Source organism: Homo sapiens, chromosome 1 (genome assembly GCF_000001405.40).
Source record: "Homo sapiens chromosome 1, GRCh38.p14 Primary Assembly".
In the NCBI taxonomy this organism is placed as follows: Eukaryota; Metazoa; Chordata; class Mammalia; order Primates; family Hominidae; genus Homo; species Homo sapiens.
The window spans coordinates 175,839,598-176,358,364 of NC_000001.11; the positions used below are offsets into that span (position 1 = coordinate 175,839,598).

A 518,767-nucleotide genomic window follows, 5' to 3' on the forward strand; every position below is an offset into this window, starting at 1 on the left:
GGGTGTATTTTTTCTCTTTCTTGAAACCCAAGTTGTCTGTATCTTTGTTTCATTTCTGTCACTATTTATGTTTTCCCCAGGCTTTTACAACTTTTTTTTTTTTTATTGCTGCTGCTGCAAAACTTGTGTTAATCAATTCAGGTTCCTTTAGGAGGGAGGGAAGCACAGGAACCTTCAAACAGTGTTGAAATGTGCCATTGCCTGGCTGAGAAAAGGTGCAAGCAGTAAGTCACAGTGACTAAGGAGGAGAAGGGTTAACTGTCCTAGAGACGCCTGGAAAAGAGGAAACCAGAGGGTCATTCCAACAGGAAGTTTATGGGAGACACGGAGGATCTCCAGGTTGGGTAGAGGAAAAAAGGGCAGACACACACACTGTGTGGTTCAGGAACGTCTCAGGCTTCAAAAAGATCTGCAAGACAAACACAGGGAGATAATTGACTTCACAGAAAGGGCAGAAATCAGGGAAATTTCTGGAGGACGGATGAGCTAAACTCACGGAGTTATGTAAACATGAGAGCTTAATGGAAAGAGTTTAGTAAGAGGTCATGATCACACATTATAGCCAATTAAAAGTCAGAAAGGGAGCCTCATTACTGCTTGTATCTAAGCTGATACATCAGGTAATTACATTAGTTGCATAGGTTTAGTGAATAGCACAAGGACGCAGACCTCACTGGGGCTAACTCCTCATCTGCATGTAGGAGGGAACAAGAGAGTTGCTACCAGGAACAGACAAGCGCCTGTTAGATCGCTGTGTACATCACAGGAAGCAGGAGATGGGAGATAATGGGTGTGCAATCTAGAAATCCAGGGTTCAGAGGGTGAAATTTTATGAATAAGTTTCCTGCCCTGCCCATATGAGGAGTCCCCTCAACCAGTGACAAGAGTAGCTCCGTTAGCTTGACAGGTGTGAGAAGTGTGACTCAGTCATTCCTGCCAGTTTAGTGCTGGCAGTTTAGTGCTTAGCAAACATCTGAGCTCATATATCTCTCCTAACTAGATTTTGCTTCTGGGATGAGAATTCACTATCAGGAGCTTTGCAATCTGCTCTGTGTTTTGATTTGTTTTGCTTTTCTGACCTCTTAGAATAAAACTAACAACAATGGGCAGAATCTGTCACAGGCCGATTTAGGTATTTCTGGGAAGAAGCCCTCCAAGAATTGGGTGAGTGGGGCCAAAAGGTATAAGTTCCCTGTGTCCAGGTGCTGGATGTCTTTAGTGGGAAGACTATAGGTGGAGCTGGTAACACTGTAAACTGTTGGACGAGACCACGTTTAGAACTTCCGCTCCCAAAGTTCTGTTGGATTAAGTGGCATGGTGCAGCTTCCAGGTCTTCATCTGGAGGGAGAGGAAGCTGTTTCTGAGTGAACAGAACTCTCAAGAGGAAGTTAGGGAGTTGAAGTCACGTCTTGGTTCTGCCAAGTCTTATAGGTTGCATGACCTGAAATAGATCCTTTCACTTTCTCTGGACTATAAGGTAATGGGTTTACATCTATTTTAACCCCAATCTCTAAGTCATACTGACTCTACCTCTAAAATCTTTTCCCTCCATACCTACTGCCTCAGCAGACCGTAGTCATTTATCAGCCAGACTACTCCACGAGCTCCCTAATGATATCTCTGGTGTTATTCATCGTCCCACACCCTGTCCATCCCACACTCAGGCTCCAGAGTGATCTTTTTTAAATGCAAATCAGATCACATCGCTCCCTTGAATAAAATTGTTCAGAGGCTCCCCAGCGCCTTCATAGTAAAGGTTACACTCCTTAGTATGGCCCACGAGACTCCCCAGCCGGCCAGCCATAGACTACTTAAGAATGTGGACCAAGAATAGCTCATTCCAGCATGCTCAGAACCTAGCACCATGCCTGGCACATGTATATGAGCTGAGTGATGAATAAATAAATTTCCTGCCAGCCCCGATATTATCCCACATGTCAGCCCAAATTGACAGCTTCTCCAAAGCACAATGCCTGTTACACCTGTTTTCTGAAATGTTCTCCTTAACCTCCCTAGACCCTCCCTTGTGTCATTTCCCTAAATACCCCCAAGACCCCACTCTGCCGAGGTTTCAGAGCAGATACATTGTATACCGTTCAGAAACTGAGCATGGCCTTTGAAAGTGCAGTTGACTTTGATGGCATCTGCAAAAAAGCCTCAGGATGCCCCATGGAGACAAAGGTCACTGCCCCAGTATGAAGCAATTAATAGCCTACTCCTGCCTGAGGCTCCTGGGGGCTCCCTGTTCTCTGAGCAACAGAGCAAGCTAGAGCTTCTCTTAGGAGGGAGGGAATCAAGCCACACTCTCCTCCTGCCATGTCCATCAAAAAGTCATAAATAAGATTTAAAACTCAGAAGCGGGGAAGACGGGGATTACGTTAGAGGCTGAGGTCACCATGGAGGTGTTTGCTCTGCTCTTAATGAGAGAGGAAAGCCCCACCAGGTTGGCAGAAGGGAGGCAGGAAGGCAGCGAGTGGCTGGTAATTTATTGGGAGGCAGGAAAACTGCTGAATTTGACACTAGTAAACAGAAGATGTCAGTTCGACATCTGTTCCTGATACCTCAGCAACTAATTATTTCTCTGTGCACTGTGGTAGGCTGGGTGGAAGCGCCCAGGGGCAGGCTCAGTCCTGTCAATAAACCTGAGTTTGACTGGCAAAATTAATAAGTAAATAAATAAACACAATCCACAGCCACCAAAACAATAAATAACACCCAAACAGCCTTCCTTACCCCATAGGATCAATTGCAATTTGTGCTGGGAGGGATAGGGGAGAGGAGGAGAGGCAGGCCATGAGAAAGGACTCAGAGCCTCCAGAATTTCTGTTGTTCACGAGGTCTCTCTCCCTTGGGGGTTTTCAAGAGCACTAGCCCCCATTTCTGAGCCTTTTATTCCGTAGCTGCTGAAAATTTCATACTCCATCAGCACACATCTTCCTCGCTCTCACCATCTGTGAGGACTAGAAGGACCACAAACATTTTTAAACAGAGGCTTTTTCTACTCAGTGTCTGCTGTTGGATTGGATTGCAGTGAATTTGGGAGTTTCTTTGGGAAGCTCTTTCTGTACCCTTTTCCTCTTCAAAACCCAGTCACTTCCTTCCTCTGTACTATCCCTTACCTCCCCTGGACCTCCAGCAAGGGGAACACATCTGGCCAACTTCCTCAAATGCTGTTATCCAGTTAAACTGTGCTAGCTGGTTTTCGTATCTTTTTCTCCAGAGTGGTCAAGTATCTTTTCTTAAGTCTGAGGGAAGGCAAAAGGGAAGGGAGGGAGGGAGGGATGAAGGAAGGTTGATTTGTTGAAGGAGGGAGAGAGGGGGATGTTGGCAGGAATGTTAGTAACAATATGTTACCTCTCCAGGGCCCCATGAAGAGACAATACTAAATTCATAAATGCTAAAAAGGATAGGAAAATGAAGAGCACACTGGCACCCTTGGAACTTTTCAACCCAGAGGAGAAGTAAAAACCCTGGAAAGATGGAAAGGAGGAAGAGCCTGTGGCCTGCAGTCTAAGAAGGAGCAGATCAAATCCCTGTGATTATCGGGTGCTATAGTCAAGTGGGGAGGGGGGTGGGGTTGCTGGGGAGAGAAGGGGAAACCCTGAGGGCAGAAGAGGTGAAAGGGTCCAAAGTGCTATGGATTTAGACTCCAGAGAGAGGAGTCAGCCATGCTGTGTATCCTGGCCAAGCAGCATCAACCCTCTGAGACTCAGTTTCCTGTTCTGTAAAATGGGGATAGAAGAACTTCCTTCAGAGGGTGAATGTGAAATAGAAAAATGGAGCTTTCTCCACTCTGCATCCAGAGGCCTTTCCAAGACATATATCCAACTATGTCACTTCTACTGAAAACCCTTTCTTAACTCTCCACAGCACTTAGGAAAAAGCCCAAGCTCCTCACTATGGCTCCCAAAGCCCCACATGGCCTGGATGTTGCCCATCTTTCCAGCTTCCCCTCACTCTTCATTTTTGCCGAGGCACACAGATCTGTTTCAATGCTTCAGACTTGACTTGCTCCCCCAAAGAGCCTGCTCATTTATGTACTAGAATAGTCTTTCCTTCTATCTTCACCTGGTTGCTTCTGCTAAGCCTTCAGATCTCAGTGCAAATGTTACTTGCTCAGGAAAGTCTGTCCAGACCTTCCCAACTAGATTAAATCCTCTCATGGTGGAAACCCAAAGCCTCCTATGTCTCAACTCCTCCACCGCCACCAACCCGGTCCATGTGTCCGAGCCTGCATCATCGCTCCTCTGGGCTCCTGTCACAACCTCCTCCTGGCCTCACTATCTCCATGCTTGCCCACCCACGGTCTGATTCCACACAGCAGCCAAGGTTGTGCCAGCCTCGGAGCTTCTGCACATGCCTTTCTCTAGGTCTGGAACTGTCTCCCCCAGATATCTGCAGGATCCTCTCCCAGTTTTTCCAGTTCTCTTCTCAAGAGTCATCCCTTCAGTGGGACTATCCTAGCCAAAGTAGCCACCCAGGCACATTCTAACCACTTACCCTGTTTTATTTTTATCATAACACTTCTTACTACCTGAAATTACAGCGTACGTTTATTTTGAAATTATATGTTTACTTGGGTTTTGTCTCCTGTACGAAGACATAAGTTTCAGGAGAGCAGGATTTTGCCCTGTTTACTGCTATATCCTCAGCTCCTAGAATAGTAGCTGCCACATAAAATATATATTCAGAATACCATGATCTTTTTTTAGAGATGGGCTCTATCTATGTTGCCAAAGCTGGAGTGCAGTGGTTATTCACAGGCATAGCTCACTGCAGCCTTGAACTCCTGGGCTCAAGTGATCCTCCCTCCTCTGCCTCCCAAGTAACTAGGACCACAGGCATACTCAGCCATAAATTCATTTTGGTAGTAATATCACAATGGTTTTCTTCTTCTTTTGTTGAGACAGGATCTTGCTCCCAGGCTGGAGTACAGTGCATGACCACAGCTGACTGCAGCTTTGACCTGGGCTCAAGCGATCCTCCCACCTTAGCCTCTCCAGTAGCTGGGACCACAGGCATGAATAATCATGCACAACTAATGTTTGTATTTTTTTAGAGACAGGAGTCTTGCTATGTTGCCCAGGCTGGTCTTGAACTCCTGGGCTCAAGTGATTGTCCCACTTCAGCCTCCCAAAGTGCTAGGATTACAAGTGTGAGCCACCACGCCCAGCCCACAGTGGTTTTTGACCCTCTGACTCCTGTCTGCCTCTCACACTGAACTTTAAGCTCCATATGGTCTACAAGGACCATAACAGCATTTACTCATTGCTTCCCAGGGCTCAATTATCTGTGTGGTAAATAGTAGGCATTCAATAAACACTGAATAAATGCATGTATAGAGAATGAATGTAAGGAAATGGAAAATTATAATGCAAACACAAACATGAGGTTATGTTATGAAGATGATGATTAGATTCAGCCCTATTGCCCATCATACTTACCACCCTGGGAACAGTAGTGTGGATAACTTAAAGTCTGCCCTCTCCTGGCTCAATTCTCTCTATTGCTTTTCTCAAGGATGTTTGGAGGGAGGGACACATTTCCCTCCTCTCCAATTTCTCCTATATTTTTAGTTTAGGCCCGCTAACTCAGTCGTTAGGATTCCCAACTTGTTTCCAGTGCAATTAATCATTTCCCCCAATTCAGTGCTCAGAGTAACCTCCCATAAATATTGCCATTTTCTACACTGGCAGCACAGTGACATTTCCATCTTACTTGCAGACAGTCTGCAAGCTCGACTCATGGCAAATACTGCCCCTGACTATGTCCCCCAGATTCTGTGGAGAAGGTTGAGAAGGTGTCAAGGCAGAGCTCTGCCTGAGTACAGGTTGATGGCATGTGATGCCATAAACGTCATTGCCGCATATTTGAGAAGACAGAAATAAGTTACTGGCATCTCTGCTACTCTGAGAAAACATAGTCATTCCCAACTTGGGGATATAAAATTTTATAGCACCCAACTCTCTCTTGGGGCACAATGACTCACTTCCCAGGGGAATTCATCAAAGCCCAGCCACAGTTTATTTCATAACTGCATTTAGTGCCGTGATTTCAATTAGTATACCCACCCCCACCCCAATGCAGGATTAGTCTGGAATGCAAAGGAGATAGACATCTAAACAGACTAACACAAATATCAATAGCCATAGTTCTGAAGTCCTTCCTTTTGGTCAATACCTTGGTCAATACATTTTGATCTATCCAAGTTCTGTTTCTAGAAAAGTACCGGAAAAGATTATGGAAAATGTTGCAGGATAGTCCTTTTAGAATGATTGCTGTGGTGTTTTCTAACTTTGCATTTTAAGGTCTTAAAACGAGACCACTATTTCTTGACTTCCTTTCCCAACATTTTTCAATGATAACCCGCCAGCATTAATCCACAAATTTGTCAAAATAGTGTGGTGTTAGAAGACCTATTTATTAATCACATTACATAGGGCAAGACATTTAATCATTCTGAGCCTCAATTTCCTTCTCTATAAAATCAGGATGATAAATCCTGCCTCATAAAACTGTAATGAGAATTAAGTGAGATCATCTAGGTGGCTCGTAGTAGATACTCAATAAAGAGTATCTCCCTTTTCTGGGACACCATCTCAATTAACTACTTACCTCCATATCAGCCTTAGCCTAATTAGTTGGCACTGACTCTTGCTTGTCTTGTAAATTTCCTTCCATCTTTCTTCCTGCATTTGTTCTGGCTTCAAACTAGATTATAAGCTCTTTGGGGACAGGAACTACCTCTTTCCTTTCTTTTGTAAATCATGGTTCCATAACATTTAATGGTCTTGACCTGTATGCAAGACAAATTTAGTGCTCTACTGAGTAGACTTACAAATGAGGTGCGTGCTGATATTCAGAGGGAAAGAGCTGTTCTGAGGCAGCAGGGAGAGCTGAAGAGCTGAGCCTCCAATAATGGCCTTTCACATTTTGCAAGAAGTAGGGAAGGTCCTGTCCCAGAAGAGAGAATATCAGGTAGCAAGAACCTTCTCTATTGCCCTGAAAAGGCAGCTTTTGCTTTGTCTTTTGTATTGCTTTGTTTTGCTTTTGTTGATAACCTAGATATCATCATGGAGTAATAACCCAAATCCCCATAAGATCTGGTTTTAGATAGGATTACAGAGCATCAGATATAAGGTTGCCACGTTTTGCAAATAAAATTGCAGACTATCCTTTTAAATTCAAATAATTGCATAGTACAAGTGCATTTCATTCAATATTTGAGACATACTTATATTTAAAATTATTTGTTGTTTGATTGAAGTTTAAATTTAATAGACATCTTGTATTTTCTCTGGAAACTCTAGTCAGGCCAAGGTAAACACAAGACAGCTAGATAGAGAGGAGAGAGAAATAAACAAACAAAAACTTCCCTCAAAATGAGCCTCCAAACTGGAATTCCAATATACATGCAGAAATTAAGAGCTAATTCAGACAGTCAGCAAAGCAGTTGAATATAAATTCGCTCTAGGTGAAAACAAGTTTGTACAACAGTTGGACAGACTTTTTAATTTTTATTTTTGATTTTTAGAGACAGGGTCTTGCTCTGTCACCCAGGCTGGAGTGCAGTGGGATAATCATAGCTCACTGTAATATCAAACTCCTGAGTTCAAGTGATCCTCCCACCTCAGCCTCTCAAGTAGCTAGGACTACAGGCACATGCCACCACATCAGACTAATTTTTTTATTTTTTTGTTTTTTGCAGAGACAGGGTCTCACTATGTTGCTACTCTTGAACTCCCAGCCTCAAGTAATTCTCCCACCTCAGCCTCTCAAAGCACTGGGATTACAGGTAAGAAACAGTGTATCTGGCCTGGACAGACTTTAAGGTACAGTATCTTTAGTATGTTCTTAGAGAAAAATGAAGGCATAACTTCCAAACTGAAAAGAATAAGGAATTATTAAATCTTGCAGCAATAAAATGCAAACAGTGAGATAAGAAAGAAAAACCCACTAGAAATCCTAGGAATTAACAAAAATTATTAAATTTTAAAAATTCAATACTTGATAAAAACTTGAAATTGAACACTGTTAAAGATTTCATATCTAGAAGATGAAACCAAGGAATTCACCTAGAATCCTGTGTGTGTGTGTGTGTGTGTGTGTGTGTGTGTATGTGTAGATAGAGATATGTATATACACACATACATAAACACATATATATACTATGTATAGCTGCATGTTTGTGTGTTTATATATAGCAATATATGTGTATGTGTATATGTATATACATACATATATATTTGGAATGCAGTTAAGAGACAAGAAGGAACAATAGAGAGAGAAATTTTAACATTCATCTAATTCCAGGAAAAGAGAGAATGAAAGCAATGGCAGAAAATCAATATTTGAAGAGAAAATTGCTGAAACTTTTCCAAAATTGGGTAAAGACATGTCTTTAAATGGAAAGTGTATGCTAACTATCTAGCAAGTTAAAGAAAAATAAATCCACTCACAGACATATTAAAGAATAACGAGGATCATGGGAAAATCTTTACCGAAACACCAAGATAGAACAATTATACTAACAGCAGACCTCTTGTCCACAATAACAGATGACAAAGGACAATAGAATATCCCCTCAAAATGTGAAAAGAAAACAAACATTAACCTAGATTGAGTTTTGCTATTAGCAGCAAAGACTTAATAACAGAAGCTAAAACAAATTAAATAAAGGATTAATTCTCTCCCATCAAAAGGGTGTGGAAGTGGCAGCCTAGGAGTGGTATGGGGCATCACAGAGCCTGAAGGGTCCCCTCTCCTTGCTTCCACTCTGTCTCCCTTAGCTAGTAGCTTCTTTCTTCACTGTCTCGTGTAGGCTTCTATGTTCAAGGAAAGAAAGATGAGGGCAAAAGTGTGACCCTCTTAGCGAAGTCAGCCCCTTTTAAGAAGGCTCCCTGCACTCAGTGTTTTCTTCTTACATCTCATTGGCCACTCACAGCTACGAGAGAGTCTGGGAAATGTAGTCTTTCTGCTGAGCACATGACCGTGCCCAAATAAAACCAGCATTCCAATTCTGTTTCTAAGGAAGAAGGAGAATAAGGACACGGAGTGGATAACTAGCAGTCACTGCCACAGCTATTATTTAAGAATGAGGACAAAATAAAAACATTTTCTGATATAAAAATGCTAAAAAAATTTAACATCCACAGACCCTCACTAAAAGCACTAGCAAGAGTGTATTTTATTTAGAAATAAAATAAAGCCAGAGAGAAGATCACAAGAAGCAATGATGAACACAGAAATTTACAAAACATGGCAGTAAATGCAATTGCAATTTACTGTAAAAAGATAAATATTTGTGTTTGTTTTTTAAAAGGTAAAATTAAAAGTCCAAATGAAAAATTATAAGATAGTGGGGGTGTTCAAATGAAGCAAGATGTTAAAATTCTATAAAGCTGGTTGTGAGTATACAGATTTTATGGTATTCTTTATATTTGTCTATTAGTTTGGAACCTTCCATAATTTGAAAAATAATGAGAGGCTATACTTACTTAGAAATTTAAAATTTCTATACATTAAAGGATACCACAAACAAACTTAAAAGACAGGAGAGAAAAACCAGTGGGAAAACTCTTGCTAAATATGCAACAGAAACAAAGTCAATATCTAGAATATAGAAAGCTACTGTACATCAATAGAGAAAAGCCAAAACCCAGTGGAGAAGAAGCAAAGAATATAAATGAAATTTTATAGAAGAAGAAATACAAATGGCTAATAAATATTTTAAATGCCCAACCTTGTAATCAGGGAAATTCTATTTAAACCACGAATAGGGTGTCATTTTTTATTCACTAGAAAAGTAAAAATTTAGAAAATTGGAAATACATAGCATTGGCAAGCTAGTTGGGGAATGGCTCCTCTTGGATGCTGCTGGTGGACATGTCATTTGGCAAAACTGGTTCAGATTATGTGTCAGGCCATCTTGCACTCCTATAAAGAAACACCTGAGACTGCAAAATTTATAAAGAAAAGAGGTTTATAAAGAAAAGAGTTTGAACTGGTTCATGGTTCCTCAGGCTGCACAGGAAGCATGTACCAACATTTGCTCTGCTTCTGGGAAGGCCTCAGGGAGCTTTTACTATGGCAGAAGGCAAAGGGTGAGCAGGCACTTCACATGGAGAGAACAGGAACAGGTGAGTGGGGGAGGAGGTGCCACACACTTTTAAATGACGAGATCTCACAAGAACTCACTCACTATTCAAAGACAGCACCAAGCCATAAAGGATCTGTCCCCATGTTTGGGTCCCCATCTGACCCAAACACCTCCCACCAGGCCCCATCTCCAGCATTGGGGATTACAATTACAATTCAACATGAAATTCGGGCAGGAACAAATATCCAAAATATATCAGATTACAAGATTACAATTTGGTACTACTTCTCTTTTTTTTTTTTTTTTTTTTTTTTTTTGAGGCAGGGTCTCACTCTGCCACCCAGGCTGGAGTGTAGTGGTATGAACATGCCTCACTGCAGCCTCAATCTCCCAGGCTCAAGTGATCCTCCCACCCCAGCCTCCTGAGTAGCTGGGACTACAGGTGCACACCACCATGCCCAGCCACTTTTTGTATTTTTTGTAGAGATGGGGTTTCACCATGTTGCCCGGGCTGGTCTTGAACTCCTGGGCTCAAGCAATCAGCCCGCCTCAGTGCTGAGATTACAGGTGCGGGGCAATGCGCCCAGCTGGTAGTACTTAAAATTTTTAAATAACCATACTATCAGGCCCATAATTATATTTCTAGAAACCCATTCTATGAAAATTGTTGCATGTGTGCACTGAAACATATGAATAAGGGCAATCATTGCAGCATTAACTATAATCACAAAAAATGGAACTAACCTAAATGCCCAATAATAGCAGAGGGAATAAACAAATACTGACATATGTATACTATGGAATATCATGACACCATTAAAAAAATGGAGCAGACCTCTAGAGAGTAACATTGTGAGGCACACAAGGCAGACAACGAATACAAAACAATCACATGCATGCTCTTTAAACGTTGTAAGTGCATATGCACTACACTTACCGAAAGTACTGAAAGAACAATACAAAAATACTAATAGTGGTGGATACCAAAGAAAAATGTGGGAACGCCACTCTGTATCCCTCTGTACTGTTTGAATCATTTAAAAGACAACATTTATACCACATGATCTCACTTATATGTGGAATATAAAACAAGTGAACTCCTAAAAATAGAGAGTTTTGAAATGATGATTACCAGGAGCTGTGGGGGATGAGGGGGAGTTGTGGGATCTGGAGTAGGAGATGTTGGTGAAAGGACACAAAATTTTAGTTAGGTAGGAGGAATAAGTTCAAGAGAGCTATCATAAAACATAGCAACAATAGTTAATGCATTTTTTTTTTGTTTTTTTTTTTTGGAAACTAGGTTTCACTTTGTCACCCAGGCTGGAGTGCAGTTTTGTGATCTTGGCTCACTGCAGCCTTGACTTCCTAGGTTCAAGGGATCCTCCCACCTCAGCCTCCTGAGTAGCTGGGACTACGGGTGTGTGCCACCACACCTGGCTAATTTTTATATTTTTTGTAGAGATGGGGTTTCACCATGTTGCCCAGGCTGGTCTTGATCTCCTGGGCTCAAGCAGTTTGCCCTCCTTGGCCTCCCAGAGTGCTGGGATTACAGACGTGAGCCACTGCACTCCATCTATTGCATTCTTTAAAATAGCTAAGAGAATAGATTTTAAGTGTTCTTACCACAAAAAGTGATAAGTATGTGAGGTAATGCATATGTTAATTAGCTCGATTTGGCTGGATGCGGTGGCTCATGCCTGTAATCCCAGTACTTTGGGAGGCCGAGGCAGGCGGATCACGAGGTCAAGAGATGGAGACCATCCTGGCCAACATGGTGAAACCCCGTCTCTACTAAAAATACAAAAATTAGCTGGGCATGGTGGTGCGAGCCTGTAGTCCCAGCTATTCAGGAGGCTGAGGCAGGAGAATCTTTTGAACCCAGGAGGCAGAAGTTGCAGTGAACCGAGATGGTGCCACTGCACCCCAGCCTGGCGACAGAGCGAGACTCTGTCTCAAAAAAAAAAAAAAAAAAATTAGCTCGATTTAACCATTCCATAGTGCATATATATTTCAAAACATCATGTTGTACCTAATAAATATGTGCAATTTTATTTGTCCATTGAAAATAGATAAAAATTTTTGAAGATAGCTAAAAGACAAGAAAGAGAGCTAGTGGGACGTCCTGGAAGGAGTCCAGGAAACATTGCTAGGCATCAATTTTCTCCTACATAAAATGTGGATAATTGTACCCAGACTTGCTCTCTCACTAAGGGTTGTGATGCCCAGAGGAACATATTGAATGGGCAATGAGATATGTTTGGAGAAAAGAGACCATATGCGAAAGTACTTGATTATCATGCAGTGGGAGGATCCATGCATTTTACATACTTCCCTCACAGGAAATAGATATTTATGTCCTAATTATCTTGATGATAAACCAATCCTAGTAAATGGCAGAGCTAGAAATAGAACCAAAATAATCCTGTCTCCATGCTTTTCTAGTGAGCCCCAGGTCCAGCATCCTTTGAGAAGCAGTGCCTGTAATGGCTAAGAGCACAAACTCTGGAGCCAGGCTGCCTAAGTTTGGGACCCCACCACTCTCCAGCTCTGTGACCTTGGGCAAGTTACCAACGTGCTCTGTTTCTCAGCATTCTCCTTCATGAAATGAGCACAATAATAGTACCTATAGCAGATAGTTATGGTAAGGATTGAGTTATTATATGTGACAACTTAACTCAGAGCATGGCATAGTAAACAGTATGTAAGTATTGGCTATTATCATTATTTGCTTCAATCAACTGGTTGATCAGTGGAAAAGAGAAGCATTTTCCCTGGCTCTTCTGCATTCGGATTGAGGAAGGATTGAAAAACTCAGTATGGACCTCTTTTCACCCTTTATAATAATTTGCATATAAGACCAAAAAAAGTCTGTATTATGTTTCGAGTCTCTAGTTTTTGAGGACATCACCACTCCATCCAGGTCCACATGGCTATTAGAACTCCAACCAGGCCCAGGACTGCGATTGCTCCCTCACATGTTGTGGACTGCCAGCTCTGCTCTCAGGGGCTCTCTCATGTCATCTCTGTCTAGCTCAGCATTCTTGAATCCATCCTGCCAAACCAGAAATCAACACTCAGTTTTTTAGGCACTGGATGGATCAGAGGATGGCAAAAGACACAGGTCCATTCTAAAGCTTCATATTCACTATAGAGATTTGTGTTTCCTTCTTAAATTGTGTATCCTCCTGGGACATGGAAAGCCGGCTCCTCTGTCTGGCACAAAGGTCCAGGATTAGGTGCAGCTGATTTACTGCAGCTCACCCACCTGGGACAGGCTGAATCTATCATCTCACTGCCAACCTCTCACAGACTTCCAAGAAGTTCACAGCACAACATACCTGCCCACTTCTTAGTCATTCAAGTGGGTGGAAGAAGGCTGATTGAGGGCTGGAAGGACAGCATGGAACAGGCCCTCCATTGCCTGGCAACACTCAGAAGCCAGAGCTAGGGAACCCAAGAGGAGGCAGCTCCAGGGCTGGAATGGCTCTGTCTTGGTTCTACCAGGGACATGCAAAAGCAGGGGCAGTAACCTGTCCTCCACTTCCCATGCCTGACCTGGGGCTTAGGGTTGCCACAGTATGTCGCACCAGTAGGTAAAATGGTTGTGGGAAGCACTGAATGGCAGAAGAGGCAAGGGTGGAGAGAAGGGAGGAATAAAAAGGGAAGCCAGAGAGATGAAAGAGCCCTTGGGAGAAAAGAGCTCCTGGTGCCAAAAGGCAGCAAGCTGCTTTGATCTTCAGGCAGAAGAAGAACGTCACCTGATTCTTAATGTTTACGGATCTTTGCAAACCGAAGAAGAATTGGGAATGTGGAAAGACAGTGCTCTCTCTCAGGAATGTGACTGCAACCTCTTCTTTTACTAAAGAAATGGGTTTGCGCAAGTTGCTTAACTGTGTTGAGCCACAATTTCTCCACTCGAAAAACAGAATAATCATACATATCAGTATAAGATATACTGCATTAGCTTAAACAAGACAGAGGTTTATTATCTTCTCATGTAAAAAAAAAATTGACAGATTGTTCCAAGCTGCTACGACAGCTCCACAGTCATTTGGAGACTCCAGGATCTTTCTTGTTTTCTGTTTTACCGTCCTTGACACATGGCTTTCAACTTCAAGTACACCTCATAATCCAAGACGGCTGCCACAGCACCAACCACCATGTCTGAATTCTAGACAGGAATTAGAAGGAAGAAGGGATGGGGGAAAAGGGCATACTCTTAGGTGAGTCAGCCTCCTTGAAGAATTTTCCTAGGACTTCCTTTCAACCTCAACAACTCTCGCTTACATTACAATGACCATTTCTCTCTGTGAGGAAGGTTGGGAAATGTTTTAGTTTTGCACATTGCCACCTGGAATAAAATGGGGAGTCTTAGAAACAAAGTAGATGAGAATAGATATTGGGTAGGTAGTCTATGCTCCAAAACTTTGGAGAGTTGTTAAAGAATGATAGGAGATAATGCATGCCAAAATGCACTTTGTAAACTCAAAAGGGCTTTGTGGCTGTTCTCATTCTCCCATACAACAATCCTCTCAAGTGGAAACTGAGGTGTAGAAAGACACTCAAGGTCAGTAGCCATTAAATAGAGATCCAGGATTTCACCTTATGCCTGTGTATGTCTTCCCCATCTTTCAATAGCAGAGATAAAGAGTGGATAAAAATAAAGGCTTTTTTTTAGGAGGTCTGTTGGGGGGATGCTACAGTCAAATGCATGTGGCCAACTTCCCACCCTGCTGAGTGGAAATATGGGGGTGTGGGGATTCTCTTCAGAGCTGAGAGCCTGAACTACTGTCCACTGAGTGTGGAGCACAGCAGCCTCAGTTATCTTCAGTCTCATGAACTCTGGTAGTGCTGTCTTCTTTGAGATTATAAATGCTTTTAATTTTGCTTTTTACCAAGGACCTTGGGACCCAAGACCTTCAGGCATGAGTGCCTATAAATTGCACCTTATTACATTATTAATTATCATGTTATCTGGGGTCAAATAACTGACTAATGCTTTGGCAAGCAATGCTGTGAAATAGAAATCTTCCCTTTTTCTTTCCTCCCCATCCCTCCCCAGCTCACAGAGGGAAGTCAGAGGTTCTACACCTGAATGTGTTTCAACTATTTATTTTAGGATCTCACCCTTTCACCCAGGTTGGAGTGTAGTGGCATCATCATGCCTCACTGTAGCCTCCAACTCCTGGACTCCAGTGATCCTCCCACATCAGCTTCCACAGGCACATGCCACCACCCCTGGCTAATTTTTAAATATTTTGTAGAGACAGGGTCTCACGATGTTGCCCTGGCTGATCTCAAACCCTGGCCTCAAGTGATCCTCCTGTCTTGGCCTCCTAAAGTATTGGGATTACAGGCATGAGCCACTGTACCCAGCCCGAATTCTTTAAAAGAATTGCCCGTGACCATGAAGAGGCTGCTGTCCTGAAGATTTGGGAAACACTGATGCATCATGAGGCAGAAATTAACCCACTGAAAACAAAATGATGGAAACAGATATCCTGCCATGTCTGAAATCCAAGATGAGGCATTGGAAGGGGTAGTGGAGCCATGAGGGAATGAACTAGGCTGAAGTCAATGTGACTGAGGAGAAGTAAGAGAATGGGTGTTATTTTTGTGGGAACAAAAGTGCCCCCTTGGAAGAGCTACTGCTGGAACTTGAGGGGTGGGAGCATCTAGGAAACAGAAAGCAGGCATTTGGGGCTGAAATACAGGATTTTCCCAGAGGGTAGGCAGAAAGTACCTTAGACTCCTCAAGAACCCTGAAAGGCAGCCCTGCTGGCCTGGAGAATAAACCGTGGAGGTTTACAGAGGGACATCAGACAGGTCTGAGATGGGCCAACCTGGAGACAACAACGCTGCATACCTGCCTTTTGCTAGGAATTTAGCTGTGACCTGTTTTCCAAGGCTCCCTGACCCATCATCATTTCCTGCTTTGCATATAGCTGCCTCAGAGGATAGCACTTGGGGTCCCTCAATCCAGAAGAGGAGCTTGAGAATAAGGTGGTGGTCTAGGGGCCTGCTCTACAGAAGGGAACCTCTCTGCTTCTGGGTTCCCCCAGTGAATGGAACCTCTAGCTAGTGCAGGGACACTCTGGTTCAAGACTATTCTAGGTTTCTCATGGGCTTTTATGATGTTCCAGGACAGTGGAATTTTAGGAGGTGGCTGCTGGTGAGTGGTAGATCTCTAAGGATCTGTGACTGTCTTAAGCTGCAGCATCCCCACCGTTCCCCCACCATCTGAAGAGTGGTCAGACATGCCAAGGCAGCGAGAGTCCTGCTGGGCTCTTCACATGGGAAGCAAACCCTGGGCATCTTCCTTGCTACATCTACTCAGTGAGCAAAATCCCTACCTGAAGAATTGCTATGAGGATTAAAGAACATTCTTAAAACCCTTCACACACTGCCTGACACAAAATAGCTGCTTAGCAGATGTTAACTGTGTATATCGCACTCAGCCCCTCCCGCAAGTGCTGTAAACGAGGGCCTGGCTTTGGAGGCAGGTGGAGGCAGGTAGTGGCTCTGAGGAGGAGGGGTCTCAGGTACTAAGATGGTGGCTCCAGGGACTGGGGGCTCTCAGAGTGAAGGGCCGGCTCCTCTGTCTTTCCAACTTGGAGTTAGAGCCGCCAGCAGGCAAGCAATAAAGGGTTTGAACTGGGTCAAATCCAGATTTGGTCCAATCTCTGGCATGTACTAGTTAGATATTCTCGGGCAAACTGTTTAACTTCACTGAGCCTTTGCCACCTTAGCTATAAAATGGGATTCCTGATGCCTTCCTCCAGGAGGCTAGCTGTCCCAGGAAACCCAGCCATGGCGCAGGCAGTCAGAGAGCCTGAGCCAGCACACACAGCCCCACGGCCCCCAGGAGGTTAGCTCCCATCGGCTCAGCCAGAGAGAGGACAAAGCTGGAGCAGCGGAGAAGTTTCTCTTCCCTGGGTGTGGATGAGCATGCAGGAAAACTGCCAACATGACACCATGTGCTGTGGGCTTCTCACCCTGATTTCAAGAAACACAGCCATCATCATTGTACGTGAGCTCACTGGCTTCACAGTTCTATTTGGACAAAGAAAGAAACAGGAAAGAAACTCAGGTCTAGAGAAAGATGGACAGATAAGGAATCATAGGCTTGGAAAGAGTGAGGACCTGGGGTTCTCTGAGACAAAACCCAGTACAAATCCAGACTCAGCCTGTGGCTTGTTCCACCTTTCCCTCTCATACATGTGTGCACATGAATACCTACAGAGACATCACCTAAAACAAGCAGAACGCACACTTTTAAAACTGTCAGAAACTTGCACTTGAAGTTGATGGAAAGCAAGCTCCCTTTATATGAGAACTGAAGACTTGGTATCTTTCCTGGTGTATCTTACGGTGGGGAAAAAAATTCCTACTTATCAAATTGCTGTAAGGATCAAATTGCCTACAAATCCTTCTCATAGTGCCTGATGCAGAATGGCTGCTTAACAGACGTTAACTGTATATTACTGCATTGAGACCCCTCTCAAACCTGCCCATATACAACCATGCACTGCCCAACTCCAGAAAACATTGTTTCCTCCTGGGTTTGGGCAATGCGCATCCTGCACCACCATATGTGAGAGGCCTGCTGAGAGTCTGCGCCTTATTTGGGACAGACACAAACTACTCCAGGGTATCCCTTATGACTTTGACTCTCAGCTGACTTTCCTATCTTTTCACTTGTTCTTTCCCCCTTGAAGTTACCCCAATGACAGGGAGCCTAAGTGGTGTAGCCAGCTAGGAAGGCAGTGTGGACAAAACTGAGGACCGTCTGCTGCCTTTCCTCTGTGACAAAGTTTACCTAAATCTTTGGTGTCATCATTTTTTAGGACCAGTGGCTTGATTTCTGCCCCTGGCCCTGGGTCTGGGCTCTCCAGCATGGGTGCTTGGGGGTCTGGGCGGGCTAAAAAGTGGCCATCAGGTAGAAAAAGGATGTTAAGGGATCACAGGTTCTTTACTCTCAGCAAAGCCTGAGCAAAAAAAGATGGGGAGGCTGCTGTTGCTATTTTGATTTAAGTGTTGTTGAATCTCAATCCCCAAGTCATTCTATTGGATGAGCCTGCAAGGCAGGACACAGCCTAGTTCTCAAGGCCGCTCCAGCTCCCAATGCACTAATGACACTTGACAGACACCAAATCCTTGTAATTTCCAAACAAAACCTTGCTGCTCCAATCCTCGGGCTCCCGGGAAACACTCCATCACCTCCCAGGCTTTGCTCAGCTGGTCCTCACTGATTGCCAACAATCCCCAGCTGAACGCGGTCCTGCCCTCCAGCCCCTCCTCCCCTCCTAACCCTTCCCTGCCTGCTTTCTCTTCCCTGCTTCAGCTGGGGAGACTGAGGGAGGCTCCCAGAGCCCTCTGAGAAGCTGGTCAGACAGTATACGGCAGTCCCTGATTTATGCTGCTTAAAATCACATCACCTGTTCCACAGAGCTTCATCCAGTGGCTCCAATTATGCCAACTGGTGACAGGGCTGGCACATACGGATCCACCTTTTTAATTTTACTGAGTTCCTGGGCTGCTTCAAATAATGTCAGCCAAACAGCAAAAAAACTGGCAGCTTTTCACTCAAAAAGGTCCTTACACAAGACATAAGATAAAACAAACTCACAAACAGATTTGAAACCTCTTTGCTCTGCTTCAGTTCTCTTTCCTAAAATAGAGTTGTGGGTTTTTTTTTTAATTGTATGGTTATTATCATTATTTTAATTATGGAATAATTCAGTCATACCAAAAGAAAGAACATATAATATAATGAACAACTGTGTATCTACCACCCAACTTAAAAAATGAAATATTACCAAATGTGTTGAAAACTAACAATGTAAGCCAATTCCATTTTCTTTTCTTCTACCCCACTTGTAAGTGTGTGTGTGTGTTGAGGGGGTGTGTTTAGAGACACGGTGTCACTCTGTTGCTCAGGCTGGAGTGCAGTGGCACCATCATGGCTCACTGCAGCCTCCAACTCCTGAGCTCAAGCTATCCTCCCACCTCAGCCTCTCAAATAGCTGGGACTACAGGCATGTAACACATGCCCAGCTAATTTTTTATTTTTGTAGAGATATGGTCGATGTTGCCCAGGCTGATCTCAAACTCCTGGGCTCAAGTGATCTTCCTGCCTCAGCCTCCGAAAGTGCTGGGATTACAGATGTGAACCACTGGGCCAGGCCTCATGTGTCTACCCTTCACACTATTTTTTTAAAACTTTTTATCTTGAGATATTACATATTCACATGCAGATGTAAGAAAAATATAGAGAGCCCATATACCTTTCACCCAGTTTCATGAAACGGTAGGATCTTACAAAACTATAGCACAATATCACAACTAGAAAATTGTCTTGATACCACCCACTGAGCTTATTCAGATTTCACCAGTTCTTACATGTCCATATTTTGTTCTACACAATTTTATCTCATGTAGATTCGTGTGACCACCACCACAGCCAAGGTATAGAACAGTTGTCACAAGGATCCCTTTTACAAACAGTAAAAGGGCTGCTCCCCAGCCCTGAGCAACTACTAACCTGTTCTCCATTTCTGTAATTTTGCCACTCCAAGTCATAAAAATGGAACCATACAGTATATAATCTTTTGAGACTGGCTTTTTTCACTTTGCATAATAGTCTTGAGGTCCACCTAACTTGTTGCATGTATCAACGGTTTGTTCTTTTTATATTGCTGTATTCTGTTATTCCACTGTATGGATGCCTACAGTTTATTTAAGCATTCACCTTTTGAAGGACACTTGAGTTGTTTCCAGTTTGGGTCTATTACAAATAAAGCTACCAGGAACCTCTGTGTAGAGGTTTTGTGTAAACATAAGTTTTCATTCCTCTGGTGTGAATGGTCAAGACTGCAATTGCTGGGTTGTATGGTAAGCACATACTGTTCTTCTTCTTTTAATTGTAGAGACAGGGTCTCACTCTGTCGCATAGGCTGGAGTGCAGTGGCCCCATCACATCTCACTGCAACCTCCATCTCCCCAGCTCATGCAATCATCTTGCCTCAGCCTCCTGAGTAGCCGGGACTACAGGCATGCACCACTATGCCTGGCTACTTTTCCTATTTTTTGTAGAGATGGGGACTCACTATGTTGCCCAGGCTGGCCTCAAACTCCTGGGCTCAAGCAATCTGCCTGTCCCAGCCTCCCAAAGTGCTAGGATTACAGGCATGAGCCACTGCACCCGGCCCACATACTATTATTTTTAAAATATGGCACTGATTCACCTCTTTTAAACATAAAATGATAACATACTGTTTGTATATTCTTCTGTAACTCACTTCTCTCACTCAACATATGTTCCCTCCATCTCATCCATGTTGATATATGTAGCTTTAGGGTATTGATTTGTACTATTATATATTACACCATCATATGAGTATACTATAATTTATTTCTCATGCTAATTCTGATTTTGGAAAGCATAAAATCTTCACAAGGCAATGGGTTTGGTAGGAAAGAAAGTAACATCTTCCTTGTTTTAAGATAGAATAATTTGAGGAAAGCTTTAACTTGTCTTAAAGATAAGACTTGGATATTTAGTCCTAGTACTTCCCACTAGATTCCCTTGGTAGTCAATTAACCTTTCTGAGCTCAATTTTCTCATCTGTAAAATGAGAATCTCAAGAATAATAACAGTAATAATAATAATATTTGCCTTAATACATGTAGGAATTAAAAGAAAATATATGAACTAAACTATAACATGCTGAATAAGTGAAAATTACTTTTGTTGGTTAATAATTATAATTAAATACCTTTTTCACCAAGGGGCACAACAACCAAACTGTACATGATGGACTTTTCAAGAAAAATTCAATTTCAAATGATCTCCCCTCATTGTCCCCCTAAATTGCTTTGTCACACTCATCCCACTTTGGGGATCAGAATATACTACATGTACACAAGGTCAGGGTAACTGTGGAGGTCCTAGCTCTGACCTACCTTTAAGATGGAGATTGTTATCCTGGAGTACAGATGGGGAAACTGAGGCCCAAGATCACACAAGAGCTGGACTCCATTGCCTGTAGCCTAGATCCATCGACCACATTCCTCCAACTTCCTCAGCTGTGTGAAGGGGCTTCGGGAACCCCTGGGTGGCCCCATGCTCAGCATCCAGGCTCAGAGTGGAGGGGCAGCTCCAGGTCCATGTCTAGGTGGCAAGAGGCCCTTCCCTGTGGCCGGCTCCCCTGAGGACCGCCCACCTATCCATTGCTGGATTGCTGGGCTAAGCAACAGCCACAGGGTGACATGACAACAGTCTCCAAATATTTAAAAAGTGTGAGTCCTCAGGAAGGAGAATTTTTCTGGCCTGGAATGAGGAGGGGGAGGCAGTGATGGGGGCTGGCTGGTGGGAAGCAGTGATATCAAATTTAGAAGGCACCTGGAAGTCAGGTCTGGAGCCGCTTTCCCTTGCTTTGCCTCAGTTTCTCTTCCTGTAAAGGACTGGATGTTTGGATATTCTCTAAGATCCTAAGATCCAATGCAACTCTAGAATATTCTTTGGGGAAAACTTTTTTAAAACTTTTGCATCCCGACAGCAAGGTACTGCCTGTCCCTCAGGGGAGGTAGAGAAAGGAACAGCCTCCTGCGGAGCTCACCGTGAGGGGACCAGGGACTGGAGTATCCCAGCCATTTGACTTGGCGTCTGGGCACTTTCCAGCCTCTCTGCAGAGTCCCTGCCCCTGCCTCGCAGTGCACTGTAGCTGGAAAATGTTCAGGGGTGGCAGGCTGTGTAGGATGGGGAGGCAGAGGGCCCGTTGTGAAGAATTTCATCCTAGTTCTGAAAAGAGCATTCCTTGAAGCCTTGTTTTCCAACGTGTGACCCACTGAGCTACAGGTCCTGGGCCCCATCCGCTCAGAGCAGTCCCGAGGAGAGGATCAGACACTGATTTTCCAAACAAGTGCAGAGTGAATCTCGCAGGTGCTCACGTTTGAGAGCTGTGGGTCACTGGAAAGACCCCAGAGAGTGAAAAAGCCAAAATCACCACCTGAGAAAGTCACTCAACCTTTCAGGGCCTTAGTTTCTCACCTGAAAGCGCGAATAACGATATTTCAATGCCCACCTCACATGGGTTGCGTGAGGACAAAGGGCAAGGCCACTTTCCAGGCTGTAAACCCATAAAAGCTGGAACAATAGTGGTCTCAGGTGTGAAGGAAGACAGGTGCGCAGGGGAAGGCTCTCTAACCCTCCTCACCAGGCCCTTTTTCTCCTCTCTTCCTTTTCTTTTTTTAAACAGTGTATTGCAATATAATTTATCCACTTAAAGCATATAATTCAATGGGTTTTGGTATATTACATTCTCAATTTTTCCAAATTGTGTTAAAATATATATAACATAAAATTTGTCATTTTAACATTTTGAAGTACACAATTCAGTGGCATTAATCACATTCACTATACTGTAGAACCATCATCACTATCTATGCCAAAACTTTTCACCTGAAACAGAAACTCTGTCTCCATTAACCCATAACTCCCCGTTCCTCCCTCCCCCCAGCTCCTTGGTAACCTATTCATAGAATTTACTTTCTGTCTCTGTGAATTTGCTGCCCTAGGTATTTCATAAATGGAATCATATTTGTTGTTTTGTCTCTGGCTTATTTCCCTTAGGATAATGTTTTCAGTGTTCATCCATGTTGTAACATGTAGCAGAACTCATTCCTTTTTATGGCTGGACTCTTCATTTTGATAGAATAAAATGTGTTCCCAGCACCACTATATGCATTTACAAATACTAATTCCTGTCCTCCTCACGGACAACCCTATAAGGTTAGGACACTTAGTATCTCCATTTCAGAGGATAAGACACAGAGGGTCAAGCATCTTGTCTGAAACGACACAGCCAGTCAGCAGGGAGCCAGGAGTGCACCCAAGGCCAGAGTCCAGTTGTCAGCCACTGCAACCCTGCCTCCTGCTCTGTGAGGCTCCTTCTCTCCCACGCCCTCCCCACTCCCTTGTCCTCCACAGCACACCCTTTTTAGCTCTTTGAGTTCTTCTGGGGGTTCCTGGTGAACATTCCTCCTTTCCAGGTGGACCTTCCTCCTTTCCAGGCTGCTGGATACCCCACCTGTGTTGCCTCTGCCAGCTGTTTCTCAGGGCGTGGGATCAAACCATCTGGAGGGCTTTGCTGTCCTCACGCACTGATCTGTTTTCCACGAAGCCCTGCATTTGGGATGGCCCCACCACACCAGAGAGGCCAAGGACAGGCCTGTAGCCAGGACGGGTGGGACAGCAGTCACAAACCTAGCCCCCTGAGCCACAGGTCACCCAACAGTCATGACCCCAGCAGATCTTCCAGAGGCCTGGCCCAGACCTCTTCTGCCATGCACACCTGTTTTCTCGGGGGAGAGAGGGCAGTCCGAGGTCCCTTTCTAATACGGTCTCTGATAGAAAATGTCTAACTGGACTCATCACCATTCCTGGAAAAGTAAAAAACAGCTCCTGCCCCGCCCTCCAGTCACAAAGACTGAGCACCCCCCACCCCCGCCCTTTGTCCCTGGTCCTCTTCCTCATTCCCAGGTCCAGTCCCCTCTTTCCTCCCCTTCTGTCCCCAAGGCCACCCCTCACACAGTGCATCCACATGTCACAGGCCCACAGCTCCTCATCCAGAACCTGGGGGGCCCAAGGTGTCTTAGAATTTGGAAGGGTTTGATTTTAGAACAATGATGTGACGCTTATCCCCTGTGGTATGTCCCATCCCAGCCCTTGCTGGGCAACTCCCTGCAATCAGGCACCTTGATACCTCTGCAGACAGAGGCATGAATATTCACACCAAGCGGGATAAATAAAAGACTATAAATAGCCTCGGTTCAGGGCGGGCTTTGCCTTCCAATGAGTTACACACAGACTCTGCTTTCTGGTTTTGTACTTCAAACCTGCGGGTAGAACAGTCAGGGCTGGACTCAGTCCTGGCCTCCTCTTATACCTGAGCTGTTACCCATTCCCTTCCTAGTTGTCACCTCCAGTCCACAGACATGCCTGTGGTCAACCAGTGGACCCCTGCAGCCCACTCCTCCATTCCTGTCACCCTCTGCTCCGAGACCTTTTAGACCACCCTGAAGAACACTGAGTTCCTCGTGCCTCCCTCAGCTGCTTCTCCCACGCGCCAGGTGCAGCTGGGCCCCCGGACCCATCAATGGGGCCTTTCATTTTACAGGCTTCTCCGGGCACAAAGCTGGACAGTATTCTTCCTCTGTGACATGAGGTTTTAAGTTTATGGTGAGGTGAAGTGCAGGCTGTTGGTTCAGATAGAGGAGTCGCTCGAGGAGGCTGAGGAAAGTGCTTTGCACAGTGGGGTGGATGGCGCAGAGCTGCTCTGTCTCAGGTGTTCATCCTGGTCACTACCTGTTTGGTGGACAAGTGTGCGTCTTGTACCCTCCGCATGAGGCCCGAGGGTGGACACTGAAGGAGCAGTTTTCACCAGGATGTCCTGAGTCACGGGAACATAGGCAAGGCGACTTTGGGGCCCAGGACACAGCATGTAATCAGAATGGCGACGAGGGCAAAGGCTAGCTTTTGTATGAATTATAAAATGCTGTTGTGCAAACTATAATAAGGCTTCCCCTCCAGGAGGGGAGGCCAGAAGACCCATGGTTCAGCACGGGGTTCAGCCCTTCTCTCTCCTGCCTTGGCTCAGCACCCTGTGTGGATCACAAATCATATTGTACACTGTGACCCCCAGTGGTGCCTTGCCCATCCTACACATGGACTTCAGGGAGGGCTTTAGGGAGGGAGGGCTGTGTGCATGGCGGTGGTCTTTAGGGACGGTGGGCTGCGTGCACGGCCCACCAGAGTTGGCAGCTCCTGGAGCATCTCTTTCCAGAAAGGCAGTAGGGAAGTCAACCCCTAAATGGCTTTGAGGACAGCCAACACTGGGAATCTTGGAGGATTGGTGGGGTGTGTTTTGCAGATGAGGGGTGACACACAGATTAGTGACTGTTGAATTATCACCCCCTTAGTACCCACAAACTGAGGAGCCCAGGGGGTTTAAAGGCCCTTTGGACCTCAGGCAGTTATAGCAGCCCTCAGCCTAGTTCTCCAGAATTGGTTGCCCCTGCAGAGGTGAAATCAGGAGGGAAGCTACCATCCCGCGTGGAGCAGGTCAGAAAGGGGAGCAGGAGAGTGGTCCCATCACACAGCCTTGGGTAGGGAGCTGCCTCTTACCTGCCAGGTTCTTCAAGGCACCCTTCTGTACCCCAAGGCCCCAGGCACACTAAGGAAGTGCAGTGAGCACAGGAGGAGAGGAGGCAAGGGGAAGACCATTAAGCAAAAAACGGATGACAAATAAAGACAAATGGAGAGAAACAAACTGTGAGAAGGGCTCGCTTCAGCTCACCTCCCCCTCCCCACTTTCCCTAGAAGATCAAATTATGACCTGAAATCACTGGATACATATTTTATTATGTGGATAATTTAAAGGATTAGAGTGAGACAAAGAATTCATAAGCTGTAGTCACATTAGAAGACAAATTGTTTCCATTAATCTCTGAAGAAGGGAGGGAAGCTGAGAAATGAGAAAATGTACGTGAGCAGGAGAAGGGCAGGCGGAGAAAAGTGTTGTTGGGAAGTGGGGGTACATAGAAACAATGATGCTTTCTGTTCTCCCAGTCTCTTGCAACACCCCCACCCCCAAAACAAGCTGAGGCTCCGCTCCAAATAAGGCTGATTTGCATTGCAGATTTATCTCAGCTGCTTTTTGCTTCTGTTGCCAACCAGAGATGGTTTAAATAACAAGCATTGTTCTGTGTGATTCCTTATGCAAATGTTTCTGGCCTGTTTGTTATTCCTGAATAATTTCCTAGGCCTGCTGTCTGAGCAGAAGAAGCAGCTCACTCTCCCAGCTGTGCCAGGAGTCACCTGCTGGAGGCGTGAGGACAGTGTTTGTAATGGCCCCCTCCCCTTCAGGAAGACCTGCAATTGTGTCTCAGAGAGCTGGGTCTGCAAGCCCCACCCCTGGCTGGACCTAGGCTGGCAAATGTCGCATCAAGAAGGACTTCCAAGAATCCAGTCTAACAAGTTGGATTTTATAGTAGAGGGAACCAAGGCCCAGAAGAGGGTCGTTCCCACTGTGCCGGGGCCCACGTTTCTCCATTGAGTGCTGGCAGGATGAAGCCCTGTGCAGAAGTAGACAGTGAAACCAAGCTCTGAACCAAGCCTACCATGAACCAATGAATAAAAGGAATAAGCTCAGATTTGATGACTGAATTGTGTGGGCATTCACTGAGCACCCACTTTTTGCCAGGAGCAGGATTATAAAGTGAGGACACAAAGCAGGCCCTGCTCTCAAGAAGTTAATCCTTTGGAGGCAGCTGGGGTACAGGAAGCAAAATGCCATCTTCAATGTTTGTCTCCTTTCTTACTTCCACTGGCCCATAAATTCTGGGCTTTTTTTTTTTTTTTTTTTTTTTTTGGCATTCCAAAACCAGAGCATGCTATTCTTCATTCTTAACACACTTTACAATCACCTCCCACCTAATAAATCTGGGCCAGCGTACAACTGGTCACTCAGGCTGGACATGTACAGCCCCAGAAAACACCATTCTGTGTTCTTTCATTCACTCATTCATTCATTCATTTGTACCATTTATTTATTCACCAAGCATACGTTGTCCTCCAATGACCATGGTTGAATGGTGTAGTGTTAATATGCAGAGGCCCTGAAATCCAACAGACCTGGGTGTGAATCCCTACTCTGTACTTTCTGTATGATGTTGGGCAATTTTAAACTCTCTGGGCCTCGATTTCCTTACCTTTAAAATGGGGATAAAAGTTGCTGCAGGAGTGCATGATGTAATATACATGGAGCTCTTAGCACAAACTCTGGCATATGATGACCGTTCCAAAATTGTCATTTAAAAAAAAATCAACTCTGCTAGGCACCGGAGATACGGAGATGCCCATAAGTGTCTCTGTCCAGTCCCTGCTTCCTAACAGAGCATGCAGACATGCTCAAAGTGCTGTGGGAGTGGGACAGGCAGAAGAACTCTGCCTGGGGGTGACCAGTATGGCATCACCAGGAGTCCACTGTGGAGCAAAATCTCAAAGAAGAGTGGATATTCTTTAGGCAGAATGAGAAAATGTATGTGAGCAGGAGAAAGGCAGGTGGAGAAAAGTGTTGGGAAGAGGTGGTACAATGGACAATAATGCATTCTTTTCTCCCAGTATCTTGCCATGGTAAGGACCTCCAGGAGGAGCAAACAGGGTGTGTGAAGACTCAGAGGAGCAGAATAGCATAGCTTGTTTCAGAAAGCACAGGCTGGGGTGAGTGGCCTGAGCGGTGTTTCCAAAAGCATGGAACATGGACTTGAGATGAATCTGGCTGGTACCAGGATGCCCCTCCTTCTCTCCTTCAATTACAATTTCCTTCCACTGGGATCCCACTCTGGCGACCCCTCCCTTTGTTCCCTTCATTCCACTGGGGTTACAGGGACATTTGAGTGACAGGATTTCACCCCTGGCTGGATCCTATGCTTGAGAATCATTGTTCTGTGCATTAGAAAAAAATATGTAACTAACACAAAAATTTCCTTTTAAAAGAATTAATTGTAAGTAAAAAAGCATAAATCAGTTTAAAATATATTAAGTTAATAATTGTGCAGGTGATACTCATATAGTAGAAAGTCTCTTTAAGATGATATGCAAAGACCAACCTTTGAGAAAACCTGGACTAACATACAAAGCATGAATCAAGGAGTCGGAGGCTATGAGACCACAAAGGTAAAAAGACAAAGAATAGACTTCATAGGCCACGCCCGAGAGTTTCTGCTGCCTGAGACAAAAGACTTGAGTGGGTTTCATTTACTGAGCATCCCCTGATACCCCCACATAAACTCAAGGACCCAGTCTTATCCTTTCTGTGTCCCCAGTGCCCAGTGGAATTCGGCACTCAATGGTTCATCCAAAGTTTGCTGATGCAGACAAAGACGATGGTGGTCTTCCCACAGTGCTGAGTGTGGGCAATGCTCATCAGACTAAACCAATGTGGCCCTCCTGGACTCACTCTTCTCTGCAGCCTCTACTGTGTCACTGAGAAGATTATGATCCCAAGGAGATAGGGGTCCCTGGGGCATTTTACAGAGGAGGTTAAATTTCTAAACGGACACCTCCCTGGTGTGTCAGGGCAGGTGGGCTGTGATGAGCATCCCCAGCCTCAGAGCTCAGACTCTCCAGGTGTGGTCTCTAGACTGCCTGCACTAGCTTAGAAGATGCAGCTTCCCAGGCCCTTCACAAACCTCCAGCCCGGGAAGAGAGGAAAGAACAGGGACTCTTCAAGTCCTGGCTCTGCCTTTTGACATGCCATACCTCTCCCTATCCTCCAGTCTCTTCATATGGGCTATGGAGAGAGGAGTGCTTGCTCACTGGGGGGTGGTTATGAGGACCAAGTGAGTTGGTACCTATAATGCTCTTAGCATCATCCTTGGTGTAGTAAGCAGCACACAGCGCAGGTTCTTGTCATTGGCAGGATTTCCAGAATGAAGCCCCTAAAATCAGTACTTTCACCAAGCACCCCAGTCGGTTGTGATTTATACTAAGGTCTGGGAACCACTGCTGTAGACTGTTAGGATTTTAGAGTCCCTGACCCCCTGCCCATCCTCCTTCAATTGCAAGGCATAACCTCCTGAAATTGGGCTCACCCCTACTGACCCCTGTGCTGCTCCACTGGAACCATGGGGACAATTGTATGGCAGGTTCTACCCCTAGCTCTGCTGGGGCAGATGCAAAACCACTGGATTCTTTCCCATCATCCATTTTCTTCTCCACATCATAGCAAACGCACGACTAGAGTGGTCACAGTGAGGACGCAGACAAGATAAGAAAGTTCACACAAAGGAAAATAGAGCTGACTGCTAAATCTGCTTCCTAATATAAAGTTTGATCATGATCCTATGCAAGAGCTCAAGCATTTAACTCATTTCCACAAGCAAAGAGCACCAGGATATGTAGGGAGTTGAAGGTCAAAAGCCAGGGCTAGGTTGAGAGACTCCTTCTGAGTAACAATGGGGCCCTGGCAAAACCAGGGGATTTTAATAATAATTATAATAATGCTGGTGCAATATCTAGTACCTTTCTTTAGGGACCCTTCCCTGAACATTCTTGAGGAATAGGCAGGGGCAGCTGGGCAAGGGGGCAGGTATTTGTAGCCACAGAGCAGCAAGAGGAGTCATAGAGCATCATCCTCACTTTCTCTCCCTATACATCCTCATGAATCACACAGTACTAGGAACCAGTGCAATTCACTTCGGCACACTTTCCTGAGTGCCACTGGTTTGCCCACCCTGCCTGTGGGGTAAGGTGAGGGTGGGAGAGGTCAGAGGCATGGTCTGGGCCTTGTGATTACATAGTTTCCTGGGGACCTGAGATTTTCACACATGAAACAAAAAGAGAATGAATAATAATGCATTGTGGTGGAAGGAAAGGAGCATGTGTTTGGAGTGTTTACTGCAAGACCTGCTGTAATCATGTGCCTTAATCACACTGAGCCCCAGTTTCCTCCCTTATAGAATGAGAATGAACTCTCTGTCAGTGCTGCTCTGAGGATTAATTGTGACACTGTACATAAATGCAGGGAGCCCCAGGTGGGGCTTCCACATCCCCCTGCCACCTGCTTCTCCCCAGAAGTTCAGGATGTCTCCTGCCATGCCACTTGACTTTTGGGTAGCTTTGCAGGGGTCTTCGTTTAGATCTTGGCCCTTGCAATTCTGCACATGCCTCATGCGGTAATTCCAAGCCTCCAGCCTAGCAGATGTAATATGTTAGCAAGAAAAGCGTTTCAAAACTATGGTTGGTTAATTTGTATATTTTCTAGCTTAAATTTGCTTTTAATGAGCCTTGGTCATTTTTTCAAGGGTAATGGAGACTATCCTAGTGTTCTATGAGTTACTGCTCAAATGATGTCATTTAAACCTTTTGAATATACATTCCCCAATACAACTGCAAATAGCCCCATTTGGCACTGTCTTCTGAAGGCACAGCATTTAGGAAACACACTGTTTGGGGTTTGCTTTCTCCACTTGCTGAAAAAGTACACATGTTCCCCACCTCCCTCCAGGATGAGGCCCCCAAAATCAGTATTTTTACCAAGCACCCCAGTCGATTGTGATTTATACTAAGGTCTGGGAACCACTTACAGGGACATGAAGAAGCTATTCTCAGGGGGTGTTGAAAGTCTGGAGACCATGTTACTTGAGGTTCCTCAGGTTTTTCTTGGAGAAGGGGAGACCCCCAAGGGGCCCCAGTGGTTCTCTTTAAAGATCTGAAGACTTCTCATGAACCAAGTCCAGAGGCATATTTCTGCTCAAAGAGAGGAAAAAATTTTGATTGCTTAGAGCTATCTCATCAAGGAATGGGCTACTTTAAAAGGTAGGGAATCAAGCAGAGGATGAATACAGTGGAGAAGATGAAGAAGGGATTCCAGAATTGGCTAGGAGGTTGGACTGCATACTCTAAAGTTCATTGTACTTCCAAAGTGTGTAGAGCACACAACACGTGCAATGGTAGGTTGAGAAAAAGAAATGAGTTTTCCAGAAGAAGGAGGACTCAGATAGGCCCTTACAGGTGAATAGAGCTAAATTTATCAGAAAGGACAGGTTGGAACGTTCTCAGCTGGGATACTGCAGACTATGAGTTCCCTTTCTCATGAGCCAGTTCTGTCACGCTGATCTCCTGCTCCTGCCTTCCCAGGAAAAGTGCCAAGGTCTGCCCATCAGGGCCTGGAGCTAGAGTTGCCAAGGCCTCCAGAGGAGTTCTGCAGGCTTAGAGAGGAGTAGGCCTCCAGCAGCCCTGGCCACCCCATTCACGTTCAAACACTGAGGACCATGATGCCCCTACAAACCTAAGCCAGAAGCAGCATGTGCTGTGGGATAGGGGTGAATGGCCTGTGGCTTGGCTGAGCTGTGGTCACCTTAACCATCAAATCCCATTACCCACTGCACAGGTGAGGCATCGGATGTGGAGCAGTTGATAGAGAAGCAGCGAAAACACCAGACCAAACAGGCTGCCACTGGATTTGATCACTGCGTCCAGATGCAGCTGGAGCAAGGAAGTCAATAGGTGCTCTATGCACACACGTTCCAGAGGGTGGGATCTCAGCTTGATCTTACTATCGGTGGGGCACTGAGCAACTTACTTCATTCTCCAAGCCCAAGTTTCATCTGCGAACAGAAGAGAAAACACTGATCTCATGGGGTTGCCATAGTGGTAAGATGAGATAGAACAATGTGTTGACTCATGAGATAGAGATAGCAGCCAGCACATGATAGGTGCTCAACAAGTACCCTCCCATTCATTTAATTCCTCATTCAGCCAAGGTGATGGATAAGTAGTGGGAGGGGCATTTCATAGGACAGCTAAGAAGGGGCTGCATTTGGGGTAAGAAATGAATCTGTCCCCACACCTGAGAAGCTGTGCCCCTAGACCTGATTTGTAGAAACTGTTCTCATTTCACGGCAAAAGGGGAGAGAGAAAAGCAGTAACATAGCAGGCACCAAATATCTTAAAACCCATTAGCTTTTTGGATAATGAATCTAAATGCATATCTGAAATTTGGGAATAAATACCACTATACACCTACTTTTCTCCCAGTCCCTTAGGCTGAGTTGGGTGAGTAGCATCTTTACTCCATCAGTTTAGAGCAGTCTTAGGCAAGTCACTGAGTCTTCATTTCTTCATTTGTAAAATGGGCATTATACCACCAGCCTCACAGAGGTGGTGCAAGGATTAAATGACACAGTGCATAAGTCACCTAGCACTGTGCTGGCATATGACAGGCTTTCAAAAATGTGAGTTGCCTTCCCCTTCTTCCACCTGCTGCTGATTCTAGCCCTTGGTTGGGGGCCTTCACAGACAGGCTGGGTCACCTTAAGCAAGTCGCTCCCTGGCTTGCTCCCTCAGTGCCCCTTGTTACCCACCAGTAACCAAGACTACTGACAGGACAGGGCGGGATGTTGAGGGGAGAAGGAAGAAGTAGCCCTGAGAAAATAGGCTGGCATTTATTAGAAGAAAGTTCTTGGTGGTGGATTTAAAAGGAATTAGTGTACCTTGTCTCATACCAGATGCCACACTGATCTATCTTTAGAAACTTCTACGCGGGGGCAGGTTCCAGGGATATGAGCATCCCTGCTCTCCAAGGTTGGCTCTATAAATACCCTCCCAACCAGCCTCAGGAGCTCTCTCTGCTGTGATCCAGAAATAGTCTCTCCTCTCAGTAGCCCTCCAAGCTCCCAGATACCAGCTCCTGAGGCCCACCTGGAGCCCAAAGCGCCCTGGACACTGAGAAGAAACAGAAGGGCCCCACCTTTCTCTGTCCTCCTCCCCCTCTGTATCCCCAAAGGCCGCTGTACTTCACAGTTGTATTGTGGAGCCTGAGAGCATGAACCCAGAAGACAAAAGACAAATGATAGAATCATGGTGTGGGAGCTTGCAGGATGAAAGGCTGGGGGACAGGGGGACAAGTGGACTGGGGAAATGGGCAACTGGGGAACTGGGGGACTGAGGGACTGGGGTCAGGGGCAGGGAGGGAAGAAGACAAGGCATGGTGGAAGGGAAATGATTTCAGTCTTCATTAACTATTTCCTAAGCTCCTACTCAAGGCTGGGCAATGTCCCGGACACTGGATGGACAGTGTAAAGACAGACACAGCCCGTGCCCTCGGCGGGGGCTCGGAGTCTACAGGCAATACTCCAGAGAGGCATAGAAATCTGAATCCCTTACTATTTGGAAAAATGGAGCCTGAAGAGAAAAGGGAGTGATGGGGAGGGAATTCCCAGAAAAGCAAAGAAACAGATGTTATTTCTTCAGTTCTCTTGTCTGTTGGTGTTTCTCACTTTGTGCAGTCTGTCTGTAAATAGGTGTATAAATTGAATGTCTACTGTGTGAGTGATGTTTTAAATGTGCCAGGAGAGCTCCATATTTAAGGTAACTTTGGGTGAGCTTGTCTATGATGGAGCTGATTATGCCTGTAGACACACACACACACACACACACACTCTCTTTATCTGTCTCATCAGCCTAAAAGGTTTGCTATGAGTTTCTAGCAGCTGCCACTCCAGGCCTGGGCCCCACAGTCTGCACATTCTGGATGGTCCCCTGTGATCTGGTGGTAGCGGGCCACCACCATTCTGGGGGCCCTCCTCACTCATGCCAGATGCCTCCCTCTCTACTGCCTTTCCATCTCCTGGCCTCCCAGAAGGCAGGGTCGGCAACTGCAGGACGGGGAGGAAGCCAGAGAGAAAGGGAGAGAGAAGGGACAAGGAAGCGTGAGATAAGGAGGGAAAAACTAAAGAGAACAGGGAGGTAAACGGCCCTCACTTCCCCTCTCTCCATCCCATTTCCATAGTCCCCTCTCCCCTCATCCCCCTCCTCCCTTCAGCCCCCCACCTCTTCCACACATCCACCCAACACTCAGTCTCTACCCCCTGGAATCCAGCACCACACCACAGGTGTGAAAGCCAGGGCATGGGCTGGGCCCTGTTCTCCAGATAAAACTCCCAGAGTTGTCCTCATGGGTAGAGCTCCGTGACCTCAGTCAGACTCTCAGCCTCCCTATGCCTCAGTGTCTGCCTTATTGCTAGGGGCTAGTGAGCATCAGGAGAGGTAATGTTTCTAAAATAGCACAGTGTCACTGTTCAATATATAGAGCTGCAGCAGAACTAGCCTGAAGACACTGTGGATTTAATATGTGCCTAGGGACTGGCCCGGGGACCCAATACCCATTACTAATGCTTTCCCTGGGAAAGACCAAGAAACTAGAGTTGTGAATAGGTTTCATTTTCAGGCTCCCCGGGGACTCCTCGCACCCATGTGACTGTCACTGACCCATCTTCCATCCCCCTAGTATCTCTGAGGTCTGCTTTGTGACTTGTCATTGGCAGACCCAACCTGAGCCACTATTTGGAGTGGTGGATGGTTTGTGTTTAAATCCCAGTGTCACAGTGAAGAAATCACAGGCTTGTTCCTGAGCAACTGCAAGTAGAATTAAATCGTCAGCAAGACTGCAGGGTTAGAAGTCAAGAAAGCAATTTTTTTAAAAACCGACCTCAACTCATTCTGTAATATTTCCTATTTACATTAAAGAATGTCAATTCCTGGCTTTAGGCCTCACAAGAGACCAAGGATTTAAAGATACTTATGAGACAGATATAAATCTTTGATAAGAAAATAACCACAAAGAGAGACATGCTGGAAATGTTAAGTCGGTTAGATTTGGTCACAGCTCTTTCCTTTTTGCCTGACTTGACTTATAAACATGGGGTGCTCTGCCGGCTCCTGGAGGGAGAAGACTCCCCTCTCCTGTTTCAGAGTGAGGCTTACATGTTTGGTACAAGCACTTTATGTCTGTGCCTGTTGTTCACAGTTAGAAAGAGCAATTAGAAATGTGCTAATTATTCTTTTACTTGTAATTTGGTCCCTAAAGTTTAAATGTTCAGCGTGTGGTTATGTTGATGCCTGACATGACTGGTTGTTCCTGAAGACACCAGCAGCCTGCAATTCCCTATCAGAGAAACCTGATGCACATCAGAGCAGATCACCTGCCAAGGATTCCAGGTGGATTCCAGGAATGAGGGCAAGAGTCTAGGCGGGAACTGGGCATCAGGCAGGATGACTAAGCCTTGACCAGCCTCTGGGCCTCTTTGTCAGTTTCTTGAATCATATACTAGATCTCAGGTTTTGGTAAGAGGTTGGTAGGGGGATGTCTGGCCAGAAAATCACTCTAGATGGAGCATACTACTGGTGCAATTTGGAACAGACAAAAAGATGGGGCAAAGACTCTAGTGCTGACAAAGTCCAGGCAAAGAGCCATTAGAAGGACCCTGGATAGTGGCAAGGAGACCTGTTGGTCTAACTCGCAAGAGTCTACAAATCTAAGTGTTGTCTGTGGCTTGGTTCCCTGGGATAAACTATCAGAATTGTGAAGGTCAACCTTTATGACTTATTCATGACAATTAATGGCAGGGATTGAAGCACAGCCTACAAGTAGAACAAGTGGCCAGTTAATGAACTTATCTAGTGTAGACTAAAAAGAAATTCATGAATTGGCTTCTTCCCTGGAGTGGCCACTGGGCCTCATTTTGTCTTTAGATGTGAAACAGAGAGAGGACCCTAATGTGACATGATTCTTGGAGATCCCCAGCACTCACAAGCCAGTGGCACCAGTGGAGCAGCATTCCCTGCAATCATCTGGGGTTCACTGGCTGGGGCTCTGCCTGCACTTGCAGCCTCCTCAGCCCCTTTCTTTCACAAGGTCTTTCGTAGATGTATTTTGGAGACCCCTGCGAAGTCTCACAGGAGCTTGTGCAGTGCCTTCTCATGCTCTCCCACATGTCCCTCCATTGTCGACGAATTGAAGCCAGTGGAGCATGGTGCCTTATTGACCACTGCTGTGAAGTGATGTAGTTTGTCTTTGAGGATGCTTTTGCCTCCTCTTCACGGAGGCTCCAGGAAAACAGCGACTTCTTTTTCCACTGCAGACTCCCTTCTATTGCCTTAGGTGCAGGACTGGGCCAGGGGAACAGGGTCTCAGACAGTATCGTGAAGTCTTTTCCTTTCCTCTCCTGTTTCCATGGAAGCCCCTTCAGTCTTTGCCAATACATTGTCTCTAATGAAGACCAGCTCGGGATGGCGCTGCTATACCAGGCTGTCAGATAGACTCAGACACTCCTTTCTGTCAATATGGTGCTCAAAGCAAGAAGGAAGCCCTAGCCCTTCCCAAAACTGAAACCAAGGCAAAAGCTTTGAAGGCCACAGAGGTTGTGCTGAAAGGGCCTATAACCATAAGAAAGAAATAGATCCATATGTCACCCATCTTCCAGGACCCAAGACACCCTAAGAACTTTCAGAAGACCATCCTCGAGACCACCTTGATGCAAATCCAATGCCACCAGCCACAGAGTGAACCATAAAGAAGACAGGTCAATGCCACGTGGGTTCTCATCAGGGAACAGGCGCCCAGCTGGGTAAGCTCTGGGGAGGCTCACACACCACTCCGGAGGGGATCCCACCCCACCCAGGCTTGATGGAGAGGAGACACATGTTAGATGGTGGCACTGTGAGTGCTGACAACAAAATCAGGATTAGCTAACAGAGTCCAGCTGGATAGATCTAAATCTAATAAACATTTCCTTCATCAGGGGAAAAAAAAATCCCAGCACAAGGCCAGACTTGGGTCGCTAATACAGCATCGCTTTATTCCACCAACTCAGATGCTGTGAGTCAGGTCTCCTTTCCCACATCTACCCAACTCAAGTTAGCACCAGAGTACCTTTCCCGTCTACCTTTCTGGCCTCACGGCTCCCTCTGGGTGTGTGATGGCCCAGCCAATCTGCTTCTGCACCAGGGACATCTGGATGCAGGCGCTGACCCAGTACACTGGGAAGTGGTATGTTTGAGGTCAGAGAAGACCGTGATGGAAGAGAGGGTGTCTTGACCTCAGCATCTTGTCCTCTGTTGAGTGCTTCCTGAATAACGGACACGGTGCTATAGGCTTTACATTCCCCTCAACAATATAGTATTTCTCCTTACTTTGTAGCTAAGAAACTGAGGCTCACGAAGGAGAAGTAGCATGCCCAGAGCCACGGAACTATGAAGTGGCTGGGCTGGGTGAGAGCTCAGGCCTCCCAGCTCCTAAGGTTGGGCTCGTTCCTCTACTTTATCCTGCTACCCCCAGGAGGCCTTCAGCAAAACTAGCCTCTTCTACAGTCAGCTCCAATCCCGGCACATCCTGGCCCCCTAATTAGCCTGGCTTCCTGTCTCTGGATCCTCAGTTCAGCTGGAGATGTTGTGCAGCATGTGCCTAGCTTCATGCTTTGGCCTGATTCCTCCTATTCTCCCTGGGAAAGGCCCTGGGCTTGTCTTTCTGGCTTTCCCAGCTCCTGCAGCTGCCACACGCTGACCCCATACTGTGTGGCAACCCTCATATCTGTTACCAGGGACCACTCCCGCAGCTGCCACCTGACCCCTGAGCCGAGCAGGAAAGCTCACTCGTAGACTGACAGAAGCCTTGAGAGGTTATCCTGTCTATGCCCCAGGCCACCAGGCCCGCACACGCATAGTTCTAGTGCAATGGTGCTCTCACCTAGGTAAAGGTGGCTCCCAAAGGGTGACAGCAAGTCACCTCATTGACCCCACCTAGAAGCAAACATCTCCCTCAGGAATCCCTGGCTTCCAAAGTTTATTGTCAAACTCAAGGCTTTCCTGGCAGAAGATGCTTCTGGCCAATGGCAGCCATCCATACTCTGGAAAACCCTCATCTATTCAGCACCCTGCCACCTCCCCATCTTCAGGCTAATTCCAGCTTCTTCACTTCACCCTGGGACCATTTCTAGGCACCCCCCAATTATCCAGTGACTCTCTTCTGAAGACTCCAGAAAGCCCTGCTAAAACCCGGCTTGTGATTCCCTCAAGGAGGCCTGAGTGGAGACCAATTAATCCTCAGCATCATCAAAGCCACTAGGCAGTTCCTTAGGCAGGAGCACTACCTGCAGGCCACCCTGCCCATCCTGTCCACAGTGACAATGAGGCCTGGGCCGCTCATGGGGCATCCTGATGCACTCTAGATGAGGTCACACTGGCAGGGAGGAGCTGCTCTTGCAAGGCCAGTCCCTTTACATGTGATGGGTATTGTGAATGAGTGGGGCTAGAGTTGCCTCCCCAGGAGGGGCTGGAGGTCAGGGCCTGGTGGGCTCTGCAGGCTTATCAGTTCAGCACAACGTGCTCCTGCATTCAAGAAACAGGGCATGGGGCTGCTCACTGGCACTGGAGGCCGAAAGAAGGTGAGGGCAAGTGAGATGCAGGGACCTCTTCTCACAGCTGTGCTGACAAGCACAAAAAGGAGCCCCCCACGTCCACACCAGGAAAGGGGGGATGGTGCACAAGATCCAGGTACTTCATGTGTGCCCACTCCTCTGCCAATCTCATCAATGCTATGGATCACTCATACGTCTCCCACAACTTTAAGGCTGTCACTGACCCTCAGGGGTCCGGTGGACCTAGATCCACAGGGCTGGGCTGGCCTCTGTTCCTGGTGCATTGTCATTCCGTGCTCTGGCCACAGGCCACAGGCCACAGGCCACAGACGGGTGCGGCCAGTGGTTACCTCTCTTCTTTTGCCCCAGCTTCTGGTAATAGGGGCTTCAAGGACCCTGAGCTCAACCTGACCAGAGGGAATTTCCTTCCCACTATTTGACTCTGGCTATAAAGGGATAAGAATAGGGGGACTACTTTTATGGTAGTCTTGCTTTCTATCTTGATGAAAAATCTGCTATTTTTGCACTGGTGTAGAAGGAAAATAGAACCATGGCTTATGTACCCAAGTTTTGTAGCTGAGGTCATGTACTTTTGATAGTCTGTTATGTTTCTCCCAATTACAAATATGCTCCTTCCCCTTGGAATTTGGGTAGAAGGGCACAGCCCTCCCCACAGTCCAGCTAATCGCGTGCCCACGAGAGAGAACAGGGGGCAGGGAGTCCCTCTGGGAGAGCCGGAGGGGTTCTGGCGATCGATAGCGCAGCCTCCATCCATCTCGATCCTCATCGGTCTGTGGCCTATTAAGCGCTCCCTGTCTGTCGATAAGCCCCTATTATTGCTCTTGTGCTGCGCACGCTGAGGCCAGCTTCCATTTGGCCAGAGAAAAATAATGATTGTCTGTTTATTTGTTGGGAGGAAATGCCCAGCCACAAACGAGCATTTGGCCCACAGCCAGGTCCTGTGGAGCCCTCCCTCCGCCCAAGCCCTCCCTCTAGAACTCTTATAGCGGTGATCTGCAGGCTGGTGTTCGTCACGAGAAGGTGGCCCAGGAGATGCCGAAATCCACATGGATGCTTCCAGGCAGCCAAGAACACATTGGCAACCTTGACTCATTCCTTGGCTGGTGCAAGTGGGGAGGGCACTGCTGGGGAGAGTTGGCAATGCAAGCTAATGTGACAAAGGGTTCCCAAGCAGGCCTGGCCATGGGCTTGTGAGCTCCAGGGGCCCTCGCCTGGGAAACTGCTGGCAGAAAGCTCTGGCAACCACACTGAGTCAGGGCTACTGGGGCCTAGGAGTCCTGGCCCTAAGCAACTGTTTCCTCTGCTTACACCTTAGCAACTGTTTCCTTCCCTTAGCAGGAACTTTGGAGTCACACTGACGTGGGTTCAAATCCCAGCTCTGCCGCTGAGCAACTGTGAGATCTTGGCAAATGTTTAACTTTCCTGATCCTCTATTGACTCATATGCTAAATGTGACTTAGAATGCTTGTGTCGTAAGACTGGCGTGAGATAAAGTACGGCAAGTGGGAAACACAAAGCCTGTGCACGTGAGGCCCTCAACAGAAAAAGCTGAATTGCTGTGTACTGGTAGCCTCCTTTCTCTTACCAGGAAGCCCACGCCTCTGGCTAAACCCTCAGGCTCACTTGCCCACCATTACCAGGTGCCTGTCTCCCTTGCCTGTCTTCCCTTGACTCGGGGAACTTCACCTGCTTTCCTTCCCTAGAAGGCCCCAGCGCCCACCTTGCTTGCTGTCCTTCAAATCAAACAACCTGCCCTTTCTTCTAAAAAGGCTTTACTGTTATCACTAAAGGGAAACAAAAAGGTGCAACTAAAACTAGCCTTCCTTAAGCCTGGGCCCAAGTCCCAACCCTGATGCTAACTTGCAGTGCTACCTTCAATAAGGTGTCCAGCTTCTCAAAGCCTCAATTCTCTTACCTGTCAATGAAGAGGGCTGTCCTAAAAGAGCTTTAAGAGTCTCTCCTACCCTACAAAATTGTTTTATTTTAGAAACAAAAGAAACATCTTGCAAAATCTTCATAAGTACTTATATCCCGTATTTCTCTCCATACTCTTCTCATGCGTGATCGGCTGACTCCCAAACTTCTTGCCAAAGTGCTCCTTTATCCTGAGATGTTAGTGCCCCTCACCACCACCACCAGCCTCTGGGTTCCCCCGACTCCCCCTGTGCTCTCAATCTGCCTGCATTCTTTGGGCATCATGTTCTGGAAGATTGATAGGGCTTTAGGTATTCAGGTAGCTCAATGAGCCATTTTCTTCCCAGGTGGCTCATTCCTTAGGGCATAATCCTTCCTGTCCTCCTTCCCTTTTTCTCACATAATCCTTGTTTCAGTCAACTTAAGCTAAGTTCAGCAATGGTAACAAATGATCCCAAATCTTAGTGGCTTACAATAGCCAAGAGCTATTTCTTGCTCATATTCATGTGCATGGCAGGTTGGCAAGGCCTGTTCCACATCCTCTTCATCCCAGAACTGAGAAGTCTCACCTGATGGAGGAAGAACCAATGGCAGAGCCATGTGATGGATCCTCAAGCTTCTGCTTGAACCAAGTCCATGTCACTTCCATTTACATTGTATCAGCTAAAGCAAGTCACACAGGCCAGCCTGCTGTCGGTAGGACAGGAGGTATAATTTTTCTTCAAATATCTTGACAATAACACAATCTACCCCATGATTAAGCCTTATTACTGGGATTCTCTGGTCCATACTGCTCATTTTACAGGTGACAGGACAAAAGCCCAGAGACATGAGATAATTAGCCTGAGCTAACGCAGCAAATCAGTGGAAGAGGAGGGACTAGAGCCCAAATGTGTTGACCTTCCAGTGCAGATACAACAGAAGGGCCAAGAGGAGATAGGTCTGGATTCAATCCCAGCTCCATAATTCTAGGCAAATTCTTTCAACTCTGAGCCTTGGCTTCCCTTCTATAATATAGGCTAAGAGCACCCACCTCCTGCAGGGAGGTTGGGAGAGCTGGCTGAAATTTCATAAAGTGTCTCACTCAGTGTCTCACACAGAGAAACCTCTTGACACATGTCTGTTTTCTGTCTCTTTCTTCCCTGTCAACTGCACCAAACTCCTTCATTTCATTCCCTTCTCTCTTCTTTCTTATCGAGCCCACCTCTTTTTTTTTGTCAAGAAGTTGGGAGAAATAAAACATTTTAAAGACGAGAATAGCAGTGATCCTAGGGCAATGTGGCTCAGGTACAAGAAGCTGGCAGGGAAGCCTTCTGTGGTTGCCTCCAGGCTCAGTAAGAAAAGGGTCCTCAAAGCCCTCCTCAAGGATCTAATGACACGCTACCTATTTACATCCATTATCTCCTCAAATCCTCACCACAACCATGGGCAGGGATCACCATTAGTCCCATCATGCAGATGACAAGACTGAGGCCAGAAAGGTTGAGTGACAAGCTCACCAGCCCTGGAAGCACTAGGCCTTCGCAATCACAGATCTTTGGGCTCAAACGTCTATATTTTGCTGCTATCCCCAAGGTTGAGCCTGTCCCCACATACACTTGCCTCTCCTTATATGCCTGGCACCACATAATAAAAACAACAACGTCTGAGCCTCCACAAGTGACATGAGTGGTCTCTGGGGAGTGAGGGAGGCATGGCTGGTGTGGGGATGATGGTGTGGGGGAGGGAGGATACTGGGGAAGAGACCAGGAAAGTAATTTCAAGAACAATTGTCACCGGTTCTGTTTGGCTTTGTCTCATAAAAATTCTGTTTTCAACATTCATGAAATGGAAGTCCAGGAAAGTCTGTTTAGGCAGAGCCATTTCCTGAGAGATCTGACAGTTAACATTTCAGGGATGTATCAGGGATATGTATTTCAAATACCCCTCCCAAGGACAGCTGTGGAACCTGTTTGGAATATGTTTTTATGATTAGGTGAGGGGTGTGTGTGTGAGAGCAGATCGCTGGCTGTTGTGTTTGTGGTTTGCTTTTTTTTCTCTCTCTCTTCCCCCCCGCTCCCTTTGAAGGGCTGTTTTCTTTGTTCTGGGATCCTAGCTCTACTTAGAATGTCTAATAATGACACAGATGGTCCCAATTTATTGCTGCCTTACCTGTCTGAGGGAGATACCTCGACGTCCCTCTGTCCCACCTGCCAGCATCTTTCTTCCTGAGCTGTCCTGTGAGGACTGTGAGCAGCCGCCTCTGCTGCCTTTCCCGAGCCATCTTCTCCAGAGCCCTCCCATTCAGATACAGTAGCTCCGATGGCCCCTTCCTGAGGGCAGACACCTCTGCTCCCTGCTCCAAATGAAACAGGAAAACATCCCTGGTCTGCTGAGTTTCCAGCCTCAACCAAGGGTGCAGACCTGTCCTGCCTCAAGGGAGACATGGCAAAGCAATGGGGCTTTTACAGAGAGCAAGAAACAGGCTGTGTTTTACTGATTTTGAACAGACTGTGCTGGAAGGCGAGAGATGTGTTTTCATGATAAAGAATGAGATGAAAAGGCCTCAAGGTTTAAGTGACAAAGTGCTGAGTTTCCACTGTAGCCCACCCCCTTCCTAGGACTGCAGTGTCTTCTTTTACCCTCCTAACAAGTCTGGAGTGGTGGTGGAGGTAGGGTGGCCCGGTCAATCATTCCACATTCATTCATTTATTCACCAAGCATTTTCAAAAAGCCTATTGTATCTAGACATTGTTCTAAAAATCAGAGACACAGACAAAATTCTTAAGTATTATGGGGGAGTAGAGGAATTGCAGAGGGGGAAAACAAATAAGTAACATAATATATTGGCAGTTTTAAGTTTTCTGAAGGAAAATAAAGCAGACAGAGGATAGGGAGTCCTGGGGTGAGGGAGTGAGGGTAAAGGAGGTGAAAGCTCAAGCCAAGCCATGCAGGCATCTGGGGGCAGAGCAGCCCAGGAAGCATGAGCAGCAAGTGCAAAGGCCCTGTGGCAGGTGGGAGCCACCATAGTGAGGAGCAACAAGGGTGGGGCCTGAAGCTGAGTGAGGGCAGCACAGTGGCAGGAGGGAAGGGAGGGGAGGAGGTGAGAGGCCAGATTATGCAGGCCTGTGGGCTGACACAATGACTTTGGCTGTTACTCTGAGTGCAGTGGGGGCCACCGGATTGTTTAAGGAGGCTTGTGATCTGACCTATGTTTAAAAAGGTTACTCTGGCTGCTGAGTGGAGTATTGACTGTACAGGGGCAAGGGTGGGAGCAGGAAGAGGAATTGGGAGGCTTGCCCAGAGGGCCAGGGGAGAGTGGATGGCAGCTCAGACCACGATGGTAGTGGCACTTGGATTCTGGATATATTTTGAAAGTAGGAGCCAATAAGATTTGTTGGTGGCTTAGATATAGAGGTACACTAAAGAAGAAGACTCAAACATATTTCTAAGGATTTGGCAACTTAGAATGTGGAGCAGATTTGGAGGGGAATATCAGGAGTTTAATTCTGGGTGCATTGAGTTTAAGAAGATGCCTGTTAAACATCCAAGTGAAAATGTGCAGGCTAGAGATCTACATTTGGGAATAGTCAGCATGTTGAGCATCTCCTGTGAGCTGGATACGAAGGCATTACAGTTCCCATTTATGAAGCATTTCCCAATTATCATCTCATCTAGTCTTCATAATAGCCTGTTGAGAGGTGGAGACAGGCTCAGAGAAGTCCTGCACGTTTCCTAAAGCCACACAGTTAGCAAGTAGCAGAGCCCCTCAAACAGCTCATCTTCTGGGAGGTAGTGGCTCTTGACCCTGAACAAGGTACTTTGGCTGTCTAAGCCTCAGTTTTCCTCATCCACAATTGGGGGCAGTAGCACCAAACATGATTATCTTCTGAGGCTTAAATGAATAAAAGGGGCTCTGAACAAATGTTGAGTCCCTCTTCTCTTCTTTCCCTCTGATTCCAGCATCCTGGCTCTCTCCAGACGCTGCCTTCAGGTTGAGAGGCTTCTTCATCAATGAGGACCCCCAGGCTGTATGGCAGTGCTTTTTGATCACTTCCTACAGATGCTCATTTAAGATGCCTCAGTTTCACCCACTTTCACTTGACTGTGAGCCCCCAGAAGACGAGCGGCTGTATTTCCCTCATCCCTTTAGCCCCATAGTTTCTACAATAGTGCTTTAGATTCTGCCACTAACCAACCAGGTAGACTCAAGAACCAGAATCATCCTTTTTGGCCTCATTTCCCTCACTTATTCCCTGTTTCTCTCCCACTGTTCTCCCCCTGTAGGTCAAGGCCATGTTCTAGGGGTCCTGGGATTCCTGTGACCCCACTCAGAAGGCTGGGGGATGGGGTAGAGTCTACAACAGAATGCTTTCCCCTCAGCCTGTAACCATCTGGGCACCAAAAGGGCTGAGCAGCCCTGCCCAATAAAAATATAATGCGAGCCATGTTCGTAGTTTTAGTTTCTAGTAAGCAGGAAAAACACTTCAAAAAACGGGTAAAAGGGATTTTTAATAATAATGTTTACCTAACCCAGTATTATCCTAAATATGACTTCAATATGTAATCAATATTTAAAAATTAATAATGAGATATTTTACATTCTGTTGGCTCATACCAGGTTTTTGAAATCTGGTGTGCATTTTACACTTACAGCACATCTCAGGAAAAGTCCCATTTCAGGTACTTAAAGCCGCCTGTGGTTAGTGGCTACCATGCTGAACCCCAAAGATGCAGGGGTCAGAAACAGCTTTCCTAGTCTATCCAATTGTTTCCAAGCCCTTTTTGGTCCACAATTTTTTTTTTTTTCCCGAGACAGGGTCTCACCCGGGCTGGTCTCAGACTAGTGGACTGAAGCAATCCCAAGTAGCTGGGATTGCAGGTAGGTGCCATTGCACCCCGCTAGAGGTCCAGAATTCTTGAGCCTACACTTGGCCATGTCCTTGGTCAATGGACAGCCTCCCCCAGACCCTCTCCCTCCCCTCTTCCATTTAACCCGTTGTCTTCCTCTCCTGAGATCCCATCTGCTCCTGGCCAGCACCTGGTGTGCTGTATCAGTCCCTGTCTGTTTTTCTAGCTAGGTTGCTGCATTTGGGAGGGGAGAAGGAGGCACTACCGATCCTGAGAGGAGGACTACTGTCAGGGCCGGACTAGTGTCAGGGCCGGAGAAGAGGCCCTCCAGCTGGGCTATGTTCCCTGAGACCATCTACAAACAATGGGATCTTTTACAGGGAAAAGAAGACTTCTTGTTAGTGCAGCTCCCACACTCATGGTGCTAAAAGACTTATGATTCCTCCCCAGGCTTGAGTTACAGTAAAATAACTTCTAGCCCTCACCTTTAGGAGGGATGGGGATGGATAAAACCCTCTGGACACGTTTTTCTCATTTTCACTCTCCAGAGACATCTGTGACTGCCTTGGGGTTACTCCTCTCCTCCCAGGTCAAGTTCACCTCAAGCAAATACATTGATCTTGGAATTCACTGAAGCCTGGAACCATCCCAACTCCCATTCTCCCCTCTGTATCTCAGGCCTAAAGCCTGGAAACTCCTGGGAACATTCAAGGGCCACACCCTGCCCAGTGCCTGCTTCCATCTACCTCTCCTTCCACCCATCTCCCCCCACTGACACCCAGACACCCAACAGGCGTGAAACTCGTCCCTCGCCATTGTTCTTGGCAGGCCTTCCTTGTATCCCCTAAAGAACACACCCCCACTTATTTTGCTCCTCACTTGTTAATCTTTTTGTGTATAATGGAAATAATAATAGAATCTACTTTGAGTGAATATGAGTATTAAAGGAGTTGATGTGTGCAAGCTGCTTAGAGTACATATACAGTGTGAATATAAGCACTTGTTCCATGATTCTCTTAACACTTTCATGAGATGGGTATTTTCCCCCTTTTTAGAAATGAGAAAACTGAGGCTGAGAGAAGTAAAATGACTTACTTGGGCTGATGGGTAGTAAGTGGCAGAGCTGGGACTCAATTCTCAGGCTTCTCTCCCTCATTTCAGGATTTGCCACATCATGTTAGGCAGCCTCACTGAAAATAGAATGAATGGTCCTTGCCCACAGGAAATCTAATCCAGTCAAGGAGACTGTACAAATGCATGGAAAATTCCTGAGATTGTTTGTATCCAGAGCTGTTTCATAACTGGGGGAATCAGGAGAAAAGGAGGCTGAGGAGTGTGATGGCAGTCTTGCTCTCTAAGAGGCTGTTGTCAGAGGGCTCTTGGCTGCCTGCTCCATGGCCTCCTGAATGGGGATCTCTGCCCACTGCCTACCCCCCACCAATGGGGCCTCAAATTGTTACCCCTGGTTTGATTGACTGCCAGGAAAGAAACAACAAAAAACTGGACTAGATTAGCAAGGCAGCATATGCTGCTCATGGGAAGTTAAACAATTGCACTTCTAAATAACAGCTCAACGTGGAACAGAAGAGATGTCACAAGGCAAGATATGATTAATTGCCAAATGAATTATTTAAATTGTAATTGCAGAGGAGTTCAGAGGAGTGCATGATTGCTGTGGGGCAGGAAAGGTCAGGAGAGGCCAGGCAGGAGGGCTATGTGAGCTGGGCCCACAGCGAGGGCAATGTTGGGCTGCAGAGCCTGGGCAAAAGCTATTCCTGAAAGGTAGAATGAGAAGGTACAGATGGGAGATGGTTTGACCCTGGTGCCAGGACCTCACAGGAGCTGAACTGCAGACAGACCTGCCTACCACAGGCATCTCCCCGATGACCCCTTTCTCCTCTTGGCCTTCCATCTGCTCTCTGACACTATGTGACCTGAGTTCTAATCCCCCACCTTTCTCTGGCCTAGTGGCCTCCTGTGCCTATGCATCAATTGCTCAGTCTGCACAGTGGGTTGAGAGGGCATGTTTTTCAACCAACATAAGAGAGAAAAAGCCTATCACTAGGCCTGGGTTGGAGAAATACAAAATCAGTAAGGTTTGCTACAACTCCATTACATTAAGGCTTATTTTGCAGGGGCTCAAATACACGTGAGACGGATTACATTTCTTGAAATGTAAGAGAGCGACATAAGCAGAAACTTAGCAGTGCCCCAGACCTGAGCCTGAATCCCTCTCTGTCCTGTAAATGCTGTGTAATCTTGGATAACTTGCTTAACTTTTCTGAGCCTGAGTTTTCTCATCTGTAATGTGGACTGGTGTATGGATATCTCATAGAGTTGCTTTCAGAATTGCCTGGGATAAGTCGCACCAAATGCCCAATCTAAGACTGGCCCATGATAGCTCCATAAATGGTAGTGGTGATTAGCAAAGAGCGGTCTAACAGATAACAGCTAAAATAGCTCTTCTGTTTTGCAGCCCCCTATGGACAGTGCCATAAAGCAAGTGTTAGCCTATCTATGCCCCAAATGACAGGGATACTGTATGGTTATATCTAGTGCAAGGGCTAGAAGATAAAACAAAATGATGGACAAGCATGCCAGGCCCATGGGGACAGGATCAGCTCATGGAGAGGAACAATGGCATGTTAGGGTGCCTGCAGCATGCTGGTGGAAGACAGAGACTTGAACCCAGGCCACAGGATGTGGTACTATGCAGCCATTATAATGGAATTAGGAAGACTATGCAGAGATGTGGGGAAATAGTATTTTATGAAAATGGCAGAATATGAAACGGTATACATACCCTAGTAGCAACTGAATAAATATGTTAAGGTAAATTGTTTTTTTTTTCGAGACAGAGTCTAACTCTATCTCCCAGGCTGGAGTGCAGGGGTACCATCTCGGCTCACTACAACCTCTGTCTCCTGGGTTCAAGTGATTCTCGTGGCTCAGCCTCCCAAGTGGCTGGGATTACAGGCACACACCACCACACCCAGCTAATTTTTGTATTTTTAGTAGAATAGAGATGAGACTCCCTGTGTTAGTCAGGCTGGTCTCCAACTCCTGGCCTCAGGTGATCCACCCACCTTGGCCTCCCAAAGTGCTGGGTTTACAGGCATAAGCCACCATGCCAGGTCAATTTTTTTAAAGAAAAGTAACAACAGTTGTGGAATTGGGCTAGTGTGACAGTGGGGAGAGGACTATTCTGTGCTTAACTTTCCCTTTAGTATGATTAGCTCTTAGACCTACATAGGTCCCCCACGAAAGGCAGCAGCTTCCCAGGGAGAAAGGGGGCTCTGTGCCTCTTCTCCCCATCAGACGTCTTGGAGGTTAAGGCTCCAGCGTGGCTGTGTATTTACAGAGGCGTCAACAGACACGTCCAGCGAACAAGCACAGGGTGGGCCGTCCGGGAGCCTTGTGCCGCCAGGAGGAAAGCCGCACCGAGGGCAGCAGGTAGGGAGAGGTGATCCGTGCTGGGCCCGGCAGGGGAGAGATGCTGGCGAAGGCAGGCACAGCACAGCACTGCGGGAGGATGTGGGTCAGAGGACAGCAGCGGGAGGCGAGCCTTTGGCTCAGTGGAAGAAAGAACTGTCAGGCATTCTGAACAATCGACAACAAGGAGAGTTCCAACTGAGGCTGGATGAGCTGTGGTCAGGGGCTGGGCCTGAGGAGGCGACGGAGGATGCCGGAAATGGGTAGAAGGTAAGCCAGGATCAGTGGTTCCCAAACCTGACTGCCCATCACAATCGACTGGAGGTGCTTGTGAAAATACAGATTCCTAGGGCTCTGCCCCAGACCCACTGAACCTCCAGCACTGGTACCAGAATCTGCCTGTTTGGGAACCTCTTGGGGATTCTCCGGAGGCCGACGACTGGGCTAGCCCTGGGAAGCGCAGGCTGACACTGCCCCTAGTGGCCTTTGGAGATACTGTGCTAGACTCAGAGCCTTTATGAGGAGCCGGGGAGGCTGTGCAGGCACCGGGCAGCTTGGGGCACAGGGCTCGGACTTAGCGCTCGCACGTGAAGCCCCTGCCACTCTCTCCCAGCTCCCTCCTCCCCCAGGGAGGCTCTGATGGCTGCCAAGAGGTAAATCGAGCAGAACCCCTCCCCGCCACTCCCTAAGGAGCAGTCCGATGCCTGCGCATCCTCCTGCCTCGGAGGGGCCTGAGCGGGTCAGGCTGGAGCACATTGGAGTCCAACGAACAAATCTCCATAATGAAGGTGTACAAGGAGTCCAGATTTCAGTGACAAACCAAATATCACATTTCTTTTTTTTTTTCTTTAAATTGACTCAAATACAAGTATGAGTCTTCATCCCCTCCAGCTTGAGAGAAATTTACCCTCAGTCACCATAAAATCTCTCACCCCAGATCTAATGCAAGCCCAGGCTTCAAAGAAGACCTCCTGGTGGTTCTGAAGTTAAACTCTCCGCCCCTCAACTTCTCACGGGGAAACAGAAGCGGCTACTCTAAGCATGGATGAATACCTGTAAGGCGTTTACCACAGTGCCAGGCACAAAGCACTCAATTACCGTTGCTGTTGATCTGTCTATACTGTCTGCTATTGAGACACCCGTTATCCTGCCCACGATGTCCTTCCAGGCCCACACAACTCCTAGGGCCTGGAACCTTCAGAAAGTAGCCAGAAGTCTCCTCTAAGCTCTTGCTTCTCCCCAATTTGCTTTCACCAGATAGTTCCCAGATCCTCACTCTCTCTCAACCCATTATGGGGAAACATCACTCTTTCCGTCTATCTCTCTCTTTCTCATTACCCTCAATGGCATTTGGCATAAGCTCTTCAATGTGTTTAGTTCTGCACCAAGGCATGGAGAACAGCTGCCTTTGAGCAACTTCCAAGGCTGCCAGACTGAAATGGGAGATGGAGAAAATATAGGGAGAATCAATGCCTGTTTCAGTGAATGGAGCTGGGATTCAAATCCAGGCATCCTGACTGCAGAGCCCTGAGTGTCCCCACCTACACACACCCTGTGTAACTCACAGAGCCTGCCAATGTGGGAAGGGCTGCTGGCACTGAGTATGGCCCCTCCCAGGCCTACTCCACTTTAATGGAGGCTCCAGTGGACAAATTCCTTAGCTCTGAGGAATGGCTCTCTCATGGTAAAGTCTGCAGACCTCGGGGAAGCGTGGCTAACAAATGTTGAGGAATGGAGCCTCTTGATGTCCCTCCAATCACACTCCGCAGGCTTCAGACCCACTATAACCCCATTCATTCCTTCATTCATTCAATCAGTCAAGTCAATACGATTTCTTCTCAGTGCCTGCTGGAGCCATGCAATGCTGCACAGACACCTTGAAGAGCCCTGGCAAAGTCTGAAGTCACAGAAGGCATGACTTAGAGGCTCCAGGATGGGCCAATGGGCCACTGAGGGTAGCGAGACTTAAAGGCATGATTTAGAGGCTCCAGGATGGGTCATTGGTTTTAATCCCTGGCTCCTGTCTTCCCCTTCACTTTGGCAGGCTGTAGGCTACCAGATCAGAAGGCAATGCCTTGAAGAAACCCTCCCAGCAGGGTTGCCAGAGTAAATATAGAACACCTGGTTAAATTTGAATTTCAGTGATAAATTTTTCAAGTTTATATCCCAAATACTGTACTGAATGGGAAATATCTATACCAAAGAAAGTATCTGCTATTTATCTGAAATTAAAATGTAACTGGGCTCCCTGTAGTTTTCTTTGCTACACCTGTCAACCTTACCTCCCTGGGGCATCCAGTCCTAATCTATGTTTCCCAGGAAGCCACCCAGGCTGCATTTTCCAAATTCTGTAGAGAGTGTTTACACATGTACAGCAGTGGCTGTGGCTCAGAGAGGATAACAAATGCTCCAAACCACAGAGGGCTTGTGCACAGAGTACAATCACAGCTAACACCTGGTACTTTCCAGGTCTTCAGATGGGCCAGGCGCTGACCTGTTTTACCCATATTCATTCATTTAATGTTTGCAATAACCCCATAAGGTCAATGCTATTACCATCCCCGCTTCAGAGATAAGGGACCCAAGGCATAGAGAATTAAGATCACACAGCTAGGCCGGGCACGGTGGCTCATGCCTGTAATCTCAATACTTTGGGAGGCTGAGGCGGGCAGATCACGAGTTCAGGAGATCAAGACCACCCTGGCCAACATGGTGAAACCCTGTCTTTACTAAAAATACAAAAATTAGCTGGGTATGATGGCGTACCCCTGTAGTCCCAGCTACTCAGGAGATTGAGGCAGGAGAATCACTTGAACCCGGGAGGTGGAGGGTGCAGTGAGCCAACATCAAGCCACTGAACTCCAGCCTGGTGACAGAGCAAGACTCAGTCTAAAAAAAAAAAAAAAGAAAAAAAAAATCACACAGCTAAAAAGGGCAAAGCCAGGCAGATCTGGGACATGAAGGCCACTCCTTAGCTTGCATACAGCCTTTATTTGTTTATTTATTTATTTATTTTGAGATGGAGTCTTGCTCTGTCGCCCAGGCTGGAGTGCAGTGGCACGATCTCAGCTCACAGCAAGCTCCGCCTCCTGGGTTCACGCCATTCTCCTGCCTCAGCCTCCCGAGTAGCTGGCACTACAGGCGCCCGCCACCATGCCTGGCTAATTTTTTTGTAGGTTTAGTAGAGACAGGGTTTCACCGTGTTAGACAGGATGGTCTCGATCTCCTGACCTTGTGATCCGCCCGCCTCGGCCTCCCAAAGTGCTGGTATTATAGGCGTGAGCCACTGCGCCCGGCCGCATACAGCCTTTATTTTTTTTAATAAGAACAGGCCTTGGACCTCCACTGAGGAGAAGATGGCACGAGGGCATGTGTTGGTATGGAGCTGCAGACAGGCTGTCCCATCAGGCCATTTTCCCTCTCAGCATCATGTGACACCACTGAATTGTGTATTCGTTCATACAAACACAGCTACATTTACATTAAAGTTGTGATGGCGCATTGGGCAGCTGCTGGCCCTGTCTGTCACAGGGAATGTGCATCCTGCGGCTCCACGGAGAAACCGGGATGTCACTTCTAGAACAAGTCCAGCTCCTGTGCTGGGATTCCTCCTCACACTCCTCAGGGCCCCTCTGTAAGGTTCACTCCCCTTCCGACACATTACACATTTTATTTGTAAGGATGTCTTTACAGCTTATCTCTTTCAATAAAAAGCAAGTCCTAAAGCAAGGAGCATACCTTCTATTTGACAAACTTTTTTTTTGGAGCATTTACTATGTACCAAGGCACAATGCTAGGCTATAAAAGGCTTGTCCCTATCCACGTGGAACTGACAACTTAGTGGTGGCCAGGGTGGGTGGGGAGAGACAATCAAAGAAACCAGCAGAACACACACAGTGGGTTCTAACAGGAGCACTGGGTACAGAGAGGAGGTGTGCAGCATGGACGTGAGGTAGGGGGAGCAGGCAGAGGGCCATGGTCCAGGACAGCTTTCCAGAAGGCAGGAGGGGAAGGACCTGCTGGATGGACATGTGTGATCCACGCTGGGACCTATGAGCTGCAGGGAGGAAGCAGAGACACAGCGGCAGGCAGCACTTTCAAGATGTTTTAGGAATGTTGCTGTGGTCTACATATCTCCCTCCAAGGAGTTCAAGAAAAGACAGTAACGAACTTGAGTCTTTTTGAAATGACACATTGGTTGTTAAACAGCGCACTGCTCAGAAACTGGACCATGAGCGTCCCGATGTTGCTTCATAAGCCACACATCTTTTGCCACCCACTCTGTTCCAGGTGCTGATGACACCAAGCTGGATGAGACACAGTCCCTGCCCACCTTACGCTCCACCTCTCACACCCCCAGCTCATCCAGCTTCCACCTTCAACTCCTTGCCTCACACGGAGGCTGGAGGAATTGCCCGAGGGGTGGGTGGTCACACGGTGTAGCAGGAGAGGGGATGATACTAGGAGGGGAAGCAGGGGAGGGGATGACAAGGACCCATGCCAACGGCAGCTCTGTCTCCTCCATTTCTACAACACTGTAGTGTTTGTTCACCTCAAGCCATCATCATTCTCCACGGAGGACTTGACAAGGCTGATTGCCACTGCTGGGCAGAGACAGAAGACCCAACTCAGAAGAAAAAGAGCTATCTGAGTCCCTAGTCTCCTGAGTGACCCAGCTGGGTAGAGCGTGACCCTCTCTATGCCCAGCTTCCAGGGGGTCCCGCAGTGTTTTCTTGGTTTCACTCCTTATGAGGCCAGCTGAAATGGTTTGGCTCTGTGTCCCCATTCAAATCTGATGTTGAATTGTAATCCCCATATGTCAGGGGAGGGGCCTGGTGGGAGATGATTGGATCATGGGGGCGGATTTCCCCCTTGCTGTTCTCATGATAGTGAGTGTGTTCTCATGAGATCTGATGGTTTAAAAGTGTGTGGCACTACCCTCCTCTCTCTCTTTCCTGCTCTGCCATGCTAAGACGTACTTGCTTCCTCTTTGCCTTTTGCCATGACTGTAAGTTTCCTGAGGCTTCGCAGTCATGCTTCCTGTTAGGTCCGAGGAATTTTGAATCAATTAAGTCTCTTTTCTTCATAAATTACCCAGTCTCAGGTAGTTCTTCATAGCAGTGTGAGAACGGACTAATACACCAGCACAGCTGGATTGCAATGTAGTCTGGTGATAGGACCATGGGCACTCTGCCCACCTATTCCCTAAACCCCACAGTGACAGTCGTCCAGGAAATTCAGCACACTCACCATCCTGCCCTGTTTCCTGACTTAGAGTCCTAGTCTCCAGTTAGAAACCATGTCTAGCAGTTGGGATCTGAGTCACTCAGGAACCTGCGCTTTATCCAGCAGATCCGAACCCAGGTCCCTATAGGTAAGCATGGCTGTGGGAGTGCTCCCCTCCTGTATCCCAGGGGTCTATATGTATTCATAATAGTGCTTTTGGCTGCAAATAATGCAAAGCATACTATAAAGATCTAAACAAATCAAGATTTATTTTTCTAACTTAACAGGAAGTCGAGGTGGGCGATTACTGCTGCTGCTGATCCAGTGGCTCTGTGCAGTTAGGACTGAAACCTCTGGGGTTCTTTTGATCATTTCCTCGTGATTTTAGGATGGCTGCTGAAGCAGTAAATGTCAAATTTTTAATCACAGCAGGAAAAACAGGGAAAGTGTACCCATGAAAAGGAAGCCTAGCATGACTAACTCCAGTTTGCTGCTATTTCCCCATCCCCCAGGCGGAGTGATATCTTTTGGGCTAACTGCTTTGCTTATCTGCACATAGGCCAAGCTAACTGTGGGAAGAATTTAGCTTATAGTTTACCTTTAAAGCAAGGATAATAGTCCCTTCCCCAGCTAACCTTCAAGGAGATACGGAGGGTGTATGCACAAGTATGTTAAAGATTGAGACAGGGTCTTTCTCACTCTGTCTCCCAGGCTGGAGTGCAGTGGCAAACTCACGGCTCACTACAGCCTTGACCTCCTGGGCTCAAGTTATCCTCCTACCTCAGCCTTCCAAGTAGCTGGAACTACAGGCATGCATCACCTTGCCTGACAAATTTTTTGTTCTTATTTTTATTTTTGTAGATACTAGGTCTCACTTTGTTACCCTGGCTGGTCTTGAATCCCTGGGCTTAAAAGATCCTCCTGCCTCAACCTCCGTCAAGTGCTGGGATTACAGGCATGAGCCACCATCCCTGTCCATGTTAAAGATTTAGAGGAGCACTGTGACTTGACCAAGAACACAGAAGTTTCACAACCTCCTTGGACCCTCACTGCCACCCAGATGTCTGTGATCATCAGTCATCTCTTGACCTCAATTCCCTTCCTCTTCTCCCTTCCCCTAACATAAAAAGAGTCTAAAATTTGTATTAACTTAAGACAGTTCTTTAGGACACGAGTCCACCATCTTCTCAGTTTGTTGGCTTTCCCAATAAAAGTTGCTTTCCTTGCCCCAACACCTTGTATCTCTACTTATTGGCTGTTGTGTGGTGAGTAGTATGAGCTTTGGACTCAATTATAAAAGAATCAGGGTGATGCTTGAATGAGAAAAGCAAAGGATTTCCCAGGAACCTCACAGCAGAGCTCCATCTATGTCTCATTAGTTAAAACTGTGTTTCCTGGCCACCCCTGTGGGAAAGGCGGCAAGTAGGAAGTGAATTGGAAATGGGGTTTGGGTAAGCCAAGCCACATTATTTGTCATATTATCCTATGTCCACTTTTATTCCTACTAGGCCTAACTGAGGCTCCTGGTACCTGAAGAGTAGGTTAACAAAAGCTTAAGGTGGCTGCCCCTTAAGGAGGAGGCTCAGGTAATCCGAAGACCTTTAAAAGAAAACTATTTTCTATACTCAACACTTTAAACACAAGACACACAAGTTTTCCCCATCAAGAAGTTCACTAATTCTCTGTGAACACCAACTAGCTGACTTACAATTTAAGTCATTTCTGACACTGACTACCCAAAGTTAGCACAGACCCCACAGGCTAAGGGCTCAGTCCCACAACATTGTCCCCACTTCACACAACAGTCACAAGTCTCAGGCCTCCAGTACTTCTGACCAACTAAGCTACAAATCATGCGTTCCCATGACTTCTGCTCAGGTTTGATAATTTGCTATCAGGGCTCACAGAACTCAGGGAAACACTTTTCCTTACTGTTACTGGTTAATTATAAAGGAAACAGATGAGCAGTCAGATGAAGAGGCATATAGGGCAAGGTCCAAGAAGGTTCCAAGCACAGGACTTCTGTACTCATGGAGTTGGGTTGCACCACCCTCCCAGCATTCACCAACTCTGGAGCTCTTTGAACCCCTTTCTTTAGTTTTTTTTTTTTTTTTTTTTAACCAAGGTTCCGTTACATAGGCATGGTTGATTAAATCTTTGGTCATTGGGATTAAGTCCATCTTCAGCCCCTTGCCCCTCTCCAGAGATGTGGGGTGGAGGCAGGAATGGTGTCCAGGGCTGAAAGTTCCAACCCTCTAATCACAGGGTTGGTTTTTCTGCAACCAACCCCCATCCTCAAAGAGTCACCTCACTTGCACAAACTGAGGTATGGTTGAAAGGGGCTTATTATAAATAACAAAGACACTCCTCTCACACCTATCCCTCAGAAAATTCCAAGGGTTTTAGGAGCTCTTGTGCCTTGGACACGGATGAAGACCAAATATATATTTCTTATTATATCACAATATCACAGCCTTCAAGACATAAAGATATGAAGCCGCAAATAGTAGGAAAGCAGGTGGGTGGATAAAAATGTTAAATCTGGTCCTGCCTCAAACTGAACTGTGTCAGTGCTCAGTGGTGAGCCAACCTTGTCCTCATCCCCAGATGAGGTGCCCAGCAAATGTGTCCATGAGCAGGAGTTACAGATGGAAGCAGGTCTGTAACGACCCACCTCCTTAGGGTTCCTTCAGCACTTCCATAGATGAGGAAAAAAATGACTTCTGAGGCTTCTCAGCCCATTGTCCTTCAAGCATCCATTCCAGACACCCAGAAACAGTTAGTTCCTCTATATTCCACAGAGATGGAGGCAGCACACACTAGAGGCAGGCTGTGCGTGAGGCGAGCTGTAAGGCACATGGGGTGTTGTAATCCCCAGTCCTGCCCTCAGGGAGCTTACAGTCTAGACCAGCACTGGTCTAGACTTTACCCACCAGTAAGACAAAGCATGGATCTAGGAAAGCCAGAAGAGCCCATCCAAGAAGCGACTTGATTTTTAACATACAAGTAAATTTTTGTTATTTGTCACTTTATGGTTTTAGCATTGCTTAACTTGAATTGCATATGGTAGGGGGTGGGAGACACCTCCCACTAGACCTCACACCTTCAGTAGAGTGCTCCCCAAGAGCAGGCACTGTATTTATTCTCTTTTTTTCACCAGCACCTACTGTTTGAGTGTTAGGACTCAAATGCCTTCATACAACCCTGCTATATCATGTATGTCCTTGGGGCACAGAAATTCTTTGTAGCATCTTTCTCAACCAGGTTGCAAGGTATCAAGTTCGTGAGCTGTGTCACAAATGAGTAGTTAGTAAAAATAGTTTAAATATCCAGATTAGCAACAATTTTTTAAAATTATGAAATATTACAAGCAGGATGGGGTGGCTCACACCTGTAGTAATAGCACTTTGGGAGGCCAAGGTGGGAGGATTGCTTGAGCCCAGGAGTTTGAGACCAGCCTAGCCAACCTGGCAAGACCTGGTATCTACAAAAAACTTAAAAAATTAGCTGGGTGCATAATCAAATGTAGACTCTTCTTTCAATAATAGTAAGTGGACGCAACAGGAATGTAATATGTTTTTTAAATGGGTGTTTTGAATTACTTCTAAGAGGAAATATTTTAATGAAACCAATAAGCTATTGACAAAAAAAAAAAAAAATTAGCTGGGCACAGTGTCATATGACTGTAGTCCCAACTACTCAAGTGGCTGAGGCAGCAGGATCCCTTGAGCCCAGGGGGTTGAAGCTGCAGTGACCCATGATTGCACCATTGTACTCCAGCCTGGGCAACAGAGCAAGACCCTGTCTCAACAAAACAAAACAAAACAAAACAAAGATATATTTCAGACATACACATAAAGGAACTTAGAGCCCACTCAGCCTAGTGTGCATAATAAGGTCACTTTTATCACTACTGCTCTGCTACACTTCCTTAGTGGGTCAGAGAGAGGAGAGCAGCTCCAGGTGTGCAGAAACAGATGTCTCTGCTCCCAATCCAGATTCAGAAGACATATATGGGTATCTAAGGTGGTCATGACTTCTTTTTTTATTGATACATAGTAGATGTACATATTTTGGGGGTACATGTGATAATTTTATACATTCATGTAATGAAATAAAGGTAATGGGAATATCTACTATCTGGTCATCCCTTTCTTGACTTAACAATGGGTTTGAATCCAAACTCATCATTAATAATGGCCTTAATGATGGGTTTGAATCCAAAGCTTGTAAACTGTCCTGCTCCTTGACACCCTGGGAGTTATAAGTCTAGGCAGAGCTAAATGAATACTAATCATCTGCGCCAGGAGTTATTTGTGTTTGGCTATGTTTTTAAACAACCTTTTTTCTCTAAAACAGGCCCTACCTGAGAGATCTTGGGCCAGTGCTCAGAGGCCCTTTCCCTGATCTCTAGGAGGCAGGGATGGGTGGAGGCATGAGAGTGGAGAAGGTGTGGTAAAAAGTGTGTGAGTCTGGGACCCTGAGGGAGTGGACAGATCTGAGCTGGAATTCTTCCTCTGCAATTTCTAAAGGACCAGAAGAAAGGAAGACAAAGCCAGTCCCTGCTGAAGGGCAGGTGGGCAATCATGCACCCCTGACTCTTCTTGTCTCCGCCCTTACCCTCACCCCCAGTGGCAGATGAGTGAGGCTGGAGTGGACAGTTCACTCAAGGGTAACCAACTCACATTTTGATTGATTGGTGCCCCTAACATGGACAGAGAGGTTAGTTCTTAGCCAGGTCTGTCAGATTCTCCCTCTTCAAACTGGAACTCAGAAATCCTACCCCCACCAGCCAAAAATTAAAAAATGCTAGTGTGCAGGAGAAGCTGCAGCCAAAAGGATCCCTGAGGGAGTGTGAGGGGGCTGGGCCCAGGCCCTCTCCCCAGAGTGGATGGAGGACCGGGAGGGAGCAAGCTGTGGGCCTTACCCTGCCTTGGCTCCACCAGGAACAGCTGACCAGGGGTGGGCTGCTTCACAGCTCACCTTCCAGGAAGACACACAGGGCCAATGAGGGGTCTCAGGGTGCTGAGGGAGAAGATCCTCCTAGCAGGAAGATTTTAATCATGCTTCTGCTCTTTCAGTAACTAGCTGTTATCTGTGGGTAAATGCACATTAACCTGCCCAGGTTTCATCTATGAAATGGACTAACTGAACTTGATGATCTTAATTGATACTTTCAGTTAGTGCAAGGTGATTTGAGAAAAGAAACCAGGAAAAGAGTGTGCATGTATGCATGTGTGTTGGGGGCAAGCAGTTCCTTTTGTTAGGGTGGTAAGAGAACCCTCTTGAGGATGTCACATTGGAGCTGCAGGGAGGGAGGAGACAGCAGCATCCTCAGAGGAGAGAGAGTGGTGTGGATCCAGTGTCCAGCAGTCTGGCATGGAGGAATATACTTTTTGGTGTGTGAAACTGAGAGTGATACACACAGGAGGCAGGGAAATACTGGGTAGAAGAGGGTGGTCCCAGCAAGTGACACACCCTTAAGCCTGAAACTGCAGCCCAAAGTGAGAGCATGCATTCCTGTTTTCTCACCCGAATGTTGCCTTTTCCAAAACCACCCTGGCTCTCCTCTCCTCACATCCTGCACCCATAATAACCCCAGGCCCCAGAAGCAGAGCCACAGAGGAGAAAAAAGAAGAAGCAGCCAGGTGTCGGAGAGAAACAGCTTGACTTCAGAGGGAGGGCTTGATGGCAGGACTTCAGAGACAGAGAAGAGTTCGGCTGAGGACGGCCAAACTCCAGGGGAAGACCACCTTCCCACTCCATCCCCTTTACAGCTCCCATACCGCTGAGAGCCACTTCCACTGCTCAGTAAAATCCTCCACATTTACCACCCTTCAATTTGTTCACATAACCTGATTCTTCCTGGATGCTGGACCAGAACTCAGGTACCCAGAGGGTAGGTGCAAAAAGCTGTTACCCTGACCCTCCACTGAGCTGTTAAACACTTAAGGTGTCCATGGATGGCAAAGCTAAAAGATCACACTGTAACACATGCCCTCTGGGGCTCCAGGGGTCACAGGGGTACCAGATGCTGCCATGGGGCCACAGAGAGTTCTACTCCTGCCAGCACCCAGAAGCACTCGTCTTGGCTCCTGCACCCACTCACCTGTGTGCTCCCCATTCCATGAGGGGTTGAGAGCTGCAGGCTGAGTAAACAGGTGAACATCTTTGCAAGTCCTGCAAAGGGGTCAAGGGAATGATCCCATCTGAAGAAGACATACATCCTCATTCACAAAATTGTTTTGAGTACCTGCAATGTGCCGACTACAACAGTAGGTGCTGGGGAAGAAAGTGAAACAAAAGAAAAGAATAAATACGGTGTCTGCCCTTCGGGAGCACTTCACTGAAAGTGTGAAATTTGGTGGGGAATATGGCTGCGGGGCTGGGGTTTATCAGTTCTGGTCCCTCCCAGACTAAAACTGATGCCTTCTCATCTCTCATGAAACTATCAGCAACTCTCATTTCCCAAAGAGGATACAACCAAAAGAGGAGACTACTGGCAATATAGGTAGGGACAGACTGAAATGTAATTTAATCATTCAGGTGGCTGTGAGAACAGAACACACAGAATTCCCAAAAGGAGAAACCTACTTTGGAAGCAACTATTTATTTAACACATTTTATGGAACAGCTACTGTAGACCTGATGCTGTTCTGGTTACTGAGAGTAGAGTAGGGAGCAAAAGAGACACAGGGCTTGCTCTTGTGAAGCTTATATTCCAATGTCAGGAGACAACACATTGCCAAGAAATCATGTGCGTATGCACACACTAGATGGGGACACTAACTATGGAGGAAGATGAAGCAAGGTAAAGGAGACAGAGGGAGGATGGGGGGATCTCACATAGAATGGCCCCAGGAGGTCTCTCTAAGAAGGTGAAGTGTGAGCAGAGACTTGAAGGATGCAAGGGATCACCCACGGCACTATCTGATGGAAGAGTTTCTAGGTAGAAGGAGCAGCCAGTGCGAAGGCCCTGAGGCAGGAGCTGCCAATCCACCAACATGGTTAATCCAACACTTCTGCATTCTGCCTGCTCCCTCATCTTGAACAATAGAAACTGCCCTTAAGGGTTATTATGCACATAAAATTATTGTGAAACAAATATTTCCCCATTCAATTAAATTGAAATTTCAGAGATGCTCAGCCTTCTTTTTGTTTAGTTTTCAAGTGTCAGTGACTTCCAAGTAAAGGGCAAGTTCACTTCTCCCACCTGCTCTGTGTCCTCAGGATCTCTAATAGGTGGCTACTTATGTATGCAGTATCAGGGTATCCTTAGGGAAGCCCACTACTTTTGAAAGAAGTCAGAGAATGAACTGTTTTGTTTAAGAAAAAAAATTATCTATTCATAAAGTGAATCATCACCCCTGATTCATCCCTGGTGAGGGCTGGGAGCTTAGGAATGGCTTTTGAAAGTAGAACCTGGAGGGTCCAGCTGTGTTTGGTGGGGTGAGAAATTCATAAAGGTCTCTGTCCTCCCAGGACTTAGGCAGGTAGGCGAGAGACCGGCCAGGTCCAGTGGGCTTGAGCTCATCTAACCAGATCTTGGTGTGGGGATGGTAACTTGAGGCCGCTGCCATTCCTTCTGAACCATTGTGTTTAGGGAAAATTCTTAGAGATACTTTGTAGTGCGTTGTGGTAAAGAGTTTGGATTCAGGGATCAAACTCACTTGGTTTCTTTTTTGAAAAAAGATAACAGCATGTACTTCACAGGGCTTTTTAAATTGTAGTATAACATATATACAGAAAATTGCACGTAATCCAATTGCACATTGTGCAACTCAGTGAGCCCTCACACATTGAACACATGCACTTTATTGGTGGAGTCTTTGTTGTTTTTGAGAGCTAAATGAAATAATGCATGTAAAGTATTCAGCACAGTGCTTGGCATATAGGAAAGCTCAATAAACAATTACTATGCAAATGCAAAGCCTTGTTGTCTGTGCAGAAGTTTAGGGTATGAGACCCTAGAGGTTCCCCTGGGGCCTATCTGTCCTTTACTGTCCACTTCCTCTCAACCCTCTGGGTTTCAGAATGAATGAAAAGGAGGAAAAGAAGGGACTCAGTAATATTTACTTGCCTGAATGAGACCAAATGCTTTTTAAAAGCCTCTGCAAAGTAGCTATCTGTTCTTGAAGCTGCAAAGCCCTGCCTGTAATGAGTTACATCCAAGGACTTGTGGGCAGAATAGTCCATTCTTACCGATGCAATAGATTTAAAATGCAGTCATGAATAGGAGTTGCTGGTTGGCTAGGTGAGGTTACACATACTGAGCCTCCTCTCTCCAGGTGAATCAGGCAATGCAGATACCAAGCAGCCTCATGAGCATCCCAGGTGCCTAAGACCTGGGGGCCCAGAATGGTCAGCACCACATATGGGGGCTTGTGGAGAACCTCCCTGGTCCTCTTGGGAGCTGAAAGTGGGTAAGGCTGCTTTGCTTGCCTCACACCAAGTGGCTAAAGTGAAGGGGCTGAAGCAGAACTGTCACACTCCTCTAGTCTATAAACAAACCCAGTCTGTAAATATTTATGTGCCTCAGTGCTGTGACACTGTCATAATCTCTCATTTTCCCCCCTCTCAAGGGCAGCTCCTGCACAGGCTGGCTGCTGCATGGTCAGAAGAGAGGGAGGGGTGTTAGGGGAGGTAGGGAGGGCTAGATATATTTCTTTCTCTTGCCTAAAGAGAGCAAGACTTCGATTCAAACATTTACCTCTCTTCTGTCAAGCACAGGCATACAGAGATTTAAAGGCGAATCAGTTGCAGGTGGAGTCCCACAAGGGCTCCAGTGTGGTAAGGACACGTGCACATACATAAATCACTGATCCAGGCAGACTAGTGATACCTTTAGTATGGCATGCATCAAAGTGCTGTGGATGTATGTGGCAGAGATTGATTTCCATAGTGGTGGTGGTGGTAGTGCAGGGGCGGGGTTAGGGAGCATGTGCTATTGATATGGACAGGAGAAAGGGAAATACTGGGTAGAAGAGGGCAGTTCCCTGGCAAAGGCCTGACCCTCAAGCCTGAAAACCCACAGCCCTAAATGGGAATAGGCATTCCTGTTTTCACACCCAAAAGTTGTCTTTTGGCCCACCACACCCCCCATCCTGTACCCATATAAACCCCAAACCCCAGGCTCCATGAGCAGATGAACAGAAGAGCAGAAGAGTGGCAGAACAGCGTGGCAGAGAAGGACAGAAGAGAAGGAGAATCTGAACATCGAGAGGAGTTCGGCTGGGGTGGTGGGAGGGGAGATTGGCCGCTGGATGGTCAAACTCCAGGGGAAGATCATCTTCCCACTCAATCCCCTTCCCAGCTCCCCATCCATCCCACTGAGAGCCACCTCCATCACTCAATAAAACCCCTGCATTCACCATTCTTCAAGTCCGTGTGAGACCTGATTCTTCCTGGATGCCAGATAAGAACCTGGGTACCAAGAGGGCTCTGAGGTGGTTAACACTTAAGCCGTTTGTAGATGACAGAGCTAAAAAAGCACAGTGTGACATGCACCCACTTGGGCTTCGGGAGTCCCAAGCACCCACCCCTAGATGCTACCGTGGGGCCGGAGCCCAAAAGTGCTTGCCCCAGCTCCTGCACTTGCCCATCAGTGTGCTCCTCATCCTGTAAGTGGTTTGAGCATGCATGGCGGCCGAACAGACGAGCCACACCCATCACACGTCCTGCAGGGTAGGTCAGGGAACTCTCCCATTTCACTATGAAATCTTGGGAGGTTTCCATGGTGAAAGAACATTCCTGGAAGAGTGCTTAAGTTGTAGGCAGGCTTACCAAAGGATATTCCAGGATGTTCTAGAAGCTGAAATCTCTTTTTTTTTCAACAAAAATCTGGGTGCCAACTATCTGCCAGTGCTGAGTACTAGATGCTTAAATGTCAGAGGAAGGGGCAGTAGAATCAGGCTAGAAAGGTTAGGCTTGCCCATTTTATGAGGACTTTAAAAATCAAGCAGAGAAAGCAAGTGTCTTTAAACAAAGTGGGAGAGGTGGGGCAAAGATGCACCAGTAGAAGATAATTAAATGGATAAGACCCTTTCCTCCAAGGGACCTCAGCCTGATCCTTTGGAAAAAAAATCCTAAATAAGGGAAGAAAGAAGATACACAGACACAGTGTCATTTCAGGAGGAGCCATTGTATTTCTGTGGAAAGCCAACTTTGCAGAAGGTTAATAACACAAATGAAACTGTGGCTGCAGTAGCTCTCAGAGGAGGCACAGAGAGTCTTTCATCAATCCTTTGGACTATAGGAACTACAGGGGCTTGGTCCTGCCACAGAAAGATAAAGTGCCTCACACCTAAGGTTGGCAGAAGGAGCTGGACAAGGCTCTTCTGGTGAACTAAGCAGTATCTGAATACACACACAGAGAGAAAGAAAACAATGATGCAGTGCTCTTCTCAAGTCATCTGTTGACTGATGTCCTTAGGGGGTGGGGATGGGGGCTAGGGGTTGGGGGTGGCTTATTAAAGCACAGATAGGTTTGATTAATCACTGCTGGCTACGCCACCATAGGGCTGTTTGGAGCAGATTTCCCACTTTTTTTTTTTAAACAGGAATAAAACAGTAATACCATAGAACACAACAGAAGGCATACTTGCTGATGCTTTGGGGTAGTGTGGGGGAAATATAATTAACCAGAAATCTTCTCCACAAAGGTAGTAGAGAAACAAACCACCTTTACTGTTAGTTTTCTTTTAAGTTTATCCTTCACGCTCTTATGCAAGCCACTTTTATTATTGAATAACCATAAACCAGGATGTGATGGGTCTCACAGGCAATTGCCAAGAGATTCCAAAGACAGAAAGGAATCTCATCCCCTTACATAGGCAGCAGATACACCCCAGTGCATACGTGTTCTCAAGATTAACAATCACTAGTCCTCAAGTTAGAGGACTTGACAACACCTTTTGTCACACAGAGTTTGTCCTAACTTTATTTTGGTAATTGGGGAGACCACCTGTGTTGGCTTTATTTGGAGAAAAACAAACTTCCCATATCTTTATGACAGAAGGTAGTTTTGCAAATTGGAGCAAGGAGCCCACCAAGTTAGGCTCTTACCTGAGATAGGGACACTATCTTCCGTGATGTTTGCATTTCAAAAAGATGACTCCCAGGCCCTGCAGGAAACATTCCTGAGTTGAGAAACTTATTTAGCCATAGAGATTTATACACATTTGAAAAGAATAGAAAAAGAAATTCTGAAAAGAAAGAGGGGAGATATTTTCTCTTATTTTCAACAGGGAGAGTTAAGCCTCTTATTTTTAATTTGTATTTGCCCTTACAATCACCTCCCTGTGTTACTACAAAAATCACATTACAATCTCCTAATTATTTGTACCTTTTTCTGGGCAACTTGCAGTTGCCTGAAAATTCAGCAAATCTATAGTAAAATGCAAACAATGCAATTACCAGAATCACAGTATGATGAATTTTAAAATTCAGTATAATATTTGCCTTGGAGGAATAACCTTTAAATATAACAGGCATTCACTTTTGTTTATTCATCTGTACTGGAATTGGAGAGAACTTGCATCCCATTGTGAATCTAGTGACATTAAAACTGTCTTTTGCAGTTTCTGTTTGTCTATTCATTAGATGCCTTTCTACATCATCCTTCCAATCAAACCAGTTAACTTTTCTTGGTGTCAAATTTAGAGCTTGAGTGTCTGGATGCATATTTATTACTTTCATTATTATTGAACAGTACTAGTGAAAATGACCCCACTTACACTCTGCTAAAAATGAAATTGTTGGACTTGTAAGTCCAGATCATGTTAATCCTGGGAGCATAATTTAAAGCTGATTGGTGATGTGGGGTTATGGGAACATTTACTGGGAGTGCAGAAGAAAAAAGAAGTGCAACAAATAATACTGTTTGTTTTCTAATAAATATAATTCTCAAAGTAATTGGAATAACCACCGTCATGAACAGAACAGCCAGGCAGCCTATAGGAATAGTAATACATTTTCTAGAATACTTCTTTTCAGTTGAGTAGAAAACTTCAGTTTTAGGTCCTTTGTAGAAAGCACAGTCCACCTGTCCTGTGGTGCTAGCTTCACATAGGAAGCCTGGATTCAGCAGTTTGCCTTTTGCACTGATAGCCTTATGGGTCATCGACAGCACTTTAAAGGGTCCCTCCCAGCATGGTGACAGCCCACTTTTATGTAGATGAAGTCTCCTAGTCCAGAGGGGTGGCAGATTTCCTCTGGCAGGTCTTTCCAGATCTTTCTGACTTTGTCTCAGGGTTTCTGGGGAGAAGAGAGAAGCTTGTTAAAGTACTGAATACGATTATGAAAGGATTCAGTTAAGTCAGGCATATCATATGGCCTCAGACTCAAATTCATAGGCTTCCCAAATATAAGTCCAAAGAAGAGATTCCATGTTTGTTGCAGGGGTTATTCTATTTTTTAAATTCTAATTTGTAATAAGGCTAATTGATAAGGCTCTAGGTCAATTTAACCCGATAGATTGCTGAATCTTATCCAAGGAATGTTTGGTTTTGATTTTTGGTTTGCTTTTTTTGCATTTATTTGCTCTGCTTGTGCAGAAGACTGGAACTTTTAGAGACCTGTAAACATTTGCATAATTTCTCAACAAGAGTAAAAGTAAAATGACTTCCTCTGATTCAATATGCTTTAGTATCCCAAAAGTGGGAATTATGTGTAATAGGAGAGCCTTTATCACTGCCTGAGCATCAGCTTTGGAAAAGGAAAAGACCTCAGGCCATCTAGACCTTACACACACCGTAAGTAGACAAAAGCACTCTCTGTAGGCATTAACTCTATGAAATCAAATGCCACCAGGTTCCTCGTAAAGCTGGCCAGGGAGAACTTCTTCGGCTTACCTTGGGAGTGGCCTGTATAGAATTCTGCTGACAAAGAGCACATCTCTTTTCCATACGTTTTGAATACTTTTCCCTTTTTGGTAGGTGTAGAAAGAATTTAGTGTCTTTAAATTCCCTCTTTTATTCAGGTGATTTTGTTGATGACATGACAATACTAACCAAGCAAATGCGTACTGTGGCATAGGAGTTAGTTTGCTAGGTAGTTTCCATAGTCGGTCAAATTTCATTTAGCCCCTTTTATAATCCTTTTGTCTATTTTCTTTTACAAAGGATTGTTTTAAAAATGAACAAACGTTTCTCATTGTGTTAAAAATGAAGCTTTTTAAGTTTGGAGATTGCTGTGTTTTAACAGCAGCTTTTGAAGCTTTGCTAGCAAAATGAACTACCGATACCTGAGCAGGCAGTTGTAAAACTCCTAATAAATCAGCTACCAATTGGATAGGAGGTTTTTTTCAGTTCTATTCCCTCTATTTAAAAAATTGTTTGCTCTGTTGCATGACAGACACCAAAGACATAGTTACTATCAGTGTGACTATACACACACACACACATATATATGTGTGTATACATATATATGTGTATATGTGTGTATATATATACATATATATATATACACTTTAAGTCTGGTTAAAATGGAAACTTTAGACAAATTAAATGATTAATTAATTAACAGAGTTTAATTGAGCAAAGCATGATTTAGGAGTCAGACAGCCCTCAGAACCACGGTAGGTACAGAGCGACTCTGGCACTGCCATGTGGTCAGGGAGGATTTCTAAACAGAAAAAGGAAAGTGAACAGAAAACAGAAATGAGGTACAGAGATAGCCAGATTAGTTACAGCTCAGTGCTTGCTTTATTTGAACATGGTGTGAACAGTTGGCTACCTGTGATTGACTGAAACTCGGCTGCTGTAATTGGCTAAGATTCAGCTATTTGTTACAAGAGTAGGTTATAGTCTGTTTACAAATCCAGTTAGGTTACAGTTCACTTTATATGAAGAAACTTTTAGACCAAATTTAAATATGTAAGGAGGCAGTTTTAGGTTAAACTTAATTTAACAAATCCTCTCTTTAGGCGATTGATGTCACTCTGTCGCTATCATAAACGTTCTTATTTGGACTCAAATCCCACTGGGAAATAGCAAAGCAGTGGAATTTGTAAGGTGGGAACAAGGACTTCAGGTTACTTTTTTGTAAGGGTTACTCCAGAAAGGGCTTTCTCTCTCTTTCTCTCTCTCTCTTTCTCTTTCTTTTTGATAAGGAGTTTCACTCTGTCGCCCAGGCTGGAGTGCAGTGGTGCGATCTCGACTCGCTGCAACCTCCACCTCCCGGGTTCAAGTGATTCTCCCACCTCAGCTTCCCGAATAGCTGGGATTACAGGCGACTGCCACCATGCCCAGCTAAGTTTTGTACGTTTAGTAGAGATGGGGTTTTGTTCTGTCGCCTACGCTGGTCTTGAACTCCTGGGCTCAAGCAAAAAGTGCTGGGATTACAGGCGTAAGCCGCCGCACCGGGCCAGAAGGGGCTTTCTTATGCTAGAGTCTCCTGTTTCAGGAGAGAGACAGAAAAAAAATAACCGTAGTCTGCTTTGGGATCTATCTGCTTCCATAGTTTCAAGTTTCAAGTTTCAGTTTGATTATGTCACATTTAGCATGAGTGACTCCATGGACCAGAGATTCTATTGCTGCAGTGTAGGTGGCAAGGGCAGTCTTTTTCTGATTTTTTCTCTTTCTTTCTTTCTTTCTTTCTTTCTTTCTTTCTTTCTTTCTTTCTTTCTTTCTTTATTATTATACTTTAAGTTTTAGGGTACATGTGCACAATGTGCAGGTTAGTTACATATGTATACATGTGCCATGCTGGTTCTGATGTTTTTAGAAGGCTCAGTCTCCAGGTTCTAGATCATAATGGGTTTCATTGTCTTCAGTTAGTGCATCATGAAAAGCTTCCTTCATCTCGAAAAAAAAAAAGTGCACTTTGGCATAATGCATTAAAGATTTGCAGCATTTAGTCATTTCAGAGTTTAGGAGCAGAGGATACATGAGGTCCTATTATTAGGGGCACAAACCTTTCAGTGACTATTTCATAAGGGGTCAACTTATATTTTCCATTGAAAGTGGATCTAATTGTAATCAATCTGCAATACCATTGACCAAGGAAATCCAGCCAATTCAGTTAACTTTGTCTAATGCTGTTGTATCTGTAAACTTTATTTAACTGTTTTACAACTTGTCCAGTGAAACAAATACCTCTATCATTGGAGATTTCTCCAGAATGCCCCATGAGGGAAACACATTTCCTAATAACCTCTTAGCCACTGTTATACCATCAGTCTTCTTGCATGAAAAAGCTTCTAAACATCTAGAAAACATGCACTGAAAATGGCAGAGAAATAAAATCCCTCTATAAATGTCCAAATGGCACATCAGGTAGCAAAAACCAGAAGTTTCTATTGTCTTCCATATATACAAATTGCAGAGCTTTTAATAGTGGAGGCTTTAAGGATGTAAGAGGGACCATGTGGTTATCCAGGTTCTCCATGAGTCCACATTTAACAACTAATTTATAACCTCGTAAACACCAATTTTGTTTCTCCAATACAGGTGCATAGCACTGTTTATTAGATGAGTTATCAGAGGTAATTTGGCTTGGACTATGGAGTTTATTGAAACTGCAGATCTTAACAATTTCATTATTGGCTTATCTAGCATGAAAATCTGGCAAAGTATTTCCTTGGTATTCAATTAATTCTTGTCTTGCTTGGATTAGCAGTTTTATAAACCAGTCAGTCTCTTCATTAGAATTCTGGGAATTCTTACCCAGCGCAAATGATGTCAGGGTCCTTTCTATCCTTTCCATGAACGTTTTAGGAGACACAATACTTTAGCAATTTACTTGCTTCTGAAGAGCTTTCAGAAAATGCATCAGGGCTGGGCACGGTGGCTCACACCTGTAATCCCAGCGCTTTGGGAGGCTGAGATGGGTGGATCTCTTGAACCCAGGAGTTCAAGATCAGCCTGGGCAACATAGTGAGACCTCGTCTCTAAAAAAAAAAAAAAAAAAAAAAAAAGGGAGAAAGAAAAAAGAAAATGCATCAGAATTAAGCAGTTAACTGTGGAAACAACTTAAAATAGTCATGGTTAAAGACAAAAATGACAAATAAATTTGGTTATTTCTGTTGCATAATAACCATAATTATAACCAATAACATAACAAGGCATATCAGAATTTTAGGAATCTCTTATAATTTTGAAACATATATTAATAGCATATCCATAAAAACATAACTTGAAGAAGGTTAAACATTATTTCTTATCTGACAATGTTTCTCATGTAATTTAACATGTCAAATAAGCCTGTTTATGATCCCTGTTTTGGATGCTGCAGGCACCCACTGTAACATCCCAAAGTTAGTGTGAGGTCAAAATGACTTAATTTTGAATCTGAAATTTGAATTTGGGAAGCCTGTCAAATACATCAAAAGTATAAAACACTTAATCAAAGTAGTATCACATGTCACTATAAAATAATAGTCATTCTTTTAGTCAAAGTGATAATTAAAAGATTCTAAAAGCAAAAACCTTTACTCTTTGATAGAGAGGAGGCTCAGTTTTCCAAATAATCCGAAGGCCTAATAAAGACAGCATAAGATAGAATCTGTCTCTCTTCTCTTCCCCTTTTCTTTTTTGCAGTTTCCTCAAAAGGTGAATAAAAATATTTTACTGACTCTTATTCGTACTACATAAAATTCTTCTTTAAGAGAAACCAAATTTTGCTATTGTATTAGTGTATTATCAACTCTAAAGTTAATTTGACTAAAACCTTACAAACAAATTCATCCAACCTCAGGCAGCTTTTGAACATACAATATAAGATTTTCATAAATCTTTTTTAGCCTCTCACAAACTTTTTCTATTTTTTCTTTCCCCAAATTTTTATACCCATGTAGTTTTATCTATATCATATTTTATTCCTTCAATTTGAAACAAACTTGAAATAACTTCTAAACTAGACAAAATTATTTTTTTCAACATATACACATCTTCATGCCTTTACAACTTTCCTCACTAAAAACATATCTTCCTTTTTAAAAACAATACATTCTGTATATTATATCTGGTAGTTTTATTGACATATATTAACTTTAATTTTAACTCTTAATAACCCTAATTTCTAGTGAAAACCTAGGAAGTAATTTTGAACTGTTTTATATCAGTATTTGTAGATGAAAATCATTTCCTAATGTTTTAAGAAAGATGTTTCTTCAGTTTTTCTTGTTTATTAACAGATCTAAACATATTTAGCTTCTCTATACTATGTAAAAATAAGATGCCAAGATATATAAACTTAAACTTAGGTTAAATAATTAATGTTTCTATATTTTAACTTACTTAGAAATAACTCAAACATTTTATGACTATCTATTGGTTAATTTAACAGATTAAAGATTTTTAATTACTGAAAAGAATTTTTAAATTATGACATAGATACCCTCCCTAATACCTTCTCTAATCATCCTGGGTCCTAAGTACCCATGTGGCACCCAAGGCAGTTCTATAGTGAAGGGCTCATCTGGGTCTTGAATTTACATAACAGGTATAGAGCTCAGGATAGATGACAACTGCGAAGATGACACCTGGAGGATCAAACCCCTCCCGGCATGGCCAGCTGGCAACACTGGTTCAGGGAGAATGTGCCATTGGAGGTTGGCTCTGCTTTGCAGATAGTGGTCCAGGCACTGAGGACATATTCCTAGGCCTCACCATGGTCACCTTGTTACCAGCAGTGAATCCATGTGGGTCTGCATCAACCTCAATTCTTGCCTCCTCAGAAGAAAGAATTTGACTCAAGGGCATAAGGCAGAAGGAGAGACAGAGGCAAGTTTTAAAGCAGGAGTGACGTTTATTAAAAAGCTTTACAGCAGGAACAAAAGGAAATAAAATACATTTGGAAATACTTGACCCTCTCTATTTGGAAAAGGGCCAAGGAGATGACTTGAGAGATCAAGTGCATGATTTGACCTTTGACTTGGGGTTTTATATGTTGGCATACTTCTGGGGTCTTGCATCCCTTCTTCTGTTATTCTTCCTTTGGGTTGGCTGTCCACATGAACAGTGGCACTGCTAGCACTTGGAAGAGGAGCAAGTGCAGTGTGTTTACTGGAGATGTATGCATGCTCACCTGAGGCATTCTTCCCCTACTAAATGTCCCTAGAAGGTCATACACCAGTTAAACTCCGCCATTTTGCCTCTTAATGCACGCCCAACTCCTGAGATCTTATCAGGAAGCTGCTGATCACCAGTTTCAGGTTTTTCTATCTATAGACTGCCTTTTCTTGGCACTGGCTGAAACCAATTAGTATTTTAGAGAGACAGTTAACAACCACCTGACCATCACTTGATAGTCACCTGACATTCCTGGTTGGGGGAGGGAGGGCTCTCCTGCTCTGCTCATATCTTACTAGCTACCTATTGTAACAACCTGTCCAGATCCCAGAATCCAGAGGCTCAAAATAAAAAAACAAGCTCGCAGTAAGACATATACAAGGCTTCAGTGTAGCCCAGCATCCATGCCTTACAGTTTTAGCTAACAGACAAATTAAGCAAATGTCAAAGATACCAGTTTCATAACTTTAAAACATGTCATGGAGACAACATAAACCTGTCTGACCAGTAGATCCAGGCAAAAATGTCTGAATTATATTTAACTGACAATTCTGAGGCCACTTCTATTTTATTTTACCAATAATTTTTAAACTAGTTTTCTAAATCAAATATTATTACATACACATAACACATATAGACATACAGACACACATAACAGAAGCAAATTTTATAGCTTTCATAAAGATTCTCATTTGCCAGCTCTCAAATAGTTTTTTTATTTTCCCCATTGTGACAATCAATCTTCCAATTATCTGTTCCATTGTTCTAAGCAATCATTAGCTAGGCAACCCTAAATTTGCATTTCTAATAGGATGACTCTTAAGTCAAATAAGGTAGGAAATGTATATCTCAAAAATCAGAGAACTGAGACTTCAGACCTAAATATTGTACTATAATTTGCCCAAACCAAGGGATCAGGATATAGGTAAAGGCCTAGTTAAGACAAGATGGGAAGAAAAAGCACCTTAAACAAAGGTAAGATTTGTTTTATAAATTTAAACCAATGATAAGAGTTTCTAGTGACTCAGTCCTCCCTCTTTTCCAAGTGCACAGATGCAGGCATTCTTACAAATGAAGATTTCCTTTATAGATGTAACTTTTATTTACAAAAGCATTTCAAAGCAGCCAGCTAAATGTCAGAAAGGTATATTTTGGAGAATGATTTAGTTCAATAGGCAGGTTTTTTTTTTCTTTTTTTAACTTAGCTACTGTTTCTTCACTAAAATTACTAAGTTCAGGGTGGAGTACATTGAGAAATAGGGCAAAGAAAGCATTCTGTACGTCTGGACTCAGCACAAATAGCTCTGAAAAAGCAAGTCTACTTTACCTGAGGCCCTACCTTTTATAAACCCTTTATCCAGGATAGCTTTCTTTTTACATTTGGGGGTGGAATAATTATTAAGCCAAAATGTTAGCAGATTTCATTTTTCCTATCAATTCATTGCCTAAGCTTTTTATTTGCCTTTTATAAAGGTCTTTTAAAAGAGGTAATAAAAACATTGAAATCTTTTCAGAAACTTCTGCACATAAATAGGCATCCCTGGGTTAGCCTAGTTTGGGAGCTTTCATTTTTAAATGCACTTTTTAAAGTGCAATGTTTTTCATTTGGAACATTCCACTGTAATTTTAAAATATCTTTAGTAACATTTCACCATTTTTGTAAGCATTTGCTGTTTCTAGGGCCTAATACTTATACATGTAAATGTAGGCATAGTCAGAAGGGGGAGTATTCAGTTCTTCAGAAATTAAGGATTCCATTTTTACCTTGACCATTTAGATCCCCTTGATCAACTTAGCCAATGAATTTTCCCCTACCTAACAGTGCAAGAAAAACAACAATAACAACAACAACCAAGGGGATAGAACACAAAAAATCTGAAAAATTTCTGGAAGCCAAAAATTAGACCCCCTGCAGTATTGCGATTTACTGACAGTTCCTGTCTGACACGGTCAGACAGCCAAGACAACTAACTGGATGCAAGCAGTTAATTATCAGATCCAATCTAATCCTAGACCCAGTACAGATTTTGTTGTAAACTCCAGAACACAGTTTGGATAAAAATGTGCTCTAACAAGCTCAGGTAGCTCAAAACACAAATCCATGTAGCTACAGAATCCAAGAGAGCTTACCCATGATTCACAGTTGCTGTGAGAAAACAATGAACAAAATAGGGCCAGCAGGTACCTTGTTTGGTTACTTGATGCTCCTGGGGGTCACTAGAAGCTGTATTTCAGATTCTACTTCTGACACCATCTATTAAAAGAAAACCTTTGGACAAATGAACAGAGCTTAATTGAGCAAAGGACTATTTGTGAATCAGGCAGTCCCCAGAACCAGAATATGTTCAGAGCAACGCTGGTGCTGCCGTGTGGTTGGAGAGGATTTATGGAGAGAAAAAGGAAAATGATGTACACAAAATGCAAGTGAGGTGCAGAAGCAGCCAAACTGGTTACAGTTTGGCATTTGCTTTATTTGAACACGGTTTGAATAGTTGGTCACCTGTGAGTGGTTGAAGTATGGCTGCTGTGATGGGCTGAGACTTGGCTTCTTGTCCCAAGAGTAGGTTATAGTCTGTTTACACATCCAGTTAGGTTACAGTTCACTATGTATAGAAAAGCCTTTAGGCTGAACATAAAATCTGTAAAAAGGCAGCTTTAGGTAAAACTTAATTTACCAGTCCATAACTAAGAATTGGAGCTCTAGTAACTGCTGTTAACTCAGCTGCTTGTGTTGATTTAATTCCAGACAAAACATAAGCTTCCAAAATTTCATGAGAAGTCACCACACCACAGAAAGTCTTCAGTCATCCTTTCTTAGCCCAGGACCATGACTCAAATCTGCATTTTGAAACTGGAAGTCTAATAAATCAGGCCAGGGCTTAATATCTTCCATTACCATTGTTCAGTCATGATCATCTATTTAATCAGAATCTCATAAGGGGGTAGTAGGGTTTAGGAGATTGCACCTCCCAAGTACTATGTTAGGACTACCTAATAATGCTTGCTCACAGTTAGTTCAATGGCATACTGACAAATGCTAGGCTTTATGGACTTGTAAGATTGCTGTCACAGCATGTGGGACATGCAAATAAGTCATGTGACTCAAGGTAAGACTTTGGGCTTTTCCAATAAGAATGCTGGCTACCTCTTCCTCTTGCAGACACCCAGGCATTCTCAGTGCAGTGGCTCCTAGAACTGATAAATAAACTATTGCCCTATAGTTCAATCCCAACTTTTAAGCTAATATTTCACTAGCAGCACCTTTATTTTCATAACAAAATAAGTGGAAAGGTTTTCAAAATTGAGAATCCTCAAGACTAGGGGAGAAGTTATAGCTAATTTCAGTTGTACAAAAGCCTCCTCAGATTTTAAAGGCCAGAGAGAGTTATCATGCAATTGCTCATCGAAGGTTTTGCACACTCAGCAGAAGTTGGGATTCATTGTCTTCAATGTCCTACTAATCCCCAAAATTGTCTCAATTGTTTCTCTATAGAAAGCTGTTTGATATTCAAAATCGGTTGACTCTTAGACTGTAACACTTTACAGTCTTCAGCTGACAATAGATGCTTTAATACATTTTGTGTTGCTCTTTAGTTTCTGAGGCTACCAGCCAATCATCTACACATTGATTAATTATAGATTCCTCTGGTGGAACAAATTTATCTAAGTTTTCCTCAAAATAACTAGAGAAAATAGTAGGGAGGCATTATTTGTAGGAATTATTTGCCACAGATATTGGGCTCTTTCGTAAGTAAAAGCAAAATACATTTAGACTTGCCCACTAGAGGAACAGAAGAAAAAGCAAAATATAGACTAATCACAGAAAAAAATATTTGTAGATGACAGTACCAAAGTTGGAATAGTTACAGGGTTAGGGACCACAGAGTTAATGGAACAGTAAGTTTATTTATGTCTCCAAGATCTCATGCAAATCTGTATATCTCTATGAAACTTACCTTCCTTTTTCACTAGAAGTATGGTAGTATAACAGGGTGAATGTCCTTTTTAAATTATTCCCTTGCTGGCCAGGCTCAGTGGCTCATGCCTATAATCCCAGCACTTTGGGAAGCCAAGACAGGCAGATCACCTGAGGCCAAGAGTTTGAGACCAGTCTGGCCAATATGGTGAACCCCTGTCTCTACTAAAAATACAAAAATTAGCCAGGCACGGTGGCACGTACCAGTAGTCCCAGCTACTCAGGAGGTTAAGGCACAAGTATCACTTGAACCCAGGAGGTGGAGGTTGCAGTGAGCTGAGATCACGCCACTGCACTCCATCTGGGCAACAGAGCAAGATTCTGTCTCAAAAAATAATAAATAAATAAATAAATAAAATAATTTCTTGTTTTCCTTCTTTTTAAATAGAGACAGATCTCCCTATGTTGCCCAGCCTAGTCTCGAACTTCTGGGCTCAAGTGATCTTCCTGATCCTCCTGCCTCAGCCTCCCAAAATGCTGGGATTACAGGCATGAGCCACCATGCCTGGTCCCTTTTCTTCTATGAGGAACATAGTAACCATCTCAGGTGCTCTTTTGTTCAAGGAGCTTCACCAATAGGCTATCTGGAGTACAAAATATAGTAGCCTTTAATTTGCAGAGTAGGTCTCTCACCAATAGGTTTATAGGAGATACAGGAGAAAGTCAGAATGAAGGTACCTCAGTAAGAGCACCTGTCTGTTTGGGAATCCAAGAGAAAAAGGAATAAATGGAGGCTGATCCAAAGTACCAACAACTTGTACTAATCAGTTGCCAGATGGAAAGCAGGAATTTTCTGAGGAAACTGCAGAATAAGTAGCACCAATATCTACCAGAAAAGCCAAGGATGGATGGGGTTCAGTAAAAGTCCTTGACATAGATGGTTTACCACTTCCCACCTCTGAGATACCCCCAATCTGTCAATTTTGAGCCATTTGCCAACTATTTCCTAGTTGAGGGTTTCATCTTTCTAGGCTTTCCTGACTCTCCTGTCTCTGCAATTTTGGTATCCTCCCGAGTCTCTTTCTATAGTCCTTCCAATGTCCTGGTATTTTGCAATAATAACATTCAGTTTTCTCCTGTTCCTTTGCTATATTTATACTTTGCCCGGTATAGGGATTATCCTCCTTAGTAATAATTCTCACTGAGTAGCCAACACAGCAGTCTTTAATCTCTGCTTTTCTTCTTTGTCTTAACCCTAAACTGAGTAGTGGCTGCTGCTAGGATTTGAATAATAGTCTGTCCTTGCTATCCTAACACCTTTTGCTTAATTTGGGCTTGGTTAGTCAGCAAGAGAGCAGAGGTAAAGGTTGCCAAGATTAGGGAGTGATTTTATCTCCTCCTGGGTCCATGCTAGTAAATTCTGAGAAAGCCTCCAAAAACTGCTGCTGGAAATCAATGGAGGACTCATTCTTCTTCTAGGTACACCATTGCAACTTCTCCCAGCTTACCTTTAGTGGATTGCTTCTAGCAATCGCTCTGGATGGATCTCTAACGTGCTCAGTTCCGTAGTTGTAGGGGAGTGGTAATCAATTTCCTCTGGTCACAGTGCCACCTTAGGTGGTGGATCATCTCCAGGTCCTCAAACAAGCAAAATGGGCTGGTTGCAGGATTACCCACAAGAGTCAGTGCACATCCCTATGTGCAGGGCTGTAAACTAAAAACAAGCTGTGGAGCATTTCTGCAAACTTTTGTGTATCTTCCCAGGGTACGGGAAAAATCCTTCAGATGGATGATATCGGCAGGGGAGAAGAGCACATAGATGCTTAATGTTTCCTTTGCGCCCAAGGGGCCTGGGGAGCTTCTCGGTGGCCTCAGATTTGCTGGTGATCTGAGTAAAAAGGGCTGGTTTTCTATGCATTAAAATAGGAAAAAGGGAGGATTATATGGCACCTTGGTTTGTTTTTCCATACTGGTGTTTATGAACCTAATATCTTTTTGTTTGTCTTTTTCCAAGTAACTCTCCATCCTGCTGCCTTCATACAGGGACACAGTCTCTTATCTGAGTTCTCAATTATTCCAGGATATTGATTATTTATCTTCATCTTTTTCACCTTTCTAGCTAAATGGTGTGTGGATGAGAAGAGATCCCTGGAGGTGAAATCTGGTCTAAGGCAAGAAGTGGACTTGGGGATAGGCCAGGGGGCAGTCAATTCTACGTCCTCAAGCAGGGCAGGTAACTCATTTACAGCTGGAAAAGTGACATCCTTTTTTCTCTTCTCATGGAACCCCCTAAACAGGAAAACCCCTTGTCTAAAAGCTCATCACACATCCCTTTCCAGGAGTCTGAGACAAGGAGGGATAAAGTGAGGCAGCAGGAACAGAGGGAACAAGAATAAGCAATGGAGGAGGAGGTTTCTGTGAAGGAGAAAGTGCTCTTAATTTTTGTATTTCCTGTTCTATTGTTTTTTTTTTCAGTCTTTCTCTCTGGTTATCTAAATCACTTTTAAGTTTCCTCTTAGAATAATATTCATCCCACAAATACCAGTAACTCATTTGCTTGACATAAAGCCCTTCCGAGAACTTCTGCAAATGCGGTAATTTATCCAAATCAAAAGAGCTATCCCTAGGCCACTGCAGGACTAGGATCTGATGTGTATATCCATTCCAAATGTGTGAGAGATATGTTAGCCATTCAAGAGAGACCTACAGGCAACATTCCTGGCATCCCATATTTTTCTACCATGAACCTAATGGTGATCTTGATGAGATTTTAGAGCCTGTACTTCCCATGTTTATTCAGTAGCAACAGCTTGAATTTGGTATCATCCAGTTAGTATTCCAAACAAGTAGAGAGGTAGATGGGAGACTTTTTAAAAATCAGGGTCTCTTACCTGACTCTGTGTGGACACAGACCTTCAGTTGTCCACTTTATTCAGAAACTGCCAGTCATCTTACCTTCATTCACAAAAATTGAGAAAATAAAAAAACCAAGATCTTGTCCAACCCAGAAATCCCCTCCACAAAGGTAGTAGAGAAACAAAACACTTTTTTTAAATTTAATTTTTTAAATAATTTTTTTTTGAGACAGAGTTTCTCTCTTGCTGCCCAGGCTGGAGTGCAATGATGCGATCTTGGCTCACCACAACCTCCACCCGGGTTCAAGCGATTCTCCTGCATCAGCCTCCTGAGTAGCTGAGATTACAGGCATGCACCATCATGCCCAGTTAATTTTGTATTTTTAGTAGAGACGGAGTTTCTCCATGTTGGTCAGGCTGGTCTCAAACTCCCGACCTCAGGTGATCCACCTGCCTCAGCCTCCCAAAGTGCTGAGATTACAGGCGTAAGCCACTGTGCCCAGCCTAAATAATTTTTATACAAAAAATAGAGACAGGGTCTTGCTATGTTGCCCTGGCTGATCTCAAACTCCTGAACTCAAATACTCCTCCTGCCTCAACCTCCCAAAGTGTTGGAATTACAGGCATGAGCCACTGCACCTGGCCATAAAACATTTTTATTTTTATTATTGAATAACCGTTTATTTTTATTATTGAATAACCATTAAACCAGAATGTGATGTGCATCACATGCAATTGCTAAGAGATTGCAAAGGCAGAAAGGAAACTCCCCCCTTGTACAGCCAAGCAGATACAACCCAGTACATTCATGCTCCCAAGATAAACAATCACTAGTCCTTAAGTAAGAGACAACACCTTTTGTCACACACAGTTTGTCCTAACTTTATCTTGGTAATTGGGGAGACCACCTGTGTTGGCTTTATTTGGAGGAAAAACAAAATTTCCATATCTTTATGACAGAAGATAATTTTGCAAATTGGGGCAAGGTACCCACTGAAGTTAGGCTCTAACCCTCCCACAGGAACTCGGAGATAGGGACACTATCTTCCGTGATGTTTGCATTTCAAAAAGATGACTCCCAGGCCCTGCAGGAAACATTCCTGAGTTGAGAAACTTATTTAGCCAAAGAGAAGATTTATATACATTTGAAAAGGAAGGACAGAAAAGTTCTGAAAAAAGAGTTGAGGATTGCAGGGCAGGGTTGATGGGGGTGTGTCTTTTCTCTTATTTTTGTTTTCAAGAAGGAGAATTAGGTCTTCTATTATTTTCTAAATTTTTATTTTATTTTGTTTTGTTTATAAAGACAGGGTCTTGCTATGTGCCCAGGCTAGCGACAAACTTCTGGGTTCAAACACTCCTCTTCTCTCAGCTCCCCAAGTAGGTGGGACTACAGGTGAATGACATCACAGCCAGCCTTAGGCCCTTTATTTTTCATTTTTACTTGCTATCACATTAGGGAGAGAAATATTTTACCTGTTTTCCTCTACCTCTGAATTAGGATCAGATTCTCAGATCTGAAAGGTACCAGAAAGAAAAATTCCATCCAGGCCCCTGCCTTCGGGCAGCTGAATGTTGAAATCATTAGAACCTGTAGTTGTCTGGTCACCTCTGATGATCTCCAAGGATGGAGATGTCACCCATTTCCATTGGTAGTAACTTCCAGTTTTTTAGCAACCAGCTAGGTTCATAGTTCTTTCTTTTGCCTAGCTGAAGTCCTTCCTGCTATAAATTAATCATCAGATAAATAATACCATAAACTAATTAATTTATCATCAGATCTAGACAACACCTGAGTGTCTTAACAGACAGTGTCACCATGTGCACACATTGTCCTCCTTGAAGATAGCTCTCAGCTGTGCCCCTTGACATCTACTTGATCAGGGGAAGTAAACTACCCATATGACTCAAATTTTTAGAATGCCAGTCAAATCCTACATCCATTATACAACCCATTTAGCACTCCAGTAATTCTGCCTTTTAAACTTTTTTTTTTTTTTTTGGACAAAGTTTCACTCTTGTTGCCCAGGCTGGAGGGCAGTGGTGCAATCTCGGCTCACTGCAACCTCCGCCTCCTGGGTTCAAGCGATTCTCCTGCCTCAGCCCCCCAAGTAGCTGGGATTATAGGCACCCGCCACCATGCCTGGCTAATTTTTTTGTATATTTAGTAGAGATGGGGTTTCACCATGTTGACCAGGCTAGTCTTGAACTTCTGACCTCAGGTGATCCACCCACCTCGGTCTCCCAAAGTGCTGGGATTACAGTTGTGAGCCACCACGCCCGGCTGAACAATCATTTCACTATAACACATGCAGCAATTAACATTTTTGAATGTGTTTTCCTCATTTGTTTTAAGAAAGCATAATACTTACTTCATAGGATTATTATATTATGTATAAATTATTTTCCATGCGGTATATCTTACCTGCCTAAAGCTCCATGAAGGGATCATGCCCTTCACTATTTGATATCTTCCATAATGCCTGGCAGAATGACTAATACAGAGAAAAACTAGGCCTAGTGGGGAAGGGAAAGATATATTCCATGGTGACAGATTTCAGCTCAGTCTAGGAAAAAGCTGTCTAATAATTAGAACCATTCTGCCATGAGTGTCTCAGGAATTACTGGGATCTCAATGGCTATCAATAGTTAAGTAGAGACTTTAAGACTGCCCATCATGGTGAAATATGAAGCATGTCTGCAATGAGTAGGATATTTAATTCATTGGTTGCCCTGAAGAGAGTTTGAAACAGGTTTTTTTACTCTGAAAGGAAAAAAAGAAAGTGATTACTTACTGCAATGTACTGAGAGCTGGATTTCTGTTCAAGTTCTTGACGCTTCTTTCCCATCTCTCAGCCCCAGAGGAGAGGTGAAACTAATGTCAAGGTTCCTGGCGGATGTTTAGACGATGGAGAAAAAGCATGCACAGTTAAATAAACACTCGAAGTCACTATACTGTCTACCATCACATACCAAGGGGAGGTGGGGAAAGGGAGGGAGAAAGAGGCATTCCACTTCTGTCATAAAGATTTGTTACAATGCAATTAGATAACTAGAAGGGAGTAGATGCTGGAAGATAAGAACACCTCCCAGAGATTAACACACTGGGAAGACCACTTTTGGCTTCCACTTGTGGCTCCATAGATATGATCAATATCGGGGTTTTTCTTGACAAACAACCTTATCTCTTGCCTGCAATCTCAATTCACTTTCCCTTCTTCAGTCTTGTTGCCTGCATATAAGAAGACTAGTAGAGGTGATGCTGGTTCAGCCCCTGCCACCTAAGTCCTACTCTCCGGTGAGAGAATGCACTGGACATGTGGTAGGAAAGGGGATATTTCAGAAATCTTAATTTGAGCATTTTCCTAAACTAGCTTTTCATTGAACCTGCGATGATGGCTGATATGTTTTGGCTTTGTCTCCACCCAAATATCAACTTGAATTGTATTTCCCAGAATTCCCACATGTTGTGGGTGGGACCCAGGGGGAGGTAATTGAATTATGGGGGCCGGTCTTTTCCATCCTATTCTCATGGTAGTGAATAAGTCTCATGAGATCTGATGGGTTTATCAGCGGTTTCTGCTTTTGCTTTTCTCATTTTTCTCTTGCTGCCTCAATGTAAGAAGTGCCTTTTGCCTCCCGCCGTGATTCTGAGGCCTCCCCAGCCATGTGGAACTGTAAGTCCAATTAAACCTCTTTTTCTTCCCAGTCTCAGGTGTGTCTTTATCGGCAGCATGAAAAGAGGCTAATACAATGGCCTACGGTGGGTCAGCTCACACAGAAATAGGCGGATGCTATGTTCAAACAGCATAAGGAATAAAGCCATTTTATACGCCTGTTTGAAGGGAATAAAAATGTTTTGTCCCCAAACATACTTCTTTGACATATTTTGACATGGTTGTTCAGAGAACTTGCAAAGAGAAGTAGTCCTGCAAAGCTGTCTTGTGTAGGGGAGATTTGCATCTGTACAGAGTCTGCATTGATGCAGCAGGCTTTCTCTGAGGCCCTCCCTTGTCTGGATGTAGGAAAGGTTAACTGAGAGTCTGACACCTTTCAAGGTCTGGAAAAAACATTTACCATCTACTCTGTCTGAGGGCAGCTACCTATGAGGTTCATTCATCTACAGAGCAAGACCACCTTTGCTAGTCAGGCCTCCTCTTCTTCCCCTCCTATACCCTGTCTTACCACCATAGTCAGATTTACCATTGTCATCATCTGTTTGTATCACTATAAAGGAATACATAAGACTCAGTCATTTATAAAGAAAAAAAAAGTGTATCTGGCCTTTTACCTCATTGCACTCCTGAGAGCAAGGTGGGTCACCAGCAGCTGTACTGGAGCCACCCGCGAAAATTCGGCCAGGGTTCTCGCTCTTGTCGCGTCTGTTCAAACCGGCAGGGTCTGATCCAGAAATATGGCCTCAATATGTGCCCCCAGTGTTTCCGTCAGTACGCGAAGGATATCGGTTTCATTAAATTGGACTAAATGATCTTCCTTCAAAGGATCATCCAAGGCATCTACTCAATGAAAAGCCATGATAGTTCTTTGTACATAAAATAAACATTTGAAAACAACAACAACAACAAAAAAGTGTATCTGGCTCTCAACTCGGCTGGCTGGGAAGAGTGTGTCTGGTGCCTGGTGAAAGCCTCAGGCTGCTTCCATTCATGGTGGAAGATAAAGGAGAGACGGCATGTGCAGAGATCACATGGCAAGAGAGAAAGCAAGAGAGGGGAGGTGCCAGGCTATTTTTAACAACTGGCTCTCATGAAAACTATTAGAGCAAGGATTCACTTATTACCATGAGAAAGACACCAAGCTATTCCTGAGGAATCTCTACCCCCATGACAAACACCTCCCATTAGGCCCTAATCCCAAGGTTGGGTATCAAATTTCAACATGAGGGTTTGGGGGACAAACATCCAAATATAGCAACCACCATAACCTGTTTTGGGCCAGGCTGCAAGCCCCTATTCTTTCTGTAACCTCAGTATGGTATATAAGCTTCTGAACCCTATTGGGAGGTTGGGGCAATCACTCTGTGGTTCTCTCCTCTGCTTGTTAATAGATTTGTATGCCATTTCTCCTATTCATCTGCCTTCTTGTCAGCTGATTTTAAGCGACCCTTCACAGGGCAAAGGGGAAGTTTTCCCTTGGCCCCTATAGTTTTGGCACTGTGAGCAGGATACCAAAACTCTGCTCTTCTGGAAGCCACAGACAAGAAAACTCAGGATCAGACATGCCAGCAGAAGGGTAAGAAATTTCTACCAGCTAAGCTCCTTGCCTCTCTCTCTGTGTAGTCTGGTCAAATGGATGGTAAAAATCACTGTTTCTTTTGCCCCTTTAAAATCTTGACTAATGGGAGAAAAGGATTTGTGTGACTAGTCTTTGGTGTAGTGACTCTGGTGTACCTTTTGGTATAAATATTCATATTGTTGAATCTTTTTTCTCCCCAAAATGGTATTTTTCTTTGTCTTTTTGTGTTGCCTATCATAAAGTGGGGTACCATATGGTAGAACACAAACCTAAAACCCTCATATGTCTGTTGTTCAGGCCAGCCCTGTGGATTGACCAGTTTCGCAGTTCTGACCAGACTGGCATTTATTTAGACAAACTGCTGTGAGTCTTTGATATAAAAACCAGATGAGGTTCCATTCTTATCTTGTTTTATGTCCTTGAGAGCTTGGCTTGTGAACAAGTGGGAGCATTGTTTCTTGGTCTCTGCCATCATGGCAGAGGGAGGGATACAGTTTTTGGTTCAAATTGGTGGCCAGCCTAAAAAAATTTGGAACCCTGAGACATATCAGCACACCCTATTTTTTTTTTTTTTTTTTTTTTTGAGATGGAGTCTCACTCTCTCACCCAGGCTGGAGTGCAGTGGCTTGATCTCAGCTCACTGCAACCTCCACCTCCTGGGTTCAAGCAATTCTCTGCCTCAAGCAATTCTCTGCCTCAGCCTCCCAAGTAGCTAGGATTAGAGGTGCCTGCCATCCACGCCCAGCTAATTTTTGTATTTTTAGTGGAGACAGGGTTTCACCATGTTGGCCAGGCTGGTCTTGAACTCCTGACCTCGTGATCCACCCACCTCAGCCTCCCAAAGTGCTGGGATTATAGGCGTGAGCCACCGCGCCCTGCCAGCACACACTTTTTGTTCTGAACATGTCAAACTCTCAGGGGGATTTGTCTTAATAGAAGGTCCCATTCACAAGGAGCTTTTGTTGTCTCAACCCTTGCTGTCCCTGGGAAAGTCCAATCCTAGGAGGGCATAGCCAATGTCACAGATTAATGTGTCTGTGACTGGCAGCCTCCCACAAATATGTGGGATAGTGGAGGCACTGTACACACAAACACCATCCTTAACCACATGTGGTAACAAGAGTCTTTTAGTATTTTAGCCTATTCCTGGGAGTAGATTTTGGGGGATAATTGAAACCATCTCTTCTATGCCCTCTCCAGAAAACTAAAAACTTGTTCTAAACCTGGTAAATTACCCCCTGGGCTTTCGATAAAAAGACTTATTGAATTAAGTTGCTATTGAAATAAGTACACCATTGGAAATTCTCAACGTCAGTGGCCAAATGATGGATTTGTTAAATTGGAAAGACCCCTAAATTAAAAAAAGATTTTAGACTCTCATTCTAAGCAATTGTCTTGTTTGTATTTATGAGATCAAATTTTTTAATATCATATAAAATAGATTCAGATTTGTTTATTCACAAAACAATAGACTCTACAACCACTGAAGACTTTGCATGAAAATATCTCATGTTAAGTCAACCTTTAGACACAAAATGTCAATAATTGAAAATATTCAATTATGTAAAAAGGTCCATAGACTATGGTTGGCGGAGAAATGGTCATATTTTTTAAAAGACACATAATAATGTCGTGGATAGCCTTAAAAATTGTCTTGACAAAATTGAAGAGCAAAAATCTGACTTAAAATAAAGTTAAAATCCCTTGTATTTTAATGACAGCCACTCCACCTTGTTGTCTAGTTAAAATTCCATGCTTCACCACTTTGGCCTGGGTTTGCTTCTCAGTCAGGAAACCAGTCCCTTTTGGTTTGATATTTGTGTCACTTTTCACTTTTTAGGATTATTGATTCTTTTCCCCTTTTAAACAGCTTTTGATTTCCTGTCTCCTTCTGTCTGTGGGGGCATACGAGTCTTTTTGGGTCTTTATGTGTTCACAGTCAGCTGAGAAGCTGAGATCCTAGAGAATATGGCCAGACAGATGTGGGTTGTACTCCATTTGCAGCTAGTGAAAGTTTCCTTTCTTTAACTCTCTTTGGGGTGGTTCTAGATCTTGTGAGGACTGCTTTACATCTCTTTAGAGAGGCCTCATGCATCTTTGACTAAGTCATAACCTTGGTCAAGACTTTGATTTTGGTAAGTCACTTGGGAGATCACCTTTGGTAAAAAGTGCAAAAGCCAGGAATATCAGCTGTGTGTTGCTGCTAACATCTGAAAATCAGAGATTTTAGAAGATATCTCTACGGTCAGAAGTTTAATTAAAAGCTGATATTTAAGTGGCAAATATATTTTTTAGAAGTGTTTTTGCTTTTTCTCTTTTGGATTTTGTTTCTGAGAAGTTATTTTCAGTCAACTGAAACCCATTTTAAATTAGGTTTAGTTCTCATTTGCTTCCATTCATATTGGTATGATTTTTGTTAAAATGAACAAACAAACCCCAAAACCAAAAACATGTAAACTTCATTGGCCTTTTAAAAAGCTCAAAATCTCCCCCAAATTGGCTCATCTAAGACTTGTTCTTCCATTTATTTCCACTTGTATTACTTTTCCTTTTTTCTACCTTTGACCACATTAAGAAAAATCTGAGAGACTTCTAGCAACCCTGAGACTCCTTGAGAAACACAGCAAAAACACCACACATCCTCTTTTGGGGGTCTTCTGTTTTCCTCCTGGAGTCCCTAAAGTCCTGGGCCAGTTTTTGTCAGGTCTAAAGCTCTACCCTCTTTTGTATTAAATTCCTTGATCTCTTTCATTTTGGTGGTGGTGGTGGTGGTGGTTGAGGGGGTGGTTACAAGGAATTACATTGTACTGTAAAAGAAAACTTGACCTTTGTGTGTATGGTGACTGACTAGTCACTGGTGAGAACCATAGTTTTGGAGGTGGCTGACAGCAGTTGCTGTAAATGGTTATTTCTACAAGGGGCTACTTATTTCTTTGTGAATTCAGATAAAAAGGGTACAGTTTAAACACTTAGAGGCTGTGGAAACACTTGCTACTGAGGGATAAGATTCCCATGAGAGACAGGCTGATCACAGAGTGGGCTGATTAACATGAGGTCACCCAGCAGCCTTACAGAAATGTCCTTACAGTAAGGTATACTCTGAAAGCAATACACTCTCCAGTCCCATGACATTTCCTTCTATTTAGGGTGCCAAACGACAGTGTAAAAATCGGACCCTTGAAGTTTTGGGTGTCTGCCTTCCAGTTGCACCTGCTTTCCACATATTTAGGTATTAGGCTCTGTCTTAGCCATTTATGTTGCTGTAAAGGAATACCTGAGGCTGGGTAAATTTGTTAAGAAAATAGGTTTATTTGGCTTACCATTCTGGAGGCTGCACATGAAGCATGGATCTACTATCTGCTTCTGATGATGGCTGTAGTAGTCAGGGTTCTCTAGAGGGACAGAACTTATAGGATAGATGTATATAGGAAGGAGAGTTTATTAAGGAGTATTGACTCACACAATCACAAGGTGAAGTCCCACAATAGGCCATCTGCAAGTTGAGGAGCAAGGAAGCCAGTTCAAGTCCCAAAATCTGAAAAGCAGGGAAGCCAACAGTGCAGCCTTCAGTCTGTGGCCAAAGTCCAGAGAGCCCCTGGCAAACCACTGGTGTAAGTCCAAGAGTCCAAAAGCTGAAGAACTTGGAGTCCGATGTTCAAGGGCAGGAAGTATCCACCATGTGAGAGTGATGAAGGCTGGAAGACTCAGCAAGTCAAGTCCTTCCACGTTCTTCTGCCTGCTTTTATTCTAGCCACATTGGTAGCTGATTACATGGTGCCCACTCAGATTGAGGGTGGGGTGGCCTCTCTCAGTTCACTGACTCAAATGTTAATCTCCTTTGGCAACACCCTCACAGACACACTCAGGAACAATACTTTGCATCCTTCAATTCCCATCAAGTTGACACTCAATATTAACCATCACAATGGCTTTAGGCTGATTCCACTCATAGTAAAAAAGGAAGGGTAGGCGGGGTGTGGTGGCTTACACCTGTGATCCCAGCACTTCAGCAGGCCAAGCCAGGCGGATCACCTGAGTTCAGGAGTTCGAGATCAGCCTGGTCAACATGGTGAAACCCCTATCTCTACTAAAAATACAAAAATTAGCCAGGTGGGGTGGCACACACCTGTAATCCCAGCTACTTGGGAGGCTGAGGCAGGAGAATTGCTTGAACCTGGGAGGCAGAGGTTGTAGTGAGCCAAGATCGTGCAACTGCATGCCTGGGTGACAGAGCAAGACTCTGTCTCAAAAAAAAAAAAAAAAAGAAAAAGAAAAGGAAGGGAGCTGGCATGTACAGAGCTCACATGGTGACAGAGCTGAAGCAAGAGAGAGGAGAAGGTGCCAGGCTCTTTTCAACAACCAGTTCTCACAGGAACAAAGGGTTAGAGAACTCATTTACTTCCATGAGAATGGTACCAAGCCATCCATGAGGGATTTACCTCCACAATCCACACACTTGCCATCAGGCCCCACCTCCAATGTTAGAAATCAAATTTCAACATGAGACTTCGTGGGGATAAACAAACCACAGCAGTCCCTGAAAACTACATATGCTTTTTTCGCTCCGTTTGTTATTGGGTTCTGCCCTGAGCTCAGTGGCCTAGTTGGAAAATGAAGACTAAATTTAAAACTAACTGATAAATAAAATTGGTTTCCTTGTAAAATCTTATGGTAAATTCTTATGATTTATTTTTATTCCTATGATTTTACCTTGATACCCATTTTTAATCTTCCTTTAATATACCCAAACTTCTTTAAAGAGCTTAAATTCTCTCTGTGTTTTAATATGTAAATTTGCTACCTTGTTTACTCCAAAATGTGATAAGGGCTTCTAGCCATGTGGAACAAACTTTAACCCATTCCATTTACAGAGGCAAAATTTAACTATCCTTTTAAACTAGTGAGTTTTACCTGTTTCACGGCTAAAATTTTTAAACGAAAGCTACAAAATCTATATTTGTGTATTTTTCTGTGCACATATGTACATGTCTGTGTTTGCATATTGTGTACATGGTACCAGATTGACATAAATTAATAAGTACTCATAACGTAAGTATGTCCAAATACTTTCAAGTTAGTGTGATTTTAGAAATCTTTAATAAATAAAGCTAGTTTAAAAATTATTAGTAAAATAAAATAAAAACATCTTCAAAATTTAATTCAGACATGTTTGCCTGGGTCTGTTGGTCAGACTGGTTTATATTGTCTCTAGTTGATGTTTTAGGGTCATAAAACTCTTATTTCTGTAATATTAATACTAGCTTAATTTGTCTCTGAACTTATGTCTTGGTTTTGAGTGTTTAGATTCTGGAGTCTAGACAAGTGGCCATGATGAGGACTGGGGACACATGTGTGTTCACAGTGCCTGGGCCCTATTCTCCCTGGTCCAGCTGTTTCCAGGCTATGCTAATAGGGGTCAGATCCTCCAGATACTGTCTTCACAGTCCTGTTCTCTGTACTTGGCTCTGCACCTGACACATAACAATCACAGTTACTTACTTCCCAGGTTTTCCATTAAAAATCAGGGTTATTAAGAGCTAAAATTGTAATTAATATATTATTGAAACTACTAAATATTTTAAAATTCTATACACAAAGTATAGATATAAGAAAAGTAATGTCTTTTTAATAAAACATTACAAAAAGACATCAACATATGGATTTTGTTAAAAAGAAAGTAATTTTTTCTAGTGTAAAGGTTTTCAAAAAGTTGTTTTAAATTTAAAATACAGTTGAAATGAAATAAAATATTTTATAAAATCTTATTTACAGAATCTTATTTTGTGTTGCCAAAACTAAAATTAGATGTTTATAAAGTTTTCTTAAAATTAACTTTAATATTAAGGATACATAAAAAGGATAAAATTTGTTCTTTTCAACAAAATTTTTATGTCATATTAATAATAGATAATAAAATATTTTTGTTCACCTTTTAAATAAACTACAACCCCTCCCCCACCCCAAAACTAGGAGCACATTTTCTTATTCTGTCTTTATGAAATCTTTTAATTATTTGGAAAACTGCCCCATCAAAGGAGTAAAGGTTTTGCTTTGCAAATCTTTAAGGTTGGTATGGTGGATCCCACCTAATGCCAGCACTTTGGGAGGCCGAGGCAGGTGGATTGCTTGAGGCCAGGAGTTTGAGACCAGCCTGGGCAACATGGAGAGGCCCTGTCTCTATAAAAAATACAAAAATTAGCCAGGTGTGGTGGCATGTACCTGTAGTCCCAGCTGTTTGGGAGGCTGAGGTGCAGTGAGCCATGATCATGCCACTGCACTCAGCTGGGCAATAGAGTGAGACTCTGTCTCATAAAAACAACAACAACAAAAAGTTTAAAAGAATTGATCAAGATAGGATCAACATAACTGTAAAATAGTAGTCATTTAGCCAAAGCAATAATTTAAAAATTTATTTTCTTTCTTTTTTCTTTGAGTCAGAGTCTTGCTCTGTCACCCAGGCTGGAGTGCACCCAGGCATGATCACAGCTCACTGCAGCCTGGATCTCCTTGGGCTCAAGTGATTCTCCAGCCTCAGCCTCCTGAGTAGCTGGGTCTACAAGTGTGGACCACGATACCTGGCTAATTTTTGTATTTTTTGTAGAGACAGAGTTTTGCCACATTGCACAGGCTGGTTTCAAACACCAAATCTGCCTGGTTGGTCTCCCAAAGTGGTGGGATTACAGACATGAGCCACCGTGCCTGGCCAAACCTTTCTTTTTTAATATCAAGTGTTTCAAACCATTGATATTTGACAAACTTCCCAAAATTAATTCTAACATGTCCTTTTGAACTCAAGTTAACTTTTAGACATTCCAAAAAAAAAAAAAAAAGCCCCTGGAAGTCCAACAGAGACATGTTAGTCTTATTTGGTATGTAAAAGTCATACAGGAAGTATTGTTAATAAGAAATAGTGTTTAACAATCTCTGAGTTATAGTTGTATAAATGTGTTAATATGTGTTCCAAAATTGTGTTAGATTCCAAAAATTTTGATATGTCTTGTTATATGTTATCAGTCATAGTTATGATTATCCTGTTAAATTGTTGTTTGCTACAGAAATAACAAATTTCCTTGTCAATTGTATCTTTAATGATGGCTATTCTAAATTTTGGTTATTCACAACTATTGTTTCACTCTGTTTCTTCACAAAAATGCAGTTTATAATCAGCTACTATTCAAACATTGTGCTTCTTCAAGTAAATTCATGGATAGGAAAGTGACAGATACTCTGAAATAATGACCTCTGCTTATGACTGTGAGATCATATAATTGGATCGGGTAAAAATTCTAAAACCTTCAAAGAGAAAAACTGGACTCATAAAATGCTAACCTAACATCAAGCAGAAGAACTAATTACATGAAACTGAACTAATGCAAGGCAAATGATTTTAAAGTTTTCACTTTAAAACATTACTGGTTCTTGCCAGGTACAGTGGCTCACGCCTATAATCCCAGCACTTTGGGAGGCCAAGGCAGGCAGATCACCTGAGGTCAGGAGTTTGAGACCAGCCTGACCAACATGGAGAAACCCTGTCTCTGCTAAAAATACAAACTTAGCCAAGTGTGGTGGTGCATGCCTGTTATCCCAGCTACTCGGGAGGCTGAGGCAGGAGAATCACTTTAACCCGGGAGGCAGAGGTTGTGGTGAGCCAAGGTCGCTCCATTGCACTCTAGCCTGGACAACAAGAGTGAAATTCCGTCTAAAAAAAAAAAAAAAAAAAACTTGTTCTTTTTATGTTATTTTCTAGTCAAGAAATTTTTTTCCTCTTATATTGCTTACAGCAATTGAGTAAAGTTAACTTTTGTGAACAAAATTGAAACATTTACCTTTCTCTCTACCCGATTCCTCCAGAATGCAGAAACTATTTGTGAGTATTTTTATTTTATGGCAATAGATGTATTTGTGTAAGTTTAATAAGAATCTATTTTCTTCAGTGACAGGACACAATTACAGACACTGGTTATTTTACCAAGGCTTTGACTGGAATGTCACATTTTAAATGTGACCAGACTGCTTTGAGGAATTGAGGATGACTTTAAAGCCAATAGACTAAAAAAGAGTGGCCTACTATCTTTTTTTTTTTTTTGAGACAGAGTTTTGCCCCATCACCCAGGCTGGAGTGCAATGGCACAATCTCAGCTCGCTGCAACCTCTGCCTCCCGGGTTCAAGTGATTCTCCTGCCTCAACCTCCCAAGTAGCTGGGATTACAGGTGCTGGCCACCATTCCTGGCTAATTTTTGTGTTTTTAGTAGAGATGGGGTTTCACCATATTGGCCAGGCCAGTCTTGAACTCCTGACCTTGTGATCTGCCTGCCTTGGCTTCCCAAAGTGCTGGGATTATAGGTATGAGCCACCGTGTCCAGTCATCTGTTTTTGTTTTTGTTTTTTTTAAGTTCTGGGGTACATGTGCAGGATGTGCAGGTTTGTTACATAGGTAAACGTGCCATGCTGATTTGCTGCACCTATCAACCCATCACCAAGTTATTAAGCCCAGCATGCAGCAGCTCCTTTCACTAATGCCCTCCCACTCCTGCCCTCCCCCAACAGGCCCCTCCCTGTGTCCATGTGTTCTCATTGTTTAGCTCTCATTTATAAGTGAGAACATGTTTCTGCATTAGTTTGCTGAGGATAATGGCTTCCAGCTTCATCCATGTTCCTGCAAAGGACATGATCTAGTTCTTTTTTATAACTGCATAGTATGCCATGATGTATAGGTACCACATTTTCTTTATCTAAAGACTAACCTACTATCTTGCCTCAACTGTTCCCTTTCAAGGTTCCTAACCTTGTGATAAGAAAAAAATGTCACTTTTTGACAGGTACAGGAACTTCAAGATATTTTAGGAACAAAAAAAAAAGAAAAAAGAAAGAAAGAAAGAAATTAATTCACCAAATCTGTACAAGTATTACAAACTTTGGCTTGGCTCCTAAACATTAAGAGCATTTTTAAAGTCTAATCTGAGATTCCTTATGAAAAAGTTCCAGCAAAACCAACTTGAAAAGACCCTATATGGCCAATCATTATTATTGCTGTACTTTATATAAATAATCAGGCTAAGTACAATATGACTAAAACTTATTTTGCAAATGTATTGGTTTCACTATGATTTATCTTTGGTACAAATGGGAGATTATAGAGAAAAAATATGTTTTAGAAGAAAACTATAGTACATGTGACATTAGATTCTAGCCCTGACCATTGTTTTTTAGTTATTATTTGTCTACAATTTGATCTAAATGCTAAATTCTTTCCTGGCTATAAGTCTCCAAACCGACATTTTCTAATTTTTCTCCTATTTTTCTGACTTGAAATCACTAAAAAATAAAACTGCTTTTCTTAATGCCCTACAAACTGAAGCTAGAAAACTTGATATAAACTTCCAGAGAAATCACCACAGCAACTTGCAATATAAACAGCCTTTGTGTCTGTTGATGCATGGACTACTTAAAAAGTTCACTAGAACACCTGATTCTATAGTATAGGAAAATGTACAAAGCCAGAAAATCCAGAACTTGAAACTCTAGAACTAGTTTATAGACAACTCTATGAATTAACTTTTTTCTTCTGTTTCCAATAAAATGTCTTTTATTAAAGATCTGTTTGCCTGCATCATATATAGAACCCTAGCTCATCTACGATACCACCTCTTGGAATGAGACACAGCAATTTAACTGAACTGACCTATTCTCAGGACTAAGAAACTAATTCAAGAAGATATGAGATGATCTATTTAAATTTGCTCTCTTCTGCTTATCCCAATTTGTTCCTCACCTCCTTTCCAATCTCTTATCTACCAGCCTCTAAAACAAATCTCTCTAAAGCTATCAAGTTGGTTCTTAACATGAGAAACTTTCTGAAAGAAAAATTTCAAAAGGTAGGGCAGGGTTGGGGGTGGTACTAAAGGAAATAAAAATCTTTTTTCCAAAATATATTTCTTTGAGCTATTTTGAGATGGTTTTTCAGAGGACTTGAAACAGAAGTAGTCCTGCAAAACTGTCTTGTGTGGGGGAGATTCGCATCTGTATAGAATCTGCACTGATGCAGCAGGCTTTCTCTGAGGCCCTCCCTTGTCTGGATCTAGAAAGGATGAACTGAGAGTCTGACACCTTTTTTTTTTTTTTTTTGAGATGGAGTCTCACCCTGTCACCCAGGCTGGGATGCAATGGTGTGATCTCCACTCACTGCAACCTCTGCCTCCCGTGTTCAAACAATTCTCCTGCCTCAGCCTCCGGAGTAGCTGAGATTACAGGTGCCCGCCACCATGCCCAGATAGTTTCTGTACTTTTAGTAGAGACGGGGTTTCACCATGTTGGCCAGGCTGGTCTCCAATTTCTGATCCCGTGATCCACTCCCTGTGGCCTCCCAAAGTGTTGGGATTACAGGCATGAGCCACCAGCACCCGGCTGAGTGTCTGACACATTTAAAGGTCTGAAAGAAACATTTGTCATCTATTGTCTCTGAGGGCTGCTACCTGTGATGTTTCATCTACAGAGAAAGACCACCTTTGTTAGCCAGGCCTCCTCTTCTCCCAGTCTCAAACCCTGTCTTGCCACCATAACCCCCATACCTGTTGGCCCCTACATCTGTTGAAAATTCCAGAGAAATACCTAATGTAGATGATGGGTTGATGGGTGTAGCAAACAACCATGGCCTGTGTATACCTATGTAACAAAACCTGCACATCCTGCACATGTATTCCAGAATTTAGAGTATAATTAAACAAAAATTAAAAAAAGAAAAAAAAGAAAATTCCAGAATAGCCATTTGACCTTCCTTTTTTTTTTTTTTTTTTTTTTTGGTAATTTTTATACTTTATACTTCTTTGTTCCCTATAATAAAAAATAAAAAAACTGAGGAGTGACTAGATTTTAATATGCATATGCTAATGCTGCCCTATATTCATGGAGTGCTTTTTAATTTCTAAGTGCCAGAAGCCTTTCCAGATATATTACTAAAACTGTTCCACAAAGCTTTGCAATTCAACAGCACAGAGCACCACATTCCATTTCTAGGAATAGAAGGCTGCCTTTCCCATGGGAACCATGGAGTGGAGCTCATGGGAGTCTCTCCTGGGACTCACCAAATGGAATTTGGGAAGGGGAAGTGAGGACTTCTAAAGTGTAAACACTGACTAGAGCAAGCTTGTCCAACCCATAACGTGCAAGCCACATGCAGCCCAGGACGGCTTTGAATGTGGCCCAACACAAATTTGTAAACTTTCTTAAAGCATTAAGATTTTTCTGCAATTTTTTTTTAAGTTCATCAGCTATCGTTAGTGTTAGTGTATTTTATGTGTGGCCCAAGACAATTCTTCTTCCAGTGTGGCCCAGGTAAGCCAAAAGACTGGACACCCCTGGACTAAAGTTTAGTCTCTAAATATTAAGAATATTTTAAAAAATGGCTACCTGTTAATAGTAGCTAATTTAGCAGAAAAGTAATTTATTAATTCTTTCAAAATTTAACCCCTCGAAATTAGCCAGTGCACAAACATTAGCTATAAGATATGAATACTTATAAGAGATTTGGTCATTCCAAAAAAGAATCAGGTTCCAAGTCTCCATACAAGTGCTACAAGCCTGAGAAACTGCCTTATATTCAGAAAAGAAATTTCAATAGCTCAGGGTGAAAGAACCAGAAAGGTGAGGGAGAAAAAGGGAAAGAAAAGGGGAAAAAATTAAAAGCCAGCCTTGTAAAATATCCTGTTTCCCCACATTCAACAGGCTATATCTTAAGCACAAATCTTTCAGAGTATTCAATGAAAATAATCTCAACCTCAGACCTCTAAATTATCTTTGTTATAGATACATTAATAGAACTGGGCTGGGCACAGTGGCTCATGCCTATAATCCCAGCACTTTGGGAGACCAAGGCAGGCAGATTGCATGAGACCAGGAGTTTGAGACCTGTCTGGCTACCATGGCAAAACACCATCTCTACTAAAAATATAAAAATTAGCTGGGCATGGTGGTGCACGCCTGTAATCCCAGCCACTTGGGAGGCTGGGGCATGAGAATTGCTTGAAGTTCTGCAAGAGGTGGAAGTTGCAGTGAGCTGAGATCATGCCAATACACTCCAGCCTGTGTGACAGAGGGAGACTCTGTCTCAAAAAAAAAAAAAAAAGAAAAAGAAAAAGAAAAGAGAAGCCAACACTGACAGATCACCCTCATGAGGTCAGGAGTTAGAGACCAGCCTGACCAACAGGGTGAAATCCCATCTCTTCTAAAAATACAAAAGTTAAGTAGGCGTGGTGGGTCATGCCTGTAATCTCAGCTACTTGGGAGGCATGAGAATCACTGAACCTGGGAGGCAGAAGTTGCATTGAGCTGATACTGTGCAACTGCACTCCAGCAGGGGCGATGGAATGAGACTCTGTCTAAAAAACAAAAACAAAAACAAAGAAACTCTGAAAGTTCTGTCTCCAGAGCTTCATTTATTTGTTTGTTTGTTTGAGACAGGGTTTCACTTTGTTGTCCAGGCTGGAGTGCAGCGGCCTGATCATGGCTCACTGCAGCTTCACCTCCCAGGCTCAAGTGATCCTCCTACCTCAACCTCCCAAGTAGCTGGGACCACAGGAAGGCACCATCACACCAGGCTTTTTTTTTTCCTCCTTTTTTTCTTTTTTAAATCTTACGTAGAGACAGGGTCTCACTTTGTTGCTCAGGCTGGTCTCAAACTCTTGGGCTCAAGCCATCCTCCCACCTCAGCTTCCTGAAGTGTTGGGATTATAGGCACAAACCACCCTGCCCAACATTACCGAGGTTTAACAGGAAAAGTGTTCCTTGGTTCTCTGAAAGCACACATACCAAGGTATAACAGTGCTGTGTACACTCCTGTGGAAATTGCATGCAAGCCAACAACAACAAACCTCTTAGTTGGGTGGTATGCCCTCTAAAATGGCCTTCCAGGCTCCTGTGCTCCACACCATTGTGGAAAGAGAATTGCATTCTGTGGACGTACTTTTATCCACTAGAATGAACGCAAGCTCAGCAAAGTTTGGATTTTCATCTTTTTTTTTTTTTCTTTCTCCTGCTACTGCTGTCTAGTCAGCACCTAGAACAGGGGTCAGCAAATTGTGGCCTGCAAGCCAAATCCAGCTTGTGGATTTTTATTTTTTTTTATATGGCTCATGAGAGATAAATGTTTTTACATTTTTAAATGCTTGAAAAAAAATTTCTGTGACACATGACAACTCACACTTCAGTGGTTTTGTTAGCAGTGTGACATTGTGAAATACATATTTGGTCTTTGTCCCCTTTCCTGGAACACTCTTGGAATCTCCAAAGCGTTAAGTGTCTTTTTGTATGCTAATCAGTTGACTAATGACTGGATGGTAATTTCAGGATGGGGGCTGGTCACTGGAAAAACCAAGGCATGATTAGAAAGTTGGGACTTTCAGCCCCACCCATTCTGACATCTGGGGATGGGAGAGGGACTGAAGGTTGAGTTGATCACCAATGATTTCATCAATCATGCCTAGGTAATGAAGTTCCTATAAAAATATCTGAAAGATTGGGTTTGTGGAGCTTCTGGATAGCAGAATGCATCTATGCGACAGGAGGGGGTACACTCCAGCTCTACTGGGATGGAAGTGCAGGTGCTCAGGACCTTTCCAGACCTCATCCTATGTAGACCTTCATTTGGCTGCTCCTTTGTATCCTTCAAAATATCCCTTTTAATAAACTGGTAAACTTAAGTGTTTCCCTAGGTTCTGTGAGCTGCTCGAGAAAATTAAACCCAAAGAAGGGTTCATGGGAACCCTGATTTACAGTTTGTGAAAAGAACAGGTAAAACCACCCAGAGCTTGCAACTGACATTGGAGGTGTGGGTAGGGGGGAAGTCTTGTGGGACTGAGCCGTCACTTGTGGGATCTGATGCTATATTTTTTACAGGTGGTTAGACAGGCATGCGTGGAGCAGAAGAGGGCTATTCTCCCACCCACTAGGAATGTTGGGTGATGGTTCAACAATTATCACATTGCCTCTCTAAAAGTGATAAATTGGCAGCTGGGCACCAGGGATAGTTCACTTGTTGATGGTCCACATCTGTTGCACTGAAGTGTTAACTGAATGCAGACACCAGGGAGATGCAACTTCCCAGGCATGCGTATTAAGAGACAAAATGGCGGAGTATGACCTTCAGGGGGCACACCACTGGAAAGAGGAAGAGAGCCGCAGGCATGTGTACAACTTCCTAAACACACTGCGCATGCTCACCTCCCAAGGGTAAGGACACTGCATGGGGGCAGGCCAACCTAAGGGAAGAATCATGGGAAAGGGGCCAGCCTAAAAGCCCTAGAATCAAAGTTAAACACGGCACTTGATGTTGGTGCCTGCTTGGGTCTCTTCCAAGTGTATTTTCTTTGCTTTCCTGTTCTAAAGACTTTTTAAATAAACTTCCACTGCTGCTCCGAAACTTGCCTCGGTCTCTTTTCTTGCCTTATGCCTGTTAGTCAAATTCTTTCTCCTGAGGCGGCGAGAACTGAGGTTGTTGCAGACCGGTACAAATTCACTGCCAGTAACTCGGATATCTTCCATCAGTAACATCTCCAGGTAGATAGTGTATGAACTGAATTGAATTAGAGGACACCCAGCCAGTGTCCACTGCAGAATTGACTGGTTGTTGAGAGTATAAAAAAAGCACTTTCTCCTCTCTATCCTCAGCCATACTCATTTGTTTACATTTTCTCTAGGGCTGCTTTCACATACTACAATAGCAGAGTTAAGTAGTTGTGATGACGACTTTCTGGCCCACAAAGCCTAAAATATTTACTATCTAGCTATTTACAGAAAAAATGTGCCGACTCCTATCCTGGAAAAGAGACTACCACACAGTAAGCATTAAAATTGATTTTTTTTTTTTTTTTTTTTTTGAGACGGAGTCTTGCTCTTTCGCCCAGGCCGGACTGCAGTGGCGCTATCTTGGCTCACTGCAAGCTCTGCCTCCCGGGTTCACGCCATTCTCCTGTCTCAGTCTCCTGAGTAGCTGAGACTACAGGCGCCCGCCACCACGCCCGGCTAATTTTTTTTTTTTTTTTTTTTTGTATTTTTAGTGGAGACGAGGTTTCACCGTTAGCCAGGATGGTCTCGATCTCCTGACCTCGTGATCGGCCTGCCTCGGCCTCCCAAAGTGCTGGGATTACAGGTGTGAGTCGCTGTGCCCGGCCTAAAATTGACTTTTTAATTAAAAAATTTTTAAACTTTTTTTTTGAGACAATCTCACTCTATTATCCAGGCTAAAGTGCAGTGGCATGATCTCAGCTCACTGAACCTCCGCCTCCCAGCCTGAAGCCATCCTCCCACCTCAGCCTTCCTGAAGTAGCTAGGATTACAGGTGTGCACCACCACCACATCCAGCTAATTTTTTGTATTTTTTGTGGAGATGGGATTCTGCCATGTTGCCCAGGCTGGTCTCAAACTCCTGAGCTCAGTCTGCCCGTCTCGGCCTACCGAAGTACTGGTATCACAGGGGTGAGCCACCATGCCTGGCCCACTAAAATTTTTATTGAAGGAATGAAACCACCATATTGCAAGTGGTTCAACAACTTTACTCATTCCTTCGGAATAACTGCTCATACCCATTACAAACTACTAGCTAAGGTATCAAAGAAGGGAGTGAACTGAATTATTAAGCTGCTTTTCCAATGAAGCTCACACAAACAATTTTCTAGGATAAATCATTCTTTCAGGGCCAGGTGTGGTGGCTCATGCCTGTAATCCCAACACTTTGGGAGGCCAAGGTGGGAGGAGTTTGAGACCAGCCTGGGCAATATAGGGAGAGCTCATCTCCACAAAAAATTAAAAGAATTAGCTGGGCATGATGGTGTGTGCCAGTAGTCCCAGCTACTCAGGAGGCTATGAAAGGAAGATTGCTTGAGCAAGGGAAGTTGAGGCTGCAGTGAGCTGTGACTGCACCACTGCACTCCAGCCTGGGCAAGAGAGTAAGACTCTGTCTCAAAAAAAAAAAATTCTTTCAGCTGTTTACCAAAGGTGATTATTTCACACAATAATTAACGTCAACTGCTACCATGTTCGGGAACTTGAACTTAAAATTCATGAGAAATTCTACCTACTTCCAGCCTGAGACCTCTTTCAGAATTTAGGCACTAGGAAGTTTGACTCTAAAACTGAACAAATTTGTGATTTGTTCTTTGAAGTAACAAATTAAAATCATACATGAATGGAAAAAGTTCTTGATTCTCATATTGAGAAGCTGTAATGATCTCTGGGAAAAAGAATAAATAAATAACTACCAGCACTCAGATATCTGAGACTAAATCACCAAGAATGACTATGGACTTTGTACAGCATAATCTTAGAGATAAATATGGAGTGAAGAGGTTTACCATCTTCTTCAAAACGACACAATTTCTTAATGACAAAGTTGGGATTGAAATGTAAATCTCTAAACTCCCTATTCTTTGTCCCTATTTTAAGTTGACAACTGGAACAGATCACTGATTTATAATCTATACTTCTCCAGCTTTCACTCCCATTACTTTGTCTTCCACTTTGAGTATAATAATCCTCATACTTTAAAATTTAAAAAATTTTTGATAAACTTTTAATTTTGGAACAAGGTTTAGATGTACAGAAACATTGCAAAGGTAGGAGAGTTCCCATATACTCACACTCCACTTCTTCTGTTAACATCTTATGTTGGTATGGTATGTGTGTTACAATCAATGAACCAATGTGGACACAATAATATCAAGTCCATACTTGATTCAGATTTGTTTTTATGTAATGTCTTTTTCTGCTTTAAAATCCCATCCAGTTATAGCACAGTAAAGTCTCCTTAGGCTCTTCATGGCTATGACAGATGCCCAGACTTTGTTTCTGATGACTTTTGACAAAACTGTCACTGAGCACTGATGAGGTATTGAAGAACTAATTTGTGGTATTTAGTATCAGGTACTATAGTATAGTGGTCCCCAACCTTTTTAGCACCAGGGACCAGTTTCGTGGAAGACAGTTTTTCCATAGACCAGACGTCTATGGAAACTCAATAATGACTTTAAAAATTAAGAATCTTCCAAGATTAACTGTGGAGAACTCTATTAGCTGAAACAATCAGAGGTGGGGTAGTGGTTTGGGAATGAAACTGTTCCATGTCAGTTCATCAGGCATTAGATACTCATAAAAAGCATGCAACCTAGATCCCTCACATGTGCAGTTCACAATAGGGACTATACTCCTATGAGAATCTAATGCCGCCACTGATCTGACAGGCGGCGGAGCTCAGGCAGTGATGCTCACTTACCCACCACTCACCTCCTGCTGTTCGGCCTGGTTCCTAACAGGCCACGGACTGGTACCAGTCTGCAGCCTGGGGGTTGGAGACCCCTGCTATAGCAGGTTGTCTCTCAACAGGGATTCATCTGGTGTTTTTCTCAGGCTGGGGTTATGTGGTTATTTTTGGAAGAAAGATCAGAGTTAAAATGCCATTTTTCATTGCATCTTATCAAGAGTATATACTATCAACATGACTTACCACTTTGGATGTTGACCTTGATCACCTGGCCAAGGTAGTCTTTGTAAGGCTTCTCAATTTTAAATTGACTCTTTTTTTCTCCTCTTCCATATTGTACTCTTTGGGAGGGAAGTCAATAAGCAGAGACCATACTGGAGTGGAAAGTTATGCTCCATCTCTTTGATTTACCTACATAAATTATTTGGAATTCTTCATGGAAAATTTGTCTCTTCTCTATATATTTATTCAATCATTTGTTTATATCAACATGGATTCACATATTTATTTTATACTTTGGGTTATAATTCCATGTTACTTCATTTCGTTGTTCAAATTGTTCCAGTTTTGGCCATGGGAGCTACTCATACTTTAAAAATCTGCTTCCATTGGGCTTAGATGTTCCTTTGCCTCTTATAGCTTAATTCTCACACAAAAAAAAAATCCTGAAAACTGCCTCTACTAGTCCTTAATCTCCCACTACTCTATGTTTTTCCTGCATATACCTAAAGATTTTGTGTATTATGGTACTTACACCCAGTATACTTATCTGCTTCTCCCACTGAACAATAAGCTTCTTGAGGGTAGGGATCAAATCTTATTTATATCTATTCTTAGTACACAGTACATAGTTCCCTGCACAAAGGGGGAGCTCAACAAATATGTCTAGAATATCACTATGATTTTCTCTTCAGTCCAACAGTCCAGAAATGCCTAATACATTAACCAGAAGCCACATGTGGATTTGTTAGCTAACTGCTCTGAGAGGAACAACAAATTTCTACTGTCGGTAAAGTTTTAATGTTAGCCATGTAACATAATAGGCTCAAGATCTGAGGTAGCACCTCCTAATGTTTCATTTCTAAGTATGCAGACTTCTAATAACCCCAGTTTTATCTGCATAATTGTATTAAAGGCAATGACTAATTACTCTTATATTTAGGACCAGGGCTGGAGAGTTTCTAGGTCTGCTGACTTAGAGAACTGGTCCCCCAAAATAGCTCATGAACATTTTGGTCATGAGTTTCCCAAGTGACTTACTGCTGGCTGAAGATTGTATAACCACCGAAGAAATAAATTTGCTGAGTTACACTCTTTGTTGTTCACAACTTATAAGACAATGACTTTAAAAATTCAGAATCTTCCAAGATTAAGAATTAAGATTGTGGTGAACTCTATAGCTGAAACAAGCTTTTAGGTTGGATAATGCTGCAACCTCACTCCAAGTCTCCATAAACTCTTGACTGATCACCTTCCTAACTGCACTCTTGCCCCCATCTATCCATTCACCATAAATCAGATTATGCCATCCCCTTTAGCCCCTCCCTTTAATGCTTTTATGACCAAATTCAAATTCTCAGTTACGTTCTAGAAGGCTCATTGTACTAGGCTCCTCCATTTCTTTCAATTCAGCCTATACTTCTCTCTTCATTGTTCAGGCTAATCTTTCTGAAGTTGTAGCACAGTCCCATATGTTTTTTGATATTTAATAGTTCAGTCTTCTTGTAAGAACTGTATAAAATTCTCCAATCTTGGCTGGGTGCAAGTACAGTACTTACGGAGGCCAAGGAGTTGCAGACCAGCATAGGCAACATAGCGAGACCCTGTCTCTACAAAAATAAACTGTGGTCTCAGGTACTTGGAAGGGTAAGGCAGAAGGACTGCTTGAGCCCCAAGGAGTTTATGAGCAGGGAGCTATGACTGTTACCACTGCACTGCAGCCCACGTAACAGTGCGAGAACCTGTCTCAAAAAAAATTCTTCAAGCTTGGGCTGGCATGGTGGTTTGCACCTGTAATCCCACCACTTTGGGAGGCTGAGGCAGGAGGACTGCTTGAGGACAGGAGTTCAAGATCAGCCCGGGCAACAGAGAGAGATCCCATCTCTATTTAAAAAAGAAAAAAAGTGTTCCATCTTAATGTCTGAGAAACCCCTACAAGTCCACTTAAGTAAAGATTAAATTGGAACATTTTGACAAGCCATACTGTTGAGTGAGGAGTTTTTGGTGTTAAAATGTATATTACCTTTAAGTTATTTAATAGTATGTTATTTTTGCAAGGAACAGTAATATTAGTTTGATCTTGAAATCTCACAGACATGATCTCAAATTTAAAAATGGTATTTATAAGAAAAAATTAGAAAAAAACTTGAAGCACTGCCTTCTTTAAAAACGAAATTGCTTTGATAACTACATGTACCTTATTGTATTCTTACAAACATGTAGAAATTAAATGGCCCCACAATGTAGACGGTTAGAAATAAACATTAAAAAAGACCAAATAAAATAAGCACAATAATATGCTTCTACTTAAATGCATTCAGGAGGCATTAACTCTCTGCTTCGTATTTGGAAGATTTTCTACATTTGAATATTCTTTCTACATCTTTGCAAAAGGTCCTTTATTAATCTTGGAAACAATGTTCAACTAATATTGTTCTGGTGGGTGACCTGTAATTTTTGAACGATACTAGCTTTTCCTCTCAGAATTGAGTCTAAAAGTTTATCAGGTCTTAACTCACAGAATCAAGATACACTGCTCTTGATCTGAAAATGAAAAAAAAACTAAAAAAAACTAAAAAAAAAAAAAAAAAAATTCACCTGACTTTGAGGAACTGGTTTGGTGGTAAAACCAGATCTTGCACTGATACAAAACTGTTTTTGGTTAATTAACCCCATGTAATGTGAACATTTATGCATTCTGCTACAGAAGTATTAATGTGTTTGATTAGGGACTACTGCTCTAGACTCTGTTAGAGGTTGTTACATAATATTCAGTATATATACTCTATTAGTTTTCTAATACTTGTGTAGTCTTTGTTGCCCAGGCTGGAGTACAGTGGTGCAATCTTGGCTCACTGAAACCTCTGCTTCCTGGGCACAAGTGATTCTCCCATCTTGGCCTCCCAAGTAGCTGGGATTACAGGCGCCCGCCACCATGCCTGGCTAATTTTTGTATATTTAGTAGAGATGGGGTTTCACTATGTTGGCCAGGCTGGTCTCAAACTCCTGACCTCAAGTGATCCACCTGCCTTGGCCTCCCAAAGCACTGGGATTAACAGGCATGAGCCACCGTGCCTGGCCATACTTGAAAATTTCTAAGTTCTATGATACATTTGGCCCCAAGTATTTCAGATAAGAAGATGTGAACCTGTAACAGGTTTCAGTAATCTTGAGTGGAAGAATACATTGGGATATTCTGATTACCTTCATCGTGCATTATCTTTATTCAACCAAGTGTTTATTATTGTATTATTATTATTATTATTCAAGTGTTTATTTTTATAAAATGTGTGGTGTATAAGTATGTTTATAACTTTTTTTTTTTTTTGAGACAGAGTCTTGCTCTGTTGCCCAGGCTGGAGTGCAGTGGCATTATCTCGGCTCACTGCAAGCTCTGCCTCCCAGGTTCACACCACTCTCCTGCCTCACCCTCCCGAGTAGCTGGGACTACAGGTGCCGCCACCACGCCTGGCTAATTTTTTTTTTTTTTGTATTTTTAGTAAGGACAGGGTTTCACCATGTTAGCCAGGATGGTCTCGATCTCCTACCTCGTGATCTGCCTGCCTCGGCCTCCCAAAGTGTTGGGATTACAGGCGTGAGCCACCGCGCCTGGCCTTGTTTATAACTTTTAAAGCAACTCTTTACATTACTTTTGCTTGGCTTGCTGGTCTTCTTTCCTTTTACAATTTGAAAATAATTTATAAAAACCAACTAGATAATCTAAGTGACCATATGGCTTAGAAATTTGGATAACAGGGCTTTAAATCCTTTTCCTCTAAGTTAAGGGCTGTTGAACTATAGTCTGTGGGCCAAATCTGACCCTCTGCCTACTTCCCAGCCATGCACATTTGTTCACATGTGTCTGTGGCTGCTTTCCTGCTATACTGGCCAAACTGAATAGTTGTGCCACTGACCATATAACCTGCAAAACCGAAAATATATCCGGCCCTTTACAGAAAAAGTTTGCTGACTCCTGCTCCAAGACATTACTCAGCCTAGGATGGTACTAAAAGCAATGGACTAGTTGGTTTGGTATACATTTAGGGCTTATGGTATGTTTTTGTAACATTTCAAAGGCAAAGACAGAGCTAGCTGTCAGAGACTAACATTCTCTTTCTGTTTAAATGTGGTCTCAATAGATCAAAATTTTAGATCTTAGCCAGATTCAGAGAGACTGGACAACATGGTACTTGCTGATGATATAAATCTGGTCAGAGAATGAAGAAAGAATTTTATAAAGTAATCTTTCTATCTACCGTAAACAGTAAATTCACTGGCAGAAATCTATGTACTTTATATTTTGTTTACATTGATATGTGTAATTCCCAAAGAGGTTGGGAAATACGAACTTTACAAATTATTCACTGTTACATTATAGTTCACATATGCTACTTCTTAAAAAGAGTTATCTCTTGCTGCATTTGACAAAAACTTTCCAAGCTCAACTGTGGCTCAATAAACTTTTATTGTTTTGTTATTTATTTTTATTCAAAAGAATTTGTTTCCCTATCACAAAAATTAGATAACACCACCAAGAGCAGCAATGTCCATGGAGTTACATTGATGGTGGAGAGTTGGCTGGGTATTCCCAATGTCCCAAAGGTCATAAAGGAGGGAAAAGAAAAAAAGAAAAAAATATTCAAAACAAATCCAAAACCCATGATGACTTTGGGGAGAGACATCACATGACATTTTCTGTTTCTTCTCTCATTGTCAGCTGCAGATGTATTTCAGCAGGATCAAGTACAATTTGACTTGAGTTAACCCTTCATACCAATTCTAGCACCTAATTGGGGGGAAAAAAGGATCCATTTAATAAAATCATTTAAGATATAAAAGGAATTTAATGACTCTTTACTATATTTACCAATAGAAAAGCAAATTTAAAAAACGTTTCCCAACTGGGAAAATGCCAAAGAATTTGAATGGATTGGACATTAATCCTTTTTGACCTGCAGCTTAACAGCTGCATGAACTCTTTCAGATGAGCTATCTCCACAGTTAACTTGGAAGCCTTCAAGGTAAACTACATAAAACACATGGAAAAATAAATTGGCTAATGCATAGCACAAATACATTTTTGGAATATATGTTGGAATCTTTCCACATTCTTATGAAAGTTTTAAGTATCCTTGTTTAGGATTTTAATCTGTTTTCTTCTTTCATCAATAAACACTGTTTATAATGATCAAGGTTACAGGACCTAAAGTCTTGCTCTTTCCTGCTGCTTCATCCATTTCTAGCCAATCATCTAGCGTCCAGATACTTTGTATTTTTAGAATTAAAGTAGTATACTGTCATAAAAAAGTAAGTTGTGATATTGCTAAAACTAAGAGGAAGCAAATGGCTAAGAAAGATCACGGAACAGGAGGATAGTTATGAGACACTGTCAAAAAGAATTACATTAGATGGACACTACAACACTCACTAAGTAGCAAATATTTAAACGTGCAACCTTTCCCCTGCTGCTCAGCTAAGGCTTGACTAATATATGTGCTTCCATAATGCTTTTGTCTTTATATTAGGTAACTAGGCTACTTAACATAAGAAGTCAATGATGCTGAACAAAATCTTAGATTTGTCAGTGGGATCCTATGAGAACCTATGTAGTTTTGAGCTCTTGTAGGTATGCTGGCAATCCCAATTGGTGTAAAGGATAAACTTTTTGAAGAGTAAGGTGTAGCTTTTCAATTCATGACTTGACATGAGAGTAAGAGAGAGACTGAGAGAGTATAGAAAGCCACTTAAATCAGATATTCCAAGACCTTCTACCATCTTGCTTGAGGCTTCCAGAACATAACAAACACTGATCAGTTAAAAAACCTCGTTTTCATTTAAGCTCTCAGTGGTTCTCTAAAGAGGCTTTTCAAACAGAGAAACTGGCTGCCTAAAAAAGGAGACTACCATGTAAATTAGTGCAGTTCTTCTGCGTTAAGTTTGCTCATTTCACCTCTGTAGAATGTTTAGGCTAGGATTTGCTGCCTTGGCTGATGGATTATTCTCCACTTATGATGAGTCTAAGGAAGCTATGGCAAAATTAATGCTAAGTGGCAGGAGAAACACACACGTTATGTTAAAAAACTTTCAATATTTCTACCAAATCAGCAGAGAATATGTGGAAAAAACAGGTACTCTCAGAAACACGTACTCCACCAAAAGGGTGTTTTGTTTAGAAAGTTCACTGCTTATCTCAGGATTTATTTATCCAATGTATCATGTACAAGTGCTATATATGCATCAATCAATTTTCTTTCCTTTTTTTATGGCTAGGCTTCCTTGAATCACATCTATCAATTTTCAACTGAACACTAAAATAACTTTTTCTCCCCTTTGACAACTGAGGAAAAACCTACTTCTTAGGGGACAGAAGAAAGAGAACCATGAGGAAGAGAATAAAATATGACCAAGATATGTTTAAATCTGGTGATGTCTAAGCATCTTCTGCTATATCTTGCATCTCCTGCTATATTTTGGGCTCTATCTACTGAAAGCCCTGTGGGAGAGTTGTACTGGCATAACAGAAGCTAAACTGTGCTTAGCCCACAGTGAATGTTCACTAGTCTTTATCTGTTTTTCAAACTGACCATCTATTAATCCATCCAGCATCCATACAACCTCAATAAGCACTATCATCTTCTCCACAGATGCAAGCTACCTATTCTTTTCCCTTAAATCAAGCCATTTGTAAGGAGACACAGACCCATGATTTGGGATGATCTCTAAGGCTCAGTACAATGGTGTATTTCTATAATCCTGTTTCAGTCTAAAAATGGGCCTGAGTTTAAAATGGAGATATAGTAAATAGCTTACCTTAATTGTACCCTGACTGTTAGCAGCAATCAGCACATTGGACTCCTAGAAAAGAACAAGAGCTTTTAAAGTATAGAGAAGGATTTCCTGGAGAGCAATCCAAGAGATAATTTCCTCTTCATCCTTCTTTCTTCACTTCAATTCCTAAGACAATTGAATCTAATATGAAGATACAATTTTTTTTTTTTTTTTTTGAGACGGAGTCTTGCTCTGTTGCCCAGGCTGGAGTGCAATGGCGCGATCTTGGCTCACCACAACCTCCACTTCCTGGGTTCAAGCGATTCTCCTGCCTCAGCCTCCCGAGTAGCTGGGATTACAGGCATGCGCCACCAGCCCAGGTAATTTTTGTATTTTTAGTAGAGACGGGGATTCTCCATGTTGGTCAGGCTGGTCTCGAACTCCCAACCTCAGGTGATCTGCCCACCTCGGCCTCCCAAAGTGCTGGGATTACAGGCGTGAGCCACTGTGCCCAGTCGAAGAGACAATTTTAACATGTTTTTAACTGTATTTTAAACTTAAGATCCCATATTTTGAAGTGTAAGTTTTAATAAAAGAATAAAGTTAGAAGCAGAGTAGGACACTTTTGAATGTAAACAAAAATAAAAGGGAAAAAGATTGTCAATGGAAGAAAAGCCAAAAGAAACAAAGACTGAAATAAAATGAAAAAAAGAGTAAGTTGAGAAAAACAAAGTGAATAATTGCTTTCCCAGCACACTCCTTCTTCATTCATTTTCTCTCATAAAATACCAGTAATTGATGTAAAACCTGCCAACATCCTTGGCACAAATCTCTATGGATGGACATTTGGTATTAGGAAAACAAGAAAATGTGAATATTCATTTGGGAAAAAGGACTATCTTTCTTTTTAATTATTCTATCATTCAGCACATGCATTTTTAATAACCTTGGTAATTACTTGGATGAGAATATATGTGGTGAAGTATTTTTCTATTCTAAGCCAAGGAAAAAACATTTCTCTGGAAAGTAGGAAGAGTGGGAAAAGAAATGGACATGACTGAGTTTACTAGAGAGAATCTCAGAAAGTAGGAAGAATGGAGACATGCCTCCTGTAGGAAACTGGGCATCTAAAGGGCTCTGGAACTTGGATGTGTTGGAGTCTTTTGCTTTCCATGGTAGGCAGCTAAGAGGTGGTAAACAGACTTAAAATGTCATAGAGGTCAGGCCAGGTGGCAGAGAGAAAAACGAAGTCCAAATAACAGCTATGAGAAACAGATAAAGTGGTCTAATTTGAATGTAGGATAGGATCTACCTAAATATCCTTCAGGCTTCATGACAAAGCAATAATAAGAACAAAGAAAACTCTTGGCTTGTATGTTAGAAAAGTTACTTCAGCTAAGCTGAGTTAAACTTTAGTTTCTTTGACATATGCAAGTTGCGCTTTACAAACTCATACATTTCCATTTTTAAATTTTCCCTTTCATTTCTAATAAAGCTGCTCTTCAGAAATGTGCATCTTGTTACTAATGGCATACAAGAAAATAATAATGTCTTCCACTATTCCAGAATTTTTAATGGAATCAGAATACTCTTTGGAATTAGTCAGCAGCATCAAAGATTATAGGTGTATCAAGAAGAAATAAAGACATGTGGGCATGGGAATTGTTGATCTTTTCCTAGCTGAGGATTTTCCTTAAATTAGCAAATGTTCTTAAAAATAGTAACATGGGGGCTGGGCGCAGTGGCTCACACCTGTAATCCCAGCACTTTGGGAGGCAGAGGTGGGCAGATCATGAGGTCAGAAGATCGAGACCATCCTGGCTAATATGGTGTAATCCTGTCTCTACTAAAATACAAAAAATTAGCTTGGCGTGGTGGCGTGTGCCCGTAGTCCCAGCTAGGCAGGAGGCTGAGGCAGGGGAAGTGCTTGAACCTGGGAGGCACAGGTTGCAGTGAGCAAAGATTGCACCACTGCACTCCAGCCTGGCTGGAGAGACTCCAGCAAGGCTCCGTCTCAAAAAAAAAAAAAAAAAAAAAAAATGAACATGGGTAATACAATACTCACTATTAGAATTAACTTTGGAATATTATGGGCTATTTCTGGGACTTGAGGTATACAGAATCAACACTTCCATATTCGGGGTGGGGGGCTGGGGTGAGGGGAAAGGAAGATGAATTTGGGATTTATTTACTCTTTTAGTGACCTGAATGTAGAAAGTGGTTGGAGTAGGTTCTGGATGTCCTTTAGGAATATAATAACTTACCCTGAGTTGGTTAAGAGACAGCATTTCTATGCTGGCCTCAGAAAACAGCAGAAAGAGGCACTGTGTGGTGCAATATGGATTTCTTTCTAGCAGGAATTTTAAACAAGTTGTATGGTATCAGAACTGCCACTGGTGACCCACAAATAATTCTCCTGTAAACATCATCCAGAAAAGCAGTTGAAAATCTCACTGATCAACCTAGTTGCCATTCAAGGAGGGGACAGACTCTGGTCTGCAAGAAAGCTACTGCCAAGAGCCACCACCACTAAATGCTGCAGCCATCATGAACTGCTCCCTTTGCTATGAGAACAAATAATGACAGGACAATGAAAAATTTAAAGCCGAAAGCTCCATCTCCTTCTGCCATTTTGGGTCTAGTCACCTTTTAATATAGAGAAGGAATGCAGAGACCTGGTGAAGATGAGGATTCACTTGGGGATAAGCAGGGAGTCTACTTCTGGCAGTTACAGGGATTATAAATTACATAATTGAAACTTCTGACTTCTGATGGGAGCAAAACTAGGAAAATTGTAGTATATTATCTTACAGTATGAAAAATTAGCCCCAATATAAATAAGATAATCTAGTTGGATTACCACACAAGAGGAGTTTAAAATATGTACAATTACCACTCTAAACCCAAGAAGGACATCTGATAACTATCCAACATGAATAAACACTGTCTTACTGTAACCTCAGGATTACTATGGCATTAATATATGATGTCATATTAGATGCTATCCAAGGGTTAACTCTTAACACTATTTCCTGCAGAAACAGATAAATACTTTATGTGTTAAAAAAAAAAAAAGTCAACATACGAATTGAATGCCAGTTTGAATGGTCTTTTAGGACTGAAATTTAATGAAAGAAAAATAATGGCTTCATATCTCAGTACATCCTCTCTCCCCAAAGGTAGTATGATTACAAAAAAAGTTATTTAGAATTAAACTATCAGATAGCTAGATATTGGCTTAAGATAAATTATTTTTTTTTTGCATGCAACAGAAAAATAAGACCAGATATTTTACTTCTAGCATAGAGATGTGGAAGTGGTACGTACAAGGTTATTAATGTAAGTTTTTAATGGTTCTTGATTGTATTTTGGATGACTGGTAATTCCTAGTTGTAGCTGTGGTCTGCTAGGGCCTACTATAAATAAGTTCTAGCTCAACAGGTTATTTTTTACTTGCTAAATAAAATAAAAGTGTGAGTCAGTAATTCTTATTATTTTCTCCCTCTTTTTTGGAAACCGGCAGTTTTACTGCAGAACTCTCCTCAAGGCTAAGCTAATAAAATACCCAATATTTTTTTCTGACTATGAAGAGACTAAGAAAAGACAACAGAAAAATTAGCAAGTCTTTTATAAAAACAGAAGACATATAAACATGCACCAACTTGCTTAAGTCAGTGATACTACACTAACTTATACCAAAACATTTTTAGTAGCACACGTAGGCTAGTGAAGAAAACCTGCATCTACTAAAATAGTTTTATCTTTATTGACTTGCTTAAAAAGGGTCATTATAGACAATACATTAAAAATCTGGATGGCGCTGTGGGTCACACCTGTAATCCCAGCACTTTGGGAGGCCAAGGCAGGCGGATCACCTGAGGTCGGGAGTTTGAGACCAGCCTGACCAACATGGAGAAACCCCATCTCTACTAAAAATACAAAAAAAATTAGCCAGGCGTGGTGGCACATGCCTGTAATCCCAGCTACTTGGGAGGCTGAGACAGGAGAATCGCCTGAACCCGGGAGGTGGAGGCTATGGTGAGCCAAGATCATGCCACTGCACTACAGCCTGGCCAACAAGAGCAAAACTCCATCTCAAAAATAAATAAATAAATAAATATATAAAATATAATAAAATAAAATCCTGACAAGTTGAGAAATGAACAGTTATTCACTCAGCAACTGGTGGATTTATTCATAGAGATAGATGTAACTGATTTTAAATGTAAATTAATTTTAGTATAGGTATAAGTATATACAATGTATTTAAATATAAGATACGTGAATATATATATATATATATATATATAAAAACTTCCATTTTTGGCCATAACAGAGTAAACAGACTAAATTTGTTTTCCTACCATATACAACTGGAAAACTGAAAAAAATATGTAAGATACCACTGGACCACAGGCAGTACAGGACTGTGATCTTTGAGAGAAAAGAAACAAATGAAGTGAGTCCTATAATCACCCTGGTTTTCTACTGAGAGGCAATTTCTGGACCACAAAGCAGGTAAGGAGATGGACATAACAACAGATGAGACAAGTGAGGAATAAAACATCAAAAAATTTGGTAACACCTCCAAAATTACAACTGAAGCAGACAGGAAAAAAGCATGAGAGGAAAAAGAGATTAGCATCTCAGTGACCTATTGGGCAATATGCAACCTAATAAATGTATAATTGGAGTCCCAAAGAAGGAAGAGAAAAAAATATATGAAAACGTTAAGACTAAAATGTTTCAAATTTGTAAACTATAAACCCACAAATCTAAGAAGCTTAACAATTTCTGGCAGAAAGAAGCACAACACCACATCAAGGCACACCACAGTTACACTGCTGAAGACAAGAAACAGAGAAAATCTGTAGAAATGCCAAAGAAACAAAGACACATTACATAAAGAGAAAGATCGCCAATTTCCCATCAGCAAGAATGCAAGCCAGAAGACAATAGGACAGCATCTTTAAGATGACAAACAAGAGGCCAGGCGCAGTGGCTCACGCCTGTAATCCCAGCACTTTGGGAGGCCATGGCAGGCGGATCGCCTGAGGTCAGGAGTTTGAGAGCAGCCTGGCCAACATGGTGAAACCCCATCTCTACTAAAAATACAAAAATTAGCTGGGCGTGGTGGCAGGAGCCTGTAATCCCAGCTACTCGGGAGGCTGAGGTGGGAGAATCGCTTGAACCTGCGAGGCAGAGGTTGCAGTGAGCCAAGATGGCACCATTGCACTCCATCCTGGGCGACAAGAGCAAGACTTCATCTCAAAAAAAAAAAAAAAAAGATGATAAACAAGAAAGCCATCCATTGAGATACACAAAATTAAAGTCAAAATAAAGATATTTTCAGATAAAATAAAGCTGAGATAATTTTTCACAAACAGACCTGCGCTGTAAGAAATTGTTAAAGGAAGTTCTTCAGGATGAAGGAATATTATACTACATGAAAACTCTGATCTAAAAAAGGGATAAGGTGGGCATGGTAGCTCACACCTGCAATGCCAGCACTTTGGGAGGCTGAGGTAGAAGGATCATCTGAGCTCAGGAGTTTGAGACCAGTCTGGGCAACAGAGTAATACCTTGTTGCTACTAAAAATAAAAAAAAACATTAACCAGGCATGGTGATGCATGCATGCCTCTAGTCCCAGCTACTCCGGAGGCTGAAGCGGGAGGATCTCTTGAGCCTAGGAGTTTGAGGCTGCAGTGAGCTATGGTTGCACCACTGCACTCCAGCTTGGGAAACAAAGCAAGACTCTGTCTCAATAAATAAATAAGGGATGAATATTGTGAGAAATGGTGACTAGGTAGATAAATATAAAAGATATTTGATTTCTTGTTTTTAAGTTTTTTTAAAAGATAATTTCCTATTTTAAGGAAAAATAATAACAGTGCTTTAAGGTGATTATAACACAAACACAAGTAAATATACATGACAACAAAAGCACAAATAATAAAAGGGGAGAATAGAAGTATAATGTTATAAGATTCTTCCATTATAAAGTGGTATCATATAATCTGAAGACAGACTGTAAAAAGTTAAACATATTATAAACTTTAGAGAAACCATTAAAAAATACAAGAAACAGTATATACCTAATAAGCTAGTAAAGGAGAAAAAATATTATAAAAATACTCAAAAAAAAGAAAGGAAATGAGGAACATAGGAACTTAGAGAAGACAAAAAATATGACAGACATAAAACCAACTGTATTGATAATTAAGTATAAGGGGTCTAAATATTATAATTAAAAGGCAGAGATTATAAGACTGGATAAAACAGCAAGATTCAACTCTATGCTGTCCCTAAGAAATACACTTTAGGCTGGGCGCGGTGGCTCATGCCTGTAATTCCAGCACTTTGGGAGGCTGAGGTGGGAGGATTGCTTGAGACTAGGGGTTTGAGATCAGCTTGAGCAACAAAGTGAGACCCTGTCTTAAAAAAATAAAAAAAGGAAACACTTTAAACATAAAAATACAGATAAGATACACCACGCAAACATTAATCGTAAGAAAGCTGGAATGGCTATATCAGAAAAAGTAGACTTCAGGACAAGAAATTTGACCAGCGATAAAGACAGGTATTTCATAATTAAATAAGGGTCAACTTATAAAAAAAAAAAAAAACTCCTATATACATATATATCTAAAACAAAGCCAAAACTGACAAAACTAAATAGAATAAATTGACTCATGTTTGGAACTTTTAACAGTCACCTTTCAATAATTCAAAGACTAAGTAGAGAGAAAATCAATAACCATATAAAAGACTTAAACAATAGCATAAAAACCAAACTGAACTAACTGACATTTACAGAAAGTTTTATTTAAATGACAGAATACACATTCTTTTCAAATGCATGCGTACTAGTCCCCAACAAAGATGTGTCAGACCATAAAACAAATCACAGTAAATTTAAAGGGCTAAAATCATACAAGTATGTTCTCTGAAGAAACAGAACTAAAGTAGAAAAGAATAACAAAAAGAAATCTGGAAAAATCCACAAGTATTTGCAAATTTAAAAATATACTCCCAAATAACCCAGGGATGGAAATGAGAAACCATTTTGAACTAAAAGATAATAAAAATGCAACATATCAAAATTTGTGTAATGCACCTAAAACAATGCCTAGAAAGTTATAGCTTCCAATACTTATTAGTAAAGCAGGAAGGTTGAACATTAATGATATAGTAACTTGCACCTTAAGAAGCTAGGAAAAGAGCAAGTTACACATGACGTAAGTACAAGAATGACAGTCATGAAGAGCAGAAATCAAAATAAAACCAGAAAAAGGTAAAAAAGTATTGAAATGAAAAGTTAATTCATTGAAAAAAATCAATAAAATTGATACGCCTTAACAAAAAGAAAATGTAAGTTAACAATATCAGTAATAAATTATGGGATATCACTAGATATTCTATAGATATTAAAAGAATAATTAGAAAATAAACATGAACAATTGTATGTCAATAAAACTGACAGGTAATGAAATGAACAAATTCTATGAAAGATACAAATTCCCAATTATGACAGAAGAAAGAAAAAGTTGTTAAAAATGAAGACTAAGGAACATTTCCAAACTCAGCTTGTAAATCAAACAAAACCAGAGAAAGACATTACAAAAACAAATAAAATTACCAACTACTTTTATAAACAGATGTAAAAAACCTTAACAAAATACAAGTAAAGATAATTCAGTCATATACAAAAAGAATAATGCATCATGTCTAAATGGAATTCATCCAGATATTAAAATTGGTTTTCAACATTAAAAAATATATATATATAATTCACTATGTAAAGAGAATAGAAAAGGCCAGGTAGGGTGGCTCATGCCTGTGATAGCACTCTGGGAAGCTAAGGCAGGTGGATTGCTTGAGTCCAGGAGTGTGAGACCAGCCTGGGCAATATGGCGAAACCCTCTCTATCAAAAACACAAAAAATTAGATGGGTGTGGTGGCATGCACCTGTAGTCCCAGCTACCCAGAAGGTTGAGGTGGGAGAATCACCTGAGCCTGGGAAGGCTGTAGTGAGCTGTGATTGTGTCACTGTACTCTCGCCTGGGTGACAGGAGTGAGACCCTGCCTCAAAACAAAAAAAAGAAAAAGTAATGTAATCACAACACAGAAAATGCACTTGAGAGCATTCATCATCCCTTCAGCAAACTAAGAATAGAAAGGAACTTCTTCAAGGTGATAAGGAATACCTATGAAAAACTTACAACTAACATCATACTTAGTGGTGAAATACTGAACCCTTTCTCTCTCAGACTAGGAACAAGGTGAACATGCTTTCTCTCACCATTTGTATTCAACACTGTATTAGAGGTACAACCCAGTGCGACAGTCAAGAAAAGGAAAAAGCATATGGATCTGAAAAAAGAAAACTGTCTTCATTTGCAAAAGAGATGATGGCCTATGTGGAAAATCCTAATGTACCTTAAAAATAAGCCACTAGAATAAATAAATTGTCTTCAGCAAGATTGTCAGACACAAAGTCAATTATACCAAAATCAGTTCACTTCCATAAACTAACAATAAATGATAAGCAAATAGAATTTAAAAAATACCATTTATAGTACCATAAAAAGCATGAATCATTTAGAGACAAACCACACACACACACACACACACACACACACACACACGGCCTACATACTAAAAATTACCAAACAATGCTTAGAGATGTTAAAGAATACCTAAATAAATTGACAGTTATACCATGTTCATAGACCAGAGACTCAATAGTGTCACAATGCCAATTCTTCTTACATTATCTATAGGCTCAATGCAATTCCAATTAAAATCATACAAACTTTTCTAGTAGAAACTGGCAAAGTGATTCAAAAATTTAAATGAAAAAGCAAAGACATTATAATAGTTAAAATAATTTTGAAAAAGAAAAAATAAAACTAGGGACTTACACAACATGATTTGAAGTTCTACTGTTAATAAAAGCATTAGGAATCAATACAGTGTAGTATTATTAGGATAGACATATAAATCAAAGGCACAGAAAAGAAATTCCAGAAACAGATCCATCCATAATCAACTGAATTTCAAAACAACTTGGCAAGTTAAAAAAAAAATAGAGTAATTTTTACAAATGCTGTTGAAACAACTGCAGGTATGTGAAACAACCATATGTGTGCTAAAACAACTGTATATACAGAAAAAAGTAAACTTCAATCCTTCTATCATACCATTCCCAAAATTAATTCTAAATAGATCTAAGACATACATGTAAAAGCTGAAACAATAAAACTTCAAGAAAAAAAATCAGAGAAAATCTTTGGGTTGGCAACTATTTTTTAGGATGCAAAAAACATGTACAATAAAGGAAAAAAAAAACCCTGATAAATTGGACTTCATCAAAAATTTTAAAATACCATCCACACTTACTAGAACAACTAAATCTTTTTCTTAAAGTGACAATATCAAGTGTTGGCAAAAATATGTAACAAATGGAATGATTTTAGGATGCTGGCAGGAGTGCAAAATATAGTCATGCACTGCACAATGACATTTTGGTCAACGATGGGTCACATATATGATGGTGGTCCAATAAGATTATTGTACTATACTTCTTAATCATTAATTTAGATTATACTCCTTCTACTTATTAACAAAAAAAGTTACTGTAAAATAGGCTCAGGCAGGTCCTTCAGGAGATACTCCAGAAGAAAGCATTGTTACCATAGGAGATGACAGCTCTATGTGTGTTATTGTCCCTGAAGACATTCCGATGGGACAAGATGTAGAAGACAGTGATGTTGATGAGCTTAACAAAAAATGTTTAAAAAGTAAAAATAAATAAATACATTTAAAAATGGAAGAAAGCTTACAGAATAAGGAAAAATCTGTACAGCTGTACAATGTGTTTGTGTTTTAAGCTAAAAGTTATTACAAAAGAGTCAAAAAGTGAAAAAAATTAAAATTATAAAGTAAAAAGTTACAGTAAACTATAGTTAATTTATTATTGAAGAAAGAAAACATTTTAAAATAAATTAGTGTAGCTTAGGTATACAGTGTTGATAAAGTCTACAGTAATGTACAATAATGTCTGGGTCTTCACGTTCACTCACCACTCACTCCCTGACTCACCGAGAGCAGCTTCTACTCCACCAAGCTCCATTCATGGTAATGCCCTAGGCAGGTGTACCATTTTTTACCTTTTATATTGTATTTTTACTATAGCTTTTCTGTGTTTAGATACACAAATCCCATTGTGTTACAACTGCCTACACTATTCAGTGTAGTAACATGCTGTACAAATTTGTAGCCTAGGAGCAACAGGCTATACCACATAGCTAAGGTATGTACTAGGCTATACCATCCAGGTTTGGGAAGTACACTCTATGATGTTTGTGCAATGATGAAATCAAATCACCTAATGGCATTTCTCAAAACGTATCCCCATTGTTAAGTGACCAATGAATGTAATACAACAACTATGGAAAAAGGTTTGACAGTTTCTTATAAGGCTAAACTTACAACTACTCTACAATCTCATAATGCCACTCCTAGGTATTTATCCAAAAGAAATGATGGTATATAGTCACATAAACACTTATTTATGAATGTTTACAGCGGCTTTATTAAAAATAGTTCAAAACTGGAAACAAGGGCAATATTAAAGATTGGTGAATAGATACAAAATTTGTTGCATAGTTATAAAATGGATTACTAATAAGAAGGAACTACAGATACAGGCAATAACACAAGCATTTCAAAGTATCATGCTAAATAAAAGGAGCCAGGTGCAAAAAATTACATACTGTATCATTCCTGTTATATGAAATCCTAGAATAAGCAAAACTTAACTTATGATAACATAAAGTGGATTAGCAGTAGCTTGTAGTGGAGAAGGGAGGGGACTGATTACAAAGTGACACAAGGTAACTTTTTGGGTGATGAAAATGTTGTTATAACTGAATTAAGGTAGTAGTTATACTGATGTATACACTTGTAAAAATTCACTGAATACTCTTAAAATGTATGTAGTTTATATTTATGTAAATTATATTTCAATAATATCAATTTTAAAAAGCTGGGAACAAACACACAAGAACAAATACGTATTTTATAAGTTAACTTTAAACTCAATATTGGTCTTTAACAATTAAAAGTCATTATTCATGATTTAAATATTTTCTGATTTCCCAACATAATATATAAACCCCTTATCACTACTATATTTATGAGATCTCTGTAACCATTCAGGTATAATATCAAAGCCATTTCAGCTATGAAGCTAAATATTTCCCCCAAAATAAGGCACTGAATTATCAAAAAGAAAGGTAAATATTTTTGTCATTCCTCTCTCCCTGTTCAATATAGATGGTTTTATATATAAACCTTGCTATTTACTATGATAAGCATTTCCACCCTACATTTCTCCTCCTTTTATTAACCAGAAGATAACTATTAAACAAAATCAGAATATAACCCTTCTTTAAAATTTATTTCTCCAAATGTTAAGCATTACGTTAAATTGATGACTTCCCTCAGAATGAGAATAAATAATGTTATAGAAAAAAGAAACTGAAAAGACTTTATGTTAATAAATTTTAATATTTAAGCCAAGTGGAAAAATTCCTATAAAAACTTACCCAACTAATCAAGAAGAAATAGAAAGCAAGAATCATCCTACAGGTATTAAATTCATAAATCGACAGTCAAAAATATTTCTACCTCAGGCTTACATGACTTCATCTACGAGTTCAGCCAATATTCAAGAAAGAAATAATTTCGTATTACACAAATTTTTCCACATCAAAGGAGGAAAGAACTCCTTAATTTGCTTTATGAAGTTAATATACCCATGAAATCAAAACCTGACATGGACAATGCAAAAAAGGAAAAGATTATAGGCCAATGTTATTCATAAAGACAAATGAAAAAATCCTAAACAAAATAGTAGCAAGTTGATTTTAACAATATATAAGGAGAATAAATCTTGACCAAGTTGGGCTTATTCCAGCGAATGTAAAGTTGGTTTAATATTAGGTTAAAAAAAAATTTCACCTACTAGATCAATATTTGAAAGAAAAATATTATATCATGTTAAATAGGTACAAAAAAGCAGTAATATACTTTAGCATTCATTTATGGTAAGAACTCTCAGCACATTGAGAACTGAAGGAAACTTCTTTGTAAGGGTATGTATCTACAAAACTCTTACAGCAGACATACTTAATGATAACATCTTTAAAAGCTTTCCCTTTGGTGAGGAACAAGTCAACGATGCCAGATACCATTACTTTTATTTAACATTACATTAGATGTTCTGGCCATCAAAATACGGCAAATGAATAAAGATATAAAGGTATAAGTACTGGAAAAGCAGACACTAAACTTTAATTATTTGTGGATGAATTAATTGTGTGCATAAAAAAATCCAAGGAACGTAGAAATGAATAATTAAAATTAATAAGAGAGTTTAGCAAGATGGTTGGATTAAAAATGGGGATAATAAATAATGGATCCCTTAAGGACTACCTAGATACCTTTCTCTTATTTAGAAAAATATGTTTATTGGTTAACTTGAATAGATAATATACACATGTGGTAAAAATTCACACAGTACAAAAGAGTAGGGGAAAACTGAGTGTCTCTCATCTCCCTAGAGAGTCAACTACTATTATCAGGTGTGAAATCTTTCTAGGTAAATTACCATCATTAATGTAAACCTGAATTGTATAATAGATCAAATACATCTTCAGGGCTTTCTCAAAATGTACAGAGTCAAAAGTTTTCTATTTGGTGGTTATATCCTCCCTTTATCTTGTTTTGTGTTTCAGGTTTAACAAACAACCCTACTTGCAACTTGAGACTCCATTCTGTTTTAAGTGGCAAGCCAAATTTGATATTCAATTCTAAGCCTCTTCATCACCTAAGAGAGGTCTGTAGGCTTCTCTTATAGAAAAAACAATTTTACAGAGTTTTCTATATTCATGGAAATGCCAGTAACTGGTTTTCAGGAGGAAATGGACCAGAATTTATATACGACAATCTGTATTCCTAAAATCAAATTAACAGGTGGACAAAACATAGACAGAGTGACAGAGTAGATTAAATGTCTTTGGAGTCTGAAAGATTTCAATTCAAAGCTCTAACGCTTCTAGACTTTTCATTATGGGCAAGTTACTTGACCTCTCTGAATCTCAGTCTCCATAACTATAAAACAATGCTAATAAAACTAAGCTAACAGAACCATTTTTATGATCAAACAGACACATACATAAGTGCCTGGCATAAAGTATGTATCTTATAAGTGATCTTTAAGTGAGGGAAAATTGCTTCTGGCTTAGCAGTTCAAGGAAGGCAAGCAAAGGAGCCCAAAATGAACAAAGGGGCAGGAAGCAAAACAGAAGACTATTATGGAGGCTAAAAGAAGAGTTTAAGAAAGAGAAGCAAGTCAAAATTGTCAAAAATCATGAGGAAATGAAGACTGTTTAGTAATAATATGTTATTGGATTTGGACATTAGATGGTACTGGTAACATCAAAAGCAACTCCACCAAATGGTCAAGTTTGCATTATAAAGGGCCTTTATAAGTCCCTGGCTAACTTAGCCATTAGAAACTGGCTTTGACAGAGGCTTCGCCAGAAAGCTACTCCTGATGTCCAAGGTAACAGTGTGATGGGTAATTTTAGGTTTCAACTTGACTGGATAAAGGGATACTTAGAGAACTGGCAAAGCACTACTTCTGGGTAAGTCTGTGAGGGTGTTTCCAGAAGAGACTGGTGTGTGAGTCGGTTGACTGAGTGGGGAAGTTCAGCCCTCAATGTGGATAGGCACCATCCAATCAGCTGGGGGCCTGGATAGACAAAAAGGGAGCAGAAAGGTGAATTTGCTTCCTCTCTCCTGGAGCTGGGACACTCTTCTCCTGGCCTTGGCCATCAGAAGTCCAGATTCTCCAGCTTTTGGACTCTGGGACTTGCATCAATGGGCCCTCAAATTCTCAGGCCTTTAGCCTAAGATTCTGCCATGCTACTGGCCTCCCTGGCATATCATGGTATGTCTCACCCTCTGTAATCATGTGAGCTAATACCCCAAATAAAAACCCTGTCATAGATCTAACTATACATGTCCTATTACTTCTGTCCCTTTGGAGAACCCTGACTAAGACATAAAGAAACGCTCCCAAATTGATTCACAGAGAGAATAACTTTCAATCATCACAGTCGTTTCATTATACAGTAGTGACTTTGGCATGAAGTTTATTAATTTCATGCCACTTTATTCATCCATCATTATCCGTCCATTAGGGTAGATATCACATGCCAGATAATTGTGCTGGGTCCTGGAATTTCAAAGGAGAATAAGACATGATGTCTGATCTTAAGACCATAGGCCAACAGGGGAAATGGACTTTTAACAGAAAGAAATAGGCTGGGTGTGGTGGCTCATGCCTGTAATCCCAGCACTTTGGGAGGCTGAGGCGGGAGGATCACCTGAGCCTGGGAGGTCAAGGCTGCAATGGGCCTGAATTGGGCCACTGCATTCCAGCCTGGGTAACAGAGTGAGACCCTGTCTCAAAAAAAAAAAAAAAAAAAAAAGAATATATTATAGAGCTCAAAGGGGCAACTGAAGAAGTAAGAAGAGAGTGATCCTTTACTTGGAAAAGATAAGAAAGGCTTCACAGATTAGGTCACAAATGGAACAATGGAAGAATAAAACTTGAAATTTCACAGGAGAAAAGATGGATATGTTAGGCAAAGGGACACGGTCATGCACATGGAATAAATTTGAAAAAAAAAAATGGTTTTGGAATGATGACAAATTGTGTGGAGAAAGCAGCTTATGTATTAGTTAACGAGATGAAAATATGAGGTGGGGTAAGCATGTAAACTGTAGCATACCAGGGTTAGAAAATAAGTAAGATTAATTTATCTGTGAATTTTATTTATGGATAACAAAAGTCAGTGACTGCCTTTATGCAAAAAATAGATAGGAGCAGTTTTTCTTTGGTGTTGTAGATCAGAATATGCCATCCCAAAATATGCTACTCTGGTGGAAAGATTATTTTGAGCTGAAAGCAACTGAGGAGAGCTTTCTGCTCTCCTTCTATCTGCCTGAAAACAGACAATAAATTCCTCTTGTGAAAGAGAGGAATTCCCTGTACCCCAGTTACTTCCTGTACCAGGAAAGGGATAACAACCTTATTATTATTACCAAAGATGAGATGGTACTGAGAAAAAATCTGCACAAACCTCACTAACTAGCCCTTATCTACCATTAGTTTCTTATATATTAATATTTGCCTTCCTATTGTTCATCACTCCTAGAAGCTCAAAGTCCCTTTCCTTTGTCTTGTCGCTTCCCTTTAAATTTGTCTTCTTGTCTAAATGGTATAAAAACCTCCAAACCGAGCCTTTTCATTGGGGGTTTTCTTTCTACGAGATATCCCCCACTATTCCAACCCACCCCTGGCAGCTGATTCATGTAAAACTTTGAATATCAAATAAATTTGTATGCCTTTTCTGTTAATCCATCAGTTGTCAGTTTATTTCACAGACCTAGCCAGAGAACCTAAGAGGGTAGAAAAGAACTTTGCTTCCCACCAGTGTTCTATTCCTTCAGCCATCTCTCACCGCACCTCCCCCTCCCTGGGCACCTAGAGTCATCTCCTTTAATCCTATCTCTTAACAAAACTCTTCAATTCACATGTGTTAAGTTAAATAAGTGAATTCTTGGAAAAGCAGAAAAAAAATTAAGTTGTGTACTAGAAGGTAGAAGTTAATGATTATATCCGCAAACATAGTTCAAGATTTATTGTTTGAAGTGAATATAATGAAACATCGTCAAATAAACATTTTTTTTAATATGTGAGGGCAAACTTAACATCTTGAAAAACATGAATGTTACATGTGGGTGTTTTCTGTTATTCTTATTCCCCAGAAGGAAACTGAACACAGAAAAAAAAAACCCTGAATAATTAAATTATTTAATAACCTACCTGAGTAGACTCTCTACTTTTAATCTCTCATTACAATGCACTATACCCACTGCTATGATAATACTCTCATGGGATTATCTTCACAGTGGGCTTTAGGCATTTAATGCCTACAGAAGAAGGTCTAAACTTTTTTTTTTTCTCTCAGTATGGCATTCAAGACTATAATATCTAGCACACTCTCTGGCCTCATCTCTCAATAAAGTCCCTACTCCACCATCCTACTTAGACACTTTATTAGAAGTTTCTTAAACATCTATTGCACTTTCCCTCATCTGCGCCTTTGTTTACACTGTTCTCTAGCTTTCTGCAGTATAGCAGAAAGGGTGTACGTTTTACAGCCAGCCCGACCTGGGTTCTAATTCCAACTGTATCCCTTATTTAGCTGTGTAATCTTGGGCAAATCTGAGCGTCAATTTCACTTTTAAAGGAACTCAAGCATATATGCCTTAAAAGATTGATGATGATGATTTTAAATTAAGATAGCACTTAGTATACTGCCTGGTTGGTACTTAATAGATGTGTTTGTTTATGGTCTTTTGTCCAGGTACCTTCCTTTCCCTTTGTCTTTAGACTTCTGAAACCCTTTATATCTTTATGAAGCCCAGCTCAAAAGCCCCTATCTTCATAAAGTATTCCATCATTCTCCAAGTTAGAAGTAACGTCTTCCCTCTAGGGTCAATAATTTCAGGGGTAATGATCTTATAAAGATTTCTTTCATTTGGGTTCATACTATAGTTATTTATGAATATTTCTATTTACTAGGTTGTAAATCACTTAAATGCAGAGAATATATTTTCATATTGCACAATATTTGATGAACTAAAAACAAGTACAGTTGTCCAGTTATGTGGATTCGTATATAAAATGTTAAAGATGACAGCAACATTTACTGATTGATCATTTATCTTGTGCCAACTATTTTCTTAGTACTTTCCATGTATTTTCTAATTTTATTTCAGAATATTACATGCAAGATACTATTAATCTAATTTCACAGAAGAGGAAACTGAGGCACAGAAAGGTTAAATAACTTTCCCAAAGTCTTACAGCTAATACTTAATGGTGATAGGAGGCAAACCTGGCAACTTGGCTCCAGCACTCTCAATCAGAACATTACCCCAAGACAGAAGGTAATAAATGACACATATCCCACCCTCTACCCTTAGATGTTTAAAAGCATAACCTTGCTAAATAAGGATCTAAAAACAAAACAAAAACAAAAAAAAGCCAACAAAAATCAGAAATGTTTTCTCCCCTAAAACAACTTCATGACAAAGGAAGGTAAGTTCCTTGAAAATTTTACTGGGGAAAAAAAGCCCAGAAGATGATTTTTAATTTTAGTTCCCCTTTCAAGTGGTAGAACACTATTAGTGACACAGAAAATGTAAAGTACACTGAAATACTATTTACATTTGTCCTCTAAAAGCAGAAACTGCAGCTGAGATGGCTAGCAAAGTTATAAGCAGTTCTGCCTTAAACAATTTGTCCTATAATCACTGAATTTTCTTCTTAAAGTGTGCCCACTAAGTTTAAATTGTATGTCCATTTAAGTCCTTTAACAAGCATTTGATTAAATGGAAATGGTAAATCACTATGAACAACATACAGTATCTGCAAATACAGCTCCCTGGAGGGCACAGAACAGTGAGAAACATGGCTGAATTTAAATATCCTTCCTTAAGTAAATATAAAGAATAAAAATTTGAGGTAACTAGGCTTCACACAAAAAAACTCACAATCTATACTATATCTGTTAATTCCTTAATATTCTCTCCATAAGAGCCTCTTGTCTTATTTGGACAAAGGCATTCTCTTTATGAACACAAATGTCTTGTTTTCTCATTGCCAGAAAAGAGAGTGTTAATTTGCACTCATACAAAGATGATTTCATGTCACTGAAAATAAAAGACCATACCTGCCTTAAGCTCTTTTTCATACCAAGATTATAAACATAAAAGAATGGGCTTTTGCTCCATTTTTTTTTTCTGTCTTCAGGGTGGGCTGTTACTATTTGTACTGCAATTGCATCCTGAAAACTAAAATAGCTTCTCTCCTCATGTAGGAGGTCATGGACTCTGTGTATAGTCAAATCTGATTTTCACTCAGGATCCTACAGCCACAGAACAATTTCAAATAAATTTGCCCTTCTTTTGATGCATGATCTATAGTTGCCTTATGAACATCCTCTCCCTTGCCCTTGAGAAGAAATACAGATATAAGATATAGGGATTCTTAAATTTTTCTTTGTTCAACGCCTTGTTAAGTGATACTATTCAATTGTCCAATTTCATCACTCGTGCTGACATTTTGTTACTTCATCCTATTGGGCCACTGTTGATTTCCTGACACGCAGAATCATTCTTTTATTTAAAGCACTTTCTAGTACATCTTTTAAAATTCAAATTTCTTTTGTTTTTGGAGCTCAGAGAAATTCATTTCACTTATCTGGGTTTTTTTTTTGTTTTGTTTTTGTTTGTTTGTTTGTTTTTGAGATGGAGTCTCGCTCTGTCGCTCAGGCTGGACTGCAGTGGTGCAGTCTCGGCTCACTGCAACCTCCGCTTCCCGGGTTCAAGTGATCCTCCTGCTTCAGCCTCCTGAGTAGCTGGGATTACATGTGCGTGCCACCAAACCCAGCTAATTTTTGTATTTGGAGACGGGGTTTCATCATGTTGGTCAGGCTGGTCTCGAACTCCTGACCTCGTGACCCACCCGCCTCAGCCTCCTAAAGTGTTGGGATTACAAGCGTGAGCCACCGCACCCAGCCACTTATCTGGGTTTGATTCATCATAAGAATCCCCTTATTTGACCGGAGTGTTTCTTTACTTTATCCTAGACATAAATCTACGCTGCATTTTGAAACCAAGTGAGAGTCCATACAAAGACATTCAAACATAGGTTCCAATATCATCTTCAAAGGTTTTTAAATGCCATTTGTAAGCCTAATAGTTTCTTTTTGTCCCTGACTTTTCTTTCAGTATGTGGTCTTTCAGAGTTGACTTGGTAAAAATATATATAAATATGTCTAAGAAAGAATGAACACAAAACTACAATCTATCAATAAAAGGTCTTGGTCTTTAAACTAAAATGTTAGTTAGCCTTCCCTGCATTCTATAAAAAATCCAAGGGGGTTGAGTGAATTAGCTGTCTGAATTGTGTTTGCAATACACACACACACACACACACACACACACACACACAAACACTTAAAAACCTGTTTCATTATCACATATTTATTGAGCACTATAGGTCAGTGACTTAGTTAAGAATTTTATATGGATTACTTCACTTAATCTGCATGGCAACCCAATGAGGAAGGTACTATTTTTATCATCAATTTACAAAGAGTAAACATAGTCTTAGACTTAATAACTTGTCCAAATTCATACACACAGCTAAGAAAGAGCAAAGCCAGGAATCAACTTGTGAAAACTGAGAAATATACCAATGCTGATCTGTATCATATTGACCCAGTAAGCTTATCACATGTCTGGGCTTCATCCTGAATTTATTAAAGCAAAATGGAAGAAAGAAGAAAGGTGTCTTGGGTGGTCACTGACTATGTACAAGAGAGCCTCAGTTCTCATACATTATAAATATACATTACATTTCAAATGTCATAAACCTAGGCTCCTAAAAGCCTTGTTACATGGAAAATTTGGTCTTTTATATATCTCCCTATAAGTATTATTTCAAGTAATATCAACAGAGGAAAAGGCTTGGCCACAGAACCAAAGTGGTAAAGAGTGTTCCAAAGTCAACATACATGGCATTGACAGGCCAAATTCCCACTCTCCTTCCAATCTTCCACCCCCCATACACAAAATCCCAATTTGAGATCTGGGGAATTGGGATTTCTTCATCACAAAGGAACACTTTCAAAATCAGTTAATCCCAAATCTCTTCTTTCTTCTCCACTAGTATCCTTCCTTACAAAATCTTAAAATCGTTCATTAGAATGAACAGAACAGTGGATTTCTAAAGGGCCTAGAAAAGTATGGCTACTCATTTGACAACTGTCTAATGCAAAAACTGCTCAGGGTAAGAAATATGGGATTTCAGAACCACAAACAAGGATCCTCATACAATTAGTTATAAATAAACCCAGGCTGGTATTAAACTCCTGACCTCAGGTGATCCACCCGCCTCAGCCTCCCAAAGTGATGGGACTACTGGCGTGAGCCACCGCGCCGTTGAAAGCTCATCTCTACTAAAAATACAAAAATTAGCCAGGCATGGTGGTCCCCTGTAATTCCAGCTACTCAGGAGGCTGAGGCATGAGAATTGCTTGAACCCAGGAGGCAGGGGTTGCAGTGAGCTGAGATTATGCCACTGCACTCCAACCTGGGTGACACAGTGAGACTCAGTCTCAAAAAACAAACAAACAAACAAACAAACAAACAAACAAACCCAGCTGTGGCTGCTGTAAGTTGTAGAAGTTAGGGGAGGTAGGTGGGAGCAACCTCTCCCCACAACTTAACAGCAAAACACACAACAGGAAAAACCAAGATTTTGAATTCAGTACTAAGAAGGTTAATACTTAGCAGCAGCTTTCCTCTGCAAATGGTTATTTCTGAACTTTGGTTACAGCCTTAAAAAATTACATAAACTGGATTTTGGAGAAATCACTTTCTTAATGAGAAAATCTTCACGGAAGCTATCTCTGATTAGCTCCTTCATATCTAAAGTATTGACCTTCACTGGTAACCCTGAATTCGTTAAGCCAATGTGGCCCCTTAGAAGAATAATATTTCTTTTTTCTTTTTTTTTTGAGATGGAGTCTCGCACCGTCACCTAGCCTAGAGTGCAATGGCACAATCGCAGCTCACTGCAACCTTCGCCTCCCAGGTTCATGTGATTCTCCTGTCTCAGCCTCTCAAGTAGCTGGGATTACAGGCGCCTGCCAACACACCTGGCTAATTTTTGTGTTTTCAGTAGAGACAGGATTTCACTATGTTGGTGCCAGGCTGGTCTTGAACTCCTGACATTCAGTGATCCATCTGCCTCAACCTCCCAAAGTGCTGGGATTACAGGTGTGAGCCACCATGCTCGGCAAGAGAAGAATAATATTTCCACATTCATTCTACTTCCTGGTTGTAGGTTCCTTAAATAAGCAAATAACACCTATTTTCAAAACTCGTAAGATACCTCAAAAACCAGTTCAGACGGATACAGAGGTAACTTTACTTGGTTGCCCATTTAAAAAATAATACAGTACTCATAACCAGCAGATACTGAATAAAATGGCAAGGAAACCAAGTATTTAGAGTGGCAGTTTTAAAGGCTGTACGGAGGGGAACGATCAGACTTAGCCAGCTGTCCTAAGCCAGACAGAGACCTCCATATATTTATGTAGGATCGCTGCAATCTGTAGACAAAAGGCATTTTTTCATTTGTCCACATGGCTGGTTCCAGCAGCTTCCATTTCTGGTGTGCTTCATTATTAAGAAGACTTTTGTTAACCAGTCTTTTATATTCCAATTAACTAACTGCATCAAATTCTCATTTAAATATACTTCAGGATTCAGATAACAGGAAAAGAACCATTAAGAAGGCACACTTAGCATACAAAGTCAAAGTGATCCTTATTCAGGGAGAAAAGGCTGTGAAGAACATACACAAGGGAAGAAGGATTTAGATACAAAACAACACATACATTCATCATTCCTTTCTCAATGCTTTCCAAAGTCTTCTCGCCAACTGGCCCTAAACAACTTGATTATCCTTGTCACACTGCACTCAAATATTCTCTCTAAACACTTTCAACTTGCAGCACATGTTAACAGTTAATATCTCTGGATGATCTTCTGAGTAAAGCTTGAGAAAAATGTGCTTACAATGACAAGTATGAGGGGAAAAAAATGACTGGATTGCTGATTAATACTGAGAAGAGCTCCTCTGAGCATAGAACCGTGCATATTTAAGAGAGCTATTCGCAAATTTCCTCCAGACTACTCTGGTAAAGCTGATTCTAGAATTCAGTACTATTTGGGGAATACCATGTTAACAGAAAAAGCAATACATTCAAGGCATGGAAACCTGGATCTGAATTTTGGTTCTGCTTAATCCTTTTAGACATTCAATTTCTCCAAATATAAAGCAGATACTCTTAGGTAGAATCTGTATGAAGATTCAAGGAAAACACAGTAGAGCATTGTTAGGGACCAGAACACACTACCTCCAAATAGTCACCTTGGTATTTGAAAAAACAGCAGAAGCAGGAAGACCTTCTCCCACACTTCTCCTCTGAAGCAGGTCATAAAAGAATTCTCTGCCCTTCCACTGAAGCAGGTCATAAGACTCTCATTCCAGAGTTGCCTATCCTTACCTGAGGAAAGGAATGCCCTTATCTCTGGAGACAGAGACACAGAGAAGAAGCTCAACAAACAGGTCTTGCTAAGTTGCCCCCAGTTTATTACCATTAGATCATACCCCTTTGTCCTCCAATCATACTTCTCCATGAGACTATTCATTTCTTCATCAAACCTAAGCATAAACATATACAAGTTTACCCATTCTTTGGGTCTTCATTTCTGAAGCCTTCTGTGTCACGTAAAACTTCTATGTCATGTAAAACTTACAGAGGTCTCCGTCATGAATCAAGCCAACAGGTGAGAAAAATCTTTTCTCCCTTACAGCATGTAACCAAAGAGTAACTGGCACACTATAGGCACTAAACAAATGAATGGTAGTTGCTTTTACTAAAATACTATATAACCTTAATTTCTTTACAGTTAAAGGGTAGTTATCTCAAGCAATGATAGTACTATTAGTATCATATTAGTACTGTCAGTATCACAGTGTACTAGTAGTAATAATACTAGTGTATTATTCTAGTCAGTATATTTATGATCTTATGAAATTGATAAAAGTAGGCTCTCTGGGTTAGGCAGACTTAAATTTTATTCTCACTCAATCTTTAACTCCTCTTTCCTAGAAAACTAAGTAGCTCTTACTCTGGTAGCTGCTGGTGTTTGTATTTTTTTGCTCTCCAAGTTGAAGCAAGGAATGTACCTGGGGCAACACTAATGAAGCATAACAAACAATTCAAGATGAATGTGAACATCAGTTGGTAGACTGCATTCTATAGGTTCATCAATAGCTGTGAGAAACCAGAAACCAAGGAGATAAAATGGTTAAAAGAGGGAAAGAGAAGCAGTGATTGGGCTAAAAAATGATGAGAACTTAGTTAAGCAGAAATAAGAGGATAAGGCAATATGAAGAACAACATGAATACGAGTTTAGAAGCCGGAATGGGAATAGTATGGGACAATGAAGAAACTTTCTTAATGAAGTAGGTGAACTGTGTTAGAAAACAGAAATAAAGTTAGATGGATAGCATTATATTAGATTATTGAAAATCTTGAATGTAATAGTTTAGATACGATAGTCTAAGTGCAAACACATGAGATCAGGAAATAGAGCAGTTAAGAAGTAGATATAGGAACGACATTGTTCTATACTTATTATAAAGGCTAATTTTCTAAATACTAGTAAATTTTGAAATCTGAGTTACCTTTGAGTATTTTTTTCTATTGTACTTTTTCCTATAATTTTCTTAAGGATCATATTTAATAGTAAGGGTAAATATAATTTTAAAATTAGATACAGATATCTGAAGTGAAATAGATTAAATAACTAACAAGTTCAGGTAATATATTTATCAAAATTTCCCCTTATTTTTAGTGTTGGCCAAAATATACCAGATAGAGGTACATGCAAATGCTGAATTTGAAAAAAACTTTTCTGAAAGACCTGGGTCAACTAAAGGTAACAAGCAATGTTTGATTGATTATCTCTGTATAAAGATGAATATTTGGTAGTGCATAAAGGCCGACTGAAAGGGACATAAAGCTGTTAGAAGTAAATCGAGAGAAGGGGAAGGGGAAGGAACAGAAATGAGGAGATGAAAAGCAGAAACGAAAACAAAGATATATAGAAGACATTTCAAAGAAAGCATTACTGCTATTTGATGAATAATTAGATGGAAAATAAAGAGATGCAACAATAATGATTCTGGGGTTTTAGACTTAAATGACTTAGAAAGACTGATAAAGCCAGAAGGAAATAAGGATGTTAATATGTCAAAGTTGGAAGGGTATTTTGTAGTAACTTTTTTTTTGTTGTACAGAACATATTCTCCAAAAACTCACTGCCTGATTTAAATTAACCTCATTTGTTATATTTTGAGTCTTACAGTAAGTTCTTATTTTGGTCATTTGGGTCCTTGAAAACTTAATCAGATAAAATTTATTCATTTAGCAAATTCTTATTAAGCAAATATACAAACAGAAAAGAGCTCAAAAACTGATATTTTATAGCATTTTATTATATATAAATCCCAAAGGGAGTTTGTTGAAAATGGAGGTTCCAGGGCCTCCAGGTTGGTGAAAACATTGAGGTACTAGGAGGGTACCCATCTGGGAAGAAAATGCCAAAGTGTTTCCAAGAGTCACCAGCACAGACCTATTCTGTGTACTCCACCCGCCACTCTCCAATACCTTGCCCTATGCATCTCTTCCCATGAGCTATTTCTGAGTTGTATCCATTGTAATAAATCAGTCAATGTTTAATGGAATTTGGCTGTAAACATCAGAACACAGTACCTTTCAGGAGGCAGATCTTTGACTCCAGCTGTAATGTTCCAATTAATAATGAGCACTACCAGAATGTTCTAGCCTTTGCTTTTGCTACTGAGGAGACTGATGAGAACCCTGGCTTATTATCTAATGTCTCCCTTGGATTTAGTCTCTACATCTTCCAAAGTGACCAACAGACCATAGAGAGCCTCCTGATGTGGCACTCAGGAGGGTTTGAGACAGTACCTAATCACTCCTGTAAAGAAAGAATAGGTTTGCGGCAGCGACTGTTGGAAACACTTTGGCACTTCTAAATTTCCACCGGTGGCTCCAAGATTGGATGTGACAGAGATGGGATCTTTGCTTCTCCCATGCAATTCTAGGATACTTAACAAAACAAAAGGAGAGAATTATGTAACCCATAACAACAACAACAACAACAACAAATACAAAAGGTGGTTCTTGGTCCTCACCTTCAGAAAGTCTAAATATAACAAGTATAGGGTTTAGATATTTAAAATTTTAATTCCTATCCCAAGTAACTAATAATTCTAAAGCAGGTGATCAACAGACCATACTTTGAAAAATACTAATACACATGTTGAAACTATCTACAAATATTGAACTCAGAGGGAAAACCAAGACGTATTTTTCTGCTTTTGGTCAGGTGGCTAGTGAGAGGGAAGTGAGGAGGAAAGAATTTACCGAATACCTACTTAACACATACCATCTGAGGCCCAGAGAGCAGCAATATACAAAATACAAGAATTTTTTTTTTTTTTTTTTTTTTGAGACAGAGTCTGGCTGTGTTGCCAGAATGGAGTGCAGTGGTGTGATCTCGGCTCACTGCAACTGCCACCTCCCGGGTTCAAGCGATTCTCCTGCCTCAGCTTCCCGAGTAGCTGGGATTACAGGCGCCCACGGCCATGCCCGGCTAATTTTTGTATTTTTTAGTAGAGACGGGGTTTCACCATGTTGGCCAGGCTGGTCTCAAATCCCTGACCTCAGGTGATCTGCCCGCCTCGACCTCCCAAAATGCTGAAACTACAGGTGTAAGCCACTGCTCCCAGCCAAAAATGACAAGAATTTCTAGCCTCAGGAAGCTTTTTAGCTCATTGAGAATAACTGCACATAAGCCTTATTTATTTAATTTTTTGAGACGGAGTTTCGCTCTTGTTGCCCAGGCTGGAGTGCAATGGCACGATCTTGGCTCACCACAACCTCCGCCTCCCAGATTCAAGCAATTCTTTTGCCTCAGCCTCCCGAGTAGCTGAGATTACAGGCATGCGCCACCACACCCGGGTAATTTTGTATTTTCAGTAGAGATGGGGTTTCTCCATGTTGGTCAGGCTGGTCTCAAACTCCCAAACTCAGGGGATCTGCCCGCCTCAGCCTTCCAAAGTGCTGAGATTACAGGCGTGAACCACCCCATCTGGCCAAGCCTTATTTTTTTAACACTTTTACAAGTCTAATTTTTAGTGAAATGTATTTGGTTAAAAGATACTATAATCAGTACTGGAGTCTGAATTACACAAATGTCTCATGACAGTTTAGTAAAAGAGTTAACTTTGCAAATGGAAATACATTGAGAATTTAAAATAAAAGAAGATGAAATGGGAAACTCAGGACTGGGTTGCTACCTAAACTTCTATAGTTTGCATGTACTAATCTTTTCTTTCATCTTTCCATTCTCGTATTTTTAAACCAGCCCATGAAAATAAAATACATGAAGTCAGCATAACACAGTAAAAATTAATTCAGAAAATGTTGAATTTTACTGCATGCAGAGCTACAAGTTGCTAAATGTTACACATTTTAAAGTATATTACTGTTTACAAAGTGGTGGAAAGAAGAAATTAGGGCTGTTCTTATGAGATAACTTTGTAAGACTTAAGAGTTTTTGAAAAATATAATGGTTGCCTTGTAAAGCAGGAGCTCCCTACCACTGGAAATGTTCAAATAACTTTGAAAAACACCCCCATTAGAGATGTGATATACATAATTTCTACAATGGAAAAAAGTAAGTCTAGATCAATCTAATGGTATTTATCTACCCAATGAACACTCTAATATTTTTGTGGCTACAAAACTCAGCATTGTGCAAAGTTCCAGTATAATGGCATTATCATATGTAACAAACAGAAGTGCAGGAAAGGGTATTTGGGAACAGTGAGCAGCAAGATCTACAGCACAAAGATGAAAACAAGCAAACAAAAAACCCAGCATTCGGTGTTTGAGGATCCTACAGGCAGTTCATGTTGCTGGAGTGTAAAATGTGCTTATGCAAGTGGTAAGAGATTGAGCTGGAGAGGGAGGTGGGGGCCTGATAAAGAAGGTTGTTAGATGTCACATAAAGTTTAGATCTTATTCTGTAACCATTGGGGAAACACTAACAGATTTTAAACAGTGAGATAAACAAGTCTAGAACTATTAAGAAGTAATGGCAGGACATAAACTAAACTAAATGGCAGGAGCTTGAACTAAAGGCAGGTGGTAGAGTCACAGGGTTGGAAATAAGGATGGATTCAATATATATTAAAGGAAAAACAAGATTAAGTTTGTGCTTAGACACATACCACTGGTTAGATACATACATACTGGTTTTGCATTTGTAAGATCCAAAGTCTTTAAATTTATGAAATGCCAAAGGATAGGACTGTGCTTAAAATTTTAGAAATTTAATCCAATATTTTTCATGTGATAGTAAGTCAATGCAATAGACTACATTGTTTGAATTTCTATAGCAACTCCAAAAATTACAGGCATTCAGGGAAAAACAGAATCTGAGGAGACAAAGCAATCATTAAACCAGACTCAGGTACGACACTCAGTTCAAATGTTAAAACTGTATGAAATAAAATAACAATGATTAATATGGTTAAAGGGGTTGATGGAAAAGATATAAAACGTTTAAGATCGAATAGGTAATTTCAGTGAAGAGATTATGAGAAAGAATCAAAGAGAAATCCTAGAAATATACAAACATAGTAACAGAAATAAAAAACGCTTTTGATGCTATGATCAGCAGTCTTCAAACAGTTAAGGAAAGAATACGTGGGCCAGGCATGGTGGCTCAGGCCTGTAATCTCAGCACTTTGGAAGGCTGAGGCAGGTGGATCACCTGAGGTCAGGAGTTTGAGACCAGTCTGACCAATATGGGTGGTCAAGGCTGCAATGAGCCATGGCTGCACTGCACTACAGCCTAGGTGACAGACCAAGACCCTGTCTCAAAAAAAAAAAAAAAAAAAACCCACAAAGAAAACCCCCCAAAATTGCATAATTCAAATGCAATTCATGCAAAGAACCAAAATCTCATGCTCATTTTTAAAAAATATTGACAGCTGTCAGTAAGAAACATGGCACCTAAAGGGCAGGTAGGAAATCTCTTCCTAAGGATTTATTCACACCTATTCAGAGCCAACAGTTTCATTCTTAGTAACTCTGGTTGATGCAAATCTCTGTATCTAAAATACATAGGATATATAAAAGCTTCTAAGTTACCTATGCTTTTGATAGATTTCATTTGATAGGATAAATATACCTTTAAACAATTTACTAATATTATCCCCCACCCCAAAACCTTCCCCACTCCCACCACCATTAGTTACATTAGATGTGTGAGTTTGGAGTTAATATGGCATTTAAACAAAGACTAACAAAAAACCAAAAGCCAGAACCCACAACCATCCCGAAGTTATTACTCTTGAAAAATGATCCTTTTCTCTTTTTTTTGAGACAGGGTTTCACACTTTGTCACCCAGGCTGGAGTGCAGTGCCACGATCTCGGCTCACTGCAATCTCTGCCTCCTGGGTTCAAGCGATTCTCATGTCTCAGCCATCTCAGTAGCTGGGATTATAAGCATGCGCCAATATGCCAGGCTACTTTTTGTATTTTTAGTAGAGACAGGGTGTTGCATGTTGGTTAGGCTGGTCTTGAAATCCTAGCCTCAAGTGATCCACCCACCTCGACCTCCCAAAGTGCTGGGATTACAGGTGTGAGTCACTGCACCTGGCCAACCCTTTTCTCTATATTCCTAAAATAATGATTTGGAAGGACAAAATGAAAAGGAAACACAAGTATGTAAAAACATGAATTTAATGCATAAAGGACAATCATGTACTGGATAAAATAAATGGTTTTCTCTATTCTAAGATGATTAGGAACCTGTTTTAACACAGTAGATACTCTGATGGAGAATGTAAAGTCTACATGATAATTGGGCTTTCCCTACCAGTAAGAACAGTGAGATCTCCATAAGGGATCTTAGAATTTGTTTTGCTATCAATGACATTTCATGCTTTCTATTAGTAAAGGGAAAATCAGTTGTCAGATCTCAAAAATCCAGTAATATGTAAAAGATGTAGAATTAGAAGGTCTCAAAGGTCTCAATCCTTTACAAAACAAAAAACTTTGAGAAAATAAGAATATTGGTAATAAACAGGGACTCTTATTGAACTCTGAAGTTGCAAGGCTAATTTGTTAATTGGGAAAGGTATAACTATTTTATTCTGTTCAGAATATAAAACTATTTTTAAATGCAAATACCCATATAAGTCTCTATATCAATTAGTCATTCTTTTTTTTTTTTTTTTTTTTTTTTTTAGACAGAGTCTTGCTCTGTTGCCCAGGCTGGAATGTGGTGGTGCAATCTCTGCTCACTGCAACCTACACCTCCCGGGTTCAAGTGATTCTCCTGCCTCAGCCTCTTAAGCAGCTGGGATTACAGGTGTGCAACACCATGCCTGCCTAATTATTGTATTTTTAGTGTAGACGGGGTTTCAACATGTTGGGCAGGCTGGTCTCAAACTCCTGGCCTCAAGTGATCCTCCCACCTCAGTTTCCCAAAGTGCTGGAATTACAGGCTTGAGCCACTGTGCCCGGCCTCATTTATTCCTTCTTATTAGTTGCTATTTTGGTTCAGTTTGCACCACTATAGTCCTCTACTAGTACAAACATTAAGGATGATCATGGGAATACAGATTTGGCTGGTTAGCAAAAATATGATAAAGGCATATCAGTATTAGTTGTGAAACTTAAATTATTCTTGGCTGCTACAAAAAAGAATTACATACATTCAGTTACATATTCTGAATCTGACAAAAATATTTAGATAGCTCGTAATGAAATAAGACATTGAACTTCTTATTTATCAGGTTCCATGAGGACTTTTTTTGAAAGTTGTAACAAGTCTTCTTAGCAATTAAAAGAAAAAATGATAAACTCTTGTATCTCCTAAAACAAACATTTGGAATGTTGTGAGAAATAAAAAACACTTAAAGCAAAATCAACTATTAGTATTTTTTTCTCCCAATCTCTGGAAATCATTTCACAAAGATATGTTTGGTGAGTCATGGCATTACTGCTTCAGATATTTAGGATTTAAAACAATAAATTATCAAAAAGGAACTGAATCTTGAAGTCGGATTTACTTTCTACACAATCTATTCCCTAAAGCTTTCTACTTTTATCAGAGAGCAAAAGATCCTGAAGATAAATAAAAGTATGACCAACTGCTTATTTAATTCTCTACAATGTGTAAAGACTTTATCATTTAAACCAAAGATTTAGATTCATTTTCTGCCCTCATATTCATCTTTCAGTTGGCAATCACAATTCAAATAAAGAATATATATTTTCATCCCACTAATCTGCATATCTAGTTAAAAAAAGACTAATGCAAACAGGCACAAAATTAAATGGCTTCTTTACAGCAATTATAACAGATTGACTTTTCTTCAATCTACATAATCAAATTATTCCAGTGTTCAGCAGTAATAACCTTTTTATTTTCCTGGAAATAGCTGATGTCAACCCTGATAGCTTTATTTGGGAAACTGGTGAATAAAATAGAATTTAAGAAATAATGGAATAAGAGATAAAAAAGGTACAAATCATATAAAGATCACATCAATATAGGAGAGTGTCATGAGAACAACAGTGGTTATATGTGAGACTGTACAAGTAAAATACAAAAAAAAGTTTCTTTTCCCCAGACAATCTGTATATTCTTAAATTAGTAAAAAAACCTTTTTTCTTAAGCAACTGCCATCCATTTTCTAAGCAAAACATACTTATTTTTGCTTAGTTAATTCTGCTTTCAGTATTTATTAAATCCATTTTATTCAATTTAGAAAATAATAATGTTTTTCCATTACATACACTTCAGCATATTACACCAATTCAAATAGTATCCATCAAAAGCTTTTAAGTAAAGGAAATAATATCCAATATTCACTTTCCTTCTTTCTACTATTACTATGAAAATTTGGTAGGGATTACCAAAAGATAAACATTAGAAACCAAACTCAAATCCCTTCCCATCTCAAAATATTTTGGATACTTTTTAGCATGGTGAGATTACAATAAAAGTTACTGTTAGGATAATGGCATAATTCATAATACACTCTCAAATTAATATTATTTCTTTTCTTCCCTTAAAAAAGGCAGGACTAAAACCAAAAACAGCAAGTAGCTTAAAAATTGGCATCAATTCTATGCTTCAAGATTGGCATACACAGAACACTCTTTTTAAAAAAGGATTTAATGAGGAAGAAAAGTTAAGAATCATTCTAATGTAGGTCAAACTCTATTACAGAAATATAAAAATGATAATAATGAAAAATTTAAAATGTCAACTAGCAGACCTCATAAATCATATTTTGTTGATTTTATTATAATATTCACCATAAAGTATCTAATGCAACAGATGTTTTCCCAGAGGCTGTCCACACAGTAGTGGACATTAAGGTTAAAGAAAATGTATACTTCCTGTAATTTACTTAGAGAAAAACAAATTACTAGGGTTGCCTCAGTTTTCTACCACCTTCTTATTTCCTTCCTTTTCTACTTCCCCACCCCACTCTATTCTGGATACTGAGGGAAGAGTGAGGCACTGAGGAGGAGATGGGAGTCTTTCTGGAAGTCAGGGTCCATGCTCAGAATCTGCTTTCATTCTACTCCCAAGACAGACAAAAGCTCATTCAGATTGGCCCTCTTCCAGTCAGGGAAATTTTCTAAAGTGTTATAAACAATCCAGTCAGAGGAAAGAAGAAAAGAAAGGAAAGATAAAAGGAAGAAGAGAAACAGAGTTGAAGGAAGACAGAAAGAAAGAGAAGAAGCTTCTATGTTGTCTTCTCCGCACTCATTGAGGAATTTAAAATAAGAAACACCTTTATAAGTGTGGAAAGTTAGTATATTTTTAGGAGTAGCATTTTTTAATTAACACAAATAAAAAAGACCGTATCTTACTTTTTTGGATTTGTTTCTTCCTGAGGTAGGTGAGGGATCAGCAAAATCTAACAGACATTAGGTATTCATAATTATAACTGTTTCTGCTAGCAGATGCTTAAGAACCATTTAGGTTTCTTGGTTAGGATGTATAACAAACTTCTTCCCAGTGGTAACATGATTCATTTGTTCCCAAACATGATTGTTCATATAATTTCCCAAGGAGACCTGGGGAACTTTTCAAAATACAGATCTATACCCTCCTCCTTCCTCCCCCAAAATATGTATTCATGGGTCTAAAAATAGAATTGTTTTGTTAATTGTTTTTGAAAGAGCCCCAGGGTTTTCTGATTATCAGTCAGTTTTGAGAACCACTGGTATAAATAAATTTTATTATAGACATCTTTTATACTTTAATGAAAGCAGACTGGAATACAGTATTGCATGGCTTCTCAAATGTGCTTTACTTTTCTAGTTTACTGAAATCTGATGTTTTACATACCCCAAGAAAATGTTACTAAGAAGCAAGGGATTCCTTAGATAAAACTCACATAAATTTGGAAAGTAGATATGCCTTTAAAAAAAAAAAAGACTGAGTTGTGAAATGTCATAACGTGATGGAGAAGGGAAGGGAGAACATAATATAAATGTAATAAAAATATTAAGCCAATAATAAACGCCTACTTTCTTGTAGCTGCACACATTTAAAAATTTTTGTTGCTTTTGAAAATAGACAAAATGGGCTGGAGATTATATCCCAAGGGGCAAAATGGTATTTTTGAAGTAATTATATGTACATATGAATGGTTCATGTCAGCAAAACTGCTTTTCTTAAATGGTAATTGATTATTACCATTTAGTTTCAAGTGAGCCTATTAGATATTAGAAGTATCTCCCAACTCCACTTCAGCATTTCTTTGATTCCAATTAATTACCATTTAATTATGCAACAGAAAAGATAAAGGCCAAGCTTGAAGTGTTGTATCGTTCATTACAAAAATTATATATTAATTATGCATTATGTACAAACACGCTGTGTAATGCTAGGGGTAATTAAAAATATAATACTAATAGCAAACATGTATCGCTTTTGCTGTGTATCAGGAACTGTTCCAAACACTTTATGTGCATCACCACATTTTAACATTATAACAACCCTAGAAGATAAGTGGCTATTATTATGGGCACTTTAGAGATGAGGACACTGAAGCACCGTGTGGTTAAGGAAATTCAGCAAGGTCACACAGCTGATCAGTGGGGAATCTGAGAGATTTCAACCTAGGTAGCCTGGCTCTGCTCTTACTCAAAATACTATGATGTCTTTTTTTGAGGAGTCTGGAGGTTACATGAACACAAATACAATACAAGACAGTATATTAATTCATTCAGCAAGTATTTTTAAAGGCCAAGAATCAGAAGAAACTTAGGTAAGCAAAACATCTGCTTAAGAACACAGTTTAGTTCAATGTTTCAGAATAGTATTTCATCATATAACAAAAAAGTTTTGTTAGAAATTAGAGAGAATAAAATTTAATGATGTAACTGAAAACAAAGGTGCACAGTTATAACTGCATAGAAAGTATTACAGCATAGTTGATAGGTTCCCAAGCCAAGTTTTGCTGCACTTGGTTTCAGAGAGGGGAAATTTGGAAATCTGTTATCCTGATCCCTGCCTCCCCTAACCCTAAAGCTACAGAAACTTTTAATATGATTCCTGATGTCTCAAGCCACAACAGAAAATGTCCACCCTAATGACCACTGCTTTTTTTTTTGCCTGAGGATAGAGTGTACTTTTTGGGGTCACTTCTGAAGAGCTAAAGGAGTAATAAGTGTCCTTTACAAGTACTGCCTTTTACTATTAGCTATCCACTTAGGATTGGTGAGTAGCTAAGTACGTATGTTACGGTTCAGAGCTGACAAAACAATAATAGGGTATCTGCAGCCTCAAAAGAAGTTACTATGGACTCAGGGTCTACCCCTAACAAAAATATTGTGTCCCTTTACACAGGCATCATCACATAGGAACAAATATATTCATTTGTATACTTAAAACACTTCATATTTCATTCCAATAGTTTCAGATAAGAGTCATATCACAGATCCACAGATACAGAATATATATACGTTCCCTTACCTAACTCCAGTCTCTAGATAAATCAATGTTAATAAAAAAGATAAGACTTTCATCTGGAATCTTTTTCTTTCTGCCCTAAGCATATCCTCTAAGGTTTTCTTTAGTGTAGGTTTGCTGATTGAAAATTTTTCAGGTTTATTTATTTTAAAATGTCTTTATTTTACCACTGTCTAGAGATTTTCACTGGATGTAGAATTCATGGTTTGCAAATGTTTTCCTTCCCACACTATCTGGTTTCACTGTCTGTTGGCTTCCACTATTTCATTGAGAAGTTGGCTGTCAGTCTAACTGACAATATTTTCTCTCTGCCTTCTTTCAAGAATCTCTCTGGGGAAGCCAGGGAGGAAGAAAAAAGAATCTCTCTGGGGGAAAAGATAGTCTCTTCAATAAATGGTGTTGGGAAAACTGGATATCCATATGCAGAAGAATGAAGTTGAGTATCTCACACCATATACAACACTCAACTCAAAATGATTAGAGGCTTAAACATAAGACTGAAAACTGTAAAACTACTAGAAAACATAAGGTAAAAGCTCCATAATGGTCTGAAAAATTTTTTGGCTAAAACTGCAAAAGCAAAAACAGACAAGCATGAATGCATCAAACTATCAATATAAAGCTTCCTCACAACAAAGGAAACAACAGAGTGAAAAGACAACATGTGGATTGGGAGAAAATATTTGCAAACTATTTATCAGTTAGGGGGTTATAAGGAACTCCAACACCTAAACAGCAAGAAAACAAATAACCCACTTAAAAAACAAGCAAAGAACCTGAATAAACATTTCTCAAAAAAAGACATACAAATAACAAACAGGTATATGAAAAAATGCTCAATATCATTAATCATCAGGGAAGTTTAAATTAAAACCACAATGAGGTATCGCCTCACAACTGCTAGAATTTCTATCATCAAAAAGACAAATGACATCTGTGAAGTGGGGTGTGTTAAAAAAAGATGAAAGATAACAAGCGTTGGCAAGAATGTGGAGAAAAGAGAACTCTTGTAACGTTGGTGGGAATGTAAATCAGTACAGCTTTTATGGAAAATAATATGGAGGTCCTCAAATACTAAATACAGAATGGCAATATGACCTAGCAATTACACTTCTGAGCATTGAATCCCACTTCAATTTCAAAAGAGTTAAAATTAGGTTACAGAAAAAAACATGCACACTCTTTTATTCATTGCATTATTCACAACAGCAAAGATATGAAATCAACCTAAGTGCCCATCAACAAATAAATGGATAAGAAAACATGGTATACAGCTGACCCTTGGAAAACACAGGTTTGAACTGTGAGGAACCACTTATATGCAAATTTTCTTCCTCTTCTACCACTCCAGAGAAAGACCAACCCCACTTCTTTCTCCTCCTTCTCAGCCTACTCCATGTGAAGATGAGGATGAAGACCTTTATGATTCACTTCATTTAATAAACAGTAAATATATTTTCTTTTATGATTTTCTTAATAATATTTTCTTTTGTCTAGCTTATGTGGGTTAATTGTTTATGTTATTGGTAAGATTTTCAGTCAACAGTAGGCTATTAGTAGTTAAGCTTTTGAGTCAGGGAATCAAATTATACCCGAATTTTCAACTGAGTGGAGGGTCAGTGCCTCTTGCCCCCACGTTGTCAAGGTTAAACTGTATATAATGGAATACCATTCAGCTTTACATGAACTTGGAGGACATTATGCTAAGTAAAATAAATCACACACAGAAAGAAATACTGCATGATCTCATTTATACGTGTAATCTTAAAAAATTGAACTCAGAGAAATAGAGAATAGAATGGTAGTTACCAGAGGTGGGGGATGGGAGTGGGAGGATGCCAAGATGTTGGTCCAAGGCTACAAAGTTTCAGCTAATTAGACAAAAAGAGTAAGTTTTTGAGATGTATTGCATAGCAGAGTGACTGTAGTTAATAATAATGTAGTGGATATTTCAATATTGTTAAGAGAATAAGATTTTAAATGTTCCCACTACAAAAAAAGCATGTGAGATGACCGATATGCTCATTAGTTTGATTTAATCATTCCATAATGTACATGTATATGAAAATACCACATTGTACCCCATAAATACTTACAATTATTATTTGTCGAAAAGAAAAGAAACTGATGGCTTAAAGGAATGAAAAAGACTCCTCTGATATGGTTTGGGTGTGTCCCCATCCAAATCTCAACTTGAATTCCCATATGTTGTGGAAGGGACCCAGTGGGAGGTAAATGACTCATGGGGGCAAGTCTTTCCCGAACTGTTCTCGTGACAGTGAATAAGTCTCATGATATCTGATGGTTTTAAAAAGGGGAGATTCCCTGTACAAGTTTTCTTCTCTTTTCTGCTGTCATGTGAGACATGCCTTTCACCTTCCGCCATGATTGTGAAGCCTCCCTAGCCATGTGGAACTGCGAGTCCAATAAACCTCTTTCTTTTGTAAATTACCCAGTCTTGAGTATATCTTTATCAGCAGTGTGAAAATGGACTAATACAGAAAATTGGTACCAGAAGTGGGGTGCTGCTGAAAAGATACCCCAAAATGTGGAACTGACTTTGGAACTGGTTAACAGGCAGAGGTTGGAACAGTTTAGAGGGTTCAGAAGACAGGAAAATGTGGGAAAATTTGGAACTCCCTAGAGACTTGTTCAATGGCTTTGACCAAAATGCTGATAATGATGGACATGAAATCTAAGGCTGAGGTGGTCTCAGATGGAGATGAGGAACTTGCTGGGAAATAGAGCAAAGAAGACTCTTGTTATGTTTTAGCAAAGAGACTGGCGGCATTTTGCCCCTGCCCTAGAGATCTGTGGAACTCTGTCCTTGAGAGAGATGAGTTAGGGTATCTGGTAGAATAAATTTCTAAGCAGCAAAGCATACAAGAGGTGACCTGAATGCTGTTAAAGGCATTCAGTTTAATAAGGGAAACAGAGCATCAAAGTTCAAAAAATTTGCAGCCTGACAATGCAATAGAAAAGAAAATCCCATTTTCTGGGAAGAAATTCAAGCTGGCTGCAGAAATTTGCATAAGTAACATGGAGCTGAATGTTAATCCCCAAGACCACGGGGAAAATGTCTCCAGGATATGTCAAGAGGTCTTCAGAGCAACCCCTCCCATCACAGGCCTGGAGACCCCAGAGGAAAAAGTTGTTTCCTGGGCCAGGTCCAGGGTTGGCATGCTGCGTGCAGCCTAGGGACTTGGTGTCCTGTGTCCCTGCCGCTCCAGCCATGACTAAAAGGGGCCAACAGAGAACTCGAGCCATGGCTTCAGAGGGTGCAAGCCCAAAGCCTTGGCAGCTTCCATGTGGTGTTGAGCCTGCGTGTGCACAGAAATAAAGAACTGAGGTTTGGAAACCTTTGCCTAGATTTCAGAGGATGTATGGAAACGCCTGGCTATCCAGGCAGAAGTTTGCTGCAAGGGTGGGCCCCTCATGGAGAACCTCTGCCACGGCAGTACAGAAGGGAAATGTGGGGTGGGAGCCCTCACACAGAGTCCCTACTGGGGCACCACCTATGGGGCTGTGAGAAGAGGGCCACCATCCGCCAGACCCCAAAATGGTAGATCCACTGACAGCTTGCACCGTTCACCTGGAAAAGCCACAGACAATGCCAGCTCGTTAAAGCAGCCAGGAGGGAAGCTGTACCCTGCAACGCCACAGTGGTGGAGGTCTCCAAGACTACGGGAACCCACCTCTTGCATCAGTGTGACCTGGGTGTGAGACATGGAGTCAAAGGAGATCATTTTGGAACTTTAAGATTTGACTGCCCTGTTGGATTTTGGACTTACATGGGGCCTGTAGTTTTGTTTTGGCCAATTTCTCCCATTTTGAATAGCTCTATTTACCCAATGCCTATATTCTCTTCATATCTAGGAATTAACTGATTTGCTGATGATTTTACAGACTCATAGGCAGAAGGGACTTGGCTTATCTCAGATGAAACGTTGGACTTTGGACTTCTGAGTTAATGCTTAAATGAGTTAAGACTTTGGGAGACTGCTGGGAAGGCATGATCAGTTTTGAAATGTGAGGACATGAAATTTGGGAGGGGCCAGAAGCAGAATGATATTTTCATTCTAAAAATAGTTTCCAGTTCTCAGTTAAAATTTTCAATCTTGTCTTTCATCTTGTAAGCATAGCTACTTTCAAGCTGTCTGATAATTTCAATATTTAGAGCTGCTGTGACTGTTTCTACAGTCTGTTGCTTAGGCTGGTTTAATTCATGCTGTCTTCTCTTTTACTATGTCTGTTTATTTTTTATTGTGCCCTAGTTATTGTAGTTACAAAACTAAAAAAAATAAAGCACTTAGATGATCTTATCTTTTTTCAGAGGATTTAAGTTTGCATCCTGTGGATATTAGCAATCAAGGGTCACCTCAATTCAATTTCAGAGATTGATATGAAGTTCAGATGCAATCGCTATGAAGACTTATCTTCTGGTTTCCCCTATAATATACCCCTGTGGGGACTTAAAACAAAGTAATCACCCATACAACGTCAGGCACTGAGCTCCAATCCCTGCAACCCTGTGAAGCTAGTATAAGCACTTTCACCCACCCCACCAGAACTGACAAATGCTCACAGGGGAAAAGTAGATTCAAAAGCCAGGGTCACAATCCAAATCTGGTAATTCTTTCCTGTCTTGTTTGCTTTCCAATGCTTTCAAATAGGTTCTTTTTTTAAAAATACATACATTTGGTCCTTTTTTTCTAATTTTACTTGGAGGAAGGGTTGGTCCAAATTACCTAGTCTGTCAATTAGCAAAACTGGAAATGGAGCCACAGAACTTTAAATAAGACAGCAATAGAATATATCAAATTAAAGTGAAACTATACCTGAAACTTGGATTTTTAAATTACATATCAAGTCAGAATTTTTTTTGTCAAAAACCCAACTAATCACCTAAAAAGCTATTTTAAAAATATGATACTAATAACTCATGTTTATATAAATCAAGATAGTAACAAGAATTATTATTTTCTGAGACAGAGTCTCACTCTGTCGCCCAGGCTGGACTGCAGTGGCGCGATCTTGGCTCACTGCAAGCTCTGCCTCGCGGGTTGATGCCATTCTCCTGACTCAGCCTCCCGAGTAGCTGGGACTACAGTCACCCGCCACCACGCCTGGCTAATTTTTTGTATTTTTAGTAGAGACAGGGTTTCACCGTGTTAGCCAGGATGGTCTTGATCTCCTGACCTCGTGATTTGCCCGCCTCGGCCTCCCAAAGTGCTGGGATTACAGGTGTGAGCCACCGAACCTAGCCTAAGAATTATTTTTTCATATAACTTATGAAAAACCTTATACTTTAAAACATAAGTGAAAAGTTTGAGGCAACTCCACTTTATAAAACCCAGTAGCATAACTGTCTCATCAATATACTAAATATGCTTAAATATTCATATATAAATGTATTTTGTAGACAGCAATTCTACTTTGAAATAGTACTTAATTAGAGGACCATATAGGCCACTATCCTTTACCTGTACCAATTCTTTTTCTCCCTCCCTATTAAAATACCAGCTCAGCTTAATGTTTATCAAGCTTATACTGCACATAATCAATAAAGAAAATGAGACAGAATGCATATTTTGGAGGAATTTCCAGTCTTATAGAAGAGATATGAACAGACAATATGATAATGGTTATAACTGAGATATGCACTAAATGCTATGGGTCACAGAGGGACATTATGACACCATGACATTGCTCTATTACTATGCATTTCAATCACTACCTAAAATGCCTATTGTCTTTGGTGACACATTACAAAGTTTTTTAAAAAGTACATACCACATACCAATTTATATTTTAAAATTTAATCAAACCCTGTGTATACATAATGCATAATATGAGATCCCAAGGTGAAAAAACTGATATGAAAACTTACCCCATCTGGTAGTGCCCTCCAGCACACAGCACTAACAAATTCATTTGTATCATCTTCTTTTCGGTCTTTGTCGAGAACACTTTTGACTGTATCAAACTTAAAAGTTAGCAAAGTCTTAGAAAGTCCTTTATAGTACAGGTAGAGAGAGTTATTTTCACTTCCTGAAAACAAATAATAATAATAGTATTTTAGAATAGAAAAACTCGGAATTAGGACATCACAGTCTAATAGTAATTATCAGCCAAAGTTATAGTTCAAAGATCTTTTATGGGCAAATTTGAAAGGCTAGATCACAGGACTAATTAGAAATCATGTAAGAAAAGGATTCTTGGACAAAAGCTATACTTTACTAATCTAAAGAAACAATCAGTGTTAAATGATACAACAATACTGATAATTCTAAGGCTAAAATTACCCTATAAAATCATTTATAGAGGTTGGTACAAAAGTAATTGTGGGTTTTGTCATTACTTTTAATTACTTTTGCACCAGCCTAATAAGTCTATAGTAGAACCAGAAATATATTATAAGAATCTTAAATTACATTTAGGAAGATTTCCATTTAGAGAGGTAAAAGAAAGTGGCAACACTTACACAGGCAGATTTTCATAGCCTACATAATTTATTTCCATTTCTCAGTATAGGAATTATTCTATTAATGGTCTATGAACTGTATTTTTATTTTTGAGCCATCTATTAAAGATAGAATAATTGTTCCAGATATTTGCTTTGGCAGTCTCATACATATGTGGAGAAAGTCAACTTTGCTGAACAAAGGCCAAGTCATTTAAAAGTATGATCAAAGCTCATCTATTCAGGCATTAGATGTATCAGAGCATTTGAATAATATCAAATTTGATTTTTCTATTTCTTATTTAAATTTGTATAAATTATCAACAATAAAAGCCATAGAATAACAGATCAATGCTATGCAAACAGATTACTTCATGAAGAGAACAGCAGATAGGGGAAAATGAATATCAAGCTTAAGAAGACACATAATGTCTCCAAAATTGGAAATATTACTAACAGAACTTAACCTTTTCTGTCTTCTACACAATATCTAAAGAATTATGTTATAATGGAGAACAACTATAAAACAGTTAAAAATCAGGTGTTCAGGTATTTGAGGTGTTCAGGGTTTCTACACAATAAAAAAGGGAAGGACTAATGCTCTTCTAGTACAACACAAGGAAAATCAGTAGTGCTGGGGCATCATGTCTATTATACTATCTTCTGAGTGCACAGACCATTTCTTGACTTAGTATTTATTCTATTTCCACTGAGTTCAATTTCAATAACAAACACCTGTTAAAAAGTTCCTGGAAACGATGGTTTCACTTACCACAAGCTATATAATCTCCATTGGAAGCCAGGCCTACAAAGTTTTTTTCATTGATATGACCCTTGAAGGAACGTAGGCAGTATGGTTTCCCTACATTCCACAGTTTTAGCTGACTGTCTGTTGAGCTGAGGAAAAGTACAAAGAGTAAGAACTTACTTAAAATTTCTTGGCACGAAACTCATCACTACTAATTAGAGGCAATGCAGTTTGCTGGTTAAGAATGCAGGCTCTGGAGCCAGACTGAGTTAGCACGTTCATCTGTCGGCCAGGCGTGGTGGCTCACGCTTGTATTCCAAGCAATTTGGTAGGCCGAGGCAGGTGGACCACCTGAGGTCTGGAGTTCGAGACCAGCCTGGCCAACATAGCAAAACACCGTCTCTACTAAAAATACAAAAATTAGTCGGGCGTGGTAGCACGTGCCTGTAGTCCCAGCTACTTGGGAGGCTGAGGCAGGAGAATCACTTGAACCTGGGGGGCAGATGCTGCAGTGAGCGGAGATCACACCACTGCACTCCAGCCTGGGTGACAGAGCGAGACTCTGTGCCAAAAAAAAAAAGTTTTCTTTTCAACATATTTAAAGTCACCATGAAATCACAGATAAATGACCATGTCAGTGTAAAAGCCAACCAAGTAATATTTAAAACCAAAAATAATTCTACTACTATACTGCAAGTAGATAAAATACACAGTAACACATGAGTTGACTTTAATAAATAAAATACTTCTCATTCTATTGCATCAACTATGTTGTTTATCTCTTCTTTAGAAGCAATAGCTAAAATCTAATCTGAAGTTCAAATGCAATTAAACATAGGAGGATGAGATAAGGGGGGAGGGTATATAAAAAACTAGTATCTTCAGGATTTTACCCACAATTCACATATAAAAGTGCACAATACAGACCAGAAACCACACTACTTTAATTGGACAAGATTAAAAAAAAAATCTACTATTTAAGAAAAAGTACATATACTCCAATATTATAGTTTACATACACCCTCAGTGACATTACAAGCTGGTAGGTAAGTACAGAGCTCTGTATTAAGCTCAACCTCTGAGGAGAGTAATACTCACGCAGAGACAATTTCCTCACCACTCACAAACTTTGCATAAGAGACTGCTTTACGGTGTCCTTTGAATACCATGATTGGCTGTTTAGTGTTACGAAGATCATAGTAGTGGACACAGTGATCTAAAACAAAACAAAATTAGATAAATGTAGTAAATGCAGAAATGGAAAGCAAAGTTAATTTTAACTGGTTTTTGGTTTTTTCATTAAAAGTTTCACATATGATGTCTAATCTCTAACAGCCAGAAAACAAAGGAAAAGGAATCCTTTTCAAATATAAGATTGGCTCTAGAAAGAGAGTATTAAGGGGTCAAAATAACTGGAAACTTAAAAATCAATCTTTGTTTTAATGATGTCATGAAAAAAATGTTAATATAAACATTATGGGACATCTGGATAAACATAATGCTATATAATCTTATTTCCCATATTTGTTTTAAAAAACCATTATTTAGATATATTTTGCATATAATAAAATACACACACTAAAAATATTGTATGCAATTCAACGATCTTTACTAAATTTAACCAGCAGTTCAACTATTACCATAAATCAGTTTTAGAGTATTTCTGCACTCCGATAAGATCACTCATTTGGCATCCACCATCACAGGCAGTCTCTATTCCTGTCTGTCTCTATCACTAATTTCTACTCTAACCTTTATTATTTCCTTCCTTCTGCTTGTCTTCAGTTAGCTTTGTTATTCTTTTTAAAGACAGACACTTAAGGATACACAATTCTCTATCAACACTGCTTTGGCTGATACCACAAATTGTGATATGATGTGTTTCCATTTTCATTCAGTTTAAAATCCTTTTACATTTCCTTTGTTATTTCTTCTTTGACTAATGGTTATTTAGTAATGTGTCATGTAATTTCCAAATACTTGCAGATGTCTCAAAGTAACTATTGTTGATTTTTAATTTAATTCCATTTTGGTCAGAAAACTGTTTTGTATGTCTTCAATCATTTTAAATTTATTGACAGAAAACTGTTTTGTATGTCTTCAAGCATTTTAAATTTATTGACTTATTTTTAGTCTTAAATATGGTGTCCCCTGGAGACTGTTACTAACACTTGCTTGAGAAGAATGTGCATGCTTCTACTGTTGGCTGAAGTGGTCTTTGGATGTCTGTTATGTCAGATTGACAATGTTATTCAAGTCTTCTAAAACTCTGCCAATTTTCTGTCCAGTTTTTCTATGAAATATCAAAAGTGGAGTATTTTTCAACAACTTCAGTCAAAATATCTGTTTTTCCCTTAAATATCACAGATTTTCTTTTCATATATCTACAAAAAGTTTGTTTTGAGGTGTGTTGATAATTGATGTATCTTTTCACTATTGATTCTTTTACCATTATAAAATGTCTTTGTTTCTAGTACTGATTTCTACTCTAAGTATATTCTGTTCGACCTAAATATAGCCATTCTACCATTTTTCTTGACTACTACTTACATGGTATATCTTTTTCCATCCTGTTACTTTAACCTATTTGTGTCTGTGAATCTAAAGTCTATCTCTTGTAGACAGCATAAAGCTGGATTCTAATTTTTTTTTTTTTGTAAACCCATTCTGCCAATCCCTGAATGTTACAACATTCAACATACTTACATTTAATATAATTATTAATAGGTTGCACATCTGAAATCAAAAAATCCCAAATCCTTGCTTTTGGAGTGCCAACATTTCAATCAAAGCTCCAAATGCTTCTTCATTGGAGCATTTCAGATTTTGGATTTGAGATGCTGAACAGTAAGTACAATAATACATACTTAACAATGGAGATACATTCTGAGAAATGTATCATTCAGCAATTTCATCACTGTGTGAGCATACAGTGTACTTTCACAAACCTAGATGGTATAGACTACTACACACTTAGGTTATGTGGAATAGCCTATTGTGCTCCTATGCTACAAACCTATGTATCATGTTACTGTACTGAATGCTGTAGGAAACTGTAACAATGGTAAATATTTACGTATCTAAATATAGAAAAGCTACAGTAAAAATAAGATATAAAAGGTAAAAAATGGTACACACCCATACAGGGGACTTATGATGAATGGAGTTTGCAGGACTGAAAATTGTTTTGGGTGAGTTAGTGAGTGGTAAATGAACATGAAGGCCTAAGACGTTAACAGTATACCTAGGCTACACTAAATTTACTGTAAAAAAGTGTTCTCCCTTCAGAAATAAATCAACCTTACCTTACAGTGATTTTCTGACTTTATAAACTTAAAAAATTTTTAAAGCTTTTTGACTCTTGTAATAACACTTAGCTTAAAACACATACATTGTACAGCTGGACAAAAGTATTTCCTTTTTACATTTCCTTATAAGTTAAAAAATTAAAATAGGAAAAAGCTTTTTAAACTTTTTTGTTAAAAACTAAGAAACAGAAAGTTAGCCTAGGTCTACACAGGGTCAGGATAATCAATATCACTGTTTTCACCTCCACGTTTTGTCTCACTGAAAAGTCTTCAAGGGTAATGATATGCATAGAGATGTCATCTTCTCTGATAACAGTACCTTTTTCTGGAATGTCTCCTGAAGGGCCTGCCTGAGGCTGTTGTATAGTAACTTAAAAAAACAAGTGTAAGAAGTACAGTCTATAATAATGGTAAAAAGTAAATAATAAACAAGTATATAGTTATTTATTATCTTTATCAAGTATTGTGTAGTATACGTAATCGTATGTGCTAGACTTTTTGAACATTTTTAATTTTTTTTGAGTATTATAGTTGGTATATACACTTATGTGGAATATGAGATGTTTTGATACAGGCATGCAATGCATAATAATCACATCATGGAGAATGGCGCACCTACCTCAAGCATTTATCCTTTGTGTTACAATCTAATTATACATTTTCAGTTATTTAAAAATGTACAATGGGAGGTGGAGGCAAGATGGCCAAATAGGAACAGCTCCAGTCTACAGCTCCCAGAGTGAGCGACGCAGAAGACGGGTGATTTTGCATTTCCATCTGAGGTACCAGGTTCATCTCACTAGGGAGTGCCAGACAGTGGGTGCAGGAGAGTGGGTGCAGCGCACCGTGCGCGAGCCAAAGCAGGGTGAGGCATTGCCTCACTCGGGAAGCGCAAGGGGTCAGGGAGTTCCCTTTCCTAGTCAAAGAAAGGAGTGACAGACGGCACCTGGAAAATTGGGTCACTCCCACCCTAATACTGCGCTTTACCGACAGGCTTAAAAAATGGCGGACCAGGAGATTATATCCCGCACCTGGCTCGGAGGGTCCTACGCCCACGGAGTCTCGCTGACTGCAAGCACAGCAGTCTGAGATCAAACTGCAAGGCGGCAGCGAGGCTGGGGGAGGGGCACCTGCCATTGCCCAGGCTTGCTTAGGTAAACAAAGCAGCTGGGAAGCTCGAACTGGATGGAGCCCACCACAGCTCAAGGAGGCCTGCCTGCCTCTGTAGGCTCCACCTCTGGGGGCAGGCACAGACAAAAAGACAGCAGTAACCTCTGCAGACTTAAATGTCCCTGTCTGACAGCTTTGAAGAGAGCAGTGGTTCTCCCAGCATGCAGCTGGAGATCTGAGAACGGGCAGACTGCCTCCTCAAGTGGGTCCCTGACCCCTGACCCCCAAGCAGCCTAACTAGGAGGCACCACCCAGTAGGGGCAAACTGACACCTCACACCGCCGGGTACTCCTCTGAGACAAAACTTCCAGAGGAACGATCAGAGAACAGGACTTGCGGTTCACGAAAAGCCGCTGTTCTGCAGCCACCGCTGCTGGGACCCAGGCAAACAGGGTCTGGAGTGGACCTCTAGCAAACTACAACAGACCTGCAGCTGAGGGTCCTGTCTGTTAGAAGGAAAACTAACAAACAGAAAGGACATCCACACCAAAAACCCATCTGTATATCACCACCATCAAAGACCAAAAGTAGATAAAACCACAAAGATGGGGAAAAAACAAAGCAGAAAAACTGGAAACTCTAAAAAGCAGAGTGCCTCTCCTCCTCCAAAGGAACGCAGCTCCTCACCAGCAACGGAACAAAGCTGGATGGAGAATGGCTTTGACGAGTTGAGAGAAGAAGGTTTCAGATGATCAAACTACTCTGAGCTACAGGAGGAAACTTAAACCAAAGGCAAAGAAGTTGAAAACTTTGAAAAAAATTTAGACGAATGTATAACTAGAATAACCAATACAGAGAAGTGCTTAAAGGAGCTGATGGAGCTGAAAGCCAAGGCTCGAGAACTACGTGAAGAATGCAGAACCCTCAGGAGCCGATGAGATGAACTGGAAGAAAGGGTATCAGTGATGGAAGATGAAATGAATGAAATGAAGCGAGAAGGGAAGTTTAGAGAAAAAAGAATAAAAAGAAATGAGCAAAGCCTCCAAGAAATATGCGACTATGTGAAAAGACCAAATCTACGTCTGATTGGTGTACCTGAAAGTGATGGGGAGAATGGAACCAAGTTGGAAAACACTCTGCAGGATATTATCCAGGAGAACTTCCCCAATCTAGCAAGGCAGGCCAACTTTCAGATTCAGGAAATATAGAGAACGCCACAAAGATACTCCTCGAGAAGAGCAACTCCAAGACACATAATTGTCAGATTCACCAAAGTTGAAATGAAGGAAAAAATGTTAAGGGCAGCCAGAGAGAAAGGTCGGGTTAACCACAAAGGGAAGCCCATCAGACTAAGAGGGGATCTCTGGGCAGAAACTCTACAAGCCAGAAGAGAGTGGGGGCCAATATTCAACATTCCTAAAGAAAAGAATTTTCAACCCAGAATTTCATATCCAGCCAAACTAAGCTTCATAAGTGAAGGAGAAATAAAATACTTTACAGACAAACAAATGCTGAGAGAATCTGTCACCACCAGGCCTGCCCTAAAAGAGCTCCTGAAGGAAGCACTAAACATGGAAAGGAACAACCCATACCAGCCACTGCAAAATCATGCCAAATTGTAAAGCCCATCGAGGCTAGGAAGAAACTGCATCAACTAACGAGCAAAATAACCAGTTAACATCATAATGACAGGATCAAATTCACACATAACAATATTAACTTTAAAGGTAAATGGACTAAATGCTCCAATGAAAAGACACAGACTGGCAAACTGGATAAAGAGTCAAGACCCATCAGTGTGCTGTATTCAGGAAACCCGTCTCACGTGCAGAGACACACATAGGCTCAAAATAAAAGGATGGAGGAAGATCTACCAAGCAAATGGAAAACAAAAAAAGGCAGGGGTTGCAATCCTAGTCTCTGATAAAACAGACTTTAAACCAACAAAGATCAAAACAGACAAAGAAGGCCATTACATAATGGTAAAGAAATCAATTCAACAAGAAGAGCTAACTATGCTAAATATATATGCACCCAATACAGGAGCACCCAGATTCATAAAGCAAGTCCTGAGTGACCTACAAAGAGACTTAGACTCCCACACAATAATAATGGGAGACTTTAACACGCCACTGTCAACATTAGACAGATCAATGAGACAGAAAGTCAACAAGGATATCCAGGAATTGAACTCAGCTCTGCACCAAGCAGACTTAATGGACATCTACAGAACTCTCCACCCCAAATCAATAGAATATACATTTTTTTCAGCACCACACAACACCTATTCCAAAATTGACCACATAGTTGGAAGTAAAGCTCTCCTCAGCAAATGCAAAAGATCAGAAATTATAACAAACTGTCTCTCAGACCACAGCGCAATCAAACTAGAACTCAGGATTAAGAAACTCACTAAAAACCGCTCAACTACATGGAAAGTGAACAACTTGCTCCTGAATGACTACCGGGTACATAACGAAATGAAGGCAGAAATAAAGATGTTCTTTGAAAACAACAAGAACAAAGACACAACATACCAGAATCTCTGGGACACATTCAAAGCAGTCTGTAGAGGGAAATTTATAGCACTAAATGCTCACAAGACAAAGCAGGAAAGATCCAAAATTGACACCCTAACATCACAATTAAAAGAACTAGAAAAGCAAGACCAAACACATTCAAAAGCTAGCAGAAGGCAAAAAATAATTAAAATCAGAGCAGAACTGAAGGAAATACAGACACAAAAAACCCTTCAAAAAAATTAATGAATCCAGGAGCTGGTTTTTTGAAAGGATCAACAAAATTGATAGACCACTAGCAAGACTAATAAAGAAGAAAAGAGAGAAGAATCAAATAGATGCAATAAAAAATGATAAACGGGATATCACCACCGATCCCACAGAAATACAAACTACCATCAGAGAATACTACAAACACCTCTACACAAATAAACTTGAAAATCTAGAACAAATGGATAAATTCCTCGACACATACACCCTCCCAAGACTAAACCAGGAAGAAATTGAATCTCTGAATAGACCAATAACAGGCTCTGAAATTGTGGCAAGAATCAATAGCTTACCAACCAAAAAGAGTCCAGGACCAGATGGATTCACAGCCGAATTCTACCAGAGGTACAAGGAGGAACTGGTATCATTCCTTCTGAAACTATTCCAATCAACAGAAAAAGAGAGAATCCTCCCTAACTCATTTTATGAGGCCAGCATCATCCTGATACCAAAGCCTGGCAGAGACACAACCAAAAAAGAGAATTTTAGACCAATATCCTTGATGAACATTGATGCAAAAATCCTCAATAAAATACTGGCAAAACGAATCCAGCAGCACATCAAAAAGCTTATCCACCATGATCAAGTGGGCTTCATCCCTGGGATGCAAGGCTGGTTCAAAACAGGCAAATCAATAAATGTAATCCAGCATATAAACAGAACCAAAGACAAAATCCACATGGTTACCTCAATAGATGCAGAAAAGGCCTTTGACAAAATTCAACAACCCTTTGTGCTAAAAACTCTCAATAAATTAGGTTTTGATGGGATATATCTCAAAATAATAAGAGCTATCTATGACCAACCCGCAGCCAATATCATACTGAATGGGCAAAAACTGGAAGCATTCCCTTTGAAAACTGGCACAAGACAGGGATGCCCTCTCTCACCACTCCTCTTCAACATAGTGTTGGAAGTTCTGGCCAGGGCAATTAGGCAGGAGAAGGAAATAAAGGGTATTCAATTAGGAAAAGAGGAAGTCAAATTGTCCCTGTTTGCAGATGACATGATTGTATATCTAGAAAACCCCATCGTCTCAGCCCAAAATCTCCTTAAGCTGATAAGCAACTTCAGCAAAGTCTCAGGATACAAAATCAATGTACAAAAATCACAAGCATTCTTATACACCAATAACAGACAAACAGAGAGCCAAATCATGAGTGAACTCCCATTCACAACTGCTTCAAAGAGAATAAAATATCTAGGAATCCAACTTACAAGGGACATGAAGGACCTCTTCAAGGAGAACTACAAACCACTGCTCAGTGAAATAAAAGAGGATACAAACAAATGGAAGAACATTCCATGCTCATGGGTAGGAAGAATCAATATCCTGAAAATGGCCATACTGCCCAAGGTAATTTATAGATTCAATGCCATCCCCATCAAGCTACCAATGACTTTCTTCACAGAATTGGAAAAAACTACTTTCAAGTTCATATGGAACCAAAAAAGAGCCCACATCGCCAAGTCAATCCTAAGCCAAAAGAACAAAGCTGGAGGCATCACACTACCTGACTTCAAACTATACTACAAGGCTACAGTAACCAAAACAGCATGGTACTGGTACCAAAACAGAGATATAGATCAATGGAACAGAACACAGTCCTCAGAAATAATGCCGCGTACCTACAACTATCTGATCTTTGACAAACCTGACAAAAACAAGCAATGGGGAAAGGATTCCCTATTTAATAAATGGTGCTGGGAAAACTGGCTAGCCATATGTAGAAAGCTGAAACTGGATCCCTTCCTTACACCTTATACAAAAATCAATTCAAGATGGATTAAAGACTTAAATGTTAGACCTAAAACCAAAAAACCCTAGAAGAAAACCTAGGCAATACCATTCAGGACATAGGCATGGGCAAGGACTTCATGTCTAAAACACCAAAAGCAATGGCAACAAAAGCCAAAATTGACAAATGGGATCTAATTAAACTAAAGAGCTTCTGCACAGCAAAAGAAACTACCATCAGAGTGAATAGGCAACCTACAAAATGGGAGAAAATTTTCACAACCTACTCATCTGACAAAGGGCTAATATCCAGAATCTACAATGAACTCAAACAAATTTACAAGAAAAAAACAAACAACCCCATGAAAAAGTGGGCGAAGGGAATGAACAGACACTTCTCAAAAGAAGACATTTATGCAGCCAAAAAACACATGAAAAAATGCTCATCATCACTGGCTATCAGAGAAATGTAAATCAAAACCACAATGAGATACCATCTCACACCAGTTAGAATGGCAATCATTAAAAACTCAGGAAACAACAGGTGCTGGAGAGGATGTGGAGAAATAGGAACACTTTTACACTGTTGGTGGGACTGTAAACTAGTTCAACCATTGTGAAAGTCAGCGTGGCAATTCCTCAGGGATCTAGAACTAGAAATACCATTTGACCCAGCCATCCCATTACTGGGTATATACCCAAAGGACTATAAATAATGCTGCTATAAAGACACATGCACACATTATGTTTATTGCGGCACTACTTACAATAGCAAAGACTTGGAGCCAACCCAAAAGTCCATATGTAACTAACCTGCACAATGTGCACATGTACCCTAAAACTTAGAGTATAATTAAAAAAAAAAAAAAAAAAAAAAAAAAAGAAAATGTGGCACATATACACCATGGAATACTATGCAGCCATAAAAAATGATGAGTTCATGTCCTTTGTAGGGACATGGATGAAATTGGAAATCATCATTCTCAGTAAACTATCACAAGAACAAAAAACCAAACACCACATATTCTCACTCATAGGTGGGAATTGAACAATGAGAACACATGGACACAGGAAGGGGAACATCACACTCTGGGGACTGTTGTGGGGTGGGGGGAGAGGGGAGGGATAGCTTTAGGAGATATACCTAATGCTAAATGACGAATTAATGGATGCAGCACACCAGCATGGCACATGTATACATATGTAACTAACCTGCACATTGTGCACATGTACCCTAAAACTTAAAGTATAATAATAATAAAATTAAAAAAAGAGAAAAAAAAGAAAAAAAAATAGAACCATGGATTAACAGGCATTCAGAAAATGTTAAAAAATAATTATCTTCTGTGAATGGAAATATATTTAAAAACTAAATCTGTATATAGCATTTCAGGACTTCTGCAAATTATGAAATCTTTCATCTAGTACCAGGGTTATTACATCCATTTAGGATACTCACAGATAGTTCATAATGTACAATAGTCCAGAGATGATTTTACCTTTCTGGTGTAAGTTAATTAAAATTTGGAAGGAACTCATTTCTCTTCCCTCATACACATTTTTGGTGTATTCAAAAAACATAAGGTAATCCTAGGTAGGATAAGGTAAAGCCTAGGTAATCATTTGGAAATATTTTGTGTTCATTTCAGTGCCTGTTAAGCAATAATGGAATGGAACTTCATTGAGTGGTACTGATTTATCAGATTACATGGCACACTCAATTCCACTCATGTTAATGATAAAGATATGCTCCAGTACTTGCAAAGCAGAGCACAACTGATGGGTTTCTATGACTCTCTATTTTGTTTTATGTCTTTCCATTTTAAAACACATCAGCGACTTAACTGAGCATTGTGGACAGTTTTCAACCCATGATGGTATGAGAAAGTAAATGTAGCATCTAATAGCAAATAAAAAATTAAAAATAAAAATGTACAATTAAATTATTATTGACTATAGTCACCTCGTTATGCTACCAAATACTAGGTCTTACTCATTCTGTGTATTTTTTGTAGCCATTAACCACCTCTACTTCCCCCAACAGCCCAAGTACCCTTCTCAGACTCTGGTAACCATCCTTCTACTCTCTATGTCCATGAGTTCAATTGTTTTCATTTTTAGATCCCACAAATAAGTGAGAATCCGTGACGTTTGTCTTTCTATGCCAGGCTTATTTCACTTTACATAATGATCTCCAGTTCCATCCATGTTGTTGCAAATGACAGAATCTCATTCTTTTTTTTAATGGCTGAATAGTACTCCATTTTGTATATGTACCACATTTCCCTTATTCATTCATCTGTTGATGGATACAAAGTTTGCTTCCAAATCTTGGCTACTGCGAACAGTGCCGCAAAAAACATGGGAATGCAGATAGCTCTTTCATATAGAAGTTGCCTTTCTGTTGGGTATATACCCAGCAGTGGGACTGCTGGGTAATATGGTAGCTCTAGTTTTAATTTTTTAGGAATCTCCAAACCAATCTTCATAGTGGTTGTACCAATTTACATTCCCACCACCACTGTACAAGGGTTCCCTTTTCTCCACATCCTCACCAGCATTTGTTTACTGCCTAACTTTTGGATAAGTCATTTTAACTGGGGTGAGATAATATCTCATTGTAGCCATGATTTGCATTTCTGATGATCAATGATGTTGAGCACTTTTACATATACCAGTTTGCCATTTATATGTCTTCTTTTGAGAAATGTCTATTCAAACCTTTTACCCATTTTAAAATGGATTATTAGATTTTTTTCCCTACAAAATTGTCTGAGCTCCTTATATATTCTGGTTATTAATCACTTGTCAGATGAGTAGTTTGCAAATATTTTCTCCCATTCTGTGGGTTGTCTCTGCACTTTGTTGACTGTTGCCTTCGCTGTGCAGAAGCTTTTTAACTTGATATGATCCCATTTGTCCATTTTTGCTTTGGCTGCTTGTGGGATATTACTAAAGAAATTTTTGCTTAGACCAAAGTACTGGAGATTTCCCCCAGTGTTTTCTTGTAGTAGTTTTGTAGTTTGAAGTCTTAAAGTCTTTAATCCATTGTGACTTGATTTTCATATATGGTGACAGACAGAGGTCTAGTTCCATTCTTCTGCAAACGGATATCCAGTTTTCCCACTGGCATTTATTGAAAAGACTGTCTTTTCTCCAGTGTATGTTCTTGGCAAGTTTGTCAAAAATGAGTTCACTGTAGGTGTGCTATACTTTTATTTAACTGGGAGCATAGAATTGTTTACACTAGTATCACTGTAAACATGTGAGTAATGTCTGCACTATGAAGTTATAATGGCTATGACAACATTAGAAGTTTAAAATTTTTTACCTCCATTTTAATCTTATGGGACCACTGTCATATATGTGGTCTCTCACTGATTGAAATGTCATTATACACTGCATGACTCTACAATGTAAATATTTTTAAAAAAATGAAATCCAAAACACATCTGGTTCTCAGCATTTTGGAAAAAGGGTTCTCAACCTGTATATGGTAGAATTTTTACATGCAATGTTGCTTTTTTTTTTGTTATGTCATTTGCTCTTTTATGCCTCCATTATTACCTTACTTTGTGTTATACAGATATTTTCTAGTGTATCATTTTAGTTTGAGTATATTTTAAAAGTTATTTTTCAGAGTGTTTTTTCTGGGGATTATAATTGGCATGTTAAATTAAAATAACCTAGTTCAGATGATCACTAATTTAATTTCAATACTATGTCAAAATTCTGCTGCAATATAGCTCCATCTCCTTTCCTCCCCAACCTTTGAAACATTATGGCCATACATATTACATCTTTCTATGTTACATGTTCATCAACAATTTTAGAATTACTATTTTAGTCAATTGTCTTTCAAACCCTTTCCAGTTTAGAAAAAAGGAAGTGCAGCTCACTACCAAAGCGCATTTAATTTTACATGAACACTCTCTTCAAGGCTACTGCAAATCTGACTGATTTTTACTGTGAAAATAAAATATAAAACTCTTCTTGGGAGTTATTTCTAAAGAGAATTAACATCAGAATTGTCTGAATCATCAGAAACATCTATTTCAAAAAACCTGGATTCATCGAATGAACCTCTAGGCATCAAGTATTTGAGTACGATGTTAACATCATGCATAAGAATGCTATGTTTTCTAAGGATCTGACATTTTCAGCGATTGAGTATAGTAATTCTCTGTCAAATTTTCTCGATTTTTGTTTGTGTAAATGGAAATACCACTACTAAAAACAGAATGCTATGGACAGAATGATGTCTTTTGTTTCCAAAGTTGATATACTACAGTGATGTAAAAATAATAATAAAAGCGAGATATTTCGTGGCAAAGTTATCTCAGGGTAAACAACTGCAGCCGCAAGTGCCACCAGCAAGTATTCTCAGGGCAAATGAGTAAAGGGTAAAATCAGAATAAAAATTCTTTACAAAAAAATTCATCTAAACTATCTTTTTATATACCGATATGATTATCTTAACCAGTTCTCTTTACTACTTTGTGGACTTACATTACAGTCTAGTATCCCTTTATTTCGGCCTGCAGAACTCTCTCTGGTATTTCTTATGGGGTAGGTCTCCTGACAAAGAACTCACTCGGTTTATCTGGGAATATCTTAATTCCCCCTTCATTTTTGATGAATAGTTTTGCTGAATATAAAATTCTTTATTGACAATCTTTTCCTTTCAATACTTTAAACATATCCTACTGCCTGCTGGCAGTAATGATTTCTGACGAGAAGTCATCAGAAATATTAACATTAATCTTAATGAGGATCCCTGGTACTTGCTGAGCAACTTTTTGATTGCCATTTCCAAGATTCTCTTCCCGCCTTTCAAGAGTTTCAATATGATGAGTTTAGGTGTACATCTTATCTACTTGGGGTTTATTGAGCTTTTTGGATGTGTGGATTGATGTTTTCCATCCAATTTGCAAAAATACTGGCCATCATTTCTACAAATATTTTCTACCTCTTTCTCTCTCCTCATCTTTTGGAAATCTACAAATGTTGGCATGCTTGATGGTGTCTCCAGGTTTGTGAAGTTCATTTTTTCTTTTATTCTTTTTTCTTTGTATTCTTTACAATGGATAATCACAACTGACCTATCTCCAAGTTTACTGATTCTTTCTTTTTTAGTTTTTATTTATTTATTTATTTTTATTATACTTTAAGTTTTAGGGTACATGTGCACATAGTGCAGGTTAGTTACATATGTATACATGTGCCATGCTGGTGTACTGCACCCACTAACTCGTCACCTAGCATTAGGTATATCTCCCAATGCTATCCCTTCCCCTTCCCCCCCACCCCACAACAGTCCCCAGAGCGTGATATTCCCCTTCCTGTGTCCATGTGATCTCATTGTTCAATTCCCACCTATGAGTGAGAATATGCAGTGTTTGGTTTTTTGTTCTTGTGATAGTTTACTGAGAATGATGATTTCCAATTTCATCTATGTCCCTACAAAGGACATGAACTCATCATTTTTTATGGCTGCATAGTATTCCATGGTGTATATGTGCCACATTTTCTTAATCCAGTCTATCATTGTTGGACATTTGGGTTGGTTCCAAGTCTTTGCTATTGTGAATAATGCCACAATAAACATACGTGTGCATGTGTCTTTATAGCAGCATGATTTATAGTCCTTTGGGTATATACTCAGTAATGGGATGGCTGGGTCAAATGGTATTTCTAGTTCTAGATCCCTGAGGAATCGCCACACTGACTTCCACAATGGTTGAACTAGTTTACAGTCCCACCAACAGTGTAAAAGTGTTCCTATTTCTCCACATCCTCTCCAGCACCTGTTGTTTCCTGAGTTTTTAATGATTGCCATTCTAACTGGTGTGAGATGGTATCTCATTGTGGTTTTGATTTGCATTTTTCTGATGGCCAGTGATGATGAGCATTTTTTCATGTGTTTTTTGGCTGCATAAATGTCTTCTTTTGAGAAGTGTCTGTTCATGTCCTTTGCCCACTTTTTGATGGGGTTGTTTTCTTGTAAATTTGTTTGAGTTCATTCTAGATTCTGGATATTAGCCCTTTGTCAGATGAGTAGGTTGCAAAAATTTTCTCCCATTCTGTAGGTTGCCTGTTCACTCTGATGGTAGTTTCTTTCGCTGTGCAGAAGCTCTTTAGTTTAATTAGATCCCATTTGTCAATTTTGGCTTTTGTTGCCATTGCTTTTGGTGTTTTAGACATGAAGTCCTTGCCCATGCCTATGTCCTGAATGGTATTGCCTAGGTTTTCTTCTAGGGTTTTTATGGTTTTAGGTCTAACATGTAAGTCTTTAATCCATCTTGAATTGATTTTTGTATAAGGTGTAAGGAAGGGATCCAGTTTCAGCTTTCTACATATGGCTAGCCAGTTTTCCCAGCACCATTTATTAAATAGGGAATCCTTTCCCCATTGCTTGTTTTTCTCAGGTTTGTCAGAGATCAGATAGTTGTAGATACGTGGCGTTATTTCTGAGGGCTCTGTTCTGTTCCATTGATCTATATTTCTGTTTTGGTACCAGTACCATGCTGTTTTGGTTACTGTAGCCTTGTAGTATAGTTTGAAGTCAGGTAGTGTGATGCCTCCAGCTTTGTTCTTTTGGCTTAGGATTGACTTGGCGATGTGGGCTCTTTTTTGGTTCCATATGAACTTGAAAGTAGTTTTTTCCAATTCTGTGAAGAAAGGCGTTGGTAGCTTGATGGGGATGGCATTGAATCTGTAAATTACCCTGGGCAGTATGGCCATTTTCAGGATATTGATTCTTCCAACCCATGAGCATGGAATGTTCTTCCATTTGTTTGTATCCTCTTTTATTTCCTTGAGCAGTGGTTTGTAGTTCTCCTTGAAGAGGTCCTTCACATCCCTTGTAAGTTGGATTCCTAGGTATTTTATTCTCTTTGAAGCAATTGTGAATGGGAGTTCACTCATGATTCGGCTCTCTGTTTGTCTGTTGTTGGTGTGTAAGAATGCTTGTGATTTTTGTACATTGATTTTGTATCCTGAGACTTTGCTGAAGTTGCTTATCAGCTTAAGGAGATTTTGGGCTGAGACGATGGGGTTTTCTAGATATACAATCATGTCATCTGCAAACAGGGACAATTTGACTTCCTCTTTTCCTAATTGAATACCCTTTATTTCCTTCTCCTGCCTAATTGCCCTGGCCAGAACTTCCAACACTATGTTGAAGAGGAATGGTGAGAGAGGGCATCCCTGTCTTGTGCCAGTTTTCAAAGGGAATGCTTCCAGTTTTTGCCCATTCAGTATGATAATGGCTGTGGGTTTGTCATAGATAGTTCTTATTATTTTGAAATACGTCCCATCAATACCTAATTTATTGAGAGTTTTTAGCATGAAGGGTTGTTGCATTTTGTTGAAGGCTTTTTCTGCATCTATTGAGATAATCATGTGGTTTTTGTCTTTGGCTCTGTTTATATGCTGGATTACATTTATTGATTTGTGTGTATTGAACCAGCCTTGCATCCCAGGGATGAAGCCCACTTGATCATGGTGGATAAGCTTTTTGATGTGCTGCGGGATTCGTTTTGCCAGTATTTTATTGAGGATTTTTGCATCAATGTTCATCAAGGATATTGGTCTAAAATTCTCTTTTTTGGTTGTGTCTCTGCCCGGCTTTGGTGTCAGCATGATGCTGGCCTCATAAAATGAGTTAGGGAGGATTCCCTCTTTTTCTATTGATTGGAATAGTTTCAGAAGGAATGGTACCAGTTCCTCCTTGTACCTCTGGTAGAATTCAGCTGTGAATCCATCTGGTCCTGGACTCTTTTTGGTTGGTAAGCTATTGATTCTTGCCACAATTTCAGAGCCTGTTATTGGTCTACTCAGAGATTCAATTTCTTCCTGGTTTAGTCTTGGGAGGGTGTATGTGTCGAGGAATTTATCCTTTATTTCTAGATTTTCTAGTTTATTTGTGTAGAGGTGTTTGTAGTATTCTCTGATGGTAGTTTGTATTTCTGTGGGATCGGTGGTGATATCCCGTTTATCATTTTTTATTGCATCTATTTGATTCTTCTCTCTTTTCTTCTTTATTAGTCTTGCTAGTGGTCTATCAATTTTGTTGATCCTTTCAAAAAACCAGCTCCTGGATTCCTTAATTTTTGTAGGGTTTTTTGTGTCTCTATTTCCTTCAGTTCTGCTCTGATTTTAGTTATTTTTTGCCTTCTGCTAGCTTTTGAATGTGTTTGGTCTTGCTTTTCTAGTTCTTTTAATTGTGATGTTAGGGTGTCAATTTTGGATCTTTCCTGCTTTCTCTTGTGGGCATTTAGTGCTATAAATTTCCCTCTACACACTGCTTTGAATGTGTCCCAGAGATTCTGGTATGTTGTGTCTTTGTTCTTGTTGTTTTCAAAGAACATCTTTATTTCTGCCTTCATTTCGTTATGTACCCAGTAGTCATTCAGGAGCAGGTTGTTCAGTTTCCATGAAGTTGAGCGGTTTTGAGTGAGATTCTTAATCCTGAGTTCTAGTTTGATTGCACTGTGGTATGAGAGATAGTTTGTTATAATCTCTGTTCTTTTACATTTGCTGAGAGCTTTACTTCCAACTATGTGGTCAATTTTGGAATAGGTGTGGTGTGGTGCTGAAAAACATGCATATTCTGTTGATTTGGGGTGGAGAGTTCTGTAGATGTCTATTAGGTCCGCTTGGTGCAGAGCTGAGTTCAATTCCTGGGTATCCTTGTTGACTTTCTGTCTCGTTGATCTGTCTAATGTTGACAGTGGGGTGTTAAATCTCCCATTATTAATGTGTGGGAGTCTAAGTCTCTTTGTAGGTCACTCAGGACTTGCTTTATGAGTCTGGGTGCCCTTGTATTGGGTGCATATATATTTAGGATAGTTAGCTCTTCCTGCTGAATTGATCCCTTTACCATTATGTAATGGCCTTCTTTGTCTGTTTTGATCTTTGTTGGTTTAAAGTCTGTTTTATCAGAGACTAGGATTGCAACCCCTGCCTTTTTTTGTTTTCCATTTGCTTGGTAGATCTTCCTCCATCCTTTTATTTTGAGCCTATGTGTGTCTCTGCACGTGAGATGGGTTTCCTGAATACAGCACACTGATGGGTCTTGACTCTTTATCCAATTTGCCAGTCTGTGTCTTTTCATTGGAGCATTTAGTCTATTTATATTTAAAGTTAATATTGTTATGTGTGAATTTGATCCTGTCATTATGATGTTAGCTGGTTATTTTGCTCGTTAGTTGATGCAGTTTCTTCCTAGCCTCGATGGGCTTTACAATTTGGCATGATTTTGCAGTGGCTGGTATGGGTTGTTCCTTTTCATGTTTAGTGCTTCCTTCAGGAGCTCTTTTAGGGCAGGCCTGGTGGTGACAAAATCCCTCAGCATTTGCTGGTCTGTAAAGTATTTTATTTCTCCTTTGCTTACGAAGCTTAGTTTGGCTTGATATGAAATTCTGGGTTGAAAATTCTTTTCTTTAAGAATGTTGAATATTGGCACCCACTCTCTTCTGGCTTGTAGGGTTTCTGCCGAGAGATCCGCTGTTAGTCTGATGGTCTTCCCTTTGTAGGTAACCCGACCTTTCTCTCTGGCTGCCCTTAACATTTTTTCCTTCATTTCAACTTTGGTGAATCTGACAATTATGTGTCTTGGAGTTGCTCTTCTCGAGGAGTATCTTTGTGGCGTTCTCTGTATTTCCTGAATCTGAACGTTGGCCTGCCTTGCTAGATTGGGGAAGTTCTACTGGATAATATCCTGCAGAGTGTTTTCCAACTTGGTTCCATTCTCCCCATCACTTTCAGGTATACCAATCAGATGTAGATTTGGTCTTTTCACATAGTCCCGTATTTCTTGGAGGCTTTGCTCATTTCTTTTTATTCTTTTTTCTCTAAACTTCCCATCTCGCTTCATTTCATTCATCTTCCATCGCTGATACCCTTTCTTCCAGTTGATCGCATCGGCTCCTGAGGCTTCTGCATTCTTCACGTAGTTCTCGAGCCTTGGTTTTCAGCTCCATCAGCTCCTTTAAGCACTTCTCTATATTGGTTATTCTAGTTATACATTCTTCTAAATTTTTTTCAATGTTTTCAACTTCTTTGCCTTTGGTTTGCATGTCCTCCCGTAGCTCAGAGTAATTTGATCGTCTGAAGCCTTCTTCTCTCAGCTCGTCAAAGTCATTCTCCATCCAGCTTTGTTCCGTTGCTGGTGAGGAACTGCGTTCCTTTGGAGGAAGAGAGGCACTCTGGTTTTTAGAGTTTCCAGTTTTTCTGTTCTGTTTTTTTCCCATCTTTGTGGTTTTATCTACTTTTGGTCTTTGATGATGGTGATGTACAGATGGGTTTTTGGTGTGGATGTCCTTTCTGTTTGGTAGTTTTCCTTCTAACAGACAGGACCCTCAGCTGCAGGTCTGTTGGAATACCCTGCCGTGTGAGATGTCAGTGTGCCCCTGCTGGGGGGTGTCTCCCAGTTAGGCTGCTCAGGGGTCAGGGGTCAGGGACCCACTTGAGGAGGCAGTCTGCCTGTTCTCAGATCTCCAGCTGCGTGCTGGGAGAACCACTGCTCTCTTCAAAGCTGTCAGACAGGGACATTTAAGTCTGCAGAGGTTACTGCTGTCTTTTTGTTTGTGTGTGCCCTGTCCCCAGAGGTGGAGCCTACAGAGGCAGGCAGGCCTCCTTCAGCTGTGGTGGGCTCCACCCAGTTCCAGCTTCCTGGCTGCTTTGTTTACCTAAGCAAGCCTGGGTAATGGCGGGCGCCCCTCCCCCAGCCTCGCTGCCGCCTTGCAGTTTGATCTCAGACTGCTCTGCTAGCAATCAGGGAGACTCCGTGGGCGTAGGACCCTCGGAGCCAGGTGCGGGATATAATCTCGTGGTGCGCCGTTTTTTAAGCCGGTCGGAAAAGCGCAGTATTTGGGTGGGAGTGACCCGATTTTCCAGGTGCGTCCGTCACCCCTTTCTTTGACTCGGAAAGGGAACTCCCTGACCCCTTGCGCTTCCCAAGTGAGGCAATGCCTCGCCCTGCATCAGCTCGCGCACGGTGCACGCACCCACTGATCTGCACCCACTGTCTGGCACTTCCTAGTGAGATGAACCCGGTACCTCAGATGGAAATGCAGAAATCACCCATCTTCTGCGTTGCTCATGCTGGGAGCTGTAGACCGGAGCTGTTCCTATTCGGCCATCTTTGCTCCTCCTGATTCTTTCTTTTGACAGGTCAAATTTTCTCATGAACCTCTCTAATGAATTTTTCATGTTTAGTTATGATACTTTCAACAACAGAATTATTTGTTTTTATTTCTTTTTGTTAATATTCTCTATTTGATAAAGTATATTTGTCATATTTTCCTTTAACTCTTTGTGGTTTAATTACCTTTTTTGAATATATTTGTAATAACTAATTACAAATATATAAGCCCTATAGCTAGGATAATTTCTACTAAGAATTTTTCTTGTTTGTGTATACCTTTTTTTACTGAAAAGCAGACACTTTGGAAAATACTATGTGGCAACTGTGGACTCGGTTCTTCCTCCTGGTTTTCTTCCAGCTCAGCTTTTTGCTATTGGCGGTGTTGCTGTTTGTGGTTTAATGACTTCCCTGGGACTAAATCTGTTCAGCCTGTAATTCCTACTGCATGGAGCCACTGACATCTTTAATGAGTTTTTTATTTATTTTTGTTTTTATTTTTAAGTCCAGCTGAGTAGGAGTTGTTCCTGGGTCAGCAACACTTAGCAGTAACAAGATTTCCTTAATGCTTTGCACGATTTGTGTGTATGTTGTGGAATGCTTTCAGAGCTTAAATCTGCCTTAGCCTTCACTTCCTGCTTACACAGAGCTCATGGTCAACCAGAGGTGAAGACTGGGGCTCTCTGCAGTTTTTCCTGGATATGCACACTACACCTGGCACATGTGCATAGCATTCTACAGCTAGGTACACGTCAGAGCTTCTTGACCCCCACCTTTGGCTGTTTTGTTGTCCAGATCTTTGTTTTCAATTTTTAGCTGTGCCTTGATTGCCCAACTGGTACTAGAGTCTGACACAGCTGTGATACTGCATCTGATTATTTTCAACAATACTGTGGGTATCGACAGGTATTTTCCCATGGAGATTTTGAGTTGGGTCAAATAGTAACAATATTCTAATATTTCACAATTCAAAAACATTTTAATACATAATTTCTCAAGTTATTTCATAAGATGAGAATAATTTGGTATTATAAAAATAACATAGTACCATATAATAATATACTAACGTATTCTCATGTTAATACAAAAGGGGTGTAATATGTGAAAGGCATATAAGTAAAGGTTAAATTATGTCCTTGTGTACTGTACAAAAGTTTTACAGTAGCTAAAAATTGCGTACTGCACGAAGGTTTTTACAGTGAGTTATCAAATGACAGATGTTTCTATAGATGTGACAACTTCAAAAGAAACTGTATTGGAGTACTCATAACCAGTTTGGTATGTTGAGTGGTGACTTATTTTCAGCAAAATTATACCAGTTAATCCGATTATTGTTATTATTATGCCATCATATTGTTATTTTGAATTTTGATTTTATATATTGCATTTATTAATAATTAGAATTTGTTCTGAGTTATAGTTACTTAGGAGACAGGGGCATATGAAGATGGTCTACACCTTTACATTTTTATATATATTGTAATAACATTATGATGTTAAGTTATAAGTTTAGGTTACTTGGGGGGGGGGGGTCCGCAATAATTTTCTTTCCTTTATAAAGGAGGGTATGTCTTTATATTTCTGAAGCATTGCCATAACTGAAAAAGTATGCTTAATAATGAGGAATTAGGGTACAGTCAATTACTGTTTTTCCTTTTTCCCTTTTAGCTTTGAAAAAAATATCCAGTCTGCAAAGAAGCTGAAAGAACAGCACAATGAATAACCTTGTACCACTTGTTCTAGACTCACCAACTGTAAATGTTTCACCATATTTGCTTTACCCACACCCCAAACACACACCGCCTCTTGTCTCTCTCTCTCTCTGCCCCCTGTACCGCTGAACCACTTTAAGTTTCAAACATCAGGATATTTGACTTTTAAAAACTTCAGCCTCTACCTTCTACAAACAAAACCTTTCCTATGTACACAATATCATTATATCACACTCAAGAAAATTAATATTGATATAATATACAATGCATCCTATATTCAGATATCTCCCAACTGTTTAAAAAAGGGCCTGAATATTTATTAAGTTTTTACTAGTGGGTCACTCATTGTATTTAGTTGCCATGTCTCTGGCCTATTATATAAAACAATTCATAATATTGTTATATTTGAAGCATTCAGGACAGCTGTTTTGCACATTGTTCCACACATCTGAATTTGTCTAAATGTTTTCTTATTATGTTCAAATTAAATGTTTTTGGCACAAATACTATAAAGGTGATGGTCCTTTCTATCACATCAAAAGAAGAGGCACATGTTTGTTCCAATGGTGATGCCAAATTTGATTACTTAAATGACCTTCTGGCCTTTTCAGTATAAAGGGAATCTGTCTCTCTTATTTCAGTTGTTAAGCCAAATGATGCTATCTCCACAGCCATTAAGAAGAAAACAAACACATCTTATTTTTTATGCAGCTAAATGTCAAATGTCGGTAACAAAAACCATACAAATACTTTAAGCCAACAAGATGAATTAATACTTGACTCTTCATAGAAAATCAATGCTAAATGACAAGGTGATATCAAAAATATCACCATTTATAGAAATAAAATTGTCTATATTAACATTTCCTCAGTGGTGGTAGGAGCCTGAGGACAGATTAAAGTACATTTTTAAGGCTAATTTTTAATTGTGAGGAACAGTGAAAAGAGAACTTTAATCTTTCTTAATATTCCCCTTTAAACATGCTTTCTAATTAAAACAGATTTTAGTTTATCTCAGTTTTAGTTGATATCTCAAAGTTTTTGTTGGTGTGAAAAACAAAATAATGTGGTGGCAGTAATTCAAAACCTGTACTTTATAAAATTAGAATAGTGCTGTCCAGTACAGTAGTCACTAGCCACATGTGGTTATTTAAGTTATATAAAATTAAACTAAAACTTACTTTCTCAGTAGAACCAGCTACATTTCAAGTGCTCAACAGCCAAATGTAGCTAGAACTAATACTGCAGTTCTATTTGACAGTTTTGATAGAAAATAACTAAACCAATGAATAATCTACAAATATGTATGGTGTAGTAAGTAGAAATTCCATTTCTATTAAAGGGAGGAAAGTAACCGAAATAGAAGAATAAACTCTAAGTACTTAAGATGGTTATGTTCACATTCACTAATTATGTGAGTTAATCTTCCCTTTCTTACTTTTTTCTCATTAATGTACTCCATAAACCAGAGAGTATGCTTATCATACCATCTTAACAATCAAATCAATCTTTCTAGACAATGTGAGATTCAAATTGTCCAATTACTCAAAATGTGAGCTTCAAAATAGTAACTGTTTTATGGCTAGAGAGAATTTAGAAATATAACACACATAGACATTTATTATAATGCACTTATATACAGTCACATGCCAGATAATGACATTTCATGATGATATATGATGGCAGTGCCATAAGATTATAATAGAGCTGACAAGTTCCTATCACCTAGAGACTTTGTGCCTATTAGTAACTTTGTACACATTATTCTAAGTTTTTGGTCATTCTGGTGTACACAAACCTACTGCATTGACAATAAAATAAAAGTATAGCACATACAATTACATACTGTATACAATATATGATAAACAACTGTGTTACTGGCTTATGTATTTACTGTACTTTTTAATCATTATTTTAGAGTGTACTCCTTCTATTAATTAAAAAAAAAACTGTAATACAACCTCAGGAAGCTGGGCACAGTGGTGTGTGCTTGTATCCCAGCAACTTGGGAGGTTGAGGCAGGAGGACTGCTTGAGCCCAAGAGTTTGAAGCTGCAGTGTGTTAACACTGTGCCTATGAATAGCCACTGTACTTCAGCCTAAGCCATAGGTTGGAGAACAGTGGTGCAATAATGGCTCACTGCAGCCTCGACTTCCTGGGCTCAGGTGAATTTCCCACCTCAGCCTTCCAGGCAGCTGGGACTACAGGTGTGCACCACCATGCTCCACTAAGTTTTTGTGGAGCTGGGGGTTTCACCATGTGACTTGGCTGATCTTGAACTCCTGAGCTCAAGTGATCCACTCACCTTGACCTCCCAAAGTGCTGGGATTATAGATGTAAGCCACCGCACCCAGCCAAGCTAAGTGTTATTACAAAAGAGTCAAAAAGCTTAAGTTTTAAAGTTAATGAAGTAAAAAAATTACATTAAGCTAAGGTTAATTTATTACTAAACAAAGAACTATTAACAAATAAATTTAGTATAGCCTAAGTATACAGTAATGACCTAGGTCTTCATATTCACTCACCACTCATTAACTCACCACAAACAACTTCCAATTCTGCAAGCACCATTCATGGTAAGTGCTCTATAAAGGTGTACCATTTTTTTTTTAACCTTATATTGTATTCTTACTGTAGCTTTTCTACATTTAGATACACGAATACTTACCATTGTGCTATAATTGGCTACGGCTTTCAGTACAGTAGCAAGCTATACAGGTTTGTAGCCTAGGAGTATTAGGCTATACTATATAGCTTAGGTATGCAGTAGGTTTGTGTAAGTATACTCTGTGATGTTTCCACAATGACAAAATCTAATGACACATTTCTCAGAATGCATCCCCATCCTTGAGCAACACGTGATTGCATTATGTAGTCCCTAGGTATCCTCGGGGGAACTGGTTTCAAATCCCCATGCCCTCCATACCAAAATCCACGGATGTTCATGTTTCTTTTACAAAGTGACCATAGTATATGCTTATAACTTCCACACCTCCTCCCATATACTTTAAATCATCTACAGATTACTTATAACACCTAATACAACATAAATGTTGTATGTAAATAATTGTTATACTGTATTTCCAAAATTTATCTTATTTTTTATTGTCATATTAATACTTTTCTAAATGTTTTTGATCCAAGGTTGGCTAAATCAGCAGATGCCCAAGGGTACAGAGGGCTGAGTATGTAACTCATCCCAAAAATATATGATTATAGTAAGAAAAGAAAATACGGTTCAGAAATTTACTTAGCTAGGGGGAAAAACACAAGATGATGATGGGTTCTAAAATAAGAGATAACTGGAATATAATCTTGTAATTTAAAATTTTCCATTTGCTCTTTGTAGTATCTTATTTGGTCTTAATGAATCATTATAAAGAATATAAAGGATTTAAGTTTCATTTAATGAGCAAACCTACTTGGTTCTCCTTCCTGCTATAGTTTTTCTCCTTGTATAATTTCTCATTTCTGTTACATTAGACTATCATAAATAAATTATTTCATTATAATTCTCTTTGGACTGAAATAGTTTACAAAGACTACAAATGTATTTCAACTCACCATATAATATGTGAAAAGTCAAAATTAGACACAGAATTTTAACTGAAGTATGAGAAAATGTTTCATATATTATTTATACAAAAGGACCTTTTATAGCTGGTATACTTATAACCTCACTATTACTAACACAGTGTTTTACTTTGAAAGCAGTGCTTGCAGAAAAAATTAAAATTCCAGACTTATTTAAATACGTGCACATGTAAAACTATCAAGGTTATTCTAGGAAAGTACCTGTGGCTTTTTTAGTTAAGACACTGCCAAAAGTATGTATGTTTTACAGCTGTATGAAAGATTACTCAGCCCGATTTTATAATCATTGATTAAGAGTTCATTCCAATAAGTGCTCTTTTAATTTTGGGGTGGGAACACTGATTAATTATATGAAGCTATTTCTCCATTCCTTCAAAATATACAAAGTATTTGTATTTTATCTTCATGTTTTTGGTGGAGAATAAAGGGTGCACAATGAACTTTCATTTGCAGAAAGCATGCAGAATTTGATTTGAGGTGAAAATAGAGAACAGAAGAAAACAGAAAGTAAGAGAATACATCTGACTACTGAGATCAAGTGGGAAGCTGCGCTTACATTTGAAAGGCTGCTTTACAGACTTCTGCTCCTGGACCCCACCCAACCAATTCCTACACAATCATCAGTGTGTCAAGCACTGTCTACTCTCATCAATGCAAGTTCAGAGAAAGTGATTCTGGGTGCTAAATTAGCTACTTAATCATTTATTATTTCAACAGCACAAGTTATGCTGCCTAGTTGCAACCTTTATCTCTATTAAATGGAAGTCATTCATTTATTTGAAAACTATTCTAATTATCTGTTAGAAGTCATTACCCTCAAAACAGGTGGTTACATTCTGTAATTACGATTTCTTTAAGGCTATATGGACATTTAAAAAATAAAACTATCTGCTAAAGACTGAGTTTCATAATAAAATACATGTTTTTTTAAAAATTAAAATCTAAGGGTCCTAAATGAAACTTCACCTTACTTATCACTCTCTGAATTTAAGAAGCTTACAACCTGAAATCAAAACTCTATGTTGGCTTTGTATTCCGAAAACTTTTGCAAAAAAATTAGGCAAAAACCAATGTGTGTGTATGTATACATACATATATATGTACACTATACATATATACACACTATATTAGTACTAATATATGTCTGTTAGTACTAATATTTTAAATACATGTATTTATTGAAAATCTATTATGCGCAGTTGTAAGGGACATTGTGGGGGATACAATAATGAACAAGAAAAGTCCCTGCTTTTCTGTGTGCTTACATTCAAGTATTAAAGTCAGACAAAAACAATTATGTAATAAATAAAATATAGATCAAGTGATAACAATGAGACAGAGAGGAAAGGTAATGACTGGGTGAGTCTCCTTGACAGAGGGTTTTCAATAGGCTTCTTTGAGGAGATGATGTTTAAGATGAGACTGAAGAGTGTGCACTGGCTGTGGTAAGAGCCAGGGGAAGAATGTCTAAAGCAGAGAAGCAGCACAGTGAGAGCAGCATGAAATAATGTAGGATGAATCTAGAGAAGTTTGAAAGAGATCAAAGCAGGAACGCAGGATAAATTTATCTGAAAGAATATTATCCCTGCTGCTGTCTGTAGAACAAACTGAAGGGAAACAAGTAGAGAAGAGCTGAGTATTCAGGCAAGAGGTTACTCCAGTGGTAAAGGTAATGTAACCAAATGCAGGTCCGAATCGTTGCAGTTTGCAGAGTCCAATTAACAACGACAAGGTCTGGTAGAAAGACAGACACTTTATTAACCAAAAGTAAAGGGAAGGGGTCAGATTCCTATCCAAAATAACCACTTCAATTTTTGAGGGGAAGGCAGGGATTTAAAAAGGGAAAACTTGATAAGGAAGACATACAATAATTGAGCTGAGTACAATGTGTGCCTCAAGGTTATATCTTGATAACCAAGGAGGAAAAAAAAGTTTTAAAATGAATTTTGAAGTTAAGCTGCCTGGTTACAGTAATGGCTTGAACTAGAGATAACTCAATTCCTGCCTAAGCTGGATATGACTGCAGGGAAAGCAACAAAGAGAAGAGAAGGATGGAAGAAATAGAGGAGTGGTCAATTATATTAAATAGTAATGAAAAAGAACAGACTAGATCAATTAATTTAGTAATATGGAGGTAATTTGGTGATGATGACAAGAACACTTTTAAGTGGAATTATGGTGGCAGAAGCCTTGGTGAAGTGGGCTACAATGTGAATGGTAGAAAAGGAGCCAGAAAAAGGAAAATTCTTCTGTAATATGATTTTTTTAAAAAGAGGATGACATTTAGTAAGTAGAACACACATGCTTCAATTTAACGTGAAGAATGAGATACATGGCTTGGACCACTGCATCAACAGGAAAATTAACAAAAAAGAAGATAAAGTAATGGGTTTGCAAAAGAAAAATTGAGTTCTGGATGTTAAGTTTGAGGTGGCAATGAATACTGAGGTAGGAATTTCCAGTAAGTAGAATAGAAATGTCTGGAGTTTTTTTTAGCTAAGAGTGGAATTGAGATAACTATTCAGGAGTCTGCTATTTAAACACAATAACTAAATGGATAAAATAACCCATGGGGAATTTAGAGAGTGACAAGAGAACAGAGTATCAAAGAATACCAACATTTCAAAGAAAAGACAACTGAGAACTATAGATGGGAGAGGTGAAAAAAAACCAGAGGGTGTTGTTTTAGAATCCAAGCGAGGAAAGTTTTTCCAGAAGTGAGTGGTCAACAGTGTTGACTACTACTGAGAGATCAAATGAAATAAGGGCTTGAATTTAGTGACATGAGGCTGCTACTGATCTTAGTGAGAAGAATTTCTATGTAAGGGTAGGAGCAGAAACCAGACTTCAGAGGAATGAGAAGCTGGAGTTAAGGAGGAGCTCTTTCTTCTCCTTCTCTGTCTCTCTCTCTTTCCCTCCCTCTCTGAGTTAGGGGAAACTGCACATTTAAAATGCAGACGGAACAGAGATGCCAGGTACATGTAATTCTATTTCCATTCAAAAACTATTTTGTATGGAATTTGTAATACACTTTTATTGTGTTTACATGTCCATTTTTATGAATGACTCTTTTTTTAAAAAAAAAAATTACAGGTAAGTATCAATCCAGGTGATAAAACAAAGGTAAATAAACAAAAAAATTTATCTACTTAAATCAGCATTCATTGTTTCATTGTTTTATCTGAAATAAACAGACAAAGAAACTGCCAGTCTAGGAACACATTAGGTAAATGTTTAAGGGGTGTATCAATTCCTAACATCTTAAGTGTTGAAGCTAATCAAAAGTATGCACTAACTCTTTATTTCTGTAAATATTACAGAATAATTTCTAGTACAACAAATAATTTTCCTGTAGGATTACTGTAAAAAACAAAAAACAGAACCAGAGACATTTCCACCATTGATAAGGCAATCATCAATACGTTAAAATGATCAGGTGAAATAGATAAAGGAATATCTTATTAAATGTTCAATGAATATTTCACTACCTTTAGTAAAGAAAGCATAAAATGACTATTATTAATGAGGCAACGTTTTAAAATACAGATTGGGACACAATCAGTCTAGACTGTGTGCCAAAAAGCAATAAGACATAAAGGAAGACTCATATGTAATACGGCCAATCAGACATCAAACTCAATTTCAAAAATCCTGAATTTCTTTAGGCTTCTCAGATGCTTGAGAGTTTATAAAAGTCCTCAATGCCCTAGCTTTTGGATACTGCGACAGGACTGGGGTGGGAAGAAAAGTCGGGAAAATCCCTGCTAGGTTTTTCTTAGGCGGGAAATAAATTTTGACCATTTAAACATACACAGGTCCACTGGTTACTAATATTTATCTCATACAGATATCATTACTTTTATTTTTATTTATTTTTTTGAGACAAAGTCTTGCTCTGTCACCCAGGCTAAAGTGCAGTGGTGTGATCATGGCTCACTAAAACCTCCGCCTCCTGGGTTCAAGCTATTGTCATGCCTCAGCCACCCAAGTAGCTGGGACCACAGGCATGCGCCACCACACCTGGTTAATTTTTATATTTTTAGTAGAGATGAAGTTTCGCCATGTTGGCCAGGCTGGGCTCGAACTCCTAACCTCAAGTGATCTGCCCACCTCGGCCTCCCAAAGTGCTGGGATTAGAGGTGTGAGCCACTGTGCCCAGACTCATTATTAATTTTAATAGCAATACTTAAACCATTTTTTACTTCCTTTAAGCCTTTGATGGTATCTCACTATACTGTTTTAGAGAACTGAAAGAAAGCTACTCTTTGACAAAAGAGAGAGCAAGCTAAGTATCCGTTACACAAACACACATGGAATACTTTAGAAGTATTTCCCCTTAACGCCTGCTCTCAATTTAGTTGTCAGATCTTTGTTCATGATTTGAGGAGGAATTAGAAGATATCACTTCCTATTTTCTATCACATACAGTTGGCCCTGGTTTCCAACCTGAATAAAACCTTAAAGATGCACTAATGTTAGCTATTATTATTTACCCTTTACTTTGTGAATAATCTCTCCAACCCTTACCAATCCACAATAGATATACAAGCAATTGTGATATTCTCCTAGAGTCAAAGAAGTAGCAATTACTTATCTGCACATTAGATTAAACCACAATTGTCAGTAATTTAAAATAATTAAGACAATTTTTAAAAACTTAATACAATTTTTAAGGAAGTCTCAGTTATATTATGTACATTTTCCCACAATTAAAAAGAAGTCTCAGTTAAGAAAGAGTAGCAGAAACATTAAAAAACCCAGTCCTCCCTCACCTAATTTATTTGAAACCCTATGATATAAAACAGATTAAAGAAGAGCTGCTCAGCTTAAAGCACAAGTAGGAATCAGAACCCTTTTTACTCTTTTTTTCTCCCTGTCTGCTTGAGCCATCTTTTCCTACTCTCAATCCTTGAGGAACATAAAAAATACATAATTTGAAAAGAACTGATTCTGTTTATCAATAGGGAAAAAATAATTTCATTTATTTTATCCATACTAAGTTTATCTCTTTTTGCTGAAAAAGGTATATTAATATTAATGTCCATATTAAATATGAACATTAGCCAGGCATCGTGGCACGCTCCTGTAGTCCCAGCTACTTGGGAGGCTGAGGCGGGAGAATCACTTGAGTCTGGAAGGCAGAGACTGCAGTGAACCAAGATCACACCACTGCACTCCAGCCTGGACCACAGAGTGAAGAATTTTTAATGCTTAATTCCAGGCCAGACAAGGTGGTTCACGCCTGTAATCCCAGCACTTTGGGAGGCCGAGGCAAGTGGATCACTTGAGGTCAGGAGTTCAAGACGAGCCTGGCCAACGTGGTGAAACTCTGTCCCTACTACAAATAAAAAAATTAGCCAGACATGGTGGTACACACCTGTGGTCCCAGCTACTTGGAAGGCTGAGGCACGAGAATCGCTTGAACCTGGGAGGCAGACGCTGCAGTGAGCTGAGATTGCACCACTGCACTCCAGCTTGGGCAACAGAGCGAGAATAGACTTTTTAAAAAAATAAATCATGGCCGGGTGTGGTGGTTCACACCTGTAATCCCAGCACTTTGGGAGGCCGAGGCGGGCGGATCACGAGGTCAGGAGTTCGCGATAAGCCTGACAAATGTGGTGAAACCCCGTCTCTACTAAAAATACAAAAATTAGCTGAGCATGGTGGTGTGCGCTTGTAGTCCCAGCTACTCAGGAGGCTGAGGCAGGAGAATCACTTGAACCTGGGAGGCGGAGGTTGCAGTGAGCTGAGACCATGCCACTGCACTCCAGCCTGGGCAACAGAGCAAGACTCCATCTCAAATAATAATAATAATAATAATAATAATAATAATAATAATAATAACCATCATCATCATCATCACTACTACTACCACCAAATCATAACAAAAAAAAAAATCAAAACATCACTAACAGGGCCTGGCACGGTGGCTCACACCTGCAATCCCAGGACCATGGGAAGCATAGGCAGGCAGATTGCCTGAGCCCAGGAAACCAGGACCACCCTGGGTAACATAGTGAAAATACGTTTTTCCAAAAAATATGAACATTAGCCAGGCATCGTAGCATGCTCCTGTAGTCTCAGCTACTTGGGAGGCTGAGGCGGGAGAGTCACTTGAGCCTGGAAGGCAGAGGCTGCAGTGAGCCAAGACCACACCACTGCATTGCAGCCTGGACCACAGAGGGAGAATCCTGTCTCAAAAAAAAAATCACTAACGGCGTTACAGGAAACATTTATTTCCAATATGATCTATTTATATATGTTCATGATTTGTTTATTTTAATTTTATCTGAAGGAAGAAATATGTTGCCCTAATTCTTCCGTGATATTTCTCAAACTAGACTGACAAAGGTAAAGATCCTGTTTAAAACTTCATACTTGGCCAGGCATGGTGGCTCACGTCTATAATCCCAGCACTTTGGGCAGATCACAAGGTCAGGAGTTCAAGACCAGCCTGGCCAACATGGCGAAACCCCATCTCTACTAAAAATACAAAAATTAGCCAGGCATGGTGGCGCATGCCTGTATTTGTAGGTACTCAGGAGGCTGAGGCAGGGGAATCGCTTGAACTTGGGAGGCAGAAGTTGCAGTGAGCCAAGATCACGCCATTGCCCTCCAGCCTGGGCGACAAAGTGAGACTCCATCTCGGAAAAAAAAAAAAAAAAAAACCTTCATACTCACTAACAGGGCCCAGCACATGGTTTATACATAGATATTAGTGGCTAAAAAAATTACACTGTAAGGCTGGGCATGGTGGCTCACACCAGCACTTTGGGAGGCCAAGGCAGGTGGATCACCTGAGGTCAGAAGTTCGAGTCCAGCCTGGCCAACATGGTGAAACCCCATCTCTGCAAAACTAGAAAGATTAGCCAGGCGAGGTAGTGCATGCCTGTAATCCCAGCTGCTCAGGAGGCTGAGGCAGGAGAATCGCTCTACCTGTGCGGTGGAGGCTGCAGTGATCCAAGACTGTGCCACTGCACTCCAGCCTAGGCATCAGAGCAAGACTCTGTCCCAACAACAACAACAACGAAATTATATTGTGGGCTTTATCACTGGGAAATGTAGGAAAATATGTATCAAATAATTTAAAATTTGGTGATTTACTATTTGAATTCATCTAAAGGCATCATATACAAGTAATTACTTGCAGAAAACACAGTATTATCACTATATTACTGTAATGAGCTAAGGAATAAACATAAATCACATAATCTAAAGTATTTACAATGAGTTATAAAATACTAAATAAGCACAAGCTGTGGGCAAAAATTACTGATATTACATTTTGCCTGCTTAGAAATCAGCTTCTTTCTTCTTTCTTTTTTTAAGAGACATGGTCTTGCTCTGTTTCCCAGGATGGACTGCAGTGGCACAATCACAGCTCACTATAACCTTGAACTCCTGGACTCAAAGGCTCAAGCAATCCCCCTGCTTCAACCTCCCAAAGTGTTGGGATTACCAGGTGTGAGCCACCAGGTCCAGCCAGGAATCAGTTTCTATGAAATAAAATATGTGCTAATTACTAGGCATATTTATGGTTGTGTTTTCTATTTTTTAGGTAACATTTAGAGGCAATGCCTTCCAAATTTTATTGGTTTTTAGAAATATAAAATCCAGCATGCCCACACCAGAAGTAAAAGCATTAAAAAACACACTCAAAAAGTAGTACAGAATTATTTCCTCTAAATGGCCTAGTTTGCTAAGATTGTACAAACTCAGCAGGTGCCAAATTATCTAAAGATACTACATATTTATTTTGAGAGAATTAATTTGCTTCAATCCTCATTGATTTGCTTTACATTAATCTCTTTTTTGTACACTTCTGCTTTAAGGATTAAATGCAAATAATGGTAAGTAATGAATGACTAATAAATACGGGACATAATTTTTTAATCATTAAAAATACATTAAAATAACTTTAAAAAACCATGTAGGCATGTAAATATTGCAAATAAATAAATTGATTTATCTCAAAAATCTGGGAAATGGTTGTCTACATTAACAATGATAGGAAAGAACTGAAAAGGCCTAGCTGGGACCCTTTAACACTACTACTGCTGCTTTCTTTGAATATCCTCAGAGACAAATTCATTATGGGAAGCTGTCAAAATCATTTAGAACCAAGTCTGATATATTGGGATCAGAATGAATGCTTGACTTTATTGAAAAAGAGAAGCATAAAAAATCATTTTAAGTAAATAATCTATGTCTGATTGAAAACAACGTGGATTTCTCTAGCTGACAGATTCCATCTTCTATATACATACTTGTTAACTTTCGTGTTCACATCTTTATTATCTTTTAATTTTTGCTTTTCTATCATAGAAAGATCTATAAAATCTCCTAAGATACTGAAATTTGAATTATCTTAGCATTTTCATTTTAATTAATGTATTTTGAGGCAATGTTATTACATACACAAAGCTCAGAAGACATATGTTTTCATTCTAATTTATTCCTTTGATAACTATATTGGGACTTGTAAAGTCTTTTATATGTATGAAAAAGGTGAAAGAACAAAATAACAAAATAAAAGTACAAAGAGAAACAAACTTATTGTAACAAGCACAAATATAAGATCTAAGCAAGACAGACAGGGAAGCTTACAATTAGCATGATGCCTCACTTCCCTGGTAGGATCCACAGTGCCCTTGCAACAGGAAGTCAAACTATAATTGGTGGGTAGCTCATATACTAATTTTCTACCTCTCAAAACTCCAAAAGCAATGTTTAAGAAAAGTACAGCCCATTCCTAATGTCAGATTCATCATCACAAATGATATTTATTAATAAGCAACTTCATGAGTATGATTCTGTATCGCTCTCAGTGGTAAACTAAACAATACAGCTAAAGAAACAGTGTTATTTCATAAAGAGAAACATTTAGATGACAGGCTACATTTTAAAAAATGTTTCAATTCTAAATGAAGATGACTGAATATCGGTCAGTTTTCTAGTTGTAAAGTTTTTCTTGTATTAAAGGAATGTTTCAGTCAGTGAAAGGTACAATGAAAGGCAATGAATTAAGCACTATTGGCCTCACTGATGCCTTGCTGATACTATCCCCTGCTTCAGACCGAGGAAAATTAGCTCATACCTAACCTCAATGTGCCCTCAGCATCCATTTCCACCATCTTAAAGTGTTTACAACCTATGCAAGATACAAGGTTAAAACTACATTGCTCAGATGCCCTTGCATTTATGCTTCTAGACATGAATTAGATTCCATCAATCAGATGCACTTATTTAAGATTTGAAAGGTGAACATTTTATGGTCGTTCTCCTTGTGCTTTGAATGTTTCTGTTACAAGCACCATTGTAGAGATGTGGGGGTTTTCTGTTGTAGTGTTCCAGTGTCTAGTTTCTAGCTTTGTGGGAGTTGTAGTGAAGGATTCCTGATTCCGTGATTACAGTAATGGCATCATGTTCTTGATTTCAATAGTGCCACTAGCTGAGAAATAACAGCTCTCCTGGCCTATCTGATGATGAGCTAAGAGTCATTACAGGAAGCCAAGCCTACAGAATCATTCTACAGACCTTCCAACAATAAGAACTACAACAGCCTTTCCACACACACTATTATACGGTGAAGAAACTAGCAAATGTTTAGCTACACCTACCAAAAAGAAATGAGAAAATACATAATTATAGTGGAATGAAACTAGGTACATTACTATTGACAATACAGGAATTATAAAGGAATGTTATTAACAACTTTATGCCAATAAATTAGAAAACTTAGAAAATATGAATTCACCTAGAAAAAGTAAACAGGCCAGGCGTGGTGGCTCACGCCTGTAATCCCAGCACTTTGGGAGGCTGAGGCGGGTGGATCACCTGAGGTCAGGAGTTTGAGACCAGCCTGACCAACATGGTGAAACCCCATCTCTACTAAAAATACAAAATTAGCTGGGAGTGGTGGCATATGCCTGTAATCCCAGCTACTTGGGAGGCTGAGGCAGGAGAATTGCTTGAACCCAGGAGGTAGAGGTTGCAGTGAGCTGAGATCGTGCCATTGCACACCAGCCTGGGCAACAAGAGTGAAACTCCATCTCAAAAAAAAAAAAAAAAAAAAAGAAAAGAAAAGAAAAGAAAAAGTAAACACATTGAATTAGGAATTTAAAATCTTCCCCAAAAGAATAATCCAAGCCCAGACAGTTTCTCTAATGAATTCTATCAAATATTTAAAGAAAATAATGCCAATTCTTCACAAACTCATTCAGAACGCAGAATGAACACTTTCCAACTCACTCTTTAAACCCAGTAGCTCTTTGCTGTCAAAGACAGAAAATATCATCATAAGAAAACTACAGGCCGGGCATGGTAGCTCATGCCTGTAATCCAAGCACTTTGGGAGGCCGAGGCAGGCAGATCACTTGAGGTCAGGAGTTCGAGACCAGCCTGGCCAAGATGGTGAAACCCTGTCTCTACTAGAAATACAAAAAATTAGCCAGATGTGGTGGCTGGTGCCCGTAGTCCCAGCTTCTCAGGAGGGTGAGGCACGAGAATCACTTGAGTCGGGGAGGCAGAGGTTGCAGTGAGCCAATATCGTGCCACTGCACTCCAGCCTGGGCTCTGACAGAGTGAGACTGTCTCTAAATAAATGTATAAAACTACGGATGAATATCCATTACTAACACAGACACAAAAGTACTTGAAAAGCTGGTTTAATATTATAGTAACATTACTGTCCCATATTACTATAGTATGGGACATCAACCTCACAATCAACCTCAACAGAGGCAAAAAAAAAGCATCTGACAAAATCTAACACCTATTCATAACAAAAACTCTTAGCAAACTAGGAACAGATAAAAAATTACTCAAACTGATAAAAAGTATCTACAAAAAACCTCACAGCCAACACCATACTTAATTGTGAAGGACTAAACGCTCTTCACGTATGATAAAAAGTTTTTCATACTTTTACCACTTCTATTTAACATTGTACTTGATCTTCTAGCTAATACAATAAAGCAAAATGGCATTCATAAATTGTTCAACTGCAGATATGATTCTACGTGTAGAAAACCCCAAGAAATCCACAATAAAACAAGAATAAAGAGAAGCAGTGTTAGAGATACAAGAGAGATATATAAAAATCAATGGTATTTCTGTGCACTATTAACAAAACAATCAAAAAATAAAATTTAAAAGCAATTCCATTCACAACAGAAATGAAAGTAACAAAATAAGGATAAATTTAACAAAAGAAGTTCAAGACTTCTACACTGAAAATTACAAAACTATTGATGATAAAAATGGCAAAGATAGTTAAAAAAGATAAAATGAATAATAGGCTAATTTAATATATGGATTTAAAATTACCAATTAAATATAGTAGTTTATCAAAATAATTCTACATTATGCCAAAGCAAGGTTCATTCAAGAAAAATACAATTCAGTGTTAGAAAAAGCATAAGCACCAATTGGTGCTAAAAGGTACTTGATAAAATACTGTTTTGCTTCTAATTAAGAAACAGTAAAGTAAAACAATTTGAATAATAAAATATTTTTCAAAAGTAGATATTCTAAACAGCAGAACACTAAAGCTCATTCAACTAAATGAAATAGATGGGGGAGGATGCTATCACTAGTATAACTCTGCCTTAGAGGTAGAGAATGTGATAAATCATTGGAAAAGAAGAAATGCAATTACTGCTTTGGGCAGATATCAAGTATAAACAGAAAACCCAAACACTACTAAAAAGCTACTAGACTTAATGTAAAAAATTTATAAGGTCCCAAGATACAAAACAAATATCCAAATATGAACAAGTTTTGTCTACATTTAGCAAAAAAAAAAAAAACCTAAAAAAAGAGTGGACAATAAAATTTTATTAAAAATAACAAAAATGGTAACATATATAGGAAAAAAAATTGACCAGAAAAGTCCAGAACCTAAAGTAAGTATATTATGAAATCTCATTGAAAGACAGAAAACAACCCAAACAATAGCCAGGGCGCAGTGATCCCAGCACTTTGGGAAGCTGAGGTAGGCAGACTGCTTGAGCCCAGGAGTTTGAGAACAGCCTGAGCAACATGGCAAAACCTCATCTCTACGAAAAATACAAAAATTAGCCAGGTGTGGTGGTGCACGCCTGTAGTCCCAGCTACTTGGGAGGCTGAGGTTGGAGGATCACTTGAGCCAGGGAGGACCAGGCTGCAGTGAGCTGTGATCGTGCCACTGTACTCAACCTGGGTGACCCTGTCTCATAAAAACAAAAAAACCAAAAAAAAAGAAAACCCAAACAAATAAAAAAGACACCTAATGTAACTGTGGAAAGACATACTATCACAATAATGCCAATGGTTCTAAAATCAGCAAATAAATACAAGAAAGTCTGATAAGAATCCCAAAAGAATTTTTCTAGAATTGGAAAACTATAAATCTTAAAGCTTACATGGAAAATTAAATGAGAAAAATAACTAAGAAATGTATGAAAATGTATAATACTGGGGAAAACTGCCTAGCAGATAGCGGAAGCATTTTTAAAGTAGGTTCCTATTTTCCAAGAAGGAGAAAATTTGATAATATTCATATCTGGCATTGGTACAAATTAATTAAATACTGATAAAATATTATATCCATAAATGATGGCCAGTATGTTTATAAAACAGAACATACACTCAAACTCAATAAACTAAGAGTATATATTTTAATTGAATACATAATATTAATAATAAAAATAACAACTATAAGAACTTTACACAAAGAATCTTTTTTCCATAATCCTCATAACAGCCCCAAACAGCTCTACCTCTATGTTACAGATAAAAAACTTGGGAGAAAGTTAAAGAACTTGCTCAAGGTCACATTTCTAATTTGTGACAAAGTAAGTATTTAAACAAGACAGAAGTAGGATCAAATGAAAACAGCATGTAATCATTAAAAATAAATTCTATATGCTAAAAAAAAGAGAATTTTACCCACATCTACTTGTTAGTCCATGTCCTCCTTAAACTGAACTATGAAATTATGTCAGTAGCCCAGTGACACAGTGAGTTGAATAAAAGGAAAAAGTATAGTGACATGGTTTAAATTATGCATTTCCTTTTTTTAAAAGTTGCTACTGTCTCCATCATATGGTGCTAACTTGTATTTTTTTTTGTAAAACCCTGATATTATTAATAAAAAATAAGACTTCACCATTCAGAAGCCAAATTACAAGTATTTACTATTTTAGTAAATATTCAAGGGGGAAAATATGAAAGATAAAAAAATTAAGGGTAGGGTGACCATATGATTTATCTTCCTTCCAACTCATGACACTTTTGTGAATGAAAGAGGGCACTAATAATAAATACAATGGTACAAACGGTGTGAACTAGGACTGTCCCAGGCAAACACCGACATATGGTCACCCTAGTTAAGAAAAATAATTTACCAAATGATTATTTGGTATGATAATAATAGCAAACATTTTTTGAATACTATGTTAGCATGAACTCCATGATACAAGACTATGTCTTATTCACTGTCCCTAGATGAGTGCTTTGTGCATAGTAGGGACTCAATAAATAATTGTTGAAAGAATAGTTTGCCTTAAAAAAAGTGTTCCTGTGCCTATACAATATAGCTTAATAATAGCTTAATTGTTTAAATGTTATTATGACCTTATGTTTGTGAATAAGTAATAAGCATTAATTCATGCATATAAACACTAAGAAAAATGACAAAAATTAACAAATTCATATCTACGTATTAAAGATAAGTGACAGAATAGTGCAATTAAGGTACAGCACTAAATGAGTAATGATGGCATACTGTATACTTCTAATTTAGAGCCTAATAATAAAAACAACATTTAAACCTACAAAAGAGTTATTTGTTTTAAAATGCTCTCCTATCCTTACCATGATATTTAACCAACATCAAAGGAAGACAAATCTGCTTTCATTTCTTACCTGCACAGCCGAAAGCCAAATGGTATCTGGAAGAGGGGCTGAATTTAACACAGCACACATTAGCCTTTGCCTCAATGCTTGCCACTGAGTTGTCTAGATTGGTAGACCACAGCTTCACTAAGGGCAAAGGACAATAAAAACAAAAAGAGAAACAAGTAATACATTAGTAAATGCTTCTGTAACTTGGGAAAGTTGGCTTATTGCTCCAGAAATCTTTTTGTGCCACTCTAAAACATTTGGTTTACTAGGACTAAAAGTGTTAAAGCTGAATGTATTTGTCTGTTCTCGCACTGCTAATAAAAAGATACCTGAAACTGGGTAATTTATTAAAAAAAAAAAAAAGAGGTTTAATTGACTCACAGTTCCACACGGCTGAGGAGGACTCACAACAATGGCAGAAGGTGAATGAGGAGCAAAGTCATGTCTTACCTGGGGGCAGGCAAGAGAGCGTGTGCAGGGGAACTCCCATTTATAAAACCATCAGATCTCATGAGACTTATTCATTACCACGAGAACAGTATGGGGGAAACCACCTGCTATGATTCAATTATCTCCACCTGGCCCCATCCTTGACACATGGGGATTATCATAATTCAAGGTGAGATCTGGGTGGGGACACAGCCAAACCATATCACTGAATGACTGAATAACAGAATAACATTAAAACCAAGAGAGCTTAGTTTCAATGTCAAAAATCAATATAGATAAAAAGGTCGGGCACAGTGGCTCATGACTGTAATCACAGCACTTTGGGAGGCTGAGGCAGCAGATCACTTGAGCTCAGGAGTTAAGAGACTAGCGTGGGCAACATGGTGAAACCCTGCCTCTACTAAAAATACAAAAGTTAGCTGGGCATGGTGGTGCAGGCCTGTAGTCCTGGCTACTCAGGAAGCTGAGGTGGAATAATCACTTGAGTCCAGGAGGCAGAGGTTGCAGTGAGCTGAGATCATGCCACCAAAAAAAAAAAATGAAATGAAATGAAATAAAAAAAGAAAAATCAATAAAAAGGAAAAATCAATATAGATAAACGATAAATTTATACTCAGATGTAACACAGACCCACAACTAAGACATAAAAGACAGGAACAAAAAAAGCAATCTGGAGCTAGGTGGTATATTTGTTTCATATATATATATATATATATATATATATATAGTTTTATATATATTATTCTTTTTATTATTATTATTATTTTTGAGACAGGTTCTCCTCACTCTGTCATTCAGGCTGGAGTGCAGTGGCACAATCATGCCTCACTTCAGGCAGCCTCTACCTCCTAGGCTCAGGTGATTCTCCCCACTCAGCCTCCCGGGTAGCTAGGTGTGTGTCACCAGGCCTAGCTACCTGTTTTCTATTTTTTTTGTAAAGACAGGGTTTCATCACGTTGCTGAGATTGGTCTCAAACTCCTGGGCTCAAGCAATCTGCCCACCTCAGCCTCACAAAATGTTGAGATTACAGATGTGAGCCACTGGGCCCAGCCAATTATTCGTTAAATGTGTGTGCATATGACTGTATACTGATATACATCATAAATATGAAAATGTACACAAACATCTTTAAAGCACTTGGAAACTGTTCTTATTTTATCTTTCAATTAAGAATTTCATGATTTTAAATTTTTATGTAGTAATTCAGTTATACAACTTAAATATGTCTAAAGTAATATATTCTAGAATTATTTAGTTAAATTGCAAAATTTTGGTTTTGTATTTGAATAAGTAGTCTAAGCCAGTGATATATATTAAAATTTGTAATGATTAGGGAGAGCAAAGCTGACTAAGCAAAATAGGTCTGATTTGAAAGCAGAAGCAGAAAATGAGTTGCCATTTTACAAAGGTACCAGAGCAACTATCATATCATTTTTCAACAATAAAAACAGTAAGACAGGATACACCCATAAAATAGATTTTCAGTATATAAGTTGTCATCCTGGATGCACATTAGAATAAATAAATGAACATTAACAACAACAACAAAATCTTTCCATCCATCTTTCAATCTGTCCCAGTGTCCCATCCAGGACATTATCCAGAGAGGGTCCAGGTACTGTTGTTTTTTAAAAAAGCTCTCCAGGTGATTCTAACATGCATTTGGGGTTGGAAACCAGTATTGGGAATGGAAGCATAGTAAAAAATCTTAGAATATTTTTAGAAATACTGATACAGTAACCTGTAGACAGCAGTGAATAAAATAAGTAAAACTGGTTCCAATAAATACCACTTCTATGAAACGGGATTACGTAAGAATTTAATATGTGAAATCTCCAAGTAGAAATTAATCATTATCAAAAAATATTGCTAATTTACAATCTGATAAATTTATTAGCCTTCCCACAGTAAACTAAGACCCTCAATATTAAAATAGGAATCATTATTATTAGTAGTAGTATTTTTTGAGACAAGGTCTCAAACTCTGCCACCCATCCTGGAGTGCACTGGTATGATCATAGCTCACTGCAGCCTTGGACTCCTGAATTCAAGTGATCCTCCCATGTCAGCCTCCTGAGTAACTGGGACTACAGATGCACACCACCACGCCTGGCTAATATATTTTTTTTAAAGTAGAGATGGAGTAAGATTTTTAAATAGCAATATTTGATTTGTTCCATGTTATTCTCCAATAAGCATGATGTACTATTTCAATCAAAATGCAATCATTTGGTCAATCACGACATACAATTCTAAGATGAGATGGCTCCCTGGAATTAAAAGTCAACATGCCGAACATAGCACTTAAAGATTAGATTATTAAGTGGACTTTGACTGGATTATACTCTAACAGCCTAGGCCCAAAGGTAATTCACAATAGATAAGTATGGAGCACTTACTGTGCCCATAACCCCACTTATAATCACTAAAAACCTTTACAAACAAGCATTATGTATCGTTGTTTAACGTTAATTAAATATAAGTGAGAAAAAAACAGTACTGACAGAATGACAGTTAAGTTAGAAGGGTGGCAGGTCTTTTGTAATTTCATGGTAATTTTCTCAATGCAGTAATCATTAATATTATTTAAATAAGTCACAACATTAACCACCATGATTATAATTTTCAATATATAAGATATTAGAATTCAATATAACTGTCTGAGCTACAAGGGTAACTAAGATTAAAAATAAAGATACACTAAATGAATACAGCATGGAAAAGCGGTATAGAGATTACAATAATTTCAGTGGTTATTAAACAAAACAGGTGTTAATTGTGTTCCCCAAAAAGACATGTTTCAGTCCTAACCCCAGGTACTTGTGAACATCACCTTATTTGGAAATAGGGTATTTGCAGATGTAACAAAGTTAAAATTACGTCAGACTAGATTAGGATGGGTCCTAAATCCATTGACTGGTGTCTTCATAAGGAGAGAGAGATTTAGAGACAAAGGCACAGTGAGAAGAAGGCCATGTGTGAAGAGAGCCAAGACCAGAATGATACAGCTACAAGTCAATAAATAATAAGAATGACCATCAATAACCAGAAATTAGGAAGGAGACAAGAAATAATTTTTCCCCAGAGCCTTCACAGAGAGTGTGGCCCTGCCAACAATCTAATTTTGGGCTTCTGGTCTTCAGTACTATGAGAGAACAAATTTCTGTTGTCTTAAGCCAGCCTGTTTGTGGTATGCTTTCTTATGGTAGCCCTAAAAAACTAATACAACAAATATAATGAAATAATATTGAAATCTATTTAATATCCTAAGATGGCATCACAGATCGAAAGATAAAATAGTATAATCTTTTGGAGGAAGCGTAGAAGAAATCAAGTATGAGAAGAAACTAAGCCAAATATAAATGAGGCGATCCTCAAAATAAGGAGACAGTATACAAATTAATAAGAACACCTTTACTGTTACTTTTTCCTTGCAAGGATGGTAGTAAGAATTTCATTTAACTTCCAAAATTTAAATTTCAGAATTTATTGACGAAAATTCCCTTCGAAAGAAAAAGTAAATTTAAAAGAAAATATCATCTTCTAGGTGAAGAGCTAAAGCAATTAAATCAAATAAAATACACTGTATTTATTTACATATGGCCTCCTTTGGCTCTCAGTAAATAATCAAAAGAGTAACCATTAGGAAAATCATACCATAATTAGGAGGTTAAAATAAAGAAACATACTCTAGTTGGCCATAAATTTGTTACTTAACACTAAGTGTTCTATACAAGTTTTATTTCTTTAACGTTAATGTGTAAAGTGTCTTCTAAGTGTCACCTAATTTTTCAGTTCGATTTTGAAATCCTGAATCTTAAAAAATCCAACTACACTACAGAATAAAGTATATCATCTAATAATCTGTAAAATTTGAGTGAATCATTCCCCAAAGTAGTTTGCTAAAATTGTTTCCAAAAATAGAGAACAAGATATTGCTTATCTATAATAACATCAGATTCAGTTCCAGTGTGCAAGGTTTATGTTTCTGAGTTTCTCTGACAGCGCCTACTGCATGTCTATTTGCACCAAAGTATCCTAAGAAAGAATTCATTACCAAAGAAAGAGAAAACAGGGACAGAAGTTTGACACAGTAAAACAGCCCAATGCTTTAATGAGGATGTGCAAATATGAGTAAGTTTCATATGGAATTCTTCCAGACTCGCTTCTAAACTACTGTCCAGGTCCTACAGAAAACAGAAAGTTACCCATATGAGTAAAAAGGGAGAGTGCTATTTCAACAAAAACTACCATAAAACTCAGGGGCAATGTGTATTGTTTTATACCTCTATAAAAAGTATGAAAGATTAAATACAAAGATGTAAACTTTAATACTGTTTACCAAATATAAATAAGCTGGACTCTTAAAAACTTTGTCAAAGGGAAACAACAGACCATGTATTAGTAGCTAGACGTTGTCATACAGCAAACTGCCCTAAAGCTTAGCTACTTAAAACAGCAAACATATACTATCTCACACAGTTTTGGAGGTCAAGAATCTCAGAGCAGGTAAGCTGGGTAGTTGTGGCTCAGTCTCAACACACTGCAGTTGAGCTGTCCCTCCTAGGACTCTAGACTATTAAACTACCACTTCCAAGCTCACTCAACATGACTTTTGGCATAAGGCTTCAGTTCCCCACCATGTGGGCTTGTGACAACGCAGATGTTTCTCCCAAACCAAGCGACTGCGAAGAGAGAAAATGATGAAGATAGAGGCTACAGAGTCTTTTATAACCTAATTTTAGAAGAGACATCTACTGGTCACATAAATGAAGCCTGGAACAAGGTAGGTGAAGGGGAACTACACAAGCATAAGAACACTAGCAGGCAGAGATCCCTGGAGGCCATGATGGATGCTGATCAACATAAGTCTTTAACATTTCATTTAAATTCAGGAGAGAATATACTTAGTAAAGCTTTAACTTATAGGAAAGGTAATTGCCTCTAAAGTTATAAATTATAATAACTGTTATCATAATGCTATTTATTAAGTTATTTAATCTGCTGATGAAAAACTGGAAGCATTACAATCAGCATGAGTTTCACTAACTGATTTCTAAAATCTACCAAGACTTCACAGTTGTCACTTGTGCATTAACTTATGCAACTAAGAAAATTTGGAATGAAGGGCCAGGTGCGGTGGCTCATGCCTGTAATCCCAGCACCTTGGGAGGCCGAGGTGGGTGGATCACTTAAGATCAGGAGTTGGAGACCAGCCTGACCAACATGGTGAAATCCCATCTCTATTTAAAAAAATACAAAATTAGCCAGCTGTCGGGGCGAGGGTGGGGGGAACATGCCTGTAACCCCAGCTACTTGGGAGGCTGAGGCAGGAGAACTGCTTGAACCCGGGTGGTGGAGGCTGCAGTGAGCTGAGATCGTGCCATTGCACTCCAGCCTGGGCAACAAGAGCAAAACTCTGTCTCAAAATAATAATAATAATAATATTAAGGAAATCTGGAATGAAGAAGAACCTGTAACTTCTGCTATCATACAGTCTAAATTCTTCAAACTCACATTTAAAGAAAAATACCTTTAAAGAATGTGTTTAATTCAAAGGCAAGGTTATTTATTGGAAACAATTCTCAGGTTACATATTTAAAAAGGAAAATATATTTCTCCAAAAGAACCTTTAAAATGACTCATAAAATTCCTTTCTGATTAGCTGCCACATAATGATGGTTCTTTAACATGTAATTACGTGCATATATACTTGGAACTAAATTATTTTAAAAATATACAGCATATGTAGGAAAAATATTCATATGAACTCAGTTTTTATTTAAGCAATGAAAAAAATAGCTGTTTAAAAAATTCCTCAGTTAAACATTTACTAAATACAAAATATAGAAAATAAGCAAAATATATTTGTATAAAATAAGTGATTTAAAATATTCTCTAACTATAAAGTTATCACAAAGGCAATATTTTATATGATCGCCAAACAGACAAGAGTAATAAATACATTTAAGTAACACTAAATAATACTCTTAAGATGGGCTTAAAAGCATTTGAGACTTTTACTGCCAAGCTGAGAGAGTAAGCCAATCTCTCTCACTTTGAGTTTACTCTGGACAATATCCAAAAAACAAAAGCAACTATATGAGGAAACTGAAAAAGTAAACAAAAACAGTCATTTCCAGGACAGAATTCTAAACTTAAATGAAATTCGGGATGAAGAGTACCATTTTTCCCCCTCTCTTCTCCCTTGGCAAGCTAAAGTCAGCACCTCAAGCAACAAACACTAAGTAAAATTGTTGTGTTTATTAATGACTTCAGCAAACCAGGGATTGGGAGTAATTTTTTCCTTTTTACTCTTTTTCTCCTCCAACTTTTCCCCATGGGTGGGCTTCAGTCACAGAGCTACAGCAGTATGAGAAGCTAATACTCAGAGTAAAACTCTGTGTATATAAAAAGGAGCATCTGTGATATAACGAATATGAAAAAGGCGAATCCCCATTATATTTTTCTTATTTATTCTCTTGCTTCTTTGCCCTTGTGGTGGGCCCTACTAACAGAATTCAGCAGTAGACTGGGCACTAAAGTCTCCTAAAATGAAACAACCCAACCTTCTTGACAAAGTATCAGTAAAAGGGGGCCCTGGGAGATAAAGAGTCGGGGAGAAACCTGGAAAGAAAGTAATGGAGAAGGAGATTCTACAGTTCTGTGCATTCACTGGCACAGTCACTTCTGAGCTGTGTATGTGCAAGATGGACACAAAGCAGAGCAGCAAATGCTTTGCGCACTGAACTACAGTTGAAAAGATGACCCAAGTCCTAAACTAAGCTCTAACTGGCATGGGCATTAGGCAGACTCAAAGTACCACAGCAAAAGCTCTGAGAAATGAACTGATTGTTTCCTTTGACAAGGCAACAATCACCTAGGGAAAGCAAGACAGAACTTACAGTCTAAATCTAAGCCAACTGATCACCTACTAAGAAATGAAGAAACAAACAAAAAACCAACATTTCCCACACAATTTAAACAGGACCCAACATCTTACAATATAATATTCAAAATGGCTAAGAGACAACCCCAAAATTATTCAACATACAAAAACCCAAGAAAATGTGAAGAATTTTCAAAGGAAAACACAATTAACAAAGGTCAGTCCTAAGGTTTAGATGTTGGATCCCAAGACATTAAATGAAACAGATTTTAAAGCAACTATTGTAATTATACTCCATGGGGTAAAAATAAACAAACTTAAAATTAATGGAAAGATAGAAGTACTCAGAGAATATATAGAAACTATTTTTTTTTTAAAAAGAATCAAATGAAAATTTTTGCAAAATGGAGATGACAGATGAAGGAATCATGAGCTAGAAGACAGAACAATATAAATTACCCAACCTGAAGAGAAAAAAATATTGACAAGAAAAAGAATATGAGGTCTATGAGACAGAACGAAAGGGTCTAATACACTAACATAATTAAAATCCCAGAGGAGAGGAAAAAGAGATTACTAGCAGTAGTTTGATAAGTATGTGACAAAGTAGTTTTCAGAGGAATATTGACAGGGATAGTGATATTATATATTAACAAATGATTCAGTCCACCAAGACATAACAATCCCAAATACATTTATGCCCTTAACAATAGTTTCAAAATATATCAGGTAAAAACACACTTAACACAAAAAAGGTAACTAAACAGAGAAATAAAATCAGACTTTAACATTTCTGTCTCATAATCAATAAAACGAGACCAAAAAAAAAAAAAAAAAAAAAACGCAAGCATACAGAAAATCAGAAATACAGTAGCAACAACTTTGATCTGACACTTACAGAACACTCACCAAACAGCATTTATAGTACAGTTTCTTTTCAATGCATTTGAAATATTTATCAAGGTAGTTCATATTCTGGACCATAAAACAAATAACAAATTAAAAAAGTTAACACTATGTAAAATATATCCTTTAACCATAAGAGGATTAAGTTATAAATCAGCAACAGAATGATTTCTGAAAATTTTAAGGAAATTTAAATATACTTTAAACAATCCATAGATGAACAAGAGAATAACAAGAGAAATCAAACAGAATTTTAAACAGAATGGAAAAGCAAATATACTAGTCATGAAAATAATATAATAGCAAATATAATAGTAAATAGTCATGAAAACTTGGTTTCAAATTTGTTTCAAAATTTGCTAAAGTAGTGCTTAATGGGAAATGTATATAACAAAAAATGTTCAGATTAAAAAGACAGAAGTATCAAATGACATAAACTTCAATCTTCAAAAAACTAGAAAGGGGAGGAAATTAAACCCAAAGCAAGAAGAAAAATGGGCAGAAATCTATGAAATTAAAAATAGAAAATTACAGAAAAATCAACAAAACCAAAAGTTGAGCATTTGAAAAGATTAAGAACCTAATGCCAAGCTGACCTAAATTAATAAACAATAAATAAACGAGAGGACACAAAATACCAATTATCAGGAATAAAAGACAGAAGATGACTTCATCACAGCTTCTCAGAGGTAATGAAAAAAACAAAAAAACAAAAAAAAAAAAAAAAAAAGCATGGCTACAAACCCTAGAGATATGAGTATATTACAAATATAGACAGTCCCCAATTTAAATAGCTCAACTTATGATTTTTTGACTTTACAATGGTGAGAATGCAATGTGCATTCAGTAGGAACCATACTTCCAATTTTGAATTTTGATATTTCACCAGGCTAGTGATATGTGGTATGATATTCTTACCTGTATTATTCAACATTGTATTGTAAAAGTCTTTGTGTTATTTTGCTTAATTGTAGGCCAATGTAAATATTCTGAGCACATTTAAGGTAGGTTAGGCTAAGCTACGATTAGAAGTATTAAATGCATTTTCAATTTATGATGGACTTATTGGGACTGTAATCCCATTGTAAGTGGAGGAGCATTTTATGGACTTTGATGCCCATAAATCTTGTAACAAATAAAATGTATCGATTCCCTGAAGGAAATGAACTGTCAAAAATTACACTCAAGAAGAGACAGATAAGTTTATTAGTTCGAAATCTACTAAGGAAATTAAATTCTTAGTTAAAACCTTCAAACAAAGAAAACTACACGCCCAGAAAGCTTCACTGACAAATTCTACCAAACATTTAAGAACAAAAGAATAGGCCAGGCGCAGTGGCTCAAGCCTGTAATCCCAGCACTTTGGGAGGCCGAGGCAGGCGGATCACGAGGTCAGGAGATGGAGACCGTCCTGGCTAACACAGTGAAACCCCGTCTCTACTAAAAATACAAAAACAAAAATTAGCCAGGCATGGTGGCGGGTGCCCGTAGTCCCAGCTACTCGGGATGCTGAGGCAGGAGAATGGCATGAACCTGGGAGGTGGAGCTTGCAGTGAGCCGAGATCATGCCACTTCACTCCAGCCTGGGCGACAGAGCAAGACTCCGTCTCAAAAAAAAAAAGTATAAGAAAAAAAAAAACACATAGCACATAGAAGAGGAAAATCATTTTATGAGGCCAGCATTACCCTGATATCAAAGTCACGAAAAATTACAAAAACAGAAAAAAAACAACAAAAAAATTCACCCTCTGAAAAAAACAAACAAACAAAAAAACCTCAAGTCAAATCTAGAAATACAGAAAAAGAATAATACATTCATGTTTATCCTGGGAATGTATGGCTAATTCAAGTTTTGAAAGTCAATGACTATAATTCATAATATTAATAAAGAGAAACTACATGATGATACGTGCATAAAAAGTATTTAACAAAATTCAATATCCATCATGATAAAAATTCTCAGCAAACAAGGGAATGGAAAAGAACGTCTTTAAATTGACACAGGTGCCTACTAAAAGCCTAATTTAGTCAGTATATTAAGTGATGAAAAGCTGCAAGATTTCCCCCTAACATCAGGAACAAAGCAAGAAAGGTTCACTGTTGTCATTCCTATTTACCATTATACTGAAGTCCTTGCCAGTACAAAAAAGCAAGGCAGGAACGGGAAAGAAAGGCATACAGTTGAAAATGAAAAAGTATTTATGTTTCTATTTGCAGATGACGTAATTGGCTATGTAGAAAATCCCAAGGAATCTGAAAAAGTAATCTATACCTACAGTGACTTTAGCAAGTACATTGGCACAATGTTTATATTTTAAATATCAACTGTATTTCTATAAACTAGTAAGAATGAAATTTTTAAAAATACCATTTTCATTAGCACCAAAAAATAAAATACCTGCGAAACTTGCATGCTGAAAATGACAAAACTATGAGAAAAGAAATCATAAAAGCCCTACATATGGAGAGATAAACCATGTTCATGGACTAGAAGACTCAGTATATTAAGATTTTAATTTTTCCCAAATTGATCTATAGATTGAATACAATGGCAATCAAAATCTCAGCAGGATTTTATGTAGGTACTAGCAACTTGATTCTAAAATGTATATGAAAAGGCAAAGGAAATAGAAGAGTTAAAAATCATTTTCAAAAACAAGGATGAAGGACTTACTACTTGATTTCAGACTTATTACAAGCTACAAATCAAGACAACATGGTACAAGTAAAAGAAGAGATAGGGCTGGGCATGGTGGCTCATGCCTGTAATCCCAGCACTTTGGGAGGCCAAGGCGGGCAGATCACAAGGTCAAGAGTTCGAGACCAGCCTGACCAATATGGTGAAATGCCATCTCTACTAAAAATACAAAAATCAGCCACGTGTGGTGGCGTGCGCCTGTAATCCCAGCTACTCAGGAGGCTGAGGCAGGAGAATCGCTTGAACCCGGGAGGCGGAGGTTGTGGTGAGCCAAGATCATATCATTGCACTCCAGCCTGAGCAACAGAGCTAGACTCCATCTCAAAAAAAAAAAAAAGAAAAGAAAAAGATAGATACACAGATCAATGCAGAGTCTAAAAACAGGCCCATACACATCCCTTTATCAGAAATGGACAGATCCAACAATCAGAAAATGAGCAATGAAACAGCTAAACTGAATGGTACCATCAAACAACTGGATGTAACTGACATCTACAGATTATTTCTTTCACTAACAGTAGAATACACATTATTCTCAGGCTCATATGGAACTTTTAGGAGGACACACCACATTCTGGGGCCATAAAACACATCTTAACATGTTAATTTACGAGACTGGAGATCATACATTGTATCTGTTAGATCACAGTGGAATTAAACTAGAAATCAGTAACAGAAAAATAGCTGAAAAATTCCCAAATAATTCTAAGTAACACATACATCAAAAAAGGAATCTCAGGGGAAATTTAAAATATTCAGAACTAAGTGAAAATAAAAATACAATTTATCAAAATTTGCAGGATGAATCAAAAGCACTACATAAAAGGGAAATTCATAGCACTGAATACATATATTAGAAGATCTAAAATCAATAATGTAAGCTTCTGCTTTAGAAAACTAGGAAAATAAGAGCAAGTTAAATCTAAAGTAAGCAGGGAAAAAAAAAACTAGAGCAAAAATAGATGAATGAAAACAAGAAACCACATGAGAAAAATCAATGAAACAAAAGTTGGTGGTTTGAAAAGATCAGTAACATCAATAAGGCTCAATTCAATCCTTACCAAAACCTCAAAGAATGTTTTACAGAAAAAAAAAAAATTACCTTAAAATTCATATAGAATTTCAAGAGATCCCAAATAACTGAAACAATCTTGAAAAAGAACAAAGATGGAGGACTTAAAATTTCTGATTTCAAAACAGCCTTACAGTGTGGTATTGACATATAAACCAACAGAAGAGCAGAGAAAGACTAAAGATAAACTCTTGCATATATGGTCAAATAATTTTTGACAAGGGTGCCAGACCATTCAATAGGGAAAGGACAGTTTTTTCAACAAGTGATGATGGAAAAATGAAATATCCACAGATAAAAGAATAAAGGTGGATCGTTAACATCATATTACAAAAATTAACTCAAAATGGATCAAAGACATAAATATAGGAGCTTAAAACTATAAAAAATCTTTAAAAACAAAAATTAAAAAGTTAAAAACTCTTAGAAGAAAACTTACGGGAAAACCTTCATGACACTGGATTTGGCAATGATTTCTTGGATATGACACCAAAGGCACAGACAACACAAGAAAAAATAAACTCACCAACTGGACTTCTTCAAAATGAAAACAATTTTGTGCATTAAAGAACACTATAAAAAAACTAAAATAAATATATCTATTGTAACATGGTACTCTCACTAATTTAGAAATTCAAGGACAATTTTTCTTTCTTTACTTTCTTGCTCTTTCTTCTCTCTCTTCCCTCTTTTTCTCACCTCCCTTCCTCTCTCTCTCCTTCTCCCTCTCTGTACCACCCCCTTTTCCCTCCTTCTCTTTCTTTTCTGAGATGGGGTCTTGCTCTGTCATCCAAGCTGGAGTACAGTGTGGCACAATCCTCACTCACTGTAACCTTGAATTATTGGGCTCAAGAGATCCTCCTGCCCCAGTTTCCCAAGCGCTGAGACTACCTGTGCGCACCACCACGCCCAGGTAATTTTTAAAATTTTTTGTAGAGACAGGGTCTCATGCAGGCTGGTCTCAAACTTCTGACCTCAAGCCATCCTCCTGCCTCAGCCTCCAAAATTGCTGGGATTACAGGTGTGAGTCACCATGCCTGGCTGACGAGTTCTTAAATCAAGGAAAAAAGGTATTCCATTCTGTATATAGTAGGAATAAACAACTTGCTACTCTATGGCCCAAAACTTTTTAGGGGCAGTCCACTCTTGTTTGTTTCCCTTTTTACAGAATAGACTGTGCTCCATTATTTCATTTCTTTTATGTATTAAAAGGCCAAAGGGAAAGGCATAACATGATGCGAAATAAAGCTTCCAATGCTAGAGCTATCCTTGCCTATCAAAACAATACTGAAAGTTATAGGCAGAAAAGAAGAAAAAGGCAAAGAAATTAAGGGTAGTAATGTTAAGATAAAATAAATCTGTTAACATAGCTTTATACACTTAATGGTGAGAAGAACCAGACCAAAACAGCACATTAAGGAAAAACAGAAAACAGTGAATAGTAAAGATGGATATACAAGAAACAGAAAAAAAAGGTCAATTAAATTGGCAAAAAGTGATGTAGAATTTTGCCTTGATATATGATGAACTTCGTTAAGAGATTTTAGTATACAATAGAAATTAAATACAATGCAGCACATAGAGATTTCTAAATATTTCCAGGAAAAAAAGGTTATTTGGTGGTATATCTATCTAAAGGACTTGGTTATAAGATAGCAGCAATTTCTAAATGTCTCCATGTGGAATGAATCTAAAAACATCATTAGAATAAGGATGCAGTACATTCATTTTTCATTCACTCAAGAAGAGAAATCAATTTCTCTACTTGGATTTTTTTTCTTTTTTTCTTTTTTTTTTTTGAGACAGAGTCTCGCTCTGTCATCCAGGCTGTAGTGCAATGGCGAGACCTGGAATCACTACAACCTCTGCCTCCTAGGTTCGAACAATTCTTGTGCTTCAGCCACCCTCAGTAGCTAGGACCACAGGCCTGCACCACCACACCTGGCTAATTTTTGTATTTTTAGTAGAGACAGGGTTTCACCACATTGGCCAGGCTGTTCTCAAACTTCTGGCCTCAAGTGATCCACCCGCCTCAATCTCCCAAACAAAGTGCTGGGATTACAAGCATGAGCTACCACGCCCGGCCCCTGCTTGGATTTTTAAAAAAATAAACAGTAGGCCGGGCATGGTGGCTCACACCGGTAATTCCAGCACTTTGGGAAGTCGAGGTGGGTAGATCACTGGAGGTCAGGAGTTCGAGACCAGCCTGGCCAGCACGGTGAAACCCCATCTCTACTAAAAATTTTTAAAAAATTAACTGGGTGAAGCCAGGTGCAGTGGCTCACATCTGTAATCCTAGCACTTTGGGAGGTTGAGGCAGGCAGGTCATGAGGTCAGGAGTTCGAGACCAGCCTGGCCAATATGGTAAAACCCTATCTCTACTAAAAATACAAAAATTAGCCGGACATGGTGGCACGTGCCTGTAGGCCCAGCTACTCAGGAGGCTGAGGCAAAAGAATCGCTTGAACCTGGGAGGCAGAGGTTGCAGTGAGCGGAGATTGCCCCACTGTACTCCAGTCTGGGCAGCAGAGCGAGATTACGTCTCAAAAAAAAAATTAGCCGAGTGTGGCGGTGCACACCTATAATCCCAGCTAAATGGGAGGTGGAGGCAGGAGAATCACTTGAACCCGGGAGGTGGAGGTTGCAGTGAGCCGAGATTGCGCCACTGCACTCCAGCCTGGGCGACACAGCGAAACTCTATCTCAAAAAAAAAAAAAAAAAAGGTGGCTCATGTCTGTAATCCCAGCACTTTCAGAGGCCGAGGCAGCAGGGCAGATCACTTGAGGTCAGTTTGATACCAGTCTGGCTAACATGGTGAAACTCCACCTCTACCAAAAATACAAAAAATTAGCCAGGCATGGTGGTGGGTGGCTGTAATCCCAGCCACTCGGGAGGGTGAGGCAGGAGAATCGCTTGAACCTGGGAGGCGGAGGTTGCAGTGAGCCGAGATCACCCCACTGCACTCCAGCCTGGGCAGCAGAGCGAGAATCCGTCTCAAAAAAAAAAAAAAAAAAACTAGCCAAGTGTGGTGGTACACACCTATAATCCCAGTTACATGGGAGGCTGAGGTAGGAGAATTGCTTGAACGCAGGAGGTGGAGGTTGCAGTGAGCCGAGACTGCGCCACTGCACTCCAGCCTGGGCGACACAGTGAAACTCTATCTCAAAAAAAAAAAAAAAAAAAAAAAGTGGCTCACATCTGTAATCCCAGCACTTTGAGAGGCCGAGGCAGCAAGGCAGATCACTTGAGGTCAGGAGTTTGATACCAGTCTGGCTAACATGTTGAAACCCCATCTCTACCAAAAATATAAAAATTAGCCAGGCATGGTGGCACGTGGCTGTAACTCCAGCTACTCGGGAGGGTGAGGCAGGAGAATCGCTTGAACCCGGGAGGCAGAGGTTGCACTGAGCCACAATTGTGCCACTGTACTCCAGCCTGGGTGACAGAGTGAGATTCCATCTCAAAAAACAAAACAAAACAACATGGGGAATAATAATAATCAGTAATCACAAAGGACTGACATGAGTTTGAGTAAATATTTGTATTTCTGCCGATGAAAGGAATTACAGTTAAGAGGGCCAGGGAGAAGGAGGTGCTGAGAAAGAGATTCAAACAGTACCTTTTGCATCATCAGAACCTGAAGCCAAGAGTTTAGGATCCATCAAATTAAAGTCAACACTCCAACACCTCTTCTCATGCTCCTGGAAGCAGAAAGAAGACAGTAGCCTCAGATAGAATACAGATCTCAAAATGAATAAAGCAAGAAAAAAAAAAACCTGATATCAATTTATTGTTACGGGGAGAGGGAAAGACAACAGGCTAGAAAACAAATGAAAAGCAAATAAGATGTTGATATAAAGTACTTCCAAAACTTTTTATACATTTACCAAAATTATTGCTTTTAGAAATTTACCTGATACATTCCATAAAGACCGAAGTCTGAAGAAATGCTTTGGAAAAGCATATGGTACCAAAAGTGGGAGACAGGAAAAAAAAGCATTTGGTATTGCATAGGTGTTACACAGGTATAAAAAATACTAAATAGTGACTTCAAATCTGTAATTATAAGGCACATGAAGTTCTAAAAGTTTTAACAAACCAAATGTATGATTCATATAACATGTAACTAGTACCCTTATTTACCTGATAGACCTTTGACCTCTGTCCTGTGAATCCATCCCATAAAATAACAGTGCCTTCATAATCACTGCTAGCTAACAGGTTCTTATGGTAACTACTCCAACTGATACAGCTGAAAGAAATACAGTTAAAAGTTACTTTACATAAAAATAAATAACAATGGGATAAAAATAATTTTAATGTGTTCAGAAAGATTTGCACTATTTTAAAATGGTCTCTATCAGTTCACAATCATTATTCTGCCCACAACATACCTGGGAAAAGACATACCAATAATTTTGAAATTTTAAAAATAAAAATTAACAAGTAATGACCCTAACCACCTTTTACTGTGATCACTAGCTGTTAAGATGGATGTGAGCCTAGAGCTATCACTGGCCATCTTTGATACATGAGGAAACGATGTCTATCAGTGAAGGTGATACTATCCAGAGGGCTCAAGGCATACCATGGCAGAATGACAGACCTGATGAGACTGTTTAACCCCCTGGATCCAGTTGTGCCAAATCATATAAGCCAAATAAACTACAGTGAATTGGGTTTCTGTATTTACATCCCAAAAGTCTTGACTTGACTAATTATAACTTATGACTAAAATTCCAATTAAAAGCATCTAAAAGTTAGAATCAAACTTTTATCATTTATGGTTTTGGCTATTCTCAAGTACTCCAGAAGTCTACAACATCTAAAAACTTCTGCTGAGATACATATCTGCATCACGCATATAGTAAAGGGAATGCATATTATGGAAGAAGTTACTTAGAAGGCAGTTAATGTAGGTAACTTCTAAGACATGAACACAAGGTCTTTTGCTTTCTACTAGTTGCATTGATGCTAAATTCCAGAGACTGGAAGAGTTTATTTGCATTTTTAAATATACTTAATTAGAATTTCTGGTAGAAATTATCTGGAACAATTAAGAGACACATTTTGAATTTAGGTAGACTTGAGTTCAAATTCCAGATCTGTTACTTATTAGCTGTGGCTCTGGCTAATTTAGTACACTTTCACAGTAGATGTGCTCCGAATCTATTTTAGGCATCCTTAGGTATTGATCCTTTCAGCCCCAGGCCCACAGCTTTCAGCCTTGAGCGCTTTCACCATTTATTCCAATATATCAGGAAGTATTGCACATTTTTACACATACAAATACAGAACAGGTAGACAGCACATTTAAACTTTCTAATCCACGTTTTCATTATGTAATATATTATGAGTACTTGCCATGGGCCAAGTGTTGTTCTGAGTGCATTATGGGGATTTTTTAAAAGTACAATCCTATTAAATAAGTATTACTATTGTGACCTCCATTTTATAAATAAGGAGCAGGAAATGTTTAAGGGCACAGACTCTAGAACCAAACTACTTCAGTCTGAATCCTGGCTCCTCTATATAGCAGGTGTATAATCTTAGGCAGGTTATTTACCTTCCTGTGCTCAGCTTTCTTTGTATAAAATGGAGCAATAATGGTAACTATTTCATAGGTCTGCTAAAGACCAAGCACTTAGGATAATGCCTGATATATAAGAATTCAATAAACTTGTATCTAATTCATGTTATATCCTCTTCACTTAGGACATAAACTATAACAGATTCTCAATGATGAGTGCCACAAATGAATGGGGAAGCTCACCAATTATCGATATAGTATTTTTATAAATGAACTAGAAAAAAGAAAGTTATAACAAATAAATTATACAAAGACTGTAACAAACATACTATGTATGCCATTCATTAAAGATAAAAAAGGTTCAAGGATGGCTATTTTGAAAATGTTCAAAGTTCTATACAAAGTTATTATTAGATGATTTCCTCATATAATTCTCTTTTAAAGCCAGTGCTCATGAGAACAGCTTGGGAAGCTTGTTTAGAAGGAAAAAAAAAAAAAAAAAAGCAGATTCTAGAATTCTTCTGAGATTTTTTGGGGAGCAGATCAGGAGTAGAGTCTTAACATACTGTTAGTGTTTAAGAGTATTTTAGGTTTGAAAAGCACTGCTTATAAAGTATAATCTCTAATACAGAAAACATAAACACCATTCCTTCAGTGAAAAGCAGAATATTCTTGTAAAAAAAATTCTTAAAACTAGAAACAATTCTAATATGTTGAGATATGTGCAGGCTAGGGGAAAAATTCCTGATGTTCAAATACTATTCATAAGCTACATTAATCCTCATTCAGTACTCCATAGAGTCTCCAACAACCATGTCCAACAAAGACCTTTATTTGATTAAGTGAAAGAAGAACTTTAATTTGGCAACCAGAAAAAAAAAAAAGGCTAACCTCACAAGAAAAAAGCAACCAATATCTGTAAGAAAGATGATATAAGTAATAATATATACTCTGTATACATAGTACAATAATAGTGTTCACCATGAGTAAAAAGTGTCATGCAAAGGTAAAATAATCTCATGATAATTACATATGCAAATTGTTACATCTATACTGCATCATGTCAAGAAAATAATGTAAATACCTGATTTTCGAATTGCAGGTCATTTCATTCTCAGGGTAATGAATATCCACTGCATCCTGGATGACAGTGTCATATTCATAGACTTTAATCTTCTTTGTAACTCCAGCAATCGCAAAATAGTCACAATCCCGGTCAAATTCAATACTAAGGGGAAAAAGTATGTAATGACAACATTTCAGAATTTGCTATTTTCTATTTCTAAAGTAATTCGGTCTACAAGGATAAAAGATCTACTTTAAATACCTTCAAATTGTACTAGACCTCATATCCAGATTAAGTAATCAACACATATCAAATTAAAAGTTGTTGAGATTTGTGTAATATAAAACTTTTAATATATACATTTGTATATCTACACAATTGTGCACAGGTGTACTTTTGTTCCAAGACACCTGACATGCTTTTCATTCAGTTCTAATAACCATATTACAGCTTACTGAGAAAGATTTAATGGCGTGAATCATTTGATATACTAAAAGTATGCCAAAAGACAATTATCAACTAATTTTTCCATACATTCTACTTATTTCCCTGCCATTTTGTGGAGGTAGTAGAATTTCACAATATTAAATTTTATTTTTAATAAATAAATTAGTATATAATTTGAATTACTGAAGCAATTGGGTGATGACAAGGGGATGGAATACATATAACAGAACCACTGAATTATCATTACTTTTCCCCAAATCCATACCTAATCCCCCTCCCCAAATATCTCTCTGAATTATAAAACCCCAATACACATTCCTCATATCACAAAAGAGGTTAAATAAATAAATAAATAAATAATCTCCTTTCCTTCAGCGTTATTCACTCCTCTCTTGCTGATCATTTTTATATAAGCTCCAAAACAAGCTATTTGAAAGCAAGTACAAGATCATACTCGCTTTTACAGAACTTGCAGCCTAAACACAGTTGTTACATAACCAGCTGGAAATCTAATTAGCCCAAAGGTAGTAAAAGTTGAAATGAATCATCACATACATTATTCCTCAATATGATTTAAGCATCTTTTCTAGAGGTTTAGCGATAAGAATTCTCACTGATCTACAATTAATTACACAATAATACCTAATATTCATTAATCATTCACTTACTAAAACATTTTGCATGTATTACCTCATTTAGTCCTCATAACAACCTGTGATATATGTATTATTATTATCTACATTTTACAGATGAGAAAATGAAGATTAGAGGTGAGGTAAATTGCCCAAAGTTAGTCAATCTGTAAGTGGCTGAGGTGGGATTCAAACACAAGGTAGTCTGGTTTCAGAGCTGGTGCTAATAATTACTATGCTTTATTACAGATCAAAGCTCTTAATGTAAAACTCAAAGTGTAAAGGCTAAAGGTTTAAAGGTTTAAAATCTATGTGTATGAATGTATCTTCAATATCTATGTATGTGTGTTTCTTCTCTCAAAATGCCTAGCTAGTGCTCTGTATCTATTAAGCATTCATTTAATGCACAAAATACAAACACCTACATACAAAAATACAAACATCCATTTTCTTAATATCCATTCACAGAACAGTTAATGATTAATGATTTATTAAGAAGCTTGCTGAACTGATGATGGTAAGTAAGAAAAAGACACATTAAGAATATTTCAGGCTGGGTTCGGTGGCTCATGCCTGCAATCCCAGCACTCTGAGAGACCGAGGTGGGAGGATCCCTTGAGTCCAGGAGTTTGAGACCAGCCTGGCAACATAGTGAGACCCGATCGCTACAAAAAAATGAAACAATTAGTGAGGCATAGTGATGGGTTCTTGTCTCCAGAGACTTGGGAGGCTGAGGTGGGAGGACTGCTTGAACCCAGGAATTTGAAGCTGCAGTAAGCCATGACTGTGCCACTGCACTCCAGCCTGGGTGACACAGCAAGACCCTGTCTTAAAAAACAACTACAACAACAACAAGGACTATTTCCCTTAAAGACACACATTGATACGCCCACTTTTCTTTACAGCTTTAAATGCTTCCTTAATTTTATATAATTTTTTAAAGAATTAAAATTCTTTTTTTTTTTTTTTTTTACAGAGATGGGGTCTCACTATGTCGCCTGGGCTGGTCTTGAACTCCAGGGCTCAAGCAATCCTCCCACCTCAGCCTCCCAAAGTGCTGGGATTACAGATTTCAGGCGTCAGACATGGTGCCCAGCCAATTTAAAAAAAAAATTTATTCAGTTAAGTGTCACTGACTAGGGCACAATTCAGCAAATGTTCCCTCCAGTAAAGTATGATACTATAGCAATGCAGTAGATTTATTTGTACAACCTCAATTGAACTGCTGCCTCAGCTACTACTTGCTGCCATGTGGATTTTAATGCACCATAACTATAATGATGACAACTATTCATCTATCCCAACTCAATTTATACCCATAGTCTCATGTCACTGAAGGAGAAATACTACTTTATCTGGTAAAGGACAGAGTTATTATCAGAACTGAAATCCTGTTTTTAATTTAGGAGGTTTTGGTATAGCTGAGACTTCAAGTGAACTAGTTATCACTAAATACTTTTTCTCCGCCTACTCATATACATAGCTAATCAACACCATTCCAATGTTGTGCCAGTAAAAGTATGCCATTACTAAACTATTAGTTTTAACATATATAATACGTTTAAACACTAACCTATCAAAATAATAGCTTAAATACATTACAGGGAGAAAACTGACACATAAGTAAAAATGCTGTCAAAAGAATTAAGGGCCGGGCGCGGTGGCTCACGCCTGTAATCCCAGCACTTTGGGAGGCCGAGGCGGGTGGATCATGAGGTCAGGAGATCGAGACCATCCTGGCTAACAAGGTGAAACCCCGTCTCTACTGAAAATACAAAAAATTAGCCAGGCGCGGTGGCGGGCGCCTGTAGTCCCAGCTACTCGGGAGGCTGAGGCAGGAGAATGGCGTGAACCCAGGAAGCGGAGCTTGCAGTGAGCCGAGATTGCGCCATTGCAGTCCGCAGTCCGGCCTGGGCAACAGAGCGAGACTCCGTCTCAAAAAAAAAAAAAAAAAAAAAAAAAGAATTAAGATGATGACCTAAATATGTCTATTATTTCTTCTGCTGGTATCCTGTTATTCAAGACAGCTCTCTCTCTTTTTTCTACATGTTATTATTTAGTGACATTAGCTAACTCTTAACTCTCATATTAAAAAGTTAACTTTTTGTTTTGATTTCATTGCTATTATTTTCTTACATTTTGGTTATGTTTTGTTTTTAATATATTAAGGTATCAAGAACCTGTAGAGTATGTTTTTAAAAATATTTTGGGGGTAACAAGATCCTTTTATACTGTAAAAATAGATTTTAATAGAAATATTAATCAAAAAGTATAAAGAATAATATTATTTCTAGAAAATTTTGATTAAAAGGGAAAGAAAGACAAACAGGTCCCCCCCCTCAAACCACCTTTTTTAGTGGAAGAACTTCCACATCACTAAGACTCAGGATTTAAGGACTTCTAGATACTGAAACATTTGCTCCCTATCTCTGACATATTTAATCATATATATTCTCAAACATGAACATAATGAGATTCTAAAAACAGATCATGAACTAACTGAAATGAACACTGTAATTTTCAGGTGCAGAAAGCTTTCTAGAACTAATACAAAACAGATGACCTCTTATATTAACAGTATGATATTTCAACTACTTTTATTATGAAATCTGATAACCCAAGCAAAAGTACTTCAAAAGTTAAACAGTGACTAGTTAGGCTGAGACTAAATAAAAGGTAAACTAATTAACTGAAATGTTGCTTATGCAATTAAATTCAAAAACAAACTTTAAGTCTTACTACTGCTATACAACGTTCATTTCTGCCATCCACTGTCAGCAGTAATAATTAAAACAAGAGATTTATAAAAATTTACTGCATGACAAATTCAATTTCACAGAATTTGTTTTTAATTTCAACATACAAGTATACTTTTGAAAAATCGTGTTTCTGGGGACATAAATTGCATTTTTCTTTCACATTTTGAAACATTTCAACTGTTAAAAGAGTGATTTATATCAACAGCTGAAATACGTAATTCAGCTGTAGGAAACTAGCTGTATTCTTTGTCAAAAATGTCATTAGTCAAGTGATTAAGCAGCAAGGCAAGAAACTGCACAGGACAGCTGATTAATGCATACTGCCAGTACAATGCGGCACAAAGCAATGAAAGCCGTCAATAAGCCCAAGCAGTGAATTTTGTCAGTGTTTCCAATGTCTCTCATATCTTTTTGCAATTATAAGTATTAACAAACATGGTGGATTAGTGTCCCTGGATGCTAGAGCCCAACTTATATCAAATTAAAATATAAAGTAAGAGCAGTTGTCAAAGGTCTCATTCTCATTCATTACCATGATAGTGTGCCTCAAGAGCAGGTAACTAAAACTTTAAGGAAACAAAATATACGTTTAGAAACTGGCCATTTTAACGAAAAGTGATGAGCAGATCTTTAAAAAAATACAAACACAAGTAAAGTAAATTAAGAATTGATGTTACTCAACTTTCTTCCAATCAATACTACTTGAAACTTCCATAACATACATAACACTTGAGATGTGTCAAGCATTGTTTTAACCACCTTACATAAATTATACAAGCTTCAAATCTCCACTGTATAAAGAAACTGAGGTATACTAATGTTAAGTAATTTGTCCACGGATACACCAGATAATTCAAATTTAAGCAACTGGTTCCAGAGTCTATGCTCTCAATCATCATGCAAACTTGCAATTTCAATTAGAACAAATGAGCTGGTCTTCAATGAACATATACACAGGCAAAATAAGAATAATAACACAGAATAATAATATACATTACATTATATATAGTGATAATAACACATAATTCAGCCTGTGCAACAATTTAAACACAAAGGGATAAAAAAAAGAATAAGGTAGCCTCACCGGTTTTATAATTAGTAGAAGAGATTACAGACAATATATGCAAATGTCAAATGATAGGACAAAATATTGATAGAGGAATTCAGGAGGCAATGATTATTGGGGCTCATTCGAAGAAAAGAATGAACCGTGAATATTTTCAGCCATCAAATGTCCAGAGTGCCAGTTATCTGCTGGATACTAACATAGCTGCTGAAAAAACCAAGATGTTAAAAAAAACACATTACAGTTATGTGCTATTTAAGGACATCTTATGTTCCCACAAATTATAATGAAGCTGAACAATTCCTAACTTAATGACTTGCAGTGCAACAACACGATTCTCAGGTTTGTGGAGAAGATGGTGTGAACAAACCTACCATGCTGCCAGTTGTATAAAAGTACAGCACACACAATTAATGTACAGTACATATACTTGAAAATAAACAACTGTTAATGGTTTGTGTATTTACTATACTATACATTTATCATTACTTTAGTGTATATCTTCTACTTATTTTAAAAAAAAACAAACAAACTGTAAAGCAGCCGCAGGCAGGTCCTTCAGGAGGTATTCCAGAAGATCTTATCATAGGAGATGACAGCTCCATGTGTGTTACTGGCACTGAAGACCTTCCAGTGAGACAAGATGTGGAAGAGATCACAGTGATTCTGTTGACCGTGACCGTATGTAGGCCTAGGCTAATACATGTGTTTGTGTCTCAGATTTTAACAAACAAATAAAAAAAATTAAAATTAAATTTTAAATAGAAAAGGGTATGAAGAAAGGATATATTTTTGTATAGTTGTTCAATGTGTGTTTTTAGCCAAGGGTTATTGCAAAAAAATCACAAAGTCAAAAAAAAATTTTTAAGTTATAAAATAAAAAGGTTACAGTAAGCTAAGGTTAATTATTGAAGAAAAAAATTTAGATAAATTTAGCTAGCCAAAGTGTGCAATGTTTATAAAGTCTACAGTAATATACAGTAATATCCTAGGCCTTTACATTCATTCACCACTCACTCACTGACTCACCCAGAGTAACTTCCAGTCCATTAATGGTAAGTGCCCTATACACGTGTACCAGTTTCTATCTGGTATATCCTACATTTAGATACACAAATACCATTGTGTTAAAGCTACCTACAGCATTCAGTACAGTAACACGCTATGTAGGTTTGCAGTCTAGGAGCAAGAGGCTATACTATATCACCTACATGTCTAAGTACACTCCATGATGTTTGCACAACAAAAATTGCCTAATGACACATTTTTCAGAATGTATTTCCATCGTTAAGCAATGCAGGACTGTATTTGAGAAATTCACAGAAGTATATATTGGGCCTGGGCTACTGAAACAGCCTCCTTATCAAGACTCCTACTCCTGAAATTTCCCTCTTCCAATCGATTTTAAAGACTGAATTAGGATAAATTTCCAAACACACAGCTCTATTCATATAATTCTCCCCATTTACTACTATGTAAAATTCAGACTCCAACTATTACTGAAGATCCTTCAAAATGTGGCTTGAGTGTTTTCTTAGAACATATTTCATTAAAAAAATTTATGTAGGCAATGGTTCAAAAAGTATACAGAAAAAAAGCAAGCCTCCCTCCCACTCTTGCCAAATAAGTACCCAATTGCCCTCTCTGTAGGCAACCAATAATTTCAACTTGTGCATCTTACTAGTTTCCTATGCATAAACACGCATACACGTATTTGGTTTTTTTCAATTAAACATATGAGATGACATCATATATACTGATTTGCACTTGCTTTTCTCCCCCTCATGCCATAGTATTTTGACCATCATTTCATATCAGCACATATGAGAGCAACCTCATTTTTGTCTCCAATGGTTGCACAGATTTACATTGCCTGGATGTATCAAATTATTTAACCAGGAACATTTCACTTCTAGTCTTTCACTGTTAAACAATGCTGGGGAAAAAAAAAACCCCTTCTATATGTGTCAATTGACACATAAGCAAGAGTACTCTTAAATACACCTAGAATATGAAGTGCTAGGTCAAAAAATATGTGCACTTTTCTATTAAGTAAAAGCTAAATCTCTCTCCACCCAGATAAGCCATTAATAATTGCAATTTCTTCCCTAAATGCTCCCCTTGCTTTCTCATTCTAAGTGAAACCCAGCTCTCCCCTGAATATACTGCTTCCTCAAAGTCTTCCCACATTCCATGTTCAAATAGGCCTGGAAGTAAATTCAGTGTGCTTACTATACATAGCTTCTTCGTCATTTTTCTCTCTTCTCCCTGAAACCTCCCAGCTCAAAATCTCCTGTAACATATACCACCCAATATGTGTCCTTGATGCTCCTCTACCAACCCACGAGTTCTTGGAAATTCTAACTTTCAGCTCACTGTCATTTTCTTAAAAATTATTCCTTGCCTAATTGTTAATTATTTTAATAACTATATATAGATGATTAATATCCTGGTCTATCAGTTTTCTTGACTTCCTCTTCTCCAAAGATCTTTTATTCTGCCCACTTCCACTTCACACAACCATGACCACACCCTAAACACTTTTTCATTACCAATAACTTCACTCCCTCCTTCACCTTATGACATAACACTTTCTGACAACTACTTCCATTCTTTCCAGTTGATTCCTTGTCTCCAACAATCCTTCAAGGCCATTGTGATCTAAAAATCTATGGAACCTACACCCACTGCTCCTCACTCTGTTATGTATTTACTTTCTTCTTTCCCAACATAAATTACATGGCCAGTAAATATAACTCCCTCACACAACTTTGCACTCTGTTACCATTTTCATTCTCTTATTTTTTGTACTTTACCTCCCTGGCAAAACTAACCCTAGTTAAATTTCTCTACTCACTCTACATTTGAACTGGCAGACTTGAATATGGTTAGAGAAAAAACATGCAACCATGTTCTCTGGTCTCATTTTAAATTCATGATCACTATCCTTAAGGTATAGTGATCCTTAAGGAGGCACTTAACACTAACTTCACAGGAAACTACCCTCATCCACTCACTCTTGAAAGAAGTTAAATAATTTCTCTTACTCTTCACAAATTTCCCATACCTTCATAATCACTCTCAGCAAATTATTCTTTTTTTTTTTTTTTTGAGATGGTGCCTCACTCTGTCACCCAGGCTGGGGTGCAGTGGGCATGATCTCGGCTCACTGCAACCTCCGCCTCCCAGGTTCAAACTGATTCTCCTGCCTCAGCCTCCCAAGTAGCTGGGATTACAGGCGTGCACCACCATGCCCAGCTAATTTTTGTATTTTTAGTAGAGACAGGGTTTCACCATGTTGGCCAGACTGGTTTCAAACTCCTGACCTCAGGTGATCTGTCCGTCTCAGCCTCCCAAAGTGCTGGGATTACAGGAATGACCCACTGCACCCGGCCAAATTACTCTGTTTTTAAGTTTACTGAAAAATATAAAAAGAACAAGGAGATATACTTTCCAAAGGCTCCCACTAACCACATCCTCCACTTATCAGTATTTATACCAACATATTTTGATATATTCTGTGGTCTTTCTTGTCATTCCGAACGATGTGCTCCTAGATGTAACCAACATTTATACTTGTGCGGTAAGTCCCATCCTTGCTTACCTACTCAAGGATTGTTTCCTAAATTTCCCTCCTCTCTCCTGTATCAATCAATTTTTCCATCTATCCTGGATCTTTTCCATAAGGCTTCCATGTTTTTCTTCCTTTTCAAGTAAAAAACAAAACAAAATACCTCTTATATTCCTATATCTATTTTAGCTACTATCCTATTGCTTTCCTAATACCATAACTTTACAAAAAAAAGTTTTCCATAACCTCTCCTCTCGTTCTCTTTAACTCACTGGAATCAAGCTTTTACCTCCACCTCTGAAAATGCTGTATGAAGGTCAATAATGACCTCTAAGTTGCTAAACAGAGCAGTCAACTCCGAATTCTGACCTTCCTTAAATATCAACAATAGCTGACATTGATGATCACTCTCTCTTCCACAATAGAGTGATTTTTCTCCTACCTTACTGACAACTCCATCACAGTCTACTTTGGTCATTCCTCCTCATCTTCACTTTGATAATAAAGCATCCCAGGCTGGGTGCAGTGGCTCAAGCCTGTAATCCCATCACTTCGGGAGGCCGAGACAGGTGGATAACCTGAGGTCAGGACTTTGAGACCAGCCTGGCCAACACGATGAAATCCAGCCTCTACCAAAAATACAAAAAATTAGCTGTGCATGGTGGCAGGCACCTGTAATCCCAGCTACTCAGGAGGCTGAGGCAGGAGAATCGCTTAAACCCGGGAAGAGGAGGTTGCAGTAAGCCGAGATCGCACCACTGAACTCCAGCCTGGGCAACAAAAGTGAAACTCCATCTCAAAAAATAAACAAAACAAAACAAAAGCATCTCAGAGCTAAGCTAAGCTCTTGTACCTCACCATCTTTTTATCTTCCTGGATTTCTTTGGTGATCTCATATAGTCTCATGACTTTCAATCTATATAGTACACTGATGACTATCAAGTGTTTGTCTCCCAAACCAGACCTCTCTCTACACTACTGCCTCATGTCTAGTTGACAGCTCCAATTTTAACCTGATAGGCATAGTTAACCCGTCCAAAATTGAGTTTCTGAATCCCCTGCCAAACATCTAGTAATTTCTTCCAGGTTTACCTGATTAGGTTGACTAACAATTTTCATCTTTTGTTTTTAAAAGCTCATGAATTGATTTAGTAATTGTTTTTTCATAATGTATTCTTATTTTTATATTTATTTAATTTCCTTCTATTTTATTTAGGTTTACTTTGTTCTTTCTCTAATTTCTTTGCTTGGTTGTTTAATTAAATTGTTTTATATCATCTTATTTATCATTACTTTTTCAGTTAATTCCTTTTTGAGTAGGTTAATTCCTTTAGAGTAAGGAGTTTTATTCTGGGCACTTTTAGCTATGTCCCATAAGTTCTGATACACAGAAATTTCATCATACTGGTTTGATTTCCATTTTGATCCCAGCGTTGCCAAAAAAGCTATTAAATTTCCGTGTGGTATATTTTTCCTGTTTTCTAAGTTTGTAATAAATGTTTGATCTTACTGTGTTGTGATCAGAAAATGTTAATTTTTATTTTCTGTAATTTGAGATTTGGTATATGATCTAGATTCTTTACATTTTCTGATGTTCCATGGACAATTTAAAAGAAGGTATATTCTTTATAAATGTTTGTATATGTGTTCTAGTTTGTTAATTATGTTATTTAGGGCTTCTACAGTTTTATTAACATTTATTTTTTGTGCACTTAATCTGTCATGGACTAAGATCTGATTTAATTTAAAGTCTCATACCACTAAATGTGTTTATTTTGTCTTACAGTTAACACAGGGATTTTTTAATATATAAAGATACTTACAATTAGACTTAAACTTCAGTGCAGACTGAACTTTGATCATTATAATGGGGCGTGTGTGTGTGTGTGTAAGACAAAGAGAGATTGATCTAATGCTTTCTAGCCTGAATTAAACCTTACTTTCAACTTTCACAGTTTGAAGTTTTCAGAACTCGTCTATACAAGCACTGATTTGTGGTTTATGTTATAATCTACTATAAAAATATTTTCTTATTGCCAGGAAGTTTAGCCTATTTAAATTTATCAATCACGTTTACTTTTGTATCTGTCATCTTATTTTGTGATATATATTGTTTCAATCACATTTTTAATTAAAGTATTTGACCATCTGATTTCTTTCTTTTGTTTTCTGTGTTATTCTCCTAAATGGGAATTGTAGTATTTCTGTCTAGTGACTACAAACACTTTATTAATTACTACAGAAAGAAATAAAGGATTCAATGTATCTACTAAGTTTCTACTCTGAGCAAAGGATAAAGTTATTTTTGCCCTTACTCTTCCAATCCTACTCATCATATTCACTGTCTCACAATCTACGTTATACCTCCAAAAATATTTATACTTCTCATCCTTATGCAAATGAAAATCCTATAATTAACTGAGCATAGAAATGAAATCCATTTTACATAGAAAGACAAACTACCCCTGCGTTTCCAATATTTGCTGAACATTCCAAACTTACTAATTATAAGTAGGTGTAAGAATCTTATTATCCATTATATTGTCTAATGCAGGTATACCTGCTATGTAGCTCCGAAATGATTCTAAACATTTATATAGTTTGCTACATGAGTGATATGCTTTGCTATAATAAGAACTTAAGAGTGTATTCCCTCCCCACTTCAAGAATGTGACCTCTCCCTCTCCCTCTCCCTCTCCCCACGGATTCCCTCTCCCTCTCTTTCCACGATCTCCCTCTGATGCCGAGCGGAAGCTGAACTGTACTGCTGCCATCTCGGCTCACTGCAACCCCCCTGCCTGATTCTCCTGCCTCAGCCTGCCGAGTGCCTGCGATTGCAGGCGCGCGCCGCCACGCCTGATTGGTTTTCGTATTTTTTTGGTGGAGACGGGGTTTCGCTGTGTTGGCCGGGCTGGTCTCCAGCTCCTAACCGCGAGTGATCCGCCAGCCTCGGCCTCCCGAGGTGCCGGGATTGCAGACGGAGTCTCGTTCACTCAGTGCTCAATGGTGCCCAGGCTGGAGTGCAGTGGCGTGATCTCGGCTCGCTACAACCTCCACCTCCCAGCAGCCTGCCTTGGCCTCCCAAAGTGCCGAGATTGCAGCCTCTGCCCGGCTGCCACCCCATCTGGGAAGTGAGGAGCGTCTCTGCCTGGCCGCCCATCGTCTGGGATGTGAGGAGCCCCTCTGCCTGGCTGCCCAGTCTGGGAAGTAAGGAGCGCCTCTTCCCCGCCGCCATCCCATCTAGGAAGTGAGGAGCGTCTCTGCCCGGCCGCCCATCCTCTGAGATGTGGGGAGCACCTCTGCCCCGCCGCCCCTTCTGGGATATGAGGAGCGTCTCTGCCTGGCCGCCCCGTCTGAGAGGTGAGGAGCCCCTCCGCCCGGCAGCCGCCCCGTCTGAGAAGTGAGGAGGCCCTCCGCCCGGCAGCCGCCCCGGCCGGGAGGGAGGTGGGGAGGTCAGCCCCCGCCCGGCCAGCCACCCCGTCGGGAGGGAGGTGGGGTGGGGGGGGGGTCAGCCCCCGCCCGGCCAGCCGCCCCGCCCGGTAGGGAGGGGGGGGGTCAGCCCCTGCCCAGCCGCCCCTTCTGGGAAGTGAGGAGCCCCTCTGCCCGGCCACCACCCCGTCTGGGAGGTGTACCCAACAGCTCATTGAGAACGGGCCATGATGACAATGGCGGTTTTGTGGAATAGAAAAGGGGGAAAGGTGGGGAAAAGATTGAGAAATCGGATGGTTGCTGTGTCTGTGTAGAAAGAAGTAGACATGGGAGACTTTTCATTTTGCTCTGTACTAAGAAAAATTCTTATCCTGTTGATCTGTGACCTTACCCCCAACCCTGTGCTCTCTGAAACATGTGCTGTGTCCACTCAGGGTTAAATGGATTAAGGGCGGTGCAAGATGTGCTTTGTTAAACAGATGATTGAAGGCAGCATGCTCATTAAGAGTCATCACCACTCCCTAATCTCAAGTACCCAGGGACAAAAACACTGCGGAAGGCCGCAGGGTCCTCTGCCTAGGAAAACCAGAGACCTTTGTTCACTTGTTTATCTGCTGACCTTCCCTCCACTATTGTCCTATGACCCTGCCAAATCCCCCTCTGCGAGAAACACCCAAGAATGATCAATAAAAAAAAAAAAAAAAAAGAATGTGACCTCTTATCAGATCCCATATATGAACCTGAAACTTCTCCTCCCCTCTGGAATGTGGTAACACGCCTCCTCAGATCCCATATGTGAGTTACTGACTTCAACTACTGGACTTCAAACATATATAAACCTAAGAGCTTGACAACACTTTGAGAGCTTAGGCTGTGTCAAGTTTCACTCTGTCAGCCACTTCTCAGAAGACTGAATGCTCAGACTGTGACATGGATTGGAGCTTTGAAGCCTTGCTTTGTAACACCAGCACTGCCCTCTAACTTCAAGGGACCTTACAGGTGGTTGCAGATCTCAGCTGTGCTCACACAAAAGCACACTTTAATGTTTAATTAAACTTTACTTTCCACAGAGCCCTGCTTCCATCCTAATTGAGCAACCAGACTTTAATAATTTTGGAGCTCACTCACTATGTGGTTAATGTAATTCATCTATCAAGTGTATTCTGTATGAAACTTGTTCACATTATTCTCTCCCTCTTAAGCATTGTGAACCTAAGAAAAAAATTATCTTTGTATGGCAATAAAACAAGTGAGTCATTAAATTATTATTTGACCATCTCCTTATTTTAACCATACAGAATAGGTAAGTATTTACAAATTAAAATCATCTTATTTTCCTTTTATTTCTCCTTTATATTAGAATTAAGACACTATAATTTTTTAAAAATTTGTAGTTAGGGAGTTTGCAAAATCTTTTTTCTTTCTTTTTTTTTTGAGACAGAGTCTCACTCTGTTGCCCAGGCTGGACTGTGATGGTGTGATCTCAGCTCACTGCAACCTCTGCCTCCTGGGTTCAAGTGATTCTCCTGCCTCAGCCTCCTGAGTAGCTGAGATTATAGGTGCACACCACCACACCTGGCTTATTTTTGTATTTTTAGTAGAGACGGGGTTTCACCATGTTAGTCAGGCCGGTCTCGAACTCCTGACCTCGTGATCCACCTGCCTCAGCCTCCCAAAGTGCTAGGATTACAGGTGTGAGCCATTGATATCTATTAATTTTATGTCAGAACAGCGTCAGTGGTTCCAACAAAACTTCATTTATGAACACTAGAATCTGAATTTTCACATGTCACAAAGTATTATCCTTTGTATTTTTTTTCAACCTTTGCAAATGTAAAAAATATTCTTAGTTGTTACAAAGTCAAGCAATGAGTTGAAATTTGACTCGCAGGTATTAGTTTGCTGACCTTAAACTGTTTTTTTAATAGCAACCTGCTAGATAATTGCTGACCTTATTCTGAATTAATGGACAGACTTTATTCCATAGGCACTAAATTGAAGCCACATTTTAAAGTCTATGCATATTTTTATTCTATTATTTTTATTAGGTGGCTCATTTTGTTTGAATTCCATAAAACCTCAAGATCTTGCTTTAAAACAACTACTTTAAAAAAATTTACTTTCTTATTCCCTCTGGCTATCATTGAATAGCTAAAACAAATAAATACACTACCTGATAGACTATATTCTGAAAAACTTTTGTGAATATCAAGTGTTTATTTTGTGATAAAATGTCTTTCTCCTTAAAGCACTTAAAGATGCCCTTTAAAATCAATATACTTAATATCAACTTTTGTTCATTCAGAACAACATCTAGTAGAGAAAATAACAAGAGCTGAAAAAGAAAATATATTTTTGTCCCCAAAGTTACTACGACATTTTGTCCTCTTTAAAATGTTTTTAGTAAACACTTTGAAATGTGTGTTTAGTAAAAGTACAACAGAGACTCAACAGAGAATCATATGAAGCTAAAATTTCAATTCTTAACTTTTGAAACTGCAAAATAAAATACATCTAATTTCTCAGTTCTGTGTTCTCTGGTAGTATTTACAAAGCAACCAATAGGATCACAATATTAAATCAGTAATGTCACTGCTGTGATGTTTCATCAGGAAACCTTAAAACTATGATATAAAGAAACCATTTAATCCTACCAAGGACTAACGTGGAGCAAAAATTTACAGTTTAGAAGAATATTTCATCATGTATATTTAAAAATGTGTCCCCAAAATATCAGTTAACACAGCAGACTTAAAAAATCAGAAACCCATTTTGTGTTTCTTATAAAAATAAGTAGTAAAAAACACTGAAGAAAAATATTTTAAAAAATGTGAGTTTTACCAGATAAATCCCTTCAAACCATTGCAGCAAGAAAAAAAAGAAGAGCTCCTGTTCTAAAATGTACATGGAAATGTAAGGGACTTATACTAGCCAGTATAACTTTTGAAAAGAGTAACAAAGACGGAGAACTTATATTACCTAATTTCAAGCCTTGTTATAAAACTACAGTAATCATGACAGTATGGTACTGGCCTAAGAGGAGACATACAGATCAATACAACAGAACAGACAGTTAAGTAGACTCACATATATACAGTCAATTCATTTTAAACAAAGAGACATACAGATCAATACAACAGAACAGACAGTTAAGTAGACTCACATATATACAGTCAATTCATTTTAAACAAAGATGCCAACAGGAAAAGGTTATCTTTTGATCAAATGATGCTAGGAACAAGTGGGTATCTCTATACTGGCAGGAAAAAACTGAACCTCGGCTAGGCATGGTGGCTCACGCCTGTAATCCCAGCACTTGGGAGGCCGAGGTGGGCAGATCACCTGAGGTCAGGAGTTCGAGATCAGCCTGACCAACATGGAAACACCTTATCTCTACTAAAAATACAAAATTCACTAGGCATGGTGGCGTGCGCCTGTAATCCCAGCTACTCAGGTGGCTGAGGCAGGAGAATCACTTGAACCCCGGAGGCAGAGGTTGCAGTCAGCCGTGATCACGCCATTGAACTCCAGCCTGGGCAGCAAGAGTGAAACTCCGTCTCAAAATAAAAAAAAGAAAAAGAAAAAGAAAAAATGAAACTAAACCATTACCTCACAATCTAAATAAAAAATAACTTGAAATAGATTATAAGCCTGTAAGTAAAAGCTAAAGTTATTACAATGATAGAAGAAAATATAGAAGAAAAATCTTCGGGGCAGAAACATTTCTACAGGATAGAAAAATTTTAAAAATGGATGAACTGGAATTCATCAAAATTAAGTATCACTCATGTTCCTTGAAAGACACTATTAAGAAAATACAAAGATGAGCCACAGGCAAGGAAGAAAATTCTGATAACACATGTATCTGACAAAGAACTTATATCCATAATATAAAAGGAATTCTCATCACTAAACAAGAGAAAGACCTGATTATTATTATTATTGTTTTTGGAGACGGCATCTCACTCTATCGCCCAGGCTGGAGTGCAGTGGTGCAATCTGGGCTCACTGCAATCTCTGCCTTTCCAGGTTCACGTCATTCTCCTGCCTCAGCCTCCCGAGTAGCTGGGACTACAGGCGCCCGCCAGCACGCCTGGATAATTTTTTTTGTGTTTTTAGTAGAGATGGGGTTTCACCATGTTAGCCAGGATGGTCTCGATCTCCTGACCTTGTGATCTGCCCGCCTCAGTCTCCCAATGTGCTGGGATTACAGGCATGAGCCACTGAGCCCGGCCAAGAAAGACCTGAATTTTTAAATACTGGCCAAAAGATTTGAATAGACAATTCACAAAAGATATACAAATAGTTAATAAGTGCATTAAACACCACTAGTGATAAGGGAAAAGCATAGAAAAACAATGAGAAAATGCCATTACATACCCATTAATAAAATGCCTGATATTTAAAAAAAATAACAATGCTAAGAATTGCTGAGGATTTAGAACTGGAATTTTTTAAACTGCTGATTAAAGTGGTAAAACAATCCAACCACTTTAAAAATCATTTTGGCAGCTTCTTAAAATGTTAAACACATCCTAACCATACAGCACAGCAATTCCAATTTCAGGTATTCACCCAAAGAAATAAATATAAACATTAATATCCAAAATGACTTGTATATGAATACTCATTACTTTATTCATAATAGTAACAAACTAAAACCCAGACAAGTTTATTCAAATAAATAAACTGTACAATTATTCAAATGAATAAACTGTAGAATATTTAGACAATAAAATACTACTCAATAAGTAAATAAATTACTAATATGGGCAGCAACATCAATGAATCTCAAAAACAAGCTGGGCGAAATAAGCTAGACACAAAAGAACATATACTGTATGGTTCCACTTATAAGAAATTTTTAAATGGTTGAATTATTGTATAGTGACAGAAAGCAGATAAATAGTTGCCTGTGGCAGGAGTTTGAAGGAGGGGTGGAATTAACTGCAAGTGGTGGAAGAGAAAATTTTTGAAAATGTTTTTTTTTTTTTTTTTTTTTTTGAGACGGAGTCTCGCTCTGTCGCCCAGGCCGGACTGCGGACTGCAGTGGCGCAATCTCGGCTCACTGCAAGCTCCGCTTCCTGGGTTCACGCCATTCTCCTGCCTCAGCCTCCCGAGTAGCTGGGACTACAGGCGCCCGCCACCGCGCCTGGCTAATTTTTTTGTATTTTTAGTAGAGACGGGGTTTCACCTTGTTAGCCAGGATGGTCTCGATCTCCTGACCTCATGATCCACCCGCCTCGGCCTCCCAAAGTGCTGGGATTACAGGCATGAGCCACCGCGCCTGGCCCGAAAATGTTTTATGTTTTGACTGTCATTAACACAACTATCAAAATTCAAACTTTATGCTTTATTGTATATAAATTATACTTCAGTAAAGGTGATTTTAAAAACTATCCAACTTGTGATTTTATATTTCTTAAATTATGTAAAACATCCTGCAAATTAATCTCTCTCAAGCACAGATCAAAGCATCAAGTTTTATAACTCCACAAGTTATCCACAAAATCACCTATTGATGTGGATGGGGAGAAGAGAAGAAGAGGAGAGAATGTGAACACAACCAAACATCATTAGTGGTAGAAAAACAGCCCTGTTTCAATGTTAGTATGATATAGCTAAGTTGCCTAAACATAGGTTAGCTTTTGTCTTATTTCAGGGCATTTTTGGGGGGCTCTGTTTGATAAATAATTGTAAAAATACACAAATAGGAAACTTTCTGCTATACATACCAGAACTTGTTATTATGTAAATAAAACCTGTAGCTCTCGTTAAACCAATGATGGATTGTCTACTATATGACAGGCCAAGTGACAGGTTATTACTGTTAAGTAAGTAATGATAAAACATAAAATAGCCACTCATCACAAATAGATCAGAAAATCCGACAAAAGCCACTTTCTTTCACAGACACACTTTGATGTCTGAAAATATGACAGAAGTTTAATCAAGTGTAGCAGTACATCCTTAGAGCCTAAACAAATCTTTTTTAACCAATTAAAAGTATAAAAACCATCTGTACCTGACGGATCTTTCAAAACTAGGTAATGGGTCAAATTTGGCCCATGGTCCATAGTTTGCTGATTTTAAAAAAGCTCTTACTTTTCTCAATCAAAATGACCTTCCTTGCATAAAAACAAACCCAATGTAAAGTTTGAAAACTTACAATTCCAAAAAACTGAAAAATTGCCAAAAAATTTGTCATATTTCATTTACATAAATAAGGATATATATTTTTAATATTATTTTTAAAGGCTAATGGACACACTAGCATTTCCAGGACATATGTATATACTGCTCTAAGACAATATATGCTCAAAAATATTAGTTCAGTAAATTCTGGAACCAACTTTTGAATCCCTGAGTATAATTTGTCAAATGTAATACATTCTTTACTACCTTCATATGAATACACTGAACACAGTAATGTGAATAGCCCTATCAACATTAGTTACCACACTCTAATACACCTCAATGATCTCAGGGTGTATTAAAATATCTAAAACCATTTGACCTCATATGAAATTAATATAAGCAGCTTTACTTTTTGAGCTCCATCCGCAGTGTTACGGTTTCTTTCCCCGTTTTCTTTCTTTTTTTTTGAGATGGTGTCTTGCTCTGTCGCCCAGGCTGGGGTTCACTGGTGTGATCATGGCTCACTGCAGCCTCGACCTCCCAGACTCAATCGATGCCCCTGCCTCAGCCTCCTGGGCCCAGCCAATTTTTGCATTTTTTGTAGAGATGGAGTTTCACCATGTTGCCCAGACTGGTCTCGAGCTCCTGGGCTCAAGCAATCTGCCTGCCTCAGCCTCCTAAAGCTTAGGATTTTAAGCGTGAGCCACCATGCCTGGCCTCCTTCCCTTTTTCAAGCTTGTAGTAGCTACCACTTCTTGCTGTTGCCGTTTAACCTACCTATTGCAATTACTCTCCCCTTTATAATTTAGAGAGACACAAACCATATAACTAAGATTATAGAAGTTGTACGTAAGTCAATAGCCCTGAAATAACCCAATAAACTAATATGAGTTTTAGTCATTAATTTAATGGCATTCATTTTATTCCAGTGCCTTTTTATTTTATGTAAGCCTTACTTACTGTGTTTCAGTCAGATGAGACTGCCAGAGGTTAAAATCTGTTTAGGTCAAGTGTTAGTATGTTATGGAACTCTTTACTGTGAACAGTAGATAGAGAAATTAACTCAGACAAAGGGGAAAAAAACTGAAATAGTATATGCAGACAAATGCTCTTACAGTAATGTCCTATCTTACTAAGAAGTTTTAAATGTCTAAAAATGTCTGATGGAAGCAATATATGGGGAAGTTATCATACCTAGGACAAACGGTGAATTGAAGCTCTCTTTGTCAAATATTTATGTTATAAAACACTTGTCACCAGATTAAGTTTTACATATAATGACATCAGTTATTTGTAAGTTGCAGTTGTAAGGGATCAAAACTTGCCACCCCAAAATATGTCACTCTGCCATAAAAATTCTTTTGAGCTGAGGACAATGGAAAAAGAGTAAACATAGGATGAGCTTTCTGTCCTCCCCTATTTGCCTGAAAGCAGAACATAAACTCCTTTTGGGAAAGTGTTTCCCCCACTCCACTTCCTGTACCAGGAAGGGGATAATGATTTTTTTTTTTTTTTTTTTTTCAGACGGAGTCTTGCTCCGTTGCCTAGGTTGGAGTGCAGTGGCGCAATCTTGGCTCACTGCAACCTCCACCCCCTGGGTTCAAGCAATTCTCCTGCCTGAGCCTCCTGAGTAGCTGGGATTACAGGTGCGCACCACCATGCTTGGCTAATTTTTGTATTTTTAGTAGAGATGAGGTTTCATCATGCTGGCCAGGCCGATCTCAAAACTCCTGACCTGGTGACCTCAAACTCCTGACCTCAAACACCTGCCTCGGCCTCCCAAAGTTCTGGGATTACAGGCATGAGCCACCGCACCTGGCCGGGGGATAATGATTTTATCACAAGATGAGATGGCACCAAAAAAGAATCTACATAAGTCTTTCAAGACTAAGAAGCCCATATCTACCATCAGTTTCCCCATATATGTGTTGACCCTAGAAGCTCAAAGTCCCTTTCCTTTCTCTTGTTACTTCTCTTTATTGCCCTTTGTTCAAATGATATAAAAGCCTCTAAGCCTAGCCATTTCTTTGGGGTTCTCCCTTCTTTTATGAACCTCCCTCACCTCTTCAGCCCCCATGCCCCATGTCATGTAAAACTTTCAACATCAAATAAGTGTTTGTGCCTTTTCTCCTGTCAATTTGTTGTCAACTTATTCCACAGGCCCAGCCACTGAACCTGAGAGGGTACAGAAAAGCTTTTCCTCTCCTAAATAGTAAAGTGAACTCCTACTAAACTCCTTCCAGTGATAAAATGGGCAAAGACTTTGCCCATTTTATCCTAATTGTAAAAAGCGTAAAAAAGAATAAATGAGGAGATCAAATTTTTTAAAGTCCAAAACTTCCCTCTCAATCCTACAAAATGTTTGTGTTATTTACTGGCAGCCCAGTGGCTGCTGACTTTTACGTCAAGGTGAGATGGTTCTCCAGCAGAGTAAGAGTATGTTTCCTTTTAAAGACCAGCTCTGCAGGTCAATCACCAAGATGAAATATCAGTTATTTTAAACATTAATGAATTCAATCTCAAATTTCACTATGAAATTCCTTCACCAAAAAATGATAACTAGAACAGCTTTTTTTGAGAAAAACAAAGATATTTCCTTTGTTCTGGTCTCTAAACTAGAGTTTCTCTATTAATGTTCAGCACTAAGACAAGTAAGTTACATGTGATTGATCCCCTCCGCCCTTGGAACAGTTGGTTACCAGCTGTTTTCCAGACCTAGCCCCTATCCAACTTTCCCAGGGACAGATGGAATAAGTATCCTGGTACACATGCAACCCACTCATATGACAACTTATTGGGCAAGAAGCTCTAGAAACTAAATGGTTTTTAACTCTATTTTCATTGATTCACAAAGTATAAATATAAGAAATTATAAAAAGTATGATATTATAATGGTAGATATATGCCATATATTAGTCCAAACCCATAGAATATACAATACTAAGAGTGACCCCCTCATGTAGACTTTGGGTGATAATAATGTGTCAATGTAGGTACAAATTGTAACAAACTGATATGGGAGAGGGGCAGTGAAGTGCTGGGAGGAGAAGGTCTGGGTCCCTGGTGAGGACTCCAACCCCAGGCCTGTGCCCACGGACTAAGGTGAGGACAAGCATTTCTGTTTTTGTGCTCAAATGTTGCATTTTCCAAGACCACTCTGGCCCACCGCGCCCCCATCCTGCACCTATAAAAACTCCGACACCCTAGTGGGCAGAGACACAGCAACTGGATGTGCAGAGGAACACATCGGTACAAGAGCACACTGACAGGCACCAGCAGACACCGGCAGGCCATCAACCAGCAGGAGGATGCAGAATTTGGCTGGGACGGTTGGAAGAGAGCCTGGCCACTGAGCGGCCCGACTCCAGGGGAAACCCACTTTCCCACTCTATCCTCCTTCTGGCCTCTCCATCAACCTCCCTAACAGCTACCACCACTCAATACAAAAGCTTGCACTCATTCTCCAAGCCCATGTGAGATCCAATTTTTCTGGTACACCAAGACAAGAACCCCAGGATACAGAAAGCTCTCTGACCTTGTGATAAGGCAGAGGGTCTGAGTTGACTAACACAAGCCACCTACAGATGGCAAAACCAAAACAGCATTCTATAACACATGCCCACTGGGGCTTCAGGAGCTGTAAACGTTTACCCCCAGACACTGCTGTGGGGTCAGAGCCCACGCTCCCACGATCTGCCTGTCTGTCCCCTCCCCATAGGGTCACAACTCCTCTGAGCAGCAGGGCACCAAAGAAACAAGCCACACCCCCATCGCACACCCTGCAAGGGGGACAAGGGAACTTTTCCCATTTCAAAATGTACCACTCTGGTGGGGAATGTTGGTAATGGGTGATGCTATGCATGTGCGGGTACAGGAGGTATATGGGAAATCTCTGTACTGTGAACCTAAAACTGCTCCATAAAATAAAGTCTATCAAAAAGTAATTATGATCTTTCCCTAAAGAATTAAAAATATAAATATTTCTTATTAGAAATGTCTTCCTTCCTTCCCCTTCCTTCTTCCTTCTCTCCCTGCCTGCTTTCTTCCTTTCTTCCCTCCCTCCTTTCTTTTTAAAGCTCTTAACCTAAGACAATGGTTCTCAAAGTGTGGTTGCAGACCAGCAGCATCACTATAAACCTGGAAATTGCTAGAAATGCAAATTCTTACACATAGCACAGACTACAGGATTAGAAACTCTGAGAGTGGAGCCCATCAATCTGTGTTTCAACAAGATCTCCAGATGATTATGAGGCACTGTCCTAAAAACAGGTTAGTAAGTCTGAAAGGGTAAGAACGACTAACATTTACGTAGTATTTACAACATGCCATATAAAACACAGAAAAATTTCAAAGGTCTCATTTCATCTTATTTAAATATGATTAATTGAGCCTATTTCCAGTTAAGCTAGATAACTAAGAGATAAAAGCACATTTTTTTCCAAACCACATGAAACCTTGAATGAATGAACTTTATTCATTCAAACCAATCCTTCTAACTCCTGTTTTAAATTACTAGTTGCACTCTAAAGATTTACAAAGGACTTCTCTAGAAGTAGTCTATATAATTGAATATATGTGAATAATTACATTCTCTTATTTTTCTTCCACGTTTTATCCAGAGGAAATGCAAAATGCCTTCCCTTTAAACTTGCTAAGTACAACAACAGCCCAGCCTTTAACAAGTACTACCTCCACCACAAACTTCTGCAAGGAATTACAAAACTGTAATCCCCATACTTTGGGAGGCCAAGGCAGGTGGATCAATGGGGGCTGGAAGTTTGAGACTGGCCTCGGCAACATGGTGAGATCCTGTCTCCACAAAAAAATACAAAAATTAGCCAGGCGTGGTGGCACGTGCTTGTAGTCCTAGCCACAGGGGCTGAGGTGGGAGGATCACTTGAGCCTAGGAGGTCAAGGCTGTAGTAAATCAGGATTGCACGACTGCACTCCAGCCTGAGCAACAGGGTGAGACCTCATCTCAAGAGAAAAAAAAAAGAAAAGAAGAAAAGAAATTATATGTAATACAGTAATACGTGGTTTTGGACATAATGAAGCAATAAAAGTAAATATGTTAGTGCAGCATCCTATCTTTAAAATCAAGCACAGAAAGAATAATCTTAGGAATTCATTAAAGAAAACTTTAAAGCAGCATTTCAAATGTGTCCAGGAAACTAGAAGCCATCACCTCAAGAGAACTCTCTCTTTAGTCTACTCCCACAGTATTTTATTGACTTGCCACAAGCATTTACTATTTATTTTCTACCTTGAATTTAAGTTATTTATCCTCCAATCGAGTATTCCTCAGGTATATCAGGTAAACAGGAATACCCACTAGGTATCAAGTAAACTATCCAGTGCTAGAAGTACAAAGATGAAGAAGTATTCTTGCCAAAGATGTGAACACTTCTCCCTGACCACCATCCCCAGAGGGTTCTCCCTCACTTACTTACTGCATAAGCTCTTTAAGGACCCTTTGACACCTTGCCAGCAAATCTAAAAAAGTACCTGCCTCTGCATCCACTCTCTTCTTGTTTCCTTATATTACCCAGAAGGCAGCAGCCTCCCTTCTAATTAAGGCAAAAAGTCTTACTTTGCTTCAGATCCAATCCCATCTGTAAGATCTCATGATCTAATCCAACAGATTATCTCCTTTCCCCTTTGGATTGCATGGCAATACACTCTCTCATCCTCCTTTCCAATTTTCTCAGTGTGCTTTACTAGTTCCTCTGTAGCTACCAAGTCTTCAAATGTTAGTCAGTGTTCTATATATCTACAACTATGGTGTCAATTACTAGCTGCAAAAGTTTCCAAATTCACAGCCCTCACCTCATCTCTGTATAACCAGAAAATTTATGTCAAATGTTAGATATCCCCCACGAACCCTGTTGCTACTTGAACAAGCTCCTCCTCCAGTATCCCCATCTCTGTAAATGATACCCATATTTTCCCTGCCCAGCTGCTCCAACCAAAACCTTAGAAGTTATTTCCCTCTGCTTCAAGGTCAACATCAAATCAATCACGAAGTTCTGGCTACCCTAGTTCTTATACATTCTTAAATACTTCTTCTGCCTTGCCCCACAGACCTCCCAGAACCTACATACTGTATCTCCCTATTGCCACTTGTGCTGCCTTTTTTTTTTTTTTTTAACTTTTTTTTTTAAATTAAAAACTCTGCCAGCCAGGCACGGTGGCTAACACCTGTAATCCCAGCACTTTGGGAGGCCGAGGTGGGTGGATCCCTGAGGTCAGGAGTTCGAGACCAGCCTGGCCAACATGGCGAAACCCCGTCTCTACTAAAAATACAAAAATCAGCTGGCTGTGGTGGCACTTGCCTGTAATCCCAGCCACTCGGGAGGCTGAGGCAGGAGAATCACTTGAACTCAGAAGGCAGAGGTTGCAGTGAGCCAAGACCGCACCACTGCACTCCAGCCTGAGCAACAGAGCAAGACTCCATTTCAAAAAAAATAAAACAAAAAAACCTCTGTCATCCAGACTGGAGTGTAGTAGTGCCATCATAGCTCACTGTAACCTTGAGCTCCTGGGCTCAAGAGATCCTTCCACCTCACCCTCCTCATTAGGACTACAGGTGCACACCACAGGCCTGGCTAATTTTTGATTTTTTTATTTTTGTAGAAATGAGGTCTTGCTATGCTTCCCAGGCTGGTTTTGAACTCTTGGCCTCAAGCAATCCTCCTGTCTCTGCCTCTCAAAGCAATGGTATTATGGGCATGAGCTCCCATGTGCAACCACTCCTGCTTCTGTCCAATTCTTCTCCATACTGTACACTGTAAATACTTTCAAAGCACTTAAAACACTTTATTCTAGATATTGACTGACAGAGTTTGGATATTTGTACCTGCCCAAATCTCATATTGAACTTGTAATCCATAATGCTGGAGGTAGGGCCTGATGGGAGGTGACTGAATCATGGAGATGAATCCCTCATGGCTTGGTGCTATCTTCATGATAGTGAATTCTCGCAAGATCTGGTCATTTTAAAAATGTGTGGTACCTCCCCCCTCACTCTCTCTCACTTGCCCCTCCTTTAGCTATGTGACTTGCCTGCTCCCACTTCACCTTCCACCATGATGATGAGGCCTCCCTAGAAACTGAGCAGATGCCAGCACCATGTTTCCTGCAAAGCCTGCAGAACCGTAAACCAATTAAACCTCTTCTCTTTATAAATTACCCAGTCTCGGGTATTTCTTTATAGCAAGGCGAGAACAGCCTAGTATACTCGCTTAACCGTCTGTGTCCTCACTACCATGTACATCACTCTTACACTCTCAGCACTTAAACTGTTTGACATGAATAGGTATGATTTTGAAAAAAATTAAGCATAAAAATATTCTAGACAAATATACGTGAATATATAACTGATCTTAGGATCACAGAAAGATTTTCTAAATAAAATGGCTAGAATTTGGTTTTAAAAAGTCTTAAGAATGTATGGCAACTGCCTCCTGAGGAAGGTTATTCTACCTCAGCACACTGCTGACTACAAAGATCTTCCTTATATTAACCTTAAAATGTGGCTTCTAGACGTAAGTTCTACTTTTATTTCTTGGATACCAAACACTGGTTTGTGACAAACCTTCACAAGTCTACTAAAATTTTAAATGCTAACCTAATTAATGCTTGTTTTGTGGATATGTGTAAAATTATTTCAGCTTATGGCTTCACTCTGTACTACTGACAAGCCTCTAATAAAGGCAAGGGAAAATAAACAGGAAAACCAAGTCGAGATTAGAAGAAGAAAATTTTAGGGTAGAAGTTATGAGGGTGGGAATACATGTAGTGACTTTCAAAGTTTAAGCTTAGATTGTTTGTGTTTCCTTTTTAACCTTTATTTTGAATCATGTATGTTTTGAATTACCATAGAAGTAGAAAACTCACCAACACTTGCTGACAATCTTGCATTCCTTTTTAAGTTGTTAACATGAATTTATATTTCTGTCACATGTCATTGGTAATTCACAAACTTCTTTTATAGCCTAAGGATTATTTCTTCAAAGGAATATTTTTCAACAAGCAAATATGTGGACATATATGGACAAATGCTAGAGTCCTACTTACTCTGGATCCTCTCCCAGCAGGTAAAACAAATTTTCATTCATTCATGCATTCATTTAACAAATATTTACAGACATAGGAATATGCAAGAAATAAGACAGGTAAGGCCCCTGCCTAGATGAATCTCTCAGCCTAAAACACAGCTTTAAAAATAACTGCTTTAAAAGACTGATCCCAGGCAAAATTTGGGAAGGAAATCCCTCCCTCTGCACTCCCATTCATCTCATTTCTCAACCAACCCCAGATGGTCAATAACGCTTAAGACAATAATGGAAATACCTTCTGACAAAAAGGGAAAGTACATTGGCAGTCTTAAAAATCATATCCATTCCTTAGAAAACAAGTCAATAATTATCTAGAGATGTCTTTTTAAGTATAAATTTAAAGCTCACAAGCACTCTACAATAAGGAACATATTAAAAGTTACCCTCAATCTGGATCCACATTTGCTGCAATTATAAATTGAAACTTAGCAAAAATGATCCTTGTAACTATCATAGAAACATAAAGTTTAATTTGAATAGTTTCAAACTATGGTAAAGTGACATCTAAGGTGCAGAATTATACGTCAAAAATTAGTATAAAAAATATTCATTATTTTGACCTCCTTATAGGAATAGGGATACACAGTGTCAGAACCTCAAAAGAATTAATTCCTCTTTTTCTTCTGGGTGTCTCAAAGGAAAAGTGTTTTCTGAAACTTTACAAAGTTTCAATAAATCCTTAAGTGAATAGAAGAGCACTAGAATTCAGGTACGCCTGTATCCAAATCTCAGTTCTGTCTATTATTGGCATTAGGTTTATCTTGGACAAGTTACAAAATTTCTATCTCAGTTTTTTTCATCTGTAAAATGAGGTTAATAGCAATATCTTGCTACCCAGGGTTGATACAAGGATTAAATGAATTAGGGAATTGATGTAAAATATTTATGATGTTGTCTAAAAATGAGTAGGTAACACACTCCACATTACCAGTACAGAGACTATTCTAGCATCAATGAATGCCACCATAGATAACTATTTTCTTCTTAGGAATTTACTAATGCTTGATACAACTCCATTCCAACAGTTTGAACAAACATAAGTAAAAATATTGAAAAACTCTCTAGAGGTAGAATGTTTAACAATTTTTACCATAACAATCTAGTTGTACAAAATTCAAACTCGGAATTCAAAAGACAACCATCACTACTAAGTATATTAAGTTTAAACTATACAGTTTCAAACTATTTCTCTCTGGTGGACACTGAACACCTAATAGAATAAAAAATGCAAAATATGCTATTATTGCTGTGTGTAAAAAGAATGCAATTAACTGTCTTCTTTCCTGTTCCTTGCCATTGCTAACCTAGGACCATCTTCTACTTATGAGAGTGAACTTCACTGTATGTCACCAATTCCGTACCTTGTCTATTGTTTAATAGTCGAGATACTGTCAAAGTAAACAAATGCTGCCACCTTGTGGACTGAAGGGTATGGTCTTAACTCCAAATAAGCAAAGGAAGAAAAATACGTTTCTGGTTCGGCCTTTTCTCTCAGATTATCACTGCAGTAAGTGACCAACATTATGTCATGCAATTTTACAGTAAGAATAATTATCTCTTCTACAAAGTAACAAAATAATGCACCAAATTCAACATTATCTGCCTTCTCAAATACTTGTTTAGGCCTCTTTGTTTGAGACAGAGTCTCATTCTGTTGCCCAGTGCAGTGATCTCAGCTCACTGCAACCTCTGCCCCTTAGGTTCAAGCTATTCTCCTGTCTCAGCATCCCAAGTAGCTGGGATTACAGGCATACGCCACCATGCCTGGCTAATTTTTGTATTTTTAGTAGAGATGGAGATTCACCATGCTGGCCAGGCTGGTCTGGAACTCCTGGCCTCAAGTGATCTGCCTGCCTCGGCCCCGCAAAGTGCTGGGATTACAGGTGTGAGCCACCTCACCTGGCCTCTTTATTCCTCTTTCTGAAAGAAATTAATTAAATTTCCTTTTTTGGGAGGAATTAGAAGGCGTTGAAGTAAATTTATTATCAATGATGTGTTTGAATATAAGAAAGTAAGAAAAGCAAAAAATCAACAGAGCTGTGAGAGTTTTTCACACCTTCATTTCTTTGGCCATATCATCCTTTCTTGCTAGTCTTCATCTCTCATGCCTAAGAAACTTTAAAATTGGAATTTTTTCTTTAAAAAACATTAATTTGGTGTAATTAATAGAAAAAAAACGAATGTAGCATGCAAGACGGCCCAACCAGAGGTATCTTAAAAATTTCTTATATTAGTCTAAATGTTTTAATCTAACCACAATTTGTAAGTATTTCCAAACTAAGATCTTGTTTAGGTCTTCCTAAGAATGTATTTCTGCCTCAGAATGCACAATGTTTTCACATAAATGTCAGTATGATTAGGGTTTATTAGCAATTGTAAAAAATTCAACACTACATTAAATCAAGCTTTAAAAAAGCAATAATGAAACCATCTCTTCCCCAAAATCAAGCTAAAATGGCTTTCAGGAATGAAAAAAAAAAAAAAAGATTATTACTCTTTGTATAGTCACATAACTACAGGTAAGTGCATACATATCAGGTCAATATTATAAATAAACTTTGATACTTATTTTTGCCATTTCACATTCAATCTACATTTCTGAAGTCCTTAAAAGCATAGTATACATTCTTAACATAGTTAAGAATTTAAGTAAGAATGCTAATATGTTGCTCCAAAGTAAACTGTTTCATAAACTATTCTTTTATTTCTTATCTATAAGGGCCCTAAAATAAGATTGTGAGCTCTCCTGAATCCAAGTAACACGTCTGGCCTGTTCATGACTATATGCCTAGTCTGGCCTAGCCTGCACTACGTTATCAATGATTTTTTGTTAATTAAATTATGTAATAAAATGCACCCCATAATCTGCTGCATTTTCAAATTTTACTCAGTCAAGTGCCAACATACAGAAAAATAAAGGAATGTATGATTTTTGTCTTACTCATTACTGAGTTAAACAGCTGACAGAATACAATAAAAGATCTCCTCCAATAGTTTCTTTAGCTAATGGCTTAAATTTTAAGATCTTCATATACATAATAAATTCAAATCTTAGTCCTGTAAATGAAAAGCATGTTAAGTTTTAGCAATATTTGACACGTTAAAACTTACCAAATTCCCGATATGCCTCAAAAAACATCTTTTTAGGGTTATTCGTTCTAAGAGATTTGAACACAAAGTAGCAATTTGATTATACCAAGGAATTACTGTTAATTTGCTTAGATGTGATACAGCCCTGTGGTTTAACAATGTCCATTTTAAGAGATGCAGATAAGTTTCTGAGATTTGCTTTAAAATACTTAAGCATATACACACCCAACACTGGAGCACCCAGATTCATAAAACAAGTTATTCTCGGCTTACAAGAAGACTTAGCCACACAATAATAGTGGGGGACCTCAGGCTGGGTGCGGTGGCTCATGCCTGTAATACCAGTAGTTTGGGAGGCCGAGGCAGGTGGATCAAGAGGTCAGGAGTTCGAGACCAGCCTGGCCAACATAATGAAACCTAGTCTCTACTAAAAATACAAAAATTAGCCAGGCATGGTGGTGGGCACCTGTAATCCCAGCTACTGAAGAGGCTGAGGCAGGAAAATCGCTTGAACCTGGGAGGTGGAGGTTGCAGTGAGCCAAGATCATGCCATTGCACTCCAGCCTGGGTAACAAGCGCAAAACTCCATCTCAAAAAAAAAAAAAAAAAAAATAGTAGGGGACTTCAATACCCCACTCACACCATTAGACAGATCATGGAGGCAGAACACTAACGAAATTCTGGACTTAAACTCTACACTTGACCAACTGGATACACATTGACACAGAGTACTACACCCAACAACCACAGAATATACAAACTCCTCATCTGTACATGGAACATGTTTTAAGATAGACCACATGCTTGGCCATAAAGCAAGTCTCAATAAATTAAAAAAAAATCATAATCACACCAAGCATAACTCTTGGACCACAGTGAATAAACATAGAAATCAATATCAAGAAGATCTCTCAAAACTACACAAAAACATTAAAATTAAACAATTTGCTTCTGAATAACTCTTGGATGAACAAAGAAATTAAGGCAGGAATAACAAAATTCTTTGAAATTAATGAAAATAGAGATACAATTTACCAAAATCTTTGGATGCAGCTAAAGCAGTGTAGAGAGGAAAATTTATAGCACTAAAAATGCCTTCATCAAGAGGTTAGGAAGATCTCAAATTAATGACCTTACATCACATGTAGAGGAACTAGAAGAAAAAGAACAATCTAATCCCAAAGCTAGTAGAAGAAAAAACTAAAATCAGAGAAGAGCTGAATGAAATTGAGACCCAAAAGTCCATACAAAAGATAAATAAGACCAAGAGTTGGTTCTTCAAAAGAATAAGCAAGACTGATAAACCACTAACAAGATTAACAAAGAAAAAAAAAGAGAAGATCAAAATAAGTGCAATCAGAAATGACAAAGATGACGTTACAACCAATACCACAGAAATACAAAAGATTCTCAGAGATTATTATGAACATCTCTATGCACAGACTAGAAAATCTAGAGGAAATGGATAAATTCTTGGAAACACACAACCTCCCAAGATTCAAACAATAAGAAAGTGAAAATCTGAACTGACCAGTAACAAGTTCAGAAATTGAATCAGTAATTTAAACAAAACAAAACAAAAAACTACCAACCAAAAAGAGCCCTGGACCAGATGATTCACAGACAAGTTCTAATAGAGGTACAAAGAATTGATACCAATCCTGCTGAAACTTCCAAAAAATCAAGGAGGGGCTTCTCCCTAATTTATTCTATGAATCCAGCATCATCCTGATACCAAAATCTGGCAGAGACACAATGATAAAAGAAAACTTTGGGCAAATATCCCTCATAAACACAGATACAAAAATCCTCGACAAAATACTCTGTATTTGTTCAGCTTACAAAATACTTGTAAGCTGAATCCAGGAGCACATCAAAAGTTAATTTGCCACAATCAAGTATGCTTTATTCCTGCAATGCAAGGCTTGATTCAAAATATGCAAATCAATAAATGTGATTTACCACATAAATAGAATAAAAAACAAAAAACATATGATCATCTCAACAGATGCAGAAAAAGTCTTTGATAAAATCCAACATCCCGTCATGATAACAACCCTTAACAGACTAGGAATCAAAAGAACATAACCCAAAATAGTAAGAGTCATCTATGACAAACCCACAGCCAACTTAATAGTGAATGGGCAAAAGCTGAAACCATTCCCTTTGACAATTAAAACAAGACAAGGATGCCCACTTTCACCACTCCTATTCAACATTATACTGAAGGTCCTAACCAGAGCAATCTGTCAATAGTAAGAAATAAATGGCATCCAAATAGGAAAAGATTAAGTCAAATTATCTCTCTTCACTGACAGTATGATTCTATACACAGAAAACCCTAAAGACTCTGCCAAAAGGCTCCTGGAACTGATAGACAAATTCAGCAAAGTTTCAGAATACAAAATCGATGTACAAAACTTGGTAGCATTTCCATATACTAATAACATTCTAGCTGAGAAAGAAATAAAAAACACAATCTTATTTACAATAGCCACAAAGAAAATAACTAGGAACTCATCTAAGCAAGGAGGTGAAAAATCTCTACAATGAGAACACAAAGCCCTGCTGAAAGAAATCGAAGATGACACAAATAAATGGAAAATCCTTCCATAAGCATGATTTGGAAGAATCGATATTGCTAAAATGGCAATATTGTTCAAAGCAATTTACAGATCCAATGTTATCCTTAAAATACCAACGTCATTTTTCACAGAATTAGAAAAAAACTATTCTAAAATTCACATGGAACAAAAAAAGAGCTTGAATGGCCAAAGCAGTCCTAAGCAAAATGAACATACCTGGAGGCATCACACTACCCAACTTCAATTTATACTATCAGGCTACAATAACCAAAACAGTATGGCACTGGTAGGTACAAAAACAGACATAAGACCAATGGAATAGAATACAGAACCCAGGCATAAAGCTGTAAACCTACACCATCTGATCTTTGACAAAATCAACAAAAACAAGCAATGGGGAAAGGACTCCCTATTCAATCAATGGTGCTTGGATAACTAGCTAGCCATGTGCAGAAGAATAAAACTGGACCACTACTTTTCACCATATACAATAACTCAAGATCAATCAAAACTTAAGTCTAAGACCTCAAACTATAAAAATCCTAGAAGGAAAGCTAGGAAATATCCTTCATGACACAGGCTTTGGCAAATAATTTATGGCTAAGTCTTCAAAAGCAATTGCAAAAAAAAAAACAAAAATTGACAAGTGGGACCTAATTAAATTAAAGAGCTTCTGCATAGCAGAAGAAATTGCCAACAGAGTAAACAGACAGCCTAGGGAATGGGTGAAAGTATTTGCAAACTATGCATCTGACAAAGGCCTAATCTCTAAAATCTACAAGAAACTTAAAAAAAAATCAACCTGTGAAAAACAAAAAAATCCAATAAAAAATGAGAAGACACAGACACTTCTCAAAAGAAGACATACAAGTCGCCAACAAGCATATGAAAAAACACTCAGCATCACTAATCATCAGAGAAATAAAAATCAAAACCAGGATGAGATACCATCTCATAGCAGAATGGCAATTATTAAAAAGTCAAAAAATAACAGATACTGGCAAGGCTGTGAAGAAAAGGGAATGCTTACATGCTGTTGCTAGGAATGCAAACTAGATCAACCACTATGGAAAGCAGTTTGGAGATTTGTCATGTAAGTTACAACAAAACTACCATTTGACCCAGCAATCCCATTAGTAGGTATACGCACAAAAGAAAGTAAGTTGTTCTTCCATAAAGACACATGCACTGGTATGTTCACTGCAGAGCTATTCACAGTAACGAAGACATGTAATCAATCTTGGTGGCCATCAATGGTGGACTGGATAAAGAAAATGTGGCACATGGAATACAACATAGCCTTAAAAAATAATAAAACCATGTCCTCTGCAGCAACATGAGTGAAGCTAGAGGCCATTATCCTAAGTGAATTAATGCAAGAACAGAAAACCAAATAATGTATATTCTCACTTGTAAGTGGGAGCTAAACACTGAAGACACATGAATGTAAACATGGGAACAACACATACCGGGGACAACTAGATGGGGAGGTGGGAGAGGGCAGGGGTCGTGGGCTTATAAAACACTTGTTGTGTACCTATGCTCACTGTCTGGGTGACGGAAATGTTAGGACCCCAAGCCTCAGTGTCGTGCAATATACCCATGTAACAAACCTGCTTATGTACCCTTTAATCTATAATTAAAAAAAAAAGGTTCAAGGTATTAAAAATAATAAAAAAATAAAAGTGGTCAGGGAACATGGAAAAAAGTAATAAAATACTTAAGCAAAAAATAATCAAAATGAAGAGGATACATAAAACTCGTACAGCAAAATCTTAACCACTGCTGAATGTGGGTGATGGTTATGTGAGGAATTAGTCCATTCTCTCCATTTTCCTGTATAAATTTTCATTAAACATTTCAAATAATGACAAAAATAATATAAAGCAAGCTGGGTGCAGTTGTAGTCCCAGCTACTCGGGAAGCTGAGGCATGAGGACTGCATGAGCCTAGGAGTCTGAGGATCGCCTAGGCAGCATAATGAGACCCTGTCTCTTAAAAAAAAAAAATCAGTAACAGAAAGATAACTGGAAAAATCCCAATATCTGGAAACTAGTAACAGCCTCAGTAATCATGGGTCGAAGAGAAAAATCAAAATGGAAATTAAAAGGTATTTTGATATATACTTCAAAACACGCTGTATGCAATAAACACAATTTTATCTGTCAATTTTAAAAAAACAAACTTCCTAAAAAATAAAAAGAAAGCTAAAATAGTACTTTGAACTATATTAAAATGGAAAAGTATCACATCAGTTTTTTTTGTGATGTGGCTAATACAGTACTTAGAGGGAAATGTGTAGCACAAAATAACTATATTAGAAAAGAAGGTATCAACTAAAGGACCTCAATTTTTATCTTAAGAAATTAGCAGATAAGAGCAAATTAAACCCTCAAAAAGTAGAAGAATAAAAATAATTAAGAGCAAAGATTAATGATAACAGAAAACAAAAAAATACAGCCTATCAGTAAAACCAAGAGCTGGCTCTCTGGGAAGATCAATAAAACTGATAATCTTCTAAGCTAGACTCTTCAGGAAAAAGGTAAGAAGAAACAAAATCCACTATCAGGCATGAAAGAGGGAAAATCATCATACAATCCAAAGATATTAAGAGAATAATAAGGCAATATTATGAATAATTGTACGCCAATAAGTTCAACAGCCCTGATGAGACGGACAAATGTCTTAAAAGACACAAACTAATTATAATGCTAAATCAAGAAGAAATAGATAACCTGATTAACCCTAAATCTCTTAAGCAAATTGAATTGGTAGTTAAAATTCTTTTCTGGAAGCTTCACTGGCAAATTCTACAAAATATTTAAGGAAGAAATAATACCAATTCTATACAAACTTACAGAAAATGCAGAGGTGGAAGCACTTATGAGAAGAGCATACTGTCATCAAAACTAGACAATGATAGTACAAGAAAACAAGCTACAACCTTATGAGAAGGATACTATCAATTATTCCACTTTAGAGACGAAGAAATTTGGCATATAGAAGCTCAGGAACTTGCCTAAAATCACAGAACTAATAATTGGCAGGCTACTTCAGAACCCACGCTTTTAATAATAATGGTATAAGTGCTTCTCAAATTCAATTAGATTCTAGACATTCTTACAAAAGAAAATAGTAATTTGACCAATACTTACCTAGAGACTATACTGGAACCATTATAGAGATCACTAGCATATGACAATGTGGCTAAAGGTCGTACTGAATTATATCGAGTAAACTTGGACAAGCATTCCTGAAATTCATCCAACTGGCTTGCAGTTCGACTGTCATCTATATGAAAAAAAAAAAAAAAAGACAAAACAGATGAATTGAACTGCAAAGTAAGTCAAAGAGCCACATCCACAAATTAAAATTTATATTCTAAATACAAAAAACAATTTTTAAAGATTTTACTAAAGACTAGTTTACACAATTTAATTGGTCAGTTTTTCAGTTTTAATAAAAAATGTCTTGGTTCTTTGAAAGATACTGTCTCTTTCCACTGTGAATTCTCACTTTTTTGGCAATAATTCCTTGGAAAAAAAATAATAACAATAATAATAATAATAAAGCTACTATTTAAGAGTCATTAAAACAAAAATCCATCAATGGAGAATGTGAGGATATTAAGAAGAGTACTGGATGAGTATTTGTTAGTTTGAAGGAACGTGTTTACTGGCACACATATTTATGCCCATGTTTTGTTTAAAATCCCGTTTATAATAACATTTTAGATAAAATAGTTTATAAATAAGAAGAAATATTTGGTCAAATAATATACTGAAATGTTTCAAATCCTATTACAGGAAGACAGTAGAAAACTGCAATGTTATGAACTATTAATTCTAAAAAACAAACAAAAAAAGTTTGAAATTGCTCCTTTTTATCTCAAAGTGCCTTCATCAAGAAAAAATATTCATTCAAATCTCTTGCTGAAATATGAAAAACAATAATTCCATCCAGTGGTACAGTATACAAAAACCTTGGGTAAAGTCCACTTCAGTAAACTATTGGAAGATAAATCATGTGGAATTTAAAACATAGTATCAGTTTACGAAGTACCTGAGAATACAACGAATCTATTCTCCAGTCTATTAATAGAAGCAGACCTACACTAAAAGCATAGATTTAAAAAATCATTGCTTTTCAGCACTGTGTCGTTTGAACATATACTTTCCTTTCTGAAGAATGAAAAAAACAATGAGCACTTTAGTTTCCTAGACTGAAACTGAGACAAGTTTGTTATACCACTGTATTTTCATAGCTTCTTTATTCTAAGCCCATACATACACACACACACAACTTTTTCAAGGTAAATGTTCATGATTTCCCTTCTTAAATGCCATCTGAAGTATAGTAAGCATAATAAAAGTAAGATGCAAGAATTATTAAGTCAAAAGAGTTATGCAGATAATATAATGCACAGTAAAGAATTTATGTTATCTGGAGATATTAGGTTATCTTGAAAATAACTGTTTGCATGACGAAATTTATGTAACAATTATTATAAGAAAAAAATAAACAACAGGGCCGGGTGCAGCAGCTCACACCTGTAATCCCAGTACTTTGGGAGGCCGAGGCAGGCGGATCACCTGAGGTCGGGAGTTCGAGACCAGCCTGACTAACATGGAGAAACCCTGTCTCTACTAAAAATACAAAATTAGCCAGGTGTGCTGGAGCATGCCTGTAATCCTAGCTACTCGGGAGGCTAGGCAGGAGAATAGCTTGAACCCGGGAGGTGGAGGTTGCAGTGAGCCAAGATCACACCACTGCATTCCAGCCTGGGCAACGAGAGCAAAACTCCATCTCAAAAAAAAAAGAAAAAAGAAAAAAGAAAGAAGAAAAATAAATAACATTACTTGAGGAAACTGAGTGAGCTTTTGTCCCTGATATTTTACAAATTTTAAAGATTTAAACACTAAGCAAATTCATCAAAACACCTAGATTTAAAGGGTCCACTTAGTTGTGCTTCCATTCTAAAGACAGCAAAAGGAATTACCTAACAGGCAATATCATAACGGTATTGAGACAAAACTCTTGCTCCACAAAAATTATTCTCAGGAAATTCCACGTATTATAAATAAAACATGGGTTATTTGCAAAAATAAAAATCCCAACTGTACTGCAGAGTGGTCTGGATATAATAGTTAATGATTCTTTTTATATGGAATCCTATTACTGTGAGTTATTTAACATTCTACATACTGGAAAGATGGTTGGTTTTATTAATTTAAAAACTGTTTCAATGTTATCCTATTCATTCCCATTTTGATATCAATTCCTAAGTACATAAAACTCACAAGCATTCAATATTGTGTATTCTGTTCTAAGCTAATAATCCTGTTCTAGGCTAACTGGATTTCTGCCCATCATATAAGCTCATTAATAGCTACTTTCAACAGAAACCATAAAGAAAACAATAAAACTAGTTTTTTCAGTATCTGAAAGTATAGTAATTGATTTTAACTTATGAGGTTACAAAAAAGGTAGAATTTTGTTTGCGTGGTGTTTTATCATCAACATCCACACATATCTGCTGGTATATCACCTCTCCTATCCTAATTACAAATTGGTTTGTAAAAGTGTATTCAATGTCTCTTTTCTTTCTCCTAGTGCTTTATAATTAACTTCCTCTTTCAATTACAGTTAAAACTCCAAAGTAATAGTTCTTTAATATTCATCTTTCATTTTAATAGTTGGAAATAAAAGAGAATACAGATGGATTTACAGATTCTCATTTGAAAATATACAAAGGACAATCAACCTCTTAGGTACACCGTTTCAGAGAAGTTAAAATTTCCCCTTTACAGTCAGAGGTACTAGGAGGAACTTACAATCCAGCAATACAATTAGAGTAGCTAGCTAACGTAAGATTCCTGAAAACTAGAGACATGTTTTACGTACAATACAGCCATACCCATACAAATAAAAATCTATCTAATTTTCCACCTGGTTTTAATTTATTATTCTACTGTCTTGTAAAGCTACACCCCCAAATATAAACTGACTTGTGATGACCTTTACTATTCCATACCATATCTATGCTGCCAGTGACTTAAAGATTACTAATAATAGCCTACCCCAATCTCTTTCCCACCTCTTTTTTTAAAGGTCTGCCACTTGCCTATAGTTGTACTTCAGTATCATACCAACAAATAATGTATGAAAGGGTTAACATGAACTCTACCAGTCAGAATGCAGGTATTGGGCTACTTTCAACTTAACAACTCCCAAAGTGCTGGGATTACAGGCATGAGCCACTGCGCCCGGACTGATTTTGGGAATCTTAATATCCAGAAATTGTTAGAAAATAATTACCAAATAGAAAATGAGTTACTTTTTCCAACGAAATAAGAGGACACAAACAAATGGAAGAACATTCCATGCCCATGGATAGGAAGAATCAATACTGTGAAAATGGCCACACTGCCCAAAGTAATTTATAAATTCAATACCATCCCCATCAAGCTACCAATGACTTTCTTCACACAACTGGAAAAAACTACTTTAAAGTTCATATGGAACCAAAAAAGAGCCCACATTGCCAAGAGAATCCTAAGCAAAAATTATTACACAAGCACAATAAGGGGCTCCATTCCCAGGCAATAAATGAAAGCTTTCCCAGCATAAAAACTGTTTGTTGTTAATTTCAAACAAACAAACAAATTTTGCCTTCTCCCTTGGTCTTCAGAGGAAAAATGCTTTGTAAATCTAATATATTTTTTCCTATACCACTAATCGTGAGGCAAATTTGTCTGTAGGATCTAAGCAATATGTAGATTATAAATAATATAAACATATGTATTCAAGAGAAAACCAACACCCAGTTTTTAACAACCAATAAAATACCAGACTTTTTTTTTTCCCCCTTGGTGGGGTTTATTTTAAGCAGATGCCTCATTAATGACCTGAATTAATTGAGCACCCAACATGTACCAAGCATTGTATCTTATATATGTCACTTACAATCATTAAAAAACCCATTAGGGTTAATGTCTCTACTTCATAGATGAGCAAAGACACTGAGAAAGACTGAAGAACAGAGTTAAGAAAAAGAGGAAAAACTAAATTACTTTTTTACAGTAATAAAAATATCATATGCTATCACATCCACATCTTTGCATATGTTATTTCCTCTACTTTGAACATGTTTCTAAGTATCTTTTTCAGTTAATTCATACTCGAATAGCCCATATACAACTCCTCTGAAATCCCTACACTGATCATTCCCTTACACCTCCCCATTTTCAATTCGGCCTGGATTTTTTTTTTTACTATCAGTTGTATTAGTGGATATTATTATCTATTCTCATGATACTCCTGTAAACTTATTTAACACATAATATCACACAGAACTGTTTATCTGTTGCTTTCCCTGACTCGATTTACAACACTCCTTAATGACAGAAACCAGTTCTTTCATCTTTTTATTCTTAGCACAGAGGACAGTGCTTAGAACTTCATGTTTATTTAATGTTAAATAGGAGGCAACTGAATGAAACTTATTTTTGTTGGCTACATATTCATAGCTGAATTTCTTTTTAACTTTATCTAGCTTGCCATATAAAGATTCAGAATTCACAAATATAGAACAAAAAATAGTCATTGGAAAGTAACATTCTCTAAGATCACTAAGAACCTCCATGATGATCTGGTAGACTATGTCAAAAATACATACTTTTGCTTTGCAATTAGGACTTTCCATAAATTCAGCACAAAAACCTAGAAACAGATCTGAAATGTAGATTTCAGATAATTTGAGAAGGTCTAAATATATACCTGAGATACGAGACATCCTTGTAGAAAAGTAACACTGCTCCAAGTCTTCAAAATGAGCAGTAAGTCGTTTTCGTCTTGATGCTAACGTGCTATTATACCAAGGCTGTTTCTTTGTCTAAAATAATAAGAAAAGACACAAAACTTAGAATAAACAATACTCTTCTTTTGCACAGAATACTCAAATGTTTGAGCATTTACCCTCAGAAGTTCATCACAGTAAAATGATCACAAATAGTAAAAAACTGTAATTCTGAGATATTTTCCAATTTATCTTTTAACATGAAAATAGAAACCAAATTCATTCGCAGAATGATTAAAACTAATAATGACTAAAAATAAGCTCTAAAGGACAGTTTTACAAGACTAAAATGAGAAACATCTTCACTTCTACAAATAAAATGAAGACAGAATTCATTATGCCATTCTAAAATTTAGAATTTTGGGAATCTTTCTTTTTTTTTTTTTTTTGAGATGGAGTCTCACTCTGTCGCCCAGGCTGGAGTGCAGTGGCACCATCTCAGCTCACTGCAAGCTCTACCTCCCAGTTTCTCGACATTCTCCTGCCTCAGCCTCCCAAGTAGCTGGGACTACAGCCGCCCGCCACCACGCCCAGCTAATTATATTGAATTTTTAGTAGAGACAGGGTTTCACCGTGTTAGCCAGGATGGTCTCGATCTCCTGACCTCATGATCCACCCGCCTCGGCCTCCCAAAGTGCTGGGATTACAGGCATGAGCCACTGCGCCTGGCCTGATTTTGGGAATCTTAATATCCAGAAATTGTTAGAAAATAATTATCAAATAGAAAATGAGTTACTTTTTCCAACGAAATAAGAGGACACAAACAAATGGAAGAACATTCCATGCTCATGGATAGGAAGAATCAATATTGTGAAAATGGCCATACTGCCCAAAGTAATTTATAAATTCAATGCCATCCCCATCAAGCTACCAATGACTTTCTTCACAGAACTGGCAAAACTACTTTAAAGTTCATATGGAACCAAAAAAGAGCCCACATTGCCAAGACAATCCTAAGCAAAAAGAACAAAGCTGGAGGCATCACACTACCTGACTTCAAACTATACTACAAGGCTACAGTAACCAAAACAGCATGGTACTGGTACCCAAACAGAGATACAGACCAATCGAACAGAACAGATGCCTCAGAAATAACACCACACAGCTACAACCATTTGATCTTTGACAAATCTGACAAAAACAAGAAATGGGGAAAGGATTCCCTATTTAGTAAATGGTTCTGGGAAAACTGGCTAGCCATATGTAGAAAGCTGAAACTGGATCCCTTCCTTATACCTTATACAAAAATTAATTTAAGATGGATTAAAGACTTAAATGTTAGACCTAAAACCATAAAAACCTAGAAGAAAACCTAGGCAGTACCATTCAGGACATAGGCATGGGCAAAGACTTCATGATTAAAACACCAAAAGCAATGGCAACAAAAGCCAAAATTGACAAATGGGATCTAATTAAACTAAAGAGCTTCTGCAAAGCAAAAGAAACTATCATCAGAGTGAACAGGCAACCTACAGAATGGGAGAAAATTTTTGCAATCTATTCATCTGACAAACGGCTAAAATCTAGAATCTACAAAGAACACAAAGAAATTTACGAGAAAAAATCAACCCCATCAAAAAGTGGGAGAAGGGTATGAACACACACTTCTCAAAAGAAGACATTTATGCAGCCAACAGACACATGAAAAAGTGATCATCATCATTGGCCATCAGAGAAATGCAAATCAAAACCACAATGAGATACCATCTCACACCAGTTAGAATGGCAATCATTAAAAAGTCAGGGAACAACAGGTGCTGGAGAGGATGTGAAGAAACAGGAACGCTTTTACACTGTTGGTGGGAGTATAAACTAATTCAACCATTGTGGAAGACAATGTGGCGATTCCTCAAGAATCTAGAACTAGAAATACCATTTGACTCAGCCACCCCATTACGGGTTATATACCCAAAGGATTATAAATCATGCTACTACAAAGACACATGCACATGTATGTTTATTGCAGCACTATTCACAATAGCAAAGACTTGGAACCAACTCAAATGTCCATCAATGATAGACTGGATTAAGAAAATATGGCACATATACACCATGGAATACTATGCAGCCATAAAAAAGGATGAGTTCATGTCCTTTGTAGCGACATGGATGAAGCTGGAAACCATCATTCTCAGCAAACTATCGCAGGATAGAAAACCAAACACCATATGTTCTCACTCATAGGTGGGAACTGAACAATGAGAATACTTGGACACAGGAAGGGGAACATCACACACCAGGGTCTGTCATGGGGTGGGGGGATGGGTGAGGGATAGCACTAGGAGAAACACCTAATGTAAATGACGAGTTAACGGGTCCAGCAAACCAACACGGCACATGTATACATATGTGACAAACCTGCACATTGTGCACATGTACCCTAGAACTTAAAGTATCATAAAAAAAAAAAGAATGAGCTGCTGATACATACAAAACAGAATGAATCTCAAAAACACTGAATGACAGTCATACACAAAAGGTAATGTTATTACAAAATTTCATTATATAAGGATTAAAAACAGGTGAATTATGAGTTTCTAGAAGTCAGTATAATATTTGCCCCTGAAGAACTGGGACTGAATTTGAAAGGAGCATAAGGCAAGATGAATGTTCCATATGTTCATCTCGGTATTGTGGGATCACATGTATGTGTTTGTCAAATCTCACTCAAGCAAATACATAAGATCTGCGCTTTTCTTTATATGTGTTTTACCTCCATTTCAAAGAAGGCATAATAAAAAATTATTTTATTATTACTTCCAAAAAAAGAAAAATGAATTGCTTTTTCATTATCCCTACACTGTAGCCTTACAACCTGGAATTACTGGAATAGTTCTTAGCTGTAAGAAATATCTATTTGGCCGGGCGCAGTGGCTCGTACCTGTAATCCCAGCATTTTGGGAGGCCAAGTTGGGCGGATCACCTGAGGTCGGCAGTTCAAGACCAGCCTGACCAACATGGAGAAACCCCGTCTGTACTAAAACTACAAAATTAGCCAGGCATCGTGGTGCATGCCTGTAATCCCAGCTACTCGGGAGGCTGAGGCAGGAGAATCACTTGAACCCAGGAGGCAGAGGCTGAAGTGAGCTGAGGTCGCACCATTGCACTCCAGCCTGGGCAACAAGAGCAAAACTCAGTCTCCAAAAAAAAAAAAAAAATCTATTTAGGCCGGGCGTGGTGGCTCACGCCTGTAATCCCAGCACTTTGGGAGGCCGAGGTGTGTGGATCACGAGATCAGAAGTTCAAGACCAGCCTGGCCAAGATGGTGAAACCCCGTCTCTACTAAAAATACAAAAATCAGCCGGGCACAGTGGCAGGACCCCAGCTACTTGGGAGGCTGGGGCAGGAGAATCACTTGAACCAGGGCTGCAGGGGCTGCACTGAGCCAAGATCGAGCCAGTGCACCCCAGCCTGGGTGACAGACTGAGACTCTGTCTAAAACAATAACAACAACAACAACAACAACAACAACAATCTATTTAATACTGATTATCAGATTAAGAGGCAATAATATACACATGCCAAAGAGTTTGATATATTCATTAGAAGAACAAAATAACAAAATCAGATAAAAGGCAATAAACTTGAAAAATGTTAGCATATAAATCCTATAAAAAACAAAGGTTTGTGGTCCTAAATATGTATGGTATTTACCTGCTGGCACAAGTTCACCAACAACTGTACCACAATGCCAAATGCATAAAGTAAAAAGTACTAAGGTACTGTAATGTATACTACAGTGTATCCCTGCTTTGATAAAACTAGATGGGAGGAGGTAAGAGTCATATTTTAAAGCACTGCTTCACTCTGAGACCTAAACTCTGAGTTTTTTTCTTTCTTGCCCAAATTCCTATTTAAGGAGACTGCAGTCATGCCCTACAAACGATAAAATCTCATCAGATGGGTTTTACTTAACCCTATATAATCTCTCTTAGTTTTCAACCTGACTCTGAATAATGTCACGACAAATAAAGAAGGAAATCAATATATTTTACCCCCAAATAGTTTTTTGCCATATTTTGAAATGATCCTGCAAAGCAGTCTTTTGTGAGGAAAATTTTGCATCTGTATTAACATAACTACACCCTTCCCCTTCCAGGCCCTCCCAATCCTGAAGAGATTAACTGAGAGTCCAGCCTAATTAGGAAACATTTACCATCTACTGCCTCTAAAGGTAGCCACCTATGAGACTTCATCTACATAAAAACTTTGTTCTTCACAACCCCTTATCTTAACCCAGACACTCCTTCCTATTAATCTCAGGTCTTTGGATAGTAACTTAACTCTTTGAACCAAGAGTCAATCTAAAAATCTCTGAATCCATGTGTGACCTGTAAGCCAATCCCTGTTCCCACCCCCTGTCCCTGCCTGCTGTCCTGCCTTTCCAGATCGAATCAATGTAAACTTCCTAAGTAATGACAGGTGTCTTATGTCTCCTTAAAATGTATACCAACCACCTTGGGCACATGTTCTCAGGACCTCTTGAGACTATGCCTCAGGCCAGGGTCACTCATTTTGGTTTTTTCGGCTCCAAATAAACCTCTTTAAAAAAGTTTATTTGTCTCCAAATAAACTTCTTTAAATATTTTATAGCGTTTGACTCTCTTTGTCAATAACTCACAAGAAAGTAAGATAATTTTCAAAGACTTAACAGACAAACAGGAAGGTGAACTCAGAGATGTAATGATAAACAAAATATAACAGCAGCAGCACAGGGCAGGGGGAAAGAGGAGGACAATACCTACACAAAAGTAATTGAACTGGAATTTGGAGAATTAAGCCCAGGGACCGCAAGTAGGGAAACTGAAAACAGAATTTACAAAGTAGAAGAGAAATCTGAAAGAACTGCCTAGAATGTAGGATAAAAGCCAAGAAGACAAAAAATTTGAAAAACAATATAAAAGGCATAAAAGAATAATAGTTTGAAATATGGCCAGAGACTCAGAAGAAAAGACCAAGAAACTAAAGAAGAAATATTGGAAGAGTTGATGGCTGAGGTTTTTCCAGAACTGAAAACAGACATGAATACACAGAAAGTGAAATTATTCCGATCAAGTGAGATAATTAAAAAGAAACCCACAGTTAGACACACTAAGGTGAAACTGTGTTTTTGTCTATACAGCAAAAATATCTTAAAACCAAAAGAAAGATAATTTATTTAGGAACAACAATTAAAAAGGCAAAATGCTTTTCAAGAGCAGTAGAAAGAAGCTAGAGCAAAAAGGACATCAATAATCTTAAAAAAGTTGAGAGAAAAAAATTTCAGCCTAAAATTCAGAACCCCAAAAGGCTATCTCACAACATCATAAACAAAAATGAAGTTTATTACCAGTGAGCCATCTCTAAAAGAATTTCTGCCTGTAATCCCAGCTACTCAGGAGGCTGAGGCAAGGGAATAGCTTGAACCCAGGAGGCAGAGGTTGCAGAGAGCTGAGATCGTGCCACTGTGCCACTGTACTCAAGCCTGGGCAACAGAGCGAGACTCCGTCTCAAAAAAAAAAAAACAAAAAAAAAAACTTCTGAAGTTGTGTACTTGAATAATACAATGACACCAACTGGAAGATCTGAGACACAAAATAAAAAAAGAGAGCAAGGAAACGAGCAAATAAATAAGTGATTCTAAATATTACTATTAATCGTCATATCTAGTTTATGGGGCTTAAGAATAAGACAAAAAATTATCCAAGTAACAATATATAAGTCAGAAGAAAGTGAAAAAAGTTGCATTCTGGAGCTCTTGTATTGTTCAGGAAGGTAATTAAGATAATTAAGATACTCTGCTTAGATGATAAGTGTGAATAAATTTCAAAGACAACTACTGAAAGCACAGTGATAGAACAGGTAACAATCGAACCAGAAGAGGGATGGTGGGGGAGGTAAAAACGTAAGAAAAAAAATCAAAAACTGAGAAAAACAGAAGTATAATAAGTAAAACAGAATGAAATTATATCAGTATTAGCAATAAATGTAAATGGAAACAATCACTAATAGAAATAGTGACATAATAGATTTAAAATAAAGGTATGCTATCTGCCAAAGAAATACTTAAAACAGAGACAAACTAAAAAATTAGAATAACATGAAAGAATACTAACTAAAAGAGAAAAAATAGATTCAAGATGAAAAACATTAATATGGATGAAAACAGCCACTGTATATGAGAAAAGGTTCAATTTAACATAACCCATCTGTATGTAATAAGAGAGCCTTAACATTTTTCAGGCAGAAATTGCCAGAGAAGTGGACAAACCTATTAACACAATGGGAGATAAATCTGCAAGTCAACTGAGTTATGCAACTAGTGTTATGCAAGTAACACTAGTTTATATATGGCCAAATATAAAATTTGATATAATGAATATATAGAAAACACTGTACCTAATTTAAAAATAGGCATTCTTCTGAAGCATGCATAGAACATTTACAAAAACTGACCATGTAATATGTTACTGGATAATATGTTTACAATCTTGAGAAAGGGCAGAATTTCTTAAATGAAACACAAGAAGTACTAATATAAAAATTATAAATTGCATGACATAGAAATTAAGAACTTCTGTTCACCAAAATTAATCATTAAAAAGGTGAGACAAGATACAAACTGTAAGAAGATATTTGCAGTATCCAAAAACAAATGATTAGTATCCAGAATATATCTATTTCTCTAAGACCAACACAAAAAAATGGGGAAAGACTTGAAATGCCATTTCACAAAAGACAAAACATAAAGGACAATAAATATAAGAAAAGGTGCTGTTTTATAGTGGCAGGAAAATAAAAATTAAAGTCGCAACTATGCTCTATTTATTACCACTAAGGTGACAATCATTTTAAAGTCCAACAATACTAATTATCAGCAAGAATGCTGAGAACCTGGAACTCATACACTCATGTAGTGGGAGTTTTAAATTGATAAAAGTACACTGGAAAACAATTTGTTATTAACTCAAAATACAAATTTTGCATACCCAATGCCCTTTAATTCCTCTCCTAGGTACATATCTAGGGAAACTCTTGCACCTGTGGATCTGGAGACATGTACAAAGATGCCCTTAATAGCAAGAACAACAAAAACCCTAGAAGTGCATGTAATGTATACAGATTCAACTGAAAAATTGTAGTATAGTAACACAATGGAATATTATACGTCAGTGACAACTACAGCCACAGGCATCAGCAATTAATCTCTGAAAAAACAAATCTCAGAAATCTTACTATAATATTTTTATAAAGTTCAAATACAGCCAAAACAAATAATATAGGGGTGTGTATATATGTGGTAAAACTTTTTTAAAAGTCAACATATTGATAAACATAAATATCAGAAAAATAATTATATTTGGATAGGAAGCAGGTGATAAAATTGGTTAGGAACACATGAGTAACCTGTATACTACTTTTAATATTCTATTATTAAATAACTAACACAGAAGCCAGTTCCATAAAAGTTTTGCTATATTTCTAATTTACATATTAATGAAATATATTCCTTTGTAGGTACCAACATATTTTTTAATAATACTAAGATTGTAATTCTAGATTTTAGCCTACAGATCTCTTCAAAAGTGATCTGGCTGGGCATGGTGGCTCATGCCTGTACTCCCAGCAGTTTCGGTGGCTGAGGTGGGCGGATTACAAGGTCAAGAGATTGAGACTATCCTGGCCAAAACAGTGAAACCCCTTCTCAAAATATAAAAATTAGTGGCCAGGTGCGGTGGCTCACACCTGTAATCCCAGCACTTTGGGAGGCCGAGGTGGGCAGATCACGAGGTCAGGAGATCAAGACCATCCTGGCTAACACGGTGAAACCCCGTCTCTACTAAAAATAAAAAAAAATTAGCCAAATGTGGTGGTGGGTGCCTGTAGTCCCAGCTACTTGGGAGGCTCAGGCAGGAGAATGCTGTGAACCTGGGAGGCGGAGCCTGCAGTGAGCCGAGATCAAGCCACTACTCCAGCCTAGGTGACAGAGCGAGAGACTCTGTCTCAAAACAAAACAAAACAAAACAAAACAAAAACAAGTTAGCTGGGCATGGTGGCGCACACCTGTAGTCCCAGCTACTCGGGAGGCTCAGGCAGGAGAACCACTTTAACCCAGGAAGCGGAGGTTGTAGTAAGCTGAGATTGTGCCACTGCACTCCAGCCTGGAGGCAGAGTGAGACTCTGTCTCAAAAAAAAAAGGAAAAAAAAAAAAGTGATCTGTTTAACGGAAAAACAGATAAGACTTCAAAGCCTGAAAGATGAGAATAATTAACAATAATCAGGAACAGGGCATATAAAACAAATAGGAAGTAGTCAGCAACACTGTTTTGTTTTACTTATTTGGCTTCCAGTTTTTATAGTAAACTCATTTTCTCAATTATTTTCCTGTATTTATTCTTGACATTTCTTAAATTTATTCAAAACCCTAGAGTAAATCCTTTACTCAAAAACTCTACAAGCAACTAGGTTGCCTTATAATTGTTGGTAAATATGCAACACTTGGGTCATCATCATATGCCAGTTTAATTATTAAATTATAAATAATATTAATATAAAAAATAGAAATGTGCTATGTATGCAGAGATAAATGTTTTGAAAATACATATTGGATGCAGATAGTCTACAAGGCCAATCTTCAAATAAAACAATTTCAAGATAAGCTCTTTTACCTAGAGGTAGATATAAATACGACACAAATCAAACAGAAATATTTATCAACTATGTTAATTTTACCTAGCTTGGTTCTAAAGAAAAATGATCACATTTAGCAAACTCAAAGATAATTAAATTTCACCACAGCAAAAACAGAAGCATATCTTATTTGGTCATTGGAAAAAGTTAAAAAAAAAAAAAAGTCCTCAAATAAATGCTAGAAAGTTAATAGGCATACTATGAAGATAAAAGAGCAAATTAGATGATCATACAAAAAGATAATTTATGGTCAGCCTGTAAATTATGAAAAATCTTTACACATATAACTACTTTAATTCCCAATAAATGCAATTAACATGAAAACAGAAAAGCAGCAAGCAAAACTGAATATTCTATTTCATATACTTAATATAAAATAGCGGAGTACAAAAGCAATGAGATCTTCAAAAGACTAATGAAATCAATGCTTGTATAATAAAATAAGTAACTTACCATGGCAAAGTTCCCTGTCAATTCCACTAAGAGGAGACTCCTACTTCAAATGAAGCTAAAAGTGTCTGTATGATTGACTGAAACCTGAAATTTTTCCAATCTACAAATACTTTTTTCTCAAACTAATTTCATAAATTAACACTGCATGGAAAACTATCATTATTTACACAATAAGTAAACTTTATAAGTTCAAGGAATACATACAAAATAATAAAACAAATTAACTATTAAACCCATACACACATTTTCATACAAGCAGATTTAATGACTAGCTTTAAAGCAAAGAGTTACAGAATTTAGAATAGTGGTTATCATAGTGTGATCCCCAAAATGTGGCTGAGGACCACTGGGAGTTCTCTAAGATCTTTTCAGGAATCTGGGAGGACAAAGCTATGTTCTTAAAAATAGTAAGATGTTATTTGCAGCCTGGTGTGGTGGCTCACGCCTGTAATCCCAGCTCTTTGGGAGGCCAAGGCAGGCAGATTGCTTGAGTCCGGATCCAGACCAGCCTGCGCAGCATGGCAAAACCCTGTTTCTATAAAACACAAAAAAAAATAAGCTGGGCATGGTGGCATACACCTGCAGTCCCAGCTATTGGGGAGGCTGAGGTAAGAGGATGGCTTGAGCCCAGGAGGTAGTTGCAGTGAGCTGAGATCCTGCCACAGCACTCCCGCCTGGGTGAGAGGGCAAGACCCTGTCTCAGAAAAAAAAAAAAAAAAAAGATGTTCTTTGCAATTTTCCTTGTGCTTATGTTTGTACTTGTGATACAAAAGCAAAGATCAGTATAAGACTGCTGGTCTCTTAGCACAAATAAAGGCAACAGCACCAAATCCGACTGGTAGACACTGTTCTTCATTACTATTCATAATTTTTTTTAAAAAAACATATAAAAATCTGTTAAGAATCAGTTCACTTAAGGATGCCCTTAACAAGGTCACACAAATTAAATCCTGCATTAAATCCAGGCCTTTGCATGTATACCTTTTTACTATTCTGTGACAAAATGAGAAGTATGCACTGTACTTTATCTGCTAGCAGGACTCTCTCTTGCTTTGCTGAGCGTTATTTTTCCTTTTTACCCAATAAATTCCACTTTCCTCATCCTTCTAGGTGTCCACAAGCCTAATCTTTCCTAGTTGTGTGACAAGAGCCTGGTTTTAGCTGAACTAAGGAGAGAGTTCTGCAGCATTTTTGCTGCCCAATGTGAGGCCAAAGGAAGGGTGAGTAAAATGTGAACCCAAAACCTCTCACTTTCGCTTCTGAGCCTTTTGGTCCTATGGCATGCCTCTTCTTTTTTTTTCAGGACAGTAACAGCACCTATCTTTTCTTTTATAATACTGGAGGTGGTCCACACCCACTTAAATGGCCACAGGCTCAGGCTCAGGATGGTTGGGCGAATGGCAGCTCCCCACTCCCCTTACCTCCTGGTTTGGGTGCATGGCCATGTCTGCCACATGAGTGCAGTGTCCAACGACCACACAGGGCGGGAATGAGCCACAGCCACTGTCCAGGCCCCAAGGCGGCCTCAGGGGCCTGGGCCCTGCATGGTTGACTGGCCAGACTACCATTGGTCTGAGCCAGGGGGAAAGGAACCCATTTGTATAAGAATAAGAGGTTCTTCTCCCAGGGTTACCCTTACACTATGAACTGTTTTTTCTCTACCTATTAGCAGTTAACTTTTACGTGAGAGGATTTTTTTTTTCCTTTTTAGAAAATGTTTTACAAGGCCAAGACCCCAACTATCACTGTTTATATTCTCTGTAAAGTTTTAACTATGAAAAAGGATTTATATTGGTCTTAAGCTGTAGCCAATCTGGTCTGCTTTACATAACTTTCTGTATGGTAAGTAGCAAACTTTGCTGCAGGCCTCCATCTTGTTTTACGTCCTTCAGAGCCAGACCTGTAACCACATGACAATGTTTTGTTCTAGCCTCTGCCATTTTACATTTGTGGCCCGGGGTTCGATCCTGGCTTAGGGAATGAGTCCTTTTTGGTTTGATACCTGTGCAACCTTTGCTATTTGTTGATTCTCTTCCCCTCCACGAAATGCCTTGGATTTTACTTTCTTTGAGCCTTTAGTAAAGTTTGAAAGCCAGAAATATTGGCCACTTGGGATGGCTAAAGTCAGGTAATAGGGGATTTAAAAGGATTTTCTTAAAGAACACTCAGCTTAATTAAAAGTAGATATCCAAGTTGTAGGCATAGGTAAAAGGTCTTTATGTTTTTCTCTTCTAGGACCTTGTTTTGTTGAAAAAAAAACGACTGAATTATTTTTCTCCATTTTTCCTTGCCACTCTCAATGCACACATGAGAAGGAAGAGACCTCTGTTTTCCTCATGGAACACCAGTAATTAAAAGCAAATAGATCCCTCTCAAAATCTGTTTTTGCCTCATTTATGCCTGTTTGTTAGGCCTTAGAAGCTGAATGTTTTCCTAGCCCTGTCTCTTAAAGGCTCCACCTGGAGACCATTAATTCAATTAGGAGACTGGCAAATGAAAGATCTTATGGCAATTGGGTTTTCTTCTGTCTATCTGTGTACATATATATGTGTTGTGTGTGTGATGTCTATAAAAAAGCTCTTTTTTTTATAGAGCTTTTTTTATAGACTGGCTGGGTGCAGCAGCTCAAGCCTGTAATCCTAGCACTTTGGGAAGCTGAGGCAGGTGGATCACCTGAGGTCAGGAGTTCAAGACCAGCCTGGCCAGCATGGTGAAACCCCATCTCTACTAAAAATACAAAAACTAGCTAGGTGTGGTGGGACATGCCTGTAATTCCAGCTACAAGGGAGGCTGAGGCGGGACAATCGCTTGAACATGGGAAGCGGAGGTTGCAGTGAGTCGAGATCATGCCACTGCACTCCAGCCTGGGCAACAGAGTGAAACTCCATCTCAAAAAAAAAAAAAAAAAAAGCTCTAATTAATTGGCCTAAAGGAAGATAAACACTTTGATCAAATGTTTTTTAAAAGGAAAATAAAAGCTGTAGTGCCTTTCAGTTCACGTGACTTTAATCTTTAAGAAATAAAAAACAGCCTTAAAGATTATTGGTAAAATACAGATGTCATCAAAATGTAAATAGGTAAACTAAATTATATAGGTCAGATATTAGGTTTGCTAAATGTTTTAAGGTTATAACCTGCCTTTTTTGGTTTTTGAGAACGATCTAACTTGATGGCTCCACATTTGGTAAAACCTGGCGACATAAGGAACTAACCATGCCCTTAATTATGCTGGAAGAAGTCAAACCTTGGCTGCACCAAGCAAATAATTAAAACAATTTACCAGGTTTTAAAGGTAAAATTGCTAAGAGTTACCATTATAATATGTAATTGAAACTATTGGAAATAGATTTACATGTGAGGTGTGTTATGATGTGTTTTTAATAAAAGATTATAAGAAGGTGTGGAAATGTAAATTTTTGCCTAGGGTCTAAGGATTGTTCTGAATTAGATAAGATAAAGCTAAAAGTTTAACAGAGCGAGACTCCATCTCAAAAAACAAACAAACAAAAAAAGCTAAAAGTTCAAACAAGTGATGGAAGGATTGTAAAAATTAATCTTCCAAAATAAATTCTCTGTGTTAACATATTGACTAACTTCAAAAAGGCATTATATGGTTTTTCTGTAAACTAAGCATTGAAATAAAAGCAGAAAAACGTACTCTTAAGGAACTAATCTGCTCTTTAGGAAAATTTGTAAAGGGTTATAAAAGATTTTTGTTTTTCAAATTTCTGAGTCATCATTTTGGCAAAATAAATAACTTACCTGGAATAATTTGGAATTCTATTTCATAACATCAAGTGTTTTAAACCTCTAACATATTTAACAGGCTTCCCAAAATCAAACTTCAGTTTCAAAATTGTCTTTCCTGATGCCTAGCTTTTGGATGCTGCAGAGAGTCCCTGGAGTATCCAAATGAGGGGTAAACAGAACACGTTTACTTACATGAGATTGCCAAAATGGTGTTCAATCTTCTTTAGGTTATATTTTGGTGACTACTACTAATATATGTTTCAAAACTGTATGGGATTCCAAAAATTCTAATGTCTAAAGTATATGCTATCCATCATAATTAAGGTTGTTATGTTAAGTTATTGTAAACCACAGAGATAATCAAACTACTTTGTCAATTGTGCTTCTAACTGTAACTACCCTGGACATTTTGTTATTCACAGACAATTGCTGTCTTGTTTTGATCCTTTTCAAAAAATGGCTTATAACAAGCTATAGGACTCTAACAGGTACTCTCAAATACAGGTTTCTAATAACTTTGGAGATTGTAACATTACAATACAGGAAAAACGTGCAGGACTCATGAAGAACTAAAATGTTGATGAATATCAAGCAAAATAAGAGTTAACTAAATGAACTGAACTCACCAAAAACTGAGGTAATCTTTTTAACTTTTGCTTGGAATATTGCTGATCCTTGTTTTGTTTTTTCATAGTCAAGGAAACTTATTTTGAACTATTTACAGTCTTTAATAAATGAGTATGGCACACTCCTGTGAAAAAAATTTGGAGCATATTTGTCTCTCTCTCTCTCTCTCTCTCTCTCTCTCTCTCTCCCTGGCTTCTCCAGAATTTGGAAACTAGTTGTAAGTGTTCTTAACTTATGGCAATATAGTTGTTTACATCAGTGCAATAAGAATCCATTTTCTTTTGCAACTGGATGCAACTGGAGAAATGTTGTTTTACCAAGGCTTAACTTGAAGGGTATGCTTCCCTTTAAGGAGTCAAGCTCGACTTGCAGAGCCAATAAAAGCCCCTTGGGAAAAATGGCCTCATACCCTTGTCTACACAGCTGCTGTAGAGGGTTCCTGACCTGTGATAAGTAAAGAATGTCACCTTCTACAGGCCCAGAGCTCCAAGTTTATTTTGAGACGTTAAGAGAGCAGGATCACCCAACTCACAGGCATTTGAGGATACAAACTGATGGCTGGGCTTGGCTTTAAAAGGTCTTATCTGGGATTTCTTGTGGAAGAGTTCCGTCCAAGCCAATCTAAAAGGCCTATGTAAAAATAATTAATCTTGCTGCACTTTAAACAAATAATCAGGCCAAGTATAAGACTAAGGTCTATTTTGCAAACAATTCAATCCTATCATGATTTGTTTTTTAACAAAAATAAGGACTGGCAGGGTGCGGTGGCTCACGCCTGTAATCCTAGCACTTTGGGAGGCCGAGGCAGGTGTATCACCTGAGGTCAGGAGTTCGAGACCAGCCTGGCCAACATGGTGAAACCCCGTCTTTACTAAAAATACAAAACTTACCAGGTGTGGAGGCAGGCGCCGGTAATCCCAGCTACTTGGGAGGGTGAGGCAGGAGAATCGCTTGTACCTGGGAGGTGGAGGTTGCAGTGAGCCAAGATAGCGCCATTGCACTCCAGCCTGGGGACAAGAGCGAGACTTTGTCTCAAAAAAAAAAAAAAAAAAAAAGACTGGAGAGAGATAAATTATATTTCAAGACTTATCATATATTTGTCATTAAATTCTACATTCCTTTGTTATTTTTAAGTGTTTGCCTACATTTTAGACTAACCCTGCTTGTTCCTGTGAACCAAACAGTAGTTTCCAGCTGCAGCTCAGAAAAAAACAAAAGGGATGGGTAATGTAGAAATCTGGATCAATATTATAGTTCTGAGCAATTATCCTGCCGGGTGATGGGAATAAACAGAATGCCCGTCACTCGGAGGTTTCCTTTTTGGAAAACTAAGAACAAGGGAGCTAACCAAAGACAAGAACTATGCACCCAAATCTTAGCAGGCATAACTATATCCACCAGTTATCTGGGGTGTCACAAGATATCCTTTTCTCCCTTGTTGGAGCAGGACTCAATTCCACAGCTTCACCATAGCATTCAGCTTAAGAAAAGGAGTCCGTGCAACACCCCCACCCCCCAAGACACATTTTTGTCTCAAACTCAATTCCAAGCTTTGGGTCAAAGCCCTAGGAAAGAAAACCGGATCTGATGGATCCAGAGGCAGATGATAACAGAAGTTAAAAGGCACAGCATAGGTTAGTGTGACTGATTCTTACTAAGCCAAGCTTCCCATTGCATAGATAAAGGTCACGCTACTATCCATGGCATAAATAAGGTCTAGGGAATTCAAAGGCTACTGACAGCAGGGGACATAAGGTGTACATGGGTAAGAGTGAATACTCCCACCCTGTAGCATGCCCCCCACCATCAACATCAGTGAAAGCTGCTTTGACACCCATGGGTGGCACCCTATCGTGGCTGGTGGGACTCGGGATCCAAGGACAGAGGAAAGAAAGAGGAACACCTCACTTTCCCTCCCTCAAATACTCCAGGTATTTGCTAGGAAGAGAAGGGAACCTGGGGCACCGTGCTCCTCTCTTTCTAGATAAGCAGCCATTCATCTTCACTCTGTAACCCTTTTGAATGCATCCTGAATCCCAGGACTCCTTTGGAAAAAAAAAGGCTTTCTTTTTCCTTTCTCCTCCTCTGTCCTCTCTTCACTGATAAGTAATCGTGTCTTTGTACTATGGGACACTCCCCTTGGATGCATCTTCCAAACTGGGAAAAGTTAATTTCCCAAACCTTAAATTGGTTGGCTTAGGATTGGGCTCAGGGGAAGGGAACCCAGAAGCCCAACATGCCAGCAAAGGGTAAAAGTTTGTTTTACTAGTCGGGCTTCTGCCCCCATCTCCCTGCACTAACTAGTAAAAGGTCTCGAGATTTTTTAGCTGTCCTCACACCCTCCCCACTTATTTTGTTTTGATACATGTTTTCTAATAACCCAGTTGTCTCTTCTTGCCTTCAGGCCATCACACTCCAAATGGTCATGCAACCGAAGCCTCAGATGATGGCCCCTTTTGATGGGACCCTTAGACAGGCCTCTCAGGGAGATCTGACTGCCATTTTCCCAAAACAGCACACCCTGTCAGCAGGAAGCAGTTAAGATTAATCTTCCTCCTTATCCTTATGGCAGTTAGATATATACTTCTTTAGAGGAGAAAATGATAGAGACAGGAGGAAGCCAAGTGTCCCCAGGCAAAACCCCTCCTTCAAGCCTAAAACAGTCTGAAGGCTGAAAAACCAGACTGCCCATCCTGGATGAAGCCTGCCCTTTCCCAGCTGATTCTTTCTGAATAATACCCATCTGCACACTGAGAGGATGGGGTGGGGCCTCAGGAAGTTTGTGCCATTTGCAGCGGGGAGGAGCCTGGTCTCTCTTGTCCCTGGGTGGTGACCTGGGATTCAATCTGTGAGGCAAGAAACCTGCTAGCAGGATTCTGTCTCACTTTGCTGAGAGTTATTTTTCCCTTTTTCCTTTTCGCCCAATAAATTACGTTTTCCTCACCCTTGTACGTGCCTGCAAGCCTAATCTTTCCCATTCGTGTGACAAGAGCCCAGTTTTAGCTGAACTAAGGAGAAAGTTTTGCAACAATATCACTACACACATGAAAAGGAAATGTGGTCTAAGAAATATACTTGGTCTCTGTCCAAAGTTCTGAAACTGCCACTGCAAAATTACAGCTAAGACAGTGAAAGAGATCTGACCTAAACAAACCATCTTGCTTCTAACCTCCAAGCTGTCCTTTTTCATTCCTGGGCATAGACTGAACTGACTTTGAGAAGAACTTACTTTACAGCTTAAAAAACATGAAAACAGCCCTTTCCTTTCCCAAAACAAACCTCCTTCTTGCCTGGGGACTAGACTGTCTTTGTAAGACTAACAAATTAGCCACAAGATTAGAAATTAAGGTTTAGGAGGCATGCAGCTGGAGGCCACAAGATTCTGACCCTCCTTAAACTGTTCCTAAGATCAGTGCTTGAGATATTTTGCAGACCCTGCACTTGATGGATCAGCTGACACCACCCAGATAGATTAACTGGCTCATCTGATCTTGTGGCCCTGGCCCAGGAATTGACTCAGTGCAAGAGGACAGCTTCAATTCCCCATGATTTCATCTCTGACCCAACTAATCAGCACTCTTGACTCACTGGACTTCCCCCACCCACCAAATTATCCTAAAAATCTCTGATCCCCAAATGCTTGGGGAGACTGATTTGAGTAATAAAACTCTGGGCTCAAGCATAGCTGGCTCTGCATGAATTACTCTTTCTCTATTGCAATTCCAGTGTCTTGATAAATCAGCTCTGTCTAGGCAGTGGGGGAAGGGGAACCCATTAGGGTGTTACAGTTCCTCACACACAGTTCCTAAAATCCTTGGAGTTTCCTGAGTGATATCAGCATCTTTTGTTATTCACAGCAAGTTCCTTTTGATCATACCTGAATTTAGTGAAGTGACTTAGGGTGAGACACCCACAAAGCCTTAGGATAAGGCTGGTCAAAAGATCACCAAGTAATTAGTTGGAACTTTTGCACACACACCAACCTCCAGGAAGCGGGTGAGGCCTGGAGATTAAGCTCTATAAAACTCTATAAAGCTCCTAAACAATAAGATTGAATGAGTTTCCAGGTTGGTGAACACACTGAGGTCTAGGATGATCAGGAGAGCATGCATGCCCAGAGAGGGCATGGAAGCTCTGCAAACCATCCTCTTCCCTACCTTGGAATATTTGCATTGTACTTACCAACTGAGCACCCCTAATCTGAAAATCCAAAGTCCAAAATGCTCCAATTAGCATTTCTTTTGAGCACCATATCACAGCTCAAAAAGTTTCAAATCTTGGAACATTACAAATTCTGGATTTTTAGATTTCAGATGCTAAATCTGTATTTCTTATAACTGCATGTAAATCTATAATTATTAATATCTCAAAATTAAAAGTTTAATTTCAAATTTTTAAAAACAAATTTTCAGCTTTAAAAAATGCTTAGAAATAAACTTATGAAAAATATAGGCAAAACCTAGAGTTAAAATCAGTATCATAAAGATGTCAATTCTCCCTGAGATAATTGGTAAGATAAAGGCAGTTCCAATAAAAAATACCAAGAAGCTTTTTTAGGGAGCTAGATAAACTGATACTAAAGTTCCTATGAAAAAACAAACAGGAAGAAATATTCTCTAAAACAATGAAAAAGAGAAGCTAAGATAGGGGAAGAAGAGAAGTATCAGACATTAAAACATATCATAAAGCGTCTACAATAAAGGAATGATAACAATACAGAAACAGAAACAGACCAGCAGATGGATAAACTTTTTAAAATAGGGCTGGGGGCACATAGCTAGTCATTTGGATGGATGAAATTAAATCCACATTTCAAAACATACACTAAAATAAACTCCAAATAGATTGAGAATTTAAATGTAAAAAAATAAAGATGAGACAAGTATTTTAAGAAACAAGGGGTTTCTCTACATCCTGGTTGTAGGGAGAAGCTTTTAACTGTGATTCAAAGATCTAGATGTAATTTTTAAAAATTGATAATTTTAACTAAAAACTTTTGAATGGTAAAAAAATAAAATAGGAAGAAAATATAGGCAACACAGGTCATAGGTAACAGACTAGTATTCCTAATATAACAAAGTCTTATAAATTGAACCCAAAAAGTCAAGCACCTAATAGAAGAAAAGGGTCTGTCAGCTAAAGATATGAGTATACTACTCACTAATAAGTATATTAGTAAACCAGTAAACATATGAAAACATAGTCAATCTCATTTATAATTAAAGAAACACAAAACTATTCTGAGATATATTTCTCACCTAATATATTGGCAAAAATTAAAAACTATGAAACTTTTCAAAGTCATTCTGTTAGAGGTGCTGTGGGGAAAACAGACATATTTACATGTTGTTGGTGAAGACACAAACTGCTTTTGGAGGGTGGTTTATTTGGTACTATCCATTCATACCTTTGACCCAGCAATCCCACTTCTAGGTATTTACACTGAAAGTACACCTCCAATAATATGAAAATACATAGGCACAAATTAGTCACTCTCTACTGGCTGTAATTTCAAAATAATGGAAACTGCGTACTTGTCATTATATAACAAAGTGATTAAGTAAATTACAGTACAACCACATGACAAGTTTCATGCAGCTGTAAAAAAGAATGAGGAGGACTTCTATGAACTTCCATAGAGTTACCTTCCTCATAAATTGTTAAATAAAGTACAGAAAAAAAATTACTAGAAAGCTACCCTTTGTGAAAGAGAGTAAAAATAAGAAAATGTGCATATGTATCTGTAAATCTGACTAATAAAATTGGTGACCTAAAGAAGGTAAGTAGAAATGGAGTAGAAAAGATGGAGGTAGGGAAATTGGTAGAAAAGCTGAAAGGGTAGCCGTTATTGATTATAACTTTTTATACAGCTCTGATTTTTAGAATCAGGGTAATATTTTACATATTCAAAAAGGATATATATAATAAGGATGGAAAGTGGGGTGAAATACAAATAGAAGTAAATGAACCTAACTGTATTTCAAAGAAATATCACAACGAAAATTGAAGAAAATTAAACAAATCCAAATAACCTTTGAATATACTATATTTTCAGTATATATTCTCAGGCTAAAGACAAACGGAATTTCAAAGAAATATCTCTAGTTACATTGGTTTTCTCAGCAATTTTCATGCTAACTTTTGTATATATATTCTAAGACCATGCAAATAAGTAAGTGTATTTTGATCGTGACAGCTAGGTTTCCATCAGAAAAGGAAATTATAAATATAGAAAGGACAAATGCCAGAATGAACCCTAAACATGGTAGAATAGCATGGATTGACCTCAGCTTGTATGGACTGACCACTGACCCTTGCCTATGCTATAGAATATATTAACTAAAGATAAATAATTTTCTGTAATCATGAGTCAGGGAGTTGTTTTGGCGCAAAACACATCAGTTGGTCAGCATTGTTTAGTAATAATAATTGAATTCATGATTTTCATGATTTGCACCTGATTTCAGTAGTATCTATTAAAGCTGGTCACATAACCAAAATGTATGCATCTAAGTGACTGAAACCACCTTTGCAAAATTATGACTAAGACAGTGAAAGAGATCTAACCTAACTGACTCCATCTTACTTCTAACCTCCAAGCTGTCCTTGTTCATTACTGGGCACAGGCTTAACTAACTTTGGGAGGAACTTAGTTTACAGGTTTGTTTTGTTTTTTGTTTTGTTTTGTTTTTTTGAGACAGAGTCTCGCTCTGCTGCCCAGGCTGGACTGTGGTGGCGTGTGCTCAGCTCACTGCAGCTCCTTCCTCATGGGTTCAAGTGATTCTTCTGCCTCAGCATCCTGAGTAGCTGGGATTACAGGCATACATCACCACACCCTGCTAATTTTTGTATTTTTTGTAGAGACGAGGTTTCTCCATGTCGGCCAGGCTGGTCTTGAACTTCTGACCTCAGGTGGTCCATCCACCTTGACCTCCCAAAGTGCTGGGATTACAGGTGTGGGCCACTGTGCCCAGCCAATTTACAGGTTACAGCTTAAAACAAAGACCATAACAGCCCTTTCCCCAAAACAAACCTCCTTCTTGCCTGGCAACTAGACAACTAACACTGGCCACAAGATCAGAAATTATAGTTTATAAGTTTATAAGTTAGGCAGCTGGAGGCTACAAGATTCTGACCTTCCCTAAACTGCTCTTAAGATCAGTGCTTGAGATATTTTGCAGACCCTGCACTTGACAGATCAGCTGGCAACACCCAGATTGATTAACTGGCCCATCTGATATTATGCCCCCACCCAGCAATTGACCCAGTGCAAGAGGACAGCTTCAATTCCCTATTATTTCATCTCCTACCTAACCAATCAGGCACTCCTGGCTCATTGGCTTCCCCCAACCCACCAAGTTGTCCTTAAAAATTCTTATCCCCAAATGCTCGGGGAGACTGATTTGAGTAACAGCACAGCGGCTCTGCATGAATTACTTTATCGCAATTCCTCTGTCTTGATAAATTGACTCTGTCTAGGCAGCAGGCAAGGTGAATCCATTGAGTGGTTACATGACTAGCTCACAATTAGAGACTCCAACCAAAAGCTGACTTTGGATCTCCTGGCATTCAGGTGCTTCAAACCCAAGCCAGTAGTGATTCTAAATCTGGTGACAAAGCAATTCCGGTGCAACCTAGCAGTGGAAGGACAAAGAATATTGTGACTGAATTCTCTGGATCCCTTTCAATAAATACACTACTGCTGCTGGGCTGTTCTGTATATCCATTGCCTGTAATCACACTGTTCCAGAAATATAAATGGTTTGATTCCTGGGAGTCCTTCAGTAATCAAACACAGTGATTAATATGTAATTAATGCATATATATTATGGATATAAATATATAACAATGTATATTAATACATATGAATACATATATTTCCTAGCTCTGTCCACTGAGAAAGCTTGCAAGCAATGATACTCCAAGAACAATGAGCATACTTAAGATTTTTGGTTTTAAAATATATTTCTCCACTAAAAGAAAAGAGGTTTCTTGGATACAAGACTATTCCAGGACTGGAGCAAGGTCAGTACGGAATGAAGCTGGAACATTATTGTCTAAGAAAGTACTTATAAAGAATGATAGAAATATGTCAAAAGGATACAGAAGTCAGTATGAAGGAGCTCCAACTAGCCAAATACAAGATGATTTGAGTTTCAAAATTAGTAACAGAATATATATATTAATGACCCAGGATTCCACAACAATATAAACATACAAAGAGAAGGACTAACTAATAAATGTGGAAGATATAAAAACTCAGAAAATCATCATTTGGACAACTAACACATTAACAATTATTATTATAAGTAAGATACAATGATAGATGCTCAAAGGGAAGAAACTTTACAGCAGTGAAATCTGGCAGCCACCATTTTAATCGAGTGATCAAAGTTAACATCACCAGCACTGAGACAAATAGATACCATATGCCTCCAGATATGACAAACTAAGGAGGACAAAATAGGACTACTATAGTATTCCTGACGAAAATAGATAATCTGAATCTTAAGCATAAGGAAACACAAGACAAATTCAAACTGAGGGAAATCCTATAAATAACTTACACTCTTCAAGAATGTTGATGTCATAAACTGAAGAACTGTACCAATTTAGAGGAGATTAAAGAGACATGACAAATAAATGCAACAAGTCATTCAGAATTGGTCCTGGACCAGATTTTTTTTTTTTTCTATAAAGGACATTAGTGAATACACTGCTGAAATTTAATTTGTAAAAAATTAAAAAGTAAAAATTTTAGGTTTTCTGAGATACATCAATTTTTTAATTTTGCTAATTGTACTATGGTTATATAAAAATTCTAAAGCAAAATCAATAGGCAATTACAAAAGTTCAGAAATATAACTCTATAAAGTTCATACATTTCTGGCTTCACTTATATTGTTAGCATTTTTTTCAATTCAACTACTAAATATTATTTTTAAGAGCAGTAAAGTAATCCATCCTATAGTTGTAGCACTATTTCTGTAACTATTCTATTATGGCTGGGCATGTTTATTTTTCCAGAATTTTTGCACATATGATTAATACCAGTATACAATCTTTACATAGTACTTAGAATCATTCCTTGAAATAAATTTGTGTATAATTACCAAATCAAACTATTTTAGCATTGATCACATGTATATACTGCCAAATTATCTTCCTGGACGACTATCAACTCAACTACCACTCTCCCTTCCTCCACCTACCCTTCCCCAATATGCACATGGTTGAGCACATACACTCATTGCAAGTAATAGTAATTCCATTTTGGAACATCCCTTTGATTTTAGCCATAACTATCAGATGATTTCTTTGGTATCTAGTATTATTCTATATTTTGCTTTTATTTATTTGCAAAAATTGAGTATTATTTCATGTGAGCTGAATGTGTGAATTTTTGTCTTTTAAAAATATTGATGTCCTGAACCATTTTCTTACTCTATTTGGAGCTTTCATTAAAAAGATAAAATTGGCCTGGAGCGGTGGCTCATGCCTCTAATCCCAGCACTTTGGGAGGCAGAGGCAGGCAGATCACGAGGTCAAGAGATCGAAACCATCCTGTCCAACATGGTGAAACCCCTTCTCTACTAAAAATATAAAAATTAGCTGGGCGCGGTGGTGCGCACCTGCAGTCTCAGCTACTCGGGAGGCTGAGGCTGGAGAATCGCTTGAACCCGGGAGGTGGAGGTTGCAGTGAGCTGAGATCACGTCACTGCACTCCAGCCTGGCGACAGAGTGAGACTCTGTCTCAAAAAAATAATAAAATAAATAAAATTATCAAAATTTTTAATATTTTGAAGCAATTAAGCCATTTACTTGCCCTAATTATGACGCCTTTCTCAATTTGGGTTTAAATTTTGTTTGTGGTGCTTTCTTATATGTAGGGTAGACTTCTTTCTTCATTTCTATAGTTCTATTGCTGTTTAAATTATTGTTTAGCTGAACTGAACTCTTTCAGTAAGTGAAAACAAGCTAAATTTCCTTCAAATAGTTTCCCATTTGTCCCAACACCATGCATTTAATCTCTCCTTTCACCACTGATCTACATGACCACCTTTATCACAGACTATTAATTACTTTTTGGTAGATTTTAAATTTTTATTCTGCTTCTTTTGTTACAGCAGTCTTAGAGTACATTTTAATAGTTGATGAGGTAAATTCATCATTAACTTCTGAATAATTCATTGTACTAATGAACTTTACAATGTTAATTGGCCACATTCTACACACCCTTAAAAAAAACTACTGGGATTTCTTTTAAATTGGAATCTAATTAAATTAGTAATTATGGTTACTGGTCTATCCCAATTGTCCTAAAATTAATCTGAACTATTTTAATATTTTACATTCTTCTTTAAAATTACATGTCATTAAGAATGTGATTTTTATTAGTATGCATCAACACTGTCTTAGTTATTTTAATGTACTCAGTATCATGATAATAGCTAATTTCAATTTATGTTGTATATGGGCTTTTTTTTGGTCTTTCTATATTTACCATCTAGTGATAATGTAGCCTCTTGGATAAATAATAAGTTCATTTATTTTCATTCTTATCTAAAAATGAAAGCATTCAAGACTATGAATGTTTAGTACAATTCTGACCACATTCCAGAAATTTTTGATAAATAATGTTTCCACTAGCGGTATTTTTTGAGTGCACTGATTTTTTAACACACAGGTACTCAGAGGAGTCTTCATTTACTCTTTTCTAGACTGCCTGTCTGTCTCTATCTGTTTATTTGGGGCTCTAATTCACACAATGCAGACGATACTATTTATCTTGTCTTAGATTCAACCAATTTTTCGAAATTCTCCAAGGATTACAATAAATAACATATATCCTTTGATGCAAAGTATATAGGGAGACAAGTACCTATTAAGCCATGCTTAACTCATTTCACTCAAAAAATCTAAACTCCTTCTAACAGCCTAAGAAAGCCATACATGAAATGTAGCCTCTGTTAAGTTCTTTTACCTCATCTTCTATTTTTATCTCCCTTGTTCACTTGTCTCCAGCTACACTGGACTTCTGAACTATGTAAGGCATTCTCCACCTCAGGGATTATTTACTTCTTGTTCTCTGCCTAGGAAGTTTTCCCAGGGACATTCGTAGACATATCTCTGCTTCCTCATATCCTGGTCATTCAAAAGTCATCTATACTTTTGCTATAAATATCTTACCAACTAGATTGGAAACTTCATTATAGCAAGGATTACTATCTGTTTTGCTTTTGTCCAGTGAGGTGTCCTCAGAGCCTAGTAAATATGAGGTATGTTTAAAACAAAAAACAAAAAAACAAAACAACAAAAAAAGATGACAACAACCACAAAACCCCAAAAACCTGCTGGTTGAATAAATGAGTATTTAAAAGCAAAGACTCTGAAGCCATAATGTCTGGGTTAAAATCTCAGCTCCCTCCTCTTACTAGCTATATTATCTGAGTCAACCTCCATAACTTCTCTGTGTATCAGTTTCCTTCTCAATAAAAAATAGTAATAGAATTTATCAGCAGGGCGCAGTGGCTCATGCCTGTAATCCCAGCACTTTGGGAGGCTGAGGCATGCAGATCATGAGATCAAGGGATCGAGACCATCCTGGCCAACATGGTGAAACCCCGTCTCTACTAAAAATACAAAAATTAGCTGGGTGTGGTGGTGTGTACCAGTAGCCCCAGCTACTTGGGAGGCTGAGGCAGGAGAATCACCTGAACCCGGGAGGCGGAGGTTGCAGTAAGCTGAGATGGCGCCACTGCACTCCAGCCTGGACAACAGAGCGAGACCTTGTCTCAAAAAATAAAAATAATAATAATAACAGTATTTATCTCACAGAGTAGCTCTGAAAGTTAGTTAATAAATATGAATAGTTCAAACACTGTCTATGAAAAGTAACTGCAAAATAAATGCTACCTAATTATTTAATTTATTTTTATTTATTTTTTGTGTGTGTGTGAGATGGAGTCTCGCTCTGTTGCCAGGCTGGAGTGCAATGGCATGATCTTGGCTCACTGCAACCACTACCTCCTGGGTTCAAGCAATTCTCCTGCCTCAGCCTCCTGAGCAGCTGGGACTACAGGTGCGCACCACCATGCTCAGCTAATTTTTTGTATTTTTAGTAGAGACGGGGTTTCACCGTGTTGGCCAGGATGGTTTCGATCTCTTGACCTTGCGATCCACCTGCCTTGGCCTCCCAAAGTGCTGGGATTACAGGCGTGAGCCACCACACCCAGCCCCTAAGTATTTAATTTCTAACAGATTTTGCTTTACATAAATTCCAATCCTTAATGATACTAAGTTTTACTACTTTTGGAAAGTATACATTTTATTTATACGAAAAAAACTGTCTATTTTGTTCATACTTTTGGGTTTTTTTCAGTTTTACAGTATTCTTTAGTTTGCATTTGCCAGGCTTATACTCGACTATCCACTATTTCAATTGTTTTTGTCTCCATTTATGTTAGGTCTAGCTATTATCTGGAGCACAGCTAGAAATGAAGGGTAAGGCCTTCAGTGCAATGTATCATGTCAGCTCCATCTCAACACTAGTAGGGTTTCCTCCTCAACAACCAGCCAGTGCTCTAACAGATGCTAAGAATTCTCCTGGCAGACCTGTTATTTAATCCTTAAGCACACATGTACCATGCATACAGTGAATCAGAGATTAGTCAGCTCTTCTTCCATAAGTATTTTCTCTTTTAATCATCTATAAATTATTCTAAGTTGTGGGTGTGAGGAGAGCAATATAGCAATAGGATTTCTTGTGGGAGGGGATGAGAAGATATTTACGTACTGTCTCAGTGCACTATCTCAAACCAAAAGTCTCCTTCACCACATAAAAGTAAGTGCTACTCTAAAATATTTCCAAAAAAAAAAAAAATTCTGATTGTTTTTCTTTTTCCTCCAGATTCAAGTTTTTTTTTTAAATCTTGATTCAAGGATCTACATTTTTTTTAAATTTTATTATTATTATACTTTAAGTTTTAGGGTACATGTGCACAACGTGCAGGTTTGTTACGTATATATACATGTGCCATGTTGGTGTGCTGCACCCATTCAATTTCTTTTTAGAAAAGTTGCTATATCATGGTTGTGCATATCTGTGGGGGGTACATGTAATATTTTGATAGACGTATACAATGTGTAATAATCAATTAGGGTAACTGGTATTTCTATCATGTCAAACATTTATCATTTGTGTTGGAAACACTGCAACTCTTCTCTTCTAGCTATTCTGAAATATACAATAAAGTAATAACTATAATTTCCCTACTGTATTATCAAATGCTACAACTCATTCACCTAATCTAACTGTATTTTTGTACCCATTAAGCAAGTTCTCTCCATTCCCCCTCCTTGCCTTTCCCTTCTCTGCCTACTACCTCCATTCCACTCTCTGCCTCCATGAGATCCACTTTTTTTTGGCTCCCATTTAAGAATGACAATATGTGATGTTTGTTTGTCTTTCAGTTCCTGGCTCATTTCACCTAATATAATGACCTCCAGTTCCATCCATGTTGCTGCAAATGACAGGATTTCATTCTTTTTTACGGCTGAATAATATTCCAATGTGTATATACACCACATTTTCTTTATCCTTTCATCTGCTGATGGACACTTAGGTTGATTCCAAATATTGGCTATTGTGAATAGTGCTGCAATTAACATGGGAGTGCAGGTATCTCTTCCTTTCTTTTGGATATATAGCCAGCAGTGGGGTTGTTGGAACATATGACAGTTCTATTTTTAGTTTTCTGAGGAACCTCCATACTCTTTTTCATAATGGCTGTACGACTTTACATTCTCATCAGTATAGGGGCATTCACTCTTTCTCCACGTCCTTTCTAACATTTGTTACTTCTATCTTCTTGATAATACCATTCTAACTATGGTGAGATGATATCTCATTGTGGTTTTGACTTCCACTTCCCTGATGGTTAGTGATAAGTATTTTTACATATACCTATTGACCACTTGTATATCTTCTTTTGAAAATGTCTATTTAGAGTTTTTGTCAATTTTTAAATTGGATTATTATTTGTTGCAATCAAACTGTTTGAGTCCATTATATATTCTGGTTATTAATCCCTTGTCGGATAGATAATCTGCCAACATTTTCTCACATTCTGAAGGCTGTATTCAGATTCAGTTTCTACTGGTTTCTAGCTCATAGGATTTGCTAGAAATTTCAAAGTAGTGTTAATATAAATGGTAACTGTGGAAACCTTTTCTTGTTCCCCTATATAAAGTTTGGTCAAAGTCCTCCAGCCAAAGACCAATTAAAAAAACACCTGTAGTTAAATAAATTTTATTTATTGCTAGCAGCAATAAATATGAATAAGTGAGAGATGGCTCAGTAAGACAGTGTTAGAAACAACTTAAAGGATTAAGGCACTTGTTAAATAATTTGTGGGAGAGTTCAAGAAAGTGGGGCTTCACTGTGGATTGGATACTGTCAAGTGGGAATGATTCTATAATTCAGTAACTTATGTAATGATAAATCTTATCTAGGAGCACAGAAGACTACAGGGAGGCTAAAGTTTTAACCAGTAAAGAAGCAGCAACCATTCACATTGGTCAGGGTAGGGTTTTTTTTTTTTTTTATAGTTTGCACAGTGACCTTGTTTTTTAAACGTGGCTAGACAACTTTATGGAGTGATCTTGCTTTTTGTTTCGCTTCATCAGTCACAGGGAGTAGCCTTGTCTGATGTTGATGTTCTGTGAAATTATATTCAGAAGGAGAACATAAATGGCTAGCTATAAATGCCAAGCCAGTTTCCAGATACAGGGACTGCTATTCTCTCTCAAGTTCCTACGGTATATTTCAATTTAAGGCTTTAAATTTTCTCCTAATGTATTCCATTATGTCTTACAAAAAGACTTGAATCTGGTATTTTCATGACCGTTCAGAAACAGATACAAACCAATCTACAAACTTACTACAAAAAAAGAATAGGCCAAATGCATGCATTGTACATGAATATAATACAGGATGATGTACAGAGTAGTCACATAAACTAATCATAAAAGTAACAAGGTAGTCATCCAAGTTTGGAGACAAGAAAAAGAAAAACAGAAGTGATATAATCCAAAAGGATTTATTGTTCACTTAGATAAAAATAGGTGTACTATTTTTTCAAATAAAGTGAATATACAAATAAATGTTCATTAAAAACACCTCATTGTTTTTTGTTTTACTATAAAGGATATTAGGGTAATTCTTTTTTTTGCGGGGGGAGGGAGTGGGGGGGAAAGGGTCTCACTCTGTCACCCAGGCTGGAGTACACTGGCATGATCTCAGCTGACTATAACCACGGCCTCCTGGGTTCAAGGTATCCTCCCACCTTAGCCTCCCAAGTAGCTGAAACCACAAGCACATGCCACCATACCCAACTAATTTTTTTGTTTTTTGTAGAGGCGGGGTCTCACCATGTTGCCCAGGCTATATTAGGGTAATTCTTAAAATCTGAAAATCTAGAATTTATAAATAATACTTTATCAATATTAACTGCTTGAATTTTAAAGTTATATTGTGATTACATAAGACAATATCCTTGTTCCTAATGAAATACATGCTGAAGTATTTAAGGGTAAAGAAACATATGTGGGTACCTTACTCAAACAATCCAGAAAAGAAATTATACGCATATATAGGTAAAAGAAAGGCTGAATGAGAATGATAAAACAAATGTGATAAAATGTTAAGTGCTTAGACAATCTGGATGTAAACTATAAAGGAATTCTTTTTAGTATTTTCGTAATTTTTCTCTAAGTCAAAACTTATTTCAATACAAAGAGTTAAAAAACGTGGCCGGGAGTGGTGGCTCACGCCTGTAATCCCAGCACTCTGGGAGGCCAAGGTGGGTAGATCACCTGAGATCAGGAGTTTGAGACCAGCCTGGCCAACATGGTGAAACCCCCATCTCTACTAAAAATACAAAAATTACCCAGACGCGGTGGCACACGCTTGTAGTCCCAGCCACTCGGGAGGCTGAGGCTGGAGAATCGCTTGAACCCAGAAGGCAGAGGTTGCAGTGAGCCAAGATCACACCACTGCACTCCAGCCTGGGCAGGAGCGGGACTCTGTCTCAAAAAGAAAAATAAAAAATGGCTGAGCACGCTGGCTCACGCCTGTAATGCCAGCACTTGGAGAGGTCAAGGGGGGAGGATCACGAGGTCAAGAGATGGAGACCTTCCTGGCTAACATGGTGAAACCCCGTTTCTACTAAAACTACAAAAAAATTAGCTGGGCGTGGTGGCGCGTGCCTGTAGTCCCGACTACTTGGGAGGCTGAGGCAGGAGAATCACTTGAACCCAGGAGGAGGTTGCAGTGAGCCGAGATCGTACCACTGCACTCCAGCCTGGAGACAGTGAGATTCTGTTTCAAAAAAATAAAATAAAATAAAATATAAAAATAAAAAGTCGAAAAAAGCCTATTAGGCCTCAAAAATAAGCTTGACAGATATCAGTATCTCCAAGCCAAAGATGAAGAGAGTAAAGGTTAAAATACTCATACAACTAATTCAAAGAAGTCAAGCTGATTATCTATTTTACTCAAGACTGTGGTCTTTATTCCATGGAAAAGCTGTTAAGTTTCAACGTAATGAAGCGTAATTCAATGACAGATTTATAATTTTCATTATCTCTAAGATAAACTATGTTCTGATTATTCATAATTTTTTTCCTAAAGTATTTCCTTCCTCTCAGGTTCTGAAATTAACAGTAAGTTTTAAAAAACTGCCAGGGATAGTGATTTTCACCTGTAATCCTACCACTGTGGGAGGGTGAGGCAGACAGATCGCTTGAGTCCAGGAGTTTGAGACCAGCCTGGACAACACGGTGAAATCCATCTAGATCTACAGTAAGTACAAAAATTAGCTGGGCATGGTGGTGCACTTCCATAGGGCCAGCTACTTGACAGGCTGAGGTAGGAGAATTGCTTGAGCCTAGGAGGTCAAGGCTACAGCATTCCAGCCTGCGTGACAGAGTGTCTCAAAAAAACAAAAACAAAAACAAAGCAAAACACTTTAGATTTGTTCCATCACAACTTGGTGAAGAAAATAAATTTAAGTTCTTATCATTGAAAAAGCAAATATTAATATTTGATTCTACCATTATGCATAAGAGCTATTCAAGTGCTAATCAACACCACTGCATTCAAAATGGTTGTCTTTGTGACAGGACATTTTAGTAAACTAATCTATGATTTTATAACTCAGATAATTATACTCATGGTATCATTAAAGCAAACAAAGATATCGTTTACCTGAGAACTGCCACTGAAACCTGGAGGTTGGCTGTATTCTGTGGAATCAATAATACTACTGCAAAATGAAGAGAAAAAAATGTGATTTCAGTATTTACATTATTTTAACAACAGAAAAAGTAAATCTAAAGTATATCATATATAAGCCCAGTATTTCTAATTTCTAAGCCAAGAAAATATTTATTGCCAATCATTAGACATCAAATAGACAACCCATAAAATATCAGCAAATATTTAAGCAATTTACCACTTCAACCCACCACCTCAAACATATAAACCAAGAAATAATGTCAATAGGGGATAATCACAAGGCAGATGTCTATATAGATTTACTTGTTTATATTTCATTTTCAGACAGGTTAAGGTTTGGAGAACTTTAAGGAAAAGAAAATTTACACTATTGGGAAAAGAGCACAAGCATGCAATCAAAATCTATGGTTAACACACCCTGCTATGCCATTAAAAAGCTATGTGTTCTTGGACAATTAACTTATAATCAATTACTCAAGTTTCCTCATCTGTAAAAATGAGGTGATGTAGGCTAGCTATTTATATATCATCTAGAGTCCCTCCCAGCTTCAAAATATTATAATCAAACCTCATGTGAAAAACTGAACTATCAAAAGAATAAAATAAATGGTAAAATAACAATAATCTTGTCTTTGTAACCCAAAACCAATATACTAGTTTCCTCTGCTCTGGTCAAACATAATCTGCTTTCTCCATTGGTTCTTTTTATTTGGTTATATCCTCTATTCATTCTATCTAACCCTAAAAAAACCTCCAGAAGTGTAGACTATCTTTTACTTCCTCTATCTTAGCATTTCTATCTTACCATTTCATCATTCCTATCTCCCTCTCATCTTTAAATAAGCCTTACATAAAAAACTATCAACAACTGAAAATCACATGACATACATACCAACCGTATAAACGATTATTTACTTTTTGTAAATTCTTCTTCTCTATTTCTACTATAAACATGCTTAGGCTAGGCACGGTCGCTCACGCCTGTAATCCCAGCACTTTGGGAGGCCAAGGCGGGCGGATCACCTGAGGTCAGGAGTTCGAGACCAGCCTGACCAACATGGTGAAACCCTGTCTCTACTAAAAGTAAAAAAATTAGCTGGGTGTGATGGCAAGCTCCTGTAATCCTAGCTACTTGGGAGGCTGAGGCAGGAGAATCACTTGAACTTGTGAGACGGAGGTTGCAGTGAGCTGAGATCACACCATTGCACTCCAGCCTGGGCAACAGAGCAAGACTCTGTCTCGAAAAACAAACAAACAAACAAACAAAAAACCAACAAAAAAGTTTATATTCTTTCTACCCTATAAAATTTAAGCAATTGAGATTACTAATTAGAATGGTTCTATATGTAAACATACAAAATGATTAATTACTTAGTACTGAAAGAACCTCAAAGGTTAAAGCATGGGAGGTACTCTAAGTAGTACACAGTTTGAATTTTACCCATAGAAGTGAATAACCTGACTCTGGGCAAGTGATTAATCTTATTTGAGCTCTAGCTTCTCCATCTATTAAATGATGAAGACACATCAGAGAAGTATGAGATTTAAATAAGATAATGCATGTGAAGTTCACAGTATGATGCCAAAATATGGTAAACATTCAATAAACTTTAGTTTCTTTTATTAACAAAATTAGTTAACATAAAACTTCACATTTTCAAAAATAAATCATATGAATCTGTCTACACAGCAGTCTTTTTTTTTTAAGGCATAGTTAATGGGTACAAACATAAAATTACACGAAAGAAAGAAGTTCTAAGGTTTGACAGAAGATTACAGTGACTATAGTTAACAACAATGTATTTATATTTCAAAATAGCTAGAAGAGGCCAGGCATGGTGGCTCATGCTTATAATCCTAGCACTTTGGGAGGCCAAGGTGGGAGGGTCACTGGAGCCTAGGAGTTTAAGACCAGCCCGGACAAAATAGTAAGACTCCGTTTTCTACATATAATTAGCTGTGTGTGGTGGTGGACGCCTGGGGTTCCAGCTACTCAGGAGGGTGAGGTAGGAAGATCACTTAATCTCAAATGGTCAAGGCTGCAATGAGCTATGCATCGCTGCATTCCAGCCTGGGCAAGAGAGAGGCCCTGTCTCAAACAAACAAACAAACAAACAAAAAAACAAAAACAAAAACAAAATAGCCAGAAGAAATGATAAATGCTCAAGGTGATGGGATAACCCCCAAATACTCTGACTTGATCATTACACATTCTATGCATGTAAAAAATATCACAAGTACCCTCATAAACATGTACAAAATATTACGTATCAATGAAAAAATAAAGAAATAAAGTTAGATGAGTGCCAAAAAATGCAGCACACAAAAAACAAAAACCTTGTTTCTTAACAATTCCTATAGCAAAACTCAATTATAAAAGAGCCTTTGAAGAACTTAACCATATAAAGAATTCAAATGTTCTTGTCATGAGTTTATTCTGATAAAATGTAACCATTACTTGCCTTTCCTATAGAGTTACACACTGGTATGACAAGATTGCATGCTATTTTCAGTTTACTCCATCCAGAGACTAAGAGGACTGAAAGTGAGGCAATGCAATGCATTAAAAATCTCTGTTCTTCCTACTAATGAAACTCAATCCCTTAGTGTTTGTATAACACTAATAAAATTGTGTAGTTGCATATTTAGAGGCCTATAGAACAGAACATTTCCAGCTATGCATTTTTATGGATTTATGATTCAGAATTCTGTGACTGTAAGCCTAAAAAATGAATGATATTGATATCTCAGTGTATACAGTGATATAATTCTACATTTCAAATATATGTTAAAAAATACTCATCAGTTTGTTGAAGATAAAACTAAGAATTAAAAATAGTATCTTATTAATGATTACACAATATGAAACTTATTTTCTACCAGGTCTTAATTTTATTCACTAAGAAAAAGGTATAATGCAGGCTACAATAGAAAAATTTGAATAATAAAACCCATTAATTCTGCTTAATATATACATTATACATTCATACACACACACACACACACACACATATAGAAAAGAATATTAGAAAGCACTGACAGGGCTGGGTCCCTCTTGACTCTGGTGCTATACTACTACTTAACTCCTGACTCATCCACAGTCACTAGATGGCAGTAACAATATCAATAGTACCATTTACTGACGGTTTACTATGCACTAACCTAAATAATTTAAACTTCACAGCTCTAATGTAGATAATACTATTATCATTCTCATTTCTCAAGTGAGAAAATTCAGGCACTGAGAGATTATATATGTGGCCCAAGATAACAACACTGGGAAATAGCAGAGTTATTATTCAAACCCAAGCAGTCAAGTCCCAGAGTCCACAAGAACGACCACGCTATATAAACTACCTAGGCACCTTATGTTCTCTAACTTAAGAACTGGAAAATCCTGGATTAGCCTCCACTTTGTAGACATATTTTAAAGAGAAAAATGAAAAACAGTAACCTATAAATATAAGACAGAATCATATATTTTTCAAATAAATGTCAATAAAATTATAAAAGTTATACTAGCTTAAGAAATTGTGGCAGGCGGATCACCTGAGGTCAGGAGTTCAAGACCAGCCTGGCCAACATGGTGAAACCCCAACTCTACAAAAATACAAAAATGAGCTGGGCATCATGGCAAGTGCGTGTAATCCCAGATACTAGGGAGGCTGAGGCAGGAGAATCTCTTGAACCCAGGAGGCGGAGGTTGCAGTGAGCCGAGATCACACCACTGCACTCCAGCCTGGGTGCTGGGTGACAGGGCAAGACTCTATCTCCAAAAAATAAAAAAAAAAAGCTTAATAAAGACATCAAAAAACGTCAAGGGAAAAAAATTTCAGGGTAGTAACTAAAACTGATACAGGAGTAATACACTTTAATCAAAAGATAATGAAACAGTTCTTAATGTTCTTGCTGGTAACAGTGAGAAGCTTTGCTAAAAAAAGTAACAACAATGCAGCTGTTAATTTGAGGTATCAAAGAAATTCTGCTATGCAAGTAGATGTCCGTATAACTATTTTCACCTAGATTATTTTCCTTCAAAAGCAAAGACGTATTTCCTAACTAGAAAGAAGATTATTAAGTCAATTTCACATATGAGGTATACCATAATGAAGAGGTAGCCAAGAGAAAACAATGGTTCACTCTTGGAAAGATAATAGGCATATTGATTTTAGACTAGCCTTTTATATTGAAAAAGAATGGTTTAAATTTAAATTATTAGTGGATACATTAGCTAATTAAATTATAAAGAGAAATTTTTAATCGATGAGCAAAAATAAAGCACACTGAGATCATTTTAGGCTAAACATAGACAATAAATATGGAATTATGAATAAGAGAATCAAAGAGAGTCCAAAATGCCATGTACTCACATAAAATTAGACTATTATCATTGATTTTTTTTGCTATAAACGTAAAAGAGAGAAAAATAAACTTCTACATTTAATAAATAAACCAAGTGGGGCTACAAATAAAACTTTTTCCTTTCCAGTACTCTACATATAGTTACTGAACCAGTTTCTCCAAAAGAAAACACACTAAGCAAGAAGTAACCTGAAAATACTAAATTTTTAATAATTTAATATTTTTAATATTTAATTTTAAATTAATAGTAAATCCCATTTATTGAGCAACCAAAATTGTTGTGGCCCCAATTTTGCAGAGACCTCCAGAGATATTAGAAATCATTCTTCATGTTTTTTCTTGTTTTATTCCACATACCCTTTAACATTTGACACAAGTAGTCAAATATATCACCCAAAATCTATGCGACTAATCTGTCAACAACAATAACAGCAGCAGCTAACATTTATTGAGTTCTTACTAAGTACCAGACATTATTTTCATTTCTTTAAATGTCGTTTTTTATTTTTATGTTTTTAGAGGTACGATCTCACTCTGTCACCCAGGCTGGAGTGCAGTGACACAATTCCACAGCTGGAATACTACTTTGACAGTTGCAACTTGGACATATAAATGCAGTTCTCCTCTAGGACAGTATTTCTAAAATAGATTTCCTGATTTTGATGCAAAATCCAACTGAAAATTAAAATGAAATCTTCTCTCATTGCCTGTTTAGAAACAGACAATACTAAACTCTTCTCATGGTATCTGAATTTCAAGGACACAAATTTTGTATAAATAAATGTCAGTGATGACAATGGCTTTTTAGCAATATGTAGATTTTTGGCAATATAGTGTGGCCTTAAAAAAAAAAGTTTGGTCACGCCTGTAATCCCAGCACTTTAGGAGGCCAAGGCAGGCAGATCATGAGGTCAGGAGATGGAGACCATCCTGGCTAACACAGTGAAACCCCGTCTCTACTAAAAATACAAAAAATTAGCCGGGCATGGTGGCGGGCGCCTGTAGTCCCAGCTACTCAGGAGGCTGAGGCAGGAGAATGGTGTGAACCTGGGAGGTGGGGCTTGAAGTAAGCCGAGATCGCGCCACTGCACTCCAGCTTGGGCGACAGAGCAAGACTGCATCTCAAAAAAAAAAAAAAAAAATCTGGGCTCAAAAAGATGATTTAAGACCTAAAATTCAAAACTCTGAAAATCAAATGCTGTTTTGCAACCTATTTAAAGGTAAAAATAAAAAACCTGGTCTGAACACATCTGACATCATGTTTTAACGCTGAAATATTAATGTGCTTGATGGGAAAGTCCCTCTTATTCTTCCATCAGTTTTATACGATACATGGCATATGTACTCTGTTACCTTTCCAAAATCGGTGAAGGCAGGAAAGGAATATGACTATACTCTGACCCAAAAGATTTCCAAAAAAATTTTGGAAACTTATATATCATACAAATTTAGGTTTACTTAAGGAATGCAAGGTTAGTTCAATAACAGAAGTACTAGGCCACAGAGTACTTATCTATGATTTCTACAGGAAAGACATAGGGGTAATTTATTCTTCAAACAACAGACGCTATCACAGTGTTTCAGAACTCCAGAAAAAAACTTCCCCAGCACCTCTTGTCTTCTTTTAATTAGTACATGGTTACAAAAAGTAACAGTTACATAATGCATACAGGGACTATGGAACCTAATACTTATACCGCCTTTTAAAATGTTTATTACATAATAATTCTGAAACTGAAAAAGGAAAGCAAAAGAGCAGCTCATTTGAAAGTTTTTTTTGTAAGAGGAGTTTCCTTAGAAACTTACTGCTAGCAGATATAAAAAGCAAGCATGAGGGAAAATTTCTAAAAGATGGAACAGGTCTGAGTCTATTGCTTTATCACTTTTGGAAGTAAACTACTTCGGTTGGTAGAATGTCAAAAATAGACAAAAATAAGCTCAAAGGAATAAGACCAACAAGACTGATTTGACTCCAACAAAATAAGTTAAAGTTTCAGTTCATTACACAACGTGGTTTATTTGACTAGTTTGTATTCTACTACTACTTTCCAACAAGTTGGAGTAGATTACAATTTATTTGTAATTCACACAGTAGAAATTTTAAATTATCAGATGATATAGTTGATACAATCCATCAGGGTTTAAAAAAACAATTATCTGAAATAACCTCAGAAGTACTCCAGAAATACTTAGAAGAAGCATTCCAAAAACAATTAATTAAAAATTCAAAGGTTCAGGGATGTGGTGAATGGGAAAAATATGATGGGACTTCGGTAGGAGAGATGTCATGAACAGCAGAAATGGTAAATGATAACAGCACATGAAATTTTACATTTGTATACAGTTGTCCTTATACCTAAGCAAGTTTTACCATGTGCAGCTTTGGTTTCCCTAGGTACCCCCATTTCTGACCTCCTAGAATCAAAGTATATCTATAATAATTAAAGGGGAAAAGAGTTTCCTATGTGACTCTAAATGACTCTAACCTGAAAGGACAAAAAGCCATAAACATAAGGCTCTAATCACAGCATATAAATGGAATTAACAGGGAATGGCTGGTATATACCAATAATTTGTTTCCTTTACAGAGACTTGATTTTTAACTTTTCCGGCCCTCTCAAGCCCAGAAACTTTATCTGAGGTATTTCAAAGACATTACAGAAGAATGTGTAACTTTACAGAGTAGAGTAAAAGAATTAAAAATCTTTACCCCCACCCTGCACAAAACATGAAATATGCAGTTATAAAATGTTTGTGTTGAATATTTGAACTTTCTCTTATAAAAAGGAAAATAAGCATGTCAGATTTAAGAATTTATTCAAAAACATGTCAGTAACACAGACTTATCACCAATTACTTAATCTTCCCATATTTTCTAAAGTAGCATCTCTACCACTCCCAAACCCCAGGCCTGCATTTGAATCTCTAAGATCTACCTCAAACCTAATCAATCAGATTTTAAAAATCTGCATTTCAAATACGAGTCTTGGTTGACACTCATGAACACTGCAGTTTGGCTTCTTCACACCTCAGATTTCAGAATTTAAATGAACTTTTATCATCATCATCAAGCAGTGATTTTAGATCTTTTTAATTTTTTTAAATTTTTAGTGTTTCTGGGTATACAGCAGGTGTATATACTTATGAGGTACAAGAGATATTTTGGTACAGGCATGCAATATGTAATATCACAACATGGAGAATGTGGGTATCCATCCCCTCAAGCATTTATCCTTTGTGTTACAAACAACCCAATTATACTTTTTAAGTTATTTTTAAATGTACAATTAAATTATTATTGACTATAGTCACCCTGTTATGCTATCAAATACTAGATCTTATTCATTTTAATTAATTTTTTTTTTTTATCCATTAAACGTTCCCACCTCCCCTGCCCCCCAGCCCCGTACTACCCCTTTCCCAGCTTCTGGTAACCATCTTTCTATTCTCTATCTTCACGAGTTCAATTGATTTTTAGATCCCACAAATAAGTGAAAACATGTGTTGTTTATCTTTCTGTTCCTAGCTTATTTCACTTAACATAATAACCTCCAGTTCTATCCATGTTGTTGCAAATAACAGAATCTTATTCATTTTATGGCTGATAGTACTCCATTGAGTATGTGTACCACATTTTCTCAATTCATTCATCTGTTGATGGACACACAGGTTACTTCCAAATCTTGGCTATTGTGAACAGTGCTGCAACAAACATGGGAATGCAGATAACTCTTTCATGTATACGTTTCCTTTCTTTTGGATATATACCCAGCAGTGGGATTGCTGCGTAATATGCTATTATTTTTAATTTCTTGAGGAACCTCCAAACCATTCTCCATAGTGGTTGTACTAAATTACATTCCCACCAGCACCATACAAGGGTTCCCTTTTCTCCACATCTTCACTAGCATTTGTTACTGCCAAACTTTTGGATAAAAGTCATTTTAACTGAGGTGAGATGATATTTCATTGTAGTTGTGATTTGCATTTCTGATGATCAATGATGTTGAACACTTCCATATACACTGGTTTGCCATGTTTGTCTTGAGAAATGTCTAATCTTTTACCCATTTTTAAATGATTATTCGATTTTTTTTTTCCTATAGAATTTTCTAAGCTCCTCGTATATTCTGGTTATTAATCCCTTGTCAGATGAGTAGTCTGCAAATATTTTCTCCAATTCTGTGGGTTGTCTCTTCACTTTGCTGATTGTTTCCTTTGGTGTGCAGAAGCTTTTTAACTTGATATGGTACCTTTTGTTCATTTTTGCTTTGGTTGCCTGTGATTGTGGGGTATTACTCAAAAATTTTTTGCCCCAAGTTTCCCCAATGTTTTCTTGTAGTAGTTTCACAGTTTGAGGCCTTTAAGTCTTTAATCCACTTTGATGTGATCTTTGCAGCAGGAATCAAGTTTCATTCTTCAGAACATAAATATCCAGTTTTCCAAGCACCATTTATTTAAGAGAATATCTTTTCCCCAATTTATGTTCTTAGCAACTTTGTCAAAAACGAGTTCACTGTAGGTGTGTGGATTTGTTTCGGGGTCCTCTATTCGGTTCCATTGGCATGTGTCTGTTTTTATGCCAGTACCATGCTGTTTTGGTTACTATAGCTATATAGTATAATGTAAAATCAGGTAATAACGATTCCTCTACTTTTGTTCTTTTTGCTCAGGACAGCTTTGGCTCTTCTGGGTCTTTCGTGATTCCATATAAATTTTAGGATTTTTTTTTCTATTTCTGTGAAGAATGTCATTGGTGTTTTGATAGTGATTGCAATGTATCTGTAGATTGCTTGGGTAGTATGGACATTTTAACAATATTGATTCTTCCAATCATTAACATGGCATACCTTTCCAGTTTTTTGTGTCTTCTTCAATTTCTTTCATCAGTGCTTTATAGTTTTCATTATAGATATCTTTCACTTCTTTGGTTAATTCCTAAGTATTTAATTTTATTTGTGGCTTTATAAATAAGAATATATTTTTATTCTTTTTCACATCGTTCACTGCTGGCATATAAACATGCTACTGATTTTTTGTATGTTGACTTTGTATCCTGCAACTTCACTGAATCTGTATCATTTCGTTCTAATAGTTTTTTGGTGGAGTCTATAGGTTTTTCCAAATATAAGATCACATCATCTGTAAACAGGGATAATTTGACTTCTTCCTTTCCAATCTGGATGCTCTTTATTTCTTTCTCTTGTCTGACTGCTCTAGCTAGGACTTTTAGTACTACGTTGAGTAACATTGGTGAAAGTGGGCATCCTTGTTGAGTTCCAGATCTAAGAGGAAAGGTTTCACTTTTTCACCATTTAGTATGACTAACTGTAGGTTTGTCATATATGGCTTTTATTATGTTGAAGTGTGTTCCTTCTATAACCAGTTCATTGAAGGTTTTTATCATGAAGGAACATTGAACTTCATCAACCTCACTTCTTTTTTCTTTTCTTTTTTTTTGAGATGGAGTCTCGCTCTGTCACCAGGCTGGAGTGCGGTGGCGCAATCTCAGCTCACTGCAACCTCTGCCTCCCGGGTTCAAGTGATTCTCCTGTCTCAGCCTCCCGAGTAGCTGGGAATGCAGGTACGCGCCACCATGCCCAGCCTTCTGTATTTTTAGTACAGACGAGGTTTCACCATGTTGGCCAGGATGATCTCAATCTCTTGACCTTGTGATCCGCCAGCCTCGGCCTCCCAAAGTGCTGGGGTTACAGGCATGAGCCACTGCACCTGGCCATCAACATCACTTTTTAAGTATCAACTGAAATGATGATATGATTTTTATCTTTCATTCTGTTGATGATTTTAGTTCTTATCAAGAACCCAAGGATATTTTATAGAAATCCTGAAATGCCTACTAATTAATCATAATTACTACAGTTTTTGGAACAGTTTTATAATTTTAAATTATTGGAATCAAAAAGTCTATTTACACCAAAATTTAAAGAGAATAATCAATTCACTCACATATCTTATTTTTCCTCCTAAGAATATATAACCATGAGAACAGGGTTCTAGGGTCTGTCATATTCACAAATATATCCCAGCGCCTAACAGTGTTTTTTAAATTTTTATCTTTAATTGACATAATAATTGTGAATATTTACGAGGTATAAAATATTTTGATCCTTGCATACATTGTGAAATGATCAGAGTATAGCATATCCACCACCTCAAATATTTCTTCTGAGAACATTTAAAATCCTCTCTTTTGCTATTCTAAAACATACAATTTATTATTATTAATTATAACCACCTTGTTGCACAACAGAACACCAGAATTGATTCTTCCTGTCTAACTATAACTTTGTACTCACTGACCAACTTCTCCCCTCTCCCCATCCACCTCTAATCTCTGTTAACCACCATACTATGCTCTACTTGTATGAGTTCAACTTTTTTAGATTCCGCATGTAAGCAAGATCATACAATATCTGTCTTTCTGTGCCTGTCTTATTTCACTTAACATAATGTCATCTAGGTTCATCTGTGTTGGTGCAAATGACAGAACTTCCTGGGTCTTTTTAAGGTGGAATAGTATTCTACTGTGTGTGTGTGTGTGTGTGTGTGTGTGTATGTGTATATATGTGTGTGTGTGTATATATATATACATACAATATATGTTTTAAATTCATTCATCCATTTAGATAAATACTTAGGTTGTTTGCATGGCTACTGTGAATAATGGGACAAAGAAGATGGGACTTTTTTCATAGTGATTTTATTTCCTTTGAGAATATTCCCAGTAATGGGATTGCAGGATCGTATGGTAGTTCTATTTTTAGTTTTTTGAGGAACCTCCATAATGTCTTCCAATGTAGCTGTACTATTTACAATACCACCAACAGTTTATAAGAGCTCCCTTTTCTCCACATCCTCATCAACACTTGTTTCATCTTTCTGATAATGGCCAATCTAAGAAATGTGAGGTGATGTGCATTAATTTGCATTTCTCTGATGATTAGAGATGTTGAGCCTCTTTTTCTATATCTATGTCTTCTTTTCTATGTCTTCTTTTGAGAAATACCTGTTCAAGTCCTTTACTCATTTTAAAAATAGGGGTGTTTCATTGAGTATTTGTATATTTTGTTCCTTGTATATTTTGCACATTAGCACCTAATCCAATATATGATTTACAAATATTTTCTCTCAATAATTGGGTTCTAACACAGTGTTTTATACACGCTGGCTCAAATACTGGCTGAATGACTGAAAATAAATTCTTCAAATATTCTAAAGAAAATCAGAGTTTCAAGAAAGGTTTTCAGAACTTACTGAATTTCTATTACCTATCAATTTTAATGAGAAATTACAGGTGTATGAAGAGTATCCCCTATATTATTGCCATGGAAGTTTGCTTCCTGTGTTTTGTGTTTGTTTTTGTTTTAGTTCACAATCAAGATTCCTTAAGATTCTTCAATTATTTTACTGACTTTGGCATCAAGTTCAACTCCTTGGCATGGTTTAGGGTCAGAATTAAGGAAAGTAACCTTTAGTACTCACAAGAATAAAACAATCAAATGGTTTTACTACTCCCACATAAAGGTAAGCTTCATTAAAATACAGCAAAACACCATGTATGTTCAAAACTCTCCAATTTAAGTGTACTTGAGACTTCTTAAAATCTGTCTGTAATCACCTAACCTTCAAGGTTTGAGAAAAAGTATTAAATTGTATACAGATAATTTCCTGTATTGTCATAATCTTCCCCTTAAATAAGCATTAGTTCAATTTGATTATAAAAACATTTCATTTCCTGCATTAAAAAAAATTTCCAAATAAAATAAAGTTGTTGAACCAATAATAACTGCCAAAAAGTACTAAGAACTTAAGCATTAACATGAAGCAGCAGACATTGACAATGCATTGGTCATAGGTAATAATCCAGCCAAAGACTCACTATGCAAAAATAGGCAAGATGGCTCACTTTTCATCTACTATATAAAGAGTCATCCCTGTCCTCCATATCCCTCCCAAGCATATATTCTTTCAATGACCAGAGATTAGTATAGTTGCATAGAATGACATGGGTAAACTAGAGGAATTTCTTAATATAGTCCAGAAGCTATTATGCAGTATTGTTTCTTAAATATCATTAATTTATTCAAATTATAAAATATACAAATTCACAAGGTATTAGATCACTATCCTACATATATATTTTTAATGTTAAATACTCTTAGCCTCCATAAAATGATTCCTTGTTTTTTCCTATTGTCCCTACACTTTGATTCGTCTGGAACTTTGTCAAAATTACAGAAATACAAATAAAAGGTATGTCTCAAAAATGTCTGATAGAGTAAATAAAATCAAAAGTGTCATATAAAAGTCTTACCTATATATTTTATTCATAAATCTCCTCCTTCCTCTAGCACAGAAAATAGGCAATTCAGGATTCAAACTAATGCATGTCTGCATGACAATTTTTTAAAAAAAATGAATTAAACTTTCAATCAACAGCAATCTCTTATCAGTAAAAGCATTTTAAAGATGAGAGATTGTAGATCAAAAAATTTTATTTAGTACTTGTATTTTGTACTACATTTATTTACTACCTTAGAAAAACAAGACTTATTAGGCAAATTTAACTCCAGCAACTATCTGGATCTTATAAAGCATACCCAGCTGAAGGAGATAGAGAAGCTTCAACTAATACATCATTTTTCAAACTAAGTTATCCGATGTTCTGAACACACAGAAGAGACTAATAACTCACCATTCCAAAATTCCTTAAAGACAAAGAATAAAGCAATTATGAGATAACTATTTCTAAGACAGAAATCACATCAATAAGATACATTCAGAAATTTAAAAGCAAAGTTACTGCAATGGCTTTGACGAGAATTTAAAATCTAACGAATAGTATGCTAACGTTCCTCATCACACCAGATTTACAGCTAACCACAAAAAGATAAGACTAGGCTCATACTAAGCTAATGGCTTCATAGGCTTAATAATAAGTTATTTAGCTCTGCTTCCTATTCAATTACACATAATAATAAACTAAATAATATTTAAAGAGCCTAAAATCCACATTTGTTAATCCATATAACGTCCACCCAGTTTACCGCTCTCAAAAATTCAGAGATAATCAAACCTGGTCTAAGTATGTTTCAATATAAAAAAAAATCAGCATTGTCCTATTTGCCAGGAAGAGAACCTAACAAAAATGTTTTGCTTTATTATTTAAATAAAGTCTGAGCTAAAAAGTTAAAAAATGTCTAAAATATTAATAATACTCTAGAAGGGCAGATAGGATGTATATCCTCATAATCACCCTCCCATACAAAAGAACCAATTCCTCTTGATAATAAGTAAAAGAGACTATGCTTGCCTACCAATCTCTAATTTTCTCATTATTTCACACACACAACTATGCAACAATAAAATGTAAACTATGGTTTATACTGAGAATTGTGAAGACTTTCTTCCTTAGAATTTAAAACAGATTAAAAAGGTTCTAAGTATAGCAGTCATTGGTTTGATTAATTCTACGGAAAGTCTGAAATGGATGAAAGCTTAAAAGGTTAAAAAATTCAACTGATATATTTTTTTAAAAAACATACCTCACCTCAATGAAGCATGGCTGATAGCTTTTATAGCAAGATTAAAATAATTAACCTATTAAGTATACTACATGTGATGCTTTAACAAATTCACAAACTGTGAAAATTAAATGACATTCTAGGTTAGGTAAATATTTACTCAAAACCTTGTATTTAAGTCCTTATTATATATAAATACATAAAAATGTGGAAGTATAAGAAAAAAACAATACTCACAGGATTACAGTACAGCATGGAAAACATGTATTTTTTCCAAAGTAATACATATTATAGAAACAGAATCAAAATAAGTAGAAATCTTTACAAAACAAAACAAGTGGTTAATTCTATCTCCTGCTTCCTTTTCCCTGCCCCTAATTTTTTAGGGAAATGGCATCTGAAAAAAGAATAGAAAGACTTCACCCTAGGACCCTATAGGTTTGGGGTCTTTGGGGATAGTTACTTAACAGCTGAATCCAGGAGAAGTTTCTAGGCAAAAGGAACAGTGTAAGCAAAGATACCCTAACATTCTGCTTTGAGAGTTACATACAATTTTAAAGCACAAAAACAATAGGCTGGGGCTAGGCAATTACGGAGGGTTATGCAAAGAGATGGATCTAAACCAATGTACATGATAGGCAGCTACTGAAAAATTTTAAGCAGGAAAGAAACATCATATTTCTGGCAATAACACATAAAAGGATAGGTTAAAAGATTATTGCTAGATGAGGTGATGCTAAGGATCTAAACAAGGCAGAAGCAGTAAAATAGGATATGACAATTACAGCTAATCAAAGTAGGTAGAATATAAAGTTCTGTGGGGGGCTGGGAAAGGGAGAGAATACCATTATCTGGCTTCTGCTTTTCTTTTTCATTTAAATACATAATCTAAACATAAACCCAGAATCTATGTAAAGGATTCAGTGACCTGACATATAATAAAGATATTCATTATAGAAAACTAACAAATCTAGAAAAGAGCTTTTGTAAAGTAAGCCTGCTTAAAAGAGAGATCAAAACTTTTTAGTGAGGAATAAGAACAAAAACTGTCTGGCATTTAAATAATAAAGCTAATAATTCTGAAAGAAAAAAGATTAGTAAAATTGCAACTACATACTATTGCTTAAAGAAAAATCAAATATGAATAGTATTATAAAAGATAATATTTGTCTCAGAATGTCTGATTTCAAATCGTAATCTTAAGGATCATTTTCACTCAAGAGTATTTAAGGGCTACATCATTTTTCCCAAGTGCCTCTCTCAATCCTTGAGTGATATTCACATCACTTGTTCAGAGAAAATATCAAAACACTCTTGAAGAAAATACTGTTTGCCTATTTTCCCTTCTTGAACTGCTAACCCATTTAACTCTGCTAGAATCTAATTTAATGACAGCTTTGCAAGCAATTTTAGCAATTCTCCAACAATATTTTCATAAACTTCATGAAATCTAGTATGTTTTACGAGATCTGCTACTTTATTTTACAATACAACCACTCTTACCTCTTCTATCAATAAAATCCTAATGCAAACCAACATCTCCTCTCTTCTGAACTGCTACAATGCTTCCTAACTTTTCTCCCCAGCTTCCAATGTCAAGGGGTTGAGAGGGACACATCTTCTCTGTCCTCCACACAGGGATCCAAGTAAACATTTTAAAATCTAAATCAGATCCTGCTCAACACTATCCCATAACTTTCCATCATAATTAGTCTTTACTTGATTAATGTGTCAACTTAAATGTCACCTCCTTGGAGAAGCCTGGCTATGAAAACTAAAACAGAATCCTCTTGCAAAGCCCTACCATGCCTAACTATTCTTCCTAAGGTAGTGCAGTCATGCATCACTCAATGACAGGGATACAGTCTGAGAAATGTGTCATTAGGCAATTTTGTCATTATGTGATCATAGAGTATACTTACACAAACCAAGATGGGGGTATGTATGTGTGTGTGTATATACACACACACATATATGAATATATACACACATATACACATATGTACGTATATATACTATATATACACACATATACACATATGTACGTATATATACTATATATACACACATATACACATATGTACGTATATATACTATATATACACACATATACACATATGTACGTATATATACTATATATACACACATATACACATATGTACGTATATATACTATATATACACACATATACACATATGTACGTATATATACTATATATACACACATATACACATATGTACGTATATATTATATATACACACATATACACATATGTACGTATATATACTATATATACACACATATACACATATGTACGTATATATACTATATATACACACATATACACATATGTACGTATATATACTATATATACACACATATACACATATGTACGTATATATACTATATATACACACATATACACATATGTACGTATATATACTATATATACACACATATACACATATGTACGTATATATACTATATATACACACATATACACATATGTACGTATATATACTATATATACACACATATACACATATGTACGTATATATACTATATATACCCATACACATACGTATATACGTACATATATATACGTATGTACACACATACGTATATACGTACGTATATGTACGTATGTACACACATACGTATATACGTACGTATATGTACGTAGGTACACACATACGTATATACGTACGTATATATATACGTATGTACACATATATATGTGAAAAACCAATGTCCCAGCACCATTACTGAATATCAGTCATTTCCCCTACTTGATCTGCAATGCCAATATCAAGTGTCATATATTAGGTCTCTTTATGTGCTCTATTATTTTCTTATGAGATCACCATCATATATGCAGTCCATCACTGACTGAAACGTCATTATGCAGTGCATGACTGTATTGTATGTTATATACTACTACTATGCTATACATTGGCCCTTTTAGTGTCTCCCCCAACCTCCATACACACATCCCAAAATGTAAGCTCCAAAGGGACGAGGACTTTGTCAGCTAGATCCAACACCTAGAATAGTCCCTAGCACATCAGAGGCATTCAATAAATAGAGCAATTAAGTAAATGCACCGTACTGTCACAATTTCATAAAATCCAACAATCAGTGAGAGACTGAGTAACAAAGATCTGGAAACAATATATACAAAAAAAATTTGCTACTGTTAAACAGAGAGGAAAAAGACAATGGGAATGAATCATTATTAGTGAACTTTTTGTGATGTGACAACTTTTTCTTCCCTGTATGTACTTACATAATAAGTATTCCATTGACAAAGATCCTGTGCATATCAGAACTGAATTCAAGGCTTAAAGATAACAATATACACAGACCAAGTCATTCTCAAATGTTTCAAAGAAAGTAAAATATAGAAGAAAATCGGCTGAATTACACAGCTAAAATAACACCAGAATTAACGAACTCACAAGGATTCTCCATACTATAATTAATGGGAAAAATGTCAAACCTCTGAATTCTCCTTAACTAGAACATCCCTGCACCCTTTCTGTACATGATGTACTGAACTAGATCCATAATAGCTTTCCTAAAGTGATAAGGTTTCCGAAGGTTATTATAATCTACCATAGTAGAACTGGACTTCCTGATAGTACACATTACCTAAAACTATTTGTCTGATAAGATTCCATTAAATCGTTATCCTAAACAGAGAGTGGATTTAACAAATCAAAAACAAATGATTTCATGTAAAACTGTTCTTAGTTTGAACATTTCAAGCATAAAAATTCAAAACTCAAGATTCAGATAGCATATATTTCATGAAGTAGGTTTTACAGCTAAAAGGGAAACACACACATTCACCATGCTTTACAAATACCTACTACTAAATGAAACCAGGCTTTATTCTAAAATCTTGGGAAATGGTCATGACAAATATAACCCTATACTAATATCGCATATAGAAGAATTAATAATAAGTAGTTATAAGAAAATACCAAGGAAATCTAAACTAACAGATCTGTCTACTGCCCTCATTTTAAATGTGGGAAAAGTGATCTGTCCAATAAAATTTAACAAGTTAGGGGGAGAAGTCCAAGGTTTTATTTTATCACATTTTTCCCTAATATTACCACTTCATGTTCTCAAATTTAGATTTTTGAATGTCATCTGACTTTAATTCACAAGATATTTAAAGCTATCATTACTTTAAGAAATTCATCAAACTTTTAATCCAACTGTGAATTCATAACATTATAGTATTCTACTCGCTAACTCTTCCTGGCATGAAATCCAACGCATTAAGGAAACAGATGGGCCATATGAATATCATTTCTAGATCATGACCAAAGTAATTTCTCAGGGGTTTCATACACTGCATGGAAAAGGCTCCTAAAGGACTAGACCATATGCATACTTTGTAATATGAATTCTAATCAATTGCAAGTGTGAAGCTTGTACCTGTGTGATGGAGAAGGAGCTTCAAATTGAGGCACTGTGCTATCCTCACTGACAGGAGAGTATAAGCCACTCATTTCCTGAAAATAAAATTATTTGAATTATAGTAGATATTTCAAATAGAAGATATATAAATCAAAAAGAGGCATGATATATTCCTTTCTATTCCCAGGTTTTCATCAGTCCCTGTTTGTCTCAATATCAAATTTCTGAAGGCTTCCTCTCCACAGAATACAAAAGCAAGGACATGTGAAAAGTTAAGAGACAAGCCTTTTCCATGGTACACAATCTTAAAGAACTATAAATTGTTTACTAAATATTGTTCATCATTAATGAAGCCACCACATGCAAAAAAAGATAAATGTAAATGTAAATATTTTAAATGACATGTACATTATACTATGTGAATAGTGAACTAGCATATCATTAATTCAGGTGATAATCTATTGATAAATGTTAAGATAAATATGACAGTAAGATAACTGGATCATCAGGTTCAACTCTTGAACATAAAAACACAAAAAACACCCAGAATATGTCAGTCTCTGCTTTATATATATTCTTCACAAATATTAAGATTGAAATATCAGCTTTGTTTAATAATGACTTAGACTCTAATTTTTGATCAGTAATCCAGAGGAATAGGCCTAATCAACCATTATATAAATTTTCTCTCTCACACTGACAACCTAGCTTCCTTTTTTATGTACTAACTTTGATTAATGAAAAAATAGCAAATTTTAAAATGCCACTAAAGATGCATAATCAGGTAAAATTATTTCTAGCTAATGCAACCTCAGCTCAATCATACAGTCAGGTAAGTGACATAAATGTGTAACAACTTAAGAATGCTACAGAGGATACTGAACATCCACTAAATATTAAATCCATTAATCTTAAACATGTTCTATGTATCAGCAAAAAAAAATTACAATACATATAAATAACTAAAAACACAAACTAAATTAATAAATACAGCCAAAGGCAAAAACTTCAAATCATAATACCCTATAAGACTCCCAAGGATCCTCCCATAAATTTCCTTAGGTAAACTATATTAAACTGTAAATTCCCAGAATATTGGTAATGTATTCTTATATTTCTCTTTTAATTAACCTTAACTCCTAGAAATGCACAGAGTAGGTATGTAAAAGTTATTAATAAAAAAAGCATTGTAGTGGTAATAATTGACAGTTTTAAGTTATGATGGCACTCCAAGAAAACTGAGCGATTTTTTTTGTCAGTCTAATCGAGAAAAATTATGGCAATAAAACATTGTAAAACAAATTTAGACTATATTTTATCAAGTGTTCAGAATGTTTTTTTCTACAAAAATTCATCCTCAATTGAAATGAAAGTAACAGCTGTTACTTTCTTCCTAAGACCAATCCCATAAACTTAACACAGCAACTTAATGGAAAGGTGACAATTTCATGAAATTGAAAAATTGCTAAGGATGTGAGAAATTCTTGATTCCTTACTTCCACTCTCTTAATATCCTCTTCCAAAACACTTAGCTCCTTCTGGATCTGTTCCAGTTGCTGCAGATTAAATAGAGAGAGAAAGACAAAAAAAAAAAAGCCTAAGCCAAACCAAAATGGCATCACCATGATCATAAAATAAATTTACATTAGGAAAATAATTTCTATCAAACTTGGCACTAATGGCAAATTAACAGGAGGGATAACCATCAACAAAATATAGCTAGAAGTTCCCATTTTTTAATGCAAAGGTAGAGAATTATGTGAAAACACAATGTTGTACTTCTTTAATACAACAGTTTGATTTTACAATAAAAGTATGAGATGAATGACAGTGGCTTAAAAAAATACAAGATAGCCAAAGAACTTTCACATTACCTCATTTAGTTGTTAAACAGAAAAATTCAGCATGTCAGTTGTTAATCACACTTTTTTTTTTTAAATAGAGATAGGTTTCACTATGTTGCCCAGGCTGGTCTCCAACTTTTGAGCTCAAGCAATCTGCCCGCCTCAGCCTCCCAAAGTGCTGGTATTACAGGCGTGAGCCACTGCACCAGAACTTTAATCATACTTTATAAACAAAGATTAGTCTGACAGAGGTTAAATCCCCTCACCCAAAAGCAACCACAAGTCAGTATCTTAACACTTCCTTCTTAAGGGTTTTAAAAACATATTTGAGTTAGTATTTTATCTTTTATATCTCGCCTATTAAACCACTAATAATTTTCCATGCCACTAAAATGCAAACATTGTAACTGTTGAATAACACTTAATATATTGAACCATTCCCTTTCTCATTAGAGATTTAAGTTGCCTGCAAACTATCATATATAATTCTGGAACATATTGTTCTTTCAGATTTCATTTCATTTTCAGATTTTATTAAAAGATTACTTCAGATTTTATTGAGAGTATTAAAAATAAAATTATTCAATCAAAAGAAAACTGCTTTCCAGAAACACTATACCAATTTAAATTCCTAACGCCAGGATGCGGTTGTCTTACTCTAACCTGGAAATATTGAACACATTTATAAATGTAAAATATTAACAACTAATACTTATATATTACTGATTGCCAGATGTGAAAATGAAGCACAGAAAGGTTAAATGATTTGTCCAAAATCATTCTGTAAGTGGCAGAACTGGAATTCAAATTAAGGTAGGCTTATTGTTCCAGAATTCATGCTTTTAACTACTATTCTTTACTACCTATTGAAAACAGTACCTTATTATTAACTCATTTCTTTAATAACTGATAAGGGCAAACAGGGTTTTTTATAGACTTATTAGTATTAGTATCTTCTGTGGCAATACAGGCAAAGTTGGTAATATAATTAATAACTTACTCATTCAAGTATTTACCAATTCTAGGCACCTTCCTAAGTACTGAGAAGAACAGGATCGAAAAACAACTGTAGCCCTTACCCTGAGTTCAGTCTAGGGGAGATGGCAAATAAGAAAGCCAATAGTTGAAATATCATAGCAAGCATTATGATGATGGTATACAACGTATTAAGGGAATATAGACCACATCTAATGTAGAGCTGGTGGGGTAAGAAGAGGACTAGATAACTAAAATTTGATTGAAAATTAAATCAGAGGCTGAGCCTTAAAAGACTAACAGAATTCTGCCAAGTGGAAAACAGTGAGGCATGACAGAATAAGCAGAGTAAATAATAACATATGCGAAGGTACAAAAGCCATGAGAAAGGTAAATAATAAATCTGAAAGTAAGGCAATAAATAAAACTGCTTAACATCAATAAGTATAGTCAGAAGAGATAAAAGCAAAACTGAAATGGTAGAAAACACCAATGTTAAAGAGATGGGCAAAGGAAGAAGCAGCATTAACAATCAAGAAGGGCAAAGTCGCAGCCAGAAAACCAGGGGAAATGACAGTACCATTGGAGAAATCAAGGGTTAAAAGAGTGATTAGCATTTTCAAAAGCTTTCAACTCATCTATCTACTTTAATAAACTTCCTGCCGCCTTAAAATATGTCACACAATGCCACCTTAACTGAAACCCTGCTCACTCTTAAAGACACTGTCTGTCCTGAAACTCTTTCAAATAACAGCTGCTCAATTGATACTGCTCAATTGATAAAGTCTCTAAAGCCCCAGAGTTTACAGGACTTATTAATAGATAGGAACTCACTATTTCTACTCCATTCCATGGCCATTTCCAACAATTAGTCTTCCACCCTAAAATTAGTTTTCCACCATAACATAAAAACCACTCTGTCTAGCTCATACCAAGCAGCCAAATCCCTGTCCACCCACTTGAGCCATCAATAAACATCCCAGTTATTCTCCACCATCACTGAGGCCTTTGGGTTCATGGACATTTTCAACTCCAGCATCCAGTGATGCTGACCTCTAATTCAGCAAAACACTCCCATGGTAATCTCTTAAACATTTTCATTTAACTACCTTAAAATGTTCCACTCTTGAAATTTTTATTTAAACAAATGCTTTACTATATATAAGAGGTCTTTAGAATAATTGCTTTAAAAAATACATTTAAAAAGAAGAATGAGTATCTGACAAAAGTCTAATATCCAGAATCTACAAGGAACGTAAATAAATGAAAAACAAAAAACAAATAACCCCATTAAAAAATGGGCACAGACATAAACAGACAATTCCCAAAAGGCAACATACAAGTGGCCATCACACATAAAAAAATGCTCAACATCACTAATCATCAGATAAATGTTAACAAAAACCAAAATGAGATACCATCTCACACCAGTCAGAATGGCAATTATTGAAAAGTGAAAAAACAAAAACAAAAAAAACAAAAAAAAAAAACAAAAAAAGAGATGCTGGTGAGGCTGCAGAGAAAAAGGAATGTTTGTACACTGCTGGTGGGAATGTAAATTAGTTCAGCCACTGTGGAGACCGGAGTTGGGAGATTTCTCAAAGAGCTTATTAAAAGAGAACTACTATTTGACCGAGTAATTCCATTATTGAGTATATATCCAAAAGAAAATAAATCATTCTCCCCCAAAGACAAGTGTATTTGTATGTTCATCATAGCTCTATTCATCACAGCAAAGATTCATCAATGCCCATCATTGCCCATCAACGGTGGACTCAATAAAGATGTGATACAGAGACACCGTGGAATACTGTACAGCCATAAAAAGAACAAATCATGTCCTTTGCAGCAACATGGATGGAGCTGGAAGCCATCATCCTAAGTGAATTAATGAAGTAAGAGAAAACCAAATACCACATGTTCTCACTTATAAGTGGGAGTTAAACACTGGGTACTCATAAAGATGGTTACAACAGACACAGGGAACTACTGGGGTGGGGGAAGGAAGAAAGGGTTGAAGAACTAACTGCTGAGTACTATGCTCACACTTCTGAGTGATGGGGTCAATCATACCCCAAATTTTAGCATCACACCATATATCTACGTAAGAAACCCGTACATGTACTCCCTGAATCGAAAAGTTGAAATTATATTTAAAAAGAAAGTAAATATCTGTAATATCAATAGCCAAAGACAGCCAATATTACTTGTATGATACATAATAATTGAAATCAAATTAATTTTTATTCTGCTTTTGAACTTGAAATTCCAGAAAAATTTCCAATGTCACCTGAAATCTCAAAATATTAAACTCTAATGTCTTCTCTGAAAATAATGTTCCATCTCCTAATACCTCAAAGCTTTTACTGGATCATATACCTATTGTTACATATGAAGGCTTCTATACATAAGGTGAACCTCATAAAACTGCCAATAATAAAACAATTTTTACTTCAAAAACAGCAATTTCATATGGTTCAACTTAAAAATCAAATAATGAAGGCATGGTGTTGTCCTGACAGATATACAGACAGAATGCAAAACAAAATGATATAACCTATCCGTAAGAAAGTCTGACAAGGTATCAGGCAAGAAATATTAAAAAGAAAAAAGTTTGGAAGACTGAAAACTGTTGAGAGAGCACATATTAAATTTGAGGTGTTTCCATTTTAAGATGAGAATTCTGAAGGGATTTGGAGCTGTAAATTATAAGGGCATCAGTGCAAGACATTTTAGTACTAGTAAATAGAAAAATGATGAAGGACAACCACTTCAAGGATGTGGAAAGAAGAAATGGGCTAAATTCACTCTGTAAACATAACCCCGGGAAGGAGAACTTAGAAGAAAAGTCTGAATATAAGTCCAAGAATGTTTTAAAGATATATGAAGAAAAGTTCAAGAAGCTGAACTGCTATTATCTAAAGGAAAATCAATCACAAATTAGGAATGATAATAAACTCCTAGATCACATTTATCTTAACACCATTACAGAGTTTGGTGCCACTTAGAAAAATAAATAAATATATAAGATGGAGAACTAAGACAATGCTATTTGAGGGCATGGGACTAAAGAATCAATAGCAAGCACTCTCTTAACACTGTGCCAAAGCCCAAAGAAAACTTTTAGAAACATTTAACGTAAAGGTAAAGAGTAAGTAAGTCTCAGAATCCCTTACGAAGATAATAGATAGACTCTCCCATTACTGATAATGGATTTGGTGCAGGTAGGTATCATTGGTACTCAACTGACTTTCATTAGTGCCTTGATAAAGATATGCTTAAGCATTAAACTCATTATTTGAATTTTTAATATAATTTTGAATACATTACATATAATTGTTCCAAACTGAACAAAAGAATACACCATTACACTTTCAATGGGGAAAAGCTGATTTTAAAAATCGAGCAAGGCTAGGTGCGGTGGCTCACGCCTGTAAGCCCAACACTTTGGGAGGCTGAGGCGGGCAGATCACCTAAGGTCAGAGTTCAAGACCAGTTTGGCCAATAAGGTGACACCCTGTCTCTACTAAAAATATAAAAATTAGCCAGGCGTGGTGGTAGGCACCTGTAATACCAGCTACTTGGGAGGGTGAGGCAGGAGAATCTCTTGAACCCGGGAGGTGCAGGTTGCAGTGAGGCGAGATAGTGCCACTGCACTCCAGCCTGGGCAACAGAGCAAGACTCCATCTCAAAAAATACATACATACATACATACAGCAGCAAAACTTAATATATGCTAATTCTAAGAGAGTTACTATCAAAAACAAAGCATTTAGCCATATGAAGTGCACACTACAGCAAGCCAAAACCCTTGTCATCCCATACTATCACTCCACAAACACTCACATACTTCATATCTAGTTCCTGAAATGGCAGACCTGATTAAAAGACTTCATTTAACCCTTTCATAGCACTTTTTCTTTTCTTTTTTTTTTTTTAAGACAGGGACTCATTTTGTCACCCAGGCTGGAGTGCAGTGGCACAATCTCAGTTCACTGCAGCCTCTGCCTCCTAGGCTCAAGCAATTCTCTCACCTCAGCCTCCCAAGTAGCGGGGACTACAGGCACACGCCCCTATGCTCCACGAATTTTTTTTTAATTGTTTGTAGAGACAAAGTCTCACTATATTGTCCAGGCTGGTCTTGAACTCCTGGCCCTCAAATGATCCTCCTACCTTCGCCAACGTGTTAGAATTACAGGCATGAGCCACTGTGCCCAGCCAACATTTTGTTTTAAGCTGAGAAGAAAACAGAAAAAGCAAGAACAAAACCAAATAAATAAATGATAGAGTAGTGAGGGGACAAAATAAGATGGCTTATTTAAGAGCAAATGTAAACAGATGTCAATACCAGTAGGCTGATAAGTTACAAATACATGATGTAACAGAGAGAGCAACCACTAAAAAATGATACAAAAAATTTACTTTAAAACATTATAGATAAATCAAAATGGAATTCCGAAAAGAAACTGTTCAAAAACCCATGGAAAGAAAAACAGAAAAGCAACAATAATAAAAAAAGAAATATAAAACAAAAAATAAAATGACAGGCTTATGCTATAATATTTATATTAAATAAATGGCCTAAATACACAATTAAAAAACTGAGTCTGGCAGAGTAGATTTACAAAGCATAGTCCAACCATATGCTATCTATAAGAAATTCACCTAAAAGATAATGAGACAGTAATAGGTATAACAAGGAAAGGAAGACCTGGTATGAATGCAGGAAATTCTCACCACACATTTAACAACTTTACAATGAATCATGCAACTGCAGAAAATGCATTCTTTTCAAGCACAAGTATTTCAAAATTTAACCAATTACCAGTTGGTACAGCAAATATTATATTCAAAGAAAGAAAACACAACTTTCTGACTACAATGCAATTATAACAGAAATCCAGAACAAAAAAAAAACAAAATCTCAATGTTCAAGTAATAAGACATTTGTTTCTAAATAAGCCACAGGCCTAAGAAAAAAATATAATGAAAATTAGAAATTATTTTGAACAATAATAAACAAAATATGATGCCAAAAGAATTAGGTACAGATTAAAAAATAAGAAACTATGGCCCTAAATGCCTACATTAGAAAAAATAATCTGCATAATAATATGCATATCCACCCAAGCCAACAGATTAGGAAGGAACAAAAAAGTAAAACCAAAGAAAGCAGGATGGAAATAATAAAGAACATAAATAAAACAGAAAACAAACAAAACAGAGAGGAAAAACAAAGTCAAAAGTTAGTTATTAGAAAAAAACCCATATAATTGATATATTCCTGGCAAGAATTGATCCAACAGAACAAGCGAGAGAGAGAGAGAGCGAGAGAAAGAGAGAGAGAGAGAGAGGAACAAGCAAAATAAACACTGCCAGGAATGAACCCTGGTGACATTAAAAACTTAAGACTCTATTAAGACCAATCTTACGCCAATAAATTTGAAAATTGAGATGACATAAACAATGACTAGAAAAAATTTAACAAATGAAAAGTGACATCTAAAACAAAAACCTTAATAAGAATGTAACTGTTCAAGTAACAGATTCAATAACTTAAAACTTCCCGCAAACAATCACAGGTCTAGACTGCTTCTCCAGTAAGATCTTTAAACATTCAAAAAAGATGTTCTTAGACTACACAAAATTATTCCAGAAAATTTAAAAAGAGGATACATTTCCCAACACATTTGATAAAGCTAGCATAATCTTTATAGCAAAACTGGACAAGATATGTGTAAGAAAAAAAACAATCTCACTCATGAACATAGATGCAAAAATCCTAAACAAAATATAAGCAAACCAAACCATATAGAAGAGAATATACATAACGGCCAAGTTTGGTTTATATAAGGGGTGCAAGTAGGGGGACCAATTGTCCTGGTGGGGTTTCCTAGAATGCAGAACCTTCAGTGATATAACTAAGATATAACTAAGACACCCCTGGGCCAATCAGGATGGTTGGTCACTCTAGATGCAAAGTTGATTGACTCCCCAATGCTAAACCAAAGTAATTATTCACATTAACAGAATGAAAAGGAAAAATCATATGGTTGCATCAGATGCACAAAAATTCTGGAGACTACTCAACCCCACTCAGAAATTTTTTAAAAATTCTCTTAGCAAACTGGGTAAAAATTTACTACCTTGAGTGATAAAAAGTACCTACAAAAAACCTACAGAAAACATCATACCTAATGGTGACACGTTGAATGCTTTCACTTTGAGATCAGCATCAAGACTAGGATGCCCCGCTATCACCACTTCTATTCATCATTGTACCGGATGTCCTAGCCAGCAGAGTAAGACAAGAAAAATAAATAAAAGATATAAGGATCATAAAGAATGAAACTAAACTGTTATTATTTGCAGATTATGATGTGTACATAGAAAACATACAAGAATCTACAAATAAATTAGGATTAATGAGAGTTTAACCAGGTTGCTGGATATTTTTAAAAATCTCCATGTAAAACCCACCTGTATTTCTACACACTAGCAATAATAAGAAACTAAAGTTAGAGACACAGACATCATTTACAATAGTATCAAAAATGACTAAATCTAAAATAAAGATGTGTAAGACTACCCTGAAAAATATAAAAATTTTAAGGCTATTTTAAAGATCTAAATATAGAGGGAAGTACCACATTCACAGATTAGAAGACTGAATACTGTAAATACACAGTCTCCCAGATTTATCTAGTCAAATTAATCCCAATAAAAAGCACAGTAAGTTTACCATGGAAACGTACTAGCTGATTCTAAAATTTATACTGAAATGCAGACAGCCAGGAATATCCCAGACTTTAAAGAAGAACAGCAACTTAATTCAAAGCTCTAGTATTTAATACAAGGTGGTATTGCGAAAAAGACCAGTGAAGCAGAAAAGAGGACCTAGAAACAGACCCACACATACATGGACACATGATATATGACAAAGGTGAAACTTCAGAGTGATGAAGAAAGAATGGACTTTTTAATAAAGGATGCTTGGGCAGCTAGATATCCATATGAAAATATCTCTATACCTCACATTATACACAAAAATAAATCTTCAAGTATAGATCTAAATATGAAAGATAAAAGAATAAAGCTTCAAATAAAGAACAGCATAGAAAAATGTCTTCATGACCACAGGTGGAAAAGACTTCTTTAAGTGACACAAAACACACTAAGTATAACAGATAAGATAAATTTCACTCTATTAATATCAGAAACTTCTGGTCATCAAATGACACCATTAAGATAATGAAAAGAATGCAACCCAATTAGAGGGAAAGATATTTGTGATAGATAGATCTGACAAGATGTATATCTAGAATATATAAATATCAAACCATTAAGAAAAATCAAACAAAAAATGTAAAAAGTTTTAAACAATTACTTCACACACAAACATAAAAAAACCCAAATGGCCAATCAATGTAGTACTAGGTGCTCAACCTCATAAGTCATCTGGAAAATGCAAATTACAACCATATAACAGTGTATATACCCCAAGATTAGCTAAACTGGAAAAAAAATCTACTGGTATCACATACTGGCAAGAACACAGTGCAACAGAAATGCTCATACAATGCCTATGCCTGTAGGAAGAATAACTAATACAACTTGTTTTGAAAAAATATTTTGGCATTATCTATTAAATTTGAAGATACACATATCCTATGACTCATCAATTCCACTTCTAAATACATTCCATATAAATATGTATACTAACATAAACCTGGATACACATATAACATAGTAGTATTTTTTTGCCAACAGCCCCAAACTGAAAACAACTCAAATGACGACCAACAACAAAAATGGGGCATATTCACTTAATGGAATACTATACAACAACAAAAATCAACCAACTACAGTCATATACAACCATGTGGATGAATCTTAACATTCAGCCGAAGAAGATAGGAATAAAAGATTACATACTGCACAAGCACACTTAAATAACGCTCAAAAACAGAGAGACCTATGGATACTCAGGCAGCAAAACATTAAAGAAAGGCAAGAAAGTGACTGCCATAATTATCAGAATATTGGTTACCTAATGGGCAAGGAAGATGACTGCAATCCAAAAAGGGTGGTCAGGGTGCTTCAGCCGTTCTAGCAGTATTGCATTGTGCTTACAATGGTGGTTATACAAATGGTCACTCTACTGTAATTCTTTAAACTATAAATTTGGTTTATATACTTTTTTGTGTTTTTCATATAAAAATCGTTTAAAATTCAATTCACTAAAATTCCAAGTAAAACCAAAAGGAAACCAAGACTCATCAGAACGATTATATTACAGTAAATTTAATAGGTATCAAAAATTTCCAAAAGTACATTTTAAAATTAAATCAAATGAAACAGAAGGGAATCATTCAAATGCTGGTACAAATTTGCACAGAGAAGACTGGCTTTTACATGGAACCCAACACCCTTTTGTTTAATCTGACCATGAAGGAAGACTAACATGTTCATTTAAATATATATAACTAACAAACGCTGTTAATAGGCAAGTTCTAAGATGGCCTCCAAAGATCCCCGCCTCTTAGTATTCAAACCCTTGTGCAATTCTGAGTGTGGAATGAACCAATGATGTGCTTCTAACAAACAGAAAACAGCAAAAGTTTTAGGATATAATTTCCAAGATGAAGTTACAAAGAACATGTGACTTCTGTCTTCAATATCCTCTCTTGCTTTCTTACTTGTTCCTTTTGAGAGGCAGCCAGCTGCCATGTAGTGAGCTATCCTATGGAGAAGCCCCTGTGACAAAAAAATTGTTATCTCTTTCCAAAAGCTGATGAGTGAGCTTGGAAAGTTCCTATCCCAGTCAAACCTTGAGATAACTGCTCCCTTGGCCAACAACTTAATTGCAGCTTGGTAAGAAACCCAGAGCCAAGGCACCCAGCTACTCTGAATCAAAATTCTAGACTCAATATATTAAATTTTTCATGTTTTAGGACATCAAATTTGAGAGTAATTTGTCACACAGCAATAGATAACTAATGCAAATGCCTATTATGTGCCTTGCACTTTCCATTCTCTTAATATTCTAAGGAGAATCAGTAGGAAAAAATAAAACTGAAAATTAAATGGCCCTAAATTACTAGCCAGTTGTGACAGTGGAATACTCATTATCCAAATGAGTTAAATGAATCTTAACATTAAATCCAAAAAGCATATTTAACTTCTCTGATTGGTATATATCAATGTCTAAAACTACACTCAACAGAACTCCAATTAAAAGTTACAAATGAAATCACGAAGTTAATTTTCAAAGTTTGAATGTCAAAAGAAGCAATTTGCCTCCTGGTAAATCTGTATTTTACTTGAATAAGTTCAAGTATATAAACCATATTACAGGTCCTAAGACCTGTAACAATTATATTCATTTTGAAGATTAAACACGCAAATAGACTTACATGGAAGAAGAAAATATAACCACTCACTTCAATCTGTCTGCACTAAAACATATTTTCTAGACTAAAGCTTATTATAATTACAAATCACTATAGTACCCAATTCCAATTATTGTGAAATTCAAGAAATTTAATCAAAGTAGTAGATAAACGTTTACAATTTGTTACCTAGCTCCTCAGAATTTCTTGTGTAATTAAAACTAAAATACTCAAAGTCAATCACAGATATATCAAAATCAAGAAAACCAAAATGTATTAATGACAGTACAATCACTGTACACTAGAGGCACAAATATCCAGAAGTATTTGGAACTAGTATGTTTCTTGGTTAACCCACCTACTACAAGAAAATATGGTCCAAGAGAAAAGAAAAAAAAATTAATCACAAACATTAGCTTAGATTCAAACCAAAATCAAGCGAAAAAGTTCTACGGCATGATTCATCCAGAAGTTTAATAACGGAAATATAAAAACACTATGCCAAAGCTATAAAATCAAAGTCAATATCACAGATGGTGTTGTGGGAGGCCATGGGCCACCACATCAAAGGCCAAATGAAGATCACACGGAAGAATTAATGTTGGAAAGGAATTCTCCATTATCTCTCCAGAAATGCAGATTGCCAGGCTCCAACAGAGCCTCCCTTAATCTGAACATGCATTTTAGCAAGATCATCAGGCAACTTTCTTTTTTTGGGACAGATTCTCGCCCTGTTGCCCAGGCTGGAGTGCAGTGGCGCGATCTCGGCTCACCACAAGCTCCGTAACAGGCAACTTTCATGCACATTGCCATTTATATTGCACCACCAGACATTTAAACAAATGAATGACTGGACATCTTCTTCTTTCCTACCACAAAAAAAAAACCTGAGACACAAGTAAATCTTAAATTTATAACAGATGTTTGTTAGTAGGAATATTAAAATCACAACTAAATTAGCAACAGTTGAGAATAAGAAAAATCTAGTCACAAACCACATAAAAAATATTTAGCTATTCAACACTTCATCATCCAGTAAAACATCTCTTATCTATTTATTGTCAAAAAGAATAAAGATAGCCCAGAACATAGCACATAACAGACAATTTACACATTTTTAAATGAGTAAAAAGTATCCTAATTAGACAATTCTTAACATAAACATACCAGGTTCCAGCCAGTTAGAAATTTAAAAAAAAAAAAAAAGTTTTCAAAGTTATTTTAGCATGCTATCCAGAGCACAGGATTTTGACTATTTAATTTTCCCATATTTTGTATAGTGTGAAATGACTGAGAAATTTTATAAATGTTAAATTAGAACATGCTCGCTATAAAACTGTTGATACAAAATTGCCTTTTAACTATCCTCCATGAGTTAGACCTCCCAAGTTCTAAATAGGTAGCTATGTTTTTACTTGTTTTTGCCTACATATGTTTTTACCATAAGAAAAAAACTATATCCTACCTAAGGCTTTATTATCTAAATTTTCCTAAGTTTTCTCCTCATGGTGAAGGGTAAGCTGTTATTTAATACATCTATTTTCAATTCTTTATAGTTTTTAGGTAAGTTATTGCAGTCAATCTTACTGATAACTTTTCAGCACATCTCCACAAAATGATTTTTTAAGTGTCAAGTTGTAAAGAGAAAAGAAGTTAAAATAACAAATCTTAAGGAAACCTCCTAAAAATTCAAATGCTTTTAAAAATATTTAAAGAAATTTTTTAGCCTGAAATGCTTTTACAAAATGGGAACAGTTAACAATAGTAAATAAAACATTATGTAAAACACACAAAATAATATACCTCTCTCTTATTTCTTCTTGCAACCTTGAGGAATTCCATAAGAATCTGTAGTTGGGCTGCATGTGATTCCTACAATAGAAAATTATAATTTTTCTTTTAAAAAATATAACTGAGTTGAAAGTTTTCTTTAACACCATAGCATAAACAGTATGAAGCAAATTTATGCACCCATTTAAGTTCGTCTATTATTTCTATTTAATCAGTTTTCCCATTCCATTTGCTAATTGGCATTTTTAAAAGAATCAATTTTCTATAAAACTAACTAAAACTAAGAAACAGGTGTTCTAAATTACATCCCTTATCTAACATGCTGAAAAATCTTTTCACGGATAATGGCAATTCTATTACCTGACTCCTAGCCTTCTCTTCCCCAACTCAACTAAGAAAACATCAAAACAAAATTTACAGTGAAAGTAACATAGCTTATAGACACTAAAATCACTTTCTCCATGAGAAGTTCATTTGCAGAGGTAAGTGTAATAAATAGAGATAAACCTATACCTTTCACAAGTCAAATTTACTATTTCTAGTTATTACCTACTTATTCACAGATGTGAGAATATATTTCTATGGAAGATTTCAGGCAAAATCAAACAACTGAAAACAAAAAAATTTAATATAATCAAGTGGACAGCTTGCGGGTAGGGAGTAACTCAAATTGGTAATTGAGACAAGGATAGAACAGATAAATGAAAGTATAATAAGCCTTGACATTTTCTGAGTAGCAAAACATAAAAACACAAGTATGTATCATTTACTGTTAAAATTCACAAGAACCAGGAATTCCAGGTTAATCTGATAAAAATATATAAAATAATATCAAAAGCTAAAAATAAAATAACAATAAGAGACAGTTTATGAACAAACATCATTCTAATTTTTTCTTATATACTTGAAAGGGAGAATAAAAAAGCCCAGTGGAGCAATTCCAAAACAAACAAAAATACATGGAAAAAAAGATTAATAAAACTTTCATTTGCCTGGCTATGCAACAGAATTACCTGGGGCATTTGTTAAAACAGACACTGGGTCAGATTTTTAAAATTCTGATCCTGTTGCTCTAGAAAAGGTTCCAGGAATTTTTGTTAAACAAGTGCCCAGATGATAAGAATAAGCCAATTAAAATCTGAAGAATCACTAAGATATAACACGTACTACAAATAAGCATGACCACCTCACACCCACTTCCAGAGTCTATGCCTCTTGCAGATCTTTGGATTTTAAAAAATAAGAGGCAAAACAGATCAACGTAATTTACAAGTCAAGGCAAATAAGGAGAGAGAAAATATGAACTGATAATCACAACAGGATAGTCCAATTAAAATAATATAACTGAATTAATATGTTTTACAACTGAATAAATTTCCAAAACATAGAATCATGAAGATTGAAATTTTTTCTTGCATGACAAACTGACTTTGACTGGACCTTAGACCCATTCTTCCCAAGTGAGTTAATCTGTCACACAGAACAAACTCACATGGGCTCTGTCTCAACAATGACGACAAAGCATCCAAGCCTTCCACATTGTTTGTGGGACTTCTCTACACTGGTTATCTCTAACTATCTACGATTATTTGTCTAGAGGACAAAGACCACATGTTTATTTAAAAAGTAACAACTTTATACAAAAAGTAACTCCAAGTTAATAAAGTGACAGTTCATTTACAAAGGAATTATACAAACTATCTTCAAAATTATAAATCTGAACACTTCATTTCAATCTATTAACTAGAATATGTAAATATGACAAGAATGCAATTAACTTGTAGAAAGAAGGAGAAAGTCCCCAAAATGTCAATGTAAAAGGAAAGTGGGTCCAACTACATACACCAGGAATTCACCACATGACACCTTCTTCTGCAGTTTAATCTTTTTAAAGGAAGAATTTCAAGAAAAGAGATGAATGGCAAATATGAAACTACAATTTCACATATAAATATGAAGGAAAATTATAAAAAAGAGATAGTGGAAGAAAAGAGAATGCTTTAAAAAATGGAAAGAGTATAACCAATTATACCAAAATGTCTAGCCATATAATGTTCTATTAGAACAGGTGCAAATTTTTAACATGAAAGTAATCCCACCACTAAAAATGAAAGTCCAAGAAGTCAATTCTCTAAACATCTCTTACAATCGTCAAAACTTCCAAAAAACATGTAATGATCATTTAGCCCAATTCTCCCATTTTCGGATAAGGAAGCGTGTAAGAAAAAGAATAAAGAGAAATGTATTTAGAAAGAAAGAAAGAGAGAAAGAAAGAAAAAGGAAGGAAGGAAGGAAGGAGAGAAAGAAAGAAAGGAGAGAAAGAAAGAAGGAAAGAAAGAAAGAAGGAAGGAAAGAAAGAAAAAGAAAGAAAGAAAGAAAGAAAGAAAGAAAGAAAGAAAGAAAGAAAGAAAGAAAGAAAGAAAGAAACATATTTAGAATTTTACTCTCTACTCTCAGTACTCTACAATACAGCAAGTTTTTGTTACACTTGTCCCATCTGGTTCAGTTAAGCGTCTCAAGAGGGAGCGTATCTGCTATGTGACATGAAATATGCTTCGAGTTTTTATAGAACATTGGTCTTCTTTATTTTCCTACCCTTCTCTGCAACTAAATTTTGTTGTATTCTAAAAGAAAAAATTATCCTTATTATGGGAATGGAAGCAACTGCCTGATCAGAGCCTAATATAATTAAATATGTGAACTGCCTATTAAACTCTTCTTATTCCAATTCCATGCTTTAGTATCCTTCGGTTATATGGCAAGTTAGATGTCTTTCCAACTGGGAGAAAACACATTGGTCATAACTATGTAAATAACTAATGTAACTGATTTTTAAATATTTCACTATAAATGAGTAATTTGGTCCTTACAGGTTTAGTTAGCATAAGTTCATCTTCCCAAGTACAGTTCACTCTACAACAGTTGTCTCAAGAGTAGAACAACTGCCATTTTGAGGGCATTTTTTTTTTTTTTTTGCATCAGACTTTCTAAGCAGAATGGCATACGCAAGTTATTTAGAAATATAGAATTGTTGGCTGCAAAATCCTAGCACTGCGGGAAGCCAAGGCAGGCAGATTGCGTGAGCTCTGGAGTTCAAGACCAGCCTGGGCAACATGGCGACACCCCATCTCTACAAAAAATTCAAAAACTAGCTGGGCATAGTGGCATGTGCCTACGGTCCCAGCTACTTGGGAAGCTCAAGGCTGCAGTGAGCAGTGATCGCACCATTGCAGTCCAGTCTGGGTGAAAAAGCGAGACCTTCTCTCTCCTAAAAAAAAAAAATTATACATAATAGAGAGTGTGTGCAGTAAATAAAAACAATTAAAAATTGAAAAGATTCCTTCTGGAAAATTGATATCAGGGACTGGGAGTAATGGAACTAGGAACTGTTGCTATTTGCTATAAATCTTGTTAATAATGTTATGACATTGTAAATTAGAAGTAATTATTACTTAGATTTTTTTTTTTTCTTGAGACAGAGCCTCACTCTGTTTCCCAGGCTGGAGTACAGTAGCACGATCTCAGCTCACTGCAGCCTCCGCTCCCCAAGGTGAAGCAATTCTTCTGCCTCGGCCTCCCAAGTAGCTGGGATTACACATTCGCACCACCATGTCCAGCTAATTTTTGTATTTTTAGTAGAAACTGGGTTTCACCATGTTGGCCAGGCTGGTCTCGAACTCCTAAGTGATCTGCCTTCCTGGCCTCCCAAAGTGCCGTAATTACGGCGTGAGCCACTGTGCCCAGCTTAAAATTCTAACCAAAAAAACCCTAGATAACTTTATGTGTGTTTCCCCTACTTGGGTTCAGATTCCCTACCTATAAAATGTGCAGGTAACATTTCACAAACAGGAGTCATCATCCCATACTTTAGATAGGATATTACTATTTAGGTAATAATTTTTCTCTAGAACACTACAGTATTTTCCTTAAATCTACTGTCAACAGAAAACTTCTAAAGGATATTCACTTCTGCTTGTATAGACAACAGACTTCAAATAAGGGTACAGATATACCTGAGAATGCATGAAGATCTTCCAAAGCGTATGTGGACACAGAGGGTTTTAGGAAGTTGATTCCCTAATTCTCCACCATCTACCTTTTCTTCTTCTAAAACATGTCTGCTCACAGGACATCACTCCAGTTCTCAATTCTAGCCTCTTTCATCAAATTTTCTATTCTCACTTTGTACAGAAGGTTGTAAGGAAGGGATGGCAGCAAAGCAGGTAGGCTTGTCACTTATCTTTTACCCACCCAGAAGTTTACCTTATACATGTCCCTGGGGTATAAAATTCTCTGGAATAACAAAATAAGGCAATAAAAAATACTACAGTTTGGAAAAGTGGATGACTCTAAAGACTAGATAACAAATCCTTTTATAAGTCAGGTAGTTCCCAAGTCTTTGTACTGACAGAAATGAATACTAGTGATTTCTGTACATTGATTTTGTATTCTGAGACTTTGCTGAACTTGTTTGTCAGCTTAAGAAGCTTGTCGGCTGAGACTATGGGATTTTCTAGGTATAGAACCATGTCATCTGCAAACAGATAGTTTGACTTACTCTCTTCCTATTTGGATCCCCTTTCTTTCTTTCTATGCTTGACTGCTCCAGCCAAGACTTCCATCACCATGTTGAATAAACAGGAGTAGTGAAAGAGGGCATCCTTGTCTTGTGTTGGTTTTCAAGGGCAATGCTTCCAGCCTTTGCCCATTTAATGATGTTGGCTGTGGGTTTGTCACAGATGGCCCTTATTATTTTGCGGTATGTTCCTTCAATACCTAGTTTATTGAGAGTTTTTAATATGAAGGAGGGCTGAATTTTGTTGAAAGTCTTTTCTGCATCTACTGAGATAATCATGTTGTTTCTATCTTTTGTAGTTCCATTCGTGTGATAAATCACATTTATTGATTTGCATATGTTGAACCAGTCTTGCATCCCAAAGATAAAGCCTACTTTATCATGCTGGATAAGCTTTTTGGTGTACTGCTGGATTCAATTTGCCAGTATTTTGTTGAGGATTTTTGCATGGATGTGAATCAGTAACACTGGTCTTAAGTTTCCTTTTTTTGCTGTGTCTCTGCCAGGTTTTGGTATCAAGATGATGCTGGCCTCACAGAATACTTAGGGAGGAGTGCCTCTTCCTCAATTTTTTGGAATAGTTTCAGTAGGAATGGTACCAGCTTTTCTTTGTATATCTGGCAGGGCTACTTATTACTGATTTAATTTTGGAGCTCTTTATTGGTCTGTTCAGGGATTCAATTTCTTCCTGGCTCAGTCTTGAAAGGGTGTATGTGACCAGGATACCCAAAGGAATACAAATCCTTGCATTATAAAGACATATGCACATGTATGTTCACTGCAGCACTATTTACAATAGCAAAGACATGGAATCAACCTAAATGCCCATTAATGGTAGATTAGATAAAGAAAATGTGGTGTACATACACGATAGAATGCTATGCAGCCATAAAAAAGGAGATCACGTCCTCTGCAGGAACATAAATGAAGCCAGAAACCATTATCCTTAGCAAACTAACACAGGACGAAAACCAAATACCACATGTTCTCACTTACAAGTGAGAACTAAACGATGAGGACACATGGACACATAGAGGGGAACAATACACACTGGGGCCTATCGGAGGGTAGAGGGTGGGAAGAGGAAAAGGATCACGAAAAATAACTAATGGATACTAGGCTTAATAGCTGGGTGACAAAATAATCTGTACAATGAACCCCCATGACACAAGTTTACCTATATATAACAAACCTGCACATGTACTCCTGAACTTAAAAGTTAAATACAAAAAGACTGAAAGGATATGAAACTAGACGATGACGGTATTGGAAAGAAAATTGAAAAATCCATAATCACATTAGTAAATTAATATACTTTCTTCTGCATTAGCTGGGTTTTTATTTTTAAATAATTTTAATAGAAAATTTTAAATAGAAAGATTATTAGACATAAAGAACAAATCCTTGAAACAATTTCAGAACACACATGCTTAAAAGCATAAGACGAATATTTACAAAAAGTGACAACAGTTCATAAAATGAGTGACTTAAATTTGGAAGCACTGGCATCACAGACAACACTTTCACAGTACAAATCATTTCAGTTAAAAAAAATTAGTGTTTAATCCTCTTCAGATTAAAATGTAAAAGGTTACTTCCACAGTAACAAAAAAAGGGATAAATCAAAAAATGCGTACTATTCTTTAAAGCCAATGACTGAAACTAACTCAAGCAGCGATGAAGCCCCAGTTAAGCTGAATTCCTGAATAAAACCAAAGGGGTCAGTCTCTCATCCTTGCTCCTAAAAACTAAAATAAATAAATAATTTTATAAGTAAATAAATATAAATTTAAAAATCGATGAAATTAAGAGCAAAGCAGACATAGCAGAGGAAAGGAATAACAAACTCAAACACAGTTCAATACAAATTATTTAAATTCACAGGAAAAAAAGGAAAATAAGAACAGAGCATCAGAAGTCTGTAAGATAATATGAAACATTATAACAACATATGACTAGAAACCTACAGGGAAAGGAAGGAGAGCAAAGGGCTGAACAAGTAATGGCTGACTATGTTCAAAAATTAAATCCTAGGCATTGAATTTGTTCGCTGCCAAAAAACAAAATAAAATAAAGAACAGATCCTCTTGTTGCATGAAACCCAAGAAGAATAAATATAAAAATAATAAAATGTAGGAATAACATAGTCAAATTGCTGAAAACCAATGTCAGAAAGAAAATCTTAAAAGCAGTTAGAGAGAAAAACGATATACTAGCTTTAGGAGAAGGATGGTAAAAATGACTACTGATTTCATCAGAAACAAAAGAATAGTGAAAATATCTTTAAAGTGTTTTAAAAAGAAAACCCAAAGCTTCTATATAGAGCAAAACAATCTGCTTTACAAGAAATAGTAAAAAAGTTATACAAGTAAAAGGGAAATCAGCCAGATGGATGCGAGAAAAAATGAAGAGCATCTGAAAAGGTAAATATTTGGGTAAATAAAAAAAGGGTCTGGTGGGTTTTTGTTCTTTTTTATTTATTTATTTTGGTATCCTATCTTCAAAAGCCAAAATAACAATGTTTTAAAAAAGAAAAAAAAAGTTTGGTGAGACTTATAACATGGTTTGAACCAAAAAAAGGGGAAGTTTAGTAAACTGAGTTATGTGGTATACCATATATTCAAGATTGCCTGCAAACATATTGTCCTTGAAGTAGCATACTATAAACTGTGTGGGAGAAAAGGCCTTTTGTGGTATTTAGAGAAAACACTAAAATTACAATAAAAAGAAGTACATGAAAAATAGAGAAGATAAAATGAGATACTGAAAACCCAATGATGTCTAAAGGAGGCAAGAAAGGAGGAAGAAGTGATAAAGAACAGGAGGGAGAAATGGAAAACAAATACCATGGTGTAGACTCAAACCGAACTATATCAATAATTATATTAAATAAAATTTAAATGGACTTAAGCACTTCAATTCACTGCACTTATTAGACTGTGTTTTTAAAAAGAACAGAAAAAAATACTACCTACTGTTAAGGACACACACTTTATAAGGACAATGACAGAACTAAAGTACAAGCATGAAGAAGACTATACCATGGAAACATTAACTATAAGTAAGATGCTGTGGCTCTATCAGTATCAGACAAAGCAGACTTCAGAACAATAAATATTTCCAACAATAAACATATCCATTTCATAATAATAATAAAGGAGATGATTCATCCAGAAGATATAAAAATTCTAAACATGTATGAGCTGCACCTAATAACAGGGTTTCAAAATACATGAAGCAAAAATTACCAAAAAAGAAAACAAAAGTAGACAATTATAATAATAACAGTAACACACTCGTCAGCAACTGACAGCAAGGAGGAAAAACAAATTTAATAATATTAACTGGCTGGGTCTGGTGGCTCACACCAGTAATTTCAGCACTTTTGGAGGCCAAGGCAGGCAGATCACCCAAGGCCAGGAGTTCGAGACCAGCCTGGTCAACATGGTGAGACGCCATCTCTACCAAAAATATAAAAATTAGCCGAGGGGGGTGGTGTGTGCCAGTAATCCCAGCTACTTGGGAGGCTGAGGCAGGAGAATCTCTTGAACCTGGGAGGCAGAGGTTGCAGCAGAGATCACGCCACTGCACTCCAGCCTGAGTGACAAAGAGAGACTCCATCTCAAAAAAATAATAACAACAACAATAATATTAATATTAACCCACACTACATAATCATATTTATAAAGAACTACAATGAATAAAAACACTGTTTTCAAATGCAAGTGGAATATTTACAAAACAGATTATGCTGAGCTACAATGAAATCACAATCAATTTCAAAGGACTAAACACATGCAAATTGAGCTTCCCCTTCTGGCCAAAATGGAGTAAAAGGGACTAGATTTACATTCCTGCCTTAAACAACAAAACACCTGTCCAACTATATGAAACAATGCTTTCCAGACAAAGGGCCAGAAATATTACATGTTCCCAGCAGCCAGAGTAGAAAAACCAAGAAATATACATGCATCAGGCACTCAAAAAGGTTGTCTCAGTAGTGAGGCAAAACTAGCAGAGACAAAAAACTGCTCTGCTCCTCCCTATCATACCTTAAAAACAAGCTTCAAGAGATTCAAACTGTTTCCAAGTAACTTAACTACATGTCAGGACAAAGTTCAGGAATATATAAAGGATTACAAAAATATTCAGCACTGAACAAGGTGAAATTTATAATTTCTGGCATCTAATTAAGAAACAAGCATGCAAAGAAGCAGAAAAATATATCCTACAATAAGGGAAAAAGTCAATCTATATGGAGCAAAATTGAAGACAGCAATAGAAACTATCCAAAATGCACTAGAAAGATGAATAAGATCAAATAAAATGAACAAAACTATTCATCAATGACCTAAAGAACAACTTCAACTAGCCTAAGAGATATGTAACTGGAATTCCCAAAGTGGAAGAGGGGACATAAAAATATTTGAAGAAATAATGGCTGAAAATTTTCTAAATCTGAAGCAAACTATAAATCTACAGATCTAAAAAATTCAAAGAACCCAATAACAAAAAACACAAAGGGGGAAAAAAAAAACCTCTACTGCAAGGCACATCATAATCAAAACACTTACACCCATAAAAAGAGTATCTTAAACTGGGAGAAACATATTTCATTAAGAAGACAAAAGATAAGAATGACAGCAGACTTTTCATCTGAAACAATGCTAGGAGACAGTGGAGCAACATTTCTTTAAAAGCCAATCTGGAATTTTATACTTATATGGAGTACCTTTCAAACACAAAAGTAAAATAAAGATTTTGTCAGACATATAAAAGAAATAATTCGCCTCTCGCCGTCCTGCACTAAAGAAATGGTAAATGATGTCCTTGAGGCTAAAGGAAAATAACAGATAGAAACCAATCTAGACAAAAGAATAAAGGACACCAGAAATGGTAAATAAATGGGTAATATAAGACTTGCTAGAAATCTCCATAATTTAACCACAATTAATAACAACGTATTGTGGAATATATAACACATTTAGAAGTAAAATATATGACATAAAATACTACAATGGCCAGGAGAGAGAAAATGAAAGTATACTGTTTTTAAGGTTCTTTTTTTTTTTTTTTTTTTTTTTTGTGGAGATGGAGTCTTGCTCTGTCTCCCAGGCTGGAGTGCAGTGGCACAATCTCGGCTCACTGCAACCTCTGCCTCCTGGGTTCAGGCAATCCTCCTACCTCTGCCTCCCAAGTAGCTGGGACTATAGGCGCACACCGCCATACCCAGCTAATTTTTTGTATTTTTAGTAGAGACAGGGTTTTACCATGTTGCCCAGGCTGGTCTCGAACTCCTGAGCTCAGGCAATCCACCCACCTCGGCCTCCCAAAGTGCTAGGGTTACAGGCGTAAGCCACTGTGCCTGGCCTAAGGTTCTTGTAATACAGATGAAGTAGTATAATATTACTTTAATGTAGAATGTGGTAGTAATTGTATTAAAAACTCTAAAGCAACCACTAAAAAGACAAAAAATTATAAGTGATGAACCAACAAAGCATCTAAAATGGAATCACCTAAAATCATGTAAATTATGTTCTCCAACTATAATGGAATTCAACTAGAATTCAATTACCAAAATATATACTTGGCAAAGTAGTAATATACAAAATACAAGCACACACACATACACAAATCAGTAAGAGAAAAGACAAATGATCCATCAGGAAAATGGACACAAAATATGAATAGGTAATTCATCAAATAGAAAACAAGGGTGGCCAAATGAAGAAATTCTCAGCTGTACTGGTTATTACAGAAATGTATTTTTAAAACACACATACACACACACAAACAGCATTTGATACTTATCAGACTGGCAGTAACTAAAAAACAGAAAATACCAAGTGCTTATATGGCACAAATCCACAGAAGAGCAATCTGTCAATATCAAATATTTAATAAGATTAAAATGTGCACACATACCCTAATGCGAGCACAAGGAGAAAGGTATACTAAATGTAGTGCTGACACAACTAAGAATTGAGAAGAACCTAAATGCCCATCAATAGAATAATAGATATATTTCTGAAACAGATTACTATAAGAATTTAAAATAAATAAACCAAATCTACACTTATCAATATGAACCTCAAAAAGTAAACAAATAGGTATATTTCAAAAGGATAACTACAGCATGAAACCCTTTATATAAACCTCTAATTTATGCAAACTACTTTATATGGTTGTAGATACTAACATACATAAGAAACGCATACACATGCTTGAGAAGGATTCTTGCCAACTTCATATGGTGGTCACACTGGGAGAAGGGAATGAGATGAGAGGGGTTTAAGTATGAAAATAATTACTTCTTAAGTCAGATCTAAGACATACGCCAAAATCTTCACATTTATTAAAACTAGGAAGGAGTATTTCAGAGCCCCATATTATTTTCTGTACTTTTCTGTATGCTGGAAAGATTCAGGTTAAATAATAATGAAAAGTAAAACAGAAAGCAATAATGTAAAAAAATCTATGACAGGAACTTTGCTTCTGAGGTGGCTCCCTCTTCAGAAAATAATAGGAAAGAATCTGTAATCTAATAAGACAACTGTGTTTCTTCAATTCGAAGCCAAAAAGGAAACAAAGACTAATGCTGGCATATGAGAAGGTAGGAAGAAGGTTACCAGTTCTCACTTTCACTATGTAATTATCTGCTTTTGGTATGGTAGCCCACACACATCTTTTTTTTTTTTTTTTTTTTTTTTTTTTACTTTAAGTTCTGGGACACGAGTGCAGAATGTGTAGGTTTGTTACCTAGGCAATATCATTCAGGACATAGGAATGGGCAAAGACTTCATGACTAAAACATCAAAAGCAATGGCAACAAAAGCCAAAATTGGCATATGGGATCTAATTAAACTAAAGAGCTTCTACACAGCAAAAGAAACTATCATCACAGTGAACAGGCAACCTACAGAATGGGGAAAAATTTTTGCAATGTACCCATCTGACAAAGATCTAATATCCAGAATCTACAAGGAACTTTGAACAAATTTACAGGAAAAAAAATAAACAACCCCATCGAAAAGTGGGCAAAGGATATGAACAGACACTTCTCAAAAGAAGACATTTATGTGGCCAAAAAACGTATGAAAAAAAACTCAACATCACTGATCATTAGATAAATGCAAATCAAAACCACAATGAGATACCATCTCACATCAGTCTGAATGGCAATTATTAAAAAGCCAAGAAACAACAGATGCTGACGAGGCTGTGGAGAAACAGGAACACCCACATACATCTTTAAGTGTGCCTGTTATGAAGCAGTCCAGAGAGCTTCTTTCTTACCACCTCCGTTGGGGGTGGAGGGGTTAAAAATTATAGTTTTCTCCTAAAGTAGAAAAGGAAGAATCATTAGCTTAGTTATATAAGAAGGAATCAGGGATTCCAACTGCTTCTTAAACAGATTCTCAACCACTCATTGTTTTCAGCCTTTACTCTGTCAGATACCTGATGGTCCCAATCCCAGGGCCTCTGCTCCACAATATAAATAGGGTCAGTTCTTAGCTTTCTCCCTATTGCTGGTGTAGCATTCAGTTTCCTCAGATCTACTTATCTGTTACCTTTTGTCCATCTGTTTCATAGCTTAGAAAAAATTCCTGAAAATATATCTTATCTCATTTTATTTATTTTTGCCTCTTTAAAATCCCTAATTTACTGTCATTTTCATCATTTCAAAAGGGAGCAAGGTAACTGCGTATGTTCAATCTCTCATAAAAAGTCATTTTAGGGCCGGAAGCAGTGGCTCACCCTATAATCCCAGCACCCTGGGAGGCTGAGGTGGGAGGATTGCTTGAAGCCAAGAGTTTGAGACTACTGTAGGCCAATATAGTGAGACCTGTATCTACAAAAAATAAAAATAAAAATAAACTAGTTGGGTGATTTAAAAACTAAAAAAATTAGTGGTGTGAGTGAGAGGCTGAGGCAGGAGAATCACTTGAGCCCAGGGGGTAGAGGATGCAGTGAGCTATGACTGTACCACTGCACTCCAGACTGGGTGGGTGACAGAGGGAGACTTTGTCCCTTAAAAAAAAAAGAAAGTCTTTTATATTACTTATCACCATGTGAAAATACCTGCTTTACTGATTTAGTTCACAAACACACACATACAGCAGAACTCTAGCTTGTCCACAGACCTTAACACAACCCCTGGCAAACAGTAGATGCTAATAGTAAACTATGGTTAAAACCGTAAGAGAAATTCCCATTTACCCGACCTCCCAAACAGATATAACATGGGAGACAACTTATTTTGGCTGGCTCAACCTGACACACCTTTCTCCTACTAGAAGATCCCCACCACAGTCAGTGGGATCCAGATCCAAGCTAAGTTAATCATAATCTAGCCACAGAAATCTTTAAACTGCAGTTGGAAACAAAAGCTCCTTTTTTTCTTTTATCAAAAAACATACATATAAACCAAGAGTGCAAATGACATTATTATCCACCATGTGATAAAAAAGTCTACAAGAAAAGAAAATCAGAGCTGTCCCAATCAAACAGGCATAAGGGGCACAAAAGAAAGACTCTCAACAACATTCAAATCCCTATCTCATGTACTTGTAGTCTTCCAGAGAAGCCATGGTTCTAATCTTCTCAAAGTTTGGTGGTTCAACTATTCTTTTTTGTGTGTATGTGTTACTCACTCACTTACTGTCTCAATAAATACTCCCTTTATGTTTAACCTCAGGGTAGTATTTGCTTATGCTAAGGTGTGTGTTGCTTATAATATATCACACTCAATTCCCAATACTTGCAATTTCACATTTTACGTCTTTAACAGTTACGTAAAATAAATGGAATTTTACATTACATTAAATAAGATATATTTAGTACAGATCTCTTTAAATGCTCTTAGTTATGCCATAGACTACTACTGCTACCAATGGACACCTGCTGAAAGAACTGTATGTAGATAAAAATAATCTCTATTTCTCCTCCAAATCTCACATATGAAGAGGGGACAATATGGTAAGAAAGATACTCATTAGAAGACAGATAACCAACAAAACTATTTCCTATGAAAACGAAACTTTACTTTCTCAAGATTTTGAACACTCAGCTTTTGTTAATAAAAACTGGTCATTGCAAATAAGTTATAATGTATTGAAATTGTTCTTTAAGTTACAAAAAGGGGGAATCTAGCAGAAGTGACACTTTGTAGCTGTTTCTAGCTGAGTAAAAATGAATGGATTAGTGAAGCTATCCTATTATTTTTAAACTTTCTACGTCTTTTTTATTGCAATAAAGTTCATCATTTAAAATTTTTTTTAAGTTTAGCTACCACTTACTGCTTCCAGTTGTTTCTTCTTCTGCACTAGTAACTCCAACATAAGATTGACATTGGCCAAATCAAGGTTATCTTGGTCAGTTCCCAACCAATCTTGAAATATCTGCCACCTGTGGCCATTCTAAAAATGAAGAAAGAAGAAACACAACAACTTCCTATGAAGACTGTTTTAGAGACTAAAACAAATGTTTACTTGCTACTTCCTAATATGCTCATTACATAGATATCGAAAATATATTATAATGTTCCAAACTACCCCTTCCTAGCTAGTGGCTCCCTACTGTCTTACAGTTATAACTTAAACACTATTTCTTCTCCCTTAAATGAATTTAGATAACAAATATAAAAGGTGCCTTTGAGACTATTCTAAAGCTGTAATTTACCTTCAAAATGACTGAATTTAATTATTTGTCTAGCCATATTTTCAATTTTGCATGTAGTAAGGTATTAAGCTCATTTGCCTCCATAATTTGGGACTAAGCCTTTAAAATTGAGAATCTTTCAAAGGTTTGTTTTGTTTTTGTTTTTGTTTGAATATAGACAAAGTCTCGCTATGTTGCCCAAGCTAGTCTCAAATTCTTGGGCTTGAGTGATCCTCCCACCTTGGCCTCCCAAAGTGTTGGGATTATAGGTGTGAGCCCAACCTCAACAGTTTTTTGAAAATATCTAACCATTGTTTCACCACCCAAAATAATCCTTCAAATGTCAAGTATTCAAAGACAAATGTTTCAATATAATCCTACCAGACCTTTCAAAATAGGATCACTCTAGTAAAGTACTACAGACAATGCAGTTAAGAAAGTTAGTTATTTGACTAGAACAATCCTAAACAATCGCCTTTTAAGAAAAATCAATAATATACTAAACTTTAACATCTAACTAATATTAAACCAATAAAAACAACAAAATGAAATTTATTAAAAATAGTAATAAGAGTTGAAACATACGGTGCTACTCACTGAGTGGTCCAATTTGAACCTCTTTTCCTCAAATCTTTGCTTCTGTTTAAGAATGAGTTCATTCACTGAAAACAGAAACAAAATAAAAAGCACACATAATTTGTATTTTTGTTAAATGTATCATGTAATTCTTCGGTTTAGATAGATTCTATTTTACCTATACATAGCCTCCAAATTCAAAACATGCTAAACAGAAAGTGTTAGCTTTTTATTTTATTTCAAGTTAGAAAACAGTTTTGCTGCAGCTGCTACTACTACAACTACTATTACTATAGGAGAATTCTTCAGAATATGTATTTTCCCTTACATGTTTCTCAATGATGACGCTATTGGCACTTGCTGAGAGAGAAATCCTCATTCACCATGTGAGACCATCACATGCCCCATATGGTAACAAGGCATGAGTAACTGAGTATCTACTATGAGTTAAGTACTAAAGACTTGCATTTGTTCTTTTTCTTTGTAATTCTTCTAAAAATACCATGGAAGACACTTTTAGCTAACTATCCAAAAACCATCCTACTCTTTTTCTTGATAATAACATGACTTTTTTCCAAGTGTCAGACTGCCATATAACTTTCAGAGAGGTTAGATTCCACCCCAACCCCATGTATTACTTTGACTAACCTAAGGCAATCTAGTCATTCATGCCCTTGCCAGTGGTTGATGTGGGGTTAAGTACGTAACCCAATTTTGACCAAAGAGAGATGTGCTATCTTTCAGAAAGGAAAGGATAGGAGAAAAAAACCATGCCTTCATAAGGGGATGATATCTGGAACTGCTTAGAGCCATCTTGCAACCTCAAGAATAGCCAGCCAAAAGACCAAGGTATATGCTGGCAATGGAAGAAAAGAACAAGAGAAAGAACCTGACAATACCACTGAACCACTGATAACTAGTTCTAGAAATTCTTTTCCCGTGAATCGATACATTTTCCATAATGTTTAACCACTTTAAATTGGATCTTTCTATTTTTCTACAACCAACAAATATAAACTGACACAAAAAACTGATTTTTTTTTTAAAAAGGGAAACTACCACTAGGCTAGGAAGGCACTTTATAGACAATATCTTACAGATTATTTTCCCCAATTAGAGATGAAGAAGTATTAGCACAGAGAGCATAAGTAACTTATGCATGGTGACATATACAATGAGACAATGCTGAGAATATAGACCCAACTGTCTGATACTTCCCAGTATATCACAATGCAAGTATAAATATTTTTGAAAACAACAAACAGATACCAAGCTCATAAGGATCCAAGCTTCAAAGACACAATCCAAGGTCTCAAGCAACTCAGACTAGCAAGACAGATGCATATGATACAGTACTTGTAATATAATGTGATAATCAGTACTATCATTAAAATAGATTTACAAAGTATACACGCAGAGATCAATCAAAATGTTAACAAGCACACTTCATATAGAAGGCAACATTAGAAATGGGCCATAATAGGCACACAGGGGCTCACTAAGCAAAAATAAAAGTGAAGAAAAATTCAGGTGAGAGAGAGAGAGAGATGTGTGTCGTGTGTGTGTGTGTGTGTGTGTGTGTGTGTGTGTGTGTGTGTGTGTAGGAGATACAACGATTTAAAATCAATATAGTCATCCCAGCACTTTGGGAGGCCAAGGTGGGTGGATCACCTGAGGTCAGGAGTTCGAGACCAGCCTGGCCAACATGGCAAAACCCTGCCTCTACTAAAAATAGAAAAATTAGCCTGACATGGTGGCACGTGCCTGTAGTCTCAGCTACTCGGGAGGCTTAGGAAGGAGAATCACTTGAACCCAGGAGGTAGTGAGCCAAGATCGTGTCACTGCACTGCAGCCTAGGAGATAGAGCTAGACTCCATCTCAAAATAAATAAATAAATAAACAAGTAAGTAAGTAAAATCAATATAGCTAAAACAAGGGTCAGAGTGATCTTGTGAATGATTCACAGGGATTAAGAACTAAGCCTGGAAATGTAGGCAGATCAGAGCCAGATTGTGAAGGGCCTGAACTGCAGATACCTTACACAAGAAAAGTGATTATAATCCAGATAAAGGAGAGAGCATGAAATAATTCAGTGGGAATAAAGAGGAGTAAGTCAGTAAGAGGTCAGTGTCACAGTTATGAATTTAACCATTTGAAGAAAAATAGTGACTGTTAAATACTTTACATGAATATGCCGCATTGAATTTTACCACAAAATCTTATATACCATTATATTTGATTCTCAATAACAATACTGTAAGATCAAACATTTTTTTCAAGAGCAACTCTATTAACTAAAGATCAAGCCTGTATTTATTTATTTTATTTATTTATTTATTGAGACAGGGTGTGACTCTGTCACGCAGGATGGAGTGCAGTGGCGTGATCTTGGCTCCCTGCAACCTCCGCCTCCCAGGCTCAAGCCATCCTCCCATCTCAGCCTTCCCAGTAGCTAGGACTACAGGTGCACACCACTCCACCCAGCAAATTTTTGAATCTTTTATAGAGACAGGGTTTCACCATGTTGCCCAGGCTGATCTTGAACTCTTGGCCTCGAGTGATCCGTCTACCTTGGCCTCCCAAGTGCTGGATTACAGGCATGAGACACCATGCCCAGCCAAGGTAGATCAAGCCTGTAAAGGCCACAAAATTAAATTACAAAATAAAGTTACAGCAAATGATGGCAAAAATAAAGTGTAAACAAACAATGTATTAACTGTCTTGCCATGTCATATAAAGACATTTAAATTCTACATTTACCAAACGAAGTTTTTTACTACTGTATCAGATTTTTCATGGAGTTACTTGAAAAAATGGTTATTTTTTTCTTCTTGAAAAACGATATCCTAGGCTGGGCACAGTGGCTCATGCCTATAATCCCATTATTTAGGGAGGCTGAGGCAGGCAAACAGCTTGAGCCAGGAGCTGGAGACCAGCTTGGGTAACATAGCAAAACCCCGTCTCCACAAAAAAATACAAAACTTTCCCAGGTGTGGTGGTACATGCCTGAATTCCCCGCTACTCAGGAGGCCTAGGTGGTAGGACTGCCTGAGCTCAGGAGTTCGAGGCTGCAGTGAACCATGGTCACGCCACTGTACTCCAGCCTGCATGACAGAGAGAGACGCTGTCTCAAAAAAATAAAAATTTTTAAAAAACTATATCCTACAACAAACAATGGTTACCTATGGAAAATAAAAGAAGTTATTTTATTTAGTACACTCAGCTTAAGTGTTTCCTCATCAAGGGGTATTTTATTATTTTTGTACTTCAAAAATTTAACAGAAGAAAATCTCTTAAAATGCAAGGTATATACACTGGACTCAACATTCAAATGTCTATATATGTATATATGAAAGTCATTAGAGTCACACACTTAGTGGGAAAACCCTTTCAAAACTATGTCACAGCTTACAAACAAGAATAGCAAAATGGTGAATTCCATTCCATAACTTTGAAAACTTATTTTAAAAGCAATGCTTACCTATTAGCAGAAGACATCAGCTAGCATCTTATTTATACTATAGATTAAAGCATTTAATGATCAGTGTCTGTCTTGTCCACCATCGTGGTCCCTGACGCATAGTAGGCGCCTGGTATTTGCTGAATGAATGAATGAATGAATGAATGAATGAATGAATGAAATCTTGATGACATGCTCCTGGATTTTAAGTGTGACATGCCACGTTTAGCTAACACTTTCACATTTCCAATTAAGATAAGCCTTAATTTGAAACCATCACCAATTCTTAGAATTGATACCTAAACCTAAGGATGTTATACATTTGTTAATTATAATTCTACAGAGCCTTACAACATCCACAGTACTAAGAACAAACATTTCTTAGTACAAAAAAAAATGCATTTTAATGCTAAAGACTCCATTCAAGCAACGGTCTTTTTAGAGGCAGAACAGTACAGTAAAAGCACAGATGCTTGAGCCAAATTGCCTAAGACCAAATTCTAATTTCACCACTTTGGCTGTATAACTTGACACAAGTTACTCAACCTGTCTATGCCTTAGTTTCCTCACCTAAGGAATGAGGATGATAAAATCAGTACCCATCTCACAAGCCTGCCATAAGGATTGACTTCATGTACATACAGGATTGAAAACAGTGACTGACAGTAGTAAGGACTTTTATATGCATCAGCCATTTTTTTTTTAAACAGGGATTTTACACGTTGCAAGCATACTGTATTTTTTATTAGTGGTTAAGAGGATTATTCATTAGAGAGGTAAGAAAATTCAATTTACGATTTTTTTTTTTTTGAAACAGAGTCTCGCCCTGTCGCCCAGGCTGGAGTGCAATGGTGCGATCTCGGCTCACCGCAACCTCCGCCTCCTGGGTTCAAGCAATTCTCCTGCCTCAGCCTCCCGAGTAGCTGGGATTACCGGTGCGCACCACCACACTTGGCTAATTTTTTGTATCTTTAGTAGTGACAGGATTTCACCATGTTGGCCAGGCTGGTCTAGAACTCCTGACCTCGTGATCCGCCCGTGTCAGACTCTCAAAGTGCTGGGATTACAGGCGTGAGCCACCACCCCTGACCTACAAATTTTATATATAGAGAGAAAGGTAGAGAAAAAGACAGCTGGGTGGGTGGGGGGAGTACGGGGGAAAGGAAGGAAGGAAGAAAGGGAAGAAGGAAGCGAGGGAGGGAGGAAGGGAGGAAGGCAGGAAGGGAGGGAAGAAGGAAGGGAGGGAGGGAGGGAGGGAGGGGAAAAAAGCAAGCAAGCAAGCAGGCAAGCAAGGGAGCTTAGAAAGCAAGCTTTGGCAGGAGTGGAGTACACCTGCAGAGTATATAGGGAGTGGTAATGGGGAGGGGTGGTAATGGAGGGTCGGACTTCCAGCCCTTACCTGAATCAGCCTTTCAGGATCAGGAGAGGGAAAGAGAGCATTCAAAACCAAGGGAGGCAGAGAGGAGCAGACAGAGTATGCACACTGGAGGGAAGTAAGGGAGAAACAGAAGAGAATGAGAGAAAATGCTGTGGAAGGTAGAGAAAGATGCAGGGAAGGGAAGTCAGGAGGAAGAGGGGCTATAGTGTAGTGCTTACAGCAGGAAAGAAAGAAAATCATATTATCTATCTCAATGAAAATGTATATGACTCTAATGACCAAGAAACCAAATCCATCTTGAGTTATTTGGTTTCCAACTCTTTCTTTTCATCAAAATTGAAAAAAATGCCTGACTTGTTAATAGGGCATCTAAAATTTTTTGTGTGACAATAAATCAGTAAGTGCTTCTTTAGCACAAAATTCAAAAGGAAGGCAAAGAAATGAGTCATGTTGCTGTAAAAACGCCTTCAAGTCCCATCAACTTAATTAATATAAACAAGGTTTCTCAAGACTCACACATTTAAAAATAAAAATTACACAAAGGAAATGGAATCCTCGTCATAGTAATATTCATCAATGCCACTTAAACTACTTGGGGAGAAGGATACCACACACCTTGGTAAACGGTACATTCACTATAGAATTTTATGTCTAAGACTTCATAAAATTATGTGTAATATTTATTTGTTTGATCAATTGTATACTACTACTAATTAAATAACAACATAGGAAACATATTTAAGACTTCTTAATGCTTAAGAGGAAATTAAGTTCAAAAAAAACTTTTAAGTGTGTAATTTCTATATACAAAGCGTACCTTGGAGAAATCGCAGGTTCGGTTCTAGGCCCCACAATAAAGCAAGTCACATGAATTTTGGTTTCCCAATATACATAAAAGTTCTGTTTACGCTATACCGTAGTTTAAGTATTATGTCTTTAAAAAAAGTATTAATATATACGTTTATTAAAAAATACTTTATTGCTAAAAAATGCTAATGACCATCTGAGCCTTTGGCAAGTCATAATCTTTTTGCTGGTAGAGAGTCTTGCCTCCATGTTGACGGCTGCTGACTGATCAGGGTGGTAGTCACTGAAGTCTAGGCTGGCTGTGGCAATTTCTTAAAAGAACACAATGACGAAGACTGCTGCATCAACTGATTCTTCCTTTCACAAAAAATTTCTCTATAGCCTGCAATGTTACATGATAGCATCTTTCTCACAGTAGAATTTCTTTCAAAGTTAGTCAACCTCTGAAGCCCTCTTGCTGCTTTATCAACTAAGTTTATGTAATATTCTAAATTCTTTGATGTCATTTCAACAATGTTCACAGCATCTTCACTAGGAGTAGATTTCATCTCAAGAAACCACTTTCTTTGTTCATCCATAAGAAACAATTCCTCATCTGTTTAAGTTTTATCAGGATAGTACAGGAAAATTCAGTCACATCTTCAGGCTCCATTTCTAATTCTAGCTCTCTGGCTACTTCCTCCACATATGCAGTTACTCCCTCTACTGAAGTCTTGAACCCTTCAAAGTCATCCATGACGGCTGGAATCAACTTCCACCAAACTCCTTTTAATGTTGATATTTTGACCTCCTCCCATGAAACATGAGTGTTCTTAATGGCATCTAGAATGGTGAATCCTTTCCAAAAGGTTTTCCATTTACTTTGCCCAGATCTCAGAGGACTCATTATCACTATGGCAGTTATTATGAAATGTGTTTCTTCAATAATAAGACCTGAAAGTCAAAATTACTCCTTGATTTATGGGCTACAGAATGGATATTGTGTTAGCAGTATGAAAACAACCTTACTCTCCTTTGTACATCTGTATCAGAGCTCTTGGGTGACCAGGTGCATTGTCAATGAGCAGTAGTATTTTGAAAGGAATCTTTTTTTCTAAGCAGTAGGTCTCAACAGTGGTCTTACGATATTCAGTAAATCACGCTGAAAAGAGATATGCTGTCTTCAGGCTTTGTTGTTCTATTTGCAGAGCACAGACACGGTAGATTTAGCATAATTCTTAAGGGCTCTAGGATTTTCAAAATGGTAAATGAGCAGTGGCACTTAAAGTCACCAGCTGCATCAACCCCTATCAAGAGAGTCAGCCTGTCCTTGGAAGCTTTGAAGGCAGGCACTGACTTCCCTCTCCAGCAATTAAAGTCCTAGATGGCATCTTCTTCCAAAAGAAGTCTGTTAGGCAAGGCGTGATAGCTCACGCCTGTAATCCCAGCACTTTGGGAGGCCGAGACTGGTGGATCACGAGGTCAGGAGATCAAGACCATCCTGGCTAACACAGTGAAACCCCATCTCTACTAAAAATACAAAAAATTAGCCGGGCTTGGTGGTGGGCGCCTGTAATCCCAGCTACTCAGGAGGCTGAGGCAGGAGAATGGCATGATCCCAGCAGGTGGAGCTTGCAGGGAGCCGAGATCACACCACTGCACTCCAGCCTGGGCAACAGAGCGAGACTCCATCTCAAAAAAAAAAAAAAAAAAAAAAAAGTAGGCTGTTATATCTACACTGAAAATCTGTCATTTACTATAGCCACCTTCAACAATGATTTTTACCTAGATCTTCTGGATAATTTGCTACAGCTTCTACATCAGCACTTGCTGCTTCACCTTGTACTTCTATGTTATGGAGATGGCTGTTTTCCTTAAATCTCTTGAACCAACGTCTGTTAGCTTCAAACTTTTCTTCTGCAGCTTCCTCACCTCTCTGAGCCTTCACAGAATTTAGGAGAGTTAGGGTCTTGTTCTGGATAAGACTTTGGCTTAAGGGAATGTTGTGGCTGGTATATATCCAGACTACTAAACTTTCTCCATATCAGCAATAAGCGATTTTGCCTTCTTATCATTCGTGTCTTCACTGGAGTAGCACTTTTAATTTCGTTCAAGAACTTTTCCTTTGCATTCACACCTTGGCTAAAAGATCTCAGTGACATTCTTCTGAGCACACAGAGATATGAAGTGAGCACATGGTAGTGGAAAAGTGGCATCAAGAGACTTAATGCAGGGTTGCCACAAACTTTCAATTTGTTAAAAAAAATGCAACTTCTATAAAGTGCAATAAAGCAAAGTACAATAAAAGTATGCCTGTATATACAATTTTGTTACAGAAAAGTACTACAGGCAGATTAGTCAGAATTTCAAGCACGGAAATAGATTATAAGGATAAAACTATGTGTGTGATATGAAGTTTAAGTAGAAGTTCACAAAAAAAGGTAATGAATGAAATTTCTGGTATTGAATAAAAAGCTTACTTATATATTTTTAAATCAATATTTAAGTAACAAATCACTATGACATTTAGATTCCACCGGTTACATTTTAAAAAGTGATAAAACAGTTCTGAAGTAATCATTTTTATAATACTCTAGAATTTACTCTCTTTTTTAAAACTTTATTTAATTATTTTTGAGACAGAGTCTCTGCTTTGTTGCCCAGGCTGGAGTGGAATGGTACAATCATAGCTCACTGCAGCTTCAAAATCCTCAGGCTCACATGATCCTCTCACCTCAGCCTCCCAAGAAGCTAGGACAACAGCTGCATACCAACACGCCTGGCTAATTTTTTATAGAGACAAGGTCTCGCTATATTGCGCAGACTGGTCGCAAACTCATGGCCTCGAATAAGCCTCCTGCCTCAGCCTTCCAAAGTGTTAGGATTATAGGTTTGAGCCACTGCACCTGGCCAAAATTGTATTCTTTACAATCACTTAAAGTTATGACGAAAAAATTTTAATGCAAACTTAAAAATATGCACGGATCATCACTTTTCAAAATTTTCATATGAGTTATACAAGCAAAAAGCTTTAAAGAGTACTGCTGTAGAAATTGTGTGGACCAGTCCTCTACCTATGACTAGGCATTGGAAGTGTAAGGTCTTAACCTATCAATTAAGTAGGTGCAAGGATGCCAAGAACATCTCAGAATCATATAACATATGCTCCATTACTTTACCAGGCTAAGAGGAAATCTGAAATCATTTTAAAAGGCTCTAGGTCTTCTTAACCCAACTAAGAACTGCAGGCATTATGCAAATCATGCCGTCTTAAGCTGAAGCAATGAAAATAACTTAGAAAACATTTTTTAGTATAGAAAAAAACAAGTGATATTCCACTTTCAGGAACACATGGATCGACATATCTCAATGACATTACTCTGAGCCAACAGGAGACAGTCTCTACACACCTAGTGTAAGACCTTAGGATTTGGCTATCACTGAACAAAGGACATGGCTAGAAGAGGTAATCAGCAGAAAAACACAAATAGATGTATCAGGATGAAATGTTATTTCCACAGTTGACAACAATATAATCCCACTGAAAGCTGCACTAGAGATCACCGTCAAGATAACTTCTAGCTTAAAAAATCAGTAATTGGGCCAGGGGCGGTGGCTCACACCTGTAATCCCAGTACTTCGGGAGGCCGAGGTGGGTGATCACGAGGTCAGGAGTTTGAGACCAGTCTGGCCAACATAGTGAAACCCTGTCTCTACTAAAAATACAAAAAATTAGCAGGGTGTGGTAGTGTGCACCTATAATCCCAGCTACTAGGGAGGCTGAGGCAGGAGAATCATGTGAGCCCAGGAGGTGGAGGTTGCAGTGAGTCAAGATCATGCCATTGCACTCCAGCCTGGGTGACAGTGCGAGACTTTGTCTCAAAAAAACAAAATGAAAAAAAAAAAAAAAAAAAACCAGTAATTGGCCAGGCACAATGGCTCACATCTGTAATCCCGACACTTTAAGAAGCTGAGGCAGGAGGATCACTGGAGCCCAGGAGTTTGAGACCGGCCTGGAAAACATAGTGAGACCTTGTCTCTACAAAAACAAACAAACAAAAATAGCCAGGTATGGTGGCGCATGTCTGTAGCCCCAGCTACTTGGGAGGCTGAGGTGGGAAGATCACCTGAACCAGGGAGATCAAGGCTGCAGTGAGCCATGATCGCACTACTGCACTCCAGCGGGTAACAGAGTGGGGCGCTGTCTCAAAAAAAAAAAAAAATCAGTAAATGTGACTTCACTGTTCATTAGATACATATATTTGAGAATATCTAAGGCCAGGCGCAATGACTCACACCTGTAGTCCCAGCACTTTGGGAGGCTGAGGCGGGAGGATCGCTTGAGTCCAGGAGTTCGAGACCAGCCTATCCAACATGGTGAAACCCCGTCTCTACTAAAAACACAAAAATTAGCCGGGTACAGTGGCGCACGTCTGTGATTCCAGCAACCAGAGAGACTGCGGCAGGAGAATCCTTGAACCTGGGAGGCGGAGGCTGCAGTGAGCCGAGATCGTGCCACTGCACTCTAGCCTGGGCAACAGAGTGAGATGCTGTCTCAAAAAAAAAAAAAAAAAAAAAAGAGAATATATATAATGTAGGGGATCACTTTCCAGCTTAAGTGGCAGTATATTTTTATATTCCTTCCATACTCATATATAACTCTCTCTCACTATTTAGAAACTCACAAAACAGAATTTCAAACTTGTGAACTAAGGAATGTTGCCTGAAAAATCTAGTAAACACCAAAATCTTCAGAACATCACATTCCTTTATATATTTAACCACTCCAAAAGAGTAAGTAGTTTTCCAAAGTTATGACTACAGAAAAAGCATAGTCATCTTTAGTGATCCTAGATTCCACAGGGCAGCATCAATCCAAATTTACAAGCACAGGGACAAAGGATTTTGCCCTACAGGATGTGGTTTCCCTATTATCTAAACTAGGCCATCAAGTATCATCCTGCAAGGTACCATGCCACTCAATATTTCTCTTTGTTCTTTTCCTAAGTTCCTTCTCCAAGTTTGCCATAAAACTTTAGCCACTTAGAAGAATTTGTCATTCTAGCAGAAAATCTTCAATTCCTTTAAGCACCCCTTTCTGCTATGTAATCCTCCAGCGATTTTCCTTCATAAAAAAAAAATTACAGTGAAGAGTAACAGAGAAAAAACTATTGTAGCTAAGGCACTTTTAGAGCAGATAAAAAGGAAAACCATAGCTGAATACGTTCAAATTCATAATTTATTTTAAACAACAATTTGAGCTAAAAATCAAACTGCCACCAAAGTACTAGCAGGTCAGAATCTAATACAAAAGTAGTCACCACACCCTAACTCTGAGCATATTAGTCTTTAAAATGCAGAATTGACCTTTTTGATATATAATCCCAAGAGTGCCCTACTTCATGCCTACTCATACCTGAAAATTATTCTTTAGCTTATTATTCATTCCCAAAACATTCAGATTAAAGGTTTCCTAAAATATCTTAGGGTAGTTAACATGCAGAATTTTTCTGATATTCACAGTTGGTTCTGACTAGTTATTATTTCCGATCATTTATCATTTATACTTAAGGATTCCCTATTCATGTCTCTCTTCTCTAGTTCTTACCACTCCTCTCTCAAAAGTTCTCCTCCATGTATTCCTTCCCAAGTTCTTAATTTTTAATTGCCTCCCTAGTTCAGATTCTCTTCACCCATTCACTCCCAACTCAGCAAGCATCACACCCAAGTTTTTTTGTCCCCTTGCCCTCAATATTCAACAAACCTGAGTTCCCGAGACCCATGGACTCTTTCTCACTTCTGCCGCAAAAGCAGAAACAGTAGGGATGTATAACACTTCACAGGGATACCTAAAGGTGTTCAGAACTGCTGCCATTTTTGTTAAACCTCACATCCAGTCTGTCATCTACATCAGCAGTCCCCAACCTTTTTGGGACCAGGGACTGGTTTCATAGAGAACAATTCTTCCAGACTGAAGGGAGGTGGAAGGGATGGTTTCAGGATGAAACTGTTCCACCTCAGATTATCAGGCATCAGATTCTCATAAGGAGCGTGCAACTTAGATCCCTTGCATGTGCAGTTCACAATCAGGTTCATACTCCTCTGAGAATCTAATGCCACCCACTGATCTGACAGGAGACAGAGCACAGGCAGTAGTGCTCGCTCACCTGCCAGCCCCTCACCTCCTGCTGTGCAGCCCAGTTCCTAATAGGCCACAGACTGGTACCAGTCCATGGCCCAGGGGTCCCTGATATACACAATAATCTAAAAGTTTTATGAATTTTTTAATAAAACTTAAAAATAATAAAATACTAACAATGTATAGAATCTATGTCACAACCCAAGAAGAGGAAAGCACTGTGGTATACAGTAGAGAGAGACTTGCTTACCACTAAGGTAGGTTTTCTGAATAAATTAGCGCTAGCACACAATTTTGGGGATCGAAATATTTTTAAAATAAAAATCATTCCAAAGACTCACCCAAGAAATTAGGATACAGATGGTCAATATTGTCCACAACATAGTTACACTTGGGACATCTATTATTGTCCTCCAAACTCTGATGAATACACTTGTAGCTATTAGTAGGGGGGGAAAAAAAAGGCTTAATTAAATCAATGAAAAATTAATAAACTGGTCACAAAATAATGACTATTAGTCTTCTATTCCTCATTTTCAACATAACTAATCTAATAAATTTATTTTTGCTTATATTTTTACATTATCAACAGGATATACAGGGCACTTACTGGGTAAACACTACACAAAAGTTATTTCAAACCAAACTCAAACATCAAGGACACTGTATACAAATTTAACAAGCTGTACTCCCTAAATTTTAAGTTTATGCAATTTAGATAGTTCATAACAACACCAGAAAAGCTAATGCCTACAGCTCAGTTAAGCAAACAGACTATTCATATTATTGGCCTGCGAATACCCTTAATACTCAGTTCATTGAAATAAAAAAGAGAAACAGAAAACTCAACGAAAGACAAAAATTAGTCAATAAACATGAGAAAACCATCATCTTCACGAGTCACAAAAAGCTGATTTAAAATTATATACTAGATTTTACCAATTAGGATGGAAAAATAAAATACTGCCAGTAAGGCACAACGGCTCATGCCTGTAATCCCAACACTTTAGGAGGCAGAGGCAGGAAGATCACTTGAGGCCAAGAGTTCAAGACCAGCCTGGGGAACATAGCAAGACTCCATTACTACAGAAAATGAAAAAATTAGCCAGGCATGATAGCATATGCAGCTACTGGGAGGGTGAGGCAGGAGGATCACCTGAGCCCAGGAGTTCAGGGCTACAGTGAGCCATGATTATGCCAGTGCACTCCAGCCTGAGTGACGGAATGAGACCCTGTCTGAAAAAAAGAGAAAAAAAAGACAAAAGAAAATAATGTCATAGTTAAAGAGTATATGTGGATATGAACAATCTCAACTACTGTTACAGAAAATGTTAACCAGCACAACTTTCCTAGAAGGCAAGTTGCAGGAAAAACCTTAAGGTTTTTACATACCCTTTTGAATATTTTACTTCTAGGAATTTATCCTAAGGAAATATATATTTAGAAGGGTGTTTAATACAAGGTTATCTGTAAATAGCAAAATAAAACAGAAGCAACCTAAACACTAAGAAATTGACTAAATAAATTTGTAAACATCAATCCAATGCAATGCTATACAGCCATCCAATACAAATTATTGTAATTTGTATGCCATAAAAATAAACTACTCATAGTTATTGCTAGAGAACTGTGATTACAGAAAATTTTCCCTTTCTTACATTATATATTTCTATAATGTTAAACCTTTTACATTTGTGTGCCTCCCTATTAAAAAAAACACTCCTTAAGTATTTTTCACCAAATCATGGAAAAGTGTCAAACTGGTATGAGAAAAAAATATTAAAAAAAAAAAAGAAAAAAGAAAAAAATGTTATTATACATACTGCTGAATAAAAATGACAATCTATAACACAGTGGATATAATATAATCCCACTTCTCTTAAAAAATCATATATGTGTACATTTAAAATAAACCACAAAAGACAATCCCCACAATGTTAACAGTATTTGTTTCTGGGTCATATAATTATGGGAAATGTTTTCTTTGTAGATGTCTTTAATTCAGGTTTCTATAATAGTAAGTATTACTGGTAACACTCAGGAAAAAAATGATTTCTAAGAAATTACAAAGGTGATCTGTAAAAATCATTCCCACAGAGAAAGTACCTCTTTTATTACGTATCCAAATTACTATAAATTTACTTGAGCTTTGTAAACTGAGTTGATTTTTATATCCACTTACCTTCCCCCTCCACCTTAACAAAATACAAAATAAAACAAACAAAAAAATAAAAACCTACATTCCCCAGGTTTCGCCCTTCTGGTTATCAACTACTTTCACATCTCACATTTGTTACTTTCAAGATAAGTAAAAAGGAGGAAGGTGTGAAGAATCAAAGTAACAGTGGTCTTTGGCAAATCACAGGGACCTAAAGACTGAAGTAAATGCCAGGCACATAACGGATATGCAAATATCTACTGAAAAATGACCTGCACAATGTTCCAAAAACAGTATCATCACCTCTTGCAACTCTGACAAGGCTAGGATTACCATAATCACAAAATATGCTTCATGTATGACTGAAAATTTCCTACATGGAAATTTCACTGAAGGAAATAACATACTAAATCTTTATTTTCATTTTTATTACAAGGAAGAAGCATAACGTAGGCAAGCAAATACAATAGACTAAGAATCACAACATGAAGAAATTTACAGTCTGCTTAGGGAAAAAGGAAATGAGTTAACATTACCAGGAAATATACATACAAAATTTAACTCTTTTTTTAAATCAGCAGCCTGGGCAACATGGCAAAACTCTGTCTCTACAAAAAAAAAAAAATAATAATAATAAATGCAAAAATTAGCTGGGCCTGGTTCTGCATGGCTTATGGTTGTAGCTAATCAGGAGGCTGAGGTTGCAGTGGGCAGAGATTGCATCACTACACTCCAGCCTGAGGGACACAGCGAGACTCTGTCTCAAAAAAACAAAAAATCAGCAAGTTCAAACAAAGCAAGTCATAAAGGAGAGACTCTGAAAGGTTATTAAAGATAAGAGATGGCCGGGAGCAGTGGCTCACACCTGTAATTCCAGCACTATGGGAGGCCAAGGCCGGCAGATCACCTGAGGTCAGGAGTTCGAGACCAGCCTGCCCAACATGGCAAAACCCCGTCTCTACTAAACATACAAAAAATTAGCTGGGCATGGTGGCAGGCACCTGTAATTCCGGCTACTCGGGAGGCTGAGGCAGGAGAATCGCTTGAACCCGGGAGGTGGAGCTTGCAGTGAACCAAGATCACACCACTGCACTCCAGCCTGGGCAACAAGAGCAAAACTCCGTCCCCACCCCACTCCATCCCAAAAAAAGGTAAGAGACATGCCGGGCTGGGTATATCTGCTAATGCCAGTCATCCTAGCACTTTGGCAGGCCAAGGTGGGCAGATCACTTGAGGTCAGGAGAATTTTTTTTTTTTAGTTTTTTTTTTTAAAAAAAGACAAGGCCGGGTGCAGCGGCTCACGCCGTAATCCCAGCACTTTGGGAGGCCACGGTGGGTGGATCACTTGAGGTCATGAGTTTGAGACCAGCCTGGGCAACATGGTGAAACCCCCATCTCTACTAAAAATACAAGAATTAGCGGGCATATTGGTGCACACCTATAGTCCTAGCTACTCAGTAGGCCGAGGCAGGAAAATTGCTTGACCCTGGGGGGCAGAGGTTGCAGTGAGCCAAGATCACGCCATTGCACTCCAGCCTGGGCGACAAAGTGAGACTCCGTCTCAAAAAAAAAAAAAATTACATAATAAAGATAAGAGATGGGTTGACAGATAAGTAGAAGGAGAACATTATGGGTTTTAGCAAATAACTTTTCTTTAAAATAAATGATAGAAAATGTGCATATGACAAGAACAAGCTAGGCTGTTAAGTCAGAGAGGAGTTTGTTAGGCTGGGTGCAGTGGCTCGTGCCTGTAATCTCAGCAATTTGCGAGGGCGAGGCAGGAGGATTGCCTGAGCCCAGGAGTTTCAACCAGCTCAGGCAATGTGGTGAAACCCCAACTCTAAAAAAATTTTAAAAATTAGCCATGCATGGTGGCAGTCTGTCCCTGTGATCCTAGCTACTCAGGAGGCTGAAGCAGGAGGATTGCTTGAGCCCAGGAGATCGAGGGTGCAGTGAGCCATGTTTGCACCACTGCACTCCAGCCTGGTGAGAGAGTGACACCCAGTCTCAAAAACAGAAAAAAAATTTTTTGTCAATATACAAGAAATTATTCCAAAATCTAGTAGAAAATCCTCTTTTCTTTAGTATCCTAATCTTATTCCACATCAATAGGCTTACTACACTATCTCTCAGACAAAAAAAAAAAAAATGGGACATAGCTGGAAGTAACTGTCCTCACTAACACTAGTTCAAGTGATTTTTCTGCATTGCACTTGATAAAATCCATTATATTGTAAAATCAAAGTATATCAAATTACATACCACTGTATACAACTTAAGTGACAACAGGATGCATCGAGCGTATCTTAGAGCATCTACTACTTCACTACCACCCCAAAAGAGACCTGCCTTAGTTTGAGAAATAGTTACTATCTTATCTTGTACTTATTTCTGTATGTGCCAATCAGCCCTTCTTCTATTTGGTCATTAAATGCAAGGATTTGTTTTACCCTCTGTACCCTTAATGTTTAGCACAATATCCTGTTAAAAGAATTCAAACTCAGTAAATGTTGAATGCATGAATGAGTAGATACAGCCAGGAAAGCAACATACGCCTGTCTGCTGCCTTCTGGATCATATAAAACAAACTACAAATTTTCAGTATTTCTTACCCCAGTAACTCTAATTCATTCTCATTCATCTAATCTACTTGACCATTACCAGCCTGCATACAAAGCTTTGGATACTAAGAGAAGGATAAGTATCTAGATTAGTGCTCAACAACAGGTGGGCATAACAAAGAGGTAAAAGGGACACATATCTCGGGTCCACCTGAGAAATTTTCAAGCTACTCACACTGCAACTCTTAAAAATAATTATTTTAATTCTGCTGATATAAATGTGTACCTATTTCCTCTATTAAATATGTATCTGCTAATAAAAAATGTGTATTTCTCTATAGATGTATATGGTTGTTTCTTCTACTATGTATATACTTGCTAACAAATATAAATATCTTTTTATATCTATGTAAACAAGGATGAGTAGATATAAACAACTGTAAGTAATCAGAAAATTCTAGAAAAAAGAATAAACTATAACAAGAACAGCCAGGACAAATCAGAACCAGTCATTACATCTAATAACCAGGTGTAAAGAAAGACCAAAAGTATGGTGCAAGATGATGGATTAGCCAAGAGTCTCAAAAGGCAATTTGACACTCAGGCTTGATCACCCACATGCTGGGAGATGACGATGCTGAAGGACCCCATTAATTGTAACTAACTTGTAATGAAGCGAAATAGTAAATCAGGGCTTGGTAGACATACGGTACAGGGCACAAGCTGGAGGCAGCAAATGGGCAAAGACAAAGAGCCAATTTTATCTCTACGTTATGTAAAAGTCAGATTTCTTATTATATCATTGTATTTCAGTTAGGCTACAGATACAGGTAACAGTGGGTTCTCAAGTGGGAATAAATAAAGTGAAAGAAGTTCCTGCTATATTGTCTCCAAATTGTTACTAGGAAAGACATTTTCACTTGGGATGAGGGAAAAACAGCTGATGTGGTCCAATTTGATTTAGTGGTAATAATTTGGATGAGCTTTGAAGTGGTATACTGCTTGAATCCAGCTTACCAGCCAGAATTTACGTTACTAGAAAGTTGACACAAGAGGCTACGGTTAATGACTGAAGTTCCATAGCCCTCACATGTTAGGAAAGAGTAAATAATTATAAACTTTTGCTTTAAACAAAACTGCAAAAAAAAAAAAAATCAGTATAGCAAGCCTGATGTTGGAATTGACAGCCTCCAGTTTTAATAGTTCCTGCCAACATTATGGCCTCTATTCTACTAAAACCTGCTCTCCAGTGGGTATCTTAAAACACATTCTTGGCTGGGCGCAGTGGCTCACGCTTGTAATCCCAGCACTTTGGGAGGCCGAGGCGGGCGGATCACAAGGTCACGAGATCGAGACCATCCTGGCTAACATGGTGAACCCCGTCTCTACTAAAAGTACAAAAAATTAGCCGGGCGTGGTGGCACACGCCTGTAATCCCAGCTACTCGGGAGGCTGAGGCAGGAGAATCGCTGGAATATCCGGGAGGTGGAGGTTGCAGTGAGCGGAGATCGAGCCACTGCACTCCAGCCTGGTGACAGAGCGAGACTCCATCTCAAAAAAAAAAACCAAACAAATAAACAAAAAAACACACGTTCTCATCAGGGTATAACATAAAAATGAAATTGTATTATAATAAGGATCTAAGCCTAAATTGTTTTGAGAGCAGGAGGTAAAGCTATTTAAGAAAGCAATGGGGCTTTCCAACAATGACCTAAAGACAACATGAAGATTATAAATTTATTGAAAAGCCCTAGCCTGTCCATTTATAAGTTCAATCAGTAATTTATTCCACTTCACAACATAGTGAAAAAAGGTCACTGAACTGATGCAGGGCCTTTTTTAAAAAATGCCACAATGGATATGTAAGTTACAGGACACTCAAGAAAATTAAAAACCTCACTTCACAATCTATTTCGTATTTCAACACTTTTAAATCCATAAAAAGAGGAGGAATTGAAGGAGTAAAAAGAGAATGAGGAAGAAGAGGAACAGGACAGCAGCAGCAGAGAGTGAGTAACTTGACAAAGGTTAGGTAAGTTTCAGAACCAGAAGTAGAATCCTGGTCTAACAATATCAAGAACTTGTTCTTTTAGCGCTAGATGAGTACTTCTCAAGGGAGGAAAATTTTGTCCCCCAAGGGGTATCTGCAATGTCTAGAGACATTTTTGGTTGTCACAACCCCAGAGATGGGCAGGGGTGGTACTGGGTAGGGGTCAAGTATACTGCTAAACAATCTATAAAGCACAGTGCAGTCACCTACGACAAAGAATTATCTGGTCTAATATGTCAATAGTGACAAGGTTGAGAAAGCCTACTCTAGATCACCTAATTTTCCAGAATAATCATAATCCAAAATCTCTGAAAAAAACATATGGTTTCCTATGGAATGCTAAGATGCTAGGTCAATTTATGGACCAAAGAGAACACTACTGCCGAACAATGGCCTGAAAAGGCCAAGACCATACCTGTATCAGCCCTGAAGCAAGACCCACATGTCCAGAATGTCATTGGCAATACAGAGCAGAAAGTGATTCGTGAATCATAATAATGTCAATGATATACCAGAAAATAAAAAGTATTCAAGAAAGTAAAATGACTTAAAAAAATAGTAAAAGGATTCTGAAAGAATACCTAATCATTCCTTTTCCTCTGATAACCTCTGAGGAGGTAGGTAAGAAAAACTAGATAAAGGTGGACATTTGTATTTTATATTACATCTTCCTGTACAATGACTGGTTTTTAAAAGCAATAATATACATTGCTGTTATCATTTTAATACTTTATTTTATAAGAAAGAATATAGATAATACAAGCTAAGAAAGTGATTTTTATTTAAAGCTTTTTAAGTGACTAGCAGAGGGAATACACCTATCACTAAAGCATCATGCTCCAGATGAAACGAAAGATCTTACAGACTAGTGTTAATACCCCATACTCTTCATGATGAAGGGATATAAATCTGCCCGATATCATATCCAACTTCAGCATAAAATTACGGGCCTGATTTCAATATGAATTAGAATATAAGGAGTATTAGAACACAAGGTATACTAAGGCTAAAATAATATGCCAACAGAATAGGTTTAAAAATAAGCAAAAATAATTAAAAATACACAGATTACACATCCATCAGGATGGCTACTATCAAAAACCAACAACAGAAAATAAGAGTTGGCAAGGATGTGGAAAAATTGGAACTCTTATGCACTGTTGGTGAGAACATAAAATAGTGCAGCCCCTATAGAAAACAGTATGGCAGTTTCTCAAAAAATTACAAACAAAATTACCACATGATCCAGCAATTCCACTTCTGAGTATACACCCAAAAGACTTGAAAGCAGAGTCCTAAAGAGATGTTTGTACACCCATGTTCACAGCAGCATTATTCATAGCAGCCAAAAGGTAGAAGAAGCAACCCCAGTGTATACTGATAGATGAATAAACAAAATGTAGTATATATATACAATGGAGTATTATTCAGCCTTACAAAGCAAAGAAATTCTGACACATGCTACAACACTGAAGACATTATGCTAAGTGAAATAAGCGAGTCACAAAAAGACAAATACTTCTACTTATTCGAGGTATCTAGAATAGTTAAATTAATAGAAACAGAAAGTAGAATGGTGGCTGCCAGGGGATACAGGGAAGGGGAAATGGGGAATTGTTGTTTAATGAGTGACGAGTTTCAGTTTTGCACAAAAAGTTCTAGAGATCAATTGTACAATAATATGAACATACTTAACACTACTGCACTGTTTACATAACTGTGGTTAAAATTATAAATTCCTCCAAGACTAAAGAACCAGAAAAAAATATATAAAATATATAAATTCGGTATTATGTAAATTTTAAAATTAAAAAATTTTTTTGATGTATGAGTTAACCTGGCATGATATAATGTAAAGTTAATATTGAGCAAAGTGTTAAAGAAAAGAACACAGAACTTTTTAATCCTGTATTCTTTTTCCATGACCTTCTTAGCCTGCTTCACTGCGTTCTCCAACCTATCCCCACAAGTGAGTAATTAGTGCTTCATGGTTGGTCCTGATTGTCCAGCATCACTAAGAACAGGAGTGAAAAGTTCCTATTAACAATTAATAAACGCAGAAGTTTTCAAATCCATCAGTAAGGCCTATTCTAAATCTAAACATTTGACAGAAATTATGCGCCAGCCATTATGTTAACAGCCTTAAACTGCCACATCTACAAAGACATGTCAAGAAAAAAAATATGACTGTAACATAATCAAAGTTGGTTTAAAACACGTAACTTCTCATTGGCTACATTTACAGATAAGTTTTAAAATGTTAAAAGATTATTTTACTCAATAGAATTGTCTTACCAAAAGCTGTGGCCACATTTTGTCATGTATGCTTCTTCAATCATATCAAAGCAGATGGGGCTAAAAAGAAAAGAAAAATAATTGATTTTTTTTTAAAAGTAGAGTGATTACAAATTGGAAAAGACTAGTAACAATACCAATGAAATCATATTTCAATATACAGTTTAGAGCTAAGTCTATAAACATTCTATCAATAAGAGATGAAATTTCTATTGAACTAAACTTTAGGGGATTGTTGGTAAAATGATGATTTGTTCAGGATGACCCTAAGGGTCACTGAGCTTCAAAATGAAGTCAATGAGTAAATCAAAATGGTTCCAATATTTTAACTCGGCACATAATTTTTAGTAGTACAATGCAGTCACCAGAGCCCTTTTAAGAAAGCTCTACCATCGTTTTCCATCACATGTACTCAAAAGCGTGTACCGAGACCTGCTAAATACTCTTTTCTTCCTATCCCAAATAAAGCTAATTCCTTGAGTGATAAATTTATTATTCTAGTTTCGACAATGCTTGTAGGTAATGACAACAATCATAACAACTTATTAGCTATTTAAATAAAACAAACTATACACATTAAACCCACAATATATATTGACTCATTTAATAGTTTCAACAACAAAGTGAAATAGGTACCAACTACTAGGCACAGTTTATAGATGAGGGAACAGAAGCAGAGAGCTGTTAAAGTCACACAGCTAAGAAGTAACAAAGTCAAAATTCAAATTCAGGTCTACGTTCTTAACCACTTGTCCTACACTACTTTCTGGTACTTTAAATACCAATTGTAATCCTCTTCTGCCCTCTTTCCCTATAAAGAATAAAAAACAGAATACTCAAAATCCCAGCCTTTTTTGTACTTAGGATTGGCTATATGATATTATTCTGGCCAGTGAAATATAGACATCAGTTTCTAAGGGGCCACCATCTATGAGAACAAAAATGCAAAACCTTGTAAAAAGACATTTCCTTTTATCCTTCCCTTTTCTTCCTTACTAAAATTCTGATGCAGTGTTCAGAGATACAACAGCCATCTTCTGACCATGAAGACAAAAACCTTAAGCTAGGAAGAAAGGAGGATACTGGTTCCTGGATGAAATCCTTGAGCAGCTGCATCAGCTTTGGATTGTCTCCGCTGGACTTCACATTACATGAGAAGGTAAATCTTGACTTGCTTAAGTCAATGTTTATCAAGTTTTCTCTTATTTGCATACAAATCCAAATCCTTACGGATGATACAATGACACTTAAAACTGTAACTGAAAATACACTCACTCCTTCAAGAAAAATTTCTTGGGCATAAACACTATCCCTTAGAATACAGGAATGTAAAGTCTAATGGCAGACTCAAATATGTATAGATGATATTACAACACAATGTGAAAATATATACAATATATACAATAATGATAAATACATAATAATAAGAGGACACACCAGCTACAAAGGGACCCATAGTAAAGAAAACTGAGATTTGGGGGTCAGAGCAGGAGGAACGGCAAAAGAACCAACCAATCAATTCACTGAATATGTCAGGAGCTATTTAATAGAAAACAATACATACCTAATCGTTAGCATTTTGAGAAAGGGGTATTTTAGTGTTTGAGGATCCTTCAAGTATGTCACTGCTAAGACACAGAACACCTCTATGCAAATTTTTTAAAAAGGCACTCTCACAGCTTGAGCAATATACTGAGACCTCATCTCTACAAAAAAAAAATTAAAAAAAAAAACACAAAAACTAGCAAGCATAGGGGCACACACCTGCAGCCCCAGCTACTCTAGCTAGTCCCAGCTCCTCAAGAAGCTGAGGAAGAATGATCACTTGAGCACAGCAGGCGAAGCTGCAGTGAACAGAGACTGTGCCACTGCACTCCAGCCCAGGTGACAGAGCAAGACCCTATCTCAAAAAGAAAAGAGAAAAAAAAGGGCACCTCAAAGAACTAAGGAATGTGTTAAAGACTTCGGCTTTTAAGTTGAGTAAAACGGTAATTCACTGGTGGATTTGGAAAAGAGGAGTGATGGGATTTGACACAGTAATGAACCAGATCATTCTACCTGCTATGCTGAAAAGAAGACTAAAGGGAAGCCAAGTGTAGAAATGGTTACGGAAGCTATCATAATCCAGTGAGAAACAGTGTTGAAACGGACTAGGGTGGTAGTAGTTGGGTTGATGAGAAGTGGTGAGATTCTAGATATATTCTGAAGGTAGGACTATGGTTTGCTGATAGATGTTGGGTATGAGACAAAAATCAGTGAAGGTTTCTGGCCTGAAAACTGGAAGAAATGACTACAGGTTTACCTCGCACACAGCTCCATCATCCGTTAGTTTATTTAAAAAGAAAAAAGAAAAAGCAGGGGTACAGTACGTGTCATGTCACATAATGTGTTCTACTTATACTAAAAGTTACAGTACCTAAAAATTACTATCAAATCAGTTAAAGCCAATAGCTTTTAAGAAATGTATTCTGAATAACAAGAGAATCAAAGAAGGTCTCCATTCTTTTTTTGAGACAGTGTCTCACTCTGTCACCCAGGCTGGAGTGCACTGGCATGATCATGACTCACTGCAACTTCGACCTCTTGGGCTCGGGACATCTCTCCTGCCTCAGCCTCTCAAGTAGCTGGGACTACAGGTGCATATCACCACATGTAGCTCATATATATATACATACACACATATATACACACACATATACACATATATACACACATATATATACACATATATACACACTATATACACATATATATACACATATAAATATACGTGTGTGTGTGTGTGTGTGTGTGTGTGTATAAGACAGGATCTCCTTATGTTGCTCAGGCTGTTCTCAAACTCCTGGGCTGGAGCGATTCTCCCACTCTGGCCTCCCAAAGTGTTGGGATTATAGGCATGAGCCACTTATTCCTGGCTGAAATACTGGCTTTTTAATCACAGTTCTACCCCACAGCTTTCAAGAAAAGTGAAATTAATCCTAGCTATGCCATCTACAGCTTTGTGACTTTGAGCAAGTAGTTTAATCTTTCTAATTGTAATTCCTTATTTGTATAACAGGGATGACATTTATATCATAGAATCATTACACAGATTAACAAGATATCTATGAGGCGCTCAATACAATGCCTGGCACACAATATTCACTGAGTGGCAGAATACACCAAAAAGAGAAAATACGGGAAAATATACATTAGTAATAGGACTGGTGCTATGGTCTGATATTTGTGTTCTCCCAAATTTCATATGTTGAAATCTTAACCCCCAAGGTGGTGTTAAAACATGGGCCTTTGGGAGATTTTTAGGTCATGAGGGCAGAACTCTCATGAAAGGGATTAGTGCCCTTACAAAAGAGGTCTAAAGGAATTTTATCCCCTCTTCCCTCCATGAGATCAGGCAGATCCAGAGAGCAGGCACTGCCTGTGTATCAGGAATCTAGCCCTCACCAGACATAAAAACCTCCCCATGTTTGTGGAGGCTGAATTTCCCAGCCTCCACAAACATGAGAAATAAAGTTTTGTCGTTTTTAAGCTACCTATTTTATGGCATTTTGTTATAGCAGCCTGCACAGACTACAATACTTAGGAAGAGTACTATCCACCCAAGCCAAAAACTTTAAAGAATTCCTGTCAGAAATAGGTAGAATAGAATAAAGAAAGAAGGGCTGGCCAATTACTCCCCTTCCCAAGAAAGGGATGAAAAATCTCAGAAACTACAGAAATGAAGAGGAGATCCTAATGAAATACCATTAATTCTTTCCAATTTTGAAGAACAAGAATATACCAACAGTAGGTTAAGGGAAAAACGTATCCATTTAGAACCATCCATTTAGAAAAACAATCCATTCAGGACCTCTGTAACACTGTCAATCAAAAGCATTCAAGGAGAATGGGCAACCCTGTGCTGAGCGAGTCTGTTGGCAGCTCATTTTTTCAACACCATGTGCTCACTTCATATCTCTGTGTCACATTTTGGTAATTTTCACAATATTTCAAACTTTTTCATTATTATTATACCTGTATAATTATCTGCGATCAGTGATCTTTGATGTTACTACCGTAACTGTTTTGGGGAGCCACAAATTGCACCCATATTAGATGGCAAACCTCACTGTGTTCTTACTCCTCCACCAACCTGCTATTTCCCCCCTCTCTTCCTCTCCTCAGGCCACTGCATTCCAGCCTAAGTGACAAAACACATAGATACACACACACACACACACACACACAGACAGAGAACAAAGCATCCCAGAGTTGTGACATATGTGAAATGTTCTAACATACATGTAATTGAAGTCACAGATGACAGAGAAAGAGTTAGGAAAAAATATGTAGAGACAGTAACTGAAATCATTTTTAAAATAACAAAATACATCAAACCACAGATCTAAGAAACTCAGAAACCCCTAAATAGGGATTTCAAAAACAAGAAAATATCCCTAACACGTACAATGCACTTTAAACTGCTAAAACCAAAAATAAAAAGAAAACCTTAAAGGCAGCCCTAGAAAGACACATTACATGCAGAGGAATAAAGATAAAAACGGAAACAGACTTCTCATCAGAAACTATACTAGCCAAAAGACAATGGAGCAGGCACTGTCTAATTGAGAATTTTTTCTTTCAGTTCTTTTATTATTGTTACTGCATTTATTTCTTTCAGTCCATTTTGAAACATTAGATTATAATTGTCATTTGTTTTGGTCATATTTTTCTGGCTTGCTTTCATTGTTTCTAGGGACAGTATTATGTTTCTTTTTCCGTTGGGAATTCTTTGTTTCTCATTTTTTAGTGAGAAACAAAAATACTTCTTTAAAATACTAAGAGAAAAAACTTTCAACTCAGAATTTTATACTCAACAAAAATATCTTTCAAAATGAAAGCAAATAAACTCATTTTCAAACAAACACAAATTTAAGAGAATTTGCTGCCCACAGACCTGTACTACAAGATATATTAATGTAAATCCTGCAAGCAGAAGGAATATGAAGACAGACAGAAACTAGGATGTACACAAATAAAGAGCTCTAAAAATAGTAATGATGAACATAAATACAAAATACATTTATCTTTCATCACTAAAAAATGAGAAACAAAGGTTCCCAAAGGAAAAAGAAACATAATACTGTCCCTAGAAACAATGAAAGCAAGCCAGAAAAATATGACCAAAACAAACAACAATCATAATCTAATATTTCAAAATGGACTGAAAGAAATACAATAACAATAATTAAAAAACTGAAAGAAAAAATTCTCAATTAGAAAACTTTAGCAAACTTGTTCTGAAGAAAGAATTATTTTAAAAGGGAGGTTAAAAAAATCAAGAAAGAATTAGAATGAAAAAGAAAGGAACACAAGAGTAAATAAGCATAATGAATAATGATTTCAGATGGAAAAAAAAAGATGGTTATTATAGGCATCTGACTTTACAACTCCAACCACAGAACTTTAAATATAACAAAAAACTGAGTATCATTCAAACTACTGCAGGGTGAATATCCATCATCCAAAATGGTTGAGACCAGAAGTGTTTCAGATTCGGATCTGTCTGCATTTTGAAATATTTGCATTTATATTCTTACTGGTTCAGCATCCCTCATCTAAAAATTTAAAATCCAAAATGCCCCAATAAGTATTTTCTTTGCGTGTCATGGTGGCACTCAAAAAGGTTCAGATTTTGGAGCATTTCAAATTTCAGATTTTTGGATTAGGGACACTCAACCTGTATTAGTAGAGATTATTTTGAACTTTTACCTCTTGTCACTGTTTATTAAAATCGTGTTCTTCAAGCAATAAAATGCTGTGAAGAAGACATTTTTATACCAATTGCCAGAAGGACAGATATCATACTGCACAACCTTAAGCTTGCCAAAAGATAATGTATGTCACTTGGGACATTTAAAAAAAAAAAAAACAGTACAGAACAGATCCAGATACAGAAAATTATTTCACATATCTAATATGCATTTATAAGACATATCATCTCAGTTAATCAAGGGTCATATTGCAATCCGGCCCAAGTAACATCGTTAATCAGTGCTCTATTTGTCATTCCCTTTTATATGCATTATTTCCTTCAAAAGCAGCATCCAAACTTATTAAGTGAATTTAATAAGTACTTACAAAGTACTATCTTAGAACTGTCCAACAAACTAATATGTACATAGTTCAATACATGCATATTTTAGTACAAATGCTAACTCCATTATGCTTTCATAAAATGTGTCAACTGTCTTATAGTAGTACTGGTTCCAACTAAAAAAAAAATCAATCTTTCAAAGGTTAAATACTTAAAAATAATAATATTACTGAGATAATCAGAGCCAGGCACAATCTAGAGTCATTTAGAAAAACAAGCAGTAGTTACACCTCACATAAACAGGACTGCAGAAACACTTTCGTGTTTTGATACCAAATGCCAAACACTAGCAAATAACCACCTGATTCTTTGTGATTTTATAATTTATAATGCCTTTTTACATGCATTATATACTCTAAACCTCATAATCTTATAGAATATTACTACATCCCAATTTATACATGAAAAAACAGACTCGAAAACAATAAATTATTTGTCCAAAGTTAAATTTCAAGGTCTTAAATTCCAAGCCCAATGTTCTTTCTATCTTGCTATAATCTCAGAAGAGTAAAAAATAATAAAAATATGCATCATTGTGATTATGAAAATCAAAATCACAGCTATCAGCACATAGAAGACCTTGGAAAAATTATTTTAAATATACTCAAATTTATATACAACTTCAAGAATGAAAGACGCCCAGCAAAAGGGCCATGGAAATGTTTCTTCCTTCTTCACAAAATTTTCAAAACTTGAAATTTCTCTAGCTTCCTCTTTTCCCTTAATTTCTTAATTCTTCCTTTGCTTCCTTCAAAAGCAGCATCCAAATTCAACTGGCCCCAAGTATATTCAGGACTGAAAGAAAAAAAATGAGTAAAAAGGAAAAAAAAATAATAAACCTCAAACTCTTCTTTACACCTATACCGATAACACTAGATCCTCTGAACCAATCTTCACAGGCAGCAGTTAAGTTCCAGTCTATGTCCCATCATCTCACTCTTTCCCAGTTCCATTTGCTCTAATAAAAAGCCTTAAAAAACTTAAATCTCCATTTTTTCAAAAGCAGAGATTAAACTTATTTGGTATTTTGTGAAGTGATTCCTCCCTAATCTGTCTCCATCAAGACCTGTGTTTAACATTGCCTTAAGTCACAGGCTCTATGAATAAGGAGACGAGAGGTAAGGAAGAAAAGAATAGCATAGCGGCAATCATTTTAGACTGTAATTTAACAATAAAATATTTTTTAAATAAGGATTCTAAATAACTATGTGCTAGCTTCAGGGTCAGAAGTTCGAAAAGGATGAGACCACAATGGAGTAGGAAGGAAAGGACACCATGATTAATACAAGTAATAGCCATGAAAAGATAATGCAAGTGAACCAATTTCTGGTATCCATAACAGAAAAGCAAGATTGAATCAGGGAACTACATATGGCCAAGAAGTATCTCTGCTGATTCCTCTTACCCCAATACATTCTTGATCTCTTCCTGGATTTTATTCCATTCACACACTCCCAAGGCTCCTGCCCAAACACAGAATCAGTTCTAATTACCACCAAGGGTTTACAGTTAACAGAAGATTTAATTCGTCTTGTGTAGTTATAAGTTAGGTACAGGTGAAACAATTAGGAGAATCCTCTCATAGTAAACCACAAGTAACAACAGTACCAGGCCTCAAACACAGACACAGATCTTCACTAGTGCTCCACCATTAATGTGACTAATACTTTTCTGCTTCTCAAGACTACCCGCTTACAATATACAGCCCCTTCAGCACCAACACTACACCAAGAACTTTAGGCCAACTCAAGTGTTTCTCATTTTATTTCCAATTCCTAAAACACAAAATATAATTGGCCAAAATATCTTTCAAGCCAATTCCAGTAAGATGTAATTGCTATGCTTTGCTCACATTTCAGAAGAGTACCCAATCACAGGCCAATCAACTGGGGAAGATACCAAGTTCACACAGAAGAAAAACAAATGCCTACACAGGAGGAGCTATAAAAACAGGAATTTCTATTACAGTATAAGAAAATATGAACAGGGTACCATGTGTGATACATTTCATTAGATAGTATCCCCATCCCATTATTCAGGGGTGAAAGAAATCTCCAAAATGCATGGGAGATGTGTTCCTTGTATCCCTACTTTGATTTTTAAGATTAATTTTTTTAAAAAGTTGTTTCAGTAGTTAAGTTTTATTTCACAACTACAGTGCTGAATTTAAAATATAGTACCAATTAAACTAGTCTTCTATTCTTGAAACAAAAACCTAAACACTGTATATTGCATATACCACTACACAAAATGCATTCAAACAGTGAAAATATGGATGACAACTTTCCCTTAACTTCCCTTTGGCTACCAAGAAACATACTTCTGTCTGAAACAAGTTAATTATTAAAAATGAAAACACAACCTTTAAAGAGTAATAAATGAATGGCCAACAAGCTCTTGAAAAGATGGTTAACCTCACTAGTGAAAAGGGGAATGCAAATCAAAACCACAATGAATAACCACTTCACACCCATTAGGTTGGCTATTATCAAAAAGGAAAACAACGTGTTGACAAGATGTGGAGAAATTAGAACCCTTATACATTGCTAGTAGGAAAATAAAGTAATGCAGCTACTATGGAAAACTGTTTGGCAGTTACTCAGAAAGCAAAACACAATTACCATATCACCTAGCAATTACACTGTGAGTAAATGCCCCAGAGACTAGAAACATGTGTTAAAACAAAAACTCATACACAAATGTTCACGGGAACATTATTCATAATAGACAGAAAGTGGAAACAGCCCAAATTGTCCATCAACTGAAATATAAATTATATTAAAATGTTATTTTAAAATAACTTTAAATATTATGTTATTTAATAATATTCCCACATAATGGAATATTACTCAACCATAAAAAAGAATGAAGTGCTGATACATGTCACAACATGGATGAGCCTTAGAAACATGTTAAGTGAAAGACATGGGATACAAAAGACCATATATTATATGATTGCATTTATATGAAGTGTCTGGAATAGGTAAATTCACAGAGACAGAAAGTAAATTAGTGATTGTAAGGGAAGAGGAAAAGGAGAGTGCTTAACGGGTACAGAGTTTCTTTAGGGGCTGATAAAAATGTTCTGAAAATAGACAGTGGTGATGGTTGTGAAACACTGCCAACTGTACTAAAAACACAACTTTAAAACGGCGTATTTCAGGGTTGTGAGAATTTCACCTCATTTTTTTAAACAAAAGGAACAGAGAACTAACACTTTTGACAACAAGGGAGTAGCAGAATGGATCCTACAAATGGAAATACACTATTGCAAAATTTTTATATTGTATATGAAATATTTGAAGGTAGAACACAAAAAGTTTAAAAATCAGTATTGTAAACCTCAGAGCAACCACTTCCCCCCACCAAATACACACAATCATTAATAAGCAAATAGTGGAAATAAAATGGAAATCTTAAAAATATCCAATTAATCCCAAAAGCAAGAAAGGAAGAAAAAAAGAGAAAAGAAATAGAAGAGACAAATAGAAAACAAAGAGCAAACAAGACAGTACACACAAAACCAAGCACATCATAATTATGTTAAAATGTAAACAGTCCAGCTAATCCAACTAAAAGGCAGACTGTTGGCTGGGCGCAGTGGCTCACACCTCTAATCCCAGCACTTTGGGAGGCCGAGGCAGGCGGATCACAAAGTCAGGAGATCAAGACCATCCTGGCCAACATGGTGAAACCCCATCTCTACGAAAAATACAAAAATTAGCTGGGCATGGTGGCATGAGCCTATAATCCCAGCTACTAGGGAGGCTGAGGCAGGAGAATCACTCGAACCCAAGAGGAGGAAGTTGCAGTGAGCCAAGATAACACCACTGCACTCCAGCCTGGCGACAGAGCAAGACTCTGTCTCAAACAACAAAAACAACAAAGGCAGATTGTCATACTAAATAAAAAGGAAGACTGAACTATACTCTGGGTACAAGAAACCCACTTTAAATATTAAAACACGTACATAATAGACATGAAGAATAAAAACATACCATGTAAACACTTATGAAAAGAAAGCTAGGCCAGGTCAGTGGCTCATGCCTGTAATTCCAGCACTATGGGAGCCCAAGGCAGGAGAATCGCTTGAGCCCAGGAGTTTGAGATCAGCCTGAGCACCATGGCGAGACCCTGTCTCTACAAAATAAAATTAAAAAAAAAAAAAATCAACCAGATGTGGTGGCCCATGCCTGTGGTCTCAGCTTCTCAGGAGGCTGAGGTGGGAGGACCACTTGAGCTTGGGAGGTAGAGGCTGCAGTGAGCTGTGATCACGCCACTGCACTCCAGCCTGGGTGACAGAGTGAGACCCTGTCTCAAAGAAGAGAAGAGAAAAAGGAGAGGAGAGAAAGAGGGAGAGGAGAGAAAGAGGGAGAGGGAGAAGAGAGGGAAAGAGGAAGGGAGGGAGGGAGGGAAGGGAGGAAGGAAGCTGAAGAGGCTATATTAACATCAAAGTAGATTTCAGAACAAGGAATATTATCAGGAATAAAGAGTGACATTTCAAAATGATAAGGAGATCAATTCACCAACGCTAAATCTGTGTAAGCTTCAAAATACACGAAGCAAAAGCTGAGAAAACTAAAAGGAGACATAGCCAAATCTAGTTAGCACTGGAGATGATTGAAGAATATGTAACTGACAGTACAAGTATACAGAAAATGAATGGGAGTATACTGAACTTAAATAACACATCAACCAACTTTACTATTTGACATGTATAGAACCTCAGCCTACACATGGCAGAGTACTCATTTTTTTCAAGTGCATATGGACCATTAGCGAAGATAAAGCTTATGGTGGACCATGAAACGAGTCTCTATAAAAAGGACTAATATCATACAAACTATATTAACTGAACAAAGTTGAATTATGTCACAAATCAGACATAGAATGATACCCAGAAAATTCTCATTTAGAAATTAAACAACTGCAGCCATAAAAAAGAATGAAATCATGTCCTTTGTAGCAACACGGATGCAGCTGGAGTCCATTATCCTAAACGGATTAACACAAAAACAGAAAACCAAATACCACATGTTCTCACTTTTAAGTGGGAGCTACACACTGGGTACACACAGACACAAAGATGGGAACAAGAAACACTGAGGATTCCAAAATCGGGGACGGAGGGGGTTAGGAGCTGAAAAACTGCCTGTTGCGTACTATGTCCACTACTTGGGTGACAAGATCACTAGCATCACGCAATATACCCACGTAACAAACCTGTGCATGTACAGGTAAAATAAATTAAACAACATACTTCTGAATAATCCATGTTTCAAATAAGAAATCACAAGGGAAATGAGAAGTATTATGAACTGATTGAAAATTTGAAGATACAGCTAAAGTAGGGATTAGAAAGGGAAATTGATAAGATTAAGTGTTGCTATTGAAAAGAGGGCCAAAAATCAATGATCTAAGCTTTCGTACTAAGAAACCAGAAAAGAAAACATGAAACTCCAAGTTAGCAGAAGAAATTTATAAAGTAAACTGAAAATTAGTGGAATAGAAAATGAACAAACTATATAGAAAATCAATAATATGAAAGTTGATCATTTGAAAAGACTAAAAAAAATTAATAATCCTCTAGCTAAACCATTCAAGGAAAAAAGAAACACAAGAACACAAATTATCAATATCAGGAATGAAAGATGGGACACCATTAACAAATCCAAGACATTAAAAGAATAAGGGGTATATTATTATTATGCCAATAAATTCAGCAACACGGGTGTAATGGAGAAACTCTTAAACTACTAAAGTTCATGAAATATAGAACCTGAGTAGTGTCTATTAAAGAAATTGAATTAGTAATTAAAAACCTTCCCACAAAGGGAAGGAGTGAAATCATACAAAATATATGAAGACCCAAAACTATGGCTTCACCAGTAAGTTCCACCAACCACTTAAGGAAAAACACCAATTTCATACAAACTCTTTCAGAAAATAGAAGGGGAACATTCCATATCGTCTTTTAGAAGCCAGCACTGGCCAGGCACAGTGGTTCATGCCTATAATCCCAGCACTTTGAGAGGTCAAAGCACGGGAAGATCACTTGAGCCCAGGAGCTCAAGACCAGCCAGGGCAACACAGTGAGACTCCTGTCTCTACGCAAAAAAAAAAAAGAGAAAAAGAAAGAAGAAAGAGAAAGAAAGAAAGAGTGAAACCAGCAGGAGGGAGGGAGGGAGGGAAAGAAAAAGTGAAACCAGCAATAATACCTATGTTACGGGTTAAATTGTATTTCCATCCCTCGCAAAAGAAAATCCCTATATTCTAACTCCCAGTATCTCAGAATTTGCATTTGAAAATAAAGCCTTTAAAGAAATAATCAAGGTAAAATACAGTCATATTGGTGGACCCCAATCCAATACAACCAGTATTCTTCTAAGATACAGGCAACATGCAGACTGAGAGGTGACAAAGCTATGACACAACAACAAGTGGCCCAACCTAGGCAAGATGGCAAGACCCTCATCTCTATTAAAAACTTATAAAAATTATCCAGGTGTGGTGACACATGCCTGTAGAGCCAGCTACTAGGAAGATGAGGGAGGAGGATCCCTTGGGCCCAGAAGTTCGAGGATGCAGTAAGCAGTGTGATGGTGCCACTGTACTCCAGCTTGGGCGAGACAGCAAGACCACCTCTTTTGAAAAAAAGAAAGGAAACAGGCCTCAGAAGAAACCGAATCTGCCTACACATTGTTTTGTACTTCTAGTCTCTAGACCTATGAGAAAATAAATTTCTGTTGTTTAAGCCACCTAGTCTGTTGTATTTTGTTACGGCAGCCCAAGCAAACCAATACACTGTGATATGAAAACCAGAAAAAAATTAAAAGAAATTCACAGACCAGTATCACTCACTAATAAAGGTCCAAAAAATCCTTTTAAACAATTACCCAATCAAATAAATCCATTAACGTACGTTCTTTAAATAGGGCATATAAATTTAAAAGATGTAAAAGTATATTCATATACAGATAACATGACTGTTTTCTTACAAATCCTATAGGTTCTACCAAAAAATTATTAGAACTAGTAAGTAAACTTAAAATTTCATAAAATACAAGGTCAACATAAAAAAAGTGTATTTACATACTAGCAACAATTAGAAATCGAAATTAAAAGAACAACATTTAGAACACCATCAAAAACATAAAATACTTAGGGGTAAATTTTAAAAATATGGTGAAAAACCTCAACTGAAAAGCATAAACACTGCTAAGAGAAATTACAGAGGACCTAAATAATTGGAGAAATATACTATGTTCATGATTCAAAAGATAATATTAAGATGTCATCTTCCCAAATGAAATCACAGATTCAAAGTAACCAACATTAAAATCCTACATCCTTTTTTATAGAAATTGGCACGCTAATCCTAAGATTTATGTGGAAATGCAAAGAACATAAATAATCAAAACAACTTTGAAATAAAGGATAAAAATTACACTACCTGATTTCAAGATGTACTATAATAATACCATAATCAAAACAGTGTGGCACTTGTGTAGGGATAAACATATATACACCAACGGGACAGAATAAAAATTGCAGAAATAAACTCATATATATGGTTAATTTTTGAGAAAGGTGCCAAGAAAATTCAATGAACAGAGATGATCTTTTCAACAAATGATGTTATAATATTAATGAAGCCTTCAACCCTTACCAAACACAGTGTATAAAAACTAACTTGAAGTGGATCATAACCATAAGAAAACTATAAATCTTCTAGTAGAAAATATACAAGAGAATGTTTTCTAATTTCATGTTAGATAACTTCTTAGCTAGAACACAAAAATTAAAAATAATAAAAATCAATTTGGACTTAAAACTGAAAACTTTATCGATACATTAGAAAAAAGAAAAAACTTTTGCACTTTAAAAAATTATTAAGAAAATGAAAAGATAAGCAACAGACTAAGAGAAAATACCACAATACACAGGTCTGACAAAAGATGTATGCAGAATACATAAAGAACACTTACAACGCAAGATGACATGCAATTTTAAGGGAAAAAATGGGCCAAAGATCAAAACAGACATTTCACAAAAGATATGCAAATGAAAAATAAGCACATAAAAATATGTTACATAACAATGTGATAAAACTACATATCCACAAAAATGACTAATATTTAAAAGACTGAAAACACTGAGCACTGGCAAGGATGTGAAACAATTAAAAACAAATAAAACAATACAAGAAATAAATACAAACCAAATAAAAGAACTTTTAATTGTTGCTGGTAGAAATGCAAAATGGTGGCCGGGTGTGGTGGCTCACACCTGTAATCCCAGCACTTTGGGAGGCCGAGGCGTGGGGACCATGAGGTCCAGGGATCGAGACCAACCCGGCCAACACAGTGAAACCCCATCTCTACTAAAAATACAAAAAATTAGCTTGGCATGGTGGCGGGCGCCTGTAATCCTAGCTACTCGGGAGGTTAAGGCAGGAGAATTGCTTGAACCCAGGAGGCAGAGGTTGCACCAAGCTGAGATCGTGCCACTGCACTCCAGCTGGGGCGACAGTATGAGACTCCCATCTCAAAAAAAGATAAAAAAGAAATGCAAAATGGTAGAGGCAGTTTTTAAAAAGTTTTGCAGTTTATTTTAAAACTAAACATACACTTGGCAGAGAACTCAGCAATTCACTACTAGATATTTTTACCCTAAAAATGTGAAGACGTGTCTGCACAAAAACCTGAATGCTTACAGAATTTTCTAAATAATAGCCAAAAACTAGAAACAAGTCAAAAATCTTTTAACTAGCAAATATATAAGCAGTTCATGTTATATCCATATAATGGGATAATACTAAGCAATTAAAAGAAAAAAAACAGTACACTCAACATCATCAGTGTATTTCAAAACATTATACCAAACGAAAGAAACCAGACACAAAAGACTACCGACTAAAGGACTCCATTAATATGAAATTCCAGAAAAGGCAAAATGACAGCAATGCAAAGCAGATCACTGGTTGCCAGGTGTTAGGTGTGAAGGTAGACACAGAGTATGAAGTGCTGGCAAAAGTGAACTTTCTGGAAATGTATCATATCTTCATTAGGGTGGTGACTGCACAGGTGTATTCATGTGTCAAAACTCATTCAACTACACACTTATGACCAGTGACTTATTTTATGCAAATTATAACTTAGTAAAGCTAATTTTAAACAAAATCAGCCTCTAAATAAAGGCAAGGAAATGGGTGGTTAACTTGGGTAACCATTTGTAATAGTGGTTAAGAACCTGACCTCTGAGCCAAATTGTCTGAATATAAATACTGGTACCACCATTATTAACCGTGTAACTGAGACAAGTTATATAACCTCTATGGGCCACATTTCCTCATCTACAAAATGGGAACTATAAGAGTATCTACAGCAAACAGTTGTTGTGAAGATTAAACAAGTAACGTAAAACCTTTAAAATAGTGCCTGGCAAATAGCAATTTATATTTGAGCACTTATTATTATGAGTATTTGTCCCAAACTAATTGTCAGTACAACACATTCCATCTTCACTTGAGTGGACTTGGCATTTATGAACGTTTGAGTTTCAAATATCTAAAAGAACCCCCAAAACAGTCGTAATTTTTACAAAGCCTACTTTGTCTCATTATCTCTATTTAGAGCCAAATGCCCATCTGTGAATTAATACTAAAGACAGAGGATTCCAATGCACTAGACACTTGAGCATGGATCATGTGTTCCAATTCTGAATTTGGGGAAAAAATGTACCACCCCAAACCACACAGATTAGGAAAGAAGGATGGATTCCCAATGGTTACACCAGAAATACAATAAACAGAAATCAGATCACCTACTGCATTCTATGTTTCACTTTATATAGAAACAGAGGCAAAATCAGTTCATAAAACTTAATTGTGAAAAATGAAAGGACAACTAACATATTTTAAGTATAAAGAAAAACATGTTACTCTCAGTGAATATATTGTTTGAGAAAGTACCAACCTATCTGAATAGAACTTGGCTCATACACACATAAAGAAAGAGGACAAAGAACAAGTAAGGTGGAGGGCAAAGACAAGTCTGCACAAAAACCTGAATGCTTACAGAATTTTGTCCTACATACAACATCACATATAAAAACAGATCAAGAACTTTAAAAACAATTTAGCAGAGTTTCACTACATTGCCCAGGATGGACTCAAACTCCTGGAGCTGAGACTACAAGCATGCACCATCATGCCCAACTTAAAAAACATTTTATTTGGTATACAGGTTGAATATCCCTAATCTGAAAATCTGAAATCCAAAATCATGCAAAATCAAAAATTTTTTCAGTGCCAACATGACTATCAGAGGAAATGCTCACTGGAGCATTTTGGATTTCAGATTTTTCAGATTAAGGATACTAACCTGGTAAATATAATTTAAATATTCTAAAATTCGAAAACAAAAACCAAAAAAACCCCTAAAATCCAAAACACTTCTGGTCTCAAGCACTTCAGATAGAGGATACTCACCCTGTAATACAAATTTTAACAGGAAAAAGACGATGGGCTAATTCCACCGTCAAAAAAGCCTTTCCTCCCAAGCTGTGGAAGTTTTCTGAGGAAAAGGGTAGCAGGTTAAAATAATTATATAAAATATGAAAAAATCACCATTAAGAAAAAACATACACATACAAGAAGGAAAAGTAAGCAACAAGGTTTAAGGCTACAGTTACTTTAATCAGTAACAGTTCTTAGATGGAACATATCCACCTATGTAATGTTGGCTCATTATCAGAAAAGGTATAAAGATTTGTAAAAGGAAAAGATAACTGCTTATCAACACATTCTTTAGTAATGAACTACTATTGCACAAGTACCTTCTTCTCAATTTATAGACTACAATTCCAAGTTAATAGTCTTCCTATCCTGTTTCATGATCATCTATTTTCTCTACCATTTAATTCACCCATAGAAGTCTCCTGCTACCATTGATGCTGATGCCCCACCATCTGATAGTCCACAGGTCTGACAGTACCAATAGGTCTGATAAAATATGACATCATCTCCTGCAGAGTATGTTTCATCATTGACATCCAAATGGCACATGTATTATAAAGCAAAAGAAGCATCAAGTTTGACTTTTGCAGATTCAAATAAGTTCTTGACAGATATTACTATAATAATATAATAAATGCTGGTTTATTCCAGTAACTGAACATGCTTTTAACAGCTCTTTAAATTATATTTAGTCCTATATTTATAAGCTCACAATGGTCTAAAAAGAAAAGTCACTTAAACTTTCCACTTTCCTATCAGAGGAAATTCAGTCCTATAATTCAGTGACTTTAAAAAAAATTTTACCAGTGTACCCAGTGAGAAATACATTCCACATACATTGCTGCACAAACTGTTACTGTCTTTATTACGACAGATTCTATGATACGTTCTAGTTCACTTTTTTTTTTTTTTTTTTTTTGGAGACAGGGTCTCACTTTGTCGTCCAGGCTGGAGTGCAGTGGTGTGATCATAGCTCCCTGCAGCCTCGACCTCACAGGCTCAAGTGATCCTCCCATCTCAGCTTCTTGAGTAGCTGGGACTACAGGCACAAGCCACCACACAGGCTAATTTTTGTATTTTTTGTAGAGATGGGGTTTCGTCATGTTGCCCAGGATGGTCTCAAACTCCTGGGTTCAAGTAATCCTCCTGCCCTGGCCTACCAAAGGGCTGGGATTACAGGCGTGAACCAAGGTGCCCACCCTCACTTTTTAATAGTCTGAAAAACAGAGCCACGTGTTTTTCAGACTATTAAAAATATCCTGGGATTACAGGTGGTGGCACCCGTCTCTAATCCCCGCTGCTTGAGAGGCTAAGACATGAAGATTGCTTGAGCCCAGGAGTTTGAGACTAGCCTGGGCAACATAGGGAGAGCCCTGTCTCAAAAAAAGGAAAAAAAAAATTGGAAACCAGTTATATTAACAAGAATGGTCAACAGGCTTCATTTTTAGTGCTAAAATGTAATTAATAGGTAATGGCTATATATTGTACTATGCATAGTCCATTAGAGTATTTAACATCTGCCATGGCACTAAGAAAAAGGAATGGTACTAACATCTGTCATGACACTAAGAGAGGCAATGATACCAGGTTATGATATTATAATTACACAGTTAAAAGCCATTCTTCGAATTAAATCATGAGCTCCTTAAGAAGAGAGAATCTTAGTTTAACACAAAATAGGCAGTCACATATTTACTGAATGGTAGATCTATTTAATGTAGATCCTAACTATTTTCTATCAAGCAGATGATTAAAAGTCAACCTTCTCGGCCGGGCGCGGTGGCTCACGCCTGTAATCCCAGCACTTTGGGAGGCAGAGGCGGGCGGATCATGAGGTCAGGAGATCGAGACCATCCTGGCTAACACAGTGAAACCCCGCCTCTACTAAAAATACAAAAAATTAGCCGGGCGGGGTGGCCGGCGCCTGTAGTCCCAGCTACTCGGGAGGCTGAGGCAGGAGAATGGCGTGAACCCGGGAGGCGGAGCTTGCAGTGAGCCGAGATCGCACCACTGCACTCCAGCCTGGGCAGCAGAGCGAGACTCCGTCTCAAAAAAAAAGAAAAAAAGTCAACCTTCTCATAAAGAGCTTACTATCTACATGCAAACGTATACTTCTGCTGCAAGAATGGCTGGGACTTGCAGAGGTAGAAAACTTCATTTGAGATAGCTGGAAAAGCTAATACAAAGGCAGTAGTTATAGAATTGTTTAAAAAAGGAGTCCGTATAAAAAACAGAAGTCATCTTTCAAATACAGACCAGACTCACAGTCTAGTTAAATGAACCGTAAGAAAATTTTGCAAAAAACAAAATAACAAAGACTTCCTCTGAATGTTGAAAATGTATCCAATGTCAAGCTAAATACTACTGTCCTGTATTAGATTCTCCATCAATAAAACACTGTTAAAATTATTCAACTTGATAATACCTTCAATCTTTTGTGTAAAATAAAATATAAAAATGCAACCTAAACCCCTAAAATGTTTATGAATTCTTCAATTAAATATAAACTTACTTTCAAATATAAGTCAGGAGAGGCCAATGTTTATTACTGAAATTAGGTACGTGACTATTTAAATCAACAGTTCTCAAGGAGGGGAGAAGGACAGGTCCCTATCACCAGGGGAGCATATGCAAATTACACCACCCACCCCAGCCTCCAATTCAGGTACGTCTTCTTGGGATGTGGGCAGGTAAGAAAAGGGAGTGGTGAGGGATAAAACATTTATCTCATATGATTATGAAACAGCTGCTTCTCCTCCAATCTGTGCCGTTTAAGAACCACTGGGCTAAATACATGTACTCGAACTTACAGATCTGAAACTCTCTAATTGCACACAAAGAAAACACAAAGTTGAGAACTGGGAAATCTGAGTTCTCATTTTGTCCTTACCTGTCCAACGACAAACAAAATTACTTCTCTGTGCCTCAATGAGAAAATAATTAGTATTGTATTAAAAATAAGTTATATATAACATCACAGAATTGTTCTAAGGATAAAATAAAACGTGAAGCATAAGCATATCTTTAAAATGTCCCATAAATGAATAAGAAATTATCATTATTTGAACTTGGGCTTCGTTTAAATATAAAAGCATAGAATAATTTGAATTGGTTCACAGTTTGACCTTGGGGCATACAAGACAAGACCCACAGCCAAACGGGGGGAAAAAAAAAGAAAAAAAGGATTCCTTGGGCCTTGCCTAATCCATATCATCCTACCCCAAGAGTCTGGACAAAATCAAACCTGGCTTGAGTTTTAAATCAGATTCTCATTAATTAATTCTTCTGAATATTAAACCTCACCAGAAAAAGAAATAATTAACTAATGAGATTCTTAGAAAGTGAAATACTCAGGACCACGGTGGCTCACACCTGTAATCCCTCCCAGCACCTTGGGAGGCCGAGGCGAGCAGATCACCTGAGGTCAGGAGTTCAAGACCTGCCTGGCCAACATGGTGAAACCCCGTCTCCATTAAAAATACAAAAAATTAGGCAGGTGTGGTGGCAGGTGCCTGTAATCCCAGCTACTACTCGGGAGGCTGAGGCTGGAGAATTGCTTGAACCCGGGAGGCGGGGGTGGCAGTGAGCCAAGACGGTGCCACTGCACTCCAGCCTGAGTGACAGAGCAAGACTCCGTCTCAAATACAAATTTTTACTCTTTTAAAAAAAGAGTTCCCAATTCCCTATAGCATAGCCTGCAGTGCACTGAACTTCATATGGTGCCTGGCCGACAGTGAATGTCATACAAGTATCTCTTGAATGACAATGATCGATTCCTTATTCCTCACATCTTTTACTTTATTTTAGTGTACTTACACGGAGGCTAACATGTTTGTGTTCGTTAAGTATACTAAAAATTAAAATGCAAACAGTGGCTAAAAAGACAACTAAATTATGCACACCCCACTTTGTTTTATTAGCTTATTAGCTACTCGCACTATCGACTGTGTAGAAGTGCAAACACTTCTCAGCCCCAACCATAAACTGCTTATTTATAAATAACAATCATATTACAGCCCAAATGTTCAATGAAAAACAGATTAATTCTGATAAAGAATAACGTACAAAAAAGCAGAAAGGTGAATAAAGACATCATTTTTCTGCAGGAACTAGAAACCGTAAGTCTAATCAATAACTTTCCTAACAGTTCCAACTTCTAGCTCTATCTTATTTAATAACACCAACTCAGACCATCTTCAACCCTGATCTGAATCAACTTCCCTCATAATGACTGTGCAAGCAGCCAACTTCCTACATGCCTAATATTTGATCAACAATTTCCTCAAAAAGGAAAGTACGAAACACTACCACTTCTTAAGCAGCTAGCTAACAGCAATTACTTCTCATAATCCTACCAATATCTAAAATCCAATAAAAATTCCAAAACACTCTCAAGCAAGACAATCAACACCACCTTTCACTTCATATGACTAACCTCTCTATCCCAAATGTCATGACTAAATGTTACTCTGTATCATTCAAGATGCCAACTATGACGACAAAATGTCTATACCTAGCATTTCTCAAGTCAGAAGTTCCAGTATACTCTGTTATCCAGTATAGTACAGTTACATCTGACACAGGGATGTTATTTAACAAACGTGGTTCTCTCTTTTCAAGACACTTGGTGGAGAAGTGAAAAATCTGTTAACAGACTTTGACTACAGTCGTCTCAACAGCCGATTCCTAAGTGGCCCATCCTTTGAAATGGAAGAAGATATTTACACATACATACGATAGGTACTTACATTATTATAAAAAGCATGTCTTTATAAGACATCCATGCTTATGTTTACAGCATCATCTACCATACTTCAAATAAATTTTGACCAACTCCACCCCTCTGCATCCGAGGAAGCTTAGTCCTCTCCATTTGCAAATTTCATTCATCTCAACAAGGACTCCTGATTGACTGAGTGTTCAATTCATCAGAGAGGCAAAAATTTTAAGACTCAACCTCTCTGCCAACTTTGTTATCCAAAACCATTTATTTGACCTTCCACCTCTTCCCTCGTCATTCGTTAAACTCCCTTCACTTCCTCCTCAGCAACACTTACCTACCTCTTTATTATCCCCACCCTGCCTCGCTACTCCAACATTCCTTCACCCCACCAACCAGGAGCTCGAATGCCTGCAAACGCTCGATTCCCTCTGCAGACACCACCACAGCACCAGTATCCCAAGCTCTCCAACAAGCCACCCCCACACCAGACCCCCCGCCCCCAAGCCTAAGCGGCAGAAACTCATAATTTAGGGACAAGGAGGGAGTGCTCTTCAAACCCACCATACGAAGTCGTTGCTTTTGTCCTCGTAGGAGTTGATGAGCCCGTTGCAGAGGGGGGCGAGGAGAGGTCGCTTCCTGCTGCCGCTGCCTAGGCTGGAGCTGCTGCCTCCTACGCCGGCGCTGGGCCTGGCCGCGCAGCTGTGCCGGGACAGGCCCGTGGACACCGCCCCGCCGCCGCTACCCGATACGGCGGGCGCCACCAACACAGGCCGCACCGGGCCCCCGAGGCCGCCCGAGCCGGCGGCCTGGGCCACCCCGCCGGACACCAGCGCTGCCGCCGAAACCGCCACGGAAGGCGGCGACGGGGAAGAGGATAAAGACGAGGAGGCGGAAGTCACCGAGGAGGCCGCCGAGGACCCGGGGCTTGTCCCAGCGGAGCCCGACCCGGCCTGGCGGCTACCAGACATCGTGACTCCCTCCCCTCCAGCCGGGCGCTCGGAGGAGAGGGACCGCGACCTCGACCCTCCGCCGCCTCCCCTCCCCTCAGCCTCAGTGCATCCTGAGGACGCCCGCCGAGCCGGAGGTGGGGCTGAGGAACAATAAAGTTGCGTTTTTTTTTAAGGCAGCCACACAACAGCGTCCCACGGGAGGGGGCGGAGGAAACTAAAAAAGCGGAGTAGAAGGCACTACCGCTGTCGAGGCCGCCGCCGCCACCGCGGTCCCTGTAGCAGCCAACCCCGGCGCGCCGTGGCCGGCCGTGCGCGCGCGCGCGAGCGGCGGAAGAGGCGGGCGTGGCGGGGGATACAACTGGGGACGCAGCGGGGCTGCGCTCAGACGCTCAGGGCGCGCCCTCGGGGTCGGGGCTCCCTGGCGAAGGGAGTCTGTCTGTCCCAAGCCGCTTTCGTTCCAGAAAACGTGCCAGAGGGCAGGCCGTCTTAATACAGTGAAAGAATTGAGGAGACTGGAATGAATGGTATAGGTGGTGGGGTGGTTTGAAAGACGGGAACGTAGCGGGCGGAAACTCTCGAAAAGCGACTGCGCAGGCGCGCGCCGGGCGCGGACGCTCACGGGTCACCCAGGGTATCCGCCCCAAGCGGAGAATATCGGCGCAAGCGCGGAGTAGCCGTGTCACGCATGCGTGCGAACGCACCACATTCCGGAACGGGAAGAAGGAGCTGTCTCTCTCTTCTGAGGGGTAGGCAGGTGCTTCCGAATCGCGGAATGTAGGTGCTCATAAGCTGGAGACCCACGGAAAGAACCTAGAAGCTCCGAGCGGTTGCAGACAGCACTGCATTGAGCCAACGACTCCTGCTCTACTGATGGTGATTCCACAGCTTTGTGAGGAATAAGTTAAGATGAAGTCAGTGAAGTTTTCTGCGAATTGCAAACATTGTAGCAAGTGTTACCAATTTTATTAGTTCGACCACGACTTCACTCCTATATTTTGAAAAGCTGTTTGCCAAATTGAACATAACAATAATGGGAAAACAGATTTTGCTCAATCAGACCCAGCTCAGTCGGAACCTAGGTTTATTGTGGATCTGATATAATTCTAGCACAAAACAAGGAAACCTAGCATTTAATACCACCAGAAAATATACAATTTCTGGTAGGCTTTTTTAGAATATTGAAAATTGATTATAGGCGGGCGCGGTGGCTCATGCCTGTCATCGCAGCACCTTGGGAGGCCTAGGGGGTCGGATCACCTGAGCCTGGAGGTGAGGATCAGGCTGAACCTGAGGTTAGAGACCAGCCTGGGCAAGATAGCGAAACCCCGTCTCTACAAAAAGTACAAAAAATTAGCTGGGCATGGTGGCAGCAGGCCTGTAGTCCCAGCTACTCGGGAGGCTGACATGGGAGGATTGCTTGAGCTGGGGAGGTTGAGGCTGTAGGGAGCGGAGATCCCTACACTCCAGCCTGTGAGACAGAGACCCTGTCTCAAAAAAAAAAATTTTTTTCATTTGCCGCATTCTAAGGGGTGGGAGTTAGAAACAACTGTGTGATTTTATCCTTTTCAATTCTATCATTCTATGATTCTTATATATTTATTTGGGAATAAAGTGTGAAAATACTCATGACTTAGTAAACTACGTGCGTATTCAAGGAGGTAAAGGAAGGCAAAGGTTTTTAAAATTTAAAAAAAAATGAGAATTACATAATTGTTTTTAAACCGTTATCCTTGGCTACGAAGATCAATAACAAGGTGACACCAGTCGGAAACTGGACAGGAAGTTGCTGGGCAGATGTTTTTGCGGAAGTATTTTTTGTGTAAGATTGTGGCTTTTGGCCAGGTGCGGTGGCTGAGGCCCATAATTCCAACACTTTGGGAGGCCAAGGCGAGTGGATCACCTGAGGTCAGGAGTTCGAGACCAGCCTGGCCAACATGACGAAACCCTGTCCCTACTAAAAATACAAAAATTAACCGGGTGTGGTGGCATGCACCTGTAATCCCAACTACTCGAGAGTGTGAGGCAGGAGAATCGCTTGAACCCAGAAAGCGGAGGTTGGAGTGAGCCAAGGTCGTGCCACTGTGCTCCAGCCTGGGCAACAGAGCAAGACTCCATCTCAAAAAAAAAAAAAAGATTGTGGCTTTTGCAGGTTTTTGTGATAGTTTTTGTCATCAGGTGTGCAAGCATGAGACCCCTTCTCTTCATGACCTCTGAATCTATTTTTCAGTGTTTTAAAAAATATATTAGTGACTACCTCCCACCCCCTTTTGTTTAAGAGATGGGGCCCCCCACCCCCTTTTGTTTAAGAGATGGGGCCCCCCACCCCCTTTTGTTTAAGAGATGGGGCCCCCCCACCCCCTTTTGTTTAAGAGATGGGGCCCCCCACCCCCTTTTGTTTAAGAGATGGGGCCCCCCACCCCCTTTTGTTTAAGAGATGGGGCTGGGATGCAGTGACTGTTCACAGGCAAGTCTATAGCACAGTACAGCCCCCAAATTCCTGGGCTCAAGCAATCCTGCTGCCTCAGCCTCCCAAGTAGCTGGAACTGTAGGTGTGTACCACCGAGCCCATATAATTCCATTTTGATTACGACAGCTTTCACGGAAATTAGGCATTAAGTAGGGTAAAAACATTTATAATGTTTTAAAGATTAATTTTTTAGGAGATTAATCTTTCAGAAGAGGTGGGAAATTAGGAACAAAGACTAGGAAAAATTAAAGCAGTTCGAGCGTAAATGATAAGATTCTAGATTAGGATGGTGACAAAGAAAGGGAATATTCTGAGAAAAACACTAAGGAACTGATGGTATAAAGTTTAATTACTCTCTGTAAAACTGTCTTTACCATCCTTGAGAGTATGACCCATATCTGTCATATTCATCACTGTCTATATCAGTGCTTGACACAATGGTCAATATGTTGATTAAGTAAAAATGATGAAACACAAACAGAAATGACTCCAAACATGACTTCTGGGTAACAATAACGTAGTGACAAGATTGGAGGTGTCCAGTAGATGGTTTAGTTTTGAATGTTTTGAATGAGTGTGGGATGAAAAAAACTCAAAGAATAGGCAGTGGTCGAAAACACAGGGTTAAGGCACAGAAGAAAGTTCAGCACATGAGAGACATTTGGAAGTTACTAAGGGCATAGTATATCATCATCAAATAGTTATTATGGACCTATTATTTGCTAAACATATTGCTTCCCCCATGATTCTCAAACATCGGTGCCCAGAAGAATCACCTAGAGAGCTTGTTAAAAACCAGATTTCTGAGCTCCACCTTATGAATATGCATTTGTACCAGCACCCAGGTGAATCTGAGGCAAGTGACTAACACTTTGAAAACACTGTGATTGGCCGGGTGCGGTGGCTCATGCCTGTAATCCCAGTACTTTGAGAGGTTGAGGTAGGTGGGTCACTCGAGGTCAGGAGTTTGAGACCAGCCTGGCTGGCATGGTGAAACCCCGACTCTACTAAAAAAATACAAAAATTAGCTGGGAGTGGTGGCATGCTCCTGTAGTCCCAGCTACTTGGAAGGCTGAGGTAGGAGAATTGCTTGAACCCAAGAAACCCAGGAGGCAGAGGCTGCAGTGAGCTGAGATCGCACCTCTGCACTCCAGCCTGGGCAACAGAGTGAAACTCCGTCTCAAAAAAAAAAAAAAACAAAAAACACAACACTGTCCTGTGATTGATAATGTAGAGAATGTGAAAGAGTTTCCTTCCAGGCCAGGTGCAATGGCTCACGCCTGTAATCCCAGCCCTTTGGGAGGCTGAGGTGGGTGGATCACTCAAGGTCAGGAGTTTGAGAACAACCTGGCCAACATGGTAAAACCCCATCTCTACTAAAAATGTAAAAAATTAGCCAGGCATGGTGGCGCATGCCTGCAATCCCAGCTACTTGGGAGGCTGAGACAGGAGAATGGCTTGAACCCAGGAGGTGGAGGTTGCAGTGAGTCGAGATCGTGCCATTGCACTCCAGCCTGGGCGACAGAGTGAGAGTTTCCTTCCAAGTTGCTTATGCTGAGGACTGCTGTGATTTGAATGTACCCACCAAAACTCAGGTTGAAATGTAATTGCCATTGTAACAGTGTTGAGAGTTGAGACCTTCAAGAGGTCTCATGATTAGGTCATGAGGAGTACTGTTAGTTATTGCAGGAGTGGGTTCCTAATAACTGGATAAGTTTGGCTCCCATCTTGCCTCTCTGTCTCTCATGCTGTCTTGGGCCTTTCACCATGAGGTGACCCTCCCCATATGCAGGCACCGTGCTCTTGGACTTCCCAGGCTCCACAACTGTGAGAAATAAATTTATTTTCTTTATAAATTACCCAGTCTGTTGTATTCTGTTATAGCAGCAGAAAATGGGCTGAGACAGAAAGTAGTATGACCCCAACTGAGAAGTCTCCTAGGGGGAAAGAAAAAAAAATCATCAGTTCTTAGTATTACCTCTTTGGAATGTATTTTTTATAAAATCTAAATTCACAAAAAGAAGCTGAGAGTATGTGATGCAATAGAGCTTCATTTTTGTACCAGATAAATGTACTGGCTGAATACATAATTGTAATGACTGAAAGTACACAGTCCTTATTAATTTCTACTGGCAAGATCTTCTGGGAAAGCAGAAGAAAAAAAGAGGAAGCATGGTGAAACACACACAACACACAAGAAGGAAGACAACTTAGGAGAAGTAACAAATAGGAGAAGAAAACAAGAAAAAATGAAAATAATGTAAAATGAAAACAAAACCCACATAGTTAAAAGAATACCATCATGTTGTTAAATATAAACCACAAAAATTGACCAGAGAAAATCCAGTCTTCTAGCAAAAGCACTGATACTGTCTAATGGAGTTAAGATGGAATGGAATTACCAAGCGGATTGAACTTTCCAGGCATTATTTCTGAGGTGTCTTATCCAAATGTATTTTAGGAAGATAAGGCTGCTGGTTTCCATCTACAGCTAGCTCTGCCCTTTGTAACAGATTCCTGACTCACCTGCAGGGTTTACTACCTGCTTGCCCAGATTGCTGTCTAACCAAATATCTGAGTGAACAATAGTTTCCTGTTAAGTTTTGTTATTAAGTTAATGTGGTTGTCCTGGTAAATTAGTAATGTAAAATAAACTGAAGATGGTATTAAAAAGCTAAACTAGGCCTGGCACAGTGGCTCACACCTGTAATCCCTGCACTTTGGGAGGCTGAGGCAGGCAGATCACGAGGTCAGGAGTATGAGACCACCCTGACCAACATAGTGAAACCCTGTCTCTACTAAAAATACAAAAATCAGCCAGGCATGGTGGAGCGCACCTGTAATCCCAGCTACTCAGGAGGCTGAGGCAGGAGAATCCCTTGAACCCAGGAGGCAGAGGTTGTGGTGAGCTCAGATTGCACCACTGCACTCCAGCCTGGGCAACAGAGTGAGACTCTGTCTCAAAAAAAAAAAAAAAAAAAAAAAAAGGCTAAACAGAGGGCCAGGGCCAGCACAGTGGCTCATGTCTGTAATAATAGCACATTGGGTGGCTGAGGTGGGAGGATTGCTTGAGGCCAGGAGTTCAAGATCAGCCTGGGCAACATAGCAAGACCCCATCTCTATAAAAAAAACTTAAAAATTAGCTGAGTGTGGTGATGCATGACTTTAGTCCTGGCTTCTCAGGAGTTGAAAAGAGAGGATTACTTGAGCCCAGGAATTGAAGGCTATAGTGAGCTGTGATCACACCACTAAGGTGGGGCTGACAGAAAGCTAAAAAAAAAAAAAAAAAGCCTAAGATTAAGAAAACCAACATTGATTGGAAAAATATTTAATAGTTTTATATATGGTGAATGAATACATATTTTATGAAGGTATAGGAAGGTTTAGATCCACATAAAGATCATAAGCCAAAACAAAATTAGGTCTAATGAATTCTGTAAGAACACATCAATTGGTGTCATTATGAGGTGATATTAAAGGGCAGAAGGGGAAAAAAACTCACCTCACATTGAAACATAGCAGATAATGTTACAAGTCTTTTGCTCCATGGATTTGACCACCTGTGTCTGTAATGTAATATAAAGTGATCTGGAAAAGTGGATATAGTTGGAATCAAGAAATGTTTAAAACAGTACATTGTCCATTATAATTTGCATCAAGACTCCTTCCTAGATGGTGAGTGATACTTTTCTGCCTAATGCCTTGAGTAGTGTGTAAATAATAGCGCTTCTAATACTGACTCCTATCACTCCTGAAGTTATTTTTATACTATGTAATATGAACTTAATATAAGTTCATAGTCAAGACAGAACAAAATCATGAAATGATGAAATATAATATTAGTACTATGTGGAAAAGGAGGAAAGGGTCCAGTGTGTCTGAGGCCCAAAGAGGTTCTGAGCTAACTTGAGTTCACAGCATCAGTCCTATACTGCTACACATTGAGGATCTGTTATCTGAAATGCTTGGGACCAGAAATGTTTGAGATTTTTCTGGATTTTCGAAAATTTACATTACACATACCAGCTGAGCATCCCAAATCCAAAAATATGAAATCCAAAATGCTCCAATAAGCATTTCCTTTGGGTTTCATGTCAGTGCTCAAAAATGTTGGATGTTCTGATTTGTTATGCCCAACCTATAGTATTTTATGGGTGTGGTTATGTACAGTAATGCTAAACAGATTGAGTGTTCTTTACCTAAGCAACTTGGAAGTTTCATGATAAGAAATTCGACTGGTGGCAAAGAGAAATGATGTATACAAGTTTGGTTTAGGGATAAATCATGGTTATCAGAGAGAAGGAATGAGCTTGAATGTGATGAATAGTACTCAGATGGCCTTCCATACCAATCCCCCTGGACTCATGCCCAAGTTCTCAGGAGAGAAGCCTGCAACAAAAGAATTACACCACTGAATTATATAAGAAATAGAATGCTAAAGTGCCACTAAATTGTGAACTTGTCTAAAGAACCCTGAATGAAGAATGGATAGTATTTGGATACAATAATTTTGATTAGATGTATATAGCAACCTTGAAGAAAAGTTAGTTTTGGGGGCATATTTTTAACCTTTGAGGATGATCTGAAGTAAAGCAAGCTTTGCTCTGACAGTGATTCCTCTTATTCTCTGAATCAGTATGGTAATTCTTATTTTCGTAATTTGCTTTATTCAGGTACAGCAGGTATGTCTTTTATCACTGTAAGTCATCCCTCACACAGACGCCTGAGCATCTACCATTAAACCAGTTCATCAACTGCATTTGCATTTATCACTTTGTTGTGAGATAGTAGAAACTGGTATTTCGCCTTCAGTTTGGAAAAAATAGGTTAAAGCAATAAAGCTGATGGCCAAAATCTTGGCGCTCCACCCCCATATTTAACAACTGAGGGTTGCCTTGCCAAATCTGGGTCATCTCTGTTTGATGTTACTTTAGATGATTCAAGAGCACATCTTAGTCTTCAATCTGTTGAACGACTGTCACAAGTAAAAATCGATTCTCATGCACCATTCCTCATTCTTTCTTTGCTGGATACCACTCTCAAACACTTGGTTTGTACCAAGATGTAACTAGATCTTGATAATACCTCTGAAGAAATTATAAGCTGAATTTGGTATTGGCATCCTCTGCAGTGCCAGCCACAATGTATTACTTTTTATTGTTGCCATAACAAATTACTACACATTTAAGAGAAACCTCAAGAGTAACCAAATCTTCTGATAACTTGATCTTGGACTACTAGACTTGAGAACGTGGGAAAATAAATTTCTGGTGTTTAAACCACCTGGTGTGTGGTATGTTGTTATGGCAGCCTAGCAAATTAATACAGGTATCTAAGAGCCATTTTTAACAGTAGCTGTTAAAATTTGAGTAGAGATTTTATTCAACAAAACTGTAAAATTACATGTTCCATTTGTTTTACTAATGTAAAAGGTATCTTTCTCAGAAAGACACACACAGAACTTGGTGGGACTTTCTTGAGAACAATATTGAGTCACAGTTTATTTCCATTTTTTCCTCATGAGAAGAAAATGCACAAGCAATTAATGTTGTGGTGAGAATTATGGAGAATTTGGCTAAATGTCCTAAAATAATCAGTAAGAAAAAGAAGGACATATTTAGCAACATTAAGAACAATAAAAATTAAACCCACATATGTCAAAGACAAAGGCCAGCATAAAAAGGTAAACCAAGCCAGGTGCAGTGGTACACATCTTTAGTCCCAGGTACTCAGGAGACTGAGGCAGGAGGATCCCTTGAGTCCAGAAGTTTGAGTCCAACCTGGGCAGCATAGTGGGACCCTGTCTCAGAAAAAAAAAAAAAAAAAAAACAAATGATAAATGTGTGTAAAATTTTGCGGTAAATGAGAAAGACAAACCCTAGGCTCTATATAGTGCACATTGATTGTGTTTTGGCCCCCACCATCCATTTGCCTTACTTCTGGTAACATTTGAGGATCTGTGCTCTTTCTTATTTTTCTGTCCATGTGGTTCTGAACAGAGCCCAAAACTCCAGGAAGTGTAGCATATAATCCAGGTTTAAACCAGTGAATCACATTCACAATGCCTTCCTGAGAGATTGGTTCAAGGATGAGCAAATGATTCAAGAAAGAGGAGCTTGTGTTTTGTTTGTTGTTGTTGTTGTTGTTGTTGTTTTTCTCATTGGATCTGAAGCATAAGAGATCTTCAGATTGGGATTGAAACTGTTTCCACCATCTTGGTACCATCTTGCTACCATGTGGAACCCCTGAATGAGACCAACAGAGGAAAGCAGAGTTAACAAATGGAGATGGCTGGGCACAGTGGCTCATGCCTATAACCCCAGCACTTTGGGAAGCCGAGGTGGGTGGATCACCTGAGGTCAGGAGTTCAAGACCAGCCTTGCCAACATGGTGAAACCCCATCTCTACTAAAAATACAAAAATTAGCCGGACCCCATCTCTATTAAAAATACAAAAAATAGCCCGTAAAAATAAAAAAATTAGTCCCAGCTACTTGGGAGGCTCAGGCAGGAGGACTGCTTGAACCCAGGAGGTGGAGGTTGCAGTGAGCCGAGACCGTGCCACTGCACTCCAGCCTGGGCAAGAGAGTGGGACTCTGTCTCAAAAAAAAAAAAAAAAAGAAAGAAAGAAAGAGAGAGAGAGAAATGGAGGGAGGAAGGTAGGGAAGTTAAATTCTGACCACATCATTTCAGCCTTGAATCCAGCCATGTCTGATCTTAGTGCTATCCCAAAATATAAAGTTACATAGGCAATAAATTCCTTAACTGCTGTCCTTGCATTTACTATTGTAATTGTCAGTATCTTTCAGTTCAACTCAGATTCTTGATTTTGATGACTATGTCTTTACTGGTTTATTCCCAGCATCCAGTAAAGTACCTGGTATATAAAGGGAAGGGTTATTGTATTTTTACTGAATAGATGTTGAATTAATATACCCTCACGTTTTACAAGTGCCTTAAAAAACTAATCCAACTTTCTATGTAATTTTGACTTGTCTTTACAACATTATGAAGATATTTTTTAGACTAGGGTGAATGCATGACTCACTAAGAACTCACTAGTATTCTCTTAATATCATGACTCCATATTTTTAGTGGGTGACACCATTTGATACACTTCCAAACACCCCCATAGCAACTGATGTTTCAAAAATACACTCAAAAGACTTTTTTTCATCTGTGTCAGATCACATACTATATATCATCTTGGATCAGAAGCCCCAGTAACAATCTGCTATGGAGATCCTTGTTTGCCTTCTTACTTAGGAGTCAGCACAGTCTCCAGATTGATTTTTGTTCATTCTTTCATTCATTCATATATTCAGTCAATATACCCTTAATCTATTGCTGCATAACAAGCATACATAAGCTTAGAGGCTTAAACAACATTCTCTTATATAGTTCATGACTCCACACTTTGGCAATTTTTACTGAGCTCAGATGGGAAATCCTTTAGGTCTCCCTGGGACTCCCTTCTATGTCTGTAATCTGCTGCTGGATTGGCTGGAGGCTAATGGGTCTACAAGGACCTCAGGTGCAACAGCAGCAATCTGCTCCATGTGGTGTCTCATCATTTTATCTTGAGTATTAAGGTTAATCATAAAACCTGAAACCCTTAGGCTTGGGATATCACAGGGTAGGCAATAGAAAGATAAATTATTAGGGAGACTGTGGAATAAAAGTCAAATCCAGACTTTATAAGGAGAGACTTTATTCAAAAGAATTATTGCATTAGGGGGCAAAAATCGTAGTGGGAAAAATGCTTTGACCACAGGTCTACAAGTGACTTGAGATTTAGGAAAAAAGAGTTTTTCTTTTATAAGGAGTAAACAAAGCTAGAAAGAACCAGGTATGGGGAAGTGAGGCAAACGGGTGACGTGATCAGATAGATCAGAGACTATTTTACCTGGAGGCCAGTTTATTCTCCGGAGGGGCTGTATGCTTTTTCAGGATAATGGTGGGGCAAAATTTAGGGGTCTGGAGGAAGGAGAGAGCTTAACCAAAATTTTATTAAGGGGCATTTTGTTCCAATTGATCAAAATTTTCTTCTTTCTGTACAGAGGCTACAGTTGCCTCATGGTCTGTATGTCCTGGTCATCAGAAAACATTATTCAGAGTGTTACAGCCCTTTTAGAATTTGTCTAGCAAGTTTAGAAAATGATTCAAAGAGACTGACACTTAGACAATGCTGAGAAATGAGAAGGTATGGCTGGCTTGGCTTTTAAGCTGAAACTTTTACTACAGGCCTGGGAGTTATGACAGCTGGAGTCTGAATAGATCCCTATCAGTGCTTCCAAGGCTTCCTTTCAAATACAAGGAATTTGTTAACATTACTTACTTTTTGCCTGAAGCCACACTTTCCACTTTTTTTAAAAAAAAATTCAGTTTTTAGGGGTTTCTTTTTTGTCTTTTTAAGAGAGAGTCTTGCTATGTTGCTCAGGCTAGAGTGCAGTGCCTATTCACAGATGCAATCATAGTGCAACACATACAGCTTTGAACTCCTGCACTCAAGCAGTCCTTCTACCTTAGCCTCCCCAGTAGCTGAAACTATAAGCATGCACCACTCAGCCTGGCTCTTTCTACTTTTAAAAAACTTTACTTGTAAGCAAAGTGTCCAAAAACTTGTTCACCTTCTGGTTTCAACTCTGAAGTGTAAAGAGCTTGGAAGGCATCACTCTTGTCCTTACAAGAAGTAAAAAGCTATTTTGGCAGTCTACTACATTCAACAAATACTTGAACAACACAGGTTTGAACTGCAAGGGTCCACTTATACATGGATTTTTTTTCAACCAAATGTGTTTGGAAAATACATTATTCGCCAGATATGAAACCCAGGTACACAAGGGCTGAATTTTCCTATATGTGGGCTCTGTAGGGTGGACTGCAGGACTTGAGTGTTTGTAGATTTTGGTATACGCTTGGCTTCGGGAACCAGTCCCCCTGTGATATGGTTAGGCTTTGTGTCCCCACCCAAATCTCATCTTGAATTGTAATCCCCAGGTGCTGAGGGAGGGTCCTGGTTGGAGGTGATTGGTCATGGGGTGGTTTCCCCCATATTGTTCTTGTGATACTGAGGGAGTTCTCACGAGATCTGATGGTTTTATAAGTTACAGTTTCCCCTGGACTTCTTTCTCTCTCCTGCCGCCTTGTGAAGAAGGTGCCTGCCTCCCCTTCCACCACGATTCTAAGTTTCCTGAAGTCTCCCCAGCCATGCTGAACTGTGAGTCAATTAAACCTCTTTTGTTTATAAATTACACAGTCTAAGGTAGTATCTTTATAGCAATGTGAAAATGGACTAATACATCCTGAGAATACCAAGGAACAACTCTTATTTAACAATTATGTATTTATGTAACAACGTGTAACAATTCTGTATGCCCCGCACTATCTCATGTCCTGGGGGTGAATAGTAAATAAGGATTGTTTCCAACTTCAAGAAGAGTTCATTCTAATTGGAGAAAGAAATGCTGTATATATTTACAGGAGCTCTTTAAATATTAGGGAAATTGGCTCTTTGTGAATTGCAAATAGTTTTTCCTGCTCTATAGAGAGCATTCTTGTTACTGATTTTAGTGCAAATGCTTCTATAGTTTTTTCTTTATACTGTGTGTATACCTTTTGTTGTAGGTTTCAGATTAAAGCTGTTCGATTGTTTCCAAGCTGTAGGATTTTCTATCAAGAATAAGAGGTGTATATTGCCAAAGGCTTTTTTGCTTATAACTTATCATATTTTTTAATCTGTTAATTTAGTCGATTACATCTTTTTTTCTCCTAAAATAAACTCCACCTGGTCATCATAATAATTTTTTAAGTGTACTACTCATTCACTTTTCTTATATTTTAACATATTTATGTCTGTGTTTACAAGTGAGGTTGGTTACACCTTTCCATTCTTAGGCTGTTTCTCTCTGGTTTAGATATCAAGCTTATATTAGCCTTGTAAAATGAGTGGAGTAACTTTATTTTCCTCCGCTCTTTTCTGAAAGTTTATATAAGAAAGATATTATCTTTTTTTTTATACTTTGGAAGAGCTATTCAGTTCATTTCTTTAGCCAGTTTATTTTGGTATTCAATGTATTATTTCTATAAAACAGTTTATTGTATCTAAATTTTAAAATTTATTGACATTAACTTGCCTTTTTTTTTTTTTTGAGACACAGTCTTGCTCTGTTACCCAGGTTGGAGTGCAGTGGCACAATCGCTGCTCACTGCAACCTCTGCCTCCTGGGTTCAAGTGATTCTTGTGCCTCAACCTCCTGAGTAGCTGGGACTACAGGTGTGCACCACCACACCAGGATAATTTTTGTATTTTTAGTAAAGAGGGGGTTTCACCATGTTGGCCAGGCTGGCCTCAAGCTTTCCACCTGCCTCAGCCTCCCAAAGAGCTGAGATTACAGGTATGAGCCACCATACCTGGTCTGTTTATGGTTTTTAAAACCTCTACTGATTGATTCTGTATTTTATGCTGTTTTCTCTTCCACTTTGCATATATAATTTTATTATTTGTGCATTCTTCCTTCTTTTTTCCCTTGGTTGGTCTTGCTACATATTTCTATGTTTAATTGGATGCCATTTCCCATTAGCCTTAAGTGTGGTAGTGGGGTTTTTTCCTTAAAATTTTAAATAAAGAATTAACATTTACATTGTTTGGGTTTATTCTGTTATTCTTCTGAAACTGTCAGTTAGCTCGTTTATTTTCATTCTTTTGTTTATTTGTTTTTTATTTTCTTTTCAGAAGTAAAGAAAATAGGATCTCACTCTGTCCTATTGAGTGCAGTGGCGGGATCACAGCTCACTGCAACCTAAACCTCCTGGGCCCAAACAGTCATCCCGCCTCAGCCTCCAGAGTAGCTAAAATGCTCAGAGGCATTTGAACCAGAGTAACTCCATCTTGAATAGGGGCTTGGTACAATAAGGCTAAGTCCTATTGGACTGCATTCCCAAGAGGTTAAGGCATTCTTAGTCACACGATGAGACAGGAGGTCTGAACAAGATACAGGCCATAAACGACTTTGCTGATAAAACAGCTTGCAGTAAAGAAGCCTGCCAAAACTCTCCAAAACCAGGATGGCAATAAGAGTGACCTCTGATCATCCTCATGGTTAATTACACGCTAGCTATAATGCATTAGCATGCTAAGAGACACTCCCCACCAGCGCCACGACAAATGCCCTGGCAATGTCAGGGAATTATCCTGGATGGTCTAAAAAGGGGAGGAACCCTAAGTTCTGGGCATTGCCCACACCTTTCCTAGAAAACTCATGAATAATCCGCCTCTTGTTTAGCATATAATCAAGAAATAATCACAAAAATGGGCAACCAGCAGCTCATGCCACTGTTCTGCCTGTAGAGTAGCCATTCTTTTATTCCTTTGCTTTATTTATTTTATTTTATTTTATTTTATTTTGAGACAGAGTCTCATTCTATTGCCCAGGCTGGAGTGCAATGGTGTGATCTTGGCTCACTGCAACCTCCGCCTCCCGGGTTCAAGCAATTCTCCTGCCTCAGCCTCCCAAGTAGCTGGGATTACAGGCATGTGCCACCACACCTGGCTAATTTTTGTGTCTTTGGTAGAGACAGGGTTTTACCATGTTGGTCAGGCTGGTCTTGAACTCCTGACCTCAGGTGATCCACCTGCCTTGGCCTCCCAAAGCGGTTTTTTTTTTTTTTTTAACATAAGAAAAGCACAGATATATTGAAATGGAAGTACACTCTACAGAGTCAGACAGGCTCGAGCAAGCAGCTCAAGAGCCTATTCCTTTACTTTCTTAATAAACTTGCTTTCACTTTACTCTATGAACTCACCCTGAATTCCTTCTTGCGTGAGATCCAAGAACCTCTCTGGGGGTTTAGATCAGGATGCCTTTCTGGTAACAGAACTACAGGCACACACCACTATGCCTGGCTAGTTGTGATTTTTGTAGAGACAGGGTTTTGCCACATTGTCCAGGATGGTCTCGAACTCCTGAGCTCAAGTGGTCCACCCACCTCCAATTTTTTAATCTATGAATTCTTCTTTATTCTTAATTTTCTACATTTGTTTATCTGTGAATTTATTTATTTAATTCTGGTCAGTATGCCCTTGCAATTTGTGGATGCACATTTTTCTTTAATTCAGCTATTCTTCAAATTACACTCCTCCTTCATTGCCCCAATTCTTTCCTTCTAGAATTCCTCTATGTATTCTCTATTTCTCATGTGTTCCTTTTTCAGGTGTTTTATTTCTTTATTTTTCTAAGCTATGTTTCAGGTAATTGTCTTAATACTTTTGCAGTTTACTAATTCTTAGATTTTATTTAGTATAGCACTTATTATTTCTATTGTGTTTTAATCACAATGGCTATATTTTACATTTCCAGATTTTTTAATAATTTTTTTTAATCTTCCTGCTCTTGGATTGATATCCACCTTTTTCTTGTTGTTATTTCATTATTTCCTTGTTCTTGCTTTCTGTATATTATTTCTTTCCTTCTTGAAGATTTTAAGCATTCTCATATCATACTTATTTTCAGAAAATTATTTTGTTTTTCATTTCTAGATAGAATTTTTTGGTATTAGAGCTGATTACCTATTTTATGATGAATTTATTTTTACTAATTTAAAACTGGTTTGTAAGTACTTTTTAAAAAGGTTTTATTGAGTAAAAATTGACATACAATGAACTACCCATATTTAGTGATTAGTGAGTTTTAACATGTATATACCTGCAAAACCATTGCCACAATCAAGATAGTGAATGTACCTATGACCTACAGAAATATCCTTGTAAAAGTCCAGTTTGAGGAGCAGGCTTTTCTGTTTTGTGTTTGTCTTGCTTTTCTTATCCCCATGTTTACGTTCTTATATTTGGCAGATTTCTTGTGACTTATCCAGTTTCCCCAGGTCCCCAATTTGAAGAGAGTCTTACATTAATCAATGGATAAGACTCATATCCTGCCAGGAGAACAATGGTTTACCTCATTTCTCCTAATCCAAGAAGCTACCAGATGTGAACTATAAGCCCTGGACATAGGCCAAAACCCTTTTAAATCTAAATATATAAGAAGCAAGCCTCTTGTTAATATCCAGTTTTACACTGTGAGCCTGACTTTGGTGCCTGCCACTAGTTAAAACTCCACTTGCCCCACAGAAATTGTACTCTTGTCATCTATGTGGTTTCTGATTCTATAGCCCAGATCTGTAGCTTCAGATAGGCAGATCTGTGTCCTCATCTGTTCAAGTCAAGGAAATGCTTTTCTTATTTTTTAGCTGAGCTAAGTCCTTTAAATTTGTATGCACTTTTTCATTGTCATGTGTTTGCAAGGACGGCAAAAGGAGCTTCGCCATTTGAATCTTGGAGCTCACAGGCTCATTCTTGACCAAAAGATCTCCAGACAGTTCTTAATCACTGGGTAGAGTGGTTTCAGTGTCAGAGTAATTGTGTATTCTTTCTCCCTACAGTTCAATTCTCCTATATTAATTCATACCCTTTCAAACTGAAACTTGTACATAAAGAATTCACTGTTGGCTGGGTTCAGTGGCTTATGCCTATAATTCCAGCACTTTGAGAGGCCAAGGCAAGAGGATTACTTGAGCTCAGGAGTTCAAGAGCAGCCTGGGCAACATAGTGAGACCCCTGTCTCTACAAAAAATTTAAAGGTTAGCCAGGCATGGTGGCACATGCCTGTAGTCCCAGCTACTCAGGAGGCTGAGGTGGAGAATTTTTTGAGCCCAGGAGTTTGAGGCAGTAAGCTATGATTGTACCACTGCACTCCAGCCTGTGCAACAGAGTGAGACCCTGTCTCCTGTCAAAAAAAAAAAAAAAAAGAAAAAAGAAAAAAAAAATTCACTCTTCAGTTTCCACAACCCTACTTCAGTTTTCAGAGTTCAGGGATCATGCTACCCTAGAGAAACTCTTCAATGAATACCAAATGTGTAACAAGTGTTACATTTTTTTCTAATTGGAATAAATCTCAGAAAGGCCTATCTTCTAGGGGTGGATGACCATAATTAAGCCCGGGAGGAGGGTTAAACCTCAATCTGGTAAACAAATAAAAAATAAAAAGCCTTGCATATGAATTAAGATATAATTATTTCATATTTTCCAAAGGAAAATGGCAGGAAGGCCAACTTCTTTCAACTTACAGGAAGGTAACTAAATAATTTTTTATTGTTAGGAGGGAATAATTTTAAAATGTGGACGTCCTGATTGCAGTAGGCAGAAGAAACAATGAACTGAAATGTTCCATTAATATCAAAGGAACATGTGTGAGTGTCTGTGGTACTGCTATGACAATGACGCACAAATGACTACTAACTTGGAAAGTAAAGGCTATTGTGTGAGTTAAGAATGTCAAATAAAGGCCAGGCACGGCAGCTCACACCTATAATCCCAGCACTTTGAGAGACAGAGGTGGGCCGATCACCTGAGGTCAGGAGTTTGAGACCAGCCTGGCCAACATGGCAAAACCCCGTCTCTACCAAAAAATTCAAAAATTACCCAGACATAGTGGCGCATGCCTGTAATCCCAGCTACTTGGGAAGCTGAGGCAGGAGAATTGCTTGAACTCAGAAGGCAGAGGTTGCAGTGAGCCAAGATCACACCACTGCACTCCAGTCTGGGTGACAGAGTGAGACCCTGTCTCAAAAAAACAAAACAAAACAAAACAGAAAAACCCAAAACAGGAAAACAAAAGAAAATGAATGTCAAATAAAAATTATAGAAGACCATTGTTTTGGACTAAGCTTCTATACTAGGCCCCAACAGATCAGACTAAAAATCAAAACAGAGTCACCCATGCTAAAGTTCCACATCATTACACCTCAATGAAGTTGCCATCTGACCTTCCAAGAAATCAGGAGAGTGAGATAACAGCTAATTTCCTAAGTAGGCCAGTTTATATCTTTAATCAATATGATAATGACATTCTCTCTGCTTTTTTTTTTTTAAATTGTTCTGTCACCCTGTCCTTGCCTTATAAGAAAAAGTAACTTGAAAAAGTAACTTTAAAAAGTAACTAAGCTGGACACTGTGGCATGTGACCGTAGCTCCAGCTACTGGGGAGGCTGAGGCAGGATTGCTTAAACTAGGAGTTTGAGCCTATAGTGCACTATGATCACACCTGTGAGTAGCCACTGTACTCCAGCCTGGGCAACATAGCGAGATCCTGTCTCTAGAGAAAAAATGGTAAATAACACATGTGTCATTCTTTACTTCTGCTTTCTTCAGCCCTTCTCTGTCTATAAAACCAACCTCTTCTGCTCAGTTCATTGGAAGACTTTCCAATGGAAATGAAATGTTGCCTGATTCTCGAATTACAAATAGAGCTAATTAAGATCTCTAAACTAAATTTGTTGTAATTTTGTCTTTGACAAGAACAATCCAGGCCTTGGTCCCAGTGCACTGAGAATACTGGGGCCCCATAGTTCTTGAGAGGACCTCAGGCTGCTGCCTTGCCCCCACTTCACCAAGCACTCAACTCCCAGGGCAAGGGTATCACTCAGAGAGAAGCTTGCTATTGTCCCCAGCACCAATCAGAAATTTGGCCTGGGGAGAGAGGAAAGCCATAAAACAGATAGCTTCTAATCTCTTCCCAAGGAAATTTACTTCATTTGTAAAGCAGCTAGAGAAGTTCAAGGCTAAGAGCATAAACAGTGGAGGTGTAGTGAAAAACAATTAGGAAGGGATTGGGAATAAAACAGCCAGAAGGAGTCTTTTTGGGGTCAGAAAAATTACACTGTCCTTAAAAACCATTACTTTAAAGGAGCCACATTTGATTGGATTAGTTTGTAGAGCAATTTATGCCTCCCAGGACATTGTTGAAAACAATAGAGCAATCAGACAGCAATTAGTGGAATTTAACAGCTGGATATGGTCGAAGAAAGAAAGCAAGCAACTGTCATCCCAGGGTCATGGTTGGGCATACCTAAAGCTGTACCTCCCTAAAGAGCAAGATCAGAGTTTTAACACTGTGTGTGTGTGTGTGTGTGTGTGTGTGTGTGTGTGTTGCTTTGGGGGTGCACGTGCATATATGTGTGGTGGAGGAGCACAGATTTCACTGAAATAATCCAAATAATCATTACACACAAAAAAAATCAAATAATAACAAGTCCCAGAACAGAAGGTGGGGCAGTATAACCATTGCTAAAATATATTATCTAAAAATTTCTGTTTTCCAACAAAAAATTGTTAAGAGTAGATAGCTAGGCAAACATGAGCAGGGCAAAAGAGGGCCCTCCACCCTTAGGAATGTCAAGTGACCATCAAATGATGGTAGGGAACTTGTTAAACTGACTATTGAAAATAGTAGTTGGTCACACCCAGTGCCAGGGAAAGGCAGTGTCCCGATAGATAAAAAAAACCTGAAGCTGGTCATCAGCAGCTTCCTGATGAGCTCTCAGGATTAGGCAAGTGGGCTCATGCATGTGCACTAAAAGGCAAAATGGTGGAGTTTAACTGGTATATGACCTTCCTCTAGGAACACTCAACTGGTAAGGGAAAAACATGTCAAATGGGTATGCACACAACTTCAGTAAACACACTGCGCATGCAGCCCTTCTCAAATGCTGGGAGGCCACTGCATATGTGGACAGCCCACCTCAAGGGAAAAATCAAGGGAGAAGAAATGCAAACTCTGAAACCATGCCAAAGTATAAAACTCCAAGTCAATGGCTGAACAGTGCACTTGGATCTCTCAATTTGCCTGCTTGGCTCTCTTCCAAGTGTACTTTACTTCCTTTCATTCCTGCTCTGAAAACTTTTTTGTTTTGTTTTGTTTTGAGACAGAGTATCTTTCTGTAGCCCAGGCTGGAGTGCGGTGGCATAATCTTGGCTCATTGCAACTTCCACCTCCCAGGTTCAGGCAATTCTCCTGCCTCAGCCTCCCAAGTAGTTGAGATTACTGGTGCGTGCCACCATGCCCAGCTAATTTCATGTCTTTAGTAGAGATGGGGTTTCACCATGTTGGCCAGGCTGGTGTTGAACTCCTGACCTCAAGTGATCCGCCCGCCTCGGCCTCACAAAGTGCTGGGATTGCAGGCGTGAGCTACCATGCCTGGCTCTGAAAACTTTTTAATAAACCTTTAGTCCTGCTCTAAAACTTGCCTCAATCTCTCACTCTGCCTTATGCCCCGCAGTCTAATTCTTTCCTCCAAGGAGGCAAAAATTGAGTTGCATATGGATTTGCCACTGCTAACAAAATTATGAGGTGTGCGAAGAAACGGGAAATTCTAGTGCATACATGCAACAAATACTGCCCATAAGAGCAACTAGATGTCAGATTTAACAGAAAAATACTTTAAACTAGCCATTATAAATATGTTCATAGAACTAAAGGAAAATATGATTAAAGGTGTAAAGGAAGATAGGCCAGGTGCGGTGGCTCACGCCTGTAATCCTAACACTTTGGGAGGTAAAGGTAAGTGGATCACTTGAGGTCAGGAATTCGAGACCAGCCTGGCCAACATGGTGAGACCCCCATTTCTACTAAAAATACAAAAATTAGCCAGGCATGGTGACAGGCACCTGTAATCCCAGCTACTCAGGAGGCTGAGGCATGAGAATCACTTGAACCTGGGAGACAGAGGTTGCAGATGAGCTGAGATTGAGCCTACTGCACTCCAGCCTGGGCTACAGAGTGAGACTCTGTCTTGAATTTAAAAAGAAAAAAAAAGGAAAGGAAGATATAACAATGTTACATTAAATAGAGAATAACAATAAAGAGATAGGAACTGTAAAGAACCAAATGGAAATATTGGAGTTGAAAAGTAACTGAAATAAAAAAATTCCCTGGAAGTCTTTTCTGGCTGCTCAAGAAGAAAAATAAAATTCACCGCAGGAACTCAATGGTAGATTGTCTGGCAGAGTAAAGAGTTAGTGAACTTGAAGATATAGTAAGTCCTCACTTAACATGTCAATAGGTTCTTCGGAACTGCAACTTTAAGCAAACAATGTACAGCAGATCTTCCGAAAACATTGTTTTCTTCAACATCATTTCATTAACACATTGATGAGAAAAAAATTGATTTTGTTGTACGTCATTTTGTATATCAATTGATAAACTTCCTCTAAGTACTGTCAAAGATAAATTTCAGGTAACAATTTATTCCATGAAATAGACTAAGTGCTCTCATGTATACAGCAGAAGAGGTTGGCTTTATAAGAGGACTGAAGAAAGCAGAAACAAATAACAAATAGTGGATTGGCCATTTCAAAGTTACTTTCTTTTTAGGGAAGGGCTAAGCGGTCAGAACAAGAGAAAGATGGCTGATTGGTTAACATCAAGTTACTTGGGTAATTCTTTATTGTAGGATTAAAACAGAGGGAACTTCATTATCATGCTGATTAAAGATTAAAACTGGCCTGTTTGGGAAGTTAGGCTATCTCTCTCTCCTGATAACTCTGATAGCAACAAGAGCAGCTCAGTTTCAGTTCGGTGATCACTGGCTTCGTTGTGATTTTTTACTCTACTTTGTTGGGGCCTAGTGGAGGAGTTTAGTCCAGAGCAATAGCTTCCTGTAATTTTTGTTTAATAGTACTCATTAGCTCTATCCAACAAATTTTGATATATTTTTATTATTATGTAGATTCAAATATTTATTAATTTTTCTTACTATTTCTTCTTTGCCTAGTTACTAAAAGTTTGTTAATTTCCAAATATTTGAGGCTTTTCAAAAATCTTCAATTGTTATTAATATCTGATTTAATTTTGGTTTTTAGAGAACATACTCTGGAAAATTTCAAGCTTTTAGAATATATTGGGACTTGTTTTACATTCCAGGATAAGGTCCATCTTGGCAAATGGTCTGTGTGCACAAGAAAGAATGTGAATTCTGCAGTTGTTGGGTAAATTGTTTTATAAAGTTCAGTTAGGTTAGGGTGGTTGATAATTATTTTAAGATCTTCTATATCCTTACTGATTTTTATCTAATTATTAAAAAGAAAATTAATATCCCCACTTCTTTTTATTTTTACTTTTGTTTTTTTTTTAGATACAGTGTCTCACTCTGTCACCCAGACTGGGGTGCAGTGGCATGATCATGACTCGCTGCAGTCTCACCCTTCTGGGCTCAAGTGATCCTACTGCCTCAGACTCTCAAGTAGCTAGGACTACAGGCATGTGCCGCCTGCCATATCTGGCTAAGTTTTTATTTTTATTTTTGTAGAGATGGAGTCTTGCTATGTTACCTAAGCTGGTCTTGAATTCCTGGCCTCAAGCGATCCTCCCAATCATCCTTCAAAGTGCTGGAATACAGGAGTGAGCCACTGTGTCCAGCCAATATCTCTACTTTTGACTGTGAATTTGTCTATTTGTCTCTTTAGTTCAGTCAGCTTTTGCTTCATCAATTTTTTAAGCTCAGTTATTAAGCTACCTACATTTTAGGATTTTTAAGTCTTCTTCATGGATTGATCCATTTATTAAAATATCTCTTCTGTCTTTATTCTTCTTGTCTTGAGGTCCATTAAGCCTAATATTAATAAAACTTTCAGCTTTCTTTTGCATACCATTTACATGATATATCTTTATCTTTTTCTTTTTAACCTATATGTATCTTCTTACATTTAATGAAATTATTGATATGTTTGGACTGAAGTCTATCATTTTTGTTACTTGCTTTCAATTTGCCAAATTCATTATTTTGTTTTTTTCCCCCCCTTTTTTGCTGACTTCTCTTGGCTAATAGAATGTTATCTTATCTGGAAGAAGAGGAATAGGAAAGAAAAGGAGTCAGGAATGGATCTTACTCAGAAGGCTGACTAGACACAGCCAGGTGGAAGAGCTCCCACTGCGGGACCAAGATGACTGGAATGCCCCTAACAGATCTTCAGAGGGAAGAAACCAGGAGTGGACAGAGAGAAGACACAGAAGCTGGGCTGAAGGTAGTGAAAGCTGGGAATGTGGCACAGGACTACTGCACACCAGGTTTTGTTCCTGGCCCACAATGGCTCTGGGGGATCAGGTGAGTTGAATTGTCAAGGAACAACCCACTGTTGCCATGGGCCTCTGGAACCCCTGTAGGAGAAGACCCCTTCACCATCACAGACATTCGAGTTGGCAGGGAGAGCTGCTTAGAGAAGGGGTAGGGGCAGCAAGCCATTGGTGTGGAGCACAGAGGGTATACTGCAGGAGTGTCTGTAGTGGAACATGGCCAGGGATGGCCATCCTAGGCTCAACTTGCTCCCATAGAAGACTTTAGCCCTAGGGGAACTGTCAGACATGATCTCTGCAGGGTGGTCTTCCCCATCAGGTGGGGCTGGTCCAACCTGAGCACCCCTTGGTCTGCTGGTCTCTCTAGGAGCCCCAGCCTGGTTACACCTGCTTGCAGAGCAGTCTCTAGTGCCCTGGCGGCCCACACCATTGCTTCTGTGCCTGGAAGACCATGCCTGACTGGCAGCTCCAGCCGGGCAGCCCCTATGGCCACACACCAGCCCACCTGCTCCCTCCCCATACTGCAGCATCCCCCCAGGCCCATGGCAACTCCCCACATCACTTTGCTGGCAATGTCTGCAGAGGCAGGTTTGCTTTCCTTGCCCACCAGTGTGCAGGAGTGCAGTCCAACCTCCCATCCCCACCAACTGCCATTGCAGAGAGAGCCTTGGTGGGCACAGAGCCAGCCAGCCCTTCCCCCACCAGTGCCCACTCTCGTGCTAACACTATGAGAGATCAGCAGATCCTCTGCAACACTGAGCGATCCCTCCTGTTTGCAGAGCACAGAGAAGGCAACCAGACCTGCATTTGCCAGCACCTTGCACCTGAGCTAACACCGCCACCAGTGCAGCTGCACACACAGTTGCCAGCAGGGCCCCCAACACCTACTGACTCCCCAGCTGCATTGCCTCTCCCACTGTGGTGATCACCTGCAGGAAGGCAGGCACCCTGGCACCCACTAGCACTCTGCTGCAGCTGCTGTACCTTGTCTCCTGTGCCACCCACAGCACAGTGGATTCCTAACCTCAGGGAGCCAGAGAACAAAGTTGGGAACCAATACAAGTCCCCCAGAATACAGCATGCAGTCCGGAAGTTGGAAGCTGAGCATTGGCCTTCTAAAATTTCCCAGAAATAAAGCCAGTCAGCTGAATCTACCTTATACCACAATCAAAGCCCCAAAATCATCAAATAGGTTAAAAGGAAAAAATATCCCAAAGTCAGCAACCTCAAAGATTGAAGGTAGATAGGCCCACAAAGATGAGAAAGAATGAGTGCAAGAACCCTGAAAACTCAAAAAGCCAGAGTGCCTTTTTTCTTCCAAACAACTGTATCACTTCTCCAGCAAGGGTTCTGAACTGGGCTGAGATGGCTGAAATGACAAAAACAGTATTCAGAATACGGATAGGAACAAAGATCACTGAGTTACAGGAGTACATTGAAACCCAATCCAAGTGATATGGTTTGGATATGTGTCCCCACCCAAATCTCATGTCAAATTGTAATCCCCAATGTTGTAGGATGGGCCTGCTGGGAGGTGATTGGATCATGGGGGTGGATTTGCCCCATGCTGTTCTCATGATAGTGAGTTCTCATGAGATCTGGTTGTTTAACAGTGTGTAGCACCTCCCCCTTCTCTCTTTTTCCTGCTCCAGCCGTGTAAGATATGCCTGCTTCCCCTTCACCTTCTGCTATGATTGGGAGTTTCCTGAGGCCTCCCCAGCCATGCTTCCTGTACAGTCTGTGGAACCATGAGCCAATTAAACCTCTTTTCCTTATAAATTACCCAGTCTCAGATATGTCTTTTTTTTTTTTTTCCTCCCGCAGCATTACTGCTGACTTATTACAAATCCCTAAGAGGGCTTTATTTTTTTCTTTTCAACATCCTGTTCTACAGCTTCCTTGGCTCTTTTTGCTTTTATGCCAAAGAGCTGGGCAATGGCACAGGCCATGAGGAGATGCGCGAAGGCTTTGAAATTCTTCTCCTCCTCAGTGATGACTAGGGCTTTCTCCTTTTTATAGACCTTCTGGATGGGCATGACTGGTCCTGTCAGCTGGATGGCCAATATCAGTTCTTCAACAGAACTGTCTCCCTTCTTAGGGGCCAAGGGCTTCCTGGGGAAGAGGATGAGCTTGGAATTGTACTCCTTCAGCCGCTGCACATTGCCCTGCAGGGACTCAGTGGACTTGTTCCGCCTCCTCCAATCAATAGAGATGCCAGTGGTTTGGGCCACATTCTTGTGAATGCCTGCCACCTTGAGCTCCTCTAAGCTGAAGTGCGGCTGATGCACACCTTGGTGTGATAGTGTATAGTGTGGCACTACATGATGGGCTGGATGGGTCCTGACTCGGGGTATGGGGCAGTGCGGTGTGCTTTTGCTTGCTGGGCCTTGCGTCTGCGGATCTAATGGGCCAGCTGGTTGAACCACTTGGCCACACATTGCTAGCAGTCCTTGCGGAAGTGGGGCTTCGAGATCATGCCATTATGGCTGGGCACCATGGCTGCCTATGGCCTGCCTGTGCAGGAAAACAACTGATCAGAAAGCCAGTCTGAGGTATTTCTTTTTTTTTTTCTTTTTCTTTTTAAATTATACTTTAAGTTCTGGGGTACATGTGCAGAACTTTCATGTTTGTTACATAGGTATACACTTGCCATGGTGGTTTGCTGCACCCATCAACCTGTCATCTACATTAGGTATTTCTCCTAATGCCATCCCTCCCCTAGTGCCCCACCCCCTGACAGTCCCTGGTGTGTGATGTCCCCCTCCCTGTATCCATGTGTTCTCATTATTCAACTCCCACTTATGACTGAGAACATGTGGTGTTTGGTTTTCTGTTCTTGTGATAGTTTCCTGAGAATGATGGTTTCCAGCATCATCCATGTCCCTGCAAAGGACATGAACTCATCCTTTTTTATGGCTGCATAGTATTCCATGGTGTATATGTGCCACATTTTCTTTATCCAGTCTATCATTGATGGGCATTTGGGTTGGTTCCAAGTCTTTGCTATTGTGAATAGTGCCACAATAAACATACATGTGCATGTGTCTTTACAGTAGAATGATTTATAATCCTTTGGGTATATAACCAGTAATGGGATTGTTGGGTCAAATGGTATTTCTGGTTCTAGATCCCTGAGGAATCGCCACACTGACTTCCACAATGGTTGAACTAGTTTACAGTCCCACCAACAGTGTAAAAGCATTCCTATTTCTCCACATCCTCTCCAGCACTTGTTGTTTCCTGCGATTTTAGTGATCACCATTCTAAACTAGTGTGAGATGGTATCTCATTGTGGTTTTGATTTGCATTTCTCTGATGACCAGTGATGATGAGCATTTTTTCATATGTCGGCTGCATAAATGTCTTCTTTTGAGAAGTGGCTGTTCATATCCTTTGCCCACTTTTTGATGGGGTTGTTTGTTTTTTTCTTGTAAATTTGTTTAAGTTCTTTGTAGATTCTGGATATTAGCCCTTTGTCAGATGGATAGATTGCGAAAATTTTCTCCCATTCTGTAGGTTGCCTTTTCTCTCTGATGATAGTTTCTTTGCTGTGAAGAAGCCCTTTAGTTTAATTAGATTCCATTTTTGTATTTTAGCTTTGTTGCCATTGCTTTCGGTGTTTTCATCATGAAGTCTTTGCCCATGCCTCTTTCCTGAATGGTATTGCCTAGGTTTTCTTCTAGGGTTTTTATGGTTTTAGGTCTAACATTTAAGTCTTTAATCCATCTAGAGTTAATTTGTGTATAAGGCGTAAGCAAGGGATCCAGTTTCAGCTTTCTACATATGGCTAGCCAGTTTTCCCAGCACCATTTATTAAATAGGGAATCCTTTCCCCATTTCTTGTTTTTGTCAGGTTTGCAAAAGATCAGATGGTCATAGCTGTGTGGTGTTATTTCTGAGGCATCTGTTCTGTTCCATTGGTCTATCTCTCTGTTTTGGTACCAGTACCATGCTGTTTTGGTTACTGTAGCCTTGTAGTATAGTTTGAAGTCAGGTAGTGTGATGCCTCCAGCTTTGTTCTTTTTGCTTAGGATTGTCTTGGCTATGTGGGTTCTTTTTTGGTTTCATATGAAATTTACAGTAGTTTTTTCCAATTCTGTGAAGAAAGTCAATGGTAGCTTGATGGGGATAGCATTGAATCTATAAATTTCTTCGGGCAGTATGGCCATTTTCACGATATTGATTCTTCCTATCCATGATCACGGAATGATTTTCCATTTGTTTGTGTCCTCTATTATTTTGTTGAGCAGTGGTTTGTAGTTCTCCTTGAAGAGGTCCTTCACATCCCTTGTAAGTTGAATTCCTAGGTATTTTATTCTCTTTGTAGCAATTTTGAATGGGAGTTTACTCATGGTTTGGCTCTCTGTCTGTTATTGGTGTATAGGAATGCTTGTGATTTTTGCACGTTGATTTTGTATCCTGAGACTTTGCTAAAGTTGCTTATCAGCTTAAGATTTTGGGCTGAGACGATGGGGTTTTCTAAGTATACACTCATGTCATCTGCAAACAGAGACAGTTTGACTTCCTCTTTTCCAATTGAATACACTTTATTTCTTTCTCCTGCCTGATTGCCCTGGCCAGAACTTCCAATACTATTTTGAATAGGAGTGGTGAGGAAGGGCGTCCTTGTTTTGTGCCAGTTTTCAAAGGGAATACTTCCAGTTTTTGCCCATTCAGTATGATATTGGCAGTGGGTTTGTCACAAATAGTTCTTATTATTTTGAGATACGTTCCATCAATATCTAGTTTATTGAGAGTTTTTAGGATGAAGGGCTGTTGAACTTTGTTGAAGGCTTTTTCTGCATCTATTGAGATAATCATGTGGTTTTTGTCATTGGTTCTGTTTATGTGATGGATTACGTTTATTGATTTGCATATGTTGAACCCGCCTTGCATCCCAGGGATGAAGCCGACTTGATCGTGGTGGATAAGCTTTTTGATGTGCTGCTGGATTTGGTTTGCCAGTATTTCATTGAGGATTTTCACATTGATGTTCATCAGGGATATTGGCCTGAAATTCTCTTTTTTTTTGTTGTGTCTCTGCCAGCTTTTGGTATCAGGATGATGCTGGCCTCATAAAATGAGTTAGGGAGGAGTCCCTCTTTTTCTATTGTTTGGAATAGTTTCAGAAGGAATGATACCAGCTCCTCTTTGTAACTCTGGTGGAATTTGACTATGAATCGTCTGGTTCTGGATTTTTTTTGGTTGGTAAGCTATTAATTGCTGCCCCAATTTCAGAACTTGTTATTTGTCTATTCAGGGATTTGACTTCTTCCTGGTTTAGTCTTGGGAGGGTGGATGTGTCCAGGAACTTGTCCATTTCTTCTAGATTTTCTAGTTTATTTGAGTAGAGGTGTTTATAGTATTCTCTGATGGTAGTTTGTATCTCTCTGGGATTAGTGGTGATATCCCCTTTATCATTTTTTATTGGATCTATTTGATTCTTCTCTCTTTTCTTCTTCTTTTTTTTTTTTTTTTTGTTGAGACGAAGTCTCGCTCTGTCACTCAGGCTGGAGTGCGGTGGCACGATCTTGGCTCACTGCAAGCTCCGCCTCCTGGGTTCACGCCATTCTCCTGCCTCAGCCTCCCGAGTAGCTGGGACTACAGGTGCCCACCACCACGCTCTGCTAATTTTTTGTATTATTAGTACAGACGGGGTTTCACCGTGTTAGTCAGGATGGTCTTAATCTCCTGACCTCGTGATCTGCCCACCTCGGCCTCCCAAAGTGCTGGGATTACAGGCATAAGCCATCTCGCCCGGCCCTCTCTTTTCTTCTTTATTAGTCTGGCAGTGGTCTATTTTGTTGATCTTTTCAAAAAACCAGCTCCTGGATTTATTTATTTTTTGAGGGGTTTTCATGTCTCTATCTCCTTCAGTTCTGCTCTCATCTTAGTTATTTCTTGTCTTCTGCTAGCTTTTGAATTTGTTGGCTCTTGCTTCTCTAGTTCTTTTAATTGTGATGTTAGGGTATCTATTTTAGATCTTTCCCTCTTTCTCCTGTGGGCTTTTAGTGCTATAAATTTCCCTCTAAACATTGCTTTAGCTGTGTCCCAGAGATTCTGGTATGTTGTGTCTTTGTTCTCATTGGTTTCAAAGAACTTATTTAGTTTTGCCTTCATTTCATTATTTACCCAGTAGTTGTTCAGGAGCAGGTTGTTCAGTTTCCATGTAGTTGTGTGGTTTTGAGTGAGTTTCTTAATACTGAGTTCTAATTTGATTGCACTATGGTCTGAGAGGCTGTTTGTTATGATTTCCTTTCTTTTACATTTGCTGAGGAGTGTTTTACTTCCAATTATGTGGTCAATTTTAGAATAAGTGCAATGTGGTGCTGAGAAGAATGTATATTCTGTTGATTTGGGGTGGAGAGTTCTGTAGATGTCTATTAGGTCTGCTTGGTCCAGAGCTGAGTTCAAGTCCTGGATATCCTTGTTAATTTTCTGTCTCTTTGATCTGTCTAATATTGACAGTGGGGTGTTAAAGTCTCCCACCTCATGGAGGTGAAACATGATTCCTCACTCCTTAAGTGTGGACTGGGCGTAGTAATTTCTTTCCAAAGAATACAGTATGGGAAGAGGGGTGATGGGGAGAAGAAAACTTACAGTGTAGAAACCTTACAAACACTACCTCAGCCAGGTGATCAAAGTCTCAACACCCAAGTCATATTGCTAGCAAGTGTCTTTGATATAATGTGACTTTACCTCTATGGTCTTGCTCCCAAAAACCCATAAACCCTGTCTAATCATAAGAAAAACATCAAACAAATTCCAGTTGAGGAACATTCTTTACAATAACTGACCAGTACTTCTCAAAGCTGTAAAGGTCACCAAAACTAGGAAAGTCTGAGAAACTGTCACATCCAAAAGATCCTAAGGAAACATGATGATTAAACATAATGTATTCTGGAAAGGATCCTAGAACAGAAGTATTTTAATTTTTTCATTTATTTATTTATTTATTTATTTATTTATTCATTTATTTATTTATTCATTTATTTATTTTTGAGACAGAGCCTTGCTCTGTTGTCCAGGCTGGAGTGCAGTGGCATGATCTCGGCTCATTGCAACCTCTGCCTCCCGGGTTCAAGCATTTTTCCCTGCCTCAGCCTCCTGAGTAGCTGGGATTACAGGCATCTGCCATCCTGCCTGGCTAATTTTTGTATTTTTAGTAGAGATGGGATTTTGCCATGTTGGCCAGGCTGGTCTAGAACTCCTGACCTCAGGTGATCCACCCCCCTCAGCCTCTCAAAGTGTTGGGATTACGGGCCTGAGCCACCACGCCCAGCCTCTGTACCTTCTTTGGAGAGGGGTCTGTTTAGATCTTTTGCCCATTAAAAAATACAGTTGTTTTCTTATTGTTGCATTTAGGAGTTCTTCATATATTATGAATACAAATCTTTTCTTAGAAATGTGTTTTTGCAAATATTTTTCCTGTCTTTAACTTATCTTTTTAGCCCCTTAACAGTGTCTTTCATGGAGCAGTAGTTTTAAATTTTAATGAAGTCCAATGCATCAACTTTTTAAATGGACCATTCTTTTGGTGTTTTATCAAAAATTTCATTGCCAAACCAAAGGTCACCTATATTTTCTCCTATATTAACTTCTAGGAGTTATATAGTTTTGTGTTTTACATTTTATGATCCATTTTGAGTTAATTTTTATGTAAGGTGTAAGGTCTGTGTCTAGGTTTATTATTTTTACATGTGGACATTAAATTGTTGCAGCACCATTTGTTAAAAAGACTTCTCTATTCGATTGCCTTTACTCTTTTGTCAAATATCAGTTGATGATATTTGTGTGGGCATATTTCTGGGCTCTGTTGTTTCTGTTCCATTGATCTATGTGTCTATTTTTTTTTTTTTCCCCAATATCACACTGTTTTGGTTACTAGTCACTTTGTAGAATGACTTGAAATCAGAGAGTGTGCATCCTCCAACTTTGTTCTTCTTCAGTATTGTCTTTGCTGTTATAGGTTTGTTTGTCATTTCGTATAAATGTTAGAATCATGGCCGGGCACGGTGGCTTACGCCTGTAATCCCAGCACTTTGGGAGGCAGAGGCGGGCAGATCACGAGGTCAGGAGATGGAGACCATCCTGGCTAACACAGTGAAACCCTGTCTCTACTAAAAGTACAAAAAGTTAGCCGGGTGTGGTGGCGGGCGTCTGTAGTCCCAGCTACTTGGGAGGCTGAGGCAGGAGAATGCCAGGAGGCGGAGCTTGCAGTGAGCCGAGATTGCGCCACTGCACTCCAGCCTGGGCGACAGAGTGAGACTTCATCTCAAAAAAAAAAAAAAAAAAAAAGAAAGACTTTAAAAAAAAGTTAGAATCATTTCATCAATATCTACAATATAGATTGCAGGAATTTTGATTGAAATTACACTGAATCTATAGATCATGTTAGGAGAAATCTTAACAATTTTGAGTCTTTTAATATATGAACATAGAATATTTCTCCATTAAGTTAGACTTTTTGTGTTTTTTTGTTAAAGGTTTTTTTTTCAAACTCTTTTCGGTCACCTTTAATTTTTTTTCACAGAATTTTGTAATTTCCACATATAGACTGCACATAAATTACATAAATTGTTACACTTACACCCAAGTATTTCAATTTTGTTGTAATTATTTCAAATGGTTAAAAAAATTTTTAATTCCTATTGTTCATTTCTGGTATACAGGACAGCAATTATATATATTAATTTTAATTTTATACATTTTAATTTTATATGTTAACCTTGTATCTTGAAACCTTGCTATAATCACTTATTAGTTCCAGAAGTAGTGTGTGTGTGTGTGTGTGTGTGTGTGTGTGTGTGTGTGTTCTTTGGGATTCTCTATATCTGCAATTATGTCATTTGCAAAAAAAAAGACAGAGTTTTCTATTTCTTCCTTTACAATCTGTATGTATTTTATCTCATTTTCTTGTCATATTGTAGTCGGTTGGTCCTGCCATACAATGTCAAATAGGTACATCTCCGATATGATGGTGAGATAGGACATTCATGCCTTCATGCCTTGCTCCTGATCTGAGGGTAAAAACATTCAGTTTTTCACCTTTCAGCATATTTTTTTATTTTTATTTTTAAGACAGGGTCCCACTCTGTTGGCCAGGCTGGAATGCAGTGGCATGAACATAGTTCATACAGCCTCGACCTCTTGGGCTTAAATGCTCCTCCAGCCTCAGCCTCCCATGTAGCTGGGACCATAGGCACACGCCTTCGTGCCTGGCTAATTTTGAAATTTTTCTGTAGAGAAGGGGGTCTCACTTTGTTGCCCAGGCTGGTCTTGAATTCCTGGCCTCAAATAATCCTTCTACCTCAGCTTCCCAAAGTGCTAGCATTACAGGAGTGAGTCACCATGCCTGACCTGTAATTTTTTCTTTTTTTTTGAGGACCTCACCAAACTTCATAGAGACCTATAATTTTAAGTGTCTTTTGTAGATATTACTTATAAAATTAAGGAAGTTCCCATTTATTGTGAATTTGTTGAGAGTTTTAAAAATTGTAAATGGGTATTGGATTTTGTCAAGTGCTTTCTCTGGATCAAATGCTAAAGTTATATTAATTTTCTTCTTTAGCTACTGATATCATAGATTACATTTTTTTAGTTTTCAATGATGAGCCAGCCTTGCCTACCTGGAATAAGTCATTGGTTTTAGTATGTAATTCTTTATATACACTATTGAATTAAATTTCCTAATATTTTGTTGAAATTTTTGTGTTTGTGTTAATGAGAGGTATGTGTGTGTAGTTTTCCTTTCTTGTAATGTCTATCTGGTTTTGGTATTAGGGTAATACTGGCCTTACAGAATGAGCTAGAAAATTTCCACCACTTGAATTTTCCAGAAGAGATTGTAGAGAATTGGATGATTCCCTGATCATCCCGACTCTTTCAATTTCTTCCTTTCTTAATTGTTGGGTAGAATTCACAAGTGAAAACATCTGGGCCCAGTGCTTTCTTATTTGAAAGGTTACTAATTACTGATTTAATTTATTTGGTATACATAGACCTATTCCAATTATCTAACTTTTCTTATGCAATTTTTGGTAGTGGGTGTCTTTAAATGGATTGATTTATTTCATCTAAGTTATCAAATTTACAAGCATTAGCTGGGCACGGTGGCTCATGCTTATAATCCTAGCACTTTGGGAGGCTGAGGCAGGAGGATTGCTTGAGGCCAAGAGTTCAAGACCAACCTAGCCAACAAAACAAGACCCCATCTCTAAAATAAAAATAAAAAATATTTACAAGCATAGAGTTGTTCATACTATTTCTCTTTTTTCATACTATTTCTTTAGAAGTTTTTAAATGTTTAGGGGATTGATAGTGATGATCTTTCTTTGATATTTAATACTCATAACTTATTTTTTCTATCTTCTTTTCCTGGTGAGCCTAGCTAGAGATTGATCATTTTTATTGATCTTTTCAAAGAACCAGCCCTTGGTTTTGTTGATTTTCTCTATTGTTCTCCCATTTTTAATTTTATTAATTTTTGCTCTTTTATTATTTCTTTTACTCTGCTTGCTTTAGGCATAAATTGCTCTCCTTACTCTAGTTTCCTGAAGTGGAAACTTAGGTTATCAATTCTGGATCTTTCTTCTTTTCTAATATATGCATTAGTACTATATATTTCCTTCTAAGCACTGTTTTTGCAGTATACTAAGAATTTTAATAAGTTGTATTTTAATTTCCATTTAGTTAAAAATATTTTAAATTTTTTCTTGAGAATTCTTCTTTGATCTCTGTGTTACTTAGAAGTATATTGTTTGATCTCCAAGTATTTGGGGATCATCCAGTTATCTTTCTAATATTGACTTACAGTTTAATTCCAATGTGGTTTGAGAATATACTTTGCATGATTTCTATTCTTTTATATTTGTTAAGGTGTGTTTTATGGCCAAGATTGTTTTCTATTTTAGTTAATGTTACATGTAAACTTGAGAAGACTGTGCATTATTCTGTTTTGGGGTAGATTATTCTACAAATGTCAGTTAGATCAAGTTGATCAATAGTGCTGTTCAGGTTAGTTATATCTTTACTGACTTTCTGTCTGCTTAATCTGTCAATCATCAAAAGAGATGTATTGAAGTTTACAGCTGTGATAGTGTATTTGTCTATTTCTCTTTTTACATCTATCCACTTTTACCTCTTATTTTTTTGATGCTGTGTTGTAGGTTTGTATATGTTTAGGATTATGTCTTCTTGGAAAATTATCCTCTTTATTATTATGTAATGTCTCTCTTTATCTGTGATAATTTTTCTTGTTCTGTGCTTTGTCCAAAATTAATGTAGCTACTCCAGCTTTTTTTTTTTTTTTTTTTTGATGACTACTGGCATGGTGTACTCTTCTCCATCCTTTTATGTTTACCTGACCCTTTAAATTTAATATCTTGTAGACAACATATGATTGGGTCTTGTTTATTTATCCACTCTGATAGTCTCTGTCTTCAATTGGTGTATTTATATAATTCACACAAGTGATTATTGATATAGTTGAATTAATTATCTTTCCTGTGTTTACATTTTCTATTTGTTGCATTTGTTTTTTATTTCTTACCTCTTCTAGTTCTGCTTTCTCTAGTTCTGGTTGACTATTTTATATTATTCCATTTTATCTCTTAGCATGTCAATTATACTTCTTTTTAATTTTTTTAGTGGTGGCCCTAGAATTTGCAATATACATTATTAGGTAATCTAAGTCCATTTTGAACAATACTATGCCACTTCACATATAGTGCAGGCACCTTATAACAATACAATTGTTTCTCCTTATTCGTGGAGGCTACATTTCAAGACCCTCAGCAGATACATGAAACTGCAGATAGTACTGAATCCTATATATACCATGTTATTTTCTATACAAGCATACCTATGATAAAATTTTATTTATAAAGTAGGCACAGTAAGAGATTAAAAACTATAGCTAACAATAAAATAGAGCAATTATAACAATATGCTGTAATAAAAGTTAGATGAATGTGCTCTTTCTTTTTCTCAAAATATCTTAGTGTATTTTACTCATGCTTCTTCTTGTGATGAAAATGTGAGATGATAAAATACCTATGTGATGAGATGAAGTGAGATGGATGACATAGGCTTTGTAGCATTAGGCTACAATTGACCTTCTGACAATACATCAGAAGGAGGAGGAGGATAATACCTGGTGTGGATGATTCTGCATCATTGAGCCATACTGATGTTAATGGTTGAATGTCAGGAGCAGACAATGACTAACAAGTGGCTCGTGTATACAGCATGGATACACTGGGCAAAGGGATGATTCACTTCCCAAGTGAGAAGCAGCAGGGTGGTGCAAGATTTCATCATGCTTCTCAGAATGACATGCAATTTAAGTCATATAAATTGTTTATTTCTGGAATTTTTTATTTAATATTTTTGTACAGCAGTTGACTGAGGTAAGTGAAACTGCAAAAAGCGAAACCTTGAATGGAGATGTGAGGGACTACTGTATTCCTAATTTTTTTCTCTCATTTCTTATGACATCACTGCCATTTATTTTACTTTTCTATTATGTGTAGTAATTACCCAATACATTGTTACTATCACTTTTAACAAAGTTATCTCTTAGAGTAATTAACAAACAAGTAAAACAAAATATTTTATCTCACCTTCATTTATTTCTTCTCTGATGCTATTCTTTTGTTTATGTGATCTAAGTTTCTGACCTATACCATTTTTCTTCTTCCTAAATAATTTTTAAAAACATTTCTTGCAGGGCAGGTTGGGTGGTGATAAATTACCTCAGTTTTTGTTTGTCTAAGAAAACTTTTATTTCTCTTTCCTTTTTACTGATAATTTTACTGGATATAGAGTTCGAGATTGTTGGTTTTTTTTCTTTCAACACTTTAAATATTTCCTTCCACTTTCTTCTTGCTTGCATGATTTTTGATGAGCAGTCTACTTTAATTTTTATGTTTCTTTCTCTATAAATAAGGTTTTATTTTTAAATCTGTTTTCTTTCAAGATGTTTCCTTTTGTCTTTGTTTTTCTTCAGCTTAAATATGGTATACCTAGGTGTAGTTTTAAAAGTATCCTGCTTGGTGTTCTCTGAGCTTTCTGACTGTGCTTTAGTGTTTGTCACTATATTTGAAAAATTCTTGGCCATTACTACTTCAAATATTTCTTTTGATTCACTTTATCTTTCTTTTCCCTTTGGTATTCCAATTACACATATTTTACACTTCTTGAAATTGTCTCACAGTTTGGATGTTCTGGGTTTCTTTTCATTCTTTATCTCTTTGCATTTTTGTTTGGGACGTTTTCATTGACCTATTTTCAAGTTCACTGATTATTTCCTCAGCTATGTCCAGATTAATCAGCCCATCAAAAGCATTCTTCATTTCTGTTACAGTGTCTTTGATTTCTAGCGTTTCCTTTTGATTCTTACAGTTTCTATCACTTTGCTTACATTACCCATATGTTCCTTCAGGTTGTCTAGTTTTTCCATCAGACATATAATTATGTATGTCTTTAGCATATATAATTATTTTAAATTGCCTGTCTGAGAATTTCAAAATTTGTATTATATCTGAGTGTGGTTCCATTGCTTGCTTTGTCTTGTTTGGTCCAGAAAATCATACCCAAAAGTATGGTGCTCAGTATGCTGAGCATTTTTGAATTAAAGAAAATTAGACAGTCTTAGAGGCTACCTCAGAACCAAAAACTTTATAACCTTCTTTTGTTTCCTATACCCACCACTCAGTGCAGGGAGGAGCTCAATCTGGAATTTCTTTATCTGACTGAGGAAACTTCTTTCCAAAAGAAGTGTAATTGTTTTAAGACTCTCTCCCTAGACATCTCATTAAATAATAGCAAAAGATTAACTAAGAAGAAGAGAAGAGAACACATCCAGAAAGATTTTTCATCTATTTTTCTGAGGGGAGCGCTGAGAAATTACCTGTGAGACTGTATCTGCACAATCAGACAACCTTTGTTCATAGTGCAGTTCTGCCCCTCATTTTTGTGTATCTAGTCCACAAGATATTGCTTGTCCTTAGTTTCCATTTATTGTGCAAAGAGAATCATTTACAAACAACTGACTGTTCTTTGGGCTCATTCATTTCCTCTAAAAATTATTTACAATTCCTGTAAAACTGCCTACAACCCCTAACTTCTCTCCCCCGCATAAAGATGTTATTTAAGCTTCAATCATCTGGTTCTACTTTGAGTCTCATATTTTGTATGGCTCCCACACTTATGCATGTTAATAAATTTGTACTTTTTTCATGTTATTGTTTATTGTTAGTTTATTTCAGTAAAACTTCAGACAGAATGGAAGAGAAGCTTTCCTTTAGCTCCTACGGTCTCCTCAGATTGTTTTTTCTTCTTTCTTGTTTGGTATGCCCTGTAATTTTTTGCTGAAATTAAATGTTATGTTTCAGGCGATAGGAAATGAGGTAGAAGGTCTTTAGTATGAGCGTTTCTGTTAATCTGGCTAGCAGTTGGGGTGTACTTAATATTTGTTGTAGTTATAGATTCTAGAAGCTTCAAATTCTATGTCCCTGTTTTAATCTTCCCTGTTTTCTCTGGACTTTCCTGTAGTCTCCTCAGAAAAAGTCTTGGCCTTGGATCTCTTTCAATTGTGATTCACTGTGATCACACTGGAGCCCTGTGAGTGTGGTATAACGCATGGGGAAGAAGAATTTCTACACTTGATCTTAGCCAAAAGGCTGAGAAGTGATGGGAAGAAGAATTTCTATAATCTTATAATTAAATTTCAGTCTTTTGTATAATGATGTCCCTGGACCATGACTTTCACAAATGTCTCTTAGCTTTTTTCCACCCTTACATGAGCTAGCAAGAGTGAATGGGACTGGAGTTGTCATGGATAGGATAAGTCTCTGGAAGTCTTTTTCCCTGGAGACTAGGCCTTTTTCTGGAGAATGTTCTGGATTATATGATTAGTCTCCCCTCTTCCCTCCATCCTGCTAGAGCCACAGGGGATCTTTCCTGTGCGTTTACTATGAGAATGTGGTAAGATTTCTAGAGCCAAAACTTATAAAAATATGAGGATCCCTCCAACATTGTGGCCCTCAGGAGCCTCTCATTCTTGTGCCAGTCCACACTCAGACTCTGGCATTTCACCCAAATAAGCATTTAAATGTTTCTACTATGTTATGGCTCCAGCAGCTTCTGCTTATTTAGATGTGCAGATTTCAGCTGTGTCTCTCTCCACATTTTTGGGTTGTGATTTGTCCTGTGTAGGGATGAAAAAGGAAGGCTTTCCCTCTACTCTCTGAAGGTTCACTGAAATGAACTAATAATGGACAGATTAGCAAGAGAAAAGGCATACAAATTTAGTAATGTGCAGAAGCACAGGAGCCATATGTCAATAAGAAATAATTGAAAGGATGAGAATCTAGTTTAAAAGATTTTCTTCAAACATAATGCTGTGAATGGACATCTCAGTAACACAGAAGCCAAATAAATGGGATCAGCACTAAGAAGCTGAAAAGTTAAAGCATTGCTTCTATAGGCAGAGAGCAAAAAATTGAACAGAATGACAGCATTTTCCATACAAGGCTAGTTTATGAGTTACAGTAATTTAATTTGCTTTAGCTTGTTTTATTTTCCTTTCCAACGTAGAAGGGTATCTTTAACATTTTATTTTAGGCAATGTGATAGTCATAAGGACTTTGTGTAAGAGATGTATATCTATAATCAGAAGAACAAAGGTTATAGCTGCCTAGGTTACAGCTGCTTAGATTACAATCGCCTGTCATATGACTCAGGTCTCATAATCACATTCCTTTAAGACTCAAAATCATGTAAAGTTCCAATAGCTTTGATTTTCTTTCTTTGTTTCATTTATTTTTAATATTTATTTTTTGTGGGTACATGGTAGGTGTATATATTTCTGTGGTACATGAGTTTTGAAACAGGCATGCAATGTGAAATAATCAGATCATAAAGAATGGAGTACCCATTCCATCAAGCATTTATGATTTGTGTTACAAACAATCCAATTATACTCTGTTATTTTTAAATGTACAATTAAGTTATTATGACTATAGTCACCCTGTGGTGTTATCAAATAGTAGGTCTTATTCATTCTTTCTATTTTGTGTATCCATTAACCATCTCTACTTCTTTCCCAAACCTTCCCACCCTTCCCAGACTCTGGCAACCATCCTTCTACTCTCTATGACCCTGAGTTCAATTGTTTTCATTTTTAGATTCCACAAATAAGTGAGAACATGCAATGATTGTCTTTCTGTGCCTGGCTTATTTCACTTAACATAATGATCTCCAGTTCTATCCATGTTGTTGCAAATGACAGGATCTCATTCTTGTTTTTATGGCTGAATAGTACTCCATCTGTATATGTACCACATTTTCTTTATTCGTTTGTTGATGAACACTTAGGTTGCTTCCAAATCTTAGCTATTGTAAACAGTGCTGCAACAAACATAGGAGTGCAGATATCTCTTTGAAATACAGATTTTCTTTCTTTTGGATATATACCCAGCACTGGGTTTGCTGGGTCATATAGTAGCTCTATTTTAGTTTTTTGAGGAACCTCCAAACTGTTCTTGATAGTGGTTGCACTAGTTTATGTTCCCCCCAACAGTGTACAAGGAGGGTTCCCTTTTCTCCACATCTTTGCCAGCATTCGTTATTGCCTGTCTTTTGGATAAAAGCCATTTTAACTAAGGTGAGAGGATATCTCATTGTAGTTTTGATTTGCAGTTCTCTGATGATCAATGATGTTGAACACCTTTTAATATGCCTGTTTGCCATTTGTATTTCTTCTTTTGAGAAGTGTTTATTCAGATCTTTGACCCATTTTTAAAGCTGGGTTATTAGATTTTTTTTCCCTGTAGAGTGGTTTGAGCTCCTTATATATTCTGGTTATTAATCCCTTGTCATGTAAGTAGTTCAGCTTTGATTTTGAATTACTTCTTTTTACACAAAGAAGGGCCAGATGGCTGAAGCTGATATACCCTCTTCATAGGGGAAAGAAAATTGGGGAAGAGGAAGATGGCTTTGAAAGACAATTTTTGAAGGGTGATAAATAATTTTAGGGAGGATGACTGGACCCAGGAGATGGAAATTAGCTTGCAATTGTTTCTTTGGAATTTGAATGAGAGACAGAAAATATTTTGTCATAACGTCTGTCCAGGTGTGGTTACATTCCTCAGTCTACTATATGGTAGATAATGAAATTTCAGGTAGGGGGTGGAGGGTAACTGTGTTTTTCTGGAGGAGCTTCAGATAAATGAACCTAAGGAAGACAATTTCACTCTGTGCTTAGGAGGAGGAACAGGAGAAGGCTAGAAAGTCCTTGGTTCTGAGGCTCTAGTCTAAGGTCTTTTAATTTTCTTTAGTTCATAAGTGCTCAGCACACCAAAGCACCATACTTTGGAATATCATTTTCTGAGCCCCACATCAATTCAAGAAAAATAATTGATTTTCAGTTTCTCTAGCTTTTCCTTGTTTTAACTCCAGAAGTGACAACTTTCAAGCTCTTTACATGTCCTATCTAGAACTAGAAGTCTGGGGAGAAGTATTTTATCACTGATCTTGTTTAGGATGGTTGACCCATGCTGCTAATAAAGAGTAGCCTAATTTTAAGTAGGTTTTTTTTTTTTGAGACAGGGTCTTACTCTGTCACACAGTTTGGAGTGTAGTGGTGCAATCTCGGTTCACTGCAACCTCCACCTCCCAGGCTTGAGTGGTCCTCCCACCTCAGCCTCCGGAGTAGCTGAAACCACAGGTGCGCTCCACCACACCCAGCTAATTTTTGTATTTTTAGTAGAGACAGGGTTTCACCATGTTGGTCAGTCTGGTCTTGAACTCCTGACCCCAGGCTATCCACCCACCTTGGCCTCCTAAAGTGCTGGTATTATAGGTGTTAGCCACTGTGCCATGCCTTTAGTAGGTTTTTAAATGTTAAATTCTCTACATATTATGTGCTCCTCATTGCTTCATCTCAGAAGAGCTCTCCTGTTTTTCCCTCAAGCCCTTTGTCCAAATGAAACCATTTGTCTGCTTTTCTATCATTCTTCTTCTCATTCTTTACCCACTGACTCCTACTCATCCTCTAGGTCTGGACTTAAATCTCACTTCTTTGAAGAATATCTCTCTCATTGTTTAAACTTGGTTAAATCAAAACTAGGTTAAATTATTGCATATTCCTTTGACTCTGTATGCTACCTTGGAAATATTTAAGTCTCTTGAAATTGCTTTTTAAATATAATCCTTGTGAGGGCAGGGACCATTTGTGTATTTTTAGTATCTAGCACAATTACTCACACAATGTGGGCACTGAAGAATAATGTATTGATTGATACTTGACTGAAAGGTGTGACCCAATAATTCTACATCTGGCTGAGTTTTCTTAAAAGTGTAATGGTAACAGAGAGAAATCCTTTGAGCTGTACTATTTGAAAAAATTTATTTGAATTTGTAATCCAGCTAATCAAAGGATATAACCAAATATGAAGTCATGCATAACTGGAGAAGATGTAGTATAAACAATGAATTGTCAACATTAAGTCCAGTAAAGCAAAAACATATTTAGGCCCCAAACAGACTGCAATTATTATGATTATTGAAACAAAAGCTACACGATGCAAAAATAATTTGACAATAATAAAATGAAATCTTAGAACATGACCAAAAATTGAGAGTATTAAACCTATACTGTTTTTTATCTGGAACTGATTGAGAAATATATGTTTCAGAATTAATTTAAAAATGTCAAGGTTACCAATAGTACAAAAACCAGAAAACAAATTATAACTTCCAAATTACTTAGGTAGAGGATGATGTGGGTAGCAAACAAAATAAATGAAACTACATAATAAAAGTTAGAAATCAAATAAAATACCAAGGAAGCATGAAAGAATACTAGTTAAGATGTATTCTCTCTCTATAACCACACATATACACATGCATAATTTAAAAGGAGTGAAATCTTCTACTTTTCCTCTAGTAGATGATTTCACTTAAATCAAGTAAAAAGTAGACTTTTTTAGTAGTATAAAAAAGTAGCATAAAAAACAACTTTATGCTGTTTATAGGAGACAGAGTTTTTAAAAGTGATCCTGTGAAATTAAAAGTATCAGTGTTGGCCGGGCGCAGTGGCTCAAGCCTGAAATCCCAGCATTTTGGGAGGCTGAGGCAGGCAAATCACGAGGTCAGGAGATGCCCCATCCTGGCTAACACGGTGAAACCCCATCTCTACTAAAAATACAAAAAATTAGCAGGGCGTGGTGGCGGGTGCTTGTAGTCCCAGCTACTTGGGAGGCTGAGGCAGGAGAATGGCGTGAACCCGGGAGGCGGAGCTTGCAGTGAGCCGAGATAGCACCACTGCACTATAGCATCACTGCACTCCAGCCTGGGCGACAGAGTGAGACTCCGTCTCAAAAAAAAAAAAAAAAAAAAAGTATCAGTGTAAAAAAATGCAATGAAAAAAAAAAAACTTGATGATACCAAAAAAGTCACAGTGGCTTATGCCTAAAATCGGAGGATCACTTGAGCCCAAGGTTTCAAGGCTGCAGAGAGCTAGGCTATGATCGTGCCACTGCATTGTAGCCTGGGCAACCAGAGCAAGACCCCATCTTTTAACAAAAAAGTTGAATTCAGGGCAAAAAAACACTTGTAATGATTAAGAATATAATCAAAATGAAGATGTAACTAAAATGCATGAGTCAAGCCAAAAGATTCTTTTCAGGAAAATGAAGAAAGCACACGAAAATATAATAGTAATGAAAATCTTTATCCTCTCTTGATCCTTGAGTGATAAAGAAGACAAAAAAAAATAAAGCCATAGAGAAATAAAAATAGAATAAAACTGCTCTAATTGACACGTATGTCTTTTTTGTTGTTGTTCTTGTTGTATTTTTGTTTGTTTGTTTTTGAGACAGAGTCTCACTCTGTCGCCAGGCTGGAGTGCAGTGGCGCCCTCTCGGCTCACTGCAACTTCCTCCTCCTGGGATGAAGCGATTCTCCTGCCTCAGCTTCCTGAGTAGCTGGGACTACAGGTGCGTGCCACCATATCCAGCTAATTTTTGTATTTTTAGTAGAGACGGGGTTTCATCATGTTGACCAGGATGGTCTCGATCTCTTGACCTCATGATTCGCCCGCCTCGGGCTCCCAAAGTGCTGGGATTACAGGCGTGAGCCATCACATCCAGCCTTTCATTTATATGTATTTCTTTAGTTCTTTTCCTAGCAAACAGATATTGAATGCGGTTTCTTCTCACTCATTAAATATTTACAAATTTTGTCCATATGTTAGGTCACAAAGGAAACCTTAAATAAATCCAAAATATAAAAAACAATACAGAACACATTTTTTATTGTAATGCAAAAAAGTGACATTATTTACAAGAGTGGGTGCTAATAAGATTCGACTGAATGGAAATGAAATCAATTTTTCTTTATATCCTCCAAGTGAAAAAGCTGGACTCAGATGAAAAATGCATACTTTCATTATCAAACAAAAAATAATTAAATGAAATTAATATTGAATTCAGATGTTGAATTAACATCTAAACAAAAGAAACAAAGATGAAAGTACCAATTAATAAAGTAGAAAAATAGAATAAATATACAAAATAAGAACTAATTCCTTGAAAATAAACTTTATAAATAGAAAAGCTACTAATTTAACCTGTCAAGAACGAAGGAAGGAAATGTAAATACACAAAACTCAGGATGAAGAAGGATAAACAATAGATGTGGAAAAAATAAAAGAAATTATAAGCAAATACTTTGCAACTCCTAATAAATTTGAAAAATGTGAAATGGCTTTGATATTTATATACTAGGCTTTAGGTTTTATAAAATATGTAGCATCTTTAGTTTCTATAAATTATTTGAATATTTTCGTGAACCTACCTTCCAGGGAAGAATGGACATAAACTTGTTAATTAGGAGTATCTCATTCTCTTCAAGATAAAGAGCCTCCTTTCTTTAAAACTGTCCATTTTGGGTAAATGCTCAGCCTGTCTAATTTTCTGACATCTTTTCTTTCCCAAGATAGTGCCTGGATATTGTTGACCACAGAAATTCTGCATCATTTGGTGAGGGGAACCATAAGGCTCAGATGTGAGAGGGTCCTCATACCTTACCCTAGCTCTTCTGTGTCCTCTATTATCAAGCTCTGCTTCTAGTGAAACTCCTGGTCCACCTTCTCAGTCTGGGTATTACTGATAAGGAGGTTAGCCAGCTTCCATGTGAGTAGCCTTTTCTGGTCCTCTAAGATGGGGCTGTGCCTTCCAACTGACTTCTGTCTTGGGCCATGTGCCCACAGGTTCTCAACCACATTTTTTGCTCTGCCTCTTCTGTAGTGATGCATTGACAATCCTGCTAATCAACTATCTTCTGCATCTTTACCCAGGGCACACAGAAACTTCTGGATCCTATAGAAGCTGAGCACCATCTCTGGCTATCTATTTACTTGGCAAATTCCTTCTGTTGTTTTCACTCTGAAGAGGTTGTTTCATTTTTTTTTTTCCAGGTGGGGTCTCACTCTGTCACCCAGAGTGAAAGGCCCAGACTCCTGTGTAGCTGGGCCTTTAGGCATGCACCACCACATCTGGCTAATTTTATTTTAGTTTTTGTAGAGATGGGGTCTCCCTATGTTGCCAGGGCTGGTCTCACACTCCTGGTTCAAGTGGTCCTCCCTCCTTGGCCTCCCAAAGTGTCGGGATTACAGGCATGAGCCACCATGTCTGGCTGATTGTCTCATTTTGATGTGGAAACATCTGGAATGATTTCCCACTTGAGTTCTACTGCTTGAGAACATGTAAGCATTCCACTAAATCCAGAGGTTGCATTTTGGGAGGAGGAATAGGGAAAAGAGATAAATGAAATATTTTAAACTGAAAGAGAAAATTTGAAATCAGAAGAGAATGAGCTACTTTAAATTGGCTAGTTTACCTTATCCCTGTCTTCCTTAATTGCTCACAGGGATGGGTACCCAGGAACAACATTGGATTAGTTATAGAAAACAAAAAACCCCTGCATATTTTGCACATCTCAATGGTAGTTATTAAATTTTTGACCTTATTACACTTGAAATATCTTCAGATTACTTTCATCAATTGTGAATCTTGTTGCCTAGAAGCTGTCTCCCTTCAGGGACAGGGGAGGGCAGATTCCATCTAGAACAAAGGAGTCAATCAGCTTGCAGGTTCATAACTGACTTTTTAGGGGCCTCTGGAAAAACACTAATCTGATGGCAAGAATTCACTAAGTGTGAAAATATGTTTCTGTTTTTTGAGACAGGGTCTTGCTCTGTCAAACATGCTGGAGTGTAGGGGCACCATCATGGTTCACTGCAGCCTTGACTTACTGGGGTCAATCGATTCTTCCACTTCAGCCTCCTAAGTAGCTGGGACGACAGGCACACATCACCACGCCCAGCTAGTTTTTGTATTTTTTTTTTTTTATAGAGACGAGGTTTTGCCATGTTGCCCAGGCTGATCTCAAACTCCTGGGCTCAATCAATCCACCCACCTTGTTTTCCTTAGGTGCTGGAATTACAGGAGTGAGCCATTGCACCTGGCCGGTGAAAAGATATTTCTAAACAAACAAAACATGAACAAATAAAGCAAACAATTCTCTTTATGTATTAAAAGCCAGGCTTAGAGCACTAAATACGAGTTCTATTATAAGTGGAGGAAACATAGAATATAAGGCTTGGAAGCCTCCACCAGTTAGGAAGAGAAGAAAGGCTTTCACATAGGACATCTGGAGAGGAAAACAGGTTGGGTGAAAAGGTCACAAGTTAGCATCCCTATATAGGCTCCACTCAGGGCCAAATATTGAGGATCAGAAGAGGTAGTGGTACAATAGACAGGTATAGGAAAACCAGAGGACATCAGAGTTAGTGACGTCCTTCTTCAGGCATTCCCTGTGGATGAGAGGCCTCTCCAATTTGATCCACATTCAGAAAGGGCCACCCCTAACATGATGCAGGAATAAGAAAAGAACATTGGAAGAAACACGGTCCCCATCGGTCTCTTGAGAAAATCAAGAATGTCCAGTGTGCTCCTTGTGGTGACACAGAAGATAGCAGAGTGCAGAATGAGTGGGCCTGCTATGGGGCAGTTTTGGCAAAAGACAAGTTGACTCTAACGTAGGGGGTCCTGGATTGATGGTGTAATCCAAGGGCAAGATGGAGGATGTGGCTAAGACTTAGAGCATCTGCAACCTCAGAAAGAGCTAAGGTGTGGCCACCAGACAATGATTGTACCTAGAAAACAGACCAAGAAATTTATCACCTGTACATTTCAGAATTGGAGGCCAGTAAGTTTCAGAGGCTAACCGAAGATTACATACATGGACTCAAGGTGCCTCCCTCATTTATTTAAGAATATGTTAAGTGAGGGAAGTTCAAACTTTCCCTCTGAAGGTTAGAGTCTAAGTCTGCTAAAATGATTTGATGATAGACAGATTAGCAGGAATAAAAGGGATACAAATTTATTTAATGTGAATAAGCACATTAAATAATAATAAGCACATTAAATAAGCACATTAAATGGGGGAATCACAGGAGAATGATTACACAAAACCCAGTGAGGCACAGATGCTTATGTACCCTTCTGCATAGGGGAAGGGGAAGATGGAGATTGTAGACAATTCCTTTGAGGAGTAGTAAATGATTATTAGGGAGAATGAATGGACCAGGGAGACAGAAACTAACTTGTAAATAATTCTATTTGGAATTTGAATGGTCCTGTGGGGCAGACATTATCTTGAGAAAAAGTCCTTCCAGGTGTGGTTTTATTCCTTAGTCTTTTTTTTCTGGGATAGATAATGAGATAATGGAAAGCAGTTGTATTTTCTTTGGCCAGTTAAATCATTTATGAAACTAATTTTTTAATTGACACATAATAATTGCACATATTTAGAGGATACGGTGTGTTTTTTTTCTTTTTAAATAGAAGGGATCTCGCTTTGTTGCCCAGGCTGGAGTGCAATGGCACCATTATACATAGCTCATTGTAATTATGAACTCCTGGGCTCAAGGAATCCTTCTGCCTCAGCTTCCCGAGTAGCTGGGACTTCAGACACATGCCAACATGCCTGGATAATTTTTACATTTTTTGTAGAGAAGGGATCTCACTGTGTTACTCAGGCTAGTGTTGAACTCCTGGCCTTAAGTGATCTTCCCACCTTAGTCTTCTAAATTGCTGAACAGGCATGAGCCAACATGCCTGGCCAGTGTGATATTATGATACATGTATACAATGTATAATGACCAAATCAGGGTAACTAGCATTTTCATCACCTCAAGAATTTATTATTTTTTTGTGTTGGAAACATTCAACATCCTATCTTCTAGCTACTTGAAAATATGCAGTAAATTATTATTAACTATAGTCACCCTACAGAGCTATAGAAAACTAAAATTTATTCCTCCTCTCTAGCTGTAATTTTGTATCTGTTAACCAACTTCTCCTTATCATTCTCTCTCCCCTACCCTTCCCAGCCTCTAGTAACCACTATTCTGTCCTTCGCGTCTATGAAATTGGCTTTTTAAGCTTCCACATGAGTGCGAATATAGCGTATTTATCTTTCTGTGCTTGATCTATTTCACTTAATATGATGCCCTCCAGGCTTATCCATGTTGCTGTGAATGACGGAAGTTCATTTTTTAATGGCTAAATAGTATTTCAATGTGGATATGTGCCACATTTTAAAAATCTATTCACCCATTGATGGACACTTAGGTTGGTTCCATGTCTTGGCTATTGTCTGTAGTGCTGCAGTAAGCATGGGAATGCAGGTGTCTTTTTCACATACTGATTTCCTTTTTTTGGGGATAAATACCCATTAGTGGAATTGCTGGATTGCATGGTCATTCTCTTTTTAGTTTTTTGAGGAGCCGCCATACTGTTCCTATAAAGAATTTATTAATTTACATTCCCACCAACAGTGTGTAAGTGTTCATGGCCAGGCATGATGGCTTATGCCTATAATCCCAGCACTTTGGGAGGCTGAAGTGGGAGGATTGCTTGAACCCAGGAGTTTGAGACTAGCCCTTCTCCTCATCCTCACTAGCATTTGTTGTTTTTTTGGTCTTTTTGCTAATTGCCATTCTAAGTGAGGTGAAATGATATCTCATTGTGGTTTTGATTTGCATTTTTATGATGATCAGTGATGTTGAACATTTTTTTCACATAACCTGTTGGTCATTTGTAGGTCTTCCTTTGAGAAAAGTTTATTCAGATCCTTTGCCCATCTTTTAATAAGATTATTTGTTTTTTTAAATGTTAGTTGAGTTCCTTGTATATTCTATTAGTCTCTTGTTGGATGAATGGTTTGCAAATATTTTACCTCATTTTGTAGGTTGTCTATTCACTCTGTTGATTGTGTCCTTTGCTGCGCAGAAGCTTATTTTATGTAATCCCAGTTGTCTATTTTGGCTTTTGCTGCCTGTGCTTTTTAGGTCTTATCCACAAAAATTTTGCCCAGAACAAATGACCTATAGCATTTTCTCTATGTTTTCTTCTAGTAAAAGGCATACAAATTTATTTAATGTGCATACAAATTTATTTAATTTGCATAAGCATGGGGGAATCACAGGAGAATGATTACATAATAACCCAGTGAGGCACAGATGCTTATGTACCCTTCTTCAAAGGGGAAGGGGAAGATGGAGAGTCAGGTCTTACATTTAATTCTTTAATTAAATTAGAAGTTTACACAACAACCCAGTGAGGTACATATGCTTAAATACTCTTCTTCATAGGGGAGGGGGAAGATGGAGTTTCAGGTCTTAAATTTAATTTTTTAATTCATTTTGAGTTGATTTTTGTATATGATGAGAAATAGGAATCTAGCTTTATTCTTCTGCATATGGATGTCCAGTTTTCCCAACACCATTTATTGAAGAGGATATCAGTTACCCAAAGTGTGTTCTTGGCACCTTGCTGGAAAATCAGGTGGCTATAAATAAGTGAATTTATTTCTCAGTTCTCCCTTCTGTACCATTGGTCTGTGTGTCTGTGTTTTCTCCTTCTCTGTTGTGGTTTGGTGGCTTTCTATAGTGATAAGGTTTGATTTATTTTTCTTGCACATATGTGTCTGCTATAGCAGTGAATTTTATATATTTGTGTGTTTTTATGATGGTATTTACTGTTCTTTCACTTCCAGATGTAGGACTCCCTTAAGCATTGCTTGTGAGGCCAGTCTAGTGATGAATTCTCTCAGTATTTGTTGTCTGAGAGAGACTTTATTTCTCCTTCATTTCTGAAAGATAGCTTGCTAGGTAAAGCGTTCCTGGCTTAGTTTTTTGTTTTCTGTTTTTTGTTTTTAAAAGCACTTTGAATATATCAACCTGTTTTCTCCTGGCCTGTAAGATTTCTGCTGTTAGTTTAATGGAAATCCTTTTATACACGACTTGAAAATTTTCTCTTGCTCTTTTCTGGAATTCTCTTTTTGTCTTTCACTTTTGACAGTTTGACTATAGTGTGCTTCAGAGAGATTTTTTTTGGGTTGACTTTATTTGAGCTTCCTTGATCTGGATGTCCCTATCTCTGTCAAGATTTAGTAAGTTTTCAGGTATTTTATAAAATTGGTTTTCTCTGTCCTTTGCTATGTATTTCCCTTTTGAAATTACCTTAATGTGAATATTTGTTATTTTAATGGTGTCTCATAGGTCCTGTAGACTTACAGACTTTTTACATTCTTTTTTTTTTTTGGTCTGATTGGGTTATTTCAAAAGGCCTGTCTTTTGTTTTTTTTTTTTTGTTTGTTTGTTTGTTTTAATAATTCTTTTTTTTTTTTTTATTATACTTTAAGTTTTAGGGTACATGTGCACATTGTGCAGGTTAGTTACATATGTATACATGTGCCATGCTGGTGCGCTGCACCCACTAACATGTCATCTAGCATTAGGTATATCTCCCAATGCTATCCCTTCCCCCTCCCCCAACCCCACCACAGTCCCCAAAGTGTGATATTCCCCTTCCTGTGTCCATGTGATCTCATTGTTCAATTCCCACCTATGAGTGAGAATATGCGGTGTTTGGTTTTTTGTTCTTGCGATAGTTTACTGAGAATGATGGTTTCCAATTTCATCCATGTCCCTACAAAGGACATGAACTCATCATTTTTTATGGCTGCATAGTATTCCATGGTGTATATGTGCCACATTTTCTTAATCCAGTCTATCATTGTTGGACATTTGGGTTGGTTCCAAGTCTTTGCTATTGTGAATAATGCCGCAATAAACATACGTGTGCATGTGTCTTTATAGCAGCATGATTTATAGTCCTTTGGGTATATACCCAGTAATGGGATGGCTGGGTCAAATGGTATTTCTAGTTCTAGATCCCTGAGGAATCGCCACACTGACTTCCACAATGGTTGAACTAGTTTACAGTCCCACCAACAGTGTAAAAGTGTTCCTATTTCTCCACATCCTCTCCAGCACCTGTTGATCCTGACTTTTTAATGATTGCCATTCTAACTGGTGTGAGATGATATCTCATAGTGGTTTTGATTTGCATTTCTCTGATGGCCAGTGATGATGAGCATTTTTTCATGTGTTTTTTGGCTGCATAAATGTCTTCTTTTGAGAAGTGTCTGTTCATGTCCTTTGCCCACTTTTTGATGGGGTTGTTTGTTTTTTTCTTGTAAATTTGTTTGAGTTCATTGTAGATTCTGGATATTAGCCCTTTGTCAGATGAGTAGGTTGCGAAAATTTTCTCCCATGTTGTAGGTTGCCTGTTCACTCTGATGGTAGTTTCTTTTGCTGTGCAGAAGCTCTTTAGTTTAATTAGATCCCATTTGTCAATTTTGGCTTTTGTTGCCATTGCTTTTGGTGTTTTGGACATGAAGTCCTTGCCCACGCCTATGTCCTGAATGGTAATGCCTAGGTTTTCTTCTAGGGTTTTTATGGTTTTAGGTCTAACGTTTAAATCTTTAATCCATCTTGAATTGATTTTTGTATAAGGTGTAAGGAAGGGATCCAGTTTCAGCTTTCTACATATGGCTAGCCAGTTTTCCCAGCACCATTTATTAAATAGGGAATCCTTTCCCCATTGCTTGTTTTTCTCAGGTTTGTCAAAGATCAGATAGTTGTAGATATGCGGCATTATTTCTGAGGGCTCTGTTCTGTTCCATTGATCTATATCTCTGTTTTGGTACCAGTACCATGCTGTTTAGGTTACTGTAGCCTTGTAGTATAGTTTGAAGTCAGGTAGCGTGATGCCTCCAGCTTTGTTCTTCTGGCTTAGGATTGACTTGGTGATGCGAGCTCTTTTTTGGTTCCATATGAACTTTAAAGTAGTTTTTTCCAATTCTGTGAAGAAAGTCATTGGTAGCTTGATGGGGATGGCATTGAATCTGTAAATTACCTTGGGCAGTATGGCCATTTTCACGATATTGATTCTTCCTACCCATGAGCATGGAATGTTCTTCCATTTGTTTGTGTCCTCTTTTATTTCCTTGAGCAGTGGTTTGTAGTTCTCCTTGAAGAGGTCCTTCACATCCCTTGTAAGTTGGATTCCTAGGTATTTTATTCTCTTTGAAGCAATTGTGAATGGGAGTTCACTCATGATTTGGCTCTCTGTTTGTCTGTTGTTGGTGTATAAGAATGTTTGTGATTTTTGTACATTGATTTTGTATCCTGAGACTTTGCTGAAGTTGCTTATCAGCTTAAGGAGATTTTGGGCTGAGACAATGGGGTTTTCTAGATAAACAATCATGTCGTCTGCAAACAGGGACAATTTGACTTTCTCTTTTCCTAATTGAATACCCTTTATTTCCTTCTCCTGCCTGATTGCCCTGGCCAGAACTTCCAACACTATGTTGAATAGGAGCGGTGAGAGAGGGCATCCCTGTCTTGTGCCAGTTTTCAAAGGGAATGCTTCCAGTTTTTGCCCATTCAGTATGATAATGGCTGTGGGTTTGTCATAGATAGCTCTTATTATTTTGAAATATGTCCCATCAATACCTAATTTATTGAGAGTTTTTAGCATGAAGGGTTGTTGAATTTTGTCAAAGGCTTTTTCTGCATCTATTGAGATAATCATGTGGTTTTTGTCTTTGGCTCTGTTTATATGCTGGATTACATTTATTGATTTGCGTATATTGAACCAGCCTTGCATCCCAGGGATGAAGCCCACTTGATCATGGTGGATAAGCTTTTTGATGTGCTGCTGGATTCGGTTTGCCAGTATTTTATTGAGGATTTTTGCATCAATGTTCATCAAGGATATTGGTCTAAAATTCTCTTTTTTGGTTGTGTCTCTGCCTGGCTTTGGTATCAGAATGATGCTGGCCTCATAAAATGAGTTAGGGAGGATTCCCTCTTTTTCTATTGATTGGAATAGTTTCAGAAGGAATGGTACCAGTTCCTCCTTGTACCTCTGGTAGAATTCGGCTGTGAATCCATCTGGTCCTGGACTCTTTTTGGTTGGTAAACTATTGATTATTGCCACAATTTCAGAGCCTGTTATTGGTCTATTCAGAGATTCAACTTCTTCCTGGTTTAGTCTTGGGAGAGTGTATGTGTTGAGGAATTTATCCATTTCTTCTAGATTTTCTAGTTTATTTGCGTAGAGGTGTTTGTAGTATTCTCTGATGGTAGTTTGTATTTCTGTGGGATCGGTGGTGATATCCCCTTTATCATTTTTTATTGTGTCTATTTGATTCTTCTCTCTTTTTTTCTTTATTAGTTTTGCTAGCGGTCTATCAATTTTGTTGATCCTTTCAAAAAACCAGCTCCTGGATTCATTAATTTTTTGAAGGGTTTTTTGTGTCTCTATTTCCTTCAGTTCTGCTCTGATTTTAGTTATTTCTTGCCTTCTGCTAGCTTTTGAATGTGTTTGGTCTTGCTTTTCTAGTTCTTTTAATTGTGATGTTAGGGTGTCAATTTTGGATCTTTCCTGCTTTCTCTTGTAGGCATTTAGTGCTATAAATTTCCCTCTACACACTGCTTTGAATGCGTCCCAGAGATTCTGGTATGTGGTGTCTTTGTTCTCGTTGGTTTCAAAGAACATCTTTATTTCTGCCTTCATTTCGTTATGTACCCAGTAGTCATTCAGGAGCAGGTTGTTCAGTTTCCATGTAGTTGAGCGGCTTTGAGTGAGATTCTTAATCCTGAGTTCTAGTTTGATTGCACTGTGGTCTGAGAGATAGTTTGTTATAATTTCTGTTCTTTTACATTTGCTGAGGAGAGCTTTACTTCCAACTATGTGGTCAATTTTGGAATAGGTGTGGTGTGGTGCTGAAAAAAATGTATATTCTGTTGATTTGGGGTGGAGAGTTCTGTAGATGTCTATTAGGTCCGCTTGGTGCAGAGCTGAGTTCAATTCCTGGGTATCCTTGTTGACTTTCTGTCTCATGGATCTGTCTAATGTTGACAGTGGGGTGTTAAAGTCTCCCATTATTAATGTGTGGGAGTCTAAGTCTCTTTGTAGGTCACTCAGGACTTGCTTTATGAATCTGGGTGCTCCTGTATTGGGTGCATAAATATTTAGGATAGTTAGCTCCTCTTGTTGAATTGATCCCTTTACCATTATGTAATGGCCTTCTTTGTCTCTTTTGATCTTTGTTGGTTTAAAGTCTGTTTTATCAGAGACTAGGATTGCAACCCCTGCCTTTTTTTGTTTTCCATTGGCTTGGTAGATCTTCCTCCATCCTTTTATTTTGAGCCTATGTGTGTCTCTGCACGTGAGATGGGTTTCCTGAATACAGCACACTGATGGGTCTTGACTCTTTATCCAACTTGCCAGTCTGTGTCTTTTAATTGCAGAATTTAGTCCATTTATATTTAAAGTTAATATTGTTATGTGTGAATTTGATCCTGTCATTATGATGTTAGCTGGTGATTTTGCTCGTTAGTTGATGCAGTTTCTTCCTAGTCTCGATGGTCTTTACATTTTGGCATGATTTTGCAGTGGCTGGTACCGGTTGTTCCTTTCCATGTTTAGCGCTTCCTTCAGGAGCTCTTTTAGGGCAGGCCTGGTGGTGACAAAATCTCTCAGCATTTGCTTGTCTATAAAGTATTTTATTTCTCCTTCACTTATGAAGCTTAGTTTGGCTGGATATGAAATTCTGGGTTGAAAATTCTTTTCTTTAAGAATGTTGAATATTGGCCCCCACTCTCTTCTGGCTTGTAGGGTTTCTGCCGAGAGATCCGCTGTTAGTCTGATGGGCTTTCCTTTGAGGGTAACCCGACGTTTCTCTCTGGCTGCCCTTAACATTTTTTCCTTCATTTCAACTTTGGTGAATCTGACAATTATGTGTCTTGGAGTTGCTCTTCTCGAGGAGTATCTTTGTGGCGTTCTCTGTATTTCCTGAATCTGAACGTTGGCCTGCCTTGCTAGATTGGGGAAGTTCTCCTGGATAATATCCTGCAGAGTGTTTTCCAACTTGGTTCCATTCTCCACATCACTTTCAGGTACACCAATCAGATGTAGATTTGGTCTTTTCACATAGTCCCATATTTCTTGGAGGCTTTGCTCATTTCTTTTTATTCTTTTTTCTCTAAACTTCCCTTCTCGCTTCATTTCATTCATTTCATCTTCCATTGCTGATACCCTTTCTTCCAGTTGATCGCATCGGCTCCTGAGGCTTCTGCATTCTTCACGTAGTTCTCGAGCCTTGGTTTTCAGCTCCATCAGCTCCTTTAAGCACTTCTCTGTATTGGTTATTCTAGTTATACATTCTTCTAAATTTTTTTCAAAGTTTTCAACTTCTTTGCCTTTGGTTTGAATGTCCTCCCGTAGCTCAGAGTAGTTTGATCGTCTGAAGCCTTCTTCTCTCAGCTCGTCAAAATCATTCTCTATCCAGCTTTGTTCCGTTGCTGGTGAGGAACTGCGTTCCTTTGGAGGAGGAGAGGCGCTCTGCGTTTTAGAGTTTCCAGTTTTTCTGTTCTGTTTTTTCCCCATCTTTGTGGTTTTATCTACTTTTGGTCTTTGATGATGGTGATGTACAGATGGGTTTTCGGTGTAGATGTCCTTTCTGGTTGTTAGTTTTCCTTCTGACAGACAGGACCCTCAGCTGCAGGTCTGTTGGAATACCCTGCCGTGTGAGGTGTCAGTGTGCCCCTGCTGGGGGGTGCCTCCCAGTTAGGCTGCTCGGGGGTCAGGGGTCAGGGACCCACTTGAGGAGGCAGTCTGCCTGTTCTCAGATCTCCAGCTGCGTGCTGGGAGAACCACTGCTCTCTTCAAAGCTGTCAGACAGGGACACTTAAGTCTGCAGAGGTTACTGCTGTCTTTTTGTCTGTGCCCTGCCCCCAGAGGTGGAGCCTACAGAGGCAGGCAGGCCTCCTTGAGCTGTGGTGGGCTCCACCAAGTTCGAGATTCCCGGCTGCTTTGTTTACCTAAGCAAGCCTGGGCAATGGCGGGCGCCCCTCCCCCAGCCTCGTTGCTGCCTTGCAGTTTGATCTCAGACTGCTGTGCTAGCAATCAGCGAGATTCCGTGGGCGTAGGACCCTCTGAGCCAGGTGTGGGATATAGTCTCGTGGTGCGCCGTTTTTTAAGCCGGTCTGAAAAGCGCAATATTCGGGTGGGAGTGACCCGATTTTCCAGGTGCGTCAGTCACCCCTTTCTTTGACTCGGAAAGGGAACTCCCTGACCCCTTGCACTTCCCAGGTGAGGGAATGCCTCGCCCTGCTTCGGCTCGCGCACGGTGCGCGCACACACTGGCCTGCGCCCACTGTCTGGCACTCCCTAGTGAGATGAACCCGGTACCTCAGATGGAAATGCAGAAATCACCCGTCTTCTGCGTCGCTCACGCTGGGAGCTGTAGACCGGAGCTGTTCCTATTCGGCCATCTTGGCTCCTCCCAAAAGGCCTGTCTTTTGAAACTTTCTGAACCTGTCTTAAAGTTCAGAAACTCTTTCTTCTGCTTGATCTAGTCTGTGGTTGAAGTTCTTGATTATATTTTTTATTTCATTCATTTAATTCTTCATTTCTGAGATTTCTGTTTGTTTCTTTTTAAATGATATCTATTTCTGTTAAATTTCTCAGTCAGATTATGTATTGTTTTTCTGATTTTGTTGAATTGTCTACCTGTATTTTTTTTGTATCTCATGGAGTCTCCTTAAGATCATTATTTTAAATTCCTTCTCAGACATTTCATACATTCCCTTTTCTTTAGGGTTGGTTCCCGCATAGTTATTGTGTTCCTTTTAAGGTGTCATCTTTCCTTGCTTTTTTATGTTTTTTTTTTTTTGTGTGTGTGTGTGTGTGTCCCTTCATTGATATCTGTGCATCTGGTGGAATAGCTGCTTATTACAATTTTATGGAGTAGTTTTTGTGGAGGAAACTTTTTCACGCAGATGTTTCCTACAGTATCAGTTAGGTAGAGTGTTTTGGCTTTGGTTTTAGGTTGGTGCTGTAGTGTAGTCTCCAAGTGATTTCTTTGGCTGTAATAAATATCAGCGATGTCTGTGAGTGCCTCAATGTCCTAAGAACTGCAGGTGTTTGTTAAGGTAGTGGTATGGTTTTGCTGGGGACAGAGATGGGTCAGTTCTCAGGCCCTTGGTGTGTGTGTGTGTAGCATGTATGGCAGCTCTGCCAGTCATGGAGTTGTTGTCATCACTAGCAATGGTGGGTGCTGAGCAAACTGATACTTTTGCCCTGGCAGGTGCACATAATGCATGGTGTCTTCACTGGTTGAGGTGGATGGGGTCCCCTTAGTGGTGGTAGATACTACATGTGCTGGTCTTTGGGCCTTGGGGGACACATTTGTTGGTTACCTCAGTCTTGGGGATGGTCTACTTGCTGTGTTAAATCCCCCGTTTCTTAGGGTGCAGGGTGCTTCATGGGCTCATGTGCTATTGTCATGGTTGTACTTCCTGGTGTAGCTGGGGTTGTGGTGTTCCAGCCTTTTGTGTGAGCATGTTAGGTTGATGATTGGCCTCAAGGATGTGGAGATGCAGGAGCTATTGGCCTCTAGTGCAGGATGCACTCTAGCTCTGTTCTCAGAATGGCACCAAACTGTAGCATTTTGGGTCTTGGCAAGTAGGGGAGACCCAACATGAATTCCTTTTCTAGAGCAATGAAGCCATATGGACTCTAGGCAACTTCCTGTACTAATCTCAGGGCCTCTGAGAACTGTGGGGGTCTCCTGTAGCTAGGATTGCAGTAATCCACACTGGTAATGAGGATCTCCCACTTATCTTTTCCCAGCACTAATGAGTCCCTCTTGGCTCTGAGCCAATCCTGGTTGAATCCTTCATTTCCCTCTCAATGCTGCCATCCCCCTGGTTTAGTCTTAAAATAGATAAAGGAATATCAGTATAGAGCCTCTTCAAGCATCTGCTGACCTTCAAGGGCCATTAATTTAAAATAATCAACATATAAGGATGTTATATTTTGGGGGTGAAATTTCCTGAGCTCCTTCATAAGTTTTCAAGTATAATTGATTACCTCTTGGGTAGAGGGGGAGGGGAGAAATTAGACAGCACTTGATATTGTCCCAAAAGACACATTTTTTTCAAAAGAGACTGAATTTACTATTATAAAAGTAAATAGCCAAAGATGCCCTTAGTTAGAAAGTGTAAATTATTTCCGCTTACTACCTAGCAGGATGGAAGCTCAAAATCAAGATAAGTTTAGTTACAGGAAAGAAAGGAAAGGCCAGTAACATCAGACTGGATAATTTGGACAAACCTTCCCACTGGACACAACTAATATATATGTATGTATGTGTATGTATGATATATATGTATAGAGATATATATTAGTTATGTTATGTACATACATACATATACATATATCTGTAACTGAAGGCATCTAACTAAAGGCATATATATATAAAACAATTACTGGATTGACATGCAGGATGCAGGGAAGTCTGGGAACACTGAAGTTTCACCTAGAGAATATTTGCTTATTTGACATTGGCAGTTGATAGGCTGAGCAGTATTTTGGGTAGTCAAGAGAGCAATAGTCAGAGCCTGGGATCACATGTTTGGGGTTTCCAAGATGACCACTTATTTTATTAGCATAAAAACATCTCTGTTCTTGAACTTGGATTAATATGTTCCCAGACTTTAGGAGCCTAGCAGAAGAAAATAAAAGTACTTTCAGGAGAAAATAATATTATCTGTGGCCTATAACAATTTCTATACGGATGTTTTCAAATAAAACGTATAGCATATAATCAAAGAAAACAAAGGGACAAAATAAGTTGGGGAAAACCAGAAGAAAAATCAAGAAACATAAACAAACCCCCAGAGACCTGGAGATTGGAATTATCAGACACAGTCTATAAAACAGTGATATTTCTGTGTTTACAAACAGAAAGGCCAAGCCTGAAAAATTGGCCAGAAAACTAGCAGCTATAAAAAGTGACATTTTGTAATATCTTTTACAAATATTTGAAGAGATAATGGCTGAGACTTTTAGAACTGGTGAAAGACATCAATACACAAAAATCCAATGAATCCCATGGCAGTTGAATAAAAAGAAAAGTACATCTAGACACTTCATAGAGAAATTGCATAAAACAAACCAAATAGAAAACCTTTAAAGCAGCTATACAAACAAGATAGGCTGCCATCAAGGAAGCAACAATTGGATTTACAAATGAATTCTCAACAAATCTGCAGGCCAGAAAACAGTGGAATGACTTCTTCAAGGTGCTGACAATTATGACAACTGAAATATAAGCTCTACAAACCAAAAATACCCTTTGGATATAAGAAAATAGTATATAAATTTTCAGATCAACAGAAACAGAGATAATCACAATAAAATAAATTTCAATGGGTATTCCTTAGGTTGAAGGAAAATTACCCTGGATGGAAGATCAGAGGTATAGAAAGAAATGGAGAGCAAAGAAAGAGGTAAGTTTAAATTAATGTGGTTTAAAACAATGATAAAACTGTCTTATGGTATTTAGAATTCTATCTATCTATCTATCCATCTATTATCTGTCATCTATCTATCTATCTATCTATCTATCTATCTATCTATCTACCTACCTACCTACCTATCTTCTCTCTGTGTCTAAGATATTGTGATTTATAATAACAAATATCCATTTGGTCTTCAACCCTATTTTCTGGCACACAGCTCCTAAAACCCTTGGAATCTCCAATGTGATGTGTCTTATTTTATGCTAATGAGATGAGTGATGGGTGGGGGCTCCTGGATAGCCTCTAGATGAGGGGGGATTGCCAGGGAATCCAACCATGTGATTAGAGATTTGAAACTTTCGGCTCACTACAGGAGGGGAGAGGGAATGAAGGTAGAGTTGATCACCTATAGCCAGTGACTTAATTGATCACAGCCACAAAGTGCAGCCTCAAAAAAAAAATACCCTAAGGGAAGGGGTTCAGAGAGCTTTTGGACACATGGGGCTGCTAGAAAGATGATGCACCTGGAAAGGGATGAAAGCTTTGTACCCCTTCCCGCATAGCTTGCCCTATGCATCCCCATCTGTATCCTTTTTAGTATCTGTCATGGGTGCCACTGGCTGGGGCCAGCATTGCAGGTGGTAAAAGAATTTATCAAGACAGATGTGGAGAAAGAAATAAAGATTTATTAGAGGGAAAGTGCATTGCCAGGAAGCAAGGGGCAGCACAGCAGAGAAGGGGCTGTCTGCAAAGAGGCAGGAGCTGGAGGGAAGTTTTATAAGGTCATACTAGCGGGGCTTTGTAGATAAGGTCATTCTGGTGGGGCTACATGTGGAACAAGGTATCTGGGAGTAGGATGTCATGCCAGCAGATTGTCTGTGATTAACTGTCTTTCAGAACAATTGTTCTTCCCTACCTCAGGCCCTCTCCTTGCTGTGGCTTACTTATTTTATTAGGACTCCACTGTATCTTTTATAATAAACTGGAAAATGGAAATAAAGCACTTTTCTGAGTTCTGTGAGATGCTTTAGCAAATGACTGAACCCAAGGAAAGGGGCTTGAAAAACCCCAACTTATAGCTTGTCAATCAGAAGTTCCAGAGGCTAGGATTTGTGATTGGCATCAGAAGTGGGGCAGTTCTGTGGAGCTGAGCCCTTAATCTGTGGGATCTGACACTATCTTCAGTTAGATAGTATCAGAATTGAACTAAAGTATTGACAAGACATCAGCAAGTATTGTGAAATTACTTGGTATGGGGGTAAACCCCCATAAATCTGGTCACAGAAGTGTTTTGTGTTGAGTATGGACTATATCTTCCACTCTATCTATCTATCTATCTATCTATCTATCTATCTATCTATCCATCCAGAGAAATAAAATACATCACATCAACAAATATGTAAATTAAAATGAGGGTAAATGTAGTAAAGTGTTTTTTTTTTTTTTGAGACAGAGTCTCGCTCTAGGCTGGAGTCCTGTGGCCCAATCTCGACTTACTGCAACCTCCACCTCCTGGGCTCAAGTGATTCTCCTACCTCAGCCTCAGGTAGCTGAGACTTACAGGGGCGTGCCACCACACCTGGCTAATTTTTGTGTTTTTAGTAGAGGCGGGCTTTCACCATATTGACTAGGCTGGTCTTGAACTGCTGACCTTAAGTGATCCACCCACCTTGGCTTCCCTGGGATTACAGACGTGAGCCATCACACCCAGCCAATGTAGCCAATGTAGTAAAATATTATTATTTTCTTTCTTTTTACTTTTCTTTTTCTTTTTTTTTTTTGAGAGGGATTCTTGCTCTGTGGCCCGGGCTGGAGTGCAGTGGCGTGATCTCGGCTCACTTCAACCTCCGCCTCCTGGGTTCAAGCAATTCTCCTGCCTCAGCCTCCCCAGTAGCTGGGATTACAGGCGTGTGCCACCATGCCCGGTTAAGTTTTGTATCTTTAGTAGAGATGGGGTTTCATATGTTGGCCAGGCTGGTCTCCATCTCCTGACCTCAAGTGATTTGCCCGCCTCAGCCTCCCAAAGTGCTAGGATTACAGACGTGAGCCACCACATCCAGCCCAATGTAGTAAAGTATTCTAAGGCCTTTGTATTGTCCTGGAGGAGGTTAAAATAATATCAGACTTTGTTAAGTTGAGATAGATGTCATAATCTCTAAGGCAATCATTAAAAAACAAAGCAATATAATATATAACTTAGAAACTAATTGGGAGTATAGAATTATAAAAAATAATAAATATATTCAAAAGAAAGCAACACTTTTCTCCTAAAGTTTGTGTTACCCTATATACCACCTTTTATCTTTAACACATGCCAACATTCCTTAATCACCTTATGCAAAAAGAAGGGTTTATTATGTTAGGGTAAAAACAAAAAGGTCTTTAAGTAACATTTAGGAGTAAGGAGAACACTCATTCTATCAGCTTTGGGGTTAAGGGAGGATAAGAACATAAAAAGCACCATCTGAGAAGTTTTTTTTTTTTTTTTTTTTGAGACGGAGTCTCGCTCTGTCGCCCAGGCTGGAGTGCAGTGGCGCGATCTCGGCTCACTGCAAGCTCCGCCTCCCGGGTTCACGCCATTCTCCTGCCTCAGCCTCCCGAGTAGCTGGGACTACAGGCGCCCGCTACCACGCCCGGCTAATTTTTTGTATTTTTAGTAGAGACGGGGTTTCACCGTGTTAGCCAAGATGGTCTCGATCTCCTGACCTCGTGATCCGCCCGCCTCGGCCTCCCAAAGTGCTGGGATTACAGGCGTGAGCCACCGCGCCCGGCCAGAAGTTTTTAAGAGAAGAAATGTCCATGAGAAACATTCACGTTGATAATATTTAAAAATCTGTTTTTTCCATGGCCTGGAGATTCCAGAGGGCACAGGTGAAAGGTTTGCAAGAAAGGGTGGCAATACATATTGGATCAGCAGGAAAGAAACTAAGAGCAGTATAGGAAGGCATAGATTAGCAACGACGATTACTCCTAGTCAGTGAATAAGCATAACAGAGATAAAGGCATAGTGAATTTATCTGGCTAAATGATTTTCTAATTAACTAGTCCTGTAAATCCCCTGGTAAATCAAAGCTGTGTCAGAATATATCAACCAAGGACTGGGTGATTGAGCTTCCAAAAGAGCCTTTGTCTTGGATAAATGGACTTCGAACCGTCTAGTTTGTTCTCATGACTTGCTCTGTAGAAATGGAAGTAACCATTTAGCTTTCAAGTGACTTCATTTATATCTGCCTTGAAACTACAAAATTGTAATCGTTTTCTAAAAATAATATATCTGTTAATTAAATTTACCCTTCCCCAAAAGCTAGGTATTTTTTAGCCATGTAGCCATTCAAAAACTTGAGGTCATCTTTCCAAAAGGAATGAAGGAATTCAATAAACAACCAGCTGAATTATGTGGCTCTGGAGAGCTATATAAATTAATGTAGAATCCTATGTCTATTAGATATGCATAGTTGTATCTTATCGTCTCTTCTACCCGTTTGAAATTCCAGTTGGTGCTTCGTGTTCAGTAATTGTGAACTTACCTTGATTTCCCACAAGTCATCTCATAAGTAACTGTTCACATAAATTCACCAGCATAGCTCATTTTAGAAATTATATGTTCTATTTAATTCTATAGTTTATCAGTGGCAAAAAGTGCACTATAAATTTCATTCCTTTTGGGTTCAGTTCTCTATTGAAATAAACGGTGAGGCAGTAAGGGAGACAAAGACCTGACTCCCGTGGGCATTAAGTGAATTGATTATGGCTGGAGTGTTGCCTTGGGAGGGATGGCTGTTGCTTCAATGATCTGTTATTATTACTAGCTCTGCAGTGGAAGCTTCTGAAGAATTTTAATGATTTAAAAATCCTTATTCTAAAATTAAAAATCTAATTTGAATTCTAGAATCATAAACTGTTAGAAAAACACCTGGTAAAATATTTAGGGTCTGGTTTCTCCTGCTGCATTACATCTTCCAGGTGGAAGTGGAGTGAGAGGTGGTGCATGGAAAGAGCATTGATCACACCACTCCTTGAGGAGCGATTTTTTCCCCAATGTGTTTTCTGCTTTCTGTGCATCTGAGAATAGAGGCTCCCCAAAGGCAAAAACATAAGTTAGGAAAATGGTTTATCTCATATTAAGGAAAAAGTTATATGCAACTAAAATAAACTTATACTTGTTCTTTGCATATATATGTATGCTGTAATTCTTTGAAAGACTCTGTAAATTGATCTGATTCCATTGTTTGAACCAGGGAGGAGCATGTAAACTGGCATGTAGCTATTATAGATTGAGTATCCCTTATCAGAAATGGTGGGGACCAGAAGTGTCTCAGATTTCAATTTTTTTCCAATTTTGGAATATTTTCATTATACTGGTTGAGCATCCCAAATCTGACAGTTTGAAATCCGAAATAATCCAATGAGCATTTCCTTTGAGCGTCATGTTGGTGCTCAAGAAGTTGCAGATTTAGAAGCATTTCAAATTTCAGATTTTGGATTTGTAATGCTCAACCTGATTGATAAACTAGAGCCTGATGAGGAGGAGATGCTTAAATACCATTTGAAGGCAGATATTTAAGACCCCTCAGACATCTCGTTCCTGTCTTTGAGATGCTTCTCGCTCTATGTTGCTCTACCTTGAGCTTGAATTATTTCCTCTTCTCTTTTTAATGTTAAAAGTTACATTTTTCTTGTATTAAAAGTAATAATGCTTATGCAGTAGAAAATTACAAACATACACAATAAGGCCTGGGTGCAGTGGCTCACACCTATAATCCCAGCATTTTGGGAAGCTGAGGTGGGAGGATTGCTTGAAGCCAAGAGTTTGAGACCAGCCTGGGCAACAAAGCGAGACCCCCCCATCTCTACAAAAAATTGAAAAAATATTAGCCAGGCATGGTGGCATATGACTGTACTCAGGAGGCTTAGGTGGGAGGATCACTTGAGCCCAGGAGTTAGAGGCTGCAGTGAGCTATGATGGTGCCACTGCACTACAGCCTGGGTAATAGAGCAAGACCCTGTGTCAAAAAACAAACAAATGAAAACAAAGACACAGTAATATAAAGTTCATTATAATGGAGAAATTACACCCAGTTATAGCTCTGTTAACATTTTGGAGTGTTCTTACACGTAAAAAAATTTACATATATAGACAGACACACACCTATATAGAGTATACCAATGGTTCTTAAACTTGGGTGTACATTAAAAATCACTATCAGTGTGCTTTATGTAAGAAAGAATTATTGAAACTCCACTTAGACAATACTTAAAGAACAGTTCTTACCTTAAAAGATTGATTATAGTACAAATTTATTTTTAAGCGAAGATTGAAAGTGTATATGCATGTGAATATATTTATGCAATTATTTATCAAATATGTATATAGCTTTATATCTTGATTTTTCACTTAATATTATAAGTTTTTCCATATCATCAAAAGTCTCAGTGATCATCATCCATAATGGCCACAAAAATTCCGTCTTATAAAAATACAAAAAATTATTTATAGTCCTGTTGTTGAACACTAAGATTATTTCTTTTTTTTTTTTTTTTTGAGATGGAGTCTCACTCTGTCACTGAGGCACCCAGCCTGGAGTACAGTGGTGCAATCTCAGCTCACTGCCAGGTCTGCCTCATGGGTTCATGCCATTCTCCTGCCTCAGCCTCCCAAGTAGCTGGAACTACAGGTGCCCACCACCACGCCCGGCTAATTTTTTGTATTTTTAGTAGAGATGGGGTTTAAATACACTATGATAAAGATAACGAGCTAAATTTGTATATACGTTTCTGATTATTTCCTTAGGATAGATATCTTACATGTGCACTCAGTAGATCAAAAGGGAAAGGGGGCCAAACGTGGATCAAGAAAACACAAGTTTTCCCAGGAACCTCATAACAGATTTCCACTTTCATCTCATTAATCAGAACAGTGTCACATGTCACATGGCCACTCCTGACTAGAAGGCAGGAAGAGAGAAGTTGGGTCAGTTAACAAATAGAGTCTATCCCTGTGGCTACAGAACATTTTTAGACACCTTTTTTCCTCTTTTATGGAATACAGTCATCTCTTCCCCAAGTTCATCAACCTGCAAATCTCATGCAATTACTGCTTCCAGCTTGAAAACCTGGATCTTTGGGTGATAAACAGTTGTCTCCATCCAGCCTAGGTATGGTTCCCCAGGGATCAGCAGGTTGTAAGCTAAAGCAGTGGTTAAGAGTCATTTGCATTCATCTGAATCAGCTAAGAGCTTGTTAAAAGCAAATTGCTGAGCCCCATCCAGTATTTCTGATTCAGTAGGTCTGAAGTCAGGCCCACGAGTTTCGTGTTTCTAACAAGTGCTGGGTAGTGCTGCTGGCCCAGGGATTACAAATGTTATATACATATTACATAGCCATAGTACAATATCATAATCAGGAAATTGACATTAATAGAATCCATTTACCTTATTCAGATTTTGCCAGTTTTACATGCACTTGTTGCATATGTCTGTACTTAGCTCTATGTAATTTTATTACATGTGTAGATTTGTGTTATTACCACCCACAGTCAAAATACAAAGTACTTCCATCACAAGAATCCTTTCTGTTATCCTTTTATAAACACCACCACCTCCCTCCTTCTCATCTCCAACACCTGGCAACTACTACTCTGTTCTCTATCTCTGTAATTTTGTCATTTCAGGAATGCTACATAAATGAATCATACAGTATCTAACCTTTGAAGACTGTTTTTTTTCCACTCAGCAAAATCCCCTTGAGATCCATCTAAATTGTTGTGTGTATCAATAGTTTATTTCTTTTGTTGCTCAATAATAGTCTATATATTATCATTACTATTATTTTTGAGACGGAGTCTTGCTCTGTTGCCCAGGCTGGAGTACAGTGGCACGATCTCTGCTCACTGCAAACTCCACCTCCTGGGTTCAAGTGATTCTCCTGCCTCAGCCTCCCAAGTAGCTGGGATTACAGGGGTGCATCATCACACCTGGCTACTTTTTTTGTATTTTTAGTAGAGATGGGGTTTCACCATATTGGCCAGGCTGGTTTCGAACTCCAGACCTCAAGTGATCCACCCACCTTGGCCTCTCAAAGTGCTGGGATTACAGGCCTCTATATTATTGTTACGAGTTTAACAGTTCATCTGTTGAAGTACACTTTGGGTTTTTTCCAGTTTTAACTAGTACAAATAAAGTTATAATAAATATCCATGTGCAGTTTTATTGGTAAATATAATTTTACATTTCTTTAGGATACATGCCCAAGAGTGCAATTACTCAGTGCATGGTAATTGCATATTTATTTATAAGACACTAACAGATTATCCCACCCCCTCAGGCTCTGCCTTGCCCCTTGTGGCACCTGGGAGATGACGGAGTTGAACATCCAGTAGCACTGCCAGGTGTAGCACTGCGGGTATCAAGGTGATTGGGGAATCCCCATCCTTGGTCACATGAGACCTGAGCCCTGCTTTGGCTCCATGGATGGCAGCAGTGGGTTTTCCTCCATTTGTATGTTATGGTTGTTTAGGAATATTTTGCCTTGAATACAAATCCAGGAGTCTCATGGTTGTTCTGAGGTGACTGTAATCAATGAGGACTAAAAACAGATAAACATGTGTCTTATCCATTCATTCAAGGACTGTGCTGAATGAGAACTTGTGGTAATTATATGTATTTATTGTGAGAAGAATTTTTGCCTGAGACACCATCATCAGTCAGACCATGAATGTGAAAAACTGGAAATCCAAAAGTCTCCTATGGCTGCCTCTCAGAAAATCGTTAAAGACATTATTGATTCCAAGGCAGAAGAAACAGTAAGTGAACAACAGAAAGGTGCAAAAAATAGTGAAACAGCTGCAAAGGTTGCATTGATAAAATTAAAGTTGCATGCTGATGGGGATAAGTCATTGACACAGTATGTCTCATGTAAGCAACATACAGCTGGGCTTTGTTTTTAAAATCTAGTTTGATAGGATCTCTTTCATAACTAGAAAGAATTTTACTTCCAGGTTTTCTACTTAAAGGGAGCAAAGAGAAGAGAAAACCAATGGTTCTTTTGCCACCCATGGAGCATTGGAAAGATCATAGAATTTCCAGGTGCTCTAGTTAGCCTTAAAAATGATAACAAATTAACAGCTAAGAAATTAATGTTATGGTTATGTCGCATTACTTCAGGAGAAGCCTTACCCGTAGATCATATTTGGAAACCTGGATTGCTAAGGAGGATTGGCCTTTATATAATGATGGAAATATTATCTTGAAACATTTTAATGATGAAGAAAAATGGTTTTAGCAATATTGATTCTTACTTGGGATAGTGATTTTAGGACTCAGAAATCACAAGGAAAGTTCTATGTACACCAATTTAAAAAAATAAAATAAAAATAAAAACATTCTGTGTATATGTTTGTCAATTTCTTTTACTACAAATACTATTTTTCATTTTTTAAAGTTGCTTTTAACTTATTTCTATTGTGTCACATTTTATATAGTTTTCTATTAAGTTTGGGTAATTTTGTGTTTTAAAGCTTAACTATGAACCGATACTCAATTATTAGCAAATTTTTGTATGTAATTATTTTGTATTAGGTGATGCTGTAGTAACAACAACAGAGGTGTATTTCCCCATTGGTTAATGTCAGCTGTTGATTCTTCCATGTCATCTTCACTTCAGGGTTGAAGCTCAAGGAACAACCCCTTTTTGGGACATTGTCTTTTTTATTTACAGAGGGACAAGGAGATGACACCATTTCAGTTGGCTCTTAGAAGATACATGCATCATTGTTGTTTTAAGTAAGTCACATGGTCAAACCTACCATCATGGGTCCAGAAAATACAGCCTTGTTGTCTAGCTATGTCATGATGTATAATTGATGTGTGTACATAGATTGCCAAAACTTAAAGATCATCTCATTCCATCTTCTAAGTTTTTGGATGAAGGATCTCAGGCCTAGGAGAAAAAAGATTTTCTTCATGTCACCTAAATGCATTGGGTCATATTTTTGATAAGGACCTCCTTCTAGTAGCATTCATCTTTTTGTTTGTATGACTGTATTACAAATGAGAAGAAAGATGGGATAGTTCAACTTCGTTACAGCCTCTGTATATATACTAAAGCAAAACACATGCTAAAAGTAACTACATTTTTGACGATCAACTCAAGTTAATGCTCCTGACTGATGTTTTCCATCTATACCCAACAAAGTACTGCTATATAGAAGGAATAGAATTTATTTCTATTTGTTCTTTGTCCCTTTTCTATTCTAATTATCATGAACATGTATAGTGATTTTAGGTTTAACTAAAGGAATAAACTCAGAAAACAGACACTAATACACTTTTTACATTCTCACTATGTATGAGTGAACCAGTTTCTTCACATCTTGACCAGCATTTGGTGGTGTCAGTATTTAATATTTTAATTTTTATGATTAAATATGTAGATTATACTTTTGTACCTTTAATATTCATTATATTAATGGCTAGAGATGTTGAACATTTTTTTGGTTATTTGACACTTGTATATTTTCTTCAGAGAAATATCTATTCAAGTGTTCAACTCCAAACCTATGTGCTCATGTACAAAGTTGGATTGCCATTTTGTTGTTGAATTGTAAGAGTTAAAAAAAGTATATTCTGGATACTAGACCCTTGTCAGACATATGATTTGCAAATATTTTCTCCCATTCTTGGGTTGTCTTTTCACTCTCTTAATAGCATCCTTTGATATGTATACTTTTAAATTTTGATGAAATCCAATATATTTATTTTTTCTTTTGTTGTTCATACATTTGGCACATATCTACAAAACCATTGCTAAATCCAAGGTCATAAAAGTTGATCCCTATAATTTCTTCTAAAGTTTTTTTTAGTTTTAGCTCTCATACTTAGGTCTTTAATTCTTCATATGGCATCTTTGATACACTGAATGCTGTGTTTGTGTCGCTAAAAAAAATTTTGTCTGGGCGTGGAGGCTCATGCCTATAATACCAACAGTTTTGGAGGCTGAGGCAGGAGGATTGCTTAAACCCAGGAGTTCGATACCAGCCTAGGCAACATAGTGAGACCCTGTCTCTACAAAAAATTAAAAAAATTAGCCAGGTGTGATGGTGCATACCTGTAGTCCCCAGATACTTGGGAGGCCGAGGTGGAAGGATTGCTTGAGCCCAGGAGGTTGAAGCAGCAATGAGCCATGATTGTGCCTCTGCACTCCAGTCTGGCAGTAGAGCAAGGTCCTATCTCCAAAAAAAAAAAAAAAAAAAAAAAAAAAAAATTAGTTGTAGTAAAATACATATAACCTAAAATTTAGCAAATTAGGCATTTATAAGCATACAGTTCAGTAGTGTCAAATATATTCACACTGTTGTGCAACCAATCCCCAGAACTCTTTTTATCTTGCAAAACTAGAACTCTATGCATATCTGCACCAACACTTGACTATTTTCTGTTTTTTAAAATAGTAGCCTAATAGGTATGAGATGGTATATCACTGTGGTTTTGATTTGTATTTGCCTAATGATTAGTGATGCTGAGCATATTTTCATGTGCTTGTTAGACATTTGTATATCTTCTTTGAAGAAATGTCTATTCAAGTCCTTTGCCCATTTTAAAGTTAAGGTTTTTTTTTTTTTTGCTGTTGAGTTGTAGGAATTCTTAATTTATTATGGCTATTAACTCCTTATCAGAGATATGATTTGCAAGTATTTTCTCCCATTTTGCCAGTTGCCTTTTCATTCTGTTGGTTGTGTCCTTTGAGGCACATAAGTTTTTAATTTTTATGTAGCAAATTTATTTATTTTTACTTTTGTTGCCTTTGCTTTGGGTGTCATGCCCAAGAAATCATTGCCAAGTCCACTGTCATGAAGCCTTTCTCCTTTGATTTCTTCCAAGAGAGTTTTATAGTTTTGGCTATTATTTGTAGGTCTTTGATTCATCATATTCTATCTTTGATGTGTTGAAACCTGTGAAGGCATCACTTAAAAAAATTCAGACAAGAAAGTTGGCAAGCAATTTTGAGGCTTTAATGGGTTGAAGTTTAACTTACAAAGTCATTTGTCAAGGATTGACAACTTCACATATTCCAACTTCACATATAGTAAATTATTATGTAGGTTCACTTATTTGTAGGTTCTTTTATGTAACTGATAAAATATTTGAAATTTTCTTTACATAAGAAAATTAAGCTTTTCATATATAAGCTTTGCATATTTCATTCACAATCTCTAGGTACAACGCTCCTCTAAATACTATATGTCCCTATTATAGTTTTTCAGTTTATTGCTGGCTTTCAGGAAAACTAGGCTTAAAAAAATTTATATTGTATGTATTACTTTAATGAACTGTCTCATTAGATATAATAGTTGTAACTTTTTCCAATGGTTTCTATAGAATTGTCTATTTGGAAAAAAATATAGTCATCTCTATTTCCAGATGATGTTTGTCTATAAGTATAAATATAGAGCATCAACTTAAAATAATTGAAGAGTCAGTAAGGTGGTTATCATAAGGTAAGATAACTAGCTCTAAATTAAACATAGGCTGTTTTCCTTTAAAGATAGAAAATATATTAGGAAATCCCCTTAAGTTATAGGGAAAAATGTAATAATTAAAATTAAAATAATCTCGTCCATTACTTTTATCTCATTTTTCTTTCTTGCACTACTAAGTGTAGTTACTAAGACAATATTTTTGTTGTTGTTGTTGTTGTTTGTTTTAAGGGATGAGGTCTTCTTATGTTGTCCAGGCTGGTCTCAAACTCCTTGGTTCAAGTGATCCACCTACCTTGACCTCCCAAAGTTCTGCGATTACAGGCATGGAGAACACAGATTTTGAAAATGGAAACCTGACATTTACTATGTAACTTTTGGCCATTAAACCCTGTAAGGCTCAGTTTCTGCATCTGAAAAGTGTTATAATAGTCCCTACCTCATGAGGTTGTTGTTATAATTAAGTGAAATAATCCATGTGAAATCCTTAGTGTAGTGATGATACATAATAAGCATTAAATATAGTCATTATTGTTAATTTATTGGGCAAGATTTATACAGCAATATTATATGATAAGGTTATAGCAGGCAATCCTTTAGTCTCTATATCTTTAAGGGGGATATTGTTAGTGATTTAACATTAAGCATGACACTTACGAGAGGTAGATTTACCTTGAATGAAGCTCCAGATTCAGTCTCCCACTTATGCCTGTCCCTTCCAAAGCTCAGAATAATGTGTTTATATGATAATATACTTTTGTAAAATTTGCAAAAGTAAGGCATTTAAACATAATTGGCTAAGATAACCACTGTTTCTTTCCATGCTGGCTTCCCCACCATCATATTTCCACTGCTGCCAGTTGGCATTGCGGTTACTATGGTTTAACAGTTATTTATTGCTATGTAAAAAAAATCCGCCAAACTTAAAACAACAATCATTTATTAGTTCATAATTCTGTGGGTGGGCAATTTTGGCTGGCTTCTGATGGATGGTTCTACTGTTGGACTGTCTTGGGCTCATTCATGTGGCTGCAGTCAGATAGTGGGATGCCTGGGGGGTTGTAGAGTTCCTGATGGCTTCACTCACTTGTTTGGGGTCACGGGGAACTGGGCTTCATGTCTCTAGCATCTAGCAGACTATCATGGATTCTTCACATGGAAACTATATTTCTTTTGCCAATACCACACTGTCTTGATTTGCTATAATTTTGAGTCCTTCAACTTTTCATAGTCGTTTTGGCAATTCTAGTTCTTTTGCTTACCATACAAATTTAGGAATAATCTTGTCAATATCTGTCAAAAAACCTTGCTGGAATATCTACTGGGATAGTGCTGTATCTATATATCAAATTAGGAAGAATTGATATCTTAACAATTCAGTCTTTGAGTTCATAATGTAGTATATTTTTCTACTTATTTAAATCTTTTTTCGTTTCTTTTATTGGTGATTTGTAGCATTTGGCATATAGTACCTGTTCATATTTTATTAGATTAATTCCAAAGTATTTCAATTTTTTGTGATATGGTAATTTATATTTTTATTAATTTGAAGATTCAAATGTTCATTGCTAATATATAGAAATATGATTGACTTTTACATGTATTCACTTTTGTATGGCTTGGCTGTGTCCCCACCCAAATCTCATCTTGAATTCCCATGTGCTGGGGGAGAGACTGCATGGGAGGTAATTCAATCACACGGGCAAGTCTTTCCTGTGCTGTTCTTGTGATAGTGAGTGAGACTCACGAGATCTGATGGTTTTACAAAGAGCAGTTCCCCGGCATAAGCTCTCTTTCTGCCTGCTGCCATCCGCACAACATATGACTTGCTCCTCCTTGCCTTCCACCATGATTGTGAGGCTTCCCCAGCCATGTGGAACTGTAAGTCCAATAAACCTCTTTCTTTTGTAAATTGCCCAGTCCCGGGTATATCTTTATCAGCAGCATGAAAACAGACTAGTACACACTTTGAACCCTGGAACCTTGTTAAATTCACTTATTAGTTTTAAGAGATGTTTTATAGATTCTTTGAAACTTTCTACAGGCACAATCGTGTCATGTGCAAATAGATTTTTGTTTCTGCCTTTTCAATCTATATTCCTTTTCATTATTTTTTCTTGCTTTATTGCACTTGCCAGGATTTCCAGTATGATGCTGTATAGCCATGGTGAGGAATGACATCTTGCTAGTTTCCTGATCTTCAGAGAAAGCATTCAGTCTCTCACCATTTAGCATAATGTTGGATAGGAATGGCGTGTGAGTGGTAGGTGTTGATACCCTTTGTTATGTTAGGAGGCTTCACCTATATTCTTAGTTTGCTGAGAGTATTTTTTTTTTTAATCATGAATGGATGTTCAATTTTTTCGAGCGCTTTTTTTATCCAATAAAATGATCATATAATTTTTCTTATTACTCTGTTAACATGGTGTATTAGGCCATTTTTGCACTATTATAAAGAAATATCTGAGTCAGGGTAATTTATAAGAAAAGAGGTTTCATTGTCTCACAGTTCTGCAGGCTGCTCAGGAAGCATAGTGGCATCTGCTTGTGGGGAGGCCTCAGGAAGCTCCAATCACGGCAGAAGGCAAAAGAGGAGCAGGCACATCACATGGTGAAAACAGGAGCAGGAGAAATGTGTAGGGGGAGGTGCCACACACTTTTCAATGATCACATCTTGTGAAAACTCACTATGGTGAAGACAGCACCATGCCATAAGGAATCTGCCCCCATGATCCAAACACCTCCCACCAGGTCCTATCTCTAGCATTGGGGTTTCTAATTCAACATGAGATTTGGGCAGGAGCAGATGTCTAGGCTATATCATATGGTGATTACATTGATTGTTATTTGAATGTTGAAATGTTCTGAATTTCTAGGATGAACCCTACTTGGTTGGGAAATGCTATTCTTTTCATATATTTATGGATTAAATTTGCTGATTCTAGTTTCTGTAAAATCTCTGTAAAAAGGATTTCTGTAAAATAATTTCCTTACTATTTTTATATGTAGATTTTATTTTGGCATTGTGTTTTGAATTTCCTTGCATTTCTCTTATTTCAGTCATTTCCTTTTACCTGTGTCTTTATTTCAATTTATTTTTTCTTTCTGATTCATCTCCTGCTTTATAAAGACTATATCTATTATCTTGTCTTGGAAGATGCTAATTTAATTCCTTTTCTTTTTTTTCCCTTTTTTTTTTTTTTTTTTTTTGAGACAGTCTCACTCTGTCACCCAGGCTGGAGCACAGTGGTGCAATCTCGGCTCACTGCAACCTCCGCCTCCCTGTTTCAAGGGATTCTCCTGCCTCAGTCTCCCGAGTAGCTGGGACTACAGGCATGTGCCACCATGCCCGGCTAGGTTTTTTTTGTATTTTTAGTAGAGACAGGGTTTCACCATGTTAGCCAGGATGGTCTTGAACTCCTGACCTAGTGATCCACCTGCCTTGGCCTCTCAAAGTGCTGGGATTACAGGCGTGAGCCACCATGCCTGGCAGTTCCTCTTCTTAAATTAAAATTTTTATTTTATCGTGAATAGGTTGAACTGTACAATCACCAGGAGTCATTCATCTTACGTCTACCTACTGGACTGGCATTACATCTTTTCTGGTTTAAAAAATTGGATTCTTTGATTTACTAGAACAAAGGTACATTTCTTTTCTGGTATAGTGTCATGTGGAAAAATTTTATCTCCAAATAGAATAATTCTGATTTTCTTCTGTTTTTTATTTCTCAGTCAACATTTTTATCTAGACATACTGAGGCAACTAATAATGACTGGATATACTCTACCTCCAAATACCTTGTCTGATTGCTGCTGTGTTGAGCATTGGAGATTGTAGTGTTTGTATAGATATAAGAAGAGGGAAAATAATAAAGTAGAAGAATGAAAGAATATGACAGTTTGTGATTCTGGCTTTGACTAATATAGTCGGAAGACAGTCATATATTTTGCTGATTATTTTATTCACTGTGTCTCAGAGTTGGTGACACATAGTAAAGAACAGTCAAAGCCTTTTCCTCCCCTTTTTGAAGCTTTCTATATTTTATTCAGATAGTGGAAAATGTGATTTATAGTCCAACAATGTTTCTTAATCCATTTTTATTGAGACAGTAGAAATGGAAATTCCCTTTGGACTTGTTATATATTCTTCTCATTTTTAGTTTACAATGTAGCCAGTTTTGTCTTTTTTTGATATTGTTTAGATTTTTAATGGTGAGTTGAGTGTGAAGAGCTACATCAAGCAATGCTGATATGTTGCCATACAGAGAGGCATCTGTGAGGTTTGGGAGTAACTCACATAAAGTCATATTGCCTGCAAATGTAAAAGTTTGAATTTAAATTTAGTTTTGTTTAGTTGTTCAGAGTTCATAATGAAGCTTCAGAAAGAACTTAATACAAGCAAGTTCTGCACTGAAAAAACCAGAATTTTATAAATGTGGAGGCAAAGCAATGTCAGATACTAAAATCCAAAGTGTGAATGTGCATCTTGTAAATGAAATGTTAGTGGATGTAATTTTACTTGAGGAATTCTATAGTCTGGGAGGTGGGTGTTAAAGTCAAGAATGCGAATGAGATTGAGTAAGGATGGGATGAATAAAAAGACTAGTTCATTGATTAAAGACGTTAGGAATGGTGATATGATCTGTGAGTATTGATACTAAGTCTGGTAAAAAGCTATTAAGATGTATCGATAGAACAGTTTGGACCAAGAAACATTCAGATATTTATCTTCTTCTCTTGCCCAGATAATGACTGGGACCGGGACTAATAAGTCTTCCATTGGAGCAAAAGTTTGATGAGGTACTTGTATTATCACAGCAAAGCCATGTTTCAATGGATAAATCATTTGTGGGAAGTTTTGAGACTATAAAGAATTGTGTGTTCCACAATGTCAGTAATCTCTTTGAGGCTTCTTTGGTTCCTGTGCTACCTGCTTGACTTCAGGCCAAAACTGTCTCAGAGCCAATGGAATTCTGCAGTCCATTTGTGTCCTCTTGTAATTCTTGATTTTTTAAAGTCTTTTGTATCTTTCCTCTTGTAATTCTATCTTTAGGGATTAAATTTACTTCTAATTCCTTGGTATGAAGAAATGTGCTCAGATCCCATGACTTCCTCTATTTTAGTCTAGACTGTCCTGGTTTTCAGGTTTTCTTCAGTTAGCTTACTTTCTTTTTCTTTCTTTCTTTCCTTCTTTCTTTCTTTCTTTTTCCTTCCTTCCTATCTTCCTTCCTTCCTCCCTCCCTCCCTTCTTCCTTCCTTCCTCTCTCCCTTCCTTCCTTCCTTTCTTCCTTCCTCTCTCCCTCCCCTCCCCTCCTCTTTCTTTCTCTTTCCTTCCTTCCTTCCTTCCTTCCTTCCTTCCTTCCTTCCTTCCTTCCTTTCTTTCTTTCTCTTTCTTTCTTTCTTTCTTTCTTTCTTTCTTTCTTTCTTTCTTTCTTTCTTTCTTTCTTTCTTAATGTCTCTCTCTCTCTCTTTCCTTCTTTCTTTTGATGGGATCCTATAACGTTGACCAGGCTAGCCTTGAACTTCTGGGCTCAAGAAATCCTTCTGCCTCAGCTTCCCAAACTGCTGGGATTACAGGTGTGAGCCACTGCACCCAGCTTTTTTATTTTTATTTTTTTACTTTTATTTTAGTTTTAGGGGTATATGTGTAGGTTTGTTTTATAGGTAAATTGTGTGTCACAGGTGTTTGGTGTACAGATTATTTCATCACCAAGGTAATAAGCATAGTACCTGATAGGTAGTTTTTTGAACCTCATGCTCTTCTCACCCTTCAACCTCAAGTAGGCCCCAGGGTCTCTTGTTCCCTTCTTTGTGTCCATGTGTATTCATTGTTTAGCTCCCACTTATAAATGAGAACATGCAGTATTTGGCTTTCTGTTCCCATGATGGTTGACTTAGGATAAAAACCTCGAGCTCCATCCACATTGCTGCAAAGAACATGATCTCATTCTGTTTTATGGCTGCATAGTAATCCATGGTGTATATGTACCACATTTTCTTTATACACTATACCATTGATGGGCATTTAGGTTGATTCTGTGTTTTTGCTATTTTGAGTAGTGCTGCAATAAGCATGCACGTATCTTTATGGTAGAATGATTTACATTTCTTGGGGTACACAGCCAATAATGGGATTGCTGGGTCAAATGGTAGTTCTTTTTTAAGTTCTTTGAGATATCCCAAACTGTTTTCCACAGTGGCTAAACTAATTTACATTCCCACCAGCAGTGTATAAGTGTTCCCTTTTCTCCACAACCTTGCCAGCACCTGTAATTTTTTGGGTTTTTAATTATAGCCATTTTGACTGGTGTGAGATGATATCTCTCATGATATCTTGCATTTCTCCAATGATTAGTGATGTTGAACATTTTTATGTGCTTATTGGCTGCACAAATGTGTTTTGAAAAGTACCTGTGGATGTCCTTTGCCCACTTTTTAATAGAGTTGTTTGTTTTTTGCTTGTTCATTTGTTTAAGTTCCTTATAGATTTGGGATATTTGACCTTTGTCAGAGCTTTGCTCAGTTTGCAAATACTTCCTATGATTCTGTGGGTTGTCTGTTTACTTTGTTGAAAGTTTCTTTTGCTGGGCAGAAGGTCTTTGGTTTAATTAGGCTCCATTTGCCCATTTTTTTTTTTGCAAGTACTGTTGGCATCTTTGTTATGAAATCTTTGCCAGGATCTATGTCCAGAGTGGTATTTCTTTGGTTTTCTTCAAGCATTTTTATAGTTTTAGGTTTTACATTTATGTCTTTAATCCATCTTGTGTTAGGTTTTATATATGATGTAAGGAAGGCATCCAGTCTCAATCTTCTGCATATGGCCTTCCAGTTATCCCAGCAACATTTATTAAATAGGGAGTCCTTTGCCCATTGCTTGTTTTTGTTGACTTTGTTGAAGATCAGATGGTTGTAGGTATGTGGCTTTATTTTGGGGCTCTCTAGTCTGTTTCATTGGTCTGTGTCTATTTTTGTACCAATATTATGCTGTTTTAGTTACTGTAGCCATGTAGTATAGTTTGAAGTCAGATAATGTGATGCCTCCAGCTTTTAATTTTTTGTTTATTTTATTTTATTTTTATTTTTTTGCTTAGGATAGTTTTGGCTCTTTAGGCCCTTTTTTGGTTCCATGTGAATTTCAGAACAGTTTTTTTTTCTAATTCTGTTTAGAATACCATTAGAGTACTAGTGAAGAATGTCATTGGTAATTTAATAGAAATAGCATTGAATCTGTAAACTGCTTTAGGCTGTATGCCATTTAAGCAATATTGAGTCTTCCTATCTATGATCATGGAATGTTTTTCTGTTTGGTTGTGTCATCTCTGATTTCTTTTAGTATTGTTTTCTAAATCTTGTAAAGATCTTTCATGTTCCTAGTTAGATGTATTTCTCGGTACTTTATTTTTTGTGTGGCTATTGTGAATAGGATTGCATTCTTGATTTGGCATTCAGCTTGGATGTTGTTGGTGTATAGAAAGGCTACTGATTACATTGATTTTGTATCCCAAAACCTTCCTGAAGTTGCGTATTAGATATAAAAGCTTTGGGGCAGAGACTGAGATTTTATAGACATAAAATCATATTGTCTGCAAACAGATAGTTTTACTTTCTATCTTCACATTTTGAGACCTTTTATTTCCTTCTCTTGCCTGATTGCTCTGGCTAGGATTTCCAGTTTACTGGAAGTCAACTGTGTTGATTAGGAGGGGTGAGAGTGGGCATCCTTGTCTTGTTTAAGTTTTCAAGAGGAAAGCTTCCAGCTTTTACCTATTCAGTATGATGTTGGCTGTGGGTTTATAATAGATGGCTTTTATTAATTTGAGGTATGTTCTTTCAATATCTAGTTTGTTGAGTGTTTTTAAAGTGAAGGAATGTTGAATTTTATCAAAAGCCTTTTCTGCCTCTATTGAGATGATCTTGTAGTTTTTTATTTTAGTTCTGTTTTTGTGTTGAATCACATTTATTGATTTGCATATGTTGAACCAACCTTGCATCTCAGCATTAAAGCCTATTTGATCATGGTGGGTTAGCTTTTTGATGTGCTGCTCTATTCAGATTGCTGGTATTTTGTTGAGAATTTTTGCACTGATGTTCATCAGGGATATTGGCCTGAAGTTTTCTTTTTGTGTTGTCTCTGCCAGGTTTTGATATTAGAATGATGCTGGCCTATAGCATGAATTAGGGAAGAGTCTGTCCTCCTCAATTTCTTGAAATAGTTTCTGTAGGAATGGTATCAGCACTTTTTCCCATGTCTGGTAGCATTTGGCTGTGAATCCATCTGGTTCTGGGCTTTCTCTGGTTGGTAAGCTTTTTATTACTGATTACATTTTGAAACTCATTATTGGTCTGTTTAGGGTTTGAATTTCTTCTCAGTTCAATCTTGGAAGATTGTATGTTTCTAGGAATTTATGCATTTCTTGTACATTTTCTACTCTGTGTGCATAGAGGTGTTTGTAATAGTCTTTGAGAGGTTTTTTTCTTTTGTATTTCTGAGAGATCAGTGATAACATCCCTTTTCTCATTTCTGATTGTGTTTATTTGTATCTTCTCTCTCTTTCTTTGTTAATCTAGCTGGCATCCTATCAATCTTAGTTATTCTCTTGAATAACCAGTTTCAAGTTTTGCTGATTTTTTTGGATGGTTTTTCACATCTTGGATTCATTCAGTTCAGCGCAGACTTTGATTATTTCTTGTCTGCTGTTGACTTTGGGGTTGGTTTGCTCTTGTTTTTCTAGTTCCTCTAGGTATAATGTTAGGTTGTTAACTTGAGATCTTTCTAACATTTTGATGTGGGTATTTAGCACTATAAACTTTCTTCTTAAACTGCTTTGCCTGTGTCCTGGAGATTCTGGTATGTTGCATCTTTGTTCTCATTAGTTTAAAATAATTTTTTGATTTCTGCCTTAATTTTATTGTCTGCCCCGATGCCACTCAGGAAGGAACAGGTTGTTTAATTTCTATGTAATTGTATGGTTTTGAATGATCTTCTTATTATTGATTTATCTTCTTTTATTCTGTGGTCTGAGAGTGTGGTTGGTTGCTTTTGGTTTATTTGAATGTGCTGAAGATTGTTTTATGGCTAGTTGTGTGGTCAGTTTTTGAGTATGTGCCATTTGGCAATGAAAAGAATGTATATTCTGTTATTTTTGGGTGAAGAGTTCTGTAGATGTCTGTCAGGTATATTAAATCCAGTGCTGAGTTCCGATCCTGACTATCTTTGTTAATTTTCTGCCTCAATTATCTGTCTAATACTGTCAGTGGGGTTTTGACACCTCCACTGTTATTGTGTGGGAGTGTAAGTATCTTTGAAAGTCTCTAAGAACTTCCTTTATGAATCTGGGTGCTTCTGTGTTGGGTGCATATATATTTAGATTATTTAGGGCTTTTGGTTGTACTGAAACCTTTACCATTCTGTAATGGCCTTTTTTTTTTTTTAATCATTGTTGCTTTAACGTCTGTTTTGTCTGAAATTAGAAATAACAACCCCTACTCTTTTGCTTGTTTGTTTGGTAGATTTTTCTTCATCTCTTTACTTTAAGCCCATAGGTGTTATTGCATATGAAACGGGTCTCTTGAAAACAGCATACAGTTGGGTCTTGCTTCTTTATCCAACTTGCTACACTGTGTCTGTTAATTGGGAAATTTATCTCATTTACATTCAAGGTTAATGTGGATATGTGCGGATCTGATCTTGTCATTGTGCTGTTAGCTGGTTATTCTGCAGACTTGAGTGTGTGATGGTTTTATATTGTCAGTGGTCTATGTACTTAAGTGTTTTTTTTGGTGGTGGCTGGTAACAGTCCTTTGTTTCCATATTTTGCACTCCCTTCAGAACCTCTTGTAAGGCAAGTCTGGTGATTATGAATTCCTCTAGCATTTGTTTGTCTGAAAGGATTTTATTTCTCCTTCACTTAAAAAGCTTAGTTTGTCTGGATATGTAATTCTTGGTTGGAGTCTTTTTCTTTAAGAATGCTTAATACATGCCCTCAATCTCTTTTGACCTGTAGGGTTTCTGCTACAAAGTACCCTGTTAGCCTGATGGAGTTCGCTTTGTAGGTGACCTGCTTCTTTTCTCTAGTTGATTAATATTTTTTTCTCTGACATTGGAGAATCTGATGACCATGTGTCTTCAGGATGGTTGTCTTGTATAGTATCTTGCAGGGGTTCTCTGCATGTCCTGAATTTGACTATTGGCCTTTCTAGCAAGGTTGGAGAAATTTTCATGGAAGATATTCTCAAATATGTTTCCAAGTTTTTGCCTTCTCTCCCTGTCTTTCAGGGATATCAGTGAGTCGTATGTTTGGTCTATATACTTAATCACACATTGTGTTTATTCTTTTTTCTTTATTTATGTCTGATTGAGTTAATTTGGTGAACCAATCTTCAAACTCTGAGATTCTTTTCTCAATTTGGTCTATACTGCTGTTAATACTTGCAGTTGTATTATGAAATTCTTGTAGTGTGCCTTTTCAGCTCTATTAGATGAGTTTGGATCTTTCTTACAATGACCATTTTGTTGTTCAGCTCCCTTTTTGTTTTATTATATTCCTTAGATTCCTTGGATTGGGTTTCAGCTCTCTCATGAATATCGATGATCTTCACTGCTATTCATATTCTAAATTCTGTGTCATTTCAGCCATTTCAGCTTGGTTAACAATAATTGCTGGGAATCTAGTGCAGTTGTTTGGAGGTAAAAAGACCCTCTGGCTTTTTCAGTTGCCAGAGTTCTTGCACTGGTTCTTTCTTATTTGTGTGGGTTGATGTTCTTTTATTTATTTTTTATTTTTTGAGACAGGGTCTGTCTCTGTTGCCCAGGTTGGAGTGCAGTAGCGTGATCTTAGCTTGGGAGTTTGATTGTGGTGTAAGGTAAGTTCAGTCAACTGGCGTGGATTCTGGAAGATTTCAGGGAGCCAAGGCTTATCTGAGAACTCATGGGTTGTGTGCTCTGTCCCTGGGGGGCTGATACTGGCCCCACAGCTTTGTTCTCTGGCCCCTTGAGGTTAGAAATCTGTTGTGCTGAAGTGGCTGAGGTGGTTCTTCTCTATTGGCTCCAACAGTCTGATGGGAGGTGCCAAGCAAAGTGTTTTGAAGGGGTGTGGGAATGTGTGCCAGCAGCTGTGGCAGTGTGCAGGGTGCACATGTGTTGGTTGTGATGGGACACTGATGGGAGTGGGGTGGTGGCATCTGCATACATGTTTGTGCTAGTGGTGGCATGATAGTGGGGTGCCCATGGGCATCCTTCTGCTAGAGCTTATTTTCTTTCTTTGCAATTTGTTTTGTTATTTTTATTTTTTGAAACAGAGTTTTGCTCTTGTTGCCCAGGCTGGAGTGAAATGGCACGATCTTGGCTCATTGCAACCTTTGCCTCCCAGGTTCAAGTGATTCTCCTGCCTCAGCCTCCCAAGTAGCTTGGATTACTACAGCCATGCGCCACCATGCCTAGTTAATTTTGTATTTTTAGTATAGATGGGGTTTCTCCATGTTGGCCAGGCTGGTCTCGAACTTCTGACCTCAGGCTATCCACCTGTCTTGGCCTCCAAAACTGCTGAAATTACAGGCAAGAGCCACCACACCCAACCTATTTTTATTTTTAGTTTTATGAGTACATAATATATGTGTATATATTTATGGTATACATGAGATACTTTGATACAGGCATACAATGTGTATAATAATCATATCAAGGTAAATGGGGTATCCATCCATCCTGAAGCATTTATCATTTCTTTGTGTTACAAACATTCCAGTTATACTCTTTTAGTTATTTTTAAATGTACTATTAATTATTTTTGACCATAGTCACTCTGTTGTGATATCAAATACTAGATCTTATTCATTCTATCTAACTATATTTTTGTACCCATTAACCATCCTCTCTTCTCCCCCTTGCTACTAATCTTCCCAGCCTCTAGTAACCATCCACTTACTCTCTTTGTCCATGAGTTCCATTGTTTTTAATTTTTAGCTCCCACAAATGAATGAGAATATGTGAAGTTTGTCTTTATGTTCCTGGCTCATTTCATGTAACATGATATCTTCCAGTTCCATTCATGTTGTTGCAAATGACAGGATCTCATTCTTTTTTATGCCTGAATAGTACACCAATGTGTATCTGTACCACATTTTCTTTAATCATTTCTCTGTTGATAGACACTTAGGTCTTTCCAAATCTTGGCTATTGTGAATAGTTCTAAAATAAACATGGGAGTGCAGATATCTCACAGATAAAAACCGTTGTAACTGGGGTGAAATGATATCACATTACAGTTTGACTTGCATTTCTCTGGTGATCAATAATGTTGAGCACATTTTCATATACCTGTTTGCCGTTTGTACAGCTTTTGAGAAATGTCTATTCAGATTTTTTGCCTATTTTTTCATTGGATTTTTAGATTTTTTTCCTATTGAGTTATTAATTTTTCTTACTGGGTTATTAATCCCTTGACAGATTGATAGTTTACAAATATTTTCTCCCATTCTGTAGGTTGTATCTTCACTTTGTTGATTGTCTCTTTTGCTGTGCAAAAGCTTTTTAAGTTATTGTGATTACATTTGTCCATTTTTTCATTGGTTGCCTGTGCTTGTGGGGTATTACTCAAGAAATCTCAGCCCAGGCCAATGTCCTGGAGAGTTTCCTCAATGTTTATTTTAGTGGTTTCTTAGTTTGAGGTCTTCTATTTAAGTCTTTGATCCATTTTGATTTGATTTTTGTATACAGCAAGAGATAGCTGTCTAGTTTCATTCTTCTGCCTATGGACATCCAGTTTTCTCAGCACCATTTATTGAAGATATTCTCCATTCTCCAATGTATGCTCCTGGCACTTTTGTCAAGACTGAGTTTACCCCAGATTTGTGGATTTATTTATGGGTTATTTTCTTCCATACCATTGGTCTTTGTGCCTATTTTTGCACCAGTACAATGATGTTTTTGTTCTTATAGCTCTGTAGTATAATTTGAAGGCAGATAATGTGATTTCTCCAGTTTCATTTTTTTTCCCTCAAAGATGTCTGTGGTTATTCTGTGTATTTTGTAGTTCCATATAAATTTTAAGGTTTTTTTCCTACTTCTGTGCAGAATATCATTGGTATTTTGATGAATATTGCATTGAGCCTATAGATACTACTAGGTAGTATGGACCTTGCTAGAGATTTATATATCCAAACACAAAAAGCTTAAAGAAGTCCTGGGAAATTCATTACAAAAAGATAACTACCAAGGCACATAATCATCAGGTTACCTAAAGTCAACATGAAGGAAAGAATTCAAAGAACTGTGAGATAAAAGCATCAGGTAACCTATAAAGATAAACCTATCAGACTAACATCAGACTTCAGCAGAAACCTTACAAGCTAGATGGGATTGGGTCCTATCTGTAGCCTCCTTAAACAGAATAATTCTCGGCTAAGACTGTTGTATCCAGGAAAGCTTCACTAATGAAGAAGAAATAAAAGTCTTTTTCAGAGAAACAAATGTTGAGGAAATTTGTAATTACCAAACCAGAACTACAAGAAATGCAAAAAAAGTTCTAAATCTTGACACAAAAGCTAGATATACACCAAAATAGAACCTTCTGAAAGCATACAACTCATAAAGTCTATAAAACAATAACACAATGAAAAAAAACAAAGTATCTAGGTAACAACTAGTATGATGAATAGAATAGTACCTCACATCTTAATATTAACATTGAATGTAAATGGCTTAAATAATCCACTTAAAAGATACAGAATGGCAGAATGAATAGAAAAAAAAACAACAACCAAATATCTTCTGTCTTCAGGAGACTCACCTGACACGTAAAGATTCATATAAACTCAAGTTAAAGGGGTGGAAAAAGATATTCCATGTAAATGGAAACCAAAAATGAGCAAGCGCAGCTATTCTTATATCAGACAAAATGGACTTTAAAGCAGCAACAGTAAAAAAAAAAAAAAGACAAAGAAGGACATTATATAATGATAAAAGGATCAGTCCAACAAGAAGTTATTACAATCCTAAATTTATATGCATCTAATACTGGAGCTCCCAGATTTATAGAACAATTACTACTAGACCTAAGAAATCGGATAGACAGCAACACAATAATAGCTGGGGACTTCAATACTCCACTGACAGCACTAGACTGATAATCAAGAGAGAAAGTCAACAAAGAAACAATGAACTTAAACAATACCCCAGAACAAATGGAATTAATAGATAGTTGTAGAACATTCTTTCCAACAGTGGTAGGATATACATTTTTCTCATCAGCACATCAACATTCTCCAAGATAGATCATATGATAGGCCACAAAACAAGTCTCAATCAATTTAAGAAAATTGAAATCGTATCAAGTATCTTCTTAGATCACAGTAGATTCAAACTGAAAATCAACTCTAAAAGGAGTCCTCAAAACTATAAAGATACATGGAAATTAAATACTCTGCTCTTGAATGATTTTTGGGTTAGCAAGGAAACCAAGATGAAAATTTAAAAATTGGCCAGGCACGGTGGCTCACGCCTGTAATCCCAGCACTTTTGGAGGCCGAGGTGGGAGGATCATGAGGTCAGGAGATCGAGACCAGCCTGGCCAGCTTGGTGAAACCCCATCTCTACTAAAAATACAAAAAATTAGCCAGGTGTGGTGGTGTGTGCCTGTAGTCCCAGCTACTCCAGAGGCTGAGGCAGGAGAATTGCTTGAACTCGGGAGGCAGAGGTTGCAGTGAGCCGAGATCATGCCACTGCACTCCAGCCTGGTGACAGAGCAAGACTCTGTCAAAAAAAAATTTTTTTTAATTATTTGAAATCAATGATAATATTGACACAAGTTATCAAAACATCTGTGATACAGCAAAAGCAATGCTAAGAGGAAAGCTCATAGCATTAAACACCTACATCAAAAAGTCTTAAAGAGCATAAATTGACAACTGAATATCACTCCTCAAGGAACTAGAGAAACAAGAAAAAGCTAAACCCAAAGCCAGAGGAAGAACAAAATAACCAAGATTAGAGCAAAACTAAATGAAATCATTAAAAAAATACAAAAGATAAATGAAACAAAAGCTGGTTCTTTGAAAAGAGAAACAAAATTGATAGACCACTGGCAAGATTAACCACAAAAAGAAAGGATGCAATCCAAATAAGCTCAATTAGAAATGAAACTGGAGATATTACAACCAATACCACAGAAATTCACAAGATCATTCAAGGCTACTATAAACTCCTTTATGCACACAAAGCAGAAAATCTAGAGGAAATGGATAAATTCCTGGAAACATACAACCCTCCTAGATCAAATTAGGAAGAAATAGAAACCCTGAACAAACCAACAACAAGAGTGAGGTTGAATCACTAACAAACAATTTGCCAACAAAAAGAAGCCCAAGGCTAGATGGATTCACAACCGAATTCTATCAGACATTCAAAGAATTGGTACCAATCATACTGAAACTATTCCAAAAGATATAGAAAGAGGAAGTTCTTTCAAAATAATTCTATAAAGGAAATATCACCCTAGTACCAAAACCAGGAAAGAACATAACAAAAAAGGAAAACTACAGACCAATATCCCTGATGGACATAGATGCAGAAATCCTCAACAAAATGCTAGCTGGATGAATCCAACAGCACATCAAAAAAAATAATACATCATGATCAGCAGGGTTTCATCCCAGAGATTCAGGGGTTGTTTAACATATGTAAGTCAATAAATGTGATATACCACATAAGCAGAATTAAAAACAAAAACCATATGACCATTTAAATAGATACAGAAAAAAGCATTTGATAAAATCCAGCATCCCTTTATGATAAAATCCCTCAACAAAATAAGTACAGGAGGGACTCACCTCAAAGTAATAAAAGCCACATATGACAAACCCACAGCCAACGTCGTACTGAATGGGGGAAAGGTTGAAAGCATTACCCCTGAGAACTAGAACAAGACAAGGATGACCTCTTTCACCATTTCTATTCAACGTAGTACTGGAAGTCCTAGCCAGAGCAACAGGACAAGAGAAAGAAACAAAGAGCATTCAAACTGGAAAAGAGGGAGTTAAGCTCTCACTGTTCGCCAGTGATATGGTTGTATATCTAGAAAACCCCAAAGACTCATCCAAAAGGCTACTAGCAGCAAACTTTCAGATTACAAAATCAGCGTATACAAATCAGTAGCACTGCTATACACCAACAACGACTAAGCTAAGAATCAAATCAAGAACTCAATCCCTTTCGCAACAGCTGCAAAAACAGCAGCAGCAGCAACAACAACAATAACAACAACAACAACAACAAAAAACCCCCAAGGAATATACTTAACCCAAGGAGTGAAAGCTCTCTACAAGGAAAACTACAAAGCACTGCCAAAAGAAATCATAAATGATGCAAACAAATGTAAATACATCCCATCCTCATGGATGGAAAGAATCAATATTGTGAAAATGACCATACCATCCAAAGCAATCTAAGATTCAATGCAATTCTCATCAAAATACCATCATAATTTTTCACAGACCTAGGAAAAACAATCCTAAAATCCATATGAAACCAAAAAAGAGCCCACATAGCAAAAGCAATACTAAGAAAAATTAATAAACATGGAGGCATCACATTACAAACTTCAAACTGTACTACAAGCCTGTGGCTACCAAAACAGCATGGTACTGGTATAAAAATAGGCACTTAAACAGAATAGAGAACCCAGAAATAATGCCAAAATACTTACAACCAACTGATCCTTGACAAAACACACAAAAACGTAAACTAGGGGAAAGGACAATCCTATTCAATAAATGGTGCTGGGAAAACTGGCAAGCCACATGTAGAAGAATGAAACTGGATCCTCATCTCTCACCATATACAAAAATCAACTCAAGATGCATCGAAGACTTAAATCTAAGACCTGAAATCATAAAAATTCTAGAAGATAACATTGGAAAAACTCTTCTGGACATTGGCTTAGGCAAACAATTCATTACTAAGGCCCCCAAAACAAATGCAATAAAAACAAAAATAAATCAATGGGACCTGGTTAAACTAAAATGCTTTTGCACAGCCAAAGAAGTAATTAGCAGAATAAACAGAAAACCTACAGAGTGGGAGAAAATATTCACAAACTATGCATCCAACAAACAACTAGTATCCAGAATCTACAAGGAACTCAAACAAATCAGCAAGAAAAAAAAAGATGTACAAACAGCCAACAAACATGAAAAAATGCTCAACTTTACTAATCATCAGGGAAATGCAAATTAAAACCACATGATACTACCTTACTCCTGCATGAATGGCCATAATTAAAAAGTCAAAAAACAATAGATATTAGTACGGATGTGGTGAAAAGGGAGCACATTTACGCTGCTGGTGGGAATGTAAATTAGTGCAATCACTATGAAAAACATGGAGATTCCTTAAAGAACTTAACATAGATCTATCATTTAATCCAGCAATCCCACTGCTAGGTATCTACCCAAAGGAAAAGAAATTAGTATATGAAAAAGACACATGCACATGCATATTTGTAGCGGTACAGTTCACAGTTGTAAGGATATGGAACTAACCTGCCTATTGACCAATGGTTGGATAAAGAAAGTGTGGTATATATACATCAGGAAATACTACTCAGCCATTAAAAGGAACAAAATAATGTCTTGCAACAACGTGGATAGAGCTAGAGGTCGTTATTTTAAGTGATGTAACTCAGGAATGGAAAACCAAATACCATATGTTTTCACTTGTAAGTGGGAGCTAAGCTATGAGGATGCAAAAACATACAGAGTGATATAATGAACTTTGAGGACTTGGGGTGGGAGAGGTTGGGAGGAGGATGAGGGATAAAAGACAACATATTAGGTATGCTGTACACTGCTTAGATGATGGGTGCATTACAAATTCCAGAATTCACCACCAAGAACTCATCCATGTAACCAAAATCCACCTATATCCCCAAAACTATTGAAATAAAAAAATTGATTTTTTGAATATATGAATATGGAATTATTTTATTTCTTGTGTCCTCTTTAATTTCTTACATCAATGTTTTATTGTTTTTTTATTATTATACTTTAAGTTCTAGGGTACATGTGCGCAACGTGCAGGTTTGTTACATAAGTATACATGTGCCATGTTGGTTTGCTGCACCCATCAACTCGTCATTTACATTAGGTATTTCTCCTAATGCTATCCCTCCCCCATCCCCCCACCCTATGACAGGCCCCGGTGTGTGATGTTCCCCTTCCTGTGTCCAAGTCTTCTCATTGTTCAATTCCCACCTATGAGTGAGAACATGGGGTGTTTGATTTTCTGTCCTTGTGATAGTTTGCTGAGAATGATGGTTTCCAGCTTCATCCATGTCCCTGTAAGGGACATGAACTCATCCTTTCTTATGGCTGCATAGTATTCCATAGTGTATATGTGCCACATTTTCTTTATCTAGTCTGTCATTGATGGACATTTGGGTTGGTTCTGTGTCTTTTAATTGGGACATTTAGCCCATTTACATTTAAGGTTGATATTGTTATGTGTTAATTTGATCCTGACATTATGATGTTAGCTGGTTATTTTACCGGTTAGTTGATGTAGTTTCTTCCTAGCATCGATAGTCTTTACAATTTGGCATGTTTTTGCAGTGGCTGGTACCCATTGTTCCTTTCCATGTTTAGTGCTTCCTTCAGGAGCTCTTGTAAGGGAGGCCTGGTGGTGACAAAATCTCTCAGCATTTGCTTGTCTGTAAAGGATTTTATTTCTCCTTCACTTATGAAGCTTAGTTTGGCTGGATATGAAATTCTGGGTTGACAATTCTTTCACAATGTTGAATATTGGCCCCTACTCTCTTCTGGCTTGTAGGATTTCTGCAAAGAGATCTGCTGTTAGTCTGATGGGCTTCCGTTTGTGGGTAACCCAACCTTTCTCTTTGGCTGCCCTTAATATTTGTTCCTTCATTTCAACCTTGGTGAATCTGACAATTATGTGTCTTGGGGTTGCTCTTCTCAAGGAGTACCTTTGTGGTGTTCTCTGTATTTCCTGAATTTGAATGTTGGCCTGCCTTGCTAGGTTGGGGAAGTTCTCCTGGATAATACCCTGCAGAGTGTTTTCCAACTTGGTTCCATTCTCCCAGTCACTTTCAGGTACACCAATCAAACGTAGATTTGGTCTTTTCACATAGTCCCATATTTCTTGGAGGCTTTGTTGATTTCTTTTACTTTTTTTCTCTAAACTTCTCTTCTTGCTTTATTTCATTAATTCGATCTTCAATCACTGACACCCTTTCTTCCACTTGATCGAATTGGCTACTGAAGCTTGTGTATGTGTCACATAGTTCTTGTGCCATGGCTTTCAGCTCCAGCAGGTCATTTAAGGTCTTTGCTACACTGTTTATTCTAGTTGCCATTCATCTAATATTTTTTCAAGGTTTTTAGCTTCCTTGCAATGGGTTCAAACATCCTCCTTTAGCTTGGAGAAGTTTGTTATTACCGACCTTCTGAAGCCTACTTCTGTCAACTCATCCAAGTCATTCTCCATCCAGCTTTGTTCCATTGCTGGCGAGGAGCTGCAATCCTTTAAAGGAGAGGAGATGCTCTGTTCTTTGGACTTTTCAGCTTTTCTGCTCTCGTTTCTCCCCATCTTTGTGGTTTTATCTACCTTTGGTCTTTGATATTGGTGAACTGGAGGTGGGGTTTTAGTGTGGATGTCCTTTTTGTTAATGTTGGTGCTATTCCTTTCTGTTTGTTAGTTTTCCTTCTAGCGGATCCTTCAGCTGCAGGTCTGTTGGAGTTCGCCAGAGGTCCACTTTAGACCCCGTTTTCCTGGGTATCACCAGCAGAGGCTGCAGAACAGCAAATATTGCAGAAGAGCAAATGTTGCTGCCTGATCCTTCCTATGGAAGCTTCGTCCCAGAGGGGCACCCACCTTTCTGAGGTGTCAGCCAGCCCCTACTGGGAGGTGTCTCCCAGTTAGGCTACACGGGGGTCAGGGACCCACTTGAGCAGGCAGTCTGTCTGTTCTCAGAACTCAAACTCCATGCTTGGAGAACCACCGCTCTCTTCAGAGCAGTCAGACAGGGACATTTAAGTCTGCAGAAGTTTCTGCTGCCTTTTGTTGAGCTATGCCCTGCTCCTAGAGGTGGAGTCAACAGAGGCAGTAGACCTTGCTGAGCCACGGTGGGCTCCGCCCACTTTGAGCTTCCCTGGCTGCTTTGTTTACCTACTCAAGCCTCAGCAATGGTGGACGCCCCTCCCCCTGCCAGGCTGCTGCCTCTCTGGTGGATCTCAGACTGCTGTGCTAGCAGTGAGCAAGGCTCCATGGGCATGGGACCCTCTGAGTCAGGCGCGGGATATAATCTCCTGATGTGCTGTTTGCTAAGATCATTGGAAAAATGCAATATTTAGGTGGGAATGTCCTGTTTTTCCATGTACAGTCTGTCATGACTTCCCTTGGCTAGGAAAGGGAAATACCCCAACCCCTTGCTCTTCCCGGTGAAGTGATGCCCCTCCCTGCTTCGGCTTGCCCTCCATGGGCTGCACCTACTGTCCAACCAGTCCCAGTGAGATAAACCAAGTATCTCACTTGGAAATGCAGAAATTACCCATCTTCTGCGTTGATCACGCTGGGAGCTAAAGACCAGAGCTGTTCCTATTTGGCCATCTTGGCACTCTATGGTTTTTTTTAAAAAAGGTTTAAAAGTTTAAAGAAATTTATTTATTTGTTGTAGAGATGGGATCTCACTATGTTGTCCAGGCTTGTATTGAACTCCTGGGCTCAAGCAATCCTCCTATCTTGACCTCTCAAAATGGTGGGATTACAGGAATGAGCCATTGTACCCAGCCTATAGTTTTTATTGTAGTAATCTTTCATTTCTTTGAATAAATTTATTCTTATGTATTTTATTTTATTTGTAGCTATTGTAAAGGGGATTATTTTCTAGAACAGAGTCTTGCTGTGTCCTCCAGGCTGGAGTGCAGTGGCGTAATCTCAGCTCACTGCTTAAATTTTCTTTTTAATTTCTTCATTGACCCACTGGTCATTTAGGAGCATATTGTTTAATTTCCATGTGTTCATATAGTTTCCAAAGCTCCTCTTTTTATTTATTTTTAGTTTAATTCCATTGTGGTCCAAGAAGATATGTGTTATGTTGTTTTCTCATGATAGCGAGCTAGTTTTCATGAGATCTGGCTGTTTGAAAGTGTGTGGCACTTCTCCCTTCATTATCTTTCTTTACTGCTCCACCATGGTAAGATGTGCTTGCGTGCTTCCCCTTCACCTTCTGCCATGACTGTCAGTTGCCTGAGGTCTCCCAACCATGCTTCTGTATAGCCTGTAGAACTGTGAGTCAATTAAACTTATTTTCTTCATGAATTACCCAGTTTCAAGTAGTTCATTATAGCAGTGTGAGAACAAACTAATATGATATGTTTTCAATTATTTTTGAAACTTTAAAGACTTGATTTGTGGCCTAACTTGTGGCCTATCCTTGAGAATTATCCATGTACTGAGGAGAAGAATGTGTATTCTGCAATCATAGCATGAAATGTTCTGTAAATATCTATTAGGTATATTTGATCTATAATGCACATTAAATCCAACGTTTCTTTGTTGATTTTCCATCTAGATAACCTGCCCAGTGCTGAAAGTGGGATGTTGAACTCTTCAGTTATTATTGTATTGGGGCCCATCTCTCTCTTTAGCTCTAATAATATTTTCTTTATATATCTGGGTGCTCTAGTGTTAGGTGCATATATATTTACAGTTGTTATGTTCTCTTGCTGAATTGACTCCTATATCATTATATAATGACTTTTTTTTGTCTATTTTTGTAGCTTTTGTCTTGAAATCGATTTTTGTCTCCTGAACCTTTCTCATCTCTTTTTGGGGGGAGCCACATTCCCTAGCTTTTGACTTTTTTTGTGCTAATGTAGCATAAAATAAATCCTCCTGCAAAGCTATTTATAGCATGTTTTCTCCACTTGCAATGTGAATGACACCCTCTCAATTTACAACAATTTGGTAAAGGATTTCTTTCTTTCCTTTGTTTTTTCTCTGTTTGTATATGTTTAACTAAGGCTTAATCACGCTCTTGTTTTTGCTTTAGGAAAGAAAAGAGGAGAATGAAATACCATCTGTTCTGCCTTCTAAGAAGTTGAGAATTCTTGTAGTGATGCACTTTGAAAATATCTTCCTAAATTTATTTATGATTAGGTCCTTTAAGACCAGGATTAAAGTCTTTTTTCCTTCCCTTCCAATCAATAATGCCTGGCAGTCTGTCATGGAACAATATTACATAGGTCTGACTGATTTATTCTTCCTAAAATCCCACTGACTACTCTCTGGCACTTGTGATCATTTAGCATTTTATAAATGAAATGATTAATGAGTTTGGTCTTTTCAGGTATCAAAGTTAAGGTGACCAGACTATAATATTTTTGGGCTATTACGTTATTTTCATTTTTAGAGGTAGGTCTTACGCATATCATTTTTCAGCTTTAGGCTTCATCATTGTCCAACATGCACCTGGAAAGATTATTTCTATAATAAGTTCAGGATATATATTAACCCTGGAACTATGCTACGAGGGCATGCTGATCTGAAAAAATCCACTGTATTTAATATCTGACTCATTTATCTTCTATTTTGGATGATCTTTGTATTCTGTTGTGCAAGTGGTAGAAACTTTATTCTACCACTGTTGAACCTGTTACAGGCATCATACTCAAATTAAGCTTTTGAAAAAAATAAAAACAATTACTCCCCTCAGAGCTCTATGGGTCCCACTCATAAGTTCCCAATCATAAAATTCGATAACAGAAATAATCAGAGATATTTTATAAAACCTGGAAAAGATGCCCATAGTGGAGATATGTTATTATTTTTCTGTTTATCTCTAATATCCTATTGCCATAGGTTATTTAGAAATTGATTCAGGAGGCTTTGTAGCTTCACTTTTTATATCAAAAGATTCCACATTATGTTACCTTGTTCTCCCAGGAAGTCTAACTTAAAGGTTTGTGTTTCTTTCTACTTATGAAAAGCTAAACTTATTTAATTGGTTTATTGGATGAACTGTACTTAGTAGAGTGAAGCAGAATGCACCTTTAATTTATTCTTTTTCACTTGTTCTTTGGATCAGTTGTTTCTAGCCCCTGGAATAAAATCTCAGTCAGGTCCGAAGACTCCTCTGTCTCATTAAATAATGAATATACAGCACAAATGCTTATCAAAAGTCCCAAATCTCATTTAGTTTAAGAGTTCTCTTCTTCCCTAGTTTAGGTTGGCCTCAGGCTCCATCGACTGAGAAGGTGGGGTAGACAGGGGTTCTTATGATCTGATTTTTTTTTTTTTTTTTGCTTCACTGCATTCTCCACTTAACAGTTGCTGTTTTGGGCTCCTTTAATACTAGGGAATATTAGAGTAGGGAAAGAAGAATAAGGGGCAGAAATGTGCTTTTGAACTTGTAAAGTTGTAATATGGTGTTGATGCCATCTGGGCATGGTGGAATTCAAGGCTTATTTTTATTTCCCCCTTCAGTTTGATGATTCCCTCCTTGGAGATCTTCACCTGCAGTTCCTGGAATGAGTGATGCTGCTTCCACATGGTCAATTTCACCCCTTCATATCTCTTCTGCATCTATGACACACCTTTATCTTCTTGTTGCTGAGGCTGCCTCACCCTTAGCAGAAGCTTTTGGTGGCACTTATGGCCAGCTAATCAACTTGACTATCAGGCAGCACCATTCCGCAGAGTTGTATGTGATCTATGGAAAATCGACCCCTCTGCCCTGCTTTCAATGAACTTGTAACTTACTACTGACAAGAGGCTTCTTATTCTTCTATAGGCAGCTCTAGGTACACTTACCTTTGCTTTTTTGTTCAGCCATGGGTCAAGTAACTTGCTCTCATGTCTCTGAAATTCCAGAGAATGCATATTAGCCTCCCAAATGGTTCTTTTGAGGCCCCCTTCAATTGATTTGAGATGAAAGGGGAGTTTCCTTTCCCTCCCATGTAAGAGAGAGATAATTTATAATGCTCTGACAATAGTCTCCAAAAAAAAATCCTCATTAGCAGCCTCTTCACCCTTTCAGTGGATATTTAGCTATCTCTTAGTCTGGAGGCGAATGATAGTCTTCAAATATCCACTGGAATGTAAGCAGCAATAAAGCAGACATTTTTTATGTGTTTTGATTATTTCTGTGTCATTTGGTTTTAGAGAAAAGCCTGACACATAGTAGGCTGTCAATAGATATATGTTCAACATATGAATGAATGAATGAAAAAGCAATCAGGCACTTTGATTTAGAATGTGTGTATACACACACACACATCATATATATATTTATATATAAAACAACAGATGTCATACATATACATATATACACACATCATATATATATTTATATATAAAACAACAGATGTCATACATATACATATATACACGCATGTATGTATATATGTATGCGTAATGATATACATGCATGTATATACATATATACATACATATATGTGTACATGCACACATATATGTGTATATATATATATGGCACTTCTATTGTTTTCAGATTTTGGGATGTCTGCTGAAACAAAAAAATAGAAACCCCAAAACAAAAAATCCAAGAAATATCAAATTTAATATTCTATCATACTTATTTAATTTTAAAATTATCTTTACAAAGATAACAAAATCCAAAGTTTGTGAATAATCTTTCAATGGTGATATCCAAAAATACATGTGTTTTTCAGGGACCAAAGGCTATAAATCCAAAGCCAGAAATTTAGCTAATCTTAGGCAGTCCAGAATAAATAAGAAATTTAGTTTATTTTAGTAATTTGAATCATCCATTTTAAGATTATAAATCCTAGTTAAAAGCTTGAGAATCTATGAAGAATGTGCAAAAGTAGAATTTACTAGACTCTGGCTCACAGAATAAGGTACATTTTAGGGTCAGCATCTGGAAATACCCCTTTCTCATATTTCTCTGTTACGTGTCTATGCCTTTAAAACAGAAGTTTTAAAACTTGTTGTATGGATCATGTTGGAAATAAAGACTATGAATCAAGTGGGACTTTGGGGAGTCCAAATGTCAGCAAAGATAATTCACTAGTAATGTCATTGTAAAATCTCCCTTAAATTAACTGGAAATGTGGCATTATTTGAAGTTATAAATGAGGAATTTCACAACGATTTTCTTCTCAGTGCTCATCAGGGATATTGGCCTGAATTTTTCTTTTTTTGTGTGTGTCTCTGTCAGGTTTTGGTATCAGGATGATGCTGGCTTCTTAGTGACCTACTAAGAAGTATCAAGCCCAGACATCTTCACAGATGGTATCATTCAAACCTCCAAGGAACAAATAATCTCAATGCTATTTCAACTGCTTCAATGCATAAAGAAGGAAGGTTTCCAAATATTATCTATGATGCCAGAAAGCAATTATTCCAAAATGTGATAAATGTAGTACAGAAAAAGAAAATTATTAATAAATGTAATTTGTGAATATCAATACAAAATCCTAAAGAAATTAGGTAATAGCATCTATTAGTAATTTCAAATAATAATATATACTAAGTTAAGGTCCTGTCAGGAATGAACTAATGGTTCAATATTAAGAAATATATTGATTTAATTTATATATTTAATAGGCTAAATGGTTAAAAAGTGAGTATTTTCATACATGGTGAAAAGGCATTTGATAAAATCCAATATTCATTCCCAAGGAAAGATAAACAATAGCAAGAACAAATTTCTTTAATTCCCTTTTCAGCAAGGTAAATTAATAATTCACCCAAGGTCACACAACCAGTAAAGATAGGTCCTAGATTTGAACCTAGATAGCTTTTTGTGCAGAGATAATTTAATCCCGTATACCTACAAACAAACACCAGTGCTTCTCAACCTTCTTCATGTTGTGGTACACATAGAAAATGAAAATATTTTTATGGCATGCTGGGAAATCAATCAAGGTCACGTGTAGAGGCAATTGCTTAAGGCCTGGGTTACCTGAGGACCAGCTTAGCTGTCCAAGGGGCTGAGGGGACCGATATTTTGGCACATTTTAACTTGCGGAGGTTTGCCTACTCTGTACTGCCACTAGAAGAAAGCACAGTCTACAGCTAGAATCAGAATAATATGGGAATTTGATATCTACTAAAGATGACATTTCAAATCATTTTATAAAAATAGATTATTTACTAATTTGGTATTGGAACAACTGGCTTTCCATTTGTGGAAAAATATAGCTGAGTGCCTACCAACTTCTAAACTGTCAGAAATAAATGAAAAAGAAAACAATAAAATATTCAAGGAAAATGTGAACATTTATACAATAATTTTGGTGTAATGAAGAATTTTTTAACTGACATACAAAAAAAGGCAGAACAGAAAATACTGAAATGTAGCTATATATCAAAGAAAATGAAGCTTTCTGTACAGCAAGAAATATTCTAAACAAAGTCGAAAGACAACTGGCAAATTACAAGAAAACATTTCAGGCAAAACACAAATTTTCTTAGCATTGAAGAATTCTTAAGAGTCAATAACAAAAGGACAAGCTACAAAAATAAAAAAATAGCAAAATATATAAATAGGCGTTTCATAGAAAAGTAAATGTAAATGGATTATAAACACATAAAATTATTCTCAACCTTATTTACAAAGATATGTATATTGAAACACAAAAAACACACAAAGGAGATACCATTTGTCACATATCAGATTATTAAAAAGGTTTAACAAGTTGGATAATACAATAATGTTAATAAGAATATGGGGAAAGGCATACTCCCATCCACTGTTAGTGAGAGTACAAATTGAGAAATATTACTCTGTGGAGGGCAATTTAGCAATATCCATTAAAGTTAAGCATACACAAAGTTTCTCATCCAGAAATTCCACTTTTAGGAATTTATCCCATGGACATGCATTCACAAAGCTGAAAAGATGTATATGCAAGATGTTGAAGTGTAATTTGTATCGAGAAAAAATAGGCAACCCAAATGTGTAACAATAGGAAAGACTACGTGGCTTTTTAAAATAAATAAGATAGATGTTACAAAAAGATATAGAACAAGTCACATTCCTCCCTTTGTGTAAAGCAAAGGAATTAGAAAAATAACTACTAAAATGTATAGACATATATAAATGTATAAAACTTCTGCAAGAATAAGTAGAAAACCCATGATAGAGGTAATTTTCAGATGTAACTGGCTTAGGATGTGGAGTAGAAAGGAACTCCTTGTTCTATTTGAAGTTTTTCCTCTCAGTATATGTGCTATCTCATTAACAAAACAAAACAACAACAACAACAAAAAGCAGGCAGCCAGGAGCAGTGGCTCATGCCTGTAATGCCAGCACTTTGAGAGGGCCAAGGCAGGAGGAACTGCTCGAGCCCAGGAGTTTGAGATCAGCCTGGGCAACAGAGCAAGACCCAGTCTCTACAAAAAATAAAAATGTAAGAATTAGCCAGACATGGTGGTGAGCCCCTGAAGTCTTAGCTACTTGGGAGGCTGAGGCAGGAGGATCACCTGAGTCCAGGGGTTCAAGACTGCTATGTGCTATGATTGCACCACTTGCACTCCAGCCTGTGCCATAGAGTGAGACCCTGTCTCTAAAATAAATAAAAATAGAAATAACAAATTGTTCTTCATGATAATGATCATTTTAGGAAGTCTTGTGTCCTATGGAAAAAAAAAAAACACATTTTGCTGGTCTTTTCCAGAAAGGCCATTCTCCAAATAAAACATACCATAAAATATCTCAATGACTCATTTATATCTTTGAGGTTGTAACCAAGTTATTACATTTCACATTCTACTTGACCAAAGATGCATTTGTTGAGGCCAGAAATAGACGCCAGAGTGTAAGACCAGACTTTTTACCCCAATCCTATTTCCTCTCAGATTTGTGTAATAAGCTTACTTTTGATATGAATCTCTGGAGGGAAAATTCTCCAGAAAAGATGCTGGAAGGTGGTTGAGAGTGCTAATGAGGATGAAAAGAAAGAAGTGAATAAAGTCTGTTTTTCAGTTGTCTTTATCTGACCCTTTTGCTCTTAGCCTACTGGGGCTCTGATTTCCAGGACCGAAGTAAAGATTAGCCATTGTACTGCAAATATTGGCCCATTGTTATTAGGGAGAATTGAAATTAAATTTGTAATGATAATGATGGAAGGGGGAAATGGTGAACTTTTAGGGATACATGTACACGGTGACATAACCATCTCTTACAGTGAGAGAAATACAAACTCAGAAGAGAGGGAAAATGGGCATTTCAATGAATTCAGTTTCTGGACAACTAAAATGTATTTTAAACCAGTTTTTCTCACAGTCAATGCCTTTTGCCATTAAAGCCTTTTTTTTCTTTTCCCTTCCCTTCCCTCCCTCCCTCCCTGCCTTCCTTCCTCTTTCTTCCCCTTTCTTTCTTTTCTTTCTTTCTTTCTTTCTTTCTTTCTTTCTTTCTTTCTTTCTTTCTTTCTTTCTTTCTTTCCTTCTTTCTTTCTTTCCTTCTTTCTTCTTTTCTTTCTCTGTCTCTCTCTTTCTTTTCAAAGGTGTAGAACAGAGCCAGACATTCAGTCAATAAAGGTTGCAATTTAGATCATGTATCCTTCTCCTAATCTTTCCCCAAGTGCAGGCAGTGCACTTATACCCTATGAATGTCTTCCCAGTTAAGTTTTCTTCTAGTAGAATGCCTCTTTTTAAAAAAACTTTAAATATTAGTTTATTCATTATTCTATTTCCTAACCATCTGATATTATTTAATTATACTTCTCTTGAACCACTCTCCACACTGAGGAGGTGGCTTGAGTGGGATCCTGGAATTTGGTGTGTGAAATCCATGTGTGCTCTCCCGTTGCTGCATAGCTTAGGTGGGGGCATGATCCAGATAGACCTGGTTCTCCTCTTGAGTGCTTCAGAAGGCAGCCTTAAGGTGGCCTCTCCTAGGAAGATGCATTGATAGGCAGACCAGAAGTGAAATTGTCCTGATAAAGGCACCCGTATTTCACTGGGAGCTGGCAGTTGGCAGGGTGTGTTGTTGTGGGGCAGGAAGGAGTTATTCCAGATAGAGGGGTTATTTGCAAGTTGTAGAGAGAAATGAGGGGCCTTAGCTTAGGGGCCATATGTGGAGTCAGTGGGGGCCACCATATGTCTTTGCTCCTGCAAAGAAAAGGTGATATGGCCATTATGGCCAAAAAGGCCCACTGTGATTTGACCCAGTATCCCAGTGATGATTTTGGAAAGGTTTCCTCTCTTAACAAAGACAATAGACATGATCAAGTAAGAGTTTACTAGTGCATGGAAGAAATTCCTCTACCTGTCACCAGTTGATGAACTGCATCTTGGTGTGCAGGTCACACATGTTGATTACAAAAAGGAAAGCAGCAAGACTATCTTGACCACTGAAAGGAATACCCTTGTTACTGCTGTGAGGCACTGAAGCAGATAAGAATCATCAGACACAATATAATTGCCGCAAAGGGGAGAGTTCCTTTAGTGTGCATAAGAACTTGGTGCAGAGAGGGTCTTGGAATTGGCCTTAGTGCGGGGCTAGAATCCCTGTGGGTACAAGGAATTTGCTAGTTTATTCAATGGTTCCAGAAGTTGCCAGTGTAACAGCAATTCCCATCAACTGCCCGGTAAGGAGGACTCAGGCAAAGGAGGCCTCTTGTTTATGAATACACCAACTCTATAGGATATTTATGCTGTATGATGTGTACATGTATGTGTGTGCATGTGTGACATATTTTGGATCATTGTTCACACATACCTAACAAGCTATCACATTAGGATGTAAAATGTTTAAAACAGCTTTCTTTTTCTTTTCTTTTCTTTTTTTTTTTTTTTTTTTGAGATATAGTCTCCCTTTGTTGTCTAGGCTGGAGTGCAGCAGTGCGATCATGGCTCACTGTAGCCTTGACCTCCCAAGCTCAAGCGATCCTCTTACTTCAGCCTCTCAAGTAGCTGAGACTACAGGGGCACGCCACTACACCTGGCTAATTTTTTTAACTTTTAGTAGAGACAAGGTCTCACTGTGTTGCCCAGGCTTGTCTTGAACTCCTAGGCTCAAGTGATCCTCCTCGGTCTCCCAAAGTTTTGGGATTACAGGCATGAGCCACCACGCCTGGCCCAAAACAGCTTTCTGATCACCAAATAATATAGTTGTTGACAATTGCATTGAATGTTATTGCATTCAAAGCAGTTGTTGACAACTTCCAATACAATGTTGGATAGAAGTGATGACAGCAGATATCTTTGTCCTATTCCTGCATTACTTATGAGAAAAGCATTAGTTCATCTTGGATTTTAGCTGTTTGCTGTCCTTTATCAGATTGAGTCAATTATTTTTGATTTCTAGTTTCTGAAATTTTCAGGAGGAATGGTGTTGAATTTTGTCAAATGTTTTTCTTTATTCTATTGAGATAATTTTTTTCTCTCTTATTTTGGTAGTGTGGTGAATTACATTGATTTTCTCATGTTGACCCAACTTTGAATTCCTAGAATAAACCTCACTTGATCATGGGATATTATCCTTGTTCTATTAATATGTTGTTGGATCCCATTGCCTGTGTTCATAAAAATATTGGTTTATAATTTTCCTTTTTTATTAGCACCATGATCTAACCAACTGAGCTAACCAGTTATATAATTTTCCTTTTTTTTTTTAAATGTGTTTTGAGGTTTTGGTATCAGGCCTTGTGAAACCAATGGGCATGTTTTTCCTTCTCCTTTCTTTTATGAAAGGTTTTATGTAAGATTGGTATACTTCCTTTCTTGAATATTTGGTAGGTCTCATCAGTGAAGCCATCTGAATCTGGAGGGGTTTTTTTTTTTGTGGAAAAGTTTTAAATTACATATTTTATTTCTTTAATAGAACTCTGCCTCCATTTCTAACTCTCTGTAATTGCATAAATCTAATTCATTTATCCAACATCTATCTTTTTTTTGGAACCATCATTTTCTATTCTATGGGCTTCTATATGAACTGTCAATCACTATAATTTGTATCCCAACCTCCTTAGAGAGTTCAGTTGAAATGTCAGCCAAACTGACATATCAGAGTATGACTTTTCTACTAGAACAGGTGGGAGAAGACTTTTTCATCTAGTTTAATGGTGTTGGAACATTCTGAGTTCAAGGCTGCCAGTGGCCATTTTCTCAAATCACAGGGAGGAAGATTGTGGTTAGAAGAGAAAAAGACCATGCAGGTAAACAAAGTCAAAAGTTGACTCTGGGAAAGGGAAAGATGCCTGATGATGTCATTAGAATCCTCAGGTCTATTGTCTAAAACTAGTTCTATTCCTAGACTTTTTGGTACACAAGCCAATAGATTCTTCTTAAAATTATGTTCTAGTTTAAGTTGGCTCAAGTTGGGTTTCTGACATTTGCAATGAAAAGAGACTTAACTAATACACTCTTTTTAAAGAATCTGCACTCTTGGATTTTCACATAATCCCACATATTGAGAAGAAGAGAGACTTCTTTCTCTCTTTGCACATTAGGTAGGAGGTGAAGAAGGAGATGTAGGTGTGTAGATGATGTTCAAGAAGTATTTCTTGAAGTAAAGTGAATTGAAAGAGTAACTCTAGTCTTATTTCAGAGATACAGTGGGGGAACGTGACATCTTGATATCCTTAAAATTATCACTTTGAATGTATTTTACCTTTATAATAGTAGAGTATATGGCAGCTAGATTTACTAGAAGCATTTGCTTATCAGAAATGTTATATATTTACTAGGTGACACTCTTATGTAAAAGAGCATCTCAAGTTCCAAAATACTCACTTAGAAATGACTCATTATTATTATTATTATTATTATTATTATTATTATTATTATTATACTTTAAGTTTTAGGGTACATGTGCACAATGTGCAGGTTAGTTACATATGTATACATGTGCCGTGCTGCTGTGCTGCACCCATTAACTCGTCATTTAGCATTAGGTATATCTCCTAATGCTATCCCTCCCTGCTCCCCCCACCCCACAACAGTCCCCAGAGTGTGATGTTCCCCTTCCTGTGTCCATGTGTTCTCATTGTTCAATTCCCACCTATGAGTGAGAACATGCAGTGTTTGGTTTTTTGTCCTTGTGATAGTTTACTGAGAATGATGATTTCCAATTTCATCCATGTCCCTACAAGGGACATGAACTCATCAATTTTTATGGCTGCATAGTATTCCATGGTGTATATGTGCCACATTTTCTTAATCCAGTCTATCATTGTTGGACATTTGGATTGGTTCCAAGTCTTTGCTATTGTGAATAGTGCCGCAATAAACATACGTGTGCATGTGTCTTTATAGCAGCATGATTTATAGTCCTTTGGGTATATACCCAGTAATGGGATGGCTGGGTCAAATGGTATTTCTAGTTCTAGATCCCTGAGGAATCGCCACACCGACTTCCACAATGGTTGAACTAGTTTACAGTCCCACCAACAGTGTAAAAGTGTTCCAATTTCTCCACATCCTCTCCAGCACCTGTTGTTTCCTCACTTTTTAATGATTGCCATTCTAACTGGTGTGAGATGGTATCTCATTGTGGTTTTGATTTGCATTTCTCTAATGGCCAGTGATGGTGAGCATTTTTTCATGTGTTTTTTGGCTGCATAAATGTCTTCTTTTGAGAAGTGTCTGTTCATGTCCTTCGCCCACTTTTTGATGGGGTTGTTTGTTTTTTTCTTGTAAATTTGTTTGAGTTCATTGTAGATTCCGGATATTAGCCCTTTGTCAGATGAGTAGGTTGCAAAAATTTTCTCCCATTTTGTAGGTTGCCTGTTCACTCTGATGGTAGTTTCTTTTGCTGTGCAGAAGCTCTTTAGTTTAATTAGATCCCATTTGTCAATTTTGGCTTTTGTTGCCATTGCTTTTGGTGTTTTGGACATGAAGTCCTTGCCCATGCCTATGTCCTGAATGGTAATGCCTAGGTTTTCTTCTAGGGTTTTTATGGTTTTAGGTCTAACATTTAAGTCTTTAATCCATCTTGAATTAATTTTTGTATAAGGTGTAAGGAAGGGATCCAGTTTCAGCTTTCTACATATGGCTAGCCAGTTTTCCCAGCACCATTTCTTAAATAGGGAATCCTTTCCCCATTGCTTGTTTTTCTCAGGTTTGTCAAAGATCAGATATTTGTAGATATGCAGTATTATTTCTGAGGACTCTGTTCTGTTCCATTGATCTATATCTCTGTTTTGGTACCAGTACCATGCTGTTTTGGTTACTGTAGCCTTGTAGTATAGTTTGAAGTCATGTAGCGTGATGCCTCCAGCTTTGTTCTTCTGGCTTAGGATTGACTTGGTGATGCGGGCTCTTTTTTGGTTCCATATGAACTTTAAAGTAGTTTTTTCCAATTCTGTGAAGAAAGTCATTGGTAGCTTGATGGGGATGGCATTGAATCTGTAAATTACCTTGGGCAGTATGGCCATTTTCATGATATTGATTCTTCCTACCCATGAACATGGAATGTTCTTCCATTTGTTTGTATCCTCTTTTATTTCACTGAGCAGTGGTTTGTAGTTCTCCTGAAAGGGGTCCTTCACATCCCTTGTAAGTTGGATTCCTAGGTATTTTATTCTCTTTGAAGCAATTGTGAATAGGAGTTCACTCATGATTTGGCTCTCTGTTTGTCTGTTGTTGGTGTATAAGAATGCTTATGATTTTTGTACATTGATTTTGTATCCTGAGACTTTGCTGAAGTTGCTTATCAGCTTAAGGAGATTTTGGGCTGAGACAATGGGGTTTTCTAGATAAACAGTCATGTCATCTGCAAACAGGGACAATTTGACTTCCTCTTTTCCTAATTGAATACCCTTTATTTCCTTCTCCTGCCTAATTGCCCTGGCCAGAACTTCCAACACTATGTTGAATAGGAGTGGTGAGAGAGGGCATCCCTGTCTTGTGCCAGTTTTCAAAGGGAATGCTTCCAGTTTTTGCCCATTCAGTATGATATTGGCTGTGGATTTGTCATAGATAGCTCTTATTATTTTGAGATACGTCCCATCAATACATAATTTATTGAGAGTTTTTAGCAGAAGGTTGTTGAATTTTGTCAAAGGCCTTTTCTGCATCTATTGAGGTAATCATGTGGTTTTTGTCTCTGGTTCTGTTTATACGGTGGATTACATTTATTGATTTGCATATATTGAACCAGCCTTGCATCCCAGGGATGAAGCCCACTTGATCATGGTGGATAAGCTTTTTGATGTGCTGCTGAATTCGGTTTGCCAGTATCTTACTGAGGATTTTTGCATCAATGTTCATCAAGGATATTGGTCTAAAATTCTCTTTTTTGGTTGTGTCTCTGCCAGGCTTTGGTATCAGGATGATGCTGGCCTCATAAAATGAGTTAGGGAGGATTCCCTCTTTTTCTATTGATTGGAATAGTTTCAGAAGGAATGGTACCTGTTCCTCCTTGTACCTCTGATAGAATTCGGCTGTGAATCCATCTGGTCCTGGACTCTTTTTGGTTGGTAAGCTATTGATTATTGCCACAATTTCAGCTCCTGTTATTGGTCTATTCAGAGATTCAACTTCTTCCTGGTTTAGTCTTGGGAGAGTATATGTGTCGAGGAATTTATCCGTTTCTTCTAGATTTTCTAGTTTATTTGCTTAGAGGTGTTTGTTGTATTCTCTGATGGTAGTTTGTATTTCTGTGGGATTGGTGGTGATATCCCCTTTATCATTTTTTATTGTGTCTATTTGATTCTTCTCTCTTTTTTTCTTTATTAGTCTTGCTAGCGGTCTATCAATTTTGTTGATCCTTTCAAAAAACCAGCTCCTGGATTCATTAATTTTTTGAAGGGTTTTTTTGTGTCTCTATTTCCTTCAGTTCTGCTCTGATTTTAGTTATTTCTTGCCTTCTGCTAGCTTTTGAATGTGTTTGGTCTTGCTTTTCTAGTTCTTTTAATTGTGATGTTAGGGTGTCAATTTTGGATCTTTCCTGCTTTCTCTTGTGGGCATTTATTGCTATAAATTTCCCTCTACACACTGCTTTGAATGCGTCCCAGAGATTCTGGTATGTTGTGTCTTTGTTCTCGTTGGTTTCAAAGAACATCTTTATTTCTGCCTTCATTTCGTTATGTACCCAGTAGTCATTCAGGAGCAGGTTGTTCAGTTTCCATGTAGTTGAGCGGTTTTGAGTGAGTTTCTTAATCCTGAGTTCTAGTTTGATTGCACTGTGGTCTGAGAGATAGTTTGTTATAATTTCTGTTCTTGTACATTTGCTGAGGAGAGCTTTACTTCCAACTATGTGGTCAGTTTTGGAATAGGTGCTATGTGGTGCTGAAAAAAATGTATATTCTATTGATTTGGGGTGGAGAGTTCTGTGGATGTCTATTAGGTCCACTTGGTGCAGAGCTGAGTTCAATTCCTGGGTATCTTTGTTGACTTTCTGTCTCGTTGATCTGTCTAGTGTTGACAGTGAGGTGTTAAAGTCTCCCATTATTAATGTGTGGGAGTCTAAATCTCTTTGTAGGTCACTCAGGACTTGCTTTATGAATCTGGGTGCTCCTGTATTGGGTGCATATATATTTAGGATAGTTAGCTCTTCTTGTTGAATTGATCCCTTTACCATTATGTAATGGCCTTCTTTGTCTCTTGATCTTTGTTGGTTTAAAGTCTGTTTTATCAGAGACTAGGATTGCAATCCCTGCCTTTTTTTGTTTTCCATTTGCTTGGTAGATCTTCCTCCATCCTTTTATTTTGAGCCTACGTGTGTCTCTGCACGTGAGATGGGTTTCCTGAATACGACACACTGATGTGTCTTGACTCTTTATCCAATTTGCCAGTCTGTGTCTTTTAATTGGAGCATTTAGTCCATTTACATTTACAGTTAATATTGTTATGTGTGAATTTGATCCTGTCATTATAATGTTAGCTGGTTATTTTGCTCGTTAGTTGATGCAGTTTCTTCCTAGTCTTGATGGTCTTTACATTTTGGCATGATTTTGCAGTGGCTGGTACTGGTTGTTCCTTTCCATGTTTAGCACTTCCTTCAGGAGCTCTTTTAGGGCAAGCCTGGTGGTGACAAAATCTCTCAGCATTTGCTTGTCTGGAAAGGATTTTATTTCTCCTTCACTTATGAAGCTTAGTTTGGCTGGATATGAAATTCTGGGTTGAAAATTCTTTTCTTTAAGAATGTTGAATATTGGCACCCACTCTCTTCTGGATTGTAGAGTTTCTGCTGAGAGATCTGCTGTTAGTCTGGTGGGCTTCCCTTTGAGGGTAACGCAACCTTTCTCTCTGGCTGCCCTTAACATTTTTTCCTTCATTTCAACTTTGGTGAATCTGACAATTATGTGTCTTGGAGTTGCTCTTCTCGAGGAGTATCTTTGTAGCGTTCTCTGTATTTCCTGAATTTGAATGTTGGCCTGCCTTGCTAGATTGGGGAAGTTCTCTTGGATAATATCCTGCAGAGTGTTTTCCAACTTGGTTCCATTCTCCCTGTCACTTTCAGGTACACCAATCAGATGTAGATTTGGTCTTTTCACATAGTTCCATATTTCTTGGAGGCTTTGTTCGTTTCTTTTTATTCTTTTTTCTCTAAACTTCCCTTCTCACTTCATTTCATTCATTTCATCTTCCATCGCTGATACCCTTTCTTCCAGTTGATTGCATCAGCTCCTGAGGCTTCGGCATTCTTCACGCAGTTCTCGAGCCTTGGTTTTCAGCTCCATCAGCTCCTTTAAGCACTTCTCTGTATTGGTTATTCTAGTTATACATTCTTCTAAATTTTTTTCAAAGTTTTCAACTTCTTTGCCTTTGGTTTGAATTTCCTCCCGTAGCTCAGAGTAATTTGATTGTCTGAAGCCTTCTTCTCTCAACTCGTCAAAGTCATTCTCCATCCAGCTTTGTTCCATTGCTGGTGAGGAACTGTGTTCCTTTGGAGGAGGAGAGGCGCTCTGCTTTTTAGAGTTTCCAGTTTTTCTGCTCTGTTTTTTCCCCATCTTTGTGGTTTTATCTACTTTTGGTCTTTGATGATGGTGATGTACAGATGGGTTTTTGGTGTGGATGTCCTTTCTGTTTGTTAGTTTTCCTTCTAACAGACAGGACCCTCAGCTGCAGGTCTGTTGGAGTACCAGGGCGTGTGAGGTGTCAGTTTGCCCCTGCTGTGGGGTGCCTCCCAGTTAGGCTGCTCAGGGGTCAGGGGTCAGGGACCCACTTGAGGAGGCAGTCTGCCTGTTCTCAGATCTCCAGCTGCGTGCTGGGAGAACCACTGCTCTCTTCAAAGCTGTCAGACAGGGACATTTAAGTCTGCAGAGGTTACTGCTGTCTTTTTGTTTGTCTGTGCCCTGCCCCCAGAGGTGGAGCCTACAGAGGCAGGCAGGCCTCCTTGAGCTGTGGTGGGCTCCACTGAGTTTGAGCTTCGGGGCTGCTTTGTTTACCTAAGCAAGCCTGCGCAATGGCAGGTGCCCCTCCCCCAGCCTCGCTGCCGCCTTGCAGTTTGATCTCAGACTGCTGTGCTAGCAATCAGCGAGACTCCGTGGGCGTAGGACCCGCGGAGCCACGTTCCTGGATATAATCTCCTGGTGCGCCATTTTTTAAGCCGGTCGGAAAAGCGCAGTATTCGGGTGGGAGTGACCCGATTTTCCAGGTGCCATCTGTCACCCCTTTCTTTGACTAGGAAAGGGAACTCCCTGACCCCTTGCGCTTCCCAAGTGAGGCAATGCCTCGCCCTGCTTCAGCTCGCGCATGGTGCGGGCACCCACTGACCTGCGCCCACTGTCTGGCACTCCCTAGTGAGATGAACCCGGTATGGTACCTCAAATGGAAATGCAGAAATCACCCGTCTTCTGCATCGCTCACCCTGGGAGCTGTAGAGGGAGCTGTTCCTATTCGGCCATCTTGGCTCCTCCCTTCATATGCACGTTTTTTTTTTGTTGTTTTTTTTTTTTTTTTGAGACGGAATCTTGTTGCTCTGTCACCCAGGCTGGAGTGCAGTGGTGCAATCTCGGCTCACTGCAACCTCTGTCTCCTGGGTTGAAGTGATTCTCATGCCTCAACCTCCTGAGTAGCTGGGATTACATAGATGCACACCACCATGCTTGGCTTATCTTTGTATTTTTAGTAGAGACAGGGTTTTGCCATGTTGGCCAGGCTGGTCTAGAACTACTGACCTCATGTGATCTGCCTGCCTCAGCCTCCCAAAGTGTTAGGATTACAGGTGTGAGCCACTGCGCCTGGCCTCCTTTGCCTTTTGTCATGAGTAGAAGCAGCCTGAAGCCCTCATCAGAAGCCCAGCAGATGCTGGCACCATGCTTCTTGTACAGCCTGCTGAACCGTGAGTGAAATAAGCCTCTTTTCCTTATAAATTATTCAGCCTCAGGTATTCCTTTATAAAGCAACACAAAACAGACTAAGACAATTAGTTTTTTGTGTAGACTTATGTTGTCAATTCTCTTGTGTATATATGTCGGAGTGGACTTGCTAGGTCATATATTTATGTTTTGAGGAACTGCCAAACTATTTTCCAAAGTGGTGGCACCATTTAACATTCTCACCAACAATACATGAAGGTTCCAGTTTTTCCATGTCCTTGACAACACTTGTTATTTTCTGTCTTTTTGATGCTAGCCACCCTGCTGGGTATGAAGTGGTATCTCATCGTGGTTTTGATTTGCATTTCCCTAATAACTAATGATGCTGAGCATCTTTTCATGTACTTATGGGCCATTTCAATTTTTCTTTGGAGAAATATCTATCTAAATCCTTTGCTCATTTTAAAATCAGGTTTTAAAAAATTATTATTAAGTTATAAGCACAGTAACTATTTAAATCATCACTTAAGCAGTCAATATTTCTGAAAAATGATATACTTTAAACAAAGTAGGATATTTATGCAGTTGTAATGTTGATGTTTTCAGGTCAGTCACAAGAGGCATAGGCATCACTTGTTTATTAATATAAAGGCAAAACCATTAACTAGCATTAGCATTTCATTATAAATACATTTAATCTCAAATCTCTTGTTAAAAGTTAACTGCTAACATTTTCAGTTTCACCAACTCTGAATGAAGTAAAATCAGATTGGCTAGATCCTTTATGAACATGTCTAGTGTCACTTGGCTGTTCCAGTCAGTGCTCCCAAATGTTAAATGCCTTTATGTTTCTGCCTTAGCATTAATTACTCTTATGAAATAAACTTATCAAGGCCTATAGTCTCTGACTCTCAAGAAAGGCCTTTGAGGGTATGACTTTCACTTTCAATGAGCGTCAGAAACCACTAGAGTAAAATATTAATTTACTCCAAATGCTGTAAGTTGCTTATTAATGATCTCCCATGGCAATGTTACAGGTTTAAGCCTCAATTCTCTAGAGGTGGCATTACGTTTTCTTATCAGAGCTTAGGTTTAGGAAAATCCATGATGATAGCAAACAATTTAAAAACTATATAATTGAAACAAATTCAGCTCTTGGTTTCCCATCCTCCCTTACTTCCCATCCTCCTCTGTGGTCATTTCAGAATTCCATTCTCTCTTGAACTCTTTCCTCACCAGCTTCCTTCACAATTCCATCAGGCAGCCTTTCCTTCTATCTCATTGTGAAACAGAGGCCATCAGATAGGAGCTCCCTCAACGTCCTCCCACCCCACAGAGCAAAACCACCTGTGCCTGCCTCCATTAATCACTGGTCCCTACAGTCCCTATGGAAGAGATGTTTCCCTACCCATGTGAGGCTCGTCCCTGTGCTTCCTGTCTCATCCCATCCAGCCTCCTCACAGACCCCATCCCATCAGCTCCCCCTACTCTCCTCTATTTGCAGCCTCACCTATTCTCCTGACCTCTTCCCACTAAACTTTAAAAATGCTCATTTGTCCTGTGTTATAAAAACAACAATTCCTCTTTGAGCTCCTCTGACTTCGTCTAATTGCAAACCTATGTGTTTCTTTCCTTCATGGGCCAATTTCTGTGTCCCTTTCTTCATCTCCCTTTCACTCCTTCAACTGGTTGTACTTCTATAATTTTTTGTTAATGTATATTGGAATAAAATTGAGAGACAACTAGGAGATATCGAGCAAAGAAGAAGGAAAGACATTCTACATGTTACTGAACCGAACTTGGGTCTGCCTGCTTGGCTCAGGAAGGCTAAACATCTACACCATGTTGTGCAGTGAAAGAAAGGAGTGAGTTTATTTGTGTGGCACCAAGCAAGGAGATTTGGCCAGCTCACACTTAAGACCCAGCCTCTCTGATGGCTTACAAGTAAAGGTTTTAAAGGCAGGGGTAAATTTTAGGAAAGCAGGAGTTACAGGCAAAATTACTAATCCTTACACGGAGGTAATACATTGGTTTGGCCCCAAAAGATGGGATGTCTTGAAGGAGGGGCTTAGAGATCATAGATGGATTTAAAGATTCTTTGATTTGCAATTGGTTATAGAAATAAAGCTTTGTGTAAAAACTTAGGGTCAACAGAAAGGAATGTTAAGGTCTGGCCTGTGGGTATGACTCTTTTTAGACTTCTCAGGAAGAAATTTAGGACAAAGAACAGCAGTCAGAGTTCAGTCTTCAGTTTCCCTTTATCTGAGGCCTATTGCCAGTGGACAGACAGCATTTTCCATTTGAGGGGGGGTTGGGTTTTTGATAAACAACTCAAGGACGTATGTTAAGATGTTATCTTTAGTTTTTATACAGAATCAAATATTTTGTGGCTGTATTATTTTTGGTTATTGTTTTGAGCTATTATTATCTTTTTGTTTATATCAGGCTGTTTATTTACTTCTTAAAGCTAGCTAGGCACCTGGAATGCCCCTTGAAGGAACTCAAGATTTTACTTTATTTTTAAAATTTACTTTATTTACTTTATTTTTTAAGCCTATGGGCCCCTAAGAGGGTTTGCTGCTCTGTTTCAGTCCTCCGTCTTTCATAATTTCTCAATCCTGAGAGGGTGTAGAGAGCACTCTGGCTACTTCTTGTTGAATTGGGGCAAAGATTGGGGAGTAGGATATGAGGAATGAAAGTTTCTAGCAAGGCGCTCAAGATATTTATGAGTTTCATGCATGGAAACTTGACTTGGAGCTGTTATTATATTAATTCCTTTAGTCACTGTTTCATTATATATATTTGGTTATAATATAAAGCATAAACAGAATTAGCAAGATTGATATGTCTAACTTCAGCAATCCTTTTCTTTTCTTTTCTTTTTTTTTTTTTACTTCAGCAATCCTTAAGACATGGACTGTATTTTATGAGGAATCTAAGAAAATAAGGAAGAAAACCAATACTTGGGGGCAGTTGGGGATATTGGGGATACTGGTTATAACCAAGTGGTTTGTTTTAACATTTTTTTAGATTAGTTTTTATTGTTTGCAGATTTATTTATATAAGCATAACATGTGACATTTATAACCATATATATATATGGTTTAGGTAAGATGTACTCTAAGACTATTTTATTATCTAATACAACCTGAGTCAATGAATTAACTTTTTTTTTTTTTTTTTCTGCTGGGCAGCTATTGCCAATGTAGTTTTATCAGTAAGAATTTTTTAAGTTAGGGAGAGGTTTTTAATTATATGTTCATGGGACACTACTCTTGACCAATGTAACAATGTGTGCTCAAAGAAGTACCCAGCTCCACCTTTTTGGTACAATCTGCATTGTGAGTTTGTGGGCCGTTTAGTTCTATCAAGTAATTTTAGGGAGCTAGTTCAGTGTTTGGTTTTAGCAGATTCATGTATAGAAAGAGGGATAATTGAGTAATCTAGCAGGCAAATTTGTTTTCTATATACCAATTGTCAATATATTTATAAGTCCAGTGGGATTTCTTTTGGGGTACTTTTCACAAGTAGATATTTTGGAGGAGTACAGAGGACCCAGAAATACTGTACAGATTAAGCTTGGAGTCTTGTGTCAGGGCATTGTGGGTTGGATTACATCAAAGATCCATAGCCAGTGGGTCTATTTTTGAACATTGTTTATATTGATTTTCTTTTTAAAAAAATTAAAAATTTTTTTCACCTTATTTTTAGTATCTTCTTTCTCTCCATTGAATGTTGTTTGGTAGTAAAGAGCTGCTGAATTTGACAAGATCCAAGATAAGAGTTTGGAGGTATTTCTGAGCAGGACTTTAGGGGATGGTAGTAATAGAAGTAAGGGCTATTAATATTTTTTTCTCAAGCCGATAGTGTACTAAACAGAGGAAGAGTGTATGATTATTTTCCCCCAGCAAACTTGATTAAGAAAGCTCTAAGAAGCAGGGGGCATACAACATTAGTCTTTTTTATGTAGCATTTTTTAGTTTGGTCAGAAAATAAGAAACTCTTGGTTAATTATGGTGAAATTAACAGGCTTGGAGGGTTTAGAGCAAACTTTAGGCTCTTTTAGAAAGGAGTTAGGATGAAGCAGGGAACTGGAGACATAGGGTCTTGGGTTGTTAACCTTTACTCAATAGGTCACAAGATTGGGGGTGCTCTTTATTTTACCTTATGGTAAACTTAGGAACAACCGTAAAGTTAGTTACAGGCATGATTAAAGGGTCCGTATAGTCATGAACCAGAAATAGTTTGTGATGACATATTTAGTAATTGGTTAAATTTCCTGAAGAGGCCAGAGATTGGAAAACTTTAACTATAGAGTTATATTTTTATGCAAGTGTAAGGGTCAAAGAAGCAATGATATAAACAAAAATCTTGTTGGCCAATTTCTAGAGGAACAACTAGAATGTTATAGTAAGTAATATACATATATAATATATATTTAATTTTGTTATGAACTGAAATTTTTATTAATTTTTAGTAAAATAAAGATACCTAAGGTGTTGCATTATTACTATAATTTAGTGAAAAAATAAAATATAATCTATATAATTTTAGAACAAATAACAAGTTTTATTTTTAATTACAAATTTGCAAGCCAAATGGTTAAAAGGTTTGCGCAGCAAATATAAGGAGCTAAGCAAACAGGAAATTAATAAATTGTCCCTATATATAATATGTAAATATGTAGGGCCAGGAATTAGTCATTATTTATTTATAGATTTTAAAAATAATTTTTAATTTAAGGCCTGATCGTGGCTCATAGGAATAGCGGGAATTAGCAGGAGCTGGGTCTTTAAAAGTTTGATTGGCTGGGTCTTGTGGGTCCACAGCTGGATCAGGAACTGGCTTTATCTGAGAATGAAGAATATACAGCTTATTTTTAAAAAATTTAATAGAATAGCATGCTATTAATAAAATCTGATATGGCCTCATCCGCTGTGGTTTAAGCTGGTCTCTGGAATGGATATCTCTCCAAGTTTTGAGAGGCACCCAGTTTTCTGGCTTTATTTTATGGAGAGGAATATCCGTGGGATGTATCATCCTATTAGAGGCAAATTTATGGATGGCATTTAAAGTTACACCCCAAAACTGTATATACTTGACAGTGTCTAATTCTGATTTTTAAATCATTTATCTGTTTGCCTATTGGTGCAGACTATAGGAAGGGTCTTTCATACAAGATTTCATAAGAACTTGAAGCCTGCTTTTAGGAGCCTCTCTAATTTTAAGCAGTGTAACTGGCAATATCTTTCCCTATGTGAGACTTGTTTCCTGAAAACATTTTGTAACATCTTCTTCCAAGGTGTGTTATTTGTTTGCTTGTTTGTTTAGTCTTTTTAGTGGACTGGAGTCTGTAATTTTTATTTAATTTTCAGCTATCTGGATAACTCCAGGGTTACCTTGACAATAAAGGCACTGCCGTTATCACTCTGTATGGTGAATGGCAATCTAAATCTGGGGATAATTTTTTTTTTAGTAAAGCTTTTATTATTTTTGAAGTCCTCTCAGTAAAACAGGGAAAGGCTTTCACCCATCTGATAAATGTGTTCACCATTATTACTGAATATTAATTTTGTTTTTTGCTCTTGGCATTATATTAAGCTTATTTGCCAGTCTTCCCCCTGTGTGTCACCTCTTGCTTATATCCTTTTTTGGTGTGGGTGAACCTGAGTTTGAATTGTTTTTTGCACGGTGTATACATTTTTCTATAACCTTTTGTATAGTCCTTTGCATAGTAAGATCTATGATGTAATTCTGGATCCACTTAATCATGGTACAATTGTTATAGTAGGTGTTCTAATAAATTGAATTATTTTTTTAATCAAAATTTTAGGGATCAGGACTATTTTTTTTTTTTTCCGCTGGCTTGTAGTCCAGGAGTTAGGTTTTAGGGCCATTACATTGAAACCTGAATTTTTTATTCATCTTAAATCTTTGTGGGATATGTTGAATAAAAAGTGGCCAACTCTCTATGTGGAACCAGGCTATAACAGTGGGAGTTTTTGGCCAGGCAGCTAACTTAGCAGTCTGGTCTGTTTTGTTATTTTTATGAAATACTGAACAGTTTGATTTTTGATGGCTTGGGCAATGTATGGTTGCCATCGTTTTGGGTTTTAATACCACATTTAGTAATTAAAGAAATTTTTGTTCACATTTGTTTGTCCCCCCTGATGTTAACAGCCCCTTATTTTAAAAAGTGGCCCCATGTGCATGTATCACGGAGAAGACACACTTTAAATAAGTGTAAATGTTTAACTTTTTGTCTTTTTTCTGGTGAAGGGCATGGGTGAGGGCTATTAGTTCTGCCTTCTGAGCAGTGTTTTAGCTTTTATAATATCTTTCAAAGTTAACACCACACATCCAGCTTTCTGATTTTTCTGATCCATGCAACTGTTGTTATCTGTGAACATCTCCAGATTCGGTTCTTCCGAGGGCACATCTGTCAGGTCAGGGTGACTATAATAGGCTTGTTTAATAATCAATAATCAGTTATGCCTAGGTTCCTCTGATGGGTTAGGGAGTGGGGCAGTGGGATTTAAGGTGAACACAGTCCTTAGTGTCACATTAAGATTATCCAAGAGAATTGCTTGGTATTTTCCCAGCCGACCTGAAGTAAGCCAATAACCACCTTTTTGTTCTAATAATGATAATACACAATGTAGGGGATGTATGGCTTTGGGCTGTCCCCAGGTGAATTTTTACCTTTTTGTAGTAAGTCACAGGTGGTGGCTACTGCCCTGAGGCACAATGGCCATTCGTGGGTTATGCTATCCAAAGTCTTTGAAAAGTGTGGCACAGGACACTTAGCATCTCCTAGATTTTGGGTACATACCCTCAATCCTATTTTTTGTCTTTCATGTACAAACAGATCTAATGGCTTTTAAAAATATGGCAGTACTAAAGCCAGAGCTGTCAAAAATTAAAAAAAAATCATTCAAAAGGCTTTTTGGCATTTGTTAGTCCATACTACAGGCTCATGGTTGGTTTCTTTTAGGGCACTATATAGGAGTTTTGCCATCAACCTGAAATGAGGAATCCATATACAGCAAAATCCAGCCATTCCTAACAACCCTAATAATTGTCTTTTGGTGGTTGGATGGCTAACCCTTGCTACTGCCTCCTTCTGTCTCCTGTTAATTTAAATCCTATAGACTTTACGGAGGGCTGAGAAATTCACTCTTTTTTGGCATACCTCATAGCCTCTCTCAGCCAGGAAATTTAAAGTGGTTATAGTATTTTTATTTGAGCTTTTTCAGGTTTTACTTACTATCATTATGCCATCTACATATTAAAGGAGAGCCCTCTTGTAACTGGAGTTCCCTTAGGTCTATTGCCAGCACTTCTCCAAACGAGATGGGGGAGAGGGGTTTGAACACTTGTGGAAATAGAGTCTAGTAATATTGGTGTGTATTTTTTGTTTCTGGATTTTGTCATTCAAAAACAAAGACCTCTTGAGGTTTGAGATGAGGGGGATGTAGAAAAATGTATCTTTCAGGCCTAATACTGTGAACCAACCAAAGACTTCTGACAAAAATTATCACCAAATACTCAGGTGGGTTTTCATTCAGCCTCTGTCATAATTCTTGAACTTTATTAAAAAAGCTATGCTGTTTTGGGTTTCTTTTCTAAGGCCTGCTAAAATACAATCTCTATAATGCTCTAGATGTGCTTGACTCACATGGTTTGTATTCCGTCTGGGGTCTGTGGTTGGGACAGCCTCCGCAGCAGCTGCCTGAACCAGATTTCTAGGAGCCTCGACATGTTCCTGGCCCACTTATTTCCAAGGGTTTTCTCGGACTATTCTCTGCTCTTCAGAGGTAAACAAAGTATTTAGTAAATTTTGCACACCAGCTCAATTAGAATTATGACTAGCAAAAATGGAGGAGAACAAATTTTGTATTGTTCTTGAGTCATCCCAGTAGGTAGTCATGTTATTCCTTCAATTGTATAAGGCAGAGATAGAGAATGGGGTGTGCACCTGTACAAGTCCTGCCTGCTGACCCTGGGCATTGATTCCATCAGTGGGTATTTGCCTTAATGGGAATTGCCCTGTCTCAACCAGAGTGGCTCCCTGACGAAATTGACTACCCTGTCAGGTGTATGAAGGAGAGTGCATTTCTCCTTCCAGTCTGTCTCTATCATTATTATTCCCCAATCCAGCCAGGGTAATAAGGGTTCCCATTTCTGTCTGTGCTAGAAGGACCATTGCCCCAGCTCCCACATCTTGCCCCCCATAGGGTGGAGAGAGGAGCATTGGGCACATTCATTTGTTGAAGCAGTAAGTCATTGTCTGATTCCTTAGAACCAGGTAAAACCTGTTTTACCCCTCCTATCCTAGGGGCATCTCTTTGAACCATGGTTTTATGTAAATTATGTTTTTTATGAATTGGTTTGCTTTGGTACAAAAGCATACAAGCTTGTATATATAGAATTTTATTTCATTCAACTTTGTGTTTACAAAACAATTTTAATTGAAAAATTGTAACATAATTTAAACACCCGTTTTCTGGCCACCTTTCCTCAGCTCCCAGGGAATATCATGGCTAGGTAGTGCTGTAATAAGAGCTCATTTTTTTCTTCTTTTTTAAATGGGCTGAAACTAAAAATGGCCCAGTTTTGCAGAATATACCCCAATGGGCTATAAGGAGGACTAAAACTTGTGTTTTCCATTTTAGATGACGAAACCATAGGTGATAAAACCTTAGTGCCTTGGCCAGTCTCTAAACAGTTTTAAGCAAGTCAAACAGATTTTAAGCAAATCAAAATCAAATGAAGTTTCTCAAGGTCTCAATCCCTTCGACTCCCTAGGGTATATCTCCACCCTCAAACTGAATGCTCTGATGAAGCAGAACCAAGTGTTTGCAGGGAAAACACCTTGATGCCATCACATATGAATTTGCCACTTACCAAAGATGTCTTCCAAGCCAAATGTCTGTTTCTAATGTGCAAAGGTGAAAGCATCATGGGCCAGGGATGGCAGCCAAACACATGGATCTTTCCCTGAGTAGAATGGCTACGGCAGCTGCTAATGGGATCCAAGGGTGGCTTTGGCCAGGGGCCAATGTGCCTTGGGTGAGATGTCCACTCAGGATTTTCATCCCATCTGGGTCACCACTAAATTGTTAGCAAACTGAACCTGGACCCACTCAGTTGGTGCAGGAAAGCCAAACATCTACACCATGTTTGGAAGTGAGAGAAAGAAGGGAGTTTATTTGTAGGGCACCAAGCAAGGAGAATTGGCCAGCTCACACTTAAGACCCAACCTCTCTGATGGTTTACAAGTAAGAATTTTTAAAGGCAGGAGTCAATTTTAGGAAATCAGAACTTACAGGCAAAATTATAAATCAATACATGGAAGTTATACATTGGTTTGGCCCCCCAAAGATGAGATATCTTGAAGCAAGAACTTACAAATCATAGGTGGATTTAAAGATTTTTTGATTTGCAATTGATTCAGGAAATAAAACTTCATCTAAAATCTAGAGGTCAGTGGAAAGGAATGTTGAGGTCTGACCTGTGAGCGTGACTTTCCTTAGGTTCCTCGGGAAGAAATTTAGAACAAAGAACAGCAGTCAGAGTTCAGTCCTCAGTTTTCCCTAATTGTAGGTTTATGTGCCAGTGGACAGCATTTTCCATTTGGTGGGGGTCCAGGTTGTTAAAAAGCAACTCAGGGACATATGATAAGACGTTATCTTTGTTTTTTAGAGGAATCCAAACATATGGGGATTCTAACTTTCTTGGCTGTTGTTTTAAGCTATTCTTTTTTCTTTTTGACATGGAGTTTCACTCTTTCGCCCAGGCTGGAGTGCAGTGGCACAATCTCGGCTCACTGCAACCTCCACCCCCAGGTTCAAGTGATTCTCCTGCCTCAGCCTCCCAAGTAGCTTGGGTTACAGGCACCCGCCATCACGCCTGGCTAATTTTTGTATTTTTAGTAGAGACGGGGTTTCGCCATGTTGGCCAGGCTGGTCTCGAACTCCTGACCTCAGGTGATCCACCCGCCTCAGCCTCCCAAAGTGCTAGGATTACAGGTGTGAGCCACCTTGCCTGGCTAAGCTATTCTTTTTTTTTTTTTTTTTGAGATGAAGTGTTACTGTGTCACCCAGGCTGGAGTGCAGTGGCATGGTCTTGGCTCACTGCAACCTCTGCCTACCGGGTTCAAGCGATTCTTCTGCCTCAGCCTCCTGAGTAGCTGGGACTACAGGTGCGTGCCAGCATGCCTGCCTAATTTTTATATTTTTATTGGAGATGGGGTTTCACCATATTGGCCATGCTGGTCTCGAACTCTTGACCTTGTGATCCTCCCCCGGCTAAGCTGTTGTTATCTTTTTGTTTACATCATGTTGTTTATTTGCTTTCTAAGGACAACTAGGTGCCTGGAATTTCTCTTGAAGGAACTCGAGATTTTCCTTTATTTTTATGCTTGGGGAAGGGGGACAGGTAGGGTCCTAAGCAGAGTTCCTGCTCTGTCTCAGAGGCAAAGAGAATAGTGTGAACAAAGGCCTGGAGTTGAAACCATAAGTAGTTTCAGTTCATTTTTAATTATAAAATGAAAGGGGAAGAGCACTTAGAGAAGAGATGGTAAGGGAAGCAAAGATCAGATAATGAGGGCCATATAATGTGGGTAGACCTATGTCCTGTGGGCTCTAAATAGCAAGCCAAGGGAATTTAAAAAGGAAGTAACCTGGTCAGACTTGAGTTTTACACAGACATCTCTATTTGCACTATGAAGAATAGATTAGAAGGAGCAAGACCGATCTGCAGGGAGAGGAGATAAAAGACTGTTATGGTGATCCGAGAGAGATGATTTCTCCCCCTGAACTAGGGTAATGGCAGTGGAGTTGAAGGGAAGTAGACAGATTGAGAGACACACAGGCAGCAGATATGCCAAGATTTGGTGATTGATCAGAGAAGGAAAGGGTGCAGGTGAAAGTGGAGTAGTGAATGGTACAGCTTTATGAAATGGGTGACTGAGTGGATCATAGTACCTACATTCACACAGGCGACAATAGAAAATAGGCCAAGTGTGAAGGGGTTGCACAATTGCTGTTTGGACATAATCCATTTGATGTGTCTCTGGGAAATTTATATGGTGATGTTGAGTAGATAGTTGCATACATGGATCTGGTCCTTAAGAGACAGCTGTAAGCTAAGTTAATATGTTGCAAGTCTGAGCATGGGACAAGATGATAGCTCCAAGAAAGAATGTTAAATGAGGAGAAAAAATGACTAGTTCTGGGGAATATCAATATTTGAAAGACAAAGAAAAGAAGAGTCTGCAAAGGTCACTGACAAGAAGCAGCCAAAAATATAGAAAAAAAATTTCTGGAAATAAAAAAGTTGTCATCGGCATCAAATGATTCAGAGTGGTGCAATAACATAGGAACTGGAATATGTCTCTTTGCTTTAACCAAAAGAAGGTTTTTGGTGCTTTTTTTTTTTCTTGTTTATTTTTCTTTTCTTTTTTTTTTTTTATTATACTTTAAGTTTTAGGGTACATGGAGAATAGTTTCAGGGGTATGTTCATACAGCTAGTTAGTTGCAGGCCCGAGATTTGAAGCCCGGTCTTCCTAACTTTAAAACCCACATATATAGTGATTAAGAGTGAACATCTCATTGTACTTGACTTTCAAATTCAATTAGCAAATGCCATCAGACCTCCAAGATACTTTTAATAAAAGTAATATTCTTTAATATTATGATGGAAACAGTTTCCAAACCAGCAAATGTCATTATGTCTGGAAATAGAACTTTTATTGATGTATATGGATGAATAACGCTACAATTTGTTTCAGGATCCGTGTCATAGAGTCATCTTAATGCTAAGTCTATTACACATGAATTCCTTTTTGTTATTTCAAATCCAGTGGTCCAAAGCAGACTCACATAATAGTCTGTTGCAGCAGAGAAAAGGATGGAGAATGATGGAGGAACGTAATGCCAGAGAAGAGGATAAGATATTAGAGTAGAGACCTTAGTGCAGTGAGGAACAAATCCATGCACACATTCAGGGTAAGGTATCTCTGCAGAGAAAACAGAAAATGCAAAAATCCCTAAAATGGAAAAGGGTTTACCTTGTGGAAGGCAAAGCAAGAAAGTCTTAGGCTTAATTCTTTAGTGGAACCATTCAAAAGTCTTAAAGCGTTCAATTTTTAGCTTTTTTTCTTCTTTTTAAAATTTTTAAAAATGTGTTTTGAAAATGAAATCTCATACAGAAAAGGTGCAGTAATGTTTTTCTTTTGAATCATTTGGGAGTAAGTTGCCAACATTGCCCATCACCCCTAATTTTAATTAATTAATTAATTTGTTTGTTTATTTATTTTGAGACAGAGTCTCACTCTGTCACCCAGGCTGGAATGCAGTGGCATGATCTCAGCTCACTGCAACCTCTGCCTCCCTGGCTCAAGCGGTCTTGTGTCTTAGCCTAGTAGCTGGGATTACAGGCATGTGCCACCATGCCCAGCTAAGTTTTGTATTTCAGTAGAGTTGGGTTTCACCATATTGCCCAGGCTGGTCTCGAACTCCTGAGCTCAAGCAATTCACCTGCCTTGGCCTCCTAAAGTGCTGGGATTACAGGCGTGAGCCACAGCGCCTGGCTGACCCCTAAGTTTTGAATGTGCATTTTCTACAAATAAAGATGAGCCCTGGGGACAACATCTTGAGAAAACAATATGATATTTTCTAAATGGTTTCATCATTGAGTATATTAAATGCATTCAAGAAGAAGAATAATGCTTATTGTATTTATAATAGCCTATATGAATAAATAAATACAATGAGTTAATATATTAATACTTATCAAAAGTTTGGAGTACAACACATTCTCTTTTATAGATCCTCATTAAATAGGTCAGAAGTTTGAGACCAACCTGACCAACATGGAGAAAACCTGTCTGTACCAAAAATACAAAATTAGCCGGGCGTAGTGGTGCATGCCTGTAATCCCAGCTACTCGGGAGGCTGGGGCAGGAGAATCGCTTGAACCTGGGAGGCGGAGGTTGCAGTAAGCCGAGATTGTGCCATTGCACTCCAGCCTGGGCAACAAGAGTAAAACTCCGTCTAAAAAAAAAATTTTTGTTGAATGACCGAGTGAGTTAAATACATTATTTCCTCAGAAATATTTTATACTTTCACATTTTTAGTTCGGGCAATTTTATTTGGATGCAATATCTCTAATACCCTAATTGTAATATCATATAATTCAGCATTATTATATTACACTATTACATTATTAATTTAGATGGTTAAGTGTGCTTATGTAATTTATTTCTCATTTGCAGCTTTAATTCAGTTTTTAATTTTGCATTTTTTTCTTTACAAAAATCAATATTAATGAAAGATTGGTAGTTCTAATATACAAAACAAGATTTTTAGTTAAAGGTATATAATTATCTAAGTGAACTTCTAAGTAATTGAATACATTAGAAATGATATATTTCTTGTTATTATCTCACTGACTGTAATATCAAACTTGTGTCTTATAAGGCAAACAGTTCCTTCCATTTATTATCTTGGTTGCTAACATGGGCATTTGGGTATTACTATTCTCAGGAAGAACTGTAATGACATCTGTGACATTTCCTGCTGTTGAATAGTTAAATTTTATTTATTTAATAATACCCATGATTTTGAGGTTCCGTTAGCCTCAAAGCATTGATTTTTCAAGTCATGATCCTCTAGAACTGACCTCTTAAAGTAATCTTTATATTATAATTTTGATTGCTTCTACCAAGTGAATACTGATATATGGCAGAACTCACCAATACAGGCATGTCTAGCTGCCTTAACTGGGCATGCTTGGCTTAGATGCCTGTCTTGGAGACTCTATATAATTACCACATATGTAGATGCAATGAGGAGAAAGAAGGAAGAATGAACAAATATGAAATGGTAGCTTAAGTAAAAGAACAAAGAAAGCAATTAACTAGTAATAGAACACTAATCTACTCTTCACTGATTATGGCACCTCCTATTATCTAAAGGAGTTTTTGTGTTGACAATAGATGTAGACATTATTCTTTACTTAAAAATTGTTTTACATTTTATTTATTTATTAAAAATAGAAATGAGTTCTCACTGTGTTGCCCAGGTTGATCTTGAACTCCTGGGCTCAAGCAATCCTCCTGCCTCAGCCTCCCAAAGTGCTGGGATTACAGGCATGGGCCATGATGCCCAGCCAAGACATTATTCTCAAGAGATGGGTGACATTAAAAGAGCAGTGATACTTCTACAAAATACTTCCAGTGCCTTCATGATTATTATGATGTTATTTCAATGATGTCTTATTGAGATACTTGACATTGATTCATTTCTTCTCTTGCCTACCTCTTTGAGGTTACCACACTAAGAATGACATGTCTAACTGAGGAGAATCCATCATTGTAGTATTTATCATGTTTCTTAGAAATTAGATTTGTCCACACAAATGTACAATTTTTTTGTAGATTTTTTTTAATGGCTTTTTATTTTGGTAACTGTGGAAGTCTTCATTTGTAATGATGCAGATATCGTACTCTTGTTGAGAACATCAGTCTGTACTGATCGACATACGTCTGCACACTCTTCGAGGTTATTGTTTGCAGTAACTTAACCCATTGAATTGGTATTATTTTCCTCATTTGTGTGCAATGCTTCTTGTATATTCTGTAATTTCAAGATACCTCTTACTAAAGTTTATAGAAATGACCTGTACCCCTTAGGCAAAGTGGCTTAGAGCATGGATTCTGGAGCTATAAATCTCTGGCTATGAACCCTAGCTCCACCACTTAATGGCATATGATATGGGGCAAGTTGCTTGTTCTCTTTGTGTCTTAGCTTCTTCATGTGTAAAATGGTTAAAACAACAATAACAGCCTACCACATAAGGCTGCTGTGAGGTTTAAATGATAAATGTGTTAAAGGACTTCAGATAATTCCTGGTACACAGTAAGTACTAAATAAATGCTAACTAAGAGGTTCTAAGCATTATTAAGTAAATAAGTATTAAATAGTATTTGTGTTAAGTTCACTGGTACTAATCAAAATACTTTCCAGCTTTGTGCACTTTTAGGTGGGATTGAGGCTTTCCTTGTCTTCTCCACTTGTTTCTAATTTATGTCCCAATTTGTTTAGGTGTTTTAAACTATATTTGAAGGGAGTCTTATGAATAAGCCATACTCATATCTGAATCTCACCAGCGTCAGTTGAATTGATTAGTGTCAATGAACATGCATTTCTCTGTCTCCACCACAGAGTAACTCTTGCACTGTCTTCGAATGTTAGCAAGCCAACCTAAAGCCTGGAAGTAACACTTGTTGCAACTCCTAATAGTTGACTGTGTAACTCTCCCTGATACATCTGGCTTCTAATAACAGGGGCTTAAAGAAAGACGGGTATTTGGATTTCTAATTACAAGGGCTTAAAGAAGGGAGAATATTTTTAAATACAAAGGCTTTGAATGCAGCCAATAATAATTCATCATCATCATGAAGCATCTAAACTCTGTGGAAAGAAACTGAGTGATATTAATGAAATGAACTAGGTCTGTCTCTGGGAATAATAGTTACTATTCTATTTGTAGATACAGCAAGTTTTGTTATGTTTTGTGTCAAGGAATGCGGTTGTCCCATACTTATTTTAGAAATGTTAAGGTAAATCTAGATTAATTTAGTTTTAAGGATTTTATGATACCCTTTGGGGTTATTTGTCATGGCTGACCTAGGTATCACAAAAGGAGCCTTGGGAATCACTGGCCAATTTGTAACTCACTATTCACACTTATTGTCAAAAAAGCCAAAATAAATGCACCAACTATACTATCATCCACAGATTTCATTCACCTCTAGATCCAGCCAAAGACTAGTTTTATAGCAACTTGAAATAAAAGGGCATACTTCTGTGTTATAAGGCAAAGAATGAGACTGGAAGTAATACAGGGAAAAAGCATGAGATTAAACATTGATACTTTTTATAGTCAAACTCACTATAACTCATGAGAATTCTTGTTTAGAGTGTAGTTGAAATAATTTATCTCATTACTGAATAGGCTATTAGAGACTGAGTGCATGGAGAGAGGGGGCTGAGAAAGTGTAATTTGATGACCAAAAAAAAAGAAGAGTGGGATTAGAATGACTGACCTGGTACTAAGACCCTTCAGTTCAAGGGATGAACAAAAGCATTTCTCTTCCTGCCTCCATAAATCACGTATGACCTGTTCAAGCCCGATTCACCAACTAGGGCAGAGCAGAGGTCACCCTGACATAAACCCACAGACAGGAGGCCCCTACAGATTTATTTAAGCTTGGGAAGATTCTGGTTTTTGTTCTTTTTTTCCTTCTTTTTTTTTCCCAGACTCCCACTGCAATGCCACGGGAAGTTTGGCTATATCCCAGGAGCCAGCAGTGGACAGCTAAGCTTAAAATGACGAAATTACATCAGGCTTATTTGCTAACGATCTGAATTTACATCAGAATTTTGCAACTCTAGCTGTTTCTGTGTGGATTGAACACATGTAATTTATATATTTCTCCTGCCCTTCTACAGCACTAACCAAATGATAGACCCACTTTTCTTGCTAAATTCTAGCTAAGTTGAAATCATATGTAGAATTTGAATGGGACAACAGTTTCATTCATTAATGTAATAGATACTGAGTGATACCCTGCTAGTGTGTGTGTGTGTGTGTGTGTGTGTGTGTGTGTGTGTGTGTGTGTGTGTTTGAAAAAACAAACCATAAAAAGCTAACGCCCCTAAATATTTTCCACTCTAGAAGGGGAGCTGTAGTTTCACACTGGCAACTCTTGACAAGCATAACTGCTATGAAATTTCAGCTAGATGATGAAGACATAGTTGGTGGAGCATATAGGCATTCTACTTAGAGAAAACTTTAAGTGTCATGGCACGGAGGCAATGAAGTTCAGATGTTTATGGGAAATAGTTCATTCATTCCATAAATATTTATAAAGCAGCTAGTATGTGACAAACACTGTTCTAGACCCTGGAGATCCAGCACTTAAATAAGGTCAAATCTTTGCTCTCATGAGGCTTACATTCTGAGAGACAAGAGATAGATGGTAAACAAATCAATTAGATAATTTCAGATAGTGATAAGTATTATGAATAAAACAAAACAGGAGTAATATGATAGAGCACAAATGGGGTGGACAATATTAGATAGAGTGTTCAGGGAGGAGTTTGGTTTGACTAGAGAGTAGAATCTGTAAATAGGATGATGGAATAGAAAACTAGAAAGATGTATTGGAGAGGCTGTAATAAATATTTAATGCTGGGCCTGATTATCTCTTTTTGGGCATTTCTAGAAAACACTAAGTACTTCAATTCTCAAAAAAGTGTGACTCTTGTGCTCATTTTCCTGACCAATGCATGGTCTTTTCTAGAACTACGTATAGAGGCACACCTGCATCCTTGCTTGACATCTAAGTGGAAATGGGCACTGTTACAGCTTGTGTCACTTAACTTTATTCATTTTATAAGTGCCTAAGTGGCTTATCTTGACAAGCTTATTCAGGAAATATTTAAGAATCTTTTTCTCAGTTGCTCATGAAGCGTTTTCAAATCACAGTTAACATCAGTTTATTATTTGTCACGTGTTTCATTAGAATTACCTCTCAATGAAGTCTATCCACACAGAAATCTACAAGCTTCAGCCACTTTTCAGTTGTTTTTGTAAAAATGACAAAATACAGTTTTGACAAATTGTCATTTTTTTACTTCTATACCTAAAGAAAAGCCCCCAAACCCTACCCTGGTAAAACAGATTTGTTTCAAATGTTTCAGGAATATAATTTTTCATTCAATGCAAACATGAAATATGTTAGCTAAAAAGGAGAGTTTGGCTCTTTAAAGCTAAAACTTTTTTAAAGAGAGTTTTAAGCGTATGAGGTGTAGTGGAAATTCTTAATCAATGATTTCTTGACACAAAGCCTATTAATTGAACACTATTAGCCTTATTATTGTTTTAAAAGTCTATACTTTTTATAGTAGATCCCACAGTTTGTAAGGCTTATAGGAAAGCTATTAAGAGTATGTCTTACTAAAAGATAACAGTGTTTTTTTAATTATACTTTAAGTTCTAGGGTACATGTGCACAACATGTAGGTTTGTTACACATGTATACATGTGCCGTGTTGGTGTGCTGCACCCATTAACTCGTCATTTACATTAGGTATATCTCCTAATGCTATCCCTACCCCCTCCCCCAAGCCCACAATGGGCCCCAGTGTGTGATGTTCCCCTTCCTGTGTCCAAGTGTTCTCATTGTTCAATTCCCACCTATGAGTGAGAACATGCGTGTTTGGTTTTTTGTCCTTGCAATAGTTTGCTGAGAATGATGGTTTCCAGCTTCATCCATGTCCCTACAAAGGACATGAACTCATCCTTTTTTATGGCTGCATATCATTCCATGGTGTATATGTGCCACATTTTCTTAATCCAGTCTATCATTGATGGACATTTGGGTTGGTTCCAAGTCTTTGCTATTGTGAATAGTGCCACAATAAACATACGTGTGCATGTGTCTTTATAGCAGCATGACTTGTAATCCTTTGGGTATATACCCAGTAATGGGATGGCTGGGTCAAATGGTATTTCTAGTTCTAGATCCCTGAGGAATCACCACACTGTCTTCCACAATGGTTGAACTAGTTTACAGTCCCACCAACAGTGTAAAAGTGTTCCAATTTCTCCACATCCTCTCCAGCACCTGTTGTTTCCTGACTTTTTAATGATCGCCATTCTAACTGGTGTGAGATGATATCTCATTGTGGTTTTGATTTGCATTTCTCTGATGGCCAGTGATGATGAGCATTTTTTCCTGTGTCTTTTGGCTGCATAAATGTCTTCTTTTGAGAAGTGTCTGTTCATATCCTTCACCCACTTGTTGATGGGGTTATTTTTTTCTTGTAAATTTGTTTGAGTTCTTTGTAGTTTCTGGATATTAGCCCTTTGTCAGATGAGTAGATTGCAAAAATTTTCTCCCATTCTGTAGGTTGCCTATTCACTCTGATGGTAGTTTCTTTTGCTGTGCAGAAGCTCTTTAGTTTAATTAGATCCCATTTGTCAATTTTGGCTTTTGTTGCCATTGCTTTTGGTGTTTTAGACATGAAGTCCTTGTCCATGCCTATGTCCTGAATGGTAATGCCTAGGTTTTCTTCTAGGGTTTTTATGGTTTTAGGTCTAACATTTAAGTCTTTAATCCATCTTGAATTAATTTTTGTATAAGTTGTAAGGAAGGATACAGTTTCAGCTTTCTAAATATGGCTAGCCAGTTTTCCCAGCACCATTTCTTAAATTGGGAATCCTTTCCCCATTGCTTGTTTTTCTCAGGTTTGTCAAAGATCAGATGGTTATAAATGTGTGGTATTATTTCTGAGGGCTCTGTTCTGTTCGATTGGTCTATATCTCTGTTTTGGTACCAGTACCATGCTGTTTTGGTTACTGTAGCCTTGTAGTATAGTTGGAAGTCAGGTAGCGTGGTGCCTCCAGCTTTGTTCTTTTTGCTTAGGATTGACTTGGCAATGTGGGCTCTTTTTTGGTTCCATATGAACTTTAAAGTAGTTTTTTCCAGTTATGTGAAGAAAGTCATTGGTAGCTTGATGGGGATGGCATTGAATCTATAAATTACTTTGGGTAGTATGGCCATTTTCACAATATTGATTCTTCCTATCTATGAGCGTGGAATATTCTTCCATTTGTTTGTGTCCTCTTTTGTTTCATTGAGCAGTGGTTTGTAGTTCTCCTTGAAGAGGTCCTTCACATCCCTTGTAAATTGTATTCCTAGGTATTTTATTCTCCTTGAAGCAATTGTGAATGGGAGTTCACTCATGATTTGGCTCTCTGTCTGTTATTGGTGTATAAGAATGCCTGTGATTTTTACACATTGATTTTGTATCCTGAGACTTTGCTGAAGTTGCTTATCAGCTTAAGGAGATTTTGGGCTGAGACAATGGGGTTTTCTAGATATACAATCATGTCATCTGCAAACAGGGACAATTTGACTTCCTCTTTACCTAATTGAATACCCTTTATTTCTCCTGCCTGATTGCTCTGGCCAGAACTTCCAACACTATGTTGAATAGGAGTGGTGAGAGAGGGCATCCCTGTCTTGTGCCAGTTTTCAAAGGGAATGCTTCCAGTTTTTGCCCATTCAGTATGATAATGGCTGTGGGTTTGTCATAAATAGCTCTTATTATTTTGAGATACATCCCATCAATACCTAATTTATTGAGAGTTTTTAGTGTGAAGGGCTGTTGAATTTTGTGGAAGGCCTTTTCTGCATCTATTGAGATAATCATGTGGTTTTTGTCTTTGGTTCTGTTTATATGCTGGATTATGTTTATTGATTTGCGTATGTTGAACCAGCCTTGCATCCCAGGGATGAAGCCCACTTGATCATGGCAGATAAGCTCTTTGATGTGCTGCTGGATTCGGTTTGCCAGTATTATACTAAGCGTGGGTAAAAGGTGTGAAGAAGTACAAGATTTGGACCCAATTTGGATTTATTGTCATTAGAATAAAAGATTGAACTCTGAACTGTCATTGCTTATGCAGGAATAAAAGGAATCAAGTGAAAACTTACAAACTCTGCAAGCAGATTGTTTCAAATTGGAGGAAGATTGCAAACCCGACTGCAAACACCAAAAGTGTTAAAGAAGATTGTGTTAATTCTTGTGTATGCAAGTGAATTTAAAATAATTTTTATTCTTAAAATTACCAATATTTATGGGATAACTGGAGACAGATTCATTGGTCACAAACTGAGGTTGATATTTTTATTTTTGATGCTCTGAATGAGAAAATATAGTGTACATAGTACAATGGGTCACAAAATCATCTGAATGATGACTGCATAAGCAAATTTAATATTTAGTTCTTAAATGGGTGTGTCATTCTTTAATTCCTTTTAGCTTGTCTAAACTTTTTTTGAGTTCAACTTCTTTTTTAAATCTACTTTGTTTTCTCAGAAGGATAGAAAGGAAAAAAATAATTCTTGAAACCAGAAAAATAAATAAGCATAATGTAATGCAAAGATTTTATTCCTTCATTCTTCCTTTTGTTCTTCCAGAATTTGACCAATTTTTATTTAGTGTCTTCTACTTACCAGGATATTTGCTAGGCTCTGGATAAAATGGTGCTCTTTAGAACTTCCATGCCAGTGGAAAATACAGGCTAATGAAGAGTTGATTAAAATACAGTACTGTGTGATAGCTGCCATTCTAAACATATGCACAAGTATTATTGGAACACTTACGAGGATCATCTTTCCTGGATGAGACAATTTGGGTTGGTTTCTAGAGAAAGTGGCACATGAACTGAAGATGAATAAGAGCAAACCTTGGAAAGGGCAGGGAGTTCCAGGGATGACATTATACACTTGGGAGCAGCTGGTTCAAAGGCAGAGAGGCACATCTGAGTGGTAACTTAGAGTGTGACTCCTGGAGTAGTGAAGCTGGAAAGCAAAGTGAGAATAGAATGAGATGAGAAGTAAGGCCAGGACAGAACTCTGCATGCCTTGCTGATTTGGCACTTTTCCTAAAACCTTTGAAGGGTTTTGACCAGTGGATTGGCATGATCAGATCTGTTTTTCTGAAGGACAGTGCCAGTAGGAGTGTGGCAAATGGATGGAGGGTGGAGTGTGAGAACCGCAGTCTGGGATCAAGTTAGAAATTGTTGCAGTAATCCAGACAAGTAGTGTGAAGTCCTGAACTAGACTGTTAACTATTTCCCGAAGACATAAAAACAAATCTCTTACACAATCCTGGGCCAGATACTTTAAACAGTTATTTAGAAGAAAGCAGATAATATCTGCTTGCAGGCAGGGATAGTTAATTTATTTTTTTCTCATTAAAAAACAAAACAAAACCTGCCAATACAATTTCAAAGCCATATGATATTATAGGCCTCTTCAAGAAAAAAAAACAGATAAGCAGACATTAGCTCATCTATGCTTACAAATAGTCTACTCCCCTTTCAGGCAACCCTATGCAGGTTAATCAGAAACAAAACCATAAATCTTAATTGTAACATATGTCCTGTCATCTGACAATGTATTTTCAAGTTTGTACAGGTATGACCCTATGCCATAATGAACGAATGAACTAGAAAGATCAAAGTTATTTGATCTGGTTCTGTGATTTATAATTTCCAAATCAACATGAAGAGAAAATAGCAGGCATCAAACATCCATCTATGCTTCTACCAGGTCATACACTGTAATTCTATCCAAGTACAAGTTTCCATGGTAAACAGGGCAAGACTTGCCAATACTTCACAGGTTTCCAAAAAGCAGCTATGTCCCTCTTGGGAGAACTTTGTAACTGGAAAAGAAAATCTTTATGGATGAAATCTCCAGCAAAATAAAGTCACAGACTGTATTTCTGCAGTAGGCCTTTTGCCAAATGTCTCATCAACAAGTATGGCTCTGGCAGTGACCCGTCCTACTATAGAGGTGGTAAAATGCTCCCGCCAAACCTTGTTTTCATTTGCTCACAACTTCCTAGAAAAAAAAAATCTTACTTTGAGTTGAAATTTTTCATGTTTTATCCTAGTCCAAAGGTGACTTAAAAAAATTTTTTTTGGAAAGTTGAATTAAATTCAAGTGAAATTTGTAAAGTTTATTCATTTGGGTAGCTATGTGTACACAAAGATCTCACTGGGTAACACCAAAAAATTACATTTTCCTTTTCCTTGTGACTGTTGGAAGACTAACTCCTTTTGGCTGTTCTTTTAGAAAGGATTTAATCCTGTTAGGGTCAGGAAATCAACTATTTTTTCAATTTTTTTCAAACAGATTTTTGCCTATAAAGAATTAATAAAGTAAGACTTCATATATAAATGTACCAGTAGGTTTTTTGAAAAAAATTAAAATGCCTTTATGTATTTGATATAAAAAATTTTAAAAATAACATGTTTAATTCAATTAAATCTAAGAAATCTACTAAGTACCAGGCACTAAGTGAGTGGTCAGTGTTTGGGGTATGTATAGCTGAAAAGGCAGTTCCTATTGTCAAGGAATGTATTATTTGGCAGTGGAGATAAGAGCGACACAAAAGCCAATAATATGAGGCAGAATATAATACATGGTAAAGCAGAAGTATAAGCAAGGTGACATGGGACTGCCAAAGTGGAAGAAATTAATGTTGACTTGAGGATAGGAATAGTGTTTTCTGGGTTTTGAAGGATTGAGGTGGGCAAAAATCAGTGAGTTAGGAAGAACATTTCAGATTAGAGACTAGTGTGAGCACAGCCATAGAGGTTGGAAGTGGGACTAGTCAAGGTGGCTGGAGTGTTGGATATTAGAGACGAAGGAATAGGAAAGAAAGTGGAAAATGTAGGCTCAGGGATTCTCAATGGTGTGCTCTTAGTGTTTCAGGTGGATGGTTCTTTGTCATCTCAGGAGTGTGTATTTCTGGTCCCAACCTTCTAAAAGTCAGTGGTGCTCCCTTGCCATGGGGGAAAACTGGAAAGAATCCTACCTCAACATTTTAAAACACCTCCTGGGGGAGGCAGTGTCACCCTGTAGAAAACGAATGAGAGGCTTTGGACACCAAGTGTTGGGACAAGTTCTAAGTGGTTCTGACCAGAGCAAGTAAATAATCAGACTTGCGAGTCACAACAATCATTTTGGAGACTGAATCAGAGGAGGGAAAAATTGGGAAGCAGGATAATTAATTCAATTCAGTCTATTGCAGTTGCCTAGGCAAGAGTTGGTGTGGACTTGAACTAAACAATTTCATCACTTTCATGCCTGAAAATATTAATAGATTTTTTTTTTAGCTATTCCTCTTGCCTCTGAAACTCCATAGTGCTGCATTGCAGAACTCTTTGTGCTGTAGCTGCTTTCCTTTTTTTTTCTCTCCCCAAATTAATATCATATGGTAAATTCAGTATTACAAAAACAAGATTTTTAGAGGGTGATCATAACACCCTTTCTACAACACATTTTCTAATTATAGAATAAACACATGGGGGATGGAAAGCCCTATTTAAAAAACAAGACAAAAAGAAAGCTGTTTCTCTGTTTCCTTTTAGATCGTGTTTGGATTATTTCACTTCTTGAATATCTTCTTTGCCTTTTTTTAAAAGAAAGCTCTGTTGACAGTCGATTGAATGATTTTTAAATCCCAGATGTCAGTGTAGTGGAAACTCAAAGTGGATAGGCAGATGGAATCTGTCAGAAGCACCACTAGTGGCCAAAACAGAAGACGGTGCCCAAGGCAAGGGAGGCAAGGAGATAGTACCATGACTCTGATGAGTGCAGGAAGCCCACGAGACTGGTGGTGGAGGCCAAGGGCCACCCTGACATAGCACCAGTCTGCATGCATCAAAAGGGTGTCCTGACTCAACACAGCAGCTGTGATCGCATCTTGTAATGTGTCCTCTCCCAACTGCTGAAATATTGCTGCCTTCTGGTTTTCCGAAGAAGCGTTGGAAGGGACTGTACTGACAGAAGATAAACCACAGATATGTTATGCTTAGATCTTCCCTTAAAAAGTCTTCAGGGAACTTTCAGGTGGTTTTTCATTTGAAGCAAAATGAGGCTTCGGCACTTTAAGCAGCTGAAAATTTGTACCACATTTGTGCAGTGGCCCAAGGACTTGAGATCACGAGTTCGAATCTGATCCTTTTCATTAGCAAGACTCTTATTCTCCAAACCTCATCCTCTGGCCAGGTTCTCATTGAGGGTTTCCAAAACTGGCTTTAGTCTCCACCCAGATTTTCTGGGGCTATATTCCCATCAGGTTTCCTTGTGAAAAATTGTTAATTTTGCTCCTCACTGAGAAATATACTGAAAAATGATAATAATGTTTTTAATTTCTTTGGTATTTTATATGTTATTAATAATTTTTGTAAACATTGGCTCATTAAATCTCCTGAATCTCAGAGAGTTTAAGGGATTTACCTAAGGTCACGGAATAGAAAATCCAGAACTCAGCTTCAAGTCTTCTGACTCCAATTCCATGCTATTATCTCTAAAGTTGGCTATTTGATGACCAGCGCTTTCATCCCCTGAATTGGTGATGAAGAGGGCCAGAGACTTCTTAGTAGTAAGCCCTCCTGGTTCTGACTTAGGGTCTGCTGCTTTGCATAATGAGGGTCAGTTTTATTGGTAGTTTCCAGCAGTCTTTTAGAAATTGCTACTGATAGCACAAGGTTTTAAGGATCATAGCCCTCAATGACGGGGTGCCAGTGCCCCCATCTCCTGGTGACTATTACTCTCTATATTATTGCATCCACTGATCTTTGCAGCATTTTCTGCTGGCTGTGGTAACTCCCAGTTACTCCTGTCAACAGCTCTTGAAAGATCCTCTGGATCCTTCTAGTGTCTGGCTTCCTGGAATGACTCCCTTGCAGGGAGATGGCTTAGCAGCACAATCTCAGCACCACCTCTAAGGGCAGATCATGGTTCTCATGCTTTCCAGCTCTTGTTGGAACTTCTTCAAATTGGTCCCCAAAGTGACTTGGGAAAGCAAGACCAAGTAACTTGCTTGGTTACTAAGGACCAGTAACTTCATACTGCTAGTTTCTTGGGTTCTTTTGAACGCGGAGACAGATTTGGGTCCACTGAATATCTGCTGGTTCAGCATGAGTGCCTTTATTCTTCTCTCAGAAGTTATGTGTGGAGCCCATACAATTTCTATCTACAGGCTTACTCTTTCCCTTTTATGCATTCATGTTAGGCGAGTCTCTGAAGCTGCCCTAAGTATCTCCAGATTCTCAAGATCTCATGATTTTCTAAAAGTGACCCCCCCCCCCATAACCGATTAACAATAATAGCAATAAGGTAAGTTTTATTTAGGGTTTGTCGCATGTCAAGACCTGTTATAAATGCTTTCTTTTTTGAGTAATGACTTCTTTTCCTCTGGGTAGATACCCAGTAGTGGGATTGCTGGATCAAATGGTAGTTCTACTTTTAGTTCTTTAAGGAATCTCCACACTGTTTTCCATAGCATCTATACTAGTTTTCATTACCACCAGCAGTGTAGAAGTGTACCCTGATCACCACATCCATGCCAACATCTACTGTTTTTGATTTTTCAATTATGGCCATTCTTTCAGGGGTAAGATGGTATCACATTGTGGTTTTGATTTGCATTTCCCTGATCATTAGTGAGGTTGAGCATTTTTTCATATGTTTGTTGGCCATTTGTATATCTTCTTTTGAGAATTGTCTACTTGCACACACATATTTATGGCAGCACAATTCACAATTGCAAAGTCGTGGAACCAACCCAAACGTCCATCGATCAATGAGTGGATAAAGAAAGTGTGATATATATATATATATATATATATATATATATATATATATCCATATATGTTTTCATATATATATATCCATATATGTGATATATATATCCATATATGTATCCATATATGTATTCCATATAGATATATATGTACATAAACATATATATATGATGGAACACTATGCAGCCATAAAAATGAATGAATTAACAGTATTTACAATGACCTGGATGAGATTGGAGACTACTATTCTAAGTAAGTAACTCAGCAATGGAAAACCAAACATTGTATGTTCTCACTGATACGTAGGATCTAAGCTATGAAGATGCAAAGGCATAAGAATGATACAATGGACTTTGGGGACTTGGGGAGAAGAGTGGGAGGGGGAAAGGGATAAAAGACTACAAATAGAGTGCAGCGTGTAGTGCCTGGGTGATGGGTGCACCAAAATCTCACAAATCACCACTGAAGAACTTACTCACGTAACCAAATACCACCTGTACCCCAATAACTTATGGAAAAAAAATACATGCTTCTATTAACTTTAAAATTCCTTGTTACATAAGCAGAACATGTATGGAAAAGAATCCTCATAACACACCCCTGAGGAAAAAGAATCTTACAAAGTTAAGAAAAACTTGCCTGAGAGGTAATGAATGCGAGATATGCCTTCTGGTAGTTTCTAAATTCCAGAAGTTCCTAGTGAATCTATATAACACTAGAAATTTGAATGCATCCTTTATCCTCCTTGCAGAATGCCACATTTTCCCTGAAGGCAGACTTCTTAAGATTCATGTGGTCTGGACAGAACTAAGACTTCTGTGGTAGACGTTTCTTTCTTACCCAACAGACATTCCTTATTCTTGCTAACATCCCTGATTTTGTTCTGATGGCAGTGTGCTCCTGAGCCGCAAGGGATTGGGTCCTCATTGACCTCACTTAACCATAGCAATCCCATTCTCCTTGGATGCATGTTTGGTCTAGGGGCAGGCATGTGACCCAGTTTTGGATGAGTTGGGGGATCTTTGGAAAGTTTCTAGACAAGACAGTTCTCTCTGAGTGAAGATAGAACCACATGAAGGAAAGCCCTTTTTTCTTCATGCTTTCCTTCCTGCTTTGGATAGTGTTGAATGAGGAGCTAATATCTTGAGCCCTGGAAGGTTGTGGCAATGAGATGACAAGCTAGAGGGCAGTAATTAATATCCTTCAGATAGAAAAGTGGCATAATAAAAAAAAATCTGGGTCTTAATGACATCAAGCCCCCAAGTTAATCCCATGACCACTTCTGGATTTCCCTTGAGGTCAATAATAAATGTGCTTATACTACTCAAAATGTGAATAGTACATGCCAGTTTACAAACTGTTACTGCTTCATGAAGAGATGAGAACATAATTTGATAATAAGGATTTAGATACTATTATTACAATTTGGCATTGTTACAAAAGTCAAGCCAGTAACAGGTAGATTTGTCTCATTGAATAGGGTATTGACCAGTGCAAGACAAATTAGAAATTAAAATAACAATAATAACTAGACCTTCACCATAGATAGTTTAGTTTAATTTTTTCTTACTTTCAGCTAACAGTATATATTTTTAATGTACAGACCTCTTAAGAAGAGAAGATTATGTACAAATGCTTGATATACTCTTAAATTTGAACAGCTTTATTATTTCAAATAGTAGAAACCTAAACACTGTAGGCCTTCTGCTTTAGAGGCTATATTAATAAATGACCTAAAGTGTGTCTTTTCATTTGACTGATTCTTCTGTGATTGTCACACTTGGAGGGAAAACCAAGCCACTTGAGGAAAGCAGGCTGGCACAGAGTAGTCCCTTATTAAGTAAAGCAGAAGTGTGGGGTTGGCAACATTCAGCTTAGTGCTGTCTCACAGGGTCCTTCAGTGGTCCCTTCCACCTCTCTAGCCTGATATTCCTCCTCTCCTCTCCCCTCTTCTTGTTTTTGATCTCAATGTGATTCTGATTAATCTTTAACGGGGTTTTAGCAAACAAGTTCCCATAAAGCCTCTTAAGATTTTGGGGCTTTAGGAAAAAACACTATTCTCTATAAGTCTCAGTTTTCTTGTTTGTAAAATGGGGATAATGTGATACTCATTACATAAAAAATAATAACAGCAGCAATAATAATAATAATACCTAACATTTATTGCATGCTTCCTGTGTACTTAGTACAATTTTAAGCCCTTTATAAGCATTACCACACTTAACCCTCTTAATTTTTTGATGTATATACTACAATTTTATGTCCCTTATATAAATGAGGACTATGACCCCTGGTTACATAGCTGGTAAAACAGCCATGGTTTGAACCCTGATTTGACCACTACAGTGCTTCCATTTGACCATTATGCTGCAGCTCCTTGTATAAATGTAAGGAATTATCAAAATTATATGATGAAAAGAATGGGAGCAAAAATGGCTTATTCAACTATTTTGTCTGGAATGAACCACCCATTTATATCATCATATATTAACATGATTACATGTGTGGTAATGAGCTATTTCACAGCACTCCCAAAAATCAACCCAAACATTCTGGCTAGTTTCCTGTTCAGGAGTTTCCAAAAAGTAAACTCAATTATTGTGTTGAAATTAGTAGATTAGAAAATATGAATAGTTTGGAGTGTATTGCCAACTGGAACAACCCTTGATCACTGAGCAGCCAGAGGTGGTGGGAAGATCTGCTTCATTTCATGGTAAAAAGCCTATTTGATGGAAGGCAAGGCTGAGTCCAGGAAACATATGAGACCAGGAATCAGAGGAGCTGGTGTTCAGGGTTGGCTCTTTTACCACCTAGTCAAGTGACACTGGACAAGTCACTTAACCCTTCCAAGTGTCAGCTTTCTTTTTGGTGACTCTGTTCTCACACTATTATAAAGTTCTCACACTATTCTCTCACTATTATAAAGAAGTCTGTTCTCACACTACTATAAAGACATATCGAAGACTAGATAATTTATAAAGAAAAGAGGTTTAATTGGCTCATGGTTCTACAAGCTGTACAGGAAGCATGGCCGAGGAGGCCTCAGGACACACAATTATGGTAAAAGGGGAAGGGGAAACACATCTTACATGGCTCAAGCAGGAGGAACAGAGAGAACGGAGAGGTGCCACACACTTAACCAGATCTCGCGAGAAAAGCAGGGGAAAATCCACCCCATTGATTCAATCACCTCCCACCAGGCTCCACATCCAACATTGAGGATTACAATTCAACATGAGATTTGGGTGGGAACACAGAGCTGAACCATATCATTCTGCTTCTATCCCCTCCCAAATCTCATTTTTTCTCACATTTTAAAGTACAATAATTTCTTCTCAACCGTCTCCCAAAATCTTAACTCATTGCGGCATTAACTCAAAAGTCCAAAGTCCAAAGTCCCATTGAGACAAGGCTAGTCCCTTCCACCTATGAGCCTGTAAAATTAAAAAACAGTTAGTTATTTCAAAATTACAATGGGAGTACAAACATTGGGTAAATATTCCCATTCTAAGAGGGAGAAATTGGCCATAAGAAAGGGGATACAGGCCCCATGCAGCCTTGAAACCTAGCTGGGCAGTCATTAAATCTTAAAGCTCCAAAATAATCTCCTTTGACTCAATGTCTCACATCCAGGCCACAGTAGTACAAGAGGTGGTGTTCCAAGGCTTTGAGAAGCTCTGCCCCTGTGGCTCTGCAAGGATTAGCCCCCACAGCTGCTCTCAAGAGCTGGTATTGAGTGCCTGAGGCATTCCAGGTCCACAGTGCAAGCTGTTGGTGTGTTTATCATTCTGGGGTCTGGAGAATGGTTGCTCTCTTTTCATAGTTTTGCTAGGCAGTGCCCCAGTGGGGACTCTCTGTGGGGGCTCCAACCCCACATTTCCCCTCTGCACTGCCCTAGTAGAGGTTCTCTGTGAGGGCTCTGCCTCTGCAGCAGACTTCTGCCTGGACATCTAGGCTTTACTGTACATCTTCTGAAATCTAGATGGAGGTTTCCAGGACTTAACTGTTGCACTCTGTCCAGCTTAACACCATGTGGAAGCTGCCAACCCTTATGGCTTGCACCCTGTGAAGCAGCAACCTGAGTATCTGGGCCCCTTTGAGCCAAGACAGGAGCTAGAGCAGATGGAATGCAGGGAGTGTTTTCCTAAGGTTGTACAGGGCAGTGGGAGCTGTTCTTCTCTCTAGGCCTCAAAGACTGTGATGGGGGCTGCCTCAAAGTTTCTAAATGCATTAGAGGCCTTTTCCCCATTGTTTTTGCTATTAACATTTGGTTCCTCTTATGCAAATTTCTCCAACCTGCTTGAATTCCTCCCCAGAAAATGGGTTTTTCTTTTCTAACTCATGGATAGGCTGCAAATTTTCCAAACGTTTATTCTCTGTTTTTCTTTGAAATTTAAGTTCCGGTTTTGCTCAAGAATATGAGCATAGGCTGCTAGAAGCAGCCAGGCCACATCTTGAACTCTTTGCTACTCAGAAATTTCTTCTTCCAGATACCCTAAATAATCACTCTCAAGTTCAGAGTTTCACAGATCCCTAGGGCAGGGGCACAATGCTGCCAGTCTGTTTGCTAAAGCATAGCAAGAGTGACCTTTACTTCAGTTCCTAACAAGTTTCTCATTTCCATCTGAGACCTTCTCAGCCCGGACTTCACTGTCCATATCACCATCAGCATTTTGGTCACAACCATTCAACAAGTCTCTAGAAAGTTCCAAACTTTCCCTCATCTTCTTGTCTTTTTCTGAGCCCTCCAAACTGTTCCAACCTTTGCCCATTACCCAGTTCCACAAGCACTTCCAAATTTTCTGGTATCTTTATAGCAATGCCCCATGCCTGGGTACCAATTTTCTGTATTAGTTTATTCTCACACTGTTATAAAGAAATACCTGAGACTGGTAATTTATTAAAAAAAGAGGTTTAATTGGCTCAAAGTTCTGTAGGCTGTACAGAAAGCATGGGTGGGGAGGCTTCAGGAAGCTTACAATCGTGGTGGAAAGTGAAGAGGAAGCAGGCATTTCTTACATGGCTGGAGCAGGAGGAAGAGATAGAGTGGGGAGGTGCCACACACTGTTAAACAAAAATATCTCATAAGAACTCTATCACGAGAACAGCACCAAAGGAGGAAATCTACACCCATGATCCAATCACCTCCCACCAGGCCTCATCTCCAACATTGGGGATTACAATCAACATGAGATTTGGGTAGGGACACAGAGCCAAAGCATTTCAGTGAGGCTTAGATGAAGATAGCAGAGGTATACATTGCTTATAGACTGTAAAACACTGTGAACATAATTTTGGTTAATTTATATTTATATTTACATTAGTGCCTGTATCTATAAATATATATTTGTATTAGCAATCTTGACACTGTGGTATATTTGGACAATGTAGCAAATAATTCCACTGTCTCAGAGATAGGCTCTCTGGGTTCCAGTCTTACTCTAGCTCCAGCCTGCTGTGGCAATGTTTTCTTCCATGAAAACAGAGGAATGTGTGTGGTGTGGAGGCAGGGCTTCTAAATGGTCTCAAGGATGCTGTGCCATTTGATCATAAAAAATACTGAGATACTGCACTTTCTTCAGATATTAATGAGCAGATGTTGCTAATCTCACATTTCCACAAGCTAAAGCACATTTTCAAAGCATACCAGAGCTCTGCTCTTCTGACACATGAAAAGGAGACTGCACAGCCATTGGTCAAAATGGTAGCACTTGGATACAGCTCAGGTGTTATCTGTCAGGGCAAGGAGCTTGTGCACATGTTTAAAAGAGTGCCCACACACCTTACTGGAGTGCACACTGCATGAACAGTGTTGTGAAAGGATTTTCAAATTCCAACATGTGACTAGGGTTAGCAGTATCAACCCTGCTCAGAATATCAGAGCTACAAAGGTATGTGTAGAGAATGAGGAAACTGAGATTCAGAGAGGATACAAAAATTGCCTGAGCCTGCACAGATAATTGGCAGTAAGCAGAACAGGAACCCAGCTCTGATTCTCAAGCTGGCTCTTTCTGTTGTCCTGTATGGCCTTATTTACAAAGATAATGTTATTAAAATTATCCTGAAGAATTGCTCAAACAAATCATCACAAAATACCTAAATAACACAAAACCTCTGAATTACTCAGATGACTTATGTATTTTCCACACATCTCATGTGAGACATGCAAATAGTTTAGCAATTTTTTAAACTAATATATAGCATGCATACATAATTCAGTGCATTCCCTGACTTATTTCTGGGAGATACATATTACTACAAATATAATGTTGTTATATCAAGCTAATGAAACTTTGTATTTGAAGATTACTCTTTTTGATCTTCTATTTCATAGGCATCTGAGGCAGGTCTCTCTTTGAAAGAAGTCTTATTTTGTGTGGAGCACAATGTAAGCACTTATCCTAGATCAATCAAAGGAAATACATAGTGGTGAAAAACAATTACAAGGGGAATGGCATACTAGATATATAGCAAGACCTGAGGCTCATGGTGGACTATTAGCAAAATATGAGTTTACAATGGCTTGGTGTAAAAGCAAATGATATATTTGGACATTTCAAATGGAGTAATCTGTATTATAGCCAAAAATATAGTAACTTCCCCATTATTCTCAGTGTTTGTCAGTCCTTTAATTTAGCATTGAGTCTACTTTTGTACTTCTTTTCAAGTAAATTGGATAAATGGCAAAGGAAGAGTGGAAAAGAGGACAGTTAATAAGCATGAAGAAGAAAACATTTCAATCATGTAATAGATTATTATAAAAGATATTAGTTGCTAGAACAGGACGGACGGTCAGATGAGATATCAAAAAAGTGTCTAATTACAATATTCACTGAGAGTTAAATGACAAATAGTATCCATTTACTGGATACTTATGACATGTCAGGCATAATGCTAAGTGCTGTTCATGAATGATCTCATTTAATTCTTACAAAACTCTATATGGTCAGTACTATTATTGTCTGTCTTCAATAGATAGGGAAACTGAGGTTGAAAGATGTTCAATAACCTCTCTAAGATCACAGAGCTAGAATGCAGATGGAAAGATACTGTTGGCCACCCACCCAACAGCTATTTCTTCCTTTTTTTATGCAATGAGAACCCCAATGTTTTTCATCATGGGAGGCAGGAGAAGGCACACAGTCCCTCCCCAGCTACAGGGGGTGACCTTTAGTTGGTCTAATTCAATTATGGTGATGTCCTTTCCTTTGCCAAGTAGTTGGCTCAAGCATGAGAATGAAACATAATTTTGTCTAACGAGACATGGGAAATTCACTGTGGAGCTCCTGGAGAGCTTATTCATGTTCTTAGACATTTTACCCTTTGTCTGCCTTTAGATGCTGTGGTGTGAAGTTGGGGTGTGTGGTACTCTTGAAGGCATCAGGCTGAGGTGAAAGGAGAAAACCAAAGAACAAAGGTAACATTCTAAGGATGGCTGAATGGACAGATGAAAAGACTGTGCTGGATTAACCAATCCTAATGTGTCCGGAATTGGTGGGTTCTTGGTTTCACTGACTTCAAGAATGAAGCCGCGGACCCTCTCCGTCAGTGTTACAGTTCTTAAAGGCGGCGTGTCCGGAGTTTGTTCCTCCTGATGTTCAGATGTGTTCGGAGTTTCTTCCTTCTGGTGGGTTCGTGGTCTCGCTGGCTCAGGAGTGAAGCTGCAGACCTTCGCGGTGAGTGTTACAGCTCTTAAGGCAGCGCATCTGGAGTTGTTCCTTCCTCCCGGTGGGCTCATGGTCTCGCTGGCTTCAGGAGTGAAGCTGCAAACCTTCGCGGTGAGTGTTATAGCTCATAAAAGCAGTGTGGACCCAAAGAGTGAGCAGTAGCAAGATTTATTGCAAAGAGTGAAAGAACAAAGCTTCCACAATGTGGAAGGGGACCGGAGCAGGTTGCCACTGCTGTCTGGGGCAGCCTGCTTTTATTCTCTTTTCTGGCCCCACCCACATCCTGCTAATTGGTAAAGCCGAGTGGTCTGTTTTGACAGGGTGCTGATTGGTGCGTTTACAATCCCTGAGCTAGACACAGGGTGCTGATCGGTGTGTTTACAAACCTTGAGCTAGATACAGAGTGCCAATTGGTGTATTTACAATCCCTGAGCTAGACATAAAGGTTCTCCACGTCCCCATCAGACTCAGAAGCCCAGCTGGCTTCGCCCAGTGGATCCCGCACCGATGGAGCTGCCTGCCAGTCCTGTGCTGTGCGCCTGCACTCCTCAGCCCTTGGGTGGTTGATGGGACTGGGCGCCATGGAGCAGGGGGCGGCGCTCGTCGAGGAGGCTGCGGAGCACAGGAGCTCACGAAGGGGGTGGGAGGCTCAGGCATGGCGGGCTGCAGGTTCGGAGCCCTGCCCCGCGGGAAGGCAGCTAAGGCCCGGCGAGAAATCGAGCGCAGCGCCTGTTGGCTGGCACTGCTGGGGGAGGAACCCAGTACACCCTCCGCAGCCGCTGGCCCGGGTGCTAAGCCCCTCACTGCCTGGGGCCGGCAGGGCCGGCCGGCTGCTCCGAGTGCGGGGCCCGCCAAGCCCACGCCCACCCGGAACTCCAGCTGGCCCGCAAGCGCCACGCGCAGCCCCGGTTCCCGCTGGCGCCTCTCACTCCACACCTCCCTGCAAGCTGAGGGCGTCGGCTCCCGCCTTAGCCAGCCCAGAAAGGGGCTCCCACAGTGCAGCAGTGGGCTGAAGGGCTCCTCAAGTGCCGCCAAAGTGGGAGCCCAGGCAGAGGAGGCGCCAAGAACCAGCGAGGGCTGTGAGGACTGCCAGCACGCTGTCACCTCTCACTAACACCAACCTATCTCAGGATTTACAAGAGAAAATAAATACTCTTATCACTTAAACCACTTTTAGTAGGTTTTCAGCTATCTGTTGCTGAATGCATCTTTACTGATAAAGTGAAAATGCTAGGATTTAAAGCCAGGTTACCACTACAAAAAATTGAAGGAGACAAGGAGGCAATTGACAGATTAATTCAAGCAGGATAATCAAGCCAACTGTACTGTTAGGGAGAAAAATGGTGTTTAAAATTATTAAGGGGTGGCTTGGAGTTATGAGAAGTGGAAAAAGAGTTGTGACTGTATATTACTTGTATGCATTTTTTCATTTACTGGCCAATGATTCAACTCTGCTTGTCCAGGCTTATGTAAATGCAACATGTGAGACATCTTACCAAGATAAGTGATACTGGAAAGGAGAGTATGTAAACGGAACTATAAGATAGGAGATAGGTGAGGCCATTCTGATTATACATGAATACTATTAAAACTCCTATCTCAGGCTGATGGTACTAGGATTAGATTAGGGTGTGGTGTCTCCAGCTTGGACTTGGGCGGCTGGGCTGGCTGGAACTTAACGCTAGGTCAGAAATTCTCTGTAATTTCTGAACCCCTAGTGGTTCTTGAGTTCCTTTCAGGGTCTCCATGAGGCCAAATCTATTTTCAAAATAATATTAGTATTTGCCTCTTTTCAATCTCAATATCTGGTGAGTGAATAGTGAAGTTTTTCATCATTGCATGAAATGTGGTATTACAAAAGATTCAAAGTGAAAGCAGATATGAGAATCCAGCTGTGCTCTATTAAGCCAGATATGTTAAAATTTGCAAATCTGTAACACAATGTTATTCTTTTCAATAAGTTTTTTTGAAAATATGATTTCTTCATGAAAAGATGCCATTTATATTAACACAAAATTAGTTTATTATTGTCATTTAAAAATAAATAAGGAAATACATATTTAAAAATTGTCAGTTTTAATTTCCAATATGGGACCTTCAATAGTGAAAAACAACATAAAAAATTTTTTGGGTCGTCAATAATTTTTTTATTTTTTTTTGAGACAGAGTCTCGCTGTGTCACCGAGGCGGGAGTGCTGTGGCGCGATCTCTGCTCACTGCAACTTCCGCCTTCTGGGTTCAAGCGATTCTCCTGCCTCAGCCTCCTGAGTAGTTGGGATTACAGTCACGTACCACCACTTGCAGCTAATTTTTACATTTTAGTAGAGACAGGGTTTCACCATTTTGGCCAGGCTGGTCTCAAACTCCTGACCTCAAGTGATCCACCTGCCTCAGCCTTCCAAAGTGCTGGGATTACAGGCATGAGCCACCACGTCCAGCCTCAATAATTTTTAAGATTCTAAAAAGTCCTGAGACTGAGAAGTTTGGGTACATTTGGTTTAGGCCTTGATGCTTAATGCTAAAAGAGAAGGGACAGTTGTAAAAGATGTATCTTAACATGAAGAGAAATGGAAATTAACAAGGCTCAAACTTATTTTTTAAATGGAAGGGTCTAGCTATAGAGGGAAAACCTAGGAAAAGAAGCTGCAGGACACATATTAATGAAACCAGAGAAAAGTGGAGATTCTATGTTGATTAATGCTGGGGGTGTGGTAGAGAAGTAAAATGTAGGGTGCAGGATTTGTTTTGTTTTCATTTTTAATTTTTTCCAGTTTTATTGAGGTTTAATATTGTTTAACAAACAAAAATTGTGTATATTTAAGGTGCACAACTTGATGTCTTAGTGTACCTAGGCATTGTGAAATGTTTACTACAATCAAGCTAATTATCATATCTATCAACTCACATAATTAACTTTTTTTGGTGAAAACAATATTTACTCAAGAAATTTCAAGCATATGATACAGTATTATAAACTGTAGTCTCCATGCTGTATATTAGATCTCCAGAACTCGTTCATCCTGCATAACTGAAACTTTGTACCCTTTGACCAACATTTTCCCATGTCCCTGGTAACTACCATTCTACTTTCTTCTTCTAAAAGGTCAACTTTTTAAGATTCTACATACAAGTAAGATCATGCATTATTTGTCTTTCTGTATATGGCTTGTTTCACTTAGCATAATGTCTTCCAGTTTTGTTCATATTATCATAAATGAGAAAATTCTCTTTTTTTACAAACTGAATAATATTCTATTGTATATGTAGATATACACCACATTTTCTTTCTTCATTAATTCCTTGATGGACACTTAGGTTGATTCCATATCTTAGCTGTTGGTAATAATGATGCAATAAACATGGGAGTGCAGATATCTTATCAACATACTGATTTCATTTTCTTTGGATATATACCCAGAAGTGGAATTGCTACATTATATGATAATTCTATATTTAGTTTTTGGAGGAAACGTTATACTGTTTTCTATAATTGTACTAATTTAAATATCTGCCAACAGTGAACAAGGGTTCCCTTTTCTCCACATCCTCGCCAACACTTGTTATCTTTCGTCTTTTTGATGATAGCCATTCTAATATATGTGAAGTGGTTTCTCATGCATTTCCATGATGATTAGTAATGCTGAGCACCTTTTCAAATATCCGTTGGCAATTTGTATGTCTCCTGAGAAATGTATATTCAGGTGCTTTGCTCAATATTAACTTCTTATCAGATGTATCACTTGAAAATATTTTCTTCCATTCTGTAGGTTATCTCTTCACTCTGTTGATTGTTTTCCTTGCTGTGCAGAGATTTTTGGTTTAATGTAATACCATTTGTCTATTTTTACTTTTGCTCTCTGTGCTTTTGACTTCATATTCAAAAAAATCATTGCCAAGATCAATGTCATGGAGATTTGCCTATGTTTTTTCTCTGGTAGTTTTGTAGTTTCAGGTCTCTTGTTTAAGCCTTTAATCCATTTTGAATTGATTTTTGTATACGGTGTGAGATGAGGGTCTAATTTCATTCTTTTGCCTGTAGATGTCCATTTGTTCCAACATCATTTATTGAATAGACTGTCCTTTCCCCATTGTGTGTTCTTGGTATCTTTTTGAAAATTAATTGGCTATAAGGCATGGATTTATTTCTGAGGAGTCTTATTTTTGTTCCATTGGTTGATGTATCTGTTTTTATGTCAGTACCATGCTGTTTTCATTTCTATAGCTTTGTAGTATATTTTGAAACCAGGCAATATGATGCCTCTGGGTTTGGTTTTTGCTCAAGATTGCTTTGGCTATTCAGAGTCTTTTGTGGTTTCATACAAATTTTAAGATTGTTTTCTATTTCTCTGAAAAATGTCATTGAACTTTTGATAGGGATTCCATTGAATATATAGATTGCTGTTGGTTGTATGGACATTTTATCAATATTAATTCTTCCAATTCCTGCACAGTGAATATATTTTCATTTATAATGTCTTCTTCAATTTCTTTCATCAATGTTTTATAATTTTCAGTGCACAGGTTTTTAACTTTCTTGGTTAAATTTATTCCTATTTTATTATTGTTTTGATAGTTTTTATAGATAGTATTGCTTTCTTGATTTCTTTTTTGGATAGTTTGTCGTTAGTGTATAGAAATGCTACTAATACTTGTATGTTGATTTTGAATCCTGAAATTTTCTTGAATTTATTTATTAGTTATAACAGCTTTTTGGTGGAGTCTTTAGGTTTTCCTATATATATAAGATCTTGGTGTCTGTAAACAGGGACAATTTAACTTCTTCTTTTCTAATATACTTTGATGACTTTTAGTTATTTCTCTTGCCTAATTTTTCTGATAGGACTGCCAGTACTATGTTGAATAGAAGTAGCAAGAGTAGGCATTGATGTCTGGTCATAAAGGTAAAGAGTTCAACTCTTCACTGTGGAGGATGATGTTAGCTGTGGGCTTCTCATATATGGCCTTTATTGTTTTAAGGTACATTCCTTCTATACTTAATTTGCTGAGAGTTATTGTCATGAAAGAATGCTGAATTTTGTAAAACGACTTTTTTGCATCTATTGAGATTATTATATTGTTTTTGTCCTTTATTCTGTTAATGTGTTATATTACATTTATAGATTTCTATATGTTGAACCAACCTTGCATCCCTGAGATAAGTCCCACTTGATCATGATGAATGATCCTTTTACAGTGCTGTTGGATTTGGTTTGCCAAAATTTTGTTGAGAATTTCTGTAACTATGTTAATCAAGAATATTGGCCTGCAATTTTTCAATTCTTTTTAAAAAATTTATTATTATACTTTAAGTTTTAGGCTACATGTGCACAATGTGCAGGTTAGTTACATATGTATACATGTGCCACAATTCTTGAAGTGTTTTTGTCAGGCTTTGGTTTCATAATAATGCTGGTCTCATAAAATGGGTTTGAAAATATAACTTATTTAACTTCTTGGAAGAGTTTAAGAAGGATTGGTATTAGTTCTTTAAATGTTTGAGTAGAAAACAGCAGTGAAGCCTTCAGGTCCTGGGCTTTTCTTTGATGAGAAACTTTTTATTAATGATTCGATCTCTTTATTGCTATTGATCTGTTCAGATTTTCTTTTCTTTTTTGACCTGGGTATCACTGACGAAGTTCAGATTTTATTTCTGCATAATTGTCTTGGTAGGTTTTATGTGTCTAGGAATTTACCCATTTTTTTTTCTAGGTTATCCAATTTGTTGGTGCTTAATTTTTTCTAATAATTTATTAAAATCCTTTGTATTTTGATGGTATTAGTTATAATGTCTTCTCTTTCATTTGAGATGATTATTTTGCATTCTTTTCAGGTAATTCACAGATCTCCATTTCTTTCGGGTTGGTTATTAGAGATTTGTTTTCTTTTTTGATTGTGTTTTGTTTTCTTTAATCTTCATGCTTTTTATAGGTTTGCCTTGTCATCTGTGCATTTGAATAAGCAACTACCTTTCCCAATCTTTATGGAATAATTTTGACTGGGAGAGACCTTTACTGGTCAGCAGTACTTAATATGAGGCAAGACAGAAAATTATTCCTTAGTGAGCATACTGTTAAACTGAGGGCAAGGCCCCCTTATACCCTTACCTCCCTTCTGGAGGAAAAGCCTCAGTTCTGTGCTTTTCTCCAATTATACAGAGCAGTGCCAGCTGTAAGGGGATGCTCACTCTTTTCCTTTATTCTTAGCTGTCCTAGGAGACCAGGATCTCTAGGTTATTTAGTGTACAGCTTTAGGTGAGTTAAAAACCAGCTCCATGGAGGGTGCACTGGGGTAGGAATAAGCTTCCTTTTACTTCTTTCCTCCCATATGGAAGGAAAACCTCAATTTTGCACCTATTCCCAATCTTGCAGAGCAGTACTGGTATAAAAGGCTCACCTTCCTCTTTTCTTTGTTTCTAGATGGCCCTGGAGATGGGATCTACAGGTTGTTCAGTGGTTAGTATTAGGAGGTATAGAAATCAGCCCCAAGGAGGGCTCCTGAGAAGTCAGGAGGCAAGGCACTCAGACACATGCTCCGATCTCACTTTTCCTCCTATAGTAGAAGTCACAGGCCTAGGTGATCTTAGTGCTAAGCTAAGCCTGTTTGGAGGGACTGATGCAGGTAAAATAAAATTGTTCTTTTATCCATATGAATGTGACTACTTTAAGTTTGTTCTTTTCTAGAGTGCTTTTAGCTAGCTGGATTCTGAGTTTCTCTTCAAGGTATTTTTGTATTAATATCATTGTTTTATTGATGTTTCTAAGGAGGAATGAGAGGTAGAAATTTCTACTCTGTCATTTGCTCACAGGATTTTTTTTTCCAGGAAAACTTGTGGCTTCCAAGTGGATGAGGAGGACTGTGAAGCAGTTATCCCTGCTGAGTTAGCTTAAACAGGAATTCTGGATTAAATACTGCAAATTGAAACCAACCAGAATAAAAAAAATCCGTAATTATTTGAGTTATAAGTATTACCCAGAAGATATAATGAATGTAAATCATATAAATTAGAAACTTCTTGTCCTAATTCTGGCTATTTGAATAAGTTGAAAGTCTGGTCTTATTTCAATTCACAAGAAGCTTGCCAATGGGATTAGGTGCTTTAGGTGTAGATTGTTTTTATACCAGGTGGCCACATTACAAAGTGACCTTTTTACACAGACTTTTCAGCTGAAGGACTTTTAAAACTCCTTACTGAAATGTTTTCAAAGCAAGTGAAACCATTGTCCTGCTTTTGAACATTGAGCACATGAAAACCTTGTGAAAATAGTTCATTGGGAATTTCTAAGCTGAGAGAATACTTGGTGTTTCCCAATTCGCAGAGGAAAATGCAGAACCCCTCTGGAGGGACGTTTCTTCAATGCGTGGCACACAAGATTCCATAGATAAAGCCACAATGAAGATAAGCTCACATTTCAAAATTACAGCACACTAGACAAACAATAAACTGTGAGTGACAGTATACCAATTAATAGAACTGTCACATGGTGACTGTCAAATATGCATAATTAAAATGATGTAACAGATGGAATAAAATCATAAAAGTATTCTGAATTAGAATAGGGATTTCAAAAATAGTAAAATATGACTTTTAGAAATGGAAATATGTAAGAATTGAAATTAGTAGGTTAAATATATTAGATAAGACTAACAAGAAAGTTAATGTACTAGAAGAGAAATCTCAGGAAGTTATCTGGAAAGCACTCAAAAGAAAGAAAATGTTGGAGTTAAACGTCCCTGTCTGACAGCTCTGAAGAGGGCAGTGGTTCTTCCAGCATGGCGTTCGAGCTCTGAGAACAAACAGACTGTCTCCTCAAGTGGGTCCCTGACCCCCATGTAGGCTGACTGGGAGACACCTCCCAGTAAGGGCTGACAGACACCTCATACAGGCAGGTGTCCCTCTGGGACAAAGCTTCCAGTGGAAGGATCAGGCAGCAATATTGGCTGTTCTGCACTATTTGCTGTTCTGCAGCCTCTGCTGGTGATACCCAGGAAAACAGGGTCTGGAGTGGACCTCCAGCAAACTCCAACAGACCTGCAGCTAAGGGACCTGATCGTTAGAAGAAAAACTAACAAACAGAAAGGAATAGCATCAACATCAACAAAAAGGACATCCACAGCAAAACCCCACCTGTAGGTCACCAATATCAAAGACCAAAGGTAGATAAAACCACAAAGATGGAAAGAAACCAGAGCAGAAAAGCTGAAAATTCCAAAAACCAGAGTGCCTCTTCTCCTCCAAAGGATTGCAGCTCCTTGCCAGCAGCCGAACAAAACTGGATGGAGAATGACTTTGAAGAGTTGACAGAAGTAGGCTTCAGAAGTTCGCTAATAACAAATTTCTCTGAGCTAAAGGAGCATGTTCTAACCCATCACAAAGAAGTTAAAAACCTTGAAAAAAGGTTAGACGAATGGCTAACTACAATAAACAGTGTAGAGAAGACCTTAAATGACCTGATGGAACTGGAAACCACAGCACGAGAACTTTATGATGCATGCTCAAGGTTCAATAGCTGATTTGATCAAGTGGAAGAAAGGATATCAGTGATCGAAGATCAAATTAATGAAATAAAGCAAAAAGACAAGATTAGAGAAAAAAGAGTAAAAAGAAATGAACAAAACCTCCAAGAAATATGGGACTATGTGAAAAGACCAAATCTATGTTTGACTGGTGTACCTGAAAGTGACAGGGAGAATGGAACCAAGTTAGAATACTCTTCAGGGTATTATCCAGGAGAACTTCCCCAACCAAGCAAGGCAGGCCAACGTTCAAATTCAGGAAATACAGAGAACACCACAAAGATACTCCTTGAGAAGAGCAACTCTAAGACACATAATTGTCAGATTCACCAAAGTTGAAACAAAGGAAAAAATGTTAAGGGCAGCCAGAGAGAAAAGTCGGGTTACCCACAAAGGGAAGCCCATCAGACTAAGAGCAGATCTCTCTGCAGAAACCCTACAAGCCAGAAGAGAGTAGGGGCCAATATTCAACATTCTGAAGGAAAAGAATTGTCAAACTAGAATTTCATATCCAGCCAAAGTAAGCTTCATAAGTGAAGGAGAAATAAAATCCTTTACAGACAAGCAAATGTTGAGAGATTTTGTCACCACCAGGCCTGCCTTACAAGAGCTCCTGAAGGAAGCATTAAACATGGAAAGGAACAACCCATACCAGCCACTGCAAAAACATGCCAAATTGTAAAGACCATTGATGCTAGGAAGAAACTGCATCAATTAATGGGTAAAACAACCAGATAACATCATGACAGGATCAAATTAATACATAACAATATTAACCTTAAATGTAAATGGGCTAAATGCCCCAATTAAAAGACACAGACTGGCACATTGGATAAAGAGTCAAGACCCACCAGTGTGCTGTATTCAGGAAACCCATCTCATGTGCAGAGACACACATAGGCTCAAAATAAAGGGATGGAGGAAGATCTACCAAGCGAATGGAAAGAAAAAAAAAAAAAAAAGCAGGGGTTGCGACCCCAGTCTCTGATAAAACAGTCTTTAAACCAACAAAGATCAAAAGAGAAAAAGAGGGCCATTACATAATGGTAAAGGATCAATTCAATAAGAAGAGGTAACTCCCCTAAATGTATATCCATGCAATACAGGAGCAACCAGATTCATAAA

The 518,767-nt window shown here is 38.4% G+C and overlaps 1 protein-coding gene, 4 long non-coding RNA genes, 3 other non-coding genes and 4 pseudogenes across 40 annotated transcripts, besides 20 other annotated features; 5 read left to right on the forward strand and 7 right to left on the reverse strand.

Moving 5' to 3' along the window:
• Positions 20,812-21,313: an enhancer, noted in NCBI's record as "H3K4me1 hESC enhancer chr1:175829545-175830046 (GRCh37/hg19 assembly coordinates)". NCBI's record gives its function as "activates a minimal SCP1, AML or CMV promoter by ChIP-STARR-seq in naive H9 embryonic stem cells {active_cell/tissue: H9 hESC(naive)}" and the evidence as "EXISTENCE:reporter gene assay evidence [ECO:0000049][PMID:30033119]".
• Positions 21,314-21,813: an enhancer, noted in NCBI's record as "H3K4me1 hESC enhancer chr1:175830047-175830546 (GRCh37/hg19 assembly coordinates)". NCBI's record gives its function as "activates a minimal SCP1, AML or CMV promoter by ChIP-STARR-seq in naive H9 embryonic stem cells {active_cell/tissue: H9 hESC(naive)}" and the evidence as "EXISTENCE:reporter gene assay evidence [ECO:0000049][PMID:30033119]".
• Positions 25,504-47,139, reverse strand: LOC124904458 (uncharacterized). 2 transcript variants are annotated; one of them, XR_007066743.1, is made up of 2 exons: positions 45,722-47,139; positions 25,504-31,273 (listed from the first exon to the last, which is right to left on the reverse strand). It is a non-coding gene; the product is annotated as an uncharacterized LOC124904458 (long non-coding RNA). The 2 variants fall into 2 exon arrangements; XR_007066742.1 differs by lacking the exon at positions 45,722-47,139 and adding an exon at positions 41,948-42,704.
• Positions 33,760-33,819: an enhancer, noted in NCBI's record as "active region_2139". NCBI's record gives its function as "activates an Ori minimal core promoter by ATAC-STARR-seq in GM12878 lymphoblastoid cells {active_cell/tissue: GM12878}" and the evidence as "EXISTENCE:reporter gene assay evidence [ECO:0000049][PMID:35858748]".
• On the forward strand, positions 37,746-40,867 carry LINC01657 (long intergenic non-protein coding RNA 1657). Its single transcript, NR_125964.1, has 3 exons — positions 37,746-37,997; positions 39,218-40,504; positions 40,602-40,867. It is a non-coding gene; the product is annotated as a long intergenic non-protein coding RNA 1657 (long non-coding RNA).
• A 7,059-nt stretch (positions 47,140-54,198) lies between the features above and the next one.
• On the reverse strand, positions 54,199-81,568 carry LINC02803 (long intergenic non-protein coding RNA 2803). Of its 2 annotated transcripts, XR_001738304.2 has the most exons (5): positions 80,859-81,568; positions 76,720-77,121; positions 68,950-69,173; positions 64,349-65,539; positions 54,199-59,566 (listed from the first exon to the last, which is right to left on the reverse strand). It is a non-coding gene; the product is annotated as a long intergenic non-protein coding RNA 2803 (long non-coding RNA). The 2 variants fall into 2 exon arrangements; XR_007066741.1 differs by lacking the exon at positions 54,199-59,566 and having other exon boundaries at positions 65,165-65,539; positions 76,720-76,849.
• Positions 76,774-76,961: a silencer, noted in NCBI's record as "fragment chr1:175885507-175885694 (GRCh37/hg19 assembly coordinates)". NCBI's record gives its function as "represses an EF-1alpha promoter that drives an FKBP-Casp9 reporter gene in an ReSE screen in K562 erythroleukemia cells {active_cell/tissue: K562}" and the evidence as "EXISTENCE:reporter gene assay evidence [ECO:0000049][PMID:32094911]".
• On the forward strand, positions 82,347-82,634 carry RPS29P5 (ribosomal protein S29 pseudogene 5; annotated as a pseudogene).
• Positions 84,115-84,290: a silencer, noted in NCBI's record as "fragment chr1:175892848-175893023 (GRCh37/hg19 assembly coordinates)". NCBI's record gives its function as "represses an EF-1alpha promoter that drives an FKBP-Casp9 reporter gene in an ReSE screen in K562 erythroleukemia cells {active_cell/tissue: K562}" and the evidence as "EXISTENCE:reporter gene assay evidence [ECO:0000049][PMID:32094911]".
• Positions 94,918-95,782: an enhancer, noted in NCBI's record as "H3K27ac-H3K4me1 hESC enhancer chr1:175903651-175904515 (GRCh37/hg19 assembly coordinates)". NCBI's record gives its function as "activates a minimal SCP1, AML or CMV promoter by ChIP-STARR-seq in primed H9 embryonic stem cells {active_cell/tissue: H9 hESC(primed)}" and the evidence as "EXISTENCE:reporter gene assay evidence [ECO:0000049][PMID:30033119]".
• Positions 96,647-97,511: an enhancer, noted in NCBI's record as "NANOG-H3K27ac hESC enhancer chr1:175905380-175906244 (GRCh37/hg19 assembly coordinates)". NCBI's record gives its function as "activates a minimal SCP1, AML or CMV promoter by ChIP-STARR-seq in naive H9 embryonic stem cells {active_cell/tissue: H9 hESC(naive)}" and the evidence as "EXISTENCE:reporter gene assay evidence [ECO:0000049][PMID:30033119]".
• Positions 97,512-98,374: an enhancer, noted in NCBI's record as "H3K27ac hESC enhancer chr1:175906245-175907107 (GRCh37/hg19 assembly coordinates)". NCBI's record gives its function as "activates a minimal SCP1, AML or CMV promoter by ChIP-STARR-seq in naive H9 embryonic stem cells {active_cell/tissue: H9 hESC(naive)}" and the evidence as "EXISTENCE:reporter gene assay evidence [ECO:0000049][PMID:30033119]".
• COP1 (COP1 E3 ubiquitin ligase) lies at positions 105,234-367,689 on the reverse strand. Of its 31 annotated transcripts, none has more exons than XM_047427762.1 (21): positions 366,975-367,689; positions 345,036-345,095; positions 336,313-336,410; positions 324,230-324,294; positions 323,272-323,391; positions 309,409-309,477; positions 296,891-296,950; positions 295,413-295,489; positions 294,250-294,303; positions 277,027-277,084; positions 246,179-246,293; positions 241,555-241,690; positions 206,584-206,727; positions 204,113-204,221; positions 203,589-203,670; positions 187,975-188,091; positions 149,765-149,882; positions 148,691-148,815; positions 147,346-147,506; positions 107,598-107,642; positions 105,234-105,573 (listed from the first exon to the last, which is right to left on the reverse strand). In XM_047427762.1, exons 1-21 carry the CDS (start codon positions 367,379-367,381, stop codon positions 105,556-105,558), a joined length of 2,238 nt encoding a protein of 745 aa, XP_047283718.1. In that variant the 5' UTR covers positions 367,382-367,689; the 3' UTR covers positions 105,234-105,555. The 31 variants fall into 31 exon arrangements, with proteins under 31 accessions (XP_047283718.1, XP_011508183.1, XP_047283738.1 ...); XM_011509881.3 differs by having other exon boundaries at positions 324,218-324,294; XM_047427782.1 differs by lacking the exon at positions 296,891-296,950.
• Positions 128,773-128,882, reverse strand: MIR1843 (microRNA 1843). Its single transcript, NR_162097.1, has one exon. It is a non-coding gene; the product is annotated as a microRNA 1843 (primary transcript).
• Positions 128,800-128,943, reverse strand: SCARNA3 (small Cajal body-specific RNA 3). Its single transcript, NR_002998.1, has one exon.
• Positions 167,968-168,469: an enhancer, noted in NCBI's record as "H3K4me1 hESC enhancer chr1:175976701-175977202 (GRCh37/hg19 assembly coordinates)". NCBI's record gives its function as "activates a minimal SCP1, AML or CMV promoter by ChIP-STARR-seq in naive H9 embryonic stem cells {active_cell/tissue: H9 hESC(naive)}" and the evidence as "EXISTENCE:reporter gene assay evidence [ECO:0000049][PMID:30033119]".
• Positions 191,282-191,482: a silencer, noted in NCBI's record as "peak473 fragment used in MPRA reporter construct". NCBI's record gives its function as "represses an SCP1 promoter by STARR-seq MPRAs in K562 erythroleukemia cells {active_cell/tissue: K562}" and the evidence as "EXISTENCE:reporter gene assay evidence [ECO:0000049][PMID:32103011]".
• Positions 256,836-257,335: an enhancer, noted in NCBI's record as "H3K4me1 hESC enhancer chr1:176065569-176066068 (GRCh37/hg19 assembly coordinates)". NCBI's record gives its function as "activates a minimal SCP1, AML or CMV promoter by ChIP-STARR-seq in primed H9 embryonic stem cells {active_cell/tissue: H9 hESC(primed)}" and the evidence as "EXISTENCE:reporter gene assay evidence [ECO:0000049][PMID:30033119]".
• Positions 367,127-367,486: a silencer, noted in NCBI's record as "silent region_1569". NCBI's record gives its function as "represses an Ori minimal core promoter by ATAC-STARR-seq in GM12878 lymphoblastoid cells {active_cell/tissue: GM12878}" and the evidence as "EXISTENCE:reporter gene assay evidence [ECO:0000049][PMID:35858748]".
• Positions 367,517-367,726: a silencer, noted in NCBI's record as "silent region_1570". NCBI's record gives its function as "represses an Ori minimal core promoter by ATAC-STARR-seq in GM12878 lymphoblastoid cells {active_cell/tissue: GM12878}" and the evidence as "EXISTENCE:reporter gene assay evidence [ECO:0000049][PMID:35858748]".
• On the forward strand, positions 368,068-426,536 carry COP1-DT (COP1 divergent transcript). The gene is made up of 5 exons (NR_185981.1): positions 368,068-368,274; positions 378,937-379,049; positions 388,588-388,652; positions 389,492-389,767; positions 425,456-426,536. It is a non-coding gene; the product is annotated as a COP1 divergent transcript (long non-coding RNA).
• Positions 368,227-368,296: an enhancer, noted in NCBI's record as "active region_2140". NCBI's record gives its function as "activates an Ori minimal core promoter by ATAC-STARR-seq in GM12878 lymphoblastoid cells {active_cell/tissue: GM12878}" and the evidence as "EXISTENCE:reporter gene assay evidence [ECO:0000049][PMID:35858748]".
• On the forward strand, positions 377,944-378,005 carry LOC124904756 (U7 small nuclear RNA). The gene has a single exon (XR_007067324.1). It is a non-coding gene; the product is annotated as a U7 small nuclear RNA (small nuclear RNA).
• Positions 385,137-385,773: an enhancer, noted in NCBI's record as "OCT4-NANOG hESC enhancer chr1:176193870-176194506 (GRCh37/hg19 assembly coordinates)". NCBI's record gives its function as "activates a minimal SCP1, AML or CMV promoter by ChIP-STARR-seq in primed H9 embryonic stem cells {active_cell/tissue: H9 hESC(primed)}" and the evidence as "EXISTENCE:reporter gene assay evidence [ECO:0000049][PMID:30033119]".
• Positions 385,774-386,409: an enhancer, noted in NCBI's record as "OCT4-NANOG hESC enhancer chr1:176194507-176195142 (GRCh37/hg19 assembly coordinates)". NCBI's record gives its function as "activates a minimal SCP1, AML or CMV promoter by ChIP-STARR-seq in primed H9 embryonic stem cells {active_cell/tissue: H9 hESC(primed)}" and the evidence as "EXISTENCE:reporter gene assay evidence [ECO:0000049][PMID:30033119]".
• Positions 387,425-388,414: an enhancer, noted in NCBI's record as "NANOG hESC enhancer chr1:176196158-176197147 (GRCh37/hg19 assembly coordinates)". NCBI's record gives its function as "activates a minimal SCP1, AML or CMV promoter by ChIP-STARR-seq in naive H9 embryonic stem cells {active_cell/tissue: H9 hESC(naive)}" and the evidence as "EXISTENCE:reporter gene assay evidence [ECO:0000049][PMID:30033119]".
• Positions 390,258-390,757: an enhancer, noted in NCBI's record as "H3K4me1 hESC enhancer chr1:176198991-176199490 (GRCh37/hg19 assembly coordinates)". NCBI's record gives its function as "activates a minimal SCP1, AML or CMV promoter by ChIP-STARR-seq in primed H9 embryonic stem cells {active_cell/tissue: H9 hESC(primed)}" and the evidence as "EXISTENCE:reporter gene assay evidence [ECO:0000049][PMID:30033119]".
• On the reverse strand, positions 391,587-392,233 carry RPL13P7 (ribosomal protein L13 pseudogene 7; annotated as a pseudogene).
• RNU2-12P (RNA, U2 small nuclear 12, pseudogene) lies at positions 404,265-404,432 on the reverse strand (annotated as a pseudogene).
• Positions 421,647-422,258: an enhancer, noted in NCBI's record as "H3K27ac-H3K4me1 hESC enhancer chr1:176230380-176230991 (GRCh37/hg19 assembly coordinates)". NCBI's record gives its function as "activates a minimal SCP1, AML or CMV promoter by ChIP-STARR-seq in primed H9 embryonic stem cells {active_cell/tissue: H9 hESC(primed)}" and the evidence as "EXISTENCE:reporter gene assay evidence [ECO:0000049][PMID:30033119]".
• LOC100129734 (zinc finger AN1-type containing 1 pseudogene) lies at positions 432,867-433,661 on the forward strand (annotated as a pseudogene).
• Positions 473,955-474,460: an enhancer, noted in NCBI's record as "NANOG-H3K27ac-H3K4me1 hESC enhancer chr1:176282688-176283193 (GRCh37/hg19 assembly coordinates)". NCBI's record gives its function as "activates a minimal SCP1, AML or CMV promoter by ChIP-STARR-seq in primed H9 embryonic stem cells {active_cell/tissue: H9 hESC(primed)}" and the evidence as "EXISTENCE:reporter gene assay evidence [ECO:0000049][PMID:30033119]".

Bases quoted from the DNA above. Each gene is read 5' to 3' on its own strand.
- COP1 (XM_017002059.3), bottom strand. From the start codon at position 367,381: ATGTCTGGTAGCCGCCAGGCCGGGTCGGGCTCCGCTGGGACAAGCCCC. The intron at 294,304-295,412 runs GTACAAGCTTCA...GTTATCTTTAAG, and splicing joins GCTCCTTCTCCATCACACAG to CCTTGAATTCAGTTCTGATA. The intron at 204,222-206,583 runs GTATTTACATTA...TATTTCTTTCAG, and splicing joins ACCTGCAATTCGAAAATCAG to CTGTATCAGTTGGAGTAGTT.